This window comes from Drosophila virilis, chromosome 2, assembly GCF_030788295.1.
Source record: "Drosophila virilis strain 15010-1051.87 chromosome 2, Dvir_AGI_RSII-ME, whole genome shotgun sequence".
NCBI lineage: Eukaryota > Metazoa > Arthropoda > Insecta > Diptera > Drosophilidae > Drosophila > Drosophila virilis.
In genome coordinates this window covers 31775578-32262283 of record NC_091544.1, presented here as the reverse complement: position 1 = coordinate 32262283, position 486706 = coordinate 31775578, and the positions used below count along the sequence as shown (strand labels likewise).

The 486706-nt window shown below is 41.1% G+C and overlaps 49 protein-coding genes, 4 long non-coding RNA genes and 2 other non-coding genes across 87 annotated transcripts; 27 read left to right on the top strand and 28 right to left on the bottom strand.

The window, feature by feature from the left end:
• Positions 1 to 8273: 8273 nt before the first annotated feature.
• laf (labial associated factor) lies at positions 8274 to 11820 on the top strand. The gene is made up of 2 exons (XM_002056604.4): positions 8274 to 8425; positions 8495 to 11820. The coding sequence occupies exon 2, from the start codon at positions 8498 to 8500 to the stop codon at positions 11702 to 11704; it is 3207 nt and encodes a 1068-aa protein (XP_002056640.1). The 5' UTR covers positions 8274 to 8425; positions 8495 to 8497; the 3' UTR covers positions 11705 to 11820.
• Positions 11821 to 20416: 8596 nt separating this feature from the next.
• On the bottom strand, positions 20417 to 45862 carry opa (odd paired). The gene is made up of 3 exons (XM_002056603.4): positions 44446 to 45862; positions 22179 to 22348; positions 20417 to 22050 (listed from the first exon to the last, which is right to left on the bottom strand). Exons 1-3 carry the CDS (start codon positions 45515 to 45517, stop codon positions 21283 to 21285), a joined length of 2010 nt encoding a protein of 669 aa, XP_002056639.1. The 5' UTR covers positions 45518 to 45862; the 3' UTR covers positions 20417 to 21282.
• Positions 45863 to 82706: 36844 nt separating this feature from the next.
• LOC6632636 (ras guanine nucleotide exchange factor glfB) lies at positions 82707 to 86980 on the top strand. Its single transcript, XM_002056601.4, has 3 exons — positions 82707 to 84186; positions 84240 to 84395; positions 84465 to 86980. The coding sequence occupies exons 1-3, from the start codon at positions 83504 to 83506 to the stop codon at positions 84895 to 84897; spliced, it is 1272 nt and encodes a 423-aa protein (XP_002056637.1). The 5' UTR covers positions 82707 to 83503; the 3' UTR covers positions 84898 to 86980.
• Positions 86981 to 87016: 36 nt separating this feature from the next.
• Positions 87017 to 88912, bottom strand: BBS5 (Bardet-Biedl syndrome 5 protein). The gene is made up of 5 exons (XM_002056600.3): positions 88813 to 88912; positions 88604 to 88752; positions 87909 to 88104; positions 87612 to 87849; positions 87017 to 87553 (listed from the first exon to the last, which is right to left on the bottom strand). The coding sequence occupies exons 1-5, from the start codon at positions 88896 to 88898 to the stop codon at positions 87086 to 87088; spliced, it is 1137 nt and encodes a 378-aa protein (XP_002056636.1). The 5' UTR covers positions 88899 to 88912; the 3' UTR covers positions 87017 to 87085.
• A 441-nt stretch (positions 88913 to 89353) lies between these two features.
• Positions 89354 to 91921, bottom strand: Gmppb (GDP-mannose pyrophosphorylase B). The gene is made up of 4 exons (XM_002056599.4): positions 91633 to 91921; positions 91303 to 91568; positions 90711 to 91245; positions 89354 to 90159 (listed from the first exon to the last, which is right to left on the bottom strand). Exons 2-4 carry the CDS (start codon positions 91480 to 91482, stop codon positions 89759 to 89761), a joined length of 1116 nt encoding a protein of 371 aa, XP_002056635.2. The 5' UTR covers positions 91483 to 91568; positions 91633 to 91921; the 3' UTR covers positions 89354 to 89758.
• Positions 91922 to 92117: 196 nt separating this feature from the next.
• On the top strand, positions 92118 to 95529 carry Hus1-like (Hus1-like checkpoint clamp component). Its single transcript, XM_002056598.4, has 2 exons — positions 92118 to 92245; positions 94523 to 95529. The coding sequence occupies exon 2, from the start codon at positions 94542 to 94544 to the stop codon at positions 95415 to 95417; it is 876 nt and encodes a 291-aa protein (XP_002056634.1). The 5' UTR covers positions 92118 to 92245; positions 94523 to 94541; the 3' UTR covers positions 95418 to 95529.
• Positions 92118 to 117441, top strand: ctrip (E3 ubiquitin-protein ligase ctrip). Of its 7 annotated transcripts, none has more exons than XM_032433627.2 (13): positions 92118 to 92245; positions 100296 to 101216; positions 101966 to 103249; positions 106867 to 107481; positions 108312 to 108410; positions 108846 to 111926; positions 111994 to 113042; positions 113107 to 113446; positions 113521 to 114362; positions 114431 to 115096; positions 115180 to 115368; positions 115439 to 115640; positions 115709 to 117441. In XM_032433627.2, the coding sequence occupies exons 2-13, from the start codon at positions 100616 to 100618 to the stop codon at positions 116164 to 116166; spliced, it is 9426 nt and encodes a 3141-aa protein (XP_032289518.1). In that variant the 5' UTR covers positions 92118 to 92245; positions 100296 to 100615; the 3' UTR covers positions 116167 to 117441. The 7 variants fall into 7 exon arrangements, with proteins under 7 accessions (XP_032289518.1, XP_032289517.1, XP_032289516.1 ...); XM_032433626.2 differs by having other exon boundaries at positions 108309 to 108410; XM_032433625.2 differs by having other exon boundaries at positions 106081 to 107481.
• On the bottom strand, positions 116886 to 161060 carry LOC116650289 (uncharacterized). Of its 2 annotated transcripts, none has more exons than XR_004303263.2 (2): positions 160972 to 161060; positions 116886 to 118886 (listed from the first exon to the last, which is right to left on the bottom strand). It is a non-coding gene; the product is annotated as an uncharacterized lncRNA (long non-coding RNA). The 2 variants fall into 2 exon arrangements; XR_004303262.2 differs by lacking the exon at positions 160972 to 161060 and adding an exon at positions 125172 to 125256.
• Positions 119722 to 120711, top strand: LOC6632395 (venom allergen-1). The gene is made up of 3 exons (XM_002056595.3): positions 119722 to 119879; positions 119947 to 120356; positions 120424 to 120711. Exons 1-3 carry the CDS (start codon positions 119763 to 119765, stop codon positions 120656 to 120658), a joined length of 762 nt encoding a protein of 253 aa, XP_002056631.3. The 5' UTR covers positions 119722 to 119762; the 3' UTR covers positions 120659 to 120711.
• Ccdc39 (Coiled-coil domain containing protein 39) lies at positions 121270 to 125742 on the top strand. Its single transcript, XM_002056594.4, has 5 exons — positions 121270 to 121621; positions 121683 to 121830; positions 122272 to 124080; positions 124574 to 125104; positions 125185 to 125742. Exons 1-5 carry the CDS (start codon positions 121355 to 121357, stop codon positions 125292 to 125294), a joined length of 2865 nt encoding a protein of 954 aa, XP_002056630.1. The 5' UTR covers positions 121270 to 121354; the 3' UTR covers positions 125295 to 125742.
• Positions 126618 to 129467, top strand: LOC6632393 (zinc finger protein 626). The gene is made up of 2 exons (XM_002056593.4): positions 126618 to 128219; positions 128953 to 129467. Exons 1-2 carry the CDS (start codon positions 127025 to 127027, stop codon positions 129465 to 129467), a joined length of 1710 nt encoding a protein of 569 aa, XP_002056629.1. The 5' UTR covers positions 126618 to 127024.
• atms (RNA polymerase II-associated factor 1-like protein antimeros) lies at positions 129489 to 131532 on the bottom strand. The gene is made up of 3 exons (XM_002056592.4): positions 131334 to 131532; positions 130299 to 131265; positions 129489 to 130235 (listed from the first exon to the last, which is right to left on the bottom strand). Exons 1-3 carry the CDS (start codon positions 131405 to 131407, stop codon positions 129573 to 129575), a joined length of 1704 nt encoding a protein of 567 aa, XP_002056628.1. The 5' UTR covers positions 131408 to 131532; the 3' UTR covers positions 129489 to 129572.
• Positions 132169 to 132893, top strand: LOC6632391 (uncharacterized). The gene is made up of 2 exons (XM_002056591.4): positions 132169 to 132557; positions 132610 to 132893. Exons 1-2 carry the CDS (start codon positions 132194 to 132196, stop codon positions 132756 to 132758), a joined length of 513 nt encoding a protein of 170 aa, XP_002056627.1. The 5' UTR covers positions 132169 to 132193; the 3' UTR covers positions 132759 to 132893.
• On the top strand, positions 138892 to 163640 carry LOC6632389 (solute carrier family 22 member 3). 2 transcript variants are annotated; one of them, XM_015170301.3, is made up of 5 exons: positions 138892 to 139096; positions 160010 to 160941; positions 161054 to 161208; positions 161274 to 161442; positions 161708 to 163640. In XM_015170301.3, exons 1-5 carry the CDS (start codon positions 138950 to 138952, stop codon positions 162693 to 162695), a joined length of 2391 nt encoding a protein of 796 aa, XP_015025787.1. In that variant the 5' UTR covers positions 138892 to 138949; the 3' UTR covers positions 162696 to 163640. The 2 variants fall into 2 exon arrangements, with proteins under 2 accessions (XP_015025787.1, XP_002056625.1); XM_002056589.4 differs by lacking the exon at positions 138892 to 139096 and adding an exon at positions 143749 to 144376.
• A 654-nt stretch (positions 163641 to 164294) lies between these two features.
• On the top strand, positions 164295 to 179541 carry tacc (transforming acidic coiled-coil protein). Of its 10 annotated transcripts, none has more exons than XM_002056588.4 (11): positions 167630 to 168350; positions 170598 to 170796; positions 170859 to 173153; positions 176847 to 177175; positions 177242 to 177306; positions 177370 to 177441; positions 177513 to 177617; positions 177671 to 177832; positions 177899 to 178048; positions 178110 to 178291; positions 178647 to 179541. In XM_002056588.4, exons 1-11 carry the CDS (start codon positions 167931 to 167933, stop codon positions 178652 to 178654), a joined length of 3987 nt encoding a protein of 1328 aa, XP_002056624.2. In that variant the 5' UTR covers positions 167630 to 167930; the 3' UTR covers positions 178655 to 179541. The 10 variants fall into 10 exon arrangements, with proteins under 10 accessions (XP_070063709.1, XP_015025791.1, XP_015025794.1 ...); XM_070207607.1 differs by having other exon boundaries at positions 167632 to 167903; positions 167969 to 168350; positions 178110 to 179541; XM_015170302.3 differs by having other exon boundaries at positions 167632 to 167907; positions 167969 to 168350; positions 178110 to 179541.
• Positions 179542 to 180037: 496 nt separating this feature from the next.
• On the top strand, positions 180038 to 181131 carry LOC6632408 (uncharacterized oxidoreductase TM_0325). Its single transcript, XM_002056587.4, has one exon. It carries the CDS (start codon positions 180270 to 180272, stop codon positions 181035 to 181037), a length of 768 nt encoding a protein of 255 aa, XP_002056623.1. The 5' UTR covers positions 180038 to 180269; the 3' UTR covers positions 181038 to 181131.
• Positions 181132 to 181425: 294 nt separating this feature from the next.
• Positions 181426 to 182405, top strand: LOC6632407 (uncharacterized oxidoreductase TM_0325). The gene has a single exon (XM_002056586.4). It carries the CDS (start codon positions 181558 to 181560, stop codon positions 182323 to 182325), a length of 768 nt encoding a protein of 255 aa, XP_002056622.1. The 5' UTR covers positions 181426 to 181557; the 3' UTR covers positions 182326 to 182405.
• Positions 182406 to 182572: 167 nt separating this feature from the next.
• Positions 182573 to 183457, bottom strand: LOC6632406 (meso-2,3-butanediol dehydrogenase). The gene has a single exon (XM_002056585.4). It carries the CDS (start codon positions 183375 to 183377, stop codon positions 182604 to 182606), a length of 774 nt encoding a protein of 257 aa, XP_002056621.1. The 5' UTR covers positions 183378 to 183457; the 3' UTR covers positions 182573 to 182603.
• Positions 183458 to 183885: 428 nt separating this feature from the next.
• LOC6632405 (uncharacterized oxidoreductase TM_0325) lies at positions 183886 to 184780 on the bottom strand. Its single transcript, XM_002056584.3, has one exon. The coding sequence runs from the start codon at positions 184741 to 184743 to the stop codon at positions 183970 to 183972; it is 774 nt and encodes a 257-aa protein (XP_002056620.1). The 5' UTR covers positions 184744 to 184780; the 3' UTR covers positions 183886 to 183969.
• Positions 184781 to 184997: 217 nt separating this feature from the next.
• Positions 184998 to 186610, bottom strand: RpL13A (ribosomal protein L13A). Its single transcript, XM_002056583.4, has 3 exons — positions 186455 to 186610; positions 185824 to 186064; positions 184998 to 185442 (listed from the first exon to the last, which is right to left on the bottom strand). Exons 1-3 carry the CDS (start codon positions 186473 to 186475, stop codon positions 185087 to 185089), a joined length of 618 nt encoding a protein of 205 aa, XP_002056619.1. The 5' UTR covers positions 186476 to 186610; the 3' UTR covers positions 184998 to 185086.
• Positions 186611 to 186918: 308 nt separating this feature from the next.
• Positions 186919 to 188780, top strand: Dph4 (Diphthamide biosynthesis 4). 2 transcript variants are annotated; one of them, XM_032433725.2, is made up of 3 exons: positions 186924 to 187061; positions 187778 to 188102; positions 188159 to 188780. In XM_032433725.2, the coding sequence occupies exon 3, from the start codon at positions 188159 to 188161 to the stop codon at positions 188705 to 188707; it is 549 nt and encodes a 182-aa protein (XP_032289616.1). In that variant the 5' UTR covers positions 186924 to 187061; positions 187778 to 188102; the 3' UTR covers positions 188708 to 188780. The 2 variants fall into 2 exon arrangements, with proteins under 2 accessions (XP_015025797.1, XP_032289616.1); XM_015170311.3 differs by lacking the exon at positions 187778 to 188102 and having other exon boundaries at positions 186919 to 187061.
• Spec2 (CDC42 small effector protein Spec2) lies at positions 186921 to 199758 on the top strand. 2 transcript variants are annotated; one of them, XM_002056581.4, is made up of 3 exons: positions 186921 to 187061; positions 193117 to 193528; positions 194477 to 199758. In XM_002056581.4, exons 2-3 carry the CDS (start codon positions 193280 to 193282, stop codon positions 194483 to 194485), a joined length of 258 nt encoding a protein of 85 aa, XP_002056617.2. In that variant the 5' UTR covers positions 186921 to 187061; positions 193117 to 193279; the 3' UTR covers positions 194486 to 199758. The 2 variants fall into 2 exon arrangements, with proteins under 2 accessions (XP_002056617.2, XP_015025799.1); XM_015170313.3 differs by lacking the exon at positions 186921 to 187061 and adding an exon at positions 192766 to 192899.
• Positions 196452 to 198944, bottom strand: Atu (Another transcription unit). The gene is made up of 4 exons (XM_002056580.4): positions 198804 to 198944; positions 198673 to 198745; positions 197952 to 198606; positions 196452 to 197894 (listed from the first exon to the last, which is right to left on the bottom strand). The coding sequence occupies exons 1-4, from the start codon at positions 198832 to 198834 to the stop codon at positions 196602 to 196604; spliced, it is 2052 nt and encodes a 683-aa protein (XP_002056616.1). The 5' UTR covers positions 198835 to 198944; the 3' UTR covers positions 196452 to 196601.
• Positions 199759 to 199898: 140 nt separating the features above from the next.
• On the top strand, positions 199899 to 204411 carry Rga (CCR4-NOT transcription complex subunit regena). Of its 2 annotated transcripts, XM_015170314.3 has the most exons (8): positions 199899 to 200278; positions 201738 to 201873; positions 201940 to 202136; positions 202203 to 202455; positions 202920 to 203474; positions 203538 to 203742; positions 203922 to 204086; positions 204157 to 204410. In XM_015170314.3, the coding sequence occupies exons 2-8, from the start codon at positions 201741 to 201743 to the stop codon at positions 204374 to 204376; spliced, it is 1728 nt and encodes a 575-aa protein (XP_015025800.1). In that variant the 5' UTR covers positions 199899 to 200278; positions 201738 to 201740; the 3' UTR covers positions 204377 to 204410. The 2 variants fall into 2 exon arrangements, with proteins under 2 accessions (XP_015025800.1, XP_032289697.1); XM_032433806.2 differs by lacking the exon at positions 199899 to 200278 and having other exon boundaries at positions 202203 to 202437; positions 204157 to 204411.
• A 199-nt stretch (positions 204412 to 204610) lies between these two features.
• asl (chromosome segregation ATPase asterless) lies at positions 204611 to 208435 on the top strand. Its single transcript, XM_002056578.4, has 3 exons — positions 204611 to 205031; positions 205113 to 206987; positions 207041 to 208435. Exons 1-3 carry the CDS (start codon positions 204915 to 204917, stop codon positions 208025 to 208027), a joined length of 2979 nt encoding a protein of 992 aa, XP_002056614.1. The 5' UTR covers positions 204611 to 204914; the 3' UTR covers positions 208028 to 208435.
• SecS (Sec synthetase) lies at positions 208021 to 210024 on the bottom strand. The gene is made up of 4 exons (XM_002056577.4): positions 209821 to 210024; positions 209639 to 209768; positions 208552 to 209580; positions 208021 to 208291 (listed from the first exon to the last, which is right to left on the bottom strand). Exons 1-4 carry the CDS (start codon positions 209932 to 209934, stop codon positions 208152 to 208154), a joined length of 1413 nt encoding a protein of 470 aa, XP_002056613.1. The 5' UTR covers positions 209935 to 210024; the 3' UTR covers positions 208021 to 208151.
• Positions 210025 to 210149: 125 nt separating this feature from the next.
• Cenp-C (Centromeric protein-C) lies at positions 210150 to 216549 on the top strand. Its single transcript, XM_002056576.4, has 10 exons — positions 210150 to 210299; positions 210356 to 210576; positions 210639 to 210919; positions 210972 to 212357; positions 212421 to 213831; positions 214413 to 214835; positions 214896 to 215144; positions 215699 to 215841; positions 215911 to 216016; positions 216085 to 216549. Coding segments are annotated over exons 1-10 (4287 nt in total). The 5' UTR covers positions 210150 to 210297; the 3' UTR covers positions 216150 to 216549.
• Positions 216550 to 225316: 8767 nt separating this feature from the next.
• On the top strand, positions 225317 to 279574 carry 5-HT2B (5-hydroxytryptamine receptor 2B). Its single transcript, XM_002056575.4, has 7 exons — positions 225317 to 225611; positions 243522 to 244225; positions 269066 to 269298; positions 269382 to 269610; positions 272426 to 272567; positions 272630 to 273016; positions 277018 to 279574. The coding sequence occupies exons 2-7, from the start codon at positions 243799 to 243801 to the stop codon at positions 278378 to 278380; spliced, it is 2781 nt and encodes a 926-aa protein (XP_002056611.3). The 5' UTR covers positions 225317 to 225611; positions 243522 to 243798; the 3' UTR covers positions 278381 to 279574.
• Positions 238070 to 240655, bottom strand: LOC116650316 (uncharacterized). Of its 2 annotated transcripts, none has more exons than XR_011416158.1 (3): positions 240361 to 240655; positions 238617 to 238855; positions 238070 to 238552 (listed from the first exon to the last, which is right to left on the bottom strand). It is a non-coding gene; the product is annotated as an uncharacterized lncRNA (long non-coding RNA). The 2 variants fall into 2 exon arrangements; XR_004303292.2 differs by lacking the exon at positions 240361 to 240655 and adding an exon at positions 238923 to 239022.
• Positions 279575 to 288804: 9230 nt separating the features above from the next.
• Positions 288805 to 290927, bottom strand: Or85e (Odorant receptor 85e). The gene is made up of 3 exons (XM_002056574.3): positions 290136 to 290927; positions 289000 to 289549; positions 288805 to 288932 (listed from the first exon to the last, which is right to left on the bottom strand). Exons 1-3 carry the CDS (start codon positions 290924 to 290926, stop codon positions 288858 to 288860), a joined length of 1416 nt encoding a protein of 471 aa, XP_002056610.1. The 5' UTR covers position 290927; the 3' UTR covers positions 288805 to 288857.
• Positions 290928 to 298023: 7096 nt separating this feature from the next.
• LOC116650332 (uncharacterized) lies at positions 298024 to 298885 on the top strand. The gene is made up of 2 exons (XR_004303304.2): positions 298024 to 298221; positions 298296 to 298885. It is a non-coding gene; the product is annotated as an uncharacterized lncRNA (long non-coding RNA).
• Positions 298215 to 302818, bottom strand: Cyp313b1 (Cytochrome P450 313b1). The gene is made up of 7 exons (XM_002056573.4): positions 302576 to 302818; positions 302329 to 302526; positions 301270 to 301461; positions 301137 to 301206; positions 300190 to 300316; positions 299880 to 300098; positions 298215 to 299200 (listed from the first exon to the last, which is right to left on the bottom strand). Exons 1-7 carry the CDS (start codon positions 302727 to 302729, stop codon positions 298613 to 298615), a joined length of 1548 nt encoding a protein of 515 aa, XP_002056609.1. The 5' UTR covers positions 302730 to 302818; the 3' UTR covers positions 298215 to 298612.
• A 4105-nt stretch (positions 302819 to 306923) lies between these two features.
• On the bottom strand, positions 306924 to 309520 carry Mkk4 (MAP kinase kinase 4). Its single transcript, XM_002056572.4, has 5 exons — positions 309166 to 309520; positions 308080 to 308942; positions 307880 to 308020; positions 307736 to 307821; positions 306924 to 307673 (listed from the first exon to the last, which is right to left on the bottom strand). Exons 1-5 carry the CDS (start codon positions 309194 to 309196, stop codon positions 307499 to 307501), a joined length of 1296 nt encoding a protein of 431 aa, XP_002056608.2. The 5' UTR covers positions 309197 to 309520; the 3' UTR covers positions 306924 to 307498.
• A 137-nt stretch (positions 309521 to 309657) lies between these two features.
• SLIRP2 (SRA stem-loop interacting RNA binding protein 2) lies at positions 309658 to 310215 on the top strand. Its single transcript, XM_002056571.4, has one exon. It carries the CDS (start codon positions 309897 to 309899, stop codon positions 310164 to 310166), a length of 270 nt encoding a protein of 89 aa, XP_002056607.1. The 5' UTR covers positions 309658 to 309896; the 3' UTR covers positions 310167 to 310215.
• On the bottom strand, positions 310191 to 311659 carry Dhod (dihydroorotate dehydrogenase 2). The gene is made up of 2 exons (XM_002056570.4): positions 311456 to 311659; positions 310191 to 311388 (listed from the first exon to the last, which is right to left on the bottom strand). The coding sequence occupies exons 1-2, from the start codon at positions 311507 to 311509 to the stop codon at positions 310213 to 310215; spliced, it is 1230 nt and encodes a 409-aa protein (XP_002056606.1). The 5' UTR covers positions 311510 to 311659; the 3' UTR covers positions 310191 to 310212.
• A 397-nt stretch (positions 311660 to 312056) lies between these two features.
• Sys1 (Sys1 golgi trafficking protein) lies at positions 312057 to 312874 on the top strand. Its single transcript, XM_002056569.4, has 3 exons — positions 312057 to 312312; positions 312373 to 312494; positions 312553 to 312874. The coding sequence occupies exons 1-3, from the start codon at positions 312148 to 312150 to the stop codon at positions 312746 to 312748; spliced, it is 483 nt and encodes a 160-aa protein (XP_002056605.1). The 5' UTR covers positions 312057 to 312147; the 3' UTR covers positions 312749 to 312874.
• LOC6633155 (uncharacterized) lies at positions 312803 to 313614 on the bottom strand. Its single transcript, XM_032433723.2, has 2 exons — positions 313200 to 313614; positions 312803 to 313137 (listed from the first exon to the last, which is right to left on the bottom strand). Exon 2 carries the CDS (start codon positions 313109 to 313111, stop codon positions 312857 to 312859), a length of 255 nt encoding a protein of 84 aa, XP_032289614.1. The 5' UTR covers positions 313112 to 313137; positions 313200 to 313614; the 3' UTR covers positions 312803 to 312856.
• Positions 313615 to 314485: 871 nt separating this feature from the next.
• On the bottom strand, positions 314486 to 319466 carry bel (ATP-dependent RNA helicase bel). Of its 2 annotated transcripts, none has more exons than XM_002056567.4 (4): positions 318959 to 319466; positions 317210 to 317573; positions 315127 to 317049; positions 314486 to 315052 (listed from the first exon to the last, which is right to left on the bottom strand). In XM_002056567.4, the coding sequence occupies exons 1-4, from the start codon at positions 319001 to 319003 to the stop codon at positions 314922 to 314924; spliced, it is 2463 nt and encodes an 820-aa protein (XP_002056603.2). In that variant the 5' UTR covers positions 319004 to 319466; the 3' UTR covers positions 314486 to 314921. The 2 variants fall into 2 exon arrangements, with proteins under 2 accessions (XP_002056603.2, XP_032289613.1); XM_032433722.2 differs by having other exon boundaries at positions 315136 to 317049; positions 318959 to 319465.
• p (WD40 repeat domain-containing protein pink) lies at positions 319140 to 323216 on the bottom strand. Its single transcript, XM_002056566.4, has 3 exons — positions 322965 to 323216; positions 322394 to 322900; positions 319140 to 322330 (listed from the first exon to the last, which is right to left on the bottom strand). The coding sequence occupies exons 1-3, from the start codon at positions 323046 to 323048 to the stop codon at positions 320366 to 320368; spliced, it is 2556 nt and encodes an 851-aa protein (XP_002056602.1). The 5' UTR covers positions 323049 to 323216; the 3' UTR covers positions 319140 to 320365.
• A 174-nt stretch (positions 323217 to 323390) lies between these two features.
• On the top strand, positions 323391 to 327012 carry LOC6633152 (peroxisomal N(1)-acetyl-spermine/spermidine oxidase). Its single transcript, XM_002056565.4, has 5 exons — positions 323391 to 323974; positions 324920 to 325325; positions 325396 to 326179; positions 326239 to 326359; positions 326428 to 327012. Exons 1-5 carry the CDS (start codon positions 323654 to 323656, stop codon positions 326608 to 326610), a joined length of 1815 nt encoding a protein of 604 aa, XP_002056601.2. The 5' UTR covers positions 323391 to 323653; the 3' UTR covers positions 326611 to 327012.
• Positions 327013 to 327576: 564 nt separating this feature from the next.
• TRNAY-GUA (transfer RNA tyrosine (anticodon GUA)) lies at positions 327577 to 327670 on the top strand. The gene is made up of 2 exons: positions 327577 to 327613; positions 327635 to 327670. It is a non-coding gene; the product is annotated as a tRNA-Tyr (tRNA).
• Positions 327671 to 327788: 118 nt separating this feature from the next.
• LOC6633149 (transketolase-like protein 2) lies at positions 327789 to 331945 on the top strand. Of its 2 annotated transcripts, none has more exons than XM_032433655.2 (4): positions 327789 to 327898; positions 328231 to 328654; positions 329985 to 331583; positions 331653 to 331945. In XM_032433655.2, the coding sequence occupies exons 2-4, from the start codon at positions 328551 to 328553 to the stop codon at positions 331828 to 331830; spliced, it is 1881 nt and encodes a 626-aa protein (XP_032289546.1). In that variant the 5' UTR covers positions 327789 to 327898; positions 328231 to 328550; the 3' UTR covers positions 331831 to 331945. The 2 variants fall into 2 exon arrangements, with proteins under 2 accessions (XP_032289546.1, XP_032289547.1); XM_032433656.1 differs by having other exon boundaries at positions 327803 to 327898; positions 328228 to 328654.
• On the bottom strand, positions 327934 to 328029 carry TRNAY-GUA (transfer RNA tyrosine (anticodon GUA)). The gene is made up of 2 exons: positions 327993 to 328029; positions 327934 to 327969 (listed from the first exon to the last, which is right to left on the bottom strand). It is a non-coding gene; the product is annotated as a tRNA-Tyr (tRNA).
• Positions 331946 to 332327: 382 nt separating the features above from the next.
• lds (transcription termination factor lodestar) lies at positions 332328 to 336445 on the top strand. Its single transcript, XM_002056563.4, has 5 exons — positions 332328 to 332582; positions 332653 to 333845; positions 334090 to 334411; positions 334554 to 335410; positions 335483 to 336445. Exons 1-5 carry the CDS (start codon positions 332516 to 332518, stop codon positions 336227 to 336229), a joined length of 3186 nt encoding a protein of 1061 aa, XP_002056599.1. The 5' UTR covers positions 332328 to 332515; the 3' UTR covers positions 336230 to 336445.
• A 318-nt stretch (positions 336446 to 336763) lies between these two features.
• On the bottom strand, positions 336764 to 383262 carry dsx (transcription factor doublesex). Of its 3 annotated transcripts, XM_032433658.2 has the most exons (5): positions 382660 to 383262; positions 376655 to 378131; positions 349110 to 349247; positions 343092 to 343656; positions 336764 to 337713 (listed from the first exon to the last, which is right to left on the bottom strand). In XM_032433658.2, exons 2-4 carry the CDS (start codon positions 377676 to 377678, stop codon positions 343148 to 343150), a joined length of 1671 nt encoding a protein of 556 aa, XP_032289549.1. In that variant the 5' UTR covers positions 377679 to 378131; positions 382660 to 383262; the 3' UTR covers positions 336764 to 337713; positions 343092 to 343147. The 3 variants fall into 3 exon arrangements, with proteins under 3 accessions (XP_032289549.1, XP_070063522.1, XP_002056598.2); XM_070207421.1 differs by lacking the exons at positions 336764 to 337713; positions 343092 to 343656 and adding an exon at positions 347346 to 348782 and having other exon boundaries at positions 382660 to 383259; XM_002056562.4 differs by lacking the exons at positions 336764 to 337713; positions 343092 to 343656 and adding an exon at positions 348796 to 349000 and having other exon boundaries at positions 382660 to 383259.
• On the top strand, positions 345180 to 459672 carry nxf4 (nuclear export factor 4). Of its 4 annotated transcripts, XR_011416196.1 has the most exons (6): positions 345180 to 345260; positions 387151 to 387236; positions 414936 to 416177; positions 416245 to 416979; positions 447412 to 447503; positions 459028 to 459672. XR_011416196.1 is itself a non-coding variant. In XM_002056554.4 (3 exons), the coding sequence occupies exons 2-3, from the start codon at positions 414961 to 414963 to the stop codon at positions 416750 to 416752; spliced, it is 1725 nt and encodes a 574-aa protein (XP_002056590.1). In that variant the 5' UTR covers positions 391295 to 391769; positions 414936 to 414960; the 3' UTR covers positions 416753 to 417029. The 4 variants fall into 4 exon arrangements, 1 of the variants encoding a protein (XP_002056590.1); XR_001449962.3 differs by lacking the exons at positions 345180 to 345260; positions 387151 to 387236 and adding an exon at positions 391295 to 391769 and having other exon boundaries at positions 459028 to 459671; XR_004303275.2 differs by lacking the exons at positions 345180 to 345260; positions 387151 to 387236; positions 459028 to 459672 and adding exons at positions 391295 to 391769; positions 447579 to 447849.
• On the bottom strand, positions 392089 to 396462 carry CD98hc (CD98 heavy chain). The gene is made up of 6 exons (XM_002056561.4): positions 396209 to 396462; positions 395978 to 396008; positions 395667 to 395765; positions 394771 to 394955; positions 393439 to 394712; positions 392089 to 392767 (listed from the first exon to the last, which is right to left on the bottom strand). The coding sequence occupies exons 1-6, from the start codon at positions 396251 to 396253 to the stop codon at positions 392515 to 392517; spliced, it is 1887 nt and encodes a 628-aa protein (XP_002056597.3). The 5' UTR covers positions 396254 to 396462; the 3' UTR covers positions 392089 to 392514.
• On the top strand, positions 397599 to 398238 carry Os-C. The gene is made up of 2 exons (XM_002056560.4): positions 397599 to 397742; positions 397794 to 398238. Exons 1-2 carry the CDS (start codon positions 397653 to 397655, stop codon positions 398166 to 398168), a joined length of 465 nt encoding a protein of 154 aa, XP_002056596.1. The 5' UTR covers positions 397599 to 397652; the 3' UTR covers positions 398169 to 398238.
• Sfp84E (Seminal fluid protein 84E) lies at positions 398327 to 398953 on the bottom strand. The gene is made up of 2 exons (XM_002056559.4): positions 398936 to 398953; positions 398327 to 398868 (listed from the first exon to the last, which is right to left on the bottom strand). The coding sequence occupies exons 1-2, from the start codon at positions 398936 to 398938 to the stop codon at positions 398410 to 398412; spliced, it is 462 nt and encodes a 153-aa protein (XP_002056595.1). The 5' UTR covers positions 398939 to 398953; the 3' UTR covers positions 398327 to 398409.
• Positions 406268 to 407108, bottom strand: LOC6633120 (very long chain fatty acid elongase F). The gene is made up of 2 exons (XM_032433715.2): positions 406893 to 407108; positions 406268 to 406828 (listed from the first exon to the last, which is right to left on the bottom strand). The coding sequence occupies exons 1-2, from the start codon at positions 407106 to 407108 to the stop codon at positions 406268 to 406270; spliced, it is 777 nt and encodes a 258-aa protein (XP_032289606.1).
• On the bottom strand, positions 407678 to 409084 carry LOC6633119 (very long chain fatty acid elongase F). Its single transcript, XM_002056557.3, has 3 exons — positions 408650 to 409084; positions 408012 to 408583; positions 407678 to 407944 (listed from the first exon to the last, which is right to left on the bottom strand). Exons 1-2 carry the CDS (start codon positions 408863 to 408865, stop codon positions 408014 to 408016), a joined length of 786 nt encoding a protein of 261 aa, XP_002056593.1. The 5' UTR covers positions 408866 to 409084; the 3' UTR covers positions 407678 to 407944; positions 408012 to 408013.
• Positions 409879 to 411000, bottom strand: LOC6633118 (very long chain fatty acid elongase F). 2 transcript variants are annotated; one of them, XM_002056556.4, is made up of 3 exons: positions 410635 to 411000; positions 410000 to 410583; positions 409879 to 409941 (listed from the first exon to the last, which is right to left on the bottom strand). In XM_002056556.4, the coding sequence occupies exons 1-2, from the start codon at positions 410848 to 410850 to the stop codon at positions 410002 to 410004; spliced, it is 798 nt and encodes a 265-aa protein (XP_002056592.2). In that variant the 5' UTR covers positions 410851 to 411000; the 3' UTR covers positions 409879 to 409941; positions 410000 to 410001. The 2 variants fall into 2 exon arrangements, with proteins under 2 accessions (XP_002056592.2, XP_015026196.1); XM_015170710.3 differs by having other exon boundaries at positions 410000 to 410557; positions 410635 to 410790.
• Positions 411057 to 412145, bottom strand: LOC6633117 (very long chain fatty acid elongase F). Its single transcript, XM_002056555.4, has 2 exons — positions 411868 to 412145; positions 411057 to 411800 (listed from the first exon to the last, which is right to left on the bottom strand). Exons 1-2 carry the CDS (start codon positions 412081 to 412083, stop codon positions 411225 to 411227), a joined length of 792 nt encoding a protein of 263 aa, XP_002056591.1. The 5' UTR covers positions 412084 to 412145; the 3' UTR covers positions 411057 to 411224.
• Positions 420178 to 438841, bottom strand: plh (pasang lhamu). The gene is made up of 4 exons (XM_002056553.4): positions 438705 to 438841; positions 422361 to 422582; positions 422089 to 422296; positions 420178 to 420463 (listed from the first exon to the last, which is right to left on the bottom strand). The coding sequence occupies exons 2-4, from the start codon at positions 422510 to 422512 to the stop codon at positions 420242 to 420244; spliced, it is 582 nt and encodes a 193-aa protein (XP_002056589.1). The 5' UTR covers positions 422513 to 422582; positions 438705 to 438841; the 3' UTR covers positions 420178 to 420241.
• Positions 459673 to 460593: 921 nt separating the features above from the next.
• LOC26531884 (uncharacterized) lies at positions 460594 to 465705 on the bottom strand. 4 transcript variants are annotated; one of them, XR_011416197.1, is made up of 4 exons: positions 465283 to 465705; positions 461519 to 461750; positions 460971 to 461303; positions 460594 to 460894 (listed from the first exon to the last, which is right to left on the bottom strand). It is a non-coding gene; the product is annotated as an uncharacterized lncRNA (long non-coding RNA). The 4 variants fall into 4 exon arrangements; XR_004303334.2 differs by lacking the exon at positions 461519 to 461750 and having other exon boundaries at positions 465283 to 465696; XR_004303335.2 differs by lacking the exons at positions 461519 to 461750; positions 465283 to 465705 and adding an exon at positions 464065 to 464081.
• Positions 465706 to 486706: the final 21001 nt, after the last annotated feature.

Sequence of the window (486706 nt, the reverse complement as noted above, 5' to 3'; positions counted from 1 at the left end):
TTCTGGCAAACAACAAATGACAAACGAAAAAAATGAAAATGAAAAAAAAAAAACAAAACAAAACAGTTTGTGCAGTTCTCAGCCTAAAAATATAATTTATGAGGCCAGAGCATTTGATGTATACATTTTCAGCTTTGTTGAGACACAAAAATGATTTTGATGGACATTTAACAAAACGACACCAGATTCAATCCACGCTGAAGGAGCTGCAGTCAACTCTGGCATCTCTGGCAGTTCTGTTCCTTCGGGCAGCAGCAATAACAACAACAACAACAACAACAACAAGAACCACAAAAAAGTCGACATATTTCATATTTTATTTATTATTTAGAAAGGGTTCGCTGCATAAATCAAAAATGAAATGAGTACGACATAACAACACCAACTCCGATCCGAGTCCGTGTCCGAATCGCAGTCGTCGATGTTGTCCAATGACCAAAAGCAACCAGCATATAAAACTTCAAATGAAAATAAACCAGCGAAAAATCGAGAAAAAAAAAAACAGTTCCCACATGTTCACAATTTTTATACACATTACTCGTACCTTATGGAAACCAGGCGTTGAGGTAAAAAAAAACTTGAAAAAAAAAAAAAACAAAAACCAAACCCACAGATTTGCAACTAAGGCATAAAATATCATTCATTGAACATATAATGCAAAGAACTGACGCAGCTTTGATGCGCGAATTTTTGCACTGACAAAACTTTTGACAGCTCTGACGATTGTTGATAAATTGAATTAAGTTCGGGAGAATCATAAACTATGAAGAGGGTAGAGAGTTTGTGAGTGAAAATTGATTACATGTGCATTTGATGTTGTTTGCTTGTGAGTCATCAGAAGTGTTCTACGTATAGTTACTTAATTGAGTGCTTAGTTTCGAGTCACTTAATTCGAGTCACTTAATTAATTGAGAATTGCATAGAAAGGCGTCTTTGTGTAAACTTTTCGTATTCAGAGTAAGTGTTCATAGATAATCTTACAATCACTATTCATAGATACACTTTGCTGATCTCTGATGAAAACTTTAATAGGTTAAAGACCTTGGCCATTAGAAAAGATTGCTGGTTCAAATCCCAGTTAAGAAATGCTGGAAACTTTAATTGCTTATGCTTATAATAGATCCCAATTTAAGTGTAAACTTAAATTTTTCTTAAAAGCCATCAAATGAATATGCTGGTTCAAGTCTTAGTTTGGTTTGGCTTGGTTTTTAGAATATAAAGCAGGAATAGGGGGAGCTGGGGCATAAATTTAAGCTCCTGTAAATTACAATTGCCTCAGGCACTTGCCCTTCTTCTTTGAGCAGCTTTTTTTTGCAGCCAAATTTCTTGCAGTGCATTTGGCTGTGACAAGAAAGGGTCACATGCCATATTCAACAGCAGCAGCAGCAGCAGCAGCAACAACAACAACAACAACATACAGTCAAATGTTGTGTTTGGTATTTTTGCGTCACGCGTTGTTCAACTTGTTTTTGTTGTTGTTGTTGTTGTTGTTGATGTTGCTGCTGCTGCTGCTGCTCCCGAGGCCTGCTTGCGCCTGCGCACACGCCTGAATGCGACGCGACGATATCAGTGAAATGATCGCAATCTCAACACAAAATTTGTGTTTGGCGCAGACATTTTTACTGCGCCTGCGCCTGGAAACAGGAACGCTGGACCTGCAGCGGCCTGTTCCTGCTGCCGCTGTTGTGCCTGCCCCAAAAGATGATGAAGATGAAGCAGCAGCAAATCTGCAAGCAATGCGACCAATCTACCCCTGGCCAAACCCCTTGTCTGCGCCCTGCTCTGTCTTTGGTCAGCAGCAGCCACAAAAAAGGGAACCAACCAACGTCGTGTTGTCATAATGAATGGCGCAGCTTAAGTCATTTCATTTTGGAGCTCAACCTGAAGCTGCGGCTAAGGCAGGAGCTGTAGATGGAGCTGGGGCCTGCAACTGTTGCTCTGGCATTGATTTTTTTTATAGTTCTGCTGGCGCCACGAAATATTAAATTACGCGCTGCTGTTTTTTTTTTTTTTTTTTGTGGTCAGTTTCTGTTATTCTTCCTCGCTCTTTCTTTTGCTCAAGCAGCTCTTCTATCTCTGTTCTTGGAGACATTCCGCATACGCCGTGTGCGACGTCAGCTCTGAAATTAATAACATAAACATTGCGACTGCTGCAGCTGGCCATAAAAACTCGAAGAATTCATTGAAAAAGGCCAATCACAAAAATTGAAATTCCCGCTCGTAGAATTAATAAGTTAATTCAGCTAAGGTCCACCCCCGCCCTCAGTCCCGCATCTCTCTCGCTCGCTCGCACTCTTCTCGCATCCATATTGAAATGTTTGTTTTGCATAATTACATTGGCGCTCTTGTTTGGCATTTTATGTTGGGCTCTTTTTATGGCCATGGCTAATTTCATGTGAGCAGATTTTATGATTTTATGTGAGCCGTCTGCCTGTGGGTGACGCTCAACTCGTGGCTGAGTGGCCCACAATATGCGGCTCATTAAAAAGGTTAAAGTTGAGGCCGCTTAATGACTATGGGCCACATGCTTGAGAATCGGCTTTGGAACACTAATTACTTGTGTAATGCAATGGTAATTGCTCTGCCATTTTCTGGAGAACGTTGACAGTTTATAGAATTAAAAGGCTTACCGTTTTATTCAATTTTCATAAAAACAAAAACAGTTATGCTAGACTTTAATAGGTATCTAGAGAATTACCATTCTGATTAAAATTTATCATTCACCTTTGAAGAATGCTTACTTTATTTTTCTATTGCTAATGCAACTACTTGCATGCATGAGAATCACATAGAAGGGTGACAGCTACATGTGTGCACAGCACAGAGAGGTCGCAGCTGCTTTTATAAAGTGCATGGAAAGCACGATTGCCTCGTACTCAATCATAACAATTATGGCTGACACTTTGACTTCTTTCTAAGGTCTGGACGTGCGCGCACAGTGAGGCGAATATATATTTAGCAGAAATCAAATAACGATAAAAAATCACACGAATATTAATTCGCAGAAATGCAAAGACCTTCATGAGGAGCCCAGTCGCGGCCAGCTAAACGCTTACCCCGTTTTGCCATTATGAAATTTATAGTTGCGGTCTGCCTAGACCGCAGTTTTCAGGCCCGAAACCCATGCCCAATGCTCATGCATCGTACAGCTGACCAACGCTTTGGGTCGTGTGAGAATGCCATAGCTGTTGCTGTGGCTGGGGCTGAGGCTGTGCCTGGTGTTGGGCCACATGTGCCCCCAAAAACCAGACACAGTCGCCTGGTCGGGCCCGACCGCCTGGTTGGCCCGGCTCACTTGCCCATTGGCGCAACCCTGGGTTCAACTGCGATGCCGCAGCGCAAAAGCAGTTTAGCCCCAAAACGTAACAACTACTGGCCAAAACGCTGGAGTCTAATGCCAGTTGTTGCAGCCGTGTGGAACTGCGCTTTGTTTTTGCTCCTCTTTCAGTATTTTTACCTTTTTTTTTTTTTTTTTTGGTTGGTTTTTATGCGAGCAACTTCCATGGAAGTGGCTTAAGCCAAACGTAGCAAATATTTTTATATACGAGTACGAGTATAGACTCCACACTTATCGCCAAACAAGATCAATATGCACGATATCAATATGCCTCGCTTCGTTTCGCTTTGTCTCTTCCACTCCTTTGCTTTTGCTTTGCTCTCGTCTTGTTCCTTTTGCCCCGAACAAGCACAAGATGAACAGCAGAACAGTTCCAGATACAAGCGGGGGAGCACCATAAAGGAGCTTAAACACAGCTCGGGTATTCTAAATTTGCGAGCATATGGCATGTAGGTAGATGCGGCAGAGGTATAAGCTACTAGATAGCTCCAAAATAACAAAATAGGAATTTCAAAGATCTAATATTATCTTTCATCATTTAGGTATGCACCTTGCACTTGCGAGTTTCTTTCAGCCACAATCCCTAAGGGAAAATAAGTGGGAAATAGGTATGCGATAATGTCAAATAAAGTTATTTTCTAAGGAGGTTTATTAATTCGCTTTATCGAAGCCTGAAGTGTTTATATACTTTCTGTTTTTGGTAGTTGTTATCTAATTTGAACCGGTAATCTGTCGCTTGCTGGTCCGACGCTATGCAGCTTCAGTGTGTCAGGTCGAAATCTTTTATTAATATATGGATATAAACGTATCGTATCTATCGAGCGATGACTAATTGCTTAACAAGCTGCTGCCACAAAAGCGAAACCGAAATGTCTGTCAGCTGTTGAAGATTTGTCGCGCTTGTCAATATGATTAGCCAGTTTCAATTTGGCCGTCTATGGCCCAAAAGCAACATTTCGCGGAATTTCAAAAAGCCAGCAGAAAATATGCAATGACTCCTATACAAACATTTTGAATGCCCCCAGGCGATAAGGCAGCGACAGCACAGCGACAGCGACGCTGCAGTCGACGTCGACAGCGATGACGATGATGATGATGATTGCAGTAGACGATTGTTGTGCATACCCTACCCGAAAATATGAAAAATACTTTGACTACATTATCAAATTGGCAAGCAAAAACTGAAGAAGTAAGAGCTCAAGCTGGAAAGATTCCTTACATTCCTTTTATAGAGTTTCTAGAGTGATATTCAAATTCCACTTCTCTCGCTGATAATATTTTCGTTGTGCTTTGTAATTGAATACCAGGCATGTGTCAGTAGCTTAGACTCTGGGGACGTGAATAAATTCCTTGATTATTAATTTATTGAATTCTTGTGAAGGAAAATTGAGGATAGCACATAAACAAGAACAGCAATAATCGCGGTTGATGGTTTCAGTTGACCTCTTGTTTAAGGATGACGCACAAAAAAGAATAGCAAAACAGATTTCAAGATCGTAACTGCAAGAGAATGAACTCCATAAAGTGCGCCAGCTTATCATTTGTTTAAGGATGGAGTGTAAATGCAATTGGGTAAATAAACTTCAGAGAGTTCACCAGCTGAGCAAAGAAGAATAGCAAAACTGCTTGAACCATGTTGGAAGCGATTGCAATTGTTTAGGGTATCCAAGATTCGGTATATATAACTTAAGCTTTATTTTATTTTTATTTTTTTGCGTGGCTTTTGCCAATTGTTGTTGCTCTCCTTGTGGCATTTGCATATTTTGAATGTTCGCGCGCGGCCTGCACGTTTTACAACTGCAACAACAACTGCGAAAATGTTATCGATGATTGCGAGGCAATGTAGCCGGGCGCAGAGCTCAGCTCAGCTCAGCTCAACTCAGCTCTGGGGGCAGCTCTCGTACTATGTAGCTGTGGGAGGAGAGTCATGATGCTGTGGCTCTGCGCTGGGGACCTTTTTATAGTTGTGCTGTTGTTGCTGTTATTGTTGTCAAACAATTGTCACAACGTGTTGGCATTCACACGAACTTTATGTTTTGTCAACACCTCGCAATGTTTTTGGGAGGAAAGAGCGGGCGCGCGCGCATGTCAAGGGTTAAAGCTTGACTGGGCCAAGTAGCTTGCAGTCCATTAGCTAAACTGTTGCTACAAGGAGAGCGTAACGGAGACGTAAGCAGTTTTGGCCTACCGCATTGCACGCATTAATAACATTTGTGATGTGCTGTCAAAAATTGCAGCGGCAATTTTCAATCAAAGGATCCATCGCATTCGCATTCGGTTTCGCATTCCTTTTGTCAGCTCCGAAGTTCATTGTGAAAAAGCAACACCCGTTCTGAAGGGTTCCTCAACTCGGCTAATAATAATGAGCGGAACCGCGTTCATTGTAGCTGTCTTGGCGCTCTTTATACTCTCCTTTCCTTTCTGTTTTTTTTTTTTTTTCTCTTTTTTTTACTTATCATTATTGTATTTATGGCACAATTTTGTTTTGGCATAATGCAGGGAAAGAAAAAACACTTGTGCTGTAGCTGACAAGCGGAATATCTTTTTTCTCGCGTTCGAATGCTGCAGCTCCTTGGCGATCGTTTGCTGAATAGATCACTCAGTCGCAATGAATTATTGATGAACTGACAGCGAAAAAATACTGCAAGATGGAAGAGAGAGAGAGAGAGAGAGAGAGAGAGAGGGAGTCTCTCTGTAACCTGTAGCTTTGACTTTAATGTGGCAGCCGAACCGATCGATATGTCCAATCTTCGATCTGCGATCGTCTTTGTGACTTTGTCAACATTGCGTCCTGCTTCTCGTGCCTGCCCCAGGCATTGTGATATATTGTTTCGGTAGCATTTTGTTAAACGTGATCAATTTTTAATTACCCGTCAGCCCGTCGACGATCGTCGATCGTTGATCGCTGTTCGTCTCTGGTCCTTCCTTCAATCGCACCGCACAAATGTAACCTGCACGTTTTGTCGCATGTCAGTCGAACGATTTATGCTACCCAGGCTATCCAATCGAGCCGACTGAGCGACTGAGCGACTTTAATAAATGTGTCTTGCGCCGCTTTTGGAGTGCGTCTCCGTCTCGGTTGCAACTACGTTTTTAGTAGCTGCCGTGATTGCGGTCTGATTGGGGCTACTTTGCGGTCAGGTTGCCTGGCGCTGGACCGCGTGTGTGCGTAAAATTTTTAATTAGCTTTGTCTAATTAACACTTGCAACACAGAGAGAATTGAGCGGCTCGAAGCGTGCCAACCGAAGGCGTGAAGATCAAAAGGTATACGGAGCGATAGGAATACCAGTTAAGTTAGTTGGAAGCTAGAGAAAGAATTTCCACTCAAAAGAAGTCAATTAGCGGCAGCCATTACAGAAATTAAAACTTGCCATAAAGATTGTCAAGCTTGTATTAAGTTTGGAATTCTGAAAATATACCGAGTAGGGAGCTTGTGTCTTATATCGAGATCTTTGAGCTTACAGGAATCATGCAAAATAAGCTATTAAGCTTAAAGTGGAGCGCAACTCTGCATAGAGACTTAAATGTGGCGCTTGTTGCGGCCGAGATCAACTTCCACTTAGGCAGATCGATTGTTGGTTCACAGCAATCCCCTGGGCAGACAACTGGCTACAGCTACACCTAGCCCGGCGGCGCTTTAACCTTCTCCCACGAAGAAGTTCTAAGAGCGTCCTAATGCACAGAGGCGAATTAAGAGCGCCAAGAGTTGAGATCTTACACAAACAAGGAAGAGTAGAATTAATTGACACTTACCATTTTACCAAAGCCAACTGCTGTTAGGGAATGACTTTAATCCTTAGCTCTTTATTTTCATTTGCTTCCGGAACTTTTTTGCAACTACTCACTAATACCTACTGCAAAAGGTACTTGTGCCACCTGCTTGCAGCACTTCTTCCCGCTGCATCTGCAGCTCCACGAACAACATAATTTCCACAAAATGGGCAGACCACAACCAAAAGCCCACGCCCATTTTGCAGCAAGCTACGGTTCGTTTGTTGGCCTGGCCCGGGCACATTGTGCCCTCGGGTGCCCTACGGTAGGCAGCTAAATTAAAGTGAACGCCCACAGCACGTGCCGCAGACTTGGAGAAACAGAAGGAGCCAAATCGAAAGTGGCCAGCAGACCGGCAGACCGGCAGCCAGCATCAGGCAGCCAAGCTGGCTGCCGCGGCCCAAACTTTTGTCTGGGATCCACTCGAAAAATGCTGCCACTTGAGTTTTGTAGTTGGCCGCAATACGGCAGCTCCTCTCGGGGCTACTCCTCTTCTGTATTTATTTATTTTTGGAGCACGCGCAGCAACAAATTAAAAAGTAATTCACAAGCGCTGCATAATTAGCTGTTAAGTGACACTAATGTAGCTGGTAACGGATCGGTCTTTAGTTTTCAGCAGCACCTCCTCAGAACGAGGCCCCCCCCCCCCTTCCCCCCTCACATACCCCTCACCACCTCTCCTGCTACTTGCTGCACTTGCGGGCGCGTTGTGTGGGCAAGTTAAGTTTTTGGGCTTATGCCACTTTACATTCCGTTTGCCCTTTGTTAGGGTATCCACGATTTTCCATCGGTTTGGAGACGATATTTTTTTGAACGGGCCGTCTGACCTGGCCTCACTTTTCTTCCTTCCATCCCTTCATTGTCCTACCCTTCCTAGAGCATTTAGGCGTCGCCTAATCAAGCACTATTTTTCTCAACATATTTTCCAAGTTTTTGCCTTTGTTTTGTTGTTGTTGAATTTTCCTGTTGCTGCAGCTAATTGATTTGCGTTTGTTGTGCTGTGCTTTGTGGCCTGGCACATGGCTACCCGTTTGGGTCTGGCTCCCTTTTGGCTGCCGAGTTGTTGCAGTTGTTGTGTGTGGCATCGCCCTGGAACCAAATTGATGGTTGTGCCGAAAGCAAAGGTCATTACTGTGATGAAATTTATGTGTGAGTTTGTGGAGTAAGTTGTTGTCGGTGTTATTTGTGTCAAATAACACATAAAATACACACACACTACACACAGAACCTAACTGAAAGCAAGTTGGTTACCAGGCTCGCTTAGCTACTCGAGGAAGTTGCGCAAAAATAAAGCACAACGAATACTTAAAGGATAGGTAAGCTGTTGAGAAGACCGCAGCTGCTACTCGGGCTTATGATCCTATCCCCCTTCTGATTAACTGCAGCCCATGTCTCAAAATGCTTCCAATCTGGGTCAGCAGCGGCGTCCCGAAGAATCTTCTGAAGTACAAGATGTAAGCTTCAATTCGAGCAGTGAGTATGCCGAATGGGATCGAGGGTCCTACGAGCGTAAAAAGGAAACACGCCCACGGCCTGACCAAAAATACAAACAAAAAGCCAAGTTTACGGCTTACTGTTGCCTTTCGGATGATAGCGATCCAAGCTTGTATAAGAAATGCCAAAAGCGAGCGGAAAGTTATGTCAAACAGTTTATAGCAGAAAAAGATGCCGCTGCCAATTATCACTTGCCGGAAGATGTACCTATAAGGAATTTCATACGCAAAGTTGAGCCAGAAACCTTTACCGATAGCAAAACTGAATTCGCAAAATATAAAGACTTGGCTGATAATAAAATTGAAGGACAAAAAAAACATTCCGCAAGGGAAGACTTAACGGCTAATGAAGCTAACCCGAGGGAACAATCTGACACGGATATTAGTCAATTATCGCAGTCGTCGAGTGAAGAGTCGAAAACTTTTAGTCAAATCTATAGCGAAATCTACGAGGAGTCACGAGCGCGACAGGAAAAAGCCGAGCAGATCTACAGAGTATATACCAATAAGGAATCTAAGCGAAAGGAAGAAAAAAGAGAACACTATATAAGATCCAAATCCGGACAACGTACAGCGCGTTGGGTAGAGTACTTGGGTCAGCCCCATATTTCCAATGAGTACTCAACGGAGGGTTCAAACGAAAGCGACAAGGATTCGGAATACTTTCAATCATCAGTGAATGATAATTATTTTACCGAAGAGGATTATCAATATTTAATTCAAGAACAATTGCATGTCATAGCTCGTTATCAGCAAGAATCACGCAGTGGCTATAACACCTATATTGAAGAGTACATAAGTGAGCTGGCAGGGGCTTCTGATGGAGATCAGGTAGCTATTGGGAGCCAACCATCACACGGGGATGCAAAGGACTCTTTGAGCGAACAAGGGGACAGACAATCCAAAGACCAGAAAACTCATGAAACTGAACCATCTGTAGTGCGCAGCAGCAAAGCTTGTTCTCTTGAATTTACACAAAAAAGTTTAAAGTCAAATAATAACGATATCGGAAAAACAGAAGTGCTGCAATTTGAACATTGTGATATATATCATATAAGGCCAACCGGCAATAGAATTTGTTCTGTGAAAAAATTTAAGAAAACTCCAGTTGAAGCTGTTTTCAATGATCGTGACGAAAGAAGTCATCAAGACTGCACCGATTTTGAGTACAATAAAAGCGAGGACTTAAATAATTCAAGAAAGTTACTGAAACCAATTGAAGAGCGGACGTCCCAGGGAAGTGCAGCTAAGGGAAAAGCTGATCAAGCTGAATTGAAAGAGAATGCTGCCATTTGTTCTTTCAAGCGCATCGAAGAGCGCAGATCTCGCGAAAGTGAAAAAATTAAAATAGATAGTCCGAAGAGTTCCATAAAATCTACTGAAGAGCGGAAATCCCGGCGAAATATAGCTGATCGAAAAGCTTCTCATTGTAGCAGCTGTCAAGAAAGTTTTAATAGTAAGCAAATGGAAGCAGATAGTTTAAAGAGTTCCTTAAAACCTACTGAAGAGCGGAAATTACGACGAAATGTAGCCCAACGAAAAGGTGATCATAGCAAGGACGCAAAAGTAAATGGTTTGACAGACTCTTCCAAACGGGTTGATGAGCGCAGTTCCTGGCAAAGTGTCAACACTGAACAAATTAAAGCAGATAGTCCGAGTTCCTTAAAATCTACTGAAGATCTCAAATTTCAGCTAGGTATAGCTAAACGAAAAGCGGATGAATACAAGGATCTAAAAGAGAATGCTTCTATAGATTCATCCATGCGAGTTGATGAGCGCAACTCTCGGGAAACGAGCTTTACTAAAAGATCTAAAAGTCAATCAAATTGCTATCAATCAGAGAGCTTTGTTAGGGACGTTGAAGAGCCCAAGTCGCAGATATTTAAAAAGAGATGCGTTCCCTGTGAGCAAAGCGATACCGACTTCTCAAAGCCCAAGTCACGGCTACCACCATATAATCTTAAAAAATCAGGGAAGACCTACAATAAAAGTCACAAGGCGCTTCAATCCCCAACGAATTTAAATTGTCCCAGCGAGAGATGCACAAAGAATTTTGAGATAACCCCTCTGGAGGCTATTGATAGCTCTCTGTTGTATGCGAATGAAGAAGTTAGCGTCGATGATTACTATTTAAGCAGCAAAGGTGCGACTTCAGACAGTTCCCTAATTAGCACATCACGATCTATGCAGAGTGCGCCCAAGACATATCAGGATCGTGCGAGCAGTCCCATACAGATCATTTACAGCGAGCCAAGCGATAGCTTCGAAATGGAGCTAGACATGACGCCCACAATTCAGGAAATGGAAGAGGAAATTGCTGACAATGAGGCTGACGATGAGGCTGTTGTGGGGGAGTGCCATGTGGCAATGGCAGAGAGTGAGAGATCTACGAAAAGTAAGTTGTCCAAGGAATGCTCCCAGACAAGCATAGCCAGCGAGGAGAAAGGAGTCCAATATCCCAGCGGCGATGAGCTGGGTGATTCGTCAAAGAAACAGAAGCGAGCCCTTAAAATATACAACCTGGATGAGGCCCTACTAAAAGTGCCCAAGGACTTCAAGGGCAAAGCGATTGTGTTCGACAATGAGGATGAATTGCTGGACATAAGTCTAAGCGACGACGATCTCCAGCTGCAGGCCAAGCTACAGGCAGCTGTCTGGACCGATGCCACAAAGGAAGGCAGCTCCAACAATATCAGCTGCAATTCGCTGCCAAGTGGGGATAGTCGGACAAGCAGCAGCAGCAGCGCTTTCAGCATCTGCAGCTACCAGCCCAGCGAGCGTTTCTATAGACGCACTCAGCCGGAAGATGATGACGACCTGAAGATACCCGAACCGGACATGGACACGCAGCCGATCACCTATGAGTTACATGTGGCCCGACTCGCCGAGCGTGCGCTGCGAGCTTGTACTGACTACTACCAAAGGGGCGTCCAGTTGAAACCGGAGCTGGAACAAGATATTGCAGCAAAGGTGCAAATGCTATACAATTCGGAAATGCAGTTTAATACGCCGAAGCGCCTTATCAAACGGGAGGAGATCCTCAAACAGTTCAATCTGCGACTGCAACAACAGCTAAACCTAATCGCGCCCAGCTTTCAATAAAGCAAACATAAACACACACAAACATACACACACACAGAAAGGATACAGCACAACATCTTCCATATATATCCCATATATTTTCTATATGAACATAAAGTTCAGCTTATAAAAATCAAGGCATAATTTGTTTTATTGCACACGAACTGAAAAACAATGCAATGCATTTTGATATTTATGTTCTGTGTGCTGTTGCACCTTTACGAAAATTCGCCGCAAAATACTTGAAACTTTCAGCAGGCAGAGGCAGAGGCAGTTCGCAGCCGCCTTCAAGTCTGGCCCTGCATAGCGCATAAATCAGTTTTAGTGCAGGCCAAGGGTCTTGCTGAAGGCTCAAGTGCTCGACAGAGCTGTAGGGAGCACAAGTAAAAGTTATACAGCCCAACTAATGTATACCCTTAACACAGTCCCCGACGAGGTATTTGGAATTATGTAGAGTATGTGGGCATATACAGTTTATATCTGGAAATTTCTGATCGATCAAGAATCGATTTATATCGATGTTACCTTATGAAAACCAACATATCGAGTCTCTAGGGTATGTTAAAAACACCAAGGCTGAAAATCAATATTTATCGACTCAGTATATGAGGAAGGTTCGTAACGATTGCGTCTATTATTTGATAACCTAGCTGGACAATATGCCTCGTCCCCGAGTACAGGGTATCCAGGAAGGAAAAGAGAGGTAGTTTTATCAAATACCAAGGCTGAAAATCAATATTTATCGACTTGGAGTAAATGAGTAAGATTTCTAGCGATAGCTAGACAATATTCCTCGTCTCGAGTTACAGGGTATCGAAGGAGATAAAGAGAGATAGTGGCAGTTCTTCTAGCATAATTAGGCAAGCAGCCCAGCCCCTGGCTACTGTTAGTCTCGGATTGCGATCGTTGCCACTGCCCCATGTTGCACATTCATTTTCTTCACACATACTAAATATGCAGCGCTGTTGTTTACAACATCAGCCCTGACAGCCAGCATAGACATTATGTTGGAGCTCTGGGGGTGTTGCACTTGTTGCAACTGTTGCAGCAGCATTGCCCCCATCTATTGAGCCGCTTTAATTGCTAACTAAACAGAAATTTCTAAAATGCATTGGGCCAAAAGTGAGCAAATATTGTTTTAAGGCACATCAACATATTTTACCTGGTTAATGAAGACACATTCAGACATTGACTTGCTTCTTGATTTTGATTGTATTCCTTGCCTAGATTTTATAACGATGTGCCGCTCGATATGTTTATAATTTACGATAGACAGAGAGAGAGAGAGAGAGAGCGAGCGAGGCGGAGAAAGAGAGAGTGTGAGTGTGTGTGTTCTTAAAAACATTTTTAATAGTTTTACAGGTAATGTTGCAATGTCTACAATTGGGCTATCTATAATTGGGTTTCTTAGTATTTCGGGTGAGTAGATTTCTCTGTTTAATATTTAAAACAAATATACTTATATATTGATAATATATCGATGCAGAATCATAAAATGTTTGATATAAGTGGATATGTTGACAATTCCAGTCACAAAAGTTGAAAATGGATGGAATCTTATGTTTAAGTCTTTCCTTAAACATTTATCAATACATTGCATTTTATTTTAGTGTAAAAAATGCGTATCACGAATGTCTACAGGTGAAAATTGGGTTGAAAAAGAACAAAAAGAACAAGCAATAAGTAAGTAAATTTCAGCTAGTAATTTATAACGAACAGCCCAATATTCTCAGCTCCAAACACTCTTCCACTACCAAAAGATATCACCCCTTATTTTTAACATTATTTCTATATCATGACAACTTTTGATGCTTTTGATGCTTTAATCAGCACCTGTCTTGATCTACGATCTGACTAGCCTATTCCCCTTTACTTTGGAGTCTCTCTCCAAACCCACACGCACATCTATGCAGGGCATATCAGTGAGGAGCATAATTTAGACAATTCCCTTCATTTATTATGAAAAATGCACTCAATTTATATGACTTGATTATAAAGGTCTTTGGCAAAAGCAGCGCTGTTTGCTTAGGCATTGACATTCGTTCGACGCAGCATAGAATTCCCAGTGCTTAGCCACAGACTAAAATGGTCAAGAGAATTGCTGGAGGCGCACCCCACGCCAATTTATTAAAGCCAACACCAAGTTCGAGTCCGAGTTGCGAGTTGCGAGGCTGAGGCACAGGTTCTCCACTTGGAGCTAATATGAAAAATGGCACGAAATGGCCAAGTCGCATATGCAGAATGCATAATTCATTTAACATTTTGTAAATCATTTGTTTGAATAGCACGATGACGATGATGTAGTCTGGCCAGGGACTAGGGCAGCCTCTCACAGTGCACGCCGAAAACAACCTGCAAAAGCAACTACACTCAGCGAAAATTGCCATGCCAATTGATATGCAGAGTTTTTCTTTTAGAAAGCTATTTAATATTCTTAAATTAAGTCTCAGTCATGCTAGATTTGAGAGCAGAAATAAGGTAGTTCAAGAATTGAATCAATGCGTCGGTGATTATCCGCATTAATAAATCAATAGTAGCTTCTAAACTGGGTTAATCATATTCATTTGACCCATTTTAAATTTCGTTGGGCTTGGCACCTTGTGGGCCAACTACTTTGCTGGAAGGTTTGGTTTATAAAGGTTTGGATTAAGAAATTATAGGTTTGAACCGGTTTTCTATATCCTTAAAGTCAAATATCGGTTCAAATCTTGCATTTGAGATTTCTCAAGGAATATTGGTTCAAACCTTGCATTTGAGTTTTCTCAAGGAATATTGGTTCAAACCTTGAGTTGAGTTTCCCCAAAGAACAATGAGTTGGCACCAAAGCAGCCTTGAAAATTATTATGGTTCGGATTTCAGACAGCTGTTTTTTTCAGATTTTGGCTTTAGGCTAAAAATGGGCATTCGGGTTCGAGCCAGCTCGCTCCAAACCTGGCTTGCTTTTGATGTCTAACTTGTTGTTTTGCCAATTGTTTTCGCTGAGTGTACCAAAATGCACTCGGGCCAGTTAAACTATTCGTCTGCACTGACAAATCGGCCGCGGAGTCGTTTTGCCTGGTTCGGTCCCTGCTCGGACGCCAGTTCCTTAACACAATGGTGCTGCATGACGCTGCGCAAATATAATTTCGCAACTGTCTGCACATGGGCCAAAACGAAACGAGACACACGATGCCAGGCGCAGGCACAGGCACAGGCAGAGGCAGAGGCCCAGTCCCTGGGACAGTCACAGTCTCCAGATCCCAAAGTCCGAGCCCAGTCTCCGCTTCAGTCATAAGTCACACGCGGCTCTGCAACGACTTTTTGGGCTTGGTATATAGACCTGCACCCTTCTCTGCTGCTGCTGCTGCCGCATCTTCTTCTTATTCTTTATTATTTTTATTATTATTTGTACATTTTGCGTTTTTGATTTCTGTGAAATTTGCATGCGCTCTCGTTCCCTGCTAGCAGCTAATTTAGTTTTGTGGTCTCTTATTGAAAAATTACAAAGTTTTTTTTTTTTCATTTTTATTATTACTTCTTTTTTTTTTTTGTTTTTCTGATGTGCCAGCTGTTGGCATTTCTTGGGAACTTGGGAAACTCTGTAATTTTAATGATCTGCACCGCCGCCGACATCGTAACTCAATATATATCGGCACAGAAACACAGATCGCTCCAGACAGCTTGGAAGCAGCCAGCAGCCAGCAGCCAGCCGCGTCTTTGCATCAACAATTTATCATTTATTTTCCTTTTATATTTTTTGTTTACTGCACTTTGAAAACTAATTAAGTTTCTGCCGTGTGTGTGGCCGGGGCGGAGGTGTGCCTGACTGTTGTAATTTGGCTTTGGCGTTAAATTTTGTATCAAAAAACTATTAGCCAAGTGTTAAATCCATCATTAAGTCGAATGTGAATCGTGGTGCCAATGCGTCTGCCTCGACTCAATCGAGTCTCGCGATTGTCCGTTGTTTGTGGACAGCGATCCATTGTTGCCAACGTTTTACAAATGGGAAAAACATAAGTAGCGTGGCTTTTTAATTTACTTCGAGTCTTTTGTTTGCCCCCCCCCCTCGAAACCAAGGATAACTTTGTTGGCGGCCCTATAGATCTTGACCACAGAACAAATCAGCCAAGACACAACAATATGGCGTTGTAAACCCTTCTTCATTTAATTTTAAAATTACAAATTTTCTTAATAATTTAAAAAAAATAACAAAATTTGTTTAAAGGTTTTTGTAACGAAAATTAGTAAAGTATTTTTTTTAATCAAGGGCTTTCAATATCTAAGAAAGGCGTTTTCTTAAGACTTAGGACTGTAAAACTATAATATAATATAATAATTATAATATAATTATCTTTAAAATCTTAACAAGTTCAGGCAGTAAGAAACTGGGGAATACGTTCTTTGTATTTGAGAACTTGGAATTTTTTTTTTTTTGTTTTTAATAGTTTTATTAAGCTTAGGGAGTTAGAAATAAAAAAGGCAAATTCTTCTTTGTATTTGAGAATTTAGAATCTTTTTTCTAGAAATGTGAAAATTGTAATATATAAGTATAATTTTATCAGAGAGAGTTGGGGACCTAAAGAAAGCATTTTCGTTGGACTTGCAAATCTCTTTTCTATTAATAAAAATTCCTTTTTTAATCCTTTTCTATACATTAGCTTAGAAAACGGTTTTTTTTTTCTAAATATATTTTCATAATCGTATAGATTGTAGATACAAAACCAAAGTAGAGTTAAAATTATAAATTATATTGGACCAGGAAGAGCAAAATTCATACACAATATTTAAATTTATGAGCTCGCTGACAAAGTGACTATTTTTGCGGTCCGCAACTAAACGAATAGTTTACAAAATTTGCAAAAGGTAAATTAAAACTGCCAACCGCACAAATTAGTTAACCACAAAAGCCGAACAACTATACCTATAGATAACTATAACTAGTCTCAATTAATTTATGTTATTTAAACGTCGCTTTTCGGACACACACCGAAAATAGACAGCACAACAACAGCAGACACGGCATTAAAAGCAAAGAGTGATTAACTGAATATACCCTGTAATCAGGCACATACACACAGATATCTGCTCTCAGCTTTACTTTTTGAAAAATTCATTGCCAAATAGATCGATCCTCGTCCTATTTGCTGGGCTTAAGGCTAACGACCAAATGTGTGTATATATCTTTTGGGTGTTATTGACTTTCTGGGAAGTAGGAAAGGGTATTTAAGGTAGTCAAATGTATCTAATCCTTATCTCTATATATCTCGTTATCCATCTCTAGCTTTTATAATCTCAGTTATATGCTCAAGGAACCTATATTGTTCATTTATATTTATCGATTTTGAGAAATTGAAGGAGTTATCGATAAAATATAAGATTTCTCTGCGCATTACAAAAATATATTTAAATCCCTTTATGGCTACGTCTTTTGCCTGTTACACACGTTGTCACAACTGCAGCATAACCTTTTTAGTTATTTTCAATATGTACAGGGTATTTCAACGGCAACCACAACAAAGCGTGCAAAATGTTTGCCTGTCCTCAGCTGGCAGCGTCGCTGTCGCTGTCACAGTCGCTGCCTACTGCCAGTTGATTTGGTCTATTCCGCGCGCTACCCCTCTCCAAATCTCCCTCCCTCCCACCTTCTGTTACCTGTTCTATGGGTGGGGGTATTGGTGGGCCTCCTCTGAGCACTCGACGCCAGTTTCCGACGTCAATTTATAAACGCGTTCGGTTTAAATTGCAACAAATAGTCGCTCATTGAAACTTAAATTGTGCCGACACAAAGTGAACGGTTAACTGTGTGCGAGAGAGAGAACATGAGAGAGAGATAGACATAGAGAGAGAGAGAGAGAGTGCATGGCAGAGCAAGCCTTCAAGCCCATATAGCCATATACAATGGGTGTAGAGCTTTGTGTCAACAAGTTTTTTGTCTGTGGCGCTTTTTGGCCATTTTTGTTGACTGTTTTTTTTTTCTTTCAGCCGGCGCAAATGTTTGTCAGTTGTTGACGTTGTTTGTTGTTGTTTGTTGTTGTTGGGTTTTGTGTGGTCGCAGCTTGATTTGTTTAAAGGTTTCTGCCGTCCACTTTGGCATGGGAAAAAAGTTTTATGCAGCTGGTAAACAACACAAAGCTTTTAGGCTAGTCTATATAGATTGGAATAGATTTGACTTTTAAAGTGATAGTTGAGCACTTTTTAGCTGGCTTCTGTTGTTGGGCTACAAACAGTTCAACCAATTTATTTTTAATTACACTAGAAAAGATTTTCTGGAGTCTTCCTTTGTCCTTTACTTGTAAACACACTTTGTTTTTGATCCAAAATTAATTGAACAAATATTTAAATTAATTAATTCTGCTGTGATTGAACCAGCGAACTCTCGATTGTTGGTTCGACTTGCAGAAATATCTTGCAGTCGTGTGACTGTGTTTCTAATACTATGGTCCAAAGTAAAAAAAAAACGAATGTAAAAATGGATAATTAACGCTAGGTTTGAACCAGCGACCTCTCTCTTTTTGGTTCGACAAGTGGTAATATCTTGGAGTCGCATCGTCGTCTATTACATCCAGAAGGTTTTTGTTTTAATGCTTTTGTGCAAAGCAAATAAAACGAATATGAAATTTGATCAATGCTGTTGCGTTTGAACCAGCAACATCTCGCTTGTTGTATCGACACTCACATATTTTCGCTATTGGACTGCGTTCCTTGCAATGTCAGTCAGGACAAACTTTTTTATAAATATAGCAAGTATAGATGTCTCAAATAACTAAGCAATTTCATGTTTTAATCAAAAATCTCTTCTTCCACAAATTTGTGAGCTGCCATAAATAAATTGCACTTAACTTATTTTAATAGCTTTAATTTTGTAGACATTTGCCCGGCGCCTTTTGCGCTTTTCACTGGCTAACTAACCCAACTAAACAACCCATTCGAATCTAACCAAACCTGTTCCCATTTTCTAATTTCAACATGTTTTGGAAGTTTCGAGCCGAAAAAAAAAAGAAAATAATAAAAATACGAAATTTAATTGCTTGGCACAAACAGTTTTCTGCCTGTTTTTCTTTAATTTCAATAGCAAACTCACACTTGCAGCAGCATCAGCTCCTCCTTGGGGGTTCGTCCAGAGAGCGAGAGCCCGGAGGCACAGTCGTGGCGAATTCTCATAGACAGGCCGTCGCAACGGCAGCAGCAATATAATTTCTTTAGATTAATCCAATCGATTTCTATTCAATAAATCAAAATATGAATTCGTTATGCTCATACAGCGCAGCCAACAGCTTGACTAGCTACAGAGAGAAAAAGAGATGGAGCAGCTACCTCTCGCTATTTGCTGCCCCTACCTCGCGTTATATGTGAGTGCGTGTGTGTGTGTGTGTGTGTCAGTTTGAGGCACGTAACAAATTGTTGGGTTAATTAAAAAAACATAAATCGTTTGATTTTTGTTACACGCTGGAGTGCTAACAACCGTGGCCGGGTTTGACGGGCCTTTCATCACTTGAAATCTGTTTTGCCAAAAAAAACACACAATTTCACCTTTATAACGTTTAGGGGTCACAGCTTGGGTTGCACTGAGCAAAATGTTTGAGCTATGGGTATCTATAGATATGAATTACACATAAATTAAAATAATACTTTGCTTGTGGTTGTAAAATACACATATTTATCGTCACAAATATTCTTTTACTTCAAAATAAACTATTTTTAATCTGTTTCTCTGTGTGCAATAACCTGCTATGTTATGCTTATGTAAATTAACATTAACATATAGCTTATGATTTTATTTTTTTATGAGATCTTGATGCAGTACAGAACAGTAATATTTTTAAACTGCTTCTTCCAGTGTACTTGCATGTTATGCTATACCAATGTTAATTAACAGAAATGAACAATAGGTGGAGATAACCCTTCTTTAGTTTGTCAACCTATTTTCCATTGGATATTAATATATTCATAAATATCATATCAAAATTCTTTCTTCCAGTGTAATAACCTGTAATAACCTATGTGATTTTCATGTTTTTTAACAGTACTCGATAATAGCTGAAGACAATTCTTCTTCAGTTTATTAGCCTTTTTTTCATAGGATTTTAATATTTTCATAATTATCTTATGTTCTCAAACGTATTTTCCCAGTGTAATAACCTCCCATGTTTTGTTCATATTACATAAAAGTACTCGAAAATAGCTGAAGATACTCACTCTTTAGTTAATTATACTTTTTTTCATAGGATATTAATATATTCATATATATATATATATATTATGCTCTCCAACAAATTCTCTCAGTGTAATAGCCTCTTAAGTTATGCTAATGTTAATTAACAGCGCCTGCTAATAGCCGCTGTAATGTTGTCCATTAAATTTTTTGATGACTCTGCCACCGAAATCGGATACGCATAAATATTTTCGGTACCACCAAAAAAAAAAAAAAAACAAAACATCAAAATAAATTAACAAATAAAATCTGTATAAAATGTATATATAAATATTCATGATGGAATTCCGTCAAATGTTAACAGATTCGATTAACGAATAGATTAACAAGTGAATTGTTATTTGATATGTAAATTTCATTTTCATTTATTGAGTGCATCGCAAATTCATAAAATGAAACTGGCAATGTTCTCAGACTGTGCGCGTGTAGAATCAATGGAGAAAGGTTTGAAATCAATTCCAAGGTAAACCTCCCACATAAGACTCTAGCATTTTGTAGATGCCCTCGATAGGAAATAATATCAAATATGTTGTTTTTTATAGAGCTTCTTTATATTTATTTTTCGTGTTGATGTTTTTTTTTTGTTTTGTTTTATTTTTTTACTTTGTGTACTCTTAAGCTTGGAAAATCTAAGGCCAAAAAATGCACGTACGTATATGTGTAGCTTTTCGATTAAGTTTTTTTACAGTGTGTTTGCAATTTTTTCAGTTTTTTTTTTAATGTTTTTTTTTTGTACTAGAAAGCTGGAGGAGCTGTTTTTAATATTCTTATTTTTTTTTTGGTTGCATTTAGTGAGTCTAGTGTGAGTGTGAAAAGCAGCTTGAAAAATTTGCTAACCTTATCAATTAAATAGTCAATAAGCTTAAGTAAGTTTTATTATAATATGTATATATGTATATTTATGTTATTTTACACATTTATGGTATTTAAAATTTATAATTTACAATCAATTTTTGCTTGTTCGCACCACTAAAACAAAAGCAACTACAAAACTAACATTTAAATAGCAAAAATTGTAGGCAATTTTTTTTTGTATATTATTTTAAAATACATAATAATAATAATAATAATAATTGGTTTTTAAAGTATTCTCAACTCGTTGGTGAATTTTGTTGTTGTTTTTAATTTAGGTTTAAATATAATAATTATTTGTGTTTTTGTTTTTTCGTTTTCGTTTTTCCTTTTGTTAATGTTTATATTTAACAGCAATTTTTCAATTATCAGGTAAAAAGTTTAAAGTGCTTTCTTCAACTTTCAGAAATATTTGGTTTTCACATTGCGCGACAAGCGCCAGATTCTGCAGCCGCTGACAGCAGATCCAGTCGAGGGCTGGCGTTGTTGTTGGATCCTCTGGCGGCGCGGCGGTTGCCGCTTGTGGCGGCTCCTCTGGCCACCAGTTCTCCCAATCTCAATATGCCGTCGCCGCGCCCGGATGCATCAGATGATGATGATGATGATGATGGCCAAAGTGATTCAATGGATTCATGGCCTCCGCACTGCCCGCCGGCGCGGCCGTATGATACCAATCACTAGGCGGATGATGTTGCGCCGCCGGATGATACAGCAAATGATGATTATGATGTCCAGTGACCGCCAGCATGGATGCCGATGCCGCCGAGCCCGGCGAACCAGACGCCGATGCTGCCGCCGCCGCCGCCGCTGCTGCCGCTGAGCTACCCGCCACCTGATGATGATGGTGATGATGATGATGCGACGGCGGTGGGCCCAATGGCGGTGGCAGATACGCGGAGGAGGCCATCAGCTGCAGGGCAGGCGAGGATTTCGAATCCGCATGCAGCGATTGATGTGGGCCCAGTTGCTGCTGCTGCTGCTGTTGTTGCTGTTGCTGTTGTTGTTGCTGTTGCTGCTGCTGTTGTTGCTGTTGCTGCAACAGGTGGGAGGCGCTGCTGCTGGCGGTGCTGCTGCTGCCGCTGCTGGAGGCGCCCAGATGGACGCTGTGCAAGGGATTTGGCTCCGATTTAATCGAGTGCGGCGACGATTTAATGCCGCTGCCGCCGCTCAGGCTGCTGACGCCGCTGCTGCTGCCCGCGCTGCCGTCCAGCCGCGTCGATGGCGGCGTCTGTGCGCCGCCGGTCACAATGCTCGAGCTGGAGCTCTCCTCGCCATCGCTGTCGTAGCCGTGCGACGGTGACTTCTCGTCGATGTTGCCGTGCACCTGGCGAGACACAAGAAGGGAACGAGAAAGCGAGAGAGAGAAAAAGCAGGAGAGGGATGCATTAGTTAGAGCTAAAGACACAGAGTCGGTTGCTGCAGCAGAATTTAATCTGTGCCAAATGTACTTACCTTCATGTGCTTGCGGAGCGAGGAGGGATGCGTGTAGGACTTATCACAGCCATTGATGCGACAGTTGTAGGGCTTGTCCGAGGTGTGCACATGCGAGTGCTTCTTGCGGTCCGAGGAGTTGGCAAAGCGGCGATCGCAGCCCTCGTGCTCGCACTTGAAGGGTTTCTCGCCTGAAAGTAGGCAAATGAAAAAGGAAAATACGGAAAATCTTGGTAAGTTATTGTTGTTTAAGTTTAAACAAAAGATGTGCCCTGTGTCTCCCCTACCCTTCTCGAAGGCAATAAATGACATTATTTATGTGCCACGCATAAAATATAAATATATGCCCATAAAAGACGCCCATTTATGAACTCCAACTCGAACTCAGACTCAAACTTAAACTCAATAGCAATACAATTTAATAAAGGTGGGAAAAAGGCGACGTCTGTCCAGCATTTTTATAGAGAAAAATCATATAAATTATGCGGGATCAAGGCATTGTTTGAAATCAAACAGCGGCGACGGCCGCACACTCGCTCGACCCCGCGACCCCCGACCCCGACCCTGACGCGTTCATGGAGTGAAAATAAAACGAAAACAGAAAACGAAAAAATTCACCTGTGCCGCGGCCGTCTGTTATTGTCCTTTGTCGGGACATGTGAAAAACTAAACGGACCATGGGTCAAAATAAGTTGGAAACGAAAAAGGTCAAAAGGTTAACTATTATCTATTATATACAAGCATTAGAGCCATGTCCATAACACCTTTCCCAAGCAACAAACAATCCAGGGCTAAACATTTAAAGATTGGGTGATATTTTATGGCTTATTACAAAATTATGTGTTAGCCCGGACCCGGCCAAAGAGTTGCCGTCGAAAAGGAGCCTGAGATGTGTTTAAGATAACATTTTTGGATTAAGCCTGAACCTAGTCATAAATAATAAGAAATACAATTTAAATGAGCGCTAACCCATAATTTGGCAAATATGCACCAAATTTTGTTTTCATGTCTGTAGATAAAAAGGTTTATCACAGACAGACATTTAAATTAGTTCCTAGAACGTGACAAACACGAAGAAACGTGACTATATTATAGCTTGGATTAGTAAATGAAGCTGTAGTGTTGTAAAATGCACTCAGCTATTTTCAGGACTTTTCAGAATTTAAAATGTATATAATAGTTATTATAAAGCAGTCATTTATCAAATACTACTAAAGAAGGTGTTGGAAATGGCGTAAAATGTCTTAAATAACCTCAACTAAAAAAAGAATCATTGGACTGAATCACCTTTTCTCAATGAAAACGGTTAACAGGAGCTCTTCTTTATTTAAGTGTAATAATGCAAGTTGATTCCTTATTTAAGTGTTGTAAAACACCAAAAATGCCTAAGAATGCATAAAAAATGTGGCTAGAACTAAGCAAACATATTTAAAAAATGTTGTAGGTTCTACATAAAGCTTAGAAAAAAGCAACTGCATAATATTGACACTAAGAAAACTGGCTTGTAATAGCGATTGTATAACAAAGTGTTGTAAACCACATTAAATGCTTTAAATATAATACCATATCAACAGAACTCATAATGATAACACATACTTATGTTAGTTTCTTTTGAATTTTCTAATCTGTTATCAAGCTTAAAGCTATTTAGCGAGAGCTGTTACCTGCTCTTGTACCACAACAAGCGCCCACTTTGGCTGCATCAGTTTCAGTAAACGTGATGAAGACTGAGAGAGTGAGAGAAAAGATTGAATGAGTGAGGGAGAGAAGAGCGAGCACTTCGTGAACGAAAAGTTGAGTGAAATCCCATTTAGCATATGGCATTTATGTGCCAGCTAAGCGGCCATTATAAGCATCGCCTCATGACAATTGCAGCTAAGCGGCTCAGTCGGACGCAGACCCGGCCACAGATGCGGCTACAGAGCCCAACTGGCAACCCACACAGAAACCAAACAGACGATGACAATAATCGAACATTTTCACACCTTGAGCTTAAAGCGGACATAGTTATGGGCTATAGGAGGGGAGTGTGCTTGATTGGGGGAGTGCCCCGTTGCCTGCAAGCAAGGAGGGGGGAGGCAACAGTGAAAACCAGCATTATTATCTGTCCCTTTGGGGGCTTTGTGTGTGCGCCATATAAAAAGACATCCAGCGGAGCTCTTGGACAAGCTCAACAAGTTTCTGTTTGACTTTTTTTTTGTGATTTCGTCTTGTTGTTGTTGTCATTCTTATTGTTTATTGTTTGGCTGCCTGCCTTGTAATTTAATACTAATTTATGTGCTTTATTACGCGCATTTGCATAAACTTTGAGTTTGATTCAAAACTCAAATCAAATGATATTTCAATGTGAATAACGTGTCGCTTTATTAATTTATTTGTATTTACGGACATTTTCTATTAATTTGTCAAAATTTAAGAGCAATAAATATACGTATTACCCGAACAATCACTCCAAACTCAAAAACTGACTGGCTCAATTATTTTGACAGACAAGAAATGATTGAGAAACAAGCGCATCGAATGTCTTTCGATGCGATCCCAGAAGGCTTACAAACAGTTCAACGTTTACCCATTGCCCGTGGCTGCAGAGGGAGTGGAGTCGGGGCTAAAATGTCAAGTGTCGGCTTTACATGTGTATTTTTAAATGAGCGTAAAAGGCGCCTGTTTTAAGGTTACAAATGGAATTTTAATTGAAGTTTGTAGCAGAAGTGCGTTTCCAATGAATTTCTTACTATTATTGTTTATTACGGTACATAATATTGGTATAAAATATTGAACTAACACAAGCTATTCGCACTAGTCTTGGGATTAGAACCAGCAACCTCTTTTTTTAATTGCCTGAATAATTGGGTTACTTTTGCAGCTCACTACAACAATGTTTAGAACATGGTTATAAGTAAAGAACTCTTTTTTTTTTTTAAGTATGTAGATAATGTAAAAAGCAAACATTAGTCTGGAGATTAGAGCCAGCAACCTTCTTTTTAATTGCCGGAATAACTGTGTCACAATGTAATTGCTATTGTTGTTATTAGTATGAAATATGTTTACCAGAAAATAAAATTTGTTCTTAAGCAGCACCCAGCCCAAAATACTGAAGATTTGAACCAGCAACCGTCTATTTGAATTGCCTGAATGACTTTGTCCCATGGTCAATTGACAATGTTATTGTTACTTTAATATTGCTAATAGTTTACAACATATAAATCGAATCTTCAAATCGCGCTAAGTTTAAAAACCAAACTTAAGGCTGGGGATTAGAACCAGCAACCTCCATTTTTAAATGCTGAAATGACTGGGTCAGTTCTAATGTATGGAATATAGCGCTAAAATTATAAAGACACTAGACTGGGGACTTGAACCAGAGACCTTCTTTTTCAATTGCCTGGGTGACTGGGTCGCTTCGACAGCCTGAATAATATAATTTGTAATTATAAGTATCGAATATGGTTATCAAATCTAGATTTTAAATAACGTGCAGCCCGCAAGACTGAGGATTAGAACCGGCAACCTTCCCAATTGCTTAAATAGTTCAATGTGTATTTATTTGCATTCTATCAGCACACACTTTTCTTATGTAAAACAACGTGTTATCTGTTCTAAAAATTTTCCATGCTATTTAAAGGGCTAATTACATCAATTTCGGCAAGCAGCTGTCTTTTTCGTAGTTTTTCCTTTTGTTTTTCCGGCTATCTCACGCTGTTTTTCCTACGCTTCTTATCAGTCCTATCGGCGCGGCTGCATCGCAGTTTTGTGCCTGTTTTTATGAGTCGCTTTATGTACTATGTGTATGCCATAGAGAGCATAACCCATATGGGCAGCTCCTGGTGCGCTTTGCGGTCGAAACTCAGCGGGGGGGCAAGTTCGAGCAGGAGGAGAGAGTAGTGCACGACACGCGCCTGGCAGAAGAAAGGGGTTTGTGTATTCGCTAAAAAAAAACGCATAATTTTCACATTTCAAAAATAAAAAACGAGCATTTAAATATTTTATTGCTTTAAGTTTTCAGCTCGGAAGAGGGGCAAGGGCAGGAGGGTGAAAGGCAACCAAAATCGTAGCCCCATTTATAAAATGTCAATTTCAGAGCCAAAAGACATTTCCACACACACTTTCAAAGGACGTCCGGGCCATGCAAATCCCATTTAGGCTGTGCGCATTGCCAAACTTATTTAAATATTTCAATAAAGTAAATCCCAAGCCTGTACATAAAAGAAGGAAGAAGCAACAGCAGAACTTTGAAATAGGCCGCTTTAGAAATGTGCTTTGCATATTTTGCGGCGCCTACGCGCCCATTAACCGAGGCCCAAATTGTTAATTTCGTGACGCCTGGCGCCCGGAACGCGTGGAATTGGCACATGGCCTGTCATGGCGGCAATGTCCTCGTGTACAGCCGCGTTTTTATGTTCATTTTTTTTCCATTTCTTGGGGGTTGGTTGGTTCGTTTTCGGGGGTTGGCATTGCTTTGTAATCTGTTTGTGGGTGGCTTTAGCCAAGAAATGTTCGACCCGGGGGTAAGTGTGTATATATATATATATATTTATATTGTGTGTGGCTTATATAAAACGCTGGCTATGTGCACAAAAAGCATATCACATGTTTTTGGCTTTTATATAAACGCAAAGCTGCTGTCATTTGCAGACACTGTCGAGCGTTACGGCCGGGTTCGCAGCTCGCAGCTCGGAACTCAGCTTCGGTACTATGTCTAGGTCTCTTCAATGTCTCACAGTGTGTGCGGGTGTGTGTGTGTGTGCGGTTGTGTGTGCTGTGTATGTTTTACTTTTGGGGCGTTGTTTTCTGCTGTCAGCTCTGCTCGATGAGGGGGGTTTTGTGTTGGGCGTAGTCGTCGAGAGCAAAAAAAAAAAAAAAATTGTACAAAAATTGAATTTTGCTAAACGTCTCTTAAGTGCTTCGCCCAGGCTGGGGGAAATGCCTACAATATGTTTTTCTTTGTTGTACAGCACTGAAAATATGTTAGGAGTTTGCGTATTGTTGGCTTTTGGCACATTTCCACATTTAACGCTAGAGCTAAAGTTGAAATGTGAAAACCAAAAGCAAAATCTGTTTAAGACTTTTTACATTTGCACTAAATTAAATAAACAATGCTCACTTAGGCAAGGTTCACTGTACAACGGGCCTAGCTTGTCTGTTAAGCAAAGCAAAAATAAATGCAAAACACAACAAATCTGTTGTTGGCCTTAACAATTTACTTGACACTCAAAAAAATAGCTATGCACTAAGGCAAGCTTCACTGTAGAGGCATCAATATGTGACTGCTCAATAAAGAATATAAATTCAGAACAAAGCCCGCCCACTTCTCCGAACATTGAGGAAGCAACAAGCTTGGCTGACGCAGACTGTGCCTCATTTAACAGTCCCCCGTAGGCCACGCAGGGCAGAGCAGGCGCAAATTAAGCATCATTGACAGTCGCTGATTAATTGCAACTGAAGCAGGTTTTTAATTAACAAAAAAATATATATGTATTAATGAAAAGAGCGAAATGAAAATCGAATAAAACATATTTTCCGCTGCGGCGCATATTAAATGCAACTGTCTGACGCAGGCGAATTAATTAAAATGCCAAAAGCAGAGCCAGCTAACAGCGCGTTAACAGAGCGCTGTTAGCGTTAACAGAAAGTCGGCGCATTAATTACGCTGTTGAATAATTGCAGCGGCAACTGGCTATGCACAGCCAAGAGATGGATGGCAGGGAGCGTGAGAGAGAGAGAGAGAGCGCTAGCGAGAGAGATAGCTGCGATAAGCGGCATCATCATTGCTCATGTGTCAACAACATGCAATGCGATATGATTATTATTATCTTACAATACACAATAACAAAACAGCAGCTTCTTTTTGCCTGCCTGCCCGCGTCCTGTTATCTCCATACAAGTAGCTGTCTCCTTTGCGCTGCACTCTGTTTCGCTCTTCTTCTCACTCACTCACTCTAGGTTGTTGACACTTTTTTTTTTTTTTTGAAAAACCTCTGCTCTTTGTATTTGTTTTGTATATAGATATATTTTGTATTTTTATTTTTTTGTTTCGCTGTCGCTTCTTCTGTGCGTCTTTTGTTCCTTATAAAGCCGGAAAAAGCCAAACCCCGATTTCCTGGTTTACATTTCAATGGGCAATTTTGCTTCCCCTAGTTTCGAATTGGGTTTTTCCTTTTCCCTTCGCCTGCCCATTTCTATTTTTTGCGAGTGTCTCTGTTTTGGTTTTTAGCTAGGGGGCAGTGACTGCTGATGGAAATGGAATCAGGATATCTGCCCTGGCCTGCCAAGCACCTGCTCATATATTGACTCACGTGGCAAACCAGCGTGATCTTGATGAGCAATTAGATGCAAGATGGGACCATGGATAGTAATTGAGATGAAAGATAGATAGCTCTGGGGGTCGAGTTATCGATAGAGAGGTGTGCTAAGAAGTCGTTAAAGATTGAGACAAGATCTAAGTAAGTTAGGAGCAGTGTATACAGTTAATTAGTTCTATATATTGTCTAGTTTTGAGAAATTTCTATAAATTGTCTTCAGTTCTCTTTATTACTCTTATAATCATATATAATTATAAACATAGCTGTAAAGCTTTTACAAATATTTTCTTTCAATTCGACTCTAGGCTTGCGAATGCCTTTTACCCTAAGCGAAGCTTTAACTTTTTGAGAATTACAAGCTTTTAGATTTGCCTATTTAAGCGAACTCTTGAATTCTGAAACTCACAACTGCATTCCATTTCGGAGCTAGTTTAATTTTCCCACACACACAGATAATTTTCCTCTCGAATTCTCAATTTTCGTGGTGAATATTTATAACATTTGCCTGCATTTGATTTGAGCATATTAATGGCAGACATTGCCTCATTATTTATGCCTCATAATCATAATAATAAAATAATAATTTAGACGCAATGAATGCTGCTTGTCAACAGCCAAATACGCAGCCAAATCCTGCTGCCTGAGCCGGACACGCAGCATCATTATCATCTAAGCACATCATCATTATTATTATTCTCAACTCAGGAGCAGAGTTTGCACCCCTAAAAAATATAGTTACCTATTCGCCGGGCCTGGCCTCGAGTTGGTCTCCGGCTCTTTTGCGGCTCTATTGTTTGTTTGTTTGACAAAAACCGTTGAGTGAATTGCGCAATGTCTGTCATGATTTATGATTTCTGCATTTTCCCTACCCTGAATAATACCCATCGCTGGCTGACCCATCCTCGAGGTTAGCTGCTCCTCGCATCACATTTTCGCGTATATTTGTTGTTTGCAGCTTTGCGCGCCGCCGCTGTCAAGTGATACGTTAATAATTGACATTGGGGTCAGTCGAGCCCGTCTTTGCCTGTGGTTTATTGTTGCCAAATAGACGTAAATGGGAACATTTTATTTTGTTTTTTTTTTTCTTTTCGGAAACTGTGAAACAAAACAAATTTTACACTCGACTGAAGTTTGGGGTTTGAGTGCGGCACGAGTATTGATAGATCTTTGAGGAGAAGCAAAGTTATCAACAGAGCATCTGAGCAATATAACAAGTACCTAATTACTGCGGCAGTGCGTGTTTCATTCCAAACGTTTCAAAGCTAATTCAAAGTTATTTATAATTCTTTGTCTAAAACTTTCTTTTAAAATTGTTCTAGTGCGTGTTTCATTCCACTTGTTTTATAGTTTTTAAGGCTAAAAGAAGTTAGCTGCGCCGCATTTGTGTGCCTAAACTAGAAGTTCTTTTAAATCTGATTACTTTATATCAAATATTCTTTTCATTTGAATTTTTATAATAGTTTTATAAGGTTTTCAATGGAAAAACAAGTTGGCAGTGACATATCGATGCTCTTTAGAGTTTCTTGTTGAATTCAAATTCGTTTTTGGCCCAGCCTCTACTAAACCTAAATTTGTAATTACACGAAGCTAAGCGTGTTCCATTCTGAGCGTTTTTAATCTATTTATATGTTAAACTGTATCTAAGTTCATTAAGAGCGTATAGTGTTTCATTCCATTCGTTTCAAATAGGCAGCTGCTTGTGCCGTCTACTGGGACGATTCTGTTATGTTGAATAAAATTAAAATAGATTTAAATTGAATTTTGATTTATCATAAACTCTTTCTACGTTAATTTATTTCGTATAATGTTCCATTCCATTCGTTTCAATTAAGCAGGCGCATGTGCGAACTATTGTGACGATTCTGTTGAAGTTGAATAATATCTAAAAATATTTGAAGTGAATTAAACTTGCACGTGCTCCATACCAAGCGTTTCAAGACCTGGCAAAACTCTTGAACAACAGATTCGTGGCGCACCACGTTGCGTATACACAATGCGATTGCTCATATGAGCCAGACAACTACAACGGGCTATTAGTAAAACAATGACAGGCAACAGCCTTGCTGAACACGACCAAACATGGGCCAGTTTGTCTGCCACGAGAGAGTTCCAATGTCTGTTATTTCTTTTTGTTTTTTAGTTTTTCAGCGAACAAATTTTCGACAAGCTCGCCAGGCGCAGAGAACGCCTTGTGCTGCTCTGGAGGTGTGTACACACAGATATCTAAATGCACATAGATATATAAACATTTGTGTAAATATATATATATATATATATATATATATAGCATATATGCATACATATGCCAACTTATTCGCACATACCCGACTGCATTATGCATTCAAATTGCATTTGAGCTGGCTGCTAAACTTTTGCCTCCCCCTCGACATTGGTGTAGACAGAGACTGGATGTCTGGCCGAGTATGACTTGTAGACATGTAAATGCGATATATCCACACACACAATATATCTATATATATATATATAGATACATATCTTATGACTGCATCTGTGTCTGGCAACCTTGTGGCTTACGCAGCATAAAACATTTTGTGATTTGCCAGGAAATTTGTAGACATTAACATTAAAGAAATCGTTGAAGTTTAAAGGAGTTTTAACGTTTATGCGTGCACATTATTATGAATTGGATAAGTTCTTAGAAAATTTGGAAGCTTTTTCGCTTGGTGATTTACATTTCCTTTGGGGGAGGACTTAAGAGAAAAATGCAGCAGCCCAGCTCCTAAGATCTGCTCTGTGTGAACATCGTCAATCTGTCAGTCAATCAATCAACACCATTTCAATTTATGATTTCGTTCTAGCTGAAAAAAGATCATTTTTCTACTGATAGAACTATTAAATAACGTCTTAGCACCTAATTCAATACAATTTACTTAAATTTAACATGTTTATCACGTTAAGTATTCATCGCGCAAACATTTTAATCCAACTTTTTGAAATGAAATTCGTAAGACCCTGTCTGAGTGTTAGCCATTATAAGGTAAGGTAACTCCTATAAAAAAGGAGCTTGCTTGCTCTTAAGGCTTGAGGTGTGCGTGCATTATCAATTAGTAGATCATTTATTGCAGTTCAGTTAAATATTACATGCTTATTACGACAATCGTTCATCGTGTAAACAATGTAAGCCAAGATCTGGGTTGTACATCATCAATCAGTAACAGTTCACTATTACCTGGCATCAAGGCAGATCAATTAATGCAGCTCAGTTAAATACTACACGCTAATCACGATAATCGTTGATCGTGTAAACATTGTAAAATCGGTTGGATATGTCGTTTTTGGTATCTGGATATGCTAATTGATTAGCTGTGAGGCATGTTTGGCATATGCCAACATTTTGTTGCCTGCCTGCGACGCAAATATTACAAAACACACACGCACACACACACACACACACAAACGCAAACTGCACTCGAATGACAAACGAAGCGTAGACAATAAGCAAAAGTAACACTAAGCCTATTGTCTGCGGCCCAAAGTGCATACAAACAAGGCGCGATAGAGAGACACCAGAGTGTCCCTTCGGCTGACAAAGACAAGATGGTGCCAGGCAGGATTAGCCCAGTTTGAATCCCGAGTTCAAGCACGCAGCTGATGCACTGAAAACAAACACTCATGAATGAAGTTGGCAACAATCTCGCCGCACTACCTACACCCTGCATTTTGCCTACTTACAAAAGTTGGCGGCGTCGGCGGCGACGTCGGCTTCCGCACGGCACTCAAAGAGGTGTCGCTTTGTATGATCCCGTCGTGGACTTAGACCAGTTCGATGGTTCCTTGTCTGAGACTCAAATATATCTTCTTCTTTCTTTTTTTACTTTTTTTTTTTTAGCGCTCTTTAAGAATTTAATCTGCGTCTCTGTTGTCTTGAAAGCCGCTTGTTTGTTGTTGTTTCAGTTGCAGCCAAGTAGAAAATCTCTTTTTGGAGTGTGAGAAATTAAAATGTCATCGAGATTGTCATCATTGGTTATTTGATGTGACAACTGCTGAAAACTGTTGCTTCTCGGACCATTCTCAGCGCGTTATCTTCAAGCTGTTCAAGTTTAAGTGTTGTCAATTTTAACAAGATTTGAGCTACAGATAAATATCAATGACATCAGCGATTCAATATTTTCGCCGAAGGAAAACATATCAAAGTGTGCCAGCGAATTGGAGAGAAATTCATTTAAGGTATTTAGAAAGAATTCGCTTGATTTGGTAGCTGAGATAAGCAATGAAATGTTTTACTTGAACAAAATATGCCACGAAACGCGTGGAATGAAACAAATTTAAAGAGTTGAATGAACTTCTAGATGTCAGGAGAATGTGAATTAGACTTGATTACGATTTATTAGCTGATTGCAGCTGTTATTTAAGGGAGGAACGAGTGGATTGAAACATAATGCTTTTAGTGCTGATATTTTAGGCTGTGAAATGCATGGATCGAAGAGAATACTCATAAATTGATGCAGGTATTTGAAAGAAAAACTAGTGGAATGAAACAGTCGTATTAATGTTGATATTCCTTGTTTTGAAACAAATGGAATGGAATTTGTTTGTAAAATTCCAGCTTGCGACTGGCTTTCAATTGCTTCGGAACGAATGGAATGAAATACATTTCTAAATGCCATGTCCTTTTGTCATTGCAATAGCTGCTCTGTTGTTTTCTAGGTCGTGAAACGTATGGAATGAAACGACACGCTATATGCCATGAAATGTTCACACACTCACACCTCTCGCCTAAGGAAGCCATCAAAATTGCCTAATGAACACATCAAAACAGCAACTAAAATTGCATTTATGTCTAGTCCAGGAAAGAAAAAAGAAATCATTTAAAGGCAAGCAAATGGGAAGCAACGCCCCAGAGAGAACCTATTGAAAGTATCCCATCTCAACGCCCCACAAAGTGTTGCCTCAAATTGGTTCTCGATCGACTTACAGTTGAGTTGCGCCCAAAAAAGAAAAAACAGCACACAGAATTTTGAAATTTGAGACGGCTGAGAAAAAAAAAAAGCAGTAAATTGGCAGCTAGAGTCCAGGGCTTGGGCCTGGGCCTGGGCCTGAGCCAGCAGCGCGTATCTGTCAGATACAAGTACTTTTTGCGGTAGCCGCAGCCGCCGCCGCAGTCGAGAGCCGTCGGCAATGCGTCATCTGGCCAAATGGCCGCGTCGGCGGCTGTAATTTTAGCCAAAACTGGGGCCGGGCCCAGTGTCCGCCTGGCTGTCAAAGCATTCACAACATTTGACAGGCGCATGTCAGCCAAGATTTGTGTTTTCTTTCCAATTTTTTGCTGCCTCTGTTCTATTTCAGCCTCTAATTGCATTGACAATGTTTTTACAATAAATTGCTCGCCAGTTAGCCGCAGCAGCATTTGGGTTAAAACAATCACAATTTATGCTTAAATAAACTTGCCGAGGCGTTCGTCTGTTACAAATTTGAAATGCCTGAGAAACTCGTGTGTGCAAACCGCAAAACTTAAGCGGATTTGACAAGCGCGCTTATAGCTATATATACATTTAAAAATATATACATATATGTAGATATGCTCACCAGAAATTCTTGAATACGCTTGCTGAAGAGTTCTATGAATTCTTACAGCAATTATGTAATTTGTGTGTTGACAAATATTTGCCCATATTATTCCTCGAATATTCATGTCGCTCGAGTATTTATGCCTGGGGACAGCATATATTTAAATTTCATTTTTTATATAGCTTAATAACATTTTTTTTCTTTTATATAACTTAATAACATTTTAGCTTTTTGGTGCAGTGCATATTTCTAAGTTTTTAACTCTTGTTATCATATTTATTTCCAGATATATATTTTATTTTCATGAAGTTTCCCTAATTTGTTTGGCTTTCAAATGCTTAGAAATCGCATTTTTTGCTTAACTCTATTTTTAGACAAATATTTCGTTATTATAACGACTGTTCCTGATATTCAGCTTAATTATTATAACACCTTTAAGAGCAGCGCTTCGTGGCGTGATTCTTTTTATAAGCTGAACCCATTGCAAATCGCTAAGGAGGGTATATTGACTTCAAGCAAATGTATGTAACAGGCAGTAGGAAGCAGCTTCGACAAAGTGTTTTTTTATTCTAGATTAGAATGAAGAGCTAAATCGATTTAAGCCGGTTCGTCTGTTTGAACTCGGGCACAAAAATAGGTAGATACTTAAAATTTGCAATAAATATTTAGGGCAATGATTCTTAAAGCTAACTCAAATGTTGTATGTTAGACACAGATTAACAATCCTTCATTTATAGAATACTTTCGTCACATTCAACCCTTTTTAAAAGATAGAGACTTGCACTTGGTATGTACACACATTTGGTTGTCATATTAAAGTGCTTGAAATTTTAAAAAGATTGAAACTTGATACTCAGATTGCCCAGGGTTAAAAAAAAAGCTAACTTGTTAGAGCTTCAAAGTGTTTTTACTTTTTGCGCAGAGCAAAAGGGAAAACAAAAATGTTTCTAACAGCAGCTCAAAGCTGTGTTTAGGGTATTGTCTAGTCGCGCACTTCCCGCTATAGGGGTTTTTTCTTTTGCTTTTTGGGTCTGTTTAACATTTTGCTTTGCTGCATATGAATAATGATTTCATTTTTCCCATAAGCTAATTTATACAAGTGGATGTGGGGCATGTGGGGCCCTTGGCGCGATTTAGAGGATTAGTCAGGCTTGCTTTCATAATTCTCGAAAAGCGGAGCTTGCCGAGGCACTACCTGTGCGCTGTCGTGTGTGTGTGTGTGCGTGTGTGTGTGTGTGTGTGTGTGCGTATCATCTGCATGCTTGGCATAAAAAATATGCAAGATGACAGTTTAATTTTATGGTTTGTCTGCTGCTGATCAGTTCTTTATGCGTTGAAATTTTATTTTCTTTTTTTTTTTTACTTTTTGCACAACTCGGTTGCCCTGGACTGGACACCCTACTGTACCCCACCACCTGCCCCCATGCTCCTGGAGTTTGGGGAATGCGCGGCTGGTACGTGGCCAACATTTGTTGTGCGCGCGTGTGTGTGTGTGTTTGGGGCATCTAAGGAATTTAATTAATTTGAGCGCAAACTTCTATGACAAATGGGCGTGGCTTAGCGGCAGTTATGCCGAAAAGCGCGCTTAGCGTATGCTTAAAAATATTTCAAGTGTGTGCTAATAGTTGCCCGAGCAACAACAGCAACAACAGCAACAACAACAAGAACAACAAAGGGACAACAACAATGGCTGCCAGCTAAAATAAGCCTCATTTATTAACTAGCTCTACGCTCGGCACGTCAAAATAAGCTGCTTAGCCACTGAACCATCATCTAGAGGGTGCCCAAGAGAGAGTGAGAGGGGCAGGGAGACAGAGCAGGCGTCATTATGCAACAACTTGAGAAGAGAGCGCTTCATAACTATCATACAAAATGGCTACTTAGCTAATAGACCTGAGCCCAAAAAAGGGTTGTCAAAGGGCTCTATAAAAGAAATTGTAAGCAAAATTTAACCCCTGCCGGTTAATATGCAGCTCTAAATGAAATTATAATGCCCAACGCACACTCACACACACACACACACACACACACACACACAATTGCACGATATATACCCATATATAAAATTGTTTTGACATTTTCAAAAAAGTGCGTGGCATAGTTCGCATTATGCCTAACAACCCCTGCCACACATATAAAATAAAGTAAGGTAAAGTAGCTGCCCGCTAAGCGGAACGGCTGCGCATCCGAAAGAGAGAGAGAGAGGGTGAACGGGCAACAGGGGCAGTGGCAGTTGGTGCTCTAAAAAGGGTGTTGCTAATTATAATGCATGCATTTGCTAGATTAATGAATATGCATAGATCGTTGGGTGCCAGGATGACAATGGGAATAGGTTTATAGAGCCATTAGCTCTGCAAAATGGCAGGTATTGCACAAGCCGCTGACAAAATGGTCGAGCAGGCAACATCTTGGTTAATGAGTAGTAAGTAGGGCAAGTAATTTCCATAGAATAAAAAATAAATTATCTAAATACGCTAGAGTACACAATACAGCTTGATATATATAAAAACGGTACTGTGGAACACAAAGAATGGAACAAAAAAACCAAAAATTGATAAATTAATAGATAATAGAAAAATTAGAGACTGATTGACAGATTGATGATGTACGGACAGCTTCAATCATAAGAGCTGAGAAGCTAATTTTTGCACAGAAGCTACATTTTTGGCTAAGAATAGAGAAAGTGAAAAAAAAACTAACAACCAATAGAAAAATAAATAATAGAAAACTTATAAATAATATTAATTAACAAAATAAATCATAAAATAAACAGTAGTGACTGATTGACTGATTGATGATGTTCGCACAGTTCCAGTCGCAAGAGCTGCGGAGCTAACATTTACAGAAGCTTTCCTTTTTACATAGGAACATAGAAAGTGGAACAACAGCTAATAGAATAGTTGATAAAATAATTGTCATAACTGATTGACTGATTGATGATGTACGCCCAGCCACAATCTTAAGAGCTGAGAAGCTAATTTCTTTTAAAGCAGCTCTTTTTTTCGCTGATAAATAAAGAAAACGGAACAAAAACTAAAAATAAATAGATTAGATTAGATTAAATTAGATTAGATTAAAATGTAAAACTGACTGATTGATTAATCGAAAGAACTGACAAAACTATTCTGCTTACAAAATCTTCCTTTTGTGCTTGTTTTAGTTTAGTATGGAAAACTGACTAAGTAGCTTCGAATAAAAATTGTTATTAAAATTCTAAATTCTTTTCTAATTAAATAGCAAAGTAAGGAGTTTAATATCTGAGAGCTGAAAAATAATGAAAAATAAAGCTAGACTTAAAGATGTAAATTATAAAAATAAATTATATTAAATAAGAAACTCATCCAACAATAATAAAAAAAAACTTGCAATTATCTAAAAGGAAAGTTTCACAGAGTTGTATATTAAAGCCGAAATCGAGATGTTTGAATGAACGTGATAAATCTTGCAGAATTTTTATTGCAGTCAACTTTTTAGTTAGCTAGTTTGCCATTTCGAGAGTTTTGCCGTCTACAGAGTCGACTGTCAAAATGCTTGAACCACAAATAAAATTTATACACTTTTTAACATTTTGGCTGCATTTCGGGCAGTTGCCATAAATCTGCCGCTTCCAAAGGCGTTGTCATAAAAAGAAATTAAATATTTGAATAACTCAGACTCCCGCCCCTGTAGCTAATCGAGTGTCGTGTTCAAATTGTTCGCGTTTGGCACATTTTTAATTGAGCGCAACGAATGCCAAACACGATGAGCTCTGCAAAGGGATAAACCGGGCTGCAGAAAAACAAGCCAAATGACGAATTTCAATGGCAACTTTCCGGCTAAAAATGCCTACGTCATTAGCCAAAAACGCTGTGGAAATTCACAGAGAGAGGGAGAAGGAGATTTGAGAGAGGGAGAGAGTGGAAGAGAGATAGAAATCCTCGAGCGTAACTAATTGATTTTCAGAGTTCCAGAGAGAAACGTTCAAGTCAGCACGAGACGCATTTGAAAGATCCTGCAGAGCACGCACAGTTCGTAGACCAAGGGGCAGTCTTTCTGCATGTGTGTGTTGTAGGTGGCAGGTAGTGTGTGTGTGTGTGTGTGTGTGTGTGTAGCTAATCAGTCCCCGAGGCACAGCGCAGGTTTTTGTGCCTTCGCATTGTTCAACCAAAACAAATTCTGAGAACTTGAAACAGCAAACAGTCAACATTTAATGCGCAAATATAAAAAGTTATTTTCGACAGTCTCTGTGTCCGTTTGTCGCACTGTTTGTGCCTTGTTTGTTTGAAAATCGTTGAACCCGGCAATAAAGTCATCAATCATTGACATTTGCAGCGTTTTTGATATCTTGTCTCGCATTTGAAAAATTATGTGCCTGGCGCCGAGCCGAGGCGAACAGCAAAAAATGCCTTTACAGCGCTCTGTTAACTAACATCTGAATGCGCTGTTACAACGCTGTTAGCTTAAACAAATTAGATTTTGTGAGAATGCTAGACTAGGAGTTATCCATTGATTGCGCTTCTTCTTTCTTTCTTAACGCCATATTATCGAGAAATTCTTTCTTTAATTACCTTTGTATTTATTTTCAAATTGTAATTAAATATTTTAAGCTTAAATAAGGGTTATATGCCACAAATTAAAGTTCTACCTTTAAATCTTTTTCAGTTTTGTGGGAAAGTGAGGGAACCATACCAAAATCTACATTTTATAGTCTCTGAGATTGAGATGGACAGCCGGACAGACAGACAGACAGATATAGCAAGATCGATTCGATACACTATATAGATGATCAGATGTGATTTTCCTGCTTCATAAATTGATTAAAAGCTAAAGAATTTCCCCATCAATGGGCGGGTAAATAAAGTGCATAAAAAGGGGGAAAAGGCGAAGTGCATAAAATGTTTTTGTTGTTTTTGTTGTTTTTGCTGTTTTGCCAGCTACAACGAGAGTTCATAAAAGAGCCATTAAAAAAGCACTTGAGCTCAATTAAATCGAGTGGCGGAATCAGGAAGCAGCAGCTAATCAACGTTTACAAGGGTCCACAGCCAGCAGCAAGGACACTGTTAAATGCACAACAACAAGGAGCTGCTGCACTTGCCCAGGAGGTGGAGTCTAGCTGTGGCGAGGGGTGTTGCGGGGCTGTCAACAGTCTACATAAACATAATGAGCTTGGCAGCATCAGCAGCATCAACTGCAAAACTAACCACAAAGTTGTTGGCCATTCCAGGCCAGCTGCCGGCGTTGTAGGTGTTAATGAATAAAGTTGTTGTTTGTGGTGTAGCAGCCGCAGGAGTGCAGCAAAAAAAAAAATAAATAAAACGCTCGGACAGAGCCAGCGAAAGAGTCAGAGGGAAAGAGAGCGAGAGGGAGAGAGAGAGAGAGAGCGACGGAGAGAGCCATGTAAAAACCGCACACAGTGATAAACGCCATTCATGTAGCTCCAACTCTACACAGAGACACACACACACACGCACACAGACGCAAAGCTGTTGGGCAAGGTGTCAACTGGCGGGCAGAGCAATAACAAAGCAGACAAACGTTGATTGTTTTGGCTGCTCTTTCTTGTTGTTGTTGTTGTTGTTGTTGTCGTCGTTGTTGTTGCTGCTAGCTGAGAGCACATAGAATGCAGACGGCGGGCAAATGACAAGTGCAAAGTTAACAGTGAGAAGCCGCAGAAGTGAAGAGCGCAGACGAGGATGCGTAGATGTGCATTGTTAGTGATGGGAAAAGTAAATATCGAGAGAGGTGAAGTAAGTGGAAAGAGAGCAGTTCGAAAATTTGCAAATCAATAGGCAGCAGAAAATACAAATAACTCGATAAGCTGAGATCTCGATGGCAAGTTAAGAAGACTTCTCAGCGCAGTGGCATTTTTAAAGGTGAAGAGTAAGGGGGGAAGAGCTGCGGAGAGTCGCCAGAAGTTAAGTAAACTCAGAGCTGTGTTCAGAATCTGGTTACTCAAATCAATTAAAAGGAAATCCTATTTCCTATTTTACTCAATCTACAAGACAAGTTTAACGCTAATTTCAAATTTTACGCGTGACATGCAAAACACAAAGAAAAAAACATAAATCGTAGTTTTCGCTGCGCATAAAATCCGTTAACTTGTGACCATAGAAAACTAATAAACGCGACGCTCAAACACAATTTATCTTGACTGCAAAACAGACACAAAATATGCACTGACCTATGAACTATGCCAAAGCTAAAAGATAATAAACAGATTTAAAAATAATAACCAAAAGACTAGCGCATAATGAAAATATTTTAATGCAATTTATAAAAAATATTTACGCATATTTACGCTTATGCCACAAAAGCCGCCGAAAATATTAAATAAAAAAGTTTTGATACTCTCGTGGCGGGTATTTTAATGTTTGCATATGAGTTGTGTAACGCGTTGCAGGAGATGTCTGTTAGTCCATAAGACATAAACATATATGCCAAATCAGTTACTAATACAATATAAAGCTTTTATAGGAACAGTAGGTCGAAATCGGAGCTTTTATCAAAAAAAAATTTAACTCAAAATCTGCTAAACATACGTTAGCAAGGGTATTATATATTCGACACTCTGAAAAAAAAAACAAAAACTGCTCTCTTTTTGTTAAAGCTCACGCAGCTTTGGTGCGGGGGCTGGTGGGGTAAGCGAAAGCTAAAATTAAAGCAAACAAACTGTGTAAAATATGCCAAGCAATATAAACGCCATTTTGTGGATGGCCTGTGCGTACGTGTTGTTGCTGTTGTTGCTGTTGTTGTTGCTCTTGGCTGTCTAGCTGCCTGCCTGGCGGCTGCCTACCCTAGGCCGTAATCTCTGGCTTCTATATTTTGTGTGCGTGTGTCTGTGTGTGTTTTGTGTTTGTTTGTATGCAGAGCGCGCTTTTAATAAACAAAGGCTGTGTTAAGGCCAAACAAGGATAATACGACGCCCACTCCCTCTCTCGCTCACTCCCTCACGTTCCGTTATGTTATTGCGGCTGTTTGTTCTTGTTGCTTTGGCTTTGATTTTGGCGCAAGCTTTGTTGCTGTTGCTGCTGCCGCTGTTGCTGCTGCTGCAGCTGTTGTTTTTGCATTTTCTTTATTGTTTTTTTTTTTTTATTTTTTTTTAGATGCCTTTTGTGTTTGGTTTATTAAAACGAGTGGCGCAATTTTAAAGCAATTATATTTGGGTTCGACACTCGGCTAACATGCACTGCGCTCGCGCCCGGTTGTGTTCTTCGCTAAAAACAATGCAATAAGTGTTTTTAATGGCTTGTTTAATTGTTTTTAATTGCCCGCCAGAGATACTAAAACTTTGCTGTTTATAATGAGCTAAGCACGCGGCGCATGCTGCCATCCGAGCTACACTTAGAGAAAAGACGCAAGAACTTTGCATGCTCAAATCAAGTACAAACATTGTTATAAGCCAATTCTTATGCCTGCCTAAAAAACAAACGTAAAATGTTATTGCATAGTACATTTAAAATATTCCAAACTGAACTATTAATATGGCCTGTCAGTTTTATTCAACAGATTAAAAAGATAAATAAATAAAAGCTGAGATAAAAAAGCATGCAAAACAAAATAAATATTTATCCAAAGTGTTGACGTTGAGCGCAAAAAAGAAAAGAAAAAAATTAATAAAAAAAAGGCATGCGAAAAATATTGAGCACATTAATTTTGTGCGACCCAAAGAAATGTTGGCATAAATAAACGTTATTCAGATAAATAAAATTAGCTAGAATTGAAAAGAGAGGAGCTTCAAACTGAGCTAAGTTTAGGGTTCGAGCTAATGTGAATTTAGATTTTAGTATTTCAAAGTTTGCCCGAATATAAGCCCAGAAATAGTAAACACTATTTACACCCAGCCCCCCCCCCCTCCTCCTCGTCCACGCACAAATGAATATTCAAAAATTTAATGAGCTTGAAATTTATACACAATTGAAATACAAATCATTTGTGTTTCATTTTATTTTTTGTGTTTTTTGTATTTATCGAACAGACAAATTTCTTTTGCACACTCATCGCAAGGTAATTAAAATGTTTGATTCGATTTTGAGGCCAAAAGACGCCTTATTCGAAACCCTTGAATGACGCACAAGCATTGGGCGTATACGAACTTTTTCTAGGCTCTCTTTTTTTTATTTTTTTGATTATAATTTTGTCTAATTTCTGAGATGATGCAGCATAAAATGTAATATTGCGTACATGATTGGCTGAGATTCTTTTTATTTTTGAGGAGTTTTTTTGAAGTGGCCGACGGCAAAGACACAACTTCATTAGAGTCTTGGATGTGGCTGAAGCGACCTTTAACCCCGGCCCGGCACTTGACTTGATCTCTCTCTCCCCATCTCTCTCTCTCCATCTCTCACTCTCGCTCTCTCTCTCTCTCTCTTTATAAATCAAAATTCAATCAGCTACTTTTTTGGTTTTTGTGTTAACGTTTCTTTGGTTTGGTTGTTTGTTTTTATTATATTGACACACACTTGAGCATGTGTGTGTGTGTGTGTGTGTGTTGACACGTGTCAAAACTTCCGCCAGTAATCGCACGGAAATACTTCTAGCCACTTCGTGCCCTGCACACCAATTGAAACTGGGGTAAAATCACAAAAATCAGCGCAATTCACACACAAGGCGAATATGTGTGTGTGCCTGGGTGTGTGTAAATATTTTGGGCAGACGCCATGCTACATTTAACTTTTGATTTAGTTTATGCAAAAGCGTTGATATGTGCGCAATTTATTTACGAGAGAGCAAACCAAAAGTCGTTGAGCTGCCAAAATGATATGTGGGCTGCGCCTCAGCTCGAACAATTGTTACACTTAGATGGCGCGATAAGCGCGTGTCGAACAGACAGAGATAGAGATAGAAATCGAGATAGGAAAAGGGCGAGTGAAAAACTAGACAAGATTTATGCAAAATTATACAAAAGTGTTGTCTCTTTAATCTTGCAAATAGGCAATACATAAAACTCAAAGAATAAATGAGGAGTTTCTATTTAGATGTGGGTTAAAAAGTGTGGCAGATTTAAGTAGAGCTGGAATAAAAGAGAGACACCTAAAACATGAGTAAAAACCAGCTAATAGAACAATTAAATTGTACAATTCAAACATTATGTTGCACAGAATCCGAGTCCTCGCTTTTACAAGTCTATTAACTACGTTAATTTGAGCTACAAAAAATGCAAATAAATAACTTGTATCTTAGTTTTTAACTTTCGCATATTTCCAATTACACATGATTCGATTTGCTTAGAGAATCAAGCTAACATATATTACTAGCACGCGCTTCATACTCAAGTCTCGGGTTTGAACCAGCAACACCTTCTTTTTTTTTTGTTAAAATTTAATAATTGCTGTCGAACAACTTTTAGGATGTTCTAAATTTCTCAATTCAGAGCTGTATAAAAGTAAAATAACTTGCACAAATGGAAGCAGCAGAAAACTTTAAAACAATATCCTTAGAAAGGAGATATATCTTCTTAAAATAAGTATTATATTTTTCTATGAAACTTCTTTTCTAGTTTCAAATTCAAGCGAATAATTTGGTATAATATCGAATGTCTTTATTTCTAATTTAGAATATCTAAGGAATATCTTAAATAAACTTCATTCTTTATTGGTGTGCATGAAAATATTATGAAAACCTTTTTCTTCAATTAAAAAACTCTTTAAGAATACCTTTAAATGTGTTTCCGTAATTTGCAATTTCTAAAAGGAATATCCTCAATAAGTTTCATATATATCTTTTTCCTTTTTGCCTCCAAGAATTGTGAAATTCTTTAGAAAAATATCTTAAAAATATTTCAAAATATCGGATATTTTATTTCATAATTTCGAAAGAATGTGTCTAATGTATTAAGAATTCTTCAGAAGAATATCTTGAATATATCTTTAAAATAACTTTATTATAACCTACTATGTTTATTTTGAATGAATGCCTTTAGAAATTGTGAAATTCTTTAAAACAATTTCTCAAATATATTTAAAAAATTGCACCCATTCAATTTTCTTTCTTTATTCCAAAAGAATGCCTATAACGTTCGTGATATTCCTTTAAGGAGTATCCCTTCTGTATTACTTTCTGCTTTGTATATCTTGTAAATATTTTTTAAATTCACCAATGTTTCAGTACAAAGTCTTATGTGTTCTCTTAACTCTTTTGAGAACTTGTTAAGAACAGTTGTGATTATCCGAATGCCACAGTTGGTGGAAGTCAACAGATAGAACACAGATCCGCTTGGTTAAGCCGTTGAAAAGTCGAAGTCAAGCCCCGCAGAAAAGGCACGACTATGTGGGAAACAAAAATATTGTCGAGGATTTGCGCGAAAGGCTTAGCCCGGCAAACAGGTGGGAATCGTAAAAGGGACCAAGGCACAGGTAAGCAGGGGGCGTATGCGTTGTCTGGGATTTGCCCGGGCGACTAAGCCCGTGACAGGAAGACAACAGGCATGTGATGTGACTGGTAACTGATAACTGTGACTATTAACTGCGACTGGTAACACTTACCCGTGTGGGTGCGCTTGTGTATCTTGAGGTTCTCGCTGCGGGCGAACACCTTGCCGCAACCGGGATGGGGGCAGGCAAAGGGCTTCTCGCCGGTGTGGACGCGTATGTGATTGACCAGCTTGTATTTGGCCTTGAAGGGCCGGCCGTTGCGCGAGCAGCCAATCCAGAAGCAGGCGTGCGTGGTGCACTCCGGGCCGCCCACATGCTCCACGGTCAGATGTGTGACAATTTCGTGCATCGAGTGAAAGATCTTGTTGCACGTCTTGCGGCCCTGCGAAGACTGCCCCGACTGCTGCTGCTGCTGTTGCCCCAGGCCCGGCTGATCGGGATCTATCCAGAGGCATTGCATCTCCTGCTTAACGCTGGATGCCGCCGATGCCGGCTGATGTCGCATATAGCGCAGAAATGCGCCCGCCCCAGCCGGATGCATCGCGGACATCGCATGATGCGGATGGGCATGGGCGTGGACATGGGCGGCGGCGGCATGATGATGGGCCGCATGCACCGCCGACGGGAAATTGCCATGATGATGATGATGCTGAGCATACGGATGCGTTGCATAGTCCGCCATACGCATCTGATGCTGATGATGATGATGCGCCGCGGCACTGTGAAACGGATGCTGCCCAAACCCGCTGCTCAGCTCCGCCGCGGCCGCCTGCGCCGGAAAGCCAGAGAACAGCATCGAATCCGCGCTAGATGCACTGGGCGCCGCAACAGCTGCCGCCGCCGCGGCACCAGCATAATCCGTGGCATCGCCACGTCGACCCAGCAGAAAGTCACGCGAGGCATAGCTATTGAAATGGCCATAGCCGGAGTTCTGATACGCGGCTGCCGCTGCCAAAGATGTGGCATCGCCCTCAAGTTGTTGCTGTTGCTGCTGTTGTTGTTGTTGTTGTTGCTGCTGCTGCTGCTGCTGTTGTTGTTGCTGTTGTTGCTGCTGCTGTTGCTGCTGTTGTTGCTGCTGCTGCAGCTCGAGCTGCTGATTGTTGCTGTTGCCATTCGGCGACATGCGCAGCCCATAGCTGGCCAAATGATGCTGCGCGGGCTCTATAAATGCGTTCATCATCATTTTTCGGCACACGACAAGTTTTCAATTGGGTTAAGTTTTGTTTCACGCTTTCGTTTGTGGCTCAAGCGCCCATCACACACAGACACACACACACACACACACACACAATGCACACTAAGCCCAGCTTTTTTATATATGTATATATATTTTATATGTATTTAGCGCTTCAGCTTCTCGTATATTTCGTATTTATTGGTGGCACAAAACGCGCGCGCGTTTTCTATGTTATTTTTTTCTGCTTTCGCGCGATATTTCGTTCGGCGTCTAAACGTCACAAGATTCACAGCAGGACTGAATTGTAACGCAGTGCTCAGAGTTCCATCGCGAACTGAATTTCCACTCAGCGTGTGTGCGCACATTGGGCTGTGCCCAAAAAAAAAAAAAAAACAGGCTACACTCACACACACTATTGCACAGACAAACACGAGAGCAACCACCAATCGTAGGCGTGTCCAGGCATGCCACAGAGCAGCGTGAGTGAGCGAGCGAGAGAGAGTGAGAGAGCGAGCGCGCACAGTAACATGATGTGGTGAGTTTATGTGCTTGCCTAACATGAGGCAGGTGAGTTTGCTGTTAAGCGCGACTGTTTTGCAGAGGCATATGAGAGAGGCTGATTTTCAACAATTTATAAATATATAACATAATCACAAACTAAGGAATATGCATGCACATTTATTTTAATATTTGTATTAATCTACTAATTTTTTAATTCTGCTTAAGTGAATTGGCTGCAGATTAGCTGAATTCATATACACAGCTGTCTTACAAACTGCCTGCAGCTAGGCATTGACGAACTAATAATCCGATTAAAAATTCAGCTTAACGTGCTTGGCTTCAGATCATGTTTAAAAGCGATCCTCTTATCAGACTGTTAAGCCCAGAGAGACTGCTGTTAGTTAACAGCAAGGCTTTGGCTGTCTCGCTCGCTCTCTCTCAATCTCTTGCACTGTGAGCGCATTTGCCGTGGTGTATTGGTGACCTGCCGACGCCACTCAAGTGCGAGCGAATGGCATATACAAAATGGCTGCGCTGCTCGCGCAGCTCTGTGTGTTAGACCAGCATAGCTAGCTGTGCAGCTCGGGCAGCAGCTCCAATTGGAATTGTTTGGAATGTAGCCATTTCACTCACACACACAACCGGTTTTTAGGCGCATTACTAAACACCCACAGCACGTGTGGGTGGACAGGCGGGTGAGTGGCGCTTGGGGCGTGGCGTGACATGCGCCCAGTGCACGCCGCTTGTCATTGGCTATGCGGACAGCAGCGAATCAAACGCGCCGCTGTATGCAACTAGCAAGTGAAACTTTGCAAATTGCATTAATTGCACGCTTATTTATCACACATACATCATGCATGTCAACGGCCATTTTGTTTTCGCTTAGCTTTTAGCTGGCTTATGTTCAGCATCTTTGGCGCCATGTCAGGTTGCAGCTGAAAATTGCGTGAACGCTGTTTATTTTATTGATTTTAATGATTTTAGCCACATTTCTATGCGAAGGCATTTGTTTATTTAATTGGAAATGAAAAACCATTTTTCGCTGTTGCGCAATGAAGACATCAATTTTCATTAGACGCCGCAACGCCACGATTTGTAGTTGCTTAATTTATGGAATTTTAAATAAGCTTCTAATCTATGATCATGAGATCGCGCTTTAGTTCTTTTTTGCCTTTTTACGCAGGCAATTCTGAATTGCCTTTTCGCTTAGCCAAGTGGTTTAACTAATTGGCTGCCGTTAATGATGCCCATTGTTAGCGATTATTTAATTGATTTTCTTTATTTTTAGCTTTGCCGAAGGCCTTCACTCTGCTGGGAGAGCTGTTAAACATATTTTGAAAAGTTATGCAATGTTTTCTTAATATATTTACTCTGCATTTCTCGGCCAGATTGCATTGCTATTCCAGAGCTGTTCTGGCCACTGCTGCCTTTGCAATTAAAAGTCGCGCAAATTGTGACATTAAATGTCATTGGGCAATTGCCATCAAAGTGGCCAAGCGATGCGGCTATTAAAACGTCAAAACAAACAGCGCTGAATGGCAGCCGTTGCCCGTTTTGGGTCTGGGCAAAACCATAAAAAAACAGCAGCAACAAAATAAAAAAAAAAAGATGCCAACAAAAAATTGCACTAGTCCAACAACTTGGGGTCTCCAACCCGCGGCGCATCAAGCGGCAGTTGTCATTTGAAATGAAGCCATTGCTCCACATTGCATAGAGCTGACGGGAGGATGCGGGGTTGAGGGATGCAGCTTTCGCCACACGAGCTGCTGGCTGAGTTGGGGGCCAAGTGGATTTCTAGCACATGGCGAACGAGGCGCATAAATAATGCAGTCGTTGCGGCCACTTGAAAATTGAAAACTGCAATAAACTTGCAGTAGAATTATTCTCTCCCTCTCACTAACTTGTTGTAAAAAGAAAACAATAACAAGCGCAGCGCAACGAGGCAGCAAACAAATTAGAATTGTGAAAAATGTAAATAAACATGCATATTTGAAGGGGCAAAAAAGATGGCTCAGCAGGAGAAAAAGAGAAATGAAAACAAATGGAAAATGTAAATTGGACAAAAGTTCGCCACAGCCAAGTTATGTATTTGAGAAGCGCGTAGAGAGGTCACGCAACTGAGGCCACAAAACGCAAACACTGGGCGCGCGTCTGACCCAATCGACTTGGACACGAGTCCACGAGCCAAAGCGAAACGGGGCAACCAACGACCCGGGGACGCCTTTTGGCACATGCCGCGATCACCAGCGGTGCACGGGTTTGCGCCTGGGGTTTTTTTTTTCGACTCAAGTGTCGCTCACTCTCCTAGTATATGCGTGTATGCCTGTGTGTGTGACTGTTGAGTGAGTGGTGTCAGCGGTTGAGAGACTCAGTTTGCGACGTGTTGGCCTTTGAAAGCGTGGGAGTTTGTCGAAACACAGATTTGCAGCTCGAATGTCTGTCCAGAGTGAAAGTGTTAAGAAAATTGTAAAGAAATTTATGCGAGTATAATTTGAAATTACAATTAGCATAATGTGAGTGGTTCGGTATGAAAAAAGAGCTTAGAGCTTAGAGAAAGAGAAAGAAAAAGAAAATATAGGCTAAGCTAGAAGAAGTTTTATGTAAGCAATTTAGATTATATTCAATTTTGGCAAACTATTAAATTTTTATGCCCTGAACCCTTTAAAAATGGTTATTGTATTTGTGCAAAATCCAAATGTATGTAACAGGAGGAGGGAGCATCTCCGACCTCATAAAGTATATATATTCTTGATCAGCACCAATAGCCGAGTCGATCATGCCATGTCCGTATGTCTGTATGAAGGCAAGGATCTCAGAACCTTTAAGAGACTAGAGACTTGAAATTTTAGATGTAGGTGCTCCTGGTGCCAGCGCAGAACGATAATCGATAACTTACTCCGTTTCCAAGCAATCGATAAAAATCGATATCGATATCCTGTTTTTTGGGCAATTTTGGTAAATAATAAGAGCTAGAGTCACCAAACTTGACATATAGCTTCTAAAATAGAATTTATATATGCATTTGTTGGAAGAAGAGGGTTCAGGGTATCCCCTAGTCGGGAACTCCCGACTAGAACCTCTTAGTTTTTATCAATTAACTCAGATAAATATGTCAGCTTGAGCGTTGCCAGATGTATGCAAAACTAGACCTTTTGTACAAACTACAAAACGGTCACACACTTTTATCAACAAAGCTTGGTCGGGGCACTAAAAATCAACAAATCATGATTTTCGACAAATTATCGGGCACTACGCATATAGGAAACAATCTAAAAAATATAATAAATATAATTAAGTTATTTTCTTGGGAAATACTCTTGCTTGTCCCCAAATATTAAATATAAAGAAATTATTTCTGTTTTAAAATATTTTTTTTTACAATTTATTTATTTCTTATGAACATTTCTTTTTTCTGTAATACATAATTTATTTGTTTAGTTAAATATCTTTTTATAAATATATTTAGTAAAATATTTATTTTTTTTAAAAGTATATTTGTTTTTAAATAAAAAAATATATTTTATATTAAAGTATGAACTTGTTTTTTAATATTTATTTGTTATTATATTTAATGTTATATTATATATATGTTTTTTAATTAAGAAAAACAATCTATTTTTCTTACTAACTTTTTCTTATCTGTTAACAAAATATTTAATTTGTTTTATTACTATAATTAATATTCTTATTTAATTATTTACTTTTTAAAAAATTATATATTATTATAATATTATATTTTATCAAAATATTTATTTATTACTATAATAATTAATTTTTATTACAAAATTTATTTTGTTTTAAATATTGATTTTAAACCTTGTGCATTGAAAGTTGATTCGATTTGAGTTTTTTCATTCAGCATACAGATTTGAATCCGCCTCACGCCCAACCATAGATCCCGCAGTCCTTAGCCAGGTAAAGCGCAAGTAGTTGCCAATTTTTGGCAGCAATTGCGAAAACCCGCAACAAATAAAATAGCAAAGAAAATTGCTGCGAATTGAGTTGAATGCATATGAGCTGGGCTCGTAAATGGGCGTGATGGCATGGGCAATGTCCTGGAACAGGTCTCGCAAATTGCGACAATGCGCAAATACAGCTTAGAAAGTCAATTTTTTTATGACTAGCCGCGTAGGCAACCGGAACCAGCGGGCCAGGGGAGGGCCGGGGTACGGCAGAGGAACAGGAAAACCATTTGGAAAATTATGCGCATCATAAAATTTTTGCAGCGTTTTTCCAGTGAACTGTGTTTTTTTTTTCAGGCGAATCATAAAAAAGTGTGCAAGAGTGTATGTGTGTGTGTGTGTGTGTGTGTGTGTGTGTGTGTGTGACAGGATGCATGAGCGGAGCGGGAATTGACAAGGTCGTGTCAACCATAAATATTTACATGTCATAAAAATCAAGGTGAGGCCTCGGTGCAAGGCACATCCTTTTTCCGCAATGCATTTTCCATTGAATGCGCACACGGCTGAACCTTGAAAGTTTATGGATGCACACACACACACACACAACCGCACACCCGCACACACGCACACACAGACAGACAGTCAGACAGGTAGTCGAGCTAGGAGTCAAGACGTTGGCCAAGTCAGTCAACTTGGCCCCGACTGATTTATGAGCTGTTAGCTGACCCGCAAATGCTTTGCAAGTTTTTCATTTGAATTGTATCTTTCGGCAATTGTATCTGTATCTGCGCCCGTGTATCTACAGCCCTGTAGCTGTGACTGTGGCACTTTTTCTGGCCAGCTTGTAAATTATGCCCCTGCACAGCATTGACATTCGGCCCAAGTCAAGTTGTTTCTGTGGGCGTTTTCTGCCCTCAGCTCTACCTGTGTCCAGGTATGCTGTTTGCCTTAGCGGGGCCGTGGGCGTGGCCTAAACGGGCCTTTAACTCTTTGTTGAGCCAATTATGCTGACCACTTCGGCTTAAATGCATGCATTTTGGCCATAGCTGACTTTTTACAATCGATCGGGTTAAGGCAAATGTCCAGGAAATGTCGAGCACAAAAAAAACAAAACACATTTTCGCAGTCGTAGGCTATAAAAACTGAGCCATAAACCCACATTAAACTATGCTAGAGTTACAAAAAAAAAATGAGAACAAGTAAATTCGAAGCAAAAACTCAGCCTAATCACGTTTTGGGTTTTAAGAAATTTGTTTTTAAAAGAAAAACTAATATATAACTCGTCTCTTATAAAGAATCTTTTATAGCTCGAATTGGTTGATCAGAGCTTTATTTTGTATCTATCTCTGCTTTTGTTCCCAGTGGGAATATATATAGGCAATGTTTACTTTAGCCCATATATTATTTCTAGTAAAGAATTAATATAATGTATATATATGCTTATTATTATTATTATTATTATTATTTGATGATACTTCTTTATAGTTATGAATTTTATATATATATTTATTGATCGAAAGCAATAACCCATTATCTATATAGCCATGCTTAATGTCTCCCTTATATTTTCTTTTTAGTAAACAATTATTGTAATTTATTTGCTTAAATAAGTTCGGGTTGACTTTTCGGCTCGCAGAAAAGAAAAATGTAAATTTATGCGGCAAGGTCGTGATTGCAGCAACATTTTTAGTCGGCGCTCTTTAATTAATCGTTAATTATGCTCATGCAACAAGCGCGCTAGCCACGCACCCTTACTCCCCCCCTTGGTCCCTCTCAACCCCACAACCACCACCCCCCACCCACCCGCTGGCGCTCAACCCCTCGCCTGCTGGGTCTAGTACATGTACACAGAAGCGTTAATTAAATTTCTGCATGGCTTGCGAGTTGGTCTTTGGGCTGGCAACTTGTTTGGGGCGCCAAATGCAGCGAACGGGGCAGTAAATAAATACTCATTTAATTTATGGTTTTAATTTTTATGGCTACAACTTTGGGGCCATCATCAGGAGCAGCAGCAGCAGCAGGAGCCAGAGGCAGGGGTGGAGCCAGAAAGTCAGACAATTTAGTAGTTTGGCGAAGCGTGGATGGAAATTTAATAACTTTGTTTATGCGCACACTAAATCATAACTAATGAGCGCGACTTTGGGCCCCAAAGTGGCCACTGGGCCTGGCTAAAATGCTTGAAAGGAATTGCAACAGCTGCAGCTGCAAAAAGCTAAGCTCAGCGACAGCCAAAACTATTTGTGGCAGAAAAATAACTTGCCCTGAAGTGTAACAACAAAATTGATGCCAAGCATTTTGGACTTAAAATTGAGTCAACGAATGGAATGTTTACTTTATTTTTGTGGAATATATAGGCCTAAATGGTATTAAAGTAGACAAGTAAGAGGTTCTAGTCGGGAGCTCCCAACTAGGGAATACCCTGAACCCTCTTACTCAAACATCAAATATAGATCGCGCAACGCGCTCGTTTGAAGGTATAACGATTCATTTAAAGAAAAAGTTCCCTTAGGGTTCGAATCGCAACTGACCGCATTACTTGCTTCCGACTCTACTCAACAACCACGCCAATAATTGGGTCTTATTGAGAAAAAAACGAATTGAAATAGTAGTACAGGAAACAATCGCAATTGCAATGCTGTCAATAGAATGCGAAACAGACGCGCATGTGTGTACGTGTATACAGAAATCCTTGGAATTTGCGCTAGCTGCTGCAAACACGTGGGCAGCAAAAACACAATTTATTTTGTGTATTTCTTAACCGATCTTTATAAAATTTTCTACAGTATGGCGATAGGTATAAAATGAAAGGTACTTGACATATATATAATATTGTAAAGCAACATATCAAGTTTGGTGACTCTAGCTCTTAATATCTACCCAATTTACTCAAAAAAACAGGATTTCAATATCGATTTTTATCGATTGCTTGGAAACGGAGTAAGTTATCGACTATCGGAAACAAAATCGATCTGCGCAGGCAGTAGGAGGACCTACAGCTAAAATTTCAATTTCAGGCTGTAAATGAGCTGACAGGAAAAATTTCAATAAAATGAGCAGTGGGAGAAAGAGAAAACTAGAGAGATCGAGATAGAGACCAATATCATTTTCATGTTAATTTTGAGCTAAAAAGTTCTCGAATGTTGTGAAATTAAATAGATGTGCCTTGCAAAAATGGTTCTAATATTTAACTGTGTAATTTACGTCAGAGCCAAGTCCAGAGGCAACAACTGTTACAGCGACGGAGACAAAGGCCTCAGCAGAACCTGAGCCGAACAATGGACAAGCCACTAATTTGAGTTGAACACCTACAAGGACATGGAAATGGAAAAAGAAATGGAAATGGACACGGACCTGGTCATGGACACGGCAACTCCAGATAGCACTCTAGTTGAGAACCCGAAAAGAGACCACCAACTGTTCGGCCTGTAGGCAAATTGCAGTCGCGCCGCGGGTGCACAAAAACCCAGGAAGCAACTGAAAAGCCAGACCAGATCCTAAGCATCAAGCCAAGATAACCAACACACAAACCCAAATGCTGTACAAATTGTCCCGCTCATTTCAATTTACAGATAACTTTGACATTTGCCAAACACACACCCACGCAGAACATCATTTCAAACAGTTGATTGTCCTTGTTGACAGCCAAAGGTGGTCAGGGATAAGATTAAATTAATGCTAGCTAAAGTTGACCAGAAGATGCGCTATAAAAATATAATCGGGCAATCTATAAATAAATACTCACAACTACATAGAAAAATCCATTTGATAACTTTTAAATATTAAAGTAATTATAAATAATAAAGGGAATTCCACGAGTAATTAAAACATAAAATAATGTATTTGGTTACTTATTCGAATTTATCTGCTAATTTTCAATTACTTAAAAATCCCAACTGAATTAATTTCGACTACTATTTAAAATATTATTATTGTAAATTGTTATTGGTAATTAATAAGAATGTTAATTATTTATTTGTATTATTCTATTTTCTGATACTTCAATTACCCAACAAACTCAATTAAATTACTTTCACTTATAGTTTAATTACTTATGTAATTTCCTTAGTAATTAATGCTATACATTAATTTATATTTAAATTCAGCCATTTTTAGCTACATTTCAATTACTTAAAATACTCAATTTCAATTAGTTTTAAGTATAGTTTAATTACCAAAGTAAATCAAAAAATTTTAATTTGCTTAGTAAATATAGCTAAGAGTGTACATTATTTTGTTTATATCCATTCCATCATTTTTCAATTACTTTTAACTATTGTTTCATTACTAAAGTAATTACAAATTACAGTTGGTAATTACTTTAGCAGTTAAAGATAAACATGTAAATTATTTGAATTATATGAGGCTATTTCCTGTTTTTTTTTTTTCAAATTTGTTTAGTTGCACATACTCCACTTCGGCACGCTGAACAAGCACAGGGTATTTTTATGATTTTCTGGCAATTGACAGCCAATCAATTGACTACGACAATTTCTGTTGGGCTCTCACATTTTTATTTCCGGCGGAAAAGTTGCCTCAAAACTTTCAAGTTCTATCTGATTTCATATCGATATACGATATCGTATCATAAGAGAACAAATCTGAATGGTTCTCTCTCTCTCGTGTCGGCACCACAGACAAAGCTATCTTCAAATGGGCATCTATCTGGGAAGAAAAACAAAGTAAAAACTGTGCCATAAAATTATGCTGGAAAAATGTTTTGGGCACAGCCCACGAAAGACAAAAATGTCAAAGTGGAAAATGACTCGAAAACAGTGGAAGAAGAAGAAAAATACAAATAAAATTAGAATATATGAAAAATTAACATATTAAAGAGGCAGAGCCAAGAATAGGCACAGTCCATGATAAATGTTATGCTCGATTAATAATTGTTAACTAAGCCAGCAGATAAAGATCCAGGTAAAAAGGAACACAGAATTTATCATAATGGCTCGAGTTGGCGTCTGCGTCGCTTGGGCTAATAAAATTGTTAGACAGATAAACGATATGACGATATAACGATATAACAATATAACGATATGATGATATTTTCTTGCCTCGAGACATAATTTGTAATCAATAAAATGAAATTAAATTCATCGACTGATGCGCGCTTTGAGATAGCGGCCAAAGAAGGCACCGCCAGAAACCCAAGAACCCTTCGCGAGAGCTGAGGGAAAAAAAAAAAACACAAACCAAATGCAGCCCGGCCAAAAACCCAGAACCCAACCACAAACGGCGGCAAGTGTAAACACGTGAAATTGTTGACAACATTTCGAGTCAAGTCCGAGGCAGGGACAACTTCTATAAAGGTCTGTCTCTCGGGGCGTTTATCCTGCGGCACACACAGTGGGAGGTTGTATGCCGTCTGCCTGACTGCCCGACTGCCTCGCAAATCTCAGCTAATTAAGTTTTAACGGCACTTGCTAAATATGCGAGACCTGTATCTCTACCTCTCGCTCTCTCCTGTCAGGCTTAGGGCCATTCTGTGCATTGTTTTTACTGGGCGTGTGCGAAAATTGGGAAAAACGGTTTGCTTGTTTGATTTTAAAATGGGATTAAATTGATTTCCCGCTACTCGACAACACTCTGTTCAGGTAGTTTTACCTGTAAATATACACTCCTGCTCTCTGATGAGCTCAGCAATTTCTGTTTTGGCAGCTGCCCAAGATTGTTGGCAGGTTGCGTGAACGCCTCCTCAAATTGAAATGTTTCATCTAATGATTGTCTTGTTATAAGGAAAAACTGTTGGGCATCACTTAAAAGAAGAGTGTTCTTTAAGTTTTAGTTAAAATATATGTGTGAAATGTACTTGAAGTTGGAAAAACGAGGCTCTAACAAGATAAGACTGGAACTGCGAATCATGCTATCCCTTATCTATAACTGACTGAATCTATATATTATATATATATGGAGAATAATTGCGAGTTGTTACATTTTCTATTTATCTTGCGTTTCATTGACTCGGTCAAGTGCTTGACAACACTGGAACCAGAGTTGCCAGGCATGCCACTTGAGCGGAAAGTGTTGAAAAAGTCAAAAAGCCAAACGCTTGTCGGCCACTTAGCGACTAAAAGGAGTAAAGCCATACAGAAAAGCCTAACGACTTCCACTTGAACACTTTTCAATGAAAATCTCGAACGGAAGGCTTTCGAAATGTGCAACGAATCCGTCAAGGAATTGCGCATTTGCAACTGAAAAGCTGTGCCTGGCCATTTCGGCAAGTCGGGCCTATAATTACGAGACTAACGGCAGGACAAAAAAGGAGAATGACTGTAAGCAAGGCAGGAAGTTGTCAAATGCCAACGAAACAGGCAAGCATATACCCTACACACACGCCCAGTTTGGAGCGTGAGAAACTTTCTGGCTGCGCGGGCTGCTGTGTTTTGTTGCGTTTTCTGGCGGGCTTTTGCCCCGAACATAAGTCACAAGAAGTCAGCAAAAGGCACCGCAAATAATTACACACCTCGTCTCAACTCGGCCTGGTAGTACGCCTCCCCCTGGCAGCAGTAGGAGTTTTAGATGCGGGCCTCGTAAAGTCGGCGCCCATTTACGCGCTTGCAGCCAATTGTCCAACTTCCGGCAGTATCCGATTTCGAAGTCAAGTAAATGTCAGCATCTTGACTTGCACTACCCAAACCCAAGGCTCGTATCCTGCACACCCTTGCTCCTTGGCCGTGCCGGGCAATGATCGTAATTGTTCAGTCAGTCGACACGCCCAGCCCAAGGGGGAGGCAGGGCAGGGCTGGGCAGGGCTGGGCTAGGCGTTGTCGCTACCATTGTTGTGCATATCCTTAGATCGTCGTACTACAATCGCAGCCTTGTTCTTTGCTCAGCTCTTTGCACTAATGAGGGTCCTTCGGTGAAGTCCTTCTGCCATTGACACATTTTGCTCCGCTTTCCTTTTGTGTTGTTTTTGTCAAATATTTTTGTCGTAACTCGAGGCAAATCTTGAGCCTCTTTCAAAGCGCATAAATATTTATGCAATGAAGTAAAAATTTTAAAGTTCGTGAGCGTCAGGCAGGGTTCGCATACAATCAATGATTTTTACATTTTGTTTGCGGGCCGATAACAAGTCGCAATTGTTCTGCATTAGGCTTTGAACCTTCAGCTTGCTTTAACTTTCCTTGAGTGGATTCGAGTTTCATGAGTTTCATTTCGTACTTTTCCGCCTTGAACACAGTGTCTAAAGTTTTTCTGTTTCGGGTAACCATGAAGTGCTTTGAATATATCCAAAATGAATTTAGTGAGTTGAGATTCGTTTCAATCTGAAACTTGTACGAATTGTTTCATTCCGATCATTTCAGTGAAAACAGAAACCGGAAAATTATTGTTCAGGCCCGATTAAGGTATTTTCTTTAGTTGTTCATATCTAGGCATATATATATAAATAGGTATATGTATATAGGTAAAGAGTACATCTATATACATCTATCCATATCCTATCTAGAGACTCGAAATCTAACCAAGTTTATTTAAAAAACATCGATAACTCGCAGTATTCTTACAAAATCGATATAAATCGATTGCGACCTCCTGGTATTTTGATCACATCTCGGAACTATAAGGAAGATAAGGACATCAAATTTACTATGTAGCCAAATACAAAATATTTTACAGCATGCATTTCTATCCCCGTTCCAACCAAGCTTAACATTTTTCGAGACAGCTTTGGTATTTGCATTTGAATGCCATATTTTTGCCTCAAAAGGCTCCATAAGTATTTGTATACTTGCTCAGTATCAACAGCTTAGTCGATGTACGTACATTCATATCTGCTGCTTAGTCCATTTCCTATTCCCATTTTCATAGATTTGTGCTGCAGTAGTTCGTGCCTTTCCAGTTTCCTTCCAGTCCAAATTCAATTGGAAATTTCTGTTTCTTAATTAACTATGATTAATTCAGAATTACTGACTAATTGAGTTCCTACAATTTAACAAATTTGCCGCGGCACGAAAAACAAGCGCCGCAAAACCGAACACCAATGATCCTGTCTGGATGCTCCGCAGGATATCCTTGTCACTTAATTGTGCGACACTTTATTGGATTTTAAAAAGAGGACAGTAAATGTAGAAGCGGTGGAGGGGGAGGGGGGGGGGAGATGAAACCCGTTGCCAATGCCCGCATGCACATTGATATCCTGCAAACGGGGGGTAATTAAATTTGCCGAGGAGCAAACACGCCCAGGCCCGATGACGCACTGGTTGAGCGAGGAACGTGGCGTGGGGCAAATGGATTTGATTGAATTAAGGCGCTTGGCAAAAAAGGCAGCTTAAATGCCGCCAATGATGCTGCTGCTGCCTGACGCCAGGATATACGCCGGCTGCGGGGCGTCCTGCAAGGACCAAACGATGCGCGAACAGCGCGAACCAATTGCGTTGTGGGGCACAGCCGATGCCTCCAACTGGCTTGCTCCGCTCTCACTCTCACTCTCTCTGTCTGTCTCTCTCCGTGTGTGTTTGTTCGTCCTTATGCTGTTTTTGTACTTTTTGATGTTGCCTGCCTGGCCGCCTGCTGCTCCCCTGCGGCGGCTTCTCTCAAATTTTGGGGGTGTATCAATTTCAATTCATTGCCATTTGCCATTCGGGGGTGGATTTTCGATATATAAATTGTTGTTTCAAGCTGTTGTTGCTGTTCACACTTAAGTGGGTGGCCTTTGTATCATAAAGGGGGGAGGGGGAGGGGGAGGGGGTTCGCTTCCTGTAACAGAAACAATAAAAATCCATCGGCCTGCCATATGCTTGACACTAATAGCATTTGGCCTGGCCTCCGCCCACTTTAGCCACTTTTGCCACTTTATTTGCGGCTGCGACAATTTAATTGTATTAAGTAGGCTGTAATACGCAGCATCATCATATGATTTTATTATTAATTTATGGGCCTTCAACATTTTTTATGACGATTACATTTAATTGAATTCTCTGGCCCACTAATCGATGTATTATTTATGGGAAAGTTTTGGGACATAATGGGCATTTAGAAATTTATTTGTCACAAGAAATAATACAATCGAATAACTGCCAAATCGCTTAAACATGAAGGTAAAGGTTCGAAACCCAGCAAAAACTAAAAAAGAGAAAATGCCAAACAATAAACAAATAATTGTTTTGCAGAAATTTATTAGATATATTTCGATTTCTACCAATTGCTTCTATGGTACCTATATGATATTGATGGGATTTTGCTTATATATATTGGTAAAAAGAACTAGACTATTTATTGAAGATGTTTCGACCAACTATTTCTACAGGCAGCTATACAAAACTGTAATCCGATTTTATATAAGAATTACGTTTTTGACCAATTGTTCCAACAGGCAACTAAATGATATAGAAATACGAAAGTCCGATCTATGCCTAGAATTATTATTACCTAGGAAGTCAGATATGACCGCGAAATGCGTTGCATATTTTCTAACACATTCTAACACACAAGATTTAAGAGAGTCTTTCTTATAACATGATATATATACAATATAATATATATCTATTAACTTACGGTATTACATATAGAATATATCTTGTAACGTTGTGATATTTCACGCTTGCTCTCTGATTTATTGCGCAACTCTTGGAAAATATTTTGACTGGATCATCTATTACTTTAGCCACATTATAGCTCTGCTGCCCACATTTAACACTGACAATGCGCAGACTTAACGATTACAAATTGGTAAATAAAAAATAAACAAAACAATTACAACAAAAATTAAACGACGTAACGCCCCGCACATACAATAAAAAAACTGAGGGAAGAGAATTCAATAAAAACTCAAACCTTAAACGAAAAACAGGTGTTTTTCAATTCACACAATTCCTGATAAATACGCTCGAAGGTTGAGTAACAAAAACAAACATATTTCAAATATATATGTGCAGCAAGCACGAGTCCCGGTCCCGAGTGCCTCGACTGATGTCTGTTAATTAATTTGGCCAAAAAGGGCAGCAGCAGCAGCAGCCGGAGCTTGAGTCTTGGCCAGGTGAAGGATCATGGTGCTGTCCGTCTTTGTTAAATATGGCAGGCAATATTTTAAACTTAATTAATCAAGCGTGCGATCCGCCTGCTCACGCGTTCCCCTCTCCCACTCTCACGCATGATTGATGTGCCCAGTTAAAGCCAAGTCCATCTTTAGGCCATAATTGGCAGCGTTTAACGGGGCGGACAGACGGCGTGCGTTTAGTAGCTTTATTAGGCCCAAAGAGCAAGCGGCTCTCGCTATCAACTGGTAGCTCGCTCTTATCGCACCCTCACGAAAAGGGCCCTGAGCCGAATGCTGACAAGATAAGGCGACAAATTGGCTCGAATGCGGTTCCGGTTGCTCGTCCCGACCCGGGAGAAACGGGCGCGCATGCGCCCGTACGTGTCGTGTACGCTTGTTTGTAATGTGACACCTTCGTGTGAAAATTTATAGCACCCGACGGGCGCAGGTTGTGGGCTATAAATACATTATATATATATATATATATTGTATACTACCGCAGGCCCACATGCCAAATACCAGATAGGCTAGTATATGGCAAATTGTGATAATTCATCAAAGGCAAAAGCGCACACACACGCACTCATCAAAACAAGTCGGCCAGCTGACGAAAAGTATACCTGACTACAAGATGACCTGTAATTAGATATGAATGGTGGCATAAATTGAATATGACATGAGCGGGTATATTCCATTTTATATATAATTTCAGTTAGAGGAAGCCTTACAAGAATTTATATACCAATTTTACAGAATCTAGCTGCTATAGTTCCCGAGTTCACCTAGGCTGATGGATAGTAGGTAAGAGCATGCCTAGGTTTTCCATGTTTTATATAATTTATGTCGTTCTTAAACTTACGAGAGCTGACATAACAAATCTACCAACTGTAAGTCTTATAGTTTCCGAATTCACATGGGCTGATGGATAGAAATTAATATCGGTTCTAGGTATTCCATGCTTTATATAATTTTTAAGTCTTACGAGTACGTATATACCAAATTAATTGAATCTACCTTTTATAGTCGATTTCTAAAAAATAATTAAATTGTGATATTCCATTTTTTGTACAACTTCCAATTTAATGACTTGATTGTTGTTCTCCAGTTCAGATAGGCTGATGTATGGAAAACAAGATCAGATGTAGCTATTCCATGTTTTATGTAATTTTAATTTGCGTGAGGATTAGGAGAACTTACATACCAAATTCGCAGAATCTAGTACCTATAGCTTCTGAGTTAACATAAGTTGATTCATAGGAAATGTATAGGAAAGGTATATCTTATACTTCAAATTCTATTAGAATATGGCTTACATGAATTTTCATGCCTAATTTCCTGACCCTGACTCTTACAGTTCCCGAGTTTACATAGAGTCCAAATAGACTGCATATGACTTGATAAAAAGAATCCTCTTCTACCGTTTACGTAATGCATCTCAACATGATGTTTGCCTTTTATTCCCGTATTGTACGTATAGAGGGTATAAAAAATAAACAATCTAATAGACAACCCGTCGTCATTGACGTATTACAAGACGTCATGCGAGCCTTGTGCGTTGCCAAGGGATAATACTGCCCTCTCTGCTTATACCATATTTATGTAAAATATGCCCTGACAGAGACACTCCATAAAGTAAGACTTATGCGGCGTAGCGAATTTCTAGACCCAAAACAAATATCAACTTGTCGGAGATGGTGGCGGCGGGGAGGGAGGCGTGTGATTAAGTGACTTACAGGCCCTGCGAAAGCTGATGACAAATTGAGGAGCGTAGAGCAGAGCCTGCAGATTGTTTGCATTGTGTTTTTGTTTTTGTTTCCTTACTCATTTTTAAATTGGTTGCGTAGACCACTTGAACGCAGTCGGAATCGGAGCACTTAACCCAATAAGTAGCCTATTATGAATTATGAAAGTGTAGCAAATCTTGCTTCTCCAGATGCTCTGTAAAAAAGCAAAAGAAAAGAAAGCTAAATTTTGAGTCTGCACAGTGGCAGAAAGGGAAAAGAAAATAGTGAAAGGAAAATCTAGCTCAAGTCTTGTGATCTATTTATGTTGAGGTAAACTTTGAGCAACCCAAATTTAGAAAAATAGAAAAATAACCCACCTATGAAATGCTCTAAAAATTGATATACTTTTTGTTAATAATAAATTTAATTGAGCTGGCAGCCTATTTTCCCAATCATATTTATTTTTCTTTAATTATTTCAGTTTTAAAAAAGTGACTTCCCCATATATAATGTCCCATTCAATTAACGTAGCGCATTGCGCTTTTCATCTAACTTGTCTTAATCAACCAATTTTAGCTCAATTTTTGCGCTTTTTGCGTCTTTTTGCTTATATGGGATATATTTCCCCCAACAACAACAACAACAACAACAACAACAACAATAATAATAATAATCAAAAGGCCACCCTCATTTTGACTAATTTATTTGATTTTGTTGATATGTGAGCGGGAATTGTCGTCTCATAGCGACTTTTTGTTTAATCAAAAGCAATTGTTCATTTCAAGTTGTTTCAATTATTCATGTATCTATACCCTGTAAATGCAGTCGCTAGGTAAGGCAGGGTAGTATGCGTAACAAGGGGAACTTTGACTCGCAATGGTCACACCTCGCTCTCGGCGACTTTAAAAGAGAGTGCTTTTGAATACCCTGCACAAATCCAATAGAACTAATAGAATTAAAAGTTAATATATTCCCTGCTGTTACCCTGTAATTGGAGTAGAAAAAACATGTTAAATTGCATATTTAAGGATACAAACTAGCTTAAGGCTACTTCAGAGCGGCCTGCAGGGTAGCTGCTAGTCGAGCAAATGCCATATTTTTGGTTTTGCATGAGTTGATTGCAATTGTTGCGGTTTTGCTTCGTCTGGTTGTGTTTTGTGGTTTATGCGGTTGCTTTGGCAATGCAAACGATTTGCTCCGAGCTAGGCAAATGAGTTGGAAAATGGTTCAAAGTGCATGGAATATCATTTTTGTGGATTTTAAAAATCGTTCGACTTGTCACTGGCCACTTCATTAATATTATCGCTGTCTATGAAATGAATTAATAAAAGAAGTCAAGCTAAAAACCTTCAGGCACCACAAAGTGTAACTAATTTAGGGGACCATAACACTTAAGCCGGCCTAAAGACATGACAAAAATTCGATGCAGCGCGACAGCAAGAAATACAAAAAAATATTATTATTAAAGTTAAGATGAGCAGGCGATGCAACCAACACGAATACGTTATACTCTACCAGAAAGACGAAGAACATTAAGAAATTTATCCTTAGTAGATACCAAAAAAAGGCAACTTATGTTAGCTTTAGAATTAATTAGTAAAAGTTACTTCTTGTTAATATACTATTTTATGTTATTTGAGAGTCTTTTAAAGTTAATAACGGCATATCTAGTCTTGAATTGATTTCTTTAGCTAAAGCTTCAAGTAAACGTATATGTTAATGGCTTTAACATAATCGTATATCATGCGTATGTAAACAATTAAATGTTACAGCCTTTTAACATTACAAAGGTCTGTTAATAAGAGCTCCTCATTATAAGTGTGTTAATAACAGCAGAGTCTATTCTATTTTATATGCCAGAAAGATTTTAATTTATATCAGATAAATATATAGCTACAGAAGAGATATCATGATTATTCTGTTCAAACCAAATTCATGATCACATTCAGGACTGTTTTTTTAGTAAATATCCAAACATTTGGATACAAGTACACGCTACAAAACTGATTGCATATCTATAATAAACTAACCAGATTGAAGAGCATTTCATAAGGGCAACAAATAAACGAGCAAACGAAAGAAAAAAATATGTCATTAATTTACGCATAAAGTTTTATAATTTATGACAATACGAGGTGTAGCTGGAGCGCCGGCGCACCACGGCTGGGGAGAGAGAGAAAGACAGGCAGACAAAAAGGTAAAGAGAGAGCCAAAATATGGCCAGCAAATGAAGTCGAGTGTCTGGCTAAAACCGGGTCTCGGACCGTGGCTCTGGCTTTCAGATTCTACGGAGCTGAAGTGCGCTGCAGCGCGGCTTTTATAATTATGTCTACGCATAAAAATCACATAAATTTGTGCATAAATGCAGCAACAACAAGAAAACCAACAACAACGAGTCCAACATAATAAATGATGGCGCTTAAAATTTTCAACATCTCTTTGGGGACAAAACGTTCGACATTTGAAGCAGACACCAAAAAAAAAAACATAAATAAATAAAAAGAATCTGGTCAAGTGCTGCCCCTGCCACTTCGTACTGCCGCAACATCTCTTATGAATGAATTAATGCATTTTTTGTAGGTTTTGTTTTTTTTTTTTCGTTTCTTAATATATTTTCCCTGCGAGTTTTGGCCATATAAAAAGTGGCCCGTTGCGCCATTGCGCTTAAATCTTTTTGTGCGTCATTAATAAATATCGAAAAAATATAGATTTTTTGTTATTTTTCGTGCATCTTATAAACGGTTGGTGTTTGTATTATTTATGATTGTATTTCGATTTAAAACGACAGGCTCCATAAGACGCCAGTTAATATCGTTCGCCCAGACATTATGATCTTAAGTCACTCAAAATGATGATGAGCTTCGCCAAAAACAACAAAACAACAAAAAAAAACCATCAGTTGATGCTCATGTAATGCTGCAAGATTGATGGCGACTAACACTGCGACCAGAACTCTGGCTCAGTTGGTGGTCTTTGTTGTTATGGCTCTAATAGTTTTCTTTTGGGTATTATCTGGAATGTTAGACTGTTTAAAAATATGTTGCCTGTTTTTAAGACTCTTCAACTTGCGAACTTCATAACTAAGTTAGAGAGCAGCATAAATCTTTACCTAAGCAATAATTATGCTGCATAAATTTACTCAGGATATCTTTATGCTAGAATATTTATGTTAAGTTGATGTCTATCTAATTACACTACATTACTTATTTAATAAATAATAAAATCATAGTTAATTAACATTGAGAGTTTCTTAGCACTTCCAAGTATGTTAATTAGAGCATGCCTTACTTAACATTATACCTGACTTACAGTTTCGTGTGTCATAACATTCCTAAGTATGTTAAAAAGGAAACCGTTTACTTCACATTAAAACATTAACATTTAAAATTCCTAAGAATTTTAATAAGAGCGTACCTTCCTTAACATTCTAACTCATTAACAGTTATAAGTGTGTTAACATTCCTGAGTATGTAATATTATAGCTTATTTACAATTTAGAGTTTTGTAACATTCCTATGTATGTTAATTAGAGCGTGCTTTCTTGACATTATTACCCATTAACAGTTATGAGTCTCTTAACACTCCTAAGTATATAAACAAGAGAGTTGCTTACTTAACTTTATAACTTATAAATATTTTAGAATTTATTTAACTTACCAAGTTATTTAATCGTTGCTTTTATATCATAATTTATTTACATTTTTGAGATTCCTAATATTCCTTAGAATATAAAGCGGTTTAACATTCATAAGTAACATAAGTATGTTCATAACAGCATCGTTTACTTAACATTATAACCTGTTAATATGTTAGTGTTTCTAAACATTTCTATGTATGTTAATGTAAGAGGTCTTTGTTGAACCTTAAAGTTTGTTAACATGTTAGTCTTACTTAACATTACTAAGTATGTAAATAACAGCATCGGTTACTTAACAATATAAATAATAATAATTTTAGAGTTTCCTTACATATTCTTGTATGTTATTTTCATTTAGAGTTGCGCTTTAGCTTATCTATATAAATTGATATAAAACTAGTTCAATTTCTCCCAAATTCTCACTTTGTTTTAGTGCATTCCTACTATTTCACACCAGCATCTTTTGGTCTTTATAGCTGGGACTGTGCCACCCGGCAGTTGCTTGATTCTCACGCACAGTGTCCATTCGATATGATGATTCATTTGTTGGCCAAGTGCAATGCTTTATTTATTTATTTTTCGCTCATCTTTCGTTTTTTATATGTTCAACTCGCACCGAAAACTCCACTCAGTTTTGACATTTATATTTATTTCAACGTACGCCCGTCTGAGTCCTCAATGCGTTTTGAGTTATAGCCAATGGACACGCGAAGGTGGCCAAAACGTAACTCCTACACACACACACACACACACACTTACACATATTCGGGATGGATATGGGTTGGGAGCCATTGCGATGGATGGTTGTGGATGAGCGTGCCGCTGGCGGTGGTTCCTTCTATCCAAGGAATGCCAGCGCCAGACTCAAATAAAGTAAAATTAATAATATCGCACGTTCTTCTTCTTGTTGTTGTTGCTACAATTTTTATTGTTGTCTTTTTTCGCTTTGAGCAGAAATAAATGTCAAAAAGCAAAACAGCAAAAGTCTTTCTGCAGACCGGGGGCTACATTTTCAGTTCTTCCTGGTTGCCGCCTCCTTCGCTCAGATGCGTGCGAGTCCAACTTAAGCGTATGTGGACTGAAAGTTTTTATATGAAAAATTACACAGACGAATGATAAATAACGTAACTCAAACTGAAAGCCATAAAAAATAGTGTGGAGGCCAGCAAAGTGGCCATAAAAGAAGTTGTGGGAGCCACAACTGCTGCGTGCTCTGCGGACCCAGGACCATAAACCAAATTGGGGATTAATAGACCCAGGTTAGGAACAGGATAAACAACTAGAAAAGGTGAAAGCAAAAGGGGCAAGTAGAGTAAATTTAGTTTAATAATTATATGTAAAGCCTGCCTGACTTTCTTATATGCATGAATGTTGGCCTAAATAAATTTTTTTTTAGCAATTCACACCTGAGTTAACCACCAAAATAATAAAAAGAATGGTTTTACTGAACATAAAATAAGAAATCAAACAAAAACATTTTTTTTTAATATATTGAAACAATATAAAAATGCAATAAAAAAGGTTCAGTCATAGGGCAGGAAATTTAAGCCTTAAAAATTAATCAAAAGAAAGAAATAAATAATAAAACAATATTAGAATGCAATTAAAGTCTGTCAATCATAAAGTAGGGCAGATAAATAATAAAAATTAAAAGAAATGCATTAAATAAATCGTACACAAAAGCTCTGCTGATCCTGAAAAGCTCTTCACAACGAAAAGCCCAACAATTAGTTTTTTATGTTACCTTGACAGCTGCGTTGCTGCTACAAATGATCAAATATTGTATTTTAAAATTTAATAAAAATTAAAAATATATAAAATACCTTTACGCAACCTCCACCCTCCCCCCTCCTTCTGCTCTCTCCTCACCCAGTCGAAAACGCTCGCGCAATGACGCAAATCGCAGCGTGTGATCAACGGAAATGGTGAAACAGCGAAATTTCACGCCTTCTTAAGCAGCGTTTTATTAAAAAGAGTATTTTAGAAGGCGCATAGAGCTCGAATGGAACACAGGAGCACGGCCCATGGCAACAAACACACACACACACACACACAAAGACCCAAAAGTGAAGAGTCAAATCAAAGCAACGGCTCGGGCCACCCGCGGGGGTTGTGCCCCGGCAACGGTCAGTAGCGGGCTCTAAACATGACATCTGTGATACTTTTTGCGCTGACAAACCGACAAGCAATAAGCAACAACAACAACAATAACGGCGACAGTGCAATAATAGTTGCCAAAAGCAATTAGACAAACTAATAAAGGGAAACGCATAGAAAGCCGCACACACACACACACACACGCACGCACGTACGCAGGCACCCAGAACAAGAGAGAAAGAGAGCAGCTCACAAGAGAGAACGAGCGAGCGAGCGCGAGGCTGTGCCATGCGTAGGCTCAATGCCAAACCCCCAATGGCGTTTGCTGAAAAGCAGCGCTGCAGGCACGAGTGCAGAAACGAGCGAGAGTGCAAGAGGGAGAGCTAGCAAATGCGAGAGCGCAAGAGCAGCGCGTGAGAGCGAGTGCAGCAGCAGCAGCAGTCGTTGCGTTGTTTTTTTTTTTTCTCTGGTTCACCTGGGGCGAGGCTGAAAAGTGCTAAAGCGAAGAAGCCAAGAAAAAAATACAAAAATTTCCGAGCTGTGCCCTAGGCAAAAAAGTGTTGCTTTGTATACACATGTATTTATATATGTATATGTATGTGTGTATGTATAATGAATGCCTTTCATCATTTTGATTTCATTCAAAGTTCAACGCATGCATGTAATTGCGTTTAGAAGTGCGTGTACTTGTATTTCGCTCTCCCTTTCTCTCCCTCTCTCGCATCTCTCCCGCTCTTGTCCGATCTATTGTCGGCTTTTTGCCGTTACAAATATGTTTTCAAAGCAAAGTCATGCTCGATCACAATAGCTAGAGACACACACACACCAAAATCTCAAGTATTATACACTCCCGACCCTTTCTAATGCTTAAAAATTAGTTTTCTGGAGTGGCTCGGATTGTTGATATGCCTGACTTGGCAGTGAAGTGAGTGGAAGCTAGTTTTATAGAGTAAAAAAAAGTATTGGATGAGCTAGCTTGCGGGAGGTCCCGGCATACTTCAGAGAATGCGTTTTCCCTTAACATAATACTACAACGTTTTTAATAAATACATTTAGCGCTTCACATTTAATTACATTCTAACTAGTGAAAATTTAATGTCCCAACAGGTCCTCCTAACAGCTATAATTGTTCAGTTCAGAAAGATTTTCGCTTAAAGGAAATGTCAAAGAAATAACAAAGTCACAATAAAACATACATAAATACAGTATGTCAAGAAATTTACTTCGCATTTCATTGTCAAACAATTATTTACCCATTTGGCATAAGTAATAATTAAATTCATTTAAGGCACTGAAATTACATATTTTTCTTTTATTTAATATTTTGTATGGCCACCATTGGCATTGATGACTTCGTTTAGGCGCTTTTTCATTGAATGAATAAGCTTTTTTTAATCATAATGGCTCGGCAACTGCTGCCACTCTTCTAGCATAGCAAAAACAACTATTTTTGGTTTTGAATTATTTCTCACACACAACTATAATAAATTAAAAAAAAAAATATTTACAATATTTGAAAATATTAACTTTTGCTGAGAAAGTAGAAAAATAATAATTTTTTCTAATGTGAAAACAATTTCTTGACATACTGTACCTCCATTAACTAATAATACCGCTTCCTCACACTTTTACTCAACATTTTATGTAAGTGCTCACACTTTTTCTCAATTTTACATATTCTGGTCACTCCGAATGATATGGCCAGAAATTATATGATTCAGTCAATTTTTGGATTAATTTTGTAAGTTCATGGAATAGTTTAGCATGGGTAGTAAATCTTTTTCTCTACTTTTTTCTACATTCTTCGAAAACGAATTTTGGACCTAAGGGCAACAGTTGTTTATTGGCGGGTTTACTGCACAGACTTTAAAGACACCCTCCACCCTCGCTCGATTAATTACTTAGTCGTAACTACGCCCTATTTCAACATTTATTAGATATAATTAGTTATAATTGCATTACTAATTATCCATAGATTCCATTGTCGACACTCCCACACAGACTTTCAAGCCTTGCCCCATTACAAGCTGTAATAATTTTAATTAAATGCATCAAAGCGAGACCAACAAAAAACAAAGGTACGAACAAGAGAGACAAGCTGACAAGATGTTGGAAGCGGGGTGGGGGGTGGGGGCTGCAAGGAAATAAATCCAAAATGAGTTGCAAACAAATTACGCCGCAGAAATGAGCTCCAGCGGTGACAAATTACAGGGAAACAAAAGCAACGATGAGAAATGATGACAGGCGCAGCGCAGCGGTAAAAATGACACATGGAGACGACAATAAAGGAGTGACTGAGAGGGCGCGAGCGAGAGGGAGACCACAACAGGGCTGGACACACAAAAAGGGCTGCAAAGCTGCAAAAATTCGAAACATGCTGCGTTGGCGCCAGTGTTGCCCTATTTAGCTTGTTTTACGACAGATTTGGCTTTTCGGCTTCTGTTTTTAGATTTTTAAAATTATATTTAAATAAAAAGGAAGACGAACAAATTAAATCAAGGCTAAAAATTATATCGCTTGATGAATTTTTAATACTTATTTGAGAATTTTTCATCACATGTTAAATTACCTCGCGAATTCATGCAACATAGACAATGCCATAAAGTCTAAAATATATTGAATATATTATAAAAAAAACATTGTAAAAAATATGCAAAAAGGGGAAACACTTCGCTATTTTAAAAATATTATTTAGCATCGTTTAGCCATTTTTTCAGCTAAAACCAGCTTGTTTTCCACCTCAAAGGCTGGCAGCACGGGTTCACGCAGCCCACGTGCTGCCTTTTCGTACAATTCGCAGAACTTGGCGAACTTTGATTGCATAATTTGTGAATGGACACAGGGCGTTGGGAGGGGGTCGCAGTAGACCAGCTGCTTTTGGCTTGGGCTCCTTTTAAGGAAACAGACCAAAACAATAGCTCCGCACTTCCGTTCGCACCTTTGGCACGCGTTGTCCGTGTTGGGCCCGTTCTAAGGACCCGCCAACTGTGCCCGTTTCCGCCTTTGCCATCATCATAAAAATCAGCTCTATTTGAGGCCAAACGCATGTCCTTCTAATGCATTCGTACTTGACCTATGTTACCCGCCCCCGCTGACTCGGTTTATGCCTCATGCCTCATGTCTCGTGCCTCATGCCGTGCTTCTCATTTTCTCCTGCTGTCTTTCAGGCCACTTTCCTGGCCTCGGCCGCTTGTTGAGCTGTTTTTGGTTATTGGGTTTTACGCTCGGATTTACATCTGTTTGCATTTTGGCTCGGCGAACCGAGTCCGATTCCTTTCAATTTTTGCGCACAAATGGGCGATTTGTTTTCCATTTTCGATTTTATGTAGCTTCTCATTATGTTGCCACATTTTTCATTATAATTTGTCGGGGTTTTTCGCATTTGCGCCCTATTATAGAGTCATTTCAATGTGTTAACTCTATTAGCAGATGGCTTTTCCTATTACAGCACAGGACACATCGAGAACTCTACCGAATGTCGGCGCTCTTTTGTTTATTCAAAGGAATCAATGATTTTGACTAATTCTGAATAGATTGTGCGCGGAATCATGGATCGAACTACGCCTAAGAAGTTGAATTGGGGCATTGTATTATTTATTTCATATATCATTATTTCTTAATTTAATATCGTTTATTATCTAATATTTATTGGTTATTACCTTTTTTTTATTGTTATTTTTGATTTATTTTTATTATTTCTTATTAATTTTTTTTTTTAACTATTTATTAAAATTCTATATTAGTTTTTATTTATCATTAGGAATAGAGTTTGTAAGATTCTGCCCAAGCCAGTTAGGAATTTTTAACAATGTTAAGACTCAGTTACTCGAGCTGCCTTATGAAAGAAAGTCGCTGGTTCGACTCTACTTTGAGGTTCAGTTACTACGGTAACTTTACGAAAGAAATTCGATGGTTCGACTCTATTTAGAGTCCATCTAAGGGACCAAATTACTAGAGCTACCGTAAATTAATCGCTGGTTCGATTCTAGACCATCTAAAGGAGTCAGTTACCAAAGCTACCTTGTAAAAGAAAGTCGCTGGCTCGACTCCATTTTGAGGCTCAGTTACTAGAGTAACTTTACAAAAGGTAGTCGCCAGTTCGACTCCTAGTTTAAAAGGCCAGCCAAATATTCGATAATAATTAAACAAAGAGGATTTAATCGGAGCACTCATTTATCATGAATTCATTTCTATTGTTGGTCAAACTGATTACCCCTCGTGCTTAACCTATGACTTTTGACAGTTCTCTAATTCAAAACTTCGTAAACTTATGCGGTTTTATATGGTTAATAGTTCCTTTGACAAGCACTGAGCTGCAACTAATGCCACACAACACACACACACACACACGAATTTCTCGCTATTTGTTTTCGGGATCGTCACGAGGTCTTTGTATTTGGTTTTTTTCGCACTCCAGAGTAAGGGCCCCAGAGAGGTCATAAAAAGCGAATGCAAACAAACAAAAGCGCAGCAGCACGCAGTAGTTTATAGACTTCTCTGCGTACTCCTCTCTCTCTCTCTCTCACTTTCTGCTCTGTTGTTTTTATTGAAATGTTATGCGTGCGGAACAATGGACCCACTACCAGGTCCGATTTAGACGACATCGTCGTTGACGTACTTTTTGTTGGGCCGGTAAGTGAACAATTGGCCCCGGCCCAGGCTCAAGGCCTGTGGTACACTCTTTCAGTTCTGATTTGCATTTCCGCTTCATTAACTGCACACACATCAACTAAATCGGTATATCATGGGCTACACTCAGAGAAAATGCCATACGAAATGCAAGAATTTGTATACTTAAAATAAGCGTTAAAATATTCAAACGAAATATAATCATTTTATAGACAAACTTTTCTACTTATGTCTGCAAATTGGAAACCTTTTGGGTTATAATGATCTTGATCTCGTGTTAAGAAATATCTTTTACAGATTTGCGTACTTAAAAAAGGAGAAAAGATTTTAAAACAAAAATTCAATATCAGGTTGAGCTTTGCATTTGTGTTTACATTTTTTAACTTGGGTGTTCTTAAAAAATTATCTTTTCTTAAGTTAAAAAATACTTATTACAAGAATTTGTCTACTTGGAATAGAAGTAAAATATATTCAAATGAATAATAATCAAGGGATCTAGAATTTTGGAACTTTTTTTGTGTTTTTCAAAATTTAAATCTCTTAACAAAATACTTATTACAAGAATTTGCTTACTTGAAATAAGCCTCAAAAAAATCAAATAATATATAACTTAGAGTTTACGGACTTTAGTTTTAAGAAATTCCCATTCTTAAATTGAGGATTATTTATTTCAAGAGTTTTTATTCTTAAAATAAGAGTAATAGAAATAGATTCATCTAGAATAACTAATCTTAACTAACTACTTAACTTAAGTCCGATTGTGAGTGTATTTTTCTCCCAGTGTATACGCTTTGCTGCCAGTTTAATCAAATGCTGCGTTGGTTCTTTTATTTGGCGCGCAAAAGAACCTTAAGCCAATACGTTTTTGGCATTAAAATAAAAAGGGGCGTGAGTTTTGTGCCCACCGCAAACTGCGCAGTTCGCTTCGAAACATTTCCGAAAGTTGCCTTTTTCAGCGGCATTTTATTTATAAATTTAACTTTTTTTATTAACACTTTTTACCCAATCCGTGGTACTTTTTCAAATTACAGAAAACTCATTAGTGTTCATTTTGGGTTATTTATTTTCAGACCTTTCGTTATTTATGGCAACGCTTGCAACACCCGCAGCACATGCCGCATCACCTCCCCCCTACCCCCGTCCCACCCACACACACACTCACACACACCCGAACAGTTGCATGAATCTCATTTTTATTTTCTGATTCATTAAATGTTGGCATAGCTTTTAAACACAAAGCCCTCCGTGCCCTCATCTCTTGCTTTAATTGTGTGTTCCTTTTGGAAAGCTAAAGCCATGCAATTTTTATATGTCTAGTTAACAACTCTATAGAAAATTCTTTTCCTAGACCTCAAAGTCCTTCAAGGTTTGGCCGATTTTTATAGTCGTTAGCCTGATTTTGCTCATTTATGCAATTATCATATGTGATACATAGATATATGTGATCTGTGATGGAAAACTATTTTCGAAATTTAGGATCTTAAAATTGAACATTTAATCAATTTTCAATGCAGCTATAAAGAAACCTTAGAGTCTCAAAACTTTTCTAAATCTAAATCCCAAGACACTTCTTGCTTCTTCTTGCTTCAAACTTACCTTCATAACTATATAAATATATATATATATATATATATGTATATATATGTGTGTGTGCAGGTATGTAAAAATTTAAACAAATAGTTTTGAATAATTTGAATAATAATCCGTACGAAAGTAAGTATTCAATGCAGCTATAAAGAAACCTTAGAGTCTCAAAACTTTTCTAAATCTAAATCCCAAGACACTTCTTGCTTCTTCTTGCTTCAAACTTACCTTCATAACTATATAAATGTGTGCTGGTATGTAAAAATTTAAACAAATAGTTTTAAATAATTTGAATAATAATCCGTACGAAAGTAAGTATTCAATGCAGCTATAAAGAAACCTTAGAGTCTCAAAACTTTTCTAAATCTAAATCCCAAGACACTTCTTGCTTCTTCTTGCTTCAAACTTACCTTCATAACTATATAAATGTGTGCTGGTATGTAAAAATTTAAACAAATAGTTTTGAATAATTTGAATAATCATCCGAAGCTGAAAACTTAAACTCCCAAAACTTTGCAACAAAAATAACAATTTATATTATGGATGCAAAATGATTTATAAATCTACTTTAATTTTTATTGTTATATTTAATTATTTTATTATTTTATTTATGTGTAATTCATTTTTCACTTAAACTAATTAAACTTTGTATATTGGCAATATTTCAACATAAGAAAACCCATTTAGTAAATTGTGCATATTTTGCAAACATTTCTTGGGCATTTTTGCCACTTTGCAAATTATAAATTAATATTTTTCTATTTTTTGTATTATTGTTATTTTGTTAATTATAGTTTGGTTTGCCGCTGCGATGATTGTTGTTAAAATTGCTTTGCTATTGCAGCTCATTAATTTGGCGCTCGTTTCGAGCTTTCTTTGTACATTTTCTACAAGAATTTACTCGTGTTTACACACAATTTTCCACACAGTTTATGCAGTGCATTTTCCAGCACAGCAACAACAACAACAATGAAAATTGCTTCACACTGTGCTGCATAAATTAATGAAAATACTGATGCGAGACCAAGAAGCAGAAAGGGCTCGCCATGTTGTCGCTGCAAAAGCAAAATATAATAATAAAATAATTTATGATTAAGCAGGAAAATGCACTGAAAATTCCGCTGGCAGCCACAAAGACATGACAAATGTGCGCAATAACATGAAATTAAAAAGAGAAGGCAAATGTGCTGCGATTGTTAACTCAGTTGAACTGGATATTGGACTTAAGGAACCCAAGAAAACTCTAAGAATAACCAGCTTTAACTGATTTCTATAGCTGAAAGTCCTCACACGGGACACTTTCTATGTGCACCTCAAGCTGTAGTCCATATAAAATATAAAATAATTCAAGTATTATATGGATTTGTCTCTCAAAATTCATATTTTATATATAAACTAGCTCCTATTCTTCCTCTACTTTAAAGTTGGGATGCATTGAAAGTCTCTTCCGCAAACATTGTCGAGTAATACTTGTCCGTTTAAGAGAGGGTACACATGGTTTTAGAGTCTATATATTGACTTAAAAGAAAATGGGAGAGTTTTTGCTGAATCACTTGTTCCAACAATATCCGCCCTTGGGAAATACTATCTTTACCCCAAATCACGAACTATATTGCTTGAAATTGTTTGAAAGAAAGTTAAAATCAAAATATTTTTAAGATTTTCCACTCAGGTGAAATGGATTTTGCGAAAAGCGTGAAGCTCGTATCAAATAAATTTTCTCAAAGCTCTTTCAAAATTAGCTTGCAGCCTGTTGACAAGCAAAAAAGTTTCTAGCAATGGGATTTCCGCCAATTTTCCGCATTTTCGGGTGGAATTCTCAATTTTTGTATTAATTTGTAAGTTGTATGTAAAGTTTTGAAAATAAATTAGAAGCCAATTGAGCGTAAATGGAAACCGAAAAACATGTGAAAGGAATCTTTTTCAGCTGCAGATTCTTAATATCAAAGCCAACCCAATATATTCACGAACTTCTATATATCTTTATATACCCTTGCAGAGACTATTATTATTTTTTTTGCATGGAAGGAGACATCTCCGACCCCATAAAGTATATATATTCTCTATCAACATCAACACCCGAGTCGATATAGACATGTCCGTCTGTCTGTTTCTATGCGAACTAGTCTCTCAGCTTTAAAGCTATCTTAATGAAGCTTTGCAGAAGTCCAGAAGTCTTTCTGTTGCACGCAGCACATATGTCGAAACCAGCTGGATCGGACAACTATATCCTATAGCTGCCATGGGAACGATCGGTCGAAAATTAAGTTTTTGTTTGAAAAAACATTTTGTTTTTCAAGAAATCTTGACCAAACTCGTCACTTAAAGATTTCACTATGCGCCCTTCATTTTTGCAAAATCTTATTTATCTCGGACTACTATATCATATATCTGCCATGGGAACGATCGGTCGAAAACTAGGTTTTTTATTAAAAAACTTTTTTATTTATCAAAATATCTTGCCCAAACTCGGCGTTAACTATTTCCCTGTACTTCTTAGATACGGGCAAAGCACTATAAGCATTATGAAAAGGTTGGGTCTGCAAGGGTATTAGATCTTCGGCGTGCCGAAGATAGCCTTTCTTTCTCGTTACAATTTATATCAATATATATAGTACAATATAGACATATACCCAAATCGGTCGAAACAATTTAACGAAATGTTGTTTCTCGACCAAACAGGGCAACTACGAACTGTACTAAGCTCCAAATATGTAGCCCATTGCCTTGGAGGGAAACCAAAGTAATTTATTTAATTTTCTAGCTATTTTTAAGAAACTCTCCGCCAGAAGCTGGGGTTTCTAGTAGAACAGCTTTGTATAGTAAAAGTGAAGAAATGTATCGATAATTTTTCTTACCATATTAACACTTCGTTATTTCAAAGATTATGCGAGCAGGAATTTAACAGTTTTTTAACCCTTTTATAATAATATTTAAAGGTGAGGCACATAGTTAAGGACATATATAGCTTACCTGAGTTATAACTGCTGCCATAAACTAGCCTGGGATTCGAACCCGAAGACTTGTTGTGTATTTTCAATCATATTTTCGGTTTGTATATGGAGCGGCATAATTGAATATGCAATTGACCAGCAAAATCTATTAAAAGCTGGTCAACAATGGGGAAACCACAAAACTAATTAAAAGACTGAAAAACCAAAATGGCTGCCAAAACGGAAATGAGTTTTGTGTAACCGCAAAGCAGATGCACTCGATAATGATGTTTATGATGATGATGATCAACTGGCTGATGATGATGAGCGTAATTAATAGCACTAATTAAAAAAGCAGAAAGCAGGGCAAAATTGCATTTGCATTGATAAAGGCAAAGTCGAAATTTCAACGGCTCCTGCCACATAAAAGCCAATTAATTATTTTTATGGCTACTCAAGCAACTGCAGCGAAAAGGCGCTGCCCGAAAAAGAAGCCCCAACAGAAGCCAAACACACACAACATCGAGTGTGTGTGTCCCTCTGTGTGTGTGTGTGTGTTTTGCTGAAGGGTCCAGGGCCGAGGCTCTGTCTGGATAATAAAAAATTATGGCCACGATTTGGCGCACTCGAGGAAAAATGCGCCACTGACCAAGCCAAATGCATGCACAGAAAACAAAAGGGCAAAAAGTGCACAAGTGCACTCATATGTGACTAGCAGATACCCTGTAAATGGCACAAATATCTAAACTGTAAACGGCACCTAAACTAAACCTGGAGAAACAAGTTTATCAAAAAGTTACGCGAAATTTGAAGCAAAAACGTTTCCCGGTAGTATTCAAAAAATCATATATCTTAAGCTTTTAAAATCCTTGAGTTCAGATAGAACTACACTGATAGAAAAAGGGCATTGGAAATGCTAGCTGTAAACGAAATAGAATTTATGGCATATACTGCTACAAATATGAAACACATTTGCTCTTGAAATATTCCCTAAAGTCTCGGATTAAGTGAAAAAATTAACGAATTTTCCTACTTGAAATAAACAAAAATCTTTCTTAATCATATTCAAAATATTGTAGATTGATTAATGTATTTGAATTTTATTTAAAAGAGTTATTAAGTTCTTTAAGTTGAAGAATCCTTGCATTCACAAAATATCTTGAGTTCTTTAAAAGAAAGAATTGATTAAAAAGTTCTTGAGATCTTTACGTTAAACACTTTTATTATTAACAAAACTACTTGAGATCTTTAAGATAACAAATTTTGTTCTGTAAGCAAAAGTTCTCAAAATGAAAAGTTTGTACTTAGCTTAAGAATATTCAAACTTTGCTCCAAGTACAAATACTTAGTTCAACTTTTCTGTTACATGCCAATCGCTGAACGCAACAATACCTTTGCTAGGCAATCTTAACTAGAGGGTATCAAAAAGTCCAACCTCATGCAATGCTCACAAAAAGATGGCGCCTTGCTGTGTACAAAATTGATCAGAGGATTCCCTGCCGTTTGAACTATGACGCGATATGTCATCATATTTCCTCCAATGCAGTCTCTCGGCCACACTCTTGGCTCTCGTTCTGGCCCATATATCCTGTGTCCTGGCCGATGATTGTTGTTGCTCCTTGTTGTTGTTGTTGCCCTGCATATTTCTCACTTTGTCAAAAGGCTTTCCAGCACTGCGCAAGACCGCAAATCCAGTTGCCCAGTTGATTTGCGTGTCCTCTGTCTCCCTGCCGACTGCCTCCTGGTGCTGCACTCTCCTTGTCGTGTTTAGCTCGTATTTAGCATTTGGGCAAAACATTTATTGCCTCGGCTACCGCAAAATCAATTTTCCACATAACTTTTATTCGAGTTGTTGTGGCGCTTTTTGGCCAACTGTGTCCAACGGTGGCCCCTTTCGGCCATCTCCACCGATTTTATGGCCATCTCTCCGGCAATTTTATTGGCCAACTGTGCCCTTCGCTTTGACTAATGGCCGCTTCGTGCTGCTGCCCAGTCCCTGCTGTCGACGTCTCTTTTTGGCCGTTTCTTTCATATTTGCATTATTTGTTTTGTCATCTTTTTGGCAGCACTACTTTTCAGCATTTTGGCTATGATTTATTAGACCAAACTCGCCTGATGGCAGAAAATCAAATTCTGCAACTATTTCATTTAACCGAAATTGCAAAAAAAGAACAGAGAAGTGGATATAAGATTGTCGAGAGACTCACGTACATACTAGAACTGTATGTGTACCTATATAAAACTATTTTTCCTGACTGATTGACTGATTGACTGACTGACTGACTGATTGATTGATAATGTACGCAGGGAACAAGCCATAAGACCTGTATTCTTCAAAGTAATTCTTTTCTCAGATCTTTTGTAAAAGATACACTTTTATAACATTATATATACATATGTTCAATCATTTTTCCAGGCTGATTGACTGACAGACTGATTGGCTGACTGATTGATATTGGACGCACAGATAAAACCGTAAGAGCTGTATTTTTTAAAGATGTGCACTTTCCTTCAGATGTATACTTTCTTTACGATTAGAACATTATATTTACATTTTCCTGACTGATTGACTGACTGACTGATTGATAATCAACGCTCAGCGAATACCGTAAAATCTAAGCAGCCGAATTTTTTACAATATTTATTTCTTCAGATTTATTGTAAGAAGTACAGTATTAGAACATTATATCTATATATGTAAAACTATTTTTCCTCAATGATTGACTGACTGACGATTAACGCTCAGCGCGTACCTTAAGAACTAGTCAGCTGTTTAATGCATACTAATTTGGAAAATTGCAAGCTACTCTGAAAAATTCCACCCGACAATGTGCAAAATAGCCGGAAAGTGGTTCCATAAGACTTTACTGCTTTTTATACAATTTAACATCGCAAAACACAAACTCGCCTGGGAAAAGGGTGGAAATCTGTTGGCCCTAGATCATATGAAATTTAATAAAAAAAAAATACTTTTGCCCGTTTAAAGTTAAGTTAACTAAATTTATGACCAGTTCGAAAGCCGCAACAGTCTCAGGAAAATAATTCCCATAATCCTCTTACTACAAAACTCAACTACGCTTGGTTTCTCTTTGTTTTCGCATCCATCAGTTCATTAAAAAACTTCATTATCCCATGCCATAGAGCAAATCAATTTTGATTTACAAATAGACATATATCAATATATTCGGGCCCCCCCAAATGGCGCAGGCCCATCGTCTAGATGCTCGAGGGGGGAAGCGCTCTGCCAGACCTGGCCAACGAAACGTTCCATCATTCCAAAGTGTTGATGATGGAAAGTGTCCCACTGTGCACAACAGAAAAACAACGCGAATGCGGCCAATGTGTCTACAATGGAACTTCGAGCAGAATAGAGAGAATAGAACAACAACAACAACAACAACAATAAACGCTAATAATGCTTAATCAATGTTACACTTTACAATAAAGAAACGAAAAATAGATGAGAAATAAAATATGGCAGCGAGGGTTGTAGCTAGCCCCCCACAAAAAATAAAAAAAAAATAGAAGAAAAAAACATAACAAAAAACTCAAATGCTGAACTTCATTTGTGCCATGATTTATGATTATTTCATTACCAAAAAAAAAAAAAGCAAAACCCACTTCAGAACACAATTCACACCTGTGAACAAGTGGAGGCCCAGGCAACTGTAATTGAAATCGCCAGAGAATAAGAGAGAGAGAGAGAGAGAGAGAGAGAGAGCGGGGGGGAGGGACAGAGGGATCTAAATCAATTTGTGCATTGAACAATTCGTTTTACGAAAACAATGCGCTAAATTTGTTGCGCACAAATTTTGGTTTGAGTGTACATTCAATAATCATTTATCTTGTGCATTCCGATTTCTTGATTATAAACAACCAAACATTGTTAAAGTTCATTAGCTGCAAATGGGAAATCATGAAGAGTACAACTAATTTTACCATTTACCATATGCTTAGCAGCCATAATTGTGGAGCCAACTATGTTCTATGGCTTAGCTGATGTCACATGCCAACTTTCAATAGAAGGCTTTTAATTCGCCTTTAATGAGGCGGGCTTACAATTCGCTGTGCTGTTCGGCCCTGTTCTTACGCTTACTTGAGCCTCACAGCACGCAGCTTTTGTCTGCGTTAATGTCAAATGCGTTTTCGTCAAGTTTTTTTTTGTTAGGCGCTTTGTTAAAGCACGCGCTTCTTGGCGAACTCAACAGGAGACGCCGCCGCCGCCGCCGCCGCCGCCACTGCCGCCGCGACCGCAGCTGCGCCCAAGATCTTGAAGGCAGCAGCAGCGGGCCACATGTCAATCCACAGGCACTCATCGCGCCTGAAGATTTTCATAGCCCATAATTGAGGTTAGGGGGCGTACGTGTTTCCCCCCCCCCCCCCCCCAAAAAAAAATCAAATCAAATATGTATGTATGTATGTATGTAATAAAAAAGTGCGCCCAGCACGAGTTAAGATTTAATTTAGTGAAAATAATTTGTTTAGTCGTTCCGCAAAATTGCATAATTGTCAATGGTTGGCCACTCGGCTCGAAGGACCTCAACTTCTGGATGTCCTTAATGAGCGCGCGACGCCAGTTGGCCGCTGCTTATTATATACTCTGTTGACAGTGTCAAATGGGGTATATTCGGTTTTATTTGCGCAATGTCTGTGCGTCCTGTTGTAGCTGCAGATTGACACTTGTATAATGTATGGTTTATAAGGTCCTTACAGGACATGCGACCTGCCCTTGTCTAATTTAACAATTCGATTGTTTGAAGTTTGAAGGTGACTGCCAGCAACTAACAGTTTTAGAGCCATTTGATTCTATCGATTGATTCTATCTTAGCCTGTTTTCCACAATATAAAATTGAATATTGTTATTTTTTTTACTCTGCTAGCTACTTCAAATCGGTTTGGTTTTCTACAGGGTATTTTAGAGTCGTTTGCAATCGATTCGCGTCTTTGCGTTTGCCTTGTGGCTGCGTCCCACGTGCGTTCGGCATCCGCTGCGCCATTTTGAGGCAACGCACACAACACATTTGCATATTGGAAAATTATAGCCTGCGCGGGCACAGCCAACGCCTTGCCAGCTTTATATATGCATGTATACACAGATGCACACATACATGTGCACGTCTATGGGTGTGTATGTGTGTGTAGCTGCTTCTGGCTTTTGTGGCTGCGGTGGCTGCGGTTGCGCAGAAGGCGACGCGCGTGGCTGCATGGTGCCGCAATGGGAGGGCGCCGCTGTCGACGATGACGACGACCCCCAAGCGACCTCCAGCGGTGCGAGGACTTGACTCTTAACTGGCAGACGGACAGAAGGACAGAAGGACCGGCGGGGACAGACGGACGGGCCAAAAAGAGTGCACGAAAAAATGCAAGCAATGCGGCAACGTTTCGACTCTGATGAGCTGTAAAACACGCGTTTTCATAATGTTATTAAAGGCCACTCAATGGCTGAGAGGGCGGCGAAACGGGTGCAGCTCAACGGCCATTTGACATGCCAAAAAACACTTCTGTCACAGCAGCAGCAGCAGCGGCTGCTGCAGCGCATCCCTAGGTGGTATCCAGAGGAACCAGTCCGAAGCGTGACTTCGCGTACTCGTAAATTGTGCACCGCATGCGCTTTGGCAATTATTTAGCCGTAATAAACTTGATACCGATGCGCGATCTATGATTTAAGATTGGCTTTTGCGCCAGCGCACAGTAGCTGCAATTATTTTTATTTCAAATGAAGTTTAATGTTTATTGAACAGCACAGCAGACGGCGGCAAGTCAAAGAAAATATGGAGTAAAAGCAGCTAAAATGGCCACAAACATATTAGTCTCTATCAAAGTATTTGGTTTACTTGCATCAAATAATTTTCTCGAAAATTACAATTTTAAATCTAATGTGCCGTTGCGTAGCTATGTGTCAGTGCTGCCACCTAGTTGAAATAAAATTAAGCATGTCCAATTTGTGTTCCCTACATTTGGTCACACTCATTGTGCTCAAAATAAAAACCGCGTAATGAACAGGCAACCAAGCAATTAAAGCACACAAAAAAATGTACGTCATTTACTATGCACTATTAATGATAAAATTGATCAACATTATATAAAACTGATAAATTGATATTAGAAAGAAGAACTGGCGACCCAGGTTGAGGGAATATTGGAATTCAGATGCCAGTGTGTACACACTGTATAATGAAATTAAATATTTTCTGGAGATGTTTGTCAAATTTTAAATACACGCATTAACAAAATAACAAAATAAGGTAAAACAAGAGTGAATTTCTTGTTTAAGAAACACCAATCGGTCTGCTACATTATTGAAGCACAGAATATTCATTGCGCAGCGCTCGAAGTCCTCTGCGGCGCAACTGTTGAGCTCTCAAGCCATCAGTTCAGTGTGGTGAATACAGCCAGAGACTACAGCTGCTGATGAATGAACATGCAGTAGTGAGGTGTAAAACATAGCAAAACGTAAAAATTTCTTCGTTTCTGGCAAAAAACGGCAACAAAACAAATGCAATTAACATTAAACAAAGTGCAAACAGTGATGTGAAAGCAAAATTGACAACAACGGAAAGACCACAAAGCGATTGTGCATAGAATAGTGATAAAATTGCGACCGGTAAATGCCAAGCAAAAAAAAAAGCAGCCACAATGGAAGGCAAAGTAGTAGTAGGAGTATGTTGAATAAATTTGTAGTAGTGTGTAGTTGTACGAAACAGCGTGCAAGCCGAAACTGGCAAAACTGAAAAGAAGAAGAAGCGCGACGAACACAAAAAATACACAGACACAAGTGCAAATAGGTAAAAACAAAAAACAAAAAAAAAAACAGAAACAAAAACAAAAAAATGTTGAAATAATTTGATGAAATAATTGTGCGTGAGACAAAGGAAAATCAAACGCCGGGCATGTTAAAGTCGCCAGCAAAGCAGCAGCTGACGGAGCAACAACAACTAGTGGGGGCAGGAGTGGGAGCAGGCGGAACAGCAGCAGGAGCAGTGGCCAGCTGCATTTACCAGCAATAAGAATGTTGCTGGCGGCAGCCGGGCAACCAGCGCCCTATACCTACGACTCGAGCGCGTCGCGTAAGATTAACAATAACAACAACAACAACAACAATAGCAGCAGCAGCAACAACAACAACAATGTCAACGCAGGCACGAGCACACCCACCCAAACAATTGGAGCAGCGGGCACGCTGGCGGCACGTCCCACAACCGCCAGCAGCATAGCCAGCAATGCGGCCTGTGCGCTGATGAAAACGCTCTCAGTGCGCCTGCATCGCGGCACCGAATTCATCAAGGACACGGTGCAAAAGGCGCTGGTCATGAATGCCTCGACGCCAGTTTTAGCACCGCCGGCAATAGAGGGAGGCAGCAGTCACAGTCATAGCCATAGCCTTAAACGCAAGCTGATCGGCGCCGGCGGCATCATGAGCTCCGTTACCGTTTCCAGCTCCGGCTCTGGCTCTGGCTCGGGCACCACCTCCAGCTCCAGCGCCAGCAGCAGTAGCAGCAGCAATCGCCAGCTTGTGCTCAGCCAGCCATATGTGGCGCCCACGGCTGCCTATTTGCGGCAGTTTACGGTGGCGCCCTCCATGCTGCATCGCTCGGCAACGGCGCGCAAACGTAATGCCAGCACAGACAGCTTACTCATGGATCTGTGTCTATTCAAGCCCATAAGGCCCATGCCCATAACACCCATTAAAATGTAAGCATTCCCTCAATTTCAGCCTCAGCCTTAACAATGTCTGCTCTTTTTAGCAACAAAGCACGTGGCTTTGAACTGAAGCGACCCAAATTTATGCCGCCCGCTGCAAATGTGTACAGCGATGCCGATGACGATGACACCGACGACGAGGAGTACGAAGAGGAGCCAGCACACAAGGACCAGGAGCAGCCACTTAAACCAAAGCTCAGGTAAGCTGTCTCTGTTTCTGATTAAAGCACTCCAGCTCTAAGCATAGCGGCGATCTATCGCTCTTGCAGCACACTGACATTGCCACAACATGCCACCGCTTCCGCTTTTGTGCCACACGAGCCCACTCAGCCGCAGGGCCACACCAAGGACAGCAGCAACACACTAACCTCAGGCACTGGCTCAGTCGAAGTCACAGTCACAGGCACAGCCACAGCCACAGCCAAGCCAAAGGCAGCGGCCGCAAAGCGTCGACGCCGTGCACCGCTGCTAACGGCCAAAAGACGTCGCAAAACAGGATCCGCAGCAGCAGCAGCAGCCGGAACAACTTCAGCAACCAAGGCAACCGGCACTGCTACCGCAGCGTCTGTTACAGCTGCAGCTGCAGCGCCCAAGCGGAAGCAACGCACTGCCGCCAGGGTCAATTCCATATCGCCAATGCGCCACTCGCCGCCCATGACACGCCAGCGAGCGCGTCTACAGATCTCCAACAGCAGCAACTAAGCAGCAAACCCTACCCATATACCTATCTCTCTGTCTATGTGCACGTTTGGCCATTGGAACGCCATCAAGGCTTGTTTTGTAATCCAATGCTCAAAACTGCTGTGTAACATAGAAAACAAACAAACACAAACACAAATCCTAAGTCTTTGGTTCTAGTTACTGTTTAATTCTAAGCGACGCGTTTCCATTGTTTTCCGTTTGCGTCAACCGAACCGAAGCAAGTGAAGCGCCAAATGGCAACAACAACAACAATAATAATAACAACAACAATAATGACAGGCAAACCCCAAGACTCAAAGCAAATGTTTATCATAAGAGCTATTCGTACCCAACCCCTAAACAGCAGAAACCAGAGCTGCGCATTTGCATTTGTTTATAGTTTACGGCCGAGACCAATTTGTTTATTCTTTAGTCGTTTACCCTATTTGTCTTCTTTGTCGCGTCTGATATCTAATTGTTAATTTAGCTTTAAATTTATCATATTTTATTTTTATAATTTTTGTACATTTTTGTTTACTTTGGTCAGGCAAAGTTGCCGAGGCCACTTCACTTGCTTCAACTAAATATGTCTTAAAATAATATAATATATATATATTTAATAATAATAATATAAACTGGTCTTCAAGACTGATGAAAAACTAAACGAATATTACAAAGAAAAACCACTCATTTAAGGGCAACTGATACACAAAAAAAAAAAACAAAAAAAGAAGATAAAAAAAAACCTTTAAGAATTAAAAAAAAAAAAAAACAAAACTTAAAAAGTAAGCAACAAGTATTAAAAGGTAGTAAAAACTAAAAGCAAAACAAGTTAAGAAAAATGTAAAAAAAAAAAACGAGTAAATAATAGAAATCGTAATTTAAGCCATTCCTGATATTTTGTTTTAAATACATAGCTACATATATTGTTTATACGGCGATATCTAATTTTTGTTAGGCTCTTAACAACTTTCTTTTCAGACTGCCTTTGAGGCCAAAAAAAAACAAAAAACAAAAACAAAAAAAAACACCGACATGCAGTGAAAAACGCCACAACTAATTTTAATTTTCGTACAATTAACTAAGTTTGTTTGAATTTATAGCTTAGAATACAAATAAAACAATTCATTTGCATATAAATAATAAAAACAAATCTATATATATACATATACATAAACTATATAGTATATATATACAAATATTGATTATAGTGCATGCTGGTAAAATCAACTGTGTGTTGTGATATGAATTAATTTATAAAAAAGAAAAGAGAACAAAAGAAAGCTAAAAGACAGCAAAATTCGTGTTTTGCTTTAAATAAAACAACTCTCTCCCAAACAAAACAAAACAAAAAAAATAAGTACTACAATTAAAATACAATTAAATAATTTCTAAGCACTCAGATACCAACGAATCGGGCAAACAGCTAAACTGACAAACCATGTATTAACCTTAATGACAAAGTTTTGATTGATTCCAAAGAAAGAAAAAAAAAAACTACAAAATATCGGTCTATGGATAATACGATAAAGAACAACGCACATACTAGAGCTAAACTACTTAAAACACACAGCGAGTTGTATGCGTCAATAAAAACCATCTAAAATTATAAATGTATATAAAGTAGGTGGATATTTCTATTTTGAAAATCGAGAAAACTGAGAAGTTTAGTTTAAACTCAATCTAATATGTATTCTTGTGGCCTGAGCTTAAAGGGTTTTGTTTAAATGCGTGTAACAGGCGGAGAGAAGCAGCTCCAAGCCCATAAAGTATATATATATTCCTGATCAGGTTAGCGAGCCGACTCTGAAAGCTCAAATGCTATTGACTTGAAATTCATTACATATATTCAAGAACATCAGTGAGAGTTATAACTTTTTCGATATACTTTTCGATTTTGAAATGATCGATAAATATCGTTTATAAGACATGGTTTTTTAAGCAAAGCTCGAAGATTATAAGAGCTAAACACATCAAACTTGTTGTGTGCTCTCTCATAGACTAAACGCAAATTTATAAATGTTTCACGTTGTGTATACCTCGCCCTGAAATTGTAAAAAAAAAAACAACACATTTTTAAAGGCAGAGTCTGTTCATAAGGATCCGACTTTAAGCCCCTGAGTTAATCAAGAATAAATGTCCTAAACATAGTCTGAAACTTGTAAATGAATTTGGAAATTCCAGCTTTAAAACTGGTTTATTCCGAATCTCACTCGTCGAGCGTTGCCATCTTTGTGGGCATCACATTCCACAAATCCTGCAGCTTGTAGCCCTCGGGTATGCGTTCCATGGCAAAGCCCAGCTCCTTGCAATAGATGGGCTCCGTCGTCACATGCTCCGTGCCGGCCAGGGAGCCCGCGGCGAGATAGCTGTTCAGCTTGGTATTTATTTCGCGCTCCTGACGCTCGTCCAGCTCCTGATATTCCTCGATTTTGAATTGTGTCGCCTGGGCAGCTTCCTCGGCGGCGGCAGCCTGGCGCTTGCGCGCGTCCAGCGGATCGTAGTGAACGCCAAAGTTCGGCTGCTCCGTATAGATGGTGTGCAGGGAGCCCAGCTCCTTGAAGAGCCCATTCAAACGCTCGACCGGATCGATGCGAAAGCCCAACACATAGCCGCCGGCCGTCTCAGCCGTTTGGATGACCAGCGCCGGGCCATACTTGGACTCGCGTATGCGCAGCTGAAAGAGCTCCAACATAAAAGATGTCGCTCGATTAAGTGCTGAGCACAGGACTCACGGCCTCGATCTGCAGATAGGGCAGGCTTAGATTAAAGGTCTCATTTGCATCCGCAAACCAGACCAGTCGGATATTGGTCACCACAAAGCTGCCCAGATTGCCCTGGTCGCTGGACAAATTCCAGACGCCCTGCACCTGGCTGTACACCTGCTCATCCGGCATTATAATCAGCTGACCGGCCTGAACAATGGCGCCGCGCAGCTTTAGATCCCTGTAGAGGAACGTGCGCTGATACAAGCTGTGGAATAAACAAGAATTGAGTGTGGAAACGTTTGCTAAGTCCCTCGCTTGACGCACTGATGCACATCGAAAACGCTGGCAAAGATCGGCTGATCCCTACGCGCCGTCTCGCCGGAGACGTCCGTGAACAAAAACTCAAATCGCGTCTCGTTCCTTATGGCCAGAATGTACAGCGCCTGGCTGGGTATGCGGCCCTTGGTGTGCATGTGCACCAGGCGCGTGTTGGTGGTGCCTATGCGAGCATAGCCTATGGCTATGGATTGAGTAATCAATAGGTTATATATATATCCAACAGAGCCTCCTTTTCGGCTTGGTGTTTAGCACACAGCGAAAACCGTAAGAGCTAGAAAGAAATGTAAAGCTTCCTCTGGGACAGGCAGTGAATAGGATTTTGGAAAATTCAAATGAAGTCACGAGCGTAAAAGCGTCGGGCAGAAAAATGTGAAGTTGCTGGTTCTGCATTTGCAGCGGGCATCAATTTCGAATCAATTTCCACCCCCAGCTCTTGCGACTTGGTCTGTGCTCTCATTATCAATCAGTCAGTCAGTCGGTCAATCAGTCACAGCTTGCAATAAATAAAGCCGGAAAAGTGAGGTCGCCGGTTCAAATCCAGCAGGCATCCATTTTGGAAAAGCATAAGACACGTTTCCACCCCCAGCTCTTGCGGTTTGGGCTGTGCCTACATCATCAAGCAATCAGTCAGTCAATCAGTCTGTCAATCTGTCACAGCTGGGCTGCCTTGAGAAACCTACACAAATTGAACTTCTTGTGGACCAGCGAGTGCCAAATGATGCGCAGATTGGTCACCAGCAGTCGGCCCGTATCGCCAGGATTGCCCTTGCTGTCCTCTATATGGTAAATCGTATCCAATATTTTCTCGCCGCTGCGAAGACGCGTTTGTCTGTAAAAGTAGTTGCGAGTAAGCATTGATGATTGATTGATTAAATTGCGCCCAACTCACAGTTGTGGGGTATCAAATTTGACCTCCTTATCCTCCCAGAGCAGACTCTGCGGCAGTGCATCCGTTTTGCTCAGAGTTTTCAACATTTTGCCACAGCGAATCTCAGGTATTTGTTGTGCTTTGCGCACCTGGCATATGTTGCTAGGCAACCTTTGAACTTAACACAGTTGACTTTAGGTACCTCTCCCAATCTATATATATATATAAAGTCAACTCTAAGTTAAAGAATATTAAATCAAGAATATTTTTAACTAAAATGTTTTTTATTTCATTCATTTAGCATTACTTTATTTTGATTTTTAATTGATTAATATTGATTATTTTTGTCAAAAAAAAGCTAATATACAAACAGAATACCGCTGGATTTGAACCAGCAACCTCACGCTTGTCGGTCCACTCCTATATATGTAGATGATCCCAAGCGGTAAATAATTATCTTGATATACTCACATTTAATAATAATAATAATAATGATAATGATAATAATAATAATAAAAAATGATGATTATGATGATATTAATAATAATATTGACGATGATAATAATAATAATAATAGACTGTTTTTTTTATATTAATAATACATATATATTTGACTACAATTTAGATTATTATAAAAAAAACTTATGCTTCGTTTAGTGAACAAGTTTTTTTTTTTGGTCAAAATGCCGCTAACTCAACTGGTTTTTTTTCTTTTCTTTTTGATCCTTCTCTCAGCTTCAAAGTCCTTAAGACTATATTTTAGCCAGGCTAATTTATGGAAATGTTTTTGTTTTTTTGTTGTTGTTGTCGTTTTTTTGTTGTTGTTTTTGTGTTCAGAATATTGACAAACATTCGGCTTAAACGTTAGAAACATTTAAACAGAGACAAGGCAAATGTCGCATACGAAAATGAAATAATTAATAATATATACAATAGGCCACACTAATTGGAGCAACTGCTTCCAGATTCACATGATGATCTGGGGCTCGGGCACGCTGGCCGCAATGCTCTTGTGCGGCAGCACCTGGCCGCCGTTCACGTACAGCTCGTCCTTAACGATAACATCCTCGCCCAGCACGGTGATGCCCTCGATGCGCACCCAGCGCCCGACAGTGCTGCGCCAGCCCACAATGCAGGAGTCCAGCCAGGAGTGCGAGCGTACAATGGCACATTTTAGTATGGTCGAACGCTTGATGCAAACGCCATCCTCGATGACCACATCGGGCCCAATGGTTACATTTGGTCCGATGCGACAGCCCTCGCCAATCTTGGCCGACGGATCGACCAGCACATTGCCAACGACGCCGGGTCCTGTGTACAGCTTGGTCGATTGCTTCTGTCGCAGCGAGCTGAGGTAGAGGCACATGCCTGCAGCAGAAAGGAAATTATATACAACAAGTAGGTGTGTTATAGTCGGTAGTGCCCGACTAGAAGATACCCTGTTCTAGGCTAACACAAATCTCCATATATCTCCTCCGATATTTATGAAATTTAAAGGACTTTTGTCTGACATTTAAAAAGTGGGCAAGACTCTGATTTTACAAATAAGTTCTATTAATGGGAAATTTGGGAAGGACAACGTGAAATATAAAAGGAAATATCGAAGTTAATGACAAACTATACGAGCATGTAAATTCCATATTTGGACTCTCTAAATTTTGTTGTTTTCGAAACAGTTTTAGATCGACTCAACTTGCCGCCTTGAACACACCCCCACGGGGCATCCGTTTATCAGCTAATAGAGCTCATTAGAAACGTTCTATCATGCATTTGGTCTATCATTGGCTGCCGCCCGTTTCCAAGAAATCAGATAAAAGTTGGTATTGGGCACAAAAATTGATTAGACACTTTGCAGTTCAGCTGATAAGGCCAAACGGAAGATAGCTGACGACTATGATTCAGTTTCAGAGGGAACGCACCGGTAAGAAAGTCTTTGGGTTGTCCAATATCCATCCAGAAACCGTTCAGTTCCATGGCATAGAGCTCATGCTGCAGCGCCATGTCCGGAAACACCTCCTTCTCAATGGATGTGGGCTTCACCTCGATGCGGTCCAGCACCGTGGGATTGAATATGTAAATGCCCGCATTGATTTTGTTGCTGACAAACTCTTGCGGTTTCTCAATGAAATTCCTAATGCAACCCAGCTCATCGTAGAGCACAACACCATATTTGGAGGGCTCCTCGACTTTGGTCACCACAATAGTGCCTTGTTTGCCATGATTGCGATGGAATTGCATTAGCTGCTTGAACGGGAAATCACAAATAACATCCGAGTTGAGAACAAAGAATGGCTCCGCACTGGCTGTCAGTAGGGGCTTGGCCAGCGCCAGGGGGCCAGCTGTGCCCAGGGGTTCGCTTTCATGTGAAAAGATTAGCTCGACGCCCAATTTGTCCGCTTCCACTTTAAGTTCCTGCTCCATTTGCTCGGCCCGATAGCTGACCGCCAATATGACCTATATTCGAGAGAAACTTGTTTATGTAACTTTTGTGGCCGCCGCGGAAACTCTCACTTGACGACAGCCCGCATCAACGAGCGCCTCCAGCTGATGCAGCAAAATGGGCTTGTTGGCGAACTCCACCAACGGCTTGGGTGTGCTCAGCGTCAGCGGACGGAGTCGTGTGCCATAGCCGCCCACCAGGATGAGTGCCCGTGCGCCGCTGCCGGCAGCTATATTGGGTGAGCCGCACATTGCAATCGTGGTAACTGGGACACGTCACAGAATCAACAGAAATTAGTCAGCGCACGGTGCTGTGTGCGGATCGCGACAATCGTTGACTGGAGAGGCAAAATTTAAGCTTGCTGATGTTTGACTCTACAATTGTAATTAATGCTACTTTACCTGTTGTTGTTGCTGTCGTTGCTGCTGTTGCTGCTGCTGTTGCTGATAAGCCGCTTGTTGTTGTCTTTTTATTGCTGTTGTTGGCGCGTTCTTATTGGGAGCGTCGCTGCTTGCACGTAGAATAGGGTGTGCGTGTGTGCGTATGTGTGTGCTTAACGATGTCATGCAGTATTTTGTTTGCTTATATACAAATTGAATTTGATTTGGTATTAAACTACGCAAATGTTTTAGCTGTGCGCGGGCTGTTTTTTTCTTGTAAATAATACAAGTTACAATAATTAGGGTTGATGATAATTTATCGTTTTCCACCACACGAAACGATACGATATATGTAATCAGAGAAGACATTGTCACGCATAACTGCAACTGCTGCTACCAGCTAGTGCAACTATATATCGCAACACATTGTGTGGACTTATCTATTTCGATATATCGATTACTCGCAGTCAGCTTAATGATATTTTGCTTTGCGCTTTATGGTAACACCGTTTTCGAGAACAGTGTGACCTGTGCTGTTGACAGCAGTGTCGGAGTCGGAGTTTTGTTACGTGTGGAAATTAATAAAAGAAAACTGTGAAAATTGTGCAAATCATTCTAAACAAATAGCCAAAAGGTAAGTGTAACATTAATGCATAGCTATCGTCTCACAAACGGTTATGTAAATGCAGTATACATGACATATTTCGATCACTCAGCTAAATTTTGCTCCTTGGTGCTCCGCTGGCCACTCAAACGAGACACACACACACACACATCGCATATACATACACGCACACACATTTGTGTATTTCGTCGAATCAGCAGCAGCGAGTGGCCTGTCTCACACAGACAGAAAACAAAATGTCGACCATTTGCATTTTTGATTGCTTTTTAGACAATTTTGGAAACGTTTCGTGTGCATTTATTGATTTCAACAAGTACTTGATAAATCATTTTGTCAACCTGTGCATGAGAATTTGCAAAAAACGCCGAATCCCAGTGCTATAGAGTGTGCAACGATAAAACTGTGTGTGAGGTAAAGCAAACGATATTGATTTTTACAATAGCTTTTGGTTTAAAACGACAAGAAAGTTGTCTGCTGCAATATTGCATTCAGAGTTTTAATGTCTATTATCTTTTAGCTGGTAGAAATTATATTATACGTTTTCCATATTACAATTTGGGTAATTGGAATGTGTTCGTCAACGTTCTCAACTTGGTTGGCAACGCTGATCGGCGCAGTTAGTGTAGGGTGCCCTACCAAGTGTTTGGCTGTGTGTTGTGTGTGTATATATGAAGACATTTGTTCAATTCTATTTCTTATTATCTGTGTATATGTAGTGCACCTAATCTAGTAATCTATATGAATGCTTCATTTTTTTTCTGACCGATGCGCAGCATCTTATTAAGTTTTTACTTTCTCTTTTATTTATGCTCAGCGTCTTAATGTGCGTGTGTGTGTGATGTGTGCCTCCCTCAATGCAGTCACGTTGAATTTCATGCGCACCGTATTTTATTTTATTTGTATTTAATTTTGGCCTCTTGTCAGCTTTTTATATGGCTTTCAGTTTGCATTGTGCTGCGCCGTTTGTGTATGTGCGTTCGTGTGTGTGTGTGTGTGTTTGTTTGTAAGTAGTTGTGTAGCTTTTATGGTCACATTGCATTGAGTTGCGCTGAAGGTTTGTTCTGGTGATTGGCAACTCGTGTTCAATTTTTGCAAGTAATGCTCTGCAGCAGAAGCAATGATCGGCATTTGAATTAAATACCTACACATACTTATGAAATACATACGCGTCTTGTGACGTCATCTAGATTCTACTATTTAAAGCTGTGCATGAATTGGGATAACACGACTGAAAACCCTGCGATAGCCAAACCCAAGGTCATATTTAAATGATTTTTAAGTGCTGGAAATATCGATAACTGAACTTATCGGACTTGGCCATAAATTAATGAAGAAACATGCATTCATAGCATAATCATATGAACCAAGTGGCAACGCTGCCGTGTAGCATAACTCAACCTTGAAAGTTGATTAACCTGCAAAAGGAAAATATTTTGACCCCAAACACACGCCAGAGCAGTCAATTGCCTGGCCTCACCGCCGCCGCTTACAGGGGGCATATACATAATTTGATTTCCGTTTTCGAGAGTGAGGAGCTCCTACCGTCCTTTAATACGCTTCCACTGCGGCAATTTGGTGGTGTAGACGCCTTCCTTTTTTTTGTGCAGCGAATAAAAACAAAATCCTGTTGTTTACGTGTGTGTGTGTGTCTGACGGCGGCTTTGTATGCACAGCGTGTGTGTGTGTGTGTATGAGGGTTAACGCGTTGGTATTGGTGCGTTTCATTTGCTTTACTCTTTCTACACTGTTTCGCCCCCTCAAAAATCCAAAACACAACTCGAACTTGCTCTGCGCTTTGTCTGCCCATCGCCTGGCTGAGTTAGCTAGGTGTACATGTGTGTATGTGAGTGTGTGTGTATATGTATTTATTTGTGTATAAGTGCGCCTTTGTACATTGAACTCGGGTGCCAGGCCAAGTGCTCTGTCCTATTCCTGGAGACGTCTCGAGTTGCAAGTCTGTCACGTTCTGCATTTGTATTTTATTTTTTTTTTCCTGCTGCCAGGCTTATGACATTCGTTTAATGATATTTTCATTTTAGTTAGGGGAAATCCCTATCGATCGAAAAGGTTTCTTGATATATTTTAGGAACATAACTAATTTTATGTAATTGTTACGTAGTTGAATACTGAATAGAGTGTTAGCTATTCGTATTTCGCTTCGGTGTAGGTTTGCTATCCTTTTTGCCTCCACTTGTTGTTTGGTTTTGTTTTTGGCAGCCAGCGTTTGATTTTTCTTTTTTTTTTCTTTTGTTCTCTTGTTCTTTCGACGCACGTCACGTCCCTTAGCAACTGGTCGCTGGCTGCCATGAAGTTCCGTGCCAAGATGTTGGACGTGCTCTATATGCGCGAGTTCCAGGCTATTGCCGCGACGTTGGCCAAGCTGGCCAAGGATTGCGTCATGATATTGGGGCAGGAGCGTATGCATTTCATTGTGAACGAGGAGCATTGCTCGACCTCATCGCCGCTCGTGTGGGTCAGCATTGGTTCCAAAGATTATTTTCCGGAATACAAAATGACGCCAGCACGTCCAGACGAGGACTTCATAGTGCTGGTCATGTCTGCGATGCATCTAAGTCGCGCTTTGGCCGTGCTGCGCTCCGGCACCAGCAGCAGCGTGCACAGCTGCAAGTTGAAATTGAAGCAGATACAATTTCCCTGCATCTCGGTGATTGCCACTGTGGTGTCGCCTAGTTCCGCCGAGCCGCGCGAAGTGGTGCACGACGTGCCCGTCACCGTAGTCCCGGCGAGCGATTGGCCCTCGTTTGTCCTGCCCAAGGTGCCGAGCACACAGCTTGTGCTGGGTGTGCCCTCGCTGCGTCTTCTGCGCAGTCTGATAGACAAGCTAAAGAACATATCGCCCAGTCTCATATTCCATGGCAGCGCCACAGGCGAACTAAATCTGGTGGCCGAGTCCGAAATGGCCACAATCACAACTCGCTTTAGTCGCCTGCTGTTGCACAAGGTCAACCAGCCGCAGTCGCCGTCGGCAACGGCGGCGGCGGCGGCATTGGAGGTGTCCTGCTCTGTGGACACACGCAAGGCATCCGCGTTCTTCAATGCTCTCCAGCTGCCCAACGAGGAGATCATGATTGGCATCGATAAAGAGCGCTGCATCTGCTTGCAGCTGGATATTCGCAGCCAAGTAGTCCTACATTCAATATTGCCAGCTGTTTGCATTTAGCGGTAAAAATAAACATTAATATTAAGCGAAAATAAACTGTAATCGATATGCATATTTGCGCGTGAGCTATATATCGATATGCAAATCGGAAGCAAATCATCGATAAGCGAAAGTTTATTTGTGTTTGTTTTTTTATATTACTTTTTCTTTATTTGTGCTCTCTGTGCTTACTGTTCGCCCCAATTTGGCTGCGCAGGCCGTGGCCTCTTTTTGCTGCGAAGCGGCAGCAGCAACGGCAACGGCAACGCTGACTGAGCGGAGCGGAGCACTCGCTCTGCTGAGCTGTTGCATTGCCTGTTATGTATGTATGTAAGTGTGTGTTTGTGTTGTTGTTGTTGTTCGCTTGCATATTTATTGTTTTTTTGTTACTGGTTTTTCAACCTCATCTGTTTGCTCACTTGCAATTGCCAGCCAGTTGCATTTCAAGCGTGTTGTTGCATTTGCAGGTGAGTAGCTTTTCAAGTAGGCCAGCAGCGACGTCGACAGCGCTGCGTGGGTCGCTCAATATAGCGCTCACTGCAAAATTGAACACAGGTCAACAGCCATTTTCGTAACGCTTCTGCCTCATTTTAGAGATGGCTGCAATATATATAAAAAAAAAAAACATTGAAATGTTATCTATCTTCGAATTAACAAGTGGCTGTCATTATATCAGTCCCTATCTGGCTGAGTGAGTGCCCTACGTGGCTGCTATTTTTATTACGTATTTAAAAAAAAAAAAAAACTAGTCTGTGTGTGTTTGTGTAGGCGGGTCACTAGCCAGAGACCCTATTAGAAGATTAGTCACAAGTTAAACGTATTGTGTATTTGTGTGAGTGCGTGTGTTAAACTGCAATAAACAGCTGTTTGTGTAACCCAAGAATAATGCTCGCACACATATACATACACAAATACTCTCTCGATCAGCTGATCAGGTCAATACAAATTTCACTCTAACGGGCGCAGTCACAGGTAAAGGGAAACAATTTCAGCGAGTAGCGAGTCACATTCAACCCCCAAAGCACCAGAGAGCGCTTCTACGCTCTCTACTCAGTCGCAGCCATTTTGAGTGAAAATAAATTTCGTTGGTAGTGAAGAAAATGCTTTTTATTTCTCTTGTAATATTTTCTTCATTTATTTAAAATAAATCAACTTCATATATTGCTAGAAAAGCGTTTTTATAAAGTGCAAAGAAAAGTACTTTAGTTCAGCGGTTGAGTCGGTTTGTTGACCTCATTGCCATTTAGCGACAAGGGTTGAGTGACCTGCTTAACGGCCTGCTGAGTGCTTTTGTTGCCTGGTGTGAACTGGTTCAGTTGTCTCATCTATTTAAATTAGATATTGATATTAAATTGTCTTTAATATTGCAATTTATTCAACTTGATAAATAACGCTATATAAAGAATATTGTATTTAACGTATATTATCTGTATGTGTGTATATATGCTTTCAATGTATTCTTGCCTGACGCACTCACTCTCACTCATTTTGCGCTCATTCGCTCGCTCGCTCACTAGTTTCGTTTCGTTCACACGGGGTCGCCATTGACGTTGTCGTTGCTGATGCCATCGTCAGTCGTGAGTTGGCTTTGAGTGCGTGCACAGCTGAAAAATGGTTCGTGCAAACGTTATTTTTTTTATATACCTGTGTGCAAGTACATAATGTATAGCTAAGGTGCAGTACATATTTATATAATAAAAAAATAGGTACATTCATAACTTATTACGTAGCAGTTTAAAACTATGCAAAAATTTTGTTGGATCAATGTTTATGCATTCGTTTATTTCTAGCAGTTCTTTTGGCTTCGCTTTTCTTGCGTTATGTACACACGTATACGTATATACGCTTGAGTGTGTATGCCTTTGTGTGTAAAAGATTGGGGCTGTGTGTATGCATGTGTGTGTGTTAGTGTAACGTCGTCATGTGTTTGCCCCTCGTGCGTTCTCTGTCATGCACAGGCCGAGGCAAGCGACAACTTTGACGTCGCTGACGCTGTCTGCGTCGCTGCCCGTGCTCCCTTTTCGTTTCTTTTTTTTTTTTACTGGAAATCGACAGTTAGTCGTCAGCAAAGGAAGAAGAAAGAGAATTAAAGGAAAAGTAAATAAGGGAAACACAGATTGAATAAAAATTTGTGTAGCTTTTAAGAAAACTCGTATTAACCTTTTTCTCTATGGCAATGTAGCAAATTTATTGGTTCTCTGTAATATTTAGAAAGAGAACCTTTGTGTGTATAACAGTTTACAGGGTGTGCGTGTCTGTGTGTAAGTGTGCAAATGCTTATACAGCACGTTTGTCATTGTATAGCATTTTGTTGGTGCCCATCAATGACGTATGTATATATTTACGCCTTGCAACAAGTTATTCTTTATATTTCAACAAAACTTATTAAAACTTTTAACAAGCGTTTCTCGAATATCAACTCTTGCCGCAGACCTTCCACTGCTTGCAACCGCAACAATAACAATGGCAAGGTTTCTGCTTAATTGTTGCATACACTTAGCTTACCAGGGCTGCCATATAAATACATACATACATACAAATATTTCGAGTGCTTTATTGCGTTCTTTTAATGTTTCAACCTGGCTTTAGTTGCGTCGCAGTCGCAGCGCGACACGAAAAATTTCCAATGCAATTTACTTTACGGTTAAGTTGCCACAGTGACGATGGGCCCTTTGATTATTGTGTTGTCTCCCCTTCCACCCTGTAGAAAGCGCTGCTTGCTGCTGCACACACACAAACTCACTAACACACACCCCACTTTCGTAGCTTGTGCTCTCGCTCGCACACTCGGCGAGCGCTGCTGCGGCTGCTGCTGCTCAGCTGTGCGTAGGCCACAAAAGCAGTTTCGTAATAGAAAATAGAAAAGCAGCAAGAAATACAAAATGAATAAATAAATAACAAAACTTGATGGGGCAACACTGTTAACCGTCCGTTATGTTTACTGGCATCATATGCTCGACTGAGTTTACAGCAGTGTGTGTGTGTGTGTATTTATACAAATAAGTTACGAACAATACGCACTAGATAAAGTAAGGGGTAGCTGTTGGTGGGGGTTGGGGGTATGGAAAAAGCTATATAGTAAGTGGGAAAGAATTCTTATCAATTATGCTTGCCATCAGGGTTGACAAAAGGTAATTACAGTGCACATGGCTTAAATGTTCTCTATAATATACGAAAGTACAGTGAAGGCTCCTCTAAACGAGCTGTCTGTTCATAGAGCTTTTACTGTATGTGTATTTATATATAGGTTGTACATAATTACAATGTACAACTCGAGGCCCTTTACATTTTTCAATTGCTGCTGATAGATAAAGCAGCAGCATTGACAAACAACCACATGCCATATGTTTGAGTTGCCACACGCAAGGAAAATGCTCGCAGCGCACGCACACATGCATACACACATATATATATATATATATATATATATATATACATACATGACGGCGCTGCCATTTGCGGCCTCGCACATTTTTTCGTGTCTGTTGTTTTTTGGTGTGAAAAACTTGTGGTTGCAAGATAGACAAAACTGGCGAAAAAAAAGATAAGAAAAAACCAAAATTCAAACAAATTTTCATGTCGACGTTGACTGCGTTGCTGGTTTCATTTAAAGCGGCCTTGAACTGAATTTGATTTTTTTTTGTTTTTGATTGACAGTTGTTGGGTTTGTTGGGTTTCATGCCAGATTTGAGTTGCTGGCAATGTAACGGTTAAATATGAGGGCGCACACGCATCGCATGAACTACGCATTTATTTTCTATAGTGTATCGAAGATGACGCGACGTCGCTGCTGGCGTTGCAAAGGGCGCTGTTGACGTCGCTGCCGCCGCCAACACGTTTTGCTGCTGCTGCTACAATTGCCTTTTGGTTGTTTTGCTTTTATTTTTTGTTCGTCGCGTGTGCTTATTGTATTGTTATACGTATGTATGCGTGTGTTAGTGTGCGCGCGTATGTATTTGCGGGATCGTGCACTGCGTTCTTGCAGCGAAACAAGCATGACAAGTCACACAAACGAGTCGGAACTCGTTGCCTGCTTGCTCGCTCGCTCGCACATACATAGGAAGAAGGGGCAGTCAGCCAACAGCGCAGCGCAGCGCTGCTTACGAAAACCAAAATATAAACAAAACGGCCGAGAACAGCTGATTAACAGCGCAGCATGTGCGCGCTTACTTTATGTAAGTTCGTGTGCTGTGTGGTTGTGTGTGTGTGCGAGTGAGTGTGCTGTAAACAGTTTTCACTCAAAACAAGTCGCTCACAATCGTATGCGCGCTCGCTCACTCAGTCTCTCTTGCTTGGGCATATGCACGTGTTGGTGACTGCTGCTTCTGCTGCTGCAAACAGCTGTTAATTTATTTACATATTTGTGTGTGTTTACTGCGCACATATGTTGTTCAAATGTGCTCAACTGCGTCAGTCCGTGCGAGTGAGTGAGTGTGTTATTGCTAAGGTGTGTGTGTGTGTGTGTCGCTCTTGATGGTGGTGTATTCTTTTGTGCTGCTAGCTGCTGGCTGCTTATCAATTTCCATTCCTGCTGCCTTGCGTGTACCTGTCTGAAAGGGGCAGCAAATCTCTGACTACCCTTGGTGACAGCGGCCGGTTCCTTATTTAAGCCTGCTTGTACACACACGCACACACACACAACCCCTATGATCTTTTCCGTTAATTCTCCTCTGACTATCCATGCATTCAGCGTTCAAATTCGCCGCGCTTTGTTTTTTTTTTTTTCGCCAAGTTGGCAACATAAAACATTTATCGATTGCCACGAAACACAACTGTTATCGCTTTGTGTGTAAGCGACAGAAAATACAAAGCAGAGAAAATAGATAATAATAAAAAAAACTTGTCTACTTCAAATTTACTAAATAATTTGTGTGCTTTCTATTATTTTTACAATTACAGCACAAAACTCCTCAGCTCTGCCCGCAATAAACTGTTAACGCCGCGCACCAAGCAGAACTCGACAAAACAAAGTCCTCAAAACTGTGAAAAGTGTATGAAAATCAACCAACCAATAATATTATAGATCTATAACAAATTTTACCAAGGCGTTCTGCTATACTTGGCGCAGCACTCGATCAACAACAAAGCAAACAGAAAAGTGTGGTTTACTTAATATTTAGCAAAACATTTTAGATTTAAGACAAATTATAATTGCAAACAATTCTCCGTGAAGTTGGCATGTTAAGTGTGCTCGATGCCAGTGCGGTTAAGTGTCGTCTATGGCCGAGTCCGTTAAAAGTCAAACGCTCTCTGCATTGACGGAGGGGCAGCACGACGGTAGTAAAACAACAACAACAACAACAACAACAGCAACAACAACTGCAATAGCTACAGCAATAAATACAGCCGCAGCCAATACGCACAGGCGTTACAATAGCTATAACAATAATAATAACAATAGCAAAAGCTATAATAACATCAACAAGAAACGAAATATAGCAGCGGCAACAACTGCTGCTGCTACCACATCTACATCCACCGTAGTCGTCGGCCCCGCACGTCGTTCGCGCAGCAAGGGTCGCAGCCTCACATCAGCAACTACAAATACAACAACAACAACAACAACAAGCAGCAGCAACAGCAAGAACATCAAGAAATCGACAACTATCGCTGACGTTCCTCGACGCTCCACAACATTTGGGGGCGTAACCAGCTCGCGTTCATCCATTAACACCGCCAACTCGTCAAACAACAACGCCAACGATTTGTCCTTATCGCCAGGCAGTCGGAAGCGTCAGCATCAACAGCAACAACAACAACAGTGCAACAACAGCAACAACCACAGCAACAACAACCAGCAACATCGCAACAACAGCCAATGTAAGTAAACGTGTCGAAAGCAAAAGTCAAAAAGTCATTAATAGATTTAATCTACTATAACTTATATTCCAATTGGTTCGATAAAAATCCAAGCCATCGATAGGCGCGATTAATCCTAAAAGTAACATATTTGTTATCTCTTACTGCTTAACAATACGTGCTATATAAACTATATTTGGATAGTACAGTTGGCAACAATCAACTTGTTGTATCGATAGAAAACTAAGTGTTCAATTATATTTAAGAGTTACCAGTATAATTTTGAAAAGTTGGACTTTATTTCATATTTATCGATAGTCTATAGTTAGTCGTGCTTATTACCAATCGATACTAAGTTGTGCATTTATCGCGAACTACTCATCTGTGCTTAAAAAGTTGAAACCCTTGTGAGTCTGTGCTGAAAATCCAAATTCGTAGGAATCGAGAGAGAGAGAGAGCGGGAGAGAGAGAGAGAGATAGAGAAATGTTATTGCTTCTCGGTAGAGCATACTATTTTGTTTGTCAAAATTGAAAAGGTCATCAGCAGCAGCAGCGCCACACCCTTCAAAAAATCAAAAATATTCTAAACTAAAAAAGACTAGAAACAATTTTGCCAAGTTTTTTTTTTGGTTTCTCGAATCGTCAAATTTATAAGCAAGTTTTTCACCCCCCCTCACCCATCAATCACCCACCCCCCAACTTCAAGCCCCAAAACCAAAAATAAAACATACGCACACACTCGCAACTAAAGCTCATCATGTCCTTTACAGCTGCGCCCGGTGGAGATCAGTACGTAGAGCTCAATTCGCCGCTGAAGAAGCGTCGCGTGCAGCAGCAGCAGTTGCAGCAGCAGCAACAACAACAACAGCCTCCACCAGTAGCAGCTGCAGCTGCAGTTGCAGTCGCAGCCGTTGTCGGGGAGGTCGTCTCGCCAGCAGGCGGAGCAACTGCATCAGCCGAAGCCTCGCAGCAGAATACGCCGCGTCTGACCTCTGGCGGCGATTGTGTGGCCCAGCGCACACGCTCCAAGACACTCACGCCCGAAGAGCTGCCCAGCACCAGCAGCGCTGCCGCAGCGCGCCACAACAGCAACAGTAGCAGCAGCAACAACTGCAGCAGCAGCAACAACAAGCAGTATAGTGAGAGCAGCTGCCAGCACGTGATTGGGGCGACGCCACAGCGTGGAGCAGCAGCCGCCCGCGCAGCAGCACGCAGCACAAGCAGCGGCGGCGGCAACAGCAGCAGCGGGGGCAACCTGCTCAACTATTACCGCAAGACGCGCAAGGTGAGCCATACGCGCGCCAAGCCAGCGGCAACGACTGGAGCACAACAGCAACAACAGCAAGAGGATTTGATTGGCAAATTCGCGGAGACAAGCAACGCGCGCCTGCAGGCCAGCAGCTCGGCGGTTATAGCAGCCGCTGCCGCCATTGACGCAGCTCGTCACGAGTCCAGCAGCAACAACAACAGCAACAACAACGTCACTGTGAAGCGTCTGGATAAGAAGAGCAACAGCAGCAACAAGTACACAAAGTACCGCAAAAGCTTACGCAACTATCAGCAACAGCTGCTCGCCAGAATTGACGCCACAGCGGACAAAATTGCCGGCGAGGACGACGCGCACGAGGAGCACAAAGACCATCCGTACGGCAGCTTGGTGGACCAGCGACAACAAACATCCGGCGCCGCAGAAGACGAGCGGGAGGCGAACAACGTAGACGCTGCAAACGAGCTCTTTGAGCCCGCCAGCGGGAACAACTCTGCGGACGAGGACGACGAGCAGGAGCAGGAACAGGAGCCGGACGAAGACGAAGATCAAGACCAGGAAGAGGAAGTGGAAGCCGAAGAGGAGGAGGTGGGTTTCTACGAGATAGTCAACTCGGCGGATTCATCGTACGAGGAGGACGCCCAAATTGTTGCCGAAGAGGACGAACTCAGCGAAGAGGAGGACGTCGACGACGAGGAGGACGACGATCTTGAAGAGGATTTCGACGAGGAAGAAGACGAGCTCTCAGAGGGTGAATTCGCTGAGCACATTATTGGTGAACTTGGTGGTGAGTTTTTTGTTACTTATCAAAAAAAAAAGAATATATATACACCATCGAATATATACGATCTGACTAAAATCAACTAAAATTTGTATTATAAAATATTAGTTTGTTATTTGTTTAACAATTAGCTTTATGAAGGGTTTAAATGCACAAATCGGCTGATTATCAAAATTATTCAAATATTGAAAATTCAACCGAATTTGTCAGTACATATGTATGTTAACTGGAATTTACAACGAGAAAAAATAGAAAAATTGATATAAGAGCAATGCGAAAGTGCTTAGAAATATAGAGGTTCAAGCTATACTCTGTTTAAATGTAAAAAGAGGGTATATTGGTTTTTATTAATATTCGTCCGATTGAAATACTTAAACCTCAATTTTATCACCCTACTGATCTGATCAGTTGATGGCAAAGTTCTAGTTTGTTTCAAATGCGATATATCGATTTGCATTTGTACGTCGCAAATTTTAGTTATCGATAACAATTGTTTACGAGCAATAGCTCCTCGCTATAAAACTTCCAAAGTAACCTTGTAAGGCAAGAAAATATTTGGCAGCGTAAAGTTTATACAGTTGAGCATCTGTTTTCATAAATTGTGTGATAAGTTTCTGTTTTCTTTTATTTTAATTTTGTTTTTATTATTGTTGGGTATCAAATAGGCAATATAATCTTGTTGGTGAATTCCAGTGTTATATCTAGAACATATTTACCCAAAATTTTGTACATTTTGTTTGTGTAGATAACTTTTTTGCTCTTTGGTTGACTTTACGAATCGCTTGCATTTTCCGTTTTGTATATAGTTCAAATTTGTGTAGTTTTATGTTTTTAAATTGTGCTCTTTCTATTAAAACCTGAATGCTTTGTTTCTCTCATATTTTTCACCAAATTAACATACGACGGGCCAGTGTTACCACACCATAAAATTAAAAAATACAAAATTAATTAGTTATTTCGTGCTCGGCTTTTTTGTCAAGTGCGCGAATTTCTTATCAACAACTGAAACATTTTCTTGTACAACTGCCTTTTGCGCAGCGTCATGCAGTCTACACACACACACACATGTACATATATACGTATTAAAATAATTGTTTTGTTGATAAAAAATTATATATATACACATATATACGTGTATATATGTTTCGCAATGGCAACGCACTTTGGCAAAATCCAGTTGCAACTTTTACGTCGCGCTGCTTAGATCGAAAAAATTTGAAGAATTGTGAAAATTAAATCAAAAAGTCTTCAGTTTGCCGTGTATTGAAAAGCCTTGCAGGGACAAAAAGAAGCGTTCCGATCTAGTCGATGACTAAATTACATCGAATAATATAGGCGGAACGGCTATATTCGCACTACTGCTGATTGATCAAGAATGTATTTTATAGCCATAATAATTATCTAGGCTCTGAGGTGTGCGTACTTTTGCCTGCCGACTCATAACCAACTACCCACACCCAACCCCACCCCTGCAAACCCCTGTGTGCTGTGCTATCATCTATCAGAAAGCAGGGATTACATTTAAATATACAACAACATTTGTAAATATATCTATCCATTGTTCACCCGTCAGTTAATTTTCAGTTCCTTATCTACTACAAAATCACATTCCGATAAAAAAAACGCCCATTAATTTCGACCGCACATTTATTTTATTTGTATTTTATTCAATTTATTTTAATTACTTATTTATGCATCACACATTAACTTTTAAGTGATGTACGTGGCCAGTGTGTACACATTTTATTTGTATTTATTTATTACCGTTTTCTGTGGGGTGCCAAAACAGTGTTGAAAAATGCAAAAGTTTTTATTTCTTTATCGATATTTCATTTTGCACGTTGCTGTTGTTGCAAATTATCTATTGATGTTTAATTTAAATAATAGTGTTAATGCCAGAATACAATATTACTGTATATATAAATATCTGTATATATATATATCTATACATATATGTTCATATATACATATAAATATAGACATATATATGTAAAACATATTTCATTGCTGATGCCTTGTGTTGTTGATGATGATGATGATGTTGTTGTTTTTGTGCAAGCAAAGAAAACTGTATATTATATATATCATGTAGACATATATAATTAACGCATATATATGCGCAAGCAGTGGCGCCGTCGCAGAGCAGGGCAGGAATATGGGCAGAAGAGCGTGAGGGAGACAGAGAAAGAAAGATAAATGTTTAAGTAGCAACAGCAGCAGCAGCGGCAGCAGCACCCCCACCACCAACAACAACAACAACAACGACAACAACAGCTATTAGCAGCAGCAACAACAAAAGTGCAGCAACAACGAAAAGCGATGGGGCAGCAACAGCAGCAACAGCCTTATGAACAGCAGCAACTGTAGCAGCAACAGCAGCAGCAACAGCAACATGTTGCTGCAGTGTCTTGAGCTTGCGTGTGTGTGTGTGTGTGCCTGTGTGCGTGTGTGTTCTTATAAACAAACATACATACATGCGTACAGCAACAAAATAAATTAGTTTAGTGACGAGCAGCAGCAGCAGCAACAGCAACAGCAGCAGCAGCAGCAGCAAGAAGCAGCAGCAACATCATCATTGTCAGCGACTGAGCGTCCCAAACCCGCCTGCCCCCCTTCTCTAGCACACAACAGACCTGTCCCACTTATCCATAAGCCTGTGCATTTTACCATTTCCCAAAAGCAACAACAACAACAACAACTAACGTAGTAGAGTAGCTGCAAGCAAAAATAACAAAATATAAACAAAAAAAAAGTCAAAGCTGTTTAACTGTTGTCTCCCACTACTCTACCCCCCTCTCTACTTGCCGCCCAACGACAACAAACGCACAACACAAAAGCAACAACAACAACAGACGCAACAAAAGGTGCGCCACACTCAAAACGCAGCAGCAGCAACAACAGCAGCGGCAACAAACATACAACAACAACAACAACAACTCAGAACAACAACAGCAACAGCAAAGCGAACAAAAACACGCTGGCAACATATTCATCATCAGCTGCGCCTCCGACAGCGTCGGCAACAACTCCAGCAGCAGCCGCAGTTGCTGCAGCAGCAGCAGCAGCAGCACCAGCAGCAACAGCAACTGGAATAACTACAACAACAACGTCCGGCTATCAGCGTGCCGCCCCCCCTGGCCACGGGCACGGGGCGGCACGTGGCACACGCAGCAATAGCGCTGTTGCCACTGCTGTTGGCATTGTTGATTACAGCGTGCTGGCCGCGCCACCAACAGCAGCAGCAGTTGCCGCCACACATATGGCAACGCCCTATGCACCGGCACAACAGCAACAGACGTTGCCACATCCGCAACAGTTGCTGCCCGCCCATCAGTTTGCTGCTGCTCATTTGTCTTCCTTTGTGACGCCAACAGCGCCAGCAGCAGCAGCGCAACATTATCAAGCGGCAGCATATTTTACAGCTGCACAGCAGCAACATCATCCACAACACCAACACCATCAGCAACACCAACAGCAACAACAGCAACATCATCATCAGCAGCAGCAACGACAGCAGCCGCATTATTATCATAGTTCAGCTGCTGCTGTCGCTGTGCTCAATCTGCATCAGCAACACCCACAGCAACAACAACAACAACAACCACATCACTATAACTCCACAGGGACGCAACAGCCACGCACAGCGCCGCCGCCGCCCATTATCTATCAGCAGCAACGTTACACAGCAGCAACATTTGTGCCGCCACCAACGGCTGCACAGCAGCAACACACGGTCTACGCACAGCAACAACAACAACAACAACAACAGCAACAGCAGCATTCTTCACTGCGCCGCAGTTCACGTGGCAAAACGGGTTCCTGTGTGAGTTCCACAGCAGCCGCACAGCAGCAACAGCAGCAGCAGCATCATCTGCAACAGCAGCAACATCCATTGGCAGCAGCTGTTGTTGTTGCGCCCGGCAACGCAGCTGCTGCTGCTGCTGCTGCACAACAGCCACAGCCGCCGCCAAGCCATTATCAATATCATCATCAGCAATTGGGCGGCAATACGGTGGTTGTTGCTGTGCGTCAACAACAACAGCAGCAGCAGCAGCAGCAACACGCGGCTCTACAGCAGCAACATCAGCAGCTGCATCAGCAGGCGCTGCAACACCAGCAACAACAACAACAGCGTGCTACAATTGTTCAGCCTGGTTTTCTGTTCAGCTACCGCAGCAATCATAGCCAGCCGCCACAGCAGCAACAGCAACAGCTGCCCAAAGCTACGCACAGCAGTGGTAAGTCGTGTGGACGGACACGGAGAAGAGCTCGGAGTCGGAGTGTGGAGAACGAGGCAAAAGCGGAGGAGCGGCCAGCAAAGCGGGACGCCGATTGCGACCATCATAATTCAATCAAATCAATCAATCAATCACATTTGCTTGAAACAGTTTTCCATTCTTTTTTTTTTCTCAATCTCTACATATGTTATATATTTTTTTTTTGTAAGCCCACACACATACGCACGCAAGCACTTTACGTTCTACTTTTGGGTTAGGTTAAGGCAGAGTATAGGCGTGGTCCGCGTTTTGTACAGTATTTTTTGTATATATATGTATATATATACTTGGTCACGGTGTTTCGGAATTGTGTTGGTGCATAAATTATTAACTGGTGTTGGCTTTTCAATCAATCAATCAATGCAGCAAATCTAGTTTAACTGCATAAAACAGTCGCGCCCAGTTAACAGAAAGAAGGAAAAAGTAAAACTATCGTAACAGCAGTTTATTTTTTTTTATTAACACGGAACATTCTTATTATTTTGTTTGGGCATCGATAACTGTTTTGTGCACAATCGAAAGTTCAATTTTAAATCATATGCATCATTGACCCCCCCACCCTTGCCCCTCCCTAACTACCACTCTGCTGCCGTCGCGCGCGTCGCTTTGCTCGCGGTGTCTGCCCCTACTCCCCACACCACCCACCCAGCCAAAAGAAAAAGAAAACAAACGAAACGAATCGAATCGAAGAAAAAGCAGTTCTAATAACTCTTTGCATTTCTCTCTCTTTCTCTCGCTCGCGCGCTCTGTTAAACAAAAAAACCAAAAAAAAAAACATTTCAATTCAGCAGCTTCGGATGCTTTAACATATAGTTTGATGGCACAACAGCAACAACAACATCAAGCGCCAAATGGACCGCCGCATGCAGGTGGACAGCAATTGACGTCAGGTAAAAACTCAGCCATACAACAACAAGAACACGCGAATTCTAACCTATACACACAAAAAAACTTACACACACACTCACACACATTTATTTGATTTCCTAATTTACAATTCTCACATACACACACACACACGGCACACAGGGTGACTCCGGTTAACAGTTGACTGCTGTTAAAAATTGATCGTATATTTTTTGTTTGCCAAGACTCTGTTAACCATTGATAAATAGCACTATGTTAGTTCTAACATTTTTTTTATGTTAAATTTTTGTTTTCTATTTACTTCTCCCTCTCCCTTTCTCAATCTAACTTTGTTTGTCTGTACGTTTACATTTTGAGTAGTTTCCTCTTTAACACCAACAGCAGCAGCGACAATTTATGTTAATTACAATTTTTTCGTCTCTCTCTTTTCTCTCTCTCTCTCTCTCGCTCGAACACAGGCACTAATTCGGCCAATCTCAGCATTGTCGCAGCCGCATTGAGCGCCGCACGCGACTCCGCAGTCAACGTCAACGTTAGCAGCGCAGTGGGCGCCAACAGCAGCAGCAGCGCTGGCGGCGGCGGCAGCGGCAACATTGCCACAGCCAGCGGCAGCAGCAACAATGTAACAACAACAACATCCTCGACAGCAGCAGCAGCTGCTGCATCCGCCGCTGCCCAATCGGCAACAGCAACAGGCGCGACGGCTGCCACAACAGGTGCTGCTGCTGCTGTGAATGCTGCGGCCGCAGCTGCTGCTGCTGCAGCTGCAGCGGCAGCGGATTCGGAAAGCGATGACAGCGAGGTGGGACGACTGCAGGCGCTGCTGGAGGCACGCGGCCTGCCGCCGCATCTATTTGGGGCGTTGGGGCCACGCATGACCCACATCCTGCATCGGACCATTGGCAACAGCAGCACCTCAAAGGCGAATCAGCTGCTGCAGGGTCTGCAGTCGCACGATGAATCCCAGCAGCTGCAGGCGGCCATCGAGATGTGTCAAATGCTGGTCATGGGCAATGAGGATACGCTCGCCGGCTTTCCCGTCAAGCAGGTGGTGCCGGCTCTCATCCAGCTGCTGCGCATGGAGCATAATTTCGATATCATGAACAATGCCTGCCGCGCTCTGGCCTACATGCTGGAGGCACTGCCTCGGTCCGCCGGTACAGTCGTAGAGGCGGTGCCCGTCTTTCTGGAGAAACTACAGGTTATCCAGTGCATGGACGTGGCCGAACAGAGTTTGACCGCACTCGAGATACTCTCGCGCCGTCACAACAAGGCCATTCTACAGGCGAACGGAATCAGCGCCTGCCTGACCTATTTGGACTTCTTCTCGATTGTGGCGCAGCGTGCCGCCTTGTCCATTACGGCCAATTGCTGCCAGAACATGCACGCTGAGGAGTTTCATTTCGTGTCGGAAAGTCTGCCCCAGCTGGCCCGACTGTTGTCGCAGCAGGACAAAAAGTGTGTGGACAGCGTTTGCACTGCCTTCTGGCGTCTGGTCGAGAGTTTCCCACACGATGGCAAACGACTACAGCAGATCGCCAGCCCCGATCTGCTCAAGAACTGCCAGCAGCTGCTGGTGGTGACGCCGGCCATACTCAATACGGGCACCTTCACCAATGTGGTGCGCATGCTGAGCCTTATGTGCGCCGCCTGCCCAGATCTGGCCATATCGCTGCTGCGCAACGATATAGCTTCCACGCTGCTCTATCTGCTCACCGGAAATGCGGAGCCGGCAGAGGCCAGTGCCAATCATGTGGATCTGGTGACACGTCCGCCGCTTGAACTGCTCGAGCTGACCTGTTTGATTGGCGAGTTGATGCCACGCCTGCCATTGGATGGCATTTTTGCCGTGGACGCTTTACTAGATCGGCCCACACTGAATACCCAGGACCAGGTGCAGTGGCAATGGCGCGACGATCGTGGCGCCTGGCACAATTATTCGACAATCGATTCGCGGCTAATTGAGGCAGCGCACCAGAGCAGCGAGGATGAGATTAGCCTGAGCACACTGGGACGCACCTATACAGTCGACTTTCATGCCATGCAACAGATCAACGAGGACACGGGCACCACCAGACCCGTCCAGCGCAAACTCAATCCCAATTATGTGGCACCAGGCACCGCAGCAGCAGTTGCCGGTGGTCAGGATCTGAGCACAACTGGTGCAGCAGCGGGGGTGGCAACCACATCCTCAGCAGCAGCAGCTACTCCCACCAACAACAATAACAATAATAACTCGTCGCATCTGGCGGTAAAGCGACGTCCCTCGTTGGACGCCCGGATCGCCTGCCTGAAGGAGGAGCGCGGTCTGGCTGCCGATTTCATCAAGCACATCTTTAACGTGCTGTACGAGGTGTACAGCTCGTCGGCGGGTCCAAATGTGCGCTATAAATGCCTGCGCGCCCTGCTGCGCATGGTCTACTATGCGACACCGGAGCTGCTACGCCAGGTGCTCAAGTATCAGCTGGTATCCAGCCATATTGCCGGCATGCTGGGCAGCAATGATTTGCGCATCGTAGTCGGCGCTCTGCAAATGGCTGAGATTCTGATGCGCCAGCTGCCCGATGTGTTTGGCACGCATTTCCGTCGCGAGGGCGTCATCTATCAGTTCACACAGCTGACCGATCCCAGCAATCCCATATGCGCCAATCCGTCGCCCAAGCCGCTGAGCACCAGCGCCACGCCAACGGCAAATGCTGGCGGATCACAAAGCGCGCCCGCCTCGGCGAACAGCCTGCAGGTGAATCCCTTCTTTATGGATAATGTGAGCGCCGGTTCAGCCGGTCCAACTGGTGGTGGTGGTGGTGGTGGTGGTGGTGGTGGCAGCGGCGGCGGCGGCTCCAGCAGCGCCAATGCCACGCCCAGCAGCTCCAAGCATCAATCGTACAGCGTGAAGAGCTTCTCGCATGCCATGAACGCGCTCACCGCCAGCGCCAATGCGGTGGTCAAGCAGCAGCATCCATCGCACCACCAGCCACATGGACATCAGCAGCAACAGCAGGCGGCTGCTTTGGACGCAACTGGAGCTGCTGCTGGCTACAACTACAGCAGCTCGGCACCTTGCTCCTCTGGAGCCGCCGGCTCTGCGGTGCCTGCGCCCGCTGCCTACTTTGTGGCCGCGACAGCAACTGCTGATCCACGTCAGTATCTGAATTTCCAGCAACCAGCTGCGCCGCTCGACCTGCTGCCCAACACTGCAGCACAGCAGCAGCAGCAACAGTTGCCTCCCACACAGATCGTCTACAGCAATGCGCCGGGCGCCACCAACTATCAGCAGCAGCAGACTCCGCAGCAACAGCAGATGACTGTGGCCGTTGCTTCCACCAGCGCCGCAGCTGCCAACAACAACAACAGCAACAATTGCTCCTCCTCGGCGCTGCAGCATAAAATGACGGACATGCTGAAGCGCAAGGCACCACCGAAGCGCAAATCCCAGAGCAGCGGACGCGCCAAGTCTAGGCAGGAGGATGCCGCCGCAGCAGCTGCGGCCGCCAGTTCGGCCAGCTCTGCTATGCACGAGCTGCTCAGCCGTGCCACGAGTAAGTGTTCCGTTTCTCAACATATTTTCGCAGTCCAATTAAATTTCTCTCCCATTCACTTCGCAAGGTCTGGGCAGCAACACGGGTGGTCGCAGCACGCCCAGCTCTGGCTCTGGCTCCGGTTCGGGCACCGGCTCTGGCACCGGCTCCAGTAATTCCAAATCGCGCTTTAGTGCCGGCAACACGAACAACACAACGAGCAGCTCCTCGACCAAATCTTCATTTCTGGCCTCACTAAATCCGGCTCGCTGGGGCCGCCAGGCGGCGCATCATCAGCAGCAATCCACCGGATCACACCACGGACTTACCAAAGATGGCAGCAACACCACCAACAGCAGCAGCGGCGTCGGTGGCAGCTCCTCGACTGGCGGCGTCTCCGCCTCGGGCCTGACCTATACGGGCTCCGGTGCCGGAGGCATGAATGCTGCCGCCGTGGCGGCCAGCATTAGCAAGAGCATCTCTCATGCCAATCTGATGGCGGCCGCCAATCGGGAACGTGCCCGCCAATGGGTGCGCGAACAGGCCATCGATTTTGTCAAACGCTACACGGAGCAGGAAGCGCGCCGCAGCAAGGCACGCGAAAGCGAGGCCGGCAACAGTGCTGCGGGCGGAGCAGCGGCTGGTGGAGCTGGTGGCTCCAACTGCGCAGCATCGGCTGCCTCGGCAAGCACATCGCTGGCCAGCACCAGCGTCCTGGAACGTCTGTCAAGCATTCTGCTCAAGCTCAATGGCAGCTATCACGACTGTCTGGATGCGCTGCTCGAGCTAAAGACCATACTGCTGGAGAGCGACATCTCACCGTTCGAGGTGAATCATTCGGGACTGATCAAGGCCATGCTCAACTACATGACCAGCGAATCGGGTCTGGTGGAGCGCGATGCGCGTCTGCGCAGTTTTATGCACGTCTTTGCCGGGCTGCCGCTGGAGCCGTTGCTTCAGAATGTGGGTCAGCTGCCGGCCATCGAGCCGCTCGCCTTTGGCGCCTTTGTAGCCAAGTTGAATGGCTGCGTCACTCAGCTGGAACAGTTTCCGGTCAAGGTGCACGACTTCCAGGCCGGACCCGGCGGGCGCACCAATCAGAGCGCGCTACGCTTCTTCAATACGCATCAGCTGAAGGTGAGTTGCTAGTTAATCCGGAGCTTATCCTCACCTACTAAGTTGTGTTCTGTATCTGCTCCAGTGCAATCTGCAACGTCATCCGCAGTGCAGCAATCTGCGTCAATGGAAAGGCGGCACCGTCAAAATCGATCCCCTGGCTATGGTCCAGGCCATCGAACGGTATCTGGTAGTGCGCGGATATGGCGGAATACGTGCCGACTCGGATGATGACAGCGAGGAGGATATGGACGATAATGTCGCCGCCGTCGTGATGACCCAGTCTGGCTTCAAGCACAAGCTACAGTTTCTTATTGGCGAGCATGTGCTGCCCTACAACATGACCGTCTACCAGGCGGTTAAACAGTTCTCGCCGCTGGTAAACGAGCAGCACGAGACGGACAACGAGTCCGAGATGCTGTTAGGTAAGTGTGCAGCGGGGGGGTAGGAAATAATAAAGGATATGGCAACAATTGCTGATACTCATCCAAATTCGCAGGCAACAGCAGCATTTGGGTTCAGCAGCACACCATCTACTATCGTCCCGTCGAGGAGGAGCTGCTTGCCGCCGGCGGTTCTGGTGCCAACAGCTCTTGCAGCAGCAGCAGCGGCAGTCAGGCCCACAAGCAGCTGGCTCACAGCAGCAGCAGCGGCACCTCCAGCGCCGTCAACTCCTCCAACTCATCGCATTCGGCGGCCGGCTCGAGTGGCACTGCCGCCGCTGCCGGCGGCAAGAAGTCGCACAAGTCGAGCAGCAAATTCATGCGTAAGAAGACGGAACTGTGGCACGAGGGTATTGCGCCGCCGGTGCTGTCGCCGCTGAAGCCATTCCTGTGCAGCAGCTTGCCCGGGGATGTGGTCACCGTGCAGGACGCCTCTCTCGATGCGCTGTGCATGCTGCGCGTCATCTATGCACTGAATCGCCACTGGGAGCATCTCTATGGGTGTGTGGTGCGTCAGAATATCATTGCCAATGCGGAGTTTGTGCATCCGAAGATCACGGCCAAGGCGAATCGTCAGCTGCAGGATCCGTTGGTCATCATGACGGGCAATCTGCCCCAATGGCTGCCACAGATTGGAATGGCCTGCCCGTTCCTCTTCCCCTTTGAAACGCGCCATTTACTGTTCTACGCCACCAGTTTTGATCGGGATCGTGCATTGCAGCGCCTGCTGGACACCACGCCGGATCTGAACTCGGCCGAGTCGTCGGAGCGCGTGGCGCCGCGTCTGGACAGACGCAAACGGGCCATTTCACGCGCCGAGCTACTCAAGCAGGCAGAGCACATACTCCAGGACTTTGGTAACTCCAAGGCGTTGCTGGAAATCCAGTACGAGAATGAGGTGAGTTGGTGGGGGAAGGGTGCAGCTTTGTCATAGGAGCGTCTATATTAACTATCCCTGTCTCTCAGGTGGGCACTGGCCTGGGACCCACGCTGGAGTTCTATGCTCTGGTCTCTGCCGAGCTGCAGCGCACCGATCTGGGCCTGTGGAATGGCAGCGACAGCTATCGCCATAACTCATCCAACATTGCAGATGTGGTTAAGTCCAGTAGCGCCGTGCTGCACATCGAGGACGCACTGGAGCCCAACAGCGAGACCGCTGTGCTGACCACCGTCGTCAGCAGCACCACCACCACTACCAACAACAGCGCCTCGCAAACCACGACGAACGCACATCTGACTCGCAGCAGCAGTCGCAGCAATGCGCTGCGCCATCAGCAGCAGCAACAGTTGCTGGCGGAGCACAGCTCCTCCAGCTCGAATGATAACGCTTTAAACATGATCATCGCACAGCAGTTTAGTGATATGGCCGCCACTGAGGGTGGCGCCAACAATTCCCCCCAAGTGCTCGAGCAGCAGACGATGACGACGACAACTACAACAGCAGCTGGAACGGTAACAGCAACAACAACAACAATACAGACTGCATCCACCATCAGCTATGTGCACACGGCGCACGGCCTGTTCCCATTGCCGCTGGGCAAATCCTCCAAGCTGCCACAAATGACCAAGGCCAAGTCCAAGTTTAAGTTCTTGGGCAAGTTTATGGCCAAGGCGGTAATGGACAGTCGCATGGTAAGTCAACCGGCTTTACACGGCGCCTAACCCTCTAGTATCACATATAAATATATAATAAAATACACTTTGTGCTCCTTCAGCTGGATTTGCCATTCTCTCTGCCCTTCTATCGCTGGCTGGTCAGCGAGGAGCTCTCAATTGGACTGTCCGATTTGATGCGCGTGGCGCCCGAGGTGCAGAGCACACTGGTGCGTCTACAAGATGTGGTACGCCAACGCGAGGATATCCAAACGGATGCCAATCTGGATGCCATGGAGAAAAAGGAAAAGGTAAACATCCGTCAATTCTCTGGAAACAATCGCAATTAACTACACATATATTTTTTTTCGTCTTGTGCAGATGGAGCAGCTGGATTTGGATGGCTGCCCCATTGCCGACTTGGGCCTGGACTTTGTATTGCCCGGACATGCCAATATTGAGCTGTGTCGTGGCGGACGCGATACGCCCGTTACGGTGCACAACTTGCATCAGTACATCTCGCTGGTCACCTACTGGTTCCTCGTCGAGGGCGTCCAGAAGCAGTTCGAGGCGCTGCGCGAGGGTATGAATATAATCTCGAATTCACATACCCAAAAGCTCTTTTCTATATTTGCATCTCTCTTGTTGCAGGCTTTGACTCCATTTTTCCGATACAACGCCTGCGCATGTTTTATCCGGAGGAGTTGGAGTGCGTGTTTTGCGGCTCCGGCAGCGAACAGCATCAGCGCTGGGATCTCAAGATGCTGCAGGACAGCTGCCGCACCGATCATGGCTTCCATCAGGAATCGCAAGCCATACAATTTCTATACGAGATTCTCGTCTCCTACAATCGTGATGAGCAGCGAGCGTTCCTACAGTTTGTGACAGGTTCGCCTCGTTTGCCAACTGGCGGCTTCAAGTCGCTGACCCCGCCGCTGACCATTGTGCGCAAGACCTTGGATGGGAATCAGAATCCCAATGATTATCTACCATCTGTGATGACCTGTGTCAACTATCTCAAGTTGCCGGACTACTCCAGTCGTGATGTGATGCGACAGAAGCTGAAAGTGGCTGCCAACGAGGGCAGCATGTCCTTCCATCTGTCTTAAAAAGAACAACAAAAGCAAATATTAACTAAACGAAACGTTATATACACACACACACGATTACACTCTATATATAGTACTATCTATCTGTAGTATCTGATGATAGTATATCTCTGTGAAACACTGCAGCAACCGGACCCAAACAACAACAAAAACGACCTTCAAATGTTTGCGCACTTCTGCAATTTCTCTCTTTCTCTTTTACACACACGCACACCCAAATACACACACACACACACTCTCTACAATTGGCCAAATTTCGATATATCATATATATATTATATATATTTTGTAATATTCTCAAATTTGCAAAAAACAAAGAAAATGTAACAAAAAAAAAAACACTGGCTCACTTTTGCGTGTGTGCAGCCTGTTGTTAAAACCACCCACAGACCCGCCCACGACCCAACCCCACACACACACACTTTTTCCCCCTCTGCACAAGTGGTTGCATTCACACACGCACATACACACACACACACACACATCCACATCCACTAAACAGACTAAACAAAAAGGCCAACAATTAAAATGCTATTAAATAAATTAATTAGTAAAGCGCATAAATTGCAAGAAAACGAAACAAATTGTTGTTCGCAAACAAGAAAAATGGAAAATCGAATTTTTGTTTCGTTTTCCATCTTAATTTGTTTAGTTTGAAAAAATTTGGATATCGGTTTTGTTCAAATTTTTGAATTAATCAATCCAAATTATGCTATTAAGTTTTTGTTATGTTGCGGGCGCTTCGAATGTTTTTATTTTATGTGTATATTCTCTATAAGCATTCAAATGGAAACGCTTATTTATGCTATACATACACATATATATGCTATATATCACTGTGGCAATCTGATAATGCGGCAATTTAGTTTGATTTCCCCTCAAAACTTATATATACATATGTAGAAACGAAATGAATTCAAAGCAAAATAAACGTATAAATAATAAAAAGAACGCCCACCCTTGAAATTTAAATTTATGAATAATACATTTATATATAATATATATATAGAAATATGCATAATTATAATTATAAAGTTTAAAGAACATACACTAATGTATCTAAAAAGGCGCGCTAAAGCAATTCATCTGCAAGCTGTGTCAACTTGAATGAAATAGCCAACAAAGCCGGAGAGAGAAAGGGCAAAACGAGCAGCAATTGGAAAGGAAAGCCCAGGAAGAACTGGGAGCTCGCTAGCGTTTAGAGTTCACATTATATAAACGATATCTATATAAACATACGTATAAATAAATCAAATATATATTGAATAACTGTAATTGTAATTGTATTGTATTTAAAAGCACACACGCATATACGATTCTTGAGTTTGTTCAAACAACATAAATAAATCGAATTACAAAGTCGATATATATATATATAAATATATATATCAACATAAAGTCGATATGCACACACACACACATATTCACACACATATATATAATTGAGCATATTAAGCGATTTATCAACTTTTGCAGTACTGATCATAATAATAATAATGATTTACAATTATAATAATTATACAAATATTAAGGATTACCGCGTCAAGTTATAAAAACAAAAAGCTAGCATTAAATTATCATATAAACATTACAAAATAGTTACAGCAACAACAACAATTGCTCTTTAACAATGAAATCAACAAAAGCAAGCAAATAAAACGTGAAATAAAAACAAAATATATGATAGAATCCGTATTCTTTATGTTATGGGTATAAATCCAAAAATGATATTAATTTCCAAATTCTTCGTGACTTGAACGTTTCAAGGTCGATCATGATGTCCTTTAGCCAACAGATACCTTGTCCTGCCAATCCAAAATGTGATAAGGAACCAAGGAAGGAGCCAAGCTATAAGGCATTTTGTCTGTAGAACGATAAGGCTGTAACGTGGCCATATCCTTACGGATCCTGACAACTCCTGTGTCAAACAACTGTTACGTACCAGCCCTATGAACTGTCCAAATGACATTAAAATCGTCCTTGTAGTTTCCGAGATATGACAATTTTTATAAACTGGACATTATTTTTGTGGCCATATTACGGCTATATTCTCAAAGATCAAAGAACATGACTATCGATTGGCATTCAAGAATTTCCAGGATTCGATCAACAATTTTTCTTCAATATCGACAAGAGTGTTCGTCGGAAAATCGCAAATTTCAGGACTTACTTCGCCATTTGAAGGACTATCGGGATGTCCTTTGGTCAGTTGATAGTGCTCATCCTCCAAATTATGAATTAGCAAAGTCCAAAGTGCGAAAGTCCTTCAAACAGCTGAGATATAAGGACTTTTTTAAACACAAATGTCGGTGTAACTCCGCAGTATCCTTGCGTGTCCTGGCGATTTCTATGGACCAGGGCTACCAACTGGCCAAAGGACATCAAAATCGTCCAGCTAGTTTGGAAGATATAATCGATTTTGTGGGTTTAAGGCCAATTTCCTTGCGGCCCGCGAGGAGGCCCCGAGCGGGTATGCAACGAACTTTGCAAAGAATCCTTATGCAACTCCTTGCTCGTCAAGGGTCGGCGGTGACGTTAGTTAGTAAGATCAGCAACAGACCCTAGCTGATGACTTGCAGCTCAGGCATGAAACCGTCCTGTATGATTCAACGCAATGCTCGTCCATCTCCTTTAAAGGCCTCCATGCTCTTGACCCTAAGATTCTATAAGCCTTGCGGTCTCCTGGTCAGCTGCAGGTCCAGCGGGTTCACGGTCTCCAGCTGCGAAGAAAGTGAAGGAAACGATAACTTAAGACAAGCCGATTATTGTGCCACATTTTAATGATTTACAATTATAATAAATAAACAAAAGTTAAAAAAACAAGCATAGAAAAGATGAAGAAAAAAACGAAAACATATTACAATTAAAATGTTTATAAATTTCTTTTATTATTTACTTTGTCAATTGTTTGAACAAGTGCCAGATGGGTCCTCAAAAAAACAGATCTAGCAAAAATTGGTATTAGTTGGGATTCTATGTAAGATCTGAGCTAATAGCAATAACGTTTATATATCACCTGCCCGACTGAAGGATACCCTGTAGCCGAGCTTAATTAGTTGCAACCAAGCTACAAAATCTGAGATGTGCTCATAAAATCGATCAATCGGAGTTTGAAATCGATATTTATCGCTCTTAAGCCCGACGGTGGCAATTGTGAATATTAAAAACATTTTATTGCGAATGGAAAGTGTCCCACTTTTATTTTTTATATTAATCGATTTTAAGACGGCAATTACTGATAATACAAAATCAAATTTACAAAATCGGTATTTATCGATTTCGGGCAAACGTTAACATAACCACAATATACACCAGTTCAAGGTACCCCTTGACGTGCTTTAGGATTCCACATATGTATGTAACATTTGAAATGGTAAAATACTAGATCGAATTTAAGTAAATACAAAGACGTTTACTCTAGCTTGGCTAAGTTACAGATGTGTGGAATACCCCGGCAAACAAACACAGATGTTCCCACGCTTTATCTAATTACAGTTTGACTATCAAAGTTCAATAAGTTCTTGTTGAACTCAAATATGTGTTGGGACTATATAAGCCCTAGACCTTGGATCTTGGATAAGTTAGTTCTTTGCGACATGTTGCGATTGTTTGTGCTTAGCCTCACGTTGACCTTGGCCCTCGGCCAGTCCAACTACTGCCAGCAGGGTCTGTGCAGCGGCGGCAGCACGCACATCGCCTGCCAGAACAGCGGAGTAAGTGCAGCCATCGGGCAAGTATTGGCAGTCTACGAAGACCTACGAACTCCTTGTCTTTTTGCAGGCCTGGTCTGCGAGTTGCCCAACCAGTCCCGCGCCCTACATCATCGACATGAGCCAGGAGCTGCGCGAATTACTGGTGGCGGCCCACAATGCTCGACGCAATCGCCTGGCACTGGGCGAACTATCTGGCTATAGCTCGGCGCGGAGAATGGCGCTTATGCGCTGGAACGATGAGCTGGCCAGCCTGGCGGAGCTGAATGTGAAGCAGTGTGTGCGCCAGCGGGATGCCTGCCACAATACGGACCGATTCCGCAACAGCGGCCAGAATATAGCGCTCTTCGGCTACGAGGGTGAGGCGGGCGCTCGAACGGATCAGTATCTGCTGAAGCAGGCCGTCACCAACTGGTGGCAGGAGCGCGACAATGCCGACATGGCAGTCATCGATAGTTATCCCAGCAACTGGAGCGGAGAGTGAGTACCAGATGCTGTCAGCTCCAATAGAAACTGCTTCAGCTAAACCCGCTCTCCTCTTCCACAGTTCCATTGAACGCTTCGCCCTGATGGCGCAGCAGCAGAATATCGCCTTGGGCTGTGCTGCGTCCCGCTTCTTCAAGAATGGCCTCAACCAGTTTCTACTCGTCTGCAACTATGCCGTGAACAATGTCGCTGGCCAGCCAGTCTACGTGAGTGGCCCGGTGGGCGAAGGCTGCCAAACGGGCATGAATCTCAACTATCCTGGTCTATGCAAGTTTGCCGAGGATTTTAATATATAATAAATCATCCAGGCGATCCGATAATAAACAAGATTATTCATAAAAAAAACAACTAAAAAATGTCATTTGAAAACTATTGCTGGGTTTGAACCAGCGATCATTCGTTTGCTGTCGCCTGTCTCGCAAATATGAAAAAAAAAAGAAGAAATATATAGCTTTGAGATCTTTATTTTGTGGAGGATTTTAATAGCATATAACAAAATTCATGCTATTCGATATCATTAGAAAATTGTTGCTGGGTTTGAACCAGTCATCACTTGTTTGTAGTGTCCTGAGTTCCACATAAATGTATGTAAAATATGTATATATATATATATAGCTTTAAAATCGTTAAAGGATTGATTTGAATTACATCTTTAGGCATGTCTATAAAAAAAAGTTATTTGAGAATGATTACTCGTGTTGCCATGAATAGAAGTAGGTTACAGGGTATCTGGTAGTGTGATTCGCGCAACTAGATTGCTTAAATTTCCTTTTATAGTCAAAGCGACCCTCCCTTGGCTTGGAAAATGCCGCCTGGCAAGCGTAAACAACGGGCGTTGCTCGGGCAACTGAACAAGCCGGTTGCCATAGGGAATCAGGCAGTTTTTTTTGTCGAATGTGAACTTCAAATCCATAAAATCAGAGCTGGATGTTGTACAAATATATATAAATATACATACAGTATATCCAGCCTGATATACCTGATGTACCAGAATGGGCAACGACGGCGTGAATAAAACGGACGACATGAAGAGCAGCTCGCTCGACGAGTTCAAGCTGGAGGCGATGCGCTCCATGGGCTGGACCGTGGAGGCCGACATACCCATGGCCAATGAGGAGAATCTGGCCATACTCCAGCAGATGGTTGGCATGCGCGCTGAGAAGTTCAATCTGCAGCAGCGAATCGTGGCCCTGGATGAGCGCGACAAGGCGATCGAGCGGCACAAGCGGAATATTGAGGCCACGCTTCAGCAGAACATTGTGAGTAAGACAGGGACGAGTTGGGGCCTGCAAATTAATCCAAAGTTGATCCCGACCACAGACATTCTTCAACTCGGTGAAGAACGATGTCCTGAAGGAGGCGCATCGAACACAGCTGGTCATATTGGAGCGCAACAAGCTGAAGGAGGATGTGCGAAAAAATCAAAAGGAACTGGCCGAGTACACGGAATATGCGGAGCACACACTACGTGAGTCAATCAATGATGCTGATGCTGTCATTTCGGGCCTTTCGGGTCTTTTGTGCCTCCGTTCAGTTTTCCTGACCATCCCTGGTCTAGGATCCTTTATTCCGTATCCGAGTCTGTACCCCTTTAAGTTAGCGAGTCTCACCCTTCCGTATAGTTTTTCAAGGCAGTGTGCATTCCCCACAATTATGTGATTGTCTTGATGCTAGTGAAGACCCCATGGCTCCAAAGGCGGTTAATCCAAGGGGAATTCAATTCCTATTAGTAATCATTTGTTCCTGTCTATCTCCCCGCCAAGCCTCAGGGGTCTAGATAAATGTTATGGCAAGACATGGTCCGATCCCCAAGAATATTTTTGACACATTTGGCATACAGTGGATGGTCAACCTACGGCTGATCCATTCGCTCGGCTTTTAAGGTTTCATATTTAAAATTGAATTGCAGGTAAAATCACGAAAAACAAGCGAGAAATTGATGATCTGACGAAGCGCATTAAGACGGCCAAGTCGAGCCTGGTCGACTGGGCCGAGGCCATGGAGGATGGAAACAAGGGCTACCAGCTGATCGATCGATACTACCAAGACGATCAGCAGCGGGCACGGGAGCTGAACACGCGCCGCCAGCAGCTGCAGGCGGACATCGATAAGCGGCGCAAGCTGGTCGTTCAGCTCTACGATGAGCAGAACACGCTGGAGAAGAATCTGGAGCGCACCGCCTGCCTGTATAGGGAGGCGCATCTGGAGCGCCGCCAGATGGTGGAGACCTGGAAGCAGGCGGTCAATCAAATGACACAGCGCGAATTGGAGATACAGAATAGTGAGACGGAGTGCGCCCAGCTTATAGAGGAAGCGGAGGCCATGGCCACCGGCTATCGAAATGCGAACGAGCAGCTGAACGATGTTCTGGAGAACAATCGCATGGTGGAGCAGGGCATCGAAATGCTGAATACGGAGACCTCGGAGGCGAAAAATGAAATACAGCGCCTGATAGATGCGTCGCTGCTCAAGGAGCGCGAGATTCTGGCCCTGCGTCACGAGCTCGAGAATCTGTCCAACATGGTGCATTCGCAGCGCCTGGAGAATCGCAAGCTGCTCAAGCAACGCGACGACAAGAACACTGAGATTGAGAACTTTGCCCAGACGCTGAAGCAGGTGGAGGATCGCCTCAAGTCGATCGAGGACAAGCACACCGATGCCAATCAGCGGCTCCAAATACTGGACGAGATGATGGAGGGCGAGCAGGAGGCGCTCAATTTGCTAAACAAGGAGCAGCAGCGCTGCAACGAGCTGCTTTATCGCGCCCAGCGCCAGATTAACGACCTTAAAGATGAGCAGAAGACCTTCATAGTGCAGAGCGCGGCGCTGCATTCCACATTGCTGGCGGTCAATCGCAGCCAGCGGCAGGTGGGGCAGGAGCTGAAACGCCAGACGGAAATATACTATGAAATGTCCTTCAAGTATCTGCAGGGCGAGCGTCGTCTGGCCGATTTGCGTGGCAAGAACGCGGATCCCGAGACGGAGGCGCGCAATCAACTGTTGCTCACCGAACTGGAACATTATCTGGCCAAGCTGCAGCGTCGCTTGAGCTCGACGGAGGCGCAGAACAAGAAACTCAACTATAGCATGAACGCTCTGGTGATTGTCTACAACAACGATGCCAAGGATCTGGAGCTGGTCAAGTTCAAGATCAAGGAGGCGCAGGTCTACTGCGAGGGCACTATCAAACGGCTGCGCATGAATCGCTACGACAACTCCGAGTTTGTCGTGGAGCTAAGTCTGCTCAAGATGCGCTGCTGTGATCTCCAGAATGTGATCGACAATTGCGAGAAGGGCACATACAGTCTGAATCAGCATCGCCTGGCATTCCAGCGCATCATCAAGGATCGCTTTGTCGAGCTGAAGAGCCAGCAGGATGTGCTGCTGCTCAAGCGCAAACATCTTAACGAGGAGCTGAGCACCCTGCGCGCTGATCTCGGCGAGCGCAAGAAACACATTTCCGCCATGCGCGCCCGCTTCGAGCTGACATCCGCCCTGCTGGGCGTCAACGAGGACGGCACATTGATCACGGCCACCCAGCTGAAGGTGGAGAATGCCCAGGAGCGACAGCTGCTCGCCGACGAGGGTGATTCGCTCAACAAGAAGGTGCTCAAGGCCGAGAAGGAGGTCGTCGCCCTGGAGAATACACTGCGTCAGTTTGATAAATCCAACGACAACTACCGCAAGAACCTAAAAACCTACGAGGACAACTCAAGGGGTGAGTATTCCCTTCGCCTTTGGCCGGAAAACAAATTTGCCATTGCATTTTATATTAGATATTGTGTTTCCAGTTGTCGATGAAACCCTAAGCTAAACATGTCTTCTGTTTTAACAGACCTAAGATATGAATCAGAAGACATGCAAAAACTTCCATTGAACAAGTTTTCCGCCTATTTTCCGCGCGTAAACGTGGATGGAAACAAGTATTGCAGATTTTATTTGAAATGATCTTTCACTACAAGGGCTTTACGCCTATTTTGCTACTATTATTATACTATACTATAGCGCATATTTTTCACTCGTAATAGGTGTATTTTTCGAAATAAGAGGTTTTTAAAAATATGCATAAAAACGCTTCCGAAACTCGGTCTAATTCGGGCTTTTTAGTTATTTGCCTAGTGCTTGCAGCTTGGGCTCTGGGTTAATCATCAATCAGTCAATCAGTTAGTCATTGAGTCAGTCATAAGTTCAACAATTTTTTGTTCCCCCAGATGAACAGCGTGCCGAGGAGGAGCTTAAGAAACAGCAGGAGATCTACTGCAGCGATCTGGATAAGCTGAAGGTGCTGCGCTGCAAGGCGGAGTTGCACGACAATAAGATCGAGGATCAGAAACGTTCGCTGGAGGAGCTGATCAAGCAAATCGAAATGGAGAAGCAGAAATGCTCAGAAGATGCGGACGCTTTGGATAAACTTAACAAAGAGCTGCTGGATCAAAAATCGAAAATCGAAAGAGCCAATCGCGAGATTCATTCGCTAATGAAGGAAATCAAACAGAAGTCCATTAGCACCGAATACCTCGCGCTGTTCGAGCGCGATCTCAATCTGCAGGAGCTGGAGAATCGCAACCGAAAGGCCTTAAACCTATTGTCAGATATGGCCAACAGTGACGTGGACGGACCTCAGATAATAAACTATATGTTGAGCAAGGGACTGAAGCTGCCGCAGCATTTGAAGCCCACACGCAGTTGTGTGTCCTCCAGGACAACCTCCTACTCCTCGCTGGATTGCTACTCAGTCAAAGGTGGGTGGAGTGAGAGAAAGAGAGAGAGAGAGAGAGAGAGAGAGAGAGAGTGTTATCTAATATTTACCTCCCAAAAATAGGTTACAGCGCACGCTCCTCCACCTCGGAGCTGAGCCTGGGCAAGGAGGAGAACAGCTCGGCGCGCATTAGCGTCGTCTCCCTGGACTTTCCGCCCAAAAAGAAGAAATAGTTTTCCACCAGTTTTCCTTCTGCTTGTTTCCCTCACGTGCTTGGCCAATGAACTGTTTACAAATCGGACAACCAAACAGAAACACGAATAAATCGCGCAGCAAGAAAGAAAACAACAAGAACCATAAAAATAGCGCACAACACAAAGCGCTGACCAAATATCAACAAGAAACCAGAGAGAGCAGCAGATATCCGATAAATATATATATATATATATATATATATGCATATAGTATGTAGGTATACTTGATTATAAATAGCGTTGGAGAGTGCACAGCCAGCGCATACCCTTGACTGAGTGAGCTGTCTGCACAAACCAGCCGCTAGATACCCTTCCTAATGAAACCTGAAAGCCTGGGCGCCCAGATTATATGCTGATAAATATGCTATTGTCAACTAGATTAACTTTACTAATTCGATCATTAAATGTTAAGCGAGCAGCAAATGAATTATTAATTCGGCATTTTTGTTGCCCGACTAGTTCGATTGATTTGCGATTTCCATCCTCAACAGTGAAAAATGGGTGAGAAACGTGTAAATGTGATTTGATTGAATAACTTCAGCAAGGGCATACATTTACCATTTTTTCTTAATTCAGTTATGGAAAAATACAAATCCCTGAAGTCGGATAATATTTAATAAGGTGCATAATACTTGCTTTGTTGAATAACATCTTCGGCTGTCTGTGAAACTTTTCAACCATTTTCTGAAATATTAAAGTTAACATCTTTAAAATCATATGACAATTGCTTACCAAGAATGCCCTTTAAATACCCTTTTGGCTGTCGCCCATTTATTTCCCATTATATCTAAAGAATATGTCCAGAATTCCATCTCGAAGAGTGAAAAATGGGTGAAAAACGGTTAAATTTATATTTAACATACGAAAATATATTAAGATCCTTTTAAAAGAACGTAGGAACTCTTTTTTAACCAATTTCGGCAAATCTAAATACCTGAAGTTGAAAAATAATTGAAAAACTGAAAGGTGGATAATATTTTCCATGTAGAAGTAAAATCTTTGGCTGTCATCTAAAATTTTCTGAAATATTACCAAGAATGCCCTTTTACTGTCCAAAATTTCAACTCGAGGAGTGAAAAAGGGTTTAATGTATGAATGTATATAAAAATTATTTTAAAAAAATGTAGGAATGCTTTTCTTAATCAATTTAATCAACTTTTCAAGCGTTTTCTGAAATATTACCAAAAATACCCTCGAAAGCTTTTAGCTGTAGCCCATTTATTTCCAAATATATCTATTGAATATGTCACATTTTGGGCCTAGCAGCTGCCCCATTTCGATCCATTTACATGGCAAGATCAAAACAAAGAGTCAAGCGATCTGCAATACCAAATACGCCCACTAGCTGGGCGGCGGGTTTTGGTGCGCCAAAAAGTGAGAGGAAGATGCTGAAGAAGAAGCAGCAGCAGACAGCTGTCTACGGGCTAGTTTTCGGCACAGTTCGTAGTTTTTCGAAATTCAGACTTTTCTTACAATTCTCGTCGGCCTGGGGAGCGCAATATTTTTCATTATTTTCGACATCGCCTAGACGAACGTCGTCGCGGTCGGCAGAAAAAATTTTTCAATATTTTCGTTGCAAGTATTTTTAGAAAATATCTAAATAGGAAAAAAAAAAAAAACAACAATCTTTTCAAGTTTTTGTCGGTCAGCAATGCTTGAGGATTGTTCGCGTATTGGAAAGTTCCTCACAGTAGTTTTTACCTTGTGAAATGTGCTCCATGTCCGTGCTGTGTCCGCTGTGCGCGGTGCCCAGTTTCAATAGCATCGATGCACTGCAGCAGCGTCTGATCAAGGCGGCGAATGGACCACTGGCCTGCCCCTTTCCGCATTGCAAGGAGCTGTTTCTCGGCTTGGACAAGCTGACCATACATCTGTTTAGCCACACCAGCCTGATGCAGCAGAACGAAACAAGCGCAGCAGCTCCGCCAGCTGCAGAACCTGCTGCTGCCCTTCCACCTCTGGTCACAACTAACCCTTGCCCTGCTGCAGCCAGTTCACCAGCATCGCCGGCAACGTCTTCGACTGTTGCTGCTGCTGTGCCCAAGCGACGTGGCAAGAAGTCGCGTGCCAAGCCCTTGGAGCAGCCGCCGCCAATTGTGCCGCCGCCGCCGCCAGCGCCCGCGACGCCGCCAGCGAGATGCGACATCTGCGAGTTCAATTTTCGCAACGAAGAGCTGCGCGACATACATATCCGGCTGGTGCACGAGAATGCGGAGCTAACGGAGCAGCGGCCGCAGCAGCCACAGCAGGAGCCCTACAAGTGTCATCTGTGCTCCAAGACGTTTCGCATGAAGGGCTCGCTGCGTGTCCATCTCAAGGTCCTGCACACGGTGGGAGCAACGCTCGGAAGCAGCAGCAGCAGCAACGGCAATAGCAACGGTAACGGGAACGGCAACAGCTGCAACGGCAGCCAGAACAATGCGAGCAACTGCATCAGTGCCACGCCCAAAATCAGCATTTGCGATCGCATCCGGCACAAGGAGGCGTCCGCCAGCAGCGGCGCCTCCTCCACTGGGTGCACCAACAGCCAGCCGTACGCATTGAGCGGAGCCATTTGCATGCTCAAGCAGGAGCTGCCGGGAGCTGCGACGGATGCGGCACCGGGCTCAGAGTACGGCAGCACGCCCAAGAACTGGGAGTGCGATGTGTGCACCAAGATGTTTACCACCAAGTATTTCCTGAAGAAGCACAAGCGGCTGCACACGGGCGAAATGCCGTACACGTGCCAGTACTGCGCACGCACCTTCACCTTCCAGCAATCCTATCACAAGCATTTACTCTACCATAGCGAGGTGAAGCCGCATGGCTGCAGCATCTGTGGACGCGCCTTCAAGGAACTGTCCACCCTGCACAACCACCAGCGCATCCACAGCGGAGAGAAGCCCTTCAAGTGTGAGGTGTGCGGTATGTATTAGTAGGAATTAGTTAACAAATAAAATAATTGATGCTTAATTTGAACCAGTGACTTTTCACTAGCTGGTCCGACGCTCAGTCAAAAAATTTACTATGTCTAAGTTACATAGAAAGAAAACATCTGTTCCTATTCAGATTGACTCAATGTATATACTTATACATGCTATCTATTGCAATTTGAACCAGCGACTTTCCACTCGTTCGTTCGACGCTCAATAAAAAAAAAAACAGACTATGTTTGATTTGCCCAGGTCAGGACAAACTAGTTGGCAAAGAAAACACCTTTTCCAATCTAGATAGACTCATTGTATATACTCGCTACTTCCGATATAGTATTATATATATATCTGAAGTATCTTCTCGTAAATGATACCCATTTGTTTGGGTACAGTGCTTTATTTTAACTTATTTAATCTGGTAGTCCGATATCTTTATCAAGGAGCAAGAAAACAGACGCACGGAACTTGTAGTTAGGCCCCTTTTCTCAGGTTCACTGCAAAGTTCATGGCAGCTACCATGAGGATAAATGCTGTTTATTCGGCACGTCTTAACCAGGCTGATTAAAATGCTTTTCACTGCTCTGTTGCCCAGTAGGAACACTTTCAATGCAGATAAAGTGCCTGGCAACTTTTGCAATAGTCGGGTTAATTTAGGAATTACTTGTAGGGTATCTGATAATTAACGAGTTCTCTAGCTCACCCCAAAAATGTCTCTACACGCACAGGTAAATGTTTTCGGCAACGAGTCTCCTTTCTGGTACACACACGCATTCATACTGGAGTCATGCCCTACAAATGCGAGCACTGTCAGAAGACATTTCGCTACAAGGTCTCGTTGCGCACACATAAATGCGCTGCTAATACTGAGGACGAGCCACAGACACCAGAGCAATTGATCAAGGCGCTGCTGGAGTCCTCCAATGTGACAGTGGGCCATGTGCAGACAGAGCATGTGGCTAGTAATGCGGCCATTCAGATGAATGGCGGGGATCAGGAGGCGTTGCTCTCGCAAAGCATTGATGACATTGTGGTCGAGAGCTGCCAGAAGCTGGGCATTTGCAGCGTGGAGCCGCCGCAGCAGCCACAGCCGGTGATCATGGACAGCAACGTGCACTTCGATGGCAGCAACTCGCCGCTGCAGCAGCTGCAGAATTTGCGCCTATATTCGCCGCAGCAGGCGGAACAGCCCAGCAGCTCGGATGGTGAGCTCTTTCGTCATTTCCTAATGGACGCCACATAGTTGAGGAAGTTCCAAATATCTGTTTGTTTGTCTTTTGTGTAAAATTTTGTTGTGTATTTTGCTCTTAATATTACAGGTTGCAAATGTTTCTATTTGTGTTACGTTTTACTCCTCCTCGGTGCCGCTGCCAGAGCTAGAGCCAGAGCCGCTGGGCGTGCCACTCCGCGAACGGCTGGGTGAGCGTGAGCCGGAGCCAGAACGCGAGCCGGATGCACTGCGACTGCGACTGCGACTGCGTGACTTTGATATAGATTTAGATTTGGAGGGCGTGTGACTGCGCGACTTGTGGGAGCCGGCTGGCGTCTGGGAACGTGAACGTGATCGTGAGCCGCTGGGTGAACGTGTGCCCGACTTGGAACGACTGCTAGCACGTGAACCAGAGCCGCTGGCTGAGCTGGAACGGCTGCGACTGCGCGAACCGCTGGCTGCACTGCCACTGCCAACGCTGCGGCTGCGGGTGCGCGAACGTGTGCCTCCGGAGTGCGTTCTTGACCGTGATTGTCGCTCACGTTGCTGCTGTGCATCCGGTGCAGGAGTGGAGCCAACAGCAGCAGCGGCAACATTAACATCAACTGGTGTCTTGGAGTTGTCTGAATTCTCCGCTGTTGCTTGTTGTTCCTGCCCAGTTTCTTGCTGCGTTTGCTGAACAACAGCTTCCATTTCATCATCTTCCTCCTCCTCCTCCTCTTCGCCGGGCACCTCCAGCTGGCGTTCACGATAGCGTTGCATGCGATGCTCCATGGCGTCCAGCGGTCGATGCTTAACCACCTGCAGGGCACAATCTCTATAAGATTAGCTAATAATTGAGATAAATATTTAATATGAACGCACCAATTTTGTGTTGTTGGGCTGCTGTCCGACCTTGACGCGTCGCTTGTTGAGCCGCACACGGGTCTCCAGCTCGTTGTAGTATATGCCATCTTGCCGCATGACAAAGAAGTAGTTCTCCTCGTAACCCTTGGATGCTTTTGTCTTGACATTCCAGTTGTATTCGCGCGCAATTTTATATTCATATTCCTCGTCGTCTTTGTAAAGCTCGCCGGCCACAAAATCGATGCGACGCTTCTCCAGCGTTGGCTCTGTGGGCAGAAAGTAGGCAACAAACTGTTCACCGCTCTCGTCCATCACACCACGAATCATGGCCTGCGACATCTCCTCCAGCTGTGCGGGCACATTTTTGCCCTGTGGCGCCGGATCACTATCGAAAATGACCTGCGCACACGGATATTTCCAATTGGTGAAGTCGGGGAATATGGGCAACACCTCGACGGGAACCACATTTGGCTTGGAGTAGTGCTTGGTAATATCGTTCTTCGTATCGCTGAACGTCTTCTCGATGGCCTTGATCTGTGCATCGCGATCCAGATAGAGCGTTTCCTCACGCAGCGACTTCTTAACATTGTAGCCCACCTTGGCTTCGATATTCTCCAGATTCTGCGGCTGGAAGCGTGTTTGCTCCGTGGATATATATTCGGATTTGCGCAGCCAGGACACGGTTCGCGAATGCTGGCGCGAGCGCACTGAATCTGTGGGCGTTAGCGTCTCCTCCTCGAGCAGTTTTTCATCGGCCGGATCCAATTGTGACATAGGATCCGCCTGGTACAGCTCCCGATTAATCAGATCTACTGTGACGCCCAAATCATGTTCAGTCAACACATCGTATTTAAAATTGCGCTCGAGCGACGTGGGATTATACTGCACAAAACGATTGCCATCGAAGGGATACTGCAGGAACTTCAGATCGAAGGGTATATCCGGCAAATTATTGCCATATTTGACGCGGCAAATTATCTCGGATCTGGGTAAGGCATGCAAACACAGGTAAGTTCCGCGTGGATGATGCTTCATTTAATATATGATACTTACTTGCGTTCCGTTTGCCGTTGCGGCCGCTTCTCGGCTGCGCTATTGACTGCCGAATTGTTTATAGTGGGCGGCATTTCTAATTATCCACTCTATTTAATTTATTTAACAAATTTCGGAAAACTTCACAAATTTTTACGAAAATTAGACGCGAATAACTTAAGTATGACCGCACATAAAATCTACAATTATGCCACAACAATGCCTAGAATGTGGAGGCTTGTCGATAACTGATAAATGCTTGTGTGTGTGTCCATGTCAAAAAGCTGACTGCTACAGCTGACTGTTACACATTCAAACTTCCTGTGTTTCATAAGAAAATTTTAGTAAATAAATTTATTTCAATAAATAAAATATATCAGCATGCAAAACATTTTTGAATTACTACAGCAACTGGGCAGTTATTACTTAATTGCTGCTGAACACGTTTTTATACTCTAAAAAGGGTGCAGTGTGCTTTGCAAATGTATGTAGCAGGCAGAAGAAAACATCTCCGAATCCAAAAATTATATATATATATATTCTTGATCAGATAGCTATGTCCATCTGTGCGTATGTATGCATGAATCTCAGAACCTGTACGAGCTCGCGGAGCACGACAATTGATAAGTTTCTCTCTTTTTAAGCAATCGATTAAAGTCGATTTAATCGGTTTTTATAGCCAATTTAACATAGCTTCTTGAATAGTAGCTAAATATAAATATATAAAGGGTATGCCCTAGTCGGGAACTTCCGACAAGAGCCTGTTACTTGTTAGGCATGCTTTGTTTCAAATTAATTGAATCAATCCAAAGCGAATGCGATGCACTCAAATGCTATATCTAAAACTAGAAAAACACACCACTTCTTGCTTAATATCTAACATGAGTGGAACGCTGTTGTCCGTTCTTTTATTTATCGTGATAAGTGCGCCCACGTTGCACGCCCAGATACGTTGCATGATTCCTGTGCCGGGCAAAATGCCCAAAGGCCAAAAACGCGACTTGGATAGCGATGTATCCGAAAGGTTTGGGGCCTCAAGTCTAGAAACGTTGGACATTGAAGCGGATGCTGATAAATCCTCACATGAAGGCACAGACAAATATAATGAAAACGAACTGAACTTCAATGAAGATGGACGTGCCATTAAACCAGGCAATGGGAAAGTTACGACAAAAAAGCCACCGCCATACAGAATAAAAAAGCCATACAGGCAGAGCACCTTAATGCGGAATCCGAACTATAAAAGTTAGTGCGCTTTTCAGTTCTCGAATTAACCTAACATTCAAAATACTTTCAGGGGTCAACAGGAAGCTTGACAGGATCGCCCAAAGGATGTTCATGCTAGAATTGCCACTGCCGCATCCTGGTGCCCAGGCAGGCAGCTCCAATGGCTGTGACCAGTCCACATCAAAACCGACTGCCAAATTTATTAAAGTCAAAAGTTAATAAGCAACTGATTTTCAACCGAACCGGTTACGCGAACCAGAACACGAACCGAACCAAAGAACCGAACCATTATCTTTATAAAATACCTTCAAATATTTACATTATTAGCAGTAAAAACGAACAATTTTCAATGTACTTTGTTTTTAACAAATTAATTTGTTTCACCATGTGCTGGAACCAGGAACCACAAAACGAAATGGTTCGCTGGTTTATCACTTAATCTCTTTTTTCTCTATTCTCCACAAATCGAGCGGGTCGCTGGTTCAACCCATATTCTCTATTTTCTCTATTCTCCTCTATTAAGAACCGTGTCCAAAGCGTTTTTAAAGTGTTTAATTTGCATTTTACAGCGCCATAATATGAGAAAACTTCGCAATAATAAGCGTAACATAAATTGAGTTATTATTGATATAATTTATGTATCATATTTATTATTTCTCGAATCAGGATTCATATTCCATTTAGGCTGACTTACATACATAATGATATGTGAAATGCACATGCAAATAGCAAAAATATGGTAAATTTCAAATGTAAATAAACACAAAACAAATTAATTTAATTAGCAACAGTGGCAAATAAAAAAGTATTGGTATGCATACATGGAAAGCAAACTCTTTTTTTTCGGCAATTTTTTTGTCACCTGTTTTGTTGATTTTCGTTTTATTGTGACGCATTTAATAGGTCTCACTTAGTTTGAAGCTGCGAAAAACATCGCTGGCAACAGGCAAAAATCAGTCGCAAGACGAGTTCAATAACAAGGCTAAACGCATTATATCAACTCCCCCACCCAGCGACCCCTTCCAGCCAATTCGCAATTCCCAACGGCCCAACTGTTGCCTTTATTTACGCATGGCTTTGTTGTATTGTCGCCCCGACCAGTTGACAAAATAATCGTCACAAGTAATTAGCATCAATTTGATAGCTGTATCTGTACTCGAAGTATGTATAATCAAAACGAATACAAACATCAGAAATGGCATTTATTTTAAAAGGAACAACCCGAAATAACGATTCTAGGAAAACTCGGGTGGCCCTACATATCCTATAAAACGAATTATTCTCAAATGTGTTGCTTTAATTTGTATGTGGAGCTGTGCTTAAATTTTGTTAAAGTAATTAAATAAAACATTAAATGTTATATTTGTTTTAATTATAAACTGTTCGTATAGAGACACAATTTCTACATAACCTACAAGAGTTGAGTTAGACATACGTAATTAAAGATTCATTAAAAGCTGTGCTAATGACTAGCCAAATTTAAGTCACGGTTAAACCTTAACCAAAAGTGTGATATATGCATAAAAACAAATTGAAATTTGCCAAAAAAAAATCCCCTAACTATCTACATAACCTACAAAAGTTGAGTTAAGTCTGATCCACTATCCATAGCAGCTAAAATAAGAAAGTTGCTTAAATGTAACTCGGCTATGCAAAAGAATATGTAAATCATCTTCAGTGTTATATTTGCGAGTTTCCGAGATACACATCTGCTGGATTTCATTTGAATATGAACGATATTTGCCTATTGTGGTTATGTCATGTTATTTTCCCAGTTTAAGGAGCTGTTTGCACACGATTAAAAGTCGAACGTCACAAATGCTGACCGTCAGGAGCTCGTGCAAAATAAACGTGACACTTTTTTTTTGCCAAAAACGAGTTTAGCTTAATTCGTAAATTAGTTATTAAATGTTAATCAAAGGCATCATATGATTGTTTTTTTGCGCGCAAACAAAAGGATACCCGAATAAATGGCAAATAAGGAGAAGAAGAGGCAAACCGAACCGAACCGGTTAATATGGTAAAGATAATCAATAAAGTAGATTAGTTAAACTAATTGTAACTAAGCGAATTCCCGCGAAAATGTGCAAATTGATGGAACATGCGCTGCGTGCAATAAACAAAAATTTCCACGCTCGTTACCCGCTTACCCGATTGCCGTGCCGCTGCTTCTTCTTCTTCTGTTTGTTCTTACGTGTGACCAGAAAGCCGTCGCTTTGTTATCGGCGACTGCGTCATCGGTTAACCGTTCGTGCAATCGCCCATCGCTAATCGGCGTCGATCGTTGATTGCCGATTGTCTAGGTTTGTTTTTTTTTTTTTCACCCGTTTTGTTTTTGTTTTTTGCTTGGCGCGCGACCTCAGTCCGCGAGTTGAGTTCAGTTTCAAAAACGGTTTTCATTTCGCAACAAGCGCTAAATTCTAAAAGCAAATAAGCGCGCTGTTTTCGCAGTTCGCAGTTCTTTTAATTCGCTGTTTATTAACATAAATATTTGCTCAATATATATACATACAGTTATTATCATATATATATATATATAGATTTCTTAGGCTGCCAGTTGGCGACATTGTGCTCGTGCGTGTGTAGAAACTACTAGAGCTTGGCTTTTGGCACTTTTGAGTGAAGTGTGAAGAAAACCAGCGAAACGGTATTGCGATCAGTATCCGTTTTATGCTCGCTGCGAACGGACGAGGATCTTAGGAAAGCGAACATTACATAGATATAAATAATATTTCGAAGAAAGCCCCCAAACTGTGTTCAAAGTGCTTCGGTGAATAGCAAGAAATATGATACCAAGAATAGAAAACTGATCCTGACTGGATATCAGTGATACCAAAACAACAATAAATAGGTAAGTGCCCAAAGGATTTCCCCCCCCAAAAAAAATTGTGACCATTTAAAAAATAATAATACAGCATTAAAAAACTCTATTTAAATATAAAACTATAAATATTGCCTATGTAGTTCACGTATTCCAGACAATATTAAAATTGTGACTACATATTACAGTTTTTTTTTTTTTTTTGGCAAGCCCCACTTTTCACCCAAAACAAAAAAAAAAACATTTTACCTTTCTTAAATAGAACTGATAATGATCCTGCTAAAATAAGTATTTGATGTCATTATTATCGTACTATAATAAGAATAGAATTTCACGATTTGCTGCAATACGTTTATTGAAAACTCATACATTTTGTGGTTTATCACAATTATAATTATTCATTTAGCTATCCCCTAAACTGCAATTGTCGATGTCTATGTCTAGTCAGAGTCAGTAGCTATGAAATCTTCCAGTTAATTATTGGAGCGCTGTTTGTGGGAAATTACAGAGTCCGGGGAATATACAAATATATAGTTTATATATATATATATATAATAATAATATATATATATATATATATATCTATTGGCGCGAGCGTCGCGCGATTTACACATGACGCGGCGCAATGAGGCGCAAAGCTCAATGAATTATGCATAAAATGAATTAAAGAAAATGTTTTTTGCCCAGAGATATAGAGAGAGGGAGAGAGCGCAAGCTAGAGATCTGCCAGATCAGAGAGAATAATATATATAAAATATAAACAGAAGGAAAAAACGTGTTTTGCGCCCATTTTAGGGGTCAGTAACTGGAGGAAAACACGATCTCTTCATGAATCGCTTAACAATTGTAGAATTGGAAGCAGCTTAAGCAAATACTGGACACAAAAAGTACCGCATTTGGTATAAGATAGATGAATTATAAAGAGCTGGGCACGTGACAGGTTTCCCCACAAATGCATTTGTAATCAAACCCCATATATATAAATATTGTATATGTGACTAATGGCCGCTGTTACAGAACTTAAAACACCTACGTCATATTCATGAACTTTTTACCCGACTCTGCCACTGAACAAGTCAGTGCAAAATTCCACGCCTTTGGCATTTGGTTGCACTTGCTTCTGTTTTTAATTAATGACTAATTGCAGCAGCAGCAGCAGCAGCGCAAGATTAATTGCAGATACTATACTAAATTACACACGATTATCATTAGATGCGATGGGATTTATGCGGAAAATGGGCTAGTTATATTTTCTATTTTTATTGCATTTTGTTGTCGTGCTAACTTTTACACGTGCATGCAAATTATGCAATTGAAAGAGTCGAGCAAAACATATATAAATACATATTCTTCATGCAGAATTCAATGTAAATTAGCAAACGGAATACTAAATCGCATTTGTGGGAAATTCATATGGGCATGCTTGAATGCAGCCCGCTTCTCAGTTGCTAGATAATCGATCAAGCTGCAGAGGGAGAGGGAGGGAGATGGAGAGAGAGAGAGAGGGGGAGAGAGAGAAGTATTCCAATTTAAAGAAGTCCAAACATAGAAAGTTTAGTTTATTATTAACAAAATTTATAAACACATTTATAAACTGTTAGCCTATCTTTTTAAATAGTTGAATTTGAACCCGCAAACTCCTCAAGCAGTTCATCTATGTGGTTCTATGTGGTTTTATTATATTATGTATACATATGGCAAATGTATGAATATTTATAAATTTAAAGATATAGGATCATTTGTATAGGATCCGAAGGTATCAAGCCAAAAACAAGCTCTGCCTCTAAGATGTAGAAACTCTCGACAATTCAAAGTAAAGTCTAATGGAATTAATCGAGCTAACTTCTTAGGTAAACACAAGTGTAAAACGTGCTGCTGAGAACGTGTTGCGCTCATTATAAACACATCTATATCCATATATATTCCCGATTCTCGATAAGGTTTTGACTTATGACAGCTGTGAGTGATAATTGTTAAAAAATAAAAAAAATGAGTATAAAAAATAAATAAATAAGAATTAAAACAAATAAATGCTTGTCGAGCAAGACTAAACAAATACACAGGCTGACACTCAAACGAAAGCAGCATTGAAAAGGAAAAACAACAAAGACAAGTACAACAACATAAATAACAATAACAACAACAACAATAACAAAAAAAAAAACACTTAAGCAAACGAAACGAAATGAAAGAGAGAAAATTCGAATGAAAAGAATTGTTTGGCTGACGGGGCGTATGCGCGTTTTGTAAGCAATCTATGCACTGGGCTATGATATTTTTGTGACGATATGAAGAAGACATCGCATTAAAGAAGACAACTGCGCTTCTTTAGGGCATATATATGTTGCTGATCAGTAAGAGGCGCTCAGTTGGTTGAGGTTTCTACTACGTCGGGTCAGTCTCTCATTATTGATGATATCTTGATGGATGCGGCTGTGCCGGTTCGGAACAATATTTCGTACAGCTCTCGTAGAAACAGACTCAGTTAAATATTAAGTACTTCAAAGAAACATGTTTTCCTTTTCTAGCTAAGCCGGACCATTATATACTTAAGCAAATCGGAATTCTAAGTATAACTTATAGCTGACGAAGAAAATATTAGTTGCAGCTTAGTTAAGATATGAATAAAAAAAATCTAATGATATGTTATGCATATGGAACCTCTCTATTTTATAGCTTAGTTATATATACTATATATTGTAAATTTGATATTTTATAGTTATACATCCCGCCTCCGCAAGGGTATTTAATTTTCGGCAGTCTGCAGTTATGCTTTCCTCTGTTTCTTTTTTGGCAAGCATACACAGAAGAAGAGCAGACGTAATGTGTGCACCCACACGTGCCTTTGTGTGTTGTATCTGTGTGGTGTGTGTGTGTGTGTGTGTGTCAGTCAGTAGTTTTGGCAGCAAGTACAACAGAACGTCATGAACTGGCCAATACACTCGCACCCTCCCTTTCGCTCTCGCTCTCTCCTTCATTTTCACGCTATCACTCTCCCACTCTGTTGGCTGGCTAGGTAAACTCGAACTTGACTCTGAGCCGTCGCAGCGTACGGAAGTTGCCGCCAAATGCAGCATGCAGATAGATTTGTATCTTGTTGCCGCGTGCTGCGCGGCCAGCTATAAATACCCTAGGAGACAAGTGCTGCTCTTGCTTCCTTTTGAGCGGCGCTGGCGGAAATCGAGACACAGACACTTTGCCACTCGGCTACCGAATGAAAAAAGAGTGGAAAAAAAAGAAGAAAATAAAAGAAAAAACAGCCAAGAAATGTTCGCTGACGGCCCTTGGCTCAACCTCATCGCGTCTCAGTGCGACCGCAGCGATTCGGCCGTTCTGTGATTACAATATTTGCTCTGCTCTTTGGCCTTAAATTAAATTCTAATAATTTAAGTTAATTAATTTGGGCGCAAGAATGCAGCAAGAAATTGTTAACCAAATAAAAAACAACCAAATTGTGCTGTGATTATATAAAGTGCAACCAAAACAAACAAAGAGAGCGAGCGAAAACAAATTACACAACAACAATTGTGCATACTTGTTGAATATTCGCCACAGATTTAGTTTGCGTGGAGTTTTATATTGATTTCAAATGAGTTTCATACATCCCGATGCCAGCCTAATGGGAACCAATGGCAACAACAAACGGTTCACAGAGTTTGAACCCCAACCTCAGACTCGTGCCAGCAGCCCGCCACGCGATAAAGTCGAGATCAAGATCGTGATGCTCAAAGTGCAGGTGATTCGTTCGATTCAGTTAAGATAATGCTAAGCTACAACGTCCGCTTCAGAACTCAGCGAACAAAGCTAATTGCTAGCTCCTGGGAACATTTTGAATTCCCATCTCATTTTAGCCCAGAAACGTTGCTGTAATATGTTATGTGGGTAATTAGGTTATGTGCCGGGTCAAAGGCTGTTGAACCCGAATTCAGCAGCGCTAAGCGTATCAAGTGCTCAGTGCATAATATACTGTTCTAATTGATAGCAATTCAGAGCTAGTTAGCTTTAAGACTACAAACCCCCGCTCACTTTAGTTGCATCGATAAATATCGATTTTGAGTGGCTTTAAAGACATACTTAGCTCGAAATTATAAGAGCTACATAAGTATATCCGACGTGGTTTATAATTTCTCGTAGAGTATAAAAATTAAGAACATTTCACTTTCCCTTACCCCTTCCTATCGATAAATATCGATTTTCCGTGGTTCGGAAATTAAAACTAATTATACTACTAATAATAAAATTAGAAGAGCTAGATGCATCAGACTTATGATATGAATAATATGAACTTTCTCGTGAAGTGTATACAGATTAGAAATATTTCACTTCCCATTCCGCTTTCCTAGCGATAAATATCGATTCTCAAAGGTTTTCAAAGCATAACTCGTAAATTACAAGAGTTAAATACTGATGACTTGATAAGTAATTTTTATGTTTATAACTTATTTATTGAAAAATATAGATTTTCATAGAGTTCAGACTATAAACTTCTAATTTTATAAGAAACATATTTTCCACAGATAGTGTGGGGTGTAGTACAAGAAATCGATACGGATTTGGACAAGGAGAAGTCACTTATAATATAAAAACTCGAAGTTGTTAACATACATATCGCAAATTGTTAAAAGTTACGCTGAATCATGTCCTTGCCCAAGTTTATCTGCTTCGTCTCAGAACCAAGCGCTTGGATTTATTGTTGCAACTCGGTTTATGCGTGTTGCAAGTTTATTGCTGAACTTGGGCACTTAAATTGAGTCGAATTTTCGCCAAGGCCACAAGAATAATAACATATATTGACTAAACGAAGAGCTTGGCGTGTCTCTAATTGACAGCAGCAATTTGTATAGAAAAAGTTGCCATACGCCGCATATGGCAGCGCAAAAAGACGAGACGCTGTTAACTAATTTGATTGCAAGCCAAAACCTTTAAACTCATTAAATTGTTGGCAACTTTTTATGGCATTGTTTCCCTCGAGTTTCATATGTTTTATGTGTCGTACAAAAAATAAGTTCACATTTTGTTTACATGGCCCGCTAGGCGTATACGTAATCTAATTTGCGTGCAGCACGTGGCACAGGCAAGTTTTTCACAAAAAAAGTTGTTGTCGTTCTTATTGTTGTTAATTTACAAAATTTATTAGCAACTTGCGCGCTATCGAATTAGATTTGTAAATTGTAAATAAAATAATAGGCGCAGCGAGGCTTGAATTAAAAATATACTTGGGAATAATTTAATAAAATAAATCAGCTCATTGCAAATAATAACGTAAATGGGCTTATTTACGTTTATATACTCTGGTTAATTCATAACAACTCAGAGCTAAGTATATCTTTTATGGGACTTACATTTTCTGTGCTCTAAAATGGCTAGGTCTGGTTTCTCAAAAACCAAGATCAATTTAAAAATCCCTAAATAGGGCTATAAATCTTTTTAAATGACGAATCTGGCACAAGGCAATAAATGTGCTCTAATTATTATTAAATATGGGACTTTACGCTGTTGACGGGTTAAATAAAAAACCCCAAATCAACTTAGAAATTGTTTTCATGGAGAAATGTCTAGGAATTTGTATATCCTGAAACTATTGAAAAAGAATTGTATACAAAATGCAAAAGGAGGCGTATTTGACTCTATAAACTATAAATATAGCCTTTTCTGTCTGTCCTTCCTTGCGTATGTATGAGCTTATCGAGTTCGAGAACTTTAAGCCCTATATACTACAAATGTTAAGAGTACTTATCTTATCTAATTGCACCTAAATATCATGTTTGCCTCAAGCCATCGATAACTTGCCTAAATTCTGTGAAATCGATCAAAATCGATGTCTTAGTCTCACATATTTGAGCCTATTTTGGTACTTGTAAGAGCTAGAGTCGCCAAATTTGTTTTTTAGATGCTCGTAAAGTGTGCAAGCATCCACAATATTTCACTTATCGATTACCTCCACTCGTTCCAAATACTTCGGCGACATTTGGAACAGAAAGCTCACGTTCAGCAGACATGTCTCAATGGTTCAACGAACAGTTTTGTCCAAAGCTATAAAGATGACATGGCTGCTTTCTGCTAAAAACAAGCTTTCTCTTATAAGCAAAGTGAAAATATATTTAAAAAATTGATTCCTAAAGCGGTGCACGTGTTCGGGATTGGCGCAAATTCCCATCTTACAATACAGGCGTCGCACAAAGTAAGATTCTTAGAAGGATATGTAATGCTCCTGCGGAAACTCTTGGGTGTCTCTCGGAGTTCCCGTCAACATGCCAAACGATACTTTGAGCGTCTTCGCTACCATCTCAACCCGCTAGCAAGGCGCCTTACTTTTCTTGGAAGAACAGGAATTAGGTGCCCCATTTCTGAAGTTTGTCTTTAGAGGGCAATGCGCATAAGCCTTAGACGGTGCCATCCACAGGATCTATCCGACAGGATTCTTATACACCTTAGACTAATTTATTTATTTATTTATATATTTATGGTCAACAAGATCTCGTGTCTTCCTAGTGATTCTTCATTTCTTATTTTTAATATTTTCAAATAGCATCACCGTCCCATGTAGGTGTTTTATTTGCCCGTCCAGCGAGCTATGCCCCTTTTCACAGCTAATTTTATCAGAGACGTTATTAGTGCCTACAGCTAAGAAAAAAGTTGTTAGTACAAAAACGGTTTTCTTAAGAAAAAAGAAAAAATAATCTTAATCTGCTATAATATTTTAAAAGAAAATACAATAAATACGAAAATAGAAAGAAAGATGTTATTAATAGAGTATAGAAATTTAAAAAAGAATATTTAAAGTTTTAAGTAGATAGGATAAAGAGATAATGATGGGAAATCAACGACCAGGTGGGAGAAAATTTATAGCCTCTACTCTCGCTAAATTTTTTTCCCTCCTATACTAGTTTAGGCTGCCAATATTAGGTGGTAGCGAACTTGTAAATAATAATATATATATATACATTTAAAAAAAGAATCGTTACAAAAAGAGTTATAAGAAAAACGTATGTCTATGGCATATTTATAAGAGTACATAAAGATCGGACTATAAGCACCGATGCTTATCATGACAGCAATTCCCGTGGGACTAAGGGAAGAAGCAGAGCCACATCTAACATATATGTGTAGAATATTTGCAACAGCAGTTTCGCGTTGGCTTTAGGGTATATCCTGGTCGTGCACTGCCGACTTAAGAAGTCTAATCTGATTTATTAGTTCTGTTGAGCTTAGGGGTTATATTTTTGACCAGCTGTCCAAATGTGTTGCTACTTTCTTGATTAAACTTAAAGTCCGCAGATTTGCATTAAGTTCCTAATGCTATGCGTTTTAAATTCCGTTTTGCAATATATCTAATGTTTATTAGGTTCGTTCCCTGTGATTACGTTTGTTGTAAGTCATAATTCCGGTTTTGTAAACAGCGCCAAGCACCGTGCAACATTAGGCTTTGCTATTTGCAAATGCCTCGCAAATTATTGAGCGCTAATCAGGAGGGGAGAGGGGCCGAATGACAATTGAAATTGTTGTGCAACACGAAACGCAATAGGCATTTAATCGAAGCAATAGAAATAATTTGTCAACAGTTAATTAGCCATCATTCGGAGTTGCACTAACAAATCAGTTGAGGCTGAGCAGGAAAACACACACAAGGGGAAAGGTGTACAGTTTTCTTTTTTTTTGTTTTTGATTGTTTCGTTATCTTCGGCAAACTTCAAAGCTTCAACTTCGTTTTGGGGCCCAAACGAAAGTGAAAAGCGACCACGTGACTTCGGGCCAAATTGAAACCTTGGTCATGAATGGAGCTAAAAGTCGCGCTGTGCGTGCGTGTGTGCGTTTTGGTGCGGAGAGCTTTCGCCCACTCGGTTGGGTCTCGGAAAAACTGCAAGGAAAAGCCGAAGCTCGTTGCGGCTGGCTGAGCTTTCAGCCGCACTTCATAAAATCAGTTGCGCGTTGGGCGAGCGGCAGCACGAGACAAAATCAAGGCGAGCGGACGCCACAAATGTCCAAAAACAGTTTCATTACCATCCCAAAGTTAAGCGCCATAATTACAGAACTGGCCTAATTTCAAAAACAATATTAATTTGAATATAAAAATTCAAAACAATTTTTGAGTCGGTTTCAATGCGTGAAAAGTTAATGTTGAAAATATTTCAAGAAAATGTGCAAAAATATGTAAAATTGCATTTGAAAAAAAGCGTTCTAAAAATAAAATCAAGTTCATAAAAAACTACACCTGCAGCCCGGGTGTATGCTTGATTAAAATTTAAAAAATGCGCATACGCAGCGTTGTGCGCCAGCATTGTATATTTCAATTTTTGAAATTGTTCAATTTTTCAATTATCATTAATTTAGCACAAACTGCTTAGCAATAAGTAACAAAGGATTACTTCGGCTCAGGCGGCGTATACTTGATAAAATTTGAAATATTACGCATACGCAGCGGTGTGCGCCAGCATTGAATATTTTTGTTGTGTGTCGCGTTGAACGTTTGAAGAAACATTTAAGTGGCCTTAACTGCTTAAGAGCACTCATAACAAAAGAGAACAAAACAAATCAAAAGCGCGTAAACTTTTTTATGGCCGCAGCTCAAAGTCGCAGCTGTGGCCAGATCTGCGTGTGTGTGTGTGTGTGTGCGTGGAAATGTGAAAGTGATGCCTTTAGCTGCAAATGTTGCTTATTATTGACAATTTAGGGGGCTAAACGGCGCGCTTCCGTTTGCCGACCGCCTTTCACAATGCTCACGGACTTAGGCAGCGGCGGCGGCGGCAGCGGCAGCGGCAACAAAAGCAATGTTGGCATTGGTCATGGTCAGGCTCTGCTGGGTAACATAGCCAGCAGCAGCAGCAACAGCAGCAGCAGCAACGCCGGCAGCGGCAGCGGCTCCTCCAGCGAAAAATTGGCAAGTCAAGCGACACGCAGCGATGAGAAACGAATCGCAGCTGCCGGCGATGAAGCTGACGATGACGGCAACGGCGACGACGACGACGATGATGATGATGAGGACGAGGATGAAGATGATGAGGAAGATGAGACAACGGTACTTGACTTTAACTAGATATTGAGCCCATATCAACCCTATGTCTACACATAATATTGGCTTATAATTAGAAAACTGCCGTCAAGTCAAATTGTGTGGAACTCAGATAAGTTGCAGACGGCCTGTGCCCGGGCTGAAGTCGGGAGGTTGCTCGAATTGGTGTTTGTTAAGAGCCAGCCAGCAAATTAGATTAGAAAAGCCTGGTGAGCTGGCACTGCCCCGAGCCAGCTTTGAGTTCACGCTGCTGAATGTGCTAAAAGATAAGTTTTATTAGCGCGCCTTTATGCCGTGACTCATTAAAAGCGGCCAATAGAGGGTATACTTAGCCCACAATAGTTGTGACCCATTGAAAGCGGCTAGCCGAAAATATTTGTTAAATTACAGCAGGAATTACTTTTCCAACTCAACGCGCACTCGTATAACTTATGCAGAGCATGTTTATCTCAAGATAATCCCTTTCAATTGCTCGAAATCGATAAATATCTATTGCAAGACATGATATTTTGAGCCTATCGAGTAGCGTTAGTGATATATGAGCACACATATTAAGTATATTTCATTTATAGAAGGCCGTCCCGCTCTGCACGCTTTTTTTTAGGTACTAGATAATATCTGACCATGAGTTTGTTATCCTTGCTTAGCTGGGCACAGGGTAACTGCTATTCGAATACTCTCCGTTCTTTTATAATACCCTGCCAACTAAAGGCAAACAAAGTCGTCCTCATAACAGCCCACAATTAATCAAATCTTTTTAAATAATTCATAAAAATAATATGCACGGCATATACGAATTTGGATCCCTTGCCCATGAAAAAGACCCACCGAGACTAATGAACTTCAATCAGAAACGCGACGGCATTTTGGGCAGCGTTTATAAAGCTGACCCTGGCAATAAATTCGCACTGGCGACTTATATGCTCCTTATATGCTCATAAATAAATAGCTATATACATATTTCTGTATATATATAGATATTATATGCCTTGTTGGTTTGTTTACTTTGAACTTGACAGCACGTCTTTGGGACTGGCAGAAGTATCTGTTCGCTGCCATCTTAAGATATTTTTATTTCTCTAAGTATATTTTTTTGTTGTGTGGCCCTGCTCCTGCAATACCTCAGCTTGGTCGGGATATCGCAACGCTGTGCAGCTGTTTTGAATTTTTAATTAAAATTACTTAACTCTAGATGACATCAGCGCAAAAAATAAGCTAGAGTTAGATAGTTACGAGTGCTCGGCTAGAAAATACCCTGTAGCATATATTCGCTCTGCTTGTTGTATATAACGTAAATCAGGGTTATATTCCATATAATTTAGGTGTCTCTAGCTCTAATAATCTCTGAGATATGATCATAAAACCAAGACTGCATATAGATATTTATCGATGCGTGCAGGTATCGAAAAATATATGCATTGCTAATCGATATTTATCAATTAGTGGTGGAATTATCAAAATATAAATAAGTTTTACTCTCGTATATTTAATAAATATACGTATACACCTCTATGGGTCAGTTTCCTTCCCTCCTACTACCTTCTTTTGCATCAAGGCTATATAAAACCTGCATTTACCCAACTTCAATGGTTACAGGGTATATAAAGTTGCGGCTCGGCTTAACTGCACGCTTAGCTCTTTAATTAAGTGTTGTGACGTAGTCGCATGTTTAATATTTGCATAGCTCTTTAGTTTCAGACACTAAAGAAAACACGTGCCGCGCCGTCAGCTGATAAAATCGCACAGGTAATGCCTCTTGGGCTGGGCATCGACTTAGGCGGCAGCTGGGGGCAAGTCACGCCCAGTTGGTTGGGCAACTCATTAGATATGTGCGAGAAAATTCAACTTTTATAGGACTAACAGCAGCACATTTTACATGTACATGCGATATGCGTTTCGAGAGCCAGGACAAATTGCCCTCTAAATCTCAAACATTTGGAAGATTATGCAAATTGTATTTTTTTCTTCAGTTTGTTTTCGCCTAGAACATAGAGCCATATGCAGCCATATGTGAACACGCGCCTCAACCTTATTTAGACATGTATATTATTTATATTTATTGCATATCAAATAGTTGGAGTATTCGTCAAATTGAATATTCTTGGCGCATTCAAGCAAAGACGAGCAGAAATTTAAGTTAATGTTGAAATAAAGTTTTTCCGTATTCGTTTTTATGCGTAATATTGTTTTTGCACTCTAATCACATATTTTGTAGATATTAGATAAAGGCAGGACTAATCACAACTTGGCTACAACTGATGTTAAATTTTGTGTGAACATTAGAAATTATAAAGTTAAATGGAAATTGGCAATTAGAAGAGACACTGGGAAAAGCATTGCATATGGGGGTGCTGGTTCTGGTCCTGAATAAAGTGTTTTTGGGGCATTTGTTATGCCAATTGCGCATTCGCTGTCCCAAACATGTAAGCAAAGTATGTCATAAAACGGAAATGTGCACACACGCACGCATGCACACTCCAACACACACACATGGCCGTAAAGATGGGGGCCCCAAATCTAAGCAAAAAGGGACCCTTTTATGATACAAACAAGGGTATTTCTTGTTGTCAACCCCCAAAAAAACAAAAAAAAAATCAAAACGAGCTGGAAGGGCTATCTGCGGCACGCCGAAGATTCAATGCTCTTGCAGAGCGAACCATTTTATAATGCTCTGCACGTATCTAAAAAACCAAAGAGGACACAGTTAATGCGAAGTATGGTTAAGATATCTCCAAAAACAAAATGGGTTTTCATACAAGAACCTCATTTACGATCAATCGTTCCTATGTCAGCTATATGATATAGTTGATCGATGTAAGTTGATGCTGAAATATAGGGAACCTAGTGAAACTTATAAATGCCGAGTTTGGTCAGTGTATCTTGAAAAACCAAAACACTTTTTTATACATCAACATAATTTTCCACCGATCATTTCTATGTCAGCTAAATGATATAGTTGTCCGATGCTGTAAGGGCATAGTAAAAAACTCATAAATGCCGACAATGGTCAAAATATCTTGATAGTCAAAATTATATGAATCTACTTTTCGACCAATCGTTTCTATGGCAGCTCTGTGATATAGTGGCCCGATCCAGCTGGTTCCGACATATGTACTGCCAGCAACAGAAACTGGGAATTCCGTTAAGTTTTATAAAGATAGCTTTAAAACTGAGAAGACAACTCGCATAGAAATAGACAGACGGTCATAACTATATTGACTAGACTGGTCAAGAATATATATGCTTTATGGGGTCGGAGATGTCTCCTTCAATGCGTTACACACTTAACGACAAAATTACAATATCCTTTGGAAGGGTATAAAAAAAGAGAGAACCCGCATGTACAAAGCGAATGCGGCTTGAACCTGAAAATGTTTTGCCTGTGGTCCGGCTCTTGGGCTAGGTCAAAGTTCGCTAGACGCAAAAGCAAAAGCGAAAACTCAAAATGATGCAAAAGTTCCAGCTGCGAAAAGGTTACTCGAGTGTTCCTAAGCTTAATTCAGAGTATGTTATTAATGTCGAGTGCTTCAGATGAAAGGTGTATTTTAGGAGGATTGCCTTTTAATTACTTTTCAAGTTGCTTTCGATTTTAGCTGCGTTTTTATTTTGTTAAAAGTTGTTTAACCTCTGGAAACGTTTTTCATTACGTTTTATTTGCATATCTCAAGTGCTCTGAACTCCTCGCGAGCATTGAACTTCAGCCGAATGGGGTCAAAAGGCTCGCAAACTTTAATTATTTGATTAAAAGGGGACACAGACACAGCATAAATGTTGAGACATGTCCCTTTTCCAGTGGCATTTGCGGAATTTCGTCTTTAACCAGGCGTAGACACTAAAACGCTTTGAAGTTCAAGCAAAATATTTTCAACTCAAGATTTTCTGGCCAACTGTGGGTTAAGCAAGCTACGCCTCTTTTATTGTAAGTGTGTGTGTGTGTGTTGCTGGGTGTGTGGGTGAGCCTGTGTGCACTCGCTTTTCCCAATTATATAACAAGCCGAGCATTTTCCTTTGTCCCCCCTTTACGTTAATCAGCAGCATTTTCTGTTGCTCGTGCCACGCATTTGAAACTTTAATAACTGAGCCTGTGCTCAGCCAAATTACGGCTGACAAAAGAGACTGAAACCAATTTATATTTGTGGGAAAGGACAATGTATAAATTTGCAAATAGACGCAACTAATCAAGCGCGAAATTGACAGCTTTAACAAAAAAGCAACAAAGTTACATTAAATTGTCGCTACATTCCTTGCATGGTACAAATATTAAATATATACAGAGAATATAAGAATATAAGGTAACACTCAATGTCAGATTAGGTGGCAACTTTGACTTCGATAGCTAATGAAAAATGTATCGATATTTCATGTAAAAGGGCAAGAGTAGTAAGGAAGGTTGTACTCCAGTGTAAGGTAACACTCGATCTTTAAAATCGATTAAATGGGCAATAACTATAAGTAAGGTTGCACTCCATTTTACTTTCGGGCAAAGCAAAACTTTGTGTGTTTCCCAACACTAATATGATGTGTGCGTCAACTTGTGCACAGTGTTTCTTGTTTTAATGTATGCAAACGAAATCGACATATTGCAAATTGAAAAGCAAAGACCAACAAGCTGTGACTTTCTGGTTCGTTGTTGACAAACGTTTTGTTGTATTATTAATACGCTTGTCTTGCCCAAGGGTCACGCACTAAGTGCATTTAATGAGGCACTTACTCAGGTCTAAAATCAAAGCCAGTTTTTGCAGTAAAATGAGATTGTATTTATAAATTGCCACAATTATGTACTTCCTGTGCCCATAAATGAAGTAAACGCAAGACAATGGCAAAAGCTTATTAACTAGAAAATACACTTGTACAAATAAATGACGGCAAATAAGCTGCCAATTAAGCGATGCCCGTTCAAGCGAAAGTGCTCCGACCCCGCGCGGCATAGGACAATAAATTGCAATTCGTGCTCAGTTCGTAAGGGCATTAAAAGTCAATTGAGCTGTTTACTATAAACGGGACAATACAGGGCAGACAGGGACAGACGAGCGCAGACAGCACAGGACATTATGAGTGACACTTGCAAAGTGGCATTCGTCCAGCTAATTGAAATATGTCATAAAAAATTATATTGCATACTTTCCAGCATGCGCTGCTCTGGGCCCATTGCGCACTCATAACAGCTATAAAAATGAAAATAAAATGCACGTATCAAGTACTAATTTTATGCACTTTATGCCCACAAATTCTTAATTATACTGATCCATTTCACACAGCAGCTACATTGTGTTAAATTCAATAAACACACAATTTTAAAAGCTGTCTAAACAAACTTTAAAATTCACTTTCAATAATTGCCGACGGCGTAAATGGAATTTAGCTTGTTTAAAATTTAATATCTTTTGGTTTACGCTTAAAATATTTTTGGCATGAAATTCAATTACGTCTTAAACTTTTGCTTTTTAAATAAAACTGAAAACAGAATTCTTATATACCATGTTTATAGTCAGAAGTTTATTTGGCAAGGACTTGAAGGCAGAGCCCTGGCACGAATCCAATTATAATTGCAGAATATCAATATTTCATATTGTATATTTTGTTTTCATGTTAAAATGTTGCTGACCTGCAATAATTATGCGGCATGTGCCAAACGGTTACCCATTGCTTTATGGGCACAGGACATGCAAATCAAGGTAATTAAGTGGAAGGATTACCAAAGACTGCGATAAGAAAAGTTGGCTCATCAAAAGTTGTAATTTATTTTATGACTAACCATGCTATAAATCAGTTGCATAGCATATAATTATATGCTTAAGAGCTGTGTGTGTGCGAGTGTGTGTGAGTGTGCCATAAGCAGCTTAGTCGCAGCTCTGAAAATGCCGCAATCCTTGCCATTAGAAGCAACATCTGCTGCAGCTGCTACAATTTGTCAGCTCAAAAGGTCGCTGGAGATCCGGATCTCTGACATTTGTATGCAAATGTACTAGATCCGATTTATGTGGCATAGTCAGACTTGACATTAACAAGGCATTAGGATTTAAGCCAAATGAAAATGTTGCCTACTTTGTGGGGCGTGTGAAATTTTCCATCAATGGATCGTATTATATAAATGAAATTCAATAAAAAAACAAAATCAAGGACGAGTGATTCATTCTCTTTACGGTTGGGCATAAGGTAGCCAAATTTTGTTGTTGTTGTTCTTCTTGTTGTTTACCAACGACGGAAGAAGAGAGAAAATAATAAAACACGAATACATAAAAAAAAACATTCGCATTTGACTTGTAAATTGTGCCTTTCCCTCATTTCCTTCATTTTCTTGCTCGTCTTTCCCAATGTCGATTTCCCGTTCAGCGCGTCGCTAATCAACAATAACAAAATAATCAAAATCTGAAGCTTAGGCCAAAGAAAAAGCCGCCCACTTGGGGCTATATATATATATATATATATATGAAGACCTCAGCGGGTGGCCAAATTTTGCGAGGCATGAAAATTCCTTCGATAGGAATGCAACATCTTCATGTGTGAGCATGGGCTTTAAGCACTTCAGCTAAACATTTGGATAATTGCATGAAATTCTAAGAAAATAGCAAACATATAAAGCTAGCTTTTCAAATTAATTCACACACAGCAAGCAGACGTGTCAAAGGATAATTAATAGAATGTGTGCCGATTTAAGAACATTTTAAAAGCAAATTCAACTTTAAGCTTTTGGGTTTAGTTAATAAATAACAGGAAGTTATTTATCATTTTTCTCAGCTATCTTCAGCTGGTTCAAATCCATTATCGCTTCAAATCACTATCGCTGCTCTTTAATCATAATTTTTGTTATCGATTATTATCGATTAATAAACAAAGTTCAAATTCACAATCGTTCTCTTCTTTCTAATCAGTATTGTTGTTATCGATTATTTTCGATTTAAGCACTAAGTTTAAATCCATTATCAATCTTTTTCTCTAATCACAACGGTATGTATCGATTATTGTTGTGTCTTGTCACTATTATTCTCTTCTTTCTGGTCAAAATGGTACTTATCAATTGTTTGCGATTAATAAACAAAGTTCAAATCCATTATCATTGTCTTCATTCTAATCAGAATGATAGTTATCGATTATTATCGATTAATAGAAAAGTTGTGTGTTGAGTCTGTACAAATACTTCAATTGATTGCATTTTTTATTCAATTTTATTCAATTTTTTTCTTCAAGTTTACTTTTGCAAATAAAGCCAAGAAAAATAATAAAATTTTCCCTTGTTTCCTATTTGGCTGTACTTTTAAACCATTATCTAATTTCTTTTACATATTTTTATCGTACATTGTAACTAGTCAGGTTCAAGCTTAAGCCTTAGCAAATGTTAGTCATGTTAAATTCCAGGGGAAACTCAATTAAATTCGAGCGTTTTTGCTGCTTAGATAATTGCATTTGCCGAAGCCCAAGGGAAACCTCAAAACTAGCGGACCGAACAGCATCCAATTATGGTCCGTTTTTTCGGCCAATATGTATTGCAAAAATAAAAATAATTGACAATGTGCCCAAAATGTTGCAACTTTTTCTGTTTTTAGGGCTTCCATTTTGTGTCCCATTTCAGAATTTGTTGCCTAAGTGCGAAACAGCTGCATAAAACTTGCTTTCGAATTGAGTTAATGACGCGCTTTAATGTGCTCTATACTAATAATAATAATGTTAATGATAAAGATGTTTTTTTGATTACCTTGAAGCTGGGCAGGTTTTGTTTATCTAATTGACGTTTGGCTAAACAACAGACGCTTGAACTTCAGCCGTTGAAATCGTGCCAAAAAAAAAACACTTGCTCAAACAATTTGTGGGCCAACATCTGGCAGTGGCTGAAGCTCTGTGCAAATAATACGGGGAGGCGTAGTGAAAGCTTTGATGCTGACGTCTGTAGCTTCAAATTGAATTTTGGCTATACATGGCAGAAGCTTGAAGCATGAGCAATGCGCCAAGAGAGGGTAGCATATAAGACTTCATTGAGATGAAGTTTAAAACTTTTAAGATGATTTAAGTTATATGCGAATACAACTTTAAGGTGTAGCTAAAAACAAATGAGAAGTGGTGAGAAAGGCGTAGACAGAATACAATTTTTAGCAAGTTTACATATGTATTGATTTTCCATTCATTCCATTGAATGAAGTTCAGATTATAGTTTCTTCCGCTGCAGCTGCTACTTGTAGTTGTAGGCACATGAGAAGCGCAGAGAGAGGCTCAAGCAAAATAATATTTTCAGCAAGTACATAGAACTTCCATTGAATAAAGTTTTTACTTAAGTTCCTTCCGTTGAAGCTTTAACTTGAAGTTGTAGACACATTAGAAGCGCAAAGAGAGGCCCAAAAGGAATTTCTCAATTAGCCCTCATAAAACCTGATTTGATAAAATTTCGAACACGAAATTATCTAATATTTTCGAGTTCCTTTGTTTGTCAACACCTTTGCTTCAGACTATTTTGGCGCATATGTATTTAATGTACATACAAGCGCACGATGCAAATGTTTGCTATATAATAATGCCCGTTACACACGAAAACCTGCTCACTTCGACACACGTATATTAATAACAATTTGCCATATATTCCGCATACGCCATGCTGCGTCAAATTGTTTTGACGGCATTAGCTGGGTGGCCAAAGTTTCGATTGATGCCTCCACTCAAGGCACATTTACATACACGTGCCACAGCTCGTGCCACACACAGTTCTCTCACACTTCTATCAATATTACAAAAGTTATGTGGAAGCTGCTGCTGTTTATTATCGCCAGTTTATTCAGGTCTTTAGTTTAATAGGCTGACAAAAATTCTATCAATGAAATACTCAATTCGACCAACGTCTGGTCCTACGTCTAGTCGGAATTATGTTCGTGACTCTTGGCTAAATAGTAAAATTGTGGCCTGTCTTTTGCAGATTTCATAGCTAATTTTAAATGAATAATAACAGTTAGACTCGTCATAGGGTTAAATGGAAAAAACTTTATAGCTTAGGGTAATCCGAGAAGATGTTGTTATAAAACAGAAAAAAGCTCCTGCAGCAGATATGAGTTCCATGTATTAAATCCTTTCATTTGATTGACTGACTGACTGAATGACTGACTGACTGAGCTCTTGAAGGAGTTAAGAAACGTCAGGTTGCCTTGGTTTCAAGATGTCAACAGCTTGGCTCTTTTACCTGACATGACAATGACAGCCGCCTTGGCGCAAATGGTAAACGGGTTTCGGGCGAGGGCGTGTTTGTTATGTTACGCCCATCTTTGCATTTAGCATGCAGCTGCTACAGCTTTGTTCCAATTAACTTTGGCGCCCATTGTTGTCAGCTCAAAGCTCAAAGGAAAAAAGCACCTGAGCAGGTAACAGCACGAGCCCACGATGTGCGCTCTCGTTAACAGTAAATGAATCATTAGCCGAGTAAAATGGCCAAGAGATATGCCCGACAAAAGAGCTGCCCACTAAAATCACCTGGGTAACCAAAATATCAGCAACTGTTGGCAATTAGCATTTGCAGGACTTAAGATTGATATGCCAATTAGCTGAATAAACTCTCTGGGAACTATGGCCAAATTGATTAAAAAATGCACAACAAATATTTTGATTGGCAGGCAAAAAGGGGGTGACACATGCTTGGGAATACTTTTTAATTTATTTTCAAGCCGTCTGCAGCTTAAGGCACTTTATGAAGTTTTCGCTGGCAGCTTAGCAATTTGATGGAGAGCAGAAAAGTTATGCAAGTACCCGACTTTCAATAAGCAAGTAAAATATATATATATATATATATATATATATATATATATATCTAATATAAATATGCTTGTACATTTTCTTTACACGCCAGACTCAACTTCATTATTTGCACACAAACGAATGCTGAAAATATTTGGTGTTAATTATATTTTTCAACTGTGACATTTGATTATTAAAGCGAGCTGTTTGCTGCGCTAGTAAGTTAATTACTTCCATTCATAATATTTGTCAATTAGTTACAGCTCATGATTAACTAAAGTTTGTTCTGATTGATTTATAATCAAATTATAAATAGTAAATTAATTTAAAACACACCATTTGCAAGCATTTTGTTATGTTTGTTAATTTGTTTATAGAAAATTTGTGTTGTATTCGAACCAGCGACCTCTCGTCAGCTGGTTCGATTTTTATTAATTTACAAACAAGTTATCTTTGTTAATCTGTTTATTGCAAATTTGTGTTGTATTCGAACCAGCGACCTCTCACCAGCTGGTGCGACGCTCAGAAAAACAGCCACCTCCACTTTCTGATTTGGGCAAATAGATAGGATCTAAAAAAAAGGTAAACAATTTCTAAAGACTTTTCATGTGGTTCCAAGAAAAGCCCCTAAAAATCCTATTAGTGCTAACAATTGTTATCTATATTATTCATGAACTTAAGCATGAGCCCCGACGACAATGGGCCACTCTTATGGCAGATGGGCCGCAAAATGCCTGGAACTCAAATTGATGCCTTATTTGGCAGTTTGACAGTGTCCTGGAAAAGCGAGCAGCGACAACAGCAAAACAAACCAACCGGCAAATGGGGAAGCTCTTGACTTGGAGAGCTTATTGAATCGAGTTATTGGGCGTAATAAATAGGCAAATGATGAGAATGGTAAACACATGTTGTTGCTGCCAGAGCCAGGAACTGAGCTGACCAATGCGGCGTATACTTAATAAAATTGTGGGCGACGCTGACCCAGAGGCAATTGTAATTTCCTGCAAGACCAGCAGCCAAATATTTATTGCCGCAGCTGCTAAAGAGGACATTAATAAGATTATTAAACAGAGCAAAAGACACACACACACCTCAACAATGTGAAGCGCAATCAGTCGTGAATTTTTGGGTGTCGGCGCCCATCAGTCAGCAGAGACAGTTCCAAAGAATCATGGACTCAAAGAGCTGGAAACAGGGAGCAGGGACTCACGCAGCTTATAAATAATTTATGGCTCGGTTTATTTGGTTTTTGCGCTTATTAAAATGCGAAATCGAAAGAATTGCACGCTGTGACAGGCATAAATTTCAGTTGGGAATCAATTGAAAAGTTTAATATAAAAATCGAGGCAACATTTTCAATGTGAATGAACGAAAAGCATAAAGAGCTTAAGCTGAAAAGGCAGAAGAAATAAATTGAAATGAATTTTTCTTTATAATTACGTGTGGGAAAAGTGACTTTACTGACAGCTAATCTATATAAAGTCGGACTGAACACGAAGTGGGCAGATCAAAACACATGCAGACAAAACATTTCAATTTAGATATCTGCGAACAAGAAGTTGCGAGATATTTTAATCAAAATATCATTCAAATTGACACAATACAATATTTGAAAAACTAATTTTCTAGGCATTTAATTAATTTTCTTTGGAAATCGAAGGACATAAAGACAAAAATTTCATTTCAAATGGCATTCATTATAATTAGTAAGCAGAAAGTTTAAAGATCGAACCACGTGAAGCCAGAAAATAAAGAGCAGCATTCTGGCATTATAATTATATCACTTCAACCACCAATTGGCGCAATTGAAATTTTATAAAATTCGGATGAATAACAATTAGCTCAAGCAGTTCCGAAGCGACACCTCTTCTTGTATGTGTGTGTGTGTGTGTGTGTTTTAGCATGTTAATGACATTTTGACAGGCGAGCAACAATGTTTACTGCCACGCCCTAAACGGACACACGCCCACTAAATCAGTTGACAGTCAGAAGTTAATTATTCGACAAGCCGACCAGCCGCCCACGCGGCACAGGCCATCAAATTTCACGCACAACGGGGCGTATGAGTAATAATTTTATTAAAAATCTCTTATGCAATGGACCTCGGCCGGGTTCAATAGAATCTCGTTGAGGGAAGGGGAAGTTTATTGAACCGTCACGTGACCGCATAAAACAGAAGGGTTCATTTATTTACAGCTATTTGTTTTATTTTTACCATAAAGAACAACAACAACAAGTGCCGGCAATTGGCATTAACCTTGAGAACTATTTGCGCAAGTGTCGGCCCGAATATATCAATAAGTCGATGCGAACAATCACCCGTTAAATGAACCAACTTGTTTGCTTAACTGATTGTGAAAAGCTTGCACCAAAAATAGAAAATTAACGGAAAATGCAAAAACTCTTGCATATTTTTTGGCAGCGCTTGCAAATGGAAATCGTAACGTGAAACATGTTTTTCCATATTTTGTATTTTCGTGCAGCTCTTGAAATTGATATACAAAAACGATTCACATTTTCACATGCATTATGCATATTTGTTACCGAGCTTAACAAGGATTTTCGCCCTTCCTCTTCAAGGTCCTTTGTCATATGCCCTGCGGTCGGAATTGTAATATTTAGTCATGAATTTTCGTTAATTTGTCGACATATGATATCTTCTAATAATGCATGAATTTGCGGAAAAAATGTTGTTTTTAATGCGAAGTACACGCATAAAATTTCCAAAAACTTTAAGCATATTTCCTATATAAATATTCGTAAGTAAATTGATTCCTTCCAGCTTATTTATTGAATAAATTAGAAATTCTGCTTAATTGAAAGCTTGGCATTAATTGTAAAATAATGATAAAATACCTATAAAAATGATTTAAAGTTCTTCTTACATTATGCATATTTTTTACCAAGCTTAACAAGCATTTTTCCCCTTCCCTTTTCAAGGGCTTTTTTCATAGCTCTTGGGTTGGTTTGTCGACATACGATATTTTCTAATGTTGCATTAAATCTCGGAAAAAATGTTGTTTTTAGTGCTATTTTGATAGGATAAAATTCTCAACACTTTAAGCAGATTTCCTCTATAAATATACTTAAATAAATTGTTTTATCTAAGCATAGTTCTTAAATAAATTATAAATATTACTTGAATGTTTGTAAATTAAATTTAAAATAACTGTAAAATACCTATAAAAAGTATTCAAAGTTCCCTTGGCCACATTTGGTGCTTAGCGAAAAAACTTTAAAAAAGTACTTTTTACTTAAAGTAAGAGCCAAGTTTTCACAATGTCATTTAAGATTGTTGTTGGCATCTCGTTCGGAGCTTATTAAAAGTTGGACTTGATTCAAGTAACAAATTCCTATCCTTTACTCCTTCTGCATAAAACAGGAAGTGGTCTGGCATATTAAATATTCTATCCGAATATATTTTATTAAGTACTGTGTACTATAATTTATCTGCTTTGTATAGCACACAAATAGGTCATATGGAGGCAAGTGCTGTACAACAAACCCGCAAAGCGCATTTTACTGTTTTGGCTCACGAAACAAACAAAATATTATTATGGCAAAACATAAAAATGCGACAGTAAAACAAAAAGAAGACAAGCACAGCTCGAACTATGCACAACTGCGGGAGATATACCCCAACTATACAAAATATTTATACATATATATATATATGGGATGCCAGCAGGGGTCTTGTTGTCGTTTTTTCTTTTCTTGAGGTCATTCGTGAAGACAAAAAAGCAAAATGAGAGTCCAAAACTTAACCAACTCCAAAGTTGAACTTGACAAGTTCGGAGAATGTCGAGCGGAGTTATTATTAAAGAAGTTTACAGCTTGAGAAATCAACTAAAGTGACTGAAGTAGAACAAATGACATAATGCGACTACAGTATACCCTGTACTTATAAGGAGAAGGAAAGGCTATATGCCAGAAAGGATGCTTTAATCAGGAGGTCTCGATCAGATGGTCTCCCCAATATTGGGGAGATTGGGAAAAATAGTCAAGGAGTAAAAATAAAAGAACCTAATGAAGAATCAAATAAAGTGCTTTAAGAACAAAAGACAGAATGCGATTACAATATACCCTGCACTTATCAAGAAAAGGAGAGGCTGTAACAGAATGCTTTAATCGGAATGTCTAGATCTGATGAGATTCCAATATTGGGGAGAATGGGGAAGGGTTTAAATGTTTTTACTAGTCTACCTACCAAGTTCGATATAACTAGCTTCTATATATGTTGACCTATGCCTTAAAAAACACCCTTAAGTCGATATTTATCAATATTCGAAAATGATAGAAGCTATCCAAAAAGAATAAGCTGCAGACGGACATGGTCTCCTTTTTGATTAAAAATACATATATTATAGTCAATTTTAATGGCAAATTTTTAATATATTATACTTATAACAACTGCCACTCATTGATAGACCCGGCACCTTTGTTATCTCCAGTTTAACCTGTTCAAACATAGCTTTTATGCCTCCCTTGTTGCCTGTACTTTGCCTTATTAATGGGTATGCGCGGCGTGCAAATGTATAATTAAGTATTTTCGGCTTATTAAATGGTTAAACGGGACAAAAAAATTCTGACAAATGAATGCAAAGAAAAAAACAAAAACGGAATATACAACCGGCTGCCGGCAGACTGTGGCAGCCGGTGGCCGCCTTTTCGTGGTCCGTGCCCAGCTTTGGTCCCCGCCTGAATTGAAATCATATCAATGATAAGGCAAGTGTGTGTGGTTGTGCCTTGAATTGATATGTAGTTGCCACCGCATGGCGCTGGGTTTCAAATTACTTGAGTAGCGCTATAAATAGAGAGATGGGCCCCGGCCCGGCGCCAATGCAATTTATATTCATTATTTTGGTAGCCGAGCGGCTGCACCATGACAGAAGCTGAAGCTGAAGTTGTAGCTGCAGGGCCCCAAGTCGCTAAGCAACATATTCAGTGTGGCTGGACTTCCCACTCGAGCGGTTGCAGCCACTTGGATCTAGGATGCTTAGCAACAGGCTCAACAAAATGCACTCGAGTCGAGAATGGCCAACACTTGAGATAATCAGGGGCAGGTCCTTAATGCCATTGTGTGTGGGTAGTATTTGACGTATTTGTCGGCAATGTGGGGTTGAGGCCAGTTGGCAGAGTTGCGCGGTGCAATCAAATTTGCGGTTAGGTTAAATTTGAGGTTAAGCCGAATTTGAGTAAATCTAAACTTGAGGTTAACCGGAGTTCGAGGTTACGTAATTTGAACTTAAATTAATTTAAGCTCAGACCAAAGTGATATTAAAAAGCAATATTTTTGCACTGAAGTTGCTCTAAATAAATTTGAGGTTAAGCCGAATTTGAGTAAATCTAAATTTGAGGTTAAACCGAGTTTGAGGTTACGTTTTTTAGGTTTTAATTAATTTTAGAAATTTGATTAGGGTTAAGCTCAGGCTGAATTTGTATTAAAAAAGGAAGCTGGTGTACACAAATTTGAGATTAGTTTAAATTTGAGGTTAAACTGAATTTGAGTACATCTAAGCTTGAGGTTAATCCGAGTTTGAGGTTATGTCATTTTAGGTTAGGTTTATTTTAAACTGAGGCTGTTTTTGCGTTTAAAATCAAGCAATTTGCACTGAAGTCGCTGTAAGCAAATTTGGGGTTAATTTAACTTCGATTACGCCTTAACTTGCGGTTAAGCTTAACTTGAGGTTAAATTAAATTAAGTTGAAGTATGTCTACCTTTGAAGTATGTAAAGTTTTAGCGTAATGGATTCGAGGCTAAGCCGCATTTCATATTTAGTTAAATTAAATTAATAATAAATATAAAATAAGGCAGAAGTTTGCGACGCTTTTGAGCTGAGTTTAAAGTTAGTTAATTTGGTACTTTGGATTTGAATAATTGTGAGGACACACACTAATCCTCAATTTCCCCAACTGTTCACTTTTCCACAGGCTGAATCACCATTACTCCCCCTGAAAGAAAACGAGCCAACCTCCACGGCCACACCAACCAGAGCCCAAACAAACGCACCTACACAGGCAACAAATCCGCACATATCAGCAACCGCTCCACGTGGCCAGTATACCGCACACACACCCAGTGCCACGCCCAGCGAGTACCGACGTCACAGCTCGCTGACCAACTCTCTGGCCTCGCCCACGCCGTCGCCCACACCAACGCTTAACGTGCAGGAGGGGGAGCCCAACAACAACAACAACAACAACGAGGAGGAGTTCTATACGCCGCTGGACAGTTTGACGCCCGCCCATAAGCACACGCACGACTACAAGCTCTATCCGCACGACACTTTCGCACGTCTCGAGGGGAAGCCACCGACGCCCAATATCAAAATGCAAAGCAAAGTGGATGCAGTGGGTCGGATTACCGGCCAGTGGGGTAAATGGCAGCTGCGCACCGTACTTTTAATATTTCTGTGCAAAATACCCTCCTCCTGGTTCATGGCATGCATCATTTTTACGGCACCCGCGCCCCGGCATGGCGAATTCTTTTGCAAGCCGCCGGCAGAGATTGGCACCCAAAATCAGACGCAATGGATCAAGGTGTCGCATCCGCAAAAGGAGGAGAAGGAGGATCAGGAGTTCAGCATCGATTTCTGCAATGTGTACGAGGATGCGCAGGAGCATGCGCATCACTACTACAAATACGAGGACAGTGCACAGGAGCCGCGCGTCTGGGAGAAGCCGCTCAATCGCAACTCGAATGTGATACCCTGCACGGAGTTCCAGCATGAGAGCGACTACCATTCGGTGGTTACGCAATACGATCTGGTCTGCTCGCGTGATATACTTGTCTCGGTGACGCAGTTCTTCCATCTGTTTGGCGTTCTTACCGGCGGCATTTTGGCCAATCACTTATTAAAATAGTAAGTCCAATTAGACCAATAACAACTTACCAAAATCCAACTACAATTGTTCACCTCCTATCTATCGTTCTCTCTCTCTCTCTCCCTCTCTCTCTGCGTCTCTCCACCTCAGCTTTAGTCCACGCAGCGTTATGCTCTTTGGCATGATCACGCAAATCTTCTGTGGCAATCTTACTGGCCATGTGGCTTCCTATGAACTTCATGTATTCTTCAGATGCCTCTCCGCTGTCTGCTGCGCTCAGATGTACACCGCCGGCGGCATGATAAGTAAGTTTTTATTACACACACCTTTACACAGTATACAATAAATTTGATCATCTTTAATATTCTAGTGGCCGACATTACGGGCGCCAAATATCGTACGTGCGTCTCGACGCTCTTCGAGCAATTCTGGTCGATAGGCGTTATGATGTTGCCAGGCGTTGCCAGTTTTTGGTCCAGCTGGTCTCACCTCTATATGGCCATCTCCTGGCCCACAGTCATACTCATCTACCTGTGGCAGTAAGTATCAAAGTCTTATTGGTTAGTGAGAACCACCAACACATACGCGATCTAAAGTAGGCGCAGTCCGTTTATAAAAACTGTTTTCTTTTATTACACAAAACATATAACGATTAAAACAAATTTAATTGCACTTGCCAAACTCCTCAAACTGCATTTGTTGCCTGGGTGGCAACGCTGCGCGAGTGTGGTGAATAAAATGCTAAAAACTAGTTAAAGAAATAGGAAAACACAAAGAAAATTAATTTTTAAAATTTACTTACAGATGGATACCCGACTCGCCGCGCTGGATGATTGAGCGCGGCCGTGTGCAGGAAGCCAAAAAGATATTGCTCCAGTGTGCCGAAATGAACGGAACACGCCTCAGTCTGCCGCATGATATTGACCAGCAGCTGGAGCTACAGGCACAAACGGCCATGGATGCACCTCCACCGGCCGGCTGGTGGTCTATCTGGAAGGGTGAGAAAGCGGTACGGCACATGATCTGTGTCCATCTGGCCTGGTCGCTGTACATTAGCGTCTACTACGGCTGCCTGCTGAACATACGTTCCTTCAGTCGGGAGCATCTGTACATCAACACCTTTGTGGCCGGCTTCAGTGAGATGATTGGCACATTTATTGGACTCTATTTGATAATGAACACCACACGCAAATGGCTCTGGGCGGGCATATTTAATATTGTGGCCGGCTGTTTTGCCTGGTGCTGCTGGTTGGTGCCCAAGCCTGGCGTGGTATCGTTGGATGCAAACGTAGCGATGCTCATGTGCACGGCTATGGTATCAAAAATGGCCATTTCCACTTCGCTCTCCATACTTACCACAAGCACCGTGGAATTGGTTAGCCAGGAGAAACGTAAGATTACCTCCTTTTCAACGATTTGCTGGGCTCGGTTCTGGCTGCTGGGTGCACCGTTCATTGGCTCCACCGTTGTCATTGGCCAGCTGATACCGCAGACATCCTACACTGCGCTGGCTGTCATTGGCGGCATCTGCATGTCCCTGATCAGCAGTCCACGCACACATCCCATCTCCAGGCCCTCCTCACCGGTTTCGCATGGCGCTCAGAATATGGCAACACAATTTACGGTCATCGATGGACTGGACAACAAAGGCTATGTGCCCAGTTCCAACTCCAATACCATCTACGCTACGAATACTTTTAGGAAATTTACCACTCCTCAATCGAATCTACCTCCTCAACTAATGCCCGGCATTTGGACGACCAAAATTCACGAGGACGGGTCACCAATGTAATATAACACACAACTGAACGTGCAGAAGGAGAGGCGAGCGATCAAAAAGCTGTATAAATAATTGATTCGGATTTTATATACAAACGGACAGTCCAACAATTTGATATACTCTATAAACCAGTCTTTTGTGCTGTATACACATGATTTACTATCAAGATTTGTCTAGAATCGAACTTTTATAATGCACATACCCAAACTTTTTGCTATTTGTGCGCTATTCGCCCGAGCACAATTTACAAAAAATAACTCAATTTGAATGCTCAAAGTAGAAAGGAAAAAAATGATAACCAATAATTATCTTAAATGTCAAGATACATTTTTAATTAGACAAACTTTTAAGCTTAAAGCTAAATACAATATTTTAATTAAAAGAAAAGACGCTCTTAGCTAAAAACATACAGAATGAATAGCTCTAAGGTTTAGCATATAATTTGCAAATAATTTTGATCAATCAAATAACGTAACGTATGCTGTTAGCCACCGAAAAGACGACCAGAGATATAGGGTCTAATATAGCTTCAGCATAGCCATATAATAGACACGTAAGTTAGTAAGTCAAATGTGGAACATGCCGAGAGCAGCCCAGTATTAAACTTGTCCTCGATGAAACTGTATAATATGTCTCAAATTCCACAATGTAGATACGTATGTATGTAGTGTATAGCATTGTTTCCTATATATAAACTTATATCAACCAACTGATGATAATATGTACTTAAAAAGTCCTCTTGAGTACCCTAAAGCTGTTCCACATTTAAGTGATTGTGTTGAAAACACCTGGAGAGAATTACATGAAAAGACATATTTGATAGTTACACTTAATTCTTTATTAATTAATTAAATCAATAATAATTTTAAAGCTACGTACACATTTAATTCAAAATACTTCATTACCATTATGTATTATCAAATGCAGCATAAAAAAAATTAGTTTTTATCTACTTAATCACCTAGTCGCGTTTCAATTATTTAAGTAACTTATGTACCTAATTACTCAAAACAAAAATAACGTACATATATATTTTTAACAGAGTCATATTTGAATGTTATATAATTATGGTTACTATATGAAAGTATGTTATGCATGGCAAAAAGAGCAATATTTTTTTAATAAAGCATACCAAAACATTCTAAATAATTTTTTTTAGGGCTAATTTGAAAATTAGCGCCTATAAAGATTTTGCTATGCAACAGCTGCTTAACCGTTTACAATTACGCAGCATATCAGAGGCACAACTGTTGAGCCTGGTAAAAAATATATCGATAGCTTACCAAAAGCATACCTGTGTGGTTTCGCCATCGAAATGTTAAATAACAGTTGAGCTCTGATGGCACTGTTCTGCCCCTGTTATTAATTGTTGGATAGCCTGATCAGCAGTCACTTAGTGGCTGTTAGGTTTAAACTCAATCTTCGTTCAGCGAATTTCTGGGTAAAAAGTTGTTGATATATTAAATTTGACATGTGCTGTTATTATTCATGTCATTTTTTCTAGTATTACATAGGCAAACTCATTTATGCGAAATTTTATAGGCTTCTCTAGGCTCGCTGTTAATAACAGCGTAGCAAAATGTTAATGTAACAGAGCTGTGCTTCTTCTGCCCTGCGTCGACTTTAAATTGTAGCGGCATTTTTTTTACGCGTTGCGCTTAAAATAATTGTTATTGTTAAAATTTGCATTAATAAGTATTGTTTTCTTCGGATAATTACACAAATCCCATGTCATGGATCTAAATGCAGCAGATGCCCCGGATTCCCAACTGAATGTGAGTCTCGGCAGCCGCAGCGTGTTAAAGGAGCTGAATACAAACGATGGCGGCGCAAAGGTAGGCCAAATAATTAATCAATCAGCGTTGCCGGAGCGTGTTACAGGCCCACCGGCGAGTGGGCGTGCCGTTAAAAACAAAATAAGACACAATTAGCATTCACTTTCTAATACAAAACATGAGAATGTATGTATATATATATATATATATATGTATGTGATTGCATGTATGAGTGTGTGTGTATGTGCACTGATCGCGCGCTGTGCAGTTTTCTGTCTTTATTGGCAACTGCGTCTCTGGCTTCTGGTGATCGATGGGCTTCTCGCTGAACGCTCGCTGCAAACCAAAAATTTTGTCGCTGCTTTTCGCTGTTGTTGTTTTCGTTACTCCTGATGCCGTACATTACATTTTGCTTGTTTTGTACCTAACCTAACAGCCGCCGCCCAGTCGATCACAATATTTGACTTATAATACAGCCCCCTCTTTATGAAGAAGTATTCCACAAGAAATTGCCCTAATTTGTGAGCTGGCATCTTTGAACATTTTATAACTTTCTAATAAAAAGCTCAAAAGTTATTTAATCAGGCACTTGCGGCGCGTGTTCACAGGGTCTCCATCAGTCTGGCAGCCCCTGTTACTTTTTATAATGGCTTGCTGCTGCCGCTGGTGTTGCCTGTTGTTGCTGACGTTCAGTGCGTTCTACAAGTCGTGGCGATCGGACGTTAACTAACGCGCAGTATATATATATATATATATATACATATATCTATATACCCAGCCAAATGGGCAACAAGCCGGGCAAGCACTTGAAGTCCAGGGAGCCCGCATCGTTGGACCATTGGCCACCAAATGCGGTAGGCGAAGTGCGCAAATTCCGAATATATATTCAATAGGCATATATGTATTTAATATACGAATTAATTGTGCTTGTTTCAACTGTAAATTGCCATCTGCACTTGACATGTTCAATTGTTTATGCCGGACAGCGTCCAGATGTGCCAAAAAGTATATATACATATACAAAAGAATATGTTTCCTGGCTACGTTAGAGTCTGCAGACATGATCTGTTCCTGGAAACTTATCTCGTTCCAGCTCCTGTCGGATTTTTTTCATGACAACTCTTTCCAGCTCTTGCCACATTTGTGCGGCATCTTCGTCATTTTTTGGGCTACTTTCCGGCATGGCAGAGTTCATTGACAAGTCGTCGACGTTGTCGCCTCCCCCACATGAATCGCTGCCGTCCGCATTTGTTTTCCGTCTATTTATAGGCTAGGTTCAAATTGCCTGCACTCTACCCTCCTTAACATCATCGTCTTGTTGTTGTCTTTGGCGTCCCCTTGGCTTGTTTGTTTTGATACCCTTTACTTGCAACAGATACCAAACATGTCTATTAAAAGGAATATGTTACTCTCTTATACATTTACCCAACAGCCTCAATATTAGAAGGTAGAGCCTTGAGATTAGGTTTATACACAGAATTTAATACTATCGTTATAGCCTGAAAAGGTCATAATTATTTTAGTAATTTATCGATCAATTTCTGAATTTTTTCCTTTCGCTACAGGGTGTCTCCCAGTCGTTCACTCTCAAAACGAGCGCTCTTTTCTTGTTTACACCATGACTGTGTCTGCCTGTGCCGCTGGCCAAAGGCTGTCTAATGTTGCACTTAAATGCAATGCAGCTGCAACTGGTTAAATGCAACTGGAACTGCAACTGTGAAATGGGAACTGCTTCCATGTTCAGTATGGTATCATATCTTGTCACCTGTCACCCATTGGCCGCCCTTCTTGCCGGCTCGTCATGGCTCATCGTCTGATATTTGGTTTCCCTCAAAATATGCAAAATCAGATGTAGAAGGGTGCGGCCAGGTGGGGGCCATGTGGAGCACTTCCTCAAGTGCACGATGCGCAACAATGGTTGCTGCGGGATCGCATGTCTCTGGCTGTCACTTGGCATCCACATGGCGTGTACAGGGTGCTGCCCCAGCTGAGCTCTTAACAAACGTGGCTTTCTATCATTAGCCCAAGCTGCATTGCCCCATTATTTCGCTCTTCGCTCTTCTCTGCTTTTTTGTGGTTGCATTTTTTCGCTTTGCATTCTGTGAATTAGTTGGCGTCGGTTGCGCCTCCAAGACGGTCGCCTTGTGCTGCCCCACTTGCCTGTGGCAAGATCAATAAATTGACTGCAGGTTCAATTAGGCAACTAATTAAATTGCATTCACGAAACACCCATACGACGCGAGTTAAATGATTATCGAATCAAATGCTTAACGATTAAAACATTTAAGGGTTAGAAACATTTCTCGCCGAGTGGGAGTATAATCATAAGCACAGCATATAATCAACATAAGTGATCTCTAACAGCTGATACACTGTGTAAAAGATCTTACCCGAGGAAGGGAATTCATAGTCAAAAACATTTCAAAACGAAAGAGTTTATCTTTTGATCAATGTTCGCAGTTTACAAAAATCATACAATATATAATGTGATACACTAAATAATGTGATCAAAAGCCTGAATATTTCAATATAGATCTGATCTTTGGCAGCTTCATTTAAAGCAAATTACACTCGGTGATCTACATCTAATTAAAAAATCAATTAACTTAATTAAATTCTCTAATCAAAGGCACGGAAATTGTTAGTCATAGCTGAATCTACAACTCTCTAGCTTAAGATCAGTGATCTACACTGTATTAAAGAAACTTATAATCTTGTTTTAATTATTCAAAAAATATTTAAAAACATTTGCAAAAATCTTTATGTGAAGTAAGCGACTAATTTAGATCAGCGATCGTTGGCAAGACCGTACAAAAGACTGTAAAATAGATCACAAAATGTAGCGGGACTTTTATACAAAAATACACAACCTTTTATTGATCATTAGAGATAAGACGTGTGATCGTGTGAGAGAGACAGAGAGAGTGGCAGAGAGAGAGTGAGAGAGAGAAAGAGAACCCCTTTTGGGGGTGCGCAGAGCCCAAACGTTGCGATCGTTTTGTGGATGTCATTCGAATAGACAGCGCTCTCTCTCATCTCGGTCTCTCCCTCTCTCACACACACTCACACATGCGTACACACGTTGCGGTCGCACGGCAAATTGAAACGAAAAATATTTTTAAATTGATTTCAAACAACGACACGAAACGTGGAAGTCAAGACAAACGCGAGCGGACGACGCGTAAAATCGGATCTATTATTCAATGATGAGCGTAGAAAAATCAAATATTTTTGAATGCCAACTGTCCGAGTAGCAGGCGGCGACAGCAGAACTCTAAAATACAGATTTTACACAAGTTTAGCTAGAATTATATATATGTACAGGTTTATATGTATATATATAATACATAAAGTGGAAAAGCCAAGCGCCAAAAGTTGTTTGTTTTCCCGTTTGTGGCACGCGCAGTGAACCGTAGTCCGAACCGAAAAGAACGTGCAGCAAATCGTGCGTAAGAAAATTATTTTCGAACAAATGGATTTCCTATCGAAACTCATAAAGCGACCCAACAGCATTGTGCTGCCAGAGACCGAGCCAGCGCCCGCACCCGGACCCTCGGCCAGTTGCAGTTCCAGTGCCCCAACAGCTGTGCCCAGCTCCAGGCCCTCTTTATCCAGCCCCACTGCGTTCATTACATTAGCCATGGATCGCTGTTCCATTGACCCGGAACTGGATAGTCTATTTGATTCAGCTGCCCAGGATTTGGATAGCCTGGAGCGGCAGCACAAAGATTTGATCGATCATGTGGATGCGCCTGTTCCATGTCCAGACTCTGCACCCAAGTCAACAAACAGCACTAGAGAAACCATCAAACAGCTACTCAGTGAGATTAATTTCAATCTGGATCAAGTAACCGCACGTGAAATGGAACATTTACAGGCAATGAGCCTTGAGGTAGGTGTGGATTGTGCATGAATGTCGGATTCGGATTGTGAGTGGGTTTGGAGCGGATTGTAGGTGAGAAATGTGTGGATCTTAGTTGTGGATAGTGAGCGTAAGTTGGAAACGGGTGGATTAATAAAGGGGTTTGAGAATGAAGAGTGAAAGTGGGTTGCGGGTGGGGGATAGAGCGGATTGTAGGTGAGAATCCTGTGGATTTAGATTGCGTTTTAGAATAATTATAGACTTGTGCATTATATCAAATACAATTTAGCAAAATTGCTCGCTTTTAAAAGCTTCTGCTTTGAAAAGAATAAGACTTTTGCTGCACGTCAATACACGAATAGCTGCTTGTGGATTGTGTTTATTTAAATTTGCATTATAAAAATGTAATTTAATTTTCACATTTTCTGTAGAACAGGATCCACACGGTTCGCTAGATAAATTCCCATTAGTCCAATTTTATTACACACAAAACACAATTTGTCATCGTGCCTAATGCCCAGGCGCACCCCGTTTCAAATCACCTGCCCTGTTTCCCCTGCCCTCCCCGCCACTTTAACCCGCTCCCGACTGACTTTAACCTTGCGGCTTGCAATTGCTCTAATTAAATTTCGCTTGCATTGACGGGCCGCAAGGCCTTCCAACAGCGTCGCCTGCAATTGGCCGCCGACATCGCCACACGCCACACAGATTTAATTCCTATTCAGATATTTATTTTTCATTTTTTTTTTTGCACTGCCAACAAGCAGACGCCGCCTGGCGACCCACTTACCCCGGTTGCACCTCACCTAATCTCACCCTACCCCAATTCCCCCCACCATGTTTCGGGCTGCTTTTAAATTTAATGACATTTGCTTTTCGTTCGTCTCGGGCCGGGCAACCGACCGGGTTGGCTGCGTCGTGTGTGCTGTGCGAGAGTGTGTGTGTGTGTGTGTAGGTGTGTGTGTGGATGTAGATGTGTCATTCCCTCAAACTTGGTCAGTTGTGACCAGCGTTATATGGTTTGCCTATAATATAATTCTGATAGAATTCTGTGTCAATAGTATTAGTTCCACAGAAGGTAACCTAAGACCAAATGCGTTCCACATATGTGTTTGGATGTCGTGGAACGCCAGCTTAAGCTATTTTCCTTTTATTATGCTATAAGTTTATAGGGTATATTTAGATAACTTTCGAGCTCTTTTTAATTATAAGCTTAATGTTCCAATGTGCTTCACATATGCTTAGCTTTGGTGGAATGTGAGTTGAACAGATTTAACTTATCTGCACAAGTTTCGGGTTCTGTACTAACATTAAATCGAAAATAATTTAAAACGTTCTACGTATGCTGAGCTATGCTGGCACATAATCTGAATCTGTACTGTTCAGTTTATTTAAATATGTTCCACTCTCTTAGAACTATTGCATTAGATTGTAATGAATGCATTCCACAAGGAACATCGACAAATGCTATTAAAATGTTGTATTTAAGCGGAGAATGCATTTGATGTTTCGGATAAGTTGGGCGTGGATTGTATTCAATAGGTTCCACTCTAATTAGAAGATTGGCATCAACGCATTTCACAAACAACATCGATATAACGCTATTAAAGTAGTGTATTTTAGCATGTGGAATGCAATTAACGATTCAAATAAATTGGTTGTGGATTGTATTGAATGCAGGTTGGATAGGTTCCACTTTAACATAGATTGTGATTAATGTATTCCATAAGGAAAAGCTAAAGTGGAATGCAATTAAAGTTTCATATTAATTTGGTTATGGATTGTATTGAAAGCAAGTAGAATAAGTTCCGCATACATCGTCTTTCGGTCTATTTAGGGTATTTTATATTTTAGAATCTACTTTTCGCCTTTTTCGTGATCGGATTCACCCGGATTGTGTCCTATTTTGGTCACCAGCTGTTCCCTGCCGTGCCCCTGCGTCCAATTGGGACATGTCAGCGGTTCAGCCGGGCAGCTGCTGTCGCCCATGTTTTTGATGATGATGATGATCATTATTTTCGTAATTTTTAATTCGCTTTTGGCTTGTTTACGTTTCGGTTGCCAATTGTTTGGACTACGTAAGCTGCCCCCCTTAATTTATTTATTTTTCACAATTTTTCTTGTTTTTTCTCGCAAGAGTCTCCCAAAGATTGTGTTGTTTTTTTTTTTTTTTGCATTTCACACGCGATGCGCAAAATGTTGAATATATTAATTTTTGAATTTTAATTTTAAGATTAACGATCTGTTCGTTTTCTTTCTTTTATGCGCCGCCTGCAGCTGAGTCCACTGGCCGTAAAGCCAGGTCCGGCCAGGCACAGCTTGGAGCAGCAGAAAGCGCTGGTCGCGGCAATGCGCTCCACATCGCAGCCGAGCACGCCGCGGGACAAGGAGCAGCCATTGCTCAAGTTCACGGGTTTGCCCGAGTTCGACGAGACCCAAATACCAGAACTGGCGCCGCTCAGCGTCGAAATGGAAGGTGACAGTCTGTTAACGAAACAAAGACGAACCTACTTTTAAACAAAGCCCATCTTCCCACAGCTCAACTGAAGTCGGATGCATGTGCTCCTGTGCTCAGCTCGACAACGCTTAAGCTGAGCGAGCACGAATACAACTCCGATTCCGATGTTTATGCCGAGTGCCTTTCCCTGAACAGCGGCAAGCTCTCGGCGGACCAGTCCGACCTGGAGGCCTACTCGAGCGCCTTAAATGACGTTCTGGAGCAGCAGCAACTGTCCAATGTGACAGCAACAACGCTCGAGAATACGCTGAGCGATGCGGCTCATAACAACAGCTGCGAGCCAATGGATGTCGATGATATTAATGAGACAATGGAATTGCTAAAGGATGTGCTCGCACCGGAGGACCGTCAGCAGCTGCAGCAGCAGTTGCTGGACGGGGCAATGCAGCAGGAAGAGGAGGCTCAGCAGCCGACACAGCAAAGGGGGATGCCAAAAGTAGAGGAACAGCGGGAGGAGGCCGTGCCAAAGGAGCAGTCCATGCAGCAGAAAGAAGCCGTGCCAAAGGAGCAGTCCATGCAGCAGGACTTAAAGCTGGAACAATCCTTAAAGCTGGAACAATTCTCAAAGCTGGGACAATCCATGCTAAAGGAGCAGGAGACAGCCACGTCGCAACCAATTGCTGCTCCAGCTCCAATATATCCAACCGTACAGCAGACGATCCCAATTACGGACCTACAGCTGGAGCAACTAGTACCCACTGCTTCAGATTCAGACAAAATTAAGGATCATCTAACGCCGAATGCACAAACCGAATCGCAGCCAGCTCCTGCCCCGGCTCCGTTATCACCACCATTGCCCACACACCAGAAGAAGCAAGATGTGGAGCAACCAGTTTCAGACTCTGCAGCTTCTGCCCCACTCTCCCCACTGCAGATACCCGAAGCAGTGCCAGTCTCTGCTCCATTGCAGACGCCAGATTCTGTAGAGCAACTGCTGGAGCAGCCCATTCCACAATCTGATGCAGCTCTAATCGCGCCCACATTGCAGGCACCACCATGTCAGCTGTTGCCCACATCGCCGCCCATACCCACACATCGAATGAAGACGCCTGAGGAGCTGGTGGAGCTGTTGGCCTTGCAGGTCTACGCCCAGCCACCTGAAGAGCCACAGCAGGAGGCAGACGTCATGGCGAGTGCAGACAGGCACGTGGACGAGCTGCAAGCGTTGCCGCCCAAGCCCGTGGCAACTGTGGCGCCCGTACCTAAGCAGCCCAGTCCGTTACCAGCACTAGAACTGAATATAAGTATTGGCTCGCAAAATGGCTGCTCTGGGCCGATATCGCCCAGTTTCCCTGTAAGATCACCTGCGGAATCACCGAGGCACTTTCCACGCTCACCGCATGCGCCGGCCGAGCAGGAGGAGATGCAATATCTGGAACAGGCGAACATTGAGCCCGCCGCCGAGCCTAAACTGTGCCTGAGCGGAGTCATAGCCAGGTCGCCGCTACCCATACAATTGACCGTGACGGGCTCCAGCCCTGAGGGGCCGCTGCAGCAGCCCCTCGCTGACAATTCCCCACTCAACGGCACCTTTGACAGCGCCAGTCCGGAGTCGATTGAGAGAGCTGGACGCCCGTCGGGGGCAAGTTTTGGTGTGGCGCTAAATACAGCCGGCGGCCAGCAAAGACGCACCTTCTTGGTAAGAACGGATCCAGCAGAGCAACAGGCGGCCAAGCGGCTCAGCGATTCCCAAGCGTATGATCGCGGCCAGGAGGAAAATCAATTAAATGCCACCTATGCCGCACCACTGCAGGAAACTCCGGAGAAGCAGCAGCGGCGCACTCTTTCCGTGGAGAATCTGCACAAGGAGGAGGAGCAGCAGCGCGGATTGGGATCAAATCAAATGCGACGCACTTTTTGCATGGAGCAGGACGCATCGCCGGCACTAGAGGCTACCGAGGAGAATATCATGGCTGATGATTTGGAGCCCATGGATGTGGATCAGTCGATCCACAGCGTCGACAAGAAGTCGACAGGACAGCTAACCGAGCCTCAAGCAGTTTCAGAACAGCAAGAGCACCAGCCGCAGCTGGAGCAGCTGCCCGTCCAACTCAAGCGTCCGTCTATCCACGCAGATGTGCCAGCTAATGTCGAGGAGCAAAAGCTGTCTGTTAAGGAGCAGCTCAGTGCCGGCGATGAAAAGGAGGATGTCTATGTGGATCACTTTGGCGCCATGTCGCCCATTTCCGATGACATCTTCAAGCAGCCACAGTGCATCGGTAGCTTGGCCAGCTTGGCCAGGGGCAAGAAAGGCAGCGTAACCGATGAGCAATTCCATGATGCAGAGTTCCACGACGGAGCCAGCAACAACAACAGTAAGTAACGCCCCCTAACTTACGCCCTTCTATTTGCATTACATCCGATTACTAAAATTCCATTATACAAAATTAGAGATGAGTGCGTGTCGCACTTCTTAAACACGAGCAAGAACCTTATCTTATGTGCATTCTTTTTTTTTTTTTTTTTATCTGTTGCATTTGTTGAATAATATTCTATTCAATTTCTAATAATAATTTTAAGAAAGTAATATTTTATAGTTTCCAATTTCAAAATTTACTTTAAGGCGATAGCAAGACTTCGTGCTTGTGGCACGTGCCACGCCACGCACCCTATACTAAATGCAATTTTCTTTTAATAATCGTGCACGTCCCTCACCGCCCCCTCCCCCCCCTCTTCCGTACCTACCGCATTCTCTATTAAAATCAATGTCGTCTGCTATATTCGTGACCTTAGCTCATGAGCTGCCAGGTCGTGGGAGATGGGGAAGATTACACCGGCTTTGGCATTTGAACTTGAAATGTGGGCACAAGCCAGGGCCGAGGATAGTTCATTTGCATGTGCCACCCGCTTGCCTAGACTGTGTCTAACTGTAAAAATAAACCTCCACATGCAAGGCAATGAACCTGAACTTCAATACCACAACATAACGGAACACAAACAGGGCAGGAAGCAACAACCATGCGACGTCAATTAAGCGCATAATTTTTGGCTGCCGCGTAGCTGTCTGCATGTTATGTTGTTGCTTTAAATGCATTTTAATGCAGCCGTTGTACTTCGAAAATGCCGCATTGCCCCTTTGCACATAAACACACACTCACATACACACGTGCGGAGTCAAATTGGGTGCACGTTTTTTTGTGCGCCCTCACTTATGCTCTCAATCTGACAGCACTTTTGGTCTCTCAATTTTTACTCTCTCGCTCTCTGCGCACTCGAACCCTTATCAGTATGCCGTAATCGCCGCAACAAAATAAACGTAAATGTCTCCGCTGTGACGTCACGCTGCCCAATTGATGAACTGTCGTTTGGCCATTTGTCTGACTGCCTCAGCGCGTGTAACTGTGTGTGCCCCCGATGAGCGCATTTATATTTTTGGCTTATTAACGTAAGGCGTTGCCTAATTGGAAAATTGCTCATATATGCAAAATAATTTCTTTTAATGATTCGCCCACTGCACGCTTTACACTTCACTTAATTTACCATTAATAAATTCATTTTTAAACTTGCCGCAATTATCGTTATCGTTGCCTAAACAAATGCAACTCTATATACTAATACAATTCAGATAAGTGCATATCGATAGAACTGTCTCTCGGTCAAGTCTAGTTGGAAGAGGGGGAGGCAACTACAGTGGAACCCAGCTAACAAAGAAAGCGCTTAAATCAAAATAACCATATTTTCTAAAAAAAAAGATAATAGAATACTTTGCATTTGTTTAAAACAAATTTTAAAGTGAAATATTTGTTGTGCCCATTCATCACTATAATCTCTTCATAGCGCATTGCACCCGTAGCTGGTCGCTCTCACTATCCCACTCACACACCAAGCAGGAGAATCTTGCATAGAACTTGCTCATGCACTTTTACTACGCTAGTGAGCGAGCAGCACCAGAACACACAACGTGTACACAATACACACTAACACATACACATTATTTTACTCTCACCATATGGCGAGACTCTCTTGGCGCTGGCGCGTCACACTTGCTCATTGCATACGCGTCACTGTCACACACTCCAGTCAGAATCCAACTTGCCTCGCGACTCTCCGCGTACGCTCTCTGACTCAGTTCGTATGAGTGTGTGCTGTGTGTAGGTGTGTGTGCGTGCGTGCGCTGGTTTTCTTATTGGCATCGGAGAAAAGTAAGCATATTAGCATTCCATTTCAGTTAGTTTTCAACTTTTGACGTTGTCGCTGCTGCCACAGCCACAGCCTCTGTCCGCGTCGCGTTGTCGCTAAACAACAACTGCTGCGCCTCTTCTTTTCGTGGAGTACTAGCATACCAGCAAATGTAATTGAAAATGTTTTATTTAAAAACAAATATTTATTGTATTGGCTGCGTATAGCATATGTTTGCGATATGTTTGCCTGGTGAAATTTGCGCAAATACGCTCAAACACAAAGCAGCTGGTCACACAGCAAAAACAACAACTTGCCCAGTTACACAAAAGTGTCAATGACAAAATGCGAAAGAAACAAATAAAAAAAAAATAAAAAAAAAAAAACAAAAAGAAGCATAAATAAAGCCACAAGCTGAAGACGTAGACTGAAGTAAAAAGTTGTATTTTTTCCAATGAGAGCGAGAGCGTAAAAATTGATTGTGTGTGTGTGTCTGTGTGTAACTGTGCATGTGATTTGGATTGTGTGTGTGTGCGTGTGGGCGCTGCGTGGTCACGGTTAACATTGAGTATTTTAATAACTGTAAAAAATCTTGAAAATGCAAAAGTTGACAAGAAACAGACGGACAAGCAATTAAAACGCAGCACAGTGTAAAAACTTTTCGCGCGAGAGCTACTCTCACTAAGCTCTGACTCGCACGCGCTCTCACGCTCTTTCCTTTACCATTGTGTCTTGTCAATGCATCAGTTTGTCAATTGGTTCACGGTTCATAATAATAAAAAAAAAAAAAGCAACCCACTTCGTGCCTTCCTACTATTGCATAAAATGACTCACAAATGGCAATTGCGGCTTTGGTCTTTGTTTTGTTCTCGATTTGTATTTGGATAATATTATTTTTGTTTTGCTTTCCTTACGCCCTGCAGTTGAGTGACCCGCATTCTTATATGCCATGCATCTGTGTTTATCTGGGCCTGCCCGGGCTTCCACGTTTTACTATTTTTAAAGCCGTTTCCATTTGACATTTGTTTATATTGCGCGCATGTTGGCCAAATAATGCGGCTTCTGTGCGACAAACCTCGCCCAATTGGGACGGGGTAAGACCAGTGTTGCCAAATCAGCTGTTTTCTAGCTAGGTTTGGACAATTTCAGCCGGAAACGGTTAAAATGTTTAAATCTATTTTTTTTTTTTTGGCAATTTCCGTTGCAATAGCTGATTCAGCTATTTTTGGCCATTTTTGACGATTGGATTGGCAACACTTGTGCCCCCTTACAGGGTAGCGCCCAGTTTGAGTCATGCCGCAAGTTATTTAAATATCGTCGTCGCCTTTTTCCTGCCGCTTTTGTTTTCAAAAGTGAAGTACAAAGAACAAGAGAGCGCATTCACGTACGTACTAGGCATTAGGGCGCTACACATGTACATCTATGTGGGGTACATTGGCACAGAGAAACATCACTTAAATATCATGTAAAATGTGTATTGTTCGAAGTGCCGCATATTAAATATCTGATGTTCATTCGCCAAATGCTCGCATGCAAAGCTCATTAGTTCTGATTCTGATAGTAGCGCAATTCAAAGTCGCCTATGCCCAACCCAACAACGTCAATCTTTGTCATGTGCCCAGTTTCTATTGCTATATCTATACATATCTATACATATGCATTAGTATTTATGAAATAACGTCATAATATGCCATATCTGATACAATTTAATAATATATACTATATATATATAATTCGAATTTATCAACTAACTTTTGTGTTTATCTCTTTTTCATTCAACAACAACAAAATGCACGCGCATGCACTCGTATCTCAACTACACACACACACCCACGCACACTCACACATTCGTAATTGCCGAAAACACACACACACGTAAACACATACAGTTATACTCAATTCATCAGATTTCGATTATTTGTACACAAAAGGCAGCAACAATGCGCCGCCCATCGATCGGAGCTCGTTACTATTGAAATTTGATCCGCTTCTGGGTGCTCCGGTACCAGTAAGTCAGTCGCAGCAGCAGCTACAGCAGCAGGAGCAGGCGCTGCTCAACATACTCAGCAACAACAACAATTTAACACGTGCATTGAGTCCCACATTGGAGGAGCACGAGACCAGCGGCAGCAATCAGTCGCTTACATTTGAACCCTGTGCCAAAGGAGCAGCAGCGGCAGCTCAAAAGGATTTCAAGCCGCCAGTGGATAGAACAAGAGTGAGTTGTGGCGTGTGCCGCGAGCGTGGTTAACGAGCTACTAATAATACCTAATCTTACCCACAGAAGCATGCAAAAATGAGTGTGGATGTTATCGATAACGATTGCAACAAAACCTTCGATAATTCAAAGTAAATAACGCTAAAAAAAACATGTGGAACGTATGTGTGAATAAAATTTCTTATATTTCGCAGCCTGAACTCGGAGGAAAAAACAAACAAATACAACAACATGGATGAACTGGAGAAAAAAATCAAAAACGAAGTGTAAGTAAAAGTGGATTTCCAGGTGTGGAACGTATCGTAAATAAAAAATAAAATAAAATATCTACCCGTAGCACCCGCTCCGAGGACATTGAAAAGAAACTTAAAGATGCCGAGCAACGCGAAGAGGCGCTGGTCAAACGGATTACAGAAAAGGACAAAACAAACGCAAAACTCAAGTGGGTCTCCATAACTAAATAATATTTCCTCTCACTAAACTCACAATCCACAGCGGCGTCATTGAGGCCTACGAGAAAGCCATTGCAGAGCTGATCCATGACAAGGAGCAGCTGGTACAAAACCATGAAAGGCAAATGCTGGAAGTGCAAACAGATCGTGATTCGAATTATCATCACTTAACGTCGCTGGAAACGACATTCTCCGATCTCCATGTGTAAGAAGATGCAACACGAATTCTCTTTCAATATTTTTATCTTAATTGCTACCTATTTGGTTTTAGCAAATATGAAAAGAGCAAGGAGATGACCTCACAACTAAAACAGATAGAGGAGAATCTGCTGGAGGAAAAGAAGAAATTAATGGACAAATTGCGACAGCAAGAGCAGCGATATGAGCAAATGAAAAGCCATGCCATGCAGCAAATGGAAATGTATGCAAAATTCTTCATATTTTGCCCAATTTGCAAACTCAAAGTTTATATCCTTTTGCAGTGCCAACAAAAAGATGGCCACACTTACAAAAGAGCACACGGATGAGGTGAAAAAATTAAAAGCTTTACTCAAAAAGGAGGAAGTCTCGCGCATCTCGACGGCTGAGCAGCTGCAACAAAAGTCACGGGAGAATGCGGATCTGCTCAAGATATGCGAGGAGCTTATCTACGATAAGGGACAAGGTGGTAGTAGTTAAACTTCAACCCGAGTGGATTATTTTTGCGGCCTGAATGTATTTTCTATTTTACGCTGTAAACGCACACACACACACACATACTCTCCCTTTCACTCACACTCACAGTCAACATCCACACACAGACACACATTATGGCATGTGGAACGCATGTTTGTCGCATGTTCATTGACTCAATCGCGTACTATCTCATTACATTTTGTAATTTTTGTTGTGTGCTCTCGTGAATTGATTGAGAACCTCATATTAAATCTCAATTCTTAAGCTGTCGTTTTGTTAAATGGCGGATTTCGCGCCCAACACTATGCCTAACTATCCATATATATGTATTGTACTATTTCTAGATTTTTAGTTTACACAAAACAACAACCACAACAACAACAACACCAACATGCCGAGCTGCAAATGAGTTCCACACACACGTTGAGATCCACACACTCGCCTTACTGGATCCTCCCCGCCCCCTTATCCTTAAAATGTTACTAATTTCTGTCGAATCTGCCTTTTGTTTAAGTTCAATGATATTAATGCGTTATGTTTGTCTGAAAATTTGTAATCGATTTTCATGCCAAATACCAGAAAATTATTTTCCCCACACACAGACACACACATTGAATTGTTTGTTGTGTTTGATGAACAGCTGAAATTAATAAGGAAACCCTCAAAAAAAATAAAAAGAAACAAGAAAACAGCGCACGCTTGAGGCGCGCCTTTATTAAATGTCTAAGTTTAAAATTAGTTTAATTTAAATTAAAACTTTTTAATAACTGTATTAAGCATAAAATTCTGTATTACATAATAGAACTAAAAACAAAAGCATAGAAAAAACCGAAACGAATCATTAAAAAAAAACATACACAAAAAAACTATTTATGCATTAAAAACAAAAACGCTAAAAACAAATATGTAACTTTTTTGTTTTAATTACAGCTTTACACTAGTTTTCATTTGCTATGCACTGAAAGTGTTCGCCTTAGAAAAGAAATAGTTAAATTTAAAGAAACCCCCCAAAACCCACTCCCTTCCAACTCTCTCGTCAAAAACACAGAAAATTTCGAGCAATTTTATAGCAAGCTTTGTAGAGAGAAATCTAAATGAATTTTACTTCCATTTGTAACATTTATTAAGATGTAAGAACTTGACAAAAAAATATATAAAAAAATATAACGAAAAGTTGTTAAAACACAAAATGAAAACGAAAAAAAAAAACAGGAAATTGTATACAAAAATTTGTACCCAGTCCATGTAATCGAATATTATGCTAACTACACCACACATATAACGGTATACATATACTATATATTTTTCTAAAGTTGTAGCAGTCAGAACACGCGCGCTTTAAACAAGTGGAAAAACCTTAAGAAACGCAAATCAGTTTTGTTGTTTGAGATTTAATATTGAGATGGAAATGATATATATCAATGCGCTGTAAAAAAAAAAACACACATAATAAATAGTATTAAAACATGCAGAGACATACAAGTATATGTTCTGTGGCATGTGCATGTAAAGGTGATGAACAAGTTGCATAATTCAATAAATAAAAATATTATGTACGAGTAACTGCAAAAGCATTCGAATTTAAATTGTTTAACAGCTCGCTAAACTGTCGTTTGCAGAGGCTGGCAACGCTGCCAAAAGTTGTGAAGCGGTCTGGCAGCCAGCTGCGTTCCTGCTTACGCTCTTGATATCAAAGCAAGCGTTTAGTTATCAACAAAATATAACGTCCTAACCAATAACTTTTAAAACTCCTCAATATTAGGTTGCCTCACATGTCGACCATTTCGGCAGCAAAGTTGTACAAAATCTGAAGCAGACGGCCGAGCAAGCAGCGCAACTGTTGCTGCTAACACGGTGTGGCAACTCTGCCAACAGCTGAACAGCGATCTTGCGGGCTCGCCGAAAAAACAATAGGCAATAAGACAAAACAAAATAGATTAAAAACTGCGGCAGATGCGCTGCTTGCCATGAATTTCGCCGGCAAAATTGTTCTAATAACAGGCGCCAGTTCCGGCATAGGGGCCGCTACAGCCGTTAAATTCGCCGAATACGGCGCTTGCCTGGCGCTTAACGGACGCAATGTGGAAAATCTGAACAAGGTGGCCGAGCAGTGTAAAGCAGCTGGTGCCGCGCCAGCTCTGGTTGTGGGCGATATCAGCAAGGAGGCGGACACGGAGCGTGTTTGGTGCGAAACGCTGCAGCAATACGGCAAATTGGATGTGCTGGTCAACAATGCGGGCATCATGGAGTCGGGCAGCATCGAGAACACCTGCCTGGAGCAGTACGATCGCGTGATGAACACCAATCTGCGTGCCATCTATCATTTGACCATGCTGGCCACTCCGGAGCTGCTCAAGACCAAAGGCAACATTGTCAACGTGTCCAGCGTGAACGGCATACGCTCATTTCCGGGCTTGCTGGCCTACAACATCTCGAAAATGGGGTTGGATCAGCTTACGCGCTGCGTGGCCCTCGAGTTGGGGCCCAAAGGCGTGCGCATCAATTCTGTTAATCCCGGCGTTATAGTTACCGATCTACACAAGCGCAGCGGCATGGACGAGGCTGAATATCAGAAGTTCCTGGAGCGCTCCAAGACCACACATGCCTTGGGCCGACCCGGCACCTCAGAGGAGGTGGCCAATGCCATTACGTTTCTGGCCAGCGATTTGGCCAGCTTCACCACGGGCCTCAGCTTGTCTGTGGACGGCGGACGCCATGCCATGTGCCCACGTTAACCACAACCAAACATTTATTTTGTTCCATTTGAAATAATGATGTCTTATATAGGAAATACGAGTAATTACAAAAGCATTTAAATTTAAATTTAAATCTAAACTGCTCACTAATCAGTCGCTTACTGAGGCTGGCAACGCTGCCAGAAGTTGTGAAGCGGTCTGGCAGCCAGTTCCGTTCTTGCTCGCGCTCTTGATATCGACGCTAACGTATAGTTATCAAAAAAGCGAACTAATCAGAAACTTATTTTAAGTGTGTCTCGAGCGTTGACTGTTTCGGCGACAAAGATTGTATAAAATCTGAAGCAGATGGTCGAGCAGTCAGCGCAACTGTTGTCAATACCACAGTCTGGCAACGCTGCCAACAGCTGAGCAGCGATCTTGCGCTCTCGCTCTTATCAAAGCGAACGGCGAGAAAACAATTAAGCAATAAGACAAAACAAAAAAGAATAATAGCTGCGGCAGATGCGCATTTAAAGCCTAGCAAGTGCTTACATAATCTAATCAGCAGCTCGTGTGTGCCATGAATTTCGCCGGCAAAGTTGTGCTAATAACAGGCGCCAGTTCCGGAATAGGCGCTGCCACGGCCGTTAAGTTCGCCAAATACGGCGCTTGCCTGGCGCTTAACGGACGCAATGTGGAAAATCTGAACAAGGTGGCCGATCAGTGTAAAGCAGCTGGTGCCGCGCCAGCTCTGGTTGTGGGCGACATCAGCAAGGAAGCGGACACAGCGCGTGTGTGGAGCGAGACCCTAAAGCAATACGGCAAACTGGATGTGCTGGTCAACAATGCGGGCATCATCGAGACGGGCAGCATTGAGAACACCAGCCTGGAGCAGTACGATCGGGTGATGAACACCAATTTGCGTGCGCTCTACCACTTGACCATGCTGGCCACTCCGGAGCTGGTCAAGACCAAGGGAAACATTGTCAACGTGTCCAGCGTGAACGGCATACGCTCATTTCCCGGCGTGCTGGCCTACAACATTTCGAAAATGGGCGTGGATCAGTTTACGCGCTGCGTGGCCCTCGAGTTGGCGGCCAAGGGCGTGCGTGCAAATTGTGTTAATCCCGGAGTTACGGTCACGAATCTACACAAGCGCGGCGGCATGGACGAGGCTACATATCAGAAGTTCCTGGAGCACTCGAAAACCACACATGCCTTGGGCCGACCCGGCACCACAGAGGAGGTGGCCAATGCCATTACGTTTCTGGCCAGCGATTTGGCCAGCTTCACCACGGGCCTCAGCCTGGCTGTAGATGGCGGACGCCATGCCATGTGCCCGCGTTAACCACAACCGAACCTGACCGAAGATAACCAAATGCATTTATGTTGTGCCTTTTGAAATAAAGCTATGTTATATATAGGAAATGACAAGGCAAATAATCTTTATTAGGCCCGGATTACATATAAAGACCGTCAGGACCCCAACAAGGTACCCAACTGCAACAGACAGATCTAAGGCTTAACCAACATCTCAAATGAGAAACATATTGTTCTCATGTTATCCAACTATATAATTGAATATAGACTGCAGATTAAATGTACATAATGTTTATTATCCCCAGCTTAACGCGGGCACATGGCATGACGACCGCCATCCACAGGCAAATTGACGCCCGTTGTGAAGCTGGCATCATTGCTAGCAAGGAATGCTATTGCTGCCGCCACCTCATGCACATCGCCGTGTCGGCCCAGTGCATGCGTTTCCTTGGCGCGCTCCAGGAACTTGGCATAGGTTGCCTCATCCAGGCCGCCGCGTTTTTGCAGTTCCGTAATAATTACGCCCGGGTTCACAGAGTTAACACGCACACCCTTTGCAGCCAGTTCCAGAGCCACGCAGCGCGTAAACTGATCCACGGCTGCCTTAGACACATTATAGGCCAGCACGCCGGCAAAGGAGCGTATGCCATTCACACTGGACACATTGACAATGCTGCCCTTGGTCTTGACCAGCTCCGGGGTGGCCAGCATGGTCAGTTGGTAGAGCGCACGCACATTGGTGTTCATCACGCGATCGTACTGCTCCAAGCTGGTGTTCTCAATGCTGCCCATCTCAAGGATACCCGCATTGTTGACCAGCACATCTAGTCTGCCGTATTGCTTGAGGGTGGCAGTCAAGATTTGCTCCACATCCGCCTCCTTGTCCATGTCGGCTTGCAGCTGCAGCGCCGGCGACCCGCCTGCAGCCAGAATATTGTCCGCCGTTTCCTTTAATTTCGCCTCATTGCGACCCACAATTACCAGCAGTCCGCCCAGGCTGGCCAGGTGCACGGCAGTGGCTGCACCTATGCCAGAACTGGCGCCTGTCACGATAATCACCTTATCTTTGAAATTGGGCATATTTCTTACGCGTCTGCCTTCTGCTGCGGCTCAACTACTTGTGATATATCTGTTTGACATTGAAGTTGACAGCAGCGCGCAAAGTAACCAAGTCGATAACACTACCTATCGATAACAGGCCTGTAGCTTTTATTTCAGTCAGTGCTGCCCCACCATTGATGAGCAAAAATAGCTAAAAATGGCGTATTTGACAACTAGCTAACACTTCTTCATTCTCTATTTGTTTTTTAAGTACATTTAACCAGGAATAGAGCTGACAAATATTTATATTATCCTATATTCAATAAAGCAGAAGTTTTATATTAACGAACTTCTGATAAAAATATTTAGTTTACCTAAGCTAGTTTTAGTTTGTTCAAAAATAGCTAACTTGGCAGCACTCAAAATTGTGAAAGTCCAATTGGAAGTGTTTCGATAGCAAGTAAAATCGAAAATACTCACTTTTTTTCTGCTGGCGCTCTCTCGAAGCTCGAAGTTGTGAAATTCGAATTGCGATCAAAGCCGCTAATTGAGCTGTTTATCACGATTATTGTTTATTTTTGATTAAATGCCAACAGTGTCCATACACAGATTTGCGTTTGTTTTTTACTTTTCAGCGCGGGCACATGGCATGCCGGCCGCCATCCACGGCCAGGCTAACGCCCGTTGTGAAGCTAGCTGCATCACTGGCCAAAAAAGCAATCGCTTTCGCCACCTCCTCCACATTGCCGGCACGACCCAGGGCATGTGTGGTCTTTGAGTGTTCCAGGAACTGTTGATAGGTAGCCTCGTCCATGCCGCCGCGCTTATGAATTTCGGTTACAATTACACCCGGGTTCACAGAGTTCACGCGCACACCCTTGGACGCCAGCTCCAGGGCGACGCAGCGCGTAAATTGATCCACGGCTGCCTTGGACACATTATAGGCGAGCACGCCGGGAAAAGAACGTATGCCATTCACGCTGGACACATTGACAATGCTGCCCTTGGTCTTGACCAGCTCCGGGGTGGCCAGCATGGTCAGTTGGTAGAGCGCACGCACATTGGTGTTCATCACGCGATCGTATTGGGCCAGAGATGTTGTCTCAATGGTGCCTCGCTCCAGTATGCCTGCATTGTTGACCAGCACATCGATGCGTCCGTGCTTGGCCAGCGTTGCTGCCACAATGCGCTCCACATCCGCCTCCTTGTCCATGTCGGCTTGCAGCTGCAGCGCTGGCGCGCCGCCTGCAGCCAGAATATTGTCCGCTGTTTCCTTTAATTTCGGCTCATTGCGACCCACAATTACCAGCAGTCCGCCCAGGCTGGCCAGATGAACGGCAGCAGCTGCTCCTATGCCAGAGCTGGCGCCTGTTACGATAATTACTTTGTCCTTGAAGGTCGCCATGGCGAGATGCGAAACACAAAATGTCAGCCGAAATGATCGATTGCGATAACTTTAGCTGGAATTAACGATAACAGCATCGAAGCACAGCTGCTGCTGCAAAGCTTTCTCCGATCAGCTGTGCAAAGCTTTGCAGTTGAAGTCCTGCACGCCTTGAATACCCTCTAATACTACTTTACTACATTATAATATATATATATTAGCCTATATTAACTATTACTCAATGCCCTATATTTTAATTAACAAACTGGTGAGGCTTTTTAAACTTAGATGTTGTTTTATTCTCTTTTTAAAAAAACCGCTACGATTATGCTGCTCGTATTGTTGTTGTGTGGTCGGGCACTGCTTAGGCCTCGTAGCCGTAGGATTTGATGATCTTGTTGAAGGGCTCAGCAGCCTTGGCAATGTTCTCGCGCGCCTTCGCCGTCAACTTCTTCATCTCTCTGTTGTGCTTGAGGGTGACATGCAGCTTGGCCTTGCGTTTGCGCTCCAAGCTCTTGATCACATCCTGATAATGCCAGCCCACCTCGTGCGACAGACGTCCAACCATGCAGTATTTGCGGTCGGAGCGCAGGGTCAGCACACGCATTGCAATGGGGACAACAACACGACGGCGCTTGTCGTAGGGCGATGGAATACCATCAAAGACACGCAGACGAGCGAGGGCAGCCTGGCCACGCTTGGTCTTGTGTGGGATCATGCCTGTGAAGCAATAAAATACCATTGAGTGAACATTTCAAATGAGATTAGATATAGAGAGGTAGTCCAGTTGGCTGAATCAGTTGAAGGTTTGTTACACGATTTCTCGTTCAAATAATGTAGGTAAGAATATATCAATCATCATGCTAGCAGTCGCAGCTGACCAAAACAAGCTAGATAAACGTACCTGCAACGTAAAATAAGAACAATTAGTAAATGTATACAGGTAAGTTACATTTTAAATGCTATTCGCTTTGTTGCCTGCACTCAGTTATGTTTTGTTTACATGGTTTTCTCTACGTTCAAATAATGTAGGTAATAAGGTTTGCACATCATGGTAAACAACAAACTAGGAGCTGGACAGAGCAAATCATCGGAACGCACCTCGCACAGCCTTGTAGAAGATCCTGGACGGGGCACGGAAGTGGAAGGGGCCACGAGCCGGGTTCACGTTGCAGCGTTTGCGCAAATAGGCCAAAAACTTAATTTTGTTTCTGTAGAAGTGACCAGAAAGGTTCAGCTCCTCGCAGCGGACTACGGCCACCTTGCCGCCCTGCAACAGGTACTTGGCAACCACGGAGGCCAGGCGGCCAAGCAAATGGCCGCGTCCATCAATAACAACGGTCTAAAAATTAAATAGAAAAACAATTGGTTAAAGTTTATCCCATGAAAATGAGGTTAGGTTGAGCGAGAAGGCATAAACAAATGTTTGCAGCGCGAAAAAATACTTAATATATGCATTTTAAGTATGCATTTGACACAATTAGCAAGCCTTGGACAGATGTAGTAATACATTTTTAAAGGCACTTCCGCGCCTGCCATTTTTTTGGCTGCTTTTTGGCACGTGTACACGAAACACAATTTTGGCGCACAAAAAACAACTCTGCCGCGCTGTTAAAATCAACAATAATGCACATTTTCCGTTAGCACATGGTTTGCTTAATGTTTTGCACTCATTTGTTATATTGTCCCTTCACGCCAACATGGTTTTATTTGCCAAAATTATGGCACTTACCCTGTTCGTTAAACCAGTCATGTTTAAGAACCGCACGGAAAGAAAGCGGAAATCGATTTGACAGCTCAGGCGTCACACGGCAGAGTTGCTTTGGGCAAGTGCACGCAGACAAATGCTAATTGCTACAGGAATGCTATCCCGATAAGTTCACAAACGTATAAAATCGATTTTTGGTTGTGTCGCTTTTAGGAATATTTGTGCGCTTTCTGTGTGCTGTCACACTGCTAAAAGATTTATTCTTAGGTGTATTTCTGACGGCGGTCAAAGCGGATCGTTTGCCACTTGCGGTGCCAATTTGTTTACACTGAAACTAAATGAAACGAAAATATAAATAAATACGTATTGAAAACGTGCTGCTAGGCAGTGGCAATGCAAATGTAACGCGAGTGTGTGTGTGTTTGTGCAAAAAGTGTGTTAAGCACACAAATATCCAAGTAAAGTTTTGTGTGTGTGTGTGTGTGTATTTGTGCCCTGATTCTGCCTCTCGATTTGCCCCAAAAATCATAGCAACAAATAAGCAATAAAGCAACGGGATCAACAGCAGCACCGACAGTGGCAGAGCGTCGACGTTTGTATTGTCGACAGGAAAAAGTCAACACCTTATAAGGCAAGTTTATTTTATTATAATGTAATGGTTCGGGGCCGGGGGCAGGTTGTGCATGGGCATACAAATTTTATTTTTGTTTGGATTTTTCAAATGAACTAACATGCGAATGGGCATGTATGTGTGCCGACTTTGTTGCTTGGCATAATAATTAATTCTGGTCGTTTAATTAAATGCAATTCACAAAAAATACATTGTTCAAATAGCCCCGTCTCGCTCTCACACAAACACACACACACACACGCCTGCCTGTCTTTTGACATTTTGCCTTTCCCCCTATTTTCGGAGGCGCAAGTTTTCATCCGTCTTGTGGTTAACTTTTTTTTATGCCGTTTGCTAATTTTTAAATTGGGTCAATGCATGCGTCGGACGATTTACTTGTTTTTCTTTTCAGAGCTCTTCATATGTACTTTTTGTTTTTGTTCGGTTTGTTTTTGTTGCCGAACCAGTTTCTTAACCTTGTTTCCTCTCTCCAAGTGCAATTGCCGCTTGACTCTTGCTTTTTGACAATTTGAATGTTCTACTTTTTCGCGACAAAATTCGGCGTATGGTTGTGTCTGTGTGTGTGTGTGTGGTTGCCAGTGACAACTTAATAGGCGAACACTCATAACGGTACTAATGAGATTTTCTGAATTATGTTTAACCGACATGCAAAGGCAAATATAAAAATAGAGAAAATAAAAAAATATATTAATATTCTTTATGACTTCGATATAAAGAAATGCGTGTTCAGTTTTATCAGCGCCTAGCAACGAGCACTCCTTTATTGTTGCGACTTCCGCAGCCACAAAGAAAAATGATGACTCTCACATCTATACATACGTGCATGTGTATGGGTGTTTGCGGGTTTTGGGTGCAGAGTGCTTTTTATGGAATTCAAAAAAAAATCCAATCAGAGTGTCACGGGCAAAGCAGAATCAAAAACTAAACAACAAACAGCTGTTCAGCGCAATGCCAGTGCTGGCAAACGTTACAAATTGACGCGCTGCTGATCTACGGGCTAGAAACATGTGAAACAACAAGCTAAATTATTAAAATCTAAATGTAAGTATTACAAATATTCATGTATAAATGGTTTTTGATTTCGTTTCATATTGCAGATGTCCAACTTGAACTTCTATGAACTGCTCAATGCGAGCGCAACAGCAACATTTGAAGAGCTTAAGCGCAATTATAAGCAATTAATACTACAATGTCATCCCGATAAATTACAACAACAAGAGCTAGCAGTAACTGTAAACGCGAATGAGAGCAACCCAAGTCGAGAGAGCGACAACAATTTCAATGCGATAAACGAGGCCTGGAATACGCTTAAAGATCCCACAAAGCGTAAACAATATGATGCCGAATTATTGCTGACAAAATTTGAAACACACAACAATATCTATGCCAGCATTACGTTAAGCGACATGCACAGCACTCGAATTGAAATGTTGGCAGAGGAGGAGGGCAGCGAGCAGAAAGCAACCGACGCAGACAAAGAGACGACAGCATGGAGCTGGGCCTATGCGTACAATTGTCGCTGCGGCGGACAGTACTTGTTGGACGATGAGTCACAAAGAGAGCAGCTGAGGGCATGTGAAATGATTGTCGAGTGCAGTGAATGTTCTCTAGTGATAATTGTGAAACCAGACGCAAATGTAACATAAATAGAATGTTTTTCAAATAAATTGTAAATCCGTTCTTTTATCATGAACAACCATATTGATTTGAGCTATCGAATTAGGCGTTGATTTTGTTATCGTTAATCGGTTTCTTGAACCTTGCGCCGCGCAACTTGTTTGATATGCATGCCAAACTGGTTGTATCGTGCATACTTAATGCCCTTCCTTTCTTTTCGCCTCTCTTGTTGTTTGACCAACACCAAATGATGTAATATTGTATCGTCCACACATACACATGTACATCATTTGGATTGCAGTCGCTGTCAACCATTTTTCATTTCCGTTGTGCAAAATAAATGTCTTCATTTTGGTGGTGGCTGGTTAATGCTGTTTATGTCTTTGACGCGTGTGAATTGTCTTCGGCCGTTATGTGGGTCACATTCAAATTGCCAAATGTGGCCATTAAATAGAAATAGGAAGCACAAGAAAGCCACTGCTGCTTCTTCCGATTATGCAAAAAGTAATGGCTTATGCAGGTCAATGTTGCTAAGCGCCGCCCACTATGAAGCCTAATATGTGGCTCTTTTTAAGTTACATTTGAGTTACATACAGCACTAAAGTTTATTAATTTTCAATGACTTTTATAGTCGAAACAGAAAATTAGATAAAAACAATTTTCAAATTATCTTTGAACAGCTGAGCTAGCTCCCAGAATGGCCAAAAAAAAAAAATAACTAAATCAATTATAAATGAGAACCTCTAAAAATAGCCTTATTAACCTATAAGATAGCTGAGAAAAACAGAGTTTCCAGTTAACCGTTACCTTAACGAAATCTCTTTAAAAAGTTGTTATGTACATAGCACACGCAGTTAATCGTCTTAAAAGAACATGTATTTATTGTATATGTATGTATGTAATGGTAATTACTGTTAAGCATTATTCTTTCATTTTTTTTTGTTGTTGTTTGTTGTTGGTGGGGAGAGCGAAATTCAATAACCTCGCCTCGCGATGTTGCCGACTGGTGGCCGATCTGATGATGTCAGCGAGTGTAAAATTAACATACAAAAATACGAAATACAAATGTATAAACATTTGCCAGAAAACAACAGCAACAACAGCGAAAACAGACGCTGGCACAAGCTCATTGGAAATCCATTTGTTTATGATATTATTGCAAAGTAATTTGCATGGTGGTCTTTACTGTTGCCCTCTCTCTCGCACACATTAAGTGCATAAGTGCGTGCGCTTTATTGATAATTAACGGTGTCTGAGCTTTCGTTTTCTATGCGCTGCGGACGCAGCTTGATAAAGGCAGCAGCTCGATTTCCAGCACATTAATTACGCCGGCTGACGTGGAAAACAAAAGCGGCTGAGCATGAACTAATACACACATATGCATGTGTTTGAGTATGTGTGCGCTTGACTGGCGCAAACTCTATCTCTTTAGCATCTCTCACTTTGGTAACCTTTTGACATACAAAAATTGAAACGCTTTAGCGCATTCAGTTCCTACAGTTACGTGCTGTTATTGTTGTTGTTGTTGTTGTGACACGCGCTACGATTTGAAAGATAACGCTTGCTGCATATACATACATATACACAATGGCCCACACACTATTACGAGGAACTTACAGTATGTCAATAAAGTGTTTTGACTAACGAAAAAAAACTAATTTTTTGGGTTTAGTTGAAAATAAATGTACCTAAAAGTGAGAATTTTTTTTCAATTCTAATTTATTTCGATTCTATATTTTTCCTAGAACTTAATGGCAAAAAGAATTGTTAAATAACATTACCCAAACATTTTATAAAATTAAAAAACTAAAAACATTCAAATTTTATGCTGTCAATAAAGTGTTTTTACACGAAACTTTATTACTAAATAACAATGTTAAAAAAACAGGAATATTTTTTTTTAATACTTTGTGTGGCTGCCATTAGCGTCACATACAGCCTGCAATCGCCGTTTCATTGAAACAATAAGGTTTTGTATGTATGTTTCTGGAATCTTCTGCCATTCTTCCAGTACAGCAGCTTTTAAATCAGTTTTTGATTTTGGACTCCGCTTTGCGACTTTTTTTTTCAAATATGACCACACATTTTCTATTGGATTCATATCTGGACTTTGTGGTGGAGTGTCTAACACCTTTCCACAGTTGTACAACAGCCAAACTCTTACCATATGAGCTTTATGCTTCGGGTCATTGTCCTGGTAAAATTTAAAAATTGGCTTATTGTCCTCATAGAATCCAAATTTCTGTGCACTACTGACGAGATGTGTCTGTAAAATGCTCAGATATTGTCTAGCATCCATGGTATTCTCAATGAAGGTCAAATCTCCTACACCCTTGCTCGAAATACACCCCCACACCATCACTGATAGTTTTCCGAATTTAACGGTTGGAATAATATTGCGGTTTTCCAACGCTGTTAGTGGCTTTCTCCAGACTCTGGATGGCCCATCGTTGTAGAATAGCATCATCTTGCTTTCGTCACAGAATATGACGTTACTCCAAAAATCGTTCGAACTATTTACATGGACTTGAGCGAACGATAGCCGCTTCAAAATATTCGCCGCCGATAGTAGAGGTTTTTTCCTGGCAACTCGTGATGTGTAGTCATTGGAATTCAGTAATTTTCGGACAGTTTCATGTGACACATCAACACCACTTTCTTCCTTGAACTCCTGAGCAATATCCCTAAGCGAAATTTGTGGATTTTTCTCAATTTTTCTCAGAATTTTTCGCTTATCTCTGTCAGAAATTTTGCAGGGTCGACCACATACTGGCTTTGCCTCTAGCCTATCTTCCTTATTGGCTCTGTTTAATATGTTGTATATCGTTGCTTTTGATAAATTAAACATATCAGCCAGTTCCGAGACTTGACGTCCCATCTGATGGTTATAATACACCAGCTGAGCGACTTCAAAAGTTGTTCTTTTTCCTGGCATTTTATTTTTCATAAAATTAAAGCAAAACGTTATAAATTGCAATAGAAAATGACAAGAAAAGTCGAAGACACAAGAGAAGCCAAAACGCATGGGCCCAAATCTAACGGGATCACCCAAAAGAGAACGGCAAAACAATTTACCGTAGCTGTAAAAACACTTTATTGACAGCATAAAATGTGAATGTTTTTAGTTTTTTAATTTTATAAAATGTTTGGGTAATGTTATTTAACAATTCTTTTTGCCATTAAGTTCTAGGAGAAATATAGAATCGAAATAAATTATAATTGAAAAAAAATTCTCACTTTTAGGTACATTTATTTTCAACTAAACCCAAAAAATTAGTTTTTTTTTGTTAGTAAAAACACTTTATTGACATACTGTAACTCCAGCTCCAGCCAGCTCCAGCTCGCAAACCGTCTCCGTCTACCACTTTCATTTCGTTTTCACTGCGCATTAAAGACGCTCGAGCAGCTTTAATTGCTCAAGAAAATGGCAGAAACAGACAAAATATAAAACACCGGCTGAAAATAACAGAAAGAAAAACAACAACAACAACAGTGGAGAGTGCATGACACACGTTTTGTGCGTGTGTGTGCGTGCAGCTTGCGTAGAAAGCACAAGAAGTTTGTGGCGTGAAAAACTGTCGCTTTAGCCAGGCGACAGCAGTTTGACAGACAGTCTGTCATTCAATCAAAATTTAGCACAGTAAGCTGGTCTGTTTGAATGCAACAATGTTAAAAAGGACAAACTAGTATTGTAAAGCTGCCAAAAGTATTTTTAAAAACTTTGCAATACTTATGCAAAATACCCTATGAAATATTTATTTTATTTCGTATAAATTATTTAACTGAAACTTAGCCCTTGGAGTGAATCACGCTGCGCTTTGTCGGCACAGCTGCAGAATCATAATATTTATTGATTCAGCTGAATCGAAAGAGCTAAAGAAACAAACCGCAAAATGATATTCACGATGTCAATGATAAAAGCAAATGCAGCTCGCCCAGTTGCCCAAGTAGGTCTTTTCAGTCTTTTCTTTTATTGTATTCTGCTTACAATCTTTCTTTTGTCTACGCTTTATGTCTTTCCTTCGATTTTAATTACACAAAAGTGCCAATTAATTGTTGCTTTTATTTCCAACTCTGCCTGGTTACCCCCGAGGCTATACAAACAGTAAAAAAAAAGTGTGCTGAGTCTCGCATATCGTATTGTGGTTCTGGCATTTGCCCAGGTTCGTCTCGGGGGAATCTGTCGAATAGCATTTTGGAGGTGTTGTGTGCGGGACTTAGGTAATGTGTATTGTGCGTGGCCATGTGAAAAGATGCCAACAACTAGAGCAGATCGAGAACAACATTTAAATACAGTGAACGCTCTATTAACGGTCAGCTTGGACCTGGGACATTTCCTTTGCCTTGGGCACAATCCCCCTTATTCTCGGTCTGACGTCTTTTAAGATATATATATATATATGATCTATGAACCAATCCTATGTTCTTTTTCTTGCAGGCCAGCGCGTGTTTCACGCAAGAGAACGGACGTCAATCTGGCTGGAAGCGGCAGTGTTCAACCCATCAGCAGCGCCGGCAACAGCAGCAGCAGGACCAGCACCACCATTTGCAATAATCATAAATATAAGACTGAACGGCCGTCCGGGCAGCTGGCACAGAAGATGGCATCCACCGGGGAGATCTGGCTGCAGTGGTTCTCATGCTGTTTCCAGCAGCAGCGTTCACCCTCCCGCCGACCGCATCAACGCCTGCGCATCGATCGCTCGATGATCGGTAATCCGACAAATTTCGTACACACCGGTCACATTGGATCCGCCGATGTGGAGCTATCCGCCAACCGCCTCAATGCGATCTCAACCCAAATGCAGAGCAAGGGCGGCTACGAGACAAACTCGATACACTCGCTGCACGTAAGTTGACGAGGAGGAGGAGGGGTACTTTGATCAGTTGACTCATTACCTGGGTTTTTATTTTCTGTTATTGCTCGGCGCGGGCATATTTAATGTGCGATTCACGACAATCGCAATCCGAAACGTTAACATTTAGCACCTGCCTAAGGTGACAACCACCGACTGGCGGTTGCGGTGGTTTTTATCAGCTCAAGGTGCAGCTAATCACAGCGTGGCATTCAATTTGATTCAAGCAAAACAGCTTTATACAATTTCTATTGATTTCTATCAATTGCATACTTTATGTGAAAGGATAGGTTAGAAAAGTTCTTGGCTTCTTGTGTCCGATAAGCAGCGGTTCAAGTTGTTAAACTTGATAAAACTTTTACTTTAAACAGACTGACAAGCCAAGGGTTCAATGCACTTTGAGAGACAACAAAAATAAAGAACATCAGGTGTGTGTTTAGTGTGTGTATTCAAGATCCGCACCCAGGTTTAGCACAAAAAGTGCAATTAATTTTGTGGCATTAGTCGCTTACTTTCATGCTATACAGCCATTTGCCTGGGCCCCGACCCTGATAAGATCTGGCTCTGCACCAGGTCGCGGCTCGGTCGGTTATAAGTGCTAAACAATATCAAGTGCCCGGCCCCAGTCGGGGCTTCGTAGTTTGAGCTCTGGCCACGCTCCAGTACGTCGCTTAAACAGCTGACAACAGCAATGATTAAACCCTCCGTTTACAGTGGAAGCTCCCTTGAGCGAACACGCTGCTAAGGCGAGCTTCAACTTAAAAGATATGCTGAAACTGGAAGAACACATAACATGCGGCGCGCGGTCGCCGGCTCAAGTCTAGCAATGTTCAATTTAATTTACGTTTAATGGGAATCAAAAATTGTTCGTTTATGAAGTTTTCACTGTGCTAGTACATGCATATATTATTTGTTATTATAATATTGTTTTTTGCTTTGCAGGCCTGCTGATGAAGAATCCCCACACCCAATGGCCACTAAATGCATTTTGTGCAATTTTCTTCGTAGCAACAACAACAACAAATGGAAAAGAAAATATTATAAAACAACATTTTTTTTTTGTAATAATTCTTTGTTAAACGCGAGCGTGTTATCAGGCGGCGAGGGTGATAAACGGAGGAGCGACCGACTGGGTGGGTGCTGACAACCCCAGAGGCAACAGAAATGGATTCCACACAACAACAACAAGAACAACAAGAACAAGAAGACGAAACATGTGGAATATGAGAACGGACAATGGACTCCATGGAGAGCGAGCGTATTAGCTATAAGTCGGTACTACCCGTATATAAACCAAGAACTGTCTAGAACCCCACTCTGTAAACGCCCGATTGCAATTGTTTTTGCCTTTTGCGAGTATTATATAGATGAAAAATCGCAAAAGTTCGCAGATCTAAAGTCGAGAGCATTTAGAAGAAAATGAATAACAATTCAAAGTTAGTCTGAGGAATTATAAATTTTTTCTTTATATTTTTATTTTGGTAATACATAATGTACTTAATGCCAAAACAGTTAAGATCATTGTGCAAGTTTTTCCTATAGAGCGTGCAACTGCTGATAACATTTCCATTATAGAACCCAGAGAACGGAACTGCCTTATTTCGACTTGCGTAATGCCACACAGATCCAGATGATATATATGCACACACACACAAATATATATATATATATACAATTAATAACTGTCATGTATATATTTATATATATATATATATATATATATATATCAACTGTTGTGCAATTTTACAAAGCTGATTTAGCATTTATATAATGTTATAAACTTTACAAAACAAAAAACTTAATGACAACAAATTGTCGCACAATCAACTTTTGAAATAAAAAACAAACCGTAATATGTATAATTTATGATATTTATAAATTTCGAATATTTGTTTACAAAGCAAAAAAGAAAAATATTGTAATTAATTTTTGTAGATTTTTACAACCATATTTATAAATCCAGAAATATAGTCTATAGTTTTTGGCAGTAGAACGTGAACCTTCCCTTAAAAAAAAAAAAAAAGAAAAAAAACTTAAAGAAATTCAATGTAGTTGTAGATATAAATTGTATAAGAAAAAACGATTGTAACAAATATAAAATTGGGTTGAAAGCGTCATAAGTTGAACGCGCCTTAGACTAATTGTATAAAAACAAAAGATATTTAAGCAATAATTTATGGAAAATATATATTTAGAATAACAAACATTCGTCTGTTAACAATCACTTGGATCAAGTATCTGTCATAGGAACTCTACGAAAATGAGAATTTCTTTTGGCTTAAATGTCTTATGCGAATTGTACTGTGTCATAAAGCTAACATATCATATCGCTCGATATGGTTAAATGTAGGTAAACCCCACTAGAACCCCTAAATATGTGCGATTGTAGAAGGAAACATTTTTGTTTATCATCCGATCAGCCTCAAACTCAACTTCAAAGTTCTTTGTTAAAATTCATTTGAGGCGTACTTCACACTTTTCCAAAAATATATTTCTCCTTGGTGGAAATGGAGATTTCGCGCTCAAACTCATTTTCAAGGATCTATATAAAATAAATAATTTGAGACCTGTTTCACATTTTTCGCAAAATCTATATTCCTTCGGTAAAAAGTGCAATTCACAGAATTTTTTGGTGACGTCTTAATTTTTTCCGATTATTTTAAAATCCATAAGTAAAAACTTTGTGAATACGTGTCTACGATGTGGGAAATTCCACCCGCAACAGTGGTAAATAGGCGGAAAACGATTGGACGAAAGTTGTTTGTTTACCGTTCGATCAGTTTTAAAATCATTTTTAAAGTTAGGCAAGTACGTTCTATACCCGAATATATCAGACAGGAACAAAAGCTTTCAAAGCACACCCCACACATTTTCTACGTGTTTAAAGGGTATTTAATATACGACAACCCTTTGCTGTTAGTTGTTTTTATGATAATTCCATTTATTTGCTTTACAGAACTTAGTTTAACCATGGTTAAAAACAACTTAAGCTAAGTCATATTGTGTCCCTAATACACTATTTTTTATTAGTAGCTGTGAGCATATTGGCTTCCGGTTTGTGCCTCGGCTAATCATCGTTGTCGCTGCCGCTGCCACTGCCGCTGCCGGAACCGCTGCCGCTCGCAGTGCCAGTTTTGCTGCCGCCAGATTTGCGGCTTTCATTGTCACTGCCGCTGGCGCTGCCACTGGCGCTGCCGGCGTCGGCAGCGCGGTCGCCGCCGCTTTTGCCGCTGCCGACGTCGGATTCGCTGTCGGAATCTCGCAGCGCTTTGCTGGCCTTTGCCTTGTTGACCTTTTTGCTGCGTCGCGCCTCAAAATCGGAGCCCTCGTCCTCATCCGAGGAGTAAATGGTGGAGGCCTTTGGCTCTGCCTGGGTGCCGCCGGCGCCCTTCTTGTACCGATTCTTGATGGCGCTTAGACTGATCGCATTCTCGTCGTCGCTGCCATCGTCATGCTGATAGGAGGAGTTGCCGCCGCCGCCGATCAGTGGCTCGCCGGCGCCGGCCTTCTTCTTCTTGGGCTGGGCCTTGTGCTGGGTGCGCATGGCCAGGCGCAACTTGGCCTCCTCCTCTTTCAGCTGCGAGTAACGATCCGTGGTGGGATCCTTCCCCACCTGTGTGAGTATCTTAATGCCGCTTGTCTTGGTCGAGCGATCCGCCAGCGACATGGTAATCTTTTTGTGTGTGAACGATTCCGTCGAATGCGGCCGGAAGGTTAGCTTGGTGCGGAACACCGACTGACCCTGCAGACCAGTGCCCTGGCGTATAAACAGGTGATTGTGATCGCCCACAAGAGGCTGGCGATACGCATCGAAGATTTCGTTGCCCAGATGCAGGCTCATGCTGCCGTCGGACCAGCGCACGAAGCGCGCATTGGACTCACGGACCATTTCGCCTTTGTTGTTCATGTACTCGCGCCACCGGATAGTGTTGCTCACCTTGAGCTTGATGCGCTGGCGACCCTCCTCGTCCATGGTTTCCTCCTCGTCGATTTCGTCCTCGTACGTCTCCGGATCGAACGGATGCGTGACCACCGAAAGAAAATTGGGCAGCTTGATGAAGTGCTGCTCCTTGCCCAGATCGGCTGATATGCGCGGTATTTCTACATCGATGCGCGTCTCCGGCAGCGGTTCCGGCTCATCCTCCTTGGGCGCGGTCAACTGCGGCTCGGCGTCGCGTGAACGCGAACGGGAACGACTGCGCGAGCGGCTCATGGAGCGACTGCGTGAGCGGGACTTGCTTAGGCTGCGGCTACGTGAGCGCGCCAAGCTGCCCGCCGGAGACTTATGCGCCGTCTCCTCGTCATCACTGATGTCATCGGCATCCCCAAAAATGTCCGATGCGGCAGGTGCTTTCTTGGGCTGCAAATAATTGGAGTATAATTAAATGAGCTGCAGATGGAACACAGTATGTCCTACCGGTACATCCTCCTCGCTATCGGAGTCAATCAAGCGCGCCTTCTTTGCTTTGGAGGGTGCTGCTGTGTCGCTATCAGGCTTCTCGTTATCCGAATTGCTTTGGCGGCGGGGCTTCTTCTTGGGTACACCAATGTCACTGCCCGAGCCGGAAGCGGAGCCGCTCCGACTGCGCGACGTGCGAGCCGAGCGCGGTGTGCCCGACTTGGAACGTGAGCGTGGTGTGCCCGACTTAGAACGTGAGCGTGGTGTGCCCGACTTGGAGCGGGAGCGGCTGCGGGAACGGGTCTGTGATCGGGTCTTGGATCTGGAAGTGCGACTACCGCTGCGACTGCGACTCTTGCTCTTTGAATTGGCACGTTGGTCGTCAATTTGTAGATTCGGTGAGTTGGAGCGGGATTCCGCGTTGCCGCTGTGCTTGCTATGGGTGCTATGGGGAGTGCCACTGCGGGAACGTTGAATATGCGCCGATCCACTGCGCTGGCTATGAGCCGAACCAGAGCGCCGACTGCGCGCCGAACCGGAGCGCGATCGTCGACTTGCTGCTGAGCCGCTGCGTGCGCTATGCGGCGATCCGGAGCCAGACCGCGATTGCGAGGATCTGGAGCCAGAACGCGAACGATCGCTGCCGCTGCCCGATTTACGACTGCGGGGCGAGCTGCACAGATAATATATCAAAAATAATTCCACTGTGACAGGCTGAATTGAATTTTTGAAAACCTACCCCGGTGCGCTGCCGCCTTGCGGTGTGACGCTGCGACTGCGGCTTCCACTGCGACTGGAACCGGACCCAGAACCTGAAGAAAAGGCATTCAAGTACAGCTGACACAGCTAAATATTTTTAAATGCACTTACCGCTCTCGTCATCTGAATTCGGATCGGCCATATTTTAATTTTGTAATATTGTTCAACAATCAAATGCCAAGCCAAAAATGCAAATTACAGGATTGGCGGCTCAGGCACGTGCAGACTAGCTATACGTATAATTAACTTAAATATCAACTTTAAACAATTGAAACGATCCAGCAAGTAGAAATGCTTTGGTTCATTAACATACAACTAAATAACAACCATATAATTAATTTTTTTTAATTGCCGTATTTGTTAATAACACGCCGTGCCTTGCACTCCTAAAACTTGAAAAGCAACCCTGCTGTTGCTGTTGTGAACGCTACTATCGATAACAACGCTTCATCGATAACCATCATCCGTCTCCGTCTTTTGTGTATTTGTATTCGTATGTGACGAGCCACAAAAGTTTTTGCGGAACGTATTTTGTGTACATTTTAAGCGTTTTTCGAACGCTCAAAAATTGTTTATTGCATTGCAATTGTAAATAATAGGCATTTGTCTATTTTGAATTTAAGTGCGTTTAATTGTGCGCGGCGTAAAAGGTGCGCAAATCGCGAAGCGAATTTACCCCAAATTCGCGTTCGGGTGAAATTTCAATGAACTGAGAAAACAAAGACAGAGACATACACACTCACACACACACATACTGTGTAAGCAGTAAAGGAAGAAGAAGCAGTGGCAACAGCGCAATAGCAAGCAATTATTTACTTACAAATAAAACCAACATATTATACATAAACCAAGGCAAAACAAGCCAAAAAAACGGCGAAACTGCAAAACAACAACAAAACGTGTTAATACCCTATAAACATTTTGCATTGGACGCCTCTGCATCAGCTCAAAATTGTGTAGTCCGCCGCTTTGCGCTGCAAGGCAAGGAGGAAAGCACAAATAAAAAAAAAAAAAGAAAAAACCTTCGGTACTCCTGCTCTCGGGCAGGCACGACGAAGTACACCAACACACAGTTACCAATACAGCGAGTGTGTACGTGCGTGCATATATATATATATAAATATATATGTATATATATATGCAATATATTTAGGGACGATACGGCGCGGAAAAATACCAACTAACCTCTCTCCGCACGTTGCGGCTACACTTTGCGCATCATCTTCGTCGTGTGGGTGCCTGTGTGCGTGCTAGCGTGTATCCTGCGTGTGTGTGTGCCAGTGCCATTTATAACTGTAACTGTAAACCGAGTCGAGTGATCAAAACTAAACATATTCAAGTTCACAACTACAAGCGTCAGTTGGTGCAGCAGCTGACAAAACGCAAGAGCGCACGACAGCGGCAGCGGCAGTGGCAGTGGCAGCGTCAGCAACAACAACGTCCCCGTCGCTTTGGAATGTTAAATGCGGTGAGAACAAAACATTCAGTGTATGTTGTTGTTGGTAACAGCAGTAGTCGGCAAACCGAAGCATTAACAGTGGCAGAAGAGGAAGAAGCAGCAGCATTATCATCCAACGTTCATTTAGGTAAGTATTGTAAACAACCGCCACCCCTTCAGCCCTCACAGTTCCATCTAGTTGCTATTGGCTTAAGCTCGCTTTTCCGTTTCAAGGCTAGCTCTGACGCTAATTGGCCAATGTTGAATTCGCTGCAATTTGTTGTAAACGAATTCAGTGTTGCAAAACATCCATTGGTCAGCTGATGAAGTTACATACATAGCGAACAAACCCGTACGATCAGCATCGGCGAACCGACGCTGTAAAGCAATCGGGCTATCAGTCTAGCAAAGTTGAAGCAAACAAATAGAGGAGAGCGTGTAGGAAAGGTGCTCGCAATACAGAAGGTACAATGCAGTAAACAATAATCAGGGTAGAGGTACAAGTGTAGTCAGAGCCGCCGATAGAGCTAACAGCAGATCAGCAAAACTCACACACGCAGCATCGTTTATTGTGCGGCGCATACACGCTCAAACACACACATACACACGCACAGTTACAAATTGATCGTCTATGTCAAGTGCATTGCGTATCCTTTTCCATTTGCTTTTTGTACGGTCTTCTGTGTGCCATTAATTGTCTGGCTGGTTTTTAGACGGATGTGTGTGTGTGTGTGTGATTGCGCGCGCGCGTGCGTGTGTGTTTATGCACACACTGACGTATGCTGTGTCCATTGATTTTTGTTGGTTTTTTGACAGCTGATGCCCGCGCGGCCATTTAATCGGAATTAGTATTGCAAAGTGAACGCCACTTTGTTTACTTGCTTTGTATTCAAATTCGCTGTGCTTTATTTTTTAGCTGTTACAGCTTGATTACGGCTGATTGTAGCTGTTGTTTGTAACTGTTACGTGAATTTTCCAGCGACCTTGGCTTTATCGAAGCCGCAAATTAATAAAAACCCGCCCCCAACAACACAAATGCAGAGAATCGGACAAAGTCAGACAGCAAAAAACGTGTAGTCTCCATTTGTGTCTTGTTTATATTTATTTATAAGCATATGTTTGTGTTATTTTCAACGCGCCGCAATAATTATCTGCACTCGGTTTTCGGTTTTGTTATCAAATGTGCGCGATTTGGTTTCTGTTTCGCTCTCCTTGAATCTAACGTGAGTCAGCGTCACGTATCTCTTGTTCACACATCAAATTTGACCCTCTCTCGCTCAGCTGCATCAACGTTTCTGATAAACAACAGCCGGCCTCGCATGATTTGTTGTTGTTGGCCAATTGGTATATACTATATGTATGTATATCGTGTCTGGTGCGCGCCAAAACACACAGCACACGTCACGACTGCATCACAAACTTTATGAATTATTATCGATTTTTTGCTGTTGATCTGGCTTTGAAATCGATAAATGTAATCGATAACAGCGCTTTAGATGAATGCAATTAACAGCAAGCAGCATAAAAAGGCGAACAAATGTATTATTTATTTGATTCTTCTCAAATACAATTTTTATTTAATTTCGGTGTTTTTTTCTGCTTTGCAGATTATGGCGAATTTAAATTTTCAACAACCTCCCAGAAGCATAGCAAACGCGGCTTTAACGGGCCGCACAACTGGCGGCTTTGGTGGTAGCTCCATGTCTGGCCATGTAACACCCACGTCCGGCATGTTCCAAACCGGTAAGTCGCATCAAAAGCATATGTACTATATTTTCTAATATTTTTTCTTTTGTTTTCTATGTGCAGACTTCGCAACCTCCTATCCTGGCGCTGCGAATTATGGTCAACAAACGCAACAGCCGCCTCAGCTATCGCCGAATCGAAATGCGCAGTTATCCGTCGGTGGTCCCGCGTTATCGAGTGGCAATCGCAATGCGAATCTATTTGGCCAGCGGCCGTTTGTGGAGCGTCGTGCCATGCAGGGTCTGGGCAGCGGGCCCATGGTGAGCACATTTATCTATTGAATTTTACACAAATGTAAATAAAAGACTTTATCATTTCCATTGCAGTCGAACATGGGCAACTTTATGCAATCCGGCCGCGGTGGCTATGGGACTGGCGGTGGCGGTGGCGGCGGCCCTTTAAATAATTTTCATGTATTCGGTGGCGGCAGCGGGGCGGACTCATCAACGCCGGCGCTGCTCGATCCCACAGAGTTTCCATCGCTGACGAATGCGCGCGGCCAGAACGATCAGACACTGCCCCAATCGAATACCCTCCAGCCGCCGGGCAGCAAACCCTACGGTAATTTCTTTACCTCTTGTGAGTTCAAAACAAAAATCCACATTATTTTTATTTAAATTTCGGTTACAATCTACGTTTACAATTACAATTGGTAGCGGCTAACTCTCTATTTATATATTTATATATATATATATACCTATAATTGTGTGTTCTTTGATTGCCCACATAATTGTGCTAATGTTTTTTATTTTATATATTGATGTTCTATGTATGATGAAAACTGTTAAATTACTATAGACATATATATATGCATATATTATGTACCATACGTGTCATATGTCCACAAGGATATCTTCGAGCTACCGAGGATAACGATTTTTTGTACTAATTGCTTTGTGGTTTTGGAATTAACAAGTTGTAGTAGAAGGTTTATCCCCTAAGAATGAACACTGTATTTATTTGCTAAATCCGTTTGTTATGCGAGTGCACCGCATTCTTTGTACTCTGCCAAATTGACTGATGGGCTTTGGAACTAATTTCAGTTGGCATGGTGAAGCAACCAACGTCAGAGCAATCGGAATTCACGATGTCCAACGAGGACTTTCCTGCGTTACCGGGCACCCAGAACTCGGATGGCACAACGAACGCGTTGGGCACCAGCAGCGGCGTTGGCAGCGCTGCTGGAGGCGGCGGCGGCGGCGGCGGTATCACAGAGAACAATCTGGATGGCACGGAAAAGGCAATGAATTCAATTGTGGTCAGCGGCGGTGCGGGCAGCTCCGGTGCCGTTGTTGGCGGCAATGGTCATGGCGCCGTTGGCAGCGGTCTGGGCGGCGTTGTTGTTGGTGGCGGCAGCAGCAGCAGCGGGTCAAGCGGTGTGGTAAATGCGACGCATGTAGGTTTAGTAGGCGCTGGCGGAGGCGGGGGTGGCGGCGGCGGTGGCGGTGGTGTCAACAGCGTTACCGGCAACAATGCAATGATGGGCGTTGGCGGCGGCCTCGGCAGTGGAGCAGGCAGCGGAGCGGGCGGCGAGCACATGAACGATAATTCCAGCAATGATAAACTTGTGAAGAGCGGCGTACAAACATCGCCAGATGGTAAGGCCCAAATACCAAATAGAAGAGTGCACAATACTAACCAAATCAAATCTCAATTCACAGGCAAGGTCACAAACATACCAGCGAGCATGGTGAACAATCAGTTTGGCATGGTGGGTCTGCTGACGTTCATCCGGGCGGCCGAGACGGATCCAAATCTGGTGACCTTATCGCTGGGCACGGATCTAACGGGCCTGGGCCTAAATCTGAATTCACAGGAGAGTTTGCATCCAACATTCGCTGGACCGTTCGTGGAACAGCCCTGCAGGTGAGCGCGCCCAAGCCAATTAGATTCGTTTGGCGCCCCTTTTGAAAATGTTTAATACAAACGATATCGATTTCGATATCGATAACATATTGCGCTGGGTTGCTTATGGACTTATCGCCATGCAATATCGGTTGCACTCAAATTCAAATCCAATTGACACATTGTTTATTTATTAACAGAGCACAAGACGTTGAGTACAGCGTGCCACCCGAATATCTGATCAATTTTGCGATTAGAGATAAGCTCACAGCGCCGGTACTGAAAAAGCTGCAAGAGGATCTGCTCTTTTTCCTGTTCTACACGAATATCGGTGATATAATGCAATTAATGGCAGCTGCTGAATTGTAAGTCCCATTAAGACCCAATTCTCTTGTATTTATTTTAAATTAACATTTCTTTTTCTCTATAACGCAGGCATAGTCGCGAGTGGCGGTATCATGTGGAGGAGAAGATTTGGATAACTCGAATTCCTGGCATTAATCAATATGAAAAAAATGGTACAAAAGAGCGTGGCACCTTCTATTACTTTGATGCGCAAAGTTGGAAACGTTTGTCCAAGGTTTTCCAAATAGATGCCGAGAAATTAGATAAATGTCCCAATATAAGTGCGTTTATGAATGGACAGTCTGTATAATAATAATAAAACTGAAAAAATTTGAAAAAAGCAAGGCAAATCTTTTTACAAGTGTTCTGTTCATAATTACTTTTTGAATTAAACGCATCAATTTGGTTAATGTTTAATGTGTGCAGCCCTGTTAAATTTATCGATATGCTGACTCACCCTACGCTAGGTGCTATCGACCGGCCACCACAAGCAGCACAGTGCTGCCATACTACTACAGTCTGAACTGGCTTGTGGTATGCTGATTAAGCGTGGAAAGTAAACATGTTTAAACATGCATCAGTGCTGTATCGGTAGTTTTCGGTCATGATATAAATTTGGTGTAGTGAAAAATTAGTAAAACCGGGAAGATGATTGCAGAGTTGCGTTGATTTGCCATATATCCAAGCAAGAGTTGTTAAGTGTCTACTCAATATTAGCAACCTAATGTGCTGAGCTGCATACCAAACTTGACGTCGACAACAAAAACAAAAAAAAAAGACAAAAAAAAATCAGCGCCTGCGCCATTAGCTCAAATTCAAATTTAAATTAATTGTGAACGGACGTCAAAATGAACACGCCCGGCGTCAGCCTTTTCCAAGGCGCCGAAACGCTCAAGGTAAATTCAACACTGGAGCGTCAGGAGGAGGAAGAAGCGCTGCAGGATCAAAAGAGACGCGAAGCGGAGGTAGTTATTGACATTTGAGTCGACGCAAGCCTTGTTTACCTGAAGTTGTTTTTAATTATTTTGTGCATACATATTTTATAGCTGGGGAATTTATTGGAAAATGCTTTCGATGATTTGGATGACGACGACGACGAGAGCACAATTGACTCGACAACAAATTATCCATCCAATTTGTTGCCCACGCATCAATTGCCGCTTCTGCCTACGCAACACCCCGCCCAACATCAGCAGCATCAGCAGGAGGAGTTTGTAAGTGCCAGCGAAATGCATAAGCTAAAGATGATGCTGGAGTCCAAGACGCACGAGCTGAGCAACATCAATAAGCTGGCCACGGAGGCGCATAAGAAAGTCGATGAGTACCAGAAGCGGTTAACCATATCCCAGGCCGAGCTGGAGCGAGCGCTGCGCGAGAAGCAGCACACGCATGAGCTGCTCGTGGATAGCAAAGAGAAATGCTCCAATTTGGACAATAACATTGAGAAGCTGCGCTGCGAGAAGCGTTCGCTGGAGGCGGAGAACACCCAGCTGGTTGGGCAGCTGGAGACAGCTCAAACGCTGCTCGCCGATGTGCAGCGTAAATATGATATGGTCGAGCGGGATCAGCACAGGCGTGAGGATCGCAACACAGATATGCGCATCAAGCAGCTGGAGGAGCATCAACGCGCCCAAACGGAGCTACTGCAGCAGCAGCTCAGCCAGCTGAGCGATCAGCTGGACAAGAAAAAACAGGAGCTCGATCAAATGCATATGCGCTACAATGCGCTGCAGTCCAGCCACGAGTCCATGCTGCTGGACAAGGCGGCCAAAATAAATGAACTCAACTCCGCGCTGGATGTGGCACAGCGGCGCTTCCAACAACTGGCCGCCAAGCCCAACTACGAGGCGGAGTACACGTGCCAGCAGCAGTGCATAGCCGATCTGCACGCACAGGTGGCCAGCATGGAGCAGACCATAGCGCAGCTAACGGAGCGTGTTAATGGCACCACAGCTGAGCTGGATCTGATGGATACGCTGATACAACAGCATCAGGCCGAAACGGAGACGCCAAATAGATTGCCGTCCCGTCTTATGGGCAGCACGCCCCTAAATCCTGCCGATCGTATGGGACACATCAAGCAGGAGCTCTACCGGGCACTGGCCAGTTTGAAGAACAAGCGCGAGGAAGTGCGCAAGCTAGAGAAACAACTGGACGAGCGCACCAATGAGCTGAGCACCTTGCGGGCGGAGGAGAACAAAACGCTGGTCCAGCTGGCCACGCTGAAGGAGGACAATTCGCGTCTGGAGACGCGCATTCGGGTGCTGCAGGAGCAGCTGAACGAACGCCAGCACAACTCAACGCTCAATGCGTCCAAGCTGCAAGCTGAATTGGATGCGCTGTTGGCCGAGCGAGATGCACTGCAGCAGAAGACGTTGGCGCAAACGACAGAGCGCCAAAAGGTCGATAAGCAGCTGAAGCAGGCACAGCTTGATTTGGAGCAACTGCAGCTGGCGCATGAGCAGCTGCGGCGCCAACACGAACAGCTAACGGACGACAATCGACAGCTGCGCACGCGGGCCACCGCGGACAATTTGCGCCTGGAGCTGGAGCGACACAAGATCTTGCTGAAGGATGCGCAGGGCGAGGTGGAACGACTGAAGACGCTCTACACGGAGATTGCCAACGATAAGGAGACGCTGAGTTATCAGCTGCGCAAGCTGAGCGAGACGGATAGCATCAAGGAGCTGCAGGAGCAGCGCCAGCAAATTGCCCAGTTGCAGCGCAATGTGCAGCTGGCGGAGCTGAAGGCGCAGGAGCTAACGAAAATACTCGACACGGAGAAGCTGCGACATGAACGCGAGCTGCAGCTGCTGCGTGAGAAATGGGAGCGCGAAATGCACGAGGAGGTGCTTAAAACGGCCAAGGAGAGCTCCAGCAATTGCGGCAAGTGCAGCGATCAGCTGGCCGAGGTAACCAAGGTAGGATGTGAAGTGTTCCAAACGAGCGCTGCTCTAACTAAATGTACTTACAGCTTGAAATCCAAATGTTAAAGCTGCAGAACATGAACTCTATGCAGGCCAAGGAGCTAAGCGAGCTGAGAAACGAGCTGCAGCAGGCGCAGGCTCTGCACACGGAGCTGGAGGCGAAGCTCCAGCAGGCGGCGGAGCAGGAAAAGCAGCTTGCCGAGCTCAAGGTCAAGGCAGAGCTATATGAGCAGCAGCTGCAGCAGGACGCAGCCAAGGCGGCCAGCTCCCCCAAGCAGGCAGTTGCGAATGAAGCCGAGGCGGCGTCACCCGCTTCACCGGAGCTGACGCAGGCGCGCATCAAGCGCATCGAGCAGCGTGTGCGCGACGAAATGGCCAAGCTATTTGCCGCCGAGCTCAAGCGGTTTACGCAGCGCGTTCAGCAGACGGAGGAGCGCAGCCTGTGCCTGCAGCGCGAATATCAATTGGTCTGCCGGGATCTGCAGCAGCGCCAAACGGAGGTGGAGCTGCTGAAGCAAACGATACTCGCCGAGCGAGAGCAAATGCAGGAACTGCTGGCCGAGCAGGAGGACAAGCAGAAGCAAATGCTGCACAAGTGCCGCAGCGAGCTGCAGTCGAAGAATCAGCGCATTGCTGACTTGCTGCGCGATCTAGACGAGCAGCATGCGAGCATCGAGTCTGAGCGACGCTCCATGAAAACCGTCATGGCCGAATGGGATAAGCAAAAGCAATCCATTGAACAGGTGGAACAGCACTGGCGAACTCAAGTCCAATCGCTGCGCGACAGCCACGAGGAGGCAATGCGTGCCGCACAGCTGCGGTATCAGAGCGCCAAACGCACCGCCCACAATTACAAGCTGTACGCGGAGGACAAGGAGGCGCATATGAAGCGCGAATACGAGCGCATCAAGCTCGAGTATCAGACCTCCCTCACCCAAATCGAGGCAACCATGCAGCAGCATCTGCAGCAGCGCAAGAGCCGCGACCGCCAGCGCAAGATTAACGACAAGGAGAACGAGCCCAGCAATCGATAGATATAAGCCATATACTAGCATATAAGCTATGCTTAGTCGAATTGTTTATAGTTGGCTACAATTGTTTTTTTTATGCACTCGACTTAAGAATAGAGATATATACATTCCAACAGACCAACAATAGCTAAGCTGGTGCCTTTTTGAGCTGTGTCCAGCATTTGTCCAAGATCTCAAAGAACTTGTCGATTTCCGGGCGACGGATGCCCAGAGCTGCGGCCACAGTTAAATAAGGCACCTCCATCTGCTCATGATGCGAACCAAAATCTGAAGAAAATTAAATAGAAATCAAATTGCATATATATAATAATATATTAATTTGTTTCTTTACTTAATTTGTTATTGATTTGTTCTTTGTAAATAATAACAAATTAAATAAATAAATATATTAATTTAAATTGACTGAAAGAATCCCTATCTTATATATATAATTTGTTATTGGTATAATTTGTTATATAAATAATTTAGATTATGTATATAATGTATATTATGTTATTATGTATTAATGTATATTGACAGATACCCACGCTTAAATTCGTAGCCATCGATGGATTTGGTCTGACCGACGGGCACCACTCGCACACCGGACACGCCGCGCGAGTGCAGCATGGCGCCCAGTTGGGTCACGCTGTGCTCCTTCTCGCCATGACGACTCAGTGTGCTCACGGTGAGCGCCAGGGATATCTGATTAAATGTGCTCTGTGGCACGATTTCTCCGTGCTCTGTCGCAAATTGTTGCAGCCGTTGTTTGAGATATTGAAAATTTTGCCGGCGGTCTTGAAGCAGAGCCTCGTAGCCACTGCGTCCCAGTGAGAGGAGCGTCATGAATACGTCCAGAGTCTGGGAGCTGCTGGCGCGACCTGCATAGCTGCTGGCCAGATGTTGCAGCAGCTGCTCATCGCAGCTGGCCACTATGGCACCGCCCACAGGCACTAGAAGATTCTTGTCCGTACTCTGGACAATGTAATCGATGCGCCCAACACGCTGGGCACGCTCCAGCTGGCCGGTGATGTCCTCGCACTGAAGTCCATACGCATTGTTGACCAGATGTGGCATAGCCGCGCTTTTGGCCAGCTTTGCCAGTTCAACAACGCTGTCGCAGTTGCGCGGTGCAAAGCAGCTGGTTGTGCTGTACAGACAGAGTATATTAGCAGCGCCCAGTTCCCGGATGCGCTGCTCGAACTGGCCGCAATCTGTGACCAAGGCGTGCTCGTGCGCCAGCACCTGGACGGGTATAACAATGGGCTGCAGGCCGGCGGCGGTGATAGCCTTAAAGCAGGACTTCTGATCGATGCGCGACCAGAGCACATATTTGGCATTTGGCCGGCGCTTGCGCAGCGCCTGCAGGCACAAGGTCAGCGTCATGCCCGTCGCCAGGGGCACCAGAAAGCAGCCGCGACAGCTGTGCAGGCCAAGCGTCTGCATCAGATCTAGCAGCAGGGCGTTTGTTAGACTGACCAGCAGCGTGGAGCCGGCGGCCTTCGGTTGTGCCTCCAGCAGATCTCCAGAGCGTCCGATGCCATGGCCAAAGTTGTAATGGCGCCGCGCCACGAGCTCTGAATTATACAAGAATAATCGCAAGATTTCTTTATTCAATTCACATTTTTTACTTACTGCACGCAATGCGCGCCTCCCGCTCGCCGAGGCCCACATTGTGGGCGAAATTGTTACTGTCCAATGCGGCCAGCTGGTGCACCAGCTCCTCGATCTCCTCATCCCGCCAACCCTGCTCTGGCAATTTTCGCTGCAAAACAAACAATTTCTTATCTCGATTTTTTACGTTTTTCTGCTGCTACCTTTTCCAGCAGTTCTTTGACTTGGCGTTGTCTGCCTCGCTGCGCCGCCAATCCCAGCTGCAAATAGTTGTGCGGCACCAGCTTTTGGGGTATATTTATTCCATTGAAATTCATTGTGTAGCGCGCCCAATGTCTACTTAAGCTGGTATGACACCTACAGCATTGGTATTGCAGGTGTCATCCTACTAGCATAACCATAACCAGTGCTGCTATATAGCTATTTATAGTGGCGATTGGCAGCACTGATTGTAACCGTAGGTGTCATTTCACTAATCGTTATCATCGATACATTTAACGCCGTGAAAACAACTTATCGATGTTTTACGTACTGTCAGCGATAGTCTTGCATTTCAGTGTTGGATAGCAAGTGAGCTGAAGCAGCGCGCATCAATACGACAGCGTCACTTAAACATTTCGTTTCAAATTCCTTTACAAGAAGTATTAATAAACAATTTGCCAAAAGGCGCAAAACACAACATGTAAGTGCAGCAACATTAAATAACCGAGCACACTTTAACTTAGATTGTTTTTGCAGGCCGCTAATAAGTGAGGACACAATGCGCGAGCTGGATGACATTCTGAATGAGAATAACCCAGATGAAAATCGTTTGACTGCGTTTCTAAAACTAAAAACCGCTCCAAAGCAAAAGGCCACGCCACAGTACGTGCTTGGCGGCTACGATGTGTCATTTGATTTAGACGTCGACTTGATCAAACTGCCAGAAAAGCATCAACAGCAGCAGGCTCAGCCAAAAGGTACACAGAGAGTGGCTTGGCGAATAAAGCGTTACACGATACATTTAACCTACCCATTACAGAAAATGTGGAGCATTTGGTGACAGAGTCACAGCCGCAACCCGAATTTCCCATTTCGCCGACTCGCGAGAATTTACCACCGTCGCGGCGCTCCCATAGCGTCTCGCCTGCGCACACTCGACGCTTCCAAGCGCCTCGCAGCGGAGGCGACCTGCCCGAGCCTGATAAATTGCGACGTATTGCGTTGAACAGACGCTCCCAGTTGGGTGGACGGCGCGAATTGCAGCAGGAGTTCGACAATGCTGTAAATGAGACTCGCAAGATATCGGGCACCTTGGATTTTGTAAGTTTCGCATTGTTTCAATATCGGCTCCCACTAATTGACAATCTCACAGTTGCCCACAGTTAGTAGCACACCTGCTTCAGAGAAACCAGCAACCAGACAGTTGCCGCAGCAACAGAAGGAGCCGCAGCAATCGCCGCAGCGTATGCCACAGCGGTTGCCGCAGCGTTCGCCGCAGCGTTCGTCAGGAGCAGCAGCAATAGGTGCCGCCCTTGAGCCTCAGCCGCAACATGACCATTTCGAAATCAGCTTTGAGTCAAGTCTGAAGCAAATGGACCGCAAGGCCGAGCGGCCTTCTAAGACAACAGCAGCACAGAGACCCTCGACGAACACAGCACAGAGTCTCGGGACTCCAACTAGAGTGGGAAATCGGGGCACCTTTATCATAGAAACAGAGCCCGCGTCCTCAAGCAAAAGCCCAACCATGGGACAGTTGGCAGCAAAGACTGCTCCGTCACCAGCGCGCACGGATTCATGCGTAGTAACACAACCTCGTGTGCGTTTGAGACGCTCACCACAGCTGCAGAAAGTAATACGCATAGCACAGCAAAGTGACCAGATTGTGTCTGAAACACAATCCCAGGAGCCACAGGTGGAGTCGCAGCCACAGTCGTTTCGAGTGCGTGTGAGACGCACATCCGAGCTGCTGGAGTCAACACGAATGTCACAGCAAGTCGAGCCCGACCCGGAGTATATTGTGCCGGAAACACAACCAAAGGAGACGTCATCTGCGCCACCAACACCGCCAAGATCATCAGCAGCAGCTGCTGTTAGTTGTGGCATACAAACCACTTGCAGTGCGGATAATATTCGGGATGATACAATGCTCGACGAGAGCTACGCTGAGAACACGGATAGTACAGCGCCGCTAAACTTGGCGCCACCCGGCGGCAACACAACCAGGCTGCAGCGCCGACGTAGGCAGTCGTCCTGCCAGGAGGCGACCATGCAGCTGCTCGATTTGCATCGCACGCGCACACATCATTTACCTGAGCAGCGCACACAGAAGATCGCACAGGTGGCGCTCAATAAGCCGCCGCGGCCGGCCATCAACGGCGAAGAGTTTGCCGACGAATTGGCACGCATGAGCAACTTTGAAATACTCGATTTGCGTAAACGCAATTCATTGGGCCAGATCTATCAGCAGAGCGGGGAGCAGCAGCAGCAGCCGTCCATTATGGAGCAGCAGCTGGCCTTGGAGCAGAGCATACAAATGGAGATATTGCGACGTAATCTGTCTGGTCAGGGCGAAGGTTTGCCCAGCAAAGTGACTGCACCCAGTTTGGAGCTAAACGCTTTGCCACCGCCAGCTGCAGACTCAACTGGAATCAACAAAAGCGCAGCAGTGAGGCGTAGCTTAACGATGCAACAGCTTAATACTTCTACTCTGATGGAGCCGCCGCGACTCTCGCGCTCCAGACGCCGTGGCGCACCCGTGGTAAGTTTACCTTATCTGACCTAACTTTTCATATTTTAATTTCCATTTAAATTCTCTTTAAAGACCACTGAGCTATTGAATTATTTGGAGCTCTCGCAAGCTATTGAGAAACGCCTCAGGTCGCGCTCCAGGACGGACACTAAGCGCAGTCTTTACACCAAGGGCAACTCGGACATCGAGGACAATCTGTCGCCGTTGCCGCCAAAGCAGCCAAAGCGTCTAAGCGACAGCTCTCTACAGATCGCACCCGCACCGTCGCCACATGCAATCATCCAGGATATACCCATTGTGCCGCCGCCATCAAACTCCATACGCTACTCGCGTCAGTCGCGCAGATCGGTTCGCTTCAGTTCTATCAATGTGAACGAAGAGCCGCCAGTGGAAAATCAGGTGCAGCTGGAGACAGATGCTGCACCAGATCAAACACAAAGCTCTCCCGTTGGGATTATCGAGGAAATACTTATTGTACCGTCTCCGCCAGCCTCCTTAAGATACTCGCGTCAGTCGCGCAGATCGGTTCGCTTCAGTTCTATCGATGTGAACGAAGAGCCTCCGAAGGAAAACCAGGTGCAGCAGGGGGAAGGTGCCGTCGAGGAAATACCTATTGTACCGTCTCCACCATCCTCCTTAAGATACTCGCGTCAGTGTCAGAGATATATGCCGGAACCACCAGATGAATTCTTGTGTGCGGAAGCGGAGGTGCAGCAAACACCAGATGCAGCTACAGAATTGGAGGATGTACCTATTAGGCCGCCTTCACTGGCTGCCAAACGATGTTCGCGCAGGTCGGTTCGCCTTAATTCTATTGCTGTGGATGCAGAGCCTCGGGAAGAAATCAATTACGCGGAGGAGGAGCAGGCGGAGGAACTGACAGGAAGCTCTCAACCTAAGATTATTGAGGATATACAAATTGTGCCGCCTGCGCCAGCCGCTATTCGATACACGCGCCAGTCGCGCAGATCTCTGTCACAGCCGTCCCAGGAGGAGCAGGAGCAGCAGCAGGAACAGGAACAGGTAGAGCAAGGCACAGATGCACAAGGCGCAGCTGCTGAGGAGGAGAATTTAATGCTGCCGGTACAGCTTAACAATAATACAGAGGCGAGCAGCACGTGTATGGAGGAGTTGCGCATGGAAACGCCAACACCACCAGCTGCACCAGAGGCATCAGACTTGGATCTAATTCCGTTAGATGAACAGCCGAGCACTAGTAGAGCTGCACGCGAGGCACTCCAGCTGTCGATCCAGGAAGAGAGCCAAAAGAGGAATAAATCAAAGGATACAAGAAAACAACAGAAATCAAAGAAGCAAAAGAAGCCAATGGAAGATGATGCTCTATTCAAAAAACCATCTGCGCCTCCGCCCAGGAACAATCGAAAGAACCCATTGGACAGCGCATTGGAGAAGCTGCGTATTACACTCGTCAATGAGACGTTGCCGGAGGACGCGAATGCAACAATCGAAAACGATGAAACAAGTAAGTATGAACATGTTTGACTAACTGACTGACTGATTGACGTGACTGATTGATTGATTGTTTGATTGACTGATGCGCAACCATAGCCAGAAAGATTAGGTTTTCATAAAAGCTCTTAAGACATTTTCTAATTATACAAATTAGACAATGTCTGATTGACTGACTGATTGACAGATCGACTGATTGATTGAGTAAAATATAGTATAATCAACCATAGCCAGAAAGTTTAGTTTAAATAGTTCTTAAGAACTTTATTAATGACTGATTGACAGAGTGACAGATTGATTGATTTGTTGATGAGTGAAACACAGTATAAGCAGCCATAGCCAGAAAGCTTTATTTTTATAGAAGCTCTTAAGACCTTTATTAATGATACAAGTTAGAACATTTCTGATTGACTGACTGATTGACAGAGTGACAGATTGACTGATCTAAATGTAATCCAAATCGCAAGACTGAGCAATCAAGCTATAGCTAAAAAGACAAATTTTTTATTACAGGAATCTCAAATTCGTAAAACTAAAAAGTGACTAAGTTTAAAGTAAAATAACCAAATAATTATATTCTTTTTCAATTGCCAGCTGGAGTTCGCAGATCGAAGCGTGGCCACGTTCCGCTGCGTAATACCTGGGTGCACACGGTCAGCAATCCTTTTAAGTTCACCTTCTTTGAGCGCTCACTCTCCACCTATACCAAGTTCTCAAATGATAAGTCCAAGGCCAGATCAGCTCAGAATCGCACCAATTCGTTGATTACGAGACCGCCGCTCGGTAGCAGCACGCCGCGTGATGACAGAAAGCTCGGGACCACAGAACGCAGTTCCGGAACGCTAAAGCGTAAACGGTATCAGCAGCAGGAGCTACTGGACGCGGGCTTATCCCAGCTGCCCGAAATAACCGAAGAAGAGGATCAGCAAATGGAATCGGAGAGATCAGATGTACGGCAAAGCAAACGCAAGGCAGAAACAAAACCATGTGGACACCCTCATAAGCGGTCAAATGATGGTATTCCTCTGAAAACACGAGCCCGAAAAAAAAAGAATTTTTGAGTATACTTTGACTCAGTTTCAGAAACAGAATCAGAAGAAGATCCAATGCCACGCACAGAGGAATTCTATGCTGCAGACGAGCCAGAGCCTGAACCAGAACCGAGAGCAGCGCCTGATCGAGCTTCGGGGCCCATACTTAATGCGGCGCAAAACCAACTCTTGCAAATGACGGATTGGCTACGTGGTGTTGGCGATGCGGCGCCCGAATCCTCTGAGGCTGTGGCCAGCGTCGCGAGTGAAGAAGAGAACAATTTAATGCGCTACAGTACGTTACCTTTTTTTATACATAATCTTTAATAGGTTCACAGCCTAATCTAGGTTTTCAGACCCCCTAAGCATAGGCTGTGAATTGAACCTGCTTTCCTTAAATTCTGGATTTGAAACAGGTCCTTTTCGTGAAGCTACTTTTCTACAACTTTGAACCAAAGCTTTGAATTCGAAAGGATCGTTTTGGGCTGTCTCTATTCGAATCTCCGTCGCCATTTCTGGATTTGAACCAGCTCTTTTTTGTGTAGCTAGCATTCCACAACTCTGAACCGAAGCATTGAGTTCTAAGGGCTCGAATTCCTGTTTCAGACATTCTGTATTCTAATTTTCTGTCGCCATTTCTGGATTTGAACCAGCGGTTTTTTTGTAGTTTTTTGTAGTTTTCCGCAACTTTGAACCGAAGCTTTGAGTTCAAAGCTTCGTTTTGTGCTCGCATCGGAGTTTTAGACATTCTCTATTCGAATCTCCCATCGTCACATTCGAACCAGAACAAATGCTCAAATCCTGTCTTCAGCCTGATTACTTATATTAGTGTAAACGTATTTCTTGCAGCATCGGCGGCTAACCTGGAGTTCACGAACTTGGACGGCATTGAATACACGTTCTTCGGAACGGAGGACAAGTGCGCCATGGGCTACATGCGCTTCCAACCGCTGCAACAGCGTGGCATGAAACGCAACAAGTCCAACACTTTGGTGCGTATCAAAATATATTCTAATATATATCGTGCATAAAAAAAAATAACATTTTGTTTTTCCGTTCAGCGGTTTCTAGCGCTCTATGGCGAGTTTGAAGTTGAGCTGGACAATGGCTCGGCCGAGATGCAGAGATGCATTTTGAAAACAGGCGATTTGGTTGAGATTAAAATGGGTAACTATTACTTGTGTGGATATCAAAGAGTATATCAAAAAATAATCTGTAATTCAATTGCTTTGCAGGCAGCCGCTTTAATATAATCAATCGCTTGAATGAGATCAGCCTGCTGATCGTGAATCGCAAGTGAATAGATAGATGTGCAGTTTATGTTTTCATCAACGTATTCACATGCCACACACACCACACTCTTTGTGTTTTTATTTCGACTTTTGAATAGTTTCAAATCTTTTGTTTTTGTCTGTGCGACATGATTATGAATATATTTTGTTAACGTGAACAAGAGAGCTCTTGAGCTTGTGCATTTTATTTTATTGTTTTATCGTCTTGTTTCGGTATCGGCGACGAGTGTTGTAAAATTAAGTTGGAGATTTGCTTTAATTATGATTTTCTCCAGGTGGAATTTGCATATTTAAAGAAATTGTTTAATAGATGTAAATTAAGTTTGCTTTTTGTTTGATTTTTTTTCAAGATTATCTTTACAAAACTAGGCAGTTATGAGCCTAATAAATTAATATTTATTGAATAAATATGTATTTGAATTGTTTTCTTTATTTTTCGTTAGCAGCTCAAAACTGTTGCCTACTTTTTAGCGCGCGGAAATGAAACCCTTCTGAAACTTCTAAACCCCTTCCTAACTTCGAACTAACATCTGTCAATGGTTTTGGCCATCTATTGGTTTCCCTATATTCCGCATTTTGTTGTTAATGGAAAACTATGGTATTGGGGTGTATAGTATAAATATATGGGAAGCATCGGTCGAGGAATGAGCTCTTAACAGAGAAAATTTTTTGTTTTTCAAGATTATCTTCACAAAACTAGACAGCCTATGAGCCTATTAAATTAATATTTATTGAATAAATATGTTTTTGAGCTGTTTTCTGTATTTTTCACTAGCAACTACTAAAAACTGTTGCCTACCTTACAGCGCGCGCGCGCGAATGAAACCCTTCGTAAACCTCTAAACCCCTTTTTTTTGTTTCCCTCTTGTCGGCATTTTGTTGTTAGCGGAAAACTTTTGCATTGGGGTTAGCGAGAGCACCTACGCAAAAGTTGATACAACGTCATCGCCGAGCTGCCACATTGTGTGGCAGCTAGGCGAGCGTAATCCTAGCCCAAGTACAGGCACACACGCGTCTGCTCTACATATGTATGTGTATCTATCACTCTATCTGAGCTGCTTACAATTTCAAGTTCATTTAATTTCCATTTTCTCGCAATTTTAGCAAGTTGCACGTAGCACGTGGGTGTGTGTCTGTGTGTCTGTGTGTGTGAGAGACTTCAAAAGCAAAACGCAAACAAGCAAAAAGCAACAACATTAAACAATAACAACAACAACAACAACAACAACTGGAACAACAATGATGATGATGATGCTGCTGCTGCTGCTGCCCGACTTCTGTTTCTGCTCCGCTCTGCATGCAACTTTTTAACACATTTTGCACGTTTGCTTTGTGTAGCAAATGTCTCAAAAATAACAAGAAAAAAACTGCAATCTGCAGAGTGCTGACAATTTAATACCCTAACAGTCACTATCTGTCATATCAGATTTGGGATATATACACATACACACACACGCACACAGAGCTAAGGCAAAGTTTAGGTTGCATTTTTTTTAGTCAGTTGACTTATTTTCATTTGATATTTTAATAACTTGCTGTAACTTATATAATAATACAACATAATATAATTATATTCGAAACTCTTACAAAGGTTTTAATGCCATGAAAAGATAATGGGTTACGGCGGGGATTGGGCGAAGGCTTTAGTGGCTAAAAGTTATACTATTTTCAGCTTTTTAATACAAATCTCGCTCTGTACTTATTTAAAAATGTAATTTTCTTTTCGTTTTTCCATGGCCTATTTTTGTTATCTATAAAAAACAAACTACCAGAATTGTCTTATATTTGCTATAAAAGCAAATTTACTGTCTATAACTAAAAGAAATATCTATGCCAAGTTTTATCAAGATAGCTTACGAATTAGAATTAGAGTTCAATATTAATTATCATGTTTAACAATTATTGAATCGGAGATGTTGTCTCCTTTTTGACAAAACAATAACAGCCGTCGAAAGGGTAAAAAAAATATATACAGCTGCCGTGAGAGGACGCTGAAGTGTGAGGAAATATGTAACGAGTGGGTATGAGGTGCATAAACTGTGCGGGGGAATGTGCTCTATATAGGTTTACACTATAGTTGCATAATGGTAAACGACTAGCAGGTACCCTTTAAAAGTTCAGATTGCATTTGGAGAGTTTTTAAAATGTACTGTATTTTATTAGAAATTGTGGACATTAAGTCTCTTTTATATGGGGTTCGAACCAGCTTTCTTTTTATGCTTACTATGACTCTTTGTATTTGGAGCATTTGTTATATTTACTGTTTGTTAACATAAACTTTTAGGTATTTAAGAAACAGCTTTGCCATTAACAGTCAATCTAATATGGGGTTCGAAACAACTTTTATTCTTTGCTTAGCCTGACTGTTTGGGTTTTTGGAGATTATATTTGGAGAATTTGTAATATTTACTATGTATTTAGATAAACTCTTACGTAGACTGGACTCTCTAATATGGGGTTTGAACCCTCTCTCTTTTTTTTTTTTTGCTTTCTGTGACAGTTTACTAGGTAAGTACAAAACTTTTGTTTACTTTTGATTGTGTTCATAGCTTCTCTTATAAGTTGGAAAAAGTTTCTATTAGGCAAAGGCTGACAAATATTTTAAACTTCTCGCGATAAAAGCTTAGAGCTAAACATGTTAATCTGATAAGATTCCTTAGTCGAATATACTCTTTACTCACGTTTAGTGTGGGTAGCTAAAGTAAAATTGAATCAACAGTCGAGCAGTGATGAAAGGTCGTAAGGAATCGACTGGCGGTTCGTGCCAAATGCTGTGTTTTTTGTGGCTGTGAAATTGTATTTAAAATTAACAAAACAGCAACTGGCATGCATTACCAATGCGGAAAGCTCAAATCCTTTGATCAGGCACACGCGCACACAGCGGGCTGATGAGCACCTGGCAATGTTCTTGTTGTTGTTGACAACATTTACCGAGCCTTGCCTCGAAAGTGGCCTGGTCAAATGGCCGACGCGTCACGCCCACTTGTCAAGTGAAACTTGTGCATGCCAAACAGTTTGACACGCAACGCACACCCAATGCCAAATACTTAGCGAGTGGACTACGTGTGTCCAACCAGTTGCTCCTGTTACGGGCTGCATTTTAATTCGGACAGATTGACTCTCACATACCCATAGCTACGCACAGTTCAACATTTGGACTGGAAAAAATTGCCAGAATTCAATTTAAATCTTATATTTACATTTGGAGGTTTGTATGTGCGCGATGGCGTGGAGATTGAATAGACTCCCATTATTTAAATATATGGCTGATCTTTACGAGAGAAACCAGCTTAATTTTAAGCTGAAGAGAATTGCACTAGTTCCTCGGCTCACAGCTCAGCTCTGTTTTACAAATCGTTATAAATATCTGGCATCAGTGAATATTCAATGTGAATATTATCCAAACATTCCTCAATCAACATTCTGAGCAGACTTTCAAAAGCACCATTTTAAGTAAGAAACATGGTCATCCACATGGATTATGGACTTAAGAGAAGTAGGTAAAGGATATTATGGTTATTTGTATATATATAAATACATACGCGAAATTGGTGGGGTTGTCTCAGCTTCGAACCTGCGGGCTTCTGCTCGCCCTCGGGACGAACGTCTTGCCATTAAGCCACACGCACAATTGGCAAACGCACAATTGGCAAACATTAGAAGCGAGCGAGAGAGCGAAAGAGAAAAAAATTGAAATTTTACGCAAAACGATGTGGGTCAAATTTTCGTTTGTTTTAAGCTGCAAAGATTAAATGCTGAAAATCCTTGCATTAAATATTAATTCCGAAAATGATTTCAATTTAAAACGATTTAAAATTAAATATAAGCCAACATTTTGAACTGTGTCAGTTATAATACACCGCACAGCATTTGTGGCATGATTGATGAACGAAATAATCATGGTCATGATGATGATGTTGATAATGGCAGGTGCTTGTGCAGGGCATAAGCAGCTGGCAGACATCAAACATCTAAGCTCATTACAAAGGTAAACATTTTAATTTTGTGCACACATTTGCACAGGCGTCGTTTGTCCTAAGACGATGCGATACGCTCTGCCAGGATATCGTCCTGCAAGTAGTCCTCACAGTCACACACTCATACACACACACACACACTTACATAGAGCCATCCCATTGAGGTGTAGCAAACTTTCAATTGAATTGCATCAACGTTGAGTCGAGTTCTGTAAAAACTTAATTAAAATTTCTGTCGCATGAGGTAAATAATACAGGAAAATTATAATGCACATTATAGCTGTTCCGAAACGACATTTGTTTGCTTTGAACTTTTTCCTATCTAGAGATGGGCACAATGGGGTTTTCCGTCCTTTTTTTAACATAACACGAGACGATCACGAAACCCGCAGTTAAAGCTTCACGTTCATCCTTTGGATTAAACATTTTTTTTTCTTAGTTAGGCAAACAAAAGGTTAGCTGTTGAATGTATTGAGTCTGATTATATAAATGGTTATTATATCAAATGTTTATTTTTATTTTGTAATTTGTATTGAATTTAAGTTTTTGTAGCTTTATTTCTTATTCCATGTTCCTCCTATTTCATTCATTCATTTATTTTTCGTGTTGAGACGTGCATGTTCGTGTCACGCGCTTACATTTTGCACGCTCAGCTTTTTCTTTGTGTTGTGTGTGTGTGTTGACGTTGAAACGAGATTTGTGTTATCAAGTATACGCCGTGTGTGCAGCCCCATCCGCAACGCGTAGCCCGCACCTAGCTCGCTGGCCACACAACGGGCTTCCAAAAAGGTGTTCATGCATATTTAAAAACTTGACGGGGTGTAAAGTGCGGATTGCTTGTTGTTGTCCACAAATCCATTCTGAAATTGGCCACCTTGCTCCGTGCATCTGCATTGCGAGCCACAAAAACAACATTAACAACAACGACAACAAAGTCCAGAAAGGACTCGCCAACAAGTCGAGTGTAAACTTTTTCGGCATGTCCCGCATCCCACATCCTGCCTCAACACTCGCCTTCGTCGGCGCCCGAGTGTCTCATGTGCCTGGCACATGGTCGCATAATGGACCCATGTCAAAATTTAATGTGGTTCTTTTTGTGGCGGGTCAACTTTGCATATATGCCAAATAGCTGACCGCAGCCTTTTGTTGCCATTGTTGTTGTTGTTGTTGTTGTTCGAAAGTGTCGGCAAAAGGCAGAAGAAGAAGAAGAAGCGAGTGTGTGATATCACAGTTAATTGATTTGCCAATCCAACGATTGTGCAGACGCATATTAAAGCGGCATTAGATCCACAAATATATGGCAAATATTATTTACCACATGCAGGAATACACACTAACAAATTCCCTATAATATTGTGTTCAACAATTTTTTCATTTTTAAGTTGATCTGCATTTTTGTCAGTGTATTTCATTATTTATCAATTTATAAATACATTTTAATTCCTTTAGTTTTTATTTGTTGTTTACTTCCATTCCAACTGACCAAATTAAACCATTTAATTTATTGCTCAAATATTGTTAATTTTAAAAATAACTTTGTCCTGGTTTTAACACAAACATAAAACTTTTTTTTTTATGCAAGCCAACCAATTTTGCGCGCACGCAAATTCATTCTAAATATTTGCTTAATTGCATTTGTTTCATATGCCAAAATATTTTTAATTGAGTTTTTAACGTTTCCCACACAGTTATGGAAAATCAAATGTAATTTGATTAAAATTGTTGTTGATTTGGCGTGTTGCTGCTGCTTTGTTTGTCTCTTTTAAAAATAAATTCAATTATTTGTTTTTATTGCGCGCCATTTAAACGCGAGTGCCCCAAAAAGCAGGCAACAGAAATTGAAAATCGCCGCGTGGCAAATGCAAAACCAAATGCAACGTGTCGGGTTGCCCTAATTGCACGCCAGACTTTAATAGCATGCCACATACTCACACACACGCGCTTGCATCCAACCACACATACACACTAATACCCCCACACAGTGCCACATTCATTTCCAGAATTTCGCCCAACTTTCGGCACTCTCATATCCGCACGCGTCTATATAGTCGCTATACAAATATATATATATATATATACGCATATAGTTTATACTTGCCCACTCGCATATCCATTTTCAGGGAAATTTTTCAGACACGTTGCACCTCAGGAATGTTAATTAACGCTGCGGCTATGTTCATTGCATTTGCGGACTGATTAAAGCAGCCCCAAAACAAGTCCAAAATATCTATGCAAATGCCAAATGGCAAATGAGCGCCACGGGTGCAGTGTCTGGGTCCATTTAAAGTGCAGTCGCTGACCGAGCTCTTCCATGCTGCCGCATAATATATTTGAGTACTTTATGGTGATGTCTGCTAAGCTTTTGCCCAGGTGAGCATGACTTTAAAATTGTTGTTAGTTTTGTATTCATTTTAATGAATGTAAAATGCTCGTTGTTGCTCATGTTTAAATACCCTGTGCGCTCGGCAGACGGGTATATTGCTAATGTGTGAATGGTCGTAACAGTCGGAAGTGGGGACTGAAAATTGCTCGCATATTTCCTTCGATAACTGCATTAATTTTCCCAAGAATTGATATATATCGAGTTCAATTCCTCGTTTTTATACCCTAAACCCATTAAAAATGGGTATAAGGGTATATTGTATTTCTGCAAAATCCAAATGTATGTAACAAGCAGAAGAAGGCTTCTCCGACCCCATAAAGTATATATATTCTTGGTCAGCATCAATAGCCGAGTCGATCTAGCCATGTCCGTCTGTCTGTCTGTCCGTCTGTCCGTATGAGCTAGAGACTTGAAATCTTAGATGTAGGTGCTCCTAGTACCCGCGCAGATCGAGTTTGTTTCCGATAATCGATAACTTACTCCGTTTCCAAGCAACCGATTAAAATCGATATCGATATCCTGTGTTTTGGGCAATATTGGTAAATAACAAGAGCTAGAGTCACCAAACTTGACATATAGCTTCTAAAATATAATATATATATGCATTTGCTGTTGGAAGAGGAGGGTTCAGGGTAACCCCTAGTCGGGAGCTCTCGACTAGAGCCTCTTACTTGTTTTACTTATTATGGATTATTTATAAGCCATAAACATTATGTTGAATCATATATAATATAGAATATTAGAAGTCACTTGTGTGTTGGGTATAGGGTATTCGCTAGTCGGGTTTCGGCAATTGTCGCAGACTAAAATAAATTATTCAAATTACTTCTTGTTCTGCATTGAGAAGGGTTTGATTTGCGGGTCGGCTTGATGTTGGTCATGCAATTTCGGTAACCGGTATTTTGGTTAACCAAGAAGATTTTTCGTTTGCGGTCAACATAGCCAAAGGTGTGCATGCGTGTGTGTGTGTGTGTGTGTGTGTGTGTGTGTGTGTGTGTGTGCGTGTGATCATATTTAAACTGCGGCAATTTGAATAGCTTTTGAATGGCATTCGGGCGCACTTTTGAATGGCATCAGTTCAAGCCTGAATAGAAATAAGTAATCAAAAATAAATTTAGAGTAAAATGGAAAAAGTTTTAGTTGGAAAATCGCAGTCAATTTTCAATTTCAATTGCCTCAATTGCTTTTAATGCAATTAAAATATTTCCCATGCCAAAGCGCACGGAAATGAAAATTCAAATGCGACTTTTTTGTTGGGCAACATACAAATTAAATATAGAGCTGATATTAATATTATTTTAAATTTGATTGGGCAGCGGAAATGCATCGTGTGGCTTATGCATGGCGGCATTTGAATTTCCTGCCCTATCTCTGAAAGGGCGGTAGGTTGATGCCAGGCTCTGGACCAAAACGCAAACTTCAATTTTGGACACACAGCCGCCGGCTAATGGAAAAGCCTTTTGCCAAACCCCAACCGCAAGGTAGCCAGTCTAGCATATGTCCCGCCTGACAGGACACATCGTTGCAGGCGTGCCCCAAAAATTGCAATTGATGTCCAGCCAGAGCACGGCGCCCGGCTAAAGTGTTTTCATATGTAAGAAAGGCAAATGGTAAAGCGTAAACGTGTACGAAATTGCAGGCAAAGTGGTTGCCCGCCGGGACTCTGTACCGCGTTCTGTCCAGCTCAGCTCAGACCAGAAATGAGCAACAGTTCGTTTTGGACCGGAAAGCGGCTTTCCAGCGTGGGCTTGTTCAATTTGGGCTGGCGCAAGCGCAAAAAAGGTATTGTGATAGGGGAAACTTTAGTCGTAATTGTAGTGCAAAAGGCAGTAAAAAGTGGAGTAGATTTGGAAAAGTAGTTAATTTAGCAGCAAGTGGCTGTACTAGAAAATATGGGGAAAGTTAAGCTGAAATTGAAGCAATATGTTGTTATAGAAAATGTAGTTTAAAGTCAAGTTGAATATGCTGGGGATATCCAAGTAGAAACTTTAAAATATACTGAAACAGTTAAAAAGAATTTGTGGAGTAGATCTAACAAATTTTACTGACATGTTCAACATAAGGTAAATATTTTAAAATAGTAATTTTCCACAACACAATGTTAAACCTTATTAAGGATCTTTGAAGGCGAATCTTCATTGTTATCCATCCATTTTCCACCTATGCAGGGGGAATTCTCCGATACCTTGTCATTTAGGTCATTAAAATTTGGGGCTTGAGCTGTGCGTTGATCATCAATCGTTCAATCAGTCAACCAGCTAGGTAAAGTATTGTGTATAGATAAATGTACAAATATATATATATATAATTGATGGATTATCTTCTGAGCTCAGCTTCATAGCAGTATACAGTGTAAATGGTGTTATTTAGAAAAACTTTCTCCTAATGAAAAAAACTTCAATTTATTCCTTTGATATGACTGATTGATTTGACTTGAATGATGTTTAATTCCATTGTCATCAAACATTTCGTTTAACTTCGATTTTTAAAAAAAAATTTTGTACCAGTTCGCGTTGTTTGTCTCAAGCGGCTTCCTATTCCCAGGCCACTCGCTATTGTGCCCATATCAGCTGTTGGCCAGCAGCTGGCAGCTGACTGTGTTATCAGCCACCTTCGAACACCCACCCAACCAGCAGGTGGCAACACCTGCTCACTGGAACAGGTTGCAACTGGAAGCCGCCAGGCGCCACTGCCTTCGTGAGCTCGTCGTCGATTGTCGGCTGTTGGTTGTCGGCATTCGGCTGTGGCTCGTCTGAATCGTTTTGTGTTGCCCTGTCGCAACAGTTTGGGCCACATTTTAGTTCCTGGTCGGCGTTGCACGTTAACGGTACCTCGAACGGAACCTAATCGGCGCACAACAAGTAACGTTTTTTTCGCTTTTGTTTTCGTATTTGAATCGCGAGTTTCCACCAAAAACAATAGTGTTAACAACACCAATTTAGGCGTGCGTTAATCGTTCAACCAGTGCTAAAAAAAAAAAATAAGAAAAAGCGAAGACAAACAGTGCTAAAAATTTGATCACGTTTATAGAAATTCGATGTTATGAGCCATTTGTATGCGCAACTCTTGGGCTGATTGCAATTCAATATCACTTTGAAATATCGCAAAAGGTAAAGCCAAATGTGTTTTTGTGAAGTGTTGTATATAATTATTTTATAGTAACCGACACTTATCACACTTTTGTTTTTATATTAATTTTTAATTGAATTACAAATTGGTTTTAAATAGGTTTTGTTAACTATTCGAAACCAATTAACCGTTGAGTCGGTGATAAGTTAAAAGGAATGTTAGTTTATTCTTAATAATAGTAACATATTGTACTTGATTTCTTTGTTCTTACACATTGTTAATAGCTTTGCAGAGGGTATTTTAATTTGATCACGACGTGTGTGACTTTTAGAAGAAGACCTCTTTGAACCCTTAAAGCTATTTACAATCTTGATTAACCATGTCGATCTTTTGCTCTGTTTTTATGCAAATTAGTCTCACCTTTAAGTCCTGATGAAAATTATGAGCGTCATTATGTTCCTGATATAAAAGCAAAATCTCTTCAGCATCTTACTCCTAAAATGTGATAAATAGAGAAAAATATTGCAAGTGTGCTATATGCAGGAAAGGAATTTTAATTTTGAGACTTAAGAGAATCAATATTTCTCTTTTGCTCTTGAATATTAGTTAATATTAAAACATATTTCTTTTTGATTTTACAATTTTTCTATAGATTCAGAAGTGAAAAAATGTATTCCTTTTTGATTTCAAAAGTTGTTCGAGAATCTTTCTTGTCTTCAACAAAGTTAAGAACAGCTTTTTAACTCATTTTAAACTACTTTCAAAGCTTTCAAAGGCAATTATTTAGCTAACAATTAGTTTTGCCAACATTTGGCCCTAATTTAACGCCCAATTTTGACTCATTAGCACTGCCAGTGGCATAAGAAGCCTGTACTCCTGTATAATCCTTCACAATGTTGCAGCCTGGCAGTCAAGTCAAGTTCATCTGGCGTCAATTGGGTGCGCAAAATTTTGCATTTTGTTGCAATAATTGCCAGCCATGGCAAGTTTGCCCTGCACGCACACACACACTGAAGCGGCATAAACCGGGCCGTCAGGCAATTCATATCCAAAGTACGCCTTGACTTCGGCAGCTGCCGTGGCAAGTGCCCCTCAGGGACAACCACAAAACCCACTGTTTGCCACGCCTCCTTAAGCGCAGAATGCCGTGCCAGGAACTGCAGCTATAATAACAACAATAACAACAAATAACCATTAAAATGCAACCAAACTAAAGCCAAAAAAATAAAAAATAAACCAAAGAAATAAGGGATACGTTTGCCGATGATTCAATACCCTTCTAGAAGATTTAATTTTTGCTAGATATATATCACATTAATAAACAATTTATATGAAGAGCTTAGTATGATATAGTATTACGATTTTGATTAAATAATGTTCACATCTAGGAATATCGAAAAAAATGCTGGGCTTTTTATACCCTGAACCCATTAAAAATGGGTATAAGGGTATATTGTATTTGTGCGAAATCCAAATGTATGTAACAGGCAGAAGGAAGCATCTCCAATTCCATAAAGTATATATATTCTGATCAGCATCAATAGCCGAGTCGATCTAGCCGTGTCCGTCTGTCTGTCCGTCCGTCCGTCTGTCCGTCCGTATGTATGAATGCAAGGATCTCAGAACCTATAAGAGCTAGAGACTGAAATATTAGATGTAGGTGCTCCTAGTTCCCGCGCAGATCGAGTTTATTTCCGATAATCGATAGCTTACTCCGTTTCCAAGCAATCGATAAAAATCGATATCGATATCCTGTTTTTTGGGCAATTTTGGTAAATAATAAGAGCTAGACACACCGAACTTGACATATAGCTTCTAAAATAGAATATATATATACATTTGATGTTGGAAGAAGAGGGTTCAGGGGATCCCCTAGTCGGGAGCTCCCGACTAGAAACTCTTACTTGTTTATATTGACATTCAGTTATTGTCCAATTGTTCCCATGTATGATATGATGTAGCTTAATAGTAGGCGGTTCTAGACATATATTAGAATATTTGAGCGATTTTTCCAATTGCAGCTATATGATATATTGGTCCGATGCAGCAGTCTTCGAATTATGTTCTATATTCCACAAAAATACGGATGTGAGAGTATGACTATGGCACATTTAACTAGCTAGTTTTTATGCCTTCAATACAAGGGCATAATAAAAACAAAATAACAATAATAATGTCTAAAAATAGCAGGAAATTCATTTTGCAGCGACAACCGAAGCGATTTGAAGCATGTGCCTGGCCAGGGAATTGGCCAGAGGATTGGTCTTGTTTTTGGATTTTCGGTTTGGCCTTTCGTGTGCGTTTCGGGGGCAGAGTCTGGACAGCCACTTGGTAAATGCATTTGGACTTTACTCGTAATCGCAATCGCAATTGCCTTGCCATCCTGCACACTCGCTCTCTGGCTGTTTCTCTCTCTGTTTTTCTGTTGTCTCTGGTTTATCTCTATCTCAGTTTTGCATTGTTTCGCTTGTCTTTGTTAGCAATTTGTATTTCAATGGTTTTTGTAATTGAGTTGAAAGTTTGTTTTAATTTTGGAATTCATAATGTTGCTGTCGTTTCGGGCATTGTTCTAAATCTACCCAAGCGCCTCTCTTTGCGCTTCTCAAATCCATTGACAATAAACATGCCATAAGCTGAACAATATGCCTTAGCTGGAATTTAATAGGCTTCTGTCGTTTTAAGCATAGCTCTATCTACTCTCTGGCTCCCGTCTCGGCGCTTCTCATGTGCAGCACTTAATCAACTGACATTAAAAATGTTATGTCATGTTATCGATAAAATGCGTCAGGCATGAGCCCGACTCTTCTCACTTTCCGTCGCCCTTGCATCCGCTGGTCAAACTTGGCGAGCTCTTTCACGATTTGCCCATTCTCAATCCATTGTTGTCCGGACAACGCTGGCACGCAGGCTTATCCATTACCCCAATGGCAAAGACGACCGCTGGGCCGTAATTAAAAATGGTGCCCATAAAACGAGGAAATTCCTTGGAAATTTCTACCGCAACAACAAAAGTGACCATTGATCAATTTACAAGGCATAAGCAAAATGAACAACATCATGCGGACAACTTTCAACCGACGTCCCGTCCCCTATCAGCTGTTCAAGTCACGTCTGGCCCTTACACTCGAAGAAAATTCATCGAATTTTCCCAAACTTCCAACTCCGAAGTACATCGAAATTTTTGTAAATTATTTAAATTAAATTTTCTTATATATATTTTTAATAATTCTTGTGTCTGTCTGAAAAGAATTAACATTGGGGTATTTTCTCAGGGTGTAGATTTATAGGTCCCTTTCGTTGTGCAGCCCGCCGCGCACTGGCACTTTAGTTATTAAGCGCAGAATTTTTAATTAAATTTTCGCTTGAATTAGCCGCATTTCAGTCACGTGTTAATAATAACAATCAAACGTCCAAGTCGAAGCTCCCAAAAAGCGCACACCACTTCCCGCTGCGCCACCTGATGACAGCGCCGTGACTCTGGGCCGTGACGTAAAGCCCCCAATGAAAAGTCGAAACTTACTACGCCCAATTGATTTTGGCTACGTTTTAGAGATTTATGACTACCGCCTGCTCTGACAGCTGATTATAATTGTGCCCTTACCGCATTGATTGGCAAAGGGTATGCAAAGCCAGCCATACGGTTGAGGTGTCAAAATATTGAATGGGTCTCATTGACTGATATTTGAGCTGAAAATTGTCAAATCTAGTCAGTGGGACGGCTTATCAAAATGAATTATTAAATGTTTGAGCTGAATCGCTCATTTAATTTACTCATTCATTCATTCAAGCGGTCATGAACTATTCACTTTGCTCAGTTCTTTGGAATGCAGCGCTCATGACCGACTGAGCAATTAAACGAGTGAATCAAATCATCTATTTAGTTTACAACGTGAAAGTGAACTATTGCACTTAGTCATCAAATTGAAGTGAATGTCCCCACTTAAGTTGAAATGTTAAATTTTGTTCAAAAATCACGTAACTTGTTGCATTTCTTCTCGCTCAAAACCATTTAATTCTTATTGCCTATATATTTAAAATAAATTCATGTGAAGGGAGCCTGGCACTAGAGAAAACCATGGTTCAACTCCACTAAAATTTAAGTCAGACAAATGTTTTCTTTTATTTGCCAATTAAAAGACAATAAGTCGGTCGCCTGGCGATTAGAGAAAACCATGGTTCAACTCCAGTAAAATTTAATTTTTTTGCTAGTTAATTTATTTTTAACTGTTTGTTTTTACGGAGTATTATCTTAAGTACAATCTAATAAGACATTCATAAGACCATACACCCACTCGGTTGGGGTATATTTAAGTCGATTCCTTGCGGGGTACCCTTCTTGTTTGACGTTGTTTGCTTGTTGTTCATTAAAGCCAAGCGACTATAACTGCTGCTGATAAGCCTTATGCATACATATAACATACATCCCATATATGTTTATATATATATATACTTCTTTATTATTGGGATAGTCGCCTAAAGCGTTGACTGCGCGCAAGGCGCGCAATAAGTGACTAATGCATAATAATAATAAGAGCTATGCAAGTCTTTTTAGCACAGAAATCGTTGTCTTTAAACTTTGGAATGCGCAAGAGCTCCACGAGACAGCCATTTCCACGCCCACACACAACATTTCGCCCATTTTCTTACTTAGACTACAAAATACCCATGTGGAAAAGTCGCGCATATTTCTGCTAGTTACGTATTTTCGTTTTTATTCTCATACATTTTACAGTGTCTGCGGCATGCCGTAGCGTTTCCCCTGTCAGCCCCCATCGCCTTCCTCCGCTCGGGGAGGGAGTTGGAGTGCTGCGTGGCGTGTGTTCTGGTCGATGAAGAGTCAGGGGGAAGGGGGGCTGACAGCAGCAAGCCGAAAGTAAGAAAATCTGTCAACGGCACTTTTCACTTTCCGCTGCCAGTCAACAGCAGGAGCAGGAGCAGCAGCGGGACCTGGAGCCCAAGCCCATCTTCATGCTCATCCACAAAATATGCGAGCGCAAATTGATTTAAACGCGACAGCAAGGAGGAGCTGGGCTGGTCTGCAGCTTGTGGCATGGGCTCGAGGCTGTGATGCAGCTAAACGTAAGCATAGCTATCACATAGCATAAGCACTTAAATTGCCTCAGGAAAGTGAAGAGCCCAAAACTGAAATGTTACAAGAGCTCCAGTTGCGACGGCTCGACTAGCAGATACTCTGTACGCAGCTATGCAATCCACAATCCACTGGCAAGCTAAAGAGTTTATTATTTTTGATAAAGTAAATCAGTCGAAATTCGAAAATTGAAAATTATCCAAGACGTGTAGATTACAAATTCTTGCAATTTTACGACTAGCAGATACCCTGTACCCACAATTCACAGTGAATCTGTCGAAATTCGTGTCTCTAGTTTGAAAATGTTCAATAAAAAGTAAATTTCGAATACAGACTAAAGATTTCTTTGTATCCACAATCCACATGTGAGTTGAAAAGTTTATTATTTTTGATAATGTGAATCTTTTAATATTTGTGTCTCTTGTTTGAAAATTCTCCAAGAAGTGTTTTATTAAAAAATATATTTCAAATGTAGATTACAGATTCTTGCAAATTTACGACTAGAATAAACTCTGTAAGCAACTCACATGCGAGCTAAAAATATACCCTTTATACGCATTTTCAATGGGTATGCCTCATAAATAGTGAAAAGCTCTTACCTGCTACAGCAACTTTAGCTGTAACTGTCGTAGTTAAATAGCTCAGCTACAAACTGGCATTGAATCAAATTCATAGCCTCTTAAGCCGACCCCTGCCTGTCCCTGCCAGCCCGTGCTTCTCCCTGGCACCTCTTCGCGCGAGCCCTGTCAATAGTTCGCCTCCGAAAGAGTCGTTGTTTAGAAGCATTTAAATTAGCAGCTGCCAAGTGGAAACTGAAAACTGAATTTAATTAGCTGGCAAATGAAAGGAAAACACAGTGCCCAAATACCCATACATACCCATACGTACACACACACACACGCACACATGCGCATAAATGCGACACCTAAGTACTTATGCACTCAGAGAAAAATTGTTATCCCCAATTCTGGTATATGGAATTTTTTTATAACGTTTTGTTCTTCAAATTCTGGGCTATTCATAAGTTTAGCAAGAATGGTACTTGAAATAGGTTTAAAATTTTGTAAACTATTATTTTAACATTTCTGAGACCGAGTTTTTTATTATACCCTGGACCCATTAAAAATGGGAATAAGCGTATATTGTATTTGTGCAAAATCCAAATGTATCTAACAGGCAGAAGGAAGCATTTCCGACCCCATAAAGTATATATATTCTTGGTCAGCATCAGTAGCCGAGCCGATCTAGCCATGTCCGTCTGTCTGTCTGTCCGTCTGTCCGTATGTATGAACGCAAGGATCTCAGAACATATAAGAGCTATAGACTTTAAATTTTAGATGTAGGTGCCCCTAGTGCCTGCGCAGATTGAGTTTGTTTCTGATAATCGATAACTTACTCCGTTTTCAAGCAATCGATTAAAATCGATATGGATATCCTGTTTTTTGGGCAATTTTGGTAAATAACAAGATCTAGAGTCACGAAACATGACATGTTGCTTCTAAAATATAATATATATATATGCATTTGATGTTGGAAGAGGAGGGTTCAGGGTATCCCCTAGTCGGCAGCTCCCGACTTGAACATCTTACTTGTTTGAATCTTATATTAAGAAATTTGTGGCTTTAAGTAAAATACTTCAAATTTCATTCGATTGTAATTTGCTTGAAGTTTTGTTTAAGTGTAAGCTGTTCTTTCCCACACATTTGTATGCCTTTTATAAAAACTGAAAAGCGAGCTGAACGCAGCAAAATCGTGAAGAGTAGAATGTGTTTCGATAAGAGCACAAAGAAAGACGAGCACTATTCATACATGCAAGTATGCCATGCATATACATATTTATGTGTGTGTGTGTGTGTGTGTGTGTGTGTGTATGTGCCTGTGTGTATTGATGGCCTCAATTAAGTGCCTGGACGCATTTCGGGTTCAATTTGGCCAAAGCAACGCCTCATCATATGCCACGCACATCCACAGACGTTCCAAAATATTACAACTTTTTTTTTATTGCCAATTTCTCGAAACCTTTTGTTGAGCTCCGGCCTCGGCTTGTTGTTGGGCGCCTTAAGCGGATGCATAAATATTTAAATTTGTTGTTGTTGACGAAAATTGATAGGATTTAATGACATTAGGGACAAGAATCTGAAGCGTTTCATGATGCCTGAGTCCTTGATAAGCTTCGCCTCACAAAACAATGCGTGTGTGTGTGAAAAGGGGCTGTAGAGAGCGGGGCGGGGGCGAAGTGTTAAATGCTATCTCCTTTTCCGATTTAACTGATTTATGAGCTTTCAGACCATTAAAAAGGCATAAACCGAACCATTAGACAATTGATCTCGATCCCACAAAAACCAAACAAAACATAATTTTAATAATTGCTTTGCCCAGCGATTAGTTTATTGGAATCAAATATGTATGCAGATATTTGCTTGGCCATCGTGCCATTATCTATACGAGTAGCTAGAACTTATTTAGTTCGCACAAAGCACTGACCAAATAGATTTTATTGACAGTTGGTTGTATTTTTATTGCCAATTGTTATTATCTTTTGCATATTTATTACGGCTCCCTAAACCAAAGGGCAGTTGCCCTTTTTACACCTTAATAATTGGATATGAATATTAATATTTATTGAAACTGGCAATTCAATGAAAATATATTCTATTTAATTCAATGTTAGAAATATATTTTCTTTTTATGGTAGAAATATACATGGAATATTATAATTTTTTTTTTTTACACCTAAATAATTGGATATGAATATTAATATTTATTGAAGCTAGCGATTCAATGAAAATGGATTCTATTTTATTTGATGTTAGAGATATTTTTTTCTTATGGTAAAAATATTGATGGAGTATTCTAATTTTGATTTTTTGCATTTCAATTTTATGCAAAACCATCATAGCCAAAAGTAAGATTTATTTTTCTATTTTTCGATGTATTTTTCTCGGGCTTGCAACTCAAAAATGTTTCATAAATTGCGTTGACATTGCAACGATCCCTGCCCCATCTCCTCCACCCATGTGGACAATTTAAAGTAGCATGAAACTAATAAATATTCCATTGGGCTCTTAAACGACTGACTGCACTGCATATCGGAAATTTATAAAGCTTCAGTAATGTTTGCTCTTGTGCGGGCCATACTTTTTTTTTGCTGCTGCCTCTGACTGTTGTGGCTTCGACTCGGATAAATGCTCTGTAAATACAACATCATATGAAATACATTCATCGAGCTGTGAAAATGGTTGCTATACCCTGTAACTTGCAGTTGCTTCGAAATGAATCTAGAACTGTATAATATTAATTACAATAAGTAGTTAATAGCTACTTATCGTCTTCTCTCGGTCTCTCTCTCTCTCTCTCTCTCTCTCTTGCCCTTTTCTGCTGTGTTTTTTGATAATTATACAACACTAGCTCAGCTAAGAATCGTTGCCAGCTATGCATATGCAGATTACAGGGTATTCGGCGAGTTCCCTGTCGCATATTGTTGTGTGCTCGTTAAGAACGTTAGAAAGTAACCAAAAATGTTGCTAAACACGACGACAGTCGCCTCTGCCGCTTCCACACACTAACCAAATTGTCGCTTTGCATGTTGCGTATGTGAGAATGTGTGGGTGTGTGGGTGCGTGTGTGTGTTGGTGTAGTTGTGGTTGTTGAGTGTGCGGTTGCATTGGCAAGCCTGGCAATCATTTGGATGCATCGAAAGTTGGGCCTTGCACCTCCTCGCGGCGCAGCGGAGGCAACCATGGTTGCATGCACAATTGATTGCATTGATTGCGCATGCAGCAGGGCAAAGTGTCAGTGTGTGTGTGCGCGCGTGTGTGTATGTGTGATGTCCTGAGTATCTATATTCAGTGCTGTTTGTGCACTTGTTGTGGCCATAATTGAATTTTATGGCCGCTTATTTTTATTGCTGCCCCTGTCAGCTGCCAATTTATGACACAAATCGAATCGTGCATTTTGCCACGTCGAGTGAGGGTGTTTGTGTTTGTGTGAAGGGGGAGAAGACATGGCGCGGTCCGGGCATAAATAATTGATGCACGCAAATAGCTAAATATGTCATCAAAAAAATATTGTTGTTGCCAGGTTAGCTTTGAGCCAGGAAGTGAAACGACGCCTTATCCTGGCTACCAGCAGCTCCAGCACTTTGCCTAACATTCTACGAACTTGGCCAAATCAATAAAACACAATTTTGGGACATACCCTCACCGAGGGTATTCTGATTTTGAGCAAGAAGTAGCCAACCAAGTGTACCTATATTTAAAGGTTCTTGATCGACATCAACTGGCGTCTCTCTGTCCATTTGTTTGTCAACTTGACATTTTAAATGTAACTTTTGCATGTTACATGTTTGTTTTGAATTTCCATGAATTCGACATCGATTAATCGATTTTTATACATGTTCCCTCTTTAGAGTATTTCTATTTGGAATGCTTCAAAATGCTTTCCGAGCTGGAAAACAATCGATGGGACAATCAACTATATCGATTTTCGCAGTTTTCCCAGCTCAAACACTTTTCGAACAAAAGAAAGCGACAAGTAAATAGAATAATTTATATTTTGGCCTTTTCTTTGGAAATTCGAATCATCACGGTCTGATGCTATTATTGTTTTAAGACAATATTTTGAAAAGCCGAACGATCTGGAAGACCGAAATCCACTTGTATATTGCATGGTAATAAAGTTCAGTAATTGTTTATACAAGCTACAAGCTACAAGCCTTAAAACCAAAAATAACTTGATTTTTTCAAATAAATAGCGAGAGCTTTCGACACATTTTTTTGCGTTCCGGCGACGTGAGCCGTCACAAAAAGAACGTATAGCAAAGCTGGTGAATAATTTCAGATCGCAAAAACTTAAACGGATTTGAATATTAGCCTGATATCACATGAACTGTATTGAAAAGTTACTTACATTTAGAAAAAAATTTGTTTCTTAATATAATATAACTAATGTCTTCTAATTATTATTATTTTTTACATCGATACTATTTGCGAATCGAAAATATCGATTGTCTCAGATATCGATGCAGCTCCGCGCTGGTTCTAGGCTATTTCCAGGTCGGACATAAACCGTATTTTTTTTTGTTAGTGGCTGGTTATGCCTGAAATTATATTTTGGCTTGCCTGCTGCGTGGATGATTCAACAATTTGCACACCTGCTGTTGGTTATGCGCCATTGTTGTTGTTGTAGTTGTAAATGTTGTTGTTGTAGTCGTTGTTACGTTTGGTCAAGGGCGCTGTTGTTGTCAGGTGCGAAGGGCCTGAATGTGAAGCCTGCAGAGTAGACAGCGGCATATATTAATGGAAAACAACATGAAAAATTGAAGTAAACAGCTGCAACAGCAGCAACAACAACAACAACAACAGCAACAACAACTATCACAAACACACGTCGCTGCGCTCATAAATCTCAATTTGATTTGGGTTCCAATGTCCTTCCAGATAAAAGACAGACAGACAGAGGGACCCCAAAAAAAGATTCAATGATTCAACGATTCGATGATTTTTACTATGCTGCCTTTTCATACTCAGCTATTTTATTTGATTTGCTTGTGTCCTTCTGGCTTTCTCTTGCTTTCACGCTGCTACCTCTAACTCCCTAACCCCCTCCCCTTCCCTACACTCCTATACGCGCTCGTTTCCCCGTTGCAGCCTTTGCTTTGGCTTTGACTTGTGCCCAGCGGCGACCCAAATCAATGACTTTTGCACATGTGTGTGTGTGTGTGTGTGTGTGTGTGTATGTGTTGATGTGTGTCCTGTCACGCCTCATTGCGTACGCCCACTCGTCGACTGCCGCCTCGCCCCACAGTCCTCTTGCTGGCATTGTAAAAGTTTCTCTAATTGTTTTGCCACTGTCAATTTGTATTTAATTGCATGGCAATTAGAGGCGGCTATAGCAAAAGTGGGCATGGTCCGTGTCGAAACAATCAAATGAGCTGTCGCTTAACAATGCCACATTCAGCGCGCAGCAGCAACTTTGGCCGTGGCGTCAGCGTGTTGCAAGTGTGGCAAATGTGTGCTCGCGTTTCGCTAGCGCGCCAGCTGTTGGCTACAGTAGAACCTGACTAAGCGCAACATGGCTCACAGCTGACTGTTGTGCAGTGGTGGAAATTAATAATTGATTCAATGCTGCGGGGCGTGGCATCAGAGTTACACGCGTTTCTCCAGCGTTTTAAAACGCTGGCCCGCTGCTAGGTATCCTGTGGAATTCTCTCAACTGTTGTGCATCAGCGGACAAGGATAATTGGTTTAGCTAGCTTCTAATTGCTGCTGCTGATGCTGCTGCTGCTGCTGCTGCTGCTGCTGGATATTCGTCCTGAGGGTCCTGGCTGCAGCTTAGCTCTCCAGCAGCGACAGCAGCTAATGAAATTGCTAATAAAACCACACGAGGACAAGGGCCAAGCCACACATGACACAACACACAACACACACACAAAGACATATAAACGCTTACTCTTCCCCTTTCTCTCTCGCTCTCTCTGGCCGCAGCATCGCGTCTTAATTGGGCCGCGCTCACTCTCCGCGGTGAAACGAATTTAATTTATGGTCTCGCCAAGTTGAACATGCCACGCCCACAATGCTCAGCTCTCTAAACTATAACAAGCAAATGGGGGTGGGGGGGTTGTTGCCCGAAATGGCCGCAACAATGTCCTGGCCAGGCGTCTTTGTCTCCGCTTTTGGGCGAGGACAACAGCAAGGAAATCAATTATGTGTGCGAGTCCTTGTGGCTGCGAGTCCTTGTCTATGTTATGTGCCGGGATAGATAGATAATAATGAACGATAAGTGTCAGTGTTGCCGCCCACATCAGTCACGCCCCACTCCACGAATCCTTTCGCACGCCCACACACACGCACACACAAACACGCACGCATCCTGGACAGTTCCTTGCTTGATGCCCCTTCTTGCTGTTGACTCGTCCTGAGTGCATGTGTAAATTTAGCTAACGTTTTAAGTGCCAACTCGGTATGACAACTAAATAATTATGGTCGAGGGGGGCAAGAGCTGCCGGAGAGAGGAGCTGGGTGTGATTAATGGCGCGTTGCAAAAGTGTTCTATGAATGGAAAACAGAGCGTGATGCCACGCAACTAAAATGCCCTACAAAAGTCAAATATTTTTGGCCAGATGGGGGAAACATCTTTTAGAGGGAAACATCTATAAAGTGTATGTATACTCTTGACCAGCTGGCATGATTACGTTAGGTCCTTCAGGCTGAGAGCCTTGTCTATCTTTAAAGTTTAGCCAAAAACATTCAATTTGGAATGTATGTTCGTCATCTTCGAATGTGAAATATGTTGCCTGTGAATACTTCGGTTTTTTTTGCGGCGATTTCTCGAATTTCACATCGATGGTCTGAAAAATATGAGATATCCTTACCACAAAAAACTGATATATAAACAAAAGCAGGCTGTAACTTTAAATTATGATTTAAAATTTTGAAAATTCCACAATTTTTAACATTTAAAGATGGCCAAATTCCGTAGAGTCCATTAAGTGAAAAATTTAAAACAAACCGACAATAAACTTTAGACTTATTTAGGAATAAAGTTCTCAACTTAAAGAGCGCAGCCTCAAGCTTAGCGTGTTGCAGAGTATTTTCTAGTCGGACACCGTTTGACCATTTGGTTACTTAGTTTTGTAGTCTGAGCTTAGCTAAGATTTGTTTGATTGATATTCTGTAGAATTGCTAGGTTGCGTAGATTCTTTCGCTTGTGGCTGATATCTTAATAGATCTTAAAGCCATATAGGAAGAGTGTGGGGCATGTAAATATTTGTCAAGTATTTAGTTAGGTTCGGATTAAGTACCCTGTAAAAATGCTTGTGCTCAGAAGCTGCAGGTGCTTTAGCTAATAGTTGTTATTTAACCTAAATCCAAGTCTTCAGCTACCTGGGAATACCTGAAAGTAAAGCAAAGCACATTTAAATGTTTGGCAATATGAAATTAATAAATAATTGATATACCCTATAAAATTATCTATAGCTTCCGATCCTCATCTGGGAATATTTCTAAAGTGTGCGAGGGCATGCTTATATTGGTCAAGCATTTAGTTAGGTTTAGATTTATTACCGACTAAAAAGGCTTGTGCTAAGTTTATAGCTGATATTTAACCTATATCCAAGTCTTCAGTTACCTGGGAATACGCCAAAAAGCAGTGTAAAGAGCAAGTAAATATTTTCCAAGATTTTAATTGCTTGATACGCTGTAAAAGAAGAAGCATATGCTTTAGTTTACAGCTACCAATATGTCTTACTTAAAATATGTCTTACTTAATATATCTACAATGCTTTAGCTTTCTGGTAATACCCCTAACAAGTGGAAGGACATGTAAATATTTGTCAAGTGCGTTGCCACATCCTGTTATTATGTGACTTCCTGTAGCGATGCTCTCGTTATTTCTTACTCGGGCCACATCATTAAGTGTGAACTAAAAATACTCACCTGAACTTGTATATATATAAATACTTATATATATATATATAGATATATATTCCCCAGCAAAAACCGCAACTGTAGCTGTGATTAATCGCTGAAGGAGCTGCTTGTCTGTCCGACTGTGTGTCTCTCGGTCGGCCTGTCGGTTGGGTGCGGCACAAAGGAAAAAGTGAATAGAATTTTAGGCGAGCTCAAAAGCTCGGGTCATGAGGTATTTTGCCCATTACATCAGCGCACAAAAGTAGACTACAGTTGCGACTTTCTGTATCGCATTTTATTTAATTTATTGGCCAGCTTTAAGAGCTCCACTTGAATGAAAATACAATAATTATAGATAAAATATGCGGCTGGATGAAATCAATTTCAAAATTCAATTACAGAAAACACACAAATAAAAAGTGAAGAAATAAATGAAATTAATTTGCATTAAAAGCTATTGAAGGCACCTGTTTCTGCTCTTGCTCCTGCTAACTGTTCCTCCTCCTCCTCCTCCTTCTGGTTCAAATTCAAATTTAAATTGCCTGGAAAATATTTAAGCTAGGCGCCGCTTTGATCGCAGCCAAAAAAAAAATGCGTATAAATAATGTAAGAATTTAAATTAAATAGGCCTTTAAGCTGGCGTCTCTCTAAAAAAAATTGCCAACCGACACCCCGTTGACAGTCAGCAGTTGTGGCAAGTTTATTTTCTTTTGTTGTTGCTGACACTTGCAAATACTTTAATATAAATTTTTGCACAGTGGTTTTCTGTAGGCATCTACGCAATTTATCACAGATTGCAGCACAAATAATTAGAGCAGAAAACAGCGCTTGCAGGCTGCAAAACTGCACGTGTTCTTTGTTAGGCTATTAAAAATCCTCAAATCCTCACTTGACGCCCTACCTAGACTTAACACGAATCATAACTTTGCAATGACTAAACGGATTTTTATACCCTGAACCCATTAAAAATGGGTATAAGGGTATATTGCATTTGTGCAAAATCCAAATGTATCTAACAGGCAGAAGGAAGCATCTCCGACCCCATAAAGTATATATATTCTGATCAGCATCAATAGCCGAATCGATCTAGCCATGTCCGTCTGTCTGTCTGTCCGTCTGTCCGTATGTATGAACGCAAGGATCTCAGAACCTATAAGAGCTAGAGATGTAGGTGCTCCTAGTGCCCGCGCATCGAGTTTGTTTCCGACAATCGATAACTTACTCCGTTTCATAGCAATCGATACAAAATCGATATCGAGAGCTGGGGAGACAAAATAAGGTCGCGCTGCTTACTTCTATCCCAGAGATCTCATAGTTATTTCGTCTTCCTTCAAGCACAGCCTACGAAGTTGAGATTCGTCTTTATCTTACGTAATGTCTTTTAAAATTCATATTTCTGTATAAAGGCTAGCGAGGGATTCATTAGCCTTATCTTAATGTTAATACTACTTGCCTCGAACTTTATGTTATTTTAAGCACAAATTTGGATAGCCACAATCTATAAAAAATTAAATTTCAATTTTAACCACAGCTCAACGGGTTTTTTTTTCCCAACAAAAATTTTACTTGGTTTCAGTTGGAATCAATTTCTGGAATGAATACAAATACAAAGTGCATTTGTTCTGATGTTTGCCCTACGCTATGTTTAACACATTATCGAAATTAAGTATACGACTTAAAGTCGTCTTTATCCGTTTGTTGACTGGACGCAAACAGCAGACCGAATTGACCCAAATACCTGACTACATGTACGCATGCTTGTAGATACCTCAATGATACATTCATATCAATAAAAAAAAAAGAAAGGAAAAGAAGAAACCAGAAGAAAGTAAAGCCTACAGCTTGACCCAACTGCCATTTGCTGGCATTTTGCTACCTTTCTCAGTTTTACGACTTAATGACTCTGCTGGGATTAATATGACTAATGGTGCGCTGCTTTTCATTCGATACTGTTCGAGTCCTTTATATGTATATGTATGTATATGTGTGTTTATATATATGCAGACTATTTGGGCTTTTGTGCAATTCATGTCCAAATAGCCGCCACTGACGTGCCACACACACACACACACAGACACAGACCTACAAATAATTATGGCTCGAGTCGACTCTTATTTCGCTTTGTGTGCTGACATGCCATTTATATATGGGAAAAAGCCAAGTTGTGTATATACCTATAGGTAGGTATATTTGCTATTTACGCTATTGTTGACTCTGAATGACTATGGGATATCCTGTGGCTCCAGACCACTTTCTGAAAACATTTTAGCGCATGTAGTATAGTTCTCTTTTTTCTCTTATTTCCCCTCCAAGTGGGGAAATATGGTGGTCAATGTTTGGTTGAAAAACATTAAAAAGCATCGCGTCGTACCAATGAGCGTGATGTCGCCGGTTCAAAGCTACAATTGTACACAAACAATTTGAATACTGCTTCCATTTTCAACATTAGCCATTTGACCTGGGCGAAGCCGGGTAATTTCTTTTCGAATACAGATAAAAGTTGACTAAACGTTAAACATCTTACTTTCAGTTGGGCAAGTTATTTATTCAAGCCACGGTAGTCTACCCTCAATGCTCACTTTTCAGCACTCACTTTGTGCACAGTGTTGCCATTAAAAAGTTTATTCTTGTTTATGTATATATATTTAATTAATATCTAACATTTTTTGTTGATAAAGAACATATTTTTGCTTCCTTTGCTTTGTTAAGTTTAGTTAACTAAGCTTGTGTGTCTTTCTACCTTTCGTGTGTGTTTTAAACTCACTCAGTCATTTCCAACACTCATTTTCTTACTCCCAGCGTTGCCAGCTAGACAACTTTTACGGTTCATTCTAATTTTAAACACACTTTAAGGAATATTTGCCACGGCCTAACTACAGGCTATATGGAGGCATATAAAGGATATATTATCGGTTTCTTTAAGAGAAAATTTATAGTTAGCTACATTTTATGTGGGTTTCTACCTTTCGTGTATGTTTTTCACTGACTCGGTCATTTCCAACACTTACTTCCATACTCCTAGCGTTGCCAGCTAGTCAACTTTTACGGCGCATTCTAATTTTAAACACATTTTTATCACCTCGGCTTAAATACAGGACACATAGAGTTGAATAAAAAGCAAACAGCTGGAAATTTAAACACTCGACACACACACAGAGTTGGAGTGGTCGTTTGACTGTCATTAGCCGAGTCCAGCAGCACCACGAGCACCAATAACAACAACAAAATCAAACACTCAACAACAACAACAACAACAACAACAAGAGAACAACAACTTTTTATCAAGGCAACTGAACTAGACACTTGGAGCTGAAGGTGTTGACTCTTATCTATGGCATGCATCAGTCAGTCAGGAAAATTAATTAACAACAACATTGACACTTGAAAATTGGACGGAACACTGGCGGACGTGGGCGGTGCAGCTGAAGGCGGGCGGGCCACTCGTAAAGTCAACAAGCTGCTGAGGCGAGTCGAGTTTGGTAAGCGCTGCGCCATTTGCTACTCATGAATTGTTTTGTCATTGTTGATGTGGCTAGTTTCTGGCTACTGTTTATATAGTGTGCCGCACACACCCACACACACACACACACACACACTCAAGTGGCTGCTGGTCAAACAGCCTCAAAAGTAGCTCACTCTCAAAGCGAAATGAACCAAGAGACGTAGACGAAGATATTTTCCTTTGCGGTCTGTGTGTGTGTAAATTGTGGAAATAAATTTCATTTGACTGTTGTTTGCTTTCGGCTCTAGGTTAATATTTTCCCATCTGTGAGTGTGCGTGTGGGTATGGGTGACTTTCTGTGTTTTGGCTTTTGTGGTTTTAATCCTGCGCTCCATTCCGAAATATGTTTCAATTAATTATACACATTTCTTGTGCGCACACAAGTGCAACAACAGCTTTTGGTTAGTCGATGGTAGAATTTATTGCAGTGCATTAATTCACATATGATGAATGCCACAATTGATTCAACCTGTTATGTAGCATTTGTTGTTATAACTGGTTGGGAATTCTAAAATTAGTGTATTCTGTTAGTTTCATGGACTTGCCATATGCTGAAGCTACGAACTAATATCGAAATTGACTGCTTAAATTGAAAAAAATATTACAATTCGTATAAGAATATTTGGTAAAGTACAGAAGTTTATTGCATATATGGCTGAGGTTGATGTTGATCTATGCGAATACAAAGAGCTCGGCAAAATGTGTAATATATAAATGGGAGGCTTCTCCTAGCCCTTAGACCGTATGAGTTTTCATATGAAAACTATATTTATTTATTTGTTTGGCCTTCCGGACAGTTCCTTTCTTCCTTATTTTTTTTTTTATATACTATGCAATTATTATGTAAGCGCCTTTACATATAATATTATATAATAATTTTCTAGCTTTGCTTCTTGTTACCATTGAAGTGCTCGTTCGAGCTGTCATTCCCACGCTCTGTTCTCCGTTGCAGCTCGTAACTTCCGGTAATTTTGCGCCGTAAAATGTTTGCCACCAATATCCGCTTGGCTGTCGTCAGCGTAATGCCGCAGGCCAAAAGGCATTGAGGCCACGTTTGCATTCTCGCCGTGTCCTTTGGAGCGCCTATTTCCGCTGCATTTTGCAATTTGCAATTTGAATTGCTACGTGAAAGGCACTTTTCTCCACGCCCATATGCGCTGGCTAATTGCTATGCAACAACAAGAACTGCAAGAATTTAAGTAGAGCACAGTAAAATCTAAATAGCCAACATGGAGGAGGATGTTTATGCCACCCTCAACTATAGCGACAGCGAGGGTACAGCTGAGGAGGACGAGGATGGCTGGAACAGCCTGGAGATGAGCGTCGAACAGCTGCAGCATTTGCTGCTCTGGCAGCTGCCCGATCGGGCCAACTATACGGACCAACAGGCACTGGCCAATTGGAATTTAAGCAATGCAACCGCAATGCCAACGCCAAGTCCCGCTCAGCCCGTGTTCGATGCAAACAACTATTGGGCCCTGCTCGCCTTGGTGTTGGTCTTTGGCACCGCGGCGGGCAATATCCTGGTCTGTTTGGCCATCGCCTGGGAGCGTCGTCTGCAGAATGTGACCAACTACTTTCTCATGTCGCTGGCCATCACGGATCTAATGGTTGCCGTTCTCGTCATGCCACTGGGCATCCTTACCCTGGTTAAAGGTGAGTGCTAAGCAGAAGCAGCTTTTCTATATATATATATATATATTTATGATTCTGTTTGTGTTGAGCATTAGCGAGCCGTGGCAACAAGAACTATGCCCTTTGAATTTAACTTTTAGTTTTTCACTAATTTTTCACTGCTGGGGTGGAAATGTGAAACTCGTCTTAAATTAGATTTTAGTTCTGTTTATCAGCTAACTGATGATTTTAAATTACTATCTATAATTATTACGTTTTTTTCGAATAACGATTATTTAACTATCAAATTCCCACTGATTTATCATTCGGAAATGTGCATTATTTTCAAACGATGAAACTTATTTTTAATTTTTTTTTTTTTTTTTAAATTCGATTAGATGCTATTATAATGATATATAAAGATAATATGGGTTATTCAATACAATTTGAATTTCCATTCAGAAAGGGGAATTTTTTTTTTAATAAGTGAAACTAGTTTTTATGCTTTATTAAATCCGATCAAATGCTATCATGATGATATATAAAGAAAATATTACGGGTATTCAATACAATTTTGAATTTCCACTCATTGTGGCGAATTTTTGTTTTTAAATAGGTGAAACTTATTTTTCATGCTTTTTCCAATCCGATCAAATGCTGTCATGATGATACGTAAAGAAAATATAATGGATTATTCAATACTATTATTGAATTAATATACGACATACGTCTCTTTAAGAAAATAAGCTTTCCACGCGTTTTTCACTTAGAGTGACGAAATTACCAAAACACGCCGTTAAACAGCTTTAAACTTAGCAGCTGCTTTGAAAATGTCTTGGCGCCGTCTATTCCTTTGTTCATGCATCAGAGCAAAGGGAACGTTTCCGATTCTGTATAGTGTATAACAATGCACGTTTAATGCGCTTGCAATCAGCGTGGTCCGGTACACACACATACTTACACACAAACACACATACACACAGACACACGAAAACGCGCGTCCTTGGGCATCCTTTGGCTGTCGCTGACACGCAGCCTGATGCGGCGCGCATATAATGAAGCTGCCTGTCAATGGCGGCCAAGTCGGAGCACGCCTCGCCGATTGCATTATGTGGCAGATATTTCGATCAAAGCGACTAAACAAAAACCAGAATAAACTCAATGAAAAGCGCCAGAAAAACAGTGGGAAATGGGAAGGGGAAGGGGAAGGGGAAGGGGGTTAAGAAAAACTAGCGGGTTGCCGACAATTTAATAAGCGCGTCTCTTTTGTTGGGCACAGCCTGGCGAAGACAATGGCCAGACAGCAGCTCGGCAAACGGAAGCGTTTTTGGCTTCAGTGCAGCATAAAAATTGCATTAGACGTGCCAAACGAGCGAAGCACTTGGAGAGCAGACCAAGAGGAGCCGCAGGAGCGAACAGGAGCGGCAGCTGGCAGTTGGCACTAGTTGCCCCACCGCGTCCTCCCTCTGCAGCCATGTTGACAGTTTTGTTTGTGCGCTTTGGGAGCCATTACACACACAAAGGTACACCTGCAGGCGCACCTGGCAAATCGCATTGCCAAAGTGAGCAATGCAGTCGAGCGACCTTTGAGTGTGGGCGTTGGGCGTGGCAGCTTCTGCTGTGCAAACAAATGGCTGCCTGTTATATCAAGTGTGAAAAATACTGCATATAACAGCAAAAAAAGCAGAAAAAAAGGAAGGAAAACAAGAGTGCGCCAGTAGGGAGTGCGCGACTATGAGATATCTGAGAACTGTCTTTGCTAGGATTGCCTTGCCTCCTCTAAACGGGGTTTATAACAAACCGAATAGAGAATATCAACCGTCCAATTGGCATATATTCGGAGCTATAAAAATGACAGTCAAATATGTGTATATACCAACAATCTAGGCCTTATCTCTTAAAATTCAGAGGGATTAATGAAGAAGGCCAAACTGAGATATATGAAAAATAGAAGAAGCCGTAATCGATATATATCGATATACAAGATATTGAATATTCCCTCTTTTGCCTGTTGCATACACTTGCATCGCTGCAATATACCCCTTGCTTAATCCATTTTCAGTGGGTAACGGCTACAGAAAAGCTTATGCGACACTTTTGGCAGTCAAAGAAGAAAAAATTTGAATGCCGAACCGTGTTAGCCAGGGTCGTAGCTAAGCTGCCGATAAAAACGGTTGAATATATGGAAAAGTAATCGAGAATATTTTATATCTGACACATACAGTATGTCAATAAAGTGTTTTTACTAACAAAAAAAAACTAATTTTTTGGGTTTAGTTGAAAATAAATGTACCTAAAAGTGAGAATTTTTTTTCAATTCTAATTTATTTCGATTCTATATTTTTCCTAGAACTTAATGGCAAAAAGAATTGTTAAATAACATTACCCAAACATTTTATAAAATTAAAAAACTAAAAACATTCAAATTTTATGCTGTCAATAAAGTGTTTTTACACGAAACTTTATTACTAAATAACAATGTTAAAAAAACAGGAATATTTTTTTTTAATACTTTGTGTGGCTGCCATTAGCGTCACATACAGCCTGCAATCGCCGTTTCATTGAAACAATAAGGTTTTGTATGTATGTTTCTGGAATCTTCTGCCATTCTTCCAGTACAGCAGCTTTTAAATCAGTTTTTGATTTTGGACTCCGCTTTGCGACTTTTTTTTTCAAATATGACCACACATTTTCTATTGGATTCATATCTGGACTTTGTGGTGGAGTGTCTAACACCTTTCCACAGTTGTACAACAGCCAAACTCTTACCATATGAGCTTTATGCTTCGGGTCATTGTCCTGGTAAAATTTAAAAATTGGCTTATTGTCCTCATAGAATCCAAATTTCTGTGCACTACTGACGAGATGTGTCTGTAAAATGCTCAGATATTGTCTAGCATCCATGGTATTCTCAATGAAGGTCAAATCTCCTACACCCTTGCTCGAAATACACCCCCACACCATCACTGATAGTTTTCCGAATTTAACGGTTGGAATAATATTGCGGTTTTCCAACGCTGTTAGTGGCTTTCTCCAGACTCTGGATGGCCCATCGTTGTAGAATAGCATCATCTTGCTTTCGTCACAGAATATGACGTTACTCCAAAAATCGTTCGAACTATTTACATGGACTTGAGCGAACGATAGCCGCTTCAAAATATTCGCCGCCGATAGTAGAGGTTTTTTCCTGGCAACTCGTGATGTGTAGTCATTGGAATTCAGTAATTTTCGGACAGTTTCATGTAACACATCAACACCACTTTCTTCCTTGAACTCCTGAGCAATATCCCTAAGCGAAATTTGTGGATTTTTCTCAATTTTTCTCAGAATTTTTCGCTTATCTCTGTCAGAAATTTTGCAGGGTCGACCACATACTGGCTTTGCCTCTAGCCTATCTTCCTTATTGGCTCTGTTTAATATGTTGTATATCGTTGCTTTTGATAAATTAAACATATCAGCCAGTTCCGAGACTTGACGTCCCATCTGATGGTTATAATACACCAGCTGAGCGACTTCAAAAGTTGTTCTTTTTCCTGGCATTTTATTTTTCATAAAATTAAAGCAAAACGTTATAAATTGCAATAGAAAATGACAAGAAAAGTCGAAGACACAAGAGAAGCCAAAACGCATGGGCCCAAATCTAACGGGATCACCCAAAAGAGAACGGCAAAACAATTTACCGTAGCTGTAAAAACACTTTATTGACAGCATAAAATGTGAATGTTTTTAGTTTTTTAATTTTATAAAATGTTTGGGTAATGTTATTTAACAATTCTTTTTGCCATTAAGTTCTAGGAGAAATATAGAATCGAAATAAATTATAATTGAAAAAAAATTCTCACTTTTAGGTACATTTATTTTCAACTAAACCCAAAAAATTAGTTTTTTTTTGTTAGTAAAAACACTTTATTGACATACTGTATATATATAAGCCACAGCCAATGCGGCAATTGTACGAGTACAGCACTAAAATATGCTTTTCCATGGGCAACTGAAGGACTTGCGGGCAAAGCACTTGTAAACCACACTTTATGCAGATTCCTGCATAATCAAGGCGCTGACCACGCCATCTAGTCTGCGTTAACCAACACTTGTAAAATGCACTTTATGCCGCGCCCGACAAATGCGGTAATTATCATTACATAATTAATATAATTCGTAAATCGGCATAAAGCGTCAGCTTATTAATAATGGTAAGTGCAATTAATGCCACGCCCACCGCCCCACAACACAGATTAACTGCAAAACCTGAAAATATTTTAAAAATCAAATACACTTTCACGGAATCTGCCAAACAAATCTGAATTGATGTGAAAAGTGTGCGCAAAGCGTCAGCGTAAATAAATTAAGTGGCAACGCCAACAGCAGCGCATAATAAAACACAAAGGCGGTCGCAAATCAAAAGTATGGCCACAAATAATAATAATCATAATAATAAAAACGAGCGAATGAAGAGCAACAGCAACAACAACTAACGAGAAATAAACAGCATAATTAATTGAGCGCAAATTGGCGGCGCTGTGATTTTTGCCGACAGCGTCGCAAAGTAGGCAATGAAATTTTACAAGGCAATAGGCAGAAACAGAAGAAGAAGAACAGCAGCAGCTCAAGCAAGCGACAGACAGAGACGGTAAGCGGCAAGCTGCGACAGAGTTGTATAACTGTACATAGGATTAGGATAGAAATAGGAGACAAAGAACAACAACAACAACAACAGTTCGCTGAGCAATAGAAAGCGGGATAAAAGCAAATTTATCATTTCAATGCTCTTTGCTTTCGTTGTTGTTGTTGTCGTTGTTGTCAAAAAGCATTTTAAGCGCTTAAGCTACGACACGCACCAAGAGGTATGTCTCTTGCTGTGTAAAAGAGAGCGTGAGAGAAAGAGAGGACGAGGGGGTGGGGGGGGGGAGAGGAAGTGAGGCGGTGAGATTCACTGGGGACAGTCTTAAACAAAAACAACAAATTTTTGGAGCATGTGTCGCAGCTCAATTGAGTTTATCACGCACAAGCTGTTCTGCAATTCGAAATCTGAAATCGCCAATCTAAGTGTTAGGTTATTTTGATACATTTTAGTAGGATAAACACATAGCAACATAAGTATTCATTCATACATACATAAATCAGTCCCATATAACATTGTCATTCATACACTTTAACATAAGCACTAACATTATCACGCTATATAACATTATTATGTAGGAGAGAACGCAGTTTTGTATCGCACGACGAACAATAAAGAAGTAAAAAGGGCTATGCTGTGTCTTATTTGCTATTCGTTAGAGTAATGGTAAACCCTTTCACAGAATGAATAAATAAATTGAAATTGATTTTATAATAATCGAAATCATATCCATTTGGTCGGAGGCTCAGCAGTACTTAAATTTAAATTTATGTTCGCTTTTTAATATGTGAATTAACCTGTATATATGTTTGCATGATAGTGCAAAGTATTTCCTAAATAGCAACCAAAGATACTTTATAAAGAGTGTATATATATTTTTAGAAAAAGACTTAAGGCTGGAATTTATTTATGGAGCACATATGCATTGCACTAAGTCAAAATTTGTCTGTTGAAACGCATAGAAATTGTTTTTTGGAGTACCCTTGCTTTGAAATCTTATTGAAATTGCGTTGGAATCGATTTGTGGAACACGTCTGCTCTGATTAGAAGGCACTCAGATTTATTCATTTCATAGATAAGCGAGCCGCAATGAGCCATTGCGAAATCTAATGCCAAACTTTGAGCAAGTTTTTTTTTGCTTTGCTTAGCATTTGCCTGACTTTATCATAAATCTTTAAGCTACTCACCTGAACTGCACATAAGCGTAGGCAGCACGATGAGTGCGGGGGGTGGGGGGGGGGGGGGGGGGGGAGGGGGTAGCTACGGGCAGCGGTGACATGTGTGCGCATAGCAAATCGAGGGCAGCTGTCGACTTGGGCCGACCAGACAATTAATTTTTGGGGCCAGCCCCAAAAGCACGGTCAGGACTAAAGGACGACACGTAATGAAGTTTCTGTTACAGTTTTTGTTGCTGTCTGTTTAAAACACAATCATTGCGTACGGCTGGGCAGGGGATTCGAACCCTTTTTGACAATCACTGTGGCAATTTTTTCTGCCTGCGGTCTGGCAACGCCCCACGCAGCTGTCTAACATCCGCACATCAATCAAGCGGCCAGTGGGAACGTGGGCAGCTTCTGCTGCTTTACTTTAAGCTTAGGGCTGCTAGTTTACGATTTTCCATTTTCCATTTTTGTTTTTAGTTTTCGTCTTTAAGAATGGCGCCATTTTGCATATGCTACCGTTAGGCGAGCGGGCTCATTGCCGATGCAAAGTCCTTTTTAGCTGCTAAGTGTTTTGCGTCCGCTTACAAATGTAGTTCTAAATCAAACATAGAAAGAAGTCCAGCCAGAATTACAAATAGATAGCGCCAGCGACTCGTACTAGCATCACATTTTTTATTTTAAAAGGGCTTTCGATTATCATTCAGATTGAGATAGATTCAAATTCCAGGAATAGATTGCCCTTGGGCAAAGTACGTGTCGTTCTTCGAAAATTAATTATTCAAACAGAATTTATATAAATAAAACTTTTTGCTCTAATAAAGATTGGTCGTCAGATTGATTTACTAACTAAATATCAACTTTTCACGGTTTTTACTTTTTATAACGTTATTTAACACTTGGACGGTGTTCTTGAAAAATTCTGTTCGGGGAAAACGTTTATTTGCAAATTTGTTTCCTTTTAGTTCATCCAATTAGTTCGAATACATTATCGTAATTTAATCATCTGGAAATTCCAGTAAGCGTATGCTGAATTTAACATAAAATATTGTTTATTTTGATGCCGAGAACTAATTGAAAATGGGCAAGAGAAGTTTTGTCAAATTTATATGAAAGACAGAGAAAAGCAACAACAGTCCTTGATTTCAGATACTATAAAAGCTGGAGCTAAGGTCAACGTAGATGCTCCTGTTGCCCGCGCAGATCAAGCTAGGTGTCCCAATTCTACGCAGTATCAACATACTCCTAAGTAGTCAAACTTTGGTATTTAATCACATTTGGAATACAATACTAAATTCCAATAAGGAAAGCACTTTATTTAAAGGGTATCGCCTGGTCAGGCACTTCCGACTAGTTCACTCCAACAACTCTTTGGTTTTTCTTTTCCTAAAACGCACTGGCCTCCATCTATTTCCGCGTGCGACTATTTATAGGTCTCCGCTTGTCAACTTTCTTCAGCTAAATGTGGCAATCAATTTATTGGTAATTGCGATTTCATTATAAATAAATAACTAGAAGGCAGGTGGAAAGTGGAAAATGGTAACAAAATTGTTTTCCATATCCATTAGTCTAATAATATTTGAGCTCAGTCGCTAACTTGTCTAAATTGGAAATAGCTGTGGGGCCCAAATCACGCAGACAGACAGCTAAAGAAAACATTGAAGATACATTAATATATACATATATAGATAGAGATATATATAGACAGATATAAGGACGGATTCAGAAGTACGGCAAACCGACAGGTAAACTGACAAACAGCCGGCAGACATGGCAGAGCGCAAGACAAACACAGAGCAAACGAGAGACAAGTCAAGGCAGTTAAACAACTGGTACACAGGACGAACATGTAGTGGAGGGGGTGGGGGCTGATGTCCTGATATAAAGGACGACGTGGGTTAAAAAGAAGCAGGACAACAGGCAGTCATTTAGCTCAAGCACGAGACGAAGACCAAGACCGAGGCACTGTTTGGCTTACCTTGGCAGTCAATGTCAGAGCAATTGAGGTACAGCCATGGGCACAAATATACACACACACATACACACACACACGCGCACACACGCACACACACACCCACACACACATGTATTTGTTTACATATGTCTACATATGCTGCAGACAGTCGCCACACTCGTATTTTACTTTGTGGCAGCTACATGCATACCAAATGGCCAGGCAACACATGAGTGAGACTTAAATTGACTGACTGGCTGACTGACTGACTGACTGACTTATTAAGTGACTCTATGAAGAGCCTCACACTGTAGTATACAGCCTTACGGCACCGTTTTTGTATACCCTTACAAACGAAATGTAAAAATTGCATTTATTTTATGAAATACTTTAAATAAATTCAATAAATTTAAATATTAAATATTAAAATATTAATATTAAATATTAAAAAAAATTTAATTTATTTATTTCAATAAATATATGAAATAAATTTAACTTACTATTAGATAATATTTAACGGCAGGTAGCTTAAAATTATTGTTGACTATTCACAGTCAAACTTGAATTAATATAATATAATTCAAATTAATTATTTAGTATATAGTATAATTTACAATAGTTAAAATTTACTATTTACTATTAAAAAATACTCAACAGCATATAAATTTAAGGCAAACTTAAAAATGGAACACCTTTGTGATTGTTATAAATGTTAGGGCATAAGCACCTGCAAGTCCAAGGCGGAAGATACAAATGCACTTCCATAGATTGTGTGCAGCGTCATCTGTGTGCTTGTGTGTGTGTGTGTGGCTCTGTTTCAAGGTCTTTGTAATTATTTAAATATCGATTGTTTTCGCATGTGGCTTGTGGGCGTTATTATAACTGGCCCCGCCCCCCCAAAACGAAACAGAGCCTTTCATATTTATTATTATTTTGCTTTTAATTTCCGCGCTCAACGTCTGCTCCTTCTATAAGCCACGTAATGCTAATGGATTAAACGCTGCATTTTTAATAACTAGACCCCCCCCCCCCCCCACGCACGATGTCAATTTAATATTTAATTCCGGCCCGGGCAATGCCATTGTTGTCTCCGTCCTGCCGGGTGCCTTAAAATAGCCGCCAGTTCATTTGCCACAAAGTAAGTGGCATGTAATTTATATGCCGCGTTGACATTGCAAATATTGCGAAAGATTGCTCCAAGGCACTGCACTGCAGTTCGTTGTGAAGCTGTATTCGCGACGGCGCGCCGAAAAGTATGCAACACATTTTTTAGGTGCATTGTAGTGTGGGGTGTAGACGATAGTGACGCCTGTTTTGAGCGCATATTATTGAAGCTGAAGTTTAGCTGCTTTGCAAGCTGAAATGTGCACAAAAGGCCCCAGACACAAGTTAATTGGGCTAAGTGCATAATTTGATTTCGAACAATTGGCTAACAAGAAAACAAGCTTAAAATCATTTTTGGAAATAGAAAACCTGTTCGGCAAACAAAAAGGGTTTTGCAGCTAAAACCTGCTAAAGTTCATATTTTATCCACTTGCAATAAAAAAGCTCTTGAGATATTATAAACAAAAACAGTTTTAATTTTAAACACGCCTAAGGCTACGATTTTTTGCTGCTTACCTCAAAACTCTTGAGTTTTTATAAGCAAAAACAGTTTCAGACTCAAGTCGGCTAAAAGTTTGGATTTCCATACCCTTAGCTCATAGAAAATGCCTGAAGAGGGTATAATGGCTTTGTGCAAGCATATGTTACAGGCTGAAGTAGAGATTTTGGAATATACGAGAGCTAGACACTTGAATGTTGAAAAATTTATTTTTTTGAGTTCTATAACACAACTCGAAGATTTTAAGAGATTTATAGATTACTTGATATGTAGGTTCATAGTAAAAATATCTAACTTCTCAGATGCCTCTCCCAACCCTCGCCAAGGTTAAGTTTATCTTTCGGTTAGAGCACTCCGACTGCAATATAAAATATGAATAAAATATATAACAAGTAAGAGGTTCTAGTCGGGAGCTCCCGACTAGGGGATACCCTGAACCCTCTTATTCCAACACCGAATTCAGCTCGCGCAACGTCGTCTTTTGCTTTAATGGTAACAATGATAAAAAAAAAAAAAAGTTCCCTTGGCACGGTTCGAACTCACAACTAACCGCACTACTTGCCACCGTCTCTTCTCAACAGCCACACCAGCCACAAAGAAAGAAATTGTTTCCACGGTAGGCCTCGAACTCGCGACTGACAACACCACTTGCCCCCGCCTCTGCTCAACAGCCACACTAATAATTGAGACTTAGTGAGAAGAAAACCAATTAAAATAGTCGCACCGAATAGAATAAAATCGCAACTATAATGCTGTTGATGAATACGAAGCAGGCGCGCATGAATGTGTGTGTGTACATGCATACAGATATTCTTCGAATTTTGTACCGCAAACACGTGTTTCTTAATTTGGTGGTCGATATTTTTATCGATTGTTTGGAAACGGAGTAAGTTATCGATTATCGGAAACAAAATCGATCTAGCTAGAGACAGCTCTTATAATTTCTGAGATCCTTGCGTTAATACATACGGACGGACGGACAAACAGACGGACATGGCTAGATCGACTCGGCTATTGATGCTGATCAAGAATATAAGTATATACTCTATGGGGTCGGAGATGCTTCCTTCTGTCTGTTACATACATTTACATTTTGCTCAAATACAATATACCCTTTTTACCCATTTTCAATGGGTTCAGGGCATAAATATATATACAACGGTATAAAATATGCTAAGCAGCAGATATCGAGCTCGACAGCAGTTTCAAGCCATGCGGGCCAAACAAATTGTCGCATAGAAAATGCTCCTTCAGCCTTGGCTCCGGCAACACTTAAGTGACAGGATATTAAATGATAACAGGCAACAGCAACAACAAAGCTCTAAGCCAAATGTATAGAAAACTCCAGTTGTCTGCCAGGCCAAGCAAAACAGAAGCAAACAAGATTACAACGAAGCAACCTGGCGAGGACTCAGCAAGTGGAGCTCGCTGCTCGGAGTGGAGCTGGGGGCGCAGCGCCAATGTCAGCTTTGACAATTTAACGCTACTAATTGAGAGTCATGGCGGCGATAATTCCAATTTGTGCACGTTTTCTGCGGGCATTGCTCAAAGTGATTGTTAAATATTTATAAGGAGTCTCTGAAAAATCCAGCGCCAATCCCAAACTTCAATGCCAAAAGAACGTGACTGGCATCGTATTTTGGCTACATATTATTATATTTTTATGCCAGCGTGATGGCTGTCTATAATTATTTATGGCGGGCCAAACAGCTGAACCAAGGGCATTACGCATACGCCGCGTGTGCTGCTCCCAGCCACGTGCGCGCTGGAATGTGGCTAGAGCGATATTTGGTAAGGTCGAGCTGCTTGTTGACAGTTGTCGGGCTTGTCCCACAAATATGCTCCGAGCACTCTCAGTTGCTTTTCCTGGTTGTTTGTTGCCTCGCCGACCCACTAAACAGAGCTGGATGCAAATACACTATGACATTTCATTTGAATTTGTCCAGCGTGGGCGTTGCTTAAAGTGAAATATGACTTGACGACGGCGCATTGTTTGTTGTTGTTGCTGCAGCTATGCTAACTAGCTGAAGCCTTACATAGTCCTGGTTCCCTTTATTTCTATTTTTTTTTTTGGCGCCACATCGTTAATCAACTCAAAGAGTGAAACTGGACGCGTGCTGTCAGTGTCAAAGTCTGATAAATGAAGTGCGCATTGCGGTATCCACGCTTAGCTTAACGCGCCAACTATTTCGGCTATAAAGCCTAGACTGGAGCTGCAAGATTTAAGCCTAATCTTCGCTGTACCTAAGCTTTGATTATGGCGTGTGCATATAGATTTATGTACGATTTTGACTCTAATTTCATTATTTATATAGCTTTTTGAAGTATTTTATTTAGTTTTTTTCAATCCATCTAAAAAACTAGCTAAAATTGATTAGGTCAGGCAACGCCAAAGTTCTATAACTCTTTAATATAGCCGCTTGAAGCTTTAAATTATTTTACATTTTGCAACACTTGGTGCTTGAATTGGCTTTTGACTAGAAGTTAGGTGTTGCCACCTAGTTGTTGCTTTCAGTGTGCCCTTTTTTTCGCGGCTCATATGGTTAATTAGTGAACGCTGCTCCAATTTTTGTCGAACAGAAATCAACGCAACAATATTGTAACAGGAAACTGAGCAACGTGTGATTTTGCTTAATAAATTTCAGACTTTTTGCTCATTAGCTGCAGTTGAAAGGCACTTTTCGGCAGAATATAATAATAAATTTACAAATGACTGGGCAATCAACTGAGCAGGGATACGAGTATCTGTCCAACTCACAGAAATAGTAACCTTCAAAATATATGCATATATGCTAATGCTACCCATGCTTGAATTAACTTTTGACTAAAAGCTAAAGGGCTGCCACCTAGTTGTTACCTACAAAAGGTGCCCCTTTCTTTGTAGTTGCACGAATTGTTATTTAACAACAATCAGTGCATCAAAACTGCAATCAGGTAGCTGAGCAACGTATGATATTGCTTCCATTATTAATTTTCTGACTATTTCTAAAAAAGTTTTTGTTCACTACCTGCAGTTGAAAGACACTTTTCAACAGAATATAATTATATATTTACAAATGACTGGATCCAAGCCTGAGCAGGAATTCGAGTCATTGTATAATTGTTAATAGTAGCCATGTGTACGCAAATGAAAGTATTTTTGCTGAATTAATATCTGTTCCAGATTGTCATATGAGGACTCTCGGTGCTTCCAATTATTGCACGAACAAATGCAATTTTCATTTAATTAAATGGAACACAGCACACGGCAAGCCCACACTCAGATTGTTGCAACCCTTAACCCACCCCATCCCGCCTCGTTCCGCCTCATTGAGGCTTGTTTGTTTTGCACATTTTTGGACTTTCATTAAAATGGTAACACAAGCAGTTGAGCAAACAACAACAGAAGGGGACAAGATGGATACAGATGTTCATACACATGCATAGATGTGCATATTATAATGTAACCAGTTTTTGAGGTTATGTATGCCAGATTGTGAGGTTATGTGTGCCCGTTTGTGAGGTTATGTTTCGTGTGTAGCGTAAGCGTAAAATTAAATTTTCGCTTTGATTTGCTTGCTTAACCGAAAGCACGTCCGCATTTCGGGCTTTAATTCGGTTTTCAGTTTCTAAATAAACAGACAGCGATAAGTAAACATGGAAATTGACACGTGCCGCAAATGTTGGATATATATTTTCAATGTGAATTGTGTACACTTAGCAGAATTCAGGTATTTATAGTTCATTGAACTTTGCCGTCAAAAGTTTTCCATTTTAAAATTAGATTTCTAATTGAAGTATCGTCCATAATGTCGATTTTATGAGGAAAAGCAGCGAGTCTTAGTCAAATGTCTGTGCATGTCTATACAAAATTACTGTATTTATATCCTGTAATTAGGTTGAATAAGGTTTGAATTATGCATAAATACCAGTACAATGAAGCCCACGCTTCCAGTTTTCCTGTGCCTTAGTTGAGCTCTTTTTGTACTCAACTTAGACAAAGTTTCGTCAGCCTGGGCTTATTATGCTCCATAAATTTATACGGTCTATTTTTAAGTAACCCCCAAGACGGGACAAGTACTCTGGTATTAGGCTGTAACCTTCACATAGCTAACACATGTTGGCAGTTGCAAGCCGAAAAGTCTGTCAACTAATGCAATTGCAATGCTCGACCCCCCTCCCCACTCTGTGCGTGCTTATTGTGCAAATTATGCGAAAAGTTTTGTTTGCTGCACACAAAAGTATTTGAAAGCCTGCACTTGGCCAAGTGCAAAGCATTTTATGGCTTTCGAGTCGACAGTTAAATATTCAAATTTCTCTTGCTGCTTAAATGTCAAAGCATAAGTGACAATACACACACACACATGACAAAGCCGTCTCTATAGCCATTTGGATAGAGAAATTATTCTGGTTTCCGAGCATGTGCCATATCTCTCTTACTACTTACAACTGAATATCCTGTCGATCTTTTCCACGTTTCGTATACAAAAATTATTTTTTTACATATTAGTTTTTGTCTTAGCAAAAAAGAAATTGTTGCTTGTTCAGTTCAAAAGTTGAATTCTATTTTCTATTTTCTATATTCTATATTCTATATCTATATTCTATATTCTATATTCTATATTCTATATTCTATATTCTATATTCTATATTCTATATTCTATATCTATATTCTATATTCTATATTCTATATTCTATATTCTATATTCTATATTCTATATTCTATATTCTATATTCTATATTCTATATTCTATATTCTATATTCTATATTCTATATTCTATATTCTATATTCTATATTCTATATTCTATATTCTATATTCTATATTCTATATTCTATATTCTATATTCTATATTCTATATTCTATATTCTATATTCTATATTCTATATTCTATATTCTATATTCTATATTCTATATTCTATATTCTATATTCTATATTCTATATTCTATATTCTATATTCTATATTCTATATTCTATATTCTATATTCTATATTCTATATTCTATATTCTATATTCTATATTTTATATTCTATATTCTATATTCTGTATTCTGTATTCTATATTCTATATTTTATATTTTATATTCTATATTCTATATTCTTTATTTTATATTCTATATTTTATATTCTATATTCTTTATTCTTTATTTTATATTCTATTTTATATTCTATATCTATATTCTATTTATATTGCTCTATACGATTATGTATGTCTCTTCCTGAGTATTATACATTCCTTGATAAACTTTGCTAAGCTGCCACAAACATGCGCCAGACTTAAGGAGGATGGGCTTCAACTTAAATCAAATAAAATCTGGTTATATTCAGCTTTAAATTATGGTTGGTAAATATAGTTGTGCGCAGAGCGGTTCAATAATTTGCAATGAAAAACTAAAGAATGCTGAATAGCATATTTCTCAAGGGAGGAGCAGGACGACCGAACGCATGAGCCCAAGCATAAAGATAAATTATGGCTGGGCTGCAGAAGTGAACAGGATATGGGTTTTGGCATGTATTGCTAACATATTTCGGCTATTTGCCGTTGCCGTTGCCGTTGTCATCCGTGCTTCGTCGATGCTTGGTAATTTTATTTTATTACATAAAAAAAAGAAAAAGGAAAACTCGTTTGGGCTCGTCTCGTCTCGGCGTATCCTGGGACAAACGAGCGAATGAGCCTTTTATGCTCATAAAGAAAAGTTTGTAATATCTTTGCATGTCCTGTAATATGACTCTCATTATTGTTGTTGTTGTTGTTGTTTCTCTGCTTGTTGTTATCCCAACAATTTGTAACGGGCATAAATGAACTAAATGTACAACGTTTATACGTTGGGCACGATCCGTGCGGTTAGCTCAAACTAGGGTATTATATGAAATGCCTTTTAACTGGTCAAAATGAGAACCCCTTCGTATGTGCAATGGCTTTGTTGACACTTCAAATATTTTATTTCCGATTCAACAGTTAAATACTCACATTTGGGAATGTTGTATTTATTGAATAAATAACTTTTTTTTTTGTTAACATTTCCAAATCGTTTGGATAACGGAATTGCTAAATGTTGCCTCTTTCTTGATAGGATTTATAATCCTTTATGTTCAAATAACCGTTTTGTGTGTTTTTATTCACTTGCTCGCTAAAAAATACCAGAATCCTGTTAAGTATTAAAGACAATTTTGCAACACTGTCAGGCAAAAGTTTATCGTTGCAAAAATCCTTTTAACACAATTGCCCAAGTTCGGCGCTTGTGACTTAAACTCTTGCGTGCGCCTAAAAGATGCAACAAAAATTTGCAGTAATTTGCAGCGTGGCGCTAAAGTTTTTGCAACAGTTGCCAGAAGAAAGCAGCAGGAGAAATGTAATGCTGACTGCTCATCAATAAGTTGGAAGCCGCTTATAGTTAACGGTGTTTGCCAAGAGTGCGCATGGAGAGGGGGAGGGGCACAATACCCTAACGGCCTGGCTATTTAAACAAAGTTGCAATAACTTTGCAATTGCTGCAAGAACAAAAACGAAAACCGAACGATATCACAAGTGCTTTGTAATCCATTTGAAAACTTTGCCAGCAATTTACACACACACACGCACATCAAGAAAAAATAAGAAAATGCTCGTGTAATAGACAAACAATGAGCCTGAATAAAACGTTTAAAGCGCGTGTAATGTGGCAACGGAACCAAAGCAATTTGTGTAAGCTACCAGCTGGCAGAAACATGAATGGACTTGTTAGGCTATAGACGAGTGCTTAAGTTAATGACACTGCGTCAAATATTAGGCGGGGGAAGGGGAGTAAGTTTGGTAGAAATCAGAATCAGATGAAAATCCTCTTTCTCAATTGCTGTCAGATCAAAAGTTTAGTCGAAAATGCACGAGCACCTAGAGAAGGAGAGAGAGAGCGAGAGAGAGAGAGAGAGAGAGGGCGGGCGTTCGGCTAGGTGTTCGTATTAAGCGAAGCGTTAACAATGCAAAAAGAAAGCAATGAAAATGCTGTGTAAATATTAAAAGGTACATTGATATATAAAGCGCGGCCAGGCCACAAGTGAGCAGAGCGTGTGGGGGGAGGTGAGCGGAGGCATAAGGCTTACAACAGCATTAATAAATTTTAAGTTAACCAAACGAAGCGAAAATACGCTTTTTTAATGGAATATTTTATAGAAAGAGAAAGTTTTCAGCGCCTTAAATTGAGGAAAATTAAGAATTCATTTCCCATGTATAGTTTTAGGCAAGGAGAAGAAAAACACCATTGGCAAATCCAGACTGGATGAACTTTAATGCCTATTCCTTCAAATGCCGCTAAGAATGAATTTAATGTTTCACGAACATACAATTTGGACTTAAGCGGTTTAATTTCTTTCACTCAGATCTTCAACAAAAGCCAGTGTTGCAAACAGCAATGCGAAACTTTAAAATTAAAGAGTATTAATATGAGAGAGCAGAGAGTTTCCTAGTGTTTTATGCACTATGCTGATGTCATTTTTTATTATTCTTTATGTGGCTGTGTCTTTTTCTCACTTTACCTCTGTGTGTGAGTGAGTGAGTGTGTGTGTGTTGTGGGTATGTATTTGTTTGGCGCTTAAGTTTGCTGAAGTGTGAAAATAAAGCGCAAAAAGCCGCTCAGCGACCTGCACGCTGTCTGTGAGTGTGTACAAGAGAGAGAGAGAGAGAGAGAGAGAGAGAGAGAGAGAGAGAGAGAGAGAGAGAGAGAGAGAGAGACAGAGACAGAGAGAGAAAGAGAGAGAGAGAGAGAGAGATAGAGGGAGAGAGATTGAGGTTATGGCCTGCTGAGCCTGGTCTGCTCTTTCTGCTTGCCTTCTCGCCTGCTGCTTTGTTTTTAAATATTCTATGTGTTATCCCTTACAATATAAATGAATTTATACAAAAGTGAAAAAACCTGTTGGCAATTTAATTGAATTTTTTTTGTGTCTGTTTGTTTGAGAGTGTTCCGGATTTCACGAAGGTAAAACACAGTATGGCAACGAGGCAAATTCGTGAAATTACGCACACACACACACAGACACTCCATCAAAATCTGTTTACTAAACGCGTTGAGCTGTGTCCTTATTCGTAATCATGATCCTTAGTCTGCGGCTGCAAGCCAAGACTTAGTCCATTTATTAAAAAGGGCAAAGCTCAACTATAAACTTACACACAGACACAGGCACGCACACACACACACACACACACACACAGCATAGATACACTTTGCATTGTACTAAATTTGAGCATTGGGGAAACTATTAACATGCATATGATAGACACTTCCGCACAAGTGGCAGGACGCGTACGAGGACATGAGCTCAAAGCCAGAGAGGAGCATGCGGTGACTACGTGCATCAACCAGGACAGGACGCTTACAACAACACACACACACGCACGCACACACAAACACACGTGCAACCACACTTGCAAACACACGTGTGCGAGTTGCTTAGACAAATATGTGGGAGAATGAAACACTTAAGATACTGCTAGACTGTCACATACCCTGTAATTTTCGGGCAAAGAAAAACTACTATTATACAACTTTTAGCTAAAACCCGGCTTTGCTCGACTAAATATGTTTGATGCCAATTAAACAAAAATTGTACTTTCGCAGAGTCAATTCCCTCATTTTCCACCGAGCAACGTGAATAGTATAAAACTTTCTTTAGGAAAAAATTTGCAAAATTAAATATCGGATTGAAATTAAAAATTAATTAATGGAAACAGCCGATTTTCATCTGCTTTCTGGCCAACCAAGAGAATAATTCCAATATCCCTTCCTAATGTTCGTCAAAGGCGTCGTGCTAGCTCAGTCGAACATTACTTTAATCAATCAATTTTATGAACGATACCGTTTGTTTGTTTAATGTTCGATGTCTGAAACGACCCTTCGTCACTGAAATATTAATGAGTATACGAACTTGGGCCGAGCTGTTGTAAGTTTCTGCTTCGGCCTGCGCTAGTTCTTGGGCCATTGTATTATAGCTGTGGCCTTTAACTTGCTTTATCCTTTTGACGGGTTTATCATCGCCGTCCTCATCAACATAATCATCATCATCATCATCTGCAGCAAATGGACGGCAAATCAAATAAATAACTGTAGGGTGAAATGTGCCTGCCATGCATAAAGTAAACTATTTAATGGACTTTTGCCGGCGATGGCTGCCATCAGCTGAATGGGTGTTGATGTGTGCCGGGTGGCGTTTGGCGGGGAATGGTTCAGGGGAATTACTGGTTCAGGCCAAGCGGAAATCGAAAGCTATTAGAAACGAGGCTGCCTGCAGGGAAATGCGGCCGCTCCTTTGGTTAGTTTTGGCCTCAACTCTCGTCTCAATCTACTTTTGCTGCCGCTGCTGCTGTTGCTCCTGCTCGGCTTTGAACTCATTTGCTTTTCCTTTCTATTTTCCATTATGTTTTTTTTTCTGCCATTTTCATGCAAAAATTTTACGCCATTTGACTTTTTGGGCGGGGCTGAAGCGTGGCTGTCGTATCCTCCTTTTATTTTTATTCTTCGGCATTTGACTTTCGATTTCGTTTCAATTTTTCGACATTTGCCGCGCTCTGTAGCTAAACTTGTATGTACAGGTGTGCGCACACATACATAGGGAGTGCGGCAATAATGCAAATGACTTTGGCTTCCGTATGGAGCGTCTCGCATTGTTGTTGGCCTTTGCCCGCTGCGTCGCTGACACTTTTTACTTTCACTCGTTGCCAGACATAGAGAACCCAATTCGTTAAACGTTTGATGTGAGCCAATGATATCCGCAGCATTTGGTCCTGCCGGGCAGCTGCCCTAAGTAACTTAGATGAATACCTTGCCAAGGAGCAATAGGCACATAGTAGGAGCTTTTACTTCAATTGATTTGCATTTAGATGCAGAGTTTGTAGCTGATTTACTTATGTAAATGTGATTAAGATTTCGTTTGGGCTCATCTTGCTCGTCCCATCAACGCTTCGTAACACTGACTGCCCCAAGCAGTGATGCCACCAGGTCAAATATACCGTGATTTCGTGTGACATTTTATTAAATTATCATTACGCCGCATAATTGAGCATAATTGTGCACATGTCGAGTCCTTTCACAGATTGTCCACTCGCTCGCAACATTTTCATTTTGGTTTTCCATTAGCATATGGCCAGCCTTTGGAGATTTGGCACATGGTGAAATTTGCCACCACTTTTAACGCAAATATTCCACCACAAAAACAGACACACACACACACACACACACATAGCAACACACACACCTACAACAACAACAACAACAACAACTGGTACAATAAACATCAGCTACAACTAGTGGGAACAGCTGCGACAACATTTGGATTCTGATTCTGAGTTGACAGCATTTTTTGCACAAAATCCAGCCATACGAGTATCAAACATGTAACTGATACAAGCGCGAGTAAGCGAATAAAAGATACCCTCTACACCTCATATGAACAGACAGAATATGTGCTTATTCTTTACCATTGTGGCCAATTATTGTCCAATAGTTATGATATTCTCGACTTAAAGATGGCAGTCGAATGGTTGTAAATCAGAAATGTATCTCTTACAATTTTTAAGTTCTTGCGGATGGTGTTGAGTGGCCTTTAGCTGTCAATATGCCTTCTTCTGTCTGTTATAAGCATATTTACGCAACTGTATATACCCGCTTTTATTCCTGTTGAATGGGCACCAGGTCTAAAAATAATAAAAAAAAACGCCAAACAAACCAAAATACATCTTATGAGGGCCAGATATACAGGCCCATAAACACGAATACATATAGCATAACATATTTGTAAGAGTATATATAGATATGTACAATGTGTGTGTGAATATGCGTGTGTGTGTGTGTGTGTGTGTGTGTGTTAGCGTATGCATATGCATGCAAATATGTCAACGGGGCGCGCGAAATGAAAATGATATTTACATGCAGATGCGCCAAAAGTCACGAAAAAAATATATACCTATATAATGTAACTGTATAAAAAAAAAGGTATTCTGCATGCGCATATTTGGAAAACCCAGTGGGGTTTTTGCTTATGCAAACCAAGGAAATGAAGGTGACTGCGTTGCCATTTCATACATTTGCTGACAGCGGAGGTGACAACATGTCAACAAGCGCCGCGGGTACTTAACACACACACTCACACAGTAAGAGAGAGAGAGAGAGAGCGAGAGAGAGGGGCAGTTAGGTATACAGACAGTGAGAGGGAGAGAGGGAGAGAGGGAGGGAGGGAGGTAGCGAGAGATAAACAACAGTTAAGCCATTTATGTGCGGGGCGCACTTTAAAGCGCGCGCTCAAAAGTAGGCAACACTTTAAATGATTGATTATTAGCCATTGTATGTGTGTACCTGTACGTGTGTGTGTGCACTCTGCCCCACCGCAGGCTAAAATTTCGCAGCTTACAAACGTTTTGTCTGCCAGCTGTCTGTTTAAGCTTTGCCGCACGACATGAGGCCCCTGCTCGAGTCATGACCCTGCCGAGTAGCTGTCATATGCCAGAGAAATGTTTTTTTTTTCTCCTTTTGATTTGTTATTGAAAATTGTTATTGTTGCCAATTGAACCGGCGACTGTGCGTGACAGCAACAACAACAACAACAAGAACAATTCTAACAACAAGCTTTACAAATAAAATGAAGAATATTCGACTTATTCGGCTTATTTGATAATCGCTGTGAATTTTTTCTTGGAATATCACACAACATTTTTTATTTCTATATACGCATTTTTTATTTTGCATGTTGCATGTTCGCGTTGTAAATTTATTTGTCAGCTTTTTTTATTGACACAAACCATGGAGATGTTGAGTTCTACAAGTTGTTTATTCTCGTTGTTGTTGTGCTATTTTACTCGCTGTCGGTTATTTGATATTTCGCCCCCGTTGATTGGGTTTGCGATTTACGATTTGCGCATTTAATTTTATGCCCATTGAACCGTGTCGCAGTCGGATTTTCAATTGAAATTCAAGAGCTGCAAAACAGGTAAACAGTATTATAAATAATATGCCAAATAGTTTGGCATAAAAAAATTCACAGAGTAGAACCCTTTTAGCCAAGCGCAAACAGTTGGCCCAAATATGTCTAATTGTTGATGCGCTACAGGAGCAGAAACGAAATTCGAACTCAAATTGAAATCGATGCCCGACAACAACAACAACAACAACAACAACAACAGCCATAAATCATTTTTGGCATATTTCCACAGCAGCAGCAGGCCTTGTTGTTGCGTCCTCTCGCCGCTTGGAGCGCTGCACGCGCATTGTTTGCCAACGCAGAAAAGTGTTCAAATATTTGTAGTTGTTGCTGCTGTTGTTGTTTCGGTCGTTCGTTTGGTTTGTCATACAACAGCTTATGTTGTCATAAGCAGCGATCCGTCGCAACGCGCTGAAACCCAGCCAAAATGAGAGAGAAACTAAAGCCTCGTCGACTGACAAATACGCTATACTATACCAAGATACTATACTATACTATAGCAAATGCATAAACTTATACTGTGCTCTCAAATAACTTAGCTTATTAGCTTGTCGCACGAATGTTATCAAGTTATTGAGACAAGCAGATGGTATTTAAATATACAAATATCAAAAATGATCTATGAAGTAAAATATTCTTGATTCTTTAGAGCTGCGTGACAAATTTGATGACTCTGCAAGCAGCAAATCAAAAAAAGGTGGCGGGGTTACATACCCTGTCTGAAATAAATGAAGGTCAGTTCTTAGCTCATCTAGTCTCTGAAATTAATGCATATTTCAATCAAATCAGCTCGTCTTGCCAATCAAAGATGACACCACAGTTGGCTCGTCTGGCTTTTACATGACAACTCCAGTTGCAATATACCCATTTTTAATTGCCTACAGGGTATAAAAGCTAAGCAGACAGATTTTCATCGCATTTCCGGCATGACTTGAATCTTGGTCTGTTAGTTGATTTGATAAATATAAAAGTCATTATTAGGACTGCCCGCCCTCCATTTGACCCACTAAAACTTGCAGCAAATTAAATAAGTTTCAACGCATTTACAAAGTCATTTCGGTTGCCAAGTTTCAGCGCCCAGCTTTTAGCTGCTATTTGTGTTTGAGTTTAGTTTTTATGGTCCCCGGGCCTCGGCCCGGGTCCCGGCTCCAAAGAGTATGCAAAACAAAATAAAACACACAAAAGAAATCAGCTAAAAATTTATTTCGAGCTAAGAACTTTGCGCTTTTGTTTGAAATTTGTTTCGCATTTGTAAGTTGAAATGTTTTTTGTGAATGAACAAAACACAACACAACTCGGGCGAGAGGAAGGGATACGGAGAAACAAAATAAAAGAGATCGAAACACAAATAAAAGCGTTGCCTAACCCCCAAGTCGACCTCAGGCATGCAGTTTGGCCCTTTTGTGTTTTTGTATACCCTAAAACTGGGTAAGGAGGGTATATTGTTTTAGTGGAAGTGTATGTCACAGGCAGAGAAAGGCATACATATATGTTCTTGACCAGGCTTTGCATAAAGTGGAAAGGAAGCAATTATGTTTGCAAGCTTGAGATGTAGGGTATCTGCCAGTCGGGCACTCGAGACCAGAGCACATTAACTTGTTTGGCTCCGCCACAGGAACTGAAATCGAGGGAAACAAAACTTTGGTGGTAGCATGCGTATCCGTTATAAGTTTGTTACCTTTCGTCCTGCGCCCCCACTAAATATATATTTAATTCAAGCTGCTTCCCTTTTGCTTGGCGCTTTAACGAAATTTACTTTCAATGCTTTTGCAACGCGGCCCACGTTCCGGCTTAAAGGGCGTCCCAAATCGATTTAATTGACACTTTAGGCCCGGACATAAATCGCTCGGCTTGCCCTGACGCAATGACCGTATCATTTGTGTTTGTAACACCTACAGAAGAGGAGCTCGGGTCAAAATGGTTTGCAATTGGAGGGTTTGACAAATGCTGATGGCCCAAGGAACTCGAATTATGGATGTCGTCAGCCAGCAACAGTTGATTGGCAGGCAGTTTGTCATGTTACCCGAGCAATTTGCTATCGAACACCAGGTGAAAGTTGTGCTCTTGATATATGTGTTAGATACGTTCAGGTGTGAAATGCCGGACACTGTGTAAAGGATAAAAGCATGCTAGCCTTTAATTTACTTGAATTAGCTCAGCTCCATCAAGACTAAATGCTGCTATTAGCTGTACAGGCTCGAACCCAGTATTTATACACTGAACCCATTAAAAATGGTTAAAAATTAATTTGTATAAATATAGTATAATATATAACAGGCAGAGGGAAACATCTGCGACCCAATAAAGTATATATATTCTTGGTTAGTATCAATAGGCGAGTCGTTTCCAATTAATCGATAAAAATCGAAATCGAAGTCTTGTTTCTCGAGCCAATCTCTAAATATATTAAGTTTCTTTCATTTTATAATTACCGCCACCTATAATAAACGGATTTGTATTGCCCATCAGTTGAAGCCCCAAATTGCAAATTTATTGCAAATGACTTTTTCAGAATATACAAATATTCTATAGTACAATAGGATCTATTTTTGAATATTTCATTAAGATCGGTTAAGAAACGCAGAGCGAACAAATTTTTGCATATATGTGCAAGTACACATTCACGCGCATGTTTATTGAATTCTATCAACAGCATTGCAATTACGATTGTATTGTTTTCTGTGAAATAGGAGATAGTTACGCATGTCTGTTATTTGTAGAAAACAATCAGAATGCAAGCTGGAAAGTTATTTCCGAACCGCTTTAGCTGAAACTTGGTATTCCAACATTATTTCAGTCAAGCTAGTTGTGGTTACGTTAACTGCGATTTAACGTAGTAAATCACCTGTCTGAATGCCTTAAAATGTACTCACATTTCTTGCCTCAAGTCATATATTTCAAAAGCATGCAGGTCCCAGCGAAATCCCATATCAGCAGCAATACAATATTCATGCCCAGTCAAATTCCAGCCACAATATCCTGCACACAAATCTTACAAAATATACACACACATGGGAATAACTCATTGCAGTACACACACACACACACACATACACTCCTTGCCTGGCACAATACATTAAAGCCGGCCATACTTGGCTTTGAGAGCATCTCGCTGAGTTATGACGTCCAACAGCTGCGCAAAACGACTGTCGAAAGGGCGACCCGGAGGGTGCTCATATGAAGGAGCTGCCACAAATATGTTGCATAAGCCACCAGGGAGGACTAGAAGCAGCCGTGGCCAAATGGGGGAAGAGGGCCGAACAAAAAGAAATCAAATCAAATGGCCAAGCGACAGTTGGCCGCCTATTTTCGTTGGCTAGTTAGAAAATATTGCATTCACTTGGTCGACAACAGCTGCCCTTTTATGCCCTGTAAATATTGAGCTTCAGTTATTTTCAGTATATACAAGACAGTTGATTAAACTTGCAAACTTTCAATAATCCAACTTTAAACGGAAGAGTTATTTAAGGATACATTTTTCATAGTTGTATAGGGTATTTCCTAGTCGTTCACTCTCGACTATTGCCCTATTCTTTTATTGTTATTTACAAGCAAAGTCCACTTAATAAAAGTCAAAGAGAAACTTATTTATTCTTCTCTCTCACTCTCTATCTTTTTGCAGGCCACTTTCCGCTCAGCTCGGAGCACTGCCTCACTTGGATATGTCTGGATGTTCTGTTCTGCACGGCCAGCATTATGCACCTGTGCACCATATCCGTGGATCGCTATCTGTCGCTGCGCTATCCGATGCGCTTTGGCCGTAACAAGACCAGGCGCCGCGTCACCCTCAAGATTGTCTTTGTCTGGCTGCTGAGCATTGCCATGAGCCTGCCGCTCAGCCTTATGTACTCCAAGGTGTGCTTCAGGCCTTTTATTTTCTTTTATTTTATTTTTTTTTTTTTTTTTTTGGTTGTCTAACGAGCTGTTATTCTTGCCAGGATCACGCCTCGGTGCTGGTGAATGGCACCTGCCAGATTCCAGATCCGGTATACAAGCTGGTCGGCTCCATTGTCTGCTTTTACATACCGCTGGGTGTGATGCTGCTCACATATTGTCTGACTGTCCGCCTCTTGGCCAGGCAGCGTCAGAATTTGGGCGGTGGCCAGCCGACGTCAGCGGCCACGCCCGGCTGGGCCAGCGGCTGGTTGGGCCAGGCCCCCGCTTTGGGTAAGTACATATGTCCCATATCCAAGACAAATATAATCATAACTCGATGATCATAAGATCCCTTAGGATATTCCTTCATTTCAGTGCCTCTTGCCATACTTTTCTACGCCTCATTATGAAGATCGAACTTTAAACAGCGAAGCTATTTAAGAATGTATGTCCCATGTAAAATGTGCATCTGCATTTTGGGTTTAGGGTATCTGATAGAGCTGGAAAAACAACGATAACTAATGCCATCGAAAAAAAATAATTAGAAGGCATAACTTGTATTAACAATTCATATGGGATCACCATTTCACCAGCTTTGCTTAATGTTCTCTTTGACTCGGCGCATGTCGTCAGAATGCAAAAAAATATTTGATAGGTTGTAAGCTGTCGTTATTAATTTGAAAAAAAAAAATACATGATATTTTTGGGGTTAAAAGCTTGTATTAACAATTTACGGATTGCGGCCTTTCGACACGTTTGGTTTTTCGAAACATTGCCTTAAAACAATAATAGGATCCGACCGTGATGATTGGAATTTTTCGGTTTATTTAATTTTCGAAGAAAAAGCAAAAAAAAAAATATTTCAATTTAAAAGTATTTTACTTGTCGGTTTCTTTGAATCAATAAATGTCATTTTAAGCATTGATGGTTCCAAAAAACATCAAAAACAGCATCGATATAATCGATACTCGATATATAACCCCATCAATTGTTTTCTAGCTCAAGTAGTTGAGCCCGAGCACGTTTCCAACCATGTTCAAAAGGGATTTCTTGAAATTAATAAAGCAGCAGCATATTTAAGTTATGCAAATTCATGTATAGACACACCTATTTTGTGCCCAAATCAAAAGTGCTTCGTACTTAGTTGAATACCCAAACCGCGAGCTGCGCATTTCGCTCAGTGTATTTCCCATGCATATTTATGACACTTGCACGCCCACAGGCAGACAGCTGTCGACATTTAATGTGATTTGCTGGCTGCCAAAACATCATATTAGAAATTTCTGTTGCACTGTCGACTGTCCGAAAAGTTAACATAAAATGGCAGCAGGGAAATGGGGGCGAAGGCATGCGAGGTGCCGGGGTGCCAGCCAAGATATGCAAAGGCGTCTAAGCCACAGCAATACACACAGAGAGCCATCGGCAGGAATTGAGTTTGGTTTTATCTGCTTGTATGTGTGCCTGGGTGTGTGTGTGCTGTGTATGTGTGTGCCTGTGAGTGTATGTGCCTGTGTATGTGTGTGTGTTGATAGCTAATTTCAGTGCTGCTGCTTGCCTAGAGGAGCATCAGCTTGAATGTCCTGCAATGTTGCAATGTAAAGCTTGAGTAAATATCGTTTGCCAAAGGCTGAATAATTTGAAATTGCAAACTGAAATTGTTTGTACAGTCGTCCCAATACAGATATAGGATTTGTTACCCATCAGATTATGAACAATATCTGCCTGCTTTCGTTTAAGAGCAAGCAGCTATGCTAAAGCGAAGCCGTAAATAAAGCGGGACACTCTGCAAAAGAGTTCTCTCACTGAACACTCAAGCCATTTATTTTGGCTGCCTCTGTACTTGACATCATCCGAGCGAGCCCCGCAGGAGTTCGAGCACATAATTTTCGCCCTTTTAGCATTCGGCTTAAACGCCACGATAAGAACTAGGTTGCACTCGGAAGCAATAACAATAATCAATAAAATGAAAATCACAAACTAAGCATATTTAATTGGCTCTCAGCAGCGACTACAACTGCATTGCAGTGGAGTTCCGTTTGCGGCTGTGGGGCAGGGCATTTGATAGCTAATCGACGGTACAAAGCGCAAGTCGAGCGCATTGCGACGGTGCCTAAGTGCTGCTGCAGCTGTGTGCTTGCCTGTACTATGGAAAAAATTTAAACATTGTTAATTATTTTTTGTTTCTTAAACAGTTTTCAGTTACTAGAAGCTACATATCAAGTTTGGTGACTCTAGCTCTAAAAACCTAAGAGATTTGCTTAAAAACACGATTTCAATTTCGATTTTTACCGATTTCTTGAAATGGTTCAAGCTATCGATTATCAAAAAACAAACTCGTACTGCTTGGGCACCAGGAGAGCCTGCGTTACAAATTTCAAGTTTCTAGCTCAAATAGGTTCTGACATCCTTACGGACGGATGGACGGACAGATGGTCGGACATGGCTAGATCAAATTGGCTATTGATGCTAATAAGGAATATATATACTTTATGTGGTCGGAGATCCTTCCTTCTCCCTGTTATTTACCTTTGCACAAATATAGTATACCCCTTTTACCCATTTTCAATGGGTTCAGCACAATTGCCGCTCTGTAGAGCCATAAAACACTTTTTATTTTTGAAAAAAGAACTCGTAAGATAATGATAAAACTGCTGTGTTTTCATTTAAAATAAATAATTAAAATAAATTCGTCACTTGGCAAAAATATAGACAATGCAAGTGTTTAAAATATGTTTATAAAGTGCTGTTGTTAAGCAGCTGTTAACGTAACGGCTGCTTACTATGTTAACAGGTTTATGTTAGGTTATATTAAAAAGGCTGAATATTTATCAGTAAATCTGCATGAAATGCCCACAGTGCTGGGGACGAGTGTGTTATTTTCTGTGCAGTTATTTTAAGCTAAATCTGCTGTAAGGCAACTGAAATTGGCGCAGGCACGTAGCAGGACTTTCCCCGCTCGATTTCTATGTGCGTGTGTGTATGTGTGTGTGTGCACGTGCGAACTTATAAGCGCATTTAGCGGGCTTATTGAGGGCATGTGATTTTTTTTCGCCCTTCCATATGCTTGACTGCAATTTAATGATTTTGATTTTATATTTTATTACAGAACGTCGCTGCACTTGGCGGCGATTATTGAAACCAGGCCAGAGCAACGCCTCCTCCTCGGCGCTGCACGCGCACTCGGCAAACTCAACGGACACGGATCTCAGCACGCTCGACAATCATGAGCTCTGGCTGCCCGACTCCAGGTGAGCAGAGCCTAAGCCAAGTGTCTCCCCCAAGTATCCAATTTTTTACGTTGAACCTTTAGCATACCAGAGCCAACGCCCACGACAATGACGGCGCTGCATCAGTTTGGGGCCGAGATGTTGAAGCTGTCCCGCGGTCTAGAGTCCGTGGCATCGTCCTCAACGACGGGCTCACCCACCAAATCCGAATTTTCAATCTCAACCCATCTGCCCTTCTCCGGCAGCCCCCAGCGCTATGCCACACAACAGCAGCAGATGCAGCAGCAGGTGCAGCTGCAGGTGCAATTGCAGTTGCAGCATGCACATGCAGGCAGCTACCTGCAGCCGGCCTCGCCCAAGAGCAGACAGGGCAACACCATGTTGGCGCTGTCTAGCACAACGCTCGGTCTAGAGCGCGAGAGCACTCGCAACTCTTTGGCCAGCAGCCGCATGGGCGAGCAGAGCGACGGGTAAGTGTGCGAGCAGCCTAACTGAAAACTGGCCCCAAGGACAAATTAGGCACAAGGACATTTAATGAATCAAAAAGCAGAAATTACCAAAAGAAACAGTCGATGTGAACGCTCCAAACGAAAACACTTGAGCCTCTTCGAGCACAGTTTAACAACGAGGGCTAACAAGCCGAAAACAAACAATTATAATAGCCAACTTGGAAATACCCTATTAAACATAATTATGGTGCAAGGAATAATTACAGGAATTGGTTTCACTCTAAAAATGAAACTAGTTTTTATAGTACAGCTCTTAGAGTTTAGAAATCGATGGGCTGAACAAGAATCTACATACTTTATTGAATTCTTCCTCTGGCTATCAAGTCTCTAGCTCATCATTAAGAGTAGATGTTACTAGAATTTAAAAGTTGTTTAATTTAAAAGAATTGATTAAGATTAATAAGTAATTTGTGAAAACTACAGACAATGCAAGTGCTTCAAATATGTTAAAAAAGTGCTGCTCTTGAGCAGCTGTTAGTTTAACAGCTGCTTGATATGTTAGCAGGTTTATGTTAGTTTTACATTTTTGGCAATACAAACAGAAAAAATCATATTCTAGAACACAGAAAATTTCAGAAAGTATCATAATACATAAATTTTGTGTATTGCAGAGAAAATAATTTTCTGATTTCCTCTGCCTGTTACGTGCACGACTGCAATATGCCCTCTATAAAGCATTTTCTTTTAAACACAGGGTATAACTAACATTATAACTTACTTTTATAATGTTGCAATTGAAACTTAAAACTCAATTGCCACATAATATGCACACACACACGCAGAGAGGATGTTTTTAAGGAGCTCTTCAGCTCTTTAGGAAATACTCTAGTGTGGGCCCTTCGCTGGCCAGAATTCAAGTAAATGCCGCAAGTTCAGGTTTCTCTGGCTGACAAAAGGCCAACAACAGCTGCAAACATTAATGCCACAGAGAAGGGCGAGGAGAGAGGAGAAACGGACGAGCGTATTATCCTCGAGCATTTGCCAGTCCATGCACCCTCACCATCCCTCCACCCACCCCTTACCGACCCTCTCGCTTGACCGCATCAAAAGCCAAGGCAAATGTTCAACTCGCACTTATTTAGTTTTTTTTTTTTTATTTTGCCTCTTCTGTTTACATTTTTTTGTGTCTCGTTTATTCTGGTTCGCCTCCTCGGCCCGTTTTTTGACCATTTGCCTTTTATTGTCCACCTTCTTTGAATTGTTGTGCATTTTTTTGTAATAATTAATTTTTTTCGCTTATTTTAAATAAAGAAAAAGGTTCACAAGTGATTTTAGCCTCGGCATCAGCAGTATTTGCTGTTTTTCCTTAAAATAATTTTCTAATTTAAGTTGACTGGTTTATATTGCCAAGGCAGCAGCAGAAGAGGCAGAAGAAGCGACAGAAACTCAATTAAAAATGTTAATTTAGAAAAAAAAAAAACAAATTAAATTCTTTTTCTTCGAAGATTCGTCAGATAGATAGTCCAAACGTTTAAATTGAGCGCACGGCAAATGAGTTCAAAGACCAAATTATTCGTCAAAAGCCAACATAATTTAATTAAGCATTAAACATTTTTTTAATTTTCACTAAACGACTTCATAAATATTAAAATATTTCATTTTAAATTCGGTTTGGCTTGAATAAACTTTAATGCTACGCGGATTCAGTTTCAGGCCAATTTTTTGTGTACCTTTTCCATGCTCAGCTTCTGTCTCATGTTTCTGACCGTTTCTTATACCCTATTAAAATGGGAAAAAATCATACTTTTGACAGGCATTCCAAACCCATAATATACATATGTGTATATATATTCTTGATCAGGAAGACGAGCTGAATTTTAAGGTCAGAAAAAAAAAAATTGTAAATGGATATGTTCCCAAACCATACGCAGGTCGAGTTTTTTTTTCGATATTTCCTCACGCACTTACATTATCGATAAATATCGTTTTAAAATATTATCTTGGGCATTTGATATCTTGAAAATTATAAGAGCTATCTACTCCAAGCTTGGTGTGAAGCAGAGGGGCTGTACCTCTGCCGCATAAAGGGAAGTTAAGGAACCTAACTTGGCGCTGAACTGAGGGTATCTCCTCTCAGCTTATGGTAGTCTTACTTGTGCTGCTTCGGCAATTTGTTTGACAGTTGAATGAATTTGCGCAATCAATAAAATGGATTTCGCTTTTTGTGGGCATTTTTTTTAATAGAATGGCAGATATTGGGCCCCTTCGCTGCCAAGCTGGAGCTTGCCCATTGTGTGCACGATTTGTCTGGCAATTCGATCCGAGTTGTGACGAGTTGTCGTATTGGCTTTTAATTGTTTGACTATTTGTCGTCTCATGCATTTTTGACAGCAGCCCATCCCCTTCCCCGTGAAGGAAGTTAACAAATGATGTTGGCAAATGTTTTTCTTTGGATTTGGCTCTGTGCCAACCATTCTGACTGTATTCTAAGTTTAGAGTTTTACCCCTGATACCCTTACTTAGGGCAAGAACAATTTATAATAAAACAACTTTTTGTACAAACAAATTTTTCGATTAGGAAGATATTCTGATCCTGAATACCATATCGTGCAGCTCATTAGGAAGAATCAGTCGAACATTTTGCGCAGATCGTGAAAGCCGCTAGCTACGTTTCAACAAGGGTATTTAATTTTCGGCCTGCCTAAGAAAACCGTTCCATCTTGTTTTTTTTACGCAAAAGAAAAATGAGGCAACATGATAATACACAGCCAGCTTTGACTGACGATTTGCCAGTTGGGCCAAGTTGATGAGCTTGGCGGCTGTTTAATTCCTTTGTGGCTGAAACAATAATAAGCTTGGCTTTGTTTGGCTTCTGCATAATGAGATGGGCCACCTTTTAGCTCAGCAGCTGCCAACTGCCAGCTGCCATTGCATTTCAAATCTCAATTTATGCGCGCGCGTCTCACGCAAAACAAGTCAGACAGCTTCAAGGATGCACAATGAGAGCTGGCAATGCTCGCAACTGGCACAGACACGCGCTCCCTTGCTCTCCTCGCCCAAAGTCTTCATTAGCAGCAAATGAAGTTGCGGCTGGTTCAACATTTGCATGCAAAACAAATGGCGGCATGCGAAAAGCTGAAAGCCAGCCGCAAAAGCCAGCGCTCAAATTCGTGCGCGTTTATTAAAATGAATTCGAAATGAGAAGCAAGCAGCGGGCAGTAAGGAGAGAGAAGCGAGCGCAACAATGTTTGCTTTAAGAAAACAACAGTGAAAAAGAGAGAGGGAAAAAGAGAACACAACAGCAGCAACAACAATGCGAACCGCAAAGCGCATTTTGTGGATTCTGTGCGACTGCCAACGGAAAACAAAAACAAGCGAAAAAGTGTTGCCTACTTTTCTGCGCGCACAAAGCCAGATGACCACAAAGCGTGCGGTTGTGCACGCTTGTGTGTGTGCGTGTGTGTTTGCGGACAGGCAGCACGCTTTCAGGCACTCTGTTTACCAATTGACTGAGCAATTTTAATTAAAAAAAAAGAAATAAATTCCGGCAAAGAGGCGTGTGAAACTGGCAACATATATTAACATATTTGAAAATTTCTACTACGGACAGTTCTGTGAGTTCTGTTTTTATACCCACAACCCATTGAAAATGGGTAAAAAGGGTAAATTGTATTTGTGCAAAATGGAAATGTATGTAACAGGCAGAAGGAAGCAACTCCAACCCCGACAGGTATATATATTCCTGATCAGCATCAATAGCCGAGTCGATCAGACTATGTCCGTCTATCTGTCTGTCCATCTGTCCGTCCGTCCGCCTGTCCATTTCGCCGTCTGCTGTATGTATGAACGCAAGGATCTCAGAACCTATAAGAGCTAGAGACTAGAAATTTTAGATGTATGTATGAATAGTTGATTAGCCTATTAAGAGAATTCACTATAGCACTTAAATAATTTGAATATTTCTCAATTATATCCCAATATTTAAATGTCTTCGTTTTCTCTCCTTCTTCTTTTGCCGGCAGCACGCTCTCCCAGCTGTCGCAAAGGCTGCGCGCCTACAAGAAGCGCAGACGCGCCTCTTCCGCTGCTGCTGGACGGGAGCGACGCGCTGGCAGCGAGGATGCCGAGGATGAGGATCAGGATACGCTGCGACGACGCAAGCGTTACAATAGTTTGCCCAAAAATGCGCTCTACCCGCACCACAAGACGCTGCACGAAAGCCTGGACGGCGATGACAACGAGTTGCAGGACGACGACGACGATGACGAGGAGGAGGAGGAGAAACCCTCGAAATCTTCGTCCATTAGCAAGGGTTGCCACTCGGATACGGAGCTGGAGCCGCAGACGCAGCCGGGCAGGCAGTGCCATGTGGCCAGTAGCTCCAGTCATGCAACGGATTACCCCCAGCTGCCGCCGGTGTGCACCTGCCCCTACTTTGGAGATCGTCCGCTGACGAGCTGCGTGAAGACGGCCGAGGTGAAGATCGTTTCGTCGGCCTTCAAGGCGACCACGGCAGTGAGCAGCTCGCCCAGCGAAATGGAGCTGCTCCTCTGCAGCGCCAGCAACAACAAGAGCGCCCTCACCAGCAGTATCAGTGCGGGCGCAGGCGGTGCGGGGGCTGCAACTACACCAGCTTGTGCATCGGGCAACACGTTGTCGCCGCGGTCGGCGCAGCAGGCGCAAGGCAGCTCCCAAAGTGATGGCAGCGGCTATTTGGCCGCACCGGGCACACCCTGTCCCGGACGACGCAAGCTAAGCATCTCAAAGACCGCCTCAGTGGTCACCTGGGATGCGAGTCGTCATCGCCGGCGCGGCAGCAGCTTTGGCGGCGTGCGCACCTCGCTGCTGCTGACGCCCACCAAGACGCTGGCCAGCACCACGACGACGGCGACGACAATGACACCGCTGCGCCGCTCGGCAACGCTGCGCAGTCACCAGAACATGAACTATCAGATTGGAGGCGGCGGCGTCGGGGAGGGCGGCAAGTCGCGAACGCCCCAATCGTCGCCCTGTCTGCTGCAGCGACAGCAAACGGTGCGTTCACATCATTCGCGCAACTCGAGCGTCATTTCGAGAAACTCGTCGCGACACGGACGCATCATACGTCTGGAGCAGAAGGCCACCAAGGTGCTGGGTGTGGTCTTCTTCACCTTTGTCATACTCTGGTCGCCGTTCTTTGTGCTCAACTTGTTGCCAACGGTGTGCGCGGAGTGCGAGGAGCGCATCAGCCATTGGGTATTCGACGTGGTCACCTGGCTGGGCTATGCCAGCTCCATGGTGAATCCAATATTCTATACCATATTCAATAAAGTGTTCCGGCAAGCCTTCAAGAAAGTGCTGCTCTGCCGCTATTCCAGCAACAGCGCCTGGCGGCCCAGCAGATAGCAGACGCCCGTCAAGCCCGGCAAGCTCAAGTCAAACGCCAATTCTCTCAAGCCGCCGCCCATCAAGTGCGCCAGCGTCGACTTTGCCGACTCCAGGACACTCACCCAGCGGCCCGTCTCGGCTCTGCACAGAACCCATTCGAACAGCGGCTCAACGGCGAACCTTTAAAGGCGCCAGCTCTAAGTTAAACCAAACTGGACCGTATTCGTGTGGCTGTGGCTTGGGTCTCTAATTAATTTGAAATTCAATTTGCATTTGGCATTGAGCTCATTTGCCAGGCAAACCGACACCAGACCACTCGAATTCGTGCACAGCCCGGCCAGCTGGTCGGTAGAAGCTAACAGAAGCTAACATATCGTTCTCTAATTGTGGTTATCCAGGTGTATTAAGTTTGTCTGAATCAAGGCCAAGCCCGGAACTCCATAATGGAATTCAAACCGCATTATTGAAGACCAAAAAATTCTTTGAATTCTGCCGAGGTCTGGGAAACAACGTTATAAGGACGTGCATTTCCATGGAACTAATATCAAAATAGAAGCATTTTCCGACCTTGGCAATGGAATATGTAAAATCTCTGGGACACGGGCTGATTTATTTTTATTGAAGAGCTTTAAAAATAAGTTAGCAGCTGGTCGAATGTATGCATAAAACCAAACAATTTCCTTTTTATCAATTTTACAAATACCCGTAAAAATAACTGAAAATTAGGTTGATACTCGTTTTTGTTGTTGCCCTCAATTTGTTAAGAAAAAATTGCAATCAATGCAAGCTGAGCTTTTGTTTATTTGTTTATTTGGCTATTTTCGCAATTATGCGTTTAATTTATGCCAATTTGCGACGCACAAATGCGACAAACATGCCAAATTCATCATGTACGCAAAGTCTAGGAAAAATGTTGTTGTTGCTGCTGCTGCCGCTGCCATTGAACAGATTGCTATTTTTATTTGAAAAGTTGATTCATTTGGTTTTATTTCTGTGGCAAGATGAAACAATTTTTCAGCTGGTCACGTAAAAAGCGCTGAAGGCGGGGCTTGGGGCAGAAACAGCTACTTGCAGCAACAACAACAATAAGCGCAAACCCATAATGAAAGCTATTTGGCTCAAAAAGTTTTCGCTGAGGGCCAAGTTTAAAGCGTAATTTTGTGATGTGGCTACAAAGTAAGCGACAAATACGCCGCTTGCCCGGCAGAAGTGGGGGGGGGGGGGGGGGGGACACCTCCCGCCCAGGAGCAGGTAATGGTGCCATTAGTAGCACCTACTCCTAAAAGCCTGAAACATTTTTAGTGCTTTTCGCTGAGTGGCCAAAGAACGCGTGGTGGGGCGAGGGGTGTCTGACAAATTCTCAACAGACAGCGCGACGTTTGTAAAATTTATGGCCATTTGATGGCCGCCGGATATATACTTTTGTTCACTTCATTGACGCTCCGTCGGCTAGCCGGAGGGGTCGCTGTTGATAGGCCGCCTCCAAAGTGTCACACGGCGTTGAAACTTCATTGAACTTTAATAGTCTGGCCAGCGGGGGCAAGCGAGGCGAGCCACAAGAGAAACCAGCTTCAACTGGCAGCAACTTCCGTTTCCGCTCGCCACCAGCCATATTGGCCAACATATGCTGCGTGCTTAGCCAAAGGTAAAACTTTTACTTTTTCAAATATTCACTCACTGAGTCTTTAAATATTTCAACATTTGATGAACTTGTATTTCTTCAATTATATCTGTGTGCTGTAAACCTGAAGAGTTGAAAGGAAATCAATGTTTCGTTGGGAATAACGAAATAAATAAATAAATACAATTGACATAAGCTAAGCAAAAGTAGAAAAACAGAAACAAAACGAATTTAAATTCAAATTAAATTGAATTTTGTTCTCTGCAGAATTTATTTAATGTGTACTAAATAGCAACTGTGCTTAGTTTACGTATTAAATAGTTTAAGACAAAAAGGGGGGAGCATTATCACAAAACGCTTTTACCAATAGCTATGCTTAGCTAAATGCATTCACACAGATGCATTTTCGCTGAGCACTGTAATTGAGTATAATTAGAGGAATTAGAGGTACGTAGATGTGCAGTAGGCACTGTGAATGTTAGCATAAGAAAACAGTTTCTCAACACTTGTTGTACATATAAGTACCATACACAATAAATCCCATGGGGCATATTCGCTAGACATATATATATATATATATATAGTATATAAACCCAGCCAGCTATGATCTGATTAGATTAAAATTAGTTTAGCCAATGAACGATGAAAATCAACTATCACAGTACTCAGAGTGCTAGTAGAAACCATTAAAAATAAAATTGTATACGTATTTTAGGTGGATCCCAACATCAGGTTTCCCCAACAAAATAAAATACCTAAATGATAAAGTAATACAAATATTCGAATTTAAATACAAGAAAAAGCTCATAATGCTATTCACAAGTATTAATATCCAAAGGCAAACCAAATCCCAGTCTAGTTAAGATCCCAATTGACATATCTCCGTATATCTCTTGATGTTTTTTACAGAATGTATATATAAATATATATATAATAATACTACGAGTATACATAAATTGATAGTTGTTAGTCTTAAGTGCAACCAGGTCAAAGACACTGGAATATAAATATTAATATGGAAATATGTAAAACATATATTAGCGATAATGTTAAATGCTTAACTAAATGTAAACTGTGTGTTGAAGAGCCTTTCTGATTTCTATTAAATGTGCATTCAATCGAACAACCACTCAAATCTTTTATTCAACCACGACTGTAAATACATATACATTTAAATATGTGTATTTTGTATTTTCCGACGAATATAAAACTGCACTCAAATCGTATTGTCGTGCGTCGAGTGCTGCTAATGGAGGCCCCCACGGGCCACGCCCCACGCCCAGCCAATCAAATATTTTCCATTGTCGCCAGCCCATGCGCTCATTTGGAATTCCGCTCAATTAAACAACAATCGAGAATGTCAGCGCTTTGTTTAGCCCACAGAACTGAATGGAGAAATAAATACAAATAATTGGCAATATACAATTGAGCCAATAATGGCTTATAATGTCAAAGTTGTTTCACAATAAATAGTTTGTGGTTTAAAATTTCAATTTATTTACCAATGCATCTTGAAACTAACGACATTTGATCTTGGCTTTATTTTATCAGCACACCAGATGTGACCGGAATTAGTTGTCCCAATAATACATAAAAACTAGCTTATCTATTGATAGCTCGCCATACGCCCACGCCATTTGGAACTTTACAACACTGTGTTTAAGCTAGTTGAAAATTAAGCTGCAAATTGAAAAGAAACTTCACTTGGAACAACTGGAAGAGATAAATGGTTATATTTAATCTATTACGACACTTTAATCGTCTTACTTTTCAGCTTACCTTGATAAAGTTTCTGTTGCACCACTCACAGATTACGCAAACGGCCCGCAGTCGACTGCAGCAGCTAACACCGAATAAAAAATGACGTTGTGGAAAGTTAACTTCGCTTACAGCTGCTTCTGCTGCTGCTGCAGAGGATACTTATTAGTTAAACGATAATTATGATAATTATTTGAAGGCACTTGAAAAATTAATGCACCCTAATGCTCCGCAAATTTGTGAACAGCTTTGGCTGGCCACAAAAAACCGTAAAGTAAATCCCAACAAAGTGCCAGCCAAAGCCATAAAAAATGAGCAAAGTCCAAAATAGCGACTACTCAGCATCTCTTAATTTTATTTTAACTTTAAGGGCCTCTTGAAGCACGGGCAGCGGGGCGCGACAGCTGCGACCCCGACGAAAACATACAAAAAATAAAGTAACTCCAATAAACGCTTTTTCTTGTTTAATTTGTTGTTTCTGCGTCGCGAAGGCCACTTACCAATTTGTGCTCAAGTGCGCCCCAGGTAAGGTAACCAAATAGATAATCTACGTCATGTAATTGAAGCCAATTCTTAGGATCTCCACTATTACAAAGCGCCTAATCTTGCCGAGATCGGACTCCAAATACTCGAGTTATGGTCATTTAAAATATTTTATTAATTTTATTAATTAATTTTCGAAAATTACCTGTCGCTAAATTCTACTGCAAAAATAATAATTCAGCTGAAATGCCAGGCGAACAGAAACTAGTAGTAGGTCGACTTAAATCTACGAATTAAACATTTTTGGTTGCATACCCGCACAGGGTGTCAGTTGGCTGGCCAGATTTGAACGAACGTACCAGGCGCACAGAAATGCGCAGCAGGTAGACAACAATTTTGTCCTTATGAATATTTTCATTGCATACGCGTAAGGGCAAAAATGTTAGACTGCTGTTGACTAACATGACTGTTAATTAGGCGGCTGTTAAGCAAAAGCTGAGGCATATGTTAATTGTGCGCTATTAAAACGGCTGTTAAGCAGTTCAAATTAAGGGCCGTTAAATGGGTCTGCTGAAAATAAAAATTATACATATTTTTGTACCATTTCAGTGTGTATGCTGCAGGAATGCTTTAGGTTAACCAGGACTATATCTATGTTATAATATAACCAAGGCTGCTAAAAGAAAAGGCATGCATATTTATCAATCGAATTCTTGCACAATTTGCATATATATTGCTATTTAGGTTATATTATGTGAGATAATCAAGGATATATGGATCATACAGGAATTGGGCTGAAAATAAAAAATCAACGAAACTTTGTCATTTATTCCGAATAACATTTTTTTATATCTTAAATCTTGAATAAACTTTACGTAATCTTAGCAGGATCATAATTAATCCAAAAATTGCTGAGTTCTTCAATCTAAAAATTAAAAATATTAGTGAATAAAATACACAAAGAAGACTTTATATGGTTACATTTTGTCTAAGGTTTAAAATCTAACCTTTAATCGGTTTTAATTCCTGCCAATCCCAATTTTTCAGAAATGTATTATATTTGTATGTCATTTTTGTAAAATTTTATTTTTATAGAGAATGGAAGTTTTTTAATACGAATTAAACGACCTAAACGGACAAGATTTTACCATTAAAATATATTTTAGAAACCTTAAATAATGAATTCTTTGCTGTATTTTGTACGTCCCCTTTCAGGTTTTTCCTAATAGTATACATTATTCGAATTCAAATTAATTAATAAAATATTATGTTATATTAAGCTAAAAGCAGAGCCTTTAAATTTCAAACTATTTTTCCCACACAGCCAGGTTCATTCGAGTTCAATTCAAACTAGTTGCAAAGTCCTTTATTTAAAAACAAATTTTTAATATTTTCGGCTGGATAAATATACAAGCATTTGCCAGTTTTAAGCCCACTTCCGCTTACATTTGTTTACGTGTATAAATATGCACATGTATTTGTATAAGCTTTTTGTGCTGGGTGTTAAGAATTTCCGTTTATTCAGCGTGTGCAGCTGTCCATGCACACACACACACACACATACGCACACGCACGACCGGTTTTTTAGTTTTTTTATTATTATTTATATATTTATTCATTCATTTATATTTGTTAACAGCAAAGAAAATGTGCACCGCAGTTGGCGTGAAATTTTGGTTAAATTGCATGTGAAGCAAGGTGAACAAAAGACAAACACAAAAATGAACGACTAGACAATACCCTAGAGTCTTCTAAAGCCCGCAGAAATAGGGAACACTTAATAATCATTGTCAGTTTATTAGTTATACTTCTGACCAAAGGGTTTTCACTTCTTTGTTGTACATAAATCAACCAAAAATAAAAACTATGGCAGGGTATTAAATGACTCTTGTTGGTTATTTATGGCCATTTATTGTTTTAAGCTCTTGGAAAGGAAAAAAATGCTAGAGACATCGATATATCAAGTGCAGGCGGTCCGTTTGAAAGCCAGCCCATGCTGTGCGCCCGATTTCATTGATTTATGGACAAAGCTGCTTGTTGCGCATTTTATGTCCATTTCGATTGGGTTTGTGCAATGCAATTTCGCTGGATTGCCAAAGCTTCTTTGCCTGACAAGGCGACTACAACAATGCAGCACCTATAATAGTATTATGCCAATCAAAATCAAATAATTTAGGACAGATATGGAGATGCCACCCGGAGATACGACAATAGCACAATGCCGTTGGCAGCGTTTAATTGTATGCTAGCATTGCAACGCTCTTCGAAAATGATTGTGCACATTCATGTGGTATTATTTCTTCTGTGGGCAGCTAGCTCAAAGGACCTTCAACGCAGTCACACACTCGCACAGCCACAGACAAAACAGCTGCCTCGATGGGAAATTATACGTGGCCTTTGTTTAGTCGCTTTTCATTGTGTGTGTGTGTGTGTGTATGTGTGTGTGTGTATTTGTGTGTGTGCACCTACAGGCCAAAACGCTGCTGGTTATTTGCAATTTATGACAGCAACACGCTGACAAAAGCATTCTAAAGCACCAACAAGGACATTACGTATGCGACAGGTTGTACGAGCCAATTAAATTTTAAATGCACAAAAATATTTCATCGAGTTTTAGCTGAAAACTTAAGCATGAGTCGCAAATTGAATATTAGCAGGTTAATTCAATTAGCCAAAAGGTATAACAATATTGTGTGTGTGGGCTGTTTAATTTGATTATGTGACAAAATGACAGGCAGCCAAGGAAATGTGTGCAAATGATTGAAGAATCATGCTAATAAAATAAGACGTCCAAGCCGAGCCAAGCGCAATAATTGAGTAATGAACAATGAAGTTTGTTTTAAATACTATTAATTGAATTTAATCAATCTTTATTAGTCAGCATTTACAAATTCACCAAATGAAACAAGGTGGCAACACGTCAGCAAAGGGCAAAAATTCCCAAAAGTGTTAGAAAACGTACATCAATTTTTGGTTACATTTAAATTCCTAAAATACGTTGTTGAAATTTATTATCTAGGCGTTATTAGTCAGCATTTACAAATACACGAAATAAAGCAAGGTGGCAACACGTCAGCGAAAGGCAAATATTCTCAAAAGTGTTGAAAAACGTGCGTCTATTGTTTTTAATTTTATAAATTCCGAGCGAGAGGCAAATATTTTCAAAAGTGCTGTATAACGTGCATATATTTTTGCTTATTTTACAGGACTTCCAGTTTATAAGTCAAGTTCATAAAATTGGTTTATCAAGCGGAACAATAAAGTTCCAAAAATACGTTGATGAAATGAATTATCTAGACTGAAGCTATTAAATGAATATTGTTGTGTGATATATTTTATGGCTTTGGGTAGCCGCGTTCATTGCAAATCTCTGGCAGCTGGCAGCCAATATTTCGGTCGAAGTTGGAAGAGTTGGGTGCGTTGTTATTGATTGCTTTCAATTAAAATGCCGCCAGCTGTCAGTGGAAAATGCTGAAGCGAGAGATGCTTTTGTGTTAATTTAATTTGGAGGAGACTACTTCAAAGTTGTCGACAGGCCCTTTTGCCTGCAGCGCGGGCTCGTCAATGGCAAATGCCATGCGGGCCTAGATATGGCTGTTTGTCTGGCTGTTTGTCTGGCTGTTTGCCAGGCCAATGACAGACAGCTGGCATCCGCTATCCAAGCAAATGGCCAGAAGATTGTTATTCATGCACTCAACTTTGCATGGGGGCCAACTCGAGTGTAGCTACTACGCTTGAAAACAAAACAAATTAGTTTATAAACATATTTTCGCGCATTTCAGCGCCGGACCACAAACATTTTTTGGAAGGCAGCTGAAGCTTCGATCTTGGCCTGTTGCGTTGGGGGAAGCGCAAAATTTAGGCTTGAAATGAGTTAAATATCTAGCAAAAAGTCTAGGCATTTAGGGAATATTTATGTTCTATTGTATTACTAGCGAGTTTTCACCGAGCTCATTGCCTGACTTTGTCTCAAATTTGGTATATCAAGTAAAATATTTGTGTATCATGCAATATCATATTACAAGCGGGTATAGCCAGGCCTTGCCAAAAAGCTTTAAAGATGATTTTGACACTGATGAAGTTTGGATTCTGCAAAATGTGTGAAAATGAATTTGGAGCGCGAAACGCCACCAGCCAAATCTTTGGTTCCCATTTCCACCAGGGAAGGATATCCAAATTTCAAAAAGTGTAAAACGCCGCTCAAATGAGTTTGAACAAAGGTTTTTTGAAAATGAGCTTGAAGCCGAACGGATGGTAAACAAAAGATGTTCATACAAATTTTGTTCGCGATTTTTTAACACTTGCGGGTGGAAATTCCCGAAACTCCGTCTTCACGTGCATCTTCATCACATAAGTTAACTACAGTAAAATCAATCATCTGTCAATCAGTCGCTAGTAAGTCAGTTATTCAATCAGTCAGTCAGTCAGTCAATCAGTTAGTCAGTCAATCAGTCAGTCATCCAGTCAGTCAGTCAATCAGCCAGTCAGTCAATCAGTCAGTCAGTTAGTCAGTCAATCAGTCAGCTAGTCAGTCAATCAGTCAGTCAGTCAGGCAGTCAATCAGTCAATCAGTCAGTCAGCCAGTCAGTCAGTCAGTCAATCAGTCAGTTAGTCAGTCTATCAGTCAGTTAGTCAGTTAGTCAGTCAATCTGTCAGTCAGTCAGTCAGTCAATCAGTCAATCAGTCAGTCAGTCAGTCAATCAGCCAGTTAGTTAGTCAATCAGTCAGTTAGTTAGTTAATCAGTCAGTCAATCAGTCAGTCAGTCAGTCAATCAGTCAATCAGTTACTTAGCCAGTCAGTCAGCAAGGATAAACAGTTTTATATATAGATATTATGCTATTTGAACTACCAAAATAGATATTGAAACGTAAGAAACTGAAGAAATCAAACAAATGCACAATCAATGCCCTTTGGGCGAGCAGATGTTATTGTCAATTCAATCAATTCATCTATCAGTGGCTCATTCGGTCTCAATGCAATTCGATTTGTTTAAGGCTCAGCTTGCAGCTGCCATTAAATGCATTTCGTTCTTTCCTTGGACATGACAGCTCAAAGCTGAGGCGTAATTCTACGCGGTTTCGTCTCATTATGGCCGCAAGCTCAAGTAAGATCGACCCGGTTGCCATAGCTGCTGTCAGGATGACAGAGAAATATGGCAATTACATTTATCTACAGCTGCTGCTGCTGCTGCTGTGCATTGCGCTTATCAAATATCAGGTAATATAAATGTGCTGGCTCCTGCAGACACGCATAAAGGTAGTTAGCTGGCAAAGGAATAAATCGACAAAGTGAAAGGTATTTCCGAAACGACACGAAATACCAAAAGTACAATGAGCAAAAAGGTAATAATCTAACAAGCACACAAACAAAAAGCGTAAAACAACACTGAAAACAAAACAAGCTTGCTTGACTCGAGCCTGACCGACTGCGATATGCCCTGTAATCAGCTTAAGTTTAAATAAAAAGCCGTCATTCCGGACAACTATCAGTTGTGTTTGAAATATCTTGAGATTATTTATCTGGGTTTCATTAAATATATGGCTCTTTGTCAGAACTATCGATCGCTCATTTCATTTTTTCTAAGTATTTTAAAATGAATCATCTCGAGTTAAGTCAGATCTTTCCAAAAACTTGCCAACTCTATGGACCAAGAATGTATATACATAATTTATTTTATCTGCCTGCTACAAATATTTGTTTATTTGTAATATAACCTATTTATAGCATTTGCATTTATTATTTTTTTTTGCTGCTACATACATTTATTCAATTGTAATATACCCTCATTTGAACATTATTAATGGGTATTGCAACAAAGGAAATACGTGGGTGCCTCAAAAAAGGCGGCAGCAAAAACAGAAACAAATGACGTACTATAAATACTCTCGTTGCCTACACACACACACACACACACACACACACACATGCGCAAACACACTCATGGCCTATGTGTGCGTGTCTTTGGCACAATGAAAAATGCAAAGCGCAAATGAGTTGAAAACTTTTCCATAAGTTTTCGTACGTGCGTCGCGTGTTCACCAAAATTAAAGTCGACTTTGAGGCTGCTTTGGCAAATCTGAGAACTTTGCTCTAGAGATAGGCACAGGCTGGTTTTTGTTTTCATTTCTTTTTCATTTTCCTTTTATAGCAGCATATTATTTGTTATGGCACTCCAGAGCACAAAACTTAATGATAAAGTGGCTTTTATGAATTTTAACTGGCACGCTTATTAAAAATGAAATACATATAGGTCTTAAGAGCTATAGTACGCACTCAGCATATGTAGCTGCATTCCAATTGAATGTACGACAAATAAAATCTTGTTGTGCTTAGAAATTTGCCACCAGGTTTTAATTAGCTGATATAAGCTGCACACATTATGTTTCTGGAGGGCATTCAAATTTCGGCTTGTTGCTTTTGCGTGTTTTGAGTTGGGTTGGCACGAGTTCCTTATCAAAGATAGACCAAAGGCGTTTACGAGGAGGCATTGACACGCCCACTCGTACTGAGTTGGGAATGTTAAGCAAATAAAGGCACGAAGCGGAAACGTATGTAAATATTATTTGCATTTTACTAGACATGTTTTTAATGAGCAAAATAAATATTAGCACTGGCAAACAACGGGCATGGTCCTAAGATTCGACGGCTGTCTTCTTGGCGGCCAGCTTTTGCAGCAGCGTCAAAAAGCTAAACGCCTGCGTGATGACCTATCATCGGGTTAGGGGTGTAAAGAAAGGTAAAAAGGAAATTCGTTACAGCAATTTATAAGCTCACCGATCGCAGGCGACTTACATCCATGACATAGAACTTGCCGGCCGTTACCTGCACGGCACGGCGACTGTTCGTCAGAAATATGAGCACATCCTGGCGCATGTGAGGCGCATGCTGCCACCAGGCGCCACGCCAGAAGGCGTCCCCGGCGCGGACGCTGTGCCTGTGCAGCAGCTCGCCGCAGTAGGTGAACATGAGCAGCTCGAAGGTGGTCAGTATTAGATACTGCAGCTGATTGATCACGCGCATCACCTCCCGTGAGCCGGAGACGCCCACGAACACGAGCAGGCACAGCTGCAGCGTGATCTGCAGCGATTTGATCAAACAGTACGGGCTAAAGAGCTGCTCCAGCTCCGCGGCATACTCCAGCACAAAGCGATGCAAACGCACGCATTCCACAAGCCCCGCATGTGCGGCCCTTGTCAGGCTTAGTGAAGTCGGATGCCCGCGCGCCATTATAAAACTCTCCAAATCCGTCGCGTGCTCCTGCAGCAAAGCATATTCACCAAGCTCACATGTCGATTCATCCAACAGCAGCTCCTGCTGTAAATCGCTGGCAAAAATATTAGAATTGGTCTTAGGCTAATCAGCTTATTCATATGCGCCACAATATTAAATTGATTTAAAAGTAGAAAAGCCTTGAATTGCAGAGAAAAATTCATTTTCTTAAGGTACAACTTCTTGAATGAAAGATTAATTGTGTATGTATAAGAACGTGATTAAAGTTTTGGCAGTAGCTGTGACAGCTGTGACATATGCTGAAAATGTACCATTTATTAAATGGTATAGAAATATGTACAAGGAGTTATGTGAAGGCCAAACTGTTTTAAAAGTACTTTATGTGCATTGTCTTTCAATTGGAGGTAAAATAAAATGTTCTAGAGTAGGAGAGTAATCGCATACGTCCCAAATGTACCATAATTGGTACTTTTTTAAATGTACACTGGATCTATTTTTACAGAAATACCTACACTTCTCTATGAAAGCTAAAGTGATTTTAATATAAAGTATATATAAAATTACATTAAAACTGAAAAAGGAAGTATTTAAGGTAGATATTCTTTTAGAATTCCTGGTACAATTAAATAGTTAAGGTAGACATAGGATTGTGTACGAAAGCTACATTTAGTAAAGCTCACCATAATGCCGGCAGAGGCTCGCCGCCAAGCAGCCGGGCATGTGCGTCCAGATTCTTGAGACTACAGTAAAGCACATCGAACTGGCCCAACAGCAGCAAGCAGAGAGAGACGAACATAAAGCCACCAAAGCTGAAAATGGCGCCGACAATAATCTGGCCGTAAAGCTGTGTTGCATACACCAGACTATAGACGTAAACGGCCATGGCATCGAACGGATACCAGCAGCGCAGCGGCAGAGTCCTTACGCCCAGGACCAGGGGTGTCACGCCCCAGAAGATGCAGCCAGAGAGACAGGAGATCAGCCAAATGGTCGTAAAGTTGCGCGCCCAGCGATAGGCGGTGTACATATTCACAAAGCTGACGCCGGCGAGCGAATGATGGCGATATTCCCGATTGATGTGGGACAGGAATTGCACCAGCCGCTCAGAGTGCACACACCAATAGCCGATGGCATAGGCCGTAAAGAAGTAGATCACTGTCATGGTGAGTGCATCGGTTATGTCCTCCAGCTTGCCTGTCGGCAGAGCATCCAGTGTCGTCTTGCTGAACAGCACGCCCAGGTGCAACGCTATGAAGAGCACGACCAGGCAATGGAGGAGCGCCAGCAGGCGGAGCAGCGAATGCAACCAGGTCGGCAGCCAAGCGGGCAGCGACGGCTTGGGCATCAGGCCCACTAGCAATTGTATCCTGAGATGGAGTCTAAAGAGGGGCATAGCCAATGCCCGCCTCGATGCCGCCATGGAACTGCAGACTGGCCATGTTTCGGGCTTTTTGTTCCCCGAACTGCTCATCTTCGTGGTTTGCGCGGCTATTTAAAGGCGTACGGCGCTAGGCTGCTCGGCCGAAGGCTTAATTTATGCATTAATGAGCTTTTAAAAGTTTTCAGCCAAGTGTCGCGCTTTGCGAGCCCTAATTGTTATTAGTGGGCGGGGCTAGTTGGTGGGCGTCGAGTTTGTAAAATGTTTAATTACCCCGTTGGAGTCGACTAAACTGAATTGTTGGACTGTTTTTCGTGCCAACTAGAAAAGTAATTACCCGGCGTTGCCCGGGTCAAACAAAGTGCTAAATTCAGACAGGCACAAAAGCGCCTAAGTTGCCATTAATTGCTACGGGATTTAAGCCGGCGCCCCGCCGGTTGTTGGTCTTCTAGCATTTGAGTGTCTTTCATACAAACTAAGAAGTCCTTTCGGTCGAATATGCCAATAACCCGTCTTAGTGCTCACCTTCGCCCCAAAAGAACGGAGGCTTCAGTAAAAATTTTAGCTCGCCTCGAAATGCCTGACGGTCAACTAAACAAGGCTCCTGCAATCTGGATAGACCCCTACAGTTTGGCAGAAGCGACAAGTACCTTGGATTTGTACTGAATAAAAGGGGCTTAGCTTTCAAAAATTCCACCCATCGCAAAAAGCTCAGAATGGCGACCGTAGAGAGCCAACAAAGTCAAGAGGCTTAGGCGAAGATCGTTCAAGGACCGCCTAAAACCATAACAGAGAATATGCCCAAGAGTCTCCCTTACAATACAAATGCCACTTTTGGCACTATTGTTCGCCAGGCTTGACGCAACATTACCTAAGCATATGTTTTGTAATAAAAATGTATGTTATTTTTGACTCAAAATAAAGATTTAAACGAGAAAGAAAGGTTGTCTTCGGCACGCCGAAGATTTAATACTCTTGTAGACCGAACCTTTTCATAATGGTTATAGGGCTTCGCCCGTATCTAAGAAGCACAGGGAAAATAGTTAATGCCGAGTTTGGTCAAGATAGTTTTCGACCGATCGTTCCAATGGCAGATATATGATATAGTATTCCGATGAAGATACGATTTTACAAAAGTGAAGGGAGCATAGTGAAATCTTTAAATACTGTGTTTAATCAAAATATCTTGAATGATAAAAAAGTTTCCATACAACAACTTAATTTTCGACCGAACGTTTCTATGGCAGCTCTATGATATAGTGGTCCGATCTTTGCCTATATATGAGGAGTATTATAAATGGCGACCAATCGTTTCTATTACAGCTATATGATATAGTGTTGCGGACAGACGGATATGGCTATATCGACTCGACTGTTGATGCTGATCAAGAATATATATACTTTATGGGGTCGGAGATGTCTCCTTCCATGCGTTACACATTTCGCGACAAAATAATAATATCCTCTGCAAGAGAAAAAATTAAAAATGTTTAGCTTGACTCAGTCAGGAGGAACTCATTTGTGCATATTGATAAATTCGAGAATCAATTGCATGTCGAGGCTATTAAGTGCACGTGCCACAGCAATTAGCAACGATTCAGAAAAGGGGGAAGGGGGGTGATGGCTTTTCTTACGGTTGAGAGGTAACAGCTGCGGCAGATCCATTGCAATGGGTGATTTGTGTGTTAAATGCCAGCCTTTGTAGCCTTTGCCAGCAGCTCAGTTTGCACCTGTTGCCGTGCGAAAATTGACCGCAAAATCGCAACTGCTTGGGCCGCGTATCAATTAAATTAATTGCAGCTGTCGCACGATAAATATTTTATGAATTAAATGACGCGCTAGCGACAGCTGTTCAGGTGCGCACACTTCATTCAGGTTTATTATTGTAACACAGTCCACCCTACCACTTAACTGACGAAACCAAAGGTCACGGCTGACCCTTTCGCAGTGCGTGCTTTGAATTTGCATAAATTAAAGCAATAGAAATACAACTTATCTACGGGAAGCCGACCTTGAATGCTCTTGAATGCCAATCAGATGTGCTGATCCTTATTAAAAATAGTATTTAAAAACTTAACGTGCGCAATGGATATGAATAAATTGTTATGAACAAATTTTAATTTTACAATTGAATCCGTTTTCCAAATTAAGCAGCATGTATTTGAATAAACAAATTTTTCTTTATATTTTATTCAAATTTAAGAAAATAACTGCTCCGAAGCAGAGTTGATAATTTCCGAGCTGCTCATTAAAGAAATCATATGCAATTTCTGTTTTCATTACGCATACGCGGCGTGTGCGCCGAGGCAATTAAATAAACCAGCTCCCAAAAAGTATGCAACAATATATGTAAAGCATTTGGCATATTGCGCATACGACGCGTAAGCCGTCGCCGACAATAGCCTGCGGCATAGAATGTGGCTCAATTGTTGCCGTTGTTGTTTCATAAAAATTATGCAGATTAAATGTGGCAACAAGGTTGTCTTAGCCAGCCAAGTGACATTAAATTCGCATAAGGCAGCGCACAAACAACAACGACAGCAAGGATAATGAGAAGCAGAGCAAAAGATGTCTAAATAATAAAAGGAACTTGAGCTGTTGGCGCGACGCACAAGTTGATTGAATAAATCACAGCAGGTTGGTAGCTTCCTTTCCAGGAACTTGAAACAACAGGAAGAAGAAACAGGAAAAACAGGAGCCGCAAGTGAAGTCTTCACATGTAGCCGAGTCGCATGCAAAATTTATGCCCAACTCCACGTTGAGTTGGCTGACGCGTGGCTGTAAACTTTTTACAACCCGGCAACAATTTGGCCAAGTAGCAGTTGGCCCGACTCAGACATAAGCCAGCGAGGCCAGTGTGCTTCTAGCCAGTCACTTCAGCTGCTGCTGTTTTTCATGCCTCATTATCCCAACAGTGTGCAAGAATTTTATCCTGGCTACAAAATAAATTCAATCTTTGTGCCGGACGTAGTCAAAAAAAAATTCAATTAGTTTGCATTTGTAGTTGGAGTGCACTCAAAGCTGAAAGTTTCACCTCTATACAAATTACCTAATTGCTGAAATCTTGGCTTTTATCTTAGAAGTAAGGGCTATTTTAATTTGTTCACAATTTGTTCCCATCCAATTGATTTCAAAAAGCGCTGTCCATTCCAGGCTGGCTATATACTTAAATAAAGTTTGAGCAACGTTTGGCCTAACAAATTTTAAATATGTTTTAGACTTAAATAGAGTGTGACCAACACTTGCCTCTCGACTTGAATAGAGTGTGGCCAACGCTTGGCTTAACCCCATCTCAAGTTGGCTTTAGACTTGAATAGAGTGTGACCAGCGCTTTAAATAAAGTTTCAAATTATTTTGGTTACTTATCCAACTATCTTAACTATTTATTTTATTTTCTCTCTGCTGTTTTCGCTTAAGCTTTTGAATATTTTTTAGCGCTGAGCCACCTGTCGTATGCGCAATTTCAATTTACACGCACACACAGACAAAGGCAGTTGCCACTGTTGCCAGCTGCATAAATATTTTTGGAGCTTTGTCCATCAAACTGGAAACCTGCGCCACCCAACCGCACCTCACCGCACCGCACTCCCCTGCGGCACAGATGCTGGCCTTGCAGTTTTTGCAGCAAACTTTTTAATTAATTGCGCTGGCCATTTTTGGACAAACTCAGGCTACCCTTTAATTGCAAATGAACTGCGTTCGTGTATGGAGCAAGGGATAGGGGGCAGTGGCAGCCACAGAGCTGGGCTTTGCAGTGTTAGTGGCTTTTACATTGGCCCGTTGGACCACATGAACACGGCTAATTTGCAGCTAGCGAATGACCACCAAAGTCCGCACAGAGAGAGTCAATCAGTAAGTCATTTGTATGCGCGAGGAATGGGTTGGCGTCAAAGGGCTGGACAGGATTAAGGTGGCCAAGGGGTTGCTCAACAGGGCGACAGTCACGCGCTTCGCTCGACTCATGTTTGCCTATTTATGCGACGCAGCAGCCGCAGGCGTCGGCCGAACAGCAAAAAGTTTTCCAACTGACACGGGACACAACGCGACGCGAGAGTTCGCATTAAAGTGCCAGCTACCAGCTAACCCTCTGCCCCGCCCCAGACTCTGCCCCTGACTTTGGTCCTGCCCAGTTGCCAGTGACGCCCTCATTGTTTCTGTTGCTGTTTAAACTTTGGCCGCTGCTTCGATTCTTCACCTCTCCGGCCGAACCGAACCGCTCCGTTCGCATTTCCTACGCTTCCTGTTCGCATTTCCCACTGCGCAACAATAACTGAAAGTTTGCATTTTATTTCTGGAAAAAACAATTTGTCAGAAAACAAGCAGCAAAGTTGACACTGTCATAGATAAATGCAAAGGACATTATAACAGTGAAAATGGGATGAAACACAGTTTAATTTCCAGATGGAATTTCACTGACTTAAGTAACCAGTGTGACCAGCGCTTGGCTTATAAACTCCAACTGTACTTTTGTGACTGTACTTACTTGGAATGTGTTCTTAAATAAAATGATTGCAAAAACCTTTTAAGATAATTTCCAGCGCGCTCTTCTTTAAATCCCATGCCTAATTCAAGCTGGCTCTAGGCGTAGACTTAAATTAAGTGTGACCAACGTTTCTGCCCATTTTTGTTACCTTTGCAATATAATTCTAAATAATATAATTGCAGCTAAGATGTGCGAATCTTTCTTAACTTCATCACTCAATTCCAACTTAGAATATTACGTAACTAACCGCCGCGAAAGTTATCGTCAAATTCGCACAGTTTGCCAGTTGCACCACTCGTTAACTTTTTAACTCAATTTTGCCAAATATTTTTGCTCAGATTTCACGAAAATAGTTGAGTCCATGTTGCGACCTTCTTCTACTTCGTTTAAAGGAAGGCAGAATGCCGCAGTTGCTGGCCGAAAAGTTTTTGAGCCGCCAAATTGAGTTAAGTATTTGAAGCTGTCTACACACATGGCCTTATTCAATTTGAGCTAAAGCGGCAGACACTTTAAGTTTGTGACCCTACCAACACGCACACACACACACAGACATTTGCGCAATGCACATCAAACTACAATAACAATTGTCATTAACATACATTGATGAGCTGAGCGCCCGATTTGCCATTGGTTAAGTACTTTATTTGACCAGGATTTCTTTTTTTGGCTCTGTCTCGTAAACCGCAAGTAAACTTAATTAGGCTCACGATTGCAACAGCCACAACTGTTGTTATTGTGTGCGTGCGTGTGTGGATGTGGTGTGCGTGGATGTGTGTGTGTGCTTTAATGTGGTTTACCCACATGACTTGGGCAGCATACGCATTGCTTTTGTTTATTTCTTGTCCGCAGTTCACGCACATGCGGGTTGCCCTGCTAAATGTTTAACTGTAATTAACCCACACACACACACACACACACACACATTAAGTGAACAAAATTATTGCATTGCCTGGCTTTGTATTGGTTTAAACGTTTAGCGCTGCGGTCACACTGCCGAATTGTGTGAGCTTTAATTGAATGTTTCTCAACACAGCAAGCTGATATTGTGCAATTGTTAGGTATTTAAATTTATGGACAGTGTTGATAAAGGCCTCAACGCAGAAATGTTGATAAATGCCACTTAGACGAAAATATAATTGCATGTAGATAGTATTTCAAATTAAAATAAACGCTGCACAGTTTCGATTTTGGAAATATATTACCAACTTTTACAGATGTATGGTCTCTTTAATTTATATTCAACTTTTAAATATTTGAGAATGTTTAGTGTTGATAAATTTCATTTAGACGAAAAAAAATGAAAATAGATAGTGCTATAATTCAAATTAAAATAAACGCTGCACTGTTTCGTTATTGGAAATATATTATTAACTTTTGCAGATATAAGCTCTCTTTAATTTATATTACACTACAAATATATGTTTGGGAGTGCTCAGTGTTGACAAATGCTTCGTGTTAATAATTGGTATTATAATTCAAATTAAAATAAACGCTGGCATAGCTTAACTTCTCACAATAATGTGTGATTACTTTTAAACACTTTATGTTGCCCGCCATTTCGCTGCACTTTTGAAAGTACTCTCAGAAAATCGGATTATTTGGGCAAGTAAATTGCCATTGAGTGCAGCTACTTATTCGTGTTTACACAAAGAGTGCTTGCCATGCCAGTTGCCACAAGTTGTGGGGACCCCTTGAATTGGCCCTGCACCTGGCTCATCGCTCATCTAGCAAATTGATAAGAATGCCAAGTCAGCTAACTTCTTGACTTAAAGCTGGAGGCACACTGCCAGGGCTTGTTAGACAAATAGCCGTTTGCTAGTCAATTAAGGGCAGCAGCTAAATATTTTATTACCGAGTCGACGTTTGTCTTGATTATGCTTCGGCGCATGGTGGTGTAGGCGCATAACTAATTGAAAACTTGCTAAACTTTCTGCTCATTAATAATAAGTCAGAACCGAAACGGGACCAAAACCGGGACTTGTCTCACTGTGTTTGCCAAGGATTCAAGTTTGAGTCTTTTGTGTCGCCCGCCGCTGCCCGTTTGATTTGTTGGAAATGATTTAATTACTTATTGCGAAGCGTTCAAAAGCTTTTATTAAGTTGAATGCCCGCCCGTTGGCCGCACTAAACACGCGTATTAGATTAATGTTCTGATTACTGCAGATGCCACGCCCCCCACCACATCCCACACACTTTTGTAGGCTATTTGTTAACCGTGTTCTGAGGCGTTAACGAGGCCCTTTCTCATGCTCTGCTCGATGTGGGGCTTCCGAATGCAGACGGGTACGAAGGCTGCCAGGGGGCCAGACATTGAATTATGCATATTTCGTTGCACAACACTGGCAATTTATTCATTTAACACAAGTTGCCGGAGATTCTAGTTGGCGTTGGGCGGTGTGGCGAGGGGTAGCGCCAAGAAAGCCAAGAAAGCCAGTCTGAATGGCAACGGGTGACCCCCAATATAACAGCCAGCAAAAGTGAAACATATTATTTAAGAAAAATGTTAAAATAATTTTTACAAATTTAAAGATCTAACTTTTTTCTAATTTTATCACCCCTGAATTTTTATTTTACATTTTCGAGCAATTAAATAATAATATTTACATGTTAAATGCATAAAAATTGATGAAGCATTACAAAAGAATGTCAAAAAACATGCAAATCGAGTCTTGTCAATTATTTAATTTATTCTCGGGTAAACTATTAAAGACAGCTGTAGCTATTAGGCAAATTACACTGTACTAGATGCTATAGAGTATAATATGTTGCACATGCCTTAAATACAAGTATTTGATGAAACCCCATTAGTGTCTTGATAGAAATTGGAAATTGTTTTTTGTTGCACCTGCAGAGCAGCACGTTGCAGCTGGCCCAGGGAATATGTGCGGCCAAGTCTGGCAAAATGGTAAAAGGGCACCTTTATATACATATATATATACATAAATAAATAAATTTACGCAATTTTCTGATTACTTGCAGCAACACAATAACTTTGCTGGGTTCAATGCAATTAAATCAATTGCGTTACGTATACGCAACGTGGTGCATGCCATAACTGGCCATGAACAGTTAGCAGTTGAAAGCGGAAGCGGAAGCGGAGACGAAGGCGTGGTTAACTGGGGCAATTTGCATGAGAAGCGGCTAACGAGGCCCTCAGCATAAGTGAATTATTGTACAAGTTTTGAACAAATTCAATTAAGAACGTTGCAAAGTGCAAACAAAAATTACATTTTTAATTGGAAAATTGCAATAAACTAGAAAGCACTCGAGAGGGCAAAGGTCGAACCGAGCACTGATTACCTGCGCGCCACGCGGCACAGCGGATATTCCTTCAGCTTCAGCGAGATATTGCCCTTGACCAGCAGCTGCTCCAGTCGTGCATCTGTGCTGATGCGATAGCGGCGAAAGATCTTGGCCAGCAGCAGCTTCATCAGCAGCTGGGCATAGCGATAGCCGATGCACATGCGCAGCCCCTTGGTGAAGGGCACAAAGGCGAAGGCATGACGCGCGGGCGCCTCCGTGCCAAAATGTGCCTCCGGGTTGTAGCTTCTGGCCAGCGGACCCCAGACGCGCACATCGCGCTGCATGTTATAGATGTCGATGCCGATTTGAGTGCCGCTTGGTATGAGGTAGACACCATCATCGCGGCGCACCTGTAAATCCTGTCCAGCTCGACGCAGCACCATGGGCACGGGCGCAAACAAACGCATCGACTCGTTAATGGCCATCTCCGTGTAGCTTAGCCTCTCAAGCTGCTCCAAGCTAATGTCACCATGGTCCGGCAACTCGGCGCGGAGCTCTTCGTGCAGCTTCTCCTGATATTCCGGATGCATTGCCAGGCATAAAATTGTGAAGTACAATGCCGTCGATGTTGTCTCGAAGGTCTATAGCGTTTCGGATAGAATTGAAAAGCACGCATATAAATCCTATTTCTTCTACGTATATAAAGCTGTTTTTTTTTTGACTGATTGATTGATTGATTGATTGACTGACTGGTTATTTGATTGATTAATCGGCCCGCATGAACCCTTCATTTTTACTACGTATATATAGCTGTTTTTCATGACTGATTGATTGGTTAATTAACTGATTGATTGGTTGATTGCTTGATAGGCCCGCATTTAACTACCATTTCTTCAATATATATGTTTGTTGATTTACTAACTTCCATTTCCTCTATATATAGAACTATTTTTCTCAACTAATCCAACGGTTGACTGATTGATTGAATATTTTTTGATTGATTGATTCATTTATTGATTAATAATTGATTAATTATTGACTAATTGATTAATGGTTGATTAATTGATTGATCAAGGCTCTCGAGTGAGAAAGCGCAAATTCTTTCAGCAGTAACATTGGAATCGTAGTTTGGGAGGGAATTTCAACTCTTGTAGTATGTTTAAATAAGGAAAAACTGAAATTTAAGGAATAAGCCTTAGACCTGCCAAAACCGGGTAATGCCTGCTAGTCGTCTAGTAAGTTAAGGAGCTCTACTTCTTACATGTTCTTTCTGTATCATTCACATATGTTATTAGCCTTATGTATTATTGGCTTACTCACCGCCGCAATAATCACATTCGCCTCATCTCGCACATCCTGCCAGCTCATTTGCTGTCCACGTTCCACATGCTCTCGTACCTGTTCAATAAATATCGACTTTGACTTGATGCGCTGTTGTTGTTGTTCCTGCTGTCGTTGCTGCTGATGCTGTTGCTGCTCCAGATGCTTGTTCGCATCGGAGCCATCCACGCCCACAACAGAAACGGCTGGCTGCAGCAACTGTGTCGTTTGACGACGAGCACATGGAAGTCAGAGCAAGTCATGAGCAGGAAACAGGCAAAGAGGGGGCGAGCAACGCCCACTAACATACCTGCTCCACAAAACCAAACAGCACGCCGACGACCTTCTGTTGCCGGTCAAAAAGTCGCGACCATCGATAGATGAGCTCCGGGTAAAGCCAAGGCGAGAGCATCCGCTTGACACACACCTCCGTTATACTGCAAACAATAGGAAAATGAACATAGGGGGAATCTACAAGCACACTTAGAGAAAAAAACTATGCGCTTTGTACTTAAATCAATCACAAATTTTATGAAAGTCCGGCCAAGGTGCTAATGAACTTATATGGGGCACTCGTAGTGTCCGGCCTTGCCCGTGGCACGTATTAAATTAATCCCTCAAAGATGTTTGAAAATGAGCTTAAGGCCGATCGACTGGTAAGCAAACAGTTTCATACAAATGTTTTTCACGATTTTTCCACACTTGCGTGTGGAATTTTTCCGAAACCTCGTCTTAACATGCACCTTCATCACAAAAAGTAATTGCAAATTTCGACTCACTAGCTATTACGGGCTAAGCAAGATAAAAAGTTTTTTATATATTTCGATTTAACACCCGTGTTTTCTCCGAGTGTGCCCGTGGGATTTTGACTACCCAGGCCGCCACCCGCTGGCCCCTCCCTAGCGCCAGCTCGTGTCGCAAGGTATTAGCCCTGGTTGAATGGCTGCAGGATTGTAATTAGCTAATAGGTAAAAACAAATGGGCGGGGCCAGCCCAGCCAGATGGTATCTCTGGCAGTCGCAGTGAAACAGATTTGAAACGCAATCGAGCATAGAATTGGAACGCATAAGAAGCTTATAAAATGTGTTCACTTTACTTAAACGAGATATTTATAGAGCTGGCTCTTATATCTTATTTTCCTATTAACTACTTAGTTATTTATTTATGCCAGTAAGTGTCTATATTTTGGGTAGGCATAAAGGGAGAGTAGTTATAAACATGTTCCATCTCATCGTTTTCGCATGTCTTAATACTCACCCATTATATGCCTCGAAGATGGCCAGCGAACCATCGTGCTGAAAGTTCATTCTCTTGCCCATAGTTGTCTCTGTGCCAAAAAGAAGTGCCCACATAAATCGCAAAGATTCCTCTGCATTGAATTATTACTTACGGCAGGCAGCCTCCAGCACGATTTTTTTGAGTATTTGATAGATTTCGAGGCTTTTAGCGCGCTGCACGCCCTCCAGGTCCAGCTTCTCCAGCAACACATCCGCCTCGGCATTGAATATGGGCAAAAAGTTGCACAGAATCTGGCGACCGAAGGCGGGATTAATGAGGCGACGATGTTTTTGCCAGCGTGGCGCTAGGAAATAAGCACAAAGCGTTTATAAGGAGGTAATTATTAAATATTATAAATAAGTAGTATGATATTTTTACTAAAATATGAAAATCTGGGAAAAATTTACTTAATTCAAAAACTTATCCCGATCCCGAAAGTTCTAAAGTCAGGACTTAATTACAATAATCAGTCTAACAAATTCTGTAAATCCAAAATCCAAATGTATGTAACAGGCAAAAGGAAGTATCTCCGACCCCATCAGCATCAATAGCCGAGTCGATCTAGCCATGTCCGTCTGTCTGTCTGTACGTACTCCTAGTGCCTGCGCAGATTGAGTTTCCGATAATCGATAACTTACTCCGTTTCCAAATAATCGATAAGAATCGATGTCGATATGCTGTTTTTGGGCAATTTTGGAAAGCAATTTTGGAGAGCGATTTAAGAGCTAGAGTCACCAAACTTAGCCTATAGCTTCTAAAATAGAATTTATATACATGTTGGAAGAAGAGGGTTCAGGGTATCCCCTAGTCGGGAGCTCCCGACTAGAACCTCTTGCTTGTTTACCTTATTTTACGTCTATAACTCCTTAAATAGTATGTTTTTTACTTAACGCAACTATGAATGTAGTCAAACCCTAGTCAAAATTTACTTAAGCTGAGAATAAACTTATCAGTTCAAGAATACATTAATTATTCTAAAAAATACCTTTACCTTTTTAAAAAAACTAGAAGCAACGAACTTTGTAAAAGCCTATCTAAATTTACCTAAGCTGCGAATAAAATTCTTTATGCGAAATTGCATAGAAATTCTTAGAGACAGTACTCAATTTAAGAAAAGTTGTACTGAATTTAGAATATATCAATATATCAATATATCTCTGAGTGTACTTACAGCTGGATGTGAAGAGTCCATCGCCAATGGCTGCGCTCATGAAGCGATAAAAATCTCCCTTGTTGGTGCAGTGCGTTGAATTGAAGATTTGCTCCACGGTTTGTGGGTCGTTGACATAGAGGAAACAATTGGTGCCCATCCAGGAAATGAAGGGCGCCTTGTACTTGTGCGAAAGCCCATCCATATACTGCAAAAAGGCTACAGGCGAAAATGGTTTGCAGTTGGCTTAGATTTCCGGAGCACTTACTCTGCGGATTCATCATTTGCAGGCCCATGCCAATGAAGGGCCAGCCCACGGGGCCAGGCAGCTGCCAGGCGGCCCAATAGTAGCGTCTGCGACTCCACAGAAAATATAACCACAACAAAGTCAGCCAGCTGGCCAGAATGATGCAGGCCAGCATGTCGTTGAACTGGTAAGAGTCCCCAAATCGAATCGAATCGTATCGAATTGAATCGAATAAATATGTTAAGCGCACCACGCTCAAAATAATACTGAGCGAGAGACATGCAAGTCCGGCTCAGCCCATTCAGCTTTGTATATGTTGTCGGAGATTACGCATTTGGGCGACGTAATGCGGCAATCTCCATGCCCGCCACGTGCCACGCTCTACGCAAATGCATCCATTGGGAGGCCAGTCGCGTACATCCACAAATTATGCCACTGAATAATATGCCATAGGCATATTAGAAACCGGTAAACCTAGACAAAACTCATGCGTCTGTGGCTTGAGAACACACAAATACGCTTATAATTCATATTTGTAAATAGCTTGCATTTGAATCAATACGTTTGTAAATGATAGGATTTTCGATGAAAAATATTGCATCGATAATAGTTGCATTATCTGAAAGTTGTATTATGAATATTAACATAATAACATTTTAGCATTATATTTGCAAGTAACTTACAAATGAATCAAGTGAATCAAACTTACAAATGAATTAAGTGAGTCAAATGTTGGTATTTGGATTATATACTTTACGAATAAGAAAATAAGAAATTAATAAGACTATACTTAAGGGTCCAGCAGCAAATTAATATTTACAAATAACTTACAAGTGAATCAAATGACTTTGTATTCGAATTAAGTTTTGAATTTGATTCTATTCATATTTTTTAAATTATTATTAAGAGAAATATGATTGCGGTTAGCTTTAAAAATTATATTAATTCTCATTTGATATATCTAAACAAATATATCAAGTGAATCAAACTTACAAATGGATAAAGTGAGTCAAAATGATTTGGTATTTGAATTAAATAGTTGGTTCAATCAATCTTACTCTAGAAATATTACGAAATTAATAAGACTATACTTAAGGGTCCAGCTGCAAATTAATATTTACAAATAACTTAGAAGTGAATCAAGTGAATCAAATGACTTGGTATTCGAATTGAGATTTGAATTTGATTCTACCAATATTGTTTAGATTATTTTAAATGGATAAACAACTACGGATTAACTTTGAAAATTATATAATATCTAAACACGCAGTTTATTTTGGCTACAGACACTTCTACTTGTAATTGTTACACGATTCAGTTAAGTGCCACAATTAAAAAAGGACTCAACTAAATAAAGGAAATTCATTTCAAAGGAATAAGTTATAATTACAATGCGTATAAGCTGGACATTCAGATAGTATTTGGGTTAAAACTGCACGAATATAATCATTAAAACTCATGAACTTAAAAACTTTAAATGGTAAATGATTCCATTTTTGATGGGATATATGCGACATGGCAATGGGTTATGAATGAGAAAATTTCGTTTTGAATTTTTGAATTTGGTTACACTATTTTCTTCAATGAGTTAAACAATATAATACCCTAACCAAGGTATCCACAAAATATTCCATTAATTACTAATATATACATATGTTTATATTAATATACGTAATAGTAGTAGGATTTGAATGAGATTACATTGATTATTTTTTTAATTTGGGTAAGATATATTCTTCTATATGTCAAACAATATAATACCCTAACCAAGGTATCCACAAAATATTCCATTAATACGTGTAGTAAGATTATTCAAAATAATAATAAGGCTGCGTAGCCCAATCCTCTTACGCTAAAAAAAAAACTGTTGAAAATTCGTGGTCAAACTTACCCGTAAAATCAATAGGCCTCGACATGTGCCCATCGGAACTTGTGTAGGGTGTGGCGAATTGCTTTAGCATTGCATGTTATGAGCTGATTTTGATTAAGTAATTGGTTAATTATTGGTTCGATGGGCACTACGAGGTAGATATTTTCGAAATGGGTGTCAAGTATTATGGGCCAATGGCTGTGTAGAGTTCTTCAAATATATTATTTATTCACTATTCATTTGTTGCTTTTTACAAATTCTTCAAGTTAAGTTTAACAATTTAATTTGTTTTCCATACCATAATTTCTTTACCATTATTTTAGGTTTTAATTCTTATTAAATGTTTTGTGGTGTTTTCTTTTCACATTATTTTTGGATAATTTTTTTGATATTTTTCATTTTTTGCTCTTGTCCTCAAGTCGATAGAGTTAAGAGAGGAGATTTAGTAGAAGCCGGTTATTTTTGTATAGTTAGTTAGTAGCTTTGCTTAAACTGAGTACAGTGCGCAAAAATAACTCTTGCAGGCCAGAAATTTTGTCTGTATTTCTTTTTGTTAGCAATCTCTGCACTTAGGATATCGTACTATATCGAGGTTCGCTTAATTCCTAGGCTGGCCCATGCTGGCTTTACGGATAAGCTTAGTTTGTGTTTAAAAAGTTCTGCGAATATTTAGCTTTGTTTTTTTATGGACGTTGCGTTTTCACTTTGAGTTCTCATTTCATTCATTTTTGACTTTCTATAAGCAAGTAGCTAGTTTAAAAGGCAATGGGATTATTGGATACTGTTTTGCCTGGGCCTTAGCATATGCCTATTATTTTGCTTTGACTACTTTATCTGACTTGCAGTTACAATATTATAGTATAGTAATATTGATATATATTTATTAATATGCTACTAATTATGTTTATCCGCTCTCGTATCTGTAGTATATGCCTATATACAAATCACATACGCCTAAACAACTTCTGCTTTTGCTTACTGCATTTGTTTACAAACTTTTATACACGTTTTATTGTCAAAAAATATGACGACTCGCGACTCAACGATTGCACTGCCTTAGTTCAGATTCAATTTTGTAAGTTTTACTTGCATGAAGGGGGGGCTAGCATCTAGGGTTCTACGGCAGGGAGTGGATTTTACGAGTACTTTAGCATATATATTACTTTAATTATATCTGTTAGAAACTTTTCACAAATTGCATTTGCAATTTATACCCTTGCTAAGTGTTCTTACTACGATCCTGACATTGAAACAGTTCTGCTAAAGGACTTGCAACTGGATGGTGCAAACACCCTCACAGATTCGAACAATCTATGGACTTAACTAATAAATACATCAGATGCTTTCAAATACAGTTACAAGTTCAGCTTAAATCCATTAAAAACCACTTGAGATCAAATTCGTATTCAGTGAGAAACCTTTGCTAAACGATCTTATCTTTGCAAGGGTATACAGGCTTCGACTAGCCGACTAGCTTCCACTACAAACATACACTCTCGTCCATAATTATGTATACATATATGTATTTTATAATATTTTATGCTAGAGCAAATTTAATTGCCATGCATTTGTTTTTGCTATGCTTTTGTTTTCTGTTTTTTTACGCTTATTACAAAAATATTTTTGTTTTATTATTCAATTATGCGGCTAGTTGATGGTGTTGTTGTATTTGCTTTGAGGCTTAGCGCTTAATATGCATTCATTATATGCGTAAGCTGGGCGAAAAAAAATCAAATGAAAACAAAAGTAAATAAATACATATGATTAATACGCTGCGGGCATACAAAGGGGTATTCTGATTTTTGGACGCTGTCTGCAGCCGTGTGTGTGTGTGGCTTTAGTTGTTCGTTTTTTGCACTTTATATGCAAAATTATATAAATATATATATATTATATATATATATATATGTATATGTATACAAAATAAACTTTGCTTTTGGCTTTCACATTGGCGCTTGCATAAATATTAATCGAAAAGACATTGGCAATATATTTTTGAGACGGGATTTTAGACGGTGCAATTGCTTGTGTGTGTGTGTGTGTTGAAATGGGCGTGGTATGGCCATGTATATAAGCGTAGCTGTGTCTACATGTGCGTGTTGTGTGTGTGTGTGTGTGTGTGTGTGTGTGTGTGTGTAAGCTTGGCTAAGATATTCTATATAAACTAGCTGACGCGTTTTACATTATTTAATTATTATATTATTATGATTTTAGTTTATATCGTCATTATTTTTTTTTTTTTTTTTACTTAGGCACAATACATTTATTTTATTTTGTTTACTTTTGTTTATTTTTCACAAGCTGCAATTGTGTATTTTTTATAAATATATTTTTAGGTCTTACAATCTAAATACTACGCATAAAAACGTGTGTAGTTGTCAGTGTCAGTGAATGTGTGTGTGTTAATTTGTTGTTTTTAATTATTATAATTATATTTTATTGGATTAATTTTGTGTTGATTTTCATAATTTTTCTACAATTTAAAAAAAATGCAGCCACTTGGCAAATGTTTAAAGCTTTTTACTTAACTTTCATATGCAAAACAAACATTTATAGAATGTTTACGGATAAACTAAATATAAATCATATTGAATGTTGTATTTACTTGTTGTTTATGGCTATTTCGTAGTTTGCTTTAGTTAACAGTTTCTGTTTAATTGGCGTGTACAAATTTTACAAATCTCGCTTTTAATTTTTGCAGGTTGCAGTTAACAACTATAAACAAAAGCCATAAATTTCAAATGCTAGCTCACTTAACTTAAAAGAAAAGGCATTACTTTATGTTTCACTACAACATAAAAATAAACATTTTATACGCATTTTACAAATTGTTTTATCTTCTTTTTTTTTTTTTTTTTTTGCTTATACTCACTGTTGCTTTTTGTTTTTGCTTTAACAAAATACGCGCTACGTTTACTACGAATGCTACAAAGTAGACAACAATTTTTGTTTTAAGTTTTTCTTTCATTTTTTTTTGGGGTTTTTTTATGTTTTGTTTTTGAATAGTTTGCGTTTTGTTGTTACTGTTTTTTTGCTTAGTTAATTTATGACTTTAGTCTGACTCGCACTTCAGATTAACTTTCCGCGGGCTGGTTGGTTGTAAACTGCGTAATGCCATCGCTCTCCATGGACTCGAGCACATCGGCCACATAGGCGGCGACATCCGTGTGGCTGTTCTCGCCCCTCCGTATGAATGGCATCTGCAGCAGTCGGCTATATTTGGGCCTATCGCTCTCCTTCTTGATCAGGCTGCGGGTATTTATAGGAAAATATACATTTGTTCATTTGCTGAGTAACTGGAAAACTCTTACCAAGTATTGACAAACTCTGCGAACTCCATGGAGAACTCAATGCCATTATAGGATGTATGCAAGCGCGGCGGATCCCCTTGCACTACCTGTAAGATAAGTTGTGTATGTCGAGCACTTAACCCATTTGCAATGACAAACTCTTACCTGGCACAGCTGCTCAAATACCGAATCCCATTTGCGATAGGGAAACGTGCCTGTGGCCACCTCCATTAATGTTATGCCCAATGACCAAACATCGCTGCGCACATCATAGCCCTTGGCGCGCTCCGGATCAATGCGTTCCGGCTGCAAAAGGTTACAAATTTATACTAATTCAATTAGCAGACAGTTGCATTAAAACCTACCGCCATGTAGGGCCTGCAGCCCGCATCTTTGGTCTTGGCTATCGAATCGACTAGCTGTCCGGAGATGCCAAAATCACATAGTTTAATGTCGCCGCGTCTGTGCAACAGAATGTTGCTTGGCTTAACATCGCGATGTATTATTTTGAGCTCCTCCTTCAAATAGTTAAGCGCATTGACTGTGGCCACAGTGATCTTGGCGAGTATGGACTCGGGTATATGCCGCTGCTTCTTCTCGAATATGTATTTATAGAATTTGTCCAGCGAGGTGTCCATTAGCTCCATGCATATCCAGCAATCGCCCTCCTTGAAGAGCGCCCCATAGAACTGAACAATGTAGATGCATTCGTTCGACTTCATGACCACCTCCAAATCCATGAGCAACTGTTTCTGCTCTTTCTCGTCCACCGTGGAACGTATGCGCTTCACAGCCATCACCTTGTCCAACTTCTTGAATATCATTTTATTGACCGCACCAAATGCACCGCGTCCAATCTCGCCCAAATCTTCCAAATCGTCCGATGTAAACTGATGTGTATTGATGGCACCTTCACCAAACTGTAGTTTGCCACATGCCTGCTGTCGGATGCGCTCCCTATGCCGATCCGTTGCGCTGCCGCTGGTGCCGGCGCTGGCATTACTATTGCTGCTGCTACTGCTGCTGTGGGCTGTGGGCACCGGCACAGCTGGCACAAAGCTGGGCTGGGCGCTAAAGCGTAAAGCCACATTATTCTGCTGCGATGAGGAACTGGAGCCCGACGACGTGGATCCCGACGATGTGGACGACGTTGATGAAGGCGGATGTCGTATGCTCAGATTGTTCAGATTAAGCTGATCAGGCGGTATGCGAGAACGGCTCGGTCCAGCTGTTTGCGTTAGCATTTAGATAGGGTGAAAATGGTTATTTATGATCTACGGCTTATCAATTGCATTGCGGCCAAGTAAATGCGTCAGTGGTACATGCATGTGATTGTGTTTGTGTGTGTGTGTTGTGTGTGGCGTGTGTATGCATATGTGAAACACACATATGTGTGTGTGCGTGGGTACGTGTACGTGTGCGTGGGCAGTTTTAGCCAAAAAATTACTCACTTGCAAACAAATTTTTGGGCCTTTCTGCCATTGTGTACGCCTGGCGCTGATCTTGCTGGCAATTTTAGTACGAGTGTCGCTTTGTGCCCGTCGTTTTGTTCTTTTCTGTTGGGCGCCGCGCCCCAAATACACGTCGCTTAAGGGGGCGCCGAAAATATTTTCGCAGCGAAAACTACTGGCGGAGCATATAACACACCATAACCGCCGATTGGTTGCGTGGTAACACTTGAGTACGCAGCTCAATTATTTGTTAAATTGTCCCGTGCACATCTATGCTCTTTGCATTTTCACACTTTCGTTTTACATAAAAATAGTCTAAAAAAAAACAATAAAAAGTCAGCAATGCAACAAAATATGCAGTGTGACCGAATCTGATAAGACTGAAAATAGCGACTTAAAATACCGAAAATACCAAAACAGGTCTGTGATATTTAACTCTGTTAAATGTACGGTCTAATTTTGTTGTTCTCTGTTAAACTCAAACAATTTGGCCGCTTATCTAAAAAGAACAAAGCCAAGTATACATATAAATTGGACCTTATGATAAAAACAAAAAATTTAGCTTTTTTCTTAAGCAACTGATCTAGAAATAAAGATTATTTTTCCAGGAATAAAGTTATGCTCGCTGTTAAAAACAGAGCCGCACGCTGTTAGTCTCTCAACATTGTTGTCGTAGTAAACAAAACAATTTGAGATTTATTAAAATTACGTAAAAAAATACAATATAAATCATGTCCGGCAGTGCGGCACGGAGCAGCTACAAACTCTTTGTGGGCAATCTTCCCTGGACTATCAGCAATAAGGAACTGCGCACATATTTCTCCCGTTTCGGCCATGTGGCCAATGCCGAGGTGATCTTCGACAAAAATCTGGGCCTGTCCAAGTACTACGGCTTTGTGATGTTCAGCCAGCGCGACGCCTACAACAGTGCCAGCAACCAGAACACACATCTCCTAGAGGGACGCGTGCTCAACGTGCAACGAGCCAACGAGCATACATAGCTTTAGTGAAGTAACGCATTGTAATCAAAATATACACACAATTTTATTACTTGGATGAGGGCAGATATTTGGTGTAGTTGGAACCTACAGCGTCCTTGACGCACGCGTAGCCCAATTCGCTGATCCGCAGTGAGAGCTCCCCCTTAATGCGTTCTACCAGTTCAGGGCCCTCGTATATGAGTGCTGTGTAGATTTGAACAAACGAGGCGCCAGCCTCAATTTTCTCAAAGGCATGCTGACCGGATGCAACACCACCCACGCCTATGATGGGCAGGCTGCCCTTGGTCAGTGAATACATCTGGGCGATTAGCCTGGTCGAGCGTTCCCGCAGCGGTTCTCCACTCAAACCGCCCGCCTCGCTGGCCAATGCCGGGTCGCTGATGTTGTCGCGCGCGACGGTGGTGTTGGACACAATGAGACCATCCACGCGGCATTTCTTCTGGTTGATGACGGCGACAATGTCATTGAGCTCGCCCGTTTCCAAATCGGGCGATAGCTTCAGCAGAATAGGCACTTTCTGGTTCGTCTTGAGCTGGCCACGAGCTATATTGACTGCCTCCAGCAGTTCGGTGAGCTCCTTTTTACTCTGCATGTTGCGCAGTCCCTTCGTATTGGGACTGCTGACATTCACAACCAGATAGTCGGCGACAGGTCCAAATGTGTGAACACCCTTTACATAGTCATTAATTGGAGTCAGTGTGTCACGATTGCGGCCTAGATTAACGCCCACAATGGCATTGAAGTCCTCACGTTCACGAATTTCCTTTAAGCGCTGCGCCACCACACCGTGACCATCGCTATTGAAGCCATAACGGTTGATTAGGGCCCGGTCGCTGACCAACCGAAAGACTCGCGGCTTTGGATTGCCGGCCTGGGCCAGGGGTGTCACACTGCCCACCTCAATGAAGCCAAAGCCCAAATCCTTCAGACCCAGCACAGCTTCACCGTTCTTATCGAAACCGGCTGCAATGCCAATGGGATTGCTAGCGAGGCGACCAAAGAACGAGCTGTGCAAATTGAGATCGTCCGTGTACTTGGAGGCCGGGTAGAGGCGGTACTTGCACGCCAACACCGCCAAATTGTGGCTCGTCTCGGCCGGCAGCAGACGCACTGCAGGCATGACAAATGTGCGAAATAGTTGATCCTGATTGTGGTAAGCCGTTAGGCCCATATAGAGGGCCGTGGCGCCTACCGTCACAATGCCCAGGGAGCGTAGGCGGCTCTGTGAGATCCGTAATATTGTTTAATACATATACATTTATTTTCTTTCAAATATTTGTATAGCTCACCAATTTTTGCGTCTTTTGCAACACCATCTTAATAAACGTTGTGAACTGAATCATTTTTTTTTTTTTGATGAATTTTTAAAACTAGTTAACAGGTGGTGCTCGTATCGACAGATGTGTGGATGGTTGAGGCTAGGTACAGAAATGTTAGCTATATCTGTTATATTTTCAAATTCAGAAAGGTGTGATTAGAGATGAAAATGTTTGAATTGATATAACTACATATTGGAAACAAACGGTTTGAATATAACATATAGTCGTTATGAGCCGGTTCACAGCTGAGCTAAAAGGTATTGAAAGGCATGAACGGAACCAATCAACTCCAATGATGAGTCAGTCTTTGTTTGCTTTCTGTTATTGCACCTCAACAAATTGCACATATGAGCCAGCATAAATAAAAATATAAAAATGAATGGTGGCACATTTCGGAACACACCATAGGATTCCACGCTGCCGAAATCACAAATTGTGCCCGGGCAGTGGGATTAGAAATGAAAATGTTTGAATTGATATAACTGTATATTGGAAACAAACAGTTTGGCTACATATAGTCGTCATGAGCCGGTTCACAGCTGAACGGAACCAATCAACTCCAATGATGAGTCAGTCTTTGTTTGCTTTCTGTTATTGCAGCTGGACCAATTGCACACATGAGCCAGCATAAATAACAATAAATACAATTATATTATATTAATATGAAAGGTGGCACATTTCGCAACACACAATGGGATCCCACGCTGCTGACATCCCAGATTGTGTCCATGCAGTGCTGCGTGTACTTCTCGCTGGGCCTGCTCGTGTTTGTGGCCAACAAGTTGGCTGGCGACAACTACACACTGGATCACCTTTTCGAATACCATGTATGTAGTTAGCCTAAGCAGGACGCCGTTTTTGTTGAGTGTACATATTCTTCGTTCCAGGAAATACATATTTATGATCTGGGCGGTCGTCTGGTCATCTGCGCTTTTGTGTTAAATGCTTTTGTGGCCTCCTTGGCGCTCTGGTGCATTGTTCGCCGCGCCAAGCTGTGCCTGGACTTCAGGTAGATACATATCAGTATATATATATATATTCAATTGACTTACACAACTCTATTGCAGCTGCACTTTCCATTTGGTGCATCTGATCATCTGCTGGTGGTACAATCGCTCCTTTCCCGCCAACGCCTCCTGGTGGCTGCTTAATGTGATTACCGCAACGATAATGTGCATAGGCGGCGAGTTTTTGTGCCTGCAAACCGAAATGAAGGAGATTCCCGTGGGCTATGCGGCGCTCAATCAGAAGTCGGACGTTTGAGTGAACCCACAGATAGATAAACCATGTGATTGTGATGCTAACCAAGCCACCCAATTACTCTAAACATACTTTTAATTTATTGTACAACAATTTAAGTATATATAAACGCTAATGCAATATCTGATATATGTAGGGCGCGCCACGCTTCAGGTTCAGCTCCTTGGGCACCGTCTGTGGTGGCATAAAAAACTTCAGCTCCGCGGCTGCCGGATCGCTGGATGGGCTGCCATTGTGCCTGAACAGCTGCCAGATGTGCAGCTGGCTCGGCACCAGATACCAATAGCTGAACATGAGCCCGAACGAGACGATCAGCGCGCCAAGCAGCAGCAGCGTCCAGCATTGCGTGCGTTGTGACTTCTGCATGATGTGCCCTCAACTAAGAGCTTCTTCTGAAAACAAGTCGAATTGACAGAAAAATAAAAACGCTTTGCAATCGACTAAGCAAACACACCTTTTGCTTTTGCGAACAACCAGACGCTTCAATTTAGCTATAGATACAAAAACAAAGAAACAAAAAAAAAAAAAAAAGAGCAGCAGAAGTCAGCTCCTCCTTAATTTAGCCACCGCAACAATGCAGCCTAATCAGGTTTTCCAAATCTAATCAGACACTAATTGGCTCGACGATCCAGCGCGAGCTTTCGCTGAATTAATGGTAATTGAAGAGCGGGCGAGCTCGCCACAAAAATGTTATTTTTTTATTGTTGAATTTTAAATAAACTACGTTGGACACAACTGCGCATATGGAAATGGACTTCTCTGTGATTCGCGGACAGAATATCAAAAACCGTTAGCTCTCACGCTCACTCTCTCTCTCTGTCTCTCAGTTGTAAACATAACAGCAAAGAAGAGTCACCGTCAGCGAACAGAGGATTGTATACCCTAGGCTTCTTAATGTATGAAATAAATATATTAATATATTCATTTTTTGTATATATTGGAACCAGATTTCCTCTTTTGGGGCCACGAAACACAGATAGACATAGAATGGGAATAATATTTCCTATACATTTTTCAATTTATTTACTCCACGACACTCCTGTGCGTTACACACGTCTTGACAAGCTATAATACCCTCTGCAGGGGCACATATACAAGAGGGTATTTCCGTCTTTGTAAAGATGAGTAGATTCTTGTTTATGGTTTGGAACCTTTAAATAAAACACTGCTGTTTTCCATTTGCTAAATTATTCAGTTTATTTTTAGCAAACTTGTTTTTTTTTTTTGGTTTTAAATGATTTTCTTGTATTTCGTGTTTGTGTGTGTGGTTTATATTTATATATATATATATATGTATATATAACTTTACCAGTTATACGTTTTCTTTAAAATCATCAATTGAAGTTCATGCTTTATCAATTGTTAATCGCTTATCGCTTAAAGTTTTGTTTCGTTTTCTTTTTATATATAAAGATATATATATATATTTATATCGATTTCAATATTTGAAAGAGAAAATATGCGAGAGGGAGGGCGGGTGCGTAAAAGTTCACTTTTACTGGACAAATATAATTCAGATTGCCCTTTTTGTTAAATTAAATCCTTATGTTTCTGGCTCGCGCTTTGCTCTAGCATAACTATATATTTTTTTTTGTTTATGATAATTATTAATATTATTTGTTTATGAGCCTATTTTTATGCGCGCGTGTATTTGTTTTGTCACACTACAATTCATAGTTTGTTGCAATTTTGTTGTTTCCAGCCATATATGCAAATGTATGTATGTATATATGTTGAATATTTAATTTTAAACAGTTTTTTTTAATTTTATTTGTAATGCTTTCTATTGTAATTGTGTGCGTCTGTGTGTGTGTGTGTATATGTGTGTGTGTGTGTGTGTGTTAATGCGTGAGTGTGAGTGTTGCGCTGCGCACAGACAGTTTCTCTTTCACATTTGCTGCCCCTATATATATATATATATATATATAGATATATATATATATATACATATATGTATATATATAGATGATACATATAATATGCAAATATATAATTAAGTTGTTGTCGATCGGTTCATCAAATGTTGCTCTGCTTTGCTCCTGCTCCTTGCTGTTTTTATCAGTTATTCTTTCTGTTGTTGTTGTTGTTTTTGTTGTTATTATTGACGCTAGTCGGGATTATGTGGACGCTGTGGATGCTGCTGCTGCTGCCGGCCCCTCTGGGTGACAGGCCTTGCTCATTGACCCCACCAATCGGGCCCGTTGTTTGAGTGCGAACCACCACCACCGCCGCCGCCGCCGTAGGAGCCGCCATATGAACCGCCGCCACCACCGCCGCCGTAGGCGCCACCGCCAGAGCTGCCGCCACCTGCCATAACACGGAATATATAATTAGAACATATGCACAACAGTATTTGGAATTTGTGCGTAGAGTTCACTCACCAAACTTACCATACGAGTTGCCATTGCTGCGATAGTTGCCACCACCACCGGCGGCGCCACCGCCGGAGCCAGTGCTGCGACCGCCGCCGCCGCCGCCAATACCGCCGCCGCTGCGTCCACCGCCGCCAGAAGATGTACGATAATCGCGTGAACCAAAGCCGCCGCCGTACCGTGAACCGGCACCGCCGCCGCGTCGCTTGGCGCCACCATGGCCGCGATCCGAGCTGAGCATCTCCTCAAGGAAGCCGGGTATCTCCTGTTTCGTTTCGATCAGCAACTCCAGCAGATCGGAGCAAATGTTGCGGTTTTTGTCATTGAAAAAGGATGTGGCAACGCCCAAATTGCCCATACGTCCGGTACGACCAATGCGATGCACATACTCCTCCACATCGGTGGGCAGATCAAAGTTAATGACATGTGTCACATGCGGAATGTCCAGACCACGTGCCGCCACAGCGGTGGCCACCAAAATGGGGCAGTCACCAGAACGGAAACAGCGCAACGCCTCCTCGCGCTCCTTTTGAGTACGATCACCATGTATGCTGGTCACCGGATGATTGCACTGATAAAGGAACTCTTCCAGAGAATCGGCACCCTTCTTTGTCTCCACAAAAATGAGCGTCAGATTGTCCTTGGAGTATTCCGGTCCATCCCGTATCGACGACAGTAGATCTAACAAATAGGAGCGCTTATCCTGATCGTATACCCACAATATGGTCTGGGTTATGTTCTCCGATGTGGAGCCAACACGTCCCACGGCCAAGAATATATAATTGCTGAGAAAATCGCTGGCCAGCTCCTGGATCTGTTTGGGGAATGTGGCCGAGAACATCAACGTCTGGCGCTGTCCCGTCGGCGGCATATTCAACTGTTCGACAATGCGACGAATCTGCGGCTCAAAGCCCATGTCCAACATGCGATCGGCCTCATCCAAGACCAGAAAACGTATATTCTCCAGACCCACCTTGCCGCGCGTTATCATATCCTCCAGTCGTCCAGGTGTTGCGACAATCAAATGACATCCCCGATCCAGTTCGCGCATCTGTTCGCTGGTATTGTTGCCTCCATAGAGCACAGCGGGACGCATGCGCGAGCGATAGGCGAACTTTTTGGCCTCCTCAAAGATTTGGGTGGCCAGCTCACGGGTCGGCGCCAGCACCAGGCCCAACGGGAACTGCTTGCGTCGGCTATATTGCCGATTGCTTTGCGGCGGCGCCGACAATCCATGCTCGTACATCTGATTCAGGATGGGCACAAGAAATGCAGCCGTTTTGCCAGAGCCTGTCTGGGCACAGGCCATCAAATCCCGTCCGCTGATTATAATTGGTATTGCGTATTTTTGCACCGGCGTCGGTTTATCATAACGCGCCAGATTCACATTGTTCCTTATGATCTCCGTCAGCTGCACATCATCGAACGATGTGATGTGCGGCGGCACGTTCTGGCCCGTCGCCTCCACGGGTATATCCTCGTATTTGTCAAAATTGATGCCCGTGTTGCCCACACCGAAGAGCTCCGTCTCCAAGCGCTCGTCGCGGGCACCCAGTTTTGTGTAATCGGTGTTTCCGCCGCCCCCGCCACCGCCCTCCTTCCAGCGACTGTTGTAGGGACCGCCACCGCTACCCCCGCGATTGCCGTAGCCTCTGTTGCCGCCGCCACCGCCGCCGCCCCCACCACCACCGGGTGCGCCGCCTTCAGCGGCGCCGCCATCGTAGCCAATCGGGCGCTCCGGCTCCTGCCAGCGATCATTGCGTGGCTGCTGTGCCTCCTCCGATTGTTCGTTGAGGCCGTTGCCTCCGGCACCAGCGCTGGCGCCGCTACCACCACCAGCGCCCCCGCGATACGACGGTCCGCGTCGATCCCCAAAGCTGCGACCACCTCCTCCGCGATTCCAGTCGCCGCCGCGGCGCGAGTCAAATTCACCTGCGAACGGGGAAAAGAATCTATAAGAGCTGCTCTTGTCCAAATATATTAACCGCAGTTTCTCAGTCCCAATCTTTGAACTTATCTCATCGACCGTCTGTTGCCTAATCAGCAAAATGAAGCTTTCTCGTATTAAGCTTCCCATCAGGTTAGCGCTTACCGTTATAGTTGTCCTCGTAGCGGTTGCTGCCACCACGTCTGCCGCCGCCACCGCCGCCGCCGCCTCCGCTTCCAAAACTTCCGTAGTCGCCGCTCTGGCGATTGTAGCCGCGATTACCTCCGCGATCGCCTCTGCGAAATTCACCGCCGCGCTGCTGCTGCTGCTGGTCCCTGTTCTCGAGACGCGGTGCGGCACCTGAATCAAAGCCCTGGCCTTGATTATCTAAGTCCGCGTTGTTGTTGCCACCACCACCTCGAAGATGCGGGGGCACATAAACGCCACCAGTGACCGAATTAGTGGAAGTCTTGCTTGTTATGGGGCCGCTATAGTTAGCCGAGCCGCCATTCAAGTCCAGACCAGCAACCTGCAATGGCACGGAAAATATTAAAAAAAAAACACACACACACACAAAAGCAAATGTAAATGTAACACACATTCAGAATTGGCCTATATTTAACTGTTTTGGCATCTCAATCTTAAGTAGTGGCAACCCTGCTCATTGTCGATTCGTGCTGAATAAGCATTTAGCTATTATAAACAGTCAGCAACTTTTTAAAAAATTAAGTTGGCAACACTACAAAGATGTGGGAGATTTCAGCTGCTGACTGTTCAAATCCCTGATACGTCGTATTTATTCAATCACATTTATTGATAACAATATAAACAAACGTGAGTTTCGTGTCACGCTCGAATCGGGCACACAGATATACATACATACATATCTACGCGATCAAGTTCAACGAATTCTAAGCCGTTGCCGAAGAGAACTTTGTAATAACAAGTTTTTCGGTAGAACACATGCATACATACATTCGCAATCTTCTCACAATACCATCGCCATGCCCGGTTAGCAACATGTTTTTTATTTGAAGCGCGACGCGTATATGTCACACTCACACACAACAAGCGCAACTAGTTTGAGAGGCTTTGACAGGCAGGGGCCTAGCAACAACAAAAACAATAGGATGCCACCCACACACGCGCAAAACTCATGCTTAGTGCAAAGTTTTCGTGGAAAGAGTCGAGATGGAAGCTATACAATGTGGAACTTGTTTTCGCCACACAATCATTTACAGGGTGTTATCGCATTGTGAATTTGGCTCACAACGCACATATTACATGCACGTCTGGCAACCCTGTTTACAATTGTACTCAGCTTCCACATGCGTGCGTGAGCGAGAGTAATGCAAAGAGCACGCCGCAACTGGCACGCTCACACACACTTGCATTCACTAGTTTAGAATTGCGGCTACACATAGGCACACACACAAAAGCAAAAACACTCTCGCACGCATACACGTACATTTGCACAGCAATGAACAGGCCAAATTGGAGGCAAGCTAAAATTTATACAAAAGAAATTACACAAATAAAATAGCAGACCAACACAGACTCACAGACATATATGACTTATACGTACACGAGTTACAGTTCGTTGCAAAATGTAAAAGCGCAACGCGTTCCACGGTCAGACGTTTTATATGTTATGAAATCAATAAAAAAAAAAAAAAAGTTAGAGCCCTCACTGAACACTGTTCAATAATCGTGTGCGGACCGCATGAGCATCGCCGACTCTTTCACACATGGCCACTCACACACAGAACCACTTTTAGCTGACACAGCTAACACACATATGCACAAATGTACCATTACGTTTTTTTTTCTTCCATTATATACCCTCTTTTGCACCGCACCACATTTTACATTCACACACAAACACACGCACACATACACAAGTTCCATACTTACTTGCTGCTCTAGACCTGTGCCATTTTGGTTAATAGCATTACTCATATTATCCTCCAATCACTTGCTTGTTTTTTCTTTCTTTCCGTTTAGGAAAATTTTGCAATTGTTCTTGATTTTGCGCACACTTGCAATTTCCGAAAAAATAATTATATGTAAATTGTTTTTCTTTCTTTTTTGTGTGTTAGTGTTGCACTTCGTGTCTATACGTTTTTCTTTTGGTTTTTTTTTTCCGACAACTTCTTACGTTCCACAAGCTACTACGTTCTTATGTGGAGAGAGCGAGGTTGTACTTTTCACAATCAGTTTCTTCGATCAATGAGACCTATATAATGTTCATATGTTTTGCTAGGCCTACTTGTGCCTACAGACAATCACAAGCCTGTTATTATGCTTGTGCTTAAAATGTATGGTTTTTATACGCTTTCGCGTTTTTTATGCTTTCAGACGCGTGTCTTATCCACACCAACGGCGAAAACGAGCCACACGGGAAAAATGGTGGAGAGCTGGTGATGGGAGCGCGTGAGTCAGCGCCGTTGCTTATCGTTATCGCAGTGAACAGGGTTGATTTGACAGAGCTGCTTTGCTTAATGCGTTACCAGACTGTTGAGGTAAACGCTTCACTACAAAAATTGTAAATCGATAGTCTTATCGAGTGTTGGCAGCCGTTAGAGCTGCCCGGTATTTCTTTTCTAAATCTTCGCAATCTCTTATACAACAACTTTTTTTTTTTTAAGAGAACCTTGAACAACTTTAAACACTTAGATGGATCACTTCGCTCTGTTGGGGCTAACGTTGTTTGTTTCGAGAAATGCTTGCTTTGCAGTTGAAATTTTGTATGATTTATGCCAAAACTTGTTGTGTTATGTGCATGTGTTGACTATTTAATTTTTAGGCTTCGAAAATTTGAAGCAAAATTCAAGGAAGTATACAATGTTGATGTATTTATTATTAACGCACAAACACATACAGCTGGTAGGCATACATACATGTAAATATATCTTGTTTTAATATACGTTTATATAGAATAAATGCTTTTGGTATTTTGGCTATAGCTTTAGCTAAAGTTTATAATTAGGAGCATGTGCTGGGAATGTTGCAAGTTGCCCGCTTTCCAACAGTACATATGTATCTTTATATACCTTTAAATATATATATATATATACGTGTGTGTGTATATAACATAAATAATGTTGCCAGCGGCAGCTTCACAAAGTAGCCGTAGGTCAATGTGAGAAATGGCCAAAAGTAAAGCTAAATTCGTTTTTTCACACTGGAATTGGCAAAAATAAAACAGGGTTGCCAGATGTAGAAAGCTAAATTAGGTGAAATTTTTAAACGTTTTCTGACTAACGAACTCGTAAATAGCTAAATTTAGCTAGAAACTAGCTTAAGGGACAACACTAACATTCAGCCCTTGAGCAGGCAGCGTTTATAGAATTCCCGATCGATCGCATCGCTGGGTATATACGAGCTCCACTTAAAGATCAGTGCCAGCGTCTCGCTGGCCGTGAGATGATCCAGCGCTATGTTGAGAAAACAGTTCCATGTGTAGAAATAGTGCCGCGACAGCTGCTCCAGCTCCACGCTGCTGACGCACTCACAGTTGACGCAGACCAAACGGCCCCTTTGCAGCTCCACAAACTGCTCAAAGCAGCGCGCCCAGGCGGCGCCATTGAGCTGCCTGCCCACATCCTGCAGCAGTTCGACGGCGCCATAGTTGAAGACAATGGGCAGCACTTTGTCCAGATTGTGCTCGGCCAAATAGAATTTGGCCAGCACATCGAGCAGCGCCGGCACCGATTGCAGCACATCGAAGCACTTGAGCTGCTCGTGCCGTGACCAAAAGTAACGCAACAAAACCGCGCCCAGTTCATGGTATTGGCATGCATTTTGGAAGCGGAGCGGAAAATTGCAATGGCTGCAGCGGACAATTTCCACGCCGGAATTAAGCAGCGCCAAGCCGCTGGCTATATAATCGCGTGTGGCATCATCCATTTCCCAGATAAGCTCCGGATTCAGATAGTTGAAATACATCTCGTAGCAGTTGCGTTGCGCCTGCTCCGGACTGTCGCCATGCTCCAGCATAACCTGCCCAAGCTTGGCCAGCAGCTGCATCAGCTCGTTGGCCGCATACTGATCGAAGACAGCACGATAGCGCTCCACGCAGTGGGTGCGACTGAACTTGGCACCCTTGTGTATTAAGTACAGATTGTAGATGGTCTTCTCCTCCGGACTGATGTGCGGCGTGGGGGTCGTGGCGACAGTGGCACGCTTTCGGCTGCGGCAGACAATTTCCTCATCCTCGTCCGGCGTCTCGTAGCGTGCTTTGATATCCTTAAAGGGCTGGGAACGCTCACTAGCGGGTATTAGCTCGCGCACCAGCTGCTGCTGCTGTTCCTCGGCGAATATGTTGAACTTATACTTGATGATGTTCTTGCCAAATTTGCCGGTGACAGTGAGCAATGCATCCTTGAAGTGTCCCGACTTGGGCGGCTGCTTCAGATTATCGCAAAAGGCATTCTCCAGCACATAGACGCCTTTGGCCGGAGCCGTGCTGCCGGCGCCAATTCCTCCTCCTCCTCCTCCGCCTCCTCCTCCAACTCCCACCGTACTCAAGCTGGCACTGCGCTCTGTTGTCGCCGAACTGCCGCCGGAGCTTTGTGTGTCCAGTGCGCTACCCGTGCACTGGGCAATGGCATCAAAGATCACGGATATATCGTTAAGAAGCTCGTACTGCTGCCGTTCAATCAACAGCTGCTTCAGCTGGTTAAGCTGCTTCAGCTCGTCATGCTCGCGCGCCTTGTCGGCAAAGTATTTGACGTGCTGGCGCAACAGCCGGGCGCATTGAGGCAGCTTGGACAGCTGCATCAGCGAGATAGCGTGCGCCTCCAGCGTCTGCAGCTGCACGCTGTACAGAGAGCCCGTTTGCGTGAAGACAAAGATGTCGGCGCCGGCAACGCGGCAGTCTACAATGCGCTCGAACTGATTGCACCAGAGCACCACCGTTGAGTGGCGCACATCGAAGATGTATAGGCCCAGTTCGGTGTAGGCCAGCAGAAAGTTTTGGCCCAGGCGTTGTAGTTTGGCGAACTGCAGCTGCTGCGGCTGATAGTTTAGCAGCTCATCGTTGGCCTCCAGTGCATCGGCATCTTCCTCATCGAATGCCTCACTCTCGCTGGGCCTGAGTATCTTGGCTGGCGCGGTGGCCAGTGCGCTCTTAAACTGATGTGTTTGCACCACCTCGCCCTCGAAGTCAACCTCCCAGATCCGTGTACCCGGACGGGCACAATAGATGCGCGATGGCTGCAGCGATTCGTGGGGCGATATAAAGAAGCAGGCGCCGAACGCGCCATCACGTGGACGGTTACCGATCTGCGGGCAAAAAACATATTAGGTATAAAAAGAACTAAGCTAGTTTAATTTGTGCTGGTTTACCTGCTTGTATTCCTCGTATTCGGTGTTGCATAGAATACACTTGGTGGTGTTGGACACCAGGAGCAGAGATTCAAAGTCATCGATCTGCACGACAGGCGCATCCAAATACAGAAGCGGATGCACGGTCATGTTAAAGAGCAGGCTGTGCCCTATAAAGGACGAGAGTAGCACCAGGTTTACCTGGCCACGCGTATCGCCATAGTAGAATTGCTTCTCATCCGGCGTCCAGTGGATGCAGCTCACCTGCACCGACTGATCGGTGCTCAGATGCGTAACAATCACCTGGGGCGCGGCCTGGGCAGACAGATTCACCGCATACACACAGATGAGCGAGCGTTGGGTGGCAAAGGCCACATACTTGTTGTTGGCCGAGATGCTCAGGTGTGTGACGGGGCCATGTTTGTTTGGGATCAGGTGCATAAACTTGCCGCCACGATTGAAAAAGTACAGCGAGCCCGAGGTGGCACCAAAGATAATGTAGTTGTCAGAGATATCAAAGCACGTATACTATGAAATAGAGAAACAAATACCAGTTACCATTTTGTATTAAATTACAACAATTTGTTGTTACCTTGATCCGATTGCTGTGCCTCAGCGGCTGTGACAAATGTTGGGAAAAATCAATAAAATTGGCCAGACAGTAGGCGTCGGTCATTTTGCTGCTTGTTGTTACTGGTTGACACGAGCGTATTTACATTGTTCGCACTCTTAACTGGCGAACTACTCGGTTTATTTGTTATTATTCGTTTATTATTTATGCATTTTAACTGCTAGCAGAAAAAAAAACAACAAAAACAAGGATGCAACTCTTACAGATGTTAGTTTAGTGCTGCCAGCACGTTGCTGTTGCACGGTCTGGCAGCACCAGCAACTTATTTACATTCAATAAACGACTGGCTGGCATCTTAGCCATGCACAGCTGTTATAGTTGTTTTGTTGCAAAAAGCTTAAATATTATTAAAATAATATTCTTAATGCAGTAGTAGTTTATTTGTTTCTATTTAAGTATATTAACGTTGCTGTTCAACAGCATGCCGGCACATTGTCGCTGCTCCAAACAGCTGTGCAACCTCGCCGCCCCCCCCACCTAACTCAACCATGCTTACAGTCGCTGTCAGCTAAACGTCAAAACAGTTCGTGTCCGTCGCGTTACAAAAAAAAGTTCAACCGAAACGCTATGAGGAATAAAAATACAAACGCAAAACACTAAAAGTGATTTATAAAAAGCAAAAATTATTTGCATATGTGAAACACAGCAACATGGCTGATAAGGAGCCAAAAACGCCTGCACCATCGCCCACAGAAGAGGGTCTCGCCGATATGGCAGCAACGGCTGCAGCAGCGTCGGCTGCGGCGGCTGGCCGCGTCGCCGACGATGGTGCCGCTGCATCCAGCGGCGGCACAGGCAGCACACAGAGCAGCAGCACAAATGTGAAGGTTTTGATAATTGGCGCTGGAATGGCTGGTCTATCCGCTGCCAATCATCTGCTGCAAAACGGTTGCGATGATTTTCTCATTGTGGAAGCGCGCGGTCGGGTGGGTGGGCGTATTGTGTCCATACCGCTCGGCAATAATCAAAAGGTATTGTAGCGCATTATGTAAGCAATATGTTTTGTCGGCAACCGCATAGGCTAGCAGGGTTATAGGTGGGAGGGTATGGGCAAAGTGTGTTGGTATTTTTGTCCATTTGCTGCTTTTGAGCGACGAGTTTTTTTTTTTTGGCTCGGACAAAAATATAAAATTATAGATTTTTCAACGCACTGCACAACCTGCCGCATGTTCATATATTTGTAAATAAAGTATGCAAATTTATAGACAGTGTATTTAAAGTAAAATCTTTAAATACTTTAAAAAAACAAAATGATTTTTTTTTCGTGGCCCCGCATTTCTACTACCTCTTGCGTGTCCTTGTCCTTGCCACCTTGTGCATTTTTATTATGTTATTTTTTGCATTTTTTTTTTAGCCAAAAGTGGCAACTACCAAGCCAGCCAGCTCTGTTCGGGCACGAGAATTTCCCTTTCCCGATTGTTATACAATTGACTAATTTCTAGATAAGATTAGCTATTCCAATTATGACGTAAAGGGGGCGTTGCATTCAGCGACGGGTTAACAATCACGTAGACAGTTTAAAAATGGTTTAATTAAATTATAAATAAAAATTGGAAAATAAATACATCACATTTGCTTAACGAGCTAGTCGTCCCTCGCAAGAATTATCTCATAACTATCTTATACATATATCATATAGGTCAGTTCTTATCAGGCCTAATGGAAAGTTAAATATATTTTATCTATTATTTTATAAAGATATTTAGTAGAAGTAGGATAAGTAACATTATGTTAGGGGTATTCAGTATAGTCAAAGAGCTCTATATTTCAAAATATATATAAAATATATCCGCAACTATTTGAAAATAATCAAAAAAGAATATAAAAACTTTCGTGGTGAATACCCCTGTCGTGGGTTTTCCTCTGATCATATTTTGACCGTATTTTCATTTATTTTCCTTCATCTACCTTCGCAGGTGGAACTGGGCGCCAATTGGATACACGGCGTGCTGGGCAATCCGATATTTGAGATAGCCGTGCAGCATGGTCTAGTCAGCGTTGTGAACGTACCAAAGCCGCACAAAGTGGTGGCCACCACCGAGGATGGTCATCAGGTTCCTTTTAGCATACTGCAGGAGATCTACGAGGCGTACGTCTGTTTTCTACGCCGCTGTGATGAGTATTTCCTGTGTCAGTACAGCCCACCGCCGGACATTAACAGCGTGGGGGAGCACATCAACTATGAGATTCAGATCTATCTGAGCTCCGTGCAGGATCCCAAGGAGAAGCGCCTGAAGCAATTGATATTCAATTGCCTGCTCAAGCGCGAGACCTGCATCACGGGCTGCCACAACATGAACGAGGTGGACTTGCTGGAACTAGGTGAGCAGCTAATTCTGTGATTGGTGCGCTTTGAAGTATATTACAAACTGTTGTTGGCTTTTGTTTGCAGGAAGCTATACGGAACTGCAGGGCGGCAATATTGTGCTGCCCGCTGGCTACAGTTCCATATTGCGTCCACTGAGCGCGCAGATTGCCAAGGAGTCCATCATGACCAAGTGCCCGGTAAAGAAGATACACTGGAAACGAAAAAAGACATTCACCGGGCTGGAAACCGTTGATGAGAACTCGGAGAATGAGGATTCCGATGATTCGCAGAAGACCGTCACGGAAGTGCCCACAGCGGCCAGCGCCGCCTTGCGTGGCGCCTCCGTGGAGTCGAATGCCAGCAGCAATTGTGATTATGCGCCCGAGGGCTCCGTACGCGTTGATTGCGAGAACGGACGTGTGTTCCATGCGGCGCATGTGATATGCACCATACCGTTGGGCGTGCTGAAGCATACGCACCGAACGCTCTTCGATCCGGAGCTGCCGCAGTATAAACAGGAATCAATTGAGAATCTCATGTTCGGCACTGTGGACAAAATATTTCTGGTCTACGACCGACCATTTCTCAGTGCGGCCATATCAGAGGTGATGCTGCTCTGGGATGATGAGAAGCAGGACGCTGTCAGCGAGGAGGATCGCGCTACAGAGGCTTATCTTAGCAAGAACTGGTTTAAGAAGATCTACTCGTTTGCTAAGATTACGGACACACTACTACTGGGCTGGGTATCGGGTCGCGAAGCGGAATATATGGAAACGTTGCCAAACGAGGCAGTCGCTGAAAAATGCACTGAAATTCTGCGCAATTTTCTGCAGGATCCCTACGTGCCCAAGCCCAAGACTTGTGTTTGGTAAGTAGAAATGACTCTGTCTTATTCCAATTCGGTTTACCTTTTTTTTTTGTGATTAGCACCAGCTGGAAATCACAAACCTATACGGGCGGCGCATACACCTCAATACCCGTGGGTGCCACGCAGGAGGACATCGAGAACCTGGCCCAGCCGCTGTATGCGACGCCGCAGGCCACGAAGGTGAGCGTCCACAGCTCTGTAGCTTTGAACTTCTCTAATTTCTTAATCAATGTCCTACCCCTTGACAGCCTGCCATTGTGTTTGCCGGCGAGCACACACATTCCAGCTTTTACTCCACCGTACATGGCGCATACCTAAGCGGAAGGACAGCGGCACAGTACTTGCTGGCGAATGACGAACCCGACGAGATAATCATGGAATCCGATGGCAGCGATTTGAGCGCCTGGATGCAGGGCATTGCACTGGACTGAGCCGAGCTGAGCAACGATAACAATTTCGTTTTTGTATTATAATTTATGTGCGTTACGTTTCTTATTAGCGCTTTTATTTATCGTTTCATTGCGTCTAAGCCACTTTTTAGCTAGTGATATCACGTTTTGTGTATTTTTCCTTTGTTTTTAAGTTCCATTGTGCATTTGTTTAATTATACAAGATTTTTGTTATTGCTTTTTTCTTATCAAATATCAAATTCCACACAGCATTCATTTATTTATTTTGTAAACAACTTCTAGAAAATCCGCCTGTAAAATATCAAGAAAATAAAACTTTACACATAAATATATAATGTTAATATAATTGAATACAAATTTAAAAAAAAAAAACAAAAAAGAAAACAATCTCTGTGCACGCTAAGCAGCTTTCATTAAAATGTTGGTAGTCGTGAGTAAAAATTGATTGTGTACAAAATAAAATCGAAACAAAAATTGTTTATTTTTATAGATTCATATTTAATATAGTCGAATTTTGTGTTAGCTTACGAAAACAATTAGAATCAAGTTTTACGAACAAAGAGCTGCGGCAAGTCTTTACTAAAATTTATACCAAAAGACAAAACTAATTAAAAAAAATGTGTAAATTTTAATGTAACTATGTATTGTTAATGTTATCTATTTTGCTAACTAAATTATGCATTAGTTAAATCTATACTAAGACAACTAAAACAGACAAAGAATGATATTACAACATTTTATGTATATCCAAAAGAGATTACATATATATATATATATATATATATATATATATATACATATATATATATTTATTTATTTGTATTTATTTATAATTATTTCAACTTGTGCGCATCCGAGAATAAATCAACACGCTAAATTGCCAGAATGCGTTTTTTTTTTCCATTCGTTGACACTCTGCTCCGCCCACATCTGTTTGCCTCAGCGGTGACCCAATCAATGTGCATTTTAGCTCCGTCCGGTCATGCGCCTTCGATAGCTCAGTTGGTAGAGCGGTGGACTGTAGCACGGAATATACAATATAGACATCCATAGGTCGCTGGTTCAAATCCGGCTCGAAGGATTCATCTTTTTGGTTGCTTTCTATTTATTTATACATTTTTTTTTTTTGTGTATTCATCAAGTTGGCATTTTTATTTAGTTCGACTTCCAAACATATATTTGCTTTAAATCAGTTTCTCAGATTACGCCTGCAGCAAATCATCTGTTTTAATATTTTTTATTTTTAAACTAAATGCGATCAACATTAAGCAAAATTTTAGTATATTCGTATGTTCAACACTGTAAAAAGGTACTTTTATAAAAATTAACCAAGAAAAAGTTAATTCCTTCGAGCCGGATTTGAACCAGCGACCTATGGATGTCTATATTATAAATATGCCATACTACAGTCCACCGCTCTACCAACTGAGCTATCGAAGGCGCATATGTCGAGCGACCAATGTCTTATTTCAAGGCGTACTGTAAAAGCGCTTGAAATTGAGGCATATATTCTGTTTTAAAATAACTTGCGCATGCGAATCGAATAAAGTACCTCGCTCACTCTACTCGCGCTGTAGAGTGAAATGTGGGCTTAAAAGCACATCAAACTTAATGTACCCTATTCTCATCTCGTTCTAGCAGCAAGCAAACCAAGCCGTTTCACCGCACTCTTCAACTTTAAAGCTTTTATTTGGTGTGCCAACGACTGCGACGTCAGCGTCGCCATAGGCAGACAGAATTGCGCCCATACAAAGCAAAATTGACAGCAGTGGCAGTTTAGTTCCAATCGCCGGCTGCAAGAGTTCACTGTTGTTGACCGCTTTTGTGCCAAAGAAACTTAAACTACCAATACGGCATTATTTTGGTCCGCCGTTTGCAAAAATAGAATCGCCACCCTTTGGTTAACAGGCAACAACTCAAGTTCACCCATTCAGCCAACACCCACGCGTATCGTACTCAGAATGGCGTATCACAAGCCGGAAGCCAAGACTGTTCAGGATTTGAAAGATATTGCGCACAAGTTGCGTATTGATTCCATTAACTCAACCCAGGCCTCCAAATCTGGGTAAGCATACAATCACCTTAGGAAAAGTTGTGTACCTTGGCACGCTCGAACGACTCTTGGGCCGTCAAAGGTGACCCCCGGCTTAAGGCTGCCAGGCCACGTGTTTTTCTCAATGCAACGCCGTTCTAAAAAAGCACATTTATTTACTACACTGCATACACGCACACATGCACATTCAGTATGAGTGCGAGTTTAGGTGTGTGTGCGTTTGCATGCGAATTGGAATTCTTTTAGAAAAACTGCGATTAATGGTTTGGTTGTTAATTCGCAAAGTTGTTAATTAACCTTTACTGACCTTGACAATTGTATGTAGCTTATTCAGTAAATTCAGCATATCCAGTTTTAGGCACACACATTTACTTACGTGCGTGAGGCGTAGCAGCGGCGCTTCTAAGTTCAGTGTTCAAAAGCTCTGAATTTTGTGGGCAGTTGGCAACGCATAATAGCAATAACGGCAACAACAGAAAACAACACAAACATCATTTTTAATGGCCGCAAAATCGCTACCACGCTCTGACGTTTTTATGACCTTTATGGGGGTAACTAATTAAACTAAATGCACGATAAGCTAAGCAGTTAAAGTACGAGTTTATCATCAACTATTTCAATGCATTTTAGCCCAATTTGGACTAGTTATCGCATCTTACTTTTCCACTTTACTGATAAGCCACTCTCAACATGCACATGCGTTTGTATATGTGTATTAGTGACCTCTCTATTACCCCCCGTGGTAAGCAGATAACCTACAGTTGCTTGGTTTGTCAGAGCTACAGCTAAAGATATGACCGATTACAAACTATATAGAGGTGACCGGCTGGAGCATTCCCATTCAACATAACCTTCAATAGTTCTTTATTGAGCAAAGGGCGTCGCCAAGGGCCCCCTACAAATCCGTGCAAAAAGTTTGTGTGCCCAGATCTATTTTTGCAGAACGTGCATATTTGAGGCTAAAAGCGGCCAACCGGTTTCTATGTCAAAACGTATACAAAACGCCTCAGCGATAAGGTCCATTTATACATATAGACACATGTATGTATGCATGTAATGTATACAAATGTGGTCTGTAAGACGAGCCTCCACTTTGGTTGCAGAGTTTTCACAGCATATCGGATTTCTTTATACTACGAACAATTTTAGGGCTACGCACATGATCGTATGATTTCGAGATCAACAAAAATAATAAATACTGTACTGTACATACATACATATACATATATTCTATACCGATTGCTGTACAAACATATATATTTTCGTATATCCCATTCTTAGTACGCGGTTCTGTTGAATTCTTAAATTAATCTTGTCTCTATTCGCTGTGCTACTCTTGCAGTCACCCAACATCATGCAGTTCCCTTGCCGAAATCATGTCCGTGCTGTTCTTCCAGCAGATGCGATTGAACATGAAGCATCCGCGTGATCCCTCCAGCGATCGTCTGATCCTGTCCAAGGGTCATGCGGCACCCATTTTGTATGCCGCCTGGGCAGAGGCGGGCTTGTTTCCCGTGGACGAGCTAAAGAACTTGCGCAAGATCGACAGCGATCTGGAGGGTCATCCGACGCCGCGTCTAAATTTCATAGATGTCGGCACCGGATCTCTAGGCCAGGGCGTCGCCGTGGGCGCTGGCATGGCGTATGTGGGCAAAAATTTCGATAAGGCCGACTATCGCACCTATGTGATTGTGGGCGATGGCGAATCCGCCGAGGGCTCCGTCTGGGAGTCGCTGCACTTTGCCGCCCACTATGGCCTGGACAATCTGTGCGTGATCTTCGATGTGAACAGGCTGGGCCAGTCGGAGCCCACCTCGCTGCAACACAAAATGGATGTCTACCGGGATCGTTTGGAGGCGTTCGGCTTCAATGCGCTCGTCGTGGATGGCCATGACATCGAAGAGCTGTGCAAGGCGCTGCACTGTGCAGCCAGCACGAAGAGCAAGCCCACGGCCATCATAGCCAAGACGTTCAAGGGCAAGGACTTTCCGGACATTGAGGATCTGGACAACTGGCATGGCAAGCCATTGGGCGATAAGGCGGCCGCCGTCATCAAGCATCTGCAGAGCCAGATTGTCAATCCGAACGTCAAGCTGACGCCCAAGAAAATGTGCAAATCGGGCCAGGCGCCCGAGGTGGACATCAATAATATTAAGCTGTGCGCACCCCCCAACTACAAGCTGGGCGATGCGGTGGCCACACGCCTGGCTTACGGCACAGCGCTGGCCAAGATTGGCGCCGACAACGATCGTGTGATTGCTCTCGATGGCGATACCAAGAACTCCACATTCTCCGATAAGCTGCGCAATGCCTATCCAGAGCGTTATATCGAGTGCTTCATTGCCGAACAGAATCTGGTGGGCGTGGCCATTGGTGCCGCCTGTCGTCGACGTACCGTGGCCTTTGCCTCGACGTTTGCCACGTTCTTTACGCGCGCATTCGATCAGATACGCATGGGCGCCATCTCGCAGACGAACGTGAACTTTGTGGGCTCCCACTGTGGCTGCAGCATTGGCGAGGACGGTCCCTCACAGATGGGCCTGGAGGATATTGCCTTGTTCCGCACTATTCCCGGCAGCACCGTCTTCTATCCCTCGGATGCGGTGAGCACCGAGCGTGCCGTTGAGCTGGCCGCCAATACGAAGGGCGTGTGCTTCATACGCACCTCGCGTCCCAATACGTGCGTCATCTACAACAACGATGAGAACTTTGCCGTTGGACGCGGCAAGGTGGTGCGCCAAAAGCCCTCCGATGAGGTGCTGCTCATTGGCGCCGGCATCACACTGTACGAGTGCCTGTCCGCCGCCGAGCAGCTAGAGAAGGAGTGCATTACGGCGCGTGTCATCGATCCTTTCACGGTGAAGCCACTCGACGTGGATCTGATTTTGGAGCATGGCAAGCAGTGCGGCGGCCGTGTGGTTGTCGTCGAAGATCATTACCAGTAAGTGAAACCCCCAGATTGGCTTCCTGCCAGGCTAAATGGCTTTCTCTTTTGTTTACTCCTATGCAGGCAAGGTGGTCTGGGCGAGGCTGTGCTTAGCGCTCTCGCCGAGCATCGTAATTTCGTGGTGAAGCATCTGTATGTGCCCACGGTGCCACGCTCTGGACCACCAGCCGTTCTGATCGACATGTTCGGCATCTCTGCTCGGAATATTGTATGTGCCGTCAATAACATCTTCAAGAAGTGAGCAACGGGACCTTCAAACCGGCAGCTCTATATATGCACAATAATTTCCATTTTTCACTATGTTAAAATACGAATTTTTTATTAAATTTACAATAAATTCTATTCGGTACAAGTAACTATTGCATTTAAATAAACATGCATTCGAAATGCAGTGTGCCCGTAGGATACAAACGATTATAAAGCTAAAACCAAACCAAAGCTGACAAAACAGTTACAACAGGCTGCTCGCAAGTCAGAGTGTGTTAAGTAAATACTCGGTAGTTTTTCATTGTGTGGGCACACTATTACAACAGCAATACAGTACCGCGTGACTAAATGCCTATTCTTAATTAAAAAATATTTGATTTAAATATAAGCGCATTTTAAATGAAGTGTGACCGCGACGCTTAAGGGCTTCTCAAGCTAAGACCACTTTTATCGAACAATCGCTTTTTGACACGTGGCAACTCTGTTATAAAAGTAGGCTGTTTATTTACAAGACCGTATAGTATTATAGTCGTTGATTGTTTTCTGGCAGCACTGTTACAACAACAATACAGTACTGTTTGGTTGCATGCCTGCTGTGTGACCAGATCGCTGAAACCCAAAGAGCGGCAACATTTACAGCTACATTGTTGAAATTAACTGGCGCCCAAATTGTTGTGTGCAGCTTGAAATTTGTTAAAAGAGCTACGAAAATTGCATAAATGTCGAGTGAAAGCGACGAGTTCTACAGCGACGAAGAGGCGGAAGTCGTCAGCAATACAACATCGGGTGAGTAAACTAATAAATTCTGGTAATTATAAACAAAATCAACATGGAAATAAATTGTACAATACACAAGGACGCTCCTCCAGTCGTGGCAGCGTCAACACTGGCCGTGCCTCTGGCGGCAGCCGTCGCAGCGTCGTCAGCAATTTGACTGTCGAGGAGTCGAATACGGATTCCGATGGTTCTAGCGTGCGCAAACCAGTTAGAAATGGCCAGCGAGCCGGCGGCCGCCGCCAAGCCGTGATTTATTCAGAGAGCGATGAGGAGGACGAGCTGGATCAGCGCGCCCTGTCACCGCGCACGCGCATGAGCATCACGGGTGTGCGGCCGAACGATATGAGCGACGGCTCCAGTGAGATTGACTACAGCGACGAAGAGGAGCGGCAGCCGCAGTCTCGGCAGGAGCAGTCAACCCACAGCAACAGCGATCAGGCGGATGAGACCTACGACGAAGATGTGGAGCGCGAACAGGCTGCCGCGGAGCGTTATCGCCGTGCCACCATCGATGGCCTGCACTCGCCACGTTACAGCACACAATTTGCGACCAGCATTGAGGACACATTGCACTCGACACTCTTTCCCAATGACCAGCAACAGCTGCAGCTGCCGAAGTCGCCGAGTAACGATTCATCTGGCAGCGATGTGCTCATCTTGAGCAACAAGGAGACGCCCATTGAGATCAGCAGCAGCACCGACAACGATGACAGTTACAATAGGGAAGATGCATCGGGCGCTTCGGCATATGGCCGCAAATCGCGCGGCTTTTCACCACGCAGCAGCTCCGAGGCACCCAGGGTCCGATCCGGCAACAAATTAATACAGCCGACCATTAAGGCGGCCATTAAGAAGCAATCGCCCCGGCGCGCCAGCACCAAGGGCCAGCACGTTTCGCCTGAATTCTACGAGAAGGAGTCGCGCAAAGTAACCGAAATGCACGTCCAGTTGAACGAGGCGGAGAAGCTGTACGAGAAGGTGGCTCACAAGCTGCCCGACAAGGGCATACAGATCAAGAAGCGCATCGATGCACTGCGTCAGGACATAGAAATTAAACAAAAATATCTGTCCGGCCTAACTGTGCAGCAGGAGAAGCCACAAATTAAGGTCTCCAAGCCGCGTGCCTCCAATTCACGTAAATCCCCAAATCCCGAGGCGCCCGACTGGGACCAGCTGTCCGCAGCGGTCAATCAAATACAGCCCACACACACGGGTGCCAAAGGCTTGGCGGCGTTCAACGCCATGAAGGCGCTCACCATTGATTCCCTCAAGGTACGTTCCGACTGCTTCATTCTGCAGCTAAGCGTCGCAAGTTCTTTGCATGATGAGTTCTTCTAGAATGGATATCTGAGCTGCGTGCTGCCTCTGTTGGCGGCCAGGCACGAGTTACTGTGCGGACGTCTTTCACGAGCACGCGCTGATTAAAACCACACACACACATCTCTGAACCAGCGCCCTCTGGCCCTGCTCAGTTGCCTGTTCGAATGTGTCTCTAATATGCTCTTGTACTTTGTAGGATTTGCATGGCTCGTTAAAGGGCTGTCCGGCAGAGCATGTGATGGCAGATGAACCCAATGGATTGAAGGTGCAGCTGATGGACCATCAGAGGCATGCACTGGCCTGGATGTCCTGGCGCGAACAGCAGCGTCCACGCGGTGGCATCTTGGCCGATGACATGGGCCTGGGCAAAACGCTGACTATGATTGCCCTGGTGCTGGCTGGTAAAAATGGGCAGGAGAGCGGCGCTGGCGCCGAATCTGCAAGCAGCGACGATGAGGACGATCCGGGCAAGAAGCGCAAAAGCGTGGGCGGTTGGACTTCCAAGGGACGCAAGGATAGTAAGTATCCCATAGCCAAGCGGACATCTTCGAATCCTCTTTGTCTTAGCCATGTCGATGTCTGCAAGAGTATTTAATCTTCGGCAAGCTGAATAGCACCTTTGCTTCTTGGCTTTTTTCAACTGCCTTTTGTGTTCTGCAGCTTACAAAGGTGGCACCCTGGTGGTTTGCCCCGCCAGTCTGCTGCGCCAGTGGGAGGGTGAAGTCGCCTCCAAGTTGTCGCGCCATCGTCTGACGGTCTGCGTGCATCACGGCAATCAACGCGAGACCAAGGGCAAGAATCTACGTACCTATGACATGGTGGTGACCACCTACAACATTGTCTCTAGGGAGCATAAGATGAATGGAGCATTGCATGGCGTAAAGTGGCGCCGTATCATATTGGATGAGGCGCATGTGGTGCGCAACCATAAGGCGCAATCATCGATGGCAGTTAGCGAGCTGCGCGGTAAATATCGCTGGGCCCTGACTGGCACTCCAATTCAGAATAAGGAGCTGGACGTTTATGCGCTGCTCAAGTTTCTGCGCTGCTCGCCCTTTGATGATCTGGCCATGTGGAAGAAATGGATCGATAACAAGAGTGCCGGTGGACAGGATCGCCTTAATTTGCTGATGAAATCCCTAATGTTGCGGCGGACCAAGGCCCAGCTCCAGCTGGATGGCAAACTGAACAGTTTGCCCAAAAAGGAAGTACGCTTGATTGAAATGAATCTCGATACGGACGAAATGAATGTGTACCAGAAGGTGATGGCCTTCTCGCAAACCCTGTTCGCACAGTTTCTGTTCCAGCGTGCCGAAAAGGATTCGGATGCCAATTTCATCAACGATGCTCGCAAGCCCACCTACAATCAGATCAAAGATCCCAATGGTGCCTACTATAAAATGCACGAGAAATTCTCGCGCATGGCCGGGCACAGCAAGGAGGTGAAATCCCATGAGATTCTGGTGCTGCTGCTGCGTCTCCGACAAATTTGCTGTCATCCCGGACTCATAGATTCGGTATACATTGCAGCTATATATACATATATACGCCTCTTTGGAACAACCTAATTCCTTGAATATTTTTTGTAGATGTTGGAGGAGGAGGGCGCTGCCAATTTGGGACATGATGACAGCGATAGCTATACACCCGAAATCGATTTGCTGGCTCAGCTAAATAAGATGACTATTAATGATAGCTCCGGTTCCAGCAGCTCGCGCCGTTCCAGTAACGGCAGGCACAGCAGCGATGAGGTGCGTCTGGCCAAGGCCTCCCAGAATGTGCTCAAGCGTAGCAATCCGGTGTTTAATCTCAAGCGTCCGTCCAGCAAAATGCTAAAAGTGCTAGAGATACTCAAGACCAACGTGCTGAAGTCCAAGGATAAGGCTATCGTAGTGTCCCAGTGGACATCGGTGCTGGATATTTTGGGTGATCTCTTGGAAAAGGAGAGGCTGCAGACCTTGTCGCTAAACGGCGCCATACCTGTAAAGAATCGCCAGGACATTGTTAATGAGTTCAACGATGAACGCAATCCCAAGCGCATTCTGTTGCTCTCCCTAACAGCTGGCGGCGTTGGCCTCAATCTAATTGGTGCCAATCATTTAATACTGTTCGATCTGCACTGGAATCCACAGTTGGAGGCACAGGCGCAGGATCGCATATATCGTGTGGGCCAAAAAAAGGATGTCATCATATATAAAATTGTATGCCTGGACACCGTGGAGCAGCGCATCAAGGCGCTCCAAGATCGCAAGCTGGAGCTGGCCGACGGTGTACTGACCGGCAAGGTCAGCACCAAACTGTCCATCGACGATCTCAAGGGTCTCTTTGGCATGTAGGCGCCAATTATTGGAAAATCTCTAGGCTGCAGTGCTGAGCATTGGGCAAACAGAAAGGCCATTTATGATTTTTATTTACAGCAGAACAAACTTCTTTTTTCAATTGAAAACTTTATTTTGAAGCATTTGATTTAATTTTATATTTTTAGTTTTGCATTTAGGCCTAAGCTACAATCAAATCTGAAGTGTTTTAAAATTTTAATGTTTTATGTTTAATATGTTTAATTGTTTAATTGATTTACTTGTTAGATTAAAGGAAATTGTTTTATTGTTTAAGCAGATGCAAACAAATAATGGAAATTCAACTACAATTTGAATAGCATAACGTTTTTGGTTCTTGTCAATCCTAAGTAACACACACGCACACACATTTTCTACACACACACACACACACACACACACACACACATTAAAATACATACATGTTTTATAAAAACTTAACTTAAAACTACAAATTACTTAAATTAGAAGCCAGTTTTCCCTAACCAACTGCCCAGTCAATTAAAAAAAAAAAAGAATAATAAAAAACTGTCTGCTTTTTTTTGCACATGACAGCGCACAGCCCAAGGAAATGTAACGTTTTGCGGGGGCGAATAGAAAAGAAATACAAAATTTGTTTAATTTAAAATTGGTTTGCTGCAAGCTTCAATAATCTCAAATATTAAGTATTATACGCATACACATATTGTTAAAAAAAAAAAAAAACAGTTTACTAATTATCCAAATGCTGTACATGTTTATCAAATGGGTTTTTTCATTTAAATGGTGCTCTATGCGGTGCCAGCTTAGGACTAGATATCTGTGTGTATTTTCCTGCGCTTCCTTAATATTATTAAGAAAAGTATTGTATGCATGCATAGTACAGTGAAAGCTCTGCTAACGGACAGCTGCCAGTACTTATTTACTCTTGAAAATATTATGCAAACATCTGGAATAAAAATTGTATGGCTGAGTAAAAACTTGAAAACATTTGACAAATTTTAATATTTTTAAACAAATTGGAAATTTTTTTAAGTGCTTACTTAAATTTAATTTTAGCATTGAAATAACATTTCATAAATTATAAATATATTGAAAAATTTGTATTTTCAATATAAAGAAGTGCCATTTTTCTTAACGTGCCTCGGCTGTTCGCATTAGAGAGTTTTCACTGTATATATATATATATATGTATGCTATATTTAATTTTATAATTTTATCAGCACAGTTTTTTCATTGATTACCTTTGCTTTAGACTTAAGTTGAGATCAATTTGAATATTCATTAGGCGCAACACCTGACTTTCCAGGGTATTACGCACTTTTCTAGTATATGTATGCATATGTCATAGTTCGAAGAGAAAACAATGTGTGTGTAGGATTAGCATATTGTTGTTGTTGTTGTTGTTATTAATATTACTAAACTAAACTCCGCCGCCGGGGGGAACTGTTGTCGGGCTAGAATTTGTTGGACCAGCTCCAGGACAGCCAGATTTTTAATTATCGCTAAACGCGAGAGTGGAAGAGAAATAAGCGAAAAATATTAGTTAAATCATAAATGAAAACGCATTCAATTTGACCTTAAGCTCTAGGGCCTGTTTACCAATTAGCCTAAAATTCAATATCATATTGGTAATCTGTAGACTTGAGCATAAAAACAGTTTAAATGCCATATATAATCCCATAATCTCAGCGTGCCCATATGGGTGCAATGTCTTTGGCCGTAAAAGTCATTAAAATCATTGTAATGCCAGCGCAATCCTGGGTCTGCAGCCTTACCTGGCAGAGCAGGATGAGCTGCTCGCCGGGCGCGCTCGTAAAACCAAATTTTATAGCAAAGAACGACGGACGACGAGAACACGTTGTCCAGCCAGAAGGTTGACTGGGAATTGGACTTCTGATTCCGGGCGCAGCTGCATTTGTCTCACTTCCTCTTCTTCTTCTTCTTCTATCAGACTTTATAATGCCAAATGTGATTTTTATGGGGCACTTTAAGATAATGCAGCAGCAACTCTCAACTTTGGCTGATTCTCAATTGTCACAGTCGAACTAATTGCAAACGGCCCGCATGAACATTGAAAAGCACTTTGATACATGTATCGAATGCATATACAATAGGATAAGTACATAAATTGCCAACTGCTGTCCACAACAATTTGTAGGATATATATTCCTCCCTCAAAGTAGCTACTTCAATTGATTGTTCATTGCTCGCACTTATACACTTTCTCCTGTGGAGCATGCTCAATTTGCCATGTTTTACAAAAATTCTGTCTGTCACTTATTAATTCATTTAATTAACTATAATAGCTTGATTGTTCACATTGCGGAATATATATACATATATACCCAGAAATAGCTTGGTTCAAGCTGCCTGCAATTCTACTATAAAAATATATATATAGAAAAGCTTGGTCGATCACGATCTTTTTGCGTATATAGCATATATCTATTGATCTATTCGTTAGCTCTATTAGTCTTGAATTGAATGTCCTATATATTATTCTTTAAGTGATCCTTTAGAATATCTACTTAGCTTTTTGTTTTACATGTATATCTGCTAAATCTTTCATAACGATCTTAAGAAATTCTTGGCCTAACTATCGATCCATTTGTGTATTTGGTATAAGTCTTATTATCTATATTTTTAATAATCTCATATCTATAAGTCTAGAATCTTACATACTATATATAATTCTTCTATTGATGTCTATCTTGCATTCTATCTATAACTTGGAGATATGTTAATATAATCCTATTACCCTATTTGCCTATATATAATATTAAATATTTATGTTTTATAACCGGAAATAGAAGGAACGTGATCTAGCTGCATTGGTCTGGCTCTTATCCGGCTTAAAGCCATGTTTATGTACTTATTTCTAATCTAATCTAAAAGCTGTCTATGTATTCAACTAAAAATTGTATTTTAATATCTCGTGATATCTATTTACGTAAAAAATTAATGGATTGGATGTATAGAGTATGCCTGGTTCGTTGTTTAATTATGGTGTTTTCTCGATTCTCGTTTTGTTTATTTGCTCGACTCAACTTTTTATGATCGGCCACAAAAATTTCCACTGAAAAATGAGTAGCCGAAAGAGTGCTCAGGGCTCGAGTCGTTGGTTCTGGCTCCGGCTGCGGCTCTGGCCCTGCACATCGCATACATATTGTTTATTTTTTAATAATGCGTGTCCACTAAAGGAAAAAAAAAACGGCGTAACGCGGCACCATAAAAACCGGAGAGCGCCCAACACGCAAACCAAACGAGAGTCGAACAATAATAAACACAAGCCGAATTATCCTATAGAGGGAAACGTCAGTGGGACCAAGAGGGTGGTGCGATGAGGGGAGGGGGTGAGTTCGAAATTTGAGCAGCGTAAGCTGAAACTGAAACTCCGAAACTCGCTCGCAAAACTATAATATTTTTCTTTTTTTTACTTGTTATTCTTATTTCTTATTTTTATTTTTATGGCTAGCATTGCATTTATTATGATTCGCCTCGACCTCGAGAACTGAGGAGCAGGGCATTAAGAAAAAACTTAGGGATTTGCTGTTTGTATTTTGTTTTTTTAATGACTACTCAACGGAAATTAGAAATCAGCGGAAATTGCGCGACATCACAACAGCACAAAATACATATAATGTATGTTGTTTATTGTTCAAGAAATATGTTTATATGTTTATGCGATGTGAATGTGAATTTCTTATGCACGAAATGATCTTTCGAGTGTTTGAATAAGCACTTTACAAAGTTGTGAGAGGAGAACTTTAAGTGCCATATAACTGTGAGATCAAAAGAACAGCTTTCAGAATATGGCTAGAGATTTCCATAGACCCAAAGCTAACATCTATCAGATATGGTTTAGCTAAATGATGTGCTTTGGTATTTTATTTGGAATCAAACCAGTTTTGAATAAATATGGTTCCGTTCTGGTTCGACTCAGATATTATAAAAATGGTTCGGTTTAAGAACGAGTATATTTGAATACGCATATGAATTGGTTCCGTTTCAAATAATTTACTAGCCCGTGTATATTATTTTATTTTGAATCAAGCCATTTTGGAATAAATATAGTTCCATTCTTGTTCTGGTTCAAATGGCTTTTGATAAACTGGTTCGTTTTAAGGCTCGGCTCATGTGAACGAGTATATTTGAATTCGAATACGAACTGGTTCTGTTTCTAGCAGTTTACTGTTTAAATTTTAATCCGGATAGTTCGTATTCGTTCCAAGCAGGGCTGCAGCCTTGATTAGAATCATATAATGATCGGTTTCTAATAATTAATTGCCTCGTCATAACTATAAATGTTCTATGAAGTCGCATACATCAACTTCTATGGTTTACCTATTCCGTGACAAAATTATAGTACCCTCTGCAAGGGTATAGACACGATCAAGCGAAGACTATTAAGTGCGTAGCCAGCCAAAATGTTTAAGATTTGAATGCCACATTTTGGGCGCATGCCAAGATTAACCCATATATAAATCTTCTAGCATATGCCCGGTGGGGCGACATCCGTTAATAAATTTTAAAGCGAAATTTTCACAACAATTTAACAAGAAAATTGGCTTGGAAAAGGCGCTGGCACACGTCGCACTCAAGTACCTCAATTGTTTGGCGCAGGAAAAGCGCCAAAATGAAATTGAACAGAAAGCATTGCACCTTTTATATGACGGCCAGAAGGTGTGCGAAGCGGTAACAAAATATCGTTAAATGGAAACTTATGCATTTATTGCCATTTTGGGCCAGTGGCAGGTGGAGCAGCAGTCAAAGGAATTGAAGTGCCATTCGCCCAGAATGAAACAAATGAAATGCAGCCAGGAGCAGGTCCTGTTGCCTCGTAAAAGTTTCGCATTGTTTGGCTCTTTTTATGGCCGCTGCATTTTCAGTTGAATAATTGTTGTTGATTTCTGATAAGTTTGATTTGTCCGGCGCTCAGAAAAGCTGACGAGTTAAACGAACTCTGGAATAGTTCTCGGCGATTCTCAGCCAGTGCTGCCTATTTTTGTAAAGCAGGAAAGCTGAGTTCTAGTGCTGGGCCAAACGAAACAAGATTCGAGTCTTAGAACATTATTATTAAAAAAATAATATAAATTAAATAAAAATTGAAGGTAAATAAACACTGCGCGACTTTTTCAAATTTAAACCGCAAACAAGCATTGAACAATGCCAGTTTTAGCGGTAATCGAGCGAAATGGGCAGCATTGGCAATCCCTGCCCTCATGCTCCCGTTCCCTGCCGCCGCCTTTTGACTTTGTAGTCGCAGTGCGCAATTTAATTGCTGCCAAAAGTGAGTCGCACAGCCCTTTGCCTAGGCTTACAGAAATACTTGGACATGCTATATACTATATATATATAAAAATAAAAAATAAAAAAAAGACCCCAACTATAAGTTAAGAAAAAAAAAAAGGAGGAATATTTTCACGCAGAAGATCTCGTGCGTTGCCAGTTTTATGATGCACTCGTAAAAACTGACGACGCGCCTTTGATGCGAAATGCCAGAGGAGATGGGATGAGGCGAGGCGAGCCGAGTTGAGGTTTTAATGTGCCGAAAGGGCGCACAAACAATCGAAGGATAGCACGGAACAAACTGAACAATTCTAGACAAGATTTAGATGCTGCGTTTGTTGCAAAATGCGTATATATATATTTTATTACCTTTCGACCAGACAGACATTGAAATATGCATTCTGAAGTATCGTAAAATGTACGCGCGTGTGTGTGTGTGTGTGTGTGTGCGAAAAGTTTTGATGTGGCATTGTGAAAAGGGGCAAAACATTATGATATTTGTGGCTGCAAAACATAAATGCCAATGCGAGTGGCAAGTGGCAAGTGGTAAGTGGCAAGTAGAAATAAGAGACGAACCTGCTTTGCCATTTCTTGAAAAGATGCCCCGCCTGACGCCACTTGAGTTTTTAATTAAAGCGAAGCATCTGAAACAAAAGGCAACAAAATGTTGAAGCTTAACTAAAATGCCAGCCAGCCAGCATGGAAATTTAACACTTGCCCCTAAATTAACGAACGACAACAGCAACAACAATTGGCCAAGGCGAATGCTTCAATGTCAGCACAAAAGCTAGCAACGTGCCACGCGTTGGCAGATTGAACGAGGAGTGGAGGAGGGGGGGGGGGCAGCAAAGAGGAATTGTGTTTTGCAGCAGCTTTTGTTACCACGTTGCAGCCATCAGGCGAAATGATGAAAAAGCCATTGCATACTTTCGTGCGCAGCCCGGAAATGCAAGCAGCAGCCGCCGGAAATGGAAATGAAAACTGCAAGTGGCAAGCGGCGAGCGGCAAGCGGCAAGCGGCGAGCTGCAAGTGGCAAGTGGCATCCATTGCCGCAGCAGGCAACCAACTTAAATTGTAAACATAAAACTATGCTTGCGAAATTGATTTGATTAAAGGCAACGCGTTTGGTCCTGCATGCCAAATAAGTTTAAGACGCACCAAAAATAAACAAGAGAGAGAGTCGCACCTGGAATACCCTTTAGCTAAACAAAAATGAAACAAGAGACGCGCACCCGAAATACCTTTTAGCCTATAAAATATAAACAATAGACTCGCACCCCAAATACCCTTTGGCTTTCCAAAAATAAACAAGAGTCTCGCATCTGCAATAGCCCGTGGCTTACAAAAAAGAAACCATAGCACCCGAAATACCCTTTAACTTATTAAGAGCATAGGGTATTTTAGTTCTAGACTCTAGTATGGCAGGAAAAAAAATATTGTTTCTTTATAAATATTAGACCTGACCCTTGAGTATATAGTTCTTGAACTTGGACCACATCTAGCTCATATTCTTATTGAATACTCCCAGCTCTTAGTCTTACAGTCTTACAGCCGGAAAAGAAAGGTCTTCCGGTTGATTGGTTTTACTTACACAAAGAGCACAGCTGCTGCAGCTGCCGCAGCAGCGGCAGCAACATGGCGATACTGCTACGTAGCGGCTGCAGCCGCTGCAACGGCCGCAGCGGACGTTGAGCTGACCAAATGCTGGCCGTGATGATGATGGTGATGGTGATGATAGGCGCCGTTGCTGCTGCTGTGTGCCGGCGGCGGTGTGTTGGGCGTTCCGGAGCGCGAACGCGGCTGCTGCTGATGATGGCCGGGCGTCGTGATGGTCGCCACGGTGGTTACCAGTGTGGGTGAGGCAGCTGAGTGTGCGGTGCCATTGCTGCTGGCGGGTCGCGACAGTTTCTGGTGAGGATTGGATACGCCTAGCGCTGACTCAGCTGCCGGACTGGGTGGCGTGCGGCTAAGGGCCAGCGGCTCGGGCGTTGGCGGTCGGATTTGAGTCAGCGGCAGGTGCGTAAAGTGGGTGCCGTAGCGCTCGATGCTGGGGTAGGTCAGGTACATGGGCGCTCCGCTCGTGTGTAAGCCGATGGCCATGGGTGTGTAGTAGTTGTAATAGATTTGCGCTACAATTCGGTTTATTTCTACACGCGCTGTGAAACGAATAGAACGCATGTCAATAAATATATTCAAAATATATGGTCACCCTGCCGCCGCTAGATGGCGCGGTGGCGCAATCAGCATTCGAATTAGATTTTAACTTGGATATGCTTGGATAACTGTTTATTACTGGGCCATTTTCGAAAAATGCATGTAAATACGTCAAATAAATATATTCAAAATATATGGTCACCCTAACGCCGCTAGATGGCGCGATTGCGCAGTCAGCTTTTAAAATAGATTTTTACTTAGATATGCTGTCAAAATGATTACTGGGCGATTTTGTGAATGTTATGTAAATACGGAAAATAAATATGAACTGTGCTCGCCCTCGCCGACTTTATTACTTATATCGTTAAATTTGCTGGGTTTTCACACTTTTCAGCGCACAACTTATAAACTATTGAAGCCATAACATTAACTATGCCCGGGCACTAAAAGTCTATGTCCCGACCCAAGATATGCGCCATTTTCTTTGGTGGCGCGCACACACATGGGTCGCCGCGGCATGCACTTTATGTGCAACCTTCGCGTACACAATGAACCCCGTTCTGTGGCAGAGTTAAGCCCCAACCCCCGTCGGAGGCAGAACCTTTGTTTGCCGCACCCAACTGCCCGTATGCCCCCCCACCCATTCACCACACCCCTCGACTTATCTGTGTGGCAAAAACTTTTCAAAATTTTACTGCTTGCTGCAACATCAAAATGCCAAGTTTTTACGATTACGTTGCTGCTGCTGCTGCTGCTGCAATTTTACTTAATTTTAATGGGATTTTTTCTTCCGCCAACTGCAGAATGCATTAAACAGAGCCCAGGCACACGGCAGTATTACGCACGAGTGTGCCCCGAGTGAGCCCCGGGCTAAACACCATACGCACATAGAGGTACGTGTGCTTCTAACTCTAACCTAACATTAACGTATTTGGCCAAGGTACAGTTAAGTAATGTCGGAGAACTAATGCCAGTCCGAAATAAAAAGTCGTAAAGCTTGAACAAGCCCGTGCATTAAATTTTGCCTGGTCTGGGATTAATTAAGTGAGTGCACATCTTGAACAGCAAGTCAAAGTTTTTGGTGAAAGCATCTGGCATTTTAACAAGCCCATTATAAAGAGTCAAAAGTATTTTTTTTATCTATTTCCCATATGCCCAAACTTAACCGATTGTTTTTAAATTAATGGGTTACCCTATACCATGTAAGTATCACGAATTTAAGGTGACCCTATAATTGAGTTTAAGCCGTTATTCATGTAATTAATTGCCTGGCGCAACCAACATAGTGCGTAAGTTACTTGTGCTGCCAGATTGCATATAAGCACGGCTGCCATTTAAATAAGAAATGTTAATTATACCAAATACCAATGTATTCTTCCATGTGATGCATTTGTAAGCAATAAAAAAATTAAAAAATCGTAATTATAAAATTTCAAAATATACATTATTTAAATTACTTTTACATTAAATTGTTGCACATACGGCAGCCGTGTTTACGAGCATCAGTCGTAAATCTAATCAATGTGGCAACACCTGAAAAGCCAAACTTGCAGAAATCAAAGTGTGCTAATTTTAAGTCTTGTGATAAGTATTGAAACAATTTAAGGTAAGCTCAATAGATTTGTGGTATTTTTCTTGGCCCTCCCCCTTCCTCTCCTGCAGGCTGCTTTTAATCAGCACGTTTGCAGGCCACAAAACCTTGGCAATAACTTTACGCTTGACTGGGTTAGCGGGTGACGCCAGATGACAACAAGAGCAGACGCAGCAGCGGCAATCAGCTAAAGCTCGGTCAATTTAATGGATGTAGCCATGTCCAGGCCACATTTATGACAAACTGGCTGCTTATTATTAAGCCAAGCAGCAAACCAGCCAACAAGTTGCCAGCAGCCAGCACTAATATATCATGGCTCCTTTTCTATAGAACATGCATATGTATGTGTGTTGGTGAGATGTACACTCAGAAAAAAAAGCTGTTGCAAATGATCAAAGCACTCGTATCGCTATGTTCTTCAAAATTCAAGTACATTTACTTCCGGAAGTAGACTGCAAATCGAACCCTTTAAAGATCTTGAAATTCTTTCCAATCTGAAACTAGAAACTTGTTAGCCGTTTTTATGTATGTGAGATGTACACTCAGAGAAAAGAGCTGTTACAAATGATCAAAGAATTCGTATCGCTTTGTTCCACAAAATTCAAGTATACTTTGTTCCGGTAATATTCTGTAAATCGAACCCAAGAAGATAATGAAATTATTTCAATCTGAAGCTACACACTTATTAGCCCTTTTTCGATGTGTGTATATATATATATATATATATATATATATATATGATGTCTGGCACAAGTGGCAGCTAGTTGTGGCATGCATGTTACTTGTAGAGCCGTAAAACGTCAGTAGTTGAATGACGAGCCGTATTGACCGTGGCAGTTGACGCTGCACATTTTTTACGACCCGCCCACAATATGAAGTCGTAAAGTTAAAATTTTTCGCTTCCTGCTGTAGCTGCTCTCTTTTCTATAGTATTTAATAAGCATTGGCATATAGTAGTCACTCTCTTGGCTCTCATTTTTTCATGTTTTCCCCGAATGCCAAGCAGCAGGAATTTGTAGTATTCCTCCCGAGGGCAGGGTTCAAAATGCATTCACATCATGATGAGCTGGGTCTCTAAAAAAAAAAAAAATGACTAGTGCCAAGTCTATTTTATGGGACAGGACTTAAAATATGACCGAAACAGGGATGAGGAATGTGTCATAAAAACAGCCGTAAGCTGACTCATTTGCCTAAATGGGCGTGAAAGCTCATAAATAGTGGGGCCGGGCAACGAGCTGTGAGCAATCGGTTAGAGGTTAGCCATGAGTATGTGGAGATCTCTATATTGATGGAAGGAAACCGGAAACTAGAACATTTCTTAGAAGCTTACTTAATTACTTAATCAGCTAGGCCAGCTAATTTAAAAAATTATGGAGAATTGTTTTTTTTTTTTTAAATCGTGTTTCCTGTGCCTGCACGGCTTTGCATCGGACTAACAAGCGTGTGGTCAATGGTTCAAGCCCAGGCAATAACGGGTTATTTGCTTCTAGTAATGAATATATATATATAGTTTAGGATCGTGGGACTGACTGCGTGACAAATCAAGGGTATCAAAAAAAATAAATTAACAACTTTTCGTTTGTAAATCGGTTTCAGTTCCCAAATTTTATGTGCCCCCTGCACCAACCTATTCGAGCATAAACACTTTTAAGCTTTATAGCGCCCACATTTACACGTCGCATTGCCTACCCAGAGTAAGGCCCCACTCCACACAAACATACGGCACCACTATATTCATGATATTCCCTGTCCCCCAACCCAGCTTGGACGTGTTTAGTGCCAGCAAACGATGCTGCGATATTATTGTAGCTACTACCTGGCAGCTTTTCCAAGCGGGAGTGGAAGCCGAGAGTGGAAGCTCGATGGAGATTGGGTTAAACTGAAGCTGGCAGCCTTTCAGTGACGGTGTTGGCAATGTCGTAAATTTTTCGCATGCATTTTTCGGTTTAATGATGCATTTACGATGCCAGCAGCGGCGACAACAACAGCAGCTCCAGCTTTAGCTCCCAGCTCGCAGCTCTCAGCTCTCCAGCTTCCAGCAGCCCTGAAGTGAAATGCTGGAACGTGTAACGGTTCTGGTGAAATGGCAAACAACTTGAAAAAGCAATCGTTACAATTTTTAATGATATACAGGCAGCTGATACTCTGCCAAAGACAATTTCCCTTGCCCAGCTATTCAGCTGGATGGCATCTACATTATTTTCGTGCTTTCACATGGGGAATCTCTCTCCTAATGCTGCGCCTTTTCTTTTTTGTTTGAGGAAAATATTTTATTTTTTTTTACATTATAATTTTTTATAGTATTTTGTTGTTGTTTTAACTTGGCATATGATTTATGAACTGCTTAAACCAATAACAATAATTATACATAGTTAATAGGTATACCGTTAGACATTACATACATATATAGACTGAATATCTGAAGTTTCTGCATTTTTACATAGTACAGATGTTGAAAGTTTTTATTAGAATATTTTAAAATTTTGCTGCTATCTGCACTGAAAACATTTCGAAAATCGCCACAAAATAAAAATGTTCTTAATTTCGGAACATTTTCTATTTAGAAAAAATTGGTCTTAAACATAAATTGTTCGATAAATTGATAAATTTACTAAAATTTCGAAAAGTTTGGATTTTTTGGCGATTTTTTTGTTTTTATTTTAACATGCATTTATTTTGAGGGCGTACTTTTTAGAGAGTTTTCTAATTTTGAAAGTGGAAATCTGTATTTAAATTTGGGCAAGTGCGAGATTAGTTTTGTAATTTAAATCTAATATCAATCTAAAGTTAAGTTTAAACAAATAAAATTAGCTTGAGTGCGAGGGCGCGGTGCTAGGCTAGGTTGGACTTAATTAGAATTTAAATTTAATTTATTTAAAAATGTTTAAATTGCAATTTGATATAGTTAACAAGTTTTGTGCTCAGATCTTAAATATGGTGCATTTATTCGTATCAAATTTAATTTTTAATATAAGATTCAATTTTCTAGCTGCAAATTTGGAATGAGTTTTTAGTATCTAGAGCATAAGCATGGTTATCTGAGAAGTTCTTGCCAGCCTGACCGCCAGACCGCGCCTTTAGAAACTTAAGCCTAAAGAACTCAGCTTAACTAAGGCTAACTTAGGAGAACTTAACATTAAGATTTAACTAAAGCTAAACAACCGTTGGATAGACTTTTCCTAGCACGTTTTCGCTGGTTGAGTTGATCTGAGGATGTTTTAAACAGCTTTTAACAATCAGATTTGACAAGAGATTTCGTTGCGTGTTGCTCTCTGCGGGTATGTTGATTGAAGAGTAGATCATCATCTTTATAGGGTATGTTGATTGAAGAGTTTCGGAGAGTGTCGCACATCAATGCCAGGGTATGTTGATTGAAGAATGCTGTTTTGTTGCGTGTGTATTTGGTTTGTTGATTGAAGATATTTCCAAGTGATAGTTGAAAGTTGCTCGCTTACAATAAATTCGAAATATATTTACAGAGGTTCCTTTTTTTTTTTTTTATTTTACTGCAACTCGCGCGCGTTTTTAAGCTTTAAGCTAAATATTAAATATGTTTTTGTTTTAAGTTGAAGTTGACGGGAAACAATAAATAGATAACTAGGCAAACTTTTTTTATATATATATATATAATTTTTGTATTTAGTTTGATTAATAGAAAAATTATCATCCACATTGCCGCGTTGTGTTGCGTAGCTCACCCCCGTCATAGATATTTAAATTGTTTTGACGGGAGTATTCATTGACAACATACTGGCCTAATGATTGATCAGATCGAAAGATATGTATCATATATTGTATTAAAACAGTGCACAGCTTTCGATTGAGCATACTTCTAAGACTATATAGGTTTTCATGTTGGCTTACCCTCTTCGATGCGACGTGAAGCCTCATCAATATCTGCACCAGCATCTTTTAATATCACATACATGAGCGGCATCAGCTCCCAGGGATAACGAAACTTCTCCAACAGCTTTTGGCAATAGTCTAGGAATACATCCTGGCCTGTAAAGGGAGAAACAAAATACAGATAAATTAAGGCTTTATGGATAATGCACAATGCGCCTATATCGTGCTTCGTTCTCATGACATTCAAGTATCCGGTCGTAATCAAATACAAAGTTCAGTCAACCCACGACTCTGATCATAAACAATTTAACTGAGACTCATTCAAGATATCAACATAAATAAATATAGCCAAACTGGAGCCAGTGCGACGCGGCGTATACGCAACGTCCATTGATATTATTCATTTTCAGCTGTGCGAGCGTTTTTTATACTCATTCAAATCGTGCGACTGGCAACATGAAACCCCATTCAAATCGCCGGACGCAGCTATGTCAAGTGTAAACATGGCGGTAAAATCGTGGGCACAAATTGCAATTCAATACAATACAATAAACGGAGTAGTATTTCTATTGGGACTTTTAGCTGAGATCAGCACAGGCCAAAAGAACGGAAGCTCTTGTAGACTGTCTGAGAGTGCACAAAAATGAAAAGAGTATAAACGAGAAAGAAAGGCTGTCTTAGGCACGCAGTTACAGTGCTTTGCCCGTATCTAAGAAGCACAGGGAAAAAAGTTAATGCTGAGTTTGGTGAAGATATCTTGATAAACAACAACTTAATTTACGACCGATCGTTCCTATGGCAGCTATATGATATAGTGGTCCGATCCAGCTGCAACTTTTGCAAAGTTTCATAAAGATTTAAAACTGAGAGACTAGTTCGCACAGAAACAGACAGACGGACTTCGCTATATCGACTCGGCTGTTGATACTGATCAAGAACTTATATTTTTCTAGGAGTTAAACATTTCACGACAATATTATAATGCGCTCTGCAAGGGTCTAAAACTGAAATATTAAAGAAAGCAGACACTAGTTCTGTGTCTTCAAAATTGTTGTTACTTTTGTAAATATATTTTCTATGTGCAACCAGTCGACACACTTTTTATCTGACAAACGCAAATTATTGGCAGCTATTTAAAATTTTGCTGAAGACAAGCCAGTATCAAAGAGTAGAAAACCCAATTTTCATTTGTTCGTTTCTGATTATTTTAACTGACTGACTGACTTATTGATTGACTGACTTATTGGCTGACTGATTGGTGATCAACGCACAGTCTAAACCGTAAGAGCTAGGAGGTTGAAATGGTTACTGTAATTACTTAAGTGCACGTTAAGGAAACTCCACGCTCAGGTGTGGAAAAATCGCGAAAAGGGTTTGCATGTAACTTTTTTATTTAACATCCAATAAGCTACAAACTTGATTTCAAATATCTTTGCTCAATGGGTAACTTTTCACGGTCAAATTCATTTGAGACGTGTTTCACATTTTTTGCAAAAAACAAAGATACTTCGAAAATGCGATTCTACATTTTGGTTTGATGAAGTTTTAACTTTTGTCCGATTTGCATCAAACTTATTTTGAAAGTTCTACATAAGAACTTAATGAATACGTGCTTCAGCGATTTGGGAAATTTCATCCGCAACATTGTTAAATAGTCGGAAACCAATTGGACGAAAGTTTTTTGTGTACTGTCCGATCGGTTTCAAACTCATCATTGAGGGACGTGCCACGGGCAAGGCTAAGATATAAGATATATATATATATATATATATGTTTTATTTGTTTATATGATTTTAGATATTTATATTTTCTTCAATTAGTTAATTATTCTAATATAAAAAATAAAATCGAAAATTTCTGCTGAATTTGAACTGGCGACCAGCCGTTTGCTGTTCCGACGCTCAAACACAGCTAAGCCACGTTTTGTTGTTTATGGTTTTTAAACAAAGTCTGACAAAACCTAGACTTTAATTCTGATTCTAGTATAATGCATACAAGAAATATAAAATATATATTTATTTTGCTTATGATAATATAATATGAGAATCGACATTTATGAAATTCGTTCATAAATTAATAGATTTCGAACCAAAATCTTTGTTTATATATATCACAAAACCCAGTTTTCTGAATCGAATCCAACCCAAAGCCAAGGCGTTGCCAAAAATTCTTGGCTATGGTATTGGCATTTAAAATATATATTTATTCCACATTACGTTTTCATATTAGGTTTATCTGCTTTTTACTTAGTTATGTATTATATATATGTATACATACATTTTATATAAATGTAATTGTTGTCCTAATTCGTCGTATATTTATTTAAATTTTCGAGTCTAATCTTCGTCTCTTGCTTCGTGTCTTAGTTACGCTTCTTCTATGCTCGCTTTATGTGCTGCCATTTTTTTTCTTTTTACCTACACAGCAGCAGCAGCAGCAAGAACAGCAACAACAACAACAGCGTGAACAAATGGCAGCTGCTGCGCTGCCGTCGTCGTCGTCGTCGTCGGTAGTTTCCGTAGTAGGCGGAGCTTCATAGTCATTGGCCCGTTTTATTATGTTTCTCTCTCTTCGCCTTTTCGCCTTTGCTGTGGCTGACGCTCTTCTTGTTGTTGTTTTTGTTGTTGCTGTTTTTATGTTGTATGCAACTGCTGCGCTGAGTAGTTGGCGCTTCGTTCTTCTTGTTGTTGTTGTCGCTGTTCGTGTTGCTGTGGCGCACGTTTTGCATTGGTGAGCAGAGTGTCTTTGTGTGTGTGTGTGAAACGTGTTTTATGCTTTGCGTGTGCAGCGGTTGTTGTTTAGTTTACATAATTTGTGTTGTATACACATGTACTTATGTATGTATATGCATTTTTATCTGTGTATGCGTTTATATAGATACACTGCTTGCACGCATTGCCTGCTGCTGTTGTTGTTGTTGTTGTTGTTGTTGTTGTATCTATTATAGTTGCTGTTGTTGTATTTTTTGTTCTTTGCCATTTTTAATTTAGTAATTATGCAATTAGCCGCTTTGTGTGTTTGGGTTTTTGTTTTCTTTTTATTATTTGCATTTATGTTTAAAAATTATTTTATTAACCGCATATAAATTTAATAAATTGATTTATTGTTGCCGCAGCCTTACGAACAAAAACTATTTGATTGGCCAATTTGTTTTGCCATTTCTATATGGGATAAAAATGATTAATTTTATTGGCTTAGCACTGATTGAGTGGATATTTTGTGCGGCTGAACGCTGAATTTAAATATTTGCTTAATTTTTTTCTTATAATTGAATCAATTAATATTGAATAGTGAATTTCTATACTCTAATAAAATAATTGTGTATTTAATTTTGAACTTTGCTTTGCTAAATTGGCAAAATATAAGCGGAAGGCTTTTAAGCTTTGAATTCTCGAACCTATTTATTCCTATGGACTTGCGATATAATATGTAGGCACGAAGTGACATACTCTTCCGAGCCAGCCGACTCGAAAGTATTTGCAAAAACACATGCGAATATGCCAAGTTTTCTTTTTCTGAAGAGAGCTTTAAATTAGCTGTCGATTCTGGGATCGGAGATATCTCTTGTTACACAATATTTATCTTCGTTAAACGCGTTTAGTGGTTCTGCAAATTCCAGCAGAAATTTGAATCTATATGATATGGAGATAGTATAAAAACTTCACTCAAAAATTGCTATGAACAACATTTCAATTGATTTATCAATATTCTGAGCATTTCTTAAAGTTCTATTCCAATCATGCAATAATTGTATATAAATGCGGGCTGAGAAGGTTACCAAGTGCAGCCCGCAGATGCTTTGGCAACGCCCATCTGATTGAATGGGTAGTGCAGTCAGGCCAATTGATGCCACATCAAGTTGCAGCTGCAACAGTGAGCGCCACACCCATTCATGGGCACACATTTACAGTTAGCCAGTAAACGGTGCCATTAACGCGCATAAACGAGCTGCGAGCTCTGCGCACGACGAGCTCAGTTACATATATATATATATATATATATATAGCTTCTTAGCACATAGATATCATAAGAGTATATATGCTATATATATATATATATATATATATATATATATGCTATATAGATGGGTGGTACTGCGGGTATTATTACTTTTATTACTGTGCCAAGCGCAGCTTACTCTCGACTCGCTGCACATTGCTCTCGCTTTCTCTCTCTCTTTCTCTCTCTCTCTGTTATATCGCTTTCTCTCCTTTTTTGGGTAGCCCAGCACTGTTTTTTTTTTGCTGCTCCTTCGTCCTCGTTTTTGTCGTCGTTTAAGTCGTTAGCAAAGTTTTTCATCGTCGTTTTTTGCGCCTTTTATGAGTTTGTATGCAACACGAAGTTGTTGCCGCTCGTGTTGCGGCTGCTGCAGCTGCTCCTGAAGCGCATCAATGGCCTGCCAGCAGAATCCTTTATATACAAGTGCCACTCTGTGTGTGTGTGTGTGTGAGCATGGATGTTGTGCCAATTGCAGGCATTACATTGCCCAGCCTCTTTGTTTTTGTTCTTTGATAGGGGCTTCGCGATGCTCCACTGTGCGCAGGCTGACTTACTCTAATGTCCGGGCTATACCCAGAATTCACACATATTACAAAAAAATGGCACGCAAGGCAATATAAAGCAAAACTAGAGAAAGCCCATTAACAAAATGGTATCCAGAATGTAAAAGGAATAAGTATTGACAAAGTTATGGATATTTAAAGCCAAGGAGGGAGAATTGTACTGGGTTTGGGAACTTGATATGAAATCAAGGAAAATCTAGAGACTAAACCAGGACCAAAATGGTATCAATCATATAAATTGAGCAAGTATTCACAAAGTTGTGCATATTTAAAGTGCGGGAAGTCAAAGATTGCGGGACTTATTATCCTGATAGGACAATATCCCTATGAATCTTGGGACGAAATTTGACAACAAATTATACAGACTCGGAGTGTCTTATAATTTTACGATTTATGATGTACTTGACACATACAATCGATTAAAATAATAATAAAAAATTTATTTAAAGGTATATTGTTTTTAACTATGATAAATAATCAATCCAGAGATAAAACCAGAAGCAAAATGGTATCGATACCGAATGTTGCTCTAGTTTTGGTAAACTTATGAATGCTTGAATTCTGGATGGAGGCGAGTCGACGCCAACTCTGACAGCAAGTTGTTAAATTAACTTGAGTAATAAAAGAGACTGGAAAATATTTTGATAACATTCTTTTTTGTCTCAACTGCAAATTTACGGAAACGCATGACTATGAGAAATAGGGCCGTAAACCGACGAACTGGCAATATCTGAGAATATCTGTAGATTTGACGCAGCATCCGGCTAAGAGCAGAGCCAGCCCGCACCCGGCAAAGTCGTAAAACGTAACAACAATAAAAAATAATAAATCGAAATATCCACAAAATGGCAACTGAAAATGTGCAGCATGCAAAAAAGAAGACGAATTGATGCAAGCCAGCAACCAGCCAGAGCAATGTGGCAAATACAGAAGATATTTTGGACCTGGACTAGACGTGGGGCACATGCAATGCAAATGCGAGCAGAGGGAAGCCTTTTAATGAGGCTTGTGGCATGGCAGACGCAGATGGACTTATATCACACAGCTACGAAAACTGATTAGGCGGCAAGGCATGACACAGCAAATGTTGCGACGGAGGGGTGGGGGCACAAAGAGTTGTAAAACGTTGTCTGGCAAAGTCTTTATATGCTTGCATATCTGGCAATAGTCGACATATTTCTGTAAAAGACAATTGACTGATTGACTGACTGATTGTTGGTAATATTATTCATTCATGTTCTTGGCTCAGAATACTATTTAATTTATTAAAAGGCAATGTTTTTATACTGATTAGCTGACTGCCTGATTGAATGATTGACTAACTCAATTACTCATTGACTAATTTCCGACTGACTGATTAATTAACTGACTGGCTGACTAAATGATTGACAGATTGATTGACGGATTGAATGATTGTAATACTAATTTACTTATGACTGATTTAATGACTGACAGACTGACTGATTTACCAAGTGACTGTCTGATTGACTGAATGAACGATTGATTGCCTGGCTGAGTGACGGACAGACTGATTGACTGACTGATTGTTGGTCAAATTATTTTTTTATATCAATTTTCATGGCTAATTATTTTGCAGATTTCTATGCTGGTTAGGTGACTGGTCAATCGAATGATGATGGACTGACTTCTTTTGTGATTGACCAACTGACCAGTCAGTTAACTGGTTGGCTAAATGATTCATAGATTGAAAGTCGGACTATATTGATCGACTAATTTAATTACTGACAGATTGAATGATTTACCAAGTAACTGTCTGATTGGCTGAATGAACGATTGATTGCCTGACTTATTGATTGATATAATGTGTCTGCCTGATTGATTGACTGATTGGATGCCGTACTGACGGTCGTCTAAACTAATAGACTGACTCACTGATTGACTAACAGACGGACTAATATTTGCTGACTGACTTAAATAATAACTAATAATGTTAATCTAATGTAATGTTGGTGCACGCTGTTACATCTCGATGAAGGAGACCGTTTTGGAGCCTTTGTATTCAGTTAATTCTTTTACCTGCTGTTCTCAAGCTTGAATTTAAATTAAATTGCATAATTTCCTTAAGCCTAATAACATCCTGCTCCGCTCTTTTATTTTTGTAGCTACTTTGTGCCTCTGTAACAAATCTAGTCAGAAATACATATACATCAATTAAATTGTGTCAGACAGGAAGACTGCGACTTGAGCTAGTCGGTGTAAAAGTCGACTGCTTTTCAGCTTTTTAGCTTTATAGTCATTTATTCAACTGGTGTAAAGCTCTTTGGTATCCACTTGGTCGATAAGCAAGGGATCTGTTGGCTTTTCTATTTGGTATTCATTGGCATGCACTAAATCTAGCAGCCACTAACGCTTAACTTGGCTTTACCTTCACCTGTGTCGTAGCTCGTTTGCACCAAAGCACTGTGCCCCATTTCTGTGGAAATACCTACCCATACTGTCCCTCGGCGTCAGATTTTGCGCATTCGTCAGGAAACGCAGTAAACGCTAATAAAACTGCATGTCGCATGGAGCGCTTTTATGATGGATTGGAGCATGGGACCGAGGATGTCACGCATCCTTGGCAGCCAGAAGGCGGAAGACGGAAGTTGGCAATGCTTATCCTTTAGCTGCTTTTAGCCAAGTTAAGCTTGTTAAGCTTGGCACGAAAGCAGTTTTAATCTCAAAATTAAAACTTTTGTAATTTACCAGCAACTTTACGACTTATATATAGTATAAACTTAAAAAAATACACCAGCTTTTGTCTGTCTATCTGCGTGCCCGTCTTCGTCAACGTTTCTCTCCCTCTGCCATTGTCATTTTCGTAATCGCCGTCATCTCCTTGTCGTCGTAATTCACTTGAACTTGTGTAATGCTTTGGGTGCTGCTCGTGCCAGCCAAATCCACACACACACACACACACACACAAACACACACCTACCTCACCCTAACTCAACACCTGCCCCTGCTCATAACCCTTTCGCATTTCTAGTTTTTTTTATTATCGAAAATAACAAGCTTGCGCTGTCAATTTGCTTTTACGGTCGGAAAATTATTATTTTGTGTTGAAATTTTTATTTGAACTTAAAATTTTGACTCTACTTTGCATATGCCCCGAGTAATGTTAGTGTATTAATTAGCCAAGATTAGACAATCTTCTGTTTGATTCTCTTGTGACAGCTTCAAGCAGCAGCTGATTAACTTTTGTTAGGGTAGCGATTCCGTTTTCATTGCTCCGCCATTATTCTGTTATCAATTTGATTGTTCCCTAAACTTAGGGCTTATCAACTGTCTGACTCTAAGTGCAGGGTATGTATATAAAAAAAGTAATTTTTTTTCTTTTACTTTTCAAATAAAATTAATACATTGTACCAGAAGGTTATGTAAAATGGAATCGGCAGGCAATTTGTTTAGATAATAGAATAGAATGTCTAGAATACTTAGAGGAGTCTCTTTATAAGAGTTATGAAAACTTGGAATAATTTGAGAATTCAAGAAGAAAACATTCCTTTAATAAAAAATAGAGTATTGCAGAGTTGTTAATCTGCTATTTAATTGCTGGGTGCCATATGGCTACAATTGGCCGTTGTTATTCATATTTAAAAATGTTGGCAACTGTTTTTATTGCTAAATTTAATATTATTTATATAGTAGCCCACACACATAAATTTTCTCTATTTAACAAAATGGGGTATATTAGCGTTTACGAAATGTAAGTGCAGAGAAGTTTTATTAGTTTAATTTTTGCCATTTAACTACAGCATTTAAAACTAATTAGTATTCCGTATACGTGATTTAAATTTGAGCCAAATATTGTGGACTCTAAAGGGCTCTGAAACGGGATTCGTTTATATTAGCTAGTTGCAATTTAGTCTCAAGGTCGTGCCATCAATGCAATTGAAGCTAAACAAACAGTTTCCGAGCCCCAGAAACGCTGACAGGGCTAACCAGACGGCAACCTGGAAATAGCCATCATCAACCGAGACATTTGCTACTTGCCGGCAGTGGCAAACTGTTGCTACCACAAACGTACATAAGCTTATTCGTATTGGAATTGTATACACTTAAAAAGAAAATTAAATTTCAAATTATAGTTTTATTTATTTTGTATACCCTTAAAAATAGAAAAGCTGCGCATTCACATCTTGGCTCTTAACAAATTTTTACAAACATCTTTGAAAGTGAATCGAATGTTTATGCGATGAAAGAGTTGAAAATTAAAAATCTTACAACACTTTTCCTAACTACGTTGAGAAATGCAGCCATATTATTTTATGAGCTATAACCTAATTCCACTTTGCTTAAAATATGTTACATTTATAAACTTCACATTGTGCGATTCCACTAGCAAGTGACAGTTGTCGATAACATATATATATTGTAGTATTTTATATTTTATATTTTTCATAATAACGAATTATTCGGGGCGAATACCAAAATTGTTGACAAATGTGAAAAATGTGGTTTCTTATTGGAAAACGTAAGGCAACATATTTCACATTAGCAAAAAATGAAGCTTACTAGTTAGTCAATCAATCATTTAATATATATTTTTTTGCATACAGCTACATTTTTCTCAGTGTAGTCGCATGTAGAGAGAGGTGCGCCCTCCCATTTCAAGCCCCTTTACTTGTATGTGTGCTTTTTTCAGCACGCGCGAGGACTACGTCAACTGTTTATGGATTACACGTGCCAGGCATGCCAACTCGCTTGTTAGTTCTCACACACACACACACACATACTCACACTCACACACAATGTTTGCAGCTCTGTCGGCGCCTGATAAAATATCAAAGGCAAATCATAATAATAACAATTTCAGCTCAATTCCAAAAAGAGCCGAAATAAATATGAATAAATATAAATAATATATACTATTTATAATATTATTCCAGCTGTGGCCAAGCCATAAATCTGAGCGTTTTATTGCTTGACTGTGACAGCCAGGTGCCCACTTTTCAGCCATAAAAAATAGTTATATATAGTATAGCTTGTATTATATATATTTCAAATCTAATACAAAATGTGCTATTTTTTTATGTATTTGCAAATAAATTGTGCACAGTTTGTAGCTTCATATTAGCTAATTGGCGCCGGTTCACAAAGTTGAGCATTGAAAAATGTGCAACTGCTCTGGCCGCTGGAAAATCGTAAATGCCGTAACAGCTTCGAACTGTGCTTCTACTACGCGTAGACTCCATAGTGTGAAAAACTTATTCTTGAATAACTTCGGTGCTTATTATCCGATTGTTATGATACTTTTAAGACTTTAAGATCGCATTTAATTGTGTGCATTCTATTCAAAAAGTGAAAAATTCTTGTCTAGCTCGCTCTTAGCTATTATTTATAGTATTAATACTTTTCAAAATTAATGTATGCCGTTTTTAATTAAACGGATTACGAAACAAGTTTCGCTGTTTTGTTCTTGAATAACTTCGGCGCTTGTTGTTCGATGCTATAATATTTTCAAAACTTTAAGATAACATTTAATTGTGTGCATATACCAAGAATCAATGCTGTAATGCTTGAAATCTTTTAATTTTGAAGAGAGTGCGGTTAATTATTCAAAAAGTGAAATATTCTTGACGAGTACGCTCTTGGCTAGCTTCTATAATGTTATAAATATTTTTTAAAAATGTATGTATTTTTATTTTAAGTAAATGGAGTGTGTTTTTGGGTGAAAATATCTATTTTTCCAGTGCATGATGTTCAAGTAATATCTGTCATATTTAAAGGTGTCCCATCTTTGAGAAACTTATGTTCAAGAATACATACGTGAGATGTACTTTGTGGCTTGAAAGGTGCCTCCGTCTCCTCCTAAAATTTCACTAGGTACAGGGTATAAGAAAAAGTTCAGTAGCCGATCTAACAATATGTTTGAATTTGTCTGCGCGTGGATTGGCGAACTAAATGAAGCGTCAAGTTTGCTGGCATGGCTCGCGACAAAATCTGCCATAAATAACGCCGCAAATTGGCCCAAATGTTAATGTTGTAGTCTACTATTTTTAGGCAGCAGCACCTCCTGGGCGTGGGCCGCCGACACCTCTCTATATAAAATTAGATTTCTGGATGATATCGGTCTGAGTTAAATTGCTCGGCATTGTTTCAATTTGGCAACAGTTTGTGGCGCGTCTGTCGACTGAAATTCTCTGGGCGACAGCCCATTATCAATTTTCTTGCCCCGCGCCCGCGGCACTCGTACAAACAGCTCACGTTGAGCGACTTTCACTTTCAAATGCACATGTGCCCTTATCAACTATCAGACAGAAGATCAACAGTTGCACAAGTTATTGGCTGCCCTTTTCTTGTGTGATAAGCGCAGCGCTTAGGCGCTTATCTATCCGCTAGGGTTGTCACAGTTTGCAAATGTGACGGCGGTCGCGAATGCTGGTCTACACAATGAAAAATTGTTAGCTATTTTATATATAAGGCCGACTTAAATCAGCTTTAGAAATTAAAATTAATTTTCAATTAAAAATTTACCATTTTCTTTAGTAAATTATTGTTATTTAAGCATAAGATATACATTCATATATACACCCAAGATTTGAACTCGATTCCTCCCTGATTAAAATTAAAACTTCAATTTTATATACTCTCTCCTTTGAACTCTAATCTTTTCACATACAAAGTTAAGTTCAATATTTGTCTGGACAACTTGTAGTCTAGTGTAAGGGCGCTCGCCTTGCAAACACGAAAGCCCCAGTTCGCATGCTTTGGACTTTTTATAACTTAACTATGCTGCTGTTTTAGGCCTCTTTCTTTAATAACAGCATGTTTTGAATATAAACAACTTTTAAAGTTGTTATTTACACCAAAATGCCCTTGAATTTGAGCCAACATTTTCTACCGTGTACATTAAGATTTGATTCTCTGTCTCAGGCACGGCCATTAAGGACAATTGGCAATTGGCTGCAGCTTAAGTGGCCGACGGCCAAAGCTAATGTGCTTGGGCAAACTTTTAGCTACTGTTCGCTTACTAATTTCATACATGATTTCGATTGCCTTGGACAGGCTAAGGCAGCTGTACTCTCTACTTGCAGGTTTTTTAGACTCGGCCCTCTACGAGGCGGAGACGGACTGAGAATTTAGCGGTAATTCGTCTTATAGACAGACGCCAAATGCTTGCTAGACTGTGCCATCGTAAAATGTTCCTTTGCGCTTTTTACGAGCGCCCCAAAACCGTTGACGTTGATGACGACGTTCAACTTCTACAACAACAACAACAACAGCAACGACAACAACAAAAACAACTGCCAAAAACAATAACAACAAACATGCTTACATATGTTTATTTGTGCGAAAGGTTTTCCACATTTTGGCATCGCATGAGTTTGACGCTCATAAAATTAAGAATGAAAAGCACCAAAAATATATATCGCACGGCCACGTTGATTTGTATACCCTGTACGCAATGCAAATGGGGTATAATGTAACTGTGCAGACGTATGTGAGGTGTAGATATCTATTCTATATGCATATAACTAGCATGCTAAATGTCGTACAATAAACACAAAAATTATTTGCAACTCAAAAATATCCATAGTGTGGGGTCCAGGTCTTAATATGGTACAAAAGTACAAAAGGGAATCTGACAGTCGTTCGCACTCTAATTTGTTTGTTTTTTTTACTACATTCTGCTCTATCCTGTTTCGTTTGGTTCCCTTTTCCGCTGTTCTTTTATTGCTGCCCTTTACATTCGCGTTAATTGCTGCGACTGTGATATAAATCAGTTGATATGGCGTCCTTGTCATTTAAAGGACTCTCCTTCAATCTGGCAATTGATTTGTGGCAGCAACCCTCGCATCAAACTCGTCTGCAATATTCAATATTAACGCACAGCTTTTGATCTGCACTTTGGGTGGGGTCTGTTCCGCATAATTTATGCAGTGTTTGTGGCTGAATTGATCCCAATTGGAAAGGGGCGAATTGTTGTGGGGGGATGGTAGAAAATGGTTAAAAAAATAATTTTGAATTATTTCATATATCAAATAATTATAAATAAATTTACTACTCGATGATTCAGCTTAAACTGATGGATTGTCGTACTTTATTCCATTTCCAAATTGTACAACAAATATTTAGATAAAGCAAAGTTATCAGAAACATTCATGGAATGGATATGTGAATAGGCATGCGAGTATTCATGAGTACTCGTTATACTTGCGCAACTACAAATGAATTTATGCGGCCAATAACTAGATTTGCTCGGCTAAAAACTGGACATAAAAATGAAATTTATTGAGCGTCATATGATATCATTTAGGTGAGGCAACTTGATATGCGAATTAGAAAATAAAAAAACCTGTCCAGCTGAGAGTTGATTAGGATATGGCCCGAGCTTAAGGAAAAAATCAAATCAAGCAAGCACTTAGTATTAAAAACAATTACAAAAACCAAAAAGAAATAGAAATAAATTATGCACACCAGCAAAGTGACAAAAGAGACAAGAGTTTTGGTTATAAATCAATTCTAAATATAGGTTAGCTGCGGGGCGCACATAAATATGGCTAAATGCCGACAATTAATGGCATAATTATATCGCATTATAAGTAAATTTGTTGTACTACTCAAAATTTGGCCCGAGGCTTATCGAATTGTTTGCCCATAAATTACACAAAGCAATAGCAACGCCTCAGACACTATTTCTTGCGTGGAACGCGGCGTATGCGTAATATGAAAATTATTGCCACCAGTTGCCAAACACCCCACAAAAAAAAAAGCCTCAAGCCCCCTCAAGAGTCCAAGCAAGCATAAATTAGAGGCAATGCGCAGTTTTCGCACTTGTTGCCAAGCCAAATTGTAAGAGAGAGAGGGAAAGTGTGTGTGTGTGTGGAGCGAGAGCGCGAGACAGAGAGAGAGAGAGAGTGCATACGCTTGGCGATTATAATAGAAAATTGCTTACACGTGCCAACTGTCGTAGATAAGACGGGTGATGGATGCAGGTGGGGTTCATTCTCTGAACACACGCGAGAGAACTGGCCCAGACAGCTGTTGTGTGTCCGAGTGTGTGTGTATGTGTGTGTGTGTGTGTGCTTGTGTGTGCACTAAACAAATGCAAGTGCAATTCATTCGACTTTGTCATTCGCTTGAAATAATTTCTTTATGATGGCACTTGCAGTATTTGTATTTTTATAATATTTCTAAGTTCAATTTAATGTCATGCTTGTGGGAAAATGCATCAATCTATACGTACGTAAACTGATTGATTGACTGATTGATTAACTTATTGGAGCTGGAAATCGTAAGCTTTTCGAAACTTTCTTCCTCTAAGCTGAAAAGCTTGTGAAAATTTGAGTTGCGTAAATCTTCTTTACTTCTAGCCAAAATCACTTTTAAATGTGGAAATCTATTTAGAAGTGGAAAATGTGTTCTCCTGGGAGAAAAATTGGGCATCTGGTTGTTTCAAAATAACTTTATAATGTGAAAATGTGGAAAAATTTCAACTCCTGGAAGAAAAATTAAAAGATTTAAAGACTGAACGAAAACGTGTTTCATCCATTTTGGATAAACCACAATCAAGTTTGGAAAATAAGCATGAAACTGTTATACAGAAAATTTTTTGTTATTTATCCGATAGACCCCAAATTTATTTAGCTAAAAAGATTACTTGGCCCGATTAATAGCTGTTTTCCGCACAAGTCTTTTCCGATCAAATCGTTAAATACATTTTTACTTTCCCTTTAATTCACGCGTATTTACAAGAAGCACATAAATAGCAAACACTCATATCTTGTCAATTTTAATGTGTGTCTAGTGTGTGTGAAAATGAATTTCCAATTGGTCAGACGTGTCTGCAGCAGGCACTACATATATACATATATAGCTTCTGGCAATGTCTGGAGCTGACCAGCTGGCCGGAACTAAACAGGGCCCAGACGACGAGCTACGTGCTTTATTGTCTTATAATGTGGCGTGTAATTTCTACTGCAAGAGTCTAGGGAAAACAAATTGACATGCTGATAAAAAAAAGCTCATCAAAAAACAATGAAAATCAAATACAAGTGTGTGTGCATGTGTGTATGTGTGTGTGTTAGATTGACACTAGCGAAGGTGGCACTAAATTGTGCAATTTTTCTTGGCAAGATTTTCATTGCAGTTCTTAAATATGGGACCGCCTATTTGTCTATTAAAAGTTAATTTATTTGCGGCAAGGATTGTTGTTGTTATTCCAATAGAAATAACAAAAATATTTGAAAATCTGTCGGCTATTACGACTTTTTGGCCGGCTTCCCAATGGGCAATGCGTGGGTGTCAAAAATCTATTGCTGAATTAATTTGGGATTAAGTGGTTCAGCGTGTGGGAACATTACGAAAAGGAACTGGAAAATTCTTTAATTACAATATATTAGTATATATATTTAGGGAAATGGAAAAATGTGTTTGATATTTGCCAAGAATGTAACACGCTCGTTAAACCCAAGACAATAAATTCCAAAGTCAATTGAAATATTTTTGTATTTATATTTTTTTCTATATAAGTGAATTTCTATAAATAACAAATTATATTTAACATATACTTTACAGATATATTAATTTAATAAGACCCTATTTCAACATTTTCATTCTGTTCGTATTTGCATTTTGTGTTTCGCTTGTGCAGCCCCCGGGGGCCACCCTTGGGCCATGTGCGTTTGTTTTTACATATACAAATGTAAATATAAATTACGGCACAAGTACATATAAATAAGTGTGAGGGTGTGTGTGTGTCCACAGAGTAGCTATAGATACGGAAAAGCAGTGCAATGGAAAATAATTCAAGTTCAAGGTAAAATAAAAGCACAGTGGAACCAAAGCCCTAAAATTGTGGTAAAATATTTTAAAAGAATTTAGATAAAGGCAAAATATTAACAGAAATTAAAAGAGAACAACACAAACAGATCTAAAATAAATATTTAGTATATTGTGTACATAAGACTATATTTTAATTGAAGTCCCAACTTTACCTAAACACAAAGACACTGTGCCTGGGCGTTCTCATATCATACTAAAATTTCTTCAACAGCAGCCACAAAAGACGTTGACTTCATAATGAACATCATGATGATGATGATGAAGATGATGAGCATTTGCATTGGGGCTGCCGTCAATGTTGGCATTGTTGATATTATGCAATATGGGAATATATATACTGTATATATCGCTGAATACTCGTGCTTTCGAGTTCGATAACCATTTTAAGGTCAAACTGACATAGTTACGATAATAATAATAAAATAGATTTGCATGCTAAAGTAGGTGCAGCTCGTGCTCGTATAAAAATGTAAATCATATCAAATCAAATCAATCAGAGAAAATGTTAAGGGTTCTTAACCTATATGAACTACATGTGCGGGCATTTTTATTAACGAAGCTTGTTTGTTGCTTAGTAATTATTTGAAGAATGAAATTAGCTTGAATATAAATATTGAGAATAAAACTGCATAAGTTCCGTTCCCCTCATTACTATAACTTAGAGTACAAGTTTTTCTCGGAGTGATATTATACCTCTTAACTTTCTTATCTTTTCGACGCCTATTTCCAATCTTTTATGATATTGTGATCTATTAAAACGAGCTGATAGAAAGGTCAAGACTGCAGACTATATATATATATTTTTTATTAAGACACCGCATCTGCAATTAAACTACCTGAAGTTGGGCTTAACTTTTCGATTATAAAAGCCGAGCATGAGGCCTTTAAGGAAGCGCTTCAAAATTAAAACGGAAACCCATTTCGCGCAGGGGCAATCATGGAAAGCCACAAGCAGAGCTAATTAAATTAGTTTTGCCGAGCCGCACAATGAACCCCAGATACGTCCCTGGCCAGGGTTTAGGATCTGGGTCTGGGTCCTCTTCAATCCATAAGCTAAGCTGCGCAGTTCGCAAAGTTACGCGCTGTAAAAATCAACTTAAAAAGACTTCACGTTGTTTTATGTTTTGACAGCGCAACACGAAACAACAAGCGAAAAAAATAAGAAAAAAGATAAAAACAAAGTTGTAAATTATAATTTTATGTTTGAAATCTCAAACCAATAATGTGGTTGCGCAGGGCCTAGGGCTGAAGAGCCTCTCGCATCTAGCACCTAGCTCGAAGGGATTGCCAATTGTTGCAGCCAGCCATAAAACGGCCAATGACCTTTGACACAACATAAAAAAAAATAAAAAACATGAGTCGACAACAAGTTTTCATAAATGATACTTAGAAATAGGCAAATGCTCGAACGCTGATTAGTTATAAATATTACGACAGGCTTACTTCGCTAAGACGAACTTTTTTTAGGCTCAAGCGCTAGCATTGCTTTTTATTTAATTGGTAAGAGTAGTAATAACTTGAAATCATTCAATTGGATATCATGTTCTATACAACAAATATGCTCCTAATTCCTCTTTTCTGTTCCTTAGTCTTCGTCATAGCGAGGCTTCACTAGACGCTTTGGTAATAATGTCGTAAAAATTAAAAAAAAAAAACATATAAATAAATATATATATGCGAATCTGTTTGAGATTGTGATGAAATTAGGAAGATCAAGTTAAGTCTTGCAATCGTTTGCAACCGACTGCGGCATACCCTGTATTTTTCAGCTGAATATAATTGGGAAAGCTTCTTCATAGCGAGGGTTCACTATACGCCTTGCTAATAATGTCGTAAAAATTAAAAAAAATATATACATGCGAATCTGTTCGAGATTGTGCTGAAAATATACAATTCAAGTTAAACTTTGAAATCCTTGGCAACCGACTGCGGCATACCCTGTATTTATCAGCTGATAGATATTTGTGATTTAAGCGCCCTTTAGTAGGCGTGACCAACAAATGTACACACTGTATCTGCCGTGGCTTAACACTAGGAACATATACTCCAAATTGGAAGGCTCTTGCTATGGTTCGCATACGGACATAGAGTTATGGAATATGCCCGTTTTCATTACCCAAACAGCGTATATAAAAATGCTCAATTCAACAAAAATCATAAAACGCGGCTCAACTCGGAGTCGGGTTAACTTAAGTTAGCTCATTAAATGCGTCTGCGCAACGTAATTTGCCTTTGAGGCGCGCACGTTCTCGACTGCGACTGCGATGGGGACTGGGACGGGAACTGGGACTGGGACTTCCTTCATGGGCATGTTTCTCGTATCGCTGCCAGTCGTTACACACCATATAATTTCAGGCACACACACACACACACACACACTCGCACGCACACACGCTCAAGTTTACGACTCAACGCGACATTTACAACTTTGATGCAAAAGCCAAAGCAAGCATCTGAGAGTCTGAAACTCTCGCCTAACTGTGGCCCACCAAAATGTTTTTCGAATTGTAAAAATGTTGAAAATAAATTAAAAATGCGCTTAAAAATTTGCGAGCAGCGCGCATTCGCAGAGTCGTTGCCAATTTTAATGGGCGGGCATCCACTGTGTGAGCATTTTGGTTCCTAGCTGAGCGTGGGCAGACTCTCTGAATCTCAGCAAATAGCAAATTGTGGCCGTTTTAATGATGGCAACAAAAACAAATAAATTGTTTAAGTAGTTGCTGTTTAATGGCCATGTCCATTCCATACGAATGCCAGCGGTTTCATTAATATACTCATCTATAGTCGAGCCTTAGTTGCTAACAAGAAAAAGAGCATATAACAATTCTTGGAGATGCTGTCATTAATATATTGCGGCCATTTAATATTACGCTAACAAGCCTCTAAACTGTTTTAGTGGGTTTTAGATAGCAGCTGGTTGTTAGAAGAAATTTGACTATATTTGTTGTTGGTCAGTCTATATTTAAATAACTTTGAAGTGGTTATTAAATTAATCGTTTTTTGAGAGGCACTCAATGAAATATTGTGGTCATTTTACAACACTGATAAATTACGAAGCACTTTGCGTGAGTTTTAGAAAATACCCGGTTGTGAGAAGCAAGTTTTGTGGGCACTTTTTTAAAGGCAAGCTGATTTATTTCAATTATTTATATTAAATGTACAGTTTTGGAAAACACTGTCATTCAAATATTATTGATATTTCACAACACTAATAGCCCTCTGAACATTTGTGGGCCTTAGATGAAACCAGGTGCTAAACAGAAAGGTTTGCAACTTTTTTGCTAGCAAATTATTCATTTAATTACCGCAAAACTAATATAAAATTGTGGCCATTTAACAACACTCTCAACAGATAAAACGGGCTGTTAAAAGAAATATAAGTCTACTATTATCATTTACCTTAAAGTTAATATTGTATTAACATTTGTTGTATGATATTTAACCTATTTAACAACACTGGAAACCCGCTGAACAGCTTAAGATAAATTAAGATAAATCTATTTAATTTAAGAAATCATTTTAAATCGTGCTTATTTCTCACTGTTGTCTTTAAAGATTATTATTAATTAACCAATTCATGGATGGGTTTTAGTATTAAGTGATTGGGCTAAAAATTGTTTGTAAATCAAAATGCTTCTATTCACTTTTTATGCATACATTTATTACATGTTTAGAGATATGTTATTTTCTCTCAATTTATTTACTTTAGCTTGATGCATTCTTTAAGTAACCCTGCAAAGACTAGTCCACTTCTCCAATTCACTTTTGAAACACTTTTAACGGTTTTGATGGTCAATTCAATTTGCAGCTGAAAAAGCTGCTTAAAGAGTCGAGCAGATAAATGTCACGAAAAAATACCGAGACCACGAATGCCTGGAGCTCGCGTGTGGCCACTGTCGATTGATGTAATTTCCATTTCCATTTCCATTTCGATTTCAATTTGAATTTGAATTTAAAATTTACATTCGCAGCAAGAGCAGCAAGAGCTGCAACAATTTGAACAGCTTGTTTATTTTATGTATCGAAATTGAAATGCCAACAAGTTTTTAATGAACCGAATGTGAATGTGACCGAGTGGATGCCCAAACGAATATCTGCAAGTGACAGCCCATGTACTTTTCTGCTGTCGCTTGTTGTTTTTGGGGGCGTACTCCAGTGGACCCACAATTATATGCATTTTATTTTAATGGTGCGGACACGCAACGCATTAGCGCAGACCAGTTCGAGTCCTAAATGAAGTCGTTGAATCGCCTGCCCCTTAAGCTGAATCATTTGCAGTTCACTTAGTTCCGAAAAAATAAAACCTGTTTCTGGTCTCTAGGTGAGCACGGAGTCGGCTCTAGTTGCAGCTCCAGTTTGAACTTGAACTAGTGCACACTAATCAAATTTGTGATGCCGCCGACTTCTGCACCTGGGCAAGCCTGCCAGAACTTGAGCAGCCCTTGACATGTGGATAAGGCAACTCAGGGACTGACCTGCTTCTCTTAGTCAGTAGCGTGATAATTACATTTATGAATAAGCAATGAGAGTATACACACCATGTAAATATACTTAATTTCTATCTATGTACAATTTGTAGGCAACTAATTGGCTTTGTCTTCAATATCTCCTACCATTTTTGATAAATCTTGATTTTGAGGCATAGTTTTGTGAGCATATCTCGAAGATTATAGTAGCTAGATGAATCAAACTTGATATGGAGCTTGGTAGATACAAATTAAAAATAATACTATAAGAAACCTCCACCCATTTCTCGAAAAACTTCTCTTTCTCTTAGACTAAAAGCTAGATATCTAGATATTTGTACTTTGGTATATAAATACTTTTGTCTGGCATATGTAAGTTCTGAAAATTTTAATAGGATCGAACTATGAACACCGAAGTTAATCAAGAATGCAAGAATGTGGGGCAAAAGGGAAATAGAAGAACAAGATGATTCATAAAGTGCGCTGTGTACGTGTATGTGTGTGTGTGTGTGTGTGTGTAAAGAACGAAAAAAGTCCGACTTGTGCTGTAAATTATTCACATCTAATAACTATATTTAAAAACTTATATCACAAAATTGATATTTAATGCATTGTAAAGCGCTAATCAACTAATGCACGGAATAAATTTCAGTGCAGCTCTTCTAATAACGAATGTACGCAACATATATTAAATCAGATATATTCAAATAGATATAAATAAAATGACAAATCTAATTTGATAATTTGCATATTTTGATGATATTTCTAACATTTTATGAACATCCCCTGCTCCTTAACTGGGCAACTACGAACTGTGCATGGACTGCAACTCATTTGGACTCAATTGGTCAAACCTCAATGCAATCCCAGATGTGTGCGGCCAGGAATGCGAGCGGAGCGACAGTTTTGTAACCGGTTGACCGCCACTCGATGTTGACTTTTCAAAGACTTGTTATAAACAGCTGATCGCTGTAACAATTTCCCAGCTAACTGGAAATGCATGTGTGTGTATGTGTGCGTGTGTGTGTACCAAACCAGACGCTCAGTCCAGACATTGCATAGACTTAAAGCGGGCTCATTAGTTTTTTAAATTATTGCCCAGAGTGTTGTATTTCCCTCCCTCTCTCTCTCTTTTTAATTGTTGTAATTGAAAGCCCTTTGCCTAACAGTGTGTGCGTGTGTGTGTGTGTGTAAGTGGATGTGGTTGTGACTGCGACTTAGAAGAGCGTTGAACTGCTTTTGACATTTCTGGTTGACCAGAATAGGAAACTTTTATTAATGTACGAAATTTTTGTATCAGCTTAGCTTAGCACACACTTCAATAAATTGGTCAAAAACTAATAATGTTATATGAGAAACTTTGAACAATAAAAACTTGCTCAATATTTTCTAGCCAAAATTCGTTGTTTAATGTAAGGTGGCAAAAAACCCGTCACAAGTCAATTTATACGTAGATCTTTCAAAATAATCATTATTTACACTTCCACCTAGGAAAGGTGAAATTTTCAAAAAATGTGAAACAGTTATTTGAAACTCAGCTTGAAGTCAGTCGGAAAGTAAGCAAAAGTTTCTTGTTTCCGTTTCCCACGTCCTTTCCACACTTGCGCGTGAAATTCCTTAAAGCCCATTGTCAAGGTGCGTCAGTCAATGAGTTAGTCACTCTGTCAATCATCAGTCAGTCAATCAGTCTAACAGGTTTTCTTTAAATGTGTGATACACATTTAACTCAATCAACAAGTGGCGCTACCTTGGGTGGCATTTATTAAATTGCAATTAGTGTGAAATTCTTGGGAAATTTTTCTTGCTGGCGCAAATCAAAACTTGTTGCATTACTAATTGAAATGTTGCATGCCACAAGGTGCTCAGCAGATGTGCGCATCTTTGTTGGCACTCACTTCTCGACCCGCCCCCCAAACTCTGTTTACATTTGCGCAGACACGCAATTTATCGTGCTGCGGATAAGAACTTCTTCAATGCAACTGCAACTGCAATGCAACCCGAGGCATTGTGTATTGAGCCCATATTTATGGTTGGTATCTGTCAGACAGGGTGCCAAGTACTTAGTTTATAATCGCATCTATTATTTGCCAGCATGCCTGTGATTTATGATTGGGCAGGTTAGGTTAGGTTGAGTAAGACCCAATCAAAGAGGTTGAATAATATTAACTCTATATCTATATATGCCTGATCCGAATAACTTTTTAATTGGTACTCAAATTATCGTCATAGAATGTGGTAAGCATATAGGTCCTCTTAGACAGCTAAATTATATATACTCTTGATCAACAGCCGAATCAGATGTTTTAATATCGTATTATATTGACCAAATTATTGGAAATCAAATTATCTTGGTTTTTCTTCTTTTTGAAGAGAAGAAGAGAGTATAAAGAATATATATTCTTGATCAGTTGATCAATAGCCAACTGAGATTTTTGCTTACTTTGGCTACTAATTAAGTTTGCTTTATAGGCGGGAATGGTGTTTATGTGACCAAATTTTCTATCTTCAGCAAACTCAGATATTACGATCTTTACAAATTTCCTCACTTATCTACAAAAAATATGCCAACAAGGTTTCCGGACGGTTTTCAACTTTAGCTTCCATTTGAAAAACTTACTCCTGCAATTGCAAACAAATATTTTAAAATATTATACTATAATTATTCTTAGAAATTAGTTCTTAAAAGTGCTAAAGTATTACCCTCGCTATATTCTAAAAAGACTCTAGTATTTGACAAATAAGAGCATAGTTTTAAGCCATATTAAAATATTTGCAGGCTCTTGCGTTTTCAATAGTGTAACAAGTTGGCTGCACTGAAGCTAGTTTTACAACTTCCGCCCTTTGATTAGCCATCCGCTGTACTTTCGAACGTAGCTATATAATTAAGGTCTTCACATCTTCAACGAAGCAGAAAAAAAAGCCTAATTATAATAAGCACTTGCAGGGTGCACTAAGGCGGGGCGTCAGGTGAGCTGCCCGCATTTTTGGCACGCGATTTAAATCAATTAGGAGCTTACAAATAAAAACGTGTTGACTTGGTTTGGCTGATTGGCACTTCTGGCTGATAAAGCACTTGCATATGATTATGAAGAGTCGACGCGTAAATGAATGTTCAGGCCCAGAGCTGTTTATACCAGAGAGGAAAGGCAGGAAGACAGGATGAGTTCAATATGCAGCTGTTGCGGTAAATACAATTGTAGATCCATGGAGTTGTGTGTATTTCAGTAAGAAGGCCCTTGGCCTCGTCTAGACTAATTTTCTGCTCATAAAAGCAACTTCAACATGTTTTTATAGTTCAAGTTAAAATTGTTTTTCAGCAGTTGTTGTTTTTGTTTTGTTTTTTTTTTTTTTTGTATTACCGGACTGTCGGCCAGCTCTGCTGCTGGCCACATAATTAAAGAGTCATTTGGGCGCATAATCCTGGCTTTCAATAAAGCGCCGCAAAAGTATTAAAAAGTAATGCCAACATATTAGCTGGAAATCTCATAAATTATGCAACGAAATGACCTGTCAAGTCGCGCCTGCTGATCTCTGGACCGCCCCAGAGTGCAATTCTCTCAAATAATAATAAAAATAAAAAATATCAAAAAAAAAAAATGCAAAACTACTTCAGCAACAAAATATGGCTGCCATTTGAAATGAAATCGAAAACACAACAAGCAGCAGAAAGGGTAACAAAAATACATTTTACAACTTCATTTTTACGAGCGCGCCAAAGTTTGTTGGGGATTTTCTGGCGAAAAAAAAACACACACACACACACACAGGCACGCCATGGGAAGAGGAACCGAGCTGCCTGTCTTTAGAGTCTAGAAATTAGCGCAAGCGCATTAAATTAATTAACTGAAACCGAAGTCTATCGATTGGCAGTCGAGCCTGCAACCTGCTAACTGCCGAGCCACTTGGTATTTACGGCTTACCGATTCGAACCCGTAAAACCCTACATACCTCTAGAAACAAGTGCGAGTGCCCGACTGACATATACCCATTCTATAGAGACATACACAAGAACGTATCGCACGATTTAGAAGCCAAGCCTAACCCCGCTCTAGGTACGGGAAATGGTTTCTTTAATAAAATCGGTTCTTATAGTCCGATCGTTTTGCAATTTACAATGCTTAAGTAAGTAATCTCAATGCTCTACCCTCAGCAATGAGCTCTTCTCCAATTTCGGAAAACAAGTCAGATATCTAAAAAAATAAATATTTTAATTCTGTATTTTCTACAGCTATCTTTATCAATATTTATCGATTTAATGCAATTTTGAGATAATATTGTACAAATGCTTGTAAAGCTGATCACGAATTGATAATTCTTAACGTGTCTGCTTGTTGTATACATTTGCTGAAAATCAATATACCCTCTTTCCCATTTTCAATTGTTTGAGGGCATAAAAACCTTCCGAAACCGAATGCCAAACCCAAAGCCAGCCAAGTTTTACGACTGCTAAACTACCTGCTGGCAGCCAAGTCGAAAGCATTCTCATAATTGCAGTCGTAGTTGCAGTTGCAGTTGCAGTTGCAGTTACGTGACTAGGAATAGAACAGGGATCGATTAAAACTTAAGATTGTGGGTGAGGGGAGGGGGCAGGGTAGAGAGTGCCTCAAGACGTCGTAAATACTCGTTCTTAAGAATTTTTTATATTCCCTGAATTTGTTTTTGCAAAAAGTAATTCAAATTATTATAAGAGCGCAGTGTAGGTGTATTTCTTTATAAGTATGCGCACAGAGCGCACGTCTGTTTCCATACCCATACTTATCTCTATTGCTCAGTCTAGCTATGCCTATATATATATATATATAGGTACAACTATCTTGGGCTATATGTATTTATTTCCCTATAAGTACCTTTACCTATCTCTATTATAGCTGCAAGCCCAAAAAAATGTTGGTTGCCCGTTCAATTTCAAAAGAAGTATTTGACTTTTTCAGCCCTTTCCCTTGACAAGCTAGCTCCAGCAACAAATCTAGTTTTCTTGCTGTATAAATATTGATACCAAATCTTTATGCATATCTATATCTGCACATATGTTTTTTCTGTCTTTTTGCCCAGCTTAACTAAATGGCTGAAGATAAATCACATATGTCATAAGTACATGTTGCTGTCTGTCCAACAAAGTAGCTGGCCATAAAATTAGTGTCAGTTCTTGCGCGCACTTGCACTTAGCCTCGTCGCGCGTCTCTCTTTTGGCCAGGTATTTTCTCTAATTGCTGCTCAGCCGCAATACACACGCACACACAGAACGCATACAAATACTGAATTAAATTGCAGACAAGTACAAGTGCCGGCAGCTTATGAGCCTAGCCTGTCGGGGCAGCCCGTCATGTACATTCATCAAAACACTCAGCAGACACATTTCCCCATTCGCGTGATAACCCAATGATTTCAGACATGCAGACACATATCCTCGGACAGATCGGACATGGGTGTAAAGACAATGCGCAAAAGACTGCCGCTTGACGGACTCGAACCTGGATCCATTCAAACGGTAGCCGACGCTTGGCTGGCACCCACTGTAATCTGTCGGGCTACCTCGCCTAACCCGTTCGGCTCAAACTTGTTGCCGAGCTCGAGCCTCACTTTTAAGTTCGAGTTTCGAGTTTTCTGTTTTCTGTTTTGCTGCCCGGCAACTTTGTTGCACTTCACGTTCATTCGCTTTGCTGCCCACTCATCAACTGAAACCAGAAAGAGCCACCACAAGCCAAACACACTTGGCATTTGGCACTTGGCATCAAAGTTGCCTCTGAGATGGTGACGCTTTTGGCGCCTATGCTCATTTTATGCCCCCTTCCTGCACGATTCAATTTGTCTTGATTGTGCAGCCAATTTTAGATATTCGCCTAGACAGAGGCTACACGTGCCACGGATCAGTCTGACGAAAATCTTGTATATATTTTTGATGTGTTTCGCTTTTATTGATGAAATTTAAATTTTATTTAATTAAGTGAAATGTAAATAGGAATATTTGGGATTTTTCGTAATGAAAAAACATTTTATCGCTTCTAATCAATTGTACACTCTGTTTACAAAGTAAAAGAGAGTATGTTGAATAATCTCAATTTTGCAGATCTATTATTTTTTTACAGTTTAAGAGTCACAAACATCAAAATAATGACCTTCAAAGTTTGGCAGTTAACTTGATGATTTTCTCTTACTCTTCATCTCACAGTTTTAATAGTGCAGTAGGAAAGCCACAGACTTTTAGTTACACTATTATAGTTATAGACATCAAAATAATAGGCGAATGTCTGAACACTTGACAGTTAGCTTATTGATTATCTTTTTCTCGTTCTCTTACAGTTTTAAAGCCACTGACTTGTAGTTACAGTTAGCTTCATGATAATCTACTAATCTTCTTACAGTTTTATATTGCAGTTTAAAAGCCACTGTCTTGTGGGTACAGTTTTAGGATCACAAACAGCATCATGATAAATTAAAATAGGCTAACGTTGCATATTCTACTCTTTCTTTTATATTTTGAAACTCATTGCTTTAGAACTACAGTTTTGGAACCCAAATCATTATAATAGTCAGCTAGACCGTTTAAATTGGGTAGCTCAAGTTATTCCTTAGTTTAAATTATTAAATTATTAAATTAAATTAGTTAAGCCACAGCAAAGCTTTAAAATCAATTATTAATATTTTGAAAAATTGGTATTTTTAATTCGAAATGTATATGAGTCGAATCTGTTGACAACCTCAATATTGCGGAATAATTGATTATGCAATGTGATACCACGGAATTGCCATTTGCCACAGAGTAAACAATTAGTGGCACATCTTCTGGCCAAAAGGGCGGCCAGCGACTGCTGGCAGCTTTCCAGAGCTGTTCCCCTTGCTTTGCCCGGACTCGAGACTCGGGACTGCCACAATAAACAACTGCAACTTGATTAGGCCTGTTGCAGGCTCTGCTGCCCGACTGCCACCATGTGTGTACGTGCCCAGAGTCGAGATGTTGGTAAGTACTGCCTGCGCTGCCCTCTATTAGTGGTTGCATTGTGGACTCTTAAAGTGACAAAACACTTAGTTGCCAGACTGACAACAATGTCGGCTGTCTGCCAATTTTTGCCTTGCTTTCTTTTCTGAGGTATTTAATAAATGCATAAAAGCATAGTATGAATTTTAATAGGAAAAATAGTCTTGAATGAAGTTTCAAAATGCTTGTTAAAATAAACTGCACCCTTGAATTAAACGTAAAACTGTCGCAATTGAAGTACAACTTGGTTTGAATATTTTTTAATTCTTGTCTTTAGAAATTTCGCTACTAAAAAATCCAAAAATAATATTTTATAATAGATCTTCCTTAAATTTTTGACTGGGCATCAGATATTCTTGACAGTTACTTTTGATGATACTCCATTTGTTTTTGCTATTATTATTTAATATTAATAATTATTATTTTTATAATTATTGTTATTATTATTGTTATTATTAATTAGTCATTAGTCATTATTAATTATTAATTAGTTATTATCAATTATTCATTATAAGTTTTTCATTATTCGTTATTCATTGTTCACTATTTATTATTCATTATTCATTTATCATGATTCATTATTATTGCTATGGGTATTATTTAACTCTGAGCCAAACTCTTATGCAGCAATGGCTTCTATTTGCCTGTTACCTAAGAAATGCCTATATCCCACTTGCTTAAGGATCGAAGTTGGAGTACCCGGTTTCTCGTTGTTCTTAACATGACATAAACGGTATTCGAGTGGAAAACTTTGGCTTAAGCACTTACCCAGTGGCACATTCTTGCGTGTGCTGGACACGGAGATGGGCAGAACGGCGTTGCCCGATGTGGACGATGGCGATGGCGATGATGAGTCGCACGAACCCTCCAGGGACTGTGCGGGCGTTGGCACCGTGGACATGTGTTGATCAGCGCTGGTTATGACGCTAATGCCACCGCTGCCGGCGCCTGCTACGGCCGTGCCGCTGCTTGAGGCAGTTGCCACATTGCTGGAGCTCGCGCCACCGGAGCTGCTCGTGGCTGCGCTCACGCTGCCGCCATGATCGCTGTGTGAGGGAGATCGTAGCGATGCCTGATGCGGCTGCGGCTGGGGCTGCTGGTGGTTGCTGTGGTGGTGGTGCTGCTGGTGCTGCTGTTGCTGCTGTTGGTGGTGGTGCTGCTGCTGCTGTTGCACCACTGAGGCGACGGCGCTGCTTGCCATATGAGCATGATGCACATGGGCGTGCGCATGGGCGTGGCCATGCAGACTGCCCGCCGAGCCGTTGTGGGCAGCAGCTCCCAGATGCGATGGCGGCTGTGGCGGCGGTGCAGCTGCCACTGCCGTCGCTGCGGCCTGCTGCTGCTGGTGGTGCAACACATGTGCATGATGGCCATGCCCGTGATGCGCATGGGCGTGGCTGTGGGCGTGCGCATGCACATGATGATGATGCCCATGATGACTGAGCAGGGCCGCTGTAGCGCCCGCCGGCGGCGGCACCTCGTGCATGTGCAGCGATCGCTGCTCGTCCTGCGCCTGAGCACGCCGCAGCGCCGTCTGCAGCGCCATCACGCGCTGCCTATCGGCGGTCAGCCGGCACTTGTCGCAGGTGCAATAGCGGTACTTGCAGTACCGCTTGTGGCCCTTCAATGTGATCTTCAGCCCGTGGTTGCGACAGCGCGCACAGTTGGGCGGCGTGCGTGGCGATATGGAGCTGCCGCTGGAGCTGGACGCGCCGCCACACACATCGTTCTTCGAGTCGATCATGTCCGAGTCGGACATGGTGTCGCTGTTCCAATTCTCCTCTGAAACCATGCCAAATGGACAACCAGTCTGTGTATTGTAACTGTGCTCAACTTGTTTGCGCGCGCGGCGTAATCCCAAGTATTTTATTTAATTGGCCTTCAAACTTTAAGCCTCGCAGCAATTGGGTAGCATTTTTCGATTAAATTGAATAGTTCATATTATTATTTTAAATATTTTAGTTGGTTGATATTTATTAAACGCTTAATTAGTTGGTGCTTTTTTTTGTGTTAATATATTTGAATAGATTTAAAGCAGATTGAAGAATTTAATTTGATTGATAATTTAATTTAATTCCGTTTTAAATAGATTAAGTATTGTGTTTTTTTTTTTCAATATTTCTATAAATGGCGTGGACTAAATTTCTGATGTGCGTAATTGATTTATTTTTTTTTTGTTGTTTAATTCGTTTTTCTTTTTATATTCAGATTTTGTTTATTTTTATATTAATTTCAATATTGTTGCCTGCAAAGAAAGACAAAGACATGATTTGTTTAAGCTTTAGCACTAAATAATTTTTTAATTTTATTATACTGATTTTCGGGCCTGAAAGTACAACAAAAAATATGCAGTTTGTTTTGGACAATTTTTAATTTAGATAAGCAATTTTTGTATGGCAAGCCGCAATATATGCCCAGCCGCAGACCCCCTTCCCCCTCTAGAAAATAGGGTGGCTGCTGATGTAATCGACGGAGGGGGGTGTTCAGGCAAACAGCTGTGCAATTTGGCCAATTGTTCCGGAGAAATAATATTTCGTATAAGATGAAAGTTTTGCCTATTGGGATGCTATTTGGACGCTGTTCGACACGCTTCGCTTGCATTGCCAAACAAATTGCATTTGTTTATTATGCCCGAAGAATTTTTCCAATATTTAGCCAAACAATTTTTCACGCACTTTTAAGCGGCAATTGTGTGGGAGCTTTTCATATGATTTTTCTTTATATTTCGAATTTTGTTTTTCTTTGCTAATTTCAAAATAATTCAAGCTAAAAGTTGAAATTTTTGTAGCCTGACATGGCATGTGGCTGGGCAATTAAAACAAAATAAAAAATGGTCAAAAATGTTGTGCAATTGATAATCTTTGAACAGTGACACGCCTTTTGGCACCAAGCAGAGCAACAAATGTTTAAACAAATATCAGCTGATGTAATCTTATGTTGTGAATATCGGTTACAATTTAAAGGTGGAGCTGCCCAGCGCGATAAATTATACAGATACTTCTAAAACTGTCTGCCAATTATCTAATCCTCGAAATATATGTAAATTACAGAACTCGAATGTCGCATTCACTAATAATATTTCACACGGGCAATAATTCGATGCTTCATAATACCATCTACCTATTTTTATTTGAAATAGAGCTCAGCATGGACCATGTAGTATAGATCAGAGCAACGCAAACTTTTTAATTTAAATATTCGATAGAACAAATTACCAAAGTATTAATCTTAAAGGAAATTAGTAGAAGGGAAAAAGTTTTTGTATTCTAAAAATAAATTTAAGACAGACAGAATGTTTCTCAAAGTCAGGTCTGGACTTTACAAGCGGGATTGAGAATAAAGCTATTTAATAATAAAACGCCTTCTCAGTTAAAGTAGTCCTGATTATTTCTGTATAAATATATACTTTATCGTTTGCTTATAAATATCTCTCTGCTTGATAAGGAAAATATATTGAGTAAAGATGTATTTAATTGTAGAAACTTTTATGGGAATATTTAGAAATAGTTTCATTTCAAATCTGTGCCTAATGTTTATATGGAATAGTCTTGTTTCACTTATGTTTTTGCTTTACCTTATATCAAGTATGCAGATTGCAAAATGTTAATAATATTTATGTTTTATTTATTTAGAGTTGGGAGTATATGCGATTATTTTTGGAATATTGAATTAACGTTTAACTGACTTTTAGACATGAAGTTTAAATTTAAAGTTTTATAAATATATGTATATGTATATATATATTTTTTTAAAAATTACGCTTATATTTATGCGTAATTAATTATTGTATTCGTTTATTAGTTATTAATTTATTTGCAGCATTTTTTATTGCTGTTAATATTGTCACAGAACAAACAAAAAATCACTTGAGAACTTTTTTGCGAGCGATCGCCGCCGGCAAAACACGCACGACAACAACAACAACAAGCACGACAGCGACAAACACGATAAACGATACGTGATAAAAAAAAAAGATGAAGGAATTAATTCAGACAACTGAAGAAATCTATATGATCGATCTGTTTGTTTAGCAGGGCTTTTCCTTTATGCGTGCACACTTTGTGACGGAGGTTCGCGATTCGCGCGAGCTGAGCTTTTTTTTTGCTGCTACTACGGCTGCGACTGCGGCTGCGACTGCGACTGCTGCTGGTGCTGCTGTTCGATCTGAAATCTTTGGCGTGCGCAAGGCAACTCACATTGGGCCCCAAGACGCGGATGCGAAGAACTCAAAAATCGTTGAGCGCAGCAGGCAGCGAATTTCCGCATGTATTTGTGTGAGTTCGTGTGTGCGTATGTGTGTGCGAGCGAATTTCTCTGTGTATGTGTAATGTTTGGCTGTGTTTGCTTGGGCCCCGAGTGCGACCAGCGACTGAATGCAACGGACGATGGCAACGGTATCAAAGCCCAGAGAGCGAATGACGCTGCCGTCGACGTCGCTGCATTTGGAGAAATGCTTTTGGGGGCTGTACACAGACACATACAGACACTCACACATACAAACACGTTTGCCCCTCTCGCAAGCTGGCAAACAAACACGCAGACATGCAAGCGCGCCCTTGTACATAGGCAGCCTCACACACATTGGCTGGCTGTCACACTGTCATTGTTGCTGTTGTTGCTCTTCTTCACGTTGTTGTTGTTGCTGCTGCTGCTGCTGCTGATACTTTCGCCGGCGCTGCACTTTGTAGTTGTTTTGCTTTTGTTGCTGTTCGCTGTTGCAGTTTGATTCGAATCTGTTTCAGTCGCACCGCTTGCAACTTGTTTGAGTTCGCGACGGTTGCAGTTGCATTACGCAGTATTCTTTCCCCTAGTTGTTTGCCCGTTTTGCCGGCATTTCTTTGCTTTTACATTTGTTGTTGATATTTTTACGTTTATGCTGTGCTTTCTTTTTGCTTGTGAAGCGGGCTTTCATTGCATTTGTTTTGGTTATTTGTTCGCGACATTGGGGCGTATGAGCGATGCAAATTATAATGGACATACAAAACAATGGTACGAGACTCGTATCAAAGTTATGTACTCGTTAAATTGATTTTAAATACTAAAGTTTCCAGATATTCTGGGATATCTTAGGTTATTATGGGTATGTCTATAGATCCCCTTCCACCATCGCCCACACGTTAGAAAAGATCTGATTGAATCCACAAACCTCTTTCGAAATCTTTCAGCTGAAACAGCAGTATAATATTGGGACTAAAAGTTAAGCGAGCTGTTCGTTAATAGAGCCTTCACTGTACAATACGATATGGCTATCAGTGAAGCGATCGGTGAAAAACGATTTTGTTGTGTGTATTCAGATTGAATACATTTTGCACTCTGCTGTGCACTAGGGTGATTCATGACGCTGCACTTACTTCTCGGGACGATTGATCAGAGCAGGTTGCAAAAGTATCGAGAGTGAGAGAAAGAGAGAGAGAGTACGCTGGAGCGTAGACAAACTCAAATACTCGAGAGCGGGGTCTATTTGCTTGATAAGCTGCTGTTGCGATCAACAAATGTTTATAAATAATTTCAGTCTTTAAATAAATGGAAAACGGCAGCAGAGGAAGCAGCTCTGCAAAGAGTTGGCGTTTTATTTGGTTAAGAGCGCGTTAATTGTGCATGAAAGATTTGCGATAACGAACGTATATAGAGCTATTTTATTCTGCAATTTATACCGCCCATCCCCTTTTCAGGCCCACTTTTTCAGCCACGGCAAAATGCTGTTCCTACGTATTTACACGGGGCAGACGATCGCCTATCTCGCATGTCGCAGCTAATTTCTATTCGGAGCGCGAGTGAGTGCTGCTTGGGGAGTCACAAATAACAATTTCATTTAGTTAATTACGTGTCGAACTACCGCGTAGAGCAGTTGGGCCACGCTCATTTGGTGCGTGATCTGCCAATGGATCGACCCCATGCGATGATAAAATGATAACATTTTAAATAAACATGTCGAGCGCTACGCTTGACTGTGATTGCCAGCGGGACCACGTCCCGGCCCAAGTCAGCGACTTGTCCAGCCCAAAACTGGTTAGCAGCTTATGCAGATCGTTATGTGGACTCGATGTGGGCTGGTCTATCCTCTGATTGAATCACATTTCGATTCATTTGTGTCAAAGAGCTAAGCAGTATATTGGACATGAGTCAATCAAAGAAACTGGCTACAGATTAACGTAGTTTTCTTTTATAATCCAAGCAATTCGCTTTAAAATACTCTGTACACCATGCAAATGGAAAATGGCAAATGGCATCTTCAACATCCTGCTAGTCTTATTCATATCTTTCAATTTATTATCTAAATACTCTGCGCCATTGAGCGTCTAAAATTCAGATTATCAAGCATATATTTAATGAGACCTAGAATTTTTATATATCGAATAAAATAAGAAATAAAGAAGTTATAGCCCTCGTTTTTCGAATATACACAAATTTAAATGTTATTCATAATTTCTGAAAGTTTCCTAAAGATCCGACTGGGGCTAAGGGTCACAGTAATTGACAAGCATGAAGATTAGTTGCCCTTTGGCATTAATTCCCACTCTTTGTCAACTTATCTTAGAGTAATTTTTGATCTAATCTTGGGCTTAGAAATGCAATGCATTTAACTTGTTTGCAAATAGATTGCCTTCATATCTGGCCCAGATATAGCGCTAGATCCCTGTGGGTGCTGGTCAGATAACTAGACCTCAACTGTTCCCATATCAAGATTGGTATAGACTGGCATTTATGATGGGCTACCAATAACGTTGAGGGCTGAGCGGCATAACGCGAAGCATAACGCAAGGTTTACTTACCCAAAGACTGGCCGCAAGGTGAGAAGCCATAAATTCTTCAGCCAAGGCGCGATCCGAGGCGCGCTTTTCTTGCATAACCAAAGAGAGAGTTCGGGCAGGAGACTAAGAGCGAGATGAAGAGAGAGCGAGAGCGAGAGACAATGCAAGAGAGCGGCACAGCTCTCGGCGATCTCGTAACACAACGTGCTGCAGAGTTGCGAGTCACTATTTCGCTTCAAGCACTCGAACGGCAGACACAGCCGCAGCACTTGTCTACGTTTTAGTTAGCATTTTTCGTTTAATAATATTACATTCCTAAACAATTTTTGCACTTTGTTGCAATTTGTATTTATGGCACAAAATATAGAACGCACATACATACTTAAAATAGAGATCAGACTTTGTGCCCAGTCTCAACTATCACAAAACTATCACAAAAAACATTTACGAATACAAAGTCGAAATGGAGATCTAGACCGAGACCGAGACGCAGGCGGTGGCGAAGACGGAGGCAAAGCGGCGACCGTTAAGGACGATCGTTGCAAGCAAACTGGTTGTAGAACCACTTTAGCTTTGGCTCTTCGACTGGCTGCACATGTGCTCTGGTTGGAATCCGACAAACCGACTGACGTCTGACGATCGACGACCGAATCCGAGTGCCGACTCCGGCCCCAGGCAGTGCTGTCTGTTGTATTTGCAATTGGTTGCAGTGCGAAAAACATGTGTGCGCCGCACAAGTCGAATACCGAATGCCCTACACTTTAAAAAGTGCAGTGTAAAAAAATATATTCCTTAAGGAAACGCGGCAGCGTATCCAAAAGAAGGGTTTAAAACGAAATAAAATCAGTTGATTTAAAAAAGTTTTCATATTGTTAAAAAACTGGCGACTTAAGACACACAAATATCGCAAAATGCCACCTTGAAAGCTATTTAACAAATTAAATAATTAACAAAAAAATTGTTTTTATTAAAACATATTTTATAAAGTAAAAGTGTGTTTAATATTTAAATGAAATTAAGTAATTTTAGTAAACAGTGTTGGGTAACTAATTGCCATTTGGAGAAAAATAAAGTTTGTTAATAAAAACCAATCCAAATAGCGTATGTTAAACCAATATAAATGAAAAGTTAAAAGGTTAATCTGAAATTATTTCAATTAAATTGAATACTAATGTTAGCAGTGTTGGGTAACTTAATGCCAACTCCAAGTCGATGGACCCCAAAGCTGTCTGCAAAGCGCATACAAAGAGATAAAGTTTGTAGTGCGAGAGTGAGAGAGAGAGAGAGAGCTGTAGAGAGCGCAATATTGCACATGCATTGCTCTTATCAGCCGTGATTTTATCTCTCTTTATTTTCACCATCTCTCTCTCTCTCTCTCTCAGCAATATTGCCGTACATTGACGTCTGCTGCATGAATTCTCTCTCTCGCTCTTACTCTCTCTCGTTGCCAATCTGAATCTTTCGTGTGCGCCTTTGCAGTCGGCCTTTGATTTGGCTCGGTTCAGTTGATCGCAATCCCCAGGGCATCTTGATGATGCGACTGTGAAGAATTGCGTCCATTCGATCCCCACTAATCACATTTTAAAAGCTTCCCTCGTTTATCCCAAACTGTTGCAAATTGCTGAAACATCTTCTTACGACACTTTCTGTATCATCTTTATTGTTCTCGATGATAAATGTGGCTGCGCTTTACTAAGTTGTGCAATTAATGCATAAATTAAACAAATTATTAAGTGTTTCCCTTGAAGATTTATTTCTTGTGTTAACAACTTAACATTTAAATTTGTATTTAGTTGTGCAACACTTAAGATTAACACACAAAAAATACATGATTTGATTAAAATGCAAATTTATAACAATATATATTTGCAGAAAGCACCTAATGTGATTCAGGTTCGATATCCAGCTTAACTTTCGATTTTCCGATATATTTTGAATGCTTTCGGAACTCACCTTCAGGAATATTTTACAGAAAACTATTTCAAACTCTTTTTAGAACATTTTTTTAAGTTAATTATAGAAGTCTCTTATTTTTAGCCATGAACTTTATTATCCTTCTTTTTTTTATATATATATTTGTACTTAGTTTCAAATATTTGAACTTTAGTTAGCTTTCACTCTTTTTTCACAGTGTATATACGAGTTATTTATTTCGAATGCATTTTAATTCATGTAGTTCTCCTTGTCAACGAACCAAGTGTGAACAAATTCTTTAAGGAAGCACCAAAAATTTCCGTCCCCTCCTGTAATTCAATTAGCGAAGAGCGTGCCGCAAGCGCATTCTGCAGTCAAAATGTATCTGACGGATGCGCCGGCGAAACTCGTTTTTGCCACTCGAAGAACGTGGCGAGAAAAAAAGACTAAAAACTAAAAAATAAATAACAAATATTCAAAACAGACCGGCAAATATTTATTTATGATTTGAGTGTCTGTGAAAATTCTCTCTGTTGCTCGCTCTTTGCAAACCTCCCACCCACCTCCTCCCTCTGCATGTTTTATTTTTATCAATTTCGCCGCAAGTCGTGCAACGGTGGCAATTGCAAACATTTATACAAATTGACGTTTAGCTGTCGCCGTTGTCACCTCAAAGCCGCACAGAAACTTACACGAAGTTGCCCCCAGAACAAGCCCCCTTCCCTCCCACTCCGCCCTTAGTCACCATCACCCCCGCTTCTGCTCGAACTCTGCTCCAGAGTAATTTGAGCTGCCAACCGCAGAAGCCGGCGACAGAGAATGGATCTGACGTTGACCCGTGTTCGTGCTGCTGTCTTTTCTATACCCTGTACACAGAGTGATAAAGGGTACATGGATTTTGTTGACTCTTCGCCTAGATAGCTTGACTATGTGTACGTATGAACGGGTTTGGAGCTAATATTTAAGCAAATTCCTCTATTTAATCTGTTCTGTTTTTTCTATACCCCGTTCAAAGAGTTAAAAAGTTAAAAAATATTTGTCTAGCAGTCATCTGCAAGTTCAAAGGGTTACGAAGGCCACTCTTAATACATAAAATCGTTTTCACTTCAATCACAGTTTCACAGACGCTGCAACAGGTTTAGAGCCAGCTCTTTTTCGCTCTTTAAACAGAGTATCTATCGCTGCTAATAATCTAAGTGGGCTCTGCCCATGCTTGGCAACCTCTTACAGGGCATATGCAAGTCGACTTATCTCCCTCTCTGTCACTCTCTTAGTTAAGCATAATTGTTATGGGCTTTGCTTGACTAGTTAGTACAAATTGTTAACTAGTTGCTCGACTGACAATTACTTTGACATGAGAATTTAACACTCGAACGCCGGTCGACTTGGAAATGCAATTAGACAGCGTTCGAAGTAAGAGATCAGTCAAAGAACGAGTATAATAGAGTACTTTTACTTAAAACTAATTGACTATGATAGAGTACTTCATTTGTTTAAAATTAAAAGTATGCAAAATGCATGTTAACATTGTTTTAATTTTGATATCCTAATCTCTACAGGTCATTGGAAGTCTTAAATGATTTTCCTGATTTCTTCCATCTTATTTCTAGATATATTGACATGTACTAGCTTTCCAGGCTCCTTACAAACTTCGCCTATTCAATATATAGCTCTTAGAGAGTCTTAATTGTTTTCCCTGATTTCTTCCATGTTAATTCCAGATATGTTGACTTCTACTAGCCTATCATGCTACTTACATGCTCCAACTATAACGTATTTAGGTCTATAGATAAAATCGCTCGAAATCGCTCCTTGATCAATTTCAGCAATTGCTAGCTTTAATGTTGTTTAGAGTGGGGATTTCTACTTCAATATGCTGAATAAGGTCACTCGTTCATTTTCTGGTCGCGAACTAAATCGGGAATTTAGTTCACTCGTTCAGTTATTCAGTCGGTCATGAACAATTCGCTTAATTTAGTTATGCTGTCGATTATGAACGGTTATATTTTCTGTTCAGTTATTTTTCATGTTTTCAGCTGCAAAAAAATGTTATATTTTGTACTTATTTTACTCAACCAGTGATCAAAGATTATTACAAGTTGTAAGTTACAACTCAACTAATCAAAAGTGAACTTGAAATCCCGCTATCTGTTTTGTTTATTAAGAACTGAACATCTTAAAAGAATGCATCTTTCATGAACGGCTGAACTGCTGAGTTGCATACATCGTGCATGAACGACAGAGCCAGAATCAAGAGTGTATCGTTCATGACCGACTGAACGAGTACGCAATACATCGTTCATGACCCACTAAATAGCTAAATAGTGAACAAAATGACCGATTCAGTTCACTAATCACTGAATAAGTTCAGTAGTTCATTTTGATGATTCGGTCAATCGAACTTGGTGTGAACACAACAATACTATTGTTTCAAGTATTTCTATTATTCTACATGAAAAAATATCATACGCCTCTAATTTTTATATTTTTCAAGCTCAAATTATTTGTTAAACAAATATTCCAAAAATATACTAATACAGTTATATGCTACACCTTCTTCTTCTTCTTCCATTTCTTCTTCTTCATTTACATTTCCAGGTGATTATTTGGGATCATTTGCACCCAATGGGCTCCACATTAAAATTGATTACCAGCGACACCCTTAATTGGACTGCATTTTGCGCGTAAGTGAGAAATGATTTGGCCTCCTCTTCTTCTTGAATGCTCCAAGTGATCTTTAAATATTTAACGCGTCTTTTTTTGTCGTATTATTTGTTGCTGATTTGCTGGCAAATTTGTGGCCTGTGCGAATCAAAGTAGCGCGAAGCCCGACAAATTGGGCTTAATGACAAATTGGGTGCCAAAAATTAAGCCCAGGACTCGAGAGGCCATCAAAGATGCGCAGTTAAATAATTTAAGGCACACGATCCGAACAAACAAAAAAGATGCAGACGCAGAGGATGCAAACACAATCTGCATATAAAAGACGGTAAAGGGCAAAACCTTTTATAAGACCAAGCAAAGAACGTTGTGTGGGGGGAGTGGCGGGAGGGGGTGGCTGGGTTACGTTAGGAACAGGTTACAGAGTTTGGAGCGGAGGCACTTTTGTGCATACAGTGGAGGCTCTGTTGAGTGGACGTAAGCTGGAAAACAATCGATGGAGCTGTCGAATATATCGATAAATTTGGTGTTTTGAGAACTATCGATGATTATTTTTTGTAACCTTCGATGTTTTCCCAGCTTGAACACTTTTATTAAATGCAGTAATTTTTTTTTTTGGCATTTTCTTGGAAATTAATATGTCTCTAAACTTCCAATCATCATCGGAAGGTATTATTGTTTAAAGACAATATTTCGAAAAACCAAACGAGCCGCAAGACATCAATTTGATTGAAATGTTACCTATTTTTAGAGAATAAATCTGTTTCTTGTTAATGTAACTAAGGTCTTCCACTATTTTTATACCCTGAACCCATTAAAAATGGGTATAAGGGTATTTTGTATTTGTGCGAAATCCAAATGTATGTAACAGGCAGAAGGAAGCATCTTCTTGATCAGCATCAATAGCCGAGTCGATCTAGCCATGTCCGTCTGTCTGTCCGTCCGTCCGTCCGTTCGTCCGTATGTATGAACGCAAGGATCTCAGAACCTATAAAAGATAGAGACTTGAATTTAGATGTAGGTGCTCCTAGCTCCCGCGCAGATCGAGTTTATTTTCGATAATCGATAACTTACTCCGTTTCCAAGCAATCGATAAAAATCGATATCGATATCCTGTGTTTTGGGCAATTTTGGTAAATAATAAGAGCTGGAGTCTCCAAACTTGACATATAGCTTCTTAAATAAAATTTATATATGCATTTGATGTTGAAGGAAGAGGGTTCAGGGAATCCCCTAGTCGGGAGCTCCCGACTAGAAACTCTTACTTGTTATTTATGAAAAATTGCTACTATCGACATTTTGCTTAAAAGCAATCGAAAATATCGATTGTCTCAGATAACGATTTTTTCGAACCGAATTTCCACTATGGCTATCCGTTATTTTTACCGACAAGTGGAGTCTACATTCGCAGAGCATTCACTGTAGCACTCTCTATTGGAGTTGGGTTCGAATGGCTTGTGCGAGTAATTGACGCTTGCATGCAAATTGAAAAGCAGTCCGGAACAGGCGAGGAGGACCTGAACGGCCAGCAGGATCTGGAACCGGAGGAGCTGGAGCCAGTCGGGAACTGTGGATGGGGGTCTGATTGAGCGCCAGGTTGATGCATTTTAAAACAAATTGGCACAGTTTGTGAAAGTGGACAGTGTCGGAGTTGTTATTGTTAACGTTGTTGTTGTTGTTGTGGCATGTTTTGTCACTCAATTAGATGCAACTCATTTAGTCGAAAAACACATTTGGCCATAATTTGTGTGTGCACAAAATGTTAATCAAAGCCTGATGGCTTTTTTAGGCCAACTAATCAGGCTGCCTGGCGTCGATTGTGGGAGTACACGCGGGAAGGAGGTGGGGGGAGTGGTCTGTCCAACGTTCGCTCCAATTAATATGCAAAATTTATGCATGGGAAAGTTCAAAAACAAACGAGCAACAACATGAATGGGAAAGGCAGGAAACGGGGAAAAATGAAAATGCGAACGCGATAAAAAATCGATACAAATTAGCTGCGATGTTGTTGTTGTTGTTCTTGTTTTTCTGTAGATTGAACAAAAACAAGTGCTGCATATGTGGCATATACATTTTGGCTTCTTTTATTGTTGTCATTTTAACACCCGTGCTATAGAATTTTCAATAAATTTGAAATTGAGTTAATATAGACAAGAACGAGTGGGCGACAAGTAGATGCCCTGTATGCACGGTGCATATAATAAACGCTTCCTAACATTCGTTACCAAAAAACTATTCTCAAATAACTTCCGTGTTAATAGTGCAGGAGCCAGAAGTTGGCATTTACTTGAGCGCACATGCCAAATTGGGTATTTATAACTCGTATATTCCTCGGGATATGCTTGAAAAACCTATGCTGAGAATCGATATTTTTCGATCTTGCGAAAGTATGTGTGAGTTATTGGTAGAAGTTAAATGAACTTGTTTTGTGTGTTAGTCAAGAAACTATATTACAATTTTAAAGTCGCCAGCTCTGGTATGCTCTGAGCTGAGTTGGGCTCAAGCGGACAGACAGATATAGCTTTATCTTAAATCTAAAATCGGCTGTTCAGCAATAAATATTTATATTCATGCCTTTGCCTCTGTTAGATTCATTTGCAGCCAATACACCCTCTCATTGGCCAGTTTTAATGAGTATAGCTTATACGGATCACACTTGATATAATCTGCATACAGACTTCCAATGTATACCCCGCCCCTCCTCCACTCACTGTCATTTTTGGGTGTTAATGGGTTAAGCTTTGCGGCTTGCGGGGGTTGGTGACTGTTGGGGGTTGCATGTTGCAATTAAATTAGTGCGGCCGGACGAAGGCGCAGGGTTTGTTTGGCATCTGCGTTTGATGGAAAAGTTGTTGCGACAGAATAATTGCAAGTGCAAGTGCCGCTTGTATCTGTATCTTACGGATGCTGGGGCAGGCACGAATGCACAGCGTGCTAACCAAAAGTTTACCAAGATGATGATGATGAGGATAAAGATAATGATGATGACCTGCGCAACAATAGTTTGCATCTCACAGCTCGCAGATACAAATGTTGAAGTTTTTCTGATTATACTCTCTATAAAAGTTGAAAAGGGTATATTAGTGACCACTTCTATATCTATATCTATATCTATATCTATATCTATATCTATATCTATATCTATATCTATATCTATATCTATATCTATATCTATATCTATATCTATATCTATATCTATATCTATATCTATATCTATATCTATATCTATATCTATATCTATATCTATATCTATATCTATATCTATATCTATATCTATATCTATATCTATATCTATATCTATATCTATATCTATATCTATATCTATATCTATATCTATATCTATATCTATATCTATATCTATATCTATATCTATATCTATATCTATATCTATATCTATATCCATATCTATATCTTTGTCTATATATACATATAGAGTATTGCGCGGTCGGTTGCACTTCATGGCAAGGTTTTCACTTGTTTTAGTTTTAGTTGCTGTTGTTGTTGTTGTTGTTGTAGCTGGTCTGCCGCAATCAACTGCATTTCATGTTGCGGTTGCTTCTAACAACTTGGCCAAGCGGAGGCAAGTGTGTGTGCGTGTGTGTATCTAATCACATTAGCACGTGCGCATATCCTTTTGGCCCTGTGGCCGAGCAGCTCCCCAGGCTGTCATTGCCTAAGCTAAACTAAAAACATTTTGGGCGCTTTGTTTTTGCCTCATTTCGCTTTGTCGATTTTGATTATTTGTCTGTGGTTGCGTTCGCCTTTTGTTTTGCTGGCTTTTCGGCAACTATTTGAAACTCAAAAGTTGGGTGCCCCTCCGCCCAAACGCACACTCACGTATGCCAATTGCGTTGCAGTTTCTTTCGTGTGGTTCAAAGTTTTCAACAAAGGAAGACAAATTTAAAAGTATTGTGTAGTTTGGGAAACTGCCGTCGATTGGGCGCGCAGTTCAAAATGTGCACGCGGTGTCTCGGCTAAGCATGTGCATATCGACCTATCGATAGATTGGAAAATAACAGGGCAACAACAGCAGCTGTTACTACACAGTGCTGGCTGTTAATAACAGGTCAGTGCAGTGTAAGCTCTCGGCAGACCATATGATTTTTGCAGACATACAAATTGTGTCCAAAACTAAATTTTACGAGAATGTTGAACAAACACCGCGAAATCAATTTTTAAGAAAATTATGTGTAAAAGCAACCGTAGCAATTTTAGCACAAGTTGTCAAACCTAACAAGCGCGTGCATGATCGCACAAATTCTTGAAGTTGTGCTTATTTTAGTTGTGCCGTGTGTGGGCCTACATAACAAACTGATAAAAAGAATCGGTAGGGTGCAACTACATATAAAAAGCGTGCTGCAAATTAGTGATTTTGTGCAATAAAATGCAGTGTAAAATATAGTTGATGGTGCATATAATTATAAACACAAAAGATCCAAACGTATAGAAGCTGGCGGCGCACCGCTGCATGCGCTGCAGGGTGCGGGGCAAACTGTGTTTGTTATCATTTCGTGGCGGCCGCAGTCAGCGACTTGTGTTACCAGGAGTTTGCACGGGTAAGTGGTGGGGTAGCCTTTGTTTATGAGCTCGCAAAGAACATTCTCATAGATGCCCGTTCATATATTAAGCAATAAGAAATGTGGCAACGCGATTCTGCACCCAATTTAACAGTGTTCGCCGCCCTTCTGGGCGTTGCCAATGTTTTCTTTCGAGAACTCTCTGGCCACACGGGAAAGATGCTCAGAAAAGCCCAAAAGGAGAAAACTATTTCTTTGAAATTTCCAAATAAACGCAATAGACCCCAATAGGCCCATATGGCACGCTTCTTTAGCGCATCCCACGGCCTTCAACAATATGTGCAGTTAAATGAAACAATTGTTCTTAAATGCAAGCAGTAAATATTTATTCTTTATATTTTCAAGCAAACGGCTAACAAAACAATCTACGCATTTATATTATTTTGGGCACGAGTATTTTTTCTACGCAATTTAAAGTTGTTTAAGCAAGCGTTTAAAGTTAATACATAATTTTTTGTAGTTATAGTACAGTGAAAGCTCTATTAATGAACTCTTTCTTTGGCTAAGCAAAAGTTTTCAAATACAATTAGCTCGTGATATTTTAAAATTTCAATGTTAATAATTTCAAAATCAAATTCTAGCTTATTGGGAATATTTTCGAATATTTTTAGAATTTCGAAACTTTGTTTTTTAACATTTTGCTGGACATATCTTTAAGGCGAACATCATCTGTCTTCCCGCTCAAAGAACCTTCACTGTACATGTATATAATTTTCTTGGCTTTTTACTCGCTCTTGACCGGCACATAGGTCAAAACGATGGTCGAGTGCGGTGCCACCTGGAGCTCGTTGAGATTGACCTTGGTCGACTGTGCCACCTTTGTGGCATTGGCATTGCCGTTGTTGTTGTTGTAGTTCTCACTCAAATATGAGACGGTCATCTTGTCGGGCAGCTTGTGGTCGGCGGTAAAGTTGCTTAAATGCGGCAAATCGGTGGGATTAAAGATGACAAAAAAGCCGGGACTGCCAGACTTGATTCTGTAAATGGGCAAGAGATTAGAAAAATATTTGAGACAAAATGGAAAAGAAATTGTAAGATGCAAATGAAATAAATTAGATCCATTGGAAAAGCATTAAAATATGGGAAAATGTCAAAGGACCTTCAAATACTAATTAGGTTATAATTAGAGGAGAATACTATATGAGAAGAGGGAAAAGAAATTGTTGAAAGAGGGATAATGTCAAATGCAATAAATGATATCTTATTAGCAAAGTAATAATTAATACAAGTGAAATATTCAAAGAAACATTCTTCATAGGGTCGAATTGGAGAGGGATACTAATAATAAATGTGGAAGTTCTACTATAAATTGAGACTAGAAAAATACATATAACATATGTCAAATGAAATAAATGATATCCAATTAGAAAATAATTAAAGGTCCTTCGCATGCTAATTAGGTTGTGATTGGACATGGCTAATTATAATAAAGGACAGGAGAAAGTCTACTACAAATGGAATAGAAAGTTCTTTCATATTAATTGCAGTCAATAATTTGAAAGTGATTAATTAAAAGATGAAAGAATCTCCAAGTCAATAGTTAAATATGCCTCAATACCTTTGCCTTTAAAATGTTAGCGTAAAGAGTGAGAAAGTTGGATTAGTTTAGATATATGTGACAGATGGCGAGAGGTTTTGGTTGTCTCACCTGGAGTAGGCAATGAGCTGGTCGACCTCGAAGACCTGCAGCTCGCCGTGCATGTAGGAGGGCGAGAGGCGCAGCTGTTGGATTTGGCTGTAGGTCGGCTCACTGACATTCGCATACTCAATGGAGTCGACGGGCACCACGGGCACGCCGGGCAGCAGGGACATGAACAGGGCCAGCGCGGAGGGATGGGAGGATGTGTCCACGTAGACATCGGCAAAGTTCCACTGCAGCCAGCTGGTGTTGGCGGTGTCCATGAATGTTTGCTGCAGCTGCTGCTGCAGCTTCTTGTTTGTCTTGGATGAGCTGAGTGTGCGTATGAACTCGCCATACATGGGCAGATCAATGCCCAGAGCGTCGCCCGCTTGGCTCAGCACGTAGGCCTCGGGCCGTATAATGTCCTCGGCCACTGAGAGGAATGCATCGTCAGAGACATTTTTCACCATGCCCAAATAGTCGTAGAGCACATCGCCTAATCCGCTCTGGAATGTGGTCTGGCTGTGCGTATAGAAGCCGTAGTCGACCATGTTGAGCTCCTTGGTGGTATGCGAGATCTCCTCGTCGGCCAAATTATCGTTGATCAGATAGAATTTGGTATTCTTCAGGCGGAAGCCCTGCACACCAAGTCCAACCAAATGCTGAAGCACGCCGCCAAGTTCTCGCCGCACCAGCGTCGAGTTCATCTTAAGATCATAGTTGCCTTCTCCGAACTGTGACAGCACATAGCTGCCCTCCAGTTGCGTCCAAGCGCTGCTGTTGCCGCCCACCTTTTTCCAGTTGTTTGGCGGCTCGCTGCCTGCGGCCTTCACCCAGACAAATGCGGCGCGTTGCTCCTCGTTGGCCAGGGCATCGCGCATTAGCTGGGAGCTGTTGCTCACATAGTTGGGCGTCAGGTCGAGTATAATCTTTATGTCGCTGGGCTTGTAGAGATCCACGAGCTGCTTGATTTGTGCCTCCACATCGGGTTTCTTGACCTCGTACGTCTGCCCGGCAGGCAGCTCGTAAATGGCACCCGAGGCAAATAGTTTTTGGGCGGCCTGAACATCCTCCGGCTTGAAATCGGCCACATGGCCAAATTTGGCGTGTAGTCCACGCTTGTACCAGGGCAGTGGCTGTGGTGCCGCACACTTGGGTGCTCCGATTATGATCAGTATGGCGCCCACCAGCATGCCCACCCAAATGAGCCAGAAGCTCACAAAGAATATCCAACGCAAACGCACCCAGAACGGATCGTTGGCGTACTTCAGCAGCTCCTCCTTGCTCATGCCAGTGAAGGACTGTGGAGATTTGGATTTTAATTGACTCTTCACCCCTCTCTCTTTCTCTCGCACTCACCTGCTTGCCGCCGTTGAGATTCCCGATATCTATCTTCGCATCGCCATTTTGATGATCGCCCTTGATAAATTTGACCTCGTCTCGACGCTCCGCTAGCTTTTCATCGGCTGCGCCTGTGCCCAACATTTCCTCATCGGCGCCATCGGCTACAAAACTCTCCTCTTTTACCATCTCGACTGCTAAAGCTGTTGATTAAAGCAAATAACGGAAATTGCCATTCATTAGCATCAATTGAATTTGTCTCTGTGTGCGAATGTGTGTGTGAGCGAGATCAGCGTTGCCAGTACCGCCAATTTCCAGTCGAACCCGATTTTGGCTGCAATTGTAGCTATTTTCCCGCTTATTCTTAGCATAAAATTCAGCTAGAAGTCGCTTTCTCTTTGCTACTCAAAAGTTGGCATCTCTTGCCTGTAAGATTGACGCGTGCATTTTTTCGCATTCGAGGTTAGGTCATTTTACACACACGTCCACGTTAATGAAATTTTACGCGAATTCCGAGCATATTTCTATAAATTATCTGCTTTTACTTCATTTACATTTTCAGTTCTGTAATTCCTTTTAGTACGTCGCTGCTGCTGGTACTAACATTTTTCCCTTTACGTCGAGCGACGCGTTGCTGACGTCACTGGCTTCACAGTTTTTTGTTTTGAGCTGTGCTTTTTTTTATTAATGGAAAATCAATACATGCAACACATTTCCTTTATCTAGGCGCATTCTTGATAAGGCCACAGACACACAGCACAGGCTCTCACACATCTACATATATACTCACACACACACACGTACACACCCCACCCACATTTTTCGCATTAAATGCAGACATCTGTGGCTTGTCTTACATCAGCCAATGGGCGTGTATGCTTGCTTTAGACAATGGCTTCAAATTTCATACATACCTTCTTGATTGTTTTTGTTATGTGCTGGCAATATTTCTTCTGCAATTACTTTGTAAACCTCCGTAGACTCAACTACTGCTTCTTGGTTTTGTGCGACAACTGTGCGAGTTAATTGCAAAAAAGATTCTATGAGTATGGCCTGTTAAAAATGTTAGGTAACATAACAGCAACTATTACATTTACAGTAGCTGTACTGTTACTGACAGTGAGCATGCAGTTAACATCGCGCTGTTAGGCTTGATAAAAACTTCTGGATAATAATGCTGCAAATTAAATTAAAAATGGTTCAAGCAAATACTTTGATTACTTACCAGCGACTGTAACGGGCAGTGTCACCGAACTCTGTAATACAAATTTTATTTGATTATCGAGGCATATGCTGTTAGTTGGAGGAGTTCTGTTATGAGCGGAGCAAGTCTGTTAAGTGGCCCTTGCCATTAGGCGGCGTACAGTATGGCAACACCAACAGAGTGCGCGGCAATTTTGAATGTTGTAACATAATATGATATGATATAATATAAGTATATTGCCACGTGGCTCACCTTGTTAGCAGCTCCAATGTGTTTGAGGCGGGAAAACAAATTCATTTTGAAGCAGGTATTTCAAAGAAAATAACAGCACCTGAAAGTATGGGTGTTCCACTTGTCAAATTGTAGATAGAACAATTTTTTATAATTTATTTGATATCAAGTTGAAGTCCAGAAATGTATTAAATCTTTGGATAGCGTATTTTATGTGATCAGCTAGTTTCACTTATTACACTTGCTTTTCAAAATCGACACTATTTTTATTAAAGTTTGCGTTTCTTTCCGCCTTCACTGACTGTCCGAAAGCGGGTCTCAATCAAAACTAAAACTGCATCTGCGACCGAGTCTCAAACAACTCTCGATTCCAATCAACTGCGTTGTCAATAATGTGGTTGTTGCTGCTGTTGCTGCTGTTGCTGCCGTTGCAGCAGCCGCATTTGATTTAATAATAATATCCCCACATCCACACACAAAGGCAGGCGCACGCTTAAATTACAATTTATGTGCCTGCGGCAGTTGCCGGCCACAAACTACCTGGTCCCAATAAAGCGAACTGGAGTCGCGTCGCATCGCATCTTACCTGAGAATGTGCGAATCGCCAAAGTTGTTGACCGCTTGGCTGCTGTCTGTCAATGCCCTTTCAGTGGGTATTACGATTTTGACAATAGATTTGTTCAACGCATTGAATGGGACCTAAAGCAGCATATATGTATTTATATATATATATATCCCCCCCTCTCACTCTCGCTCGATCTCTCTTTCTCTCCCTGTCTATATTTACATATAAATGGACAAATATATATATATCGGCGCCGAACCGAATTCTCTACGAATAATATATTAAATAAACAAATACCATAATAAAATATTTTTTATTGAATTTTAACCGCAACTTTCCAATTGCTAGTCCGGCACATGGACACTTAAAGGGAAACTTGGGCAATAATCTGAGCTTCTCAGCTTCATCAATAAGTATAAAAAGATGATGATCTTGAGTTTCTATAGTAATTTGTTGCTAAGGCTCAAGCTGTATTGATAAAAGAGTAGCAGAAAAAAATCAGATGTGCCCGCAAGAGTATTCACTAGTCGGCAGTCAAAAGAAAAAACATTGCTTTCTTCTTTTGTTTGCTTTTCTGAGCTGGGCTGGGCCCGGACTGTGCACAAAAACTGCACTCGTTGGCGCATTCCATGACCAAAAAGAGAAGCAAATAAATTTTGAAGTTTGATGCTTTCAAGTTCGACCTGGCGGGTTCTTGTTGTTGACCTTTTAAAATGGTCACAAACTGTGCCGTCAACGTGCCAGCAAATATGCAGCTCTAACTTCAATTTAAAGTACGCAAATTGATCAATTTGATGGCATTTTGTGACATGCAAAGCCCATTGAAATTAATCCCATTAAAACAAAGCAGCGGCTGGGGCCTATAAATGCGGCTGCCAAGTCTGACAGATCGCAAGTTCAATGGCAATCCATGTGGGACGTCAGTTGCTCCTTGCAGCGCTCCTCATGCTGCTGCAGCTGTGCATTAGCCCGATCGAGGCCCGGCCAAAGGTAATATAAGCCAGAGCACCTCTTAATTAAAATAAAACCATTTGTACCTAGGAGCCCAAGCCTGAGAATTCTGGCGATGGCATGAACAAGGCTCAGGGCGATGGCGATGGCGATGACGACGATGATTCCTCCTCGGAGGAAACCGTTGAGGATTCGGATGAGGGCCGCGGACGACGACGACGTCGCGATGCCAGCCAGATGGCTGAACGTGCCGGCATCCCGGGCCTGCCCGATCCCGCAACAATCATCAAGTTAGCGCAACTCTTTCAATCGGTGGGCGAGCAGATTGTGCCCATTCTGCTAGAAGCCGTCCTGCCCTCCAGCGATCCGTCTGGCGAACGCCGGGCCAGAGACTTGCAGCTGCTGAAGAACTTTAAGCGCACTCTGGAAGTCTATTCCGATGAGTTGCAGCCGCACGCTATGTAATTCGATTCCATCTAAAACCATAGTTGAGCGGCAATAAATTTGTCAACCGCTTAATTTCAAAATAAGAAAAGTCGCTGGTTCGAATCTATTTCCCAGCAAGCCAGTTTTGTGGTTCCAATCCTGTTTCGTCACACGGATTCGCATTTAAAAGGAAGACATTTATTATTTGTAACAAGTTGTCTCTTCTAAAGGCAATTTATATATTTGAGAAATGAAACGGAATTTCCGGGTTCGAACCGGCTTAAATGTCGCTCGTGTATATGAAAAGGCTGTGAAAATCCTTCAGTTTCTGGCAACTGCGTTCGACCTTATCTAAAACGTAGTCGAGTAGTAAATCAATTGTAGTCGGCAGATCGGTGCTGCAATACAGATTGCCGGCTACAATGTTGGGCACGAGGGGCTGCATTTCGGTCACATTGCATACCGAGTCCAGGCGTTCCGTAATAGCCTTCACAATGCTCTTAATCACCTCAAAATCCAAAAAGTTCCACTTGAAAATCGTCTCACAATATTTGAAAAACGGTGGAATTTCTGTTACCGCTGGAGTTGTCGGGGGCGGAGTTGTACCTTTTGAGGCTTTCGGCTTATTGCCCTTACCCTTACCCTTGCCCTTATTATTGCCCTTGGCCTTAGTCATAGACTTGTCCTCTCCCAGGACTTGGAGCAGCAGCAGACACAGCAACAAAATTGTTATGACACGCTGTCAAATATCGAACGGAATACTCTATTAGGGAAAACTTTTAACTAGCTGCTAATGTTCAACTTACCATTTTGCTAGAGACCCGACTATGTTATGCAGCTATGGCTGAAATGATAGACCTAGAAATAGACATTTTCTTAAACCATATTCAATATAATTATATGCTAATTTGTTACGCTGATTAGTTGTAGGTCTTCAAGTTCTGAAAAGCTTTTCGTTTCCTTTTATTTGCTTGGTGAAATTTGCATAAATAATATTATTCGAATTTTAGTTACGATTTCTGTGCAAACAGTTTTCTTTTCACCAGTTCCGGGTACTTTCAACAAGTGCTGAAGCTTTATTTCACTAATTTTAAACAAATTAAAATATTAATACAAATTATGCCTGAAAGTATGCACTGTAAAAACTGTTATAATTAATTTGCCGCAATTTTGTATATGGCGCTGCACTTTGGTTGTGCTGGTTTTTAACAACAGAGGGCGCTTCCACAGTTGTCATTGTGCAGGCAGAAGGAATATGTATATTCTTGATCAGAACGAGCCTTTCGTCCGTCTGTTTTACCCCTCGAGCTATGAAACTACAAGAGCTGAAGACTTTTTTTTGTAAGTGTATATATACCTGATTATTAAAAAGTTGACTATTAACTAATATAGGCAGCTTAAGCTAGATATATATGGGGAGAATACATTTAACAAGAATTACTGTTGATTAGTCTAAGGTCTACAAGGTTAGGGCTATAAAGAGAACCTTTTTATACCCTGAATCCATTAAAAATGGATATAAGGGTATATTGTATTTGTGCAAAATCCAAATGTATGTAACAGGCAGAAGGAAGCATCTCCGACCCACTAGTCGAGAGCTCCTGACTAGAACCTCTTACTTGTTTAATTCTGCTGATGATAGCAATGACTTTTGTGTTCGAGAATCCTATCAGGTACATCCTGTGAATGGCACCGTTTGAATCTTCGCTTTCTTGCCCTAGAGAAAGAAGCCCCAGAAATGGGGCACATAATTCTTGTTCTTCCAGGAGAAGCAATGTATTTCGCTGGGTTGGAATGAAAGTCAAGATATTTAAAGTATCTGCCATTTTGAAATTATTGATTGATTGATTTCAAGTTATGGTTTTTTAGATGCACCGAACTTGGCATGTTGGTCCTTTCTTATTTTTTTGTTTAAATATTAGATGTTTATTAAGGTCGCTAATAACCCTATGCTCCAGTTAAGTTCGCCAGGTTGTTATAGAAAATCGGCAATTCGGGACTGAACTTGGGGTATCTCCTGGCCATCGAATCCTGTTCAATTAATATTCTATATCTGTGTATACAACTGAGTATGTAAGGAGTCCTAGACCTATAAATAGATTCCTAATCGGGACAATTTTATAGCTCTGAGCAACTTAACTTTTGCCCTGCCCGCTTTGCTATTTCTATTTATTGCACTGGCGCCTTTTACGTGGGCTGCTTGTGTCTCGTGTGCAATAGGATATCTTCTGCTGCTGCGGCAGCCACCAAGCTGACAGCTTGCAACTGACAACTTGCAACTGGCGGCAACAACACCAACAACAACAACAACAACAACAACAGAGACTCGGTTTTAAGTGAATTGTTGTGTTGACAAAGTAAAGAGAGGCAAAGTAAAAGTTAATATGCTGTGCGCTGTGTGGCGGGGCACTCAAGTATTTAAACATTTGCCCGCTTGTAATTTGAGCTGCATGCTTGAGCATTACGAGTATCTATTCGTATTGCTGCTAGGATGCAAACGCAAGGCACATCCTGTCGCAGGCGAGCCCCGCTCGAATCTGGCTATTTGTATCTTTAAGATACTTTTGCTGTTCCATTGCCGAGTCTCGTCTTTTATTTGTTGAGCAAAACAATTTCGTGACTTTGTTGCTTATTTTCCGCTTTTTCTTTCACATTTCGTTTGGCCCGCCGCTCGACATACATAATGCATGTGCTCGGCCTCACCACACCTCTCTTCACCTGAACTGAGCAACTTGTGAATGCAGTTCGCTTAAAATGGCTAAGCAAATATGCTGGAAAAACTCTTCAGTCTTGCTTTGGGTCGGCTTAGCTGAGTTCAATACTAATTTGTGTTCAACACTTTGCTTCTTGGAGTGCCAACTGGCGGCGGAACTGCCTTCCTTGTCGCTCGTTTGGCTCGAACCCGCCTAAGATAGCACAAAGATCGCATCATCGACAACGGCAAATACACAAAACACAAGCTGAACATGAGAGGAGAAATAATAAGACAACAACAAAAAGCAAGACTGATGTGCCCGACTAGCTTATACCCTCGACAGAAGATACTTCATTTTCTCTCCCTTTACCACAATAAGCAAAAATTCATTCGAACGTAAATTCTGTGCTAATTCTTTGATTCTATGCAAATGTTCAAGGCTTAAAGATGTCATTAATATGTGTGTACTCTAGCTCTGAAACTCTTAGAGATATGCTCGAAAACCCATGACAAAAATCGATACATATCGATTGCGGTTAAACAAGCTTATGAACTTGACTTTTGAATACTTAATGGCCCCGATCATGTCTCATTCTGACTGATACCGCAATATAACCCTTTGCAGTCTATTTTTAATGGGTATCTAAAAAGCAGCAAGTAAAAAGACTTCGCACCAATGCTCTCGAGTGTTTTCTTTATAAACAGAAAACTTAATGATGTTGATTTAGTAGAACAGCCAACTGCTGCCCCGCTGCCCCGCTGCCCGGCTGCCCCTTGCCCTGCCTTGCGTATTTCCACTTTGTGGGACTTCAGACACACATTTTCATAATATATATGGCACAATATGTTTCACTCGCTGCGTTCAACACTTTGAAAGTTTTGCCCTCTTCCTCCTGCCCCAACCCAGACCCAGGCATAGTCCCAACTCCAGAGAGGCGCAGCGCTATTCCCGCGCTGGCTCGTCAGTCAACATGATTTGCAAGTTATACAAATTCATTCAGCCGGCGAGGAAGACCAACACCAAGACTCAGACCAAGACCAAGACCAAGACCCAGAGACCGCGACCACGACCACGACTTGGCCCAGGTTCTGGCCCGCATGTCTGCTTCATTAACACGTCTTTAAAGTTCTGGCTACGCTTCTTATGCCCGAATGCTCTATAAAAGCCGGCTGTCTTAGTTATGTGAGCGTATAAGAGACATGTGACATAAGCAGCTTGGCAAAACCTGGTAAAACCTGGTCCATATGCAGTTGCACGGAAATTTAGATATCGAACCCCCTTAAAGTCAATATATATTTATATATAAACAGAAATATTATTTTTGTGTCATTGAGTCGAGATCAGGTTAATTACTCCAGTATTCTAAAGCTGAATTGAGTTTTGAAAGTTTTAGTTTGAAAAACTCTTCTTTACTTATTTCTCAACATTCTCTGGACATGGATCAGATTTACCAAATCAGCTGCAGCGCATTCAACGGTCGTTCACACCTTTGCCTCCTCACTTTTACAATGTCTTGTGAATTTTACAGAGTTGAGGTGTAAATTGCTTTGCCGTTTTCAGAGTATTTTCAGAGTGTTTGGCAGCATTTGCCCTGTTTGTCTGTCAACCGCAGGCTTAATTAGTTGGGCCGCACTAAAATATGATTAGGAGTCGTTGCAGAACTTTGTCCGTAGCACGAAAATAAAATACCCAGCCAAAGCAATTGATGAGCGGGCACACGAAATTCCTTTGGGGCCCCGGGCCAGAGACAAACTGCGTTAATTAGATTGCCGACAGTCCTGAAAAGATATCAGCCAGAAGGCGTTGGCTATGAGAAATTGATGCAATGCGTGAGATAATGCAGCGCTAGAACTTGGGTGGAAAACCGGGTTCGATTCGCAGCTGTCGAGGCCGATTGTAATGCAAAATGCCAAGCAATATTAGAAAGGAAGCGAGTGGAAGGAAAACCTGCCAAATGAGTGAACCTATTCAGAGACAGAGAAAGAGAGAGAGGGAGAGGAAGGAAGTGAGAGGGCAGACCTGGTACAAGGAACAAGTTGAGAAACTACTTAGGCTGGGAATTGCCTTTAGGCCGACAGGCACGTCCTTCACCCAGCGATGTCAGCGGCTTGGAAATAATTTGCGCTTGAATGGCAAACCACAGCCCAGTTTTCCAACTTCCCCCACCGCGTCATGCCGCAGCCCAACTTGGCTGCAACCCCTAAAGAAATTCCATCAGCTGCATTTTGCAGTTTAAAAAGCTTTTTGTGTGCCAGGAAGTTTGCTACCTTTTGTTGACTGGCAACCAGAGCCGGAGCCAGCCAGAGGGGCAGCCAGTGCAACTGACATTAGTCGTGCAATAAGTAGACAGCCCTCAGTGACACATGTTTCCATGTGGCAGCAGCCACAGCCACAGCTACAGCCAGGCCAAGCCAAGCCAAGCCAAGCCCCAGTCTCGGTCCCAGTGACAGGCCAAGACAAGCCTCTCAGACCAAGACCAAGATCCTACTCCTAGTAGTCCGTGCCTGTCTGCATTTGGCTGCTAAACTTTTTGCTTGCCATGCCAGACACGTTGACAAAAGACGACAACAACAAAAACAACAACGATAACAACAACATTTCCAGCAACATAGACATAGACGAATTTATGCTAATCAGTTGGGATGCCTGTTCGGAGCACGAGGGTCGCTTTGTAACACTCCAAACTTGAATATTTAATTTGAGTATTTCTTGTGAAATTTGAAATCCTTGTAAACTTCGAGTTTTTTTTCTTCTTTGTAAAATAACTTTGTGATCCTGAGATAACTAGCTAAGAATGCTGAAAAGGGAAAACCAAGTGGTATGGGAAAAATAAAATAATCTCTAGAAGATTAAATACCCTGCGAGTTTTTCGTCAAGAGGTTCAGATAATGCTCGAAAGCTTCCCAGCTTAGTTAGGATATCTTGAAAAAGGGGAAATTATTTAAGGTCAATTATTGGCCCAAATCTATCAGATATGTTCTTTCTAGAACTCATCTTAGTAAAGTTCGCAGCAGGTGGTGATAATATGGTCGTGAGATTCGGTCGACGTATACAGAGGCTGTCTTTTCGCTTAGTTTAATCAGGATAGCTCCACAATTCAGAGGCTTAAGAAACAGACAGTCTTCTCAAGAAAATATATTCCTTATAGGGTCTGCGCTGTCGATTTTAATGCACATTTGTTATAATTTTTTCCATAACAAGAGGTTACCCGGCGTTGCTGGGGTATGTTTTTGATTAGATCTCGTTGAATGTAGCAAAACAAAGTTTTAATTATCGTATTATATTATTGTTTTTTCGAATGTGGGTCGCTGTCCAATTTGATTGCTGATGTTGCCTTCGGCTCGCTGGCAAATTATAATGATGCCTATCAGGCTAGACGAGTGTGCATCTGTGTGTGTCCTGGCAAATGGGGAGTGGAGGAATATTTAGTTGCCTGGCAGCATTGTATGGAATCCTCTCAGTGCGCACACTTCACGCACCAATTAAGTTCAATTTTCGATAGAATAGGAAAAACGCGATGAGCATATTTTGAGATAGAATTGGGACTGGGACTATGATCCGGTGAGGGACTGTTTCGCATTGGAATTGACATCATTTGCCGTTAAAGAGCCAGAAATTGCGTCGAGGGTTGCGTTTACAATTACGTGAACGTGTGTGCGACGAGTCGGATGCGAATTGGTATCGGATTCAAGACTGAAACTGGGTACGGGCTCTTCTCGGGCATGGGCATGGGCATGGGAAATGGGCTCAAGTGCCAGCAGGCGGCATTATAAGCACATTAAATTCTAAAGGCGCAGTCGAAGCATGTCTGAAATGCTGAAAGAATCAGCTGCTTGGCGCGACGCAAGTGCTTTTTATTATGCGATATTTGAAATTTGCGCATGTACTCTCGTATTATTATTGAATATCATTACCAAAAACGCAACAGCAGCAGCAGCAGGAGTTGCCCCTCCCGAACGTGAGGGTGACTCAAAACAACTGAAAACAACTAACTGGGGGTCGCGTTATGAACTGCTTGCTGTACTCTGTCAACAACTCCAAAGTCAAAGTCAACAGAAAAATTAAATGCAGAAGAAATAAAAAAGTCGAAGTGTGCATACCCTTAATGGGAGCTGAAAATAAAATGATCAAATGGTGAATGCACAAGGTCTAAGGACTTTCATTTTATAGAATAAAATCCATCTTCTGTGCATTACTCGAAGATTTTGAGACATACTCTATATATCTAGTATAAAATTGCTAACTTATTTCCCCATATATTTTATTATTTTTTTAAATACTATAGTAAATTAAGATTATTTTTTATTTTTACTCAACACCTGTCCTGTCCTCAGTCTATAGACTTATATATTATGGAAAAAAATCCATCTTGGGATAAGATTTTTTAAACCAATGTGCTCCTAACTTTGTGTTGGCTTTCGCATAGCATATACAGATTGGGAATATTTTGCTTTTTGTTTACAAATACTTAATTCCTCTATCTACTTAACACTCTATATATCTAGTACAAATTTCCGCTAAAAATTTACTTCACAATGGCAAATGGTATGACAAAAGTAGAGTACCTTCATGTAGGGTATACACAGTGAACTTAACTCAACTGGGCACATTATCAGCGCCCCCAAAGCCCGCAATTTCGCTGCGTTTAGTGGTTTAATTTTTATGTTGCAATTTTTATGGCATTTCGTCGAGAGACCGACCAAAGACGAAGACTTCTGTCCCCATATGCCGTTTGGGAGGTGCCCCCAGTGGTTGCTGCTGGTGCCTGGTAGCTGATGATGGTTGCTTTTTAAGTGCGCCCTGGCACAATGTGGTTTTCTTTTACATTTGTTGTTGTTGTTGTTGTTGTTTTTTTTTTATGGGCTTCTTCTGGGGCTACGTTTTATGTTTCATCTTTTGAGTGCGCGTCGTTTGTTGTTTGCTTTCGCGTTTTTGAGTCTTAAGCAGCTTCTTTTTACTTTATACTCGGAATACGTAAGTACTTGTGCCTTTGTCATTTGTCTGTGCATTTGACTTAATTGCTACATTTTGCATATTTACTAGAAAACATTTTGTGTTGGCTCATTAAAGGGCATGCACAAGGTCTGGATTCCAGGAAACACTCACAAAAAAATGCAGTTCCTAATTCCATTGGAACAAATCTACATAGAACTTAGTCTATATACACACGATAGGAAGAAAGACAGGAAGCAGTTTAAGTGATTAGTTTTTCTTTTTAATTTCAAGCAAATTTGTATTATGTTAACAAAATAGTTTGAGTATTGTTTATCAATCTTGTAAATGTTAAGGTGTTTCGGGATTTAAACCAAAAATGTGCTTGGATTAGGAAATTCCGATTTGGGCTGGATTGTGGCAAAATTTGTACTTTATTTTAATTCCAATTAATAAAACAGTTCGCTCGAACTTACGACTAGGAATAGTATACTATAAAAACGCTAAAAATCAATCCAGCTTGTTCTTCTTTGGTAGAATGTAGTTGTGTACATAGAAATTGCTGAACATGATGAACATGAGCGTGCCCATGAACAGAACTAGGGCAACTGGGTAGGGGGAGAGATTACAGCTGGGCTGTTTCAAGGTCCAAATGCTGTGTGCTATCACAATCAGGAACTGAAGCATCTGTATGATGGTGATGTACTGCTTCCACCAGGGGCTCTGCTTCACAGCCTGGCTCTGGGACGATATGTAATAGTATATGTACATCACGCAATGCACAAACACATTCAGATAGCCCGTCAGCACAAAATGTCCACCATAGCCATAGAATCGCAGTCCACTGTAGACGGCCAGTACCATGGCCGCGTGGTGCACGACATGCAGCACCGAGACCTGCCTGTAGTTCTTGCGTAGCACTATGAATACGGTGTCCAGCAGGTCGAGTATCTTGTTGAGAAAGTACGCATAGGCCAGGACGTGCTCCACTGTCTTAAAGGGATTGTCCTGTGGCAGCACCATTATGCATTTTATGTCATAGGGTCTTATCACAACAAATGCGAATGTAGCCTGCATTAGGTTACATCAAAAGATTAGAATTCGCATAAAGTCGATCGGGCTGGCGACCACTTACCAGCAGGAACAGAATGCCATTGTAGACGATTTGTATCAAATTGTAAACCTTGAGTACGCCTCGAAGATCGTAGGGTGCTCGGTTGGCCATGAAAAGGCGCCCCAGCTTGAGCACAAAGAGCAGATAGCCAGCCACTATGAGAGTGACTGGCCAGGGGCTAAAGGTTAGTGGCAGCTGGACGGGATCTGCAGGCGGCCTATTGAAAATCTCATACATATCGATAGTTATTTGTGCTTTTTACCACCTCCCGAATTTGCGGTTGCTCGATGTAAAAGTTGTGCTACGACTAGTTTTAAATTTATTTAATTTGTTCCTTATATTCCATTCAGTTGCCAAATAGAATTCGGAAACTTAGTGCACATTGTACGTGCGCTTAATTTATTGGGCACCCTCGTATCCTACTGAATAATTCCCCTTACGTGAATATTTGCCTTTAATTATGCGCCCTATTCGTGGGTTTTACATACCCGGCCTACGTATACATATGTAAAGTTCAACAATTCACCTAAGTTACAATAGAATTTTATTTACAGTTTAAGTTCAAGTTGAGCCTTAAGTTGTCTTCCGGGTGCCAAAGATTAAATACCCTTGTTTCACACAAATACCCGAAATTTTATGGAGCTTCGTGGTGATATAATGAGATGTTTAGATAATACATACATAGATTTGCCTGCAACAACGAAAAGACAATTTTTTTCAAGGTTTTATCAAAGGTCTACATTTGTATTTTACGAGAACTATAAAGATATATCGAATATCTTTCACATCAAATGTCTTGAAAAGCTTTTTGTGTATATAAATATATACATATATAAGTATATATGCATAAATATGTATACATATATATATATACCGATCAGGCTAAGAAATTCCAAATACAAGACATTGAATTTTAATCTCGTTACCGAGTCTCTGACTGATTGGTTTTGTCAAAGCCAACATATTTAAAATAGTCCGCGGCTTGTTCAGTACAGAATTCAGTTATGATTATTTTAAAACTACGAGTTAAAATTAAATTAAATTTAGCTGTGCCCCAAGACCAGCACTAAGCCCTGAGAAACAGAAAGATGATTTAATTGATAATTAATAATACTAAAAAAAATTAATTATATTATTCACCTCTAGTCATTAAAATGCTTCTTCTTCGTTTTGGCCAGTATGTAGGCGTGTGTGTAGAAGTTGGCAAACATCAAAAACAGGGCAGTCGCCGCAAAAAGTGACATATAGGTCAGTGCCCTAGGTACCTCGCAATTTGGCTGCATTTGGGTCCAAATGGTGTGCGCGAATACAATTACGAACTGAAGCATCTGCAATAAAGTTATGTACTCCTTCCACCAGAATCTCCGATTTGCAGGCGGTATCTGTGATGAGATGTAGTAATAACTATACATCACAACGTGCACGAAGAGATTCAGGACACCCGCGACTATGAGGTGGCCGCCATAGCCATTGAACCGGATCACATAGTAACCCGTGATGGGCATGTACAGGTGATGCAGCAGATGCAGACCCGAGATCTGTTTGTAACTCTTGCGCAACACTATGAAAATGGTGTCCAGCAAATCGAAGTACTTGTTGATGTAGTACGCATAGGACAGGACGCGCTCCAACGTCTTGAAGGGACTGTCCTGTGGCAGCACCGTTATACAATTCAGGTTATAGGGTCTTCCCACAAAGATTACGTATATAGCCTGCATTAGTGGAAGTAGTAAAATAAAAATTTAAATCAGTTCAAATCCATCGTGCAGTCCACTTACCAGCATGAACAAAGTGCCATTGTACACGATTTGAAACAAATTGTAGACCCTGAGTACGGTTCGAAGATCGTAGGGTGCTCGGTTGGCCATGAAAAGGCGCCCCAGCTTGAGCACAAAGAGCAGATAGCCAGCCACTATGAGAGTGACTGGCCAAGGGCTAAAGGTTAGTGGCAGCTGGACGGGATCTGCAGGCGGCCTAGTGAAAATCTCAAACATAGCGATAATTATTTGTACTTTTTGCAACCTTCCGAATTTGCGGTTGTTCGATGTAAAAGTTGTGTTACGACTAGTTTTAAATTAAATTGGTTGGTTCTTCAAATTCCACTCTGCTGCTAAATAGAATTCGGAAATTCAGTGCACATTGTACACTCACTTGGAATCCTATTAAATAATTCCTCATTAGTAAATACAGGGTGAGGCAGAAGTTAACATCCCATGTTGTTTGGCTGTAGTTCTTTAATTTGTTCTTTTTTTTATTTTGTTTCCACTGTCAACATTTCCTTGTTTTTTGCGAATGTTTAAATTTTTGCTATTGTTTTGCCTGTAAACATATAGAAACCACATATATCACATTTGGAAAAAAATATTGGCAATTCCCCCGAATAAATCGTGTTTTTTTCGTTGATTTATCGAATATGAGTATCTATGTTATGAAATATATAAAATTATCACAAACCACAAACAGCTGATAAAGCAATCAAGGCAAGCGGTAACTTTCATTTTAAGTTTTAATAATCCCACAGTCTTTAACATTTAAAGATGGCCAAATCCCTCGGGAAGAGTTAATTAAATGGAGCCCCTACTTCGGAGCAGTGTTATTTGCTGTTTATTTAAAGAAGCGTTACTTTTGCCATTAAGATGTTACCAACAACTGACACTTGCTAATTGAATTGTAGAATGTGATGTTTGTAAATGTAACATATTTTTAGCATAGTGGAACCAGGCTCCAACATTTTACTTCATTTTACTTTCGGCACCCTTTATTCAACCCCAAGCCTATGTAATTTATTCATATATAAAACAATTTCTGACTATCGTAAAATATCAGCCAATACACGTATTTAACTAGGGCTTAACAACCCAACTGAGCTAAGTTTATTTGCAGTTTAAATTCAAGTTGAGCCAAATAGCAAGAGATATTTGCGCTTTTTTGCGCTTTGCTACTGTTCGATCGGAGAGTTGTATTATCACAAACCTTTTGTTTCTTTTCCATCGATCAGATTAACATATTCTCATTTACAATAGTATTTATTTAACTCTCATACGAATATAATTTAGTTGAACGCCAAATCCTGCATTCAAGAAGGAAAGATATAATTTAATTGAATATAATTATATTTTATTATTCACCTTTAGTCATGTGCCACCTTTTTCTGCTTCTTCTTCTTCTTCTTGGGCAGTATGTAGGCGTGTGTGTAAAAGTTGGTAAACATCAAAAACATAGCAACTGACATGAAGAATACCATATAGGTAAGCACTCGAGAGATCTCACATCTCGGCTGCATTAAAGTCCAAATGTTGTGCGCAAATATAATCACGAACTGAAGCATCTGCAATAAGGTTATGTACTCCTTCCACCAGATTCTCCGCTTTGCAGGCGGTATCTGCGATGAGATGTAGTAGTAGCTGTACATCACAACGTGCACGAATAGATTCAGGACACCCATGACTATGAGATGGCCGCCATAGCCATTGAACCGGATCACATAGTAACCCGTGATGGGCATGTACAGGTGATGCAGCAGATGCAGACCCGAGATCTGTTTGTAACTCTTGCGCAACACTATGAAAATGGTGTCCAGCAAATCGAAGTATTTGTTGATGTAGTACGCATAAGAGAGCAGACGATCTATGTTCTTTAATGGATGGTCCTGTGGCATCATCGTTATACAACTTAGGTTGTGAGGTCTAAACGCAATCAGATAACAAATGGACTGCACTCTGTTAAGTTAGAGATGTGATCTTAAGATTGATAAAACACTTACCGCAAAGAATACCAATCCATTGTATAAGATCTGCATTAGATTATATACCTTAAGTACGACTCGAAGATCGTAGGGCGTCCGCTTGGCCATGAACTGGCGCCCCAGCTTCAGCACAAAGAACAGATAAAAAGATACTATGAGGACCATGGGCCAGGGACTGCAGGCGAGAAAGAAACGCGTGGGATCCGCAGGCGGTCTGTCAAATATGTCAAACATAGCGATAGCTAAGCTTAGTCGATATTAATTAGCATAATCCGATTTCCGTTTTAATTATATTTAAACGCAAATGTAAACGTGTGTGCAAGATCAGTAAGAAATACTCCAGAAACATTCTATATTTTAAGTCTGACAACAAGGGATAAGAATTAAAATCTCTGTCTTATCGAGTATAATGTTTTATAAATTCAAAACAATGTTTAAAGTTTTGAAGCCTACATTGTTTTTGTGGTTAGCCGTAAACAATTTTTATTGATATTTTGATACAAGAGATTTAATGGATAAATGACGGTTCTGTCTTTCGCTCTCGCAAGTAACTTTACGACTTTATGTATTTACCTGGCCCCGCAGCAATAAATCGTATATCAACTATTTTATTTAAGCTTCTCCTCTGTCAGCTTCTTCCTTTTTGGCAGTATGTAGGCGTGCGCGTAGAAATTGGCAAACATGACGAGCATTAAACTTGAAGCAGCTAGCACCAGGTAGATCACTGGACGATCCGCATTGCAATTGGGCTGCATTAGGGTCCAAATGCTGTGTAGGAACATGAGTACGAACTGAACCATCTGCATGATGGTAATGTACTGCTTCCACCAGAGATTTTGCCGGACAGCCGGGCTTTCGGCCGAGAGGTAATAGTAGGTGTACATCACGATGTGTACGATGACATTCAACAGTCCGACTACAATGACGTGCCCTCCGTAACCGAAGAATCGTATCAGTGTATATCCAGCCGTTGGCATATAGACATGATGGATCAGATGCAGCATCGTTATCTGTTTGTAGCTCTTGCGTACCACAAAGAAGATGGTGTCCATCAGGTCGAGTATCTTGTTCAAATAGTACGCATAAACGAGCACTCGTTCCATGTTCTTCATCTCGTGCTCCGGCGGCAGCACCGTGAGGCAGCTAAAGTTGTGGGCCTGATACACGAGAATAAATTCCATGCTCTGTGGAAATTTCGCATCATAAATTAATAGCCGAGATTGGACTCCATATAATTATGACTACACTTACAATCACGAATAACACACTGTTGTACAGGATTTGGATTACATTATAGACCTTCAGGGCGGCACGCAGCTGGTAGGGCTTACGGTTCGCCATAAGCCTTGGGCCCAGCCCTAGCACGAAGAGCAAATAGGCAAACATTATGGTCAAAATGGGCGCTGGTCCGTTGGCCAAAGGCAGCCGAACGGGATCCGCGTAGGGTCTGTCGAATATTCCCAGCATCTGTCTATCTACCGCGCCTTATGAACCAACCAGCTTGTCCGTTGTCCAAGTTGCGTCTGCGACAACTGCTTCTAGCTTTACTTGTCACTTAACTCGAAATTGTAGTCTCCAAGACTTTGCACTTATCATAAACTAATAATTGATTAGGCGAGACGACTCTCGTCTAACAAGAGTCTCAAAGTCTTTGAACTAAGTCTCCACCTTGTAATTCCTTAGGCGTGACTATACTGAGCCCGGTTGGAATTGGTTAGTTAACAGCTTTCAAGATTTAATTAGTATTAACAAATGCCACACATGGGCTCAAAATAGAAGAAACATCCGACTGGAGGGGACCACACTTGGTCTAAAAAACGATTGCAGAAATCCTTGAGATGCTATTTCAGGCTTATATTCGAAATAATTACCAGTTCTGCAAGCACATTAGCTTGACATTGGTTCGATTCATGGTTCGAACCAGCACTCTGCCTTAAGGTGCGGCACATCGTAAGATACCTTATCAGTCATCATGGGCCTAGATTCAAAGGATAACTTCGTAGGATGTTTTTGAAACCCTTTTATGTGGTAACTGCGGCAAACGGCAAATGCTGCCAACAGTTTTCCAACAATTTTTTCTGAATAGCTAATTAGCTGGGCGCAATGAAAAGTGCCAAATCATGATTTTTGCATAATTTTCAAAAAGCTTTTTCATGGCTTCGCTTCCCGTTGCCGCAATGAGAAGCCTTTCCAACCCCCAAAAACTTGAATGAAAGTGCTTCGCTTTTGATAAGAGTCAGCTGTCCCCCCCACCGCCGCTTTTACCGGTGCACACCTCGTCCTTGGTAAAAAGCCAGAGAGAAATCCTTTGTGCAGCGCCTCACACTGACTGTGTCCATCAGAGCGACATGGTATTATTATTATTAATAGGCATCAGGATTGGAATACGTTGTTGAATTTGGATTCGGTTGCGGACAAGCTATTGAATTTTCCGAAAATTAATTTATGACATGCCGCACATTTTCCATTTGCCCACGCTGGCAACGTGCTATGATTATTATCAGTTTTTCCCTGTTCCGCTCCCAGTCCCTCTTCATATTGTGTGTACGTATTATTTTTAATCCATTAAACAAATGCCATGTTACGAGCCCGCCTGGTGTGTGCGTTTACGTGTGTGTGTGTGTCCGTTATCAGTAAATGGGCAAAAGGGTCTTTGATTTGGCTGCCAGCACACAATGTGCCCGGCTCTCAGAACCAGAGCCCTATTTCTGTATTCGGGGTAGAAAGTAACGCCTCCGGTATATGTTTGTGTGTGTGTCTGCACTCAGAGAAAAGATGTGGGGTTTTTATTAATATTTTAAGTACAAATACTCGAGTGGGGAAAGACTTTAAAATTAGCAAAATTGCATGTTAAAATACCCTTAAATTATTTAAGCGAAGGAAGAAATTTATTTTTATTGGGAACTACATTCTTATTTGAAGATCTTTTTTAATATTTATCAATTAAGTAAGGGTACACATTTTTTGTGCATTTCATAGTTTAGAAGCAAGTTTTTCTTTGAGTGTATGTGTCTGTCATGCAATCAGACAAGTTTGCCCTGTTCAAATGCCTCAGGCGAGACATTTGTGTTCACGCTGAGTTATCATGCATAAAGAAATTTATCTAAGGCCAAAAGCAAAAGAAACCAATTTAATGGCATCGAGTGTAATCATTAATATCTCAACAGATATACTAGAGTAGACATCTGAGTCGTGCCGATCAATTCTCAGATTTTCTATTCGATTTGCTTCAATTGTATGTGGGATGGGATGCCACAGATGCATTCGAAGTGTCGCATAGCTCGCCTTGGCTTGGACATGATGCTGGCGATGGCGATGATGATGACGATGAGCATTCTGTGATTTGGCCATCAAAGTCAGTTGGCCATTCACACGGCTCACTTGTCTCAATAAGCAAAGAGCTGTTTAAATAAGTACAAACACAGCACACAAACCCTTTGAAGCCTGCTCTATGTTGGCCTAAAACAAAAGCGCCAAATCAGAAAAACCGACTGACTAACGGATATTCTGTAACTTGCATCTGTTCTAGGCTAGAGCAGAGTAAAGACTGGACTTAAGTTGGTTTTGTTTTTATCATTCGACATTTACTTGCATTTCAGTTACTCGGTTTATGCACTCTCATAAGTAGAGGGTATAGAAAGAGAACAAAGCAATTTACTGGAATTACAAGAGCGTCTCTAATTGTTAAGTAAGCATAATATGTGCAACATATGGCCAGGAGAGCTGCTTGGACGGACGTTGACTCCGATGCTCACGCTGAATCCCTTGCTGGCTATAATGCCACCATGGCGTGGCAGGATGGTGGGAGGGGTTGGGGACTCTGCATGGGAAATTGCAGCGCATATGACAGCGACAACGAGGGGCGGTAATCGCAAATGAATTGGCAAAGCGTTGGAACTGAAAAATAAAGAATAAAGCAAATCAAGAGAAGCAGCAAAAATGTTGTCAGCCATAAAAAGTGCTTACAAAAATATATTATTGTTCATGTGGCGAGTCAACAAACTGTGCGCCGACGTGGGAGCCGGGAAACGACGGATAGCTCAATTCAGCAGGATGAGCAGAGCTGACTGTGGGGGGGATTAGGGACACAGTTAAATGTGCCTGCCATATGACAAACCATTTTATTAAGCATACATTCGGATCTGTTACGAATTTCAATTATTTTCTCAGAGAAACTAACCAAAAAGAAGTTTGAACCACGTTCATGTATATTCTGGTTCAATTTATTAGTTTATTATAGTCTGCAACACCATTAATAGAGATTTAAATTCTTCTTTTCGGTTTTTACAATATGTATCTTATTTGATTTTATTTTTTAGATGAGCTGGGCGCGCAAATGACACGATGAGCAACAATGAGGACAACAATTACCCCAACTCAGCTGCAGACACAGCTCAAAGACTGAGTTCCATTGTCGTGGATCCCACCTCGAATACCAGCCCAGAAAAGCAGCAGGAAAAGCCACAACAACACAAACCCAATTATTACTATCATCGTTACGTAGGCCGTCCACATTGGCGATTTGCCGTGCCCATTAGCCCGTATGGCTGGTATCGCGTCCTGGTGTTCAGTCAGAACAGCGGCTACACCGTGAAGCAGGTGCTGGAGAAGCTGCGTCTGGCCGTAGCGCCACGGAAGTTCAGGTATTACTATCTGCATGAGGGCGGTGAGCAGGATGTGGAGCAGGATAAACGGGCCACCTTCACCTTCTATGTGGATAGCTACAAACTGGCCGCCGAGCTGCAGCTGCGCGGACATCGTCCGCCGGTCGTGGGTCTACGCGTGAATGACAGACCGCCCATGATCGAGGTGGACGAACCGTACAGATGGAAGTTGCGCAAGGTGATAATGTCGCGGTACGATGAGCGGAAGCGCTGTCTCAATCTGTGCCGCTTCTATGCGGACGATTACTGGAAGGGCGAGTTCTGTGCGCTGCAGCAGTTCGAGTGCCTGGAAGCAATCATTGACATTATGGAGCAGGAGCTGCCGCAGCTGCGTCGCCTGCTGCTGGACAACAACCACCTGTGCCATCTGGGCGGCTTTCGTGGCGTTGAACAGCGATTGCCGCGGCTGCACTGCATCTCGCTGCAGCACAACGAGCTGAAGACGCTTCGACCGCTGCGCGTCTTTCAGCGCCTGCGTCTCACCGAGCTCAATGTCAAGCGGAATCCGTTGCCGCGCAACTACGAGCAGCAACTGGTGACCATGTTTCCGGATCTGCGCACCCTCAATGGCCGTTCCGTGGCCAGACGCAGCACGCCCGTAGTCACGGTCAGTGACAGTGACAGTGACAGCAACAGCAGCAGCAGCAACAGCGACAGCGACAGCGATGTGGAGCTTGTCTCTGTCACCGAGTGCAAGCCGATTATCATGCCCGAGCCGAGGGTCACGTACCTGGCGCCACATGCGCTGCCCATGCAGCCGGGCATACGGAAGTTCGTGCGTCGCTATCTGAAAGCGTTTGACGGCGATAAAAGAGCCACGGATCTGCAGCGCTTTTATCAGGAGCACGTTCTGGTCTCCCTAACACTTGCCAAGGATCGCGCCATGCTGGGCTCATGGTAGGTGCAGACACTTTATCCAATTCCAAATTAAATTCCATGACCAAAACTCGTTTCCATTTCACAGGACTGCGCCCTATGCTGCCTTTAGTCGCCAGCTGCTGGCGTGCCGGGTCGCGGCGCTGGAAATGTTCGCCTCGTGGCCCAAAACGTTGCATTTGCCGTCAACGATGACCCTGGATCTGACGCTGGTCGAGCCCCGGATGCTGTGCGTCTCCATAACTGGCAGCTTTGAAGAGAACGGCTCGTCCAACGTGCTGCGGCATTATATGCGAACCTTTCTGCTGACCAGGACCGATGAAACTGCCGACTTTCGCATAGCCAATGAGCTCATCTATCTCAGCAGAGCTGGCCGTGGCCAGCGCCAGCCGGCGATGCTCAATCCTGTCCAACGAAACTTGATGTGCATGCTCTCGGCGGAGACCCGGCTGAAGTCGCGCTGGAGTAGCAAATTCCTCAAAGACACCAATTGGGACTATCAGCAGGCCCTGCTGGCATTCCAAACACTCCTCCGACGACGCCAGATACCCGAGAAGGCATTCGAGGGTGATACCAAGCCAGAGCCGAGTCCATGACATCAGCTGCGCACTATATTCCCAATGTGCCCGCAGGGAAATTGAAAATTCCACAGATTATGCTGATTACATTTTATTTGAATTTGAATTTGATGTGCGAGGGTATTATGTGTCCAACGACTGTGTGATGCAGGCCGCGCCTTCTTCAATTATGATTTATGATTTGTTTGCTCAGTTTTGACAATATCATCTGGAATAATACCGTAGCCATACTTGTACAATATCTGGTAAGAACAATTGTTAGTAATAAATATATCCTGAGATATACATACATGTAGATATCTGTATATATATATTTACGAATTATAATTTATTTTAATCGAAATCAGTCGGAAGTACATAAATACATATGTATAACAAACCGACTGGATTTTATTGGTTGCACAGGGTATTATAATTTTGCCACCTCTGACCTCTTTGACTGGATAATATAGAGTCGAGTCTATGCCATGTCCGACCGTCTGTTTGTCCGTTATTGTGCATATCAAACCCACTATAACAGGATGATATATTCTATTCTACAAAGATATTGTATTTTTTAAAAAGCTTGACTAAAACGGCCTATAACCTGCTACTGGAAGAACTCTAAGATTTTTCATGACTCAATTATATGGTTCTAACTATATCATTTAGCTCTAATATGAATGATCAGTTGAAAATTCAATTATCTTAATGAAAATGTTAAAAATAACTAGATTGACTCGGCTATTAATGCCGATCAAGAATGTATATACTTTATGAGGGTCGGAGAGGCTTCCTTCTGTCTGTTACACATAATTTCATCAATACATCATACCCTTTTTAGTCCTTTTCAATGGGTTCAAGGTATAAAATAGGAAGACAATTTAACTCGGTTAACTATTTCACATAGTTTTAATATGAACTTTCAGTTGAAAAAGCAGTTTTTCTCTAATGAAAATGTCAGGAATTAAAATAGGAAGAGTTTTTTTTTTACTCATATTGATGTAGACTATAAAAAAGAATGAATTCTTTTAGTTAATGCATTATTTTTTTTAGTCGCCGATCTTAAATTTATTTAAATAGACATGTTGGTAAGCGTATTCAAACTTCGCTATGCCTTGTATACCTTTTCTGCTTGTTTACCTTTTTCCCCCTTTTGCCTCTGGCAGCCCATCGTCCCGGCAGAAGTCAAAAACTCGAACCCTCGAAATTGGGCTTTTAACTTGTCGTTAGGGTGAATTTATAAGCAGCTCTTTGCTGTTGGTCGGGCGGGAGGTTGGCCGGTCGGACGGACGGACGGACGGTCGCTTGGCCGGGCGTCGGGCATTCGTTCCAGCTTTGGCTGTTGGTTAAATCCCCCCTCGTTACCCTAGTTGCTGTCCACCGTCTTAGCCTTAGCCTCAGCCTGGCCACGCTTTATTATCTGCTCCGCCCCCCTTTTTTTTTGTTATATTTTGTTTGCTGTCGCTCTCCCTTCCCTTGCCCCCTTCACAGACTTCGCGACGTAGACTGCATTTCATTGAGCGTAATTCCGTTGCTAATGATTTTTGGCACACGTAGCGCTACTTTCGAAATTAATGCGCTATAAAACAACAACAACTACAACAACAAGAACGGGCTGCAGCGACACTGAGAAATGGGCGCACGGTGGATAGGAAATTGCCTTGCCAGGCGTTGGTTGAGGCTGCACTGGGTGGTGGTTGGGTTGGCTGTGGGTGGGGAGTTGCGCGAATTTAATGAAACTTTCAGTTGGAATTGTTTTTCACAGCTGGACGATGTGCGGGCCGTCAGGCGAGAGGAAGTCATGTTGTGGGTAGAGAGACCAGGAAGTGCGCCACGTTTTTACTGATAAGAAACTTTGCCTCATGTGCTCGGTTGTGCATGCGTGTGTTTGCGGTTACGCTTTTCCTTAGCCCTGCATAAATTTCCATATTAATTCGAACAGCCTATGGCTGATTATCAGCCTCGTCATCATCAACGCCATCGTCGCCATCATCGTCATCATCGCCATCATCGTCATCGTTTGCGGTTTCATGTCGCACTTTTTTCGCTCGAATGTTTCAGGAATAATCTAAATCGGCATTATTTATGCATTCAGCTCGCATTCGGCACGCAGATGCCGCATGTCGAGCACTCAAATCCCTGAAATCTCCCCCAGTTCGATTTTCAATTCGGTTTCGCATTTTAATGCATCCAAATCCATATTAATTTTGATATATTCTGCTTTGAAGCCCATATGGTATGTAAAATAAAACGGGTCAATTTGAAGCCCAACTTTCGTTTCAAATTCTCGTTTCATTTCAGCTTGATTATAAATATGCAGATGTGAGCTTTAAATTTGTTCCCAATCATACTTTCCTAGCTGGAGACAACTAAAATATTTATACTTTTGGGCTAACTATTCATTAAGGAACAATAACTAAAACCCTGTCAGAGACCATTTGAGATTTCTCGTGAAAGACGGCGACACATCCTAAACCATAAACGTGTTCCAGATATCTTAACCAAAATCAGTAGTTACGTTCAGTTATCGGACTACTATATCATATAGCTCCGGCCCAAGACAGGCTTTTAGTACTCATATATATATTTATCGTTTTTCTTAGAGCTTGTTGCAAGGGTATTAAATGTTATTGCTTGTGTGTTTAATAGCCTTTGTCAGCATATATTAGATAGTAAAATACTTGACACCACCATCAAAACTAAGCCTCATGCAACGCGCAGTGGCATTTCGTCTCCCACGAGCCCTATAAAAAAAAAATAAACCACAAAGGCAGACACATTTCTCGAATATGATGTGTAGAAACATAACAGAACAGAACAGTCCATTAATTACTTACTTTAATATGAAATGATAAAAACAACAACCCGGCCAAACGACTAAAAGTGCGCCCGACTAGAAGATTCCTTTTACCATACATACATACACAAAAATACAAGCAGCTTAGCCGCAAACTGTGCAGAGTACTTTCTTGATTAACTCTGGGTAAAAAAAAGGAAATTTTTTGGATATGTGTAGACTATACAAGAGGTTACATGAGTTCTCGAGCTCATAAAGTCTCCGATTACAAACTCAGCACCCTGTCATGATCAAGAATATATATGCTTTATCAATTTGGAGTTGCTTCCTTCTGCTGTGAATATGCCCAATAACATTTTCAAAGGGTATAATAAAATGACCCATGTCAACTGGCTCGAACAAAACAATCTAAAAGGGTACAAATTTTGTCTGCCTCATTTAGTATATCGTAGAATACAAATACTTCAACTAAAAAAGAACTTATCACAGCTCATTTATCAGCAACAATTAATGACTGCCTTATACGCAGGGTATAGAATACATAATATATGTATGTATATATATATTTAAATATGTGTTGCTTTTGACATGCCATTAAGCGTCGAGTTGCGTTAGATTGGGGCAAGTGTGGGTTGTACTTGGGGAAATCAACTTTTAAACAGAATTGTAATTAAAATATATATTTATTTAGGACTTAAAATGGGTTTGTTCTGTTTGATGCTGTCTTTTCACATTTCCAAAAAGTGTATGTCCACGGCATGATGATCAACATCGACATGTGGATGCAGCTGCAGGAATTTCACATAGGCCAAGAATGTTGTCCAGCACATGCTGAAAAACGACGTGAATATCACCTGATTTCGGGCCGGGACAAAGGCAAAGTTCACCGTCTGCACGCAGGGCCAATAAATAACGCCGACCTTATAGGCATCCAGGAATTTATCGCTAACCTGTGAGAGGTAGAGAGAGAAAAAGAGATCGGTTAACATTTAGTTAGTGCGTTAGTGGGCGTGGCATGTGCCCTCGCACGTTATTTTAAATGCCAGCCCGGAAAATTGTAATTAAGCGCCATCGACGCTGAAATATTGGTAAAAAAAAATATATTTACGAACGGGTGTGGGTGTAAAAATGCTGCTGGGTGTTTTTGGGTGTGTGTGTGTGTGTGTTTGTATGTGTGCCATGCACTATAGCACTGGGCGTGGCATTTTGTTAATGTTGTTAATTAAAAAGCCTTTTGGCATCGCACATTTTCACTTTTGGCCACATTCGTTGGAAAATTACGGAAATTATATTTATGTTGGGTCGAAAAGTCAACAAAAAAAAATTGTGGCCCAAATGGCAATTGGCGCTGGACTACTAATTAAGCACAAAGTGGACACTTTTTATATGTTGCGATATGTACTTTAAGTACGGCTCTGCCAATACCTTCAATAATGCTGCAATTACTTTTTTTTATGGCCCACACAAGTGCTGGCAATTATGAAAAGTCAACGTATGTGCTCTCTAATTAATTTGTCTTTTAAATTTGATTTCATCTCTATATGAATTGAGGTCTAAATCTTGCATAGAAATAACAATAGAGTTGTTTATGGCGCAGCCTGCTCAGACAAAGTTTGCCAATCAGCCAGACATCCACCCAGTCGGCCGGTTCGAACTCGGGGCTCCGACTCAGATTCAGACTCCGACTACGGCACGGAGCGGAGTCATAGATCTTGGCAACGCATGCAAGCCAAATGAGACAACGCTCGGTTGACATAAATATATGGTAAAACATTTACATTTACCAAGATAAATGGTTTCTAATGATATAGAAGTAACTTGGAGTTCGACTACGAACACGGGCTGAGCAGTTGGGGCCGGCAAGCCAACAAATCAATGCTGACAACTCGGTACAGAGCCAGAGACACAGACACAGACAGAGCCAAAGACAGAGATAGTGAGACAGACAGGTGATATTTATGCACGCTTACAGATGCTGGGCGGCAGATACAGATACATAGACGGAGGCCCAGATACTGGGCCAGTCGAGTGTAACTGTCGTGAGAAAATGTATTTCCGAAATAACCACACACACACAAAGTCCATAAACCTAATTTCAAAACAAACAAGAAGAATAATTATTCGATGAATATTGCCGAATATTGAATACCTTATAAATACATATATATATATATATATATATATATATATATATATATATATATATATATATCTAAATATATTCAATATATTTGTATATATATATACATTTATTTCTTAATGAGATGTCTGCTTTTGTCATGTCATGAGCGTGAGCCGCAATGCAATGGGATTTATGATAACGATAGCGATTACGATAACGATAACGATAACAAATTGAGCACTGACCAAGAAACACATTTTCATATGCAATAACAATAATAATAACAATAACCATAACGATGAAAGACACGGGCAAAAAAGAGAGGGGGCAGCGGCAGACAGAATCAGATGTTATCAACTGGAATGACTTAATGTTCGTCGTCAATTGGTCGTGAAAAAAAAAAAGAAGAAACACAAACAACTAAAACTGAGATCGATGGATCGATGAACGTACCTCCTGTTTGGCCTGGGCAAACGATTGGCCCTCCATCAGGGTCATGGAGAAGAGAAAGGAACTGATGGCCATGGGATCGTATGCGGTTTGTTCGGTGATCGCCTTGCAGAGAGATGACTTAATATCTGTGCGGGGCCACATGACGCCGGCCAGTCTTATCCAAAAATATATTGTCGGTCCCATAAAAAAGAAGCCAAATAAACTGAATCTGCGAAAAAAGGGACAAAAAGCGATGCCAATTATCTCTGACGCTCTGCTTGTTGAGTGCCCACCTCAGACACTTCATCCAGTCGTAAGTGCGGAATGTCCGTTTCTCGATCAGCGTCTGCTCGACGAGGCAGCCAATCGGCCACAGGGTCCCGTATGATATCATGCCTCGTATGATTTTATATTTGTTTGTCAAATTTACAAAATTACGAAACATTTTCGCGCCTTTCTTGGCTCACGCTCAGATCTTAAGTGCTTGAAAACACACAAAACAACAAAAAATTGGCCTGAAAGAGAAATTTGCGAGACGGTCAATAAATCGATGGATTGCCTGACCTACTGCTCATATAAAATGGAAACAATTGAATTTGTTGTTAAGTCAATGCATTGCTTATATACCAAATTATATCATAGTAATTAATCTAGGTTTTTTTGTGCTCCCATTGAGCAGAGACAAACCAAAACCAAAGCTTATGTTAAGTATTAATTTTATGGTAGTTCATCTCCGCTGACTCTCATTTTATTGCTTAACTTTAAATGAAAGTGATTTGATTCACGCTTAAGATTATCCAAAACCAGAAACTACAGTAAATTTTAAATTCCAACTCGGGTTTCCCGGATTATGGCCAGCTCTCTGTCTCTTTGATGTCTATGCTGTTATTTATTATAGAGCTCTGTTTGTCAAATCGGATTACGTTTTAATCTTTTCCCCTGGTTTTTACATTTTTATAATTACTTTTTGTAACATTCCCGTCTGTTATTAGCACGACTCTTGCCATTTGCTGCAGTTGAGCACAAACTCTCTTTGACATTGGCCACCTGCCGCAGTTTGAGTTCTCCCCCTCCCAGCTTATTTGTGTACGTAGTTAACTGCACCTTCAACACTGCCAGCTCATTTAAAATTTAAATGTAAATATAATGCAAATTAATGTTAAGGAAACATTTTGTTATGGCCTGTGCCACGGCGAAGCCTGATCATCAAAGGCAAATGAGGACGAGAACAAGAACGCGGCCTGTTTGGACAGTTGCTCAGCAGTTACAGTATCAGGCACGCACAGTCGCAGACACACACACACACTCACACTCACACACACACTTACACACAGTGCCTGCGTCACGTCCTAGGCCAGAACAACGTGAACGGGACAGCAGCGACAACGTGTACATGTTAATTACTTGTGAAAATATGCAACAGACGGCTAACAACAACAAGAACAGGAGGCAGCCCGCAATTTGCCATGATGTATACTTTTTCACACCAACTAAAAGTGCACCAGCTCGTTTTGAGCAGAGGAGGACGAGAGACCCGAGCCCGAACCCGCTTGCCGGCCTGTCCTATTGTTGTGAGTGCCCTTCTAAGTGTACCTGCCTGGTGGTTGGGCTGGCGTGTGTGCGGGCATACTAATTACAACAACGAAAACAACAACAACAGGAGCCACCCCGCCAGTGGATTTGGCTCTTTAATCGCTTCAACAACTGTTTCTTCAACTTCCTACCCACACCCAAAACCCAGCCCGAACTTCAGTTCGAGGCCCATTTTAATTTCTTTGCCTCTGCGGCTCATTAAGCGTTCGGGCAGAGCCCAACAGAAAATAAAAGAACTTCAAATCACACATCGTTCATTTGCTTTGCCGCTTTTCGGTCGCCTGTTATTGGATTTTGTATACCCTGTTACCTGAATAATGCAGCGTATATATAGTATTTTACTATATATATTGAGTAAAGGTACTTATTTTAGAATTATACATACTTTGAATACGCATTTTTTAATTAAAATTTAGGTTTTTTGCTGAGGGTGGTAAAGCTTTCTTAAGTTAAGTATGAAATACCTATTTCAAATTGACACATGAAATAGGCATGGAAATTCGGAATTTAGAACATTGAGCATTTAAGTTTTTAGTTGAGATGTTTTTGAATTAGACAATGGTTCAAAATATATCAAATATTGTTGAATGCTTAGCTATCTTTTATGAGAATTAACAAACTGTGAAGTTTAGTCTAGAGGTAGAGTATTTCTTAGATTTAAAATTGAAGTGAGGCATTTCGGAATTATAACAAGTTATTGAATTAAGAAATCAGATTTTCGCCTCACTTTGATCTCCGACTCTATAATTGATGTGAACTACAGGGTATTTACTCGTCGGTTACTAAGTGTTGAAGCACTCTTGTTTGTGTTTTATTGCATTGTACTTTTGATTTCGGGGTTTCGGGGACTGACTGACTGCCGTTCGTAAGTATCTTTCGCTCAAGCCTAATTGCTTTTTATGACAGTCGAGTGAATATGATAAATCTTTTCGTGTTCCCTGTTCTGCTCTGTGCTGTTGTCTGTTAGCTGTTATGTTGTTCCGGCTAGAAACATTATTTCGACATTTGTCGGGATAGAAACATTCTTTGCAATTAAATTTTGTGTCTTTCGTATATTTCGGCATTCCAGTAGCGAGCACCACACGACGCGTTGCCATAATACTTCGACATCTGTTACACGTTGGAACAACGACCCGCCCCTGGCACGCCCTGCGCTCATTAAGCTGCGTCTCTCGTCTGTCTCTCTGTCTGTCATTCCGTCCCCTACCCTGTAAGACAGTCAAGTGTGTCAGCTGTGCGAGTGCCTCGATGTGTGACATTTATTTGCAAGTGGCTGCGGATTTCATTAGAGCACTTCGAGTGGCTCAGAGACCCACATGAAAGGGCTACAAGGGCCTCGCAAGTGCTTCGTCTGAGCTACCCCTTCAGACACAACTGCGGCACATCGTGACAATTGAACTTGACACTTGATACGATTCCATTCGATTGCCTCAGTTTGCGGGCAAGTTGCAAGATTTTATATTATTTCTAGGTAAATTGTGGTATGCTAAACATATGCCTTTCAAGTTCTTCAAGCAAGTTCTCACGGGGCTATGATATTAGACAACTTTATATATATATTTATATAGTACACTCAGAGAAAAACGCTGCTCTTTATTCGAGCAAAACTGCAATTGGATTTGGTCTTTAAAGTTCAATTAATTCTTTAAAAAAATATGAATCATATTAGACATTAAAATTAAACGTTATTGACCAAAGAAAAGCAAGAAAAGTTACCACGTAATTAGGATGATAAATTTAATCATTTTTACTTGAACTTGTAGTTTATTTATCGTTGGCAAAGTTAATTTTACAATCTATCTTATAATAAAGGATTTCATTGGATAACAATTTTTGAAGTATCTCCAAGATTTCCGCTATTTCCGTTGGTTGCCATAAACTATATAAAATTATTAATCCAAATATGCATGTATATAAATCCAATTTCGGTGTCGGCTATATTTTTCGAGCGCAGTTTTCTACTAGCTGAAATGGATTTGGGCAACTTATTTGGCTGTCTGCTTTTATATTTTGCCTGGCGATAAATTTTCCAATGCGCCCCTCAGCGACTGTGCAACAAAATCATTTTCACGCTCGCCTCCAACAAAAACTATAACAACTGCAGCAACTGCAACTGCAACTTTGCAACTGCAACAGGCAGCAGGCGTGGACGAGGCATTGCGCATAAATTAAAAGTAAAATGTTTATTTACGCTGTGTCCAGAAGGATGTATCAATGCCAACTCGAGGAGGGCACGGTGAGGGGGGGTCGGGACTTGCAACAACTGAACCGCCTGCCAGTTTCCTGTACAACATTTGCATTTTGACGCCGTTTTACGCATGATGTGGATAAGAGATGCCCGAACCCTTCTCCCTTCCCTCTCCCACTCTCTGGCATGTCTGCGTTGCCGCTTATCAGCCAAATGAAATCAAAGAGCGTGAGAGAGATGGAGAGGGGGGTAGGGGAATGCAGATAAAGGGGGCGTCGCTGAAGTCAGAGCCTGCAGCATCTTGCAACATTTTGTTTTAATTTCGCACTCTTGAAAAGTGGCAGCCGCCACTCGAACTGGCTTTTGATGTTGCCCAGACGCTGGCAGCGACGCGACGTCGCGACGTCAGCGTCAGCGTCAAAACTGTGGCAGCTGTTGTTTGGCTTCAGCAGAGGCAACCATCCAAAGCTCCATGGTCCATGCCCAGATACTAAGTGCCGCAAATACCCTGCAAATACCCTATTTCCCTTTGCGTTAAACTCGTTTCAATAAAAATTCACTTTTAATCTTTGGGGAGGTATTGAAGTGGTTTCCAGCCGCCACACTCGGAGAAAAAGCCAAGAATTTTATTTTCAAGCGAATAGCAGAATTGTTCTCCACTTAAACCTTTTATCCGGTTGTATTCAAGGGGTTTTTAGGTCGGACTTTAAGGCATATAATTTAATTATTTCGATATGCTAATGGCAGTGTATTAACGTTTCGGTATTTCCTTGTTGTCGTTTTCTCTCCTTTCATGTTTTATTATTTTATTGCGCTGCGCCTTGGGGGCGCTTCAGTGGCTACCTTTGCCAACCCCCACACCACCTGCCGCTTCCGCCCGCCCCGCTCACGCCATCCATTGCTTGGCTATGGCGCGTATTTCCTGTTGGTCTTCGGGCGGCACTGGCAACATTTCATTTAATTTAATTCTTTACAGTTTGCTTTGGTTTTTTATGATTAAATTTACAGCCTATTTTGCTGAGGCGGCGGCTACGGCAACAACAACAAAATACGAAACGTTTATTTTATTAAATATGATTATTGACTTTTTTCCGCTTTCAACATTTTGTTTCTCTCAATTTTTCAATTGATTTTCAATTTAATTTCGTCGTCGCCGAACTTCACAGAACATTTTAGTTGGCGTTGTTGTCGCAAGTGCCACATCAAAGGCCAAAAAGACGACTCTAATTGCAGCCCGCGAGCATCGCTGCCTACTACAGCTATATAAGTATCTGTATCTGTATCTATATCTGTAAATGTATCTGTATATGTATCTTGTGCGCGTATCTCAAGGTGTGAATTGTGATTGCATTCGCTGCGTCCGCAGTGAAGATTTCTTTGTACCTTTGCCATGCACAATTTTTTTTCTCTTTTGCTTTTTTATTTGATTTCCAGTTGCCTTTTCGGCTCTTGTTTATTGAACTTTGGATGAACGATAGCAACAGCAGGGGGCCGCTTGCCAGAGAGGAAGGTTGGGGAAAGTGGGCGACGCGCTAGTTTTAAACATATTGAAACATGTGTATTTGTCGACTGATGGATGCGGGCTGTTTGTTCTTTGCGCCGAACACCATGATTTGATTTATTTGTACACAACTTTATGATATTTACATGTCTGAAGGCCCGAGGAGCTCAAAGTGGAACGGGGACTGGCATTGAGCACCACCGGGCCTTCGTTGCATGCAATCTGCGTTTTAACTGTAAATATTGGGTTCACTGAGCGTGTTACGCCTCCCAGTTGTGAGTGTGTGTCTGTGTGTTTGTGTGTCAAAAGTCAACATAAGGGTTCGGCTATGGGAATTCGTATGAACATGGCAGCGGGCACCCCAAGCGCTTCCCATTTTTCCTAATTCACTTTGAGGCCATCAGCTGTATAATAATGAAGTGTAATAAATCTAGCTTGCTTTTAATATATAATATCTTGTTTTAAAAAAGATGAGATTGCACACGAGTTCTCTAAGTGACACAGTCATTCAGGCCACTAAACAAATAAATCGCTGGTTCGACTAGTTTATGTGTTTTAACTGAAGACTTATTAGTCATACTAATAATACTTACATACATACATATTTACATATTTACTTTGCTGGCTCGAATCTCTGGCGTTACCATAAAATCGATTCGAAAATGGTGGAATTTGCTTATGGAAGCTTCTTTCTGCTTGACTAAGTGCATTGTCCCTTAACGTTCGTTCATTAACAGGGCTTTCACCTAAATTATTTCAATCAAGTGCCGCCTCCTTTTTTCAATGCACTCAATCAAGTGCAATTATTGGAAGGAGCACAAATTTTTGTGGCCAGGCGGGGTTCCGTGCTTATCTAATGCTGTTCATCTGCAGCCTGTTCTTTTTAGTGGATTTCTTTGGCCCTCCTGCCGCTTAATGCTCTTAGTTTGGCCGGGCTGCCTGCCATGCTCGATTATCATTATCAATGCATGCCCCGTCATAATTAATAAGACTCACCCTCGCCCAAAGGCAGCAGCACGCAAGACTGCAATCAGTTGCCATTGTGCCAGGCAACGACTGCCTTATCAACAAACCCAGCCCGAGTCCAATAAACCAGCTGCTGTTCCTGTTTTCTGACCCATTTGGCTTTCCCGCTCGCTCGGTGTTTGCTTAGGCGCTCCTGGCCAATTAAGGCCTTCCTGTTGCGCAAAATATCGTAAACAGTTCTTGTGTTATTTCTTGTCTCCCCTTTTTTACCCTCGCCCCGATGGCGTGTGTGATAATATTTTTTTGTCTGTCCTTAGCTAACCACCTACTCGTGATATGTATTTTCCCAATGCCCAGACCCCTTGCCCAGAAATGAAAACATCACACACGCTCAATTTCAAGTGTCGAAACGCCCGACAGCTGTGATAACACAAGGGACATGGAAATGGTTCGCCCTTCTCTGCGCCCGCCGGGCACAACGTTGGCTAAAGTTTTAAAATAACACCAGAGAGAGATAGAGAAAGAAAGGGACCAACATTTTATGAAATAATTTTTGCATTAAAAACAAAAACAAAACCGAAAGGAAACCCTGCAAAGTAGTTGGCAGCATGTGTTGCCAACTAAAATATTGCAATTGCGCTTGATTTTCGCTTCTTTTATTATAATTGCTTTGGCTGGGCTTCTGTTATTCTTCTTTGACTGTGTCTAAAATGATGTGCCAGGCCCAGGGCGGAGAACAAACGGATACGTTGCCCAAAACAAGAGAATCCAATTTCGTTAGAATTTGATTGTCAACCCGAATAACGAGGCGACAGACAGACAGACAGACATACATAAAAGCAATAGGCGGGCAGGCAGACAGTTTGTCAGGGACAGCAGGCCGACAACAGTGAATACATTGAATTTTAGAAACAAAGAAATATACCAGAGCTGTTGCCATATACATACACAACTTGCATTGTGATATTCCAGAATTCTCGGTACGACGCACAAGTGTCAAGAGCAGCACATGACACTTTCTGGCCGCACTCACAGCTACACAAAATATTCAAGTGCCTGATAGATCCTATATACATAAATATATATATTTTTATTTGTAATCCAACAATATTTAGTTTTGTTAGTTTTGACATTAAGCGGGAACAGGCCCAAACGACAACTAAGCCAAATTGACGTTTTGTGTGTGGCCCCAGTCCCGACCCGGAGTGGATTTCGGTGCTTAAACTTTGTCTGGCATTGACATTAGAATTGTCACGCATTCTGCATTTGATTAGGATGCGCCAAGTGGGGCGAGTAACTAACGCATATCCAACCTAAAAAGCGTCTGGTAAATTATTTGAATTTAAGTTTAAAACTTATAACAAGAGGTCAAGTATCAAAAGTTGCTTATAAGAGGTGGTCGATTGCTTAGAAGGCACGGTATACAATAGGCACGAGGCTTAGCAGGCGGTTTACAAGGAGGTTATCGTGTACCCAGTTCATTAGGTAGTTTTGCTCTATCAATTGTTTAGAGACCCCTAACTGTACTCTACGTAATTGACGTGGTGGGCTATAAAATGTGGCGGATTGATTACAAAGGATGCTATATAATAGTCAGTTTAACAGGAGGTATACAAGGAGGAGGAGTCATGTACCCTGCTCATTAGTTTCTTTTGCTCTATTTATTGTTTAGAGTTCCCAAACTAAACTCCGCCGTGATTGACATGGAACATTTATTTTTACTAGAGCATCAGCACCATCAATTATCAATGCATAGTATATTAGGTAGTTCGACACTGCCACTAAAAGTGGATGGTTCCAATCGCTTCATCATTTACAGGTCTCGGCCATGCGAGTCTCTGTCGGGTTGCACATGTGTGTGTTGCGCCCACGATAGTTGGAAGCCCCGTGGGGTTACATTGAACCCAGTGGAAAAATAAAAAGCTGTGCCCAAATTTAGACCCCGGTTCACTGCACTGCGCCACAACGAGTGCTTGTTGTTGTCGTCTAGATCGAAAAAAAAAAAACAAAATAAATAAAATGCCAGCACAACTGTCAATTATGGACGTAGTGCTGGGCCATCGCACACACAAGTACAATAAACAAATATACCCAGTAGAGTATGTAGTATGTAGTAGTAGATATATGTATATATTATATATATATATATATATATGAGTAAACAGCAGCAATTGAATTTGTTGATGCCGTCGCTGGCTGCCTGCTTCGCTGGTCGGATTGATGGCATTGATGGCGTAGGACGCGGTCTCGAACTTGCGCCGGGAACTCCGCTGCCCCTCCACCGCCGCCTATTGACACATGCCACATACGAAAATGCAACGTCAAAGTCATTTGTCACGCGCCGGCTACAAAGAACGGTATCAATGAGCGAACAATGAACCAGGCGGCGGGCAAATAAACACCCCACCACAGCCCGCCGCAGCGGCCGCCTACCACATGTCGGCCCAAACTCGAACTCGAACTCGAGCCGCGAGCGAATCGAACCACACAGCGCACAGAAATAAATGTTGAGCACACACTAAATCAACAATTATGTATAAGATAAGCAAACGTTGGAACGAGTGGATCGGAACCAATGCGAACCACTGCGAGCCAAAACGAACAAACTAACGAACCATTCGAAATGTCAGTGAGCGGGCCTCAAACGAACTTCCGCAATTATTTACAATCGCTCGCATATCCCATTAAATTCAGCAGACGACGAGCCAACAATTTCTATGCCGCGACCCCTTTTTTCGTTTTTCTTTATCAGTGTTGCCCGTTCGTGGCCGGGTTCGATGGATCTGCCCGAAATTAGTTGCCAGTAGCCAGACACAAAGGCAAAAGGGGTGCAGACCGCTTAAAGGGCAGCTTCCCTCCCCCCTCTCGGCTGAAACTCGCCTGCTGGAAACCCCTGACAGTACCCCTGACGCAGCGGGTTCGAACCCTGTCAGCTTGTAATTTCATGCACTTAAACTCGCATTATATTTATTTTTTATTTTTTTTGCTCTGTTCTGTTAATTTTCTTGTTTGTCTGATTTAGTTTTTTTTTTTTCAATTTTTTTTTGTTTATTTTTGGAACGTCATCGTTTACTTTTTGGGAAACCTTAGGCCCTCTTCATTTATTTTTCAATTTTGTTTATTACTTTTTTTCTTGATACAATTTGAGGTGTAGTCATTATCATTTGGACGCTCTTCTGCGTGCCGAGTCCGTAATTACATTTATGGCTTGTGTACAGCAGGGCCAGTATACCCCCGAGGGCTGGGTCTGGGCCTGAGTCTGAAGACGGGGCTGGGACTGCGTTCCGTGTGTTAAATTATATGGCCAGTCATTGCATTTATGAGCGCAGTTACATGAGCTTGTTCTTTTTTTCTTTTTTTCATTTTATAGTTGTTTTTGGGGTCGCTTATTACACGGCAGCTTATCAAGAGCTTTAGTTTTGCGGCAGTGATTAAAAAGTAGGGCAATTCGAACTGACTTAATAAATATTGTATAATGACAATTTATTCTAATTCTCCTTAAAAAAGCACTGGCTACTGAGATTCGAGCCTACGGCCCTGTCTTTCCTTCTCACCTAACGACGGAACATTAATTTAATGTTGGATTCCTGTAGGAGCTTTCAGATTATAACTAAATGTGACTCATTCATTCACAAAGCATTCAAATATTCTCAACTGTTGTCGAGAAGAATTCTAGATTGTGGCAGCTTAACCTCGTTTCAAAAGCATTTCAGGCAGCGCAAGAATTACATGAAAAGTGGCAAGCGGCAAGTGGCAAGAAGCAAGAAGCAAATGGCAAGTGGCAAAGTGGCAAGCCAAATGCAAAATCAAAGGAAAGAAAATTAACATGAAGTGAATTTCGAAAGGCGGTCTCAGTGCAGATAAGTACATCGAAACAGAAAGGCAGAGAGACAGACGGACGGACGGGCGGGCGGGTGGACGGGCTGATGGCAAACGTAAAATTTGGCAAGCATTCGGAATAGCAGAGCACGTGCTTATAGCGCAAAAGAAATGTGGAAACTTTTATTTCCTAAGAGACCCACTGAGACAGCCAGTCGACATGGACGTGACGGACAGCGAGAGGGACGGGGTAAAGGGACGGGGCGGCGGGACAGTGGGAACGAACGTCAACGTAATCATGAGGCAATTTTTTCTTACTCGGCAACTGGCAACTGCAATTTGTAGTCAACGTTCTCTTAGACAGCCTCAGCCTCAGCCTCAGCCTCAGCCTCAGCCTCAGCCTTCGCCCGGCAGGGACTTAAGAAATGGGACAGCTGAGTTCGACTGCTGTTTTTTGACCCACTCAAAAAAACACACACACACACACACAGACTCCCGCAGAGTGTGTGTTCTTGTCGCAGCTACTTAAGCAGAATTAATCTTTTTTGGCAAATAAATCACGTGGCACGCTGTTTCCGTTCCGTTTGCCTTGTTGTATGCGCAATTTGAATAAAAAATGCCAACTCGAAACTCGCCAGCGTAACCGACTAGAAGATACCCACCCAATGATACTTTATATTAGACTAAACGTTGACTTAGTTTTGATGCCAAATTAGTAAACAGATCAAAGTTTGACAAAGTAAGGCAATTTTGATATTAATGAGAAGGCTAAGGTATAGAAAGAGGAGTATTCATTTTAAAATTGACAAGAAATCAAAACTTACTTTAAATGTTTTTAAATATTGCTTATTTCATTTTCAAAAAAGATTCAGTCGTCGGTCTACTCTGTTTAATGTATTTGCAATAATATTTAAGTACAGGGTATGATAATCGCATATTTAGCATTTTGAGATCAAGTACAGTTCATATATATATATATGCATATACCACTCCCAATTCACATTAAATCAGTGTTTATGTTTATTAAATTTATTACTTGGCACATGCACACATACATACATATGTACATTTGCACACACATAGTATATTTCTTTGCGTCTTTTGCATTGTTTTTTATTTGAAATAAATAATGCTTTGAGCTGAGGAAGCGGGTCGATTAATATAAATCAACGCCCGCCTGTGACATCCCACTGGCTGGGTCAGTAGTGTGGACAGGGTGTGCGCGGGGTGCAGTGCGGTGGGTGATGTATGCGGAGGGGACTGAGGTGGCTCAACTTTTCCTTTGTGGCTTTAATGAAAGTAATTTATTAAGTAATTTCTAAGCTTTTAGTCGTGACGCTTGTTGTTGAGCGTTTAATTAATTGGTTTTCTTATTAAACGCCAGCCAAAATGAATTATGCATGAGGTAGCGCTCGATGATATTGGAATCGGGCTTGTGTAACCTTTGCCTTGCCTTTGGCTCGCATCTAAAACCCAACCAGCTAAGTACATAAGATCTACAAAGGCGAGAAAAACCCGCATTTCTACGATAAAATATAAGGGGTGACGACTGTAATTGTTAATGAAATGTTAGATTAATAAATATTTCGCATTAAACAATTACAATTATAGTTATATACATATATTAAATAATAATTTATGGCGTAGGTGGATTAGATTGAAATTGTTTTAAGGTTTCCAATCGATTCGTTTTTTTTTGCTCCGCTCTTAGCCATGTTTCAATGCATTTGCCTTTAATTCTCTTGGGACTGGAAAACGTGCTCTTTTTTAGCCCGAAGATAGTTTCAAAGTCTTTGGACAACTGCTGTCGTTGTCGTTGTCGAATGTTGTCGGGGCTTGTGAATGTTGTCGCCGTAGCTGTTACGCGAGAGTCTTGTCTTGTAAATGACTAAGCGGCGCTCCAAAGAGACCCAGTTACAGCTGTGCGTCTGTCTGTCTGTTTGTCTGTCTGTGTGTAATACGAGTATCTGCAACACTTTGAGAAAAAAGACATTGAGAGATCTCAAATAAAAGAATTGACTAATTTTATTTCGGAATAACTCGCTTAAGCTGTCTAGACTTAAATAATTACAAGCCACCGAAAAAATATTTATATATACCAAATGTGGAGAAGGCCTCCTGGTAGCCTGTGTATCCTATGCGAAGCCTTAACTCGTTGAGAATTACAAGCACTAAAGAGTAAGACAACAACTAGTAGGACAAGAACTGGAAGACTGTAATCAATCTTAAATCATGCTTAAAATAGAATTTGATTTGAGTTGGGACAAGTACTCGAAATAATATTTGTGCTGTAAGGTTAGCTTATGTTGACCTTGCTTGGATTTTGGCAACGTTTTCACTCGCTCTCTTTTTTCTAAGTGTATTTTTTTGCAAATGCTGCGAACGGATATGCACAAGATGCGAAACGTGCTTTCCCAATAACGTCAGACAGACAATGACAAAATAAAGCCAAGAAACGATGCGAACCAACTTGGTTTCATTTATTGTTGTTGTTGTTGTTGTTGTGGCCTGTGCTAAAAACTGCAGCCAAAAAATAAATAAAAATATTTAAAGAAAACTGTCAAGATTTGCATTTATCGTTGTTGCCGCTAAGAAAATGCGCATGCGATAAAGTTTCTGTTGTCGTCTCGTCGGTATCTGGTATCTAGTAGCTGGTATCTCACAAATGCAAATACAGATACAGATACAAAAACACGTGCGTATATATATAGATATGCATGTCTGGCACTTGCATAATTTGCATATCGGGCAAATGTGGGGCTTTGCAAAAAAGAAGAGGAACCGCATCAAAAACATGAAATGCTTATCTAGACATAATTAAAAAACCAAGTGCTGCAAATGAAATGAATAAAATGAAAACAAGAATTCTCTGTTGATAATTGTTCGTTGTTTCCGCTCAAATTGAATATAAAAAATTATGCGTTTGGAGATTTTAATTGACACACCACAGAAAGGAATCAAATACCAAATTTATATTGGCGAAATTCTGCGAAGTTTTCATGATTGGGTTCGGTTTATTCGGGTTTTTGGTTTTTACCATTTGGCCATGGTTTTGTATTTGTAATTGGCATTTGTTATGTATTAATTTAATTAGTTGGCGTTTTGTGGTTTCAGCTGCCCAGCTCTGAGCCGACTCCCGCATCGGAACAATCGGATTAAATAGAAATGTGGGTTTTTTTTTGTGCTTTTGCAGATAGCAAAAATGTTCAGCACACAAATACGGGCTTTTATTTATTTATTTCTTTTTAAATATTTGCTTTTTGTCGGCTTTGTGTAATTTTGCCATATGCTAAATAAATTAAAATTGCAATTTATTGTCGAGATATTGTGTGCGTGCGTGTGGTTGAATGTGATAAATACATTTACATTTACTGCGAGCTAAAAAATAAACAAAGTTAAATAACATTTAAATTGAAATTCTGATATTTATGCAACTAAAATTTATGACAAGTTTATTGAACTTTTAATTTCGAACAGTTTAACCAGCCGATTACATTTAATATTTGATATGCGTAAAAAAAAAAAAACAGTGAAAAAGAATGAAATAATTAAATTATAAATCTGAATGTGCATACATTAGGTTTATTAAATCAAGTTTTTGCTGCTTTTTGACATTATCTGGTGGCAAGCAAAATACACTGAGAGAAATCATATAAAGTGCAACTGAGAATTTCTCGTCATTTCCTCATTTGTTGTAGTTTGAGCGGATACGTTGTTTTTCAATGCCCCCAATCCTGCATTTACACACGCACACACAAAAAACATATATATGCCATTAGCAACTATGCATATAATGGCCTCTACACAAATACACACACACACACATAGGCACACAGACACACGCACACACCCACAATCATTTCTATGGCAATAAATCCATCTTTATATACGGTTTACAATTCAATTTAAATGTAATTTCCCCTTTGCGAAATTGCTAAATTTCAACAGAATTCTTGTTAGGGGTGAGGTGTCAGCCATTCAGTCAGTCAGTCAGTCCGTCCGTCAGTCCGTCAGTCACACAGATAGTCAAATGTCGCAGACACGCCTTATGCTAGCAGCAGGCATGTAAATAATAGTGTACATCATAATTTTTCATTTGGCACGGTAGAAAATCGTTTTACACTTTCGACATAAATTGACGAAATAAATCATGTTGGCAACACGTGATTGGGGATTTAGGGCGGGGTGGCAACGCCGCACCTGAGTGCGCACGGCCGGAAAACGAGCACGAGAAATTGCAGAAAAAATAAAATTGTGTGTGTAGCTAGGCAAACGTAAGGGATAGGTATCATGTAGAGACCACTTTTCGTATACCCTAACAAAATTTATAAACATTTTAGAACATGAATGTATTCCTAATATGTGATGAATCTTTTCTCAAGCATTATTGAGAGGAATAATAAGTGTTTATTAACTTAATATTTCTTAATATACATATATATACATATATAGAAAGAGCTTACACGCTTCGTTGCAGCGCATTTGTATCTTACTTAATAATTTATGTGCTGTGCATTGTATTTTCATTTCGCGTTTATTATTTCGGACGCACAATGCGGCGTATGCGCAATGTTTGTGCATTTTTGCTTAACGTGTGCTTAAAATATTTTTGCCGTTGCGTAAAAGACAACAATTCTGTTTAATATTTATAATTTCATTAAATGTCCGTCCGTCCGTCCGTCCGTCTGTCGGTCTCACCGTCTACTCTAGCATTTTTGCCATGTCGGCTCTTTGCCATTTAAGTGCATTGTCAATTATAAACATTTTCATAAAAGGCCACGACCGGGTCGTCTGATTGAATTGTGGCCTCCGATATGAGCATGTACATATAACTGATAAATGTGATGAATGTGATATTTATTTTCATTAGCAATTACAAAATTGCATTTTAAGTGTAATTCATTTTTGATGTACGACTGATGCATGAACTGATTATTGAATTGTAGAGCTTTGTCTTCCAGTGGAACGAGGGGTATTAAATGCGCATTAGGCGCTCTTTGCACCCCACAGGGTAGCCTGGGTATTTCCGCTGTCCGCTCCTCGCCTGGTTGGCCGGGGGGCAGTCACTTATCGACCACATTAGCCTAATGATTTCGTCAAGTTTCTCAGTTTCATTGTCAGCACTTAAATGCAGGCTTCATTTGGTTAATTGCATGGCAAACGTTGTCATGATTAATGTTAATGCCAATGTGACTGCCCTTTGGGGCCTACACACAACAACTTCTGGCAGTCGAATATATTCGTGTATAGATCCCGAAATTAAAACCTGTTTCTAATTCATTTGATTCTTTTTTTTTTGCCTTTGAGCTGTTTTGTAATTTGATTCCCCGTTCGCAAAGTCAATTTCATTAATTGGAATTGTGCATTGAGCTGTTGAAAATTGATAGGCTGATTCAGGTAATCAATTTCACATCATTCAATTAATCTAGCATAATTAAAGTGTAGCCCGGGCCGAACTATATTTCCTGTATCAAATTGACATGCTATTGTAACTGGACGCTCGCTGAACATGCCGTTCGAAATTCTAGTATGTCTGGCCCAAAATTTATGCCGTATTGTTCATTAAATCTCGAGTTGATTTTGTACTGAAATGTTCTTCAATTAAGCATAATTCAACTAAGAATTAATAATTATTGCTTAAGGGTAGTACGTTCTTTATCGAAGTACACAATTTCTTAATCAATCTAGTCTTTTATATCAAATATTTTGGACTGTCGTGCTCTTGGAATAAATAAAAGAACTTCACTTCCTAAATTAAGTCTTGTGTTGGTAAATTTTAGAATTTAATAAAAATGCATGAAACAAATAGTTCATTTACAGTGGGCCTAAGGTACTTTTCTCAAATTATTCTTCAACTATTTCCAGTCTAAGCATGTTCCAAGGATGTTGAAACGTTTGCTTTTCACACTGAGGCTGGGCGAGATTAACGGAAGGCGTTTCGCTACCAACGATTGCCATTGCCGCCCATTTGGGCCGTAAGTGGAGCAAGGCTTCTCTCGTTTCGCAATCTTGGCACGCCAACTCATACCCACTACCCCCCGCAACAACTACCCCTGCTCCGGCACCTGCTCCCCGCTGGCAATCGTCAATTGCCCATTTGCATGACCCACTTGCGCTGAGAATTATAAAGCAAAAGGCATGCTTATGTATGCATAAACCCGAACAGTTGCCGTTTTAGCACCGAGCAACGAGCAGCGAGCACCTCGAGGGGCTGTCTCTATCGGGGCATTACGTATACGCCGCCTTGGCTGCCTCACATGCCACAGCACTGACGCTGACGTTAACTTGTACGTTAAAGTTGACGTTGCGATTGTCGCCTCTATTTATAGACGCCTTTTAATGAGCAAACTACTTCCGACAGACGCAGATTTGAACTTTAAAAAACACAAACACACACTAGAGTTATAAATAATCAGCTGGCAATTAGCAATTGCAATTCACATGGCAAGGCCTATGAAACACAATCGACAAATAATATTTGACTAGCAATTATCGAATTAACGCTCGACTTTCGCAGTTGGCTTGATTACGCAATCCTTGAATATATGTTTATAGGGTATATGTATTTACCCAATTAATTCAGTTGGAACTCGCTGCAAATGTTTTGCTGTAATTTGCGCAAATTCACGACGCGTTTAGGCCAAATAAAAACGAAAAACTAATTTGCAAAGCTCGCAAACTGTGCATCCCAATGTCAATGACAGCGCACGAGGCGCACAAGAACTGCACAAATCAGAAAGCTTTCAGAGATGTGAAACCCTCTCCCGCCGCCAATACAATCATTAGGATCATCATTCAATGTTACCTGATGGCTCTCTGCAGTTGTGTGTGGGTGTGTATATGTGTATGTGTTTGTGTGTTTTGTATTTGGTTGGCATTGCAAAAAGTATCTTTGTAGCTGACAATCAATAATATGCATTGTGAGTTGCAGGTTATTGTGAGCTGCTTTTATACTCTTACCGAGTATTATACGTTTGTCCTGAAATTTTTGTCCTTCGACTTATCGCTATATATCTTGACCTTAGCATTTATGAGCTTGTCTATAACCCGAATATATATCTTAGCATAAGGTTTCTATAGGCACAATTGAAGAAACATGTGCCACATGTCGAAAAGAGCATTTATTCTTCGGCTTGTACAAAAATAGTGTTGTTTCTCTTTTATCCATTTTCCTTTATTTGTTTATTTTTTTTTTTGCACTTTTTGCGCAATTTTCTGGCAACGCTTTTTTATTTTTCATTCATTGCATTTGGCAAGCAACTGCCAATAAGTTGGCCATAGGCTATTGGCCATAGCTTATAGTCTGGGCATCTTCGCTTCTACATAGCATTTAATTGCACGTTTTGGCCAGCAACAACCGCAGCTACAACAACAACAACAACAACAATGGGCATGCTAAATACAAAGTAACTAACTGAAGGCAAGTTTTTTGCGGCTTTGGCTCCTCGTCGACTTTTGGCCAGCTTTGCCTTCTCTTGAGAGAATGTTTTTATTGTAGAAAACCTGAAGCATGCTTTTGGATCAACTAAGCGAAGCCGACTATAATGAGCTTGTGATATGGTTATGCCAAGCATGAATGCATATATATAGATGTCTATATATATAACTATATTTTCTAACTGACTGATTGATTGATTGACTGACTGATGATGCATTGCATTTTTAGTATATATACTTATTTCATATTGTGAGTAAATTTCACGCGCGATTGTGGAAAATGCGTGGAACACGATGGACTTGTAATTTCGTTGACAATGCTTAACATCCGATAGGCTTTTCTTAGATCTTTTTGAATATTCTAAAGACGTGCCTAACATATTTTGTCAAATCCAACTAACCGCGTGGAAAATGAGTGATATATGACAATTATTTAATTTACTAAAATAATTTGATCTGGTAATACTGCTATACTTTTTACTATGGGCAGAATTTCAAATTTAAAAAAAAATCAAAAATATTTATAATATCACAAATGGAAATAACAATAAATACCAAAAATATATCTAAAGCGCGAACAGTTCGTGAAACAGTTCGTGGATAGGCTCGCTTGTTGTGTTTGATTTTCTCGGGATCTACATCTAGTAAATACTCTTGTATTTGAGCTCTACCTTTGTTTACTTGATTGTTTCTCTGTTTTGGCAATTTCTCGCTCATTTCGCGTTTGTATTGATGTTGTTTTTTGTTGGCATACTTGTAGACACTATTTACTTGGCTGACCTTTAGTCTTAATTTGGTTTGCCCTTTTGGGGCGACCTGTGTTGCCCGTTGCATTTGTTGTTGTTGTTGGTGTTGTCGGGCTGCTTATTTGCGGCATTTTCTCGGTTTCTCTTAGCGCTCACGCTCAAATTGGCCAAAATGTGGCGCTCCTCCCCCCCCCCCGACAACAACTAGCAACCAATTCCGAGCATGCTAATTAGCTGGTTCGCAAAGCTTTTGCCTTTATTTCCCATGCGTCCATTATAATAATATTTCGCTGTATGTTTTCGCCAGGTTTAATTAATGATTTGCTAAGCTGCCGACTGGCTCGCTTGTCTCACACACAGCCGGCTGGCAACGGGGGTTAATTGTGTGTCAGGGGCATTAGGAATTTCTAGTGAGCATTCGCACCACACCGCCCCGCCCCGCCCAGACCAGACCAGAGCAGTGTCCCCTTGCCGACCAGCCAATGGCCATGTCCAATTGTGGTCATGCTGCTGCTGCTGCTGCTGCTGCTTCGTCTGCCTGCTGTTGATGTGGCCCGCATATGTTGCCAACACGTGGCGGGAGCAACAACAGCAACAACAACAATGCGGCGCTTTGTTGGCTGCCCATTGCGCGTCCGTTGCGAAGCGGATTTGCTGGTGCCAGGGGGTAGGAGGTAGGGGAGATAGCCCCCAATGAGCTCCCATGTTGCACATTGGACGCTTGTTTCTTGCTGTTTTTGCTTTCAGTTCCGCTGCATCGAGTCGTTGCACACACAAACATACAATCGCGAAACTTGTGCACGCATTTGCAATATTTATTACCTCCACCCAGTATTTGATATAATTTACATACCCTAACATTTAGTACATATTGCTTCTGCAAATCAGCTTGTATATATTATATATACACTCAGAGAAATACGCAATTAAGAATTATCATTCAAGACGTTTCTTTCTTAATCGATTTCGATTAACGATAGCTTTCCTCCTTTGCATGAAATCGACAGGAATCGATATCAGAATTTTGATACTGGGCGCAGTTTTTCATCGTATTTATTTCTTTTAGCAAGCGTATTTGCGCTTCGTTCAATCGAATTTGAAATTAGTTTTTATTTTTTTTCTCTATGCAATGTTCCCAACTTCCATGTACATTTGCATGTGACCGATTGAGGTTTATGAATATAAATTGTTTGTTAATTAAATGCAACATTAGCAACATGAGCAGCAGCAACAACAACAACAACAACAACAATAATAATATTGTTGAATGATTGTCTGCGCTTTAATACCGGAAATTGATTAAAAGCTCATTTCATTTGCTGGCCATTCGTTTATGTTGTTGTTGTTGTTGTTGTTGCTGCTTTGGCCCCTACTCGCTGTCATAATTTGCCATTTGAAATGATTATGGGCCTAATACAACCACACACACACACACACACACATGCACATGTATAATTGGAATTTCAGTTGCATTCGTTGCTTGTTGTAAAGGAAATGTCTCTAACATGGATATGCATTGTTATTGCTATTTACTATTCTCAGCATTGTTGCTGCTGTTGTTGTAATTGACTCGGGTGTTAGTTTGGCTTGTTAATAGCAAATCCAGGCAAAGCATAACAACTAACTAATGCACAATTGCCTTTCATCCAATTATTTGGGCTTAAGCATGCGAATGTCTCGGCTAATCGCAAAGAGCTCTAAATCTGGGCTATTGTGTTGTTGGCTTTGTTATTAAATTGAGAGATACACGAGAGCTATTTATGGCAGCTTGAACGTATGTGACTCGTTGCTTGTTTGTCCCCAAAAACCTAGGCCAACTCATAACTAACATGAACTTCAAACTGGCTGTCAAGCTGGTCAACATGCCGTTGCCTCACCCAGCCTAACGTCTGCCCACAATTTGCGTCTGTTACAATTTTCCTCATCTTTCTCGTTGCTGTTTGCCATAATTTTATTGGCAATTTCAGACGTCGAGAAAGTTGGCCAACTCTGGCGCCGGCTCTGGGCTCTGGCTCTGGCTACGACTCCGGCTCCGGCTTCAAGTCCAACTTGTACCCGTGTCTGGCCGTTTGGCTCTCCTGCACTTGCACGTATTTACGTTGCGATTTTTATTTCCTGTAATTTTTACGATATTACTTATTTTTATGCACCGCACGACGCACGACGCACCACCGCAGTGGGGTTTGGGTGGCGCGTGGGTCAACGGGGGCTGCGTTTAGCTTTCGTTTTGCATTTTTATGGCCCGTTGTTGAAGTACCACATTATTGGTTTTTCAAAAAATGTGAGCTGCCTCGTAAAAGAAATTAAAATAAAAGCTGAATAACCGGGGGGCTGCCCCAGAACGCGGCATGTTGACAGCACAGCGCCCGACTTTAAAGTTGCCCCACAGAGTCAGCTTAAGCCAAAGCAATAAAAAAATAAATAAAAAAATAAAACAAAATTAGAAAATAGAAGCAAACATCAAATGTACATTCAGTTGGAATTGAAGCGCATGTGTGGCTTATTTTCATTGTTGTTATTACGTATTGTTTTTACAGTTGGTTGGCTTATTTATTCGGTGGCATTTGTTATTATTTAATTTCAATATTTATGCAGCTTGTCTGGCGTGACTACGCCGCATTATAATTACCCGCACACACTAGCCCAGACCCGCACACCACAACCGAGCCCAATCCAAAGACCTAAACATCTCCAATACATTTTTCCATTTAATAGCTGCGAATCGACTCAATATTTTGTTATGCCCAAGGCGCTTGCTGTAATGTCTATGCCAGTTACTATCTGGTAAATAATATATGCTAAATGGTAAATGGTAAATTGTGTATGGTTTATGGGGGCATGCAACGAGCCGTACGTGCGACCTCGTTATGGAGCTTGTGTTTGCTTTTCTTACTGAAAGACCAAACATAATCGAAATCTATTGTGCTTGAACAGAATTTTGTTAGCAAATAAACTAAAAATGTTGTGCAAGTTTAACCAAGCTCGCACATATCGAAACTTAGCTCAAAATTCTTCATTCAAGAAGGAAGTTTCTAAATACAAGTCAAACAAAAGAACGACTCACGGCTGTTCATCAACGAAGTCGGTTTTTAAGTTGTCTTTCTACGTTGTACGGTTATTTTAAGAAAATAAGTACTTTGTATTAAACCTAAGCCCTTTTTTATACTTATAGCCTTATTTCCCTTTCCACATTTCGTACAATATTTTCGCGAACATCGCATGTTTTCTAATGTGAAATAGTACGTTTTTCCATAAGAAAACACATTATCACATTTGCCAAAAATGTCATTTTTAAAAAAATTGCTATGATTTGTCGAATTTCATGTCGATATTACGAAAAATAAATAGATGTAGCAAGCGGAAAATATAATTTATAATTTTAAATTTAAATAATCCCGCAGTTTTTATAATTTAAGGATGGCCAAATACCGCAAAAAGTCCATTGTATGGAACCTCTATTTCGAGGTCTTTTTATTTGACATTTAGAAGAAAAATCAAACCGATCAGTTGTTTATTTAAAGAAGCGGTACTTTGAATGGTGAAAATGCAACATTTTTTGAGCATAGTGGAATTGGGCTACTTACATAAACATGCAAATAAAAAGGTATTGAAGGGGGGCAGCCGACACACCATCACCAACAACATTCAATATCTAAAGTGAATGTTATCAATCTGTAAAGGGTATCAGCATTTTGTTAGCGCCATCTCAAAAAGAGCTGCTCGTATTACATCTTTGTAATATGACTGTACTTGGCCGGTTTTGTCATTAGCATTTATATAAAGCTGACTCAAGTTGGTTTTATTACTCGATATTTTATCATATCATGTTTATACGGCCAAGAAGTCAGTCAGATTATCAAAATATTTACATACTCGTATATTAGCTACAATATTTAGCATATTGCCTAACGAATGAGTATTTTTATTTGTATAATCTGAATATTCCAATTATCATGCGGCCTTTAAACGACTTATTGTAGGGCAAAGCCAAGTTTTCGATTATCTACAAATTTGTAGAGCCGCCTTTATGGGCCATTATTTTGCTTAACTGCAATTTACGTAATTATTAGATTGTGGATCCAATGGAAATGGGTAAAACAGGTATAAGACTCTATCGGAAGCTTATGTATATGTAACAGGCAGAAGGAAATAGAAATTTGAATCTAAGTTTCTTAACCATAATTTGAATATTTTAGAAGCTAGTTAGACCTAACTTGGTATGTACAGTGTTTACTTTAAACATACACTCTCGTGGCTCGATTCAGGGTATTTTCTAGTCGAGCACTCCCGATTGGAGCACTCTTACTGGTTTTCATATAATTGCGATAGCCCTGCCCCGGTAATTCAGTAATTTGCATAGTTGTCTAGGATCAAACAGTTGCCCTTTTATATCTTTCTGTTTCTTTGCAATATTCCCTAGTTGTTTGCCCTTGTCTGGGCCGTTATTTGATTTATTTTTATTTTGTTTCATATAAACACTTAACTATCCCTAAGCTGAAACCAGTTGGTGAACAGCGACCAACTGCTGGGTCGGCGTCGGTTTCTCTGTGAGGGGGGAGAGCAAAAACAACTTTTAATGCTTTTCCAATTTATTTTTGTGCACAACTTGAACGACAGCAGGTTCAATTTTCCGTTTTAGTTTTAGTTTTAATTCAAGTTTTAGTTTCGATTTCGTGCAATTTCAATTGAGTTATTTGCGTTTGTCCATTCCAAGTTCTTGCTGTCTGCCAGTCCGTCTGTCTGTCATTCCGTCTGTCAGTCAGCTTTGTTGTGCTTCAAATTAAATTGGCCTTTGTGTGGCGTCGGGCTATTGGCAGACTAATGTATGGCAGACATGTGCGTACCATCGGGCAGGGGGGTAGCCATTGGTGCCCCATTGGATCCCATTGCTTCCATTTGGCTCACTTGTCCGCTGGACATGCACACAATAATGCCAAATACAACACCGAACGCTCATTGAATAAATAATCAAAATCAAATACATACTCGCATGTTGCTGCTGCTTTGTGACTTCGTTTATTCGCTTCTTTTTTTGCGGTCTTTTCACTGCAAAAATATCCAATTTCCAATTTCAAATTCCAATTATATTGCTCTACGCTCTTTTTATTATTATTATTATTATTATTGGTGCTCCTGGTGCTGCTTCTGTTGTTGGCAATGAAAAATCAATATTGACAGGAAAATGTTGCAAGCCCTGAAAAGTTGTCAATAAGGACGCAAACGTCGTCACAAATGAAATCATACGAAATGTGCATAAATGGCTTCCCTATATGTACATACACTCAGAAAAAAATTACAAGCTTAACTCAATTCTGTGTCTAAGTGGGAATTCAGGATGCTCGTACAAAGAAATAAATGTCTAGAAATAGGTATTTGTTTATTTGAAATACAAATTCTTTACTATACAAATTTCTTGACTATTTCTCTGAGTGTAGTCATGATATATGTATCTAGGCAGTTGAGTGACTTTAAGTTTTTCGCCCTGCGAGAACTTTGTCGCGAACTTTGTTCAAGAACCGCCACTTGTCACTAATTGCTGCTGCTGCTTCTACTGCTGCTGCGTGTGGCATGTGGCATGTGGCAAGACCAAAACGGACACATCCGTTACAAGAACAGAACGCTGGCTGCTGAATCAATTGGCCAGCGGAAATGTTGCGACGCCCTCGAAACAAATTGCTTAATTACAAATAATGTAAAGGCAGCCGCCACGTTGACAGAGTATCAGGAAGTTCTAGGAAATGTGAATGCGAAAACGAATGCAAATGCAAATGCGAATGCGAATGCGAATGCGAGTCACTCATTCAAATAAGCAAGAAAAATTGCATGCCAAATGCTGTTGCACGCGGCCAGTCAAATGTCTATAATTTAAGCAAAAACAAGCGACAGATACAAACAGCAGCAACAACTAAAACAACAACAGCAGCAACATCGACAGCAGCAACAGCAGCAGGCAAATCATTTGAAGTTGCAGTTGCCATTTCTTGTTGTTGTTCTTTTTGTGGCTGTTGCAAAATTTATGCACGCGGCTGCTGCAAAAAATGTTGCTGCAGTTGCTGTAGCTGTTGCTGTTGCTGTTGCTGTTGATGTTGCAGTTGTGTTGCCTGGCTAATTTGCAGCAGCAACCAGTGGAAATTGTTGATGTGCAAAAATGTTGTTGTTGTCGTCTTGTAAATGCCATAAATTAGTTGCCTGCCAGCAGACGAAAAGCGCAATTTACAAATCATTTTATTTTGTTTTGTTTTTCTTCTTTTTTTTTTTTTAATTTCAATTTTTTCTTTATACAATTTCGTACATTTTCATTCATTCAATTTTTTTAAATTATTTTTTATTGCTTCTTTTAAGTCGATTTATTATGTTAGCTTCAGTCGTTCGATATGCCGTTTGTTGTTGTTGCTCTCTGCATATTTTGGCAGTGCCATGCACATTAAATTATTGGACAGACACACAAGCACACAATTGCAGATATATTTTATCTTTTTTCCGGCTTGCCGAAGGTCGTGTGGGTGCCTCTGTGGGCGGGGGCTGGCATTTGCCAGCGGCATAAAATATGCATAAAGCCAAAATCAATGCTGTGTGTGCGCGTGTGCGCGTGTGTGAGTGCGCGTGTGTGTATGCCGGTAAGAGATTGGAAAATTTGATATATGCCATTTGGTAAATGTTTTGTAATGTGCAATGCACAATGAAAGCAAATTAAATTATTCAATTCGCTCACACACACGCATACACATTCAATTAAATTGTTGTGTTGGCAGCAACTTGCACAGATTGGGTATTTACTAGCTGAAATTGCAGTTAGTTAGCATATTCAGAAATAAGAACAAATACATTACGCTATTAGCTTTTGTATACTAATTAGGCTTTTAGCTTAAGTTTAATAATTTCATTTATTAAATAATTGCGAAGACACTCGTTTTCGTTGACCATTTTATAAATGAATAAATAATATAAATAAATTGCCAGGCAGGCAAATGCCCAAAGAAACAGGCATAATCCAAACACTAAAAGCCTTATATAAATCATAATATATTATCATAAGACAACCGCATAACTAGCAAACTCTAGATGGCGCTAATTTATCAACATTTCCGTTACAGTTCGTCGTTTCCATTTCCGTTTCCGTTCAGTCGCAGTGTCAAGCAGGCAGGGAGGGCACATGCCACAGAAATTGCAGCTCGTAAATAAAAAGGTAAATTCTTAATTGTAAAAGTTTTCATTTTTATGACAAAATTGTAGCAATTTATTATAACCAAAACGCAAAAAGGCCAAACAAAATAAGAAGAAGAAAACGAATAACAGAACCAAACTTTGAAAATTCCCATAACGCTCATGGTTACAGCTCGTTACAACAATAACAACAACAAGAACAAAAACAAAACTGAAGTCTAACTAGAATCAATGGCAGGGCAATTGTCAAAATGAGAGCAGCAACAAAATGCTGTACAGAATTTTCCAAGCAACAATGAAAACCTAGAAAAGCAGCTGCCAGATGAAATCCTACAATTCCCAAAACAACAATGGCAAATAAATTAAATTAGTCACAAGCATATTTCAAAAATATGTATGTGTATATAAATGTATCTATATCTTTTTGATATGTATATAAAAAACCGTCTGCATGTTGTGTGTGTGTGCGTGTGTTAGTGTGTGTGTAAGTGTGTGCGAGAGTGGGATGGCCATACACAGTTGGGCCAAGGATAAAAGCCAACAATAAAACACACAGACGAGCATTTTATATAGATATACAAATATATATATTTTATTTTATGAGCAAAGGACTGTTACATAAAACTCGCTTCAGGCAAGGGTTGGATCTGACTGTGTTGCGGCGGGGCGGGGCGGGGCGGGGCAGGACGACGGCCCAGTTTACGACATAGTCTCTGGCTCTGCATTTGCCGTGTGGGCGGCGGCCTAACTGCAGCTACACAAGCTGCCAAATTGCCTCAGTTTTCTACACCAAAGAGTAAAAAAAAAAATAGATAAAAAAGTTTTGGGCAGCGCACACAGGGCGGAGGCGGACGGGGCGGCTTTAAAAACGTCTCCGACTTCGTCTGCGAAACGAATGCAGAGTCCCAGACGGGGCCAGACGGTCGAAGGACACGCAGAGGCGACACACCCACAACACACACACACACACACACACATATACACAGATACACAGATACACACACAATCCGAACGACATAATAAAACCGGCATTTTTATGCATGTCTGAGTAACTTCATGAGCCGAACCAGACCGGGGGACAGCTGGGCGAGGGTTGGTGGGGAGGCAGCGAGGGGTTAGATGGGGAGTTTTTTGCTGCTGCTTCTGGCACTTCCAGTGTGCAGCTTGTTTGGAGTCTGTTTCAGGTTCATTGGAAGGCCGCCAAATAGAGCTCCCGTGGGTTCAATTTGGGAGCGGGAGCGGGAGCCTGCGCAGTTCGGATCTCGCTCTTTATTCAGCCGCCTGGGAAACCATCGGCGAGTCGAACCTGCGCACTGGACGGGCGTGTCACAGTAGCCAGAGAACAGTAAAAGCAACAAAAGCAACAACAACAAACAGCATTTTGGGAAGGTCGTTGCGAACAGTTGTGGCACAGCGCACAGCTGGACCACAACAGACACACACAGATACACGCACATACACGCACACAGGGTCACATTTATACAACGAGGCGTCGACCGGCATGTAATTAACTTAAGCCCGAACGAATGTCGATATTGATGCCATTTCGGCTGACGAAGTCCGGGTCTAAGGCCGGGGTCCATGGAATCGGCTCTGCACGCGGACCAGGCCACATTTATGCTGCAGTCTTTTCAAAACTGTGTGTGTGTGTGTGTATATGTGTGTGTGTGTGTGTGTGTGTGTGTGTGTGTGTGTGTGTGTGTATATGTGTGTGTGTGTAGTAGTCGTAGTAGTCAAGCCGAGGTCGTTTGCCGGCACTTGCTGGGACATACATACTTATGAAGCTATGTGGGAATATATACCAGAGAGTGCGACATGGACAGCATGTGTGAGTCGGAGCTAACTGAAGATCCAGCACAATTGCTTATTGCTTTTGTTATTGTTGTTGTTGTTGTTGTTGTTGTTGTAGGTGCACCATATGCTGCATATGGCATAAATGGATTACGCAATTGAGTCCAGAATAATAAAAATAACAAGCACAGGAAAGAAATGTTATCTTAGGGCTGCCACAGATCAAATACCCTGCCAATATACAATATATATATATATTTATTTTTTTTACATACAAAAGCTCCGATTCTTATATGCTATATGCGATATCTTGAAAAAAACCAAAAAGAACTGCATACGAAAAATCTGTTCTCCAACGAAATCTCCGATTACACATGTATGTATTTGATAACACTTATTGAGAATCTCTACTCCTTCCATGCTTTGTGAATTAAGTGTAATGTAAGTGTATATGTATAATAGCATCAAATAAATTGGGCATGAAGCAAAGGGATCTAAATTGGAAAGTGTCTAGAAAGAAATTTTAATTGATTTGGCAACTGTTCAGAGACAAAAAAAAAATAGCTTGATAATGTGTACAATATCAAAAGAGTTCACCCAAGCACATTGAAATAATTCTCACATATTTTCGTAATGGCAATTTGGGATCAATCAACCAATCAACCAAGTTGGGCGGCGGAGCCACACCTCTTGAGGTGCCGCGATGCGATGCGAGTCGTGGCGCGATTTTAATTGAAAATTGCTGTCATGAAGAAAACGCATAAACAACAATTCTAAGAAATAGCTCAGACAATCAAATGTCTACTGTATGTAGAAATTCACATAACAATCGTACAATATGCATGACAATAAGCAGCTCGTTCCTCGTTCCCGGCTCACATCCCTTCTCCTCCCCTGGGCTCAGGCAGGCCCAAAGATGTCTTAGGAGAATGGAAAAACTATTGTCTGAGCCACTTTTTGGAGAGTCGTGCACAAAAACTTATGTATAAATCAAAATTTATGAATTTCGTGTATTCGAGTGGCTCACCGAAGTAGAGGAAGATGAAGAAAACGAAGAGTTTCGAGTGCCGGCTGGCACTTGAGGACGCTCTGGCCTCGAGACCTCGTCGTATTCAAGTAAAACAAACAATATAAACTTGAAAAAAACGCTTCGTTGCATATCAAATTAATTACACACAGGCCCCAAAAGCAGCCAGAAAACTTGCAAGAGGCAGGACGGGCAGGAGGCAGTTGCACAGTCAGTCAGTCAGTCAGTCTCTCAGTCAGTCCCTCAGTCAGTCAGTTGGTAGGGCAGGCTTTGCTGTCAGACAACCCTTGAAGATTGTTTTCTTATGCCGAGGGGCTGCAGCGAGGCTCCAAACTTTGTGCACAGAGCAGGCGAGCTAAGCTGCTAAAAAAGAAGGGGATAGGAGAAGATGGCAGGGCGACAAGCTGACAGGCAACAGCCAACAACAATTCATTCGAACTGAAAAACTGAAGGCATAATTTATGCCTTCAAAGTGAATTGTTCAAAAGAAAACTTTGAACATTTTTCCCCTTAACAACAACAGCAGCGGCAGCAGCAGCACGTCCTGTTCCTGTTGTTCTCTACGCTCCATGTCAACACAGCCCGCACCGGGAGGAGGACAATAAAACATCAGCAGCAAGATAAATGGCTCGATGGGACTAGCCGAACGCCGCATGCCCTTTAGTCGAAGTCCAGGCACAAAGACAATAAATGCATCAAACTGGAACGTTGCGGTTCGCTGAAAGGAAATGTGATACTGGCGAGGACTGCACAAGGTCTGCGGTTCGAGGCAATGTCTCGCGCTTGGTTTATGTATGAAGGCAAAGACTTTTACTTAATACATATTACACTTTTCTTCAAGTTTCAGAATTGGTTTCACTTTGAGCTCGAATATATTTTGAATTTTTGCTAAGTCGTTTGATTGGAATTGAGATTATTTTATTTGTGAGCAGCTGATTCGCCGGTTCGCTTGGAAAATAAGTTTGCATTACAAGGGGCTAATCCAAGTACAATTTTGAGTTTATTTGAGACAATTAGACGGAAACATAAGCTTCGAAAAGTAGTGAAAATGGAAAATTGGACCTGGGCTTAAAATATAAAAGACAAATCCAGTTATGAACTTTTCATATGCAAAAAAAGTTAAGCTCAAACAAGTTCTGGAATACCAGACCATAAAAGTCACAATCGCTTCTCTAAAACATTCAATCATTTAAAATTCAGTTTGCTTTATTTTGTTGGATGTGCAGTCAGCGGAGCACAAAAATGTAAAAAGGAAACTGAGTCCCGAACAAAACACAGCCCAATGCTCACATGATGTCCAAGTAAAATGTACAATTTATAAATGGACACGACCCAGAGATTCGCTGGAAATGGTCAAAGGCTGAACACAACTGACAGGGCCCAACATGAATGGCCAAATCTCACGCACACACCCAAGCCCCCTTGCCACAAAAAGGTTTTGGGCAGAGGCAGAGGCGACCCCAAAAATGCTATTTTAACTACATTTGGCGTTTCTTTTTTTGCTGGGTTTTATGCCGAAATATTGTACATTTATTAATACATAATCATCTCTGACAGCAACATGAGAACTGGCCACATGGCTGAGGTCCCAGCGGACAGAGTTACGAGCATTGAAAATAGAGCACTAAAATTGTAATAGATATACGTGTGCGTGTCTGTGAGTGTGTGTGTGTTGGGTATAACGAGGCTGTGGCCAGCTATGTATTGTTGTTTTTGTACGTGTTGTGCGACCCGTTCTTCAGTTAGAGCTTCTGGGAAATCCAAGCTAGCTCCGTGAATAGAAGCAGACTGGCCCGAAAATGTTTGTATTGTGCTTCGTTTAACTTTTATTTTTTTATTTTCCAGTTCGAGCCAGCTTTGTTTTCAGCCGGCTGTTTAGTTGTGCAGAAGGCCAGATAACTCGCAGTTCTTCTTGTTGTTATTGTTAGTTAAGCAGAATAGTTGCTGTTTGTTGTTGCTAGGAACCAGGTTTCTGCGAAAAGTTGAACACTTGATAAATACTTTCATGTGAATGATTACGAAAGAGTTAAGCCAAAAGTTAACAGGCCAGAAATTGATTTTCTCTTTGCCGCACTAATAGAGTATCTAATGTTATTATAGTGTTTAATAGTCAAGCAAAAGATAGCATCCGATGGGCAAGTGAGTCAGTCATTCATTCTGGTAACTGAAAAGGAAAGATTCAGTCAAAGCGCAAAATAGACGGGAGTGCCCGACCAGAATATACGCTGAACCCATCGCTACGATAACATGATAGGCGGGTACGCTTCTTCCCTCTACTCCAGACTATTTGTGGCGAAATCTTACACTCTTACAGACCAAGGGCAGAAGAAATTATCTTTTTCTTGCAAAAACTGAAGTGTGTTCAATCTGAATATCATATAAGAGAATGTTATTAGCAAAGTTTGATGTATATACTTTTTATCATATACATATATACATAAATACAGAAAATGAATATGCACATATGTATGTATGTGGTATGTAGGAAGGCATATACGGACTTTAGTTAACGTTCCCCATGCGATCTTTGTCCAAAATCTATCTGCACTTCCCAATAGGTAAAAGCCTCTTAAATGTTGACGAACTCTTTAAGATGTTGAGGCTCAATCAATGGCAATAAATTGCCATTATGCAGAACGGCAATCAATCCAGTTGAAAAAGCAAGAGACGACAAAGAAAACCCAATGAGAAACGGGAAAATTGTTCCTGTTGGACTCGGCATGTATTAAAACTCACAGAGAGAAGGAAACTACGGAGACTATGCTGCGGAAGTGGACGACGGTAACCAGTAGCCAAAAGGGAGCCAAAGGTAAAAATAGGCAGGTACCTTGCGGCTGTGAAAACGATCCAGGGCAAGTAGGGTAGGTTGAAAGGGGAGTTGCCTTTCGTGTCGTGCCTGAGTTGCCTTTCAAATTGATGAACAATAACAAAGGCCTGGCCCCGTACAAAAGGAAAATGTTGCATAGAAAAAGACATACTTTCAAAGTGTGTGCTGCGTGTATGTGTATGAGTATAAGAAAAGTATTTTTCTTTCTTTTGCGAAATTAATGAACTATTCAAATGTCAAAGGATCCGTGTAGATAAAGCGACGACGACGACGACGACGACGATGACGACAAAACAGTTGGTGACAACAACAAAACAGAACGGGCCAACAATAAAAACGAGTCCAGTAAAGAAATCCATAAAAGATTTTGTAGCTGCAACGCTTCGCTTTATGAGGCTCGTCTCTCTGTCTCTCTCTCTGTGTGTGTGTGTGTGTGTGTGTGTATCTGTGTGCTCGCTTTTACAAAATTCAAAAAGCAATTTACAAAGGCAACGTGAAAGGCGATACGCTTGCACACACACAGAGACACACAGTGGAACTGTGGCATGCCCAAACGGAACCCAGGTCTGGGGCAGGGCACAGTTGCAGCGCTAAGTGCCACTAAAGGACGACGACGCGTCATCCTCGGCGTCGAGGAGAATAAAAACGAAGGCGCTGAAGCGCAGCGAATGCCCTGGCACGGCTTCAGCTACAGATTCACATGACGACGGCGAGGATAAGCAAGAGGATGAGGATAGGAATGAGGATGAGGACCAGTCAGCAGTCCGCTGGGATCGCTTTTCAGACGGCGACTCTCGTGCCCGCCCCTTCATCAAACGTGAATGAGTCGTCGCTGGTTGTCAGTCGGCCTACAAATTCGTTGGCCGACTGATTTTTTATTATCATTGCATTTTATAGACAGTTTTACGAGCTAACGAAAGTGGTTCTGCCGGAGAGCTTGTACAGATAATGCCAATGCCGACACAAGAGTATTTCGGCTTTACGATCTCTCACACCGCGGACCCGTTCTGCCTTAACTGCCCATGTGGATTGAGTAAATTGTAAATCACACTTGCCTCACACTCGACGAAAAAACTCAAGCAGTTTTTGCTTAAATTCAAAATTCAGCAGAAAATGGAATTAACTTTCAGGACTTAATCTAAACAAGTTGAGTATATTGTAAATCACATTTTCACAGCTTTAGACGGAAAATAAGAATTTTGACTCAAACGGTCCAAAAAAATACTTCATTCATTTATACTATCCAGTGCAATATTTATTTTTCTTTCGATCAGTTTTGTTATTTTATATGTTTTTTTTTTTTGGGCTAGAATCGATTAGTACCTTCTGATCTCTACCAAGCGAATGAATGAGGAAATAATATAACTTATATGTGTTCTTATTCAAGTGCGAAATCTACTGAGGTTTTGAATTGCACGCCAGTTAAACTTAAATTTTAGAACTCGGTTTTTTCGCTGAGTGCACCGCGCAACGGAAAGCAGACCGCATTGCCTGCCCCACATTGTGCGCTGAAATGGCCCCCATATAAAAAATATGTGTATGTGGTATACGAGCGCTTCAACCGTAGTACAATGTACAATGCATATTAGCGGGTCTGTAAAATTGTTTTTTTTAGTTGCCGATGCGTCTGCAAATGAGCCATTGTCTGCTGAAGGGGCCCATCAGGCGGCGGAGTGGGCGGGGCACCAGCTAAGTGTTGGCATTAAAGCGTTTAAAATGTTGCCACTCGGGCCGCGGGTTAGTCTTCCGCTACATTGCCAAATGTTCAATCTGACGGATAGAAAGGAGCCCTCGGCCAGCCAGAAAGTGTATGTTGGCCTAACCATCAATCTTGAGCGACTGCTGGCAGCCAAGACAAGCCCCAGCGCCAGATAAAGTGCTGCAAGATCTGTTTTGACCCGGCCAGATCATAAATACACTGGAGAGCTAGTCAGATCAAGGGTTACCTCAACGACAGGGGAAAGTAAAAGGGGGCGCGATAAGTTTGGGCTCATTTTAAATAGACAAATATTTAACAGGCGCCTCCTCATGTTAATATTTTGCAAGCAGCTTGTAATCGTGTGGCATATGTTTTGCAAAGCAGCTTATAATTTTGTGGCATGTATTTTGTATATCTCTATATTAGCCTGGCATATTTATAATTATAATGATTTTCAATGATAGAAACACAAAATTCACACTAAGAGCTATTTCTATATACCAGATAGCAGCTGCATCCTCATGTTAACATCTTGCAAGCAGCTTGCAATTGTTTGGCATGCCCTTTTTTGTGACATTTTCCTTGTGGCATCTTCGTCCTGGTCGATTTCTAATTAATATGCATATCTAGAGCCGCGTCAAGAGCTCGATGCGACTTTCCAAATTAATTGCTGACTCGGACGCTCAGTTTGAGTCTGTGACTGTGACTCAGTTGCCGCTCCACTTGCCACTCACGTCCGCCCGCGCCTCAGACAAGCAACACTTGACACGTTAATGTAATCGAATAAAAAATAAATATAAAAATAAAACTCATTACCTCGAATGCAGTGCAAAAAGGCGCTGCAATAATTCAAACGAAATTCGCTTTGATGGCCACTCGACCCGACTCGATTCGACTCGAGTCGCCTCTAGTTGACTCGAATTCAAAGCAGTCGCATAATTTTCATTAGAACTTCAATTGCAATTCCCATTCCCATTCCCATTTGCATTTGCATTTCCATTCCCAGCTGTAATTAAGTAAATAAAACACTGAACAAACAACTCGAATTCGGGTTTTGTGCAATTGTCTGAGCTGATGGAGCGCTTTTCAAGTGAATCGGGTTTGCAAATTTCTTTGCCATGAATGAGAATAACCGATGGGCCATAAATTCTGAAAGAGTCGCCGACGAGCGACCGAGCGGCCGAGCGACCGACCGACCTTCCGTTCATTATTTGAAACTTTTCATGTTGTTTGCATAATTTACAATTTATTATTTTGCGTTATTTATTGTACGTGCCGCAATTTATGCATACAAATTGTGAACAAAACGCTCCATTAATCAGACGCAGTCCACGTTGTATTCCCACAGACTCGAACCGGCCTCGAACCGGCGAACCGGCGAACCGGCGACCCGCGACCCGCGATCCGCCTCTCCTTCGAGCATGCAGCTATTATTTTTATTTTTTCTCTTTCGAAAATACTAATTAAGTTTAATGTAATGCACATATGCGATAAGTCCGGCGACTTACTCAAGATTATATCGTATCAGCCGCGCTCCATGCTCCACTCATCGCTCTCCTCTCCCTCTGTCTACCGTATACAGACAATATGGTGTATATCATCCGTATACCGATGTATTTGGGTGCCTTGTCAGTCGGCCTCAGCCTCAGGCAGTGATTGATGTGGCTACAGTCACTCTCACACACACACTCACGAATGGAGATCTATGCCATATTTGGCGAGCACAAAAAACCAGCTCAATCAAAGCTAAAATCAAAGCTGAGCGAGAAAAAAAACTGATAAATTGTTAACTAAGCTACGAGGCAATGTTTAGTGGGAAAGCGTTGCAAATTGAATAGTAAAATTAAAATTTTAGCAGCAAGCTGAATCTGATTGTGATATAAACGACATAATGTGGCTGCTAAGCAAAAAAATATTTATCAGATGTGGATTCGAACCTCGCGTGAACTTGGACTTCCGCATATAAGAGCCAAGATTTTACCTAATAAATTTATTTCATTTATAACATTTTTACCATTTTATCATATGTGTGGCACTAAATGAATGAGATGGGGTTCGAGCCGGCTTGCAGCTGAAGAGATTGGTCTGTCACGCGATCTTAGCTTGACGTTCCATTTAGTTGGCTGCGTCCTGCGATATCCCTTGCTGGCATATCTCTGACCGACCCTCATCATAATTTTTGCCGTTGGTTTATTATTATTCGCATTGTTTTCACAGTACACAAACAGAAAATGGAAAAAATGGTAAAAATAAGAGAAGACGCCGCGGGCGCAGACAACTTTGTATGGGCGGACGGCAATGCGATCAAATGTCAAGCTCCCAATTGAACAATTTTCGTTTTTAATACCCTGTTTCCGAAACGAAAAAGGGGTATATTGGGCTTGTACTGTTATGTCTAAAAGCTTCATATTTTCAATATAAAACACGGAATACACACTTTCGATACATGTGTAGAAGTCTATTGGCTACGCCCGCTTCTATTGGAGGTGGTATAGGCAATTATTGAGATCGATTGGTTTTAAGCTACAAATAGAGTATTGGTCAGTCGTTTGGCTCTTGTTGTGCTTTGCTTTTTATGGCTCTGGCACTTTTTCCTGTTTATTCCCCTTGGCGACCAGAAAGCCAAACAAACATGAGCGCAAACAAATGGGCCAAGAGCTGCGCTGAAATATTTACGGCCCGATCGGACTTTTGGCCAAATGTTTGTGCAAAAGTTTTCGCCGTTGTCGGCAGAAGTTGCAAGTCGACTGCGAATCGGGGAACGTGCAGCGTGCAACGTGCACCGAAGCGTCATTCAATTAAATTTGAAAACATTCTCGAAGCATTAGAAGATTGACGATTGCTTCGCTCTCCGGTCGTTTGCCAAACTCTTGTCACTCAACTCCCGCCTAACCGTTCCCACTGAATTTAATGTTGTCTATTAAAATACACAAATTGCTTGTTGGAGTGTGAGTAGGAGCAGGGGCAGGTTCTGGCCCGCCTTTGGAGACACTTCGCAGCATCCCTCGTCACACGGCCTGTTGCACAGCATTCATTAGAGGCAAGTGCGAGCGAGGGAAATAGACAGTGAGAGCGAGAGAGAGGGAGAGACTTTGACATTTTTAAATCGATTTTTGTTGTTGTTTTGTTCAACGTTCTCCTCAACAAAAGCCACATCAGCGCAGGTGCCGGCATTCGCACGCCCTCTAATTATAGCGACTAAGCGGCTAAAAGTCCAACTTACCATTCCGACCCCCCCCCCAACCCGCCGTGCCACAGCACGTAGCCCACCTAAATTGGCTCAATCAGGGAGTATAATTTTGCATGCATTTAGTTACAAATAATTGCGTTTAATTTGAGGCACATGTAATTAAAAGTTGCGAGGCGATTAATATATCGATTAATCGAGTGTTAGATTGGAGTGTGTTGGTTTGTTTGCATTCCTCGGGCGGGCACTGCTGGGTGCGGCCGCGCTGTCTACAAATTGCAAATTGATTTTTATCGATTTCTCATAATCAGAATTATTGCCATGTACTCTGAGTACTCGGAGTACAACACGACGCAGTACATGGAGTACATGGAGTACACAAAATATCACTCGTTGGCTTGTTTGCCTATTGCTCACGTTTCATGTTTCTGATTTCTTGTCTGTGGCCCCCGGTCCCCCCGTCTATCAGCCGCAGACCCAGCCCCCAGCCCCCAGCCCGCATTCCCAGCCATGACTTCAACAACTAGAATTGAAAGTTGATTTTACATTTTGATAAGCATCCGCTAAATTACATGAGAGACCTGCCCCGCGACCATAGACTTTGATGTGTTGGCATACGCCTATAAATTTCGTGATTATCAGTATTTTTTATTTTATTAAATGCATTTGGTGGGGCCGCACCCCATCCCATCGTCCGTCCACATATATTATATCCGACACGCACGAAACGCCGCCAAGCCAGCCAATTTCATAGATAGACCCCAGTTGCCTCGCAGTGTTTTTAAGGGGCGTTTTATGCGCGGCTTGCATGTGGGAATTTTCATTAGGATTTGTTACAAAACTACACACATATCCTCTAAAGACATAGGAAGTCCATTAGAGTAAGAAAACAGAGTCCATATAGCTGAGTGACTGACAGCCCGCAAACCTTACCCTTCCCCTTGTTAAGCCCGCAAGTTTGAAATAAAAGCTATTGAGTTGTATTATTAAATTATTATTTTCTAAATCTTTTCAGAAAATCGATCCTCCTGGGATTAATGTGTATCTTCAGAGTCGCATGCATGAAACTTCAATTTCCGCTTAGAGAATTATGAAACTTTACGAGAAAAAACCAGTGGAAAGTCAGAAATGAATACGGGATAAGAAAACGTAATCATCTAGGTAATAAGGGCAAAAAGAAAGACTTTACCGTGCAGCTCCGGGCTATGTATATATATATAAGAAATTATTTAAAGAAACCCGATTACTGTACATAAAACATAAAAAATTAATTTAAAAACCGTTTGCGTTGTTAATAATGCTTTAAAATATTGTAGAGGCTTATGCATATTATTAAGACGAAAAATGTTAGAAATTAATCAAAGTTTACAATACAATAATGACTCCCATTTGTGTTACAGGCATTTGTAGCGAAAATAATAGAAGAATAGAAAATAAAAAACAATTGTTAGGGCTTTAAATAAAATGTATTACGAATAAATGCACTAGTCACTATAATTCTAAGCAATGTAGAAATAGGTTTTAGTATAAAAAGAACAATTGTCAAGATGTAAATAGAAATACACAAATAAATATTAAAACTTACAACTAATAGATGCAGTAATTGTGAAGATGTTAATGAAATGAAATATGTTGCTTAAGTAGAAGACAAAAATTGTAAAAATATGAAGAGAAATAATTAAATGAAAATATTTGAAAAATCTGTTTTCCTGCATTTGAAATCAATTTTAAAAATTTTAAATCGACGGGCCTGGTCCGTACGAGCTAAATAAGATACATCACTTCGGAATCGGGCGAAAAATAGCAGAGATATTCAAGTTTTTAGAGTTTTAAGCAGCAGTTGCTGCCTTACAGCTGCCTAGCTAACAATAATGTTAGTCAACAGCAGGATAACATTTTCGTGCCTTGCGGGTATACAACACAATTTTTCATTCGCATTTCTGCATTTCTGTTCGCCTGGTACTTTAGCTGAATTTGGCACGTGTACCTTAACAACCGATTTAACAGTCGATGTAACAGGCATTTTTAATTAAAAATCGCTGGTCTACCTTCTGTGCTTTTCTGTTCTCCTGGTATTTCAGCCAAGTTTTTGTTAAAATGTGTGCCAGCCCAACGGCTTCCAACGGTGCCCCTTGAGTATATGCAACACATTCTTTCGCCGCTAATTTTTTTGTCAACCTTCTGTGCATTTCTGATCGCCTGGTATTTTACCTAAAATTTTGCAATTGCTTCTTAACGGCCGACTTAACAGTCGATGTAACTGACATATGAGTTAACAGCAGGTTAACATTTTCAAATAAAAATTGCTGGCTACCTTCCGTGCATTTCTGTTCGCCTGGTATTTCTCATGAATTTATGGTAAAATCGCGCCAGCCGTCTAGTGAAGTTATGAGACCGTTTCATTTTGAAAATGAATTTCTAGATTTTCTACGAAGTATCCCTTGAAATAAACACAGGAGTATGGGTTTTTAATTTCCTTTTTTTTTATTTCTCTTTTTATATTTACATGCATGTGACTTGATTATTGTACTTTTTCTGTGTTTTGCTCATAAAAAATATGCATATATGAATAACTTATAACTGTTACTTATTTTATTTTATTTTATTTTTTATTTTTAACTCTAATTGTGTTAAGAGCACTACATCTAAAGAAAATAAAGTTGAAGTTTGAACATTTTTAGATTCTTAAACATGAAAAATATGCGAGATTTAAGGGCTACCTTCGTCACGCCAAAGATTTAATACACTTGCAAAAAGGGAATTTTAGCTATTTCAGGTTGATGAGGACTAGTTCTATGGTATGCTTACCAAGAACTTTGCGGCTATTTAGGAACCATCGTCTGTGGGCGGTCTGCAGTCTGTAGATGTTGGGGCATAATTTGCTAAGAAATAAATGATGAGAAACGCAACCTTGGCTCTTATTTAAAAAGGTTTTTCTCTTATGTGCGGTTCACTTACTCATAGAGGGTTCTTTGGCCTGATCAGCAGAAGCTTTTCTTGCGTAAGCTGCTTATCGAGTATTGTGACTGGTATCGGACCATGTCCTTTGTTTGGCCAGTGCCATACCCTCTCTATAAGTAGTTGATGCTTACTTCCTCTTGACTGCCTCGGGGCTTGGGTTCAGGTTCGGGTTCGTGTTCGTGTTCGTTCCGTGTTGGCCATTTCATGAATGTATGGTAAGACAACCCTCGCAGGGACATAAGTCCCTTCTAATTGCTTGCGTAACCTGAAACGCTGCGGGGCAACCTCTTCCGTTTGCAATTCACGTTCTTCCCTCCATGTCGACGGCTCCTGTAAAATGTTCATATTTCAAAAATCGTGCTCAATAAATATTTGCAATGTGTCGGGGCTGTGGATAGCGGGTTGCGGGGACCATTTCGGCGCAAATATTCGCATAAAAAACGTGCTCATTCGAAGACATTTGCCAAAGATTTGAGCTGAATAAAAAACTGAATTCAAGTGCGAATTGGGAATGGGAATCGAATCGAATGGCATCTCTCACTTACTCTCTCGCTCTCCGTCTGTTTCTGCCGCCGCCCCTGTGGCAATTGTCGTGGCAAAATGAATGCATGCCACTTACGAGTGTGTCGCCATTCATTTGAGGAAACGCAACTTCAACCTCTCGAGGCGCCACGATGCATGATTGAGCATGATTGAGGGGTCTGCGACTACGACTGGGACCGGGACCGGGACCGGGACCGGGACTGGCCTGGGACTGGGACTGGGACTGGCAGTGGCCTGGAAACTGCACAAGCAGCCAAATGATGAGTGTTCCCATATAGACACACACAAGCGCACATATCTAAATGTATGTATGTATGTGTGCAGTTGTGTACACTCCGCGAATACCCACATAAACCCACTCATATGCGATTCACAGTTCGCCTCTGAATGGCTTCGTTTATTTTGAACACGTTACTCAAACAATGTTTTTGGTTTATTTAAATTTCTTTCTTATAACAACAGCAGAAACGACAACAACAACAACAACAACAACAACAACAACAACAACATGAAGAACAACTACAAGGCAAGCCATGCAAATGCCAGCCCGCTTGTTGTATAAGCCAGCCCGAGCCCCGCACCGCCCCCGTACGCGTTGCCTCGGCCAACAGCCTTGCCCTCAGCGCGTTGAGGAAGCCCGCGTCGAGTAAACATTTGAATTTTACATTAAAGGCGGGCGGCAAAACAGCAGAAAGCAACAAAATAAAAGCAAAAAATTCGCATTTTTCTTATTTAAACAAAACGCAGGCACTGTGCAGAGCAAACAATCCGCAGTCGCCGCAGTCGCCGTCGCAGTCGCAGTCGCAATTGCAGTCAGCGACGCAGTCGGCGTCGCAAGTCTGGGCGATGTTTACTCTTTAAAGCGCCAATGCCATCTAAGGGACAGGGTGTCTGGGGGGTTCGAGAACAGGGTGCCACATACACACACACAGATAAAGATACAAAAACGCAGTTGAAACTGGCGTCGGTTTTGCATTCAGTTCAAACTGTATGCCAAATGCAAACAAAAAAAAATAAATATTCGAAATTTAAAAGTTTATTTTGCCTGTTTTTGTGGTTGGGCAAACAGCAGGAACTTTAACTTAACAGTTATGCAAAAAAGAGCGGGAGAGCAGAAAGAAGCGAGAGGAAGCACAAACAAATGCAGGCCGAGGTAGAGAAGCGCAAACAGAACACGATTTCACGCTCTGCTCAGGTTCTGCCCTTTTCTTGTCTTGTCAAAACGTTTGACAAACGATAAGCGAACAGTTCGAATGGTGCAAACGAGCGAATGGGACGGGCAATGCGAATGGGAATGGAAATGGAAAGGGAAATGGGAAAGGGAAACGGGACTAGAGCTCTGGCAAGGCGTTGCCAGACGCAGCTGATTTTGATTTGTATCTAATTGTATGCAAACAGCGCGACAGACGGCAACGACTGTACGAGATTTTCAATTGAATATAGATGAGTATATACATATATATATATATATATATCTATACGTATGTATGCGGGCGATTCGTTCGATTTTTGCCATTCAATTTTATGCATGAAGTTGATAGATTACTTATGAATGCCTTTTGGGCTTTTGTGCCGCGAAACAGTTTTTTCTTTATTTTGGGGTGGATTAAGTCACGCTCCGATGATGGAATACGAGCGAGAGCCGTAACTCTCCTTCAAATGGGAATGCAATTAAAATTGAATTTGAATAGATATCGAAAGCAATACATCAAATGAATTGTACCATCTGGAACTGAGACGTTTAACCTGGTCGTCCTTCAATGCCGGCCATTAAATATCTGGAAGCCGCAGTCATTAGCCACAAATTATAGCGCTACGACAATTTGCACTTTTTGCATTATTCAGCCGATTGTTCGGTTAGTTTCACTATAATCGGCGACCCACTTACAAAGCACATGCAATTAGTAGGCCAGCCCCAGCCCCAAAACTAACTTTCGACCTAAGCCTGAGATCGATGCCAGTTTAAATGGGCTTCTATTTAAATAGCCCATGAAAATTACAGAGTAAGCGCGTCATCAGCTTGTAATTAAATAGTCGGACTAGCTGGCGAGCCAGAGACACGTCAGTCAAACCCACCTTCCAATCGAGGTCCGGGCAGCAGCCGGCGCCGTTCTCAGGCGCCGTGCCGAAAAGGGGGCTGTTTTCTACCCCCTTTTGAGCAAGCGCTTACGTGGCCATTTGAAAGGGGGTCGCAAATACGCAAACGAGGTCATTAAGCAATTTAATATTTGAGCAAAGTGATTATAATCGAATTGAACCTATACGATGGGAAACCTCTCAGGCTCGGATCTAGACCAGGTGCTGGGTGCACTTGTGGTTGGCTGTCTTTTGGGATCGGGATCGGGATTGGGATTGGGTTGCGCGCTCAAGTTAAAATGAATTCTGTATGACATTTGCACGAAATATTAAGGTGTAATGGATATTAAGCCGCAAACATGGCAACAGGAAAGCTGACAGCGGCCATCAGAGTAACCGCAAAGAGTGCAAAGGGGCAGAGAAGAAGGTGGAACAGGTACAGGTAACCAGGGGCAGCCGGAGGCATACAGACCTACAAGTGCGGCTTAGTGACACGCTCAGTCGGTATCAGCAGCTGCCCGTCTGAAACAGCTACGCAATGCCAGTCTCAGGGAGTTGGCCTAATCTTCAGCGTGCCAAATAGCCAAGTCATGCCAAGATAAACAGACAGAGAGGTGGGGTGGGCGGGGGAGTAAGGGAAGTTAGCGTTGATTGTTGTGTTGATTTCTTGGTGCCAGGCACAGTGGTTAAAGTGCTGCGTAAAATGAAATATGATGCGGAAAATATAATGAAATACTTTTAATGCCGAAACTCTGCCTCAAACTCATTTAAAGGCTCATTTTTTGACGTCTGTCTGGATTCAATCAGCGCCTTCTGATCTCTGCCTGTTTATATGAAATTTAGTCCCAGTTCCAAACACAAACTGCTGCTGGCCTTAATCCGTGTCAGCAACACACACACAAACGCACACAGACACCTTTAAAGGCCACAAAGGTCAACACAAAGTATTCGGCTCTTCTCCAGGAATAGTTTTTTTTTTCTTTTTCCGCTTTTCGCTTTCCATTTGTTTTCGACCGCCCGATGGGCATTTGCAGGTTGCACGACAATGTCACACTGTGACCTCAATAGGTAAAGTCATGTATGTGTGTGTGTGTGTGCGTGTGTGTGTGTGTGTGTGTGTGTGTGTTTGCTGGTAATTAAAAACAAGAACCTGTATTTTTATTTTTATATGCCAGCTCTATGCGGGAAAACTCGGCGAGCATTCCCAGCCAGCCGTTGGGCCTGGAAATTCTCTCCGAGACTCGCCTTGGACTTAATTACACGGATTAAATATTATACGGGCTTAATGTTCAGCGGGCTGTTTCCTGGCCCAGCCCAGCCCAGCCAGGCCCAGCCCGGCTCGTAAAAGCCGGCGTCTGTCTTCTGCCTTACCGCACAAATTGCACTTTTATAATGATCCGACCAGCCATAAGTCTGTGCAAAAATTACTCAAATACAAGTCCAAAAAAAAAAAAAACAAAACAAAATTGTTGTCGTTGTCGATTTTGGAGCTGTCGCCGTTTCGAACAGCGTTTTCTGTGTTAATTGTGCATTTATGTTGTGTTCAAAGCCAGCTTTTTGGCCATTACAGGTTCGAGGAGGCAAGGAAGTGGCCAGCCTATAGACGGCAATGCCACACACACACACACACAGACACACACACACACACACACATAGAGCACGTAAAATTGGCCAGACCAAAAATGCTCACGGATAATTGTCTCTGCTTTTGGTGCGAGTCGCAGTGAAAATTGCCCGGCTTCGTACACAGCACCAGTGCCATAATTTGTAGTTGTTTCTTCAGCTTCTTCTTCGTTTTTTTGTTGTTGTTATGGGTTGTCTCCTCTTTATAACGCATGTTTTTTTTATGGCGCGACATTCGCGCACACACAAGTGCCGCCCATTTCCATGTCCATTTGTCGTGTTTGCTTTGAGATAAGCGCCAAATTCATATAATTAGAGACGTCATATGTTGCCGCAAAATACATTAGCAACGGCTGGAAAAGCTGCCACAATCACCCGGCACCAGAATACCCTACAATGCGGGCGGGAACAGCAGACGAATGCAACTATAATGCGATGAGCGCGCAATTCAATTTGTAGACATCATCATTTGATATGGTTTGGTAGCTTGAGTAATTACCCCGGGCTTAGTTTATAGCTTACAGGGTATACAACAGCTAGATCGCTTTTGATATCAACCATTTCGACTGATTGCGCCCATTTGTTGTTGACCACGCCCGTTTCCGCCCGTAGCATATCAAGCCGCTTTGTTGATATGCCCATTTTAATGACTGGCACCCTGTAAAAATGAGCAGAGAAAAAAAGTAAAGCTGATTATTATGAGTGTACGCAATTAATGCCAGTGCACACACTCAGCTCTGATTATTTATAGGCATAATTAAACAAACGTTCGCTCAGTCATCCTCCTGCCCTCATGCATTGTGTACGAATATATATATATATATATATATATATTTAGATATAGATGGTTATAGTTATATTTACCAAGCAAAATATCACGCATACGCCCCTTGGTGCGCGGTAAACAAATAAAGGGCGTTGCCATCCACTCTTTTTAGTTTTTTCTCTTTTTTTTTTTTTGGCATTTAATTGATGTTCATTAATCAAAGAGTACAACAAATAATGGAGGCAATCATTGGTCTGCATGTGTTTGCCATTTCTAATGGCACCGAAAAGTCATGACATTTCATTTGCCACAATTCAAATCCCCCCCCACCCCAAGCCACCCCCTCTTACCGTCACGCCCACTCCCACTACGACGCAATCAAAGTTTTTCCATGCAATTTTATTATTATACTATGGTAGGTATTTCGCTCTTCCTCTTTGGGCCACCACGTTTTCGGCCTTATCGTATCATAACAATCATTCGCTTTATTGATGTCATTATTATGCCAACTTCTTCTTTTTCTTTCCTTTTTTTTTTTTTTGTTAATACCAAGTCATTTGCCGTGTTGTTGTTGCGCCTCATTTAGTTTCTGTATACCCTGTACCCATTAAAAATAGCTATGCGAGGTATGATCGAAGTGAGCACATGCATGTAACAAACCAAAAATAAAAGTATTTGCAGACTTATGGAGTATATCTTCGTGAAGAACATTTGTTTAGCTATCCTGTTATTGTTTTGGCTGAAAAACAGTAGCAGAAACATCTTCAAGTAGTAGTTCGAGTCGATATCTTACGGATACTATTGTAGATACCTTTTATATGTATCTCGCAGATGCGTCTAACTTCTACGTAGATACTTTTACGCACCACAGATATCTCATAAATACTCTGCAAATCGCAGATGCCTTTGTATCAATGTATAGGGTAGTTGCTAGTCGAACAAACCCGACTCTTTGACTCTTTGCTGCGTTTATCTGTTGACCCTCGTCTCACGTTATTTTTAATATTTATTTTAATTAGAGTTTTACTCCGTTTTGCCTGAGCGAAGGTTGGTCTTGGCCGAGGAAACACAAAATTTAATATTCGTTAATTGTTTAATTTTCGCTTACAGTTTGTTTAAAGGTTTTCCGCAATCGAAACCGATTCCTATCTCGATTTTCAATAAGTTTGTTAATGTGGCTTTTTATTGTTGTTGATTTTAATTGCTCGCGAATAGAATCGAATCGACATCTGTGAGCGCGGGCCCAGACCCTGAAATGGATATGTAAATCTTGACGGGGGCCTCTGTGAATGGGTCCGAATACGGCTTTTGTTTTGATTCGACTTGATGGCTGTTATACTTAGTTTTGTGCTTTTATGGAACTGTTTGTAATGCGATCTTAACTATGGGTATTGTGTTTCGAGTGTCTGTTGTCTGTTTTAGAGAGGTGTCGCCTTTGTGTGGCCCAGACTCTAGATGAGATCATTTGACAAGTTTGTAAGTAGCTGAGAAACTCGAAATGGAAATAAATACGGACATGTATTGTAAACTTTCTCGTCTTTCAGCTAATCGAACTTCTATTGTTTAAGCCATGTCCATTGCCTGCGTACACAAAAATGTGTATAAGCCTCAAGTGACTTGTCAGCTTTTCATTAATTTAAAACTTCCTCTACTCTGTCTGCTCCGGCCCCTGCCCCTGCCCCTGCCTCACTCTGTGCCTGCCCCTGCTTAATGGCACATTACGTTCAGCTGCGTTTCCTCTGTGGCTGCCACATCACGTTGCCCATTAATGTTGCATGGCGCAGCACAAAAGCGTCCACTCAATGCACTCACTTGATTATCAGAGCCACACACAGACGACACCAACCGCAACCCCAGCCTTAGCCGCAGCCCCAGCCCCAACCCCTCCGCATTGCGTTCAATGGAGCCGCATTAGATGGGGGCTGTTCGCGTTTCTTGGGCTCTTGAAAACATGTTTTTGCACTTATGTCAGCAGCTCATACAGTTCCCTTCTGCTCTTCTCCCCTTCCCCCGTCAAACTATGAACCTGAAATTGACTGTCAAATGAAATTAGCTCGTCTTCTGTTGGGGATACCCGCTTAATACAACAAGGCGACCAGCTCATTGGCTTATGATGTTCCCATTGTGTTTGCCTGGACTTGCCTCATGTGTCTGCGGCTTATGGCTTTGCTATTATTTTTGCTCGCCTCAGCAAATGTCAAATGGTCGTCTGCCTGGCTTTAACTTGGAGAAAACTTATCGCACTCGGATTGTATCTGCATGCCGCACGTGTCATCTTTGAGATACTTTTGTGCAGCAGCTTAAATTAATTGCGCAATCGCATAAGCAAATGCGTGGCCTTATCAGCCGGGTATGGCCAGCCGCTTTTACGGGTAATACAACAGCTGCCGCGGTAATTGACCAAAAATAAACAACAACAAAATAAAACATGCTATACCCCCTGCAGCTAGCGAATTTCCCCTATTTGACCAACTACAGATACATATGCATATATATAGTTACAGATACTCTACGCTAGTCGCATCCGCAAGATGCAGCTATACAGATAACGTGGCCAGCGAACAAACAACGCCAAACATGCGACTTCGGCCCATAGATAGATATAAGCCACACACACACATACACACACACACACACACACACTCAACAGAGCTGGCAATCATTTATTTGAAGCGTCAAACTCGTTTGTCTTATCTGATTATTTATATGTGGATTTTTATATACACTACACACGCTTACAACAGTTGCCTGACTTTGTCAAGGCAAATGTATTTTCCCATAGCTAAAACTCTAGATAGAAAATCTAGATAGATAGATCTTTAATTTTTACTTACTCCTTTTAAGACGAAAGCAAGTACTAAATTGGGTTTTATTCGGTCTAACAAGCGCAATAAGGCAAATTATACCAATAAATATTTAAAAAGAGAAATATAAAATAAATAAAAGTTAATCCGTTATTATCAGATGGACCTAAAAGAGCTTTTAACTCTATATGAAGAGCTGACAAAATTATATTTCCGAGTGGGATTAATCAATTAATTGAGGCAGTTATTAAAGGACCTTTCAGCACACGCTCAAAGGCTCAAATACACGAAATAATTTTGATATCATTTTCAAAATAATATATTTAATCCGGGCGACGACATGCATTTACCCCTATTTAATTAATTGGGAAAACTCTGTTAAATTATTATTGTAATCAAGGTTTAATTTTTTGAAACAAAGAGTATTTAATCGGCGATATGTTGACACACTTTTTAGCTCGCCTGCTGCACGACGACGACGATGACACGACAAGCTGTGCTGACTTGTTGTTGTTGTTTTTTTGTACTTGTTGTTTTGGCTGGTAGCTGTGGTTGCTTTCGTTGTTGCCGTTGTCGTTGTTGTTGTTGTTGTTGTTGTTGTTGTTGTTGTAGCGCGCCAACGCTGTTAGTCATGCGCCGGGGCCAGCGCTTAACTTGGCTTTTTAGCTTGGGCAAACAGACGCAGCGTTGGCCAGGGAAACAGCTGGACGGACCGACAGACGGACGGGCAGACGGATGGAGGCAACGGTTAGACAGACGAATCATTCATTGCACGCCGTTGTTGTTGTTGTTGTTGTAGCCGCAGCTCATTCATACAGGTAGCCAGCGTCTCAAGCGTCGTCGTCATTATCATTTTGTCGTCATCAGCGACGTCGGCGCAAATGAAACATAAAATGAAACGCCCCTTAATAGTCACCGCCGTCGTCGTCCGTCGTCGTTGTCGTCATTGTCGTTGTTGTTGTTGTTGTTGTTGTTGTTGTTGTCCAGCCTTATGCGTATCTTTGAGATACAGATACATTCACAACAACATACAACGGCCCCGGCTTGGCAAAGTAACCATATCGGTGCGGTATCTTTGCATCTGTGAATGTATCTGTATCTGTATCTGTCAGTGGCCGCTGTTTGCATTTTTAGCACAAGTTCTGTTTTTTGTTCTTCTTGTTGCCGTATTTCGGTTCAAATTTCTCAGTGGTTTGCTCTGACAAACGGCAACCGCAACTGGCTAACGTTATCTTCTAGATACGCACGCCATATGTGCGGCTGCTTGCGTACTCGGCGCAAAGTATCTGCGTATCTGTATCTCTGCTTTCGTCTGCGTATCTGTAACTCTGTCTACGTCTTTGTCTGCGTATCTGTGTATCTCTCGTGCCAGTTACGCGCCCGTTTTGTCTTGGATTTCAATTTTGGACGCTTGCAAAACATTTAAATACACATCCAATCCACATTTGGTTGTTGTTGCCGTTGCCGTTTGCCGTTGCATAGATTCCCCTTAGCGCATCTTTTGGCTACAATTTGCTTGCGTCGCCGACATCGGGCTGCGGCTCTGCGTGCTCTCTAATTGGCTTTAATTTCACATTATTTGCGCCTCACATTATAATTAAATTATTGCGCTTTCATTAAAAGCTAATTAGATTTTAATTATATTTTCTTGTCGTCGTCGCACACATTTCACCCAATTTCTATCTACCTCCCACTCTTCCACACAGACACTGCGTACAACATGAAAATATGTTGCAAGAACCTTGTGAATGCGCCCCCAGTTGGCACCCATTTGTGGCGTTATTTATGAGTCCCTTTCCCTGGATTATTTGCCCAGTTTAGAGGGTGCTTTTCCTGCCTGCCTCTGACTGGGTTCGGGGCTCTGGGCTATTGATAATAAATTGTATTATTGGATTTGCTTGTTGCCTTTTGCGCTGGCGACATTTGGCGACAGCGTTGATTGCTCAGCCCACTGGGCGGACCCTTGCTGTCAATCCATGAGTGCTATTTGCTGTCCACATACACACACACACAGACACACACACACACTGTCGAACTAATTGATGAATATTTATGAAATATTACATACTTTATGCGCTGGACTGGCTGCAACAGCTTTTATCACATATTAAATTGTGAAGTTTAGCAGAGATCAGTGGAAGAGTCGTACTTTTAATTAACAATCAATCAGGAATATATTTAAGCATTTATACATATTTGCACATCTCCTTTATATTTAGCTGGTGCTCCTGTAGAACACCTGCCCCACGCGCTGCCCTGTCAAAAACGCATTTAACTCTCCAAAAATGGATTATGGTTTGGTTTTTATGCCCAACATTCAAAGCCTATTTCTTTGAAAGGGACTACGACACAAATTTGACGCTGAACAAAAGCAAGTTAACTACTTTTGTGGATACCCTTCAAATTTTGTTTGGGTTTCGTTCTACCTTGCCAGGCCAATATACAGCCACAACAACAACAACTACATTGATTGACTGCGTTGTCTGCTGGCAAGCATCAAGTGTTGCTGTTGTGGTTGTCTCTTTAATTATTTAAAGCCCAACCGCAGCGAACTTTAAGCCCCAAAATGAATTAAGCGCAACATGACGCCCACTGCCACGCCTTCGGCTCTGTCTCCACCTCCGCCTTCGCCTGGCAACGGCAACGGCAACGGCAACTGCAACTGCAACTGTCTGCAGCGACCTCAAACAATGTAATTCCATCATTTATACCAATTTCGCCATTTATCCGCAAACAATTCGCGAAAAAGCAACAACAACCACAATGAACCGAGCCCCGACCCAGCCCAACCGAGCCCCAAACCCAACTCTGTTCGGTTTGGATCGCCTGCAACGGAAAATCGTCTCTGACTGCATTGTGTGCAGCTCGTTTCCGTCGTTTGCCGCCTCGCAGCTTCAATACCCTGCATTGTCACTGGAGTACGTGGCCTGCGACACACAGCAGGTGACATTCTCGAATTTATCCTTTCAACTACCTCAATACAGATTAAAGGTATGCTAAACGAACTATGCCAAAGAGAAACTATAAAAAAAAATAACAAAACATAACTTGGATTCTGCGAAAAATGTAAAACACGTCTCATGAAAATTAATTTGATAGTGCAAAACCAAACCCCCGTTTCCACCGATTTCCACATCCCTCAAATGAATTTAAACAAAGATATTTAAATGTAAGTAATTTTGATTTATAGGGCATATTTGGGAGTTAATAGAAAACTTAAAATATAAAACATATGAAAGATTCATGCATGAGTTCCGCAGGCTTTTATAACAAGGCATCTTTATAGTATGTCGTCTTATAGGGTATATTTGGGAGTTAATATTAAAACAAAAAATACCCATGCATGAGTTCGGCTGACTGTTTTAGAGGAAAACTTCGTGCACATATAATATCAATACATAACATATGAAACATATGAAAAACTCATGCATGAGTTCTGCTGGCTTTTATAGCTTGTCGTCTGATAGGGTATATTCGCAGCAACGTTGACAACATCCTCACGTCTGTGCACAATGTTGTTGCATTGTATGGGAACGTGCGTTACGTTCTGCTTACAAAACGGATTAAAAGGTTACACAAGAGCGTGCAGCAGCAGCGCGAGCGTGGACATGGACGGAGACGGACACGGTTGCGATTGCGAATGCCGTGCCACATATGAGCACTTCGCGATAGACACACAAAAGCAGCAACTGAAGCAGGCCCAGGCCCAGTCGCAGTCGGAGTCACAGTTACAGTCGCAGTCACTTTATTTGTTTGGGCCCGCCCCCGCACTTCATCTCCATCTCGAGCAGCAGCTCTCGTATCTGTGACTCTGTCTCTGCCTCGGTCTCAGTTGCTTCCCATCTGCTGCTCGCTTGGCACGCACATGTTGGTCACGTTATGTGCTGTGTTTGGGGGGAGGCAGGGGAGTGGGACAGTGAATTGTCAGCTCCCCGCTTCCGTCTGCCCCATCACTTGCCTGGTGGTTGGTTACTTGCCTGTGGCACGACATTGCTCCACTTGTGGGTTAACATTGTTAATGTTTATATTTCTTTGCCACTCCCTCTCCCCCCCCTCCCCTCTCTCTAACAATCTCTTTCGCTGTCTGTTTTTTATTATCTCTGGTTTTTTAGCATTATGACATTTTGCTGTCGTTTCTCTTGTCATCTGCAAGGCAAATGCCACAAATGGCAAAATAATCAACATTAAAATGAAATTATGAAAAGCCAAAAGTATTAAAGCACGCAATGGCCAAGTTAAATCCATTAAGTCGCCTCCACTCGATCTCCTCTCCTCTCCAGCAACACATCTCAGCCTCAGTCTCTGTCTCCAACTTTATCTGCGTCTACATAATTAATTAATTGTGTGGCCTGGCGTCGTCGTCGTCGTCGGCCCTTTTTTATGGCATACCGCAGGGCGTCGCCGTAGGCGAAGGTCAATTAAAAGTGCGGTGCAGCAATTAGTTGAGGACCACAACGGTTCGGGTGGGTGGAAGTGGGCAAGTGGGTGCTCCACTAGAGACTGCTCCGTGTGGGTATTTTATCTATCTCCATTCTGGGTCAATTAAGCGTATTGACATTGCACTCAGCCGTGGGCTTAAACTTTTCACATTTAATTGATAATTCCTGTTTGGGGGTTGGCTGATAAAGAAAAAGCCCGTCTGGTTCGACTCGACCACCCCAGCCCACCTTATCCATCTAACTATCTATCTAACGTTTATTTACAGTTGTTATATTCTCTCTCCGGAGACAAAAAAAAAAAACATAGAAATACAGAAATTGTTTTCCGTTTGCCTGAGCTCTTATCGCGCACATCATTGATTTCCAGGTGAGGAGGATTATGGACGCGGGACATGCAATCCACGGGCTCGGTTATTGTTCGAAACCCTCTACAGAGTGCGGGCAAAATTTAAATACGTTTCTCTTGGTTCTTTGCATCATTTTTCATGAATTATTAAAAGTTTTCGCTGAACAGCTGAAAAGTTAGCGGACCAAGGGGCCAGCTTAGAAGTTGGCATCTTTTTTGGAGTGCTCAATCAAAGCGCTCAACTGTTGCCCCACTGTTGGCCATGACAACAACAAGCACACATGCACAAGTAATTTATGCGCTACTTAATTTTGATGAAATAATTCCCATAGATATAACAACACTTAATTTCGCACATTAAAAATGCCATAATGCCGCCGGCAAGCTCGTTGACGCTCTAGCGGGGGCGTTGCCAGCGGGGAGAGGGCGAGGAGCGAGGGAGGGTCTTTTGACAGGCGATATGGGGCAGACTTTTCATGGGGCCTACTCAATGGCCTGTCATTCATCAGCAGCGCGCAACGAAATGAAAATGAGGCAAACAGAAAAGCAAAAAAAAGAGCGGAAAACAAAGAACAGACACAAAAATTTAATGGCTCATGCAAAAATGCTGAAAGCACATTTACATCTAGATATATACGCACAGACATATATATAAATATATATTTATATGAATATAAGTTTAAACAGCGCTCTTAACTTGGAGAAGAACAATAAATGTTTGAAGAATTAATTAAATTCCAAACTAGATTTACATATTTACTTTCTATTTCCAGTTTTCGGTTCATGGCATTTTCGCTGTATTTAAACTTTGACTATTTATAGCAAATGGAAAATGTAGAATATATTTACAACTTGATTGCTAATTAAAAGAAAAAAAAAAACAGAAAACCATAAATAGCACAGCTTATAGCTATTCATAAGAAGAACAATAGAATAATGCCGGACTTTTTAATAGAACCTTTGGAATAACGTAATTCCGATTTGTAATTAATGATGAGCTCTTGGGCATACCGGAAAAAAAGGCATAGAGTATCAGAGAGTGCGCATTCATTTGCGTAAGTGGGTCAGTTAGTGTACACAAAGAAGAATGCAATGCACAAAGCCAGGCTTTGTGCAAAAAGTTCAACTGAATCTATTCAAGTGATCAGCATTGTGCCTGCTCCAACTGCACCCCCAGCAAATTACACGACTCGACTCTGGATCGGCGGATCTGCAGTCATTACAATAAATGCGAATTTAACAAAATTATGCGTGTAACTAAATCGTGCCACAATGCATCTAGATACAGCTACAGCTGCAGATACAGATACATATACAAATATACGTTATTTATATATATCGGATGCCTGCTTAATATCTTTATTGTAACAATTGCGACGGGAAGCAGCAGATGACGCAGACAGAGAGTGAGAGAGAAAGAGAGAGAGAGTAAGAGAGAGAGAGAGAGAGAGAGAGAGAGAGAGAGAGAGACTGTGACCGAATGGAAATATAAGGTAATTTAAATATGGGATGGTAGCATAAAAAAGTTGCTTTGAATTACTGCGACGGCGGCTTTTGCACAATGGACGCAATTGTCGAGAATTTCAAACTGGGCCCCGCCACAGGAGGAAGTTCACAACTGATTGGCAGTTATTCAAAATATGCTAATGGACATGGACAGGGCAGAAGCAGCGGCAGGGGCAGGCAGTGCTAGCTGGTAGCTTGTCTCAAGTGAGCTGGAAAATCAGGTAGTTTTCACACGAAAAACAAAAAAAATATATTGCCAGGCAATGTGTCGCGCGTATCTGGAAGATGCACAGATACTTGCAACAAAGCGACGTTGGCATTGTCTCAGCGCCCTGGGCGCATCATGTTGCCGGGCTCTCTGCATTATCAATCACCTGTGTGTGGCACAGGTAAGACTTCAGCCTGCCATACCTAATGCCCGGCATGTTGCATGCCACGTTTCTTATTAAATCTCTTCAAAAATTGCTATCTTTGTCTTGTGAATTTCTTCTCTTTTTTCCTTTTTTTGTTTTTTCATGTATTTATTGTTTTTTTTTAGTTCGCTTCACTTCACATTGACTATGCCAGCGGCATTTTGATGGCTTTCAGAAATTACTCGTGAAAAACTTGAAGAAAAAAACGTCTGCTGGAAATGCTTGAAATTGTTTCGCTGTGTAAAAAAGCAACAAAAAACCTTGAGCTTATCTGGCAGATGCTTATGGGAGCGAGCGAGTGAGCGGCGACTCTGCAGACGTGTGATAAATACATCCGCATTACGGGCACAGAGCCCCGAGTATCTGCAAGATACGAGCAGCGAGCTGCAAGCAGCGTCATGTAAGCATTCTTATACTTATAAAGAATTAAGCAACTCGGACAACCGATACCAGCCCAAGAGAACGTCTATTGCAAAAGGCCACAAAAAACGAGCAAACAGATAAGCGCACATAAAATACTTTGCACAACACTGGAGAACAATCTCTGAAGATGGGCAACGGGCGGGTAGAAAGTGACAGGGAGGGGTTTGGTAAAATATTATAGGAAATTTTGCAGACGCAACGGGTGAATTGGAAGGCGAAACGGGAGGCGCCGCAGGAAGCCAAAAAAAAAAAAAAAAACCAAGCAGAGAACTTTTGCAGCCAGCAACGAGCAAAGTAATTTTCTTGCCGTAACTAATTGAGCCGCTCACGAAGCCGGACGCACATAAATCGAACAATGCTGCAGCAGACACAGCTACAGCTGCAGATACTCACCGACCGAGATACTTAGATACAGAGACAGATACAGATACAGATACATATGCTGAGGACGCGTCAATAACTGCCGGCATTGTTTAGCAAGTAGCTGGGCAGACAAAAAGCGTTGCTGTGTGACTGAGCATTGTATCTAACAGATACGCAAAACGGAAGCATTGCGCATAAATGAACAAAACAGATGAATGGCTTTCACAGGGCAGCAGATACCAAAAACCAAAGTTGGCTCTAAGAACAAAGTCAAAGGCTAATGACAAATTAAGCGCAGCGCAATTAAAAAGCAGACAACTAAGCTATAGAGGCTACTGTATCTGTATCTGCGTATCTGCAGCTGTTGATGATGCTGCTGCTGCTGCTGCTGCTGCTGCTGCTGCTGCTGCTGTTGGGCGTGGCAGACACTTTAATGAATTGGGTAGAGTAAAAACGGAAAATATATTTTCGCACGCCAAAGCATAGAACGGCAAAAGGCAGCCCACGCTCCTGTCTGTCGCGACGACTTCAGCAGCAGATACAAATACGAATACAACCACAGCTACAACAACATATACAGCTACAGCTTCAGCTTATCAGCTGCTTGGAAGATGAAATGAAATTGTGCTAAACTACAAACAAGATTTGCGCTCCTCTGGCTGCTGTGTGGGCAGACGGAATGACAACGTCTGCCGCTCATTTCGGGCAGGGGAATAGGGGGCACGGCACGGTGAGGCACGACGGACGCCCACACGTGGCTTTCATTGTCTGCTGCTGCGACTGCGACTGCGACTATGCCCCGCAGCGGTCGATCGCTCTCGTCGCGCTCTTGCTTTGGTACAACAGCAAAGTTCGGACAGGCAACAGCATTTGCCGCCGCCACAAATCATTTCCAAGTGCCAAAAAACAACAACAACAACAACAACAAAAACAACAAGAAATTCTGGCAACACGGGGCATTAGACACACACGCAATGCTCTGTCCGAATCAGATAAAAAATATTCGTATACCCATGCCATATAAATACCTAATCTATATACACACATTCTTCAGAGTTGGGTAAAAATATATGCCAACAATTTCTTGCCTGCCTCTATTTGTCCAAGCAGTCAAGAGTTTCCGCTGCAATTCCGCAACGTTCTCGGAAAAGCCAGCAGACGCAAGAGAAACATTTTTCAAAAAATATAAAAATAATAAACACTCATTTGTTTCCATTTTCAAGTATATTATTATGTACCTTTAATCTGCTTTTAATCAGTTTTAGTCAGATACAGTTTTGTGATTTTAAGATTTGTGACTTTTGATATTCTTAGCAATCATTTTGTTTTTATTTTAAAGATTTTGTGATTTTAAAATTGATCCCAAAATAGTTTTTGGCATTTGATATCCTTAGATCTCACAACTTTAAACAGAAGTTCGCACCAACGGAATATTTAAATGTAACATTCTGAGTTTCACTTTTTTGTAATTATACAAGTGCAGAATAAATCTGAAGGTCAACCATGTCCGAAATGGTATATGGTTAGTTATGGAAGCTTGAGGCTAAGAAAAAGTAATTATATGATTTGCATAGTCACATTGAAACACATTCTCTAAGCACCTGGACGGCCAAAGAATTCGGATTCGAATTCGAATTTCTGTTAAAGCAAATTTCAACTGGTTACGATCAATTATAATACTCGACTTGCCATTGGGCAACTTTTATTGCGCACTTAACGTGAGCCCCTATATCATTATCCAGCGCCCCACATTGATCGATACGTGCTCAAAAACAAAAACTACAAAGCCAGACAAAAAATCCCCGTCGCGTATTAAAATTGTTGTCATATTCATTTACAAAATACATTCCAAATATTTGCATATGCATGTGGCATGTGGCGAAAAAAAACATTGTATAATATAATTTAATATCTTATTTAAATGCGCTTAAGCCAGCTTTTAATGAAATGTAAGCCACACACACACACACACACACGCACGCACACATGCATGCATGTAAATGGCAATCGAGTTGAGGCTCAGAGTTTCACCTTCGGGGCGCGTGAGACCTTCCAAGAGGGAGGGAGAGAGACAGAGAGAGAGAGAGAGAGAGACGCAGACAGCGGACGCAAATGATTTATAATTAAATATTTTATAATTATCAGCAAGACAACACAAAAAAAAAAAAAAAACAATTCAAGCAATAAGAAATAAATACAAATTTGTTGAAAAATTATGCTGAGCAACAAAAGAAATAAATATAAGAAAAAATTAATTAAATGAGCCAACAATTTGCTGTCTTGGGGCTTTGGCATCGTTTTTTATTTTTTTATTTTGTTGTTTTTCATTTTTATGAACTTTTTTCGTCAACATTTTGTTGCCTTAATTATAAAACACTTTGGCTTATAATTAGGAAGCTCTTTGCGTTGCGATGCTAATAAAAAGAATCGACAAACTGCAGCCAAGTTGTTAATTAACTTGGCCGAAAAGTCAAAAACAATTAAGGCGAGTGCAATGCGCAAATAATTATATTATTTAAATTGTATGCACAACAGATTATGGCCCATAAATAAATATAAATCGTGCCACGCAACAATGTCGCACACTGTTGAAAATTAAATCAGCTGCCGCAGATAAACCTCAAATAAACAGAAAAAAACAGACCAACTTGATAATCTTCATTTGAATCTTGTTCTTTAAGCGTTTCTCGGAACTTATTGAGGCTGCTTTTGAATTTACACGTTTCAATACCTGCCTCCTTGCCCGGCATTTACGCAGACTTTGATACTATTTTATAAGTTGAAGTTTTCATAATCATCGGACTTTATGCACCAAAGTGCATTACGAAGCAGGCTAGAGTATCTTCTGGTCGGTTACGTCCGAGCTGTAGCTTTTTTTTGCCAGTGTAATTAAAGTTTGCGCCTCGTCATGGCTAAACAATTTTTGGTAGCAAAAACCGCTGGCACCATAATCAATAATAATATCAACGAAAAGCGGCGCAAATATTTGCGGTCGTCCATAGACAGAGTCAGACCCTGTCCCAGGTCGTGCACCACTGAAAATAGAAAACTCAGGGCCCTCAATACGGTGTGGCCTACCTGGCGCAAAAGATTTCTCAGTTTACAATTCATGTATTTGATTTTGAAATTTGTATTCAGCCGTTAATTGGCTTTGCTCATTAGCGCGTTTTTTATTTTATTTTTTTTTTGCTTCTTCTCCTTAATGCTATTAACTTTATTTGCTGTTTATTTTATTAGTAATATGGCGTTGTATTTCCTGCGACCAAAGACCCCGCTGGCAATAGTCTAGTCAGCTGCCCCTAGTCCGGCCGTCGACTAATGCGATTGTTATGCCTCAAGTCACCTGAAGTTGCCCATGAGGCATGCCAATCGCATGATTGATAAGCAGCTGCTCTTGATACCCATCGATTACACACACACACATAGACCACATTTCTGGCCATTTGTATCTGAGACTTGCCCCTCTGCTCATTTCCATAGAGATTGTCAATGAATTTCAAGTAAGCTGCATTAATCACCCACAAAATGGGACCAAATTGTCACCGAACTCCATTAACAAAGTCAAGTTGAGTGCCGAAATCGAAATCGAAGCACGCAATTTCAATTCCAATTGCTATAGAAACTGTCCCTACACTTAGCGAAATCAACATTCATTAGGTCCGAATCCGATCAAAACGAGATTCTTATTTCGAATACATTTACTCATGGCAAAACTTGACCCATTGGAAGTCATTTTAAGCTTGTTTTTGTTCAATCAAACTTCATTTTATTATATTTTTTTTTTTTTTGTCTCAATTCCTTTTGCTGTAGAAACTGACCCTGCACTGAGCGAACTAATCAAAATATCAGAATATTCTTAATTCTTAATTCTTATACTCTTCTTATTCTTTAAAAACTTTTTTCTATGCCCAAACTGGACACAATGTAAGAAATTTTGAGCTTGTTATTGTTCAATCAAACTTCATTTTAAGTAATTAATGTTTGTCAATTTGAATTTCTCTTCACAACCTGCACCTGCACTGAGCGAAGTAATAATAATATCAGAACATTCTTAAGCCAAGAAATTTGCTACTTTTATTGCATCGATCAGTGCCCTTCAATGCGTTCCTATGCCAATAAACGACTTACCAGTGCGAACTCAACTTTCCAATGCAGCTCGTGGAATTTCTCAGCCGCCTGAAGATTTGTCAAGTCCGTACTGGGAGGGGAAAACTGTTGGCCAGGCCAACAACAACTGTTAGCAATTGCCAAGCAACCTCTTCCTGCCCAGAAATGCCATACATAGTCGCAGCAGTCACTCATGTGGGGTGTGCAGCGACAACTTGCAACAACAGCAGCAACAACAACAGCAACAACAGCAACAGTTGCTGCTGCCCTGGTCGCATGCATGTCGAAAGTAATAATTTTATATATGGCACGACAAACATACTTCTACTTATCGGCGATGTGCGTGCGTCGTGTCGTGGTTGTTGTTGTTGTTGTCGTTGTTGTCGTCTCTGTGTGTTCCTTTTGAAGTGCACAGCATGTTAAATTCGTAAAATTCATTAAGATTCCGTTGCCGATGCGAGGCAGCGTCGCTGATGTTGAAAACTACCAAGAGCCAAGAGCCCCAGAGCCAACAACCAACAACAACAACAACAACAACAGCAGCAGCAACAGCAACAACAACAGTCAAGCAGGCAGGCAACAAGCAAACAACCCACAGAGAGAGACCCACAGACATTGTCGAAGGCGACAATGTTGTTTGCCATTGTTGTTGTTGTTGTTGTTGTTGTTGCTGCTGCTGCTGCTGTTGCTGCTGGTCGTGCTACGTAAAAAGCATTTGAAACAAACTCAATTATGCCCGGTGCAGTGCACACAACCAACACACACACACACACACACACAAACACGTACATACAGTGAGTGTGTCACACTTACACCTCCACTTACCAAACGGCACTGTCGAGTGTGACTGTGACTAAAATGCGGTCACATTGTTTGCCAGCTCACGTCGTAGTCTCATCTCTGCCCACCCCCCACCACTCACCACCCTGCCCTGCCCCGCACCCAACTCTTTAAGGTGATGCCCATTTGGTGCAATTTCATTTACCCGCATTTGTCACAGAGCATTTTACAGCAGCTCAGCCAAGTATAGCCCTCGCCATGCCCCCTCCGCCCCTAGGCAAAAATTCATGTTAGAGAGGGTATACATATATGTGTGAATACCCTGGCCTATCGACCACAGCGTGTGGGTGTTTGCTTTGCTTGACTAGACACACAACTGCTCTAATGAGGAACCCACACACTCGACTCTCGACTATCGAGAGTCTCCTTCAGTTTGGGACATGACTCGATTGTAAGTTGCAGCTCTGTAATTCACATTGACAGACAATTTACCTGCCTAACAAGCATTTCCTGACTCTTTCTGGCATTTCCTGGCAACAGCAGCAACAGCAGCTGCCGGGTAGCATCTCTCGCATAAATTGCCATTCGGCTGATTTATAAAAATGAACAACGCCCCAAAAAAGCAGGCAACTAATAAATATTCATGAGCAGCGGGCCTCAAATCGATATCGCCCGATTCCTTGAATAGCAACCCGAGCAAAACACCAACAAGAAAATAAAAAAAAAAAAAAAAAAAACTATTGATTAAAAACAATCAAAATCCAGCGAAATGAACGCCGCCAGCTAAGCAAACGCAAACGCAAACGCAGACTCGGACGTGGCATGTGGCAAGTGGTTCGACGGGGCAAAGCAATTTTCAACAAAAGCGCCTTAATGATCGTTTTTTTTTCTTCATTTCATTCTGTTGATTTTTTTTGAGGCACGACCAAAGAACTGGCAACAAAAATAGTAATAATAATAATACCATTACCATTTGGGAAGGTTTGGAAATTGAGGTGCTCGCGGCGCCGTGCAGCCGAAGGTGTGACCAGGCACTAATTAGATTGAAATCGTAGCTCGACAAGCGTCTAGAAGCGTCTGCCGCCCGCCCGCCCTTTGCCTTTCCCTTTCCCTTTCCCAGCTCCAACAACCCCAAGAACAACAAGAAGAACAGCAACAACATTTGCCCATAAATTAGGTGTAATTAAAGTATTTTAAGGCTTTGCATTTGGGCTTTAACTTTATGACTGAAAATAAACATTGGCAAATAGTATTCCGGGGCAACCAGAACTATAAACATAGCACGTTATCAGCACCCAGCTCTTGGGAAAATGTGTCATAAAAGTTGAGCAGGCACCAGGTAGAATACGAAATACCCTGCATTAAAGTAAATATCGTTGTAAATTAACATTAACATGTTAAGATTACAGCTAGCTGCGAACTAAAATAATGCGAAATGTTAGTGCACTCTAATTTGATTTGAACATTCTTAAATAAACCGAAAATACCCCTTTGTGGAAACTGAGTAAACAACATTTTAATGTTTACTTTTAGCTTCGTTCTGCGATAAGCTGTCCAAATGAAATTTTAATGCAAATAGCTGAGCTGGTCAGCAGGGCAGGTGGAGCGGGTTGTCGGCTGCAGGTTGCAGGGTCTGCTGCATAAATCATGTTGCCAAGCCTTTTGTTCTAATGAAACCTCAATAACCATGGGCCAGGGCCATGCATAGGCAATTTTCGTGACCAAGTCGAGTCCCGGGCGGCGTCCCAGCGCCGGTCCGAGTCCTCAGCTCCAGCCAGGAAACTTTTATTTATGTTCTGATAATGCGCCGGGCCATTGTCGGGCGACTCGAGGCGCATTAATTTTCATTAAAAGCGTTTAAACGTCGCGCCAACTTATTTGCTTGTTTTATTTTTAATTAACAGTCTCAGCAGCCGTCGGCCTAAATGATTTATGAAAGGCCCCAAAACTACTACGACATGCCATCTAAACTAGAGACTAGAGACTGGAGAAGAGCGGCCCGAATAAGCACTTTAATTAATAAAACACTCAAACCAAAACAAATTGACTGCCTGACTGCTTGACTGACATTCCATAAACAATCACCTGATGACCAAAAAGAAAAATACGTCTAAAAACAAAACTTGAAACTCGAAAAAAGTCAAGACTCAGCGCCGCACAATGACTCTCCACAGACTCGACTCGAGTGGGCTTTGGCAATCTTTACGATGCCCACTAAATGATATTGACAAAACTTTTCGAGTGCCAAAGAAGCGAGTCACACACCGTCATATAGCAATATATGGAGACTCAAGTGTCTGGCACAGCCCATATAAGCCCTATATATAGAAAAATATGTATAATATAGTTCCTGGCAATGTGTCAGCAGCTTTATCAAACGAGCCGGGACTTTGCTCTACAAAAATACAAATCGATTATGTCCCTCTCTCTCTCTCTTTCGTCTTCTTGGGGGTTTGATCGCTAAGCTTCGATTTCTGTGTAGTCCACTCCAATAAATATAACATATATGACCCAAACAAATTTACGGCCTCTGCCAGGCACCTGCAAAAAACTGAACACGGCCACTAAACCTTATGGTTATGGCTCTTGAGGACTCGTTGGCCTTGCCTCGGCTATGGCAGATTAGCTGGAATATCAATCCATAAGCCACTCGAGCGGTTTCTTGCTAAAACCAACTTGAGATTATTTCAAAAAACAAAAAGAAAAGAAAACAAAACCGAATCGAGCTGTGTTAAATCTATTGTCAACAGCTATTGCAAACAAGGTTTTCCAGCTGGAACTGGCCCAAGCACACTTACTTGGAAAAGTTGCCATAAATGCGTTGATAATTTTGTTCCAGAAATAATTGAATATGATATACCATAAGAAAACAGGTCGATCAACGACATTCGATTTAGTCTTGTTGTCTAGGCCCAGCCCACGATTTGTCTATCAATCGAATCGTGACGTGATCAGTCCTCCAATCTACGAGTCGTCGACGGCGTTTCCACTTGACCAGTTATCAGCCTCATAAATCCCCAAACAATCCACTCGAAGCCGAAAGGCCCCAGAGAGCTGACTGGAGCAAATGGGTTGCGAGGCTTACGAAAGTGCGCGATAAGACTGCAAATGCACTAGGCACTAGGCACAACAAATCTTCATAGGAGACATAGAAGGGGTGAGAGTGGGGCCTAATCACACTTGAGCAAAATTGCGGCATTTGACCGATATTGCATGGCACTCAGCCACAACACTCCATTCACCTGATTATTTTCTTTAATCAGTAATTAATTAAGATACTTTGCATTAGATAATTTAGACAGGCGGCCAACGGGTTTTTCAGTTATAAATATATTTAAACTGTGCACAATTTACGAGCCGACTTAATTGTATTTGCTTGTCAGACGTCAATGCTACGACTAAGGCATCCACTTTTGGGGGCAATCCCCCACAGACACAGATAATGATAGTGAAATTTTATTTATAGCAATGAGGGGCCTACACATTAGTCACGACCGATCCAGAGACGCCCATAAACAGACTTGCTTTAACGATAGGCCAACGGGCAGGGGGCATGGGGCAGGGGCCAGGGTGGGTCTACATGTGCGCACTTGTATTGCGACTAACTAGACTAAGCTCTGCGAGAAAAAAAAAACGAGGCAAAATAAAAAACAAAACAAGCCGTAAATCCCAACAGATTACATATGCATATATAAATATATATATATATATAAGGTTCGTAACGAAATTATACGAAACTATCAAAATATTACTTCAAACACTCGACAAATCGAAAATGTTGTTAAATCAACTCGCACGATGGAATAAAATGAGAATTCAAAGCATAATGTGCAATAGAGAACCGTTACATTCTATATTTAGCCTATGCTGGAAATGTCCCGTTAGGTTTGCTTCTAAAAGCCGTTGTTTTGCTGAAATTTTATTGTAACGAAATTATACGAAACAATCGAAAAACTGATCTTTAGGCGTGCGTATCAACTTTGTTTGATTTGTAGTTTTGAATTTTATCAATTTTATTTAAAAAATCATTGAAATGCCACGAGGAACGCGTTTGACTGAAGAGGAAAAAGGGAAAATTCTCGCTTTTAAAGCCTCTGGCTTATTAATTAACCAAATTGGGAAATTAATTGGTCGAACATGCTGCGTAATCAATAATTTTTTACAAAATGAGGAAGGATACGGCAGAAATAATAATGCTGGAAGAAAATCCAAACTGTCTGGCCGTAACAAGCGTCAAATTTTGAAAAAAGCAAGTAATTCGACCTTGTCGTGTCGTCAACTTGCTGCATACAGCAGCATTCCAGTGTCACCAATGTGCGTTTGGCGTACTTTAAAAACATCCAAACATATAGTGCGAGGAGTAATGAAGAAGCAGCCAACTCTCAAAAATCACCACAAGGCAGCACGACTTGAATTCGCTTTTAAAAACCTTGATACGTGCTGGGACTTGGTAAGGAATCGTTGTCTTGTAATGTTGCATGCAACATGCAGATGCAACACATGCAACATAAGATTTTTAAATATTTTTTTCTTAAAAAGGTTATTTTTTCGGATGAGAAAAAGTTTAATTTAGATGGTCCAGATGGATTTCGCGGCTATTGGCACGATTTGCGTAAGGAACCCCTCGTATTTTCAAAACGGAATTTTGGAGGTGGTTCTGTTATGGTATGGGGTGCATTTACCAAGTGTAGCACCCTTGAACTCCGCTTTGTTACTTCAAGAATGACAAGCGTAGATTATGTGGAAGTGTTGGACAACACTCTCCTACCCTTCCTACAGGATAACAGGGAAAGTCCTTACATTTTCATGCAAGATAAGGCAAGAATTCACACCAGTCGTCACACGATGGCCTACCTATTGTCATCCTCAGTCAATACTTTGGACTGGCCTGCGTGTTCACCTGATCTGAACCCTATTGAAAACCTCTGGGGAATTCTTGTACGTCGTGTTTACGCCGAAAATAAGAAATTTGATAGTGTTACTGAACTAAGAAGGAGGATTTTAAGAGAATGGGCAAAATTGGATCAAACCCTTTTAGCAAATTTAATAAACTCAATGAAAAGAAGGTTATTCAATGTAGGAAAAGAACAAGGAGGCCCTATTTAATGTTCAAATTTTTTTTAAGCCATTATCTCAAAGATTTATGGTTTTATAAGCTAAAAAAACAAGTTTTCGTATAATATCGTTACACTCGAAAAGTGTAATTTTTCTTATTTTTCAAATATTTTAAAACCTATGAACATTTAAATGAATATGTTATTATATAATGTTGCTTTCATATACATTTTCGAAAATAAAGCATTACTATACTTCTAAGATTACTCAAACAAAAAAAAGTTAAGAAATAAAAAGTTTCGTATAATTTCGTTACGCACCTTATATATATAATACTCGGATTAGCAACGATTTGCGTTATCTTATCAGCCAGGAGCATAAGTTCGTGTTTCCCAGCACGTGGAATCAAAGAGCACTAATCTCTGGCTACACTGCACGAAATCTGGCCAGGTCTGACTATAGATATGACTATATACCCTTACTTTCACA

Coding starts and splice junctions, on each gene's coding strand:
- laf (XM_002056604.4), top strand. CDS start 8,498: ATGTCTCAAAATGCTTCCAATCTGGGTCAGCAGCGGCGTCCCGAAGAA.
- opa (XM_002056603.4), bottom strand. CDS start 45,517: ATGATGATGAACGCATTTATAGAGCCCGCGCAGCATCATTTGGCCAGC. Junction 22,349..44,445: donor ACACAAGCGCACCCACACGG/GTAAGTGTTACC, acceptor GCCTACTTTCAG/GCGAGAAACCCTTCAAGTGC. Junction 22,051..22,178: donor CGCTCCGCAAGCACATGAAG/GTAAGTACATTT, acceptor GTGTCTCGCCAG/GTGCACGGCAACATCGACGA.
- LOC6632636 (XM_002056601.4), top strand. CDS start 83,504: ATGTTGCTGGCGGCAGCCGGGCAACCAGCGCCCTATACCTACGACTCG. Junction 84,187..84,239: donor CCCATAACACCCATTAAAAT/GTAAGCATTCCC, acceptor TGCTCTTTTTAG/CAACAAAGCACGTGGCTTTG. Junction 84,396..84,464: donor CCACTTAAACCAAAGCTCAG/GTAAGCTGTCTC, acceptor TCGCTCTTGCAG/CACACTGACATTGCCACAAC.
- BBS5 (XM_002056600.3), bottom strand. CDS start 88,898: ATGTTGAAAACTCTGAGCAAAACGGATGCACTGCCGCAGAGTCTGCTC. Junction 88,105..88,603: donor CCACAAGAAGTTCAATTTGT/GTAGGTTTCTCA, acceptor CTCAATCCATAG/CCATAGGCTATGCTCGCATA. Junction 87,554..87,611: donor CCTATCTGCAGATCGAGGCC/GTGAGTCCTGTG, acceptor GAGCTCTTTCAG/CTGCGCATACGCGAGTCCAA.
- Gmppb (XM_002056599.4), bottom strand. CDS start 91,482: ATGTGCGGCTCACCCAATATAGCTGCCGGCAGCGGCGCACGGGCACTC. Junction 91,246..91,302: donor TTGATGCGGGCTGTCGTCAA/GTGAGAGTTTCC, acceptor TCTCGAATATAG/GTCATATTGGCGGTCAGCTA. Junction 90,160..90,710: donor ACCCAAAGACTTTCTTACCG/GTGCGTTCCCTC, acceptor TTTCTGCTGCAG/GCATGTGCCTCTACCTCAGC.
- Hus1-like (XM_002056598.4), top strand. CDS start 94,542: ATGAAGTTCCGTGCCAAGATGTTGGACGTGCTCTATATGCGCGAGTTC.
- ctrip (XM_032433624.2), top strand. CDS start 100,616: ATGGCCGAGTCCGTTAAAAGTCAAACGCTCTCTGCATTGACGGAGGGG. Junction 108,411..108,845: donor TGGACAGCAATTGACGTCAG/GTAAAAACTCAG, acceptor GCTCGAACACAG/GCACTAATTCGGCCAATCTC. Junction 115,369..115,438: donor CCATGGAGAAAAAGGAAAAG/GTAAACATCCGT, acceptor CGTCTTGTGCAG/ATGGAGCAGCTGGATTTGGA.
- LOC6632395 (XM_002056595.3), top strand. CDS start 119,763: ATGTTGCGATTGTTTGTGCTTAGCCTCACGTTGACCTTGGCCCTCGGC. Junction 119,880..119,946: donor TCGCCTGCCAGAACAGCGGA/GTAAGTGCAGCC, acceptor GTCTTTTTGCAG/GCCTGGTCTGCGAGTTGCCC. Junction 120,357..120,423: donor CCCAGCAACTGGAGCGGAGA/GTGAGTACCAGA, acceptor CCTCTTCCACAG/TTCCATTGAACGCTTCGCCC.
- Ccdc39 (XM_002056594.4), top strand. CDS start 121,355: ATGGGCAACGACGGCGTGAATAAAACGGACGACATGAAGAGCAGCTCG. Junction 121,622..121,682: donor CCACGCTTCAGCAGAACATT/GTGAGTAAGACA, acceptor TCCCGACCACAG/ACATTCTTCAACTCGGTGAA. Junction 125,105..125,184: donor GGATTGCTACTCAGTCAAAG/GTGGGTGGAGTG, acceptor TCCCAAAAATAG/GTTACAGCGCACGCTCCTCC.
- LOC6632393 (XM_002056593.4), top strand. CDS start 127,025: ATGTGCTCCATGTCCGTGCTGTGTCCGCTGTGCGCGGTGCCCAGTTTC. Junction 128,220..128,952: donor CTTCAAGTGTGAGGTGTGCG/GTATGTATTAGT, acceptor CTACACGCACAG/GTAAATGTTTTCGGCAACGA.
- atms (XM_002056592.4), bottom strand. CDS start 131,407: ATGCCGCCCACTATAAACAATTCGGCAGTCAATAGCGCAGCCGAGAAG. Junction 131,266..131,333: donor CAACGGCAAACGGAACGCAA/GTAAGTATCATA, acceptor TGCCTTACCCAG/ATCCGAGATAATTTGCCGCG. Junction 130,236..130,298: donor AGCCCAACAACACAAAATTG/GTGCGTTCATAT, acceptor TGTGCCCTGCAG/GTGGTTAAGCATCGACCGCT.
- LOC6632391 (XM_002056591.4), top strand. CDS start 132,194: ATGAGTGGAACGCTGTTGTCCGTTCTTTTATTTATCGTGATAAGTGCG. Junction 132,558..132,609: donor GCGGAATCCGAACTATAAAA/GTTAGTGCGCTT, acceptor AAATACTTTCAG/GGGTCAACAGGAAGCTTGAC.
- LOC6632389 (XM_002056589.4), top strand. CDS start 144,074: ATGCTCACGGACTTAGGCAGCGGCGGCGGCGGCAGCGGCAGCGGCAAC. Junction 144,377..160,009: donor ATGAGGAAGATGAGACAACG/GTACTTGACTTT, acceptor ACTTTTCCACAG/GCTGAATCACCATTACTCCC. Junction 161,209..161,273: donor CACCGCCGGCGGCATGATAA/GTAAGTTTTTAT, acceptor TTAATATTCTAG/TGGCCGACATTACGGGCGCC.
- tacc (XM_015170303.3), top strand. CDS start 167,931: ATGGATTTCCTATCGAAACTCATAAAGCGACCCAACAGCATTGTGCTG. Junction 177,307..177,369: donor AAAACCTTCGATAATTCAAA/GTAAATAACGCT, acceptor TATATTTCGCAG/CCTGAACTCGGAGGAAAAAA. Junction 177,833..177,898: donor ACATTCTCCGATCTCCATGT/GTAAGAAGATGC, acceptor ATTTGGTTTTAG/CAAATATGAAAAGAGCAAGG.
- LOC6632408 (XM_002056587.4), top strand. CDS start 180,270: ATGAATTTCGCCGGCAAAATTGTTCTAATAACAGGCGCCAGTTCCGGC.
- LOC6632407 (XM_002056586.4), top strand. CDS start 181,558: ATGAATTTCGCCGGCAAAGTTGTGCTAATAACAGGCGCCAGTTCCGGA.
- LOC6632406 (XM_002056585.4), bottom strand. CDS start 183,377: ATGCCCAATTTCAAAGATAAGGTGATTATCGTGACAGGCGCCAGTTCT.
- LOC6632405 (XM_002056584.3), bottom strand. CDS start 184,743: ATGGCGACCTTCAAGGACAAAGTAATTATCGTAACAGGCGCCAGCTCT.
- RpL13A (XM_002056583.4), bottom strand. CDS start 186,475: ATGACTGGTTTAACGAACAGG. Junction 186,065..186,454: donor TGACTGGTTTAACGAACAGG/GTAAGTGCCATA, acceptor TTTAATTTTTAG/ACCGTTGTTATTGATGGACG. Junction 185,443..185,823: donor CTTCTACAAGGCTGTGCGAG/GTGCGTTCCGAT, acceptor ATTGCTTCACAG/GCATGATCCCACACAAGACC.
- Dph4 (XM_015170311.3), top strand. CDS start 188,159: ATGTCCAACTTGAACTTCTATGAACTGCTCAATGCGAGCGCAACAGCA.
- Spec2 (XM_002056581.4), top strand. CDS start 193,280: ATGGCATCCACCGGGGAGATCTGGCTGCAGTGGTTCTCATGCTGTTTC.
- Atu (XM_002056580.4), bottom strand. CDS start 198,834: ATGGCCGATCCGAATTCAGATGACGAGAGCG. Junction 198,746..198,803: donor GAATTCAGATGACGAGAGCG/GTAAGTGCATTT, acceptor CCTTTTCTTCAG/GTTCTGGGTCCGGTTCCAGT. Junction 198,607..198,672: donor CAAGGCGGCAGCGCACCGGG/GTAGGTTTTCAA, acceptor TTATCTGTGCAG/CTCGCCCCGCAGTCGTAAAT.
- Rga (XM_015170314.3), top strand. CDS start 201,741: ATGGCGAATTTAAATTTTCAACAACCTCCCAGAAGCATAGCAAACGCG. Junction 201,874..201,939: donor GTCCGGCATGTTCCAAACCG/GTAAGTCGCATC, acceptor TTCTATGTGCAG/ACTTCGCAACCTCCTATCCT. Junction 203,743..203,921: donor TTCGTGGAACAGCCCTGCAG/GTGAGCGCGCCC, acceptor ATTTATTAACAG/AGCACAAGACGTTGAGTACA.
- asl (XM_002056578.4), top strand. CDS start 204,915: ATGAACACGCCCGGCGTCAGCCTTTTCCAAGGCGCCGAAACGCTCAAG. Junction 205,032..205,112: donor AAAAGAGACGCGAAGCGGAG/GTAGTTATTGAC, acceptor CATATTTTATAG/CTGGGGAATTTATTGGAAAA. Junction 206,988..207,040: donor AGCTGGCCGAGGTAACCAAG/GTAGGATGTGAA, acceptor ATGTACTTACAG/CTTGAAATCCAAATGTTAAA.
- SecS (XM_002056577.4), bottom strand. CDS start 209,934: ATGAATTTCAATGGAATAAATATACCCCAAAAGCTGGTGCCGCACAAC. Junction 209,769..209,820: donor TCAAAGAACTGCTGGAAAAG/GTAGCAGCAGAA, acceptor TTTGTTTTGCAG/CGAAAATTGCCAGAGCAGGG. Junction 209,581..209,638: donor GGAGGCGCGCATTGCGTGCA/GTAAGTAAAAAA, acceptor TGTATAATTCAG/AGCTCGTGGCGCGGCGCCAT.
- Cenp-C (XM_002056576.4), top strand. Junction 212,358..212,420: donor GACGCCGTGGCGCACCCGTG/GTAAGTTTACCT, acceptor TTCTCTTTAAAG/ACCACTGAGCTATTGAATTA. Junction 215,145..215,698: donor GAACAATTTAATGCGCTACA/GTACGTTACCTT, acceptor TATTTCTTGCAG/CATCGGCGGCTAACCTGGAG.
- 5-HT2B (XM_002056575.4), top strand. CDS start 243,799: ATGGAGGAGGATGTTTATGCCACCCTCAACTATAGCGACAGCGAGGGT. Junction 244,226..269,065: donor CATCCTTACCCTGGTTAAAG/GTGAGTGCTAAG, acceptor ATCTTTTTGCAG/GCCACTTTCCGCTCAGCTCG. Junction 272,568..272,629: donor CTCTGGCTGCCCGACTCCAG/GTGAGCAGAGCC, acceptor TTGAACCTTTAG/CATACCAGAGCCAACGCCCA.
- Or85e (XM_002056574.3), bottom strand. CDS start 290,926: ATGAGCAGTTCGGGGAACAAAAAGCCCGAAACATGGCCAGTCTGCAGT. Junction 289,550..290,135: donor GAGCCTCTGCCGGCATTATG/GTGAGCTTTACT, acceptor TATTTTTGCCAG/CGATTTACAGCAGGAGCTGC. Junction 288,933..288,999: donor ATGTAAGTCGCCTGCGATCG/GTGAGCTTATAA, acceptor ACCCGATGATAG/GTCATCACGCAGGCGTTTAG.
- Cyp313b1 (XM_002056573.4), bottom strand. CDS start 302,729: ATGCTGGCCTGCATCATTCTGGCCAGCTGGCTGACTTTGTTGTGGTTA. Junction 300,317..301,136: donor ATCTTCGAGGCATATAATGG/GTGAGTATTAAG, acceptor TATTGTTTGCAG/TATAACGGAGGTGTGTGTCA. Junction 299,201..299,879: donor CGAATGTGATTATTGCGGCG/GTGAGTAAGCCA, acceptor GAAACGCTATAG/ACCTTCGAGACAACATCGAC.
- Mkk4 (XM_002056572.4), bottom strand. CDS start 309,196: ATGGCAGAAAGGCCCAAAAATTTGTTTGCAA. Junction 308,021..308,079: donor GCTGCAGGCCCTACATGGCG/GTAGGTTTTAAT, acceptor AACCTTTTGCAG/CCGGAACGCATTGATCCGGA. Junction 307,674..307,735: donor GCAGAGTTTGTCAATACTTG/GTAAGAGTTTTC, acceptor AAATACCCGCAG/CCTGATCAAGAAGGAGAGCG.
- SLIRP2 (XM_002056571.4), top strand. CDS start 309,897: ATGTCCGGCAGTGCGGCACGGAGCAGCTACAAACTCTTTGTGGGCAAT.
- Dhod (XM_002056570.4), bottom strand. CDS start 311,509: ATGATTCAGTTCACAACGTTTATTAAGATGGTGTTGCAAAAGACGCAA. Junction 311,389..311,455: donor TGCAAAAGACGCAAAAATTG/GTGAGCTATACA, acceptor CGGATCTCACAG/AGCCGCCTACGCTCCCTGGG.
- Sys1 (XM_002056569.4), top strand. CDS start 312,148: ATGAAAGGTGGCACATTTCGCAACACACAATGGGATCCCACGCTGCTG. Junction 312,313..312,372: donor ATCACCTTTTCGAATACCAT/GTATGTAGTTAG, acceptor TCTTCGTTCCAG/GAAATACATATTTATGATCT. Junction 312,495..312,552: donor AAGCTGTGCCTGGACTTCAG/GTAGATACATAT, acceptor ACTCTATTGCAG/CTGCACTTTCCATTTGGTGC.
- LOC6633155 (XM_032433723.2), bottom strand. CDS start 313,111: ATGCAGAAGTCACAACGCACGCAATGCTGGACGCTGCTGCTGCTTGGC.
- bel (XM_002056567.4), bottom strand. CDS start 319,003: ATGAGTAATGCTATTAACCAAAATGGCACAGGTCTAGAGCAGCAA. Junction 317,574..318,958: donor GCACAGGTCTAGAGCAGCAA/GTAAGTATGGAA, acceptor GTGCCATTGCAG/GTTGCTGGTCTGGACTTGAA. Junction 317,050..317,209: donor CTACGAGGACAACTATAACG/GTAAGCGCTAAC, acceptor CCCCGTTCGCAG/GTGAATTTGACTCGCGCCGC.
- p (XM_002056566.4), bottom strand. CDS start 323,048: ATGACCGACGCCTACTGTCTGGCCAATTTTATTGATTTTTCCCAACAT. Junction 322,901..322,964: donor GGCACAGCAATCGGATCAAG/GTAACAACAAAT, acceptor TCTATTTCATAG/TATACGTGCTTTGATATCTC. Junction 322,331..322,393: donor AATACGAGGAATACAAGCAG/GTAAACCAGCAC, acceptor TTTTGCCCGCAG/ATCGGTAACCGTCCACGTGA.
- LOC6633152 (XM_002056565.4), top strand. CDS start 323,654: ATGGCTGATAAGGAGCCAAAAACGCCTGCACCATCGCCCACAGAAGAG. Junction 323,975..324,919: donor CGCTCGGCAATAATCAAAAG/GTATTGTAGCGC, acceptor CTACCTTCGCAG/GTGGAACTGGGCGCCAATTG. Junction 325,326..325,395: donor GGTGGACTTGCTGGAACTAG/GTGAGCAGCTAA, acceptor TTTTGTTTGCAG/GAAGCTATACGGAACTGCAG.
- LOC6633149 (XM_032433655.2), top strand. CDS start 328,551: ATGGCGTATCACAAGCCGGAAGCCAAGACTGTTCAGGATTTGAAAGAT. Junction 328,655..329,984: donor ACCCAGGCCTCCAAATCTGG/GTAAGCATACAA, acceptor CTACTCTTGCAG/TCACCCAACATCATGCAGTT. Junction 331,584..331,652: donor GTCGTCGAAGATCATTACCA/GTAAGTGAAACC, acceptor ACTCCTATGCAG/GCAAGGTGGTCTGGGCGAGG.
- lds (XM_002056563.4), top strand. CDS start 332,516: ATGTCGAGTGAAAGCGACGAGTTCTACAGCGACGAAGAGGCGGAAGTC. Junction 333,846..334,089: donor TCACCATTGATTCCCTCAAG/GTACGTTCCGAC, acceptor TGTACTTTGTAG/GATTTGCATGGCTCGTTAAA. Junction 334,412..334,553: donor TTCCAAGGGACGCAAGGATA/GTAAGTATCCCA, acceptor TGTGTTCTGCAG/CTTACAAAGGTGGCACCCTG.
- dsx (XM_032433658.2), bottom strand. CDS start 377,678: ATGGTTTCAGAGGAGAATTGGAACAGCGACACCATGTCCGACTCGGAC. Junction 349,248..376,654: donor ACGCAAGAATGTGCCACTGG/GTAAGTGCTTAA, acceptor CTCCCTTTACAG/GCCAGGATGTATTCCTAGAC. Junction 343,657..349,109: donor TTCACGTCGCATCGAAGAGG/GTAAGCCAACAT, acceptor TTCGTTTCACAG/CGCGTGTAGAAATAAACCGA.
- CD98hc (XM_002056561.4), bottom strand. CDS start 396,253: ATGAATTTGTTTTCCCGCCTCAAACACATTGGAGCTGCTAACAAG. Junction 396,009..396,208: donor ACATTGGAGCTGCTAACAAG/GTGAGCCACGTG, acceptor TTTGTATTACAG/AGTTCGGTGACACTGCCCGT. Junction 392,768..393,438: donor CAGCTCATTGCCTACTCCAG/GTGAGACAACCA, acceptor GCCCATTTACAG/AATCAAGTCTGGCAGTCCCG.
- Os-C (XM_002056560.4), top strand. CDS start 397,653: ATGGCAATCCATGTGGGACGTCAGTTGCTCCTTGCAGCGCTCCTCATG. Junction 397,743..397,793: donor CGATCGAGGCCCGGCCAAAG/GTAATATAAGCC, acceptor ATTTGTACCTAG/GAGCCCAAGCCTGAGAATTC.
- LOC6633120 (XM_032433715.2), bottom strand. CDS start 407,108: ATGTATGAGATTTTCAATAGGCCGCCTGCAGATCCCGTCCAGCTGCCA. Junction 406,829..406,892: donor ATGGCATTCTGTTCCTGCTG/GTAAGTGGTCGC, acceptor AACCTAATGCAG/GCTACATTCGCATTTGTTGT.
- LOC6633119 (XM_002056557.3), bottom strand. CDS start 408,865: ATGTTTGAGATTTTCACTAGGCCGCCTGCAGATCCCGTCCAGCTGCCA. Junction 408,584..408,649: donor ATGGCACTTTGTTCATGCTG/GTAAGTGGACTG, acceptor CCACTAATGCAG/GCTATATACGTAATCTTTGT.
- LOC6633118 (XM_002056556.4), bottom strand. CDS start 410,850: ATGTTTGACATATTTGACAGACCGCCTGCGGATCCCACGCGTTTCTTT. Junction 410,584..410,634: donor ATGGATTGGTATTCTTTGCG/GTAAGTGTTTTA, acceptor AACAGAGTGCAG/TCCATTTGTTATCTGATTGC.
- LOC6633117 (XM_002056555.4), bottom strand. CDS start 412,083: ATGCTGGGAATATTCGACAGACCCTACGCGGATCCCGTTCGGCTGCCT. Junction 411,801..411,867: donor ACAGTGTGTTATTCGTGATT/GTAAGTGTAGTC, acceptor AAATTTCCACAG/AGCATGGAATTTATTCTCGT.
- nxf4 (XM_002056554.4), top strand. CDS start 414,961: ATGAGCAACAATGAGGACAACAATTACCCCAACTCAGCTGCAGACACA. Junction 416,178..416,244: donor CGCGCCATGCTGGGCTCATG/GTAGGTGCAGAC, acceptor TCCATTTCACAG/GACTGCGCCCTATGCTGCCT.
- plh (XM_002056553.4), bottom strand. CDS start 422,512: ATGTTTCGTAATTTTGTAAATTTGACAAACAAATATAAAATCATACGA. Junction 422,297..422,360: donor GACTGGATGAAGTGTCTGAG/GTGGGCACTCAA, acceptor CTTTTTTCGCAG/ATTCAGTTTATTTGGCTTCT. Junction 420,464..422,088: donor TTGCCCAGGCCAAACAGGAG/GTACGTTCATCG, acceptor TACCTCTCACAG/GTTAGCGATAAATTCCTGGA.